The 504,694-nt window shown below is 45.3% G+C and overlaps 12 protein-coding genes, 5 long non-coding RNA genes and 1 pseudogene across 49 annotated transcripts; 8 read left to right on the top strand and 10 right to left on the bottom strand.

The window, feature by feature from the left end:
- Positions 1–19,907: 19,907 nt before the first annotated feature.
- Positions 19,908–44,795, top strand: ACTG2 (actin gamma 2, smooth muscle). Its single transcript, XM_025453606.1, has 9 exons — positions 19,908–20,034; positions 29,773–29,934; positions 30,762–30,890; positions 36,507–36,617; positions 36,861–36,945; positions 38,625–38,786; positions 39,560–39,751; positions 41,559–41,740; positions 44,574–44,795. The coding sequence occupies exons 2-9, from the start codon at positions 29,809–29,811 to the stop codon at positions 44,715–44,717; spliced, it is 1,131 nt and encodes a 376-aa protein (XP_025309391.1). The 5' UTR covers positions 19,908–20,034; positions 29,773–29,808; the 3' UTR covers positions 44,718–44,795.
- Positions 44,796–49,616: 4,821 nt separating this feature from the next.
- On the top strand, positions 49,617–82,078 carry DGUOK (deoxyguanosine kinase). 3 transcript variants are annotated; one of them, XM_025453608.3, is made up of 7 exons: positions 49,622–49,852; positions 62,510–62,622; positions 72,490–72,677; positions 75,973–76,120; positions 80,394–80,509; positions 81,303–81,402; positions 81,842–82,078. In XM_025453608.3, the coding sequence occupies exons 1-7, from the start codon at positions 49,669–49,671 to the stop codon at positions 81,866–81,868; spliced, it is 876 nt and encodes a 291-aa protein (XP_025309393.1). In that variant the 5' UTR covers positions 49,622–49,668; the 3' UTR covers positions 81,869–82,078. The 3 variants fall into 3 exon arrangements, with proteins under 3 accessions (XP_048951702.1, XP_025309393.1, XP_025309394.1); XM_025453609.3 differs by lacking the exon at positions 62,510–62,622 and having other exon boundaries at positions 49,718–49,852; XM_049095745.1 differs by lacking the exons at positions 75,973–76,120; positions 80,394–80,509 and having other exon boundaries at positions 49,617–49,852.
- Positions 82,079–88,747: 6,669 nt separating this feature from the next.
- LOC112664234 (uncharacterized) lies at positions 88,748–106,546 on the bottom strand. The gene is made up of 3 exons (XR_003139591.3): positions 106,408–106,546; positions 94,352–94,459; positions 88,748–90,335 (listed from the first exon to the last, which is right to left on the bottom strand). It is a non-coding gene; the product is annotated as an uncharacterized LOC112664234 (long non-coding RNA).
- LOC125752781 (uncharacterized) lies at positions 91,180–103,591 on the top strand. The gene is made up of 3 exons (XR_007403072.1): positions 91,180–91,447; positions 92,068–94,007; positions 101,145–103,591. It is a non-coding gene; the product is annotated as an uncharacterized LOC125752781 (long non-coding RNA).
- A 178-nt stretch (positions 106,547–106,724) lies between the features above and the next one.
- Positions 106,725–212,924, top strand: TET3 (tet methylcytosine dioxygenase 3). Its single transcript, XM_025453610.3, is given in 12 exon segments — positions 106,725–107,027; positions 122,633–122,689; positions 160,110–161,273; positions 161,275–162,250; positions 179,334–179,424; positions 187,151–187,244; positions 193,745–193,953; positions 195,275–195,425; positions 198,110–198,199; positions 198,709–198,846; positions 204,163–204,499; positions 205,092–212,924. Coding segments are annotated over 12 exon segments (5,388 nt in total). The 3' UTR covers positions 206,870–212,924.
- Positions 198,842–235,790, bottom strand: LOC118351124 (uncharacterized). The gene is made up of 4 exons (XR_007403069.1): positions 235,673–235,790; positions 200,907–201,036; positions 200,266–200,342; positions 198,842–199,596 (listed from the first exon to the last, which is right to left on the bottom strand). It is a non-coding gene; the product is annotated as an uncharacterized LOC118351124 (long non-coding RNA).
- On the bottom strand, positions 208,616–235,662 carry LOC125752780 (uncharacterized). Its single transcript, XR_007403070.1, has 2 exons — positions 233,209–235,662; positions 208,616–208,838 (listed from the first exon to the last, which is right to left on the bottom strand). It is a non-coding gene; the product is annotated as an uncharacterized LOC125752780 (long non-coding RNA).
- Positions 235,791–237,396: 1,606 nt separating the features above from the next.
- On the bottom strand, positions 237,397–248,028 carry BOLA3 (bolA family member 3). Its single transcript, XM_025453611.3, has 4 exons — positions 247,883–248,028; positions 245,422–245,545; positions 243,281–243,369; positions 237,397–237,643 (listed from the first exon to the last, which is right to left on the bottom strand). Exons 1-4 carry the CDS (start codon positions 247,934–247,936, stop codon positions 237,578–237,580), a joined length of 333 nt encoding a protein of 110 aa, XP_025309396.1. The 5' UTR covers positions 247,937–248,028; the 3' UTR covers positions 237,397–237,577.
- An 11-nt stretch (positions 248,029–248,039) lies between these two features.
- LOC118351137 (uncharacterized) lies at positions 248,040–253,689 on the top strand. Of its 2 annotated transcripts, XR_004805999.2 has the most exons (4): positions 248,040–248,352; positions 248,439–248,588; positions 248,950–249,206; positions 251,165–253,689. It is a non-coding gene; the product is annotated as an uncharacterized LOC118351137 (long non-coding RNA). The 2 variants fall into 2 exon arrangements; XR_007403071.1 differs by having other exon boundaries at positions 248,439–249,206.
- On the bottom strand, positions 253,207–274,125 carry MOB1A (MOB kinase activator 1A). Of its 2 annotated transcripts, none has more exons than XM_025453613.3 (6): positions 273,888–274,125; positions 268,463–268,626; positions 263,974–264,067; positions 262,007–262,140; positions 258,156–258,319; positions 253,207–256,935 (listed from the first exon to the last, which is right to left on the bottom strand). In XM_025453613.3, the coding sequence occupies exons 1-6, from the start codon at positions 273,899–273,901 to the stop codon at positions 256,858–256,860; spliced, it is 648 nt and encodes a 215-aa protein (XP_025309398.1). In that variant the 5' UTR covers positions 273,902–274,125; the 3' UTR covers positions 253,207–256,857. The 2 variants fall into 2 exon arrangements, with proteins under 2 accessions (XP_025309398.1, XP_025309397.1); XM_025453612.3 differs by having other exon boundaries at positions 268,463–268,629; positions 273,888–274,124.
- A 17,995-nt stretch (positions 274,126–292,120) lies between these two features.
- MTHFD2 (methylenetetrahydrofolate dehydrogenase (NADP+ dependent) 2, methenyltetrahydrofolate cyclohydrolase) lies at positions 292,121–305,835 on the top strand. Its single transcript, XM_025453623.3, has 8 exons — positions 292,121–292,277; positions 297,966–298,150; positions 299,290–299,412; positions 299,808–299,960; positions 300,442–300,549; positions 302,373–302,465; positions 302,858–302,983; positions 304,652–305,835. Exons 1-8 carry the CDS (start codon positions 292,177–292,179, stop codon positions 304,813–304,815), a joined length of 1,053 nt encoding a protein of 350 aa, XP_025309408.1. The 5' UTR covers positions 292,121–292,176; the 3' UTR covers positions 304,816–305,835.
- Positions 305,836–306,543: 708 nt separating this feature from the next.
- SLC4A5 (solute carrier family 4 member 5) lies at positions 306,544–414,969 on the bottom strand. Of its 8 annotated transcripts, none has more exons than XR_003139592.2 (28): positions 414,827–414,969; positions 404,423–404,636; positions 391,147–391,227; positions 384,684–384,875; positions 371,972–372,101; positions 352,757–352,917; positions 351,864–352,019; positions 350,506–350,601; positions 348,185–348,240; positions 344,638–344,795; positions 344,120–344,207; positions 343,038–343,192; positions 342,464–342,652; positions 340,603–340,777; positions 338,398–338,531; positions 337,722–337,993; positions 333,818–333,876; positions 331,291–331,491; positions 326,839–326,952; positions 325,451–325,612; positions 324,456–324,634; positions 323,197–323,269; positions 317,182–317,250; positions 316,167–316,340; positions 313,182–313,334; positions 310,412–310,479; positions 308,304–308,534; positions 306,544–307,840 (listed from the first exon to the last, which is right to left on the bottom strand). XR_003139592.2 is itself a non-coding variant. In XM_025453620.3 (28 exons), exons 3-27 carry the CDS (start codon positions 391,223–391,225, stop codon positions 310,445–310,447), a joined length of 3,345 nt encoding a protein of 1,114 aa, XP_025309405.1. In that variant the 5' UTR covers positions 391,226–391,227; positions 404,423–404,636; positions 414,827–414,969; the 3' UTR covers positions 308,395–308,534; positions 310,412–310,444. The 8 variants fall into 8 exon arrangements, 7 of the variants coding, with proteins under 7 accessions (XP_025309399.1, XP_035556942.1, XP_025309403.1 ...); XM_025453620.3 differs by lacking the exon at positions 306,544–307,840 and adding an exon at positions 311,544–311,628 and having other exon boundaries at positions 308,395–308,534; XM_025453614.2 differs by having other exon boundaries at positions 306,544–308,534.
- A 7,572-nt stretch (positions 414,970–422,541) lies between these two features.
- LOC112664970 (adaptin ear-binding coat-associated protein 1-like) lies at positions 422,542–423,597 on the top strand (annotated as a pseudogene).
- A 6,475-nt stretch (positions 423,598–430,072) lies between these two features.
- On the bottom strand, positions 430,073–461,045 carry DCTN1 (dynactin subunit 1). Of its 14 annotated transcripts, none has more exons than XM_025453630.3 (32): positions 460,920–461,045; positions 446,792–447,037; positions 446,447–446,525; positions 446,212–446,246; positions 445,490–445,510; positions 443,080–443,097; positions 441,661–441,681; positions 440,254–440,445; positions 439,700–439,897; positions 439,353–439,557; positions 439,200–439,278; positions 438,936–439,095; positions 438,725–438,829; positions 438,359–438,550; positions 438,154–438,270; positions 437,755–437,907; positions 436,968–437,128; positions 436,693–436,861; positions 436,354–436,422; positions 436,079–436,141; positions 435,822–435,971; positions 435,498–435,659; positions 435,284–435,415; positions 434,942–435,067; positions 434,547–434,689; positions 434,115–434,281; positions 432,578–432,592; positions 432,253–432,386; positions 431,945–432,137; positions 431,625–431,704; positions 430,958–431,047; positions 430,073–430,543 (listed from the first exon to the last, which is right to left on the bottom strand). In XM_025453630.3, the coding sequence occupies exons 2-32, from the start codon at positions 447,017–447,019 to the stop codon at positions 430,406–430,408; spliced, it is 3,795 nt and encodes a 1,264-aa protein (XP_025309415.1). In that variant the 5' UTR covers positions 447,020–447,037; positions 460,920–461,045; the 3' UTR covers positions 430,073–430,405. The 14 variants fall into 14 exon arrangements, with proteins under 14 accessions (XP_025309415.1, XP_048951335.1, XP_025309410.1 ...); XM_049095378.1 differs by lacking the exon at positions 460,920–461,045 and adding an exon at positions 460,313–460,477; XM_025453625.2 differs by lacking the exon at positions 460,920–461,045 and adding an exon at positions 448,705–449,020.
- On the top strand, positions 455,015–488,575 carry WDR54 (WD repeat domain 54). 2 transcript variants are annotated; one of them, XM_025453646.3, is made up of 10 exons: positions 455,015–455,264; positions 485,054–485,333; positions 485,500–485,562; positions 485,942–486,008; positions 486,102–486,155; positions 486,487–486,614; positions 487,712–487,812; positions 487,887–488,049; positions 488,239–488,313; positions 488,391–488,575. In XM_025453646.3, exons 2-10 carry the CDS (start codon positions 485,112–485,114, stop codon positions 488,520–488,522), a joined length of 1,005 nt encoding a protein of 334 aa, XP_025309431.1. In that variant the 5' UTR covers positions 455,015–455,264; positions 485,054–485,111; the 3' UTR covers positions 488,523–488,575. The 2 variants fall into 2 exon arrangements, with proteins under 2 accessions (XP_025309431.1, XP_025309430.1); XM_025453645.3 differs by lacking the exon at positions 455,015–455,264 and adding an exon at positions 484,562–484,706.
- Positions 470,356–477,751, bottom strand: LOC112664241 (retinol dehydrogenase 12). The gene is made up of 6 exons (XM_049095400.1): positions 477,050–477,751; positions 476,678–476,917; positions 476,336–476,425; positions 473,357–473,545; positions 472,738–472,844; positions 470,356–472,639 (listed from the first exon to the last, which is right to left on the bottom strand). Exons 1-6 carry the CDS (start codon positions 477,222–477,224, stop codon positions 472,451–472,453), a joined length of 990 nt encoding a protein of 329 aa, XP_048951357.1. The 5' UTR covers positions 477,225–477,751; the 3' UTR covers positions 470,356–472,450.
- C17H2orf81 (chromosome 17 C2orf81 homolog) lies at positions 477,884–484,505 on the bottom strand. Its single transcript, XM_049095393.1, has 4 exons — positions 484,426–484,505; positions 479,795–480,025; positions 479,488–479,709; positions 477,884–479,320 (listed from the first exon to the last, which is right to left on the bottom strand). The coding sequence occupies exons 1-4, from the start codon at positions 484,441–484,443 to the stop codon at positions 477,935–477,937; spliced, it is 1,857 nt and encodes a 618-aa protein (XP_048951350.1). The 5' UTR covers positions 484,444–484,505; the 3' UTR covers positions 477,884–477,934.
- Positions 488,576–488,697: 122 nt separating the features above from the next.
- Positions 488,698–504,437, bottom strand: RTKN (rhotekin). Of its 8 annotated transcripts, none has more exons than XM_025453639.3 (13): positions 502,539–502,679; positions 501,765–502,181; positions 495,101–495,300; positions 493,308–493,369; positions 493,147–493,200; positions 492,916–493,033; positions 492,471–492,680; positions 491,621–491,715; positions 491,408–491,514; positions 491,042–491,170; positions 490,223–490,391; positions 489,957–490,061; positions 488,698–489,375 (listed from the first exon to the last, which is right to left on the bottom strand). In XM_025453639.3, the coding sequence occupies exons 2-13, from the start codon at positions 501,834–501,836 to the stop codon at positions 489,041–489,043; spliced, it is 1,656 nt and encodes a 551-aa protein (XP_025309424.3). In that variant the 5' UTR covers positions 501,837–502,181; positions 502,539–502,679; the 3' UTR covers positions 488,698–489,040. The 8 variants fall into 8 exon arrangements, with proteins under 8 accessions (XP_025309424.3, XP_025309425.3, XP_025309423.3 ...); XM_025453640.3 differs by having other exon boundaries at positions 501,765–502,047; positions 502,539–502,674; XM_025453638.3 differs by lacking the exons at positions 501,765–502,181; positions 502,539–502,679 and adding an exon at positions 503,805–504,437.
- Between the last annotated feature and the right edge of the window lie 257 nt (positions 504,438–504,694).

Below are 504,694 nucleotides of genomic sequence, written 5' to 3'. Positions count from 1 at the left end.
TTTTTGAAACTTCCCTAATAAATTAGGGGAGAAAAAGAAGTTTCATTAACATGATAAGTCTAAAAGAACATGAAGCATTATTCTTTTTTTTTAAACTTTAATTCTAGTAGAGTTAACATACTGTATTACATTATTTTCAGGTGCACAATAATGATTCAACACACCAACATGCATCATTCTTTTTTTAAAAGATTTTATTTATTTATTCTAGAGAGAACATGAGAGAGTACCAGTGGTAGGGAGGGGAGGAGCAGAGGGAGAGGGAGAAGCAGACTTCCTACTAAGCAGGGAGCTGGACACAGACTGATCCCAGGACCCCAGGATCACGACCTGAGCCAAAGGCGGATACTTAACTGAGCCACCTAGGTACCCCCATCATGCATCATTCTTAACAAAAAAATAATGTCAGATAAGGCAGACCCATTCTAGCCACTATTATGTCATGGCGTCCTGAAAGGATAACCTAGCCAATGTAATGAAGTAAGATAAACAGTTTACTATTGAAGAGGAAACACAGTTCTTGGCGGCAAACTAAGTATCTACCTAGAAATCTAGAGATAATTAATCCTGAAAAATGGTTAGATCTAATAAAGAGCAGCAGTCATCCACTAAAAGACATATATTAAACTTCTGAAATAGCTTTTCCTAGTTCATGAAACAACTAGTTAGTGACTCAGTCGGTTGAGCATCTGCCTTTGGCTCAGATCATGATCTTGGGGACCTGAGATTAGGCCCCACTGGGCCCCAGGTCAGGCTCCCTGCTGGGTGGGGGATCTGCTCCCTCTCTTCCTCTGCCCCCCCCCCCACTCGTGTGTGTGTGTGTGTGTGTGTGTGTGTGTGTGTGTACACTCTCAAATCCATAAAATCTTAAAAAAAAAAATCCAGTTGTAGTTGGGGGGGGCGGGGGGGAAGAAATCTCCTTCATCCTAGCAACCAAAAACAGAAAATACCTTGGAACAGAATTAATAGAAAACGTGCAAGACTCATAGGAAGAAAACTATGCTTTTTTAAAAAAATTTTTTTATTGGAGTTCAATTTGCCAACATTTAGCATAACACCCAGTGCTCATCCTGCCAAGTGCCACCCTCAGTGCCCATCACCCAGTCACCCCAACCCCCCACCCACCTCCCTTTCCACTACCCCTTGTTCATTTCCCAGAGTTAAGTGTCTCTCATTTTTTGTCACCCTCACTGATATTTTCACTCATTTTCTCTCCTATCCCTTTATTCCCTTTCACTAATTTTTATATTCTCCAAATGAATGAGACCATATGATGTTTGTCCTTTTCCAATTGACTTACTTCACTCAGCATAATACCCTCCAGTTCCATCCACGTCAAAGCAAATGGTGGGTATTTGTCGGAAAACTGTGCTTTATAGAAGGACATGAAGAAAGTAAACGGAAAGGCAGATATGCTATATACCATGAGGGGAGGACTTAGTTCTTTAAAGATGCTAATTCTTTTTTAATTGATCCATAAATTTAAGTGCAAATCTATAAATCCCATTAAAAAAAGTTTATATAAAAAAAGTTTATTTATTTGAGAGAGAGCACAAGCAGGGGGTAGAAGGAGTAGCAGGCTTCCTGCTGAGCAGGGAACCCATCTTGGGGCTTGATCCCAGGACCCTGAGCCTAAGGCAGATGTTCAACTGACTTGAGTCACACAGGTGCCCCCAAATCACATTTTTTTGAAGTAGGCTCCATGCCCATCATGGAGCTCAATGTAGGGCTTGAACTCATGACCCTGAAGATCAAGACCTGAGCAGAGATCAAGAGTCAGATGCTGGGATGCCTGGGTGGCTCAGGTTGAGCATCTACCTTTGGCTTAGGTCATTATACAGGGTCTTAGGATCAAGTCCCACATAGGGCTCCCTGTGGGGAGCCTCCTTCTCCCTCTGCCTATGTCTCTGTCTCTGTCTGTCTCTCTCTGTATCTCTCATAAATAAATGAGTGAGTGAATGAATGAGAGGCACCTCTCTCTTTTTTTTTTAACTTGGAAGTACTACTCTTTTGTTTCTGATTTGGGTGCTTTGTATTTCCTTTCTTGCCTAATTGCTTTAATTTTTTTTTGTGTATTTTTTTATTGGAGTTTGATTTGCTAACATATAGTATAACACCCATTGAAAATACTACTCTAAAACCAATATGAAATAAATGAAATAACCATTTTTAAAAATTAAAAGAAGAATGTTGGGAGAAATTTTATTACCAGATAGCTCTTATTATAAACTTGTAAGTTAAAATAATATTATACTGGTAGGGCACTAATTTAAAAAATAGCAAACTTTATTGTTGAAGGAGTTAAACAACTTGAAGAGATAAGTTGCCAAAGGCCACAGAACTCTTTAATGAGTGGCGTCAGACTTCCAAACCCACACTCTTACCATAATGCAACACTGCCTTCCTAAAATATATGTAGATAGATATATTCATAAAACCATGAGAAAGAAACACACCTAAATATTCATATTAGTTATCTGCAGATGATGTAATTATGGCATGGTTATTCTTTTTCTTTCCTTCTACTTTTTTTTTTTAATTTCCCAAATATTCTTCAGAGAACAATGTTGCTTTTCTAATTGGACAAAAAGGACAATGCCTGCTATTTTCAGAAACCAAAGCTCCACTGCCCCTTCAGTGTGGGAATTCGGCCAAGATCTTATTCTTGGACAGCATCAGTGAAAGGGCCTTGGGAATGCTCTTGGGCGCAGCAGCAGAGGCATGTCATATATGGAAACCTTCCATTAGAATGACCTCACCACTGGAACCCATTCAACATAAACCTTGCCTGAAAGAGCTAGCAGAGATCTTTGGATAAAACCTGGAGGGTGGAGAGCCGAGAAAGTATTGACCTAAGGAAGAGAGAATTGGGCTTTTGGCCTATAGAAGCCCTCTGTATCCATCTGGGCTTAGCAGGTCTCTCTTCCCCAGTTCCTAGGGAAGGATTACTTTCCCTGTCTCACTCTTCTCCAAAAAAGAACTACCACAATGGCCAGAGGGTTATTTCTGTCCTTTTCCCGGGCCTGAGTGAGACTTACGTTGTGACTTGTGTTGGAGAAATGGTAATGGGTTATTAGTGGGTAAGAGAAGTAGAAATATCACCTGGACTAAAGGAAGTAAGACTATTCTTAGATTTTCCTCTGTCCCTGTAGTTAGCTTCCCAATTCTTGGCAGTCTCCTTTCTTCACTTCACTTTGCTTTAAAAACAGCACTGGCCCCTTTGCCACCTTGAATAGCTCTTAACAGCCCCGCTTGCTATGCTTAAATGTCTGTGTCTAGAACTTCTCTCACGCAGTTCAGTGTTCTATACTTTTCCCATGGCTTTGGAGTTTTAAATTATTCTTAATTGAACCATGGTAGACTCAGGATAAGTTTACACAAATATTCTAGTTCTCAGAATGTGTTGTTCTGTAAGCACAAAGCCTCTGATTATGGCCCTTGGAATTTAAAAATGGCCTAGGAAGAGACCGTATAATGACAATAGAATCCTGTGTTAGTCTGAACTATTTTCATTGTGCTGACAGAAAATTCAGTTCAAACTGGTATTCAGGCACAGTTGGATCTAGTGCCCACTGCCATCAGGACTCATTTTGTTTCTTATGTCTTGTTTTAAAGATTTTATTTTTAAGTAATCCCTATACCCAATGTGAGACTAAAACTCACAATCCCAAGATCAAGAGTTGCATGCTCTCCTGACTGAGCCAGCCAGGTACCCCAAGACTTATTCTGTATTCCTCTCTTGGCTCTTATATACTCAGTGTTTGTTCATTTATTTATTTGTGTGTGTGTTCATTTAATTAAGTTTTTCTTTTTTAATTTATTTTTATTTATTTATGATAGTCACACAGAGAGAGAAAGAGAGGCAGAGACATAGGCAGAGGGAGAAGCAGGCTCCATGCACCAGGAGCCCGATGTGGGATTCGATCCTGGGTCTCCAGGATCGTGCCCTGGGCCAAAGGCAGGCGCTAAACTGCTGCGCCACCCAGGGATCCCTAATTAAGTTTTTCCAATATGGTAGTTTTGATGGCTATAGGTTTATATCCTATTGTCCTGGTAAATCGAACAAGAAAAAAACTTCCGTATCCAACAGTTCCAAAACAAAGTCTTGTGATTGAATTGTTAAGTCATGGATTTGGTCATGACTTCATCCTAGGACCAATCACTGTGGGCAGGGAGATAGCATGCTCTGATTGGCCAGGCCTGGATCTTATGCCTCTACACCAGCTGAACCACATGCACTGAGAGTGGGGGAGAATTCATTCTCCAAAAAAAATCTTGATGGCATTAAGAGCAAAAGGAGGAGTTGGTGCAGAGCAAGCAAATGGAACAGATGTCTACAACAGGTAGGAGAAAAAGTTAGGGCCTGCAATCACCACTGTGGGCAGTATGACCTAAGGTGAACAAGCCAATAGAAATGAGAACACCAAGTGCTGTTGACTCTAGATAATGACACCAGAATTATGGGGTAGTGACCCCTTCACTCCCAAAAACATGGGTCACACATGCAGGTCGTGGGTCATTCATTCATTTTATTTGCATTTATTGAGCACCTATTGTATACAGAGCACTGTTCACAGTACACAGAAGTAAATGCTGTGCTTTCGTCTTCAAGGATGAATAATGGAACAAGATAAAGGAGCCATACTCTCATGAAAGAGCACAAGAGCAATTTCTTCCTAATTGATGAGTATACACAGGATGAGCAACAACTTTACATATGAGTGTTGAGGGAACCCATGTAAGGGAGGAATAAATGTTTTCACTTTATTTATATTTCACTTTCATAATTTAACTTATATTCTTTACAATTATAATTTATTTGTACTCCACTTTTAATTGTTTAAACAAATATTTATGCCCACTAATTGTCAAGTCTCCAGACTCTGGATACCTAGTAGAAAGGTTTTCCAGGATATGTAAAATACTAGAGAAAGAAAATAAATTGATTGAACGTGGGGACAGATGAATATAGACTACATTCCTTCTATGGATGAGCCCCATGGTGTGTCATGTCATAAATACTATAAACATTTGTACAGTGAACCCAAACAACACGTAGAGGGCTCTGTTTTGCCATGTAACTGTTGGCACAATATATAGTAAAATATATATATATTATATATATATAATAGTGAAGTACAATATGTAGTAAAGCTTAATACGTAGTAAAAATAATTCTCCTGAAACTCAGATGGGTGCAGGCGATGGGGCAGTATCTAGTTCAGTTCAGACACCTAGCTCTCGCTAATCTAGCTTAACCTAGATGCTTGACTGCATGGATTTTAAACAACTCCCAGTTCCTTTTCAGTGACATTTTAATAAATATTTAATGACAGTGAACTTGGAATTTGCAGTCTTTGGCAAGTGCTTGGGGTGCAGCTGCCAATCTTTATTGGTGGCTGAGTAAGATCCGAGGCTCTCAACTTTCCAACTGTTTTTGTTTTGTTGTAACACAGCTCACCAAAGTTTAGTAGAGAACCCGTGAGACACTTACTACATTGATTCCCACTTCACATCAGAAAAGGAACTTGCAATAACCACAAAGGGTTTCTGTGCAGGCAAATTTGGAGAGTCAAATTTTGGACAGTGTGGTTGTCTATTTATGAACTTGAGAATAACATAGGAATACCTACCCAAGTAATAATTTCAATGTTCCAGGTTTTGATCCTACAGCCCTTCTTTCTGTCCATAATTGGCTAGCAGGGTCTGTTGTATATACAAACCATTCTTTGTCCAGGAAAACAAAGCCCTATCAGCAGAGTAAAAAAATATATATCTTCTTACTCTTTCTTTCTTTCTTTCTTTCTTTCTTTCTTTCTTTCTTTCTTTCTTTCTTTCTTTCTTTCTTCCTTCCTTCCTTCCTTCCTTCCTTCCTTCCTTCCTTCCTTCCTTCCTTCCTTCCTTTCTTTCTTTCTTTCTTCCTTTCTTCCTTTCTTTCCTTTCTTTCCTTTCTTTCCTTTTTTTTGTAGCAAGGGGCTATGCAACCAGCCCATCCAAAGATAGTATCAGATTTTTTTTTTTTTTTTAATGAATGGAAAAGTACTGGTGTCAGAATTCAGCCTGGATCAGCCCTCAGGAAAGCTGTCCCCCCCACCCCACCCCCGTTCTGGCCCATGAAGTAGAATAGCAGCACTGAATCAATTCGTCCATGTCCCAGACTGAGGAAAGGTCAATAAAAGTTGCAGACAATTTGATATTATTCTTGCCACTGCAGGGCAGAAATTATGGCAGTGACCTGTGGTAGAATTGCTTTTGAAAGCCCATCTGTTCCTTATGTCAGATACTCATCTGAGAATCCTGGGTTTTCACAACTTGTTGAAGAGCTGGCATAGATTTGGGGTAGAACGATCAATAAATAAACAGACTTTTAATTTGTGGTAGAGGAGGCACAGGTTGTTCTTACTCAAGGAAGATAAACTGGATTCTGGGTCTAGCTCAACAGCTAAGTCCAAAGAATAAAAATAAAAATAAAAAAATAATAATAAACAGAATTAATAAACCAAACTGGGGTTGGGGGTCTGCCATTCAGGAGAGGCATTTGCAACTCCAAGAGGCAAAAAGTCACCCATGGGTGCTTTATTTAGATTAAGTTTTAAAATTGTCAGGGCAGTGAATTGGCTCCAGCCAGAGATCAGTCTCATATTCATAAAAATTGGGGCAGCTGACTTGTTTTGTGGGAGCCCAAGGAAGTGAACTTCCTAGGTGTTTGGTCCCATACAAACTCACTTTCCAGTATCATGGCTCAAAAGCCTCTTCCTGAGTCTGCTCTTCCTGCCAGATTCCATTCTCACCACAAAAGGTGTTACTGAAGAAAAGTATTTTTAAGACAGTGAAAAAATGTATTCTAAACCTTAAGTTTTATGAGGTCTTGAGTGGCCATCTTCTATTTTGGGCTTTCACAGCTTCTTCATTTGATATGTTCAAGGTTATTTTAGCTGGCCAAGAATTCTTAAACCAAACGTAGAAAAAGAAAGACTTGCCTTTGCCTTAACATTTTGGAATTAAGACTGATCCTAAATCATTTGTGTTGCATGGTTATGGGAGAACCTCACCTTCAGACACTGCAAGTGATACTTCTAGTAGTGCTCAGCTGATCCCAAATTGCAAGTATATTTTCCCCCTCAGGACTAGGGGAGGGCATAATGCAGGTTACAAATAGGCTCTATCTAGAGCCAGACTGACCTGGGATGGATTCCTGGTTTTCTTCACTTACTGGCTATATCACTTCACTAAGTGCCTCACCTTCTCCAGGTTGACAGCCCTCAACTTTATAAAATGTGAATAATACCAGGAATAAAGAAGAGATTGCATACATGGGGCTTAGTATAATTTATGGCACATAGACACAAGTCAATAAGTAGCGCATTGATTATAACAATCAGAGTAATAATAGTGAGGCCTAAAGCCAGTAGTTTGCCATGAATCACCCTTTGGGGACCTTAGTTGGGCAGGGGAAACATCCTTCTCTTGCCTAGAGAGATGGGAAGGGAATCCTAACCGCTCAGGAAAACTACAGCCCCTACTTAAAATATGAAGGTGGATGGTTCCTGCTTTCATTGAAAAACCACCCTTCTGGGGGCACCTCGATGGCTCAGTAGTTAAATGACTGCCTTTGGCTCAGGTCATGATCTCAAGGTCCTGGGATTGAGCCCCACATTGGGCTCCCTGCTCAGTGGGGAGTCTGCTTCTCCCTCTCCCTCTACCCTTCCCCGAGCTCTGCTCTCTCTCTCTCTTTCAAATAAATAAAATCTTTAAAAAAGAAAAAGTCACCTTTCCGGATGGGCAGACCCATGTGTCAGGTGGATCTTGACTTTTAAAAGAACCATCTAAAAAAAAGAACCATCTAGCACGGAGGCTATCAACCCTGCTTTTAAAGTCATCTGGTCCCTATTCCCCTATTATTCTCCTCCAGCTTATTCTGTCTGCAGATGAGGATAGGGACCTGGGTACCACACCCAAAGGGTTGATGGGAGGGATCGGTCGACTGCAAGTTGGAGGAGGGCACTCCCTGATAATAAGGGAAAGATTAGGGATCCGGGACATCTCTCAGGCCAGCCCAAGGTTTGGGATGCCTAGAAAGTGGAAAGGGGTGTAGTCTGTTTCTAGGTCCTCCAGGATCAGGGTCATCCCAGAGGATTGGAGAGAAAGGAAGGACATGTGTCTTTTTATGTAGATGTATGGTAGATTTCAAAATTTTCCCCTTTGGTTGTTACTCTGTTTAGCACTGTCAAAATGCTGGCTTTCTTGTAGTGATCACGTGTGGAGTTTTTTGTGGGTTCCATGCTTCTTACCCAAGCTCATACTCCTTGATGTGGGAAGTCTGGCCTGGTTCAAATGCTTTCACTCTCCCTTGTCCCCACCCTCTCCAAAGGTACAACCACAGCTTTTTTCTTGTGTGGAATATTAGCAAGAAGGCTCCAGCCCAGCCACCTTCCCTGTGCCCATTGGTCCTATGAGGACATAACAAAACTGGAGGTGTCCAGTCTGCTCCACAGACCTCCCCACTGTCTACTGTATTATGCTTTCCAACTAGCATCTTTAGGTGGGCTCAGAGCAGATCAATACAGGCACTGTACAAGCTGACACCCCTATGGAGAGTCAAAACTATTCTGGGCACTTGGATCTTCCAGATTGTCCTCTTGAAATCCCTCCCTTACTTGACAGTGATGGAGCCCACCCTCTCCACACAGTAATAGGAGAATCCCCTTTCATTACAACACTGCTCTCCCCCAAGACTGAGGACTTGGCTGAGAAGACTCAATCTCCTCTCTCTCTGGCTTTCCCACAGAGATACCTGGAGGGAAGGAAACCAGAAAGTAAGGTGGCTGAGCTGCTTCTCAGTAAGTCCTGGGGAAGGTGTTGGGCTCCATTTTTGGCCATCTCCTAGAGCCTATTTGCAGTTGAGGCCATAGCGACAATTTCAGGGAAACAAAAAGTGTTCACTCAACATTCTGTACCAGATAAGATTTAATCCTGTTGTTCAAATACTCTGTATCTTTCCTGGTTTTTGTGTCTCCTTGTTCTATCAGTTGCTGAGAAAATTGTGTTACTCCCAGTGTGATTGCAAATATATCTATTTCTCCTTTTTGTTTAGTTAATTTTTGCTCTCTCTCTCTCTTTGCCCATATATATATGTGCTATTGGGTGCATATAAATGTGGAATTGTTATACCCTCTGGTGGACTGGCCCTTTTATATTATAAAATGTCTCTTTCCTTTAGGACTGCTCCTTGCCTTAAAATGTACTTTGATGTTAGCATAACTTTCTTTTGACTAGTGTGTCTTACTTCAATTTTACTGAATCTTTGTATGTAAGGTGCATCCCTTATAAGTAGTGAGTTGCCAATTTGATATCACCAGATATCTAGTTGAACAATCTTTTATCTTTAAATAGGGATATTTAGGGACACCTGGGTGGCTCAGCGGTTGAGCTTCCGTCTTTGATTCAGGGCCCGATCCTGGAGTTCCGGGATCCAGTCCCACATTGGGCTCCCTGAGTGGAGCCTGGTTCTCCCTCTCCCTATGTCCCTGCCTCTCTCTTTCTGTGTCTCTCATGAATAAATAAACAAAATCTTTAAAAAATAAAAAAATAGGAATATTTACTCAATTTAAATGTAATGTAATTACTGACATATTTGTGTATAAGTTCACCACTTTTATACTTTGTTTTCTACCTTTCCCCCTTCTTCCAGGAAGATCAATCTTTTCTGTTAAGGTCATTGCTGATGGGGTGATGGGTCATTGCTCCCCTATTGTGGAGGATAATCTTCAGTACTTGAAGTCTACTGATTTAACTGTTAGTTTCATCTTAAAAATTCCTCCAGAGAAACACCTACATTAATATTTGTCCAAATATCTGGGTACTGTGGCCTAGCCAAGTTGATACATAAAGGTGACCATTAGGAAAGCCCAGAGTACTTGACAGGCCCCTCCCTACAGTGGCTCTGAACCCAGTGGTTCTCTCCCTTGCCCAAGTCTGCCAAAAGCACTGTTAAGCTTTTTAGTCTCTTCGTTCCTCCTCAGCTGCTTCTTCTTTTTTCTTTTTTAAGATTTTATTTTTAAGTCATCTCCACACCAAACATGGTACTTGAACTCCCAGCCCTGAGATCAAGAGTTGCATGGTCCACTGACTAAACCAGCCTGGGGCCCCACTGCTTGATCAACTGCTTGATCAACTGCTCTAGCATGGAAAGATGCCTCAAGAGGAAGATGGCACAGAATACCAGATTTACCCAAATAAGTTTACTCTCTCTAGAGACCTGGCCTTTTATGTCCAGCCTGCTTTGGTAGTTCTAGGTGCCTTCAACCAGATATGCTTTCATATTTTATCCCAGTGGAGGATCATTGAGATGCTGAAATGGACATTTTATGAAATCCAACTCCCAATGAATAACTCTTAAACTTAGAATGGAGCAATGCCTCCGTAAGATGAAAAATAATGCACATTATATTAAATAATGCTAGAATAGGATCCTCAACGGTGTATTGGGAAAGAATATACTTCAATATTATCTGTGTAGCTAACAAAGCACAGTCACCTGGATCCCCCCTCAGATTTAATGAATCAGAACCTGTGGAGGTTGGAGGGGATGGGTTCAAAACACCAAACTAGACACATTTTAATTAAATACAAGGATCCCATTTGTAAGGGCAAACATTAAACACTGTTTTGCAAATTCTAAATAGTGTAATAAAAATACAAAAAATAAAAGGCAGAAATATTGGTTGAAATAAATATTTTCAGATGATATCTACCTAGAAAAGAAAAACTTCAAACTAATAAATTTATTTTTTAAAATATTTTATTTATTTGTTTATTTGACAGAGTGTGAGAGAGCACAAGCAGAGAAAGTGGCAGAGGGAGAGGGAGAAGCAGGCTCCCCAAAGAGCAGGGAGCCTGACACGGGGCTCGGTCCCAGGAACCTGGGATCATGACCTGAGCCAAAGGCAGACGCTTGCTTAACCAACTGAACCACCCAGGCACCCCCAAACTAATGAATCTAGTTAAATAACTAGATATGTGTGTATAATAATATATGTGTATATAATTAAAAATATATATTTCTTATACATCAGTAATGAGTTCGAAAATAGAATAAAGGGCAGCCCTGGTGGCCCAGTGGTTTGGCGCTGCCTTCGGCCCAGGGCCTGATCCTGGAGACCCAGGATCAAGTCCCACGTCAGGCTCCCCGTGTGGAGCCTGCTTCTCCCTCTGCCTGTGTCTCTGCCTCTCTCTCATGAATAAATAAATAAAATCTTTAAACAAAAAAAAAGAAAATAGAATAAAAATGTTAATATAGTAGCAATAAAAATCTGAAAACCTAATTAAGAAAACAGAACTCTGCAGAATCTGAAGTCTACTGATTTAAAATATGATATGATATGGTATACTCAAACTGTGGAAAGAGCCAAGATGTCCACTGACAAGTAAATGGATAAAAATGATGTGATATATATACACAACAGAATATTACTCAGCCATCAAAAAGGACAAATACCTTTTGTCCTTCATGTAAATATAAAGGACGTTTACATCAATGTGAATGGAACTGGAGGGTATTATGCTGAGTGAAATAACTCAGAGGAAGACAATTTCCATATGGTTTCACTCATGTGAAATATTAGAAAGCACAGAGGATCATAGGGTAGGGAGGGAAAACTGAGTGGGAAGTCATCAGATAGGGAGAAAAACCACAAGAGACTCTTGACTATAGGGACACCTGGGTGGCTCTGTGGTTGAGTGTCTGCCTTTGGCTCAGGGTGTGATCCTGGGATCCAGGGATTAAATTCTATATCAGGTTCCCTGCTTCTCCCTCTGCCAGTGTCTCTGCCTCTCCCTTTGTGTCTTTCATGAATAAATAAATAAAATCTTAAAAAAAAAAGAGAGAGAGAGAGAGACTCTTGACTATAGAAAACAAGCTGAAGGTTGATGGAGCAGAGATGTTTGGAGGGATGTGGTAATTTGGTGATGAGCATTAAGGAGGGCATGTGATGTGATAAGCGCTGGGTGTTATATGCAACTGATAAATCATTGCACACTATATATGAAACTAAGTATGTACTTTATATTGGCTAATTGATTTTAAATTTTAAAAAGAGAAAAGATTAATAACTGAAAAAATACACAAATTAATACATATTGGCAATAAACAAGAAAAGATGTGTAAAGAAAAGATGTGTAAATCGAGTATGGGACTTGATCCCGGGACTCCAGGATCACACCACGGGCCAAAAGCAGATGCTCAGCCGCTGAGCCACCCAGGCGTCCCAGCAAAATGATTTATAATTAAAATGTGCATTCTACTTGATCAGGAAATTTCTTTTTGGAATGTTCTAAGGAGATAATCCCAGAGGTTCACAAGCATAAGTGAAAACATATTCAACACAGTATTGTTTATAATAGTGACAAATTGGGGACGCCTGGGTGGCTCAGCAATTGAGTTGCCTGCCTTTGGCTCAAGGCATGATCCCAGGGTCCTGGAATCGAGCCCTGAATCAGACTGCATGGGGAGCCTGCTTCTCCCTCTGCCTATGTCTCTGCCTCCCTGTGTGTCTCATGAATAAATAAATAAAATCTTTTAAAAAAAAATAGTGACAAATTGGAAACTAGTCAGCCAAACAGTAGAAGATCGGTTCAGTAAATACATTGAAATATATGCAGCCAATAAAACAGATGCTGGTAAAAAAAAACCAAAACAAAACATATTTATGGGCACAGAAAAAAGAAATTCCAAGACATTGTGTTAGGTGGTAAAAGTGGGATTTGTTTATTTCTTCATGTAACCAACATTGAGAGCCCACATACGTCAGGGCCTCCTCTGGTGACAGGGAGATTCAGCAGTGAGGGAAAAAAAAAAAGTAAAAGTAACTCTTGCCTTCCTGGGGCCAACATTCTAGTGGCAAATGAAAGATAATAAGAAGTGAAATAAATTATGTAGTTATAAAGCTGTGTGTACAGGATAATACCATTTTTCTAAATGTGTATTTGTGTTGAAAATGTCTGCAAGGACTTTATTTAATTCATAGTGGCTTTCTGCATGGTGGAGATTTTTATTTTTCACTTCATACCTTTTATTCCCTGAAGTGTTTTGAATGAGTATTCCTTTTAAATCAGAAGAAGATAACTAAATTTCCATTTTGACAAAAATAAAATGGCAAAATAATGTCTGAATAAATGATACTCACTTTTGCCTTTCCTCAAAGAAATTAAAAGATCAACAACTGTCAAGTGGAAGAGATTTTTTGACATTAAAAAGAAGTGCATGAGGTGCCTGGGTGGCTCAGTTAGTTAAGCCTCTGACTCTTGATTTCAGCTCAGGTTATGATCTAAGAGTTGTGAGATGGAGCCCTGCATCAGGCTCTGCAGGGGCCAGAGAGTCTGCTTAAGATTCTGTCTCTCTCACCCTACTCGCACACATACTATCTCTGTCTCTCTAAAACTAAGAAGGAGGAGGAGGAGGAGGAGGAGGAGCAGCAGCAGCAGCAGCAGTGGCAGCGGCACACAAATACTGATCAAAATCACAGTGATGTGGAGTAGCATTGCTGGTGGAGATGCAAAATTATACAACCATTTTGGAGAGCAGTTTGGAAGTCTCTTACAAAACTAAGCATACCCTCACCTAAATACCCAGCAGTCACACTCCTTGGTATACAAATGAGTTGAAAATTCACATCTATACAAATACCTGCTTAAGGGTGTTTGGAGAAGCTTTATTCTTAATTGACAAAATTTGGAAGCATCTAAGATGTCGTTCAGAGAGTGAATAGATAAATAAACTGTGGTACATCCAGACAATGGATTATTATTCAGCACTAAAAAGAAATGAGCAATCAAACCATTAAAAGACATGAAAGGAACCTTAAATGCATATGACTAAGTGAAAAAAAGCCAATCTAAAAAGGCTACAAAAAATAAAAATCCACATACTGTGCAATGCCAACTGTATGACATTCTTGAAAATGAAAACTATGGAGACTGTGAAAAAAATCAGTGACCACGGGGATCCCTGGGTGGCGCAGCGGTTTGGCGCCTGCCTTTGGCCCAGGGCGTGATCCTGGAGACCCGGGATCAAATCCCACATCGGGCTCCCGGTGCATGGAGCCTGCTTCTCCCTCTGCCTATGTCTCTGCCTCTCTCTCTCTCTCTCTGTGACTATCATAAATAAATAAAAATTAAAAAAAAAAAAAATCAGTGACCGCCAGGAGTTGGAGTGGGTGGAGAGGGATAAATGGGGAGCACAGAGGATTTTTAGGACAGCAAAACTGTCCTGTATGACACTGTAACAATGGATACATATCACACATTTGTCAAACCCTATTGAATGTACATTAAAAGTGAACTCTAACATAAACTGTGGTCTTTGGGTGATAATGACATGTCAACATAGGTTCATCAATTATAACACATGTATCAGTTTGGTTTGGAATGTCGATAATGAGGAAGGCTATGCATGGCAGGTAGGGCACGTATGGTAAATCTCTGTACTTTCTGCTCAATTTTTCATAAACCTACTCCAGAAAATAAAGTCTATTTAATTTTTTTTGAACACACAAGAGCTATCACCTCCTCTCCATTAGGATGGCTACTATCAAAAAATGTTAGTGAGGATGTGGAGAAATTGAACACTTATATGCTGTTGGTAGGAATGACAAATGGTGTAGCTGCTGCGGAAAACAGTGTGGTGGTTCCTTAAAAAAACTTAAAATTACTATGTCATCCAGGAATGCCACTTCTGAGTATAAACCCAAAAGAATTAAAAGCAGCGTCTTGAAGAGGTATTTGTTCATGTTCATTAGCAGCATTATTCACAGCAAACAAGAGGTGGAAATAACCCAAGTGTCCTTCAGTGGATGAATGAAGAAATGTGGAAAATGCCTGCAGTGGAATATTATTCAGCCTTAAAAAGGAAGGAAAGTCTGACACATGCTACCACATGCATGAATCTCGAGGACATGATGCTAAATGAAATAAGCCAGTCGCAGGGCAGCCCCAGTGGCGCAGCGGTTTGGCGCCGCCTGAAGCCTGGGGTGTGGTCCTGGAGACCTGGGATCGAGTCCCGCGTCGGGCTCCCTGCATGGAGCCTGCTTCTCCCTCCGCCTGTGTCTCTGCCTCTCTCTCTGTGTCTATGAATAAATGAATAAAATCTTTAAAAAAAATAAGCCAGTCACAAAAAGACAAACACTGTATGATCCCGTTTACATGAGGTACCCAAGTTTGTCAAAGTTGCACAGACAGAAAATAGACGGCTGGTTGCCAGAGGCTGGGGAAAGTTGTTGTTTAATGGGTACGAAGTTTATTTTTTGCAAGATGAAAACATTCTGGGTATTGTTTGCACAGTACAGTGAATATACTTCACATTAGCCAACTGAACACTTAAAAATAGTTAAGATGGTACATTTTATGTTACATGTAGCTTACCACAATTAAAAATAAAGAATAAAAAAATAAAAGAAGTGCTCAATCTTCTTAAGAATGTTGTGAAACACAGACACCAAAAAAGAAAGAACTTTGTTTTGTTTGTTTCTTTTGTTTTGTTTTTTAAGAAAGACCTTTGATTAAACTTCAGTAAAGCAAATGCTACCAGACAAAATCAAAAGGCAAATCAAAATGTTAAACTGGGAAAAAAATGCATATTTGCAATTGTTGGGATAGGCAAAAGGTAATAGTATCACTAATGAAACGTACCAAGAACTCTTACAATTCAAGAAGATCAAAGTGAACCATCCAATGGAAAAGTAGACGTGAACCAGGCATTCTCAGATAAAGACCAAAAAAATAAAGTTAATAAATGCCGGATGTGTTCATTCTCATTAGTTACCAAATAATTTTGCATTTTAATCTAATTTTATTTTTTCTAAGTTTTTTTTTCTAAGTATTTCTATTATTTTTTTCTAAGCCCAGCATGGAGCACAACTGCGGTTTAAACTCAAAACTCTGAGATCAAGACCTGAGCTGAAATCAAGAGTCAGAAACTTAACTGACTGAGCCCCTCAGGTGCCCCTGAAATTTAATTTTAAAACAAGAAGGTCGTGGGCCATCTGGCTGGCTCAGTCAGTAGAGCATGTGCCTCTTGATCTCAGGGTCATGAGTTCAAGCCCCCCATTGGGCATAGAGCCTACTTAAAAAAATAAAATATGAAACAAGAAGATACTAAGTTTCTCCTTTTGAATTAGGAAAAATTTAAAAGATGGCTAATTGCCACGTGGTTCTTTTGGGCACAAGGAAAGCTGGAGAGGCTCAGTTGAGCTATTGCCCACTGAAGCAAACAACTCAAGATGCAAACACTTATTTCCAATTTTTCTTAAAAAAACAACAACAACATTGTGTGTATTACTTTTACAATTAGGAAAAAAACAATTCTAAGTTGATAAGTCATATGAAAATTACATATTTCCAAATGTAATAAATGTACTGGACCAAAAAAAAAATCATTGCTACACAATGTCTGAAGTGTGTGAAGAAGGAGGTGGTCTCATAAACTATTGGCAGGAATGTAAACTTGTACAACATTTTCAGAAGACAATTTGGCAGTTTCCACCAATATTTCAAATGTTTTTGCTTGGACGCCTGGGTGGCTCAGTGGTTGAGTATCTGCCTTTGGCTCAGGTTGTGATCCCAAGGTCCAGGATCCAGTCCCACATCGAGCTCCCTGCAGGGAGCCTGCCTCTCCCTTTGCCTGTGTCTCTGCCTCTCTCTCTGTATCTCTCATGAATAAGTAAATAAAGGCTTAAAAAAAAAGTTTTTGCTTGATCAAACAATTCTGTTTAAGAAAATTATTATATAGATACACATGCACATAAATGCACAAGTATAAAGTTTTATTAATTGCAACAATGTTTACATAAGTAAAAAATTGGATGATGGGACACCTGGGTGGCACAGCGGTTGAGCGTCTGCCTTTGGCTCAGGGCGTGATCCTGGAGTCCAGGGATCAAGTCCCACATCAGGCTCCCTGCATGGAGCCTGCTTCTCCCTCTGCTTGTGTCTCTGCCTCTCTCTGTGTGTCTCTCATGAATAAATAAATAAAATCTTTAAAAAAATGGAAATGACCCAAGAGTCCATCAATAGGATATTGTTTAAATAATTTATAGTATATCCCTACTACGAAAAACTATGCTAGGGTTTAAAAAATTATATGAACTGATTTGGAAAGACGCCCAAGAATATTATTAAAAGAATGTGGCAGGACGCTTGGGTGGCTCAGCAGTTGAGTGTCTGCCTTCAGCTCAGGATGTAATCCTGGAGTCCCAGGATGGAGTCCCACATCGGGCTCCCTGCATGGAGCCTGCTTCTCCCTCTGCCTGTGTCTCTGCCTCTCTCTCTCTCTGTCTCTCATGGTTAAATAAATCTTTAAAAAAAGAGAGAGAATGTGGCAACTTTCAGAATAGTTGTAAAAATATATATTATCATTCCATTTTTATAAAGCAATATAAAAATGTTAGAAAAATCTGGAAAAATCAGAAAGAATATACATCATACTGTTAACAGTGGCCACCTCTGATTCAGGTCTGTGTGAGATTGCAGGAGAGGTTTCCTTTCTAAAATACACGTTTTTGTACTCTTGAGGGTTTTTTTGCATTGAGTTTTGAAACCCCGGGTGGGGGGGAACAAATCTGAAATGTGGATTTCCTCATAGTATGAAAAATTGAGTACCTCTGGTACCTGATTTAGCCTCCTGCTCCCCCCGCACCCCCACTTCTCTCTGTCAAAGTCCAGGCAGACTGCACCTCCCTAAGAATTTCCTCAGAGCTTCGGTTTATTCAGATGGCTTTCCTTTCTGATCTCTGGGCTCCTTGGACCCGAATCACAACGAACTCCCTTTGATTACAGGTTCCTTATTGTTGACTCTGCCAACCAGGTATGAACATCCTGGCCTCAGTGCTGAGTGCTTAGAAGGAAACAGAGCCAACCCTGACACTGTGAAGGGAAGTGATGCCCACCTTGGATTCCTGATCAGGATGAGAGAGCCTGATGCCCTGTACCCCACCCATGGAGGGAGATTCAGGAGCTCCTGACCCGGCCTGAGCTCCTAGCTTGGCCGGCGAGGACTGACAGCACTCTATCCCTGCTGGACAGCTCCTACCTTGTCTGTGGCCTTGCATGCCCCACCATCTAGTGAGGGCTTTTGCAGGGATCTAAAAGGCTCAGGGAAGCTTCCCGTGAGGCCCAGGATTTAGACCTCACACTAAGCACTCTGGCTAATTGTCAAAATGTAAGTATACCTCACGATGGCTAGTGGCCCTTCCTCACAGGGGACAACCACAAGCCCTCGTGTAAAGCCTTCCCTAACCTATCCTCTGGTTTCTTTCACACCTTATCCACACTTCTATTAATCCTCAGTTCATGAGGATTAATAGACCTGTACGAGGCCATTGCCCCAGGATACCCAAAACCAGGTAGAAGTCCCATGCAGTGTCCCCGGAGTGGGTGCAGTTGCACCTGTCTGGACAGCTGAAGGGAAATGTCATTCATACCTGGAAAAGAAATCCAGCATGCCCTCCTTCCCTGCTGCCCTCCACACAAGCTCCTTAGTCTTGGGCTGAGTCACGAAGGGGGCAGTATTCCCAGGACACCTTAAGCAGGTATTTGATGCATGCCTCTTCTGGTGAAGGATAGGTATCCTGGGCACCCCCAGAGTTTCTGATTCCACCCATCTGGGTGGAGCATGAGAATGTGCATTTCTAACAGGTTACCAGGTCATGCTGGTGCTGCCTTCTGGTAAGGCTGACGACCACACTTGGGAATTTCTGGCTTTGAAGATGAAGCAGAATCAGGAAGACCAGTGTCAAGAAGCTGTGTCAGGACAGAGCCTGAAGCAGAGCAGGGCTAGCAGGGGTGAATGGCAGGCTGCAGAGCTGAGGGGGCATCTCCAAGAGGAGGGCCACCAGGAAGGGAGCCCAGCTGGTTGCAGAGCATGAAGGAGAGACTAGTGTCTAGACTGGCCTGGAGTCTCCAGCCCAAAGGACCAAAGGGAAAGACTCTGAGGTAGAGAACCCAGTAGACCCAGCAGTGTTGAGGAGGGGACAGGGCTCAGGTTTGGAGGGTCATCTAGGGTGAGGACCCCAGGGATGTCCGAAAGGCACCCAGTAATTTCCATCTGGATTAATCATCAGGTGTAAGGACTGTGGGAATGTGGGGCTGAGAGGACCTGCCCCAGAGCTGGTGGCCGATAATGATAGTCTCATTTCCCACACTATCAGCCCAGAGGGAGTGCATGAACTATGGAAAGAAGAGCAAGAACCACAGGACTTGAAACATTCTATAAGCTTGTGAGTCTTGTTAGGCGTGTTAAGGCAGCTCCCTTGGTCTGTAATTTCCAAAATTTAGGAACTGACAGAGGGAATCCAGTAAGGAAAGGAAAACAGGAGGGGACAGTGAAGTTCCAGAGGTGGCTTACAGTGTCCAGGCTGACTTGACCCAGCATTTAGAAGCTTATGCGAGGGGCAGCGGGTGAGTAGGGCACATGGGATTTCTTTCCCAGCTATGAATGGCATTTCCCTTCAGCTTTTAGCCGTCCTGGGCTTGTATCAGACAAGGCAAAATTACACTCCCTTTGGGGCCCAGCATGGCTGTCCCAGGCCGACCCCAGGGTGGGGGTGCTGCAGGCAGCAGGGCCTGAGGAGGGAGGTGTGGAGGGAGGAGGCCCACTGCCATTCTTGGTATGGTTCTGTCTCAGGGAGCAGAGCTGCATCTGGCCTCACTCTGGGCAGCTTATAAGGCCTGGTGTGAGTTTTGTTGATGCAAGTGCAGCATAAAAGGAACAAATCCGCCAGCACCAGGGCTGTTGCCACTGGAGTCCTTTTGCATACATTTTTCAAATGATAATTCACTCTACCCAGCCCCCTTCCCCACCCCCCAAGGCCGATTTATTGAAAAAACCACCTTATATGGTAATATTGTTAACACACCGTCAGCTGGCCTTTTTAGGGACTCTGTTTAAAGAAGATCCGCCTCTGGGGTTTTATATTGCTCTGGTATTTATGCCAAAGACGCAGCAGCCCTCAGTCACTGGGAGAAGGACCTCTCGGATACTTGGTGAGTACCGCACAGCTTCTGCTAGCCCTAACTTTCCGGGGCGCCGCCTGGCCCCCGGGTGCAGGAGGCGCCTCCAGATTGGCCTGGCTTCTGTGACGCCGGCCCAAGATCACACGTCAAGGCACTTGGTGGGCAGTGGTGCCTCCAAGCGTGCCTCTGCCTTCCAGGAAAGGGGGATCCTGGACAGCCCTGTGCCTGGACGGCGGGCGGGATACAACACCTGTGGCCTCTGTTCACCCTGCTCACCGGGGCCAGTGCGGATCTCTACCCTCACGGCCTTTGTCATGACTCAGAATGTCTGAGAGTCTGTTTCAGGAGAGCAGATGCTTTGTGGGGTATCTGAATCAAAGCCAACAATGGTCCCAGTATCTGTGAGATGTCTGTGTTGAGAATGGGAATGTATTTTCTTCAGTCCCTTATGCCGTCTGATTCATACTTGGCTGAGATGAATGGTGTATTTTCTCAACCCCTGAAGGCTCCAGGGTCACTGGGGGTGTGGAAAGTCGGGGCTGGGGCAGGGGCAAGTGTCCTGTGACATCAAGCAGTTTGAGGGCTGGCAGGGACAGGAGAGCCATCTAATTCATTCTGAGGACACTGAGGTCTAGAAAAGTTAAGTGTTGCCCAAAAAGTTCACAGCCAACTGTGAGATCCCCCGCCGATGCCCGTGTCCACCCCGCTCATCCCCTCAACACATACACACACACAAATAATTGGGAGGGGAAGGAGACCAAGGGACTATTTGCACTCTTGTGACCAGAGTCTGCTAACATCTGCTTGTGGCTGAGGCAGCTTGGTGAAGTGGTAGAGGCCTTGGAGACAGACTGCCCAGCTGCCAGCGTTACTGAGTGACCCCAGTTTTCTCATGTGTAAAATGGGAGTACTGGTATCTCGTCGGCAGGGCTGTTGTGGGGATTAAATGAGATCATTCATTTACAGGGTGCACAGATGGACACTGTCAGTGCCCTGCCCTGAGTTTTCAAACTTTAAGAATCACCTGGAGGACGAGTCAAAACCTAGATTGTCCTACCCCCTACCCCGGTCTCTGATTCAGTAGGCTGGAGTGGGGCAAGTTCCCCGGTGATGCTAAGGCTACAGGTCTGGGACCACAGTTTGCACAGGGAGGTTCTCAGCGCTTGCTTTTCCTAGCTGAACAAGTTTAGACTTTGAGGTCAGCCCTTAGGGCCAAAAAGCAACAGAGCTTCCTCTAATGGAGATGGATGAGTACTGGAGAAAATGCAAAGAGCAGTGGATACTACATGCCAGGCCTGGGACACCAAATGGGCAGTATGATGTCATGACCTTGAGGCTAGATCTCTTTCCTCCTTCCCTTCGCTCATTCCACCAGCATTTATTGAGTACTTTTTTATGTGCCAGGCACTGTTCCTGCTCCTTAGGGACAGTGTAGGGGCTTCTGCAATCACTAGGAGGGATGACCAAAGAAGTAGATAAAGAAAGCCCAGGAGGAGCCCTCACCCAGCCCAGGAGTAATCAGGGGTGGCTTCCTGGAGGAAGGGGTACCTGAGGTGGGTCCTGAAGTAGGACTAGTCGCCGTGTCAGGGAAGCATGGTCTTTGGACTGTTTAAGTGGTTCAATTCCACCGAATTTAGATTTCAAGGCAAGAAGCAGGGAGAGTTAAGGTCAAGAGGGGCAGGCAGAATCGGATTAGTAGGGTTTCATACACTAAAGGATTAAGCAATGAGGGACCACAGAAGGGTGAGGGCAAGAGATCTGCCCTTTGAAGGGACTGCTCTGGCAGCTGTGAGGAGAGGGGACTGGAACCGGGTGGGAACCGCAGTGTGCCGGGGTCCTGAGCTGTCCCCCCACGCCGCCAAGTGGCTCCAAGATAGAAAGAAGAGAGCCTGAGGATTGCTTGGGAGGCGGTGGGGAGGAGTCGGGTGTTGGCCTGGCCTCCAGGGTGGGCGGTGCTATTCTCGGAGGCGCAAGTCCAGGTAGAGGACAGTGATGAGCCAGAGTACTGGAGGTGGAGTGAGGTGCCACGGGGCCTGGGGTGCACTTGCCCCGCAGGCAGTTGGTTCTGAGGGTCTGGAGCTCAGGAGAGGGGTTCTGGACTGGAGTGGAACCAGAAGAACGAGTGAGAGACCCGGATGAAGAAACAGAACAGGCCCAGATTCCTGAAGATCAGAAATATTAGTAACCAGAGTCACTTTTAATTTAATTAATTGTATATCAACCAAGTCAAGATAACATAAAGGTGATTAAAGATGCTGCTAGAGTTTTCCACCGCAGAAGTGTTTTTCGTTAAATTATTTCTATCTGCCAGCCTCACCAATTGTGTGGATATCTGTGTGTATGTGGATTAGGATAGGCAGCTGCTTAATGTCATTTGAAGCCCTCCCTCCAAAATATTTCTCCAACTATTGTTTGAAGTCTCACCATCTGAGAGTCCTTCCTTTTAGGGTTTAAACTTTTCACTTAAATGAAAATGTTTTTGGAAACTGGAATATATTCAACCATCCCTTCAGTAATCATTGATTTGTGAAGTGAATGGTTCCTCTCCTTCCAATATGATAGATTTCATCCTGGGAGCAAATTCTTTTTTTTTTTTTTTTTTTTTTAATTCATGAGAGACACACTCAGACAGGCAGAGACATAGGCAGAGGGAGAAGCAGGGTCCCCACAAGAAGCCTGAGGCAGGACTTGATTCCAGGGCCCTGGGATCACGACCTGAGCCAAAGGCAGATGCTCAACCAATGAGCCACCCGACTCCCAGGTGCCCCTGGGAGCAAGTTCTGATGGACAAGAGTAAGAGAAATCATAGGAACTATTATTTTTGCAGCCCTTTACAACAGGGGTTGGCAAACTTTTTCTGAGGAGGATCAGATAGTAAATATTTTAGGCTTTGCAAGTCTAAAGGTTTCTGTGGCAACTACTCACAATTGCCATCATAGAGAGAGCAGCCATAGACAGTATGTAAATGAACAGGTGTGACAAGTTCCAATAAAACTTCATTTATCGGCATTGAAATTTGAATTTCATGTAGTTTTCTTGGGTCATAGAATATCATTCTTTGTTTTTTTTTTTTTTTTTTTTAATTTTTATTTATTTATAATAGTCACAGAGAGAGAGAGAGAGAGGCAGAGACATAGGCAGAGGGAGAAGCAGGCTCCATGCACCGAGAGCCCGATGTGGGATTCGATCCCTGGTCTCCAGGATCGCGCCTTAGGCCAAAGGCAGGTGCTAAACCGCTGCACCACCCAGGGATCCCCTGTTTTTTTTTTTTTTTGCAACCATTGAAAACTGGGGCACCTGGCTGGCTTAGTCAGTGGAGCATACGACTCTTGATCTCAGGGTCGTGAGTTCAAGCCCCATACTGGGGATAGAGATTACTTTAAAAAATAATAAAAAAGTTTAAGAAAAAAGAAAAATGTTGGGATACCTGGGTGGCTCAGTGGTTGAGCATCTGCCTTTGGTTCAGGGCGTGATCCTAGAGTCCCAGGATCGAGTCCCCCATCAGGCTCCCTGCATGGAGCCTGCTTCTCCCTCTGCCTATGTCTCTGCCTCTCTCTCTCTCTCTCTCTCTCTTATGAATAAATAAATAAAATCTTTAAAAAAAAAAAAGAAAAAATGTCAAAATCAATCTTAGCTGCTGAAGTGTATAAAAAGTGGCATTAGTTTGCTGACCCCAATTTACAATTTATGGAATACTTTCATTTCCGTTATTTCATTTGCTCCATCATACCAGGAGATAGCCATTACCTTTTCCATTTTACCATTGAGGAAATGGAAGGCCAGAGAGGGAGGTGAGGCGGGGTGTGGGGGGACTGGGCCATGGGAAAGGGTGCCCTGAGGGAGGAGGAGGGCAAAGAAAGGGAAGCTGGAGGGAACTCAGAAGTCAAACTTTGAGTCCTTCAGAGCGACAGGTTGTGGGGCTAACATCTCTGCCCTCATATTTGCCTGAGAGTGGCCAGGGACACGAAAAAGTGGACAAATTCTTTGCACTCATTGCATCTTTGGGTTTTGGTCACCTTGAGGGGCGAGGGTGGAGCTGTGTTTCTAACTCTGTGAAATCCTCAGCGAAGACCAGATGTAGTACGTGCCAGAAAAGCCAGAACAATTTGATTGACTTTCTCTGAGCAGAAAGTGGTTGTGACCCCAGGAAACCACAGTGACTTTGGCTCTGGCTCAGCTGACACGCTAGAACCTAGCCACAGATTGCCAGCGAGCAGCTGGGGAAGATCTAGAATTTCTCCTGGCAGAGACATTCCCGGAGAGCCTGGCTCCACAGTAAAACCCTTCTTCCCAGGCAGCGTGGGGCCCCATGGAGGCCCCACTCCAGGCCAGCAGCCCCACCCCTGCCCTCACCTCTGTCATTTCTCATTTGGTTCTGACTTCAGAAAAGCAGATTTCAATTCACCTAAAGTGCTACAGAACAGCATTGTTAACAGCTTTAAGTTGCTTTGTGGCTTGTCTCAGCTGCTCTGCTTGGGAAAACAAAGTCTGACATTCTCTTTCTGGAGGGGGATGCAGGGGGAGACAAAGGTGTACGTTGATAAGCCAAGCAGGCTTGAACTATAAAATCACACCAGAGAGAAATGCTTAGGGGACCCTCAAGGGAGATAGTCATAGATTCGCAGCTTTTCCTCTTGGCCACCTTCTAGCTTTTGAGGTAGTTTTCCCCTCACAATGGACCACCTGCTAGAACAGGGGAGCACAACTATTTGCTGACTGCCTTGTGAATAGTGGGCATGAGAATGGACTGTGGGGACACAGGAATCCCAGGGGCAGCGCAGACCAGGTCTGGGAGGGGGCCACTCAGGTGGTGGGACTGTCACCCAGCACATATTGAGCACCTACTATGTGCTTAACGCCCAATTTAGGTTTGGGGGCTGTAAACATAAATCACAGACTACACACATAAACACAGACTTAGTCCTGCCATAGGAGGAGTGCAGAGACTCAGAGAGAGAAATGAACACAGACTCTTTTGTTTAGGGCTTTTGCTGCCAACAGCTCTAGAGAGACAAGCAGAAGCAGAAACACCAAACATGGAGAAGTTAGGACAGCTTCACTGAGGTGATGAGGAAGGTGTAAGCTTCGGGCTTTGGAATCTGTCCGGGTTGATGCCCGCCTTGCCTCTTCCTGGCCAAGAGACCTTGGGCCAAGTTCTTAGGCTTCTCTGAGACTTGGCTTCCAAATCCGTAACATAGAAATAAAAGATATCTTCCTTTGGGGGTTTTGTGGCGATTAAATAGATAATTTATGTGAAGAGGTCCACATTTTTTAAATTAAAAATAATTTTTACCAAAAATGGAAACATGGAATATTCTATGTTTCACCTAGTGATGCAGCTTGCACCTTTTCCATTGCATTAAATACTCTGCCCTCTCCATTGTATGAAGGTTTCTAGCAGTTAGTTACAGACCAATTTATTATTCAACAACTTCTTTTGACATTAGGTTGTTTCTATTTTTGGTTATTTTAAGCTGTATTACATCAGCTCTTATCCAAATCTTTGCATGTACCCATGAGTGATTCCCAAGGATAAATTCCTAGAAGTACCTTTGTAGAGTTCAAAAGATATGTACAGGGCAGCCCGGATGGCTCAGCGGTTTAGCACCGCCTTCAGCCCAGGACGTGATCCTGGAGACCTGGGATCGAGTCCCACGTCAGGCTCCCTGCATGGAGCCTGCTTCTCCCTCTGCCTATCTCTGCCTCTCTCTCTCTGTCTCTCATTAATGAATAAATAAAATCTTTAAAAAAAGAATTAAAAAAAAAGATATGTACATTTCTAAGATTTCCGATAAGTTTTTTCAAATTCCCCTTCTGTACTACTTCTGAAAAGTAGTACAGTTTGATGATCATCAGTTATGAATGCAAACCCACCTCCCCACAGTTTTGTCAGCAAAGGTCGCCCCAAGAATTGGACACAGTATTCCAGCCAGAGGTGGGGTTAGCTTTTATGCTGGCCACAAGAGTGGCCAGAGTACTGCTAACGGTCCAAATATCCCAGGTCCTGCTCACAGATGCTAAACCAGAGTATCACAGTTTGCTAATTTACACTCATGTACAGAACCTCGTATTTACCCTTTTAAATTTAATATTATTTGCTTCAGTTCATTTTCTCTGTTTCTTGAGATCTTCTTGGGTTTTGATTCTTCCTTGCAACATATTTAATATTACACCCTCTTCCAGCTCTGGAAATTGGTTGGCATGTGCTCTGTATTTTCATCCAACGCATTTATAAAAATGTGTGACAAAGGACCAAGAGTGGAGCCCTGAGGCATATCGCTGCCTCCAGGTTGATGTCGACCCATTAATTAACACCTGTCAGTGACAGTACCTCAGGCAGCTGTAAATATGCCTAAATGAATTGATTGTTCAGCCCACATGGCTTTGTCAATATAGATATCACAAGAGACCTTGTCAGATGCCACAATCAAGTTAAGCTTGTCTCCCACCTTCTCCTGCATTCCCAGCCCACAGCTGTCCTGGGGAAGAAAAGGGAAGGCTGTCACTGCCAACATTTGTTCTTGGTAAACCCTTACTGATTATAAGAAATCACTGCTTCTTTAATCATGCTTTCTTTAACAGTGCCTTCTGGAACCTGCTTAATGTGCATATCAAGATTATCTGAGGTTTTAAAAATCCTCTTTCTTTCCCTCTTTGAACACTGGAACACACTTTGCCCATCTTCAGTCTTCTGACATGGTGGGAAGTTAAAGATCTCTGCAATCCCGAAACTGCTCGGGCCAGAAACAACATTGTTCTAAGCAGCCAGGTGAAGGGACTTTCTTTCTGTCTCCACCACGTCGCAAACCTTGATTTCCCCTTACCAATGTTGGGTCTTATTCTGAAAATTCTCCTCGACAACCAATGATTAATTCGCTCATTCATTTCGATGACAAATATTTAAGAGCCCACTTTGTGCGAGACATTGTGTTGGGCACACTTGAAGAATCGCGGGGGAACAGGACAGACTCAGCTCTTGCTTTTGCAGAGCTACAAACAAGTCAGGATACGCGGAGTTGATCGCTGCTTGTGCAAGTCCAGGGTGCTGTGGGGCAAAGAAGGGGGGACCCAACAGACAGGTGGGCCAGAGGGGCCTCTTGAAAATGCAGTGTCCAATGCAGAGGGCTGGCAGGTGACAGGAGTTACGGTAGCAAGCAGATGTGTATTGGGGAGAGTGCTCCAGACTCTGTGTCTAAAGGTCCAGCAGGGAGAGAAGACAATACAGTTCAGAAAGAAAGAAAGTCCATATGGGCAAAATGAGAAGGCCAAGAGGGGGCAAGAGGGAAGGAGAACCTGGAGTCACAGGCCAGGCTAGACCTTGGGGAATCTTGTACCCTGAGTCAGAGATCTGGAGCTTGATCCACGGCCATGGGGAGTCATGGAGGGGCCAGGGACAGAGGCAGAGCTGGATCTAGAAAGTCACAGTGGCCTCTTCCCTAGCGAACACTGCTTTGAACATAACAGGGAGAGCTCCCTTTTAGCCTTAAAATTATGTTACTAAGCTTCTGCTGAGCCTTGACTTAGCCTTTCTGACGTCATATGCATAGGTCTAAGGCTCTGTCTCCTCTTTCACTTTGTCCACCTTCAGCATGAGGTCACGGAGGGACCAGCGTGAGGTCACGGAAGGACCAGGTCTCTGTAGCACTTAGCTCCTTCCCGCCTGTGGTCGGGTATTCTGAATGAAGCTTCCACAGGCCCCTCCTCAGCAGCCACCTCGTCCTTTCTCTGGACTGCTGAGAGTTGGCCTCCCTGAGTCCTGGGACAGGGCCCTTCTCACCGCCACCCAGTCTATCGCGCCACCCCCCACCCCCTCTCCCCCTGCCCACCCCCCTGGCTCCCCAGGCTAGGAGGTTGTCTGCGCACTGATTCCTGAGCTTTTGCTGCTTCTCCTTTGTCACTGAGTGCCAAGAAGTTGCCAGATGTTGTCTTCTAACCTCCCCGAAGGAAAGAAAACCTGCAACAGGTGTGGGAAAAATAAATTCCCTCACCACGTTGCAGCCATCCCAATGCCACGAGGAGCATCAGCAGAGGGTCTACTGTTTTCTCTGTGAGGAGAGAGGGGACCATGCTTCCCATCAGGAATCCTCTCTCCTCTTGGGCTGCCCTTCCTCTCTGAGGCCCTTCCACCCTTAGGATTGAACATTTCGCCCGTAACTACTGCATAATTTTTTCCTTAATGGCATGTTATGTTGTTGGTTTTTCTTATAACCTATACATGAATACAGGGTCCTTGGGAAAAAATGGAAACATGACGGCTGTAACCCAGCACCTCCTCTTCCAGGCCCCTTCCTCCTCCAGAGGTAATCAGGGCAATCAGTTGAAGACTTTCTTTTTCGGAACTTTTTGCTCTGAGTTCATGTCCACAAAAAGAAAATGGTGAAAAATACACAATATTGCTTTGTGCTTTAAAAAGAACTCCTGTAAATTGTTTTATATTACACGTTCTACTCTGCAACTTGTTTTGTTCACTCAGTGGAATGGTTTACAAACCTATCCACTTTATTTTTTTTTAAAGATTTTATTTATTTATTCATAGAGACACAGAGAGAGAGAGAGAGAGAGAGAGAGAGAGAGAGGCAGAGGCACAGGCAGAGGAAAAAGCAGACTCCATGCAGGGAGCCTGACGTGGGACTCAATCCAGGGTCCCCAGGATCAAACCCCAGGCTGTAGGCGACGCTAAACCGCTGGGCCACCGGGGCTGCCCAACCTATCCACTTTAATCCCTATAGATCTGCCTGCCTCTTCTCTGGACTTCAGTGTGGAATCCTACAATTTGGATCTTTGAGTTGTTCCAAGTTGTAAGTTGGTGTTTTTCTCGAGTTAGAGTACCTGTTTCCCTACACCTTTGCCAACACCTACGGAATCTTAACACTATAATGGGTGAAAATGGTCTTATTTCCCTTGTACTTCCCTGATAACTAGTGAGGCTAAGCATCATTGCAGACTTGTGGGACATTTCTATTTCCTTTTCTGTCAATTATCTATTCATACTCTGTTTTTCTTTTGAGCTGTTTACTTCTTTCTTAGTGATTTGTAACAATTCATTTATATTATAAATAATCCTTCGTTGAATATACTGTGAATTTTTTCAACTCCTATCCTAAACTTCACATCTTTAGAGATTCTCTTCATTGGATTAAAGCTTTGTAGCCATTTCAGGCCCTTAAGAGACACATGGATTCATTTGTTAGGGCTGTCAGAACAAAGTACCTTAGAGAGGGTGCCTTAAACAACACACATTTATTTTCTCCCAGTTCTGGAGGTTAAAAGTCTGAGTTCACAATGTTGGCAGTGTTGGTTTCTTCTGAGGCCTCTCTCCTTGGCTTGAAGATGACTACTGCCTTGTTGCTGTGTCTTCACGTGGTCTTCCCTCTACGTGTGTCTGTGTCCTAACTTCCTCATCCTATTAAGATATCCATCTTATTAATTAGATTAGCCATATTCAACACCAGTCAGATTAATGACTTCATTTTACCTTAATTACCTCTCTAAAGATCCTATTGCCAAATACAGTCACCCTCTGACATCTTGTGGGGTTAAGATGTCAACATAGGAATTTGGGGAGGGGAGGAGAACACAATTCAGCCCATGACAACAGGGTAGAGAGAAGAAGTCCACCTGCCAGAGAGTGGGAGTCCAGGTCTATGCCTGTCCCTGGTGGAATTGGGCCCTGGTTGGAGGTGGAGTCAAGCTCCAAAACCGAGAATCCTGTCTCCAGTATGATTGTGACAAGTGGCTGACTACTTCTCTTCTCCCCCTGCTCCAAAGGTGCTCCAGTCCCTGGTTCACTTGGCCACCCTCACTATGTGTGAAGAGGAGACCACCGCGCTCGTGTGTGACAATGGCTCTGGCCTGTGCAAGGCTGGCTTCGCAGGGGATGATGCCCCCCGGGCTGTCTTCCCCTCTATCGTGGGCCGCCCTCGCCACCAAGTATGTGCTCATCTGGACCCAAAGCTTTGAGCTACTAGGAAAAAGTGCCGCATAGTGGACACCGTATTGAACTCTGAGTGTGTGTGAGAGTGTATGTGTGCATGAGAGTTGTGTGTGTGTGTGTGTGTGTGTGTGTTGAAGGTGAGGGACTCTCTTCTGAGTCCCTTCAGATAGAAATATCCAGGACCAAACCCAACATACCCCAGGCATGCAGGAATGGAATTATGTCTGGCTTAAGTCTTTGGGGTTGCTAGGTTTGGAAGAAACTTTTTACAAACACGTACAAGTAAACAAGACCATGCCTTTAAGAAATGAATACTCTGTGAACTAACTTGAGATCACAGGCTAACAGAGAGACAAAATACTTCACCAGGGGGAACGTAAAGGAGGGAGAGATTAAATCTGAGCAGAGGAACCAGGGAAGGAGAGGCTTTGGATAATTGAGGATGTGGATCTCCGCATAGAGGGGAGAGCAAGAACCAAGATCTGGAGATGTAAAAATGCAAGCAGAGGTGTTTGAGGAAGACAAGTACCAGTCCTGTGTGTGCGAAGTAAGGCAAGAAGTGTATAGAAGGCCTTGCTCGCTCAGAAAATGATATTGCCTTAGGAGCGAGAAGAGAGGTGAGCCCACAGGAAACCTTCTGCCTTCTCTCCCTGCCACCTCCACGGTCATGGGTGTCTGCCTTGCCCTTGTCTCTTTCTGTCCTGTCTCCAGGGAAGAAGGGTATCTTTCCTATCTGTATCCTTCCTCAGAGACCATCCAATTCCTGGGTCACCCTTCATGAAGCCCTCAGCCAACTCACTCCTTCTTATCTTTTGCATCGCAGGGTGTCATGGTGGGAATGGGCCAGAAAGACAGCTATGTAGGGGACGAGGCTCAGAGCAAGCGAGGGATCCTGACTCTCAAGTACCCCATTGAGCACGGCATCATCACCAACTGGGACGACATGGAGAAGGTATTGGTGGACTCACCCTTTGGGTATAATAATGCATCATCATGACCCTCATCTCCCCCAGGCCTCCGCCCTGTCCACTGCCTCTAAAATGTTTCTCATATCCTTCTTTTCCTTCCTGTCCAACCACATGGCTACTCTCCATGGGGCTGCCAACAGCTCTCACTGGATGGTTGCAATGGCTTCCTGATTTCTTTGTCTCCTGCCTCACCATCCATGAATTCTCTACATTGAGGCAGAACTTGTCTTTCTAAAACCAGATCACATCACTCACCTCTCTGGGAATCTTCAGTAGCTCCTCATTGATTGGAGTAGGAATAGGTCCCTAACTCCCTGTCTGGCATCGAAGGGCCTGTCCCACCCAATGCCCAGGTTCATCCTTGCAAGCAGCTCCCAGCGAGCAGGGCTTAATGCTACCGCTGCCACCCCTTCAGGCATAAATGGCTTCTCTCCCTTTCATGTTCTCTGTCATGATCTCAGGTAGGTACATTGATGCCAGGTTGTTATGCTGATTCTCTAATGAAAATTCTAAGTAGGACTCTCTATAGGTTTTTAGAAGCTTGTGTGTGTGTGCAAGAAGATACAGAGGTGGGGGGCAATTTTTCAATGGTAGTTTGTGATCAACAAAACCATGTGTGTGAAATGCTAATGGAGCTCTTCTAGTATTCTTTTGATAAATTCTGCTGACATTAGTCTGAGAATCCTTGTTTCTGTGAGGAGTGCCTTTTGAAGTGTAATAGAACAGACTGCAACCAGAAATAAAGAATGTTGCTGTGAAGTCTGTAATGCACCCTACTTTTCTCTAAATCCCAGACTCAGTCACTCTGGGTGTGAGATAAATAGACACAACACTATAGTTTTCGCTTCGCACCATGGAGTGGCTAAGAGCTCCTGCCCTGGAGGCAGTGGCAGGGAGGTCTGGGAGCGAGTCTTCCTTTTGAGCCTCAGTTTCCTCATTTGTGCAGATAAAAATACTTTCTTCATTAAATTGCTTTGGAAATTGAATTAGGTACTCAGTATAATCTCAAGGCATCCAACATACTTCATTCTCAATAAATAGCATATATTATTCATATGGATCTAACAGCATCTAATTCAAAAACATATTAGACAAAATATTTTAGTATAAATATATTTTAGCACAGTAGTAACAACGTGTGAACTCTTTATTTCTAAATTTTTTTTTAAATTTCATTTATTTATTTGAGAAAGAGAGGGAGAATGAGCGGTGGGGAGGGGCAGAGGGAGAGAGAGAAAGAAGCAGACTCCCCGCTGAGCAGAGAGCCAGTTGTGGGGCTTGATCCTAGAACCTAGAGATCATGACCCGAGCCAAAGTCTCACACCTAACCGACTGAGCCACCCAGAAGCCCCTCTTTATTTTTTTTATTGTTTTTTTAGATTTTTAAAAAGATTTATTCATGAGAGACAGAGAGAGAGAGAGAGAGAGAGAGAGAGGCAGAGACACAGGCAGAGAGAGAAGCAGACTCCATGCAGGGAGCCAGATGTGGGACTCAATCCTAGGACTCCAGGATCATGCCCTGGGCCAAAGGCAGGCACTAATCCACCCCGCTGATCCACGCAGGGATCCCCTCCTCTTTATTTTTTTTATATATTTTATTTATTCTAAAGATTTTTTGGGGGGGGCAGCCCCGGTGGCTCAGCGGTTTAGCGCTGCCTTCAGTCCAGGGTGTGTTCCTGGAGACCCGGGATCTAGTCCCACATCAGGCTCCCTGCATGGAGCCTGCTTCTCCCTCTGCCTGTGTCTCTGCCTCTTTCTCCCTCTATGTCTATCATGAATAAATAAATAAAATCTTTAAAAAAAAAAAGATGTTTTAAATTTATTTGAGAGAGAGCAAGAGTGAGGGGAGGGGCAGAGGGAGAAGCAGGCTCCCCGCAGAGTGAGGAGCCCAACTTTGGACAGAATCCCAGAACCCATTCCAGTAAAAACAAACAAACAAACAAACAAAAAAAAAAAACCTCACAATTTAAAAAATTGTATATATTTAAGGTGTGACCTAATGACTTGATAGATATTTATATTTGTAAGAGTTACTACATTCAAGCTCATTAATGTATCTATCACCTCATATAGTTACTTTTTTTCTTGTACTGAGAACCCTTAAGATTTACCTCTTAGCAAATTTCAAATACACCATGCTATACATTAAATCTCCAGAATTTATTCATCCCACATAACTGAGACTTTGTACACATTGGCCAACATCTCCCTATCTCCCCTCCCCCCAGCTCTTGGTAAATACCATCCTACTTTCTGCTTTTATGAGTTTGAGTAAAAAAAGAAAAAAGAATCACCATTTTTAATCCTGAAAAATAATCATAAGGTATGTCTGGAGAAATAAATAAAGCTAAAATTTATGAGAACAAAATGAGTGAGAAAAACTATGACAGGAGACTTGCCATATCCACATATTAAAATATAATATAGTTATAAAAATTAAAATAGTTTGGTGCCAGAACAAAAATAAAGAGGAAATACATGATAAATGAAACTTTGAACTCTAAAAGGAGAAAAGGATTATTCAGTGAATTATTCCAGGACAACTGATGAGTTATTTTAGGGATGGAAAGTCTTCTTTGCCTTATACCATTTCACCAAACACATATCAATTGAATATAAAAGCTAAATATAAAAATTCAAATGATAAAAAAATACAATATAGTAAGCATGAACAATCATCAAATTTCTGGTGAAAGTAGTCTTAGAGGAAAAGATAACAAATGTGATTTCTTAAAAATTATAACTTCTAGTATGTGAAAAAAAATAACCAGGTTTAAAAGATAAACAATAAATTGCAAAAAAAATTCATGAGTGCAATGAAGATTACATTAACAGCTAGTGTAAATTGATCATTAAAAATACATTTTCACCAGACAAATAAACAAAGGATATGATCAATTTGCCAAACAGAAATTGTAAAAAGTTGCAAATATGAAAAAACTTAAACTCATTTGAAAGAAATGTAAATTTTCAAAGTTAAACAATGTTTCCCTATCAAATTATTTCATATACTAAGAGCAAGACCCCTGAATACAGGTATGGGTAAAACGGGCTTTCTTGTTCTGGAGTAGAGTGATATAACCTCTTTCTCGGGAATAAAAATCAAAGTCTTCCAATTGCCGTGCTCTTTAGCCTAGTAATTCCACTTTAAAAATTTTTTCAGGGGGGCCCCTGGGTGGCTCAGTTAAACATCTGCCTTCAGTTCAGTCATGATCCCAGGGTCCTGGGATGGATCCCTTTGTAGGGCTCCCTGCTCTGTGGGGAGTCTCCTCCTTCCTTTCCCTCTGCCCCTCCCCCTGCTTATGTACACTCTCCCTCTCTCTCAAATAAATAAATAAAATCTTTAAAAAAATAAAAAATAAAAATTATTTATTTGGAAACATCCTGAATAGAAAAAAAATATAATATACACAAAGATAACTATGACAGGATTATTTATAAACAAAAATCAAAGATACCATGAATAGTAATATTAAATACATGATGGTATATGATGAAATGTTATGTAAGCATTAAAAATAAATGTTCCACTTATTAAACATAAATGTTTACTATGTAAAAGGATATTATTTATGTTATAGTAATTGCAAAATGGCAGGAAACAAAATTGAGTGTAAAAGTATAAAAATAGGGGATGCCTGGGTGGCTCAGCAGTTTAGCACCTGCTTTCGGCCCAGGGTGTGATCCTAGAGTCCTGGGATGGAGTCCCACATCGAGCTCCCTGCATGGAGCCTGCTTCTCCCTCTGCCTATGTCTCTGCCTCTGTGTGTGTGTGTGTGTCTCTCGTGAATAAATAAATAAAATCTTTTTTAAAAGTATAAAAATAGCATAATAATAAATGAATACAAGTATATAAGATAAATAAATGGTGATAGAAATAAGTTTGAAAATATTTAAAGGTGAAAGATTAGTAAGAAGAAAAAGCCAAAGTGCTAATTATTTATTACTAGGTGATGGAAATGTGGCTGATTTTTACTCCTCCTAAAAATATTTTTCTAATTTTAAAATTATTAACATCTTTAACTTTTAAAGTACTTTATAAAAGCTCTAAAAAGTGAAATGAAATAAAGTGCAGGTGTTGGGGCCTAACACTCAAGATTCTGATTCATGGGTCTATGATACGGCCTGGGAGCCTTCACCTATGACAGTCATCCCAGGTGATTCTGCTACAAAGCATCTGGGGCCCATATTTGAAGAAATACTGACATCACTCAATTAAGACTAATTGCCATTCACGCCTTCTGTGAAACTTTCACAGACAGGGCCTCTGTCTACTTATGCCATTTTGTCCGCCTCAGATGCCCTTCTCAGCTGCTGGAGACCTTCCTTTGCCTGCAGGGCCCGCTCAAATCCCCCAGATAATGAACTGCCTCTTCTTTTACTCAAAATGTGGATGTATCTTTGTATGTTGTCTTCTTGGGTGTTTTTCTCCCCTCCAGACTTTGAAACCGAGGTCCAGGGGCCTTATCTGATTCATATCTACCTTCACCACAGTTAGCACCATCCTAACCCAAAGTAGAGTGCCCACAAATATATGGGGGTACAACAGAGGCAGATGATCCTATGCCCTGCCTCTGAGGAAATCAGAGCCTATGTCCCTGCCACTTTGCTGAATCCCTCTGAAATAAAGACTCCTGTTTGGTCATCTTGGATCACTGAACATAGTGGGAAGAAATGACTTCCTCTAAGGCAGTAATTCTCAACAGGAGCAATTTTGCCTCCTGGGGGGCATTTGGCAATGTCTGGAGACATTTTTGCTTGTCACTGCTGGAGAGGTGCTTCTAGCATCTAGTGGGTAGAGTCCAGGAATGCCAAACATCCTATAATGCACAGGTCAGCTCCTCATGTCGTGGAATTATCCAACTTAAAATGTCAAAGTGCTGAGGTTGGGAAACCCTGCTCTAAAACACCAGCCTGGTAATAAACAGTGACAGTTCAAGCATATCTGTCAGGTTCCCAGCAGGACATAGTATACGCTCAGTGGGTGTTTTAAAATTAAGGAAGGACTGCTTAGAGAGGTGTGAACAGGGTTATGGAACCAGAAAGGAATGTTGAGGCAGTCAAGTACTAGGAACAGAGGAAAGCTCTTATACCCATAAGTGTGAAGGATGGGGGTGGGGTAGCATCACTACAGCTGGAAGAGGGGCCATCCAATAGGAGCTGGGCTCACAGAGGGCCACAACATTGCTTGGAGAAACACCCTAACCTCTCTCCTCTTCCCACTCCCAGCCTCTTATTGATATCTTTCATCAACCAAACAGAGACAGAAGCCAGGAAGCAAGGAATACCGAGAGATGTAATTGGCCTGGCCCTGCCCCCAAGGAAGAAAGCAGGGAGAGACAGAAGAGTAAAGAGGAGGGAAGTTCACATGGGAATAACCAATAGACTGAGTATATTGGCTACAGGTCCGCGTCCTATCTGGGACCCTGTTGAAAAGGAACATAATCTCTAAAGTTCAAGCAGAGTTTCCCAGGACTCACAGTCTCCTCTCCAGAACCCAGCCTTTGCTGTGAATATCGTGTCATGCTCCCCCATCATGGGCATACCAACTGGAATTTCCTAGGAGTCTCCTTGTCTCATTTGACTTTTGTCTCAACCAGATCTGGCACCACTCCTTCTACAATGAGCTGCGGGTAGCACCTGAGGAACACCCCACCCTGCTGACAGAGGCCCCCCTAAATCCCAAGGCCAACAGGGAGAAGATGACCCAGGTAAGAGGCCAGAAAGTCTTGAGCAGAAGAATACAGCATAGATCCCTTATCCCTTTCATGCATCAGTACAACAAAAAATTTTGAGGACATGCTCTGTGTATAGTCTATGCCAGGCCCTATGGGAGGTGGGAATAGGATAAATAGGCACAGCCCTTGCTCTTAATAAGGTCCCAAACCATCCTGTGGGCCAAGAGGTGCTGTGATTTCTGTCACATCATCTTTTATCCTGCACTGTCCTTTCAGATCATGTTTGAGACCTTCAATGTCCCTGCCATGTATGTCGCCATTCAAGCCGTGCTGTCTCTTTATGCTTCTGGCCGCACAACAGGTGAGTCTGTTCCCTTCCTGACTTAGAGGGGCAGAAGGGAAAGTGGGGCTCCTGCAGTGGTACCTGCTCAGGAGAATCAAAGGGACAGCCAAAGTCCAGGGAAAATCCTGCTTAGGGGTAACAGAAGGGAAGCCCACGTGGAATTCATTCAGGTCTACCCAGTAGAGCTGGCAGGAATTTACGTGGACAAAACATGTCTAGTGCATCCAGCGGGGGCGTTTTCCCTCACAGCCGTCAGTCCCCAAGATTACACACACTTCCCACAACACTGGAATGTTTCTGCTCGTGAACCTGTGATGGCAGATATATATGTGCTCTTGGTATGGAAAGGTGCTCAAGGAAATGGAGGGAACTTCAAGATAAAGCAATTTGTCATGGGGACTTGACAGCTTCCATGAACATAGTTCAACATTCATTCACTCAAGTATTCGTTATTTGTTCATTCATTCATTCATCAGATATTTTCCATTACTCCCTACCATGTGCCAAAGACTGTACCAGGCCATGGGCCATGGGCACACACTGACAGGCAAGAGAGCCCTGCCATCATAGAGCCAACAGTCCACTGTGTGTGTGTGGGGGGGGGTGCACAAAAACAAAATATAATTTCACTGCTGATGACAAGGACAGTGATGGGGAATGTATGATGGTTCTATAGTTTATTTGTTTTACCATTTCTCTACTACTGGACTTTCAGGTTGTCTCCAGTTTTAATATTTTATTGTAAAATATGCTGTGATCAGCATCCTTGTACAAGTATAAGCTACTGGTCCCTGGATATTTATTTTGCCCTACTGAACCATCTTATTAGTGTTAATCATGTCTCAGTTGTTTCTCTTAGGTTTTCTAGGTATACAGCCTCATCATCTACAAACAATGACAATTCTATTTCCTTTTGATAATACTTCTAATTTCTGTTTTCTGTCATATTACATTGACTAGAATGTTTAGGACAATATTAATAATGCAATCTAACAGTATTAACAGTTTCTCCATTGATTATGAAATGGCTGTTGGATTGAGAGAGATTTATTATCATTGTTTTTTTTTTTTTAAGATTGTATTTATTTATTCATGAGAGACAGAGAGAGAGAGAGAGAGGAAGAGACACAGGCAGAAGAAGCAGGCTCCATGCAGGGAGCCTGACGTGGGACTTGATCCCTGGTCTCCAGGATCAGGCCCTGGGCTGAAGATGGCGCTAAACTGCTGAGCTACCTGGGGTGCCCTATTATCATTGTTAAAAAGCTCATTTCCCTCCATGGTTTACTAAGTTTCATCAGTAGGGAATGTTAATTTTTTTTTCAAATTGGCTGGTTTTTATAGTCCCTTCCAGATCTAACATTCTCCATGCACGTACATATGTGTTAGTTTAAACCCAGAAGGATGTGTAAATTATCTAGTCTCTCTTAAAGAATGTGCAATTGAGATGCACGTTGACTAAGTATGCAGTACTGTGAAAGTGTTTTAAGGAATACAAGAAGAGGTTTTACTTACCTTCTATAAGGTTACAGTCTCATTTGGGAGAAAAAATGATGTTCGCAAAAAGTATTATTGATGATACGGTGGGTAAATTTTCTCAGCTGCTAGAGAAAAATATGGTAGTTGAAGACCATGTGGCAACTGGTCCAGAAAGATGAAAGACAAGAAATTTTCATAGCTCCTATCCCCTCTGTCCATAGGCATTGTGCTGGATTCAGGGGACGGTGTCACCCACAATGTCCCTATCTATGAGGGCTACGCACTGCCCCATGCCATCATGCGCCTTGACCTGGCTGGCCGTGACCTCACTGACTACCTCATGAAGATCCTCACAGAGAGAGGCTATTCCTTTGTTACCACAGGTATCCAGCCCCTTTCCTGATTTTAACTTGAGCTCAAACCAAATCTGTTCTAGGACCAGGTGGTCTCTGATGAAAAGTCTGTGGGCCCCCTGTCCTCAAACTCTCTTGAAATAGATGGGGAGGATCCTAGGCTGGGGCTGGGCCTCTGGACAAGACCAGATGATCAAGGCAGCCTTACTTATGGAGGAAGGTTCCCAACCAAGATGCTCTGGGGATAGGGACAAGGTCTCCTTAAGTGCCCTTGCACAGCATTCCCTCTTTCCCCAGGGATCTCCCACCTCTGTGTCTACACCAGGATCAGAGCTGGGTTTTCCAAGGTTGAATGGTAGTAAAAATCTGATGACACACTTTGTTACCTAGGGGCATTTATGGTTTGTCTGAGGACACATGGAATAAATAAGGTCCAAATTTCCAAGGTGGAGTTGTTATGCCTCAATGCTCACCCTGGGCAAGAGGAGATTTTAGGCAGGGGCTTTCCTAGATTCTGTAAGACCACATCAAATCCTCCTGTATCTCTACCATAAAAGTGTCCTATAAGGCCCCCAGGAAGGCCCATAGCTTTGTCAGCGCAGAGTAAAGACACAAGGAGAAAAGCCCCTGCAAAGTTTTGCCTGAGAATCAAGATTTTTGAACTTGCACTTTAGGAAGAGGAATGAAAAATTAACATGAGTCCTAAGAATGAATCAAAGCAGAGGAGGAGGTTTTCATGGAGATCAAAATAGGAAAACTAACAGAACAGAGTATCTACTTTCTGTCATTTCTACTCTTTCTAGCTGAGCGAGAAATTGTGCGAGACATCAAGGAAAAGCTATGCTATGTGGCCCTGGACTTTGAGAACGAGATGGCCACGGCAGCCTCCTCTTCCTCCCTGGAGAAGAGCTATGAGCTGCCAGATGGGCAGGTCATCACCATTGGCAACGAGCGCTTCCGCTGCCCCGAGACCCTCTTCCAGCCTTCTTTCATTGGTGAGGTTCTGCCCACTGTCCCTGCTAATTGGTGTGGAGGAGGTGGAGGACTGGGGAAGGGAGGGAGAAACACCAGGAGTCATGCACACTTTGTTTATAATTTATACATAGCCCACATTCCCAGGAAGGGCCAAAAAACACATCAACAATACAATCAGATAAAATCTAATTTTTATTTATTTTTAAGATTTTATTTTGTAAGTAATCTCTACATTCAACATGGGACTCAAATTCACAAGATCAAGTGTCACATGCTCTACCAACCGAGCCAGCCAGGCACCCTGATAAAATCTAACTTTAAATAAAAGGATAAGAAAATCAAAATAAAAGAAAAGCAGAATAGGGAATATAACATAAAACTAAGAATAAGGTTAATACACAAAGCACTTCTTGGATTGCTGAACATTTAGGTCACAGGAGCCAAAACCCAGAGCGGTAAGTTGGATGGGTTTGGGGTCAGATATGGTCTCAGATCCTGACTCTGTCCTTTCAAAGTCTGTCACCTTGAATGTGTTACCTTCTTTAAACCTCGGTTTTCTCATCTATAACGTGGAAATCATGATAGTACCAACTAGATAGGGTTGTAACAAGGATTACATAAGAATATTTCATACAAGGACAACTACTTTCTTGAGGAGTGTATAGGAAGAGTTGGGCCTGTAAGCAAATGTTAATAGACAGTGTAGTGGTACATAGCAACTGAGCAAAGTGATATAAGCCTAAGAAATCAGTAAAGACTTCTTAGGGAAGGAGAACATTTGAACAGAATCTTGAAGAATGAGCATCATTTGATCGTATCTGGGGATGGAAGGAGTGCAGAATGGGGAATGGCATACAGGGTAAATGGAAGGGTACATGTAAAAGCACGGTGGTTGAAAGGTCATGTTCAACTTGGGACATGATGAGAGGAATGTGGTGTGTGCGTGTGTGTGTGTGTGTGTGCGTGCACAGGGGAAACTAGAGGGAGTTGCTGGACCACACAGAGTGTGGTGGTTAATCATACCAGCAATGATGTCCCTGAAAGTTTTAGGCAGCAGTGTAGCAAGACCAGGTTTGTATTTTAGAAAGATTCCTCTAACCTCAGTGTGGAATTTTGTCACATGCAGAAAAGACTAGAAGTGGGGGAGGCCAGGTAGGTCGGCATGAGCTGGTTTGGCATGCAGACTTTCACTGTGAAAGGCCTTGCTGCCAGGATAACATGGACCTGTAGATAAGGGGGGGGGGGGCTGTCAAAGATGACATGACATTGCATGTCAAAGAAGACACACAATGGAATATTTTTTGACAGTAAGGCTGCATATTGTATGATTCTATTTATAGGAAATGTCCAGAACAGGCCAATTTATAGAGACAGAGAATAAATTAGTGGTCACCGAGGTTAGGGGGAGGGAGGAAGAGGAAGATCACAGTGTCTGCTAATGGGTATGGAATTTCTTTTTGGGGTATTATAAATGTTCTAAAATTTTGGCAACAGTTGCACAATCTGTGAATCTACTAAAAACTACTGGACTATACACTTTGGAAGGGTGAATATTATGATATATGAATTATAGCTCAATAATGCTTGAAAAACGCTGACTCAGGGAAAGTGTTCCCTTAGAAATATACTTCAGCTGATCAATGTGAAAGATCAATGAGAACAGGAGGAACCAAGGGCCAATTAAAGGTCGGATCCTGTAATCTATTTAGGAGGTGATTAAGGGTCTGAACTAAGGTAGCTGCAACAACAGAAGAGTCACTTGAGGAGTCGAAGGTGTGGGTATTTATGAAGTGATGGATGCTGACTAGATACTATGGCCTATGCTAGGCATGGAGTCTGCTGGGATTCATGAAACCACCTACAATTCCATCATGAAGTGTGACATCGACATCCGCAAGGACTTATATGCCAACAATGTCCTTTCCGGGGGTACTACCATGTACCCTGGCATTGCTGACAGGATGCAGAAGGAGATCACAGCCCTGGCCCCCAGCACCATGAAGATCAAGGTGAGTCCTGCCCCAGTTCTCCCCCATCCTGTCCTTCGGACAAAGACCTGCCTACCTGAGCAATGCTCCAAAACAGTCTGCCGGGCCCATAGAGTGGTGGTCTCCTGAGCTCAGTGTTGTCCTGGCCTGGGACAGATTTCATCTCAGAGGATTATGTCCTTGAGCACTGATGAGTTGGAGACATGTTTAGTGTGAGATCTCAAACATAATCGTATGATGTCATATGATTTGAGAAGGTGGTGAAAGAATTTGGGATGAGAACATTGAGGGGTTTGAGGATGCAATCAGGAGGAGAGAAATAGAGGGCAAAGAAAAGAAGCAACACTACAGCATCTTTAGACTTTAAAAAGATGTGGGGGGATGCCTTTAAAAGGATCAGGCGCCTAGGTGGTAAGTGGTTGAGCATCTGCCTTCGGCCCAGGGCGTGATCTGGGAGTCTCAGGATCGAGTCCCACATTGGGCTTCCTGCATGGAGCCTGCTTTTCCCTCTGCTTGTGTCTCTGCCTCTCTCTCTCTCTGTGTCTCTCATGAATAAATAAATAAAAATATTTTAAAAAATAAAATAAAGGATGTGAGTGTTACCCCAGAGGAGAGTGAAAGTTCCAGAGAGACAGTTCAGTGTGGAGCAGGCTGCTGGTTCAAACTCACAGGGACATCACTTGATTCCTGGACAGCCTGTGATCTGTTGTCTCTTTTTTTTTTTTTTTTTAAGATTTTATTTATTTATTCATGAGAGAAACACAGAGAGAGAGGCAGAGACATAGGCAGAGGGAGATGCAGGCTCTCTATGCGGAGCCTGATGCAGGACTTGATCCCAGGACCCCGGGATCATGACCTGAGCCAAAGGTATACGCTCAACCACTAAGCCACCTAGGCGCCTCTGTTGTCTCCTCTTCTCTCCCATCCTCCCCATGTGGCTGCTCACCCAGGCAGCTCACCTCACAGGCCTCATGAGAATGGAGGCCCACCTGTCTTCCACTTCTCCCCAGCCTCTGGTCCCTAAGAAACCATACAGAGCTTTCTAGGACTTCTAGGAACTTTGCTCCTAGCAGGTTTAGAAAAGGAGTTGGGAATCGACTAGAGATAACGAGTAAGTTGAAAGTTACAAAGTCTCACAATAAAGTTGGTCTCTGGGAGAAGGCCTCATTTGAGGAAGTGTATTCTAAGCAACTTTTTTTCCACAAAGGAAGGCTGCCCCAGGCCTTCCCCCTGCCTAACAGATGGCCCTCAGCATAGGGAAGCAGAGGGGGTTACCAGAAAACAGGGAGGAACCCGTGGGCCCTTCTCACCGGGAGCCACTGAACAGCCACGCTTACTGAGGCCTGCCACACTGGAGGCATGGCACCAGGCCTGAGGCAGGGGCTTTTCACCAGGTCTGTGTGTCAAGATACCACACCTCATTTCACCCCTAGATTCTGGCTCACCAGATGCGGGGTGCCCCCATTGATAAACAAACACCAGCTTTTTGATGCATATCCCAATTTGTGAGCCACTGCCCTGAGTTTAATGACACGTGCCAGCCTTCAAGGAGTTTAGGATCTAATCAGTAGACATGATCACCGAGAAGGCAACGTAAATAAGACAAGAGGAGGGAAAAGGGTGCTTGAAGCAGGGGAAATAGAGTGAGCAGAGGTGCCCCAGGGTATGTGTGCAGGTATGAATAACCCAGCCAAACAAGACAGCCAGGTTTGTACAGTGGAACCAAGGAGATGGAAGAAGAGAAGTGAGGTGAGGTGGCATCAAACGGGGGACCTCCAGCCCAGGACTATTCAGACTCTTCTCACGACTAGAGCTGTGCAGGAATAAGGCGGCTGTGCTGGTCCTTGAGGTATCAGTCCAAAGGGTGACCGAGTAACCTTTGCCTGACTGAATAACTTCTAAGAACCCTTCTTCTTCTGTAATTCCGTGATCTCTGCAATTTAGGAAAGATGTTGAGAGGGTCTAAGGAGACAAAAATAATCAATTCAGTGTTCGGTTTATTCTAGCACTGAATTCTTAGACTCTATAGTAGCAGTCCCTCTGGAGCCACTTGTAGGTAGAGTTCAAAGTTGTTTCACAGGACAACCAATTTCTAGAGGCTAAGCTCAGGACCTCCAGTGGTGAGGATGAACCATGTATCTGTGAATTTAAGAACTTGTCAGATACCAGTGGCTATTGACAGATGAAGCTCAAGACAGGGTCTGAGTGGACTGGCTGACTCAGGATTGGGAGAAGCCCAGCCTGTGCTGCCCATGCATCTAAACTCCAGGCAGGAGCAGAGAGGCACTTTCCCTCTAGCTGTCTATGTTGATCATCTATCGCTGAGGGACAAGCAACTGTGAAATCTCAGGGATATATCAGTAAATATTTATTGCTTGTGCATCTACAGGTCAGCTGAGAGTCAGCTGATCTAAGTCAGGCGTGGCTAGGCAGCTCTGCCGGTCTAGCCAGCTCAGGTCAGGTCCATAGCTCTCAAGATGGGGCCCAGGCTGAAGGGCCAGCAGCTTCTCAAGGGAAGCCCTTCTCATCAAGATGGCAGAGCCACAGCTGTGTGTCTGAGGTACCTTTAAGCTCCTGTTTGTGTTGTCTCTGCAAACGACCCATCAGTCAAAGCAAATACAGGGCCCAGCCCAAAGTCACAGGGTGAAACAGTGCATCCTTCCCATGGCGGGGAAGACGAGGGAGTAAAGATTTGAGCAACAATCTACTCTACCACAGGGTTTATCCTGTTTGTTTCTGACTGTGGAGGCTGTCCTTATCTCGGGCAACCAGGCACTGTGATGGGATGATCTCCTGGATCACCTCCCTGTTCCCTTGGGCACTAATCATGATACACCACATTTATTCTTTGCAGATTATTGCTCCCCCCGAGCGGAAGTACTCAGTCTGGATTGGAGGCTCCATCCTGGCTTCTCTCTCTACCTTTCAGCAGATGTGGATCAGCAAGCCCGAGTATGATGAGGCAGGGCCCTCCATTGTCCACAGGAAGTGCTTCTAAAGTCAGAACAGATTCTCTGGGGATCCCCTTGAGACTGCTCTGTTACCAGTCATGAAACATTAAAACCTGCAAGCCTTACTTCTCTGTGTGGGGCTTTTTTTCCACCCTGGGCTTTTACATAGTGCTAAGGCCTTTTCACTCCTTATTTCTAATCCACACAATGATCCTGTGAGATGCATATATTCCCATATTAAAGATGAGGAAATTGAGGCTCAGAGAAGTTAAGGACTTGCTGAAGATCACAAAACCAAGATTAAAATCTAAGTGTGTCTGACTCTAAAGGTAGTACTCCTACTATACTACTTTGTTTCCCTTTCCTTGAACATGAATAAGAATGAGGGCTAGATGACTCTTTGGCAGGGGTGGGAGGTTAAGAAACAAAGGCTTTCAGAGATGTAAGTCCTTGTGCTCAAGGGCAATACACAGGGAACATGACTGGAAAGAGAAACACAAGGTCTTATAGGCTGTGACCTATAAGTGGTTCAAACACAATGTTTGAATTTGGGTGGAGAAAGATCATAGTGGGCTTAAGATCTCTATGAGGCCCTTTGTTATTGAGGATTAGGCTGTACCCTGCCCCAAAACTAACCAAGAAAGGAGGAGCACTCTTAGGAAGAATATTTTTTTCTTTACCTCCTCTCCTCCTCCTCCTCCTTCTCTCTCTCTCTCTTTCTTTTTATTTGTTCCCCACTCCTGCCCTTGGTCAATTCTGTTAAATTTCACAAGTATTTTCTGAATTTTTAGCATCTCTTATTACTTGGTAAGGCCACGCGAAATTTACATATCCAGCAAAGATGATTCTTTCCCATCAAAATCTCACTGCATAAAGTGAGAGAAGACACATACAAGACAATGATTTGAGGTGCAACAGAAGCACCCACAATGTGCAATGAGAAAACAAGGGGTAATAAGAATAGCTGACATTGGTCAAGAGCTCACAATATATAAGGTCCTGGGTTAAGTAAGAGCTTTCCATGGGTTTCCTCACTTAATCCTCACCATAACCTATTAGCAAATACTAGTATCACTCCCATTTCATAGCTAGTTTACAAGTTAACTTGTTCACCCAGCTAGCTAATAGCATAACTAGATTCCCACCTTTGCCTGGTGTACCCTTCACTCTCTCAAGGGTAATCAAGTCCCACCCTTGATGCTCTTGAGCAGATCCCACTTGGCTGTGAGCCTTCCCAGACACACCTATTTGGAGACAGTGGGCCAGTGGAAGAGCACAGACCTGAATGTCAGACACTCTCCTTCTACCATCCCTACCATTTGTCCTCGGGGGTGGGGTGGAGAAGCATGTTTTACAAAAATCTTTAGTGGACTTATGTCTTAGGACAGATTTCTCAGAAGCAGACCCTGAAGTGAGGATACACGGGCAAGTGATTTAGGGAAGTGCTCACAGGAGAAACAGTGAGCAGAGTAAGAGAAGCAGAAGAAGAAAAGGGAGGAAGCCCAGTAGGGGACCTCTCTGATATGAGTCCCTGAGTCCCAGAGCAGGTGGCTTCACCCCAGTCCCGAGGCAGCACGTGTAAATGCCTGACTGGATGCAATTGGGCTTTCATACTGGCCTATCAGGGATTGGGAAGGCACATTCTGGGGGGAGGTAAAGTCCCAGGCTTTCCACAGGTGCTGGGAAAGGCTTCAGTAGGTCAACAGCAGTCTTGCAAAGAAGAGCTGCAGGCACAGGCTGTTGGGAGAGAAAGCATGGTGAGGAGGCCAGAGGGCACACACACACACACACACACACACACACACACACAGGATCCAAGGAAATGTGGAGCACTGACAATCCCTGCTATAGAGGAATGCATCAGACTGGGAGAAGATGGGGAGTCTGACTGGTTGTTCCTCACCCTGCCCCAACCCAGTCTTGCCCCAAATCAAGAAGCGTTGTCCTTGAAGTCTTCATTGGAAGTCACATCATGTGCTGATAGTGAGGGGGACATGGATGGGTTGCAGTGGCTTGAGGAGAAAGGAAACACAACAGGAAGTCAACTAAAGATAAATAGCTATAATGTCCCAGGCACTGAAGGTCATACTGAAGGAAGCCATTAGTGAGTATGGAATGTGTACTGGGTGGTATCTGTGTGCAGGTGGTAAGTGCTGCTTATGGTGGGTTATCTTTGTTAACCCTTACCCCTGGGGCTATCGAGCCCACACTCTTAATTACTCCTTAAATGCCTCCCTTTGTGATTAGATGTATCAGTCAGAGTGTATTCTGGGAACTTCTTTAATACAGAGGTTGCTGAAATAGCCAGTAAACTATATGAAAAAGTGTTTCACTGCTTTAATCATCAGGAAAATGCAGATTAAAACTATACACTGCAGACTGTGCAAAATGAAAAAACTTACAATACCAACTATTGTTAAGAATGTGGGACAACCACAGCGTTCACTCATGATGGTGGCAGTGTCGATTGATACAAACACTGTAGAACTATCTACTGTTTGGAAGTGTTTGCTAAAGCTAAACATACAAATAACCTATCACATAGCAATTCCACTCACAGATATTACCCAAGAGAACTACATGTCTCTACTGAAAGATATATGGAAGAATATTTGTGGCAACCCTATTCATGATAGCCCCAATCTAGAAACTCATAAATGTCCAGCAATAGTAGAACGGATAAAATACATTATGGTATTGCGACATACTGAAATATTATAAAACCACAAGAATGAACTATTGCTACATATACAGCATGGTTAAGTTTCACAGATATTATGTTGAATGAAAGAAGTACTTCCTATATGATTCCATTAATATAAAGAACAGGCAAAACTATTGTTTGCTGTTAGAAGTCAACAGACCATTGATTACATCTGGTGGGTAGTAAATGGCAGGACAAATGGGTGCTGGAGATGTTAGCAACGCTCTATTTCTTTATCTGAATCCAAGTAACATGTCAGTTTGTGAAAATTTCATTAAACTGTACACTTATGATCCATATTTTATTTCCTACGTATTACACTCTACTATAAAGTCTAAAAAAGTAAAAACTTTTAGTAGCTCTATTAGAGGGTTGTTGCCTGTCTGCACCTACAGTTGCTGACAATTTCCTCATTTAACCTTCACAATGAACCCAATGGCAGTGAAGACAGATCTTCTGGGCGCTGAGATCCTCTCTTAAACTTTTTTGTATGAATATTTTCCAAGTTTGAGTTTTCGTAGATAAAGAAATGTAGGCAGTATTTTGATACAGAGGTGGTTGTAAGAGTGAGAGCAGAGGATGGTGACAGACTTTAGCTGTTCCAGGATCTATTAGTGCTCCATCCAGGTTATCCTACATAAATTTACAATCTTTATTTTTTTTAATATTTTATTTATTTATTCATGAGAGACACACACAGAGAGAGGCAGAAACACAGGCAGAGGGAGAAGAGCAGGCTCCCCGCAGGGAACCCGATGTGGGACTGGATCCCACATCCTGGGCTCCAGGATCATGCCCCGGGCTGAAGGCAGGCTCCAAACCACTGAGCCACCCAGGGATCCCTACAATCTTTATTTTTTAAAAATGTGCTTAAAAAAAAAATAAAATAAATAATAATAAAATAAAAAAATAATAAAAATAATAAAGATAAAAAATAAAAATGTGCTTAATATACAAACACCACGTCGGCCATCCCATATAAACATCAGTACAACAAGTACCACAACAAGGTCTGTGCTTTTTGTGCAAGACAGGTGTCCCAGCCACCCACCCCTCCGCAACTCCTGGCAATCAGGTCCGTTTCCTAAAACCTCCCACCTCTAGGAGGTTTAACTGTTGGACTCCTGGTTTGACTCTTGTGGTTTCAACGATGGGAAGTGGAAATACCCTCTGACAACATTTCATGAACCGTTCACCGGGAGGTCGTTATGATAATGGGGCGTGGCAGGGCCAAGCCAGTCAGGGCCTCACCCAGGGGGAGCAGCCCAGAGCTGCCCTTGCCGGGCTGCAGAGCACCCCCCTCCACCGACAGCGGGACTCCAGCCTTGTACACCAGCGAGTCTCTCTACCTGGGCTCTGCTCATCCTGTGAGCGATCCCCTGCAGATCCCCCCGCGGGCCAGCGTCCCACCCCTTCACCACTGCAGAACCCACTCTATCCGGTTTCAATGAGTTCCACTCACACCCTGAAGCCTCCACCCACTTTATTCTAATGGGACTTTTGGCCACTATGCAAATCGACCGAGGGGACGTCTATTTATTCACTCAAAAGATAAAATAAGAGGTAGGGTGTAATGGACTAATTCGTTGACTCAGTCAATAACGTGCCAGCGTTGTGCTGCGCGTCACAGTGGATGGGAAAAAGTTAGTTTGTGTCTATCATCAGACTGCGTCATTTTCCTACTTAAAATAGCCCAATTTCTACTTATATCAGAAAAAAAAAATAGCAGAAAACAAACACCTGGGGGGAAAATCTCGTTTAAAATCACAATTGCGGGGATCCCTGGGTGGCGCATCGGTTTGGCGCCTGCCTTTGGCCCAGGGCACGATCCTGGAGATCCGGGATCGAATCCCACGTCGGGCTCCCGGTGCATGGAGCCTGCTTCTCCCTCTGCCTGTGTCTCTGCCTCTCTCTCTCTCTATCATAAGTAAATAAAAATTAAACAAAAAAAAATAAAATAAATAAAAATAAATAAATAAAATCACAATTGCTTTGTCTTTAGTTATGACTTATTTTGAAGTTGCACGAAAATACAAAGGTGATGAGATTGGTGAGTTTATGTTTCTTTTACTATGTTGCTTGTCCCACAAAAACCAAGGGGCTAAGCCGCCGGGGCCGCCGCACCCCCGCAGGGGAAGTCTCCGCATCTAGCTACGTTCTCCGCAAACTTCGCGAGAATACAGCCGTCCCTTTGGCCCCTCCCCCAGGCAGCTCGCCACACCCACTTCTTGCCCGGCGGTCTCCTGACGTCATAGGTGCGCCGGAGCGCTGGAAAGGCCGTGCCGCGGGCGGAAATGTTCTCGGCGGAAGTGGTCGCTGCGCAAGTCGTGGGTGGAATGACTGCGGGCCGGCTCCTCCGAAGGCTGTTGCGGACACCTTCCAGGTCCATGGCACAGAGCGCAGTCGGTGGCGTGTGCCCCTCCAGGGGCTTGCACGCGGAGCTCGGGCCTCGAAGTCTCTCCATCGAAGGAAACATTGGTAAGGGCCGAAAAGTGGCTGCAGCCAGAGAGGCTGAGAAAGGGAGCTGGACCCAGACCACCTCTCCCAGTCCCAAACCCGCCCCCGCCGCCGCTTCCCCCGCAGTCTGTGCCGCGGGGCCTTTCACCTCCCAAAGAGGCCTTTGTCTTTTTGATTTTTAGGATTTTCAGTACTCTTCCACAGCCACGAAGTCTGTAGATAGAACAAGAGTTCTACCAGCTTGTTGTGATCGAAATGGATGTGACAAAGAGCAAGGTGCAATTTCCTTGTTCTCCTAAGATAGGGTTGCCAGATTTAGGCGGGGAAAGGTGCTCATTTAAGATAGGATTTCAGGGGATCCCTGGGTGGCTCAGCGGTTCAGCGCCTGCCTTCGGCCCAGGGTGTGATCCTGGGGACCCGGGATCGAGTCCCACGTCGGGCTCCCTCCCTGCATGGAGCCTGCTTCTCCCTCTGCCTGTGTCCCTGCCCCCCTCTCTCTCTCTCATGAATAAAAAACCTTAAAAAAATATATATATATATATACACACACACACGATAGGATTTGAGATAATATACCATTTTAGTGTGTGTCCTATGCAATATTTGGGACATATGCTAGAAAAAATTATTAATCTACAATTAAAATTTCACTGGTGTCCTGTATTTTATCTGGCAGCCCTACCCTAAGAGTTCCCAAAATTCAGTTATTCAGATACCACTTACATTAATTTTACCATGTTTTTCTTCTAGTCCCATATAATATCTTAGAATAAACTCAAACTTTTAGACTTAAAACATGTATTAAAAGTAATTTCAAAAAAAAAATAAAAGTAACTTCATAAGAGTAGAGACCCAGTATCTTAAATAAAAAGTAATAATAAAAAAAAGAAAGCAAAACACTTCAGCTCACTATTAAATTCTGACTTGACGCCTTTACTAGCTAAGGTGCTGAGCCCTAAAGGGATTAGTAGGTGTTGAGGATTGAATACATTCTAGCCGCAAATTGAGAATTTCTCATTTTATTCATTCAGTAAATAACCCTTTGAGCAACTTCTGTATGCCAGCACTGTTCTTGGCCTTGAGGATAAAGCACCAAACAGAACAAATACAAATCTCTGCTCTTGTGGAACTCTAGTAGCCATAAGTAATAAACAATACAAATTGGGTAAACAGTATATTAGATAGTAATGAATGTGATGGAGAAAATTAAGGGATGAGGGATTAAGGGAAATGGCAGTTTTAGATAGGGCACTCAAGACAGGCCTCACCAAGAAGGTGACGTTGGAACAAAAATCAGAAGGAAACAGGGAATGAAACCATGTGGAAATCTGGGAGAAGAATCTTCCAGGCAGAGGGGAGACCAAGTGCAAAGACCTTGAGGTAGATAGTGTGTTCAGGGAACAGGAGGAAAGCTGTTGTGGCTGGAACAGAGTGAGCAAAGAGGAGAATGAAATGGGATGAGGTGTGAAGGTAAGGGATGGATTGTATGGGTCTTGCAGTCCATGGTGGATTTTTACTTACCATTGGAAAAGGTTTAAGCTGTCAAGTGACATGATTTGACTTAAATTATAAAAAGGTGACTGGCTGATATGTTGAAAGTAGAAGGTGTCAGTAGGTTATTGCAATGATGAGTTGCCATGAGTTGGAGCAGGGTAATAACAGTACTGGTAAGAGACAGTTGGATTCCAGTTACCTTTTAAGGCAGGGCAAATTGGATTTAGCAGATGTGGAATGGGAGACAAAAAAATCATTTTGGCCTGAGCAACTTGAAAAATGGGAGTTGCAAATTTTCTTAAATGGAGAAGGATGGGAAGAGCAGACTGGGGGCAGGGATGGCTTCAAGATTTTATCTTTAGGTGTGTTAGGTTTTTCTGTGCTTTTTATTAGATACCTAAGTGGAGATGTTGAAGAGTCAGTTGGATATGTAAGTCTGAAGTTCAGTCTCCCTGGACCGGAGGTACAAATGTAGACGGAATTTGAAGTCAGGAGACTGTGTGTGTTGATGGAAAGGACTAAGCCATGGGGCACCCACATGTTAAAGAGATTAGGGAAGGAACCAGGCGAAGGAGACTGAGAAGGAATGACCACCGAGGTCAGAGCAAAACCAAAAGAGAAAGAAGGATATCTGGAAGCCAAGTGAAGAAGATGTTCAGGAGATGGGAATGTTCAACTGTGTAATGCTGTTTAAGTAACAGAACTTTTTTGGTGAACTTGAGAAGAACAATTTTTAGAGGTGGTAGGGGTGAATGTTTGGCATAGTTTCAAGGAAAACGGGAGGTGAGGAATTAGGAGACCCGGGATTAAGACAACTGTTGGGAAGTTTTCCTGGAAAGAGGAGACATAGGGTGGTAGCTGAAATGGGAAGAGGGTTGGAGGGGGTTGTTTCTAGTTTTTTCTTTTTGTGAGAGGAATTCGATCATGTGTGGAAGCTGATGGGAGCGGTCTAGTAAGTAGAGAGGGAAAAAAATTGGTGAAGCAGGAGACAGGATGTAATTACTGGAGTGACTTTAGCAAGCAAGAAGGAATGGAATCTATTGCTGAAGTGGAGAGATTAGCCTAAGCTAGGAGCATGGTTTATCCCCATTAACAGTGTGAATGGCAACAGAAATGAGTACTGACTGGAGTAGGTGTGGTGGGAACTTGGGACTGGCCTTTTGGTGGTTTTCTCAGTGAAATTGGAAGAAGGCTCAGCTAAGCAGAATAAGCGTGAAGAGAGAGGAAAGACATGAATTAGTCTAGTGAGTGAGCAAGAAAAATGTCGAGCTGCCAGGTAGTAGTAAGGACCCACTTGGACCTAGTGGCCATGAATCGAAAATGAGACCGGTCACCATGGCTGTTTCTCCAGCCGAATCAGAAACATCAAAAAGATTGAGAAGGGAGGGTCCTCCTCCCTGCCTGATGGTGTTAACCACGTTCTGTCTTTGGGAAACATGCCTCTAAAGGCAGCTCTGTTCTCAAGAGCCCAGAGAACTACTGACGTACTTCACACAGTAAGTACTGGGACACAGGCCATCGAATGAAGTTTGAGCTCCGTCTCCCAATTTTCCTGACCTTTGCTTCTGAACCTTTCTAGATGTATATACTTGTTCCTTGCTTTCACTCAGACCAAGACTTACTGAATACCTTATATGAGGGTAGACTCACATGTGGTACAGTTCCTGTCCTATGTGGAGCTCATAACCAGGTGGGAGGAGCAGACTTCTAAACATAATCTCTGTACCATGTGATGAGTGTTTGTTTGGGCGTGGAAACTCCAAATCTCTGGGGTAGGAATCCCCAAGGGGAAGACAAGGAAGAAATGTTGCAGGTAGAGGAGGTAACATTTGCCAAGGTAAAGCCTGAAGATACATGCAGTTTTCATAATAGATGTGCCTGAATGGCAGAACAAGAGGCTGGAAGGGTAGACTTGCCAGATGTTGAAGAGCCTGTGCACCATGCTGCATGGTGAGAGGCTACTGAAGACGTGAGGCCAGCATGTGCCGTGACCAGGTTAATTTTGAAAAAGAAGTTGGCCGGATGGAATGAACAGAAAGCTCCATAAAGCAGGCACTTATCTTGTTTGCTTGCAATACCCAGAGCGCCAGGCATCCATTGTGTTGAGTGAATGAACAGGAACAGAATTTGGAGTAGATAGACCAGTTTTGTGGCTGTCATAGTAGTTGGAGTGTGGGAAGATGCAGACTTGGACAGAGGGAATGGAAGGACAGAGAAGAATGGAAGTTTGAGAGGGATTTTGGAAGTGAGATTGACAGGACTAGGTGGCCACTTGGAGGTAAGGGTTAGAAGCATAGAAGTTGACAGGTTTACAGTTTGGATGCTACTGAAAACAGGATGGGAATAAAGGAAGAGGAAGTCTGGGGAGGTAAGAGTAAAATATTTGGTTATCAGGTGCCTCTGAGACCTACAGAGACAGATGTTCTGAGGTAGATTAGGAAATATGCCTGAAACCAGGAGAGATGGGATGGAGATTTCAGATAAGGAGGCTGTTGATTGTGGGGGTGACTGTTGAAGCCTTGGGAGTGAATGTACTTGCCCAAGGAAAATGTGACTAATGGCAAGTGGACTGGGGGAACCCTAATCTGGCTGTTCCAAGTTTTACCTCCTACTGCTCTCCATCACCCCACACACCATGATGACTGTCCTCAGGCAGAATTAGTCACTGCCTCCTCTGTGTGCTCTTGTAACATTTTGTACCCACAGCTGTTGCAGCACTTGAGTTCTGTGGGGATTGTTTGCACATTCAACACCTTCTCTGGATTGGCCACTTAGTGTCTGGCTCATCTTTGCATCACCAGCCCCTAGCCCCCTGCCTTACCCATTGTATTCTTTCAGTGTTCATCAGATGCTTGACTCCTATGGTGTGGTACCATGTGGAAGTTAGTCATTGGTGCCCACGGAGGGAATATTTTAAACTGCTTTACAATCAAGTCAGGAGTGATCTCATTCTCTAATCACAGGTGACATCCCCAAACAAATCAGCACCTCTCCAGGACACCTGAATAGGGGAAGGTAAACCCCTGTCCTAACTCAAGTTAGATATATATAGAGGGACTTTTGTAATAGTTGTGCTACTCTGAGTCTGTTGATCTGCTCCTTTAAGTACAGACCACAACATGTAAGGAAAATGGGTCAGTGAAGTAGCACCTAATGGCACCTAGTTTGAATTATGAAGGCATATGTCATGTGTGATTGAAAATCAAAAGCTTGGTGCCTACAATCCCTTAAAATGTAAGAAATAAAATAATCTATCATGTAAGTGCATTCATGGCTGCAGTGTATTATTGCTTCCTAGTTAGTTATATATATATATAAAAGCCGGTTATTTTATAATTACAGAACTCATTTGAAGAAAGGATTGCTGTATGAAATGCTGGCAGTAAGTTGTCTTAGAGCATTCTCACTTTGATTTTCAACCAAACCAAAAAAGAAGAAACGTTGTCACTTTCACAGTCTAGAGAGTTGTACATAAAGCAGAGGAGAGAGCTTCCCTAATAGCATGTTCTGTATATTCTGACATCACTAATGTGCATCTATTGCTTTTATTGCATGTAAATAATTGGAAAGAATCGTAGGGGGGAAATGCCCATTTACTCTAAACGTTGTATATTGAAGTCTTTGTTTCTGTGATTCACCTCATTCCATCCATCTCCTTTCCTGGTACCTGGCTAGATACTCAGGATACAAAGGAGTATCCTTTGTATGAACTGACATGGACTGACAAAAGTCTTCAAAGAGCAAGGGGAGAGAGTCATGGGTCAACAAATATTTATAATGTAATACCTTGGGAAATCAGAGCAGGCAGTGGTTAGGTTAGCTCTGCCTCTGGGTGAAGTGGAGCCGGAGAGAGTTCATGAAGGCTTCACGAGAAGGTGACAAAGAATGAATCAAGTGGTGGGCAAAGTAGGGGGGAAGGTGTTCAGATCAGTGAGAGGCTCATGCAGAACAAGAGGGGTTTGGATTGTGTGCTGGGAACTGGGAACAACGTCTCTATCTATCTATCTATCTATCTATCTATCTATCTATCTATCTGTCTGTCTGTCTATCTATTCATCTATCTATTTAGTAAGCATAGTTTTTCAAGGGAAAAACAGTAAGAGGAATCAGGGCAAAAGGTATTAAGTTTCTTTTAAGCCTGCTGAGTGATTTTTCTTAAGTTTGCCCAGAATGCTTTTGGGCCCAGAGCCTTTCTGACCTTGGGTGCTTTGTTTCACCAGTGCAGTATAAGCTCCTGGAGGGCAGGGTCTTAGCCTCATTCATCACTTAAGTTACAGTACCTAGCACTTGGTAGCTCTTCCATAAAACATCCAGTGAGTCAGTAAGAGTGAATAAATGGAGACAGCATTAACTGCAGTGCCTGAAATACAGGCTTTAAATGTTCTTTGGAAGACTTTTGTTTAAGAAGTTTTATATTAAAAAAATAATAATAAAATAAAAGAAAATAAAAGAAGTTTTATATTTACTGCATTAGTTTGCTTTTTGGTAAAAGGTTTCAGGATTGGATGTTTGCCACATATTTCATTTTGCTCAGGAGAGGGAAATGCCTGGAGGTGATGGTATGTTTAAGAGGCTCGTATGAAATACAACTGTATTACATTGAAAATAACATATTTGGGGTATTATATCAGATAGTATCTTACTGCTAGATTTTAGCAGAACATAGCAATAGCGGGCATCGTAGTTTATAGAAAAATTTGTGGAAGGAAAAAAAACATGACTTAGGAAAGGATGGAAATTACTGACAGAACTCTTTGATTCAGTTTGTGGAATGACAGTCCTGGTGCTAATAAAAATCAACATGTTGAACTAATATACTAAGAAAGTACCTCCTACCTTTTTTCAAGTCAAGGCACATATAATAAAGTTCAGTAATAGGAAAGTTTGATTCTGAGATCTGATACCTCCCAAATTTCATGATATTAAAAAGTTTATTGAGAGATAACAGTGAAGCTAGGATCTAAATAAATTGTGAAAATGATATCATAAGAGGCTGGTGCTCTGCATAGAGACCAGACAAAGGAAGGAATTTATCTTGTTTGCCCAGTGCTACATGAAGAGGAGTGGTTTGGTGGGCGGGAGTGTTCTGCTCGCCAGGAGGAGGCCAGTGTAGCAGGGAAGAAGCAGACAACACCACTCTTGGGAAGCCCCTGGGAACACTTAAAACATAGGTCATAAACAAACAAACAAAAAAACCCAGGAGCCTGGGTGGCTCAGCAATTGGGTGTCCGACTCTTGATTTTGGCTCAGGGCATGATTTCAGGGTCATGGGATCAAACCCTACGTCAGGAGTTGGCTTGAAATTCTCTGTCCCTCTCCCTTTGCCCCTCCCCACCCAAATAAATAAATTAATCTTAAAAAAAAAAAAAAAACCCAACAGTCAAACCCAAGCAGGAAGAAAAAACTTATGCTTAGATATTCTAGCACTAAAAAGGTTACACTGTGTGTGGTTTTAATATAAATATATAACTTTATCTTTTAAAATTATTCCATATTTGTGGTTGGTGCCTGGCACAGCTGAGTTCCATTGGAATACAGCTTAAGAAATACTGCCCTATGGCAGATGACCCAGGCTCTGAGCTTTATAGCAACCTGAATAGCACAGCTCTGAGGACCTGCCACCACAATTTATTGTCATTCTTTGTTGCAACTGGCTTTTGATTACTAAACTGGCTTTCCAGAAGTTTCGAATGGGCAGTGGGATGCAGATAGAAGTATTGTCCTGGTGTAGATGTTCCAGTAATTGGAATTGTATATTTTCCATTACATCAAATTTGTTGGCATTCCGGGTTTTGTGTGTTTAAATGGCATGAGTCAGTTTCTCAGAGTTCTGACTGCCCTTAGATGAACTAATAATGTCTGATTTCAGAGGTGAAGCTGGCACTCTCTAACCCTCAGGGCCCTTTTCCTCTGCAGTAGTTTCTTGGATTATTTTTAACTTCCAAAAAATGTAATTCCAACAATCATTCAATCTCAGCCATCTCAATTGCCTTAATCTTTTCCTATTAATTAAAATAGCTTTTTGGCTGACAGGCAGGGACCATGTTTTAGATTTAATCAGCAACCTGCAATCTAAATTTTGCCCATCTATGCCAAATATTTTATTTTATTTTTTTTTTATGCCAAATATTTTAAAGTAGAGGCTACTCAGGACAGGCAGGCATCTGATAAATATATAAACTCAACCAATTTGTAATTCCTGTCAGTCTGTTAGGTGCTTCATGACAAGCCTATAGGCTTTTTTTTTATAATAAATTTATTTTTTATTGGTGTTCAATTTACCAACATACAAAATAACACCCAGTGCTCATCCTGTCAAGTGCCCCCCTCAGTGCCCATCACCCATTCACCCTGACCCCCCACCCTCCTCCCCTTCCACCACCCCTAGTTCGTTTCCCAGAGTTAGGAGTCTTTATGTTCTGTCTCCCTTTCTGAGATTTCCCACACATTTCTTCTCCCTTCCCTTATATTCCCTCTCACTACTTTTTATGTTCCCCAAATGAATGAGACCATATAATGTTTGTCCTTCTCCGATTGACTTACTTCACTCAGCATAATACCCTCCAGTTCCATCCACGTCGAAGCAAATGGTGGGTATTTGTCGTTTCTAATGGCTGAGTAATATTCCATTGTATACATAAACTACATCTTCTTTATCCATTCATCTTTCGATGGACACCGAGCCGTGGTCATCAAGACAGTGTGGTACTGGCACAAAAACAGACACATAGATCAATGGAACAGAATAGAGAACCCAGAAGTGGACCCTGGGTCAACTAATATTCGATAAAGGAGGAAAGACTATCCATTGGAAGAAAGACAGTCTCTTCAATAAATGGTGCTGGGAAAATTGGACATCCACATGCAGAAGAATGAAACTAGACCACTCTCTTTCACCATACACAAAGATAAACTCAAAATGGATGAAAAATCTAAATGTGAGACAAGATTCCATCAAAATCCTAGAGGAGAACACAGGCAATACCCTTTTTGAACTCAGCCACAGTAACTTCTTGCAAGATATATCCACGAAGGCAAAAGAAACAAAAGCAAAAATGAACTATTGGGACTTCATCAAGATAAGAAGAAGCTTTTGCACAGCAAAGGATACTGTGAACAAAACTAAAAGACAACCTACAGAATGGGAGAAGATATTTGCAAATGACGTATCAGATAAAGGGCTAGTTTCCAAGATCTATAAAGAACTTCTTAAACTCAACAACAAAGAAACAAACAATCCAATCATGAAATGGGCAAAAGACATGAAGAGAAATCTCCCAGAGGAAGACATAGACATGGCCAACATGCACATGAGAAAATGCTCTGCATCACTTGCCATCAGGGAAATACAAATCAAAACCACAATGAGATACCACCTCACACCAGTGAGAATGGGGAAAATTAACAAGGCAGGAAACCACAAATGTTGGAGAGGATGCGGAGAAAAGGGAACCCTCTTACACTGTTGGTGGGAATGTGAACTGTGCAGCCCATAGGCTTTTATTCACTAGTCTGGTATGTGGTTTTAGAACCTATATTTTTAATTTTTTTTTAGGATTGTATTTATTCATGAGAGACACACAGAGAGAGGCAGAGACACAGGCAGAGGGAGAAGCAGGCTCTCTGTGGGGAGCCTGTTGTGGGACTCAATCCCAGGACCCTGGGATCACACCCTGAGCCGAAGGCAGATGCTCAACCACTGAGCCATCCAGGTGTCACTAGAACCTATATTTAAAAAAACAAAAAAAAACCCCACCTCTGTTGATTTTGATCAAATTGTTCTGGATAGCAACCTCAAATATAAGTATGCATCAGGATCATGTGGAACATACTTATAATTGTGTATTCCTAGGCCCCAACCCCAGCGAGTCAGATCATGTTAGGCAACCAAAATTAAGACCCAATGAAGCAATCAAAACAATTAAATGCAAAACGTCTCATAAATAGTTAAGTATTAGTTGATTCAGTTGCCCAATGCGGTAGGAATTCCATGTGACCTAGAGACATTCTAAACTTTATGGAAGAGGTGGGGCCTTAGGCAGAAAGGATTTAGACACAGGCCAGGAAGAGCAGGGGAAGGCATTTATTCACTGAAGTGTGGGAAGAGAAGAGACTGGGCGGATGTACAAAGGCACACATGGGCTGGGTGGAGATGGAACTGAGAGATGAACATGACTGTACAGAATACACAGATTCGTGTTGTTTGTTCTTACCCTGTGTTGTTCAGACATGAGTTGGGGTGGTGTGTAATCAATGGCACATATTGGATGTGTGGGCTCTTCTGAGACATCCTTTCACTCCCTTTTTTTTTTTTTTTTAAGGTTTTTATTTATTCATGAGACACACAGAGAGAGAGGCAGAGACACAGGCAGAGGAAGAAGCAGGCTCCATGCAGGGAGCCCGATGCGGGAATTTATCCCAGGACTCCGGGACTGTGCCCTGAGCCAAAGGCAGATGCTCAATCGCTGAGCCACCCAGGCGTCCCCATCCCTTCACTCCTGATCAGTAACCTCGAGTGGCTGATAGAATTGACTTGAAGGGTGCCTCCCTTCCTTCTCTTGGTTCCATTCAGATTCTCCCTAAGGATACAATTTGTTTGAGAAAGATCATCTATGATAGAGGGAATTGAACTCTGACATACTCTTAAGTCATTTTTTGATTTTTATTTAACAAATGTTAAGTAAATTTTTTTTATTTAGCTTTTGTTTATTCAGACACAGAGGTGTTTTTTTTTTTAACATTTTTTTAACATTTGTTAAATAAAAATCAAAATTGCAGTGATGAATTCTTACCCAGAACTCTAGGCCAAGTATAAAGGATGATTAGCTAGTCCAGGTCAGATGTGTCAGGGTCTGGAAAAGCTTTATACAGGAAGCACATCTGGGCAGATTCAAAGATTGAGTAGGAGGTGACAAGTGAGAGAAGGTGCTCCAGGAAATGGGAGTACATATGCAAAATCACATTTGCAGGAAAGAACATGGCAGGATTGGAGTTGCAAGGGGTTTAGTCAGCAGTTCAAGGTGCCTAAAAGAAGCTGAGGCCAGGGAGGTACATGCAGGGACCAGATCTTGATGTGTCTTGTAGACCTTGGATTTTGTCACGAAGGTAATAGGGAACTGTCAAGAGGGTTTCTTTTTTTTTTTTTTTTTAAGATTTATTTATTTTATTCAGAGAGAGAGACTGAGAGGCAGAGACACAGGCAGAGGGAGAAGCAGGCTCCATGCAGGGAGCCCGACATGGGACTCGATCCCTGGTCCCCAGGATCACACCCCAGGCTGCAGGCGGTGCCAAACCGCTGCGCCACCAGGGCTGCCCTGTCAAGAGGGTTTTAAGCAGTGTTATTTTGTGTTCAGTGTGGCTGTAGTATGAATGATGGATTAAAGAGGGCAAAACTAGACTCAGAGAGGCAGGAGATGAGAACCTGAATTTGAGCTTGGAGGTGGGAATGGAATGAAAAGGACAGATGGGGAAAATGTAGAAGGCAGGTGTGGAAGGACTTGATGGCTCCTTGAGGTTTGGCAGAGGTGGTTTGGAGGGAGAAGTTCTAACAGTTAGTGGATGCTGCTGCCATCCCCCAGGGTCTGGGGGTTATGGGAGAACGTTCAGTTTGGTGGGGATGATGATGACTTCATTCATGTAGGGAGCAGATTAACTTTGAGGTGTTTGTGGGACATCCTACTGGAGGTGTCTGGAAGGTGCTTGGATAGTGAATCTGGAGTACAGGGAGGTTATGGGCCAGACATTGGCGTAAATGGGAAGAGGTTCTTTGTTGTAGGGTGATTTCATCTCAACCACTGTTTTCTACCTCCTGCCATCCCATGGTTCAGGCTGCTATTCTAATTGGTTTGCCTACTTCTGTGTCAGTCTGTTCTTACACAGCTGGGAGAGTAATCTTTTAAAAATGACATGGGATGGGACTCCTGGGTGGCCCAGTGGTTAAGTGCCTGCCTTTGGCCCAGGGTGTGATCCTGGAGCGGGATCAAGCCCCACATTGGGCTCTCCGTGGGGAGCCTGCTTCTCCCTCTGCCTATGTCTCTGCCTCTCTCTCTCTCTGTGTCTCTCATGAGTAAATAAATAAAATCTTTAAAAAATAAAAATAAAAAATTAATGAATTAATTAATTAATTTAAAAAATGAGATGGAGGACATCTGGGTAGCACAGGGGGTGCAGTGATAAACAAAACATAGGATGGACTTTGCCCTCAAGAGGTTGTATGGGAGATACTAAACAAACACCGAGGTAACTAATACCAAATTGTTACATGCTAGGAGAGAAAAATGCAGGATGACTCTATAATAGAGCTCAGGAGACCAGGGAAGGTTCCTCTGAAGAAAATGCTGTCTGAGGTACGATCTGAAAGGTGAGGAGTTAGCCAGGCTCTGGGTAGGGGAGGGGCAGTCCAGGCAGAGGGAGCCATATAAACAAAGGCAGGGAAAGAGAAAGAACTTAGTGTATGACAGGACAGAAGAGAAGCCTGAGCCTAGAAGAGGCCTGGTCAAGTGAGGGAGAAGAGTAGCTCCAGAGGTATGTAAAGGCAGGTAGGCAGGCGAGGCCAGATCAGCCAGGGCCTCCTAGCCTGGTAAGAAGTTTGAATTTATTCTAAGGGCAATCAGAAGTCCATGGCAATAGTTTAAGCAGGGAAGTGATAAGATTCCATCTCATTTTTATTTTTTTATCTTATTTTTTGAGATTTTGTTTATTTATTCAGACACACAGAGAGAGACAGAGACATAGACAGCCCTATGAGCCCATAGTAAGGACTCCAGGAAATACTGGTTAGGTTTGTTGAATGAATGAGGGTCATAATCTTCATTTTCTTCCTTGAAAATCTTTTTTTTTTTAATTCTGTCACAAAATAAATATGATTCAAGCCTGACAACTTAAGTAGCTGATTTCCTCTGCTTTTGGTAGTCCTATTACATTTTCAACTGTTATTAAATTACTCTGCCTCTGGGAGGTTAAGGTGTTAACCTGCAAGTCAGATCTTAAGGGCATTTTCCACCCTCTTGCTTGTGTTAGCACGGCCTCACCCATCATCAGTTGGACAGTGGTATGGTGCTGAGCTTTGAAATTGGGAAAACTGGTACTTGTTGCCTTAAGTTGGGCCTCAGTACCAGAGTTTAGTAGCAGCCTTCTTCTGCCCGGATTTGGGAAGTGTCCCAATACATGCTCTTTGCATTGCAGCTGTGGGAAAGTCCACCTTTGTGAAGTTACTCACGAAAACTTACCCAGAGTGGCACATAGCTACAGAACCTGTAGCAACATGGCAGAAAGTCCAGGCTCCTGGCACCCAAAAAGTAAGTTTTCAGTTGTGGTGGGTAGTTGGCAGGCACAGGTGAATAAACTAATTGTAATAATCTAATTTGCTCTGAGTAGGTGAAACAGCCCAGTTTGAGTCTCTTTTCTAAAATACTTTCATTCCAGAAAGCAGACCTCATATGCCAGAGAGGATATGTCTTGTTTGAATATGTTTAGTTTTGATTTTTGTGGTTTTTACATGTCTACATAAGTGACTGCCTCTGTTCTTTGTGGTTTCCCAAAGCATGTCCAGCCATCCTGGCTTTGTCATTCCTACTTTTGAGTATATTACTGAAGCTGACCTTCAGGATTAATAGCTAATTATAGTGATTTTTACTTATTTATGAAGTGTTAGAAATTGGAAGGGACTTCACAAACATCTTGTCACACTCTGAGTCAATGCAGAAATAAGAACCCACATTTATAAAGCACACACTTTGCCACACACTATGCTGAGCACTGTACATTTCACTTAGGCCTCATGACATAGAACCTAGTGTTAGGTCTGCTGCTTTGTGAAGGCACCAGCCATATTCATGTGAGTAGGAGTTTGGATGTGAATCTTAGAGGTAGCTGAGGGAATGACACTACATTGCCGCAATCCATACACTCCTCCTATAGCCACCAGGAACATTTCACTCAGTGGCTTTTTCTGGTTTTCAACAAAACTCTTAATTGTTAGAAAGTTCTTGTATGAACCACTTGGCGTCCCTGTGACTCTGACTCATTGGTTCAAGTTCTGCCTCTTAAGTTTTTAACTTTTCTACATGACAACCATTCGTATAGTTGAAGGAAATGATTTGTTTGCTCTTTCTCCTCTTTGAGCCTTCTTTCAAGCCAAACACCATTTTCTTCCAGATTGTCCCTCATTCTGAAGTAACTTTGTCTAGGCATTAAGATCCAGTTTGTTAGTTTTTCCACTTAGAATTTACTAAGAATGAAAAAAAGAATATTATAGAACTTGTTCTAGGTGGCATTTTTCTGTTATTCCAACTCAGAATTGTGTTACCTATTTTGGCAGGCACGTCATACTTATTGTGGACATATGTTTTTTAGATTTGTGTCTCTGTGTGTATGTATGTGTTTGTGAAATTCGCTTCCCATTTTTATAAAGATGTTTATTTATTTATTCATGAGAGAGACAGAGACAGAGATATAGTCAGAGGGAGAAGCAGGCTCCCTATGGGGAGCCTGATGTGGGACTTGATCCCAGAACCCCAGGATCATGGCCTGAGCCTAAGGCAGATGCTAAACCACTGAGCTACCCAGGCATCCCTTATTTTCCATTTAGAAATTAAATTACATACCTTTCTCTGAGTATGCCACAGGTTACCTTTTGTGGAAATCTAAAAATATTTCCACAAATTGTTTGATGAGCTTTTATTTAATTTTTTCCCCCAGTCTCTGACTTTATTTATTTTTTGTATTTTTTTTATTGAAGTTCGATTTGCCAACATATAGTATAACACTCAGTGATGAGCTTTCCTTTAAGAGGTAAACCCTACTCTTTGAGTGTGGGCTGGACTTAGCGACTTGCTTCTGATGAATAGAATGTAGCAGGAATAACAGTGGAACTTGCTAGAGTAGGCCTTAGAAATTGTCTCATTTGCCTTGTTCTGTCTTGATCACTTTTGGCTCTGGGGTTAGCCAGCTGCCATGTCATGAAGCATCCTGTCTGTGAAGAGGCCCGTGATGCAAGAGATTGAGTTTACCTGCTAACAGCAGTGTGAGTGAGTCTTGGAAGTGGATCCTTCGGCCCTAGTCAAGTCTTGAGATGATTGGCCTCAGCAAACATCCTGACTGAAACTTCATGAGAATCCGTGAGGCAGAACCAGCCAGCTAACCTGCGTCCTGATTCCTCACCCAAAGGAACTAGGATAATGAACATTTTTTGTTTAAGGCACCAAACTTTGACACAATTTGTTATGCAGCAGTAGATACCTAATACTTATATAGTCCCATTATCCAGAGGTAAATTGTTAATGTTTTAGTTCTCTTAGATTTCTTTCTACTTAGGATAAAAATGTATATATTTACATACACTTATATGAATGTATAAAACATATATACATTTACTTTTTTATTTTTTTAATTAATTAATTTATTTATGATAGTCACACAGAGAGAGAGAGAGAGGCAGAGACATAGGCAGAGGGAGAAGCAGGCTCCATGCACTGGGAGCCCGACGTGGGATTCGATCCCGGGTCTCCAGGATCGCGCCCTGGGCCAAAGGCAGGCGCCAAACCGCTGCGCCACCCAGGGATCCCTACATTTACTTTTTTAAAACAAAAATTGGGGCAGCTCGAGTGGCTCATGGGCCGGGTGGCTCAGCAGTTTAGCGCCTGCCTTTGGCCCAGGGTGCGATCCTGGAGACCCCGGATGGAGTTCCACGTCAGGCTCGCTGCATGGAGCCTGCTTCTCCCTCTGTTTGTGTCTCTGCCTCTCTCTCTGTGTCTCTCATGAATAAATAAATAAAATCTTTAAAAAATAATAAAAATAAAAAACAAAACAAAAATTGTAATTGTTACCTGCATGGTCTTTGATATATAAGGTCCTCCTTTCATAGTAATTTTAATGATTGCAGTGTCATTAAATGCAGTATACTGCATACTATGATCTTTTTAATTTAATTAATGTAATTGATATACTTAATATATGTACTATATGAATTTCTTCCTGTTACAATGATGAATATCTCTTTTCTTGTTAATAGCTAAATATTGTGCACTTTGTATTCTCTTAGGATAATCTACAATTGGAATTGTAATGTCCAAAAATTACACACCTTGTTGACACCTGTTATAGTTTACAAAATTTTCCTTCAGAAAAGCTGTACTTCTGTAAGCTTTCCCATACTTCTGGCAAGACAGTAGTATTGTTTTTCATCCCTTCTAATATGAGGGGCAAGAAAACAGTGTGTTATTTTGTTATACATTTCTCTGATTACAGTGAATTCAATGTCTTTTTATGTTTATCAGCCATTTATTAGTATTGTTTAGTGACTTGCCTATTCAGATCTCTTACTTTTTTCCCCCCCTTCCACTGAGATCTTCAAATTTTTGTAATGGCTTCATGAGAACTCATTATATGTTAAGTATCTTAACTCTTTGTCACATATTGCTGATCCTTTCCCCAGTTTGTCATTTTTCTTTTATCTCTATATATCTATATCTCTATATATGATGCATTCTGCAGTATAATACTTCTAATTTTTTTATATAGTCAAATCTTTTTCTTTGTAATTACTGCCCTTGATAAAAAAGTTTAAAAAGACCTCTCACAGTCCAAAATTATAAAAAACATATGCCTATATTTCTTCCTCTTACTATTATGGTTTTATTTTGCTCTTTATGTGACTTTGAAAGTTATAGGAGGCTTATTTTCCCAAGTCATTATTTACTTTTCATAGAAGTAGTCTTGTTTAGTTTATTCCTGAGTGGTTATTTATTTTCTTATTATTGTGACTGGGATCTGTTTTCCTATCATCTTTTTCAAACTGATTATTATTGTTTTAAAGGAAAGCAGTTAATTGTTGTTTGTCTTATAATTTTTTTTTTTTTGCTTTATTTACTTGAGGATTTAGAAAATAATGGCTTTCTCTAAATACTTCCCATTTGTAAGTTTTCAGATATCCATACTTCACCTCTGTTTTCTTGTTTTCTTTTATTGGGTAGAAGTTCCAGAGCAGTATTAACTATAATAGCATTGATGGTAGTCAGGCTTATCTTGTTCTGTCTTTAATGAAACTATCTCTAATGTATTAGTGTTAAGTTCTGTGATTGTTGTTTCAATAGATCATGTGGAGGAAGTACCCTTCTAATTACTAGGATAGGAACTGTTTTCCTCAGGATCAGATGTTGAATTTTCATCACAAGCCTTCTTAGATAAATTGAGTGTGTGTGTTTTTTTAATCTCTTAATATTAGTCAGTAGAACTGATAATGGTGCCATCTGTATATTCTAGAATGAACCCTTTTGATCATGGTACACTGTTCCATTAATTTGCTAATAGATTATTTGAAGTTTTGCATGTATATTTGTATATTTAATTGGTATTACTGTTTTATGACAAGTGTTACATCAGGATTATAAAAATGAATTGAGAAGTTTTACACTGTTTTAGTGTAGGAATTACCTATTCTTTGAAGGTAGACTAGAAAGCATTTTTTAAATAATGTGGATTCAGTGCTGTTTGGGGGGAATAGTTACTGGACAGCTGTTTCCTCAGCCATTCAGGGTTTGTGGGTTTTTGGTTTTGCCTTTTTTTTTTTTTTCCTTCTTGAATTGAATTTGATAATTTTGTTTTCTTAGAAAATTGCCCTGGGGCGCCTGGGTGGCTCACTTGGCTAAGCATCTGCCTTCCACTTGGGTCGTGATCCCAGGCTCCTGGGATAGAGCCTCATGTCGGGGCTCTCTGTTCAACGGGAGCCTGCTTTTCCTTCTCCCTCTTCCTGCTTGTGTGCTCTCTCTCTCTCAAATAAATACGATCTTAAAATAAAAAGCAGAATCTTAAATCTTTTATTGAGATTTCAAATTTAATAGTGTAAAATTAGTACTTTTTTTATACTTTAATCTAGAATTACTGTGTTTTTTTGTCTGATATTGCTCATTTGTATTAATATTTGGGGAGAGATGGGCAGCCCAGGTGGCTCAATGGTTTAGCGCCTCTTCGGCCCAGTGTGTGATCCTAGAGACGAGGGATCGAGTCCCATGTCAGGCTCCCTGCATGGCACCTGCTTCTCCCTCTGCCTGTGTCTCTGCCTCTCTCTCTCTCACTGTGTGCCTATCATAAATAAATAAAAATTAAAAAAAAAATAAAAAAAATAAAAATAAAAAAATATTTTGGGAGAGAGAGATTTGATAATTATTCTTTTTTAAAGACCCAGTTCATGGATTTCATTAATTCTCTTAGGACTTGCCTTATAACTCACTGATTTTGGCCTTTGAATTTACTCATTTTTTCTAAGAACTTCTTTGTATATTTAAAGCTCTTTAAGTTGAATGATTAGTTTGTGTATTTTTCCCTTTTTCCTGCTTTAATAATAAAAGCATTTGTGACTGAAAATTTTCTTCATGAGATAAGCTTTGGCCTTGTCTTCTAGAGTTTGACATACAAGGTTTATACAAGAATTTTAACTGAAATTTCCGAAGAGGTACACCTGGGTGGCTCAGTCAATTGAGTGTCTGCCTTCGGCTCCGGTCATGGTCCCGGGGTCCTGGGTAGAGTCCTGCATTGGGCTCCTTCATCAGCGGGGAGTCTGCTTCTTTCTCTGCCTACTGCCCCCACTGCTTGTGCTCTCTTTCTCTCTCTCTCTCTCACACAAATGAATAAATGAAATCTTAAAAAAAAAAAAAAAAAAAAAAAAAATTTCTAAAGAGTTTTTAATTGTAGTTTTGATTTATTCTTTGCCCTAGAAATATTTTTAAGGTATTTTACATTTTCTGAGTAGATATTGTGTGTGCATTCTTTTTTTACTGTAATTTTATTTTGTTATGGTCAGAAACAGGGCTTATACAGTTTCTAATTGGGGGAATTGCTGAGGTCTTCTTCATGGCTTATGTATTATTGATTTTTAGGTATGATCAATTTGGTAAATATCATGGACTTTTAAGAAGGATGTATTATCTCTAAGGTATGGAGTTTGATGTGACATATATTATAAATTCTAAGATGCCATTGATTGTAAGATACATAATCAATTTAATAATACTTCTAAGGAATTATTAAAACGTCTGTTAAGGGGACACCTGGGTGGCTCAGCAGTTGAGCATCTGCTTTTAGCTCAGGGTGTGATCCTGGAGTCCTGGGATTGAGTCCCGCATTGGGCTTCCTGCATGGAGCCTGCTTCTTCCTCTGCCTATGTCTCCTCCTCCCTCTCTCTGTGTCTCTCATGAATAAATGAATAAAATCTTAAAAAAAAAAAATGTCTGTTAAGTTTAACGTAAACCTTGTAAGATGTACCTCAATTCCAGGTATGTGAAAAATAATAATGATTTAATGGTAACAATTTAAAATAAGCTCTCATTTTTGGGGTCTACTTTTTAAATTCTGAGAAAAATGTGTTAAAGTTTTATACTTTTATCCATTTCTCCTTGTATTTTCAAATTAGCTCTGCTCTTATATTTCTATTAATTGCATGTAAAAAGATTCATGATTAAGGGATCCCTGGGTGGCGCAGCGGTTTGGCGCCTGCCTTTGGCCCGGGGCGCGATCCTGGAGACCCAGGATCGAATCCCACATCGGGCTCCCAGCATGGAGCCTGCTTCTCCCTCTGCCTGTGTCTCTGCCTCTCTGTCTCTCTCTGTGTGACTATCATGAATAAATAAATAAAATCTTTAAAAAAAAAAAAAAAAGGAACTGTAAAAAAGATTCATGATTAAAAAAAGATTCATGATTCCTTTGTGTAGTCTTTATTGGTTTATTGTATAAAAAACCCTCTTGGAGCATTTAATTTTTTTTTAAATACAATTTTGCCACATCTGCTTTCTTTTTATTTGCATCTATTTTGTGGATTTCCTGTCCTGTACCAATGCATGTCATCTTGTTATAGGTATTTTTTTTTTTTACAGGATTTTTAGTTTCTATCCAGTGTTAGGGTTTGCTTTTTCTGGAATTTGTCTTTTTTTATGTTTAATTTCTTTCTGTCACCTTACTTTGTGCTTTTATCTCCTTTTTCCCCTTTTTGTTATATTTATTTTCTTTCCTTTTTCTCCTCTTTATTCATATGAGAAACTTACTATTTTTATCCTAACAACAGAAACACGTAAATTAAAAATGTACACGTTTAAACCTATCTTTCAGTGTTATTGGAGTCTCTGTGAAAAAGAAGCCGAAACAGAACTCTACTTTTTTATTACCTTGTCAGGTATATTGAAATTATCTGAAATTTTGTAGATCCAGAATGTTTTTACATTGTGAAATTTCTTTTTTAACAATAGAAATGCGACATTCAATTTCATAGCCATGTAAATAATAGTTCTTTAGTTATTATGCTTAGCTCTTTTCTACTGGTTGATCACTGACCAGTGTTTTCTTACTACCACATCTTCCCATTTCTTAATTTTTCAGTTAGTTGAAATATAGAGAATTTTTTCAGAAATGGTATGTGGGTGGTATAATTTCTCAGTGATTGCTTGTCTAAAAATGTCTTCCTTTTGCTCTGGAATATAAAAGGTAGTTTCTGTTGTAGAGAAGTATTATATGGTTTCAATCCTTTTTTTTTTTTAATAAGTAATTCATGTGATTTCCTCCACCATTAGGTTTTTGTTTTATTTTTATGAATTGTCAGCATTTTGGCAGGATAGGTCCTATTGTAGGTTCTTGTGCATGTGTGTGCATGTGTGTGTGTGTGTGTATTTATGAAAGCTGTGTAAGTAAATATATATGAAATCTTTTCTGGTACTCTGAATTTCTCTGGTGGAAAGTCTCACGTCTCAGATTTTCTTTAATTTTTTTTCTTTGGCTTTAGCTCTTGTATGAGATCAGTTCCTTCTTACTATAACCTCTAGTTGTACCATGGTTTTATTTATTTATTTATTTTGTACCATGTTTTTAAACTTTGTTCTTAAATACCTAGATACTACATGGTTCTATTAATGATTCTCAGTGATGATGAAATTTGGTAAGAGAGACACATACTTTATAAATAATGGTCTTCTTTTGCCTATCTCTTTGTTGGGGGTGGCATTTCCCTTCTCTATATTCATTTCTTTAGGTAGCTTTGTCTGAGCTATAAGTACTATAGAGTTGTGGATCATTTTAACTCTTGTTTGGAAAGTTGTTTGAAAAATTCAAACAATTCAAACAAAATTCATTACTGTGGGGTGGAACACAAGTGACATTACATCCTGATATATCTTTCCAGAGGAAAGAAAGGAAAGGCAAAAAATACCCTAGAACAATATCACAGTGTCAGATCTCCTCCTCCTTCTAACCTATGTGTCTTCATTTCTGTCATAATTTTCTGGGTATTTTTTTCTCTTAGTTTAAGGAAAATGTCTCAAGCTTATATTCTGTATAATATTCACTAATTAGGTTTACTGCAGTATATAGTCTGCTAGCTACTATCTTCATAGGGTGCTTTGTTTTGGCAATTGCATTTTTCTCCTCTAAGAATGTTCTTTTTATATTATTGTTTTTATGACAGCCTGTTCTTATCAGTGTGGCAATCTCTTGAATCTCATTGAGATTTTTCTGTTTTCTTTTGTTTCTGGCAACAGCTCTGTCTCCTAAGGGGCTGCTTGTCCTGAGCATACACATTAGTTTTCTCCCTTTGAATTGCTGAATATTACTATATCCGGTTATGGTCCCTCTCTTTGTTTATATGTTTGAAAGGATGTTTGCATTTGTTCTGTAGCTGAGATGGGTTCTTTCAGAAATTGTTTGCCCTGTACAGTTTTTTGTTACAGAACAGTCTCTCTTTGGTAGCCCAAAGGCTGCTGATGGAATAGCTCCCACCCGGTCAACCTAGTACATCTGTATACACTCCATTCAGTGGGCTTTCATGCAGTCTCATAACTATGCTGCACCCCAAGGGCTCCCTACAGTTTCTAGTGACACCATTAGACACTCAAGTGGATTCACATTCGTCCTCCTGCTTCTACTTCCAGCTCTTAACCAGGGGCCATTTGTGAGACTGCTGCGTGTTTGAGGGTTGGAGGATTGGAAGGAAGAAAAACATGTGATCCATTCTGCTCTATCTACATTGCTCCCATGAAGCCTTTCAAAGAGCTGGGATCTTTCTTTGGAATCTGTGGTTGTATTAGCCAAATTGGACCACTTGTGATTGTCTTAACCTTTTCCCTTTCCTCTTTTTCTCCACCCCAAATGCACTTTTCCCCATTTCTGTCAGTGGAAATTCCATGTATCATTTACTTCCCAGCTTATCTTTATATGGAGAAACATTAGAATGAAGTTAGGGGAAGCCAGGTTTGAGTCTCTGTTCTGCACTTAACTTGAAACCTTGGATAAGTAAGTTACTTGACCTTTCTGAGTGAATTTGCCCCTTAAGAAAATGTGCATAACAGTAGTGCCCTCTTCATGAAGCTGTTTTGAAGGTTAAATGACATAATAGCATGTGAACACTGAAAATAAATCTTAGTTTTGTTTTCTGTACCCCTGACAGTGTTGACCCTTTGTTACACCTCATCCATGTAGGCCTTCAGTTGATGTGACTGCATGAATTCAGATCCAAAGTGCTTTGTACAAAATTCACTTTTGTCCTGAGTCAGTGGCAGAGCCCAGGAAAGAATTGAAGGCTCTTGATATCTCACACATCATCCCACCTGCACATGCTGGGTCTTCAAGGTACATTTCATAAAGTCTCCAGAATGGTGGAGGAAGGTTTTATTTGTTTTAATCCCTTCTGTAGGAGAGAGAGAGAGATCTATTTGGTTTAGTTGGATTTTCAAAAAAAAAAAAAAAAAAACCCATTGCTTTCTTGTCTGGGTTGAAGTTTTATAAAGAAACAGCCACAGATGGAAGCTCAAAAGAGAGGGGACATAGTGTTACAATGGAAAGATTTAATTCCAAGTAGTCTTAGATGGTTGTTGGTTAACTCCTTGTCAGACCGACTCCACAAACAGTGAATGTCCTGATTCTCTGTGTGTTTCTTCCTCTGCTCTTCTCTGGTTTGTTGAAGGTGGCATGTCCTCTCCCTCTCAAATCCTCAGTTCATCAGGTAGGAAAATCTCTTTCTTGATTATATAGCTTTGATGAAACTAGGGGATAGGATTATGTCTTTTTAGTAGAAGGAAATGTTTGTAATTGCTTCCCTCATTGATTATTAAACCATGGAGATGGAGAGGAAACACTATGAGATAAATACACCTTCTAGGAAATTCTCCTTTTTTGCAATTTCCCTCTAGGCCTTCACTGCCCAAAGTCTTGGAAACTTGCTAGATATGATGTACCAGGAACCAGCACGATGGTCCTACACATTCCAGACATTTTCTTTTATGAGCCGCCTGAAAGTACAGCTGGAGCCCTTCCCTGAGAAACTGTTACAGGCCAAGAAGGCGGTACAGATCTTTGAGAGGTCCGTGTACAGTGACAGGTAAGACCCTGAGCCCTTCACTGGTTACAGGCTCCATGCTCAGCACTGCATGTTTTCCCTTCTTGCTCTGCTGTGGGTATTGATAATTGTACTTTGAAAAATGCTGCATTTTCATTGTCCATTTACATCTAAAGATGCTAAAAGTTGGTTACGCATTTATTTCCAAATTAAACAAACTAGTTCTCCTTCTTAATGTTCCCATAAAACCTCCTAGAGGGAAAAAATAAGTGTTGTGTAATTTTTTTTAAGATTTTATTTATTTATTCATGAGAGACAGAGAGAGAGAGAGGCAGAGACACAGGCAGAGGGAGAAGCAGGCTCCATGCAGGGAGCCTGATGTGGGATTGAATCCCAGGACTCCAGGATCACACCCTGGGCTGAAGGCGGCGCTAAACTGCTGAGCTACCTGGGCTGCCCCTGTGTAATTTTTAATCTCAAAATCATGCAAAATATATAGAACAAATCCTATGGGCTACATCTTCCTTCTCTACCCCGAGAGAGCTCACTCTTTATAAAAGCTAAATATGTGAATTACAGTAATTGGGCTATAGGTTTTGGTTCTTTTACAATTGTTGGGTATATTACTACATATTTTTCTCTCCACTTTCCCAAGCCATGCCTCCTGGACTAGGAAGATGAATTACATGTAACAATCCTGGTTGCTTGGAAACATATTCACCATGGATTTTTTGATTTCCAGCCCTTTAGTGAAGTAGGCATGTGAGAGACCCCTCAGAAAAAGAAAGACTTTGTTTAGAAGCTATAAGATCTTAACGTTTTCTTGTAAAGGAAGAGATGAGAACTGATTTTTCTATTGGCAACTACACATTCTAAATGTTTTCTTTAGGGCAGCCCCCGTGGCGCAGTGGTTTAGCACCGCCTGTAGCCCGGGGTGTGATCCTGGAGACCCGGATCGAGTCCCATGTTGGGCTCCCTGCATGGAGCCTCCTTTTCTCTCTGCCTGTGTCTCTGCCTCTCTTTCGCTCTCTCTGAATAAATAAATAAATAAATCTTTATAAATAAATAAATAAATAAATAAATAAATGCTCTCTTTAGAAGGGGGCATTTTTGAGATAGAATAATTCATTATATATTCTAATTGTGAAGATGACTTAGATCCTTTCCCTTTAAAAAATTCATTCATTCACTTCTTTGCTTAGCACAGATTTATTAAATCCCTGCATGTTCAGATACCAGGCTAGAACCTGGGGCTGTAGCAGCAAGCAAGGCAGACCCAGAACCTGCCTTCAGGCAACTCTCTGGGACCCCGCATGTCCTCATATGTGTGATATGTGTCCCAAAGGAGGAATACATTTGTTGTTTGGGAGAGTGGATGACTGGGAGGAAGACATCTAAATCTTTTCTGTTTGAGTTAAAAGAAACAATAGTATGTGGTTCTAGAACAAGGACCCTGATGCCTAGATCCTTACACTCATTCTCTGTGTCACCTGCATGATGACTATAGTACTTCCCTCTCCTTAGTCCTTTGCACCCCAACTCTCTCCCTCCCCATCACCACTGGCTGTGGAAAATTGAGAGGTGTTCCTCTTTAAGAAAGGGAGGGCTTGGGATCCCTGGGTGGCGCAGCGGTTTGGCGCCTGCCTTTGGCTCAGGGCGTGATCCTGGAGACCCGGGATCGAATCCCACATCAGGCTCCCGGTGCATGGAGCCTGCTTCTCTCTCTGCCTGTGTCTCTGCCTCTCTCTCTCTCTCTCTCTGAGTGTGACTATCATAAATAAATAAATTTAAAAAAATGCTTATTAAAAAAAAAAGGGAGGGCTTATTAACAGATAATTCATTTCTCTCTCTTTTTTTTAAGATTTAATTTATTTATTCATGAAAGAGAGAGAGAGGCAGAGACACAGGCAGAGGGAGAAGCAGGCCCCATGCAGGGAGCCCAACGTGGGACTCCATCCGGGGTCTCCAGGATCAGGCCCTGGGCTGATGGTGGCGCTAAACCACTGAGCCACCCGGGCTGCCCTCATTTCTCTTTTAATAAGATTTTAACTTCTAAGTTTCCTGTGAAGAAGCTGAAAGTATTTTTCAGAATTGAATTACAAAAGTCATCTCTTTGTTGCCTTCAGCTAGACTATAGCTAAACCATTCCAGACTGAGAAAGTTGACTTTGGGAGCTCCCAGATTAATTCCTCACAGCCTAGCAAAGAAGCAGGTATAGTAACAACAAAGATGTCTTGCATACTTTGTACTAGTCTTCCAAGCACCTTGTAAGTACTACATCAATACTCAAAACAATCCTATGAGTCAGGTTCTACCCTTATGTCTTTGTACAAAGGAAGAAATGAAGCTGAAGGAATTTGATGACTTGGCCATGGCAACACTGTCTGAATTTTGGGGCCAAGCTCACACTCAGGAATGTGATGGTGCAGCCCATTCTCTTAATCACAAGACTTACAGCCTTGTGGTATATATTTCTTGGGCCATTCCTGCACAAGGATTCTGAATTTCATTTTCCCAGAAGTGGCCAGTTGCTAAGTGTTACCTTAGAAACTGGAGTTCATTGTTTAGGACGTAAATTGTGTTTTGTATCAAGATGCCTGAGGTTTGAAAGTAGAATTGACCCTTCTGAAGCAGTGGTTTCTTGTTAGCTCCAATTTCCTATTTACCAGATGCTCCTTTAGTTGTGGAAGTAAGCAAGGGGCAAGCTAGTTTGATTTTTAGATTTAGCTTTCTTGTACCTGGATTAGAAGCTCAGCAGCAAAGGAAGCAAGTGAGTAAGGGCTCATATCTGCTTTCTTGATAATACTGTAGTTAATGAGAAATGCATCTCCTACTCAATAGGTGACACCGCTTCAGTACATTTCCTTCTCCACTTACCAACCACACCCGAGGATGGCTCAGCAGCCTGTAGACTTGGAAGCCCTCACAAGCCCTGAATTGTTTTTTTGTTTGGGGACTAGCTGCAATAATAAATCTCTAAAGTGTGAGTTTTCATGAACCGTATGCCGTATTTTCTGGCTGGTCTGCAGCAGGGAGAATCACTGGTGACCAATGATAATCTTTTCTAGTGCCTTTTCTTCAGGGGATTAATGCAGTCGGAGAGCTGGGATTTTTGGCTTCCAAAGTCAACATGCTATTTCCCATCTTATTGTCAAACAAGGAAGGCAATACAGGTTAAGAATTCAAATTTCTTAAAGATTGATGAGCTAGAAAGGTTAGGTGGCTTGAATAGACATGGAACAAGTTGAGTATTGATTTTTCTGCATCTCTCCCTTTGCCTTTCACTCCATTTCCCATTCTTCTCCCCTCTCCCAATGCCACCTATATTTCCAACCAGGTATATCTTTGCGAAGAATCTTTTTGAAAATGGTTCCATCAGTGACATCGAATGGCATATCTATCAAGACTGGCATTCTTTTCTCCTGCAGAAGTTTGCCAGCCAGCTCAGATTACATGGGTTCATCTACCTCCAAGCTACTCCCCAGGTAATGCGGAACGGAACGTCAGGCCTTAATCTTCAGGGCTATATGAAACCTAAGAGGTGACATTCTCCAATACCCGATATTCTGAAGAAATTTTTTTGAGAAGTTAGATTGTGGGTATTATCTGGAGCATGGAGAGCAGTGTAGGTCAACAGTCTCCTGTTCTGGCATCGAGCACCCCATTTCCTACAAGCTTTCTGCAGCAGAGGGCTAAAGCTGATGACTTCTAGAAAGGGTTCTTCTCCATGTAACACCAACGTAGAGAAAATTGGGCATTGCCTTTGCCAGCCAGAGTTTGCAGATTGGCTCCTCTGTATAGGTCACCTATAGCCAACTGCTCAGCTCTCCCTTCCCTCAAACTGGGTCATTGGAGTCTGGTGGTCTTGATGGTTTCCTAAATAGGATGCCAGGAGGATGTGGAGAGTTTCCTCACCTCACCCTGATACTATCATAATTTATAGCTGCCTTTTGAACCTTAAGGGTGCCACTGGTAAGTCAGAATGGGCTACAGAAGTTACATTCTGTGTCTTTCTGATTTGGATGCTGGAGCCAGCCTCTCATGCATTAGGGTGATGTCATGGAAGGAACACCGAAGTCTCGGACTTCAGACCGTGGACAGCCCTTAGAAACTTTTCCCCTGGAAGGGTTCTTGTCTGTCAGACCCAGTGGTTCAGACTAGTGGTCTCTAAGGGCTCTTCTGGAGTGGGATTCTGAGTCAAGGCTGGAAGTATTTTTTGAGAGATGTGTCGCTCTCGGCTTTCAGATATGTGTCGTGTGTGGTCACTTGTCAGGTATACTGCATAATTTTAGGAGGTATGCTCCCTTCTGACTAGAGGCCATACTTTTTGGAGATGAGACTGAGCCTTGTGGATGGAGCAGGCCTGAGAGCAAACTGAGCAGGGTCAGAAAATACTGGGGAGAGCCCATTCCATGGGCTTGCAGAAGAAGGCCAGCAAGAAAGTCTTCTTCATTCCTTTGTGCACTTGGAATGACCGTGAGAAGGGGACAGTGATGATGACAACAGTGGTGGTAATCATGATGACAATGATGCTGTGACCAATAGATCTTTATGGAGAGACTGAGATCTTTCATCTGGGGTAGAATGAGGGGGTTTGAAGGATTCTTGCAATTTAGTCGTAGAAAAAGCAAAGCTTTAAGACTGGATGGAGATTTTGGTGGTTTTTTGATGGTTTTAGAGCCAGAGACCCAGGAATCCTTCCCCAGAATCACCCCTGATCCCTCCTGTGAGATTCAGAGGTGACTATATCCAAGGGAAGAGCAGAACAGAAGTGAACACATCTCTGTGTGAAAAGCCATGCAATTGCCCCATACTCTACTACAGAACTGTGGGAAATACTGAGGTTAGAGCTTGTGAGATGGACCTAGTTGGGGCATTTTGCTCCTTTCTACCTGTTCTTCCCTAAGTTCTAAATAACAAGCAAGCCAACAAAAAAATCAGTCAAAAGAGAAATATCTGGGCCTCAGTGTCCCCACCCCACCCTATGGAATCAGGAATTTGGTGCAGCCAGCCAGGCCTTGCCAGGGACTGTTGGCAGCATGGGGACAGTGTGTTGGAAATGCCTGGCTTAGAGGGCACTTGGGTTTAGTTTTGGGAAGCACGGTGGCCAGATGCCCTAGCAGAGTCATAGTCCAATTGCTGTCCAAGCAGCCACTCTTCCTAGGGCAGTTGTTGAAGGGAGCAGGTCACCAGGAGGGGCTCCCCTTGCTGTTCACAACCACACTTTCTTACATTCAGGCGAGCTCCCCTGGACGACTGATGTCAGGAGACACAGGACTAAAGCACTGCTTGCACAGAACTTTTTAAAAAAGAATTTGTTGTAACCATACCAGTGAAACAAGAATTTTACCAAATGCTCAAAATAGGAGTTTGCCTATTAATCATACTCCTTGGAATTTACTCCATAACTGTGCTCCCACATGGGCATAGTGGCCCCTGTGCAAGCCACCTTGTTTGTAATAGCAGATCATTGGAAACAACCCAAGTGCTCATGAGTAGAGACTGGTTGAATGTATTATGCTCTGTCCATTCATTGGAAGACTTGAAGCCACAAAAATGGGAAAACACTATACTAATATCACAGTTTCCAAGGCATTGTTAAGTGAAGAGAAGCTGGCACAGTGTGTGGGATGCTTTTTACAATTATGGTGTTTTTTTGAAAGGTGGTGGTAATAAGGTGTATATGCATGAATTATTTCTGAAAACATACCAAAAGTTATCATCAGTTGTGAGTGGGACAGAGAACTGGACCGCTGGAATTCGGGGCTATAGAGCTGTGTAATGGGGAATAGAGGCAAACAATGGGAAATGTTTTGAAGGCATCAGAAGTAAGGGTAGGGTGTAGGGCAGAAAGAGAGTGGAAAAGAAAAAGGAGGTTCATAATAAAGGAAGGTAGAAAAAGAAAAGATGAAAGCAGGGGAAAAAAGGTAAATATAGCTGGGGGATGAGGTCAGAACTGCAAACTGTGAATACTGACCACTGGCTCTGCCAGCCTAGCGCTCAGCCCTGAAAAAGACAGACTATGGCTCTCAGCCACTGTGCCCCCTCTGCACACCCTCTGTTGCCTAATACAATGGAAATGCCACCAGTGGCCTGTGTTTCCCCAGGACCTACTGCATGCTCCAGAGCTGGTACCAGAGATAAAGGGGGAGCCCCTGCCTCCTCCAGGGAATACGTCTCTGACTGCTGGGGCCCAGGGCTCCCTCCCTTATCTGAACTGCTACCCTGAAGGTCCAGACCTCACAGTTTAGCACATGTTTTGTGTATCACTTTACTTATTATCTAACTAAGTTATAAAATTCCAAGGACAAAGACTTCATCTAAGTTTGGGATGATAATTGATTAGGGGAAAAGATTATTGAGGAGTAAGTGCTAAAAGTATTAACCTATTAGATCTGTCTCCGTTAATCTGAAAAGTTGGACATAAGCTCATAAATGAAATTTTTTACATGACTTCGTCTCTTTAGAGGAAAAGTGGGGTACACAGCAAGGACTCTGCATCTTCAGGAATATTACACACTTCATTTGGGAAGTTTACATTTGGGAATAAAGTTTTTTAGTGTTTGAAAGTGGATAGTCCTAGGTCAGTGGTTAATCCACCTTTTCTTCCCAGAACAGATGACATTGAATGATGAAATGTTTGCCAGGTGAAGAGAGGAAGAGAAGTAATCAGACAAAACAAACATTTGGAGCAAAAGTCTCAAGGTGGTAAAGAGCTTGGCCTGTCCCTTGGGTCCAATCTGGCTACCACTGACTCCAGAGAGGTACTAAGGAATTTGAGGGTAGAGGGCTAGAAGGGGTGGCCAGAATCCGGGATGGCCTTATGTGACAGGTAAAGGAGAAGACGACATTCTCTGAGCCAGTGTGCTTCAGATTTTACTACCAGATGAAGGCAGAATGGAATGGTGCACTCTCTGGAAAGGGGGAGCAAAGGAGAGTTAGTCTTAAAGCTCTTTTTTTTTTTTTTTTTTTTTTTTTTAGTTCTTTGTTTTATCTTTGACCTGTGCAGAGTTTGCATTCTGCTCCAGAGTCAGTGAGTGACAGGATATGAAAGACATGTTTCAGATTACTTAACTATTTTGTAAATTGGATGCTCCTCATACTTCCTTGAACCTGGGGCTTTATGGCTACAGGCAGTAAGGAACCTGTGAGGTGTTTGCAGCAAGGAGAGTACTGCCTTTCTCTTGCATCACTATGGAAGAGTGGGTGGAGGAGGTTCACTGGGAGGAGAGAGCAGCTATGGCCAGGAATTTGACACACCTTAACTTGGTGAGTCCTCACAGCTCCCCGTGGGGTGAGTGGAGTGGATGAAAGGGAAGCCTGTAAAGATGGCACCTCTACTGCATGCATGGTGAAGACAGGAATTGAATCATGGATTTTCTGGCTTTAAGGCCTGTGCTCTTCCCATTCTCTTCACCACCCTCAGAAAGCAGAAGGAGGGCCAGAAGGCTCTTGCCATGGTCTAGGTGAAAGGTGATGAGGACCTGACTAAGGCAGAGGTGAGAGAGATTAAAGGGGATTTAGTGACTTCCTGGATGGGATTTGGAGGAGGAAAAGGTTGAGTAATTATAGCTTCCCAGGGTGGATGAAGTTTGCCATTAACCTGTGACTGAATAAGAAAACAGGATAGTAGAAGCAAAGTCGTGGCTTATCATTCCCAGGTTCGACATCATGAGAGGGTCTGAGAGACCCTGAGAATTACATCATCACAGCCAGCGTAACACATGAGCCCATTGTAGCCCAGGGATTGTCTTTTAGGTTTGTTTGAAGAGACTACACCAGAGGGCCAGGGAAGAGGAGAAAGGAGTTGAGCTGACGTATCTCGAGCAGCTTCACGATCAACACGAAGCCTGGCTTGTTCACAAGACAACTGAGTAAGTGGAGAAGAAGATAGTACCACAGACACCTGCCTCCCTACAGCCAGTTGCTCAGACATGAGTCCAATAGGCAGCCCCATAGGAAGGTTCAGAATGTACCCAAGTGGTTAGAAATTCAACCGAGAAACTTAGTATTAGATATAATCTGTATATTCTTTTTTTTTTAATTTTTATTTATTTATGATAGTCAAACAGAGAGAGAGAGAGAGAGAGGCAGAGACATAGGCAGAGGCAGAAGCAGGCTCCATGCACTGGGAGCCCAATGTGGGATCGATCCCAGGTCTCCAGGATCGCGCCCTGGGCCAAAGGCAGGCGCCAAACTGCTGCGCCACCCAGGGATCCCTAATCTGTATATTCTAAGAGACTTTTTATTAGATTGTTTCTCCAGCTTTTTTTGTTTTTTAACGTTTCCCTAGATTGAACATTGTAATTGATGATGGTGATATAGTTGACTCGGGGTGAAGGGCTGAAAAATTTTAGAGAAATTGTCCATTTTACTAAGTTGTCAGTCCTAGTTTTGGCCTTTCCTCCTTTCAGGCTTGGTATATTTGGGGCTTAAATATTTGGGGCTCTGACCTTCAGTATCCATCTCAAGACTAAAGAAATTTCAATCTTCCTCTTTGCAGCCAACTTTATTAAATTCTTCTTTTTAAACTGTTATTTACATGCAGTTTCATTGAGAAGCCATGTGACTTTAGATCTGTTCTTGGGATTATTAAGATGTGGTGAGTGTGTGAAGGTGGGTTCAGCTTTCCTTTTTCTGTCCCCTGAATGTTCATACTTCTTACAGGCTCCACTTTGAGGCTCTGCTGAACATTCCAGTGCTGGTATTGGATGTCAATGATGATTTTTCTGAAGAAGTAACCAAACAAGAAGAACTCATGAAAAAGGTGGGGAGCACCTTAACTCCTGCTTTTAGTGATTTTCCTTTATCACACTTTTATCTTTGCTTCAGACTTCAATATAATGGGTCTTGTGCTTTGTGCTTTAAATTGCATTTCATACTCCAAAGCCTGCGGGACCTTGTACAAGTTACAAATAGAATCCCTCTTTTCTGAAGCATTTGGGGCTAATAATTGTTTTATAATTGACTTCCCAGCTAACTTCCTCCTCAAAGGTGTTTTTGAACTGGGGAAATGTAATTTTTGGATTCTCTTCCCAGCTCTGCCACTTGATACCATCTACCCTGCGCAGGTCATTTCCTCCCCTTGCCTCTTTTCCCTAACTCACAAAACCTCGTGGACATGACTGCATACGCAGTGTGGGTGGACTATTGTAGAGTCCGCTGAAAATGTGAAAGTTAACTTTTGGTTTTTCTCTTTACCACAGGTAAACATCTTTGTAAAGAATCTGTAACTGGTACTAGGATGTTCTGGCCATGATCTGGGCTGTCTAACTTTCTAAAGCTGGAAAAATCCTGAGTCATGCACCTTGCTATCTCCTTTTACCCCTAGAGTCCTCTGACTCTCATGTCTATGGTTGGTATTAGTCTTCGACTTTGCAATTATTGTCTTTTATATCTCAAGGACTTATACAATAAAGTGGAAGTTTTGCTTCTTTTGCTAATTCAGTTGTTGGTTTATCTCTTGGTGTCTGCTCTGAATTCTCCTCCTGATGAGGACGACTTGAGGACAGCCATAGCTTTTCTTCTTGAAGTCTTCCCCACCCAGACTTCCATGTATCATACAAGGGAGACTTCTGGTGTGCTCCGTTGTTCCCTCTGACTTGCCCAGGCAGGGATTGTTTGCAGGATTCCCAAGCAAGCCCTGCCCTGCGCATGAATGAGAGAAGTACAGTGGCTCGGGAGAGGGTGGACACTCAGTGTGAGCTCCTAGAGCTAGGGAATGGAACCTGAACTCTAGGATGTTCCTTCCTCTCTTCCCATCCAACACTCTTGCTAGGAGGCATGGGGCACTTAGACCTTTGTGCTAGACTGAAGAATGAAAGGGAGGGAGAAAACAAATCAGGAGCCCCATAGTCCAGTATCTCACATTTAGAGTTTGTTCATCATAGCACTCTGGCCTGCCCTAAATATCGTCCCCAGAGGGTGTCAGGTGATCTCAATGGAGTGACTGCGCTGGAAAGAGAATTTTTTGTGCTGCACTTCAAGCTCCAAGGACAATTCATTGTTAAGAGAAAAAAAAAAAAAAAAATGCATGGCTGTATAGAATTGAAGTGTTCCATTGCAAGAAACCTGCAAGTCCATGATTCCCCAGGAGCAGAATTCCTGCACTGAGCCCTTGACAGTTGTGCAAGCACACAGGAAAACAAAGCTCAGGCATCAGTGTCCCAGAAGACAAACCTGTGTTTTCCTTTATGCTTTATGAATATGAGTGTGAGATTGGCTTTTGACAAATGCATGCTTGTTATGAAATAGAAGCACAGCATTTCTTTACCCTGCTTAAATTTTAACAGCTTTATTGAGATATAATTCACATATCATACAATTCACCTAATTAAAGTGTACAATTCAGTGGTGGTTAGTATAGTCCATAGGGTTGTGCAACCATCACCACAGTCAATTCCAGAATGTCTTCATCACCCCAAGAAAAATTGCCAACCAACTAGCAGTCATTTCCCATCCCCTGTCATCTCCCTTCTCCCACCCCAGTCCAGCTCTAGGCAGCCACCAATCTACCTTCTGTCTCTAGATTTGCCTATTCTGGACATTTCATATACATGGAATCATATAAGATGTGGCCTCTTGTGAATGGTTTCTTTCACCTTCAAGGGTTTCAAGGTTCAGCCATGGTGTTTCATGCATCAATGTATTCTTTTTTATGACTAAATATTTCATTGTATGGATATACCACATTTTGTTCATCCATTCATCTATTGATAGACACGTGGATTCTACTTTTTGGCTATTATGAATAATGCTATGAAAATTCATATACAAGTTTTTAGATTTTAATTTTTCTTGGGTATATACCAAGGAGTGGCATTACCGGGTCAAACGTTTAACTCTTGGAGGAATTACTAAACTTTTCCGAAGTGGCTGCACTGTTTTACGTTCTCTCAAGCAATGTATGAGTGCTCCAGTCTCCCCAGGTCCTTGCCAACACTTGCTGTCATTTTGATTATAGCCATCCTAGTAGGCTGTCATGGTTTTGATTTATATTCCCTGATGGCTAATGATGTTGATCATCTTTCCATGTTCTTACTGGTCATTTGTATTCCTTCTTTGGAAAAATACCTCTTCAAATCCTTTGTCCTTTTTCAGTTAGGTTCTTTGGCTTTTTTTTTTTTTAATGTTTTATTTATTTATTCATGAGAGACACAGAGAGAGAGAGAGGCAGAGACACAGGCAGAGAGAGAAGCAGGCTCCTTGCCGGGCGCCCGATGAGGGACTCGATCCCGGGACTCCAGGATCATGCCCTGAGCCAAAGGCAGGCGCCAAACTGCTGAGCCACCCAGGGATCCCCAGTTCTTTGGCTTTTTATTGTTGGGTTGGAAGAGACTTTAGATATTCTGAGTACAACTTTTTATCAGAGACATAATTTATAAATATTTTCTCCCATTCTGTGGGGTATATTTTGATAGTGTGCTTTGAAGCACAAAAGTTTTGAAAGATTTATTTATTCATGAGAGACAGAAAGAGAGAGAAAGAGAGAGGCAGAGACACGGGCAGAGGAAGAAGCAGGCTCCTCACAGGGAACCCGATGCAGGACTTGATCCCGAGACTCCAGGATCACGCCCTGAGCCGAAGGCAGACAGTGAACCGCTGAGCCACCCAGGCATCCCAAGAAGCACGAAAGTTTTTAATATTGACTAAGCTTAGTTTAGTCTTGTGCTTTTGGTGTCATGTCTAAGAAAGTTTTGAACAACCCAAGTCAAACTTTTGCTGCTGTTTTTTTTCTAAAAGTATAGTTTTGGCTCTTATGATTAGGTCTGTGATTGATTTTGAGTTAATTTTGGTGTGTGGTATAAAGAAGGGTTCAGTTTCATGCTTTTGCATGTGCATATCCAGTTGTCCCACCATTAGTTATAAAGATTATTCCCTTCTCCTACTGAATTGTCCTTTTACTCTTGTCGAAAATCTGATCCACTTGTTCTTATGTCTGTTTTCTACTTCAGGCTTTGGACAAGACCTGGGATGGACATAGGATTTAAGTACATTTTAGAAACTCAATGGTTTTGGTTCTTTAGCTTTTAGGGGCCCAAATATTTAATTTCCATTTACAGGAATCACTAATGTAGAAATCACCTATACACCCAGAATAAGAGCACTAGGCCCCCACCCTCCTTCCTCTTTCCCTCCCTCCTTCCTTCCCTTATTACTTGTTTGTTTATTTGTTTATTTATTTTAAAATATTTTATTTATTTAGTTGACAGAGAATGAGCAGGAGCAAGGGTGGAGGGGCAGAGGGAGAGGGAGAAGCAGACTCCCCACTGAGCAGAGAGCCTGATGCAGGGCTCCATCCCAGGACCTTGAGATCATGACCTGAGCTGAAGGCAGATGCTTCACCAACTGGCCCACCCAGGTGCCCCTTTACTCATTTAATTAGTCATCAAACAGTTATATGTGCTGTCTGCTAGAGACCGAGGAGATAACAGTGAGCACAACAGAAGGCAGACCTTGTCCTTACCTTGCAGAATTCATCAAATAATGGTGAAGGTGAAGACCACCGAACAAATAATTGCAGGTGTGTTGAGCGGTCCAAAAGGAGAAGTACAGGTGTTGTATGGAGACCTGGGGCAGTAGGAGGCAACATAACTTGGGACAGCCCCCCTAGGAAAGTAACAGCTGTTTTTGAATTCTGAAGAGTGAATGGGGCAGGGTATTCAAGCAGAGAAAAAAGTCATGTGCCATGGCCTTGGTGTAAGAATGAGGCATTAGGCCCAGGTTGTCAAAACCAGATGAGGCTAGTGGGTTTATCATTTAGGAATACATTGATATCTCTCATACTCTTCACTTAGCCTGAAAGCCTAGAAATCCAGTGTTTCTTTCCCTGGGTAAACTTAGCGCCATCAGGAGTCTTACATGGGTGAAATACTTTGCCATTGTCCAGATTGGTAGCTGAAATGGTCTAGAGAGAAAGTGGTTTAACGCGGAGCAGTAGTTCTGGGCCAGAAGCACCCAAGGAGGTTGGGTCTGGGAGGAGTGTTTAAACATGGAGACCAGCTCTACACGGTGAGACCAGTCCGGTGGCTGTCCCACTCCCCGTTTAGGTTGCGCTCCAATATCACAGAACTCGGATTAACACAAAAATAGCCAGATTTCTTTCTCATTTATGTTGTGGTAGAACCTGCTTTTCTGGAACCAGAATATTACCTTGATGAGTTTATAATGTGAATCGAGATTGTGAAAGTTCTCAAACTCTCAGGCTTTCAACATGAAGGGAAAAGGTGATAGTTTGAGGTGAAAAAGACTGTTCATTAAATGCAAACACTAGACTCTCAGGGACAGTGAAGCAGGGACATCCTCATCCTCTAGCTCTCTTCCTGTATATACCCTTTCTCGCCAAATTCTGGTTGTTCCTCCCAGGTTCTTTTTTTTTTTTTTTTATAAATTTTTATTTATTTATGATAGTCACACAGAGAGAGAGAGGCAGAGACACAGGCAGAGGGAGAAGCAGGCTCCATGCACCGGGAGCCCGACGTGGGACTCGATCCCGGGTCCTCAGGATCGTGCCCTGGGCCAAAGGCAGGCGCCAAACCGCTGCGCCACCCAGGGATCCCCAGGTTCATTTTCCTACAAAAATACAGTGATGCACTTCCAACTGAAAGTCTGCTCAGCCTTCAGCCTTCGCTTTAAGGAGTGCGCACTTTACATCTGGACCACTTTCTCCTTGGTTAGTCCCTTCTGGCCGTTCGATTATTTGGTGTCTACCTTGGCTCATTTCTGTCGTTACCCACTGTTCTGAGTGATACTGTGTTTGTTTGTTTGTTTGTTTGTTTGTTTGTTTGTTTGTTTGTTTTTTGCTGCCATATCAAGTTGCCACAATATGGCTTAGAGTAGCACAAATTTATCTTCTAGTTCTAGGTCAGAACTCTGACATGGGTTTCACTGAGCTAGAATCAAGAGATTGTGAACAGGGCTGCATTCCTTTTTGGAGGTTCTGGGGGAGAATGTTTCCTTGCCTTTTCTGTCTTCTAGAGGCTGCCCACATTCCCTGGCTTGTGGGTCCTTCTTCCATCTTCAGGACCAGCAAAGTCTCTGACCCTTCTTCCTGTGGCCACATTTCTCTCTGACCACAGCCAGGGAAGGTTCTCTGCTTTTAAAGACCCATGTGATTATACTGGGGCAGGATACTTTCCCCATCTCAAGATCTTTACCCTTAATTACATCGGCAAAATCCCTTTTGCTATTAAGATAACATATTTACAAGGCATTATGGGATTAGGATGTGGATGTCTTTGGAGGGCTGTTACTCGCCCTTGCAGAGATCTCAAATAATAACATGGCTCCTACTTTTATCATGGGGTAAGGACTTCTCAAGAACTTGCATATGTGGAAAATGGGAGTCATTTGTAAGAGCAGAGGGATGAGTACAAAGATGTCCAGGGTATTACCCGTGCCTTGACCTGATCAGCCTAAGATCAGGAGCAAACCTGTAGTTTGACAAAATCAGATTTACTAATTCACTGTGATAAAGGAGACCACACTAGAGGAACTATGGGTGTCTTACCAAACAGGAAAAGAGAGAATTCTAGGATTTGGGGGAAGAATAGAGTTTAGGTCGAAATGTAAACGAAGCAGTACTTTGATAGGCTCAAAGCAAAGCAGGTCTGTATGTACAGGAGTCAACACCTGGTCTGAACTGCACAGCAGACCCAGGTTCATTTCCTACAAAAATACAAAGTTAAGATAAATGTGGACTGTTGGGTTCAGAACCCCCTTATCTGAAGCTCTGAACCTGAATTGCAAATCGAGACCCCTTCATATGTCAAAGTAACTTAGATCCTCCTGGCAACAGAAGGGTATTTCATTTTTACTGATAAAATTTCAAACAGCGAAGTTTCTGATGGTCCATCATGTTAGAGAAGAAGGTTTCTCAGTGGGTCAGAAAGCAGTCACACAAAGATGGGAGTGGTTATGACACTTTGGCTGCAGTGTGCCCTTGGGAGGAATATTGTTTCACAGTAACTTTGTTGCTGGCCTTACCGAGGGTCTGTCCTCCCGGCCTGATGAATGGCCGGGCAGCTTTGGTTTTCTTAGTCTGAACTAATTTTTATGTTCTCACTGACTTTGGTTATCTATTCAGAGCCATTTTTGTGTCACCTATGGCTAACCCACCACTCTCAGATTGCTTGGAAGCAAATCCCAGACAGGAGGATGACTTAAAGCTAGCTCCATCTGGATCTCTGCGTATCATTACTTGGCTATCTTCTGCTCAGTGTGTGCAAAAAACAGTTCTTACCTCCACCCCCACCCTAGGGCAACTAAGCCTGTTTCTCCAGCTTCTTCATTCACCTGGGTGACCACATTAGAAGCTAGAAGCTGTGGAGTCATCCTCATCCTCTAGCTCTCTTCCTGTATACACCCTTTCTCGCCAAATTCTGGTTGTTCCTCCCTAAAAGCTCTCAAATCTTCCCTGCACCTCAGTGTCTGCTTCTCCAGCTGAAGGTGTGTAGTGGACCTTGCAGTCAAATCCTCCAAATTCCCTGACCCCACTTCCTCTTTCATAGCAGTCACATGGTTCCCTTCCTAGCATGCTGTGCCAGGAGTGGCTATGGTGCCTACTCCCTGCCCTGCCTGCCCGGTACTACCATTGGCAATCATCTCATCTCCAAGCCACCTCAATTCAACCGTGTGCAGTCTTACCCCCTTGTCTGTGGTTTCACTTCCCACAGTCTCAGTTACCAGCAGTCAGTCATGGTTTGGAAGCAGATAATCCTCCTGATGGATTGTGGGGAAAGTCCATAGTAGCCTAATGCTACCTCACGGTGCCTACATCATTCCCTTCGCTTCATTTCATCACCTGGACATTTTATCATCTCACAGCATCACAAGAAGAAGGGTGAGCACAGCACCCTTCTCAAAATTAGTTATTTTGAGAGAGGAACACCTGGGTGGTTCAGTCAGTTAAGCAGCGCCTTCCACTCACGTCATGATCCCAAGGTCCTGGGATTGAGTCCCACATCAGGCTCCTTGCTTGGCAGGGAGCTTGGTTCTTCCTCTCCCTCTGCCTCTCCCTCTCTCTCTCTCTTTCTCCCACCTTTCCTCCCTCCCTCTCAAATAAATAAAATCTTAAAAAAAAAAAGATATTTAAGAGAGCACATTCATGAAACTTATAGGATATTGTTACAACTGTCCTATTTTGTTATTATTGTTGTTAATCTCTTACTGTGCCTACTTTATAAATTAAACTTTATCATAGGTATGTAGGTATAGGAGTAAATCTAGTATTTTTAGGGTTTGGTACTACCTGTGGTTTCAAGCTTCCATGGGGGTCTTGGAATGTATCCCCATCAGATAAGGGGAACACTACCTTACAAAAAAATAGTGGTTACTCTATGTAAGCACAGCTTCAAGTCAGGTCTTCTGCTAGCCCCTGCCACCAGATGACTGCCCCTCAGTCCTTTCTGTATAGGAGTATTAGAGATGCCGTGTTCATATAACCTCATCTGTCACTACTCCTACCATAAACCCCACAAGCCTACCTATGGTTCCAGAAGACCTCTTGTGTTTCCCACAGATTGAAATGCTTCTCTCTCATCTTCTCCCACTTTTTTTTTCCTGAAAGAACTACTGATTCTGCCAGTCCCAAGTCTCCTCCTCTGTGAAGCTCTACACTTGCCCCCCACAGAAGGAGCCAGTGTTTCTGCTCTTGGACACACTGCTTGCTATTAACTGTGTCCAACTCTGTATCAGACCTGAGTGAACGTTGTCTGAAGACCTCTCTCCCTGCCTGGGCTTTGCCATTTTTTGACACACAGTGTCTTGGTCACTTAGCACAGTGTCTGGCTTTTATCTGTTAACTGCTATTTGGTGAATGCCCAATATAGACTTGCTAAATAAATGAATGATGTAACTAGAGACATGATCAGCCTTTTGTGGGGTCATTGGGTTTGTGAGCTCCATAATGGAATCACCAAATTTTGAAGTGCCTCCTATGTGCTAAGCATTACAAGGATAAGCAAAAAAATTATGAGCCCAGATCCCACCCTCAAGTTGTCAGGGAGCTCATGATTATTGAATGCCGACTGTGTGCCAGATACCCTACTGAACACTGTGAATGTTATTTCATCCTCTCTGTAATTTTATAAAGAAGATTTAAGATCCCAGTTTTTTACCAGTGAGGAAATTAAAGCCCAAGGGGAGTTGAGAAACTCACCCAGGCTCCTGAAGTAAGTGGTGGAGCTGGGACTCAAACCCAGGTCCCTCCTGATTCCTGAGTCTGTTCTCGTTCCACAACAAGCTGCTTGTTGAGGAAGACAAGACTAAACTTTCAGAAAAGAAGATAAGCATGCATTTCTTTGGCTCCCTATTTAGATTTATCAGTCCATGCTGGTTGCCCGGGCAGGAAGAACTGCTAGCTTACTAACGCTGCTAGGTGGAGGCCCCCAGGAGCATCCTAAAGATGCCTTCGGCCCCTGTGGGCCCTGAGCAGGCAGACATGCTTCCAGTGGCCCAGATCTCGTCTTCCTGGCAATGGCACCTCCAACTGGTGAGTCTCTTTAGCACCGGGCATTAAGGTGCATTTGGAAATTCAGCGAAGATTCTGGAATGCCTTTACAAATGCCTTGCTACCCAGCTTCCTGGTCCAACCTGGTTGTTGTTCTCAGACGATTCTCCTAAAACAGCTTTTAATCATATTTAATGTTCTCCTTTAAAAAGATTGGCATCTAAATGCAAAGTGGTATCCTGGATCGGATCCTGGAATAGAAAAAGGACATTAGTGGAAAAACTAGTGGACTCTATATCAAGCCTGGAGTTTAGTAAATAGTAATATACCAGTGTCAACTTCTTAGTTTTGACAAATGTAGCATACAATGCAAGATGTTAGCATCAGGGGAAACTGAGTGAGGCATATATGGAAACGCTCTGTACTATCTTTACAATTTTTCTGTAAATCTAAAATTATTCCAAAATGGGCACCTGGCTGACTCAGTCAGTAGAGCATGGTGACTCTTGATCTCGGGGTTGTGGGTTCAAGCCCCACATTAGGCGTAGAGTTTATTTTTAAAAAAATTATTCCAAAATAAAAGTTTATTTAAAAAATGTTGGTGCCTCTTACAAAATGATGACCAGGCTCTTCTTTAACTGGGTTTTTGGGATCCTCCAACCTTATCTTCTACTCTGTGAAAGAATCCTCTGTTCTAGCTACATGGTTTTACTCACTGTCCTCTGAACAAAGTTTGTGCTCCCTTCAGCAATGTACCTCGCTGGACTGAGAAACTGCCAAGAAATCGTCATGGTCCTTAATTGCAAATAGAAGGCAGTTACTATGGACCTAATGAAGCTCAGGCTTCAAGGTTGTCATTTGCAAGGTTCCAGAGTGCCCGGCATGGCTATTGGGAGAATGTGATCCCCCTGTAACTCCTCCTGCCACACGAAGTTCCTCACCGACCTGAGACTCTGGTAGGTATATCTTAGTTGCAGTATCAGCCACATGCCTTGGACACGCCAAGTAGTAGCTGCAAGGAAATCTGAGAGAGACGGTATCTGACTTTTCTTTTTTTTTTTTTTAATTTTTTATTTTATGATAGTCAGGGAGAGAGAGAGAGAGAGGCAGAGACATAGGCAGAGGGAGAAGCAGGCTCCATGCACCGGGAGCCCGACGTGGGATTCGATCCCAGGTCTCCAGGATCGCGCCCTGGGCCAAAGGCAGGCGCCAAAACGCTGTGCCACCCAGGGATCCCAGTATCTGACTTTTCATCTTCACCGTGAGAGGCTGGCTCTGCCTCCCACCACAGTGAGAAAGTCCCCGAACATGGGAAGAGGATCCATTCACTGGTTCCCCACAACTTGGCAGATGTTCACTACAGGTGGGTTTTCTAGAGCCTGAGCTTACACTGGGCACAGCGGTCCCAAGTGACACTTGTGAAATCAACTTAGTCTGGCTTGGAGGATGCTTGGTACAGACCATGCTCCTGCATTTGATTCGTTAGACCAGGATCAAAGGGACTTCATCTCCCGAGAACACTTGAATGAAAACCTTTACAGTGGAAAGGGCCCATGTGCATGTCTTTGGGAGCAGCAATGGAAGAGAGTAGTACGGGGGAGGTGGCAGCCTCCTCAGGTATTCCCAGGGTATTCCCCAGGCAAGAGAACACCATCGTGGGAGAAGGCCTGTGTTCTCTGCATCCATCGTGGCCCCATCACCCCTCCCCCTACTGCAGCTAGAAAACTGGGGGCGTCTGACTCCTCCCTCTCACTCATCCTCAATATCTGGGTGATCACTGGGAGCTAGCAATTCCCCCTAATGTTTCTCAGCTCTGTCTTATCAGCAAGCACCCTCTTCAGGAAACTGGTCTAGATGCCCTGCCTGTGTGCTTCTGTTGCATGGATCTTAAGGTTTCCCCTGCCACCATAGCATTAAAATGGTCCATTTCCTCGTCTCTTTATTAGATCACAGAATGCATCCTATCTGTCTTTGTATCTTCAGGGCCTGGCACATAGGAATGCACAGCTCAATCACTATTAAACCAAAGGAAAGAAGGAAGAAGGGGAGAAGAGAAGTAGGCTGAGCTTGTGAAGAGTCCCTGAACTAAGCAATGAAATATCCCCATATTGCAATCCCTTTATGCTGCTAGCAAAATACTACATCTCACCAGGTGCCAGACCAGCTCTCTGCCAGGCTCTGAGCAGCCTCTCCAGCATGAATGGTACAAGTCAAAGAGCTCTTTGAGTCTGCTCTCAGATCCCTCCCGTCAGGTGATCCTGGGGCCACTGGGGACCATGCAGGGCCCCATGAGGAGGAAATTGCAGAAGACAGAAGAGGCCCCAGGCCCTAACTGGATAAAACTTCCCCAGATTGCCCTCCTCAGACTTCTTCTACAGAAAAGAGATACAAACCTAAGTCACTGTTATTTGGGGTTTTATCATTGTATATAGCTGAACGGATAATCCAGTGGCTCTAAGCTTGCTGTGACATTCTCTCTTGCCTTCTCTGGGGCCCTGCTCGCAGGGCAGGCAAGTGTCAGAAACCTTGCAACTAGAAACCCCGGAGAATGTTACCTGGCGCTGGTAACCCCTCACAGGGGATAGATGGTTCCTGGGTCCCCACTCCAGCACACGGGAAGGATGAGGAAAGGGGGTGGAGAGAAGCTGTGTTACCCTGGGCAAGTTATCAGGCCTCTCTACTCCTTAGGTCCCTTGCTGTGAAAACAAGATGATCTTCAAAAGTTCTTATAGCCTCAAGTTCATAATATTTGCCTTATGAATGAAAAAGTAGCATGGAAGAGATGGAGGGCTTGGGCTTAGGCATCACACCTGGGGTCCAGTCCCAGTTGGGCCACTAACTGGCTCTGCAACTCTGACAAGTTCCTGAACCTCTCTGAGTCTCAACTTTAAGTCCAAAAGTGAAACTATCTTTGATCCCACTTCATAGGGCTGTTCCAGGATTAGAAATACTGTAGACAAATGTTTGGGCACAGAGTAGCCACTTGGTAAGTGGAGCTGGTAGGTCTGTGTGGGTGGAAAGTCCTTCAGAGAGTCTAGCTAGCTGAGCCTTGGGCGGTGAGGTGAGGAACATGATGGGAGGCAGAATGGTGAGGACAGACCCAGCAGCTAAGCAGTTGGGCAAAGGAAGGATTATGTGTGGTGTGAAGAGTGGGTACAGTGTGGTCCCAAATGGGGAGAGATGACGTGTCCCTAAGCGTGATGCAAGACAGACGGTAACAGGTGCTGCTTCCAGCTAAGGGAACTGTGGTGGGTTACAGAGCACGGGAGCTGGGCACTCCAAGAGGAGGGTCTGTAGAACAGAAGCTGGGATGACAATGACTGTGGAGTTAACGCCATGGACCAAAGCAAGGAGCTAGGAATGTGTCCTGTGCGTCCTGGGGGTGGGGAGGGCAACTGTGGATGCGGAATGCTCATGTACTTTAAGTAGAGTGCTCGGGCCCCTCTTCTCTGCAAGGCAACGACAGCACAGGCCAGCGAGCCATTGCCGCACACACTGCCTCCTACCAGCCTCCCCTCAGCACCTCTGCGTGTCTGTGAGGCCAGAGCCAGGAGGCCTGGGTCAGGAACGAGCCTCTGAGGTCCTCCGAGAGGCCTGGCAGGGGTGCTGATACAGGACTCTTGTTCAGAAGGTAAAGGGCTTGGAGAGCAAGCAAGCAGGCATTCACTGCAGCTTCCTTCCCGCCTGGCGGCTGGCTGTGTGCCCTGAACTTGACCTCAGATGACCCGTGTGTTCCCTTCCTGGAAACGGTTCCATTGCCAGAAGCAGTTGAGCTTTGGCTTTGGCTTTCTTTCTCCTTCAGAGCAGCGACTTGCCTCAGCTGAGACTGGCTCTGCGGTGAAAGTCTTCCCACTACCTGAGCAAGACCTTGCTTTCCTCTCTGTCACCTGCCAGTGGGTGTCTTGAAATCCTTGTATGAAAAAGTGAGTTTTGTTTCAGGCATTGTCCTTGCTAACAATACCTGATTAGTTGTTTTGTGGATTGGGTGGGCATGAAAAATAATTCCAAAAATGCTTGGATTTGTCACTGATTAGTGTTGCCTTTGGAAACTAAATTCAGTATTACCCCAGTGAGAGAAAGGAACTGCAACATTTTCTCTTTAGTCAAATATATATATATATATATATATATATATATATATATATATATATATATATATCTACCTACCACACTTACCAAAGAAAGGGACTAATTTCTAATCAGCATACAAACTAGAATTTATTAATCCCAAATAGGCTACTTCGGTACAATGTCTTTTCAGACTTACTTTGGAGCCAGTCTATGGGTCCCAGTAGAAAGCAGGGCTCTGTTCATCATTCAACAGGAATATGTTGAGATATGGGTCCCAGGCACCGTGTCGGACACTGGGAGTAAACTGGGTAGCAAGGCAGGCATACTTAATGAATGACCTCTTCACTTAAAAAAAAATGTATGTCTTATCTAGGTTTGAATACCATCTTAATCATTACATTTGGGGTTTTTAAAAAAGATTTTATTTATTTATTCATATGAGAGAGAGAGAGAGAGAGAGAGGCAGAGACACACGCAGAGGGAGAAGCAGGCTCCATGCAGGGAGCCCGACATGGGACTTGATCCCGGGTCCCCAGGATCACGCCCTGGGCTGAAGGCAGACAGTTAACCACTGAGCCATCCAGGCATCCATCAAATTCATGGTTAGGATGCCTGGGTGGCTCAGCGGTTGAGCATTTGCCTTCGGCCCAGGGCGTGATCCTGGGGACCCGGGATCAAGTCCCATGTCGGGCTCCCTGCATGGAGCCTGCTTCTCCCTCTGCGTGTGTCTCTGCCTCTCTCTCTCTGTGTCTCTCATGAATAAATAAATAAAATCTTTAAAACAAAATTGGTTCTGAAAGATATTTTCGACTGTTTTCTAAAATTAAGCTCCTCTTCAAAGGATAGAGAATGAATTCACTGATTGAAACTACCCAGAAAAGAAATGTAGCTTAGACAAAGGCAATCTCAAAAGAGGAATTCCCAAGACATTTTAAGCAGTGGTCACAACCTCCCAAGGAGATGGTTAAGTAAGAACATGTCTTTGGAAGCAGAATGTATTTAAAATGCAAAGGCACATTTTCATGACAACAACGTTTGGGCTTCTGGAAACCAGCCACCTCTCAAAGCAAGATGACCAAATGGTCTGAACAGCTCAGATCTATTGGCTGCTATCCACTGGCCATGAGCCCTCAGGCTAGGACTGTCCTGGGCATCCACATCTGACAGCACCTGCCTACAGAATCTCCAAATCAAGTCAAATTACAAGACTGACAGAGCTTAGAAACAAACCTGCTTATTTGCATGGGTTCTTGTGTTGCCAAGGATATTTCATTGATCAAAGATAATTGTTATCATCTGAGTTTCCAGGTTCTAACAAAGAACTCATTCTATATGATTTCTATTTCACACAGACCTTTCTCATTTATCCTCTCCTGGAAGCCATGCCCCAACTCTTGCAGTAGGCATTAAATATTCCCATTTTACGAACAAACTAAGGTTCGGTTACATGGCTTCCCTGAATCACACAGCTACAGAGGATCACTCACTGATGAAGCCTGAAATCAGGTCTTGTAGTTCCTCCACCACCAGACAGCAGCCTAAACTTCTGCTGGAAAGTGAGATGGCTTGGGCAAGCGGCTGTTCCCAGCCCGGCAGCACATTAGACCACACCCAAGTGTGGCTAGATGTTGCCAAGCACATGAGGCTTGGGGTCCCCACCCAGATCCATTCAAACATAATTTCTGGGTGTGGGGCCTGGGCACCAGTATTCCTAGAGTTCTCCAGGTGGCTGCAATGTGCAAAGCTGCAATCATTCTGTTGGTAATCAGGATTTGCTTCCTTCTTTCTCAAGGAACTGCTTTCCGTTTGTCTTTTTTCAAAAATAATTTTTTATTTCTCAATTATAGGAATAATACTTATTTGTAGAAATTTTAGAAGAAAGGTATGAAGAAGAAAACAAAAATCATCAGGAGATCCATTGTTAATGTTGTGATGTATTCTCTTCCAATCTTTGCATAATTACTTACAAAGTTTTGATAATATAATACATCCTAATTATTTTCTTTCAATTTCATATTTCGTAAATGTTTTCCAATGTTGTCAAATATTTTTCAAAAATACTTTAATATTAAAACATAAAAGGCATATTTAAGATGTATTTATTTATTTTAGAGAGCTGGGGCAGGGGTAGAGGGAGAGAGAGTTGTAAGCAGACTCAAAACAGCCCGGAGCCCACCACAGCGCTTGAACTCATGACCCTAAGATCAGGACCTGAGCTTAAACCAAGAGTAGATCGCTTCACTGACTGAGCCACCCAGGTGCCCCAAAACATAGGAGATTTTTGAAGATATGGTTGACTTTAATAATAATTAACATTGGGCAGCTGGGTGGCTCAGTCAGTTAAGTGTCTGCATTTGGCTCAGGTCATGATCCCAGGGTCTCAGGATCGAGTCCCACATCTGGTTCCCCATGGGGAGTCTGCTTATCCCTATGCCTGTGTCTCTGCCTCTCTCTCTATCTCTCATAAATAAAATAAAATTCATGTTTTATTGTGGTCCGAAATAGCCAAGTGACAGGTGGATGTGGGTCATGGCCCTAGTCATGTCTCCATTAGGACACCCCTAAAGAATGGCAAGAAGACGGAGGCATCAGCTCAGCTCATGCTCCCTGGCTCCGCAGATGAATAGTACAGTGTTGGCAATACAGACTACCTCCCCAGGAACGATGCCAGACTGACCTCGGATGACTCAATCCGTTAGCGCAGGTGTTCCCAAGAACGCCTCTCCTGCTCCATAGAAAAAGACTGCATCCTTTTAAAAAAAATCTCTAGCCCATTTATCCTGAAAGACTTCAAAAGCAGAGCTTCTCAGTTTGTAGGGTGCCTAGGAATCACCTGGAAGTCTTGCTAGGAGGCACATATTGATTCAGCAGCTCTGGGGCCCACTGGGTTCTACACCCCTACAAACCCTCAGCTGTCCTGATGCCCTAGGTCCACAGATCATACTTGGAGTGGCAAGAGTTTGAAACTTCTTTTCCTGATTGGCTGCAGGATGATGGCCCAGGCACTTGGCCTTTTCAATTCTAAGGCTCTGGTTGGAACAAGTGGATCCAGGGGGTCTGAATCCAAGGCAGTGTGATCCATGTCTATGAAGAAGGAGGCTGCAGGGTGAGGGCAGGGAGGTAAGCAGGAGTGAGAACCGGGTAGCCACTAGAAGGCTGAGAGAGGGCACCAGTTCAGGATGGTTTAGAGTGGAGGTGGCAGGCCCTAGGGCTGCTTGAATGTGTAGGGAAGGATGTGTTTGGAGAACTGCTGTCTCCAGCTGGGGAGACTGAGGAGGGGCTCCTGCTCAGTGCCGAGTCTCATCCTGGGCACCTGCACATCATTACCTCCATTCTCTTAAGTAATACATAATATCCTCACTGATTATTGTATAAATTTTAATTCTGGTTGTCATGGCTACATATGGTTAAAATACTGTAAGACCCTTTCTCCCTGAAGGGGGAAGAGGAACCAAGGGATCGGATGGAATGGAAAGAGGGGACCTGGGGATCCCTGGGTGGCTCAGCGGTTTAGCTCCTGCCTTCAGCCCAGGGCGTGATCCTGGAGACCCGGGATCGAGTCCCACGTCAGGCTCCCTGCATGAAGCCTGCTTCTCCCTCTGCCTGTGTCTTTGCCTCTCTCTCTGTGCCTCTCATGAATAAATAAATAAATAAAATCTTTAAAAAAAAAAAAAAAAAGGAAAGAGGGGACCATTTGAGTCCCTACTACACACCAATGTCCGAGGTAGAACATTGCCATAGCGAGGCTCATTTGATTCTCTGCAAAGGAATCTGCAAAGGAGGTAGCCTAAGTAGCATTTTGACAGATGGGAAGGAGGCTGGGAGAGGGGAATTACCTCGCCCACAGTCACAAACCAGTACGCAGAGGAGCTGGAAATGGAGCCCAGGCACCCAGAGGGAGCATCTCAATTTTGGGGGAAAGGGAAGAGTGTGTGGGGGGAGGGGGATGCACAATGGCCAAGTGGAGTGATGGGATCTGGTAGGGGCTCTGAGGATTGGTTTGCCTGCCCTACACAGTTCCTGCAAATGGGGTTTGACTCTCACCCATAAAGGATATGGGGAAGTGGAACCTCAAGAATGAAAGGGATTGAAATCAAGTTCAGATCTCAGATGCAAGCTGAGCAAGCAAGCTCCTGCTGAGTAGAGATGGAATGTGAGCAGCATATGAAAACAAGGTCATGGGACAAACAGGTTAAAGTTGAAGCCATCTAGTAGGGACACTTGACTCTTTAGAAAGCCCTTGTACTGCTCTGGCTGAATTCTTAAGATTTAAAGCTCAGGAATTTCATGATTTTTATACTACACGTTATTTTCTGTGCTTTCCTCTCCCCAATTCTCCACTTTATGTTTCACATGTTCCTTTTAATTTTGTTTTTTAAAAAAGATTTTATTTATTAGAGAGAGAGAGCACAAGCAGGAGGAGGGGCAGGGGCAGAGGGAGAGGGAGAAGCAAGTTCCTCATAGAGCAGAGAGCCAAAAGTGGGGCTCAATCCCAGGACCCCAGGATCATGACCTGAGCAGAAGGCAGATGCCCAAACCTACAGAGCTACAGGCACCCCTATCAGTTAAGTTCCTTTTAGAAAGGCTGACTTTGTGGTGCCTTGGTGGCTCTGTGAGTTAAGCATTCAACTCTTGATTTCAGCTCAGATCGTGATCTGCAGGTTGTGAGATTGAACCCTGCACAGGGGCTTAACATTCTCTCTCTCCCTCTCTCTCTACCCCTCTCCCTCTGCTTGACCTTTCTCTCTCTCTCTCTCTCAAACAACAACAATGACAACAACAAAAGGCTGACCTTGTTGGAGGATTTGATGTTCAACTACTAGGTAAATCATAGGATCATGGTCCAGCCAGTTTCACCCCAGAACCTCAGGTCTCCATATATGCTGCTTCTTGGGTCTTGTTGGGGATGTCTCATATGCACCTTAAATGGACATGTCCTTGGTGACCTCATTCAGCCACCTGATCTTCCTCTGGTTCTACCATCTACCCTATTGTTCTTCCAGAAACCTCCTCCATATACCCTCATGTAATTGATCCCTACCCTGTTGATATGGCTCCCTAAATCTCTCTCTAGTACTTTTCTCCCTCCCCACCTCACAACTGTAATGGAGACCACCATCATTTTTTTTCTCACCTGGGTTCCTATAACAACCTTCCTGCTGGTTTCTCTGCCTTCATGCTGAGACTCCAATACATTCCCGGTACCACAGCAAGCCCTGAGCAAGATGTGGTCTCTTTCTGCAGCATAGTAAACGTGACAGACCTAGACACTCTTAACAATGTACTCTTAAGAATGTGATGGGCAGGTTCAGTCTTGAGAGACCATCAAAGGCTTCCTGAGTTGTCACCTGAGTTTAGCCAGGAAGGATGAGTGGGAGTGAATGGCGAGAAGGCAGGAAATGCTTCTGTCATAGCTTTAGAACTTTCCTCTTAAGCAGACAGGCCCCTGGTGACACATATGCCCCGAGTCCTTTCCTCTGCTGGATACTCAATTTACAAATTAATTTCTACTGAGCTTGCCCCACTGCCACTCATCTTTGCCATCATACTTCCCTCAGCTCAGATTTCTTTTGCCTGGGTCTAAATATCTGAATCTTCTCTAGTGGGAGAAACGACAACCCAATAGAATGGGAATCTCAAATACATGTCCTCAGGAGGGAGAAGCACTCATGAAATGGGTGGAACTGATTGCACTTATGCCTCCGGTACCCACATCCACCTCACCTGCTGACACTATTCCCTATGTGTTATTAGCACTGTTAACCAAATACGTTTGCTTCTCCAGGTTCATGGAAGCATTGCTCCTACTACACTTCCTTGCCACCTTGTGACTTGCTAGTGAAATTAGAGTGGAAATGACATGAATTATTCCTAGGTCAAAACTTTGAGAATTAGTGCTTGGTTTGCCTCATCCTCATTTCCTGCCTTCAGGGTTGAGGAGGCAACATGTCCAGTTGGAGCTGCCTGTGTCGCCATGGACAACAGAGCTGCTGCTGACCCCCAATGGACATATTTCACGATTGAGAAGTAAACTTTTGGTCAAACCACTGAGACCTGGGGATAGTTTGTTATTACAGCGAAACCTAACTGATCCTGTTATATCTGGTCAAATCAAGGTGTGAGTGGGGGACACCAAAGCCTTTATCCCTCTTGGGTATTCAGCAACCTGAGTCTTGAAGTCCATCAAAGTTCCCACCCTCCTGCCCAAGGAGGGTTGGAAGATTTCCATCATGGTTGGAAGATTTCCCTTAGGTTGGAAGATTTCCCATTATGGTGGGGACCTTGCATTCTCCTTCTAAGTTATATAGTCATTTTGATTCACTCTAAATTCAAAATAAAGTCACAGAAATAAAACATGAAAGCTTTTGCTGAGCTACTCAAAAATGTAGTCTAGATACCCTACACATGTCCTAGTAACCAATGCATGTCCAAAAGGAATCTACTGATGAATCTCCCTTTCCCCATGAGCAAAATGTCAGCTTCTGCCCCCTATCAGCCCTGACCCTGGTAGGCAAATTTCAGAGGTCCTAGATTGTAGGCCCATTTGTGCCACCTGGTAGTAAGTGACCTTGGACACATTACCTCTCAGAATCCCAGTTCCTTTATCTGTAAAATGGTGATAATAATAAAAGCCATGTCACCGAAAGAAAAGGAAAGTAACATTTGCACTTGCCGTATTATCACTCTGCAGACAGAACGATAATAATGTATGTGGAAGTGCTTTGAAAAGGGAAAGCTCTATGCAAACATTAGCTGATAATATTTTTAACCAATACATGACCAGAGAAGAAACACATCCCCAATCAAACTTCCCAATGCCTTCAATCTTTAAAACCAAGCCCAGGCGTGCACATGGGTGTGTATTTACATTTCTGGAAAACGTTCCATAGTACAAAGCTCCTTCAAACAGGGCAAACTGCTTATTAGCTAAAGAGAAGGAGCAGGGTCGAGCATCTCAGAGGACGTTAGTCACATGCGATCATTTGCAGGTTCCGCAAACAACCAGCAGTGTTGATTCCACGAAGTGACTTCCAGAAGAACCACACGGGCACATCCAACACAACTTCCTGTGCTCTTGGCCGGGTGCTGAATCAACCGCAATTCCTCAGTGGAGCTGGAAGTCAGCCCCACCTCCATCCCCAACCAGGGAAACGCCCCCTGCCAACCCTGCAGTGTCTGCAGTCCACTGGGCTTGTTTCCTTCGCAACGGGATTTCCCTTTCTAACCCTTGGGGCAGCTGCGGCAGCCAGGTCCTGACCTCACCCGAGCAGTGGCCTAAAAAGGCTCAGTCGTCCGTCGCTGGGGGTGGAGCCCGCCACGCCAATTAATAAAAGGAGCGTCTCTAGGTCTACCTCCTCTAAGCGCCTCGGGCCTGATCCTGGCCGCTGCCTGGGTGCTGAACTTGCTTCTCGACCGCTTCCAAAAGTCCAGTGCTTCTCAAACTTCAGCGGGCATCACCCGAAGGGCTTGTTAAAACTCAGCGCTGGGCCCCACCCCGTTTCTGCTTGAGTAGGTTTAGGGTGGGGCCCGAGAGTTTGCATTTCTAACAAGTTCCCAGGTGTCGGTGATGCTGCGCCTGGGGACCAGTGTTAGCGAACCACTGCCTCTAGCTTAATGCTGCTGCTGCCAGACAGAGCCGCTCGCTGGGCACCACCACCGTCCCAGCTGTTCCAACTCGAGTGGTGTGTGAGGAAGGAGTAACCCGGCAGCGCGGGAGGCTGCAGACCCAAGAAGGCCCACTGGAAAAAACCCTTGGAAGCCTGTGGGTCTTTGGTGTCACTGGGATATGTCATTGATCAGGTTCTACTGACCTCCTTTCTTCATTCGACACATATTGATCGAGTGCTAGGTCTAGGATTACAAAGGTGAAAAGACAAGGTTCCGGCCCTCCAGGAGCTCATAGTAATGGGGAGGGAAATGTGCAAACAATTACAATGCTGATAAGATAACTGTTGCAAAGGGAGGGTGCATTAAACTTGGGGGGGGGCGGGAGAGGTGAGGCTCTGGAATCCGAGGGTCTGGAAGAAGTTTTATGGAAGGACTGGCATTTATGCTGAGACTTGCAGGATAAGTGGGAATTTGGCAGGTAGGAGGAGTAGCTGGAAGCGGGAAGGGGGTGGTGAAGTGGGAAGGGGTTTCCCTAGGTACAAGGAATGAGCAGATGAGACTGCCGAAGTTCGGGGTTCCAGAGGGAGAAGCAGTTGGGAAAAACACAGGCAGGTGTCGGGCTGGGCCTGGTTTCCCTCCCACCTCTCTGGCTGCTCCTTCTCAGTCTCTTTGGCTGGCCCCTTGTCAGCTGCTGTCCCTCAGGAGCTGGTGTTCCCTGGGCCTCTGTCCTGGCTGCCTTTGCCTCTCATTCTGCATGTCCACTACCAATGCGCTCCTCCACACCTGGGGCCTCACTTAGACTGTGCTTTGCAATGGGGCCCATGTGTGTTTCCAGCCCAGGCTTCACCTCCTCAATTCTACATGGATGGCTCTATAACTCTCTCCTCCTGCACTCTGTCTTGGTGAATGGTACCAGCATCCACCTAGCTAGCTAAGCCAGAGGATTTTTTTTTTAAGATTTTATTTATTTATTCATGAGAGATACACAGAGAAAGACAGAGACATAGGCAGAGGGAGACGCAGGCTCCCTGTGGGAAGCCTGATGTGGGACTTGATCCCACGACCCTGGGATCTCAACGTGATCAGAAGGCAGATGCTCAACCACTGAGTCACCTAAGTGTCCCCAAGTCAGAGGATTCTGTGAAACAACCCCCTCATAGGTAGCTGGTGGAAACTACTTTGGCACAGTAAATTGCTCTGAATACAGAAGGAAAGGTGCCGGCCTTAAATTCTGAATCTACCATTTACTAGCTGAGTGACCTTGGGCAAGTTACTTAATCTTTCTGTTTATCTGTAAAATGAGTTTAATGATACCACCTACTTCACTTGGTTGTTCTACGGATACGGATATGACAATAGCTGTTTTCATTTATTATGCCCTATGAAGAAAAAAAGAAGGAACTGATTTGAGGTAGCATTGTCCCAAAAGCCCTTGGCCAAGTACTTGGATTCTCTCAGAGATGGTACCTTGTCCAAGGTCACTCTGCTAATAAATATCACAGTGGGGTCTGGAACCCAGAATTCGCTGTCCCTAAGCCACATTCTTCACCCCATTGTCATACTAGATTGTGTAACAAACAGGGAAATGCTTATGGTATAATGTTAAGTGAAAAGAGGGCCGCAAATTGCAGAGTGCATACAATCATGTTATTAAAAAAAAAAAAAAGAGGAAACTAATCTACAAATAGAAAAGGCTAGAAGAAATATAGCATATGGTTAAATGTGGTTGTATTTGGGTGATGTTTGTCTTCTAATTCTCTGTGTATTCTACATTTTCTCTAATATGTGTAACTTTTATTAAAATGAAATTATTTAAAACATAGACAACTTCAAGTCCACAACCTGTTCTTCTGTTTGATTGAAAATTACACCAAGTATCTCTTTTCAGTTCTAGACTTACTTCCCTGAACAGAAACTCTTTAGTCCTCTCAAACACCCGGGTAGGAACTAGGTCTTGCAGCCACGTTCCCCACCCACCCACCCACCCACCCACAGCTGACAACCTGGCCAGTGGTGCAGCCTGTCAGAAAAAGGCCTGCGAGGAGGGAAGTTCCAGGCAGAACCCCGGCTTTTCCTCCAGTCTAGGGCTTTCTGGACAGCGCTACTTGAGATCGGTTACTTTTTTTGTTTCTTCTAAATAGCCCGCCGAATGCTCTTTTTCCAGTTCTGGCTGAGTTGTTAGCTTCAGCGGGTCGGGGATGATTGCCAGGCACCTGGCTCCCTGAGCACCGCCCAAACTGGTCAGGCCAGTCCGCCCCATGGTTGTTTCTGCCAGGACTTGCCCGCGCGCGAGTGTGTGTGTGTGTGTGTGTGTGTGTGTGTGTGTTAGAGACCCACCCTTCTCCCCAGCAACCCAGGTAGGTGGAAGGCAGCTGCGGGCACCAGCCTGGCAGTCAGGCCAGATGGGTGGAGCTGAACTAATATAACCTGGAATTTCAACTTGGCCTGAACAACAGGTGAGGGGAAAAAAAAAAAAAAAAAAGCAGCAGCGAGAACGGGCAGTTTGGCAACTTGGAAATATTCTTGTGCCTTGCTCCTTGTCCTTTGCCTGGAAAATAGCCCAGGGTGACTTTCCAAAGTGTCTGCACTGGCTAATGGGGCTTGGCTGCGCCGCGGCCCCCTTGGAGGCTCCCCGAGCCCCTCCTGAACGCTGTCCTCCGCGTTACCCTCCGCGACGCGCCCGTTCCCCCTCCTCTGGGAGGCAGGGCGGGGGTATCGGATTAGTCTTTGTTTTCGACGCGAAAGAGCCGAGCGCGGCGCGGGGGAGGCTCGCGATGGCACGGCCCTGGGGTCCGCCTGAATAGGGCGCTCGGCCGTGGCCCTTGCGAGGGTGCCCCGCGGCCGGCCCGCAGCCTCTGCCCCCGGTGCCCCCTCCTTGCCGGCCAGGCTGACTCGGTACGCAAACGCGCGATGTCCCCCATTGTCCTGCCTCGGAATCGGCGAGCGGCAGCCGGGAGAGGGGGGTCAGTCGGGCCCGGGGCTCGGGGCTCCCGGGGGCTCCGGGCCGCCGCGCATCGCTCGGGCCCGCAGGGAGCGGCAGGAAGCGGGGACACCGGGGCCGGCGCGGCCGCGGGCCTAGGCTGGGAGGTCCGCGTGCCCCACCCCGCGCGGCCCGCCTCGCCCGCCGGGGCTGCAGAGGCGCCGGAGGGCCGGGGCCGCTGGCCCGAGGCGGGCAGCCGGGTCCCGGGAGGGCGGCGCGGGCGTGGGGAGGTCCTGCAGGTGCAAAGGCGCGGCGGCCGGGCCGGGCCCTGCCGCCCCCCGCTCGCCGGCCGCCTGCTCCGTGCCCTCCCCCCGCGGGAACTCCCCCCGCGCGCAGCCCCGGGCCCGGCGGAGGGGGCGGCGGGGCCGGCGGGGCCGGCGGGGCTCGGCGGGGCCGCACGTGCGCGCCCTCCCGGGCGGGGGAGTCCCCGGGCGAGCACGTGCCGCGGCGCGCGGGGGGCGGGGAGTCCCGCGGACGCCTTCATTGCTGCTGCTGCTGCCGCCGCGGCCGCCGCTGCCTCTTCCTTCCTCCTGCGCCGTCCCCTCCTCGGCCCGGGCGGGGGGCTCCGCGCGCAGAGCTCGGCCGGGCCAGGCGCTCCGTGAGGCGGGCGCCCCAGGCGGCGGCGGCGGCGGCCGCGACGGTGGTGGCGGCGGCGGCGGCGGCGCGGGCCGGGAAACTTTGCCCCTTTGTGCGCTCCGCCCCGGAGGCGGCGGGCAGGTCGGTGCAGTCGGTGCCTTTCCGGCTCCGGGGTGGGGGAGGGGCGGCGGGGAGGCGTGGGGGGCCCGGCCGGGGCGGGGGAGGGGACGGCCCGGGGGCCGGCCGGGGGGCCGCTACTTTGTTGCGGGGGACGGGGCGTGGGTGCCACGGGTCACAGTGTAGCGGAGCCGGGCGGGGGCGGCGGGGCGGGGCGGGGGCTGCGGAGCCGCCGGAGCCGAGCGGCCGAGGCCCCAGAACAAAGGAGCCCGAGCGGCGGCGCGCGCGCGGCCCGGCCCGAGCTGGAGCGCGCCCCCTTCTCCGCGCCCCCTCGGCGGAGCGGGCGGCCCTCCCCGGGTCGGGCCGGCGGGCGGGGGGCGCGGCGGGGCGGCCGGCGTGGGCCACCGCGGGCGCGCCCCGGTCCAGGCCGCTTCCGTGCCGGGCGCTCGGGCAGCACCGCCGAGGGAAGCTCTGCGCAAACTTTATTTTGGAAGCTCTGCTCCCTTGGGGAGGCCCCGCGACCTCCAGTGAGGGGTGTGTGTGGGAATTTTGGTGAAACTCTCCCAAGCCCGTGGGGGTGGGGTAGAGGACAACTTGCTTAGAAATCTCACCTGGATCACCCCTTCAGATTCATCGGGCAGGTTCCCCCCGCCCCCGGCGGGCGCTTCTAGGCCTTCTGGCCCAGGCGGGGAGCGGGCGCTGGTGCGCCCTGCCAGAGGTTCTGGGCAGGACTTCATTTGAGCAAGCCCTTTCTCTTCCCCCATTTTCTCTTTTTCCAGAAGCAGGAAGAGGTAACATGTGAAAGTTGTCGCCGAGCCTCCAGTGATGCGCTTCCCCTTTTTCTGTCTCTGTTTTAGGCAGCGCTGCCTTCTCCATCATCCGGCCCCCCCCCACCCCCCCGCCCCCGGAGGAGAAGTACCAGGAGAAACTCCTCACCCTGCCCAGCCCCCACCACACACCCACCTGCTTACCTCATGCCTGGGTCCAGGGTGGGTGAGGGTGAAGAACCCACCCAGCCAAGATGATCCCTTCTCTGGGGACCGCCGCTGGCGTCCTGCCCCAGATCCTGGGCCCCAGCAGATGGGAGAGTGGCCCCCAACTGAGCCCTATCAGACTGCTTCAGAGGAGGTGAAGAGGCGCCCATCCTGGAGACTGGAGCTACCTGCCTTCACCCTTGTGCACTCTTGACTGTTTTAGGAAAGAAGGACCCAGTGGTGGCCTTGGCAGGCGGCGGGAGGCCGGACCGTGGCTCCGCTCCGGCACCTATGCCCCTACCTCTGGCAGCATCATGAGCCAGTTTCAGGTGCCCCTGGCAGTCCAGCCGGACCTGCCAGGCCTTTATGACTTCCCTCAGGGCCAGGTGATGGTAGGGGGTTTCCAGGGGCCTGGGCTCCCAATGGCTGGGAGTGAGCCCCAACTCCGAGGCGGTGGAGATGGGCGAAAGAAGCGAAAGCGGTGTGGTACTTGTGAGCCCTGCCGGCGGCTAGAAAACTGCGGGGCTTGTACCAGCTGCACCAACCGCCGCACGCACCAGATCTGCAAACTGCGCAAGTGTGAGGTGCTGAAGAAGAAAGTGGGGCTTCTCAAGGAGGTAAGCTGGCCCTGGCTTGGCTACCCCACCCTTTGCACCAAGGCGCTGTACTCACAGGGTCTTGTTAGAGACCATCAAGCCCGTTCTTTCGTTTGGATCCTTTTGGTCTTTGAATGGGGCCGTGGGTAGGAGCCGGCTTGCTTGCGCGCATTTGCCGGGCTGACAGTTTGTACGAGAGTGCCCAGGGGGCTGGGGTCTCCGGTTAGCACTCTCATCGCTGATGTTTGCATTTGATGCAGGACCTATCCAGCCTTGTTTCTAGGAGGGTTGTTTTTTTTTTTTTTTTTTTTTTTTTTTGTCCTGCTTGAAGCCTCAGATGTATTTCAAGGTCACACCAATGCTTGGGTGACATGGGGAATGATGGATTTGGAAAGGAAGATTTGGGGTGATGGTGTGGTTTTGTGCTGCCTTGATGGAATGGAATGTTTCGTTTCCTGAGCCTTTTTTTGGGTACCATCATTCTCAGAAAGAGGGCAGGAGAGCCCTTTGGAACTGGAAATTTAATGACAGTTCATGATTTGGGTTCCCCTACCGGACTGAGGTACTTCTGGAGGTCAAAGACTTTTCTTTATCTCTGTGTTCTCGGGACCTGGCTCGGTTCCTTGATGTGTAGTTGGCACTCGGAGACCGAGTGAAAGAATGAATGAATGCTGTGCCTTTGAGACACTGTCAGGCGCTGGGAAGAGTACTCCCTTTATTTGGAATAGGGGGACAGAGGGAGGAAAGGAGGAGTGGGGATGAGATGAGAGGGGGAAGTGGAGAGGTAGTGACCCTGCATTGGGTCTTTCCCATCTTTCCCTTCTATTCTGATGGCGGGCTGCCAGCACGAGGTTGGTGGCAGCCTCGATAGCCGAGAGTTGGCAGAAGTAGGGACGAGCGAAGTGGCGCAGCTTGGGAGGAGCGGTGTAGCAGCTGAGGTCTCTCCAGGCAGCGGAACCCGCGCTGGACAGAGCCGGAGGCCTGCGCTGTGTCTGCGGGGCGCCTGCGCTCTGCCACTGATTTGTCCAAGGGCTCAGACAGCTCGGGCCCCCTCTCTGGGCCTGTCTTCTCCCTGGGGAAATGGAGGGGTTGTGCTTGATGGCCTTTGAAGCCTTTTCCAGCGGGGCTGGGAGCTGCTGCGCTTCTGAGGGCTAGGGCACCTGTGGCTTCCCTGGGCTGGCGGCTGGCGCTCGGGATTTCCCTGACTGCTGAGCGCCCAGCTGTGCCGTGAGCGTGGTGGGGCTGTGGTCCTGTGGCCGAGAAGAAAGATGCAAGTGTTGGGGGCAGGGTGGTGGGTGTTGCTGGGATGTTTTTTTGCCCCCTTTTACCTTTTTTCTTGTCCATTCCTGGTGGAAGTTGCATATCGTGCATGGCCCAGGACCACAGACTCGGTGCTCTATTTCCCTGGTCTCTGGTTGGAGCAGACATCTGGATCATATGCACAGCTCCCCACCCTAGCCTGGGAGACAGTGTCCAGCTGCTGTATGTTGCGGGTGTTGTGGGGAGTTGGCATCCTGCTGGCCCAGGGCCCTTCGGTCATTTCTGAAAGGGCGGGGGAGTAGGGGTAGGCTTCACTCCTGGGCATGATGATATCTTGTGTGTTGGTGTAAGGAAGATGTGCCTAGACAACTTTTAAAGCTTGGTTCCACTGCTTGCTTCCTTCAGGCATTCACTCCCCTTCTCACCCCCTCAGTTTCACTCCATTTCTCCCATGATCAAACCGGAGGAGGAAGGGGGCCTAGCTTTCTAAGCTGGATATTCCTGGAACCAGCGGCCCTGGTGAACCATGTTTGAGCTTTTCTTATGGTGGTACCGATCCAGCATACCTTGGTGAAAGGGGCAGGGAGGGAGGCCAAGGTCCCGTCATCTTTGTACAGAAGCTGCTGGCCTGGGCTGTCGGGTGATCATGGTTAAGATACACGGATCTGGCTTGGCTGAGGCATAGAGACAGCCCTGCTGAGAGATCTATATATGCCTGTGGACCTCGCTGTGGCTGGCTGCCCCTCTAGGCCCCCAGGGTCTGTGGCTGGTGTCCCAAGGTGTCCCAGGACAGAAGGTCCACATACTGGTGTGTAGACCAGTGGTGGCCCACAACAAAGCTCTCCCAGTTTCTAGAGAAACAACGAAAAGGGGGCAATGGAGTGAACAAACTTTTTCTGACCTGCTTTAAGGATAGGTTCCTTTCTATTTGATGTTCAAAATGTGCTTTCTTTTACAAAATGAAGATGCTGATAGAAAGTAGACCTATTTTTTAAAAGTCTTGACTTGATAAAATACAAGATGGTAATTAGTATTTCTAGGTTTATGACTTTCTTTTTATTGGTCCATGAAAGCTGAAAGCAGGGGAACCACTGTCCAGGCTACGCTGCATTTAATGAATGTATCCCTGGAGTAGTCACAGAGCTGAGAAACGCCCAGAGAGGCTCTGTGATTGAGCCGGAGAACCAGCCCAGCATTTACCAGCCCCAAGGGGACTCCTGGGACCTTAACCATTAGATTTGAGCTGCTGTGTAGCAGACATCCTGGGATTGGGGAGGTTGGGAAAGGGGGAGACATGTTACTGGCATCTGAGGATTTTTTTTTTGACTCTGGAATAGAATTTTAGAGTTTGGCCCTGGTTTTTCAGGTGAGACAAGCACAGCATCCAGGAGTCTTTTGAGAACTAATCCATTTCCTTACATCCCTGCTCCTGGGCATTTCTTCTCCTAGGCACCTTTTTCTTCCATCCTGTCTCCACCTCCTGCTGCCTTTGAGCTGACAGCTGCTTTGTGTCATTCTTTAAGGGGGGAGCATTATCTTGGGTATCCCATCTTTCTTCCCTGCTCCTCATTCTGTTTTGCAGTGTGTGTCTATATGTGTGGAGGGGGAGGTGCTCTGGAGCCCCTTCACTCAGAAAAGAAGTTCAGCATTTTAAGACTAGAGATAGCTCCCAGGGATGCGTCCTCCCACCAGAGCCAGGTGATTGCTTCTCTGGGACCAGAAGTGAGGTAATCCACCTTGATGTGGTTCATTCTTGTACGTGGCAGGAAGGATTTAGATCCCAGGCTGATGTTCAAGGCTGTTAGTGTTCCTTCCCATTCTTTTTGCCTGAGTTCTGGCTTATAGCACAAGAAGATGCTTACTTAGTAAAGTAGGGTTTGGTGGGGGTAAGGACAAAGTAGGCCTCAGACCCCAGAGTAAGCACTGTGCTTCTTACTGTGTTGAGTATCAGTTTCTTGCTCATTCTCTCTCTCTCTCTCTCTCTTTTTTTTTAAGATTTTATTTATTCATGAGAGACACAGAGAGGGGCAGAGACACAGGCAGAGGGAGAAGTAGGCTCCATGCAGGGAGCCTGATGTGGGACTCAATCTCGGGACTCCAGGATCATGCCTTGGGCTGAAGGCAGGTGCTAAACCGTTGAGCCACCCAGGGATCATCATCGTCATCCTCCTCCTCCGCCTCCTCCTCCTCCTTTCTTCTTCTTTTCCTCCTCCTTTCTTCTTCTTCTCCTTCTTTCTTCTTCTGTAGGCTTCACATCCAGCATAGAGCCAAAAGCAGAGCTTGAACTCACGACTCAGATCATGACCTGAGCTGAGATCAAGAGTTGACACTTAACCAACTGAGCCACCCAGGTGCCTCTTGAGCATTGGTTTCTTATATGTCAGATGGAGTAATCCTTCTCTGCAGGGTTGTTGTGAGGATTAATGGCGATTAAAATATGCATAATGTTGGGCACATAGTAGTTGATCAATAGACAGGGACAAAACCTTCCTAGAAATCTAGAGAAGATGGTTGGGAGTGAACCCCAACTCTGAGGGGGTGAAGGGTGAAAGACAGTGTGGTATCTTCATGCCTAAACAATTATGCTTTAGTCTCTGAGTTGTAGTTGTGGAGATATAATACAGATTAAATATTTATCTCAAGACCTCTTCTAGCTTGTTCATAGAAGAACCAAGGAGCCAGACCAAAGGAGGGAGAAGTTTGCCAGCCTTTCTGCTGCTGGGAGGAAGCTAGACCCCCAGGAGCAAGGAGCTGCTGTGGTCCGGGGCCTGACAAATTGCTCATGGATGAAGGAAATAAACACCTGATAGGAAGAGTAGGAAAATAACTTTATGGAAAAAACAAACAAACAAACAAAAAGAACAAAACTTGCTTAGAAAAACACATGAAAAAAAAAAAGAAAAACACATGAGTAAGGTTGGGAGCTTGACTAAGAACATTGTGGGTGAAAAATGAAGATAAATGGGGGGGAAAATATATATAGTGTGAAAACACTGTCCAGCCCTCAGCCAAGTGGATTCAGTGGCTGAAACAGCTCTCTATGCCAGTTTTGAGACAAAATACCTCAGAATTGGAAATCTCCCAACAGTATCAGAATTCTTGCCTTGCCTGTCAGGAGTTCTGTGTTCCTGAAGACAGAGGCTGTGAGGAAGGGGTGCTTTAAGTTTGGCCCCAGTTCCCACCAGCAAAGGGAGAACTGACTGATAGGTAAAATAGAGGTGATGAGATTCTTTAGAGAAAGGAATCCCGTCTTAGCGTTCATGAAGCCAGAGTGAAAGACCGGGGCAAGGGGAGGCATTTACTACAGCCTTTAGAAATCGTTTTTCAGATGCAGTTTTTAACCCCATGGCCACATACTCTAAAAGGGAAGTTAGCCGGAGGAATAGGATTGCTCTTTAAAAAGGAAATGCTGACAGTACAGTCCTGAATGGTGCCCCAAGGAGGAAGGTGGTGGGACTCAGGGAGAACTGAACCATCTGTGTGGCTACAGGGTCTGCTGTGCAGTGAGGGCAGATGGTGGAAGACTGTGGGAGGGGGGTGCGTGTCACTGTAGGTAGATTCAGGAGTGGCCTGACCCCTGAAGAGGAGTGTCAGGAAGTCCAGAGGCCCGAATGTGCTGAGGCTGGTGGAAAATGCTCAAGACACAAACGTCTTTTATATATTCCCTGGGCAAGGATGAGAAGGAAGAGTAGTAGGTTTATAACTTTGGGCTTCATGACTGTGGATGGGGAACAGCCACTGAGGCCCTGTCCTTTTGGGAGGAGTGAGGGTGGGGAAGACCACAGTGTGAGTGCTTGGGAAAGGGGGCCAGCCAGCTGCCTCAACCTGAGTCTGAGCCATTTGCTGCCTATGGAACACCTTCACCTGTGCTCACAGAGTGACAATTGTTATGTGATGTTGATTGTTGAAAAGGGGACCAGAGACGGGCAAAAAGTCCAGGTTTTCAGAGAGATTTTGGAAATTATTAATGCATAAGCTTGATGTCAGTTTTTGACAGCTCTAGAGCAGATTGTTAAAAAGGTGGTTTGTGAGACTAGAAAGGCAAGTGGTGAGCTTTGGTGGGGGTGTGGTCCCTGTGGCTCTTTAAAGCAGCCCAGCCAGATTAATAGATCTGGATTTCTGCAAATAAATGGCATCTCCTGCAGCTTCTTGGACAGATCAGAGGGCCAGTTTTTTTTTTTTTTTTTTTTTTTTTTTTTTTTTTTTTTTTTTTTTTTTTTTTTTTTTAAATCATCCTGAAGAGAGGCTACTGGCGTAACTGCCCTGTTCAGTCTTTTTTATCAACCATGGGGATCAGGGATTCCAACTTACAGTCCCCTGGGTTCCACTCCCAGGGATTCTGATTTAATTGGTCTGTGGTGAACCCAGTTGGGCTGGGGCTCCCCAGGTGTATCTAATGTGTAGTTAGAGTAGAAATTCTCTGAAGCAGATAAGACTGAGATGTTGGGCACTGACCTGGGCTCTTCTACTGCAGGTGGTTCACTTGCCCTGAGTTTTAGAGTAACTGAATGGTTCGTGACCAGATATCCTCCTTGCCTATCAGTGGACCAACAGCACTGGCGTTACCTGGGAGCTTGTTAGAAATGCAGAATCTAGGACCCTACCTAGGACATACTGAATCAGAATCTGTACCAGATTCCCAGGTGATTGGTATGTGCGTGAGAGTTTGAGCAGTTGATCTTCAGCACTTGTATGACTGGGGAAAGGGGGTGGAGCTTGGAGAAGGGGATGAGAAGTAAGTCTTGATGAGCAGCTAGAGAATTCCTGCTGCCAACAAGAGTAAGGAAGATGACCCAGCCCCTCCCTCCTTCCTTCCCTTCCTTATTTGAGAGAGAGCATGCGAGTGCGCACCTGTGTGTACACAAACACACACCAGGTTGGGGGAGGGCAGAGGGAGAGAGAAACTTAAGCAGACTTCAAGCTGAGCATGGAGCCCAACAGACACAGGGTTCCATCTCACAACCCTGAAATCATGACCTGAGCACAAACCAAGAGTCGGGCTCTCAACCAACTTGAGCCACCTAGGTGCCCCCAACCCATTTCTTCACCCTGCAGATCAGAGAGACAAGAGCCTCTTGAGATTTACTTTGGGCTTATTCTTACTCTTCTGGAGCCCATTACCTTCTTGAGTTATCAATAAAACCCCATAAGAACCTGGGGAACTTGTATGTGTGTGTGTGTTGAGAATGGTAAGGAAAGGGCTCTCAGAAGATGTCTGCTGGTAAGCAGCCTGGCTCAGGATCTTGGAGCACATGAGAGAGGAGTAGTTGGTGGTGTTGTGAAGAGGAGAGGTGTGTTTGTAGAACCTTGGGTCTTACGGGGAGGCTTGGAGACTTAGCGAAGAGAAGACAGGTGTACCATCTAACTAAGATGTTGGTAGGGAGTAGGTGTGTCAGATCTGTGGGTGGGGTTGGATGGTGAATGGTGATGGTGGAGGTGAGACTGGGGCAGTTTGGAGAAATGGACCCCAGCCAAACTTGATGGAATTTAGTTAGTAAATCCAGAGTCTTACACTTGTTTAAGAAAAGAAAAAGTAATGCAGAAGTAAGAATCCCTGGTTTCCTAGCAAGTAGGAAGAGCTGAAACTCAATGAGGGTTGTTGAGAGCTATCTCCAGATCTGTCAGAGTGATCATGGGCAGGGTAATTGAAGGAAATGGGTCTGTTCAGCTTGGACATGAAGAAAGCTAAGGTGAGTGTTATGTGAAAGGAGTCAATGTCTATGCGTAGAGGAGTGTGCAGAACTTTTAGTAGTGGGTGGAAGTTTGTAAGCAGGGAGATTGAACCCATGTTAGAAAAAAGAATTGACTAGAAGCACCTGCTGGCTCAGTCGGTGAGCATGTACTCTTGCTCTCAGGGTTGTGAGTTCAAGCCCCACTTTGGGTGTAAAGCTTATTTTAAAACAAGAAAAGAAAAAGAATCATCTAATATTTACAAGTATTAGACAAATGTACCAAAAATGAAGAGCCACAGTGGTTTAGCGCCTGCCTTTGGCCCAGGGTGTGATCCTGGAGTCCTGGGATCGAGTTTCGCATCTGGCTCCCTGCATGGAGCCTGCTTCTCCCTCTGCCTGTGTCTCTGCCTTTCTCTCTTTCTGTGTCTCTCATGAATAAATAAATAAAATCTTAAAAAAAAAAAAAATGAAGAGCCAGCCCTGAGAGCGGGTGCCTCTCCTGTGCTTGCACGTGTCTGGGGATAGGCTGGGTGTTGACTGGTAGGGATGTTACGAGGACATTCTCTATTAGGTGGAGGCTTCCACGCTTGGTGTCTTCTGCTAAGACTGTAAAGTATAGCATCAGGCCTGTTTTCATATTAGACAATTACATTGCAGAAGAAATATCTCTTTTAGGCCATGAAAGATTTTGGTCAAGTTCTAGACAATTTTAGACCTAGACCTAATCTCCGACCTGCATTGGAATAGTGTCTCTGAACTTTCTGAAAATTTCTGCCAAATAATATGTGAAGGTGCGGAGGTATGTTTTCTCAGGGGAGAGGGCCCATGGTTTTCCGCGGAGTCTCAGTAGTATTCATGGCCTTCCGAAATTGAAGAAATATGCTCTGAGTTGTCCACTATGGTAGCCATTAGCCGTGGTGTGGCTTTTTAAATTAATTGAAATGAAATAAAACTAGATTCAGTAACTCAGTTGCACTAGCTACCTTTCAGTTGCTCGAAATCCACTTGTGGCTGGTGCCGTGTGTATGCGATAGTATAGATCCAGAACATTACCATTACTATGAGAAGCTCTTTTGAAGATGGAGTTTTCTTGTGTGATCTCTGAGCCCTCACTGAAACCTGTATCTGGGTTGGGAAATCATTGTTTCTGCTGGCTGCTCTCAGAAGGATATTTTGGATTGGGATCTCTGTCCCCACCCCAAGGTAAGTGGTGAAGGGTGTGGAAGGGACTAGTGCTTTCCTGGGTTCTAACACACCCTGAAGCTCATTGCTTCTCCTTGAAGGCAAGGGCTGTGTTTTAATTGCATGCTATGGGGAAAGAATAACAATAGGTGTGGCTCCGCACCCAAAGGCTGTCTCCAAAGCTCCCTAGGGGGAAGTGGCCTCTCCCACCCCCAGTCTTGACCAGCAGCCTTGGCTAACCCTGCCTGTGTTTATATCTAGCGCTGTTGTCTCCTCTTTGCCTTGGGCCTCTTATTCTGGAGAAGGCAGTGCGGGGACCCTACCAGTCAGAAGACCACATCAGGGGTCACAGGAGTTGTCACTAATTCCCTACTCCCTTCCTCATCCCTTCTTTATATACAGCTCCCTTGTGGATCCAAGGCAGGATGCTCAGGAAGGAGAGGGGTTAGAAAGGAAAGGCACTCCTTCATCTTCCTTGGGCCCAACTGTGGCCTGCTTCATCTTCCTTGGGCCCAACTGTGGCCTGGCTGGCTCTTCCGGTGGGTGGGTGGGGGTCCTTCAGGGCTGCTGTAGGCCTCTCCCTGGGTGTGGTCATACAGGGCGGAGGCTGCTGGCACACCTGCAGTGGACACACCCCTCTGTGGCCTTGTCTTCTGTCATTTGCATAAGAAATCCGATAACCTAAGTTTTTATTAGTCTTGGAGGGAGGGAGAAAAGAAAGCTGGCAGTTTGGTTGCGGGGTGCCTGGCTGGCCTTCAGGTGACTGCAGGTCTGGGGGTTGCTCGCTTCTGTTGGGTTGCACAAGCTCTTCTTGCACTGCTGGCTCTGCCCTGTGTAAGTTCCAAGTCCAGTGTGCCCTACCTCCTCACACCCAGCCAGAGTCTGGACAGAATAGTGTACCTACTGCTGCTGGTAGAGCAGCAATTCTGGATTCTCCAAATGGAAGGGGAATTACATTGGGTAAAGTCATTTCAGGACACTTACCAGACTGCATGTGCCCCATAGGCCCCCACTGCTCCTAATTATTGCCAGAGGAAGCCTCAGGAAGGGATGTGGAGAGGCTGGATCAAAAGCAAATACCAAGGTACCAGACTAGAATCTATTCCACTTCTGAGCCACCCGTGTGGGAAGGACATGGAGTGACTCTCTCTTGCCTCTCTCTTGCCTCATCTTTTTCTCTTTATTGACTGCTCTGTTCTTTAAGGGTATGCATTCCTGCTACAGCAAGGTGTGGGGCATTGGGAAGACCTGGTGCTCGGACAAGGAGGAGAGGCACCTTCCTGGTATGTTTCCTTGGACCCAGGACCTGCAACGTCCCCTGTGCCCAGGGAGGGCCGTTCTTCTCTCTGGCATCGGCTTTAGTTTCCCAGAGCAGGACGTCATCTGCTCTGACTTGTAGACTTGCGAGTTGCCTTCCCAGCCTCACTCAGCGAGTCTCGCCTGGGACTGGCTGTGCGCAAGGCGCACTGGGCTCTGAGCCTCGGTGGGTGAAGAGGAGGCAGTGCTTATGCCGTCCTTAATGAGCTCACAGTCTGGGGAGGGAGACAAGCATGGAAACAAATAATTACAATACAGTCTGTCAGGGCTGTAAGGGAGGGACGCCTTGAGGGCAGAGACCAGCCTTACTCACCTTTGGGCCCAGTGGGGAAGGAAGGGCACATGTTCTGAGAGTTTTAATGTGGCCATATGTGAAGGATGAGGGGGCTTCCAGGAGGAAGGGGGCATCGTCCCTGAGCCTGAGGTGTGTGGAGATGCTTCCTGAATGCTCACGGCTGGTGGCAGGGGCTACCTGAGGGTATTCCCAGATCCTGCAGGTAAGACACTTTGTGTTCATTTCTCTTGGAAGTCTTCCACGGGTGCTTTCCCCAGCTTTTTAAACCACTCAGCATTCCTGTCCTACCTCTCAATGAGCTCTTCAGGTCTCCTGTTGTTTGCTTGGATCCTGGAACATTTGGTGACCCAGGCTGTTGAATTTGGGGTGAGGAAACGCTGATGAAGTTCATAGACTAGAAGACTTTCTCACCAGCTTCTAGGAGGGCATGCAGAGTATGAGCAGAGCTACAACCGCTGTCTGGTGGGGGTGGGGTGGGCAGGTGCCTTCTGTTTGTCAGTATGGAAGCACATGGGTGGAGTCGTTGGCTGGCTCTGACTGCATTCTCTCGGACATTGCTGGGTGTATGGGTTCATTCAGTCTGTCTCTGCTGCATCTCCAGGAGAAGCACCTTTTTTCCTCCTCTTCCTCCTCTTTCTCCTCTTCCTCCACTTCCTTCACTTCCTCCACTTCCTCCTCCTTCTCCTTGTGACTGCTGTTGACACAGACTTCTGCTGCCAAAGCTAATTGTGAGGCCTGATCAGTGAATGAAGGCAAAGGCAGTTGCCATGACAACCGCAAAGAGTTTCAAATATAGGGGATGATGTATGTGATGCGCTGCAATTACTTGGGTGGAAATTGATGCGTGGACACCGGGGACTTCAAACATAGGCTCTGAAGGTGGAGGGGGTATTGGGTTTCTTTGGCACAATGCTTTTTTTTTTTTTTTTTAAGATTTATTTATTTATTCATGAGAGACACAGAGAGAAAGAGAGGCAGAGACACAGGCAGAGGGAGAAGCAGGCTCCATGCAGGGAGCTCGACATGGGACTCGATCCTGGGTCTCCAGGATCACACCTCAGGCTGCAGGCGGCGCTAAGCCGCTGCGCCACCGGGGCCACCCTGGCACAATGCTTTGTGTGATGGAGAGGGAGGAAAGAAAGGTACGACTTCCCCCATAGTTGACTTCAGTTTCTTTTTTTTTTTTTTTAATTTTTTAAAATTTATTTATGATAGTCATACAGAGAGAGAGAGAGAGAGAGAGAGAGAGAGAGGCAGAGGGAGAAGCAGGCTCCATGCACCGGGAGCTTGACGTGGGATTCGATCCCGGGTCTCCAGGATCACGCCCTGGGCCAAAGGCAGGCGCCAAACCGCTGCGCCACCCAGGGATCCCTTGACTTCAGTTTCATTCAGTATTTGGAATGTTGGGCAAAAACCCCTCAGGGGCTTTGGGAAGGCACAACTCTAGCCATTCTGGTGTGTGTGTGGGGGCAGGACACCTAGCCAAATAGCACCAAGTGTCAAATGAGAAACCTTAGAAGTACTGTCAGCTGGCTGAGGATTGGGGTAACCCTTAAAGGCTTCCTGGAGGAAGTGGGTCTTGAACTGAACTTTAAAGCTTTGTGGGGAGTGACCTCATTCAGGACACAGCTGTGCCAGAGAAGAGAAGTTTGTCTATCCTCTGCCAACTCTAGAAGAGGTAGGTTAATATGAAAATCATAGAACTAGGGAAACCTGGGTGCCTCACCAGTTGAGCATCTGCTTTTGGCCCAGGGCATGACCCTGGAGTCCCGGGATTGAGTCCCACATCAGGCTCCCTGAATGGAGCCTACTTCTCTCTCTGCCTATGTCTCTACCTTTCTTTCTCTGTGTCTCTCATGAATAAATAAATTAAAAAAAAAAAAGAAAGAAAGAAATGGGTGTAACTGTCTTTAAAAAAAAAAGAAAATCAGAACTATACAAAGCAGCCCTGACTGTTTCACTATAAGTGAGGGATGGCAAGAGCCCTGCTCAGTCATTTTCTTGTTGTGTGACCTTAGGCAAGGTGCTTAGTCTCCCTGTAAACTAATTTTTCTGTCTGTAGAATGGGTGTGAATAATTCTATTTCACTGGTTTGTTTTGAGGATTAAGCAAGATCTGCTCTGTAATGCTCCAAGTATGGGGTACTGTATACAGTTGGGGTTGATGTTTGGTTGATGTTCTTGCACGAGCTCCTGAATCTTCGTCTGGATGTGTCCCCATTCACTAGTCTTTGCGTGGTTTCTGGCCTGTGGGTATCTGTGTTACAGAGGTTCTCAATGTTGGGGGTAATTCGTGTGTTCTGAGAGTAAATCCATTTGCCTCTTCTCAATGGGGATGGCTATGTCCCTATTCCCAGTGGAAGAAGTACCCTTAGCCCCTAGGGGTCCCAAGTACCTCTGCGTCAGTCACTGAGAAGGCCAAAATGTAGAAAGAGAGGCCAGTAGAGATGGGAGAAGGTTGGTTGTGGGCTGTGGAGAGTGTCTCTGCTGGGAGCATGGCCTTTGTGACTCCTTGGAGCCCTGGCATTCCAGTTGCCTCAGGAAAGGACAGGAGGCCAGTGTGGGACAGAGATGGGGGGGGGGGGCAGGTGGACTGCCTTGGGAGACTATAGGCTCTTCTAGTGTAGCCAGAGACTGCTGGGGGAGTGAGCTAGGATCCGTGGGTGCGGTAGGACTGAGTTAGCACTGAAGTTGGTGGAGGGAGGGGGGGGGGGTCAAACAGTCTCCTGCAGGCTAGGGAGGAAGACATGCGCTGTCTGAATAGGGCTGAAGTTCAGCTGTAGTCTGGTTTAAGCAGGTCCTGCCCTCCCCAAAGAGCAGGTGTCCCTCCGATCCTTAGGGACCTCAAAGAGAGGTCACCAGGAGAATGGCCTCCACATTTCAGCACCCAATCCCCTGCCTCTCCACCCTCCTTGCCTAGAAACTCAGCACATTCCAGCTCTGTGCAGAGCCTAGTAAAGTGGGGAAGACAGGGCCTCTGCCCACCTGGGGAAGACCGCCGTGTAAATAAATAACTGTGCTTGATTGTGACTGGTGCTCTAGGAGAGGCTCTGAGCTGTGCTGTGAGGCCCTGGAGGAGTGGGGGATGCTTGTGGGGGCTAGAGGAGCTGGGAGAGCTGCACAGGGAGGGGACAGTCAGGGAGGGCACCATCTGAGGAAGCCTAGCACCAGGCGGGGGAGGGGCAGAGGCAGCGGAACTGAGTCCAGAAGCAGCCTCATGAAGTCTCTGAGGCATGAAAAACGTTACTATTCTCAGACCCATAGCTTGAAGGGAAGTGGTTAGGTTCAGATGACCCTGTCCCTTTTTTGCATTTCCCTGGGGTTGGCAGAGGGAGAGAAGGGTTAGAGATCCGGAATGAGAAAGGCCTAGATTGGAATTCTAGCTCCCTGCTCACTAGCTGTGTGTTGGTGGGCAAGTGACTTAACCTCTCGAAGTCGGCTTCCCCATTAGAGCCAAGGCTGTGTGTGGAGGAAGTCAAAACCCCAGTCAGATGCTCCTATGGCGTAATTGGCACTGGGCCTGGGACATAGCAGGGGCTTTGATAAACTGTGGCAGCCGCAGCAGCAACAGTATGAATTGTTACTGTCCAAGCATGTTAGTCACTCTTCCCCAGCAGCAGACTGCATGTGGGGTGACTGGGTGGGCCGGGGGTTCCAGGGACCATAGTGAAGAAGGGGCTTCACTTGGCCTGGCCCAGGTAAGAGCTATGTGGTACAGAAACCGTTTCCCATCTTGAGCCCTGGCTCAGGACACTGCATCACGCCTCGCTTCACCTCACCTCGCTACCTACCCTGGAGAGGAGCCAGAAGGGCTGCCCTCTATCCCCAGAGGGGAGGCAGGTGTGCACCCTAGCGCTTCTTGGAGTCTCCTCACGGAGGCCCATTTTGCTGTCTCTCCTAAGGCAGCTCATCCTGTTCTGAGTATCCACCTTGGGACCTCATGGAGGAAGCAGCAATTGGGCTTCTGTGGTGGGACAGGTAGCAGAGTGTGTCCCTGAAACAGAGGCTCTCACGCATCCTGATAAGTCTGACCTGTCACCTTTTCCTCTGTAGCCTCAGCTGTTTCATCTGTGAGATGAGGAGTAGCACACAGCGAGCTCCCCCAGGAATTAAGATGGGAGCGGGCTCTGCTTGGTCATATGGTGGTCTCTGTGCTCCGTTTCTCTGTAGAGTCTGTCCAGGAGTTAGCTGGTATTTGTAGTTTCATTCAACAAGAGAGCAAAGTGAGGCTAAGAGAGGTAAAGTAACTCGGCCAAGGTGCTGCAGTGAGCTGGTGATGGAGCCAGGATCTGAACCAGACATGCGAGCACCAGAGTCTGTGGGCTACCCCCTTCCCAGGAGATGGAAACTCTAGGGTGTTCAGCTCCAGGGAGGGGACAGCGTGGAGCAGGGTGTACCCAGGGATGCCCAGGCAGTGAAATCCAGGAGTGGTTTGAAGGACCTTCCTCTCCCCATTCTGTTCTTTCTTCCCTTGCCCTTTTAGTCTCCTGGGTGTTGTAGCGTTCAAAGGCTCAGAGTCTGGGGAGTGGAGGCCAGACCTCTTAGGGTCTGGGTCACTGCCCCTCCTCAGCCTTTCCCAGGGATGGGAAGCCCTGGGATCTGAGGGACCCCTGAGACTTGATGGGCCACCTTCAATGGCCTTTCTGAGAGAGGAGGAAACATCCTAGTGGTGGTGGTGGTGGTGGTGGAGGCTGTCTGGATGGGGTGGGGTATGTGCAAGCATGAGGGATGAGTGATCTAGGGTGAGGTGTGGGTGTTTGTGTGTAAGGGGAGGGCAAGGCTGACTCGGTGAGGCTTTGAGCCACGGGCAGTGTGGGCTTCAAGCAGTCTGTTTTCTGAGGTGGGCGCTAGAGGGAGGGAGGAGCCAGGACTGTGTTATGGTTAAGAGTCTGGTCTTTAGAGCCAGATGGATCCGGCTTAGACTCCCAGCCCTGCTGTGTTCTCGCTGTTGTCACCTTGGGTAAGTTCCTTTACTTCTTGCCTTGTTTCCTTATATACAAAAATGGGGTAAAGGTTCATACCGCCAAGACTTTTTTCTGTTTCTTCTTCTTGGAAGATTGCAGGGGCCGGGCCGGCACCGCTCCTGCTCTTACCGGAGCACCGTCCTCGCTGCTGCGAGGATGAGGCAGCTTGCCGGTGTCCTGGAGAGGGGCCGGAGGGGGAATCCCGCCGGTCCACCCCAGCTCCACCCCGGCCGCCGTCTGTCATCCTTGACCCTGGAGGCGCAGCGGACGCCCTGGGTACTACCTTCAGAGGCCCCTCCTCGGGAGGAAGCGGGGTGCCCCGGGATCCCCGGCCTGCCGGGGAGCGGCAGCAGACCTGGGCAGCAGCCAGCGCGGCTCCGCGGCACCCTCGGCGGCGCCCCCGCCTCCCGGCTGGGCAGGTCCAGCCCCCGGCGGCCCTGCCCCCGCCCGGCGGGCCGCGGGGATTGGCTGGCGAGCGCGCCGCCCCCTCCACACCAGCCTCCCGGCGGCGGGGAGGGGAGCCAAGCCGGCAGCTGGCCGCCGCCTCCTCTGCAGTGCCTCCCTCCGTGTGCTCCGGCGGGGATAATGGGAGGCCCGCCGGCCGAGGCACCGCGGGAGGCCGGCCGAGGTAGAGCGGGCCGGGCGGGGCGGGACGGGCCAGCCGGACGCAGGAGGAGGGGCAGGGCCCTCCTGGGGCTCGGGGGTGGAAAAGGGAGAAATGAAAACAAAAACACAGGAAGGTGAATGAGCCCAGCCACCCGGAGTCTGGGCGGCAGCTGGAGGCAGGAAGATGGTCCCTGCGATCCTTTCTTCCCGCGGCCCGCTCCCCCCCACTCTCCCCCTCCCCCTGCGGTGGTGCTGGGGGCGTGCAGCAGGAGGACTTTGCTTCTTTCCCGGTGTCTGCCTGGCTCATCCGCCTCTCTGGCTTCTTTTGCAGGTGGAAATAAAGGCTGGTGAAGGAGCCGGGTCGTGGGGACAAGGGGCTGCTGTCAAGGTACCTTGTGTGTGTGTGTGCGCGCGCGCGCGTGCGCGTGTGCACGCCCGCGTGCGCGTGTGCACGTGTGTGTGTGTGTGTGTGTGGTGGGGGTGAAGTGTTTGACTGGATTGGATAAAAATAAAGGGTCTCCTCTGGTGATCCCTTAATCTCCCGCTGCGTGTGTAGCAGCAGCTGAGGGGGAGGGGTGGTGGGGGTGTGGGCGACCAATGAATTCTCAGGCCTGTGTGGGTTTTGTTTGGATTCTTTTTGCTTTCTCAGCTGGATGGTTTGGGTGCAGTTGGGATTGGGTTTGTTGAACTGTTTTGTTTTTTGTTGTTGTGTGTGTGTGTGGTGTGTGTGTGTGTGTGACATGCAACCTACTCCCCACCCTTGCCTCTGGAAATCTCTTGAGAATGTCCCTGGTACTGTTGGTTTGCATCCAACCTGCAGAAATCCCGGGGCGCGGTGTGGGGGGGGGGATTGTGCTCCTGAGTCTGAAGCTGATAGGGTGTCATTAGTCATGCTGTCACCATGGAGATGGCTGGAGAGGAGAGGAGGTGGTGGGGGTGAGGATATTTTGGGTAGGGTGGGGGCTGATGCAACATCATGACTGGGAATCCGGCGGGCGGCTGTTGTTACTCTGTGTAGCTTGGTGTCTGGGGGACTGGAAAGAGAATGTTACCAGGTGCGTGGGAAGCAGAGAAGGAGGCACTGTGATCATCTTGAGGGCCGGGACTAGGGTATTTGGGGCAGTGCAGGCCAGAATCTGGTGGGGTATCAGCCATTACTAGGGAATATAGATGTTCCTCTCAGGTTGGCAAGGACCAAGATCAGTAGGATTCCTTGGGCTTTGCCCCTCTTTTCAGGGCTGGGGACCCGCCGAGTGTTTGGGATTACTCAGCAGTATCCTCTGCTGGCCCAGGGTGGAGAAAACTGAGCAGGAGGAAGCTTCATGTGGCTGCCGCTCCAGTCAAGAGCAGAGAAGCTGGGGAAGGAGTGTGGGGATTCTTGGGCAGGGGTATGCAGGGAGGGGGCCTGTTCCTGCCCCTGCCCCTGCCTCAGCCCTACTTTCCCCTTTGGCTCGTGGAGCCTGTGGAGAGCTGTGGGAATCAGGTTGCTTGGGTAGCAGGTGGGCAAGCTGCTGAAGTCCCCAGACACTCTTAGACTTTGGTCCCTGGAAATCCTCCCCCCTGCTTCCTGGGAAAGCTGTGGGAAGCTCTGTGGAGGTGCTGGAAGTGGCAGCCTGCCACCTCACTGCCTGGGTGGGGACACTGGCAGGGAGGGGCTCTGCTTCTCCACGTTGGATGGGGGCTCCTGGGTGAGGTGGCTGCTGGATGGATCAGGAGCCAGGGTGGTTCCCTGGCCTCCTCCCAAGGAACTTGAGGCAGGGAAGTGCTCGGAAGAGGGCATGAATTTTGTTTCTGAAGCCTATTCTGGGGGAAGAAGAAGAGCCAGGTGGCATTAGCTCCCCTGGGGAGCCGGGCATGCCTCGGTGAGGCTGGGAGTAGTGGGCGGACCCTGAGGCAAGCAGAGGGTGGTTGATACTGGCGGTGCTATGGGTGGGGGGGGAGAGAGCTGTGAGCTCACTCGCTCACTTCTCCAGAGCAGAACCCCCGTTCCACCTCCACTTCCTTCCCTGGCCTCCCACTGCTGACTGAGGGAGCTGTAATCACTGTGCGCTGAGGGCTGTGGGCATGGAGATCATGCAGTGCACCTGTTCTGCCCCCCACCCTGGGGAACACAGGACAAGGGGATGAGGACAGATGGGCTCAGGGAGGAGGCAGTTCCCCCCCTCCTCTGTGTCTCCGGTCTTGTCAGCCAGAGCTTCCCTCTCTGCTGGAGGAAGGACTGCTGGCAGGTTTGTTTACTCCCCGAAGCACCCCCCTCCTGCCTAGTGATGGCTTCTCTTCAGTTCTTTCCAAGTGTGTTCTCCATTTCTCCCTGCCTGCATTCTGCTGGCCCTGCAGTCCTGCTGGAAGCTCTCAGACTAATACCTCAACCTTTGGTGTTGTGAGCATGCGGCAGAGGCTACTGCAAAAAGCAGAGGAAGCCTTTCAACCATGTCTTCCTCCCTCCCCCTTCTCAGAGTAGGGCCTGAGCTGGCTGCATTTTTGAAGTTCTGAGATTGTGTCTGTGCTTATTGTTATTGTTGTCTGTCTGAGAATCCTAGCCTCCCCTTGGCCTGGCTTGACATTGCCAACAAGCACTTAGATCTGACATCTCCCCCTCTCCCTCATTCCTGGTGCCACCTTTCCCTCACATGGAGTTTTCGTAGGTGGCTGATCGGGTGTGGTGTCCCACATACCCCGATGAGGCAGTTTTACCAGATCCTCTTCCCTCAGCAGGTCATGGTGTAGGAAGATGTGTCTGGTGCGTGAGCTCCTTCTGAGACCAGGCCAAGACTCTGGGACGTGGGACAAGGGGATGTCACATGTCACAGTCTGTGTTCCCACAGGATGGGTGCAAGATGGGTAAAACCTCATGGGTGAGCGGTATGCAGCAGGCAGTGGGAACACGCTCATCTGCTGTGTGCTGAGTCCTGCCAGAGTTTCAGGAATATCCATGATGTAGGGTTTGCATAATGCCTAGCACAGGCACAGAGTCGAGCTTGATAAACGAGATTTGTCATTTTACTGGCTATTGTGTTATGTGTCTACCCATGATATCCCAAGGAACATGCCATAGCACACACTGTTGCCACCGCCTCCTCCTTGGCAGCCTGGACAGGAGTGAGTGCCCAGTGCCGAGAGCTCCAGGCCACCCCTGCTTTCGGGCTCCCACGCTGCTCCCACGCTCTGCCTCATGGGAATCCTTGACTGGCTGAGGATGTCTGGAAACTATTTTGGGACTGTGCCCGGGATCTCTGCCTTCTGTCTCTCCTTTGGACCACTGCAGAAATGCCCCTTTGTCGAGGATCTATGATCCACACACTGTGGGTGACTCCTACTACTTCTTGCTTGCCTGCTCTTCCTTCTCTCCAGCCCTTTGTGAGGGTCTAGCAGAAACTCCTTTCCTCTGAGGTAAGTTTACAAGCAGCAGTGAGCTTGGGGAGATAAGGACTCAGGTGAGTGTGTCCGGCTAGAGCAGGAAGGGAACCAAGCCACCCCCACCCCCAAGTGATAAAGACTGCAGTTAGAGTCCCAGAACCCGGCCCCACCTCCTTAGTGACCCCTTCCACTTTAGAATGTCCTGGGAGGGGAGAGGACAGTGTAGGGTAGATGTGTGAGTGAGCTGAAGGGAGAGTCTTCCCAAAGCCTGCCACAGTGCAGGGGCCACTGCCCCTCAGGGATCAGAGTGAGGACTCCAGTGGTCCTCTCGCTGGGTTTGCTGAGGAGGAACCTGGACTCCGGGCTCCCCCCAGCTACTAGAAATGGTCTTTGTGGTCCTGCGGAGTCCCTTCCCATACCCTGAGGCTGTAAGCAAAGGGTTTGGCTTGCTGGGGGTGGGGGCAGGGAGCATGGGAGGGGCTTTGATTTGGCTCCGCTTCTGGGTCTCCCAGCTCTCTTTCCCACCCTGACCTCTTGGGCTTTTGGCCTCATTTCCTCTCACACTGACACATCTGGGAGTCAGCTGAGCACTCCCCCTGTTTCCAGCATGTGTGCAGCTTCTGAGGTGGCTTCCTTGAGGGTTAGTTTCCAAAGCTTTGGGACAAATAGGGGTTAGGGGATGGCTCAGATGGCGAAAATATCTTGATTATCATATTATCCAGGACTGTGATCCTACTCCTCTTCTGTCCCTTTGTCTTTCAATATTTACAAGCATTTACCGAGTTCCAGGTACAGTGCTAGATCCTGAAAAAGAAAAGAAGTCATTATTTGCTCTTCACACTACCACTGGAAGCAAGAGACATTGCCTAAATTATCCAAAATCATAACTCGAGTGACAAGTTGTGTTTTTTGTGCAGCGAAGCCTTTTGAATTTCTTGTTTGGGGCTGTGAACTTGCACATGGCTGACCAGACCCTTCGCCCCCAGCTGTGCCTATATCCTAGCTCTTTCTGTTTGCTTTCATCACTGGCTCAGTGGACCTCAAGGGACTTTGCAGGAAGAATCCATATGCCAGACTTGTTTTAAGTAAGTCGGTGTTTCTGGAATCTCTTGCTTACAGATTAGGGTAGTGCGGTCAGGAATGAAATAGTTGGGAAGAAAGCTTAGTTTTGAAAGGAGAGTTGGTGTTGGTTCTAGATGTGTTGCGTTTGAGATGCAGGTAGAGCAGGCTGGAGATACTGTGCCTGGGTGTTCCTTCTTGAATCATGAATCGGCCTTCTGCTCAGTGGGAATGTGTGGGTCCTGCTGCTTCCTGCCTCAGGGTTCCTGTGGAGACATGGGCTGAGAAGAGGAAGCGGGGAAGTACAGTTGTCTGGTTTCTTCTCTCTGTTCCCCACTCTGTTCCTATGCATTAGGCATGGGGATATTTCATGTTCCTGGACTTCAGTTTTCTTTTTAAAATGAAGGGGTTCCCCAAAGCTAGTTTTTCTCAAACTAAATGTGGCAAAGTGCCAGTTTTCTTTTCTTTTTTGTCTCTTGACTCCCAAAATGTTGCAGATAGAAACCTAGTCCTACTTTGTACCAGAGTTTGCAGCTTGCACCAGGCATGGCTCACCTTGGGAGTTCAGCACCATGCAGATTGGTCTGTGAGCCACTGATTGGGGCCTGGCCAGCGAACATGCTCTTGCTTGTCATGGCAGGTGCAAATAGCTGCGATGGCTTTAGAAGTTGTGGACTGGTGATAAACAGTTTATGGGCCATATCCTGAGCTGCATTACTTCTGAACTTTGCTTCTGGGAGAGCAGACAGTCTCTGTTTTGACCCCCTTCCTCTGCCCCTTTCTGGACTTCCCCTCTTTTCAGTACTGTCCATCTGGAGGACACTCGGAAGAGTAGGGACCTTACTATCCCAGAGATTCTTTCTGAGTACCTTGAAAGATATCCTTCTGTAGTAGATAAGGATGCCTCCTCTTTGCCCTTTCTTCTTTCTTCTCTGTGAGTCTCAGATTCTGATGGAGAGGTGTCAGAACCTGTGGAGGACCCTGAAGGGGCGGGAGTGTCAGTGCGTGTGGGCGTGTGTGTGTGTGTGTGTGTGTGTGTGAGAGAGAGAGAGAGAGAGAGTGTGTGTGTGTGTGTACCACATGCCTGAGAGGAAAAGAACAGTTAAGGAGAAGCCAGGTCTCCTGCAGATGCCAGAGCAGACTTGGGCCCTGCAAGACACCAAAGCTCCATTGCCTCAGGCAGGGCACCTTGACTTGAGCTTTTTCCATTTGGCAGCTCTCAGTCATCCAGAGGTGTAGCTCTTTTTGTCTGAGGGCTGATCATGAACTCTGTGCTGATTTCTGTAAGGATAGGCATCTCAATATTTTTGATGGCTAGAGTTTGTACATTGCCTTCCTTCTTGATCCCACCTTCCACCCTACACACTCTGCAAAGCTTATTGCTTATTGTTTTTTGTTTTTTTTTCTGTTGAGGCTCTCTGATCTTTTCATTTAGGTTGCTAAAGACTAGACGACAAACAAACAAAACAAAAAAACCCCAAGTTCCTACTATCCCGGCTGCCTCATCCTAGAGGAGAGTGGGCAGGGGCTCAGGTATAGGTAACACTGTCCTGCTGCAGAAATATTCCTTACGAGGCAAACATCCCAAGGTTGGCAAGATTAGGGTCTGAGCAAATCCTGGTTACCTCTGAAGCCTAGAACTCTGGTGCCCTGGGTGCTTAAGTAATTGGATTTCTCAACCCCGCCTCCAAGCATTTTTCACATGTAATCCTAACCTCATGGGCCTTGGGAAGGAAACAAAGACATTTGAAAGGGTTTGCAACTTGTCCCTGACACTGAGCTCCTAAACTCCCTGCCCTATTGACTGAGTTTTCCTGGTTTGCCTCTTCTGCATTATGCACCCACATCCCCCTGCCCCCTCAGTGTTCTCCTCCCCCAGAGTCTGCTCTTTTTAGCCTGTGGACCTTGGTTTTGGGCCCTGCTACATGGAGTGTACAGAAGGAGCTCTCTCTGCCTGTCCACCATCCTGTACCTTAGGAAGTTTCCATCCCTGATTTCTGCTGGCTGCTCTGCAGGAGGTGGAAGAACTAGGGAGACGAGTATCTATGGCAGAGGCAGGGACCCTAGAAAGGAGAGTCCCATCTGCATCCCAGGACAGACTCTGCTCCACCTTCTCCCTTGAGTGTGGGCCAAGGTCCAGGTCCCCTGTGCCAAATCATTCTTCTACTGGCTTGAACAAGTTCAGGCTGGGTGCAGGGAGCACCCTCTGACCACCAGGCTCTGCTGGACTCAGAGAAGGGAGGCTGCCTTCCTGAATGGGATCATTGTTGCCCTTCACCCTAAGCTCAGTGATGGTGGGGGGCACACAGAGATGGATTTTTCAGTGCAGTGGAGGAGGCGGTGCCCCAGAGATGTCCATTGTGTTTTTCCTGGTGCAACACATCCCTTTGACTTCTCCTGCTGTGTTCTCCATCCTGGAACGTCGTTCACGGCCTCAGCTCATCCCCACTCTGACCTCTGTGCTTTGCGCTCTGCCCTAAGTTCTAGACTGAGCAGAGAGGGCCTTTCAGGGAGCTGCTTTGTAGGGTATAGGCCCGGGACTCCTTTGTGTCAGTTATCTAGGAGCTTATAAGATGCTGTGGGGCTGCTGGGCCAAGATAGCCATCTGCTGGGGTCAGACCTGTGGGTTCCTCACTCACACATTTAGGTAGAGTGAATGCAAGATGAGAGCGGTATGGGGGTCCCAAAGGTGAGTGTTGGACACTCTGGGCAGGTGGTCTGTGTGGCTTCCCTTCCTCACTGACCCTGCCACTTGTCTCTGAGCCAGGTCCTATGTGATGGTTGAGCTATACAGTGACCTCTGCCCTATAGCCTTTCTTCTCACTGTTATTTTTTCCTCAGTTTCCTGTTTTCCAGCTGTGGGTTCCCAGTGGTGTCATTTGGACCCTGAGTAGTAGTTAGGGCTTAGTTCTGGGGTTGTGTGGTTGGAGTGGTACATGTCTTGGGGCTGTACTGGCAAGTGATCCAGAGTACTCTGAACACTTGGCTGGGAGCCAGAGCCCAGGGTTCTGTGTCCAACCCTTGGGAAGCTCCTCTCCCACCCTTCCAGAGGCTGCCTCCTTCGTGTGGGGGCATGGCTCCCCACTGGTTTCTGCATGAGGTCTGGGGGGAGTGGGGTGTGGAGGAGGACCTGGGAGGGTGCCAGGGCACTTCACCCCTAAATACTCGCTCCTACCCCCAGAGCCTCCACAAGGACAAGCAGGGACCATGCTTGAGCTTGCTAAGAGAGTGCCTGGTGGCCAGTCCCTCTGGTTCAGCTAGTTTACTGGTTCTCCATCCCACTGCATGCTAGAATCATCTGGGGAGCTTTGAAAAAAAGAAAATATCAGTGCCTGGGCCCCAGCCCCTAAGAGGCTGATGTAATTAGTCTGGAGTAGAGCCTGGGTGCCAGCATTTTTCAGGACTCCTCAGGTGATTCTGATGTGTGCTCAGGGTTTGAAAGCCAATGCCCTCATCCGGTTTGTCTTTCCTGTGTCTCCCACAGTGCCCCCAATTTTTTTCCCATTGATAATTTTAATAGTAATAAACAAAGAGTCTGGAAAAATTAAGGCAACGAGACATGTCAGGCAAAATACTGGATTGAATATTCTGTTCCATGAAACTGATCCATGAGTTCATATTTATTAAAACCAGAATTTAAGAATTTAAGAGGGAAACTGTCAGATCACAGAAACTGCATATTCTCCTCTCAGTTTTTAATTATTAAATTTTTTAAAAAATTGAAGTATAGGGATACCTGGGTGGCGCAGCGGTTTAGCACCTGCCTTTGGCCCAGGTCGCAATCCTGGAGACCCGGGATCGAATCCCACATCGGGCTCCCGGTGCATGGAGCCTGCTTCTCCCTCTGCCTGTGTCTCTGCCTCTCTCTCTCTCTCTCTGTGTGACTATCATAAATAAATAAAAATTAAAAAATTTTTTGAAGTATAGCATACACACAAAAGGGTACATGCTGTATGCAGTTTGGTGAGTTTTCACAAAGTAAACACACCTGCATAACAATCACCTGGCTGGAGAAATTAGTCCTCTCACCCTATTCCCATCATCCAGGATTTCTGTGTCATTTGCACAAAGTCAGGTCAGGATATGCATAGTGCAGTATTGTGCCCTGGCTTCAGGCCTGGAGGGCTTCAGCTTGTCCTCCGCCAGGAGCAGCGCTCCGCACTTGTGTGAGTGATAACCGAGGATTTTTCACTGCTAGGACCCAGGGTGGCGGAAGCCCGCAAGCCCCTCCCCTGTGGAACTGCAGCTGGCTACCTGTAGTTCCATCACTCCCTCAGCCTTTAGGCTTGCCAGCCCTCAATCTTGGCTAAATCCAGAACTCTGTTACCATTTTTTTAGCTTTTTAGTCTCTTTTTGTATTTTACAGATAACACATGTTCTTTGGCAAAATTAGAAAGTAGAAATAGAAGGGGAAGAATTTTCCCATAATTTCACAACCCAGTTAACCACCGTTCACCCGTGTTCCTCCAGCCTCGACTCTGTGCACACAGGTGACCCTTGAACAACATGGGTTTGAACTGTGTGGGTCCACCGATACGTGCATTTTTTTTCCAATAAAAATTGAAAATTGGGCAGCCCGGGTGGTTCAGTGGTTTAGTGCCTGCCTGCAGCCTGAGGTGTGATCCTGGAGACCCAGGATCGAGTCCCATGTCGAGCTCCCTGCATGGAGCCTGCTTCTCCCTCTGCCTGTGTCTCTGCATCTCTTCCTCTCTGTGTCTCTCATGAATAAATAAATAAAATCTTTAAAAAAAAGTCATACAGAAAACACACTGACAATACCATACTGTCAATTTTCAATTTTTAAAAAATATTTTATTTATTTATTCATGAGAGACGCAGAGAGAGAGGGGGGCACTCGATCCCGGGTCTCCAGGATCACACCCTGGGCCGAAGGCAGGCACTAAACCACTGAGCCAGCCAGGCATCCCTCCATATGATTTTCTTAATAACATTTTATCAGATTTCTTATAAGAATACAGTAGATCATGCATATAACATATAAAATATGTGCTCATCAGCTGTTTAGGTTACCTGTAAGGCTTCCTGTCAACAGTAGGCTATTAGTCGTTCACTTTTTGGGGAGTCAGAAGCTATATGCAGATTTTCAACTCTGGCAGGGTCTGTGCCCCTAATGTCAGGTTGTTCTAGAATTAACTACTCATTTTCTGTTTATAAAAATAGAGTCATGCCACGTTATAGCCTGCTTTACCCTACCTATAACTAGCTGTAGTGTTGGTTATTGAGCACTTATCATGTGTGTGGTGCACTGGGGCAAAGTTTTCATATTTCTTGTGACAACTTCGAGACAGGTGGTGGTAGCCCCACCTTTCAGATAAGAAACCTGAGATTCAGGCCAGTAGCCTGGCCAAGGGCCCATGTTTCCTGAGGGGTGGAGCTGACTTCAGACCTGATCCACTTGTCAGTAAACTACTGCCTCTCTCCTAGGACTGTCCTTCCATGTTAAATTCATTTGGCAAATATTTAGTGAGCAGAAGCCATTGTTCTCTTTAGGGATTTTTTTTTTCCCTCCCTTTTCACTCTAATATGAATGTCTCTAGTGTTTTACCCGTAAGCATGGTATTGCTGATTGTTTGAGGTCTTTATGTCGTGTTCGGGAACTTGCCTCTTGTTCCATTTTATTAAGAAGTTTTTCCTTATTAGTAGTGGATGTTTCATTTTGTCACATCTATTTAACGTGGTTTGAAGGTGAAATATTTCTCCTTTGCCTGTTATTTGATAAGTTGTGCTAATGCATTTTTTAATACTGCACTATCTTTACATTCCTTAAATGTTCTATACTTGATAATGGGGTTTTTGTTTTTTTAGCATGCTGTTTGATTTATCAGTATGGGAGTTTTGCATTTATTTTTGTGAAAGAGATTGACCTATAATTTATCTTCTGTGACTGTTATAAAACATTTATTCTGTGTTTTCTGTGAAAGTAATCTGTTTTCAAATTTAATAGCATCATATGTATATATTGTTGCTCTTTAGTTTCCTAAGTAGCTGTGATTTTTTTTCACTTCTAACCTCATATAATAATTTCTTTTTTTAATGTAATTTAAAAGCACATAAGATTTGTCAGTTGTGCTTTCTGTTCCTTTTTTTTTTTTTTTTTTTTAAGTAGGCTTCATGCCCAACGTGAGGCTTGAACACACGACCCTGAGATCAAGAGTCATGTGCTCTACTGACCGAGCCAGCCTGGCATCCCAGCTTCCTGTTTTCTAAAGCATGAATTTTTGCTTTAGTATTTATTGTTTTCTTAGGTTTATTTGGTATGTGCTTTTTCTAGATTCTCCATTGGATCTGTAAGACAGTCTATTTCTTTTTCTACTTTTTTTTTAAAAATCACAGACACATTTAAAAATATGACATTTTCTCTGAGTTCTATTGAGGCCTCTTTTGCAGGTTTTGCTATTTCGTGTCTGCTAGTGCACTTGGGGAGATGCTGATGGCACACCCAATGTGAGAATACCAAGTCCTGATGCAGTGTGGCTCCCTTTCCTCCCAACCAGGGAAAATGACTGGATGTGGAACAATGGCAGGGCTAGAGAATGCCCTTGATTACTTTTAGGGGCTTTGTCTCTAAACCGCTGGGCTGGGCCTTCATAATAGCTTACCAGCTTAGCAGCCAGACCTGTGGAGGAAAAATTTTATTTTATTTTATTTTTTATTTTTTTATTTTATTTTATTTTTTTAGATTTTATTTATGAAAACATTTTTTTAAACTAAACAAAATCAGTTTGAATTTATTGCTTAGGACTAGAGCATATCCTAGGCCCATATAGAAGTTTCAGTAGTGTTTAGAAAAGTCTCTTGCATTAGCAGCAGAGGAATTGAAGCTAGAAGCTAAGGAGAGTAAAGTTGCAGGGGGCGGGGGGTGGGGGGAAGATAAAATTTTGACCCAGAGCTCATGACCTAGCTGAGCTGGCTTAGGCTGTAAATTCAGGTCTTGCTCTGTGTGTCTTTCATGCACTTCTGGAAGATAAGGCCCAGTTGGTGCCCTGAGGCTGTGAAGAGTGCTCTAGAATGGACAGGACATTAGGGTAGGAGAGAGAGATACATAGCATTAGGAAGAACAGTATGGGCATCTTTTGGGGATAGTCTCCAGTGTTCGACTAAGAATCCATGTCTTTATTCCCCCTAGAGCTCAGGGTGTAGGGCAATGATGATCCCAACTGGAAAGGCACAGTCTCCCCTCTTCAGGTTCAGCAGAGTCTGGTGTGGTGGGGAGCCCTTCGCACCTGAGCCTGAACTTGTTGAAACCAGCAGAGAAAGGGTTTGGCTCAGGGGTCACACTGGAGGGAGGAGGTGCAGCACATCAGGGGATAGATTTTCTTACCCTCTACTTTGACTCCATGGAGGGCAGTAAAGGCCAGGGACAGAGAAGGGGTGGATTTTGAGTTTAGCCTAGAAACCACTAGCAATATTATTTCTTTTTTTTCCCCAAATGGGAAATACAGTTTTGGACCTTAACAGTAATACATGCTCATTTGACAAACTCAAATAATATAAAAGGATATAAATTAGAAACTGAAAATTGCCATTTCTTCTCTATCCTGGTATAATCTCTATTACCAATCTATGCATATCTTTGTAGACTTTAAAGTGAGTACATGAACTTACTACTTTTCCTGCAGTAATGTGTTTGTACCATACCATATTTTTGGTGTTCTTTTATTTGCTCGTTAATATGTTGAGGGTATCTTTCCATGTCAGCACATCTATCTTAGCCTTTTAAAGGCTGTAGAGTCTTGCATTTTGTGTGTTTATTGTAATTAAATTGATTCCCATTGATGGACGTGTACAGTTCCAATTTTTTGTAATTATAAATGTTGTGGTCATTAAGATATTTGTACATATATTTTTTGGCTATTTGTTCAAGATATAATTTTTTATATATATATATATTTTTTAAGACTTTATTTATCTATTCATAGAGATGCAGAGAGAGAGGCAGAGGCACAGGCAGAGGGAGAAGCAGGCTCCACGCAGAGAGCCCGACGTGGGACTCGATCCCGCGACTCCAGGATCATGCCCTGGGCCGCAGGCGGCGCTAAACCACTGCGCCACCGGGGCTGCCCAAGATATAATTTTGTATATGATTTGATAGGGATTGAATTATTCCCAGATATCTCTAGTCTATTTATTGAATATTTATAGTATTCCGAGTGGTTTATAATTATACTTTAAGCATTTTATAAATTCTCACGTATTTGTGGGCATTCTAGAGCCTCTCTTCAGTTCCACTGAATTATTTATCTGGTTCTTTGTCAATATTTTATGGTTTTAATTATAGCAGTTTTTATATAACAGTTGGATTAAAAAAAAAAAAAACTCATCCCCCCCCCCCGGTTTTTTACTTTTCTTTTGTATTGCCTTGTCCAAATAAGCTTATAAACAACTTGTCAAATTCTGTGAAAAATGTGATTTTTCAGTTGGAATCACATGGAATTTATAGATTATTTGGGGGAGAATGGAGAGCTTTACAATGAGTCTTCCTATCCAGGAAATAGGAAGTATATTTTTCCATCTATTCTAGTCTTTTTGTGTGTCCACCAGAGTTTTAAAGTTTTGGCTCTCACACATTTCTTATTAGGTCGGTCCTTCCTTCCTTCCTTCCTTCCTTCCTTCCTTCCTTCCTTCCTTCCTTCCTTCCTTAAGATTTTATTTATTTATTCATGAGAGACACAGAGAGAGAGGGGGGCACAGACACAGGCAGAGGGAGAGGGAAAAGCAAGCTCCATGCAGGGAGCCGGATGTGGGACTCGATCCTGGGTCTCCAGGATCAGGCTCTGGGCTGAAGGTGGAGCTAAACCGCTGAACCACCCGGGCTGCCCCTCATTAGGTTCATTTCTAGGATGTCATAGGTCTTGTTGTTACTGCAGTGAATGGGATCTTTTTCTCTTACACTTGCTTTATTTTTTAAACAAAATTATTTATTCATGAGAGACAGAGAGAGAGAGAGAGGCACAGACACAGGCACAGGGAGAAGCAGGCTCCATGCAGGAAAGCCCAATGTGGGACTCGATCCTGGGTCTCCAGGATCAGGCTCCTGGCTGAAAGCAGCACTAAACCACTGAGCCACCCTGGCTGCTCCTCTCTTAAACTTTCTTAAAGTTATATTTACTCAAGTAACCTTTACACCCAGTGTGGGGCTCGAACTCACAACCCCAAGATCAAGAGTCATGTACTCCTCTGAGCCAGCCAGGTGCCCCTGTGTTACTCTTTTTAATCTGTTACTGCAAGTATATTGGAAATACTCTGGGTTTTGTCATCTGCTCTGTGATGCGATCTCTCACACTCCCACTGCCTGGCCTCCAGAGGCCCCTCGGTCCTCATGCACAAAGTCTGTACTTCTATAGGAGTACTTTAGGGCCTGGTATGAGTTCTTGTGGTGAGGTGCTTGTTCCTCTTACTCAATTTCATTTCCCAGTAGCTGGCACAAAGCCTGGCCTGCAGTAAATCCTTTTAATAAATGCTATAGAATCAAATTGATGAGAGAGACAATGAGCTTCACCTCCTCAAAAATGTGACAACCTAGGCCGGTCTGAGGAGTGGAATCTAAAGCAGCCCTGGCTGTAAGCCTGGAGACTGTAAGCTGGATAACAGACGTGGGGCACCTGCCTCATCCCCCACAGCAAAAAGAAGGTCCTGGGTTGTTTTCCCACAGGCAGACATTAGGGAGGGGCCCTGTGAACCCACACTTTGTAATTACCCTGGGACTAACAGCCCACTTGTCATTAACTCTCATTAGTACTAACTAGTAGGGAGAGTTGCCTTCTCAGTTCCCAGATACCTGAAGGTCGCATAAAACACAAACTTACCTGCAACTGCTCTTTGGGGATGAAGATTTCATTGAGGCTGCAAGTATGGCTTACAAAGACCACTGGTGAAATTGGCTCCACTTCTGTGTGCCTGGTCTCCTTTCTTGAGGTAGCAGCTTTGTTCTTTGCCCTGCTATTCTCCAGAGTCTAAAACTCCCACAAGTGTCTTCTTAGAGCCTGTCAAGGCATTAATCCTTCCTGTTGGGTTTGCATTTTTATTTACTTATTTTTTAAGTAGGTTCCAGGCCTAGCATGGAGCCTAGCTTGAGGCCTGAACTCACAACCCTGAGATCAAGTGCAAGCCCCTCTGTCCTGCTCCCCTTCCACTCAACCCATAACTGTAGCTCCCTGGTCTCTGCTGCCCCAAGAGCTAGGATGGAGATTGGAGCTGTCTGTCTGCCTAGGAAGGCTGTGTCTACTGAGAGCCATGAATCCGGAACATCCCCCTGCCCTGGGAGATTTGGGAATCTCTGCTGTTGTAAAGCAGGGGCCAGATTCCTGCCTCCCTAAAAAGAAGGTAGGGGGAGGGATCACTTGGCTTGTGTGTGAAAAAGAAATGCCAGTTAAAGGTGGGCTGTGAGCCACTTCGCAATCACCATAAGAGTTGTGTTGAGCATCTGGTTCAGGGTGTCACTCTGGTTGTGTTTGCAGCAGCAGCACTGAACAGTGCTGGGTTAACTGGTGATCTCCGCTCCTTCCCTTTCACATTCAGGTGGCATAGCAGACAGGAGCACTTTCTCTGGCTCCTCTGCTAGCTTAAGTCCCCTGGGAAACAGTGGAACCGAGGGATACCCAAGAGGTTGAGGAGGGAGGGGAAACCTTGTTCTGTTCCCTACCCCATCCGAGCCTTACTCCCTTTCCCACTGCCTGCCTGGGGCAAGGGAGCAACCCCAGGGCTGAAGGAGGTCACTGTCAGCCCTGCAAGCACCATGCCAAGTCCTTGAGCCCTTTGTGGCAGCCATGCTGCATCTCTGCCAGCTCTGGATGAACTGCCTTCTCAGGGTGCTGAGCAGAAACTGACAGATGGACCTCCATGAACCTGTGGAGCTGTTCCAAATGCCTCTCCTGTAGCAGAGCACATTCTGGCAGGGAGGCTGGGACACAGGGCTGCTCTGGACTTCAGCTCACCTGGTGGAGGATGCCTTTTCCTACCCCTGCCTCCCCTGCCCACTTGTTGCCCTCTTTCAAGAGCAGAAGCCCTGACCACTGACTGGTCGAGCCTGCATGTGCACATAGTGGGGGGTGGGTGGAAAGAAACCACTGTCCCCTGCCAACCCCGTAAGACCCTCTGTTCACCCAATTTCTCAACTTGTTGAGACTCCCTTTTTCTGTACTTACCTTCATTCCTCTAGGGTTATCAGTGGGGCAAAGACTTCTCAGAAGGTATTTTGGGGACCACCTGGTTCCAGATCCCCTCTGTGGACACACAGGGTGGATCTCTGAGGGTAGGACCCGGGGATCTGCAGGTGATTATTGTGTCCCCTGGAGTTTGAGAATTTCCAGGCTGCAGAGTAATGTAAAAGGGCTCTGTTTATTTGGGGCTCCAATACTTGATGAGGATTGAAAGGACATGCCTTTACAAACGTGATTTGTGGGGCAGCCCGGGTGGCTCAGCAGTTTAGCACTGCCTTTGGCCCAGGGCCTGATCCTGGAGACCGGGGGTCGAGTCCGACATCGGGCTTCCTGAATGGAGCCAGCTTCTCCCTCTGCCTGTGTCTCTGCCTCTCTCTCTCTCTCTGTCTCTCATGAATAGATAAATAAAATCTTTTTTTAAAAGTCTTATAAAAAAAAAAAAAGACCGTGATTTGTGAAAAGTCCAAATATTAGGTGAGGATTTGTGAAAATCCAAGAGAGACAAAGCATAAAAGCTGTTAAATTTTAGGTAAGGTCAAACTCTAGGAAATAAAACTTTTTTTTGTTTGTTACAAAGAATGCAAATTCATTGCAGAAAAACTAGGAAGTTTAGATAAGCAAATAGAGAAAACACCTATAATTTCACCACTTTGAACTCCTGTTAATATTTGGGCCTTTTTATAACAATCATATATATGTTTTTGTTTTTCATTTTAAATGTCTGTATTTTCTCCGATTACCAATAAAATAATACAAGTTTATTATAAAAGCTTTATTTTTTATTTTAAAGATTTTATTTATTTATTTGAGAGAGATCATGAGTTGGGGGGAGGGGGCAGAGAGAAGAGGAGAAGCAGGCTCTCCTGCTGAGTGACATGGGGCTCAATTTCTAGGACCCTGGGATCATGACCTGAGCTGAAGGCAGATACTTAACCAACTGAGGCACCCAGGTGCTCCAATAAAATCTTTATTTTTTAATTGGTATAAAAAATTGGCATAACATTTGATTTACAAATCTCTTATTGCTATGTTTAGTTGGATATGCACTTCTATGTGAATTTATTTTTATTTCCTTTGCCTACTTGTGTGTGTGTTTATGAATTAGCTTTGTCTATTAGTGGTATTCTTATCAGACTATGATAAATATTACCGAATTTTAAATTTTTTAATGTTTTATTTTGCTACATTTTTGTTGCACATGGTTATATGATCAAATCTTGTTCCAATTGTTTATCAGTTGATTATTTATTTACTTATTTATTTTTGGTTGTGCTACACAGAACAGGCACTGCTTTTGCAAATTTTAAAAGGGATTGAAGGAGATTGGACAGCTAGATATAGGACAGACCAGTGCTTCTCACATTTTAATGTTCATCCACTTTGCCTAGGAATCTCTTTATGATGCATTTTCGATTCAGCAGGCCTGGGGTGGGGCCTGATATTCTGCATTTCTAACAAGCTCTCAGGTGATGCTGCTGCTGCTGTTTTTGAACCAGACTTCAGGTAGCAAGGGCCTAGAAGTTCCTAACCCTGGCTGATCACAGAGGTACTTGGGCATTTTGGAACACACAATTTTTTCTGGGCCTTACCCAGAAATGTCAGGCTGTGGAACTGAGTCCCAGGTTGGCCATGTGTGGCTAGGTAACTTAGAGACAATGCTTGAGCCCCTCTGACGCCTTGGACTCCTTGTCTGTGAAACAGAGAGATAATGCTTACCTCATAGGGAACTGTGAGAATTAAATGAAAGAATAAAAGAGGTCAACATTTTTATAAGCTAAAAAAATAATGTAATAACTCTTGGGCCTGGTGCCCTTTTTAGGGGGAGGGGTAGTCAGAGGATATATTTCTACTTGTCTGGTAATTGGTATTTTTAATATTTCTGCCTCTTCCTAGAAAACTGTCCTTTGGTTAATATTTTCAAAGTTTTTAGTAATGCACTTCATGCCTTATTCACTGATAATAGTTATATTCCTTTTCACATTTCTAATACTGTTTTTCTTTTTCAAATGATCAGCCTTGCCAGAAGTTTATTTTGTTAGTCTTTTAGAAAGCCATCTCTTAGATTCCATTTATAAATACCACTACATTTTCTTTTCTTTTCTTTTCTTTTCTTTTCTTCTTTCTTTCTTTTCTTTTCTTTTCTTTTCTTTTCTTTTTTCTTTTTTTCTTTTCTTTTTTTAAGATTTTATTTATTTATTTATGAGAAACAGAGAGAGAGAGAGAGAGAGAGAGAGAGAGAGGTAGAGACACAGGCAGAGGGAGAAGCAGGTCCATGCAAGGAGCCTGATGCGGGACTCAATCCCAGGTCTCCAGGATCATGCCCTGGGCTGAAGGCGGCGCTAAACTAAACTGCTCAGCCACCCAGGCTGCCCTATACTTTGTTTTCTAATCAACTATTTCTGTCTTTACTGATTCCATTTTTTCTACATTTTTATTTATGTTTTATCTTTTAAAAAGTTTTATTTAGTCTCTATACCCTAGATGGGGCTTGAACTCACAACCCCGAGATCAAGAGTCCCATGTTCCTCTGGCTGAGCCAGCTAGGTGCCCCTTTCCTGCAGTTTTGAAGTTTTTATTATCTAGCTTCTTGGCTTGAACCTTAATTTATTTTCCTTTGTATTTAGTAAAAGTATTTATAGAAGCAGCTTTAGAAGAATATAGAAAAATTTTTCTCTGTAAAATAGCTATTATTTTCATTGACCTTAATCTTCAAATCTGTGATTGTGATTTCTTTCCACAGAAACAACTCTATTTTTATACTCAAATCAGTTTCCATGTTAGTGATATTTAAAGTACATACTTACCATGACACGTACAAGTAGTGTAAATAAATTGGAAAGAAATATAATTGTGATTTTGATTCCCCCTCCCCCCCCTTTGACTCTAGAGTTATTTAGGAGACTGACAGGATTTCCAGATGTTGTCTCCTTTTGGTTGGAGAGGGATGAAGGCTGCCCTCTCAGGGCTGTACTGCTTGCCTAGGTTGTGTTCTGTGTTCCTTGTGGGGCTGTGTATTCTGGTGGAGTTAGTGCACATGTGTTGCTGAAGCTTCTGGTTAGCCTCTGGGGTGTGCATGAGAAGAGCTGTCTGTGCCCTGCGCACGTGGAAGGGTTTTGGGAGGAGAACAGGGTGGTCTATTATCTGAAGCTTTCTACTTCTACTCACAGCCTCCCAGACACTGTCCAGGTGGCCCCTTTCTTACTGCCTTCTGCGCTGAGCTGCTTGTCCAGTGTCTGGGGTGGTGTCATTTGCCATTTGGAAGACCTGAAGTCTGGGTGGAGGGGAGACTTGAGTGTCCCTTGAGAGAGCCTGAGTTCTGGAACCCTCCTGCTGCTGCTGAGGAGCTGTCCTCTTCCTGTTTCCTGTCCTTGTCTGTAAAATGTGGAGAATGTTACCTTTTTTACAGAAGCTAGGAGAGTCTTAGCAATCATCTAGTAACATAATTCTTTTAAAAACTATTTTAATTTTGACACACTTTCAGAGTTTCAGAAAAGTTGCAAGAATAGTGCAAAGAATTCTCTTCACTCAGATTTCCAAATGTTAACATTTTACTACATTTGCTTTGTTTTCTTTTTCTAATTTTTATTTGAACCACTTGAAAGTAAGTAGCAGACATGATACCTTTTACATCTAACTACTTGAGTGTGGGTTTTCTTTCTTTTTTTTTTTTTTACATTTTTATCTTTTAAGTAATTTCTACTCCCAACATGGGGCTTGAACTTAAAACCCCAAAATCAAGAGCGCATGCTCTATGATGGAGCCACTCAGTTGCCCTGAGTGTGGATTTCCTTTTCTTTTTTTTTTTTTTTTAATTTTTATTTATTTATGATAGTCACACAGAGAGAGAGAGAGGCAGAGACACAGGCAGAGGGAGAAGCAGGCTCCATGCACCGGGAGCCCGACGTGGGATTCAATCCCGGGTCTCCAGGATCGCGCCCTGGGCCAAAGGCAGGCGCTAAACCGCTGCACCCAGGGATCCCGAGTATGGATTTTCTAAAATCACATAAACAACTACAGTGCCATGATCAAACTCAGGAAATTAACATACATACAATATTGTTACAGACCTGATCTACAGACTTTACAAACATTAACATTATTAACATTAATCTACAGGCGCTATTCAGATTTTGCTCATTGTCACAACCAGATTTATAAAGGGGTGAAAAAACAACCCAGGTCACACATATTCAGTGCTCAGGATTCTTAGTCTCCTTTAATATGGAGTGGATCTTCAGTTTTTCCTGACATTTGTAAAGAATTATTTAAGAGCAGATGAGGAATTTGAGGCCCAGAGAGATAAAATGACTTATCCAGGGCCTATAGCAAGACAACTTTGGAAGAGGTGGGGCTGGCAATCTGCTGTCTCTGCTAAAGTGCTGTTCTGGGCACATGCGCCCAAGCCACCCGCCCCCACTCCAGAGGAACACCTCGCTACTAGGTCTTTATCATCAGCCACTTGCCTTCTCCTGCCTTTGCCCCTCTGTCTTTTCAATGTCAGGCCACAGCACCCCACCCCTTTCCTAGCTGATTTGGTATTGGCCAGAGATCAAGGCCATAGCTGGAGAGAGAAAGGGACTTTAAAACTGGTCCAGTCTTTCCCTTGAGAACAAGGCTGAGGAGCAAGGATAGTGGCCTTGGGTGGGGCACAGCTGCTGCTTTCTGAGGAGTGACACACTCAGGTTGAGGATGTGATTTTTAATCTCCCTCCCCTGGCAGTTTTGGGGTTAGTGGCTAGGACTTGTTCATCTCTAGCCAGAAGTGGGAGGCTGAACCTAAGTATACGCTTCACCTCCTTACCTGCCCTGGATCCTTTCCTGGAGGTTCTGGAGTGGTCGTTTGCTTGACAAGGTGGGGACACTTAGCCGGTAGTTGACCATAAGGTTATTTGGCAGTAGCAGTGTGCTCTTGTATTGTGGGTATTAAAAACATGATTCAGTTTTTCAGCAAAATGGTTTGCATTTAACTTTTTAATTTTTTTAAAAGATTTTATTCATGAGAGAGAGAGAGAGAGAAGCAGAGACACGGGCAGAGGGAGAAGCAGGCTCCATGCAGGCAGCCTGATATGGAACTCGATCCTGGGTCTCCGGGATCATGTTCTGGGCCAAAGGCAAGCGCTAAACTGCTGAGCCACCCAGGTGTCCCATGCATTTAACTTTTTAAGGGCATGCTAATTGTTTAATACGTATTGTCTTATTTGCTTTTATTATACTGAGTCTTTTGCGGACTCCCCTCCCCAAATTTTCTTTTCCTTTTCCTTCTCTTTCTTCAATAAGGACCTTTTGAACCAGTCTCCAAGTTTCATGACTGTTACCAGTGGCTGCTCAGCTGATCACTGGAGTTTGTCAGTGGTTCTTGGTTTGAGGGACTGTTGCCTACTCATCTTCAGAGCACATCCCTTTCTTCCTAAAACCACACCTTGTCACCACAGCAGCTTGCTTTCTGTTCCTCACAGGAGGTACTGTGCCCCTACCATGCTGGGTGGCTCTTCGCTTCCAAGTGCAGCGGTGGAGTGGAAGGTGGTCCTGACCACCAGCACCTCACCCTGAGAAAGGACCTTTCTTGTTTTCACTCTCACTTGTGACCCAAGGGGGAAATAAATGTCAAACTCTTGGTGAAAGGATCACAAAGGAGAGTCTCTGCTAGGGTTCCTGCCATCCCTCTGTCCCCCACCCTTCGTTGTCGGGGTGGGCTCACCAGCTCAGTCATCTTCTCTTGAGTGCATGTAGTTTCTGTTTTTGTCCTAAAACTTCTTAGAGTTGGAGATGTAAGTTTTCTCTAAAGGATTTTTTAAACTTACAATTTGATTGCGATATAATTTACCTGACATATAATTCATCCATGTAAATTATACGACTTAGTGGTTTTTAGTATATGCAGAGTTTGTGCAACCATCACCACAACATTTCCATCACTCCAGAAAGAAACTACTCAGTAGCATTCACCTCATTCTTGTCTCTATGGATTTGCCTAATCTGGACATTTCATGTAAATGCAGTCATACAAAATGTAACCTTTTATGTCTGACTTCCTTCACATAGCATTTTCAAGGCTCATCCAGGTGGTACCATGTACCAGTACTTCATTCCTCTTTATGGCTGCATAATATTCTTCCCCACAGGCAGATTAGAGACCTGTCTTGTAAATTGTCACCGAAATGATGTGAAACCCTTGTGCTGATGTGATTAAAGTCCTACCAGTTCTTAGCAGGGTTGTTACCTACAGCCTTTGGGCTGATAGAGTCTAACCATTCAGCTGACCAGAGCTCTAGCTCGTGGCAACTTTCTTCTATTCCTGTTCTTAGAGGAATCCTAGGCCCAAATAGAGGTAGGAGGAGAAGGAGAGAAACTACCCTAGTAGTCACTATATGCCATGGAAATGCAGCAACACACGAGAGAACCTTGACCTTCACCTCAGGGGCTCTATGTATGCTCTGTGTGTATGCTGTGCATGTGTGGCATATATGTATGTGCTAGAGAAAGCAGTGCAGCTGATTTGGATGAAACCCTAGAAGAGCTAACGCTATGGGAAAATACCTAGAATACAGTCACAGAAGAAATGAGCATTTAAAAACCCTGAATACACTCAGTGACCCCAATTTTATAAACTACATGCATGTTGCATAGGAAAAAAAGGCACCAAATGTAAACTATAGTCCTCTCTGGGAAGTGGGAGTTCTTGTTTTTACTTCACTTTCTAACATTGCAGGGAGAGAACTTCCTGTTTTTCCATCTCTCTCAGCATCTTCTATTGAAACTCTTCTTTACCTTTCTTCTCTTTCTAAGGACTTTTCCATATTCTTTTGGGTCACCCACCAGTTTTTCTTGGCTCTATAATGAGTTTTCATGTGCCTGTGATAATTCTATCAGTAGCTACACAAGGGGCAGCTTCACTCAGAGATAAAGTCATAATTAATAGCAGTTTCCAGTGCTTTCATCACGTACTCAAGGCCACAGAGTATGTGACATAGGTTTATGCTGCCATACTTAATTTAGAGATAGTGGTACGGTCGTCCTAAAGGAACTTTCCTTTGAATGAGACCTAAGATGAATTCAAACATGTCTAAAGTCTTTGTTTATGAGGCAGAGACTGTTCATTCACTGCTGCATCCCCGAGGCCTAGAAGTAACATTCGTGTAGGAAGTACTCAATACGTGTTTGCTGGAAGCATGCCTGAATTCATACATATGTATGCTATATATGAAAGATGTGGTTGTTATGATGTGCCGATGGCATCATTAGGTGAAATTTTAGGATTCTATGGGACCACTATACTGTTCCTGTTTTTTAAGAAAACTCCCTTCCCTCTTGTGTCCTTTGCCTGCATGGTTTTACCTAGTCGTAGTCATGACCTTCCTACAGTATGGTATTCTGTAGGGGTTATGGGGTTTTTCTTTAACTGATATTCCATTGAGTTGTATTATAATTTACCCAACTGTTGCCCTCATCCAGAGTTTTCAGTTGCCACTAATGCATGGAAAAGATTTTTTGAAATGCAAATTTATAAACTTAAGTTCCTAAGAGTGAGATGGCGGGATCTTTATTGCCCTTGATATGTATCTATCTGTCTACCTACCTACCTGCGTATCTACTTATTTGCTTTTTTTTTTTTTTTACCATTTGAACCAAAAGAAGAGATTGAAGTAGTGAATTAGGCAGGCTGGCCTTGGAGTTGGGGGCCATGTCCAAGGCTCAGTGGATTGAATAATGAAGGACAGTGTGTGCTGGGGTGAAGGCAGAGGTGGGCTGACCAATAACGGAGCCTGGGGCTACAGTTACCCCCTGTGAGATAAGTGAGCAGAAAATGGAGAGAAGAAGGATCTGAATCACTGCCGGGAGGAGCTGTTGGCAGGACTAGGGTGGGCTTGCATATGGAAGCATAAAGGGGAAGACCTCAAAAGGTGACGGGAAGTTTGAGCTAGGATGCCCAGGAGAATAACTCTTCATATGAATTTTTAAAAAGCGATGTTCAGGGCAGCCTGGGTGGCTCAGCAGTTTAGTGCCGCCTTCAGCCCAGGGCCTGATCCTGGGGACCTGGGATTGAGTCCCATGTCAGGCTCCCTGCATGGAGCCTACTTCTCCCTCTGCCTGTGTCTTTGCCTCTCTCTCTCTCTCTCTCTCCCTCTCTTATGAATAGATGAATAAATTCTTTAAAAAAAAAAAAAGTGATGTTCAGAGGAGGAGTTGCTGTAAGAAAGGGGACAGGTGCTGAGTAGGGGGGTGGTGGTGGTTTTTTTTTTTTTTTTTTTTTTAAGACTATTTTTAAGTAATCTCTACATCCAATGTGGGACTTGAACTCAAGATTCTGAGATCAAGAGTCACATGCTCTTCCGACTATGCCAGCTGGGTGCCCACTAAGTTAGATTTTTTTTTTTTTTTAAGATTATTTATTCATGAGAGACAGACAGAGAGAGAGGCAGAGACACAGGCAGAGGGAGAAGCAGGCTCCTCGCAGGGAGCCCGATGCAGGACCCAATCTCGGATCCTGGAATCATGCCCTGAGCCAAAGGCAGATGCTCAACCACTGAGCCACCCAGGTGTCCTGTCCCCCAAGTTAGGTTTTAAATGTGTTGGGCTTACATTGCATCCAGGTGGAAATGTGTCCTGGAGCTGGAGAGCAGGGTGGGGGCCTGAGGAAAGGTCCAGGAAAGAGGAAGCTTTAGGATTACTAGTGCAGGATGAGCTTGGTGGAGCCTTGGGTGGAGGGGAGGTTTCCAGGAGAACAGAGGGTAGAAGGGTAGAGAGTAGCTTGGTTGAAGGGATAAAGGAGGAAATGGAGAAAGGAAGACCAAGATCTAGCAGCCTTATGGAAACTGGGAGGGAGGTGATTGGGGGGTGCGCCACAGGAAGGCCGGAGAGAGGAGGACTCCCACGGCCTTTCTCATCACCCCTGACCCTCAGAGAGCAGATCATGTATGAGGAGGGCTGGGGTTTCTGTGCCCTTTTCTCCAACACTGCAGATAGGACTTCCAGATGAACATATACAAGAACCCAAATTCTTGGCATCTTTGAGTTATCTGGGTTTATCGACCAGTAGTGCCTGCAGATAATGAGACTTGATGCTGAGATGTGTTGTGTGATTTTTTTTTTTCTAGGAGTTTGGGGTGAATAGAATTTATTCACACTCCCTAATTTCCCGTCACCAGGCTTCCCTAAATGGCAGTCTCCCCGCCACCCCATCTCCGGTTCCTAGCAGTTCCTAACCCACTGTGTCAAGTCAGTTTTATGACTGATGGCTGGAGGCCCCTCTGCCACAAATTACTTTAACTCCAGATTTTTGGATGATGGCTTAAAGATCCATTTCTTTGAATGAAAAAAAAAAAGGTGTAAGTTCTCTTGAGTCCTTGAGAAAAGAGATGGGGGCAAACTCACCTGACAGGGGTCCAAGGGAGAGGCTGAAATCCATGGTTTGTGTGATTCATGTACACATGTGGGAGCTCATTCTCCAAAAGATGAGAAGCCATGGGCATCCACACTCCCCTCCTGAGTTCCGTTGGCATCTGCCACTCACCACTGTTGAGCCTTGGGGGGTGTGTTGTCCCTCATTTATCTGTACATCCACTAAAATGGATGTTGGGTTGTTGGAAGACTTGAAAAGGTTAAATTCGAACATCAAAGTGCTTGCTTAATCCGGGATTTCCACCCGCCTCTCCAAACTGTTAGCTGCTCCCCTTGTCAGCCTTGTCCTCTGCCTCCCTGCTTTGAGACACCTGAGGGGCCCGAAGGTTCTGTGGCTTTGGGCACCTTTAGGGAACGTGCACGGGGCTGCTGGTCAGAGTTGGTGCCTAGTGGACCCTGCTGATGGCGAGTTTGCTTTCTCATTTCCTCCGTTTAGACTTTGGGGTGGGGAGGTGGGTGGTGAGAACCGGGTGTGGGCAGTCGGGTGGGTGGAGCTGCGGGAGTGCCCGGCCTCGCCGGGGGCTGGTGGGGGCTCTTCTGGACGTGCACTGCGTGGTCCGGGCGATGGCCCCAGCGGCTGCCGGAGGGGCGCGCGCGTGCATGTGTGCGCGTGGGGGCGTGGGGCTTGCTGTCTGGCCCGGGAGCCGCTCTGCGTCCTGCCCTGGTTCTCGTGCGCTGGCGGCTTCGGAGGCAGCTGCTGCGCCTTTCCCCAGGCCTCAGATGTGGTCGGCTCGATTTCCTCCGGCTGGCCCCGGCCGGCCCGCCACCGCCGCCCGCTTCCGTGGGGAGAGCTGGGCGCCTTGGCTCAGGAGCAGGAGCCCCGGCGAGGGCGCCCCGCCCCCACCCAGCGCGCACCCCTCCGGCCGGTGGCCCGGTGGCCGGGTCTGGCCGGGTCGCGTGGGGAGAAGGGGCGGATCGCGCCGCTGAGGGGAGGCGGCTTCGGCGAGGGGGCCGCTTGCAGGCCTTTACCTTGGGCTTGGGGGGGAGCACAGCGAGCCACAGAGGACTTTTAACAAGTGGGGAACCTCAGCCTCTGCGCCCCACTTCAGCCAGACCCTGTCTTCCCACTCCCGTAGTGCTGCTCATCTTGTAGGATTTTTCCTGCTTGCTCCGTGTGTGTGTGTGTGTGTGTGTGTGTGTGTGTGTGTGTTGGGGGGATGGGGAACACAAACACGTCTCTAGCAACAGAAATAGCAAGAAGAAGCTTCACCCACAAATTCCTCTCGGGGAAGCTGCCGCCAGTCTTTGTTCAGAGGCGTGCACAGTGTATGCAAAGTTTCAGGTGTGTTGTGCCTTCACTATTCTTATACTTTCCCTCCCTAAATAAAAATCCGATACCTACAATAAATTTATAAGACTGTGAACAAGAAAGTATTCCTATTCCATACCACCCCGAGATGAGCATTGTTAACATTTCTGCATATTTTCCTTTGGTGTTTGGTTGGTATGCCCAAGCCTGCGTCGTGGATGGAACTGAATTCTTAAATTGGGCAATATTTTGAATCTTGTTTCTTTTCTCCACTTCAAATAGTATATAAATACTTCCCCTGTCATAAAAACCCTCAGAAAGCATCTATTTATGAATCCAAGTACATTCTCGAGTTTCTTTTTTCATTTAAGACATTTCCCTGTGCTTCTATGAAAATGTTATTTTTTATCATTTTAAGCAGTTTATACATCTGATGAAGTAGTATATATTATAATTTAGTTATATATTATTTGAAATGTATACTTGACCTAGTGTTTTATGTACATCAAATAGATAAAGCATGATAATGTACCCATGAAGTACCTACCCAAGATAAAAATTAGAACATGGCCAAGATCACTGAAACTACCTGGGTGTTTCCCCTAATCCTACACCCCTTCTTCACCTCTAGAGGTTACCACTCCCATGAATTTTGTGTTTATCATTTCCTTGTTTTAAAAAAGTTTTAATTAGATACATTTAATTTTATATTATATGCTACATTTTATTTTTTGTTTGAACTCTTTTGAATTGGTAGACTATAGTCTTTCAAGGCTTGCTTTTTTTTTTAAACTCAGCCTAGTTTCTGAGATTTGTATTCCTGTGGTTCATTTGTTTGCACTGCTGTATAGTATTCCATTGTCCCTCTGTGGTTGGTAGGCACTTAGAATATTTCCACAATTTGGTTTTTATGAGTAATGCTGCAGTGAACATTTGTGTGCCTATCTCTGATGCACATGTGCAAGTTTCTCTGGGAGTGGAATTGCAAGATCATAGGGTAAATGCATGTTTAACATTAAAAGAAAGCACCACAACCCTTTCTCTTTTGCTCTCTACCAGTGGTATATGAGAAAAAAATTCCTGCTAACCACGCCTCCCCAGCATTTGGTATGAAACTAAGATTTCACCCCTTGCCATGTACTTAGTACTGTTAAAAGTGTTCTTCATTTGTTAATTTGTTTAATTATTACAACTTTGTGAGGTTAGGTACTATTATTACCCCATACACAGATGAGGAAACAGGCACAGAGAAGTTAACTTTTAACCCCAGATTTACAGATAAAGGAATGAGACAAAGAGGTTAACTAACTTGTGCAAGGTCACACAGCTAGTGAATGGTATGGGCAGGATATAAACTCAGCATTCCTTTTTTCTTCATTTTGAGATCTTGTTCATTTTATTAGATTAAGTTATTAAAATAATAAGGTAAGCTAGAATCCAGTTAACCAAGACTGTATTCAAATGATATTGTAGCATCCTGCTATACCGTGAATGAAATAAAGAGGTAATGTAAATACATGTACAAAATAACACTTAGGATGAAAGAATGCATATTTATACTATATTTTCCAAGGGAAGGTTGCCCATGAAGAAAAAGCCAGAGACAAGTATTCATAAAAGAAGCAACAACATATCCTATGGACACCATACCAGTACTTATTTCAAAAATAGCCAATGAGACCAGAAATGATTGAACATTGATGATTTTGCTCTAGTGTACACCAACAGAATCGAACTAAATACTCTTGCTATTCAATTCTATATAGAGGATATAAAATGGAATCTCACAGTGGTCTTGTATTTCTCTGACTACTAAGAAGTTGAATATTTTTTTCATGTTTATTCCCATTTTCTTTTCATGAAGAAAAACCAACATAACATTTAAAAACAATTACCCTATCGTTGGGGCACTTAAGTTATTTGTAATTCTTTACTGTTAACGCTTCAGGGGAAATCTTTGGCACATGTATTTAATTTTAATTTCTTCTATTTATTTTGTTTACATTTCGTCAAGTGAGATTAGGAATACTTAATGTTTAAAAATCACGGTGCTCAAAAAAAAAAAAAAATCACGGTGCTCTTCTGGATGACTGTGTGATCCTGGGAAAGTTACTTAGCCTCTCTGTGTTCAGGGTCCTTGTTTGAGGAGGTACATCACTACCCTGTAGGAGTTTATGATGATTGGAGGAGATAAGTGAATGTGCAGTGATTAACATGATACTCTAAGAGGTTCCATCAAAGTTACTAGACTTTTCTTAGTTCCTCCTCTTTTCCTTTCTTCCCTCAAACCACATTGGTTACTGTTGGGTCAGAAGGCAGGAACAGTCTCAGCCCTGTGCTTCTGCCAGATATTGTGACCTCAGGGAATTAGGCTTGAGGTCATTGTGTCTAATTCAGCTTTTTTCCCAAGCATCACCCCAGCCATTGAGAGATCTGCTGCATCTGTATCCAATTTGTAGTTGGAAAAAAAAAATTAGATTTTAAAGTGTTTTATTGAGATGTACATATTAACTACAAGAGCCACTATCACCCCCCACCTCACTCAAGAACACCCCTTTGCCAATGCATGACAGTCTCCAGAAGTTAGATATAAACCGCACTCCCCACCCCTACCCCCAAGATTTGCTGTCTGCAGAGAACTTGTGTGCAGGAGAGTGTAGACATGGGACAGGGCTAGCCAGTGTACTCAGACGCTCCCCCCCCCCCCCAACATATGCAGGCAGATGTGCACAGCCACTGAAAGGGCTCTCATAAGTCTTTTTCCCCACTCACAGATTTGTTTCATCAGTAAATCCCAGGAGGGGAGAATCCTCTTAAGAGATGAATAATTGGCTATTGTGGACATTGCTGCTATAAACATTGGGGTGCAGGTGTCTCGGCTTTTCACTGCAAATCGAACTCCAATAAAAAAATACATTAAAAAAAGAGAGATGAATAATTGATCACCTCGAGACTGAACCTGAATGAGCCATAAATACAACCCCTGTGCTGAGAGGGGGTGGGGCCATCAGTTGGGGGAGGGGAGGAAGGACTTGGCTGCTGACCTCTAGGACTAGGGGAAAGGGCGGAGCTGAGAAGTCCAACCCCTTGAACAGCTGCTGGAGGGCAAAGGAGCTGAGCTGTTGGCGCAGGCTGTTGGGAAAATGCTGGGTGGGATCTACTGGCCAGCTGGGTGGGGAGCAGCCACTGCTATCTTGGAATTGGAGGAGAATTCATTCTTGGAGATTCCACTGTAGAGGATGCATCCCAGACCGGCCCTGCCTCCCAGCCACTGGCCTTTAGTGGAGGCTGACTGCAGACTTAGCCATCCTGTCTGGAAACACCTTCCCAGACACATTTCTTCCAACATGGTGCGTAAGTGCTGAGGGTCTGCAGAACCAACCCCTTGGACTCTGTGCCTCTTCTGACTTCCCCTTTCCTGGAGGCCCTAAGATGGTGTGGTCAACAAGGACTTTGATCTCGAGATAGTAGTCTTTAACCTCCTTCCTTCTGTTTCCCTTTGATATAGGGTATTGCCGATACTCTGAGAGCCAAGAGGATTTGGAAAATCTAGTGTCTTTTCTGCCTGCTTCCTGTGTTATAGACAAAATGAGATGTTTGGTGGTGGAGTTCCTCACTTGTCTGGAGCCCCTTGGGGAGAGTGGGCTGTTGTTGAATACCCGCAGATGTCTGGGCGACCAGTGATGGGGGCATTGGGAGCAGAAGGGAGTTGGCTGTAGTGGAGAAGGTGGATGGGACATTGGGAGTCCTGAGCATGCAGGGTTCAGGGACCAATCCCAGCAGATGTAAGCCTCGGAGTTTCCTCAGGGTGAGAGTCATGACTGGGCTTGATGTGCTTGTATGCACATATCAACTCTTCATAAAGTGGGGTAAGGGACTTAGTCTCTTCTTGGATCTGAGAAGGGCTTTTACTCTGCCTGTCTTCCAATAACAAGCTCCTGTTACTCCCCATTGAGGGGAGAGTACCTCCAGCTCGGACAAGGCTGAGCCTGGGTTGGGTCAGAGCCTTCCTGGTAACACTGTGAGGCAGGGAATGGACTGGGTATGGTTGGGTGTGTGGATCCCAGTGAAGCCAGAGTGGGGTTTGGTACCTGGAAAGTGGCTATAGAAAGGAAGGGACCCACTTTTGGTGGGCTTTGCATGGAGGACGGATTAGGGACAGGCTTTTCTAAGGTCAGCTGTTAGGTTTTCGAGTCATTTATGGCAAAGGTATTCCTGATGGCACTGGCAGCCTTGCAGACCTGGCAGTGCATGCTTTATGATGGGGTCGTAGCAGAGTAGCAACCAGCAACTCTGCCCAGAACTTGCCCTCCTCCTCCTCCTCAAGGTGCAGAGGTGTAGGGGTTGGTACCAGCCAGGTCCTGGGAGGAAGAACCGGCACATCCTTTTGAACACCTGCTGAGTGCTCTTTGCTAGGTTCTGAAGGTGTGATGGAAGCTTTAGTGGAGGAGCCTAGTGTCATTGGTCATACTCACAGGGACATACTCACAGGGAAAGATCCCCCTGCAGAAGGAATGTTGACTGTATGTTGACTGTAGGAGCTGACTCAGACCCTGTAGTCAGCAGGTCTGGTGAAAGGAGAACTTTATCAGGAGGCAGTTGATCCTGTTTCTTGTCTCAGCCCCTACATGTAATCATCTGTTTCCACAACCATGGCCCATTCTCATTTTTCTGCTGTTGCCTTAGTTCAGGCCCTTATCACTGGTTTGGATATTAGTCTCCTAACTGGTCTTTAGGCCACCAGCCGTGTAGTCTTCAGTCTGAGTTCTACAGGGGACCCTTGATGGCACCTCCAAAAAGGTAAATCTGCTCTGTTTGGTTCATGCCATGAGCCACACACCTGCCCTCCCCATACTTTATACTCAGTGCTCAACAGCTTATCTTTCCCTGGGCCCACAGGCCTTCTCAAGATTGTGTGCTTTTGCATACACTCCTCCCTCCATCTGGAATTCCATCTCCCCTCCTCCCTCACAAATATCTGCCCATCTTTCAAGCCTCTCAAGCTCCAAGGTTACTTTGAAGTGAGGTGGTTGTTTGTTGTTTTTTAAGTAAACTCTGTGCCCAACATGGGACTCGAACTCAGGGGATGAAAAGTCTCATCCTCTACCAACTGAGCCAGCCAAGCACCCCAAAGTGAGATCTTTCTTGACATACATGTCCACCTGCCCAGACAGAAATGACCCTCACCCTATGCTCCTGTGTAGACTGCTTTCACAGCACTGATATACTTTAGGGCATTTGTTTATAATCTCTTTTCACTTATTAATGTCTTGATGTTCCTGAAATAGAGTCTGGTCGTTATGCCACCCCAAAATTTAGTGGCATAAATAAATCATTTTATTATGCTCATGGAGTCTTTGGATTCAGAAGTCAGGAAGGACACAGCATGGGAAGCTTGTTTCTGGTCCTTGATGTTTAGGGCCTCAGCTTGGGAGGCTCATAACCTGGAGGGAACTTGACCACTGGGCTTGAATCCTTGAAGGGTTTCTACATTCATACATTTGGTGATGGATGGCAACTGTTGGCTGAGACTTCCACAGGGAATGTCAGCTCAGACACCTGCATGTGGCCTTTGTATGTGGTCTGGGTGTGCTCACAACGTGGTGGCTGGGCCCCATGAGTGTGTGTCCCAAGAGAACCAGGCAGAAGCTCTATTGCCTTTTGCAGTCCAGCTTTGAAAGCCCCTTCCACCATTGTCATAGCCCAGCCAGATTCAAGAGGAGGGAACATAGACCCCACCTCTCCATGGGATAAGTACATGTGTGATGGAAGGATATAATGGCCATTTTGGAAAATATAATCTGCCGCACACAATAAGCACTTTATGTGTACAGATGGCATTCTTTAATTCTGGAAGCTGAGCAAGGGTGGAATAGGAAGAGGAGTTACAGAATTGTGCTCGGATTCTTGAGGGAAGTTGAGGCATCATCAACAGAAATGGTGGGTGGGGTAGCATGGGACTGAGGGTACACAGGGTTCTTTAAAGGAGCCACTGGCAGATTGGCAATTAGACAATGTGCACACACACGCCAAGGCTCAAATCAGGTGGGCAGGAATGGAGAGGGAGGAGATGGGACAGAGAGATGTTCTCCTTTAGAATTGTTTGGGTCACCTGTTTGGGTATGCTGACCAGGCGCATTGAAAGAACACGGGTGATGCTGGGGTTGGGAATGTTGGCAAGTGTAAGAACATGATCAAGAATAGGAGCTTGGAAAGGTGGCTGTTGCAGACAAGCTGCCTCTCTATGGGCTTGTAACGCATCCCGGGACTCAGAGCTAACTGGAAGTCAGCTGAGAGGTCCAGACAAAAAGCAGACATTGGGGAACATCCTTGGAATGGCATTTTCTGGAGCCCAGAGGGGAGTGAGGATTGAGGGAGACAGCATGGGGAGGGTCTTAGAGCTGGGGCATTTCTGAACTGAGATTTTGAAAGGGTCTCAACTAGCCTCAATCCTCTAGCACTGCCCTGCCTCTCTGCCAGTAATAACCTGATAACTGCCTTGTTCCTTTTTCAAAGTCTCCACTGATAAGAACATGCTGCCTCCTGCTTGTTAGGGAGACAAAGTTCAATGTATTAGCATCTCTAAGTATTAAGTCTTCCCTAAATTGAGCCTACAGTACACCTCTCTAAAGCTTTGTCTGTTTTGTTTTGTTTTTCTTTAATTTTATTTATATATTTGCCAGAGAGAAAAAGAGCACAAATAGGGGTGGTTGTGGAATGGCAGAAAGAGAGGAAGAAACAGTCTCCACTGAGCAAAGGAGGCCCATGCAGGAGCTCCATGCAGGGGCTCCATGCCAGGCTCCATGTGGGGCTCCAGGCGGGCTTGATCTCAGAACCCTGGGATCATGACATGAGCCAAAGGCAGATGCTTAACCAACTGAACCACCCAGACGTCGCGCTTTATCCATTTTCTGATTCCATCCCTTAGAGTCCCTCAAAACGACTCTAATTCTGTGCCAAATTGACAGACTTCAGGTGTGTAAAGACTTTCATGAGTTTTGTCTTCTTCAGAACCAAAAAGGACCTGTTCCTCTGTGGTTTTTAACTATCTTGCTTGCTCTGCTCTGTGTCCCCTCAAGGGTAGCCCCAAAAGAAGCCCAGGTTCAGGTAAGGACTGTCTGGGCAGAGTGGGGCTGTCACTGCCTATACTATGGGTCCTGTTCTGGTCAGGTCATGACTGTGTGTGTGTCCAGCTATGGCTTGAAACCCATTAGTGGACTATGAAATCAACTCACAGAGTTGCAACCTATAAAAAGCAGAAAGGGAGGGATTTGTGTATATAGTAAGGGGAAATAGTATTTCCCAACTATTTGCCAACTTGTCATATATAAGTATATGATGGATCATGTTGTAAGTTGTATTTCTTACTGTGGATTGTAGTAAAGAAGTTGGAAAAAACCCTGGGTTATAGGACCCCTGAAGCTGCCAGATTATCCTATTGTGTGGATCATCAGCTAGTCTTTCACCTCTCCTGATCCCTAAGACATTTTATTTTTAAAGATTTTATTTATTTATTCACGAGAGACAGAGAGAGAGAGGCAGAGACACAGACAGAGGGAGAAGCAGGCTCCATGCAGGGAGCCCAATGTGGGACTCAATCCTGGGTCTCCAGGATCCTGCCCTGGGCTGAAGGCGGTGCCAAACTGCTGAGCCACTCAGGCTGCCCCCCTAAGACATTTTTATGTGCACTACTGCCATCTTTGATTTGCACATAGGTGGTTTGGGGACTAAGTATAAGACCCTATTTATCCTGTTAGATTTTCTTTCTCTCCAGTCTGTGACCTTTTGGCACTTGGTCCGGTCATTCAACATGGCTTTATCCCTCTTATTTTCAACATCTGCCTATTTAATAAGTGTGCCTTCTCTATCATTATTGATAAATATTTGAACAGGACAGTTCTGAGGACAGAGCCAGTGGCAGACCTTTAAAGACCTCCCCTCTCCCTTCCCCTACCAGAGTTTCTACACCACTTGAGTTTGAGCATGGTCATTCTGCCAGTGGTGAGCCAGCCTGTCTGGCCTGTAATTCTCTCCAGCTGGCCCTCAAAGGGATCATGGTAGGCCCTAGAAAACTTAAACATCTGTAGTCCAAGTCACAAATGCACATGCCTACAAGGGCTTGGCAAGTAACACAAATAATGAAGTGATAATTAATCCAGGCAATCAGTAAATAACCTGTAACCCCTGGCCTTGGTTTCTTTCTTTTTTTTTTTTTTAAATAATTTATTTTTTATTGGTGTTCAATTTGCCAACATACAGAATAACACCCAGTGCTCATCCCGTCAAGTGGCCTTGGTTTCAAGAGTGCATCGTGGAATGGCGAGGTTGGGGGCAGGCTGGAGCAGTAGCCACTGCTCATCTGCCAGGTAGAAGTGTGGAGCTTCAGGACAATGTGGGTTTCATGTAAAATTTGATTTTTTAATGTTAGCAAGACAAACACACAAGAACCTAACACTGTGCAGGCCAAACAAAACAGATCTGTGGCTGATTTGGCCTACAGCCCTTGAATTTGTGATCTATCAGGCAGGATATCTCCCTGTCTCCTTGGTCCAATGACCATAGGATACAAAAGAGTGAGGTTAGTTGGATGTTGATGGCATTTGTTGAACCTGGCTCCTTGTGGTTCCCTTAGTTACCCACACAGGAATCTTACTGGCACTGATCTCAGTGTACTAGAGTCAAGAGTGATGCTTGCTTTTTTCTTGTCTGATGGCATCCTCTCCTCATGGTATGTTTCTTCCCAAATCAGTGGCAGGTGTTGAGGAAAGCATCAGTGGGATCCCCTGACTGAGAAACTGGAATTTAGCATTTCTTAAAATACCCCCCACCCATCCTGGCTTCACTTCCTTCATTTTAGTGTCCGCTCTTCCCTCTCTTCTCCTTTCTGTCTAAGGAGCATTTTCTTTCCCAGGGAATTCAGAGGCATAAGCGCCAGCCTAGCCCTTCCTTGCTCTTATTCACAAACCAAAAATAACTTTTTAAATCCTTTTAGTTGTCTTGACCATTTTGGGGAAGCCTCAGCTCCCGCAGCATTAGTCTTCCTGACACTGTTTTTGTAAATCCATGCTACTCTCTCATGTTTCTTCTGGGTTGTGCATGCTCCTTCTGTCTTTTACCCATAAGCATGTAAAATTTGGCCACTTTGGACTTCATAGCCTTTGCTGTCAGGTTAATTTAGGTTTCTGAGAAGGGACTAGTGGGTGATCAACCACGTCATACCTAGTTCCATGTTCACAGAGATGGTCAGGGATAGGCGGCATGGTCCGTGATTGGTGGGGGATGGAAAGCCTCTCACTGGGTTGAGAGAGTATTGTAGCCACTGTGGGCAGAAAGCACAGAAGTGGTTAAGACTTGGACCTTGTCTTGAAGGTTCTACCATCTGGTGGGGGGGGGGGCAGCTGCTTGAATGATAGCAGGGATGTGTGTGAAAAGTGCTATTAAGGTAGTGTGAGAGCCCTGGGGAAAGGAGCCATGGGTAAGTCTGCCACCCAGGTCGGGGAGGAGGTGGCATTGAACTGGCGCTTGAAGGATCAGCCAGAGTGATCCCACAGCAGCTGAGAAAGGCGTCCCAGGCAGCGAGAACTGCGTGGGCAAAGCTCAGAAAAGCATGAGGGTCCTTTTTGGCCAGAATTGGGTAGCAGTGAGGATGAGGTGGGACCGTAGGCTGTGGCCTCTGCTCTTCTCCCCTGGGTCTGATCCCACATCCCACCTTCCCCACCACTGCTTTAGAGCCCATGCATAATGGTCTCCCACAGTCTGGGGACTGGTATCATTCTAACCATCTGTTTAATACACTTTATGTTCCAACTTACAGAAAAGTTTCAAGAAGAGTACCTGGGACTCTCACATACTAAAATTGTTTGCAAAAAAAAAAAAAATTTGCATCTTGCTTTAATTTGCTTTATCATTTTCTGTGTATATTTTTTATGTGCATATAATATTTTCCTGAACCACCTCAGATTGTTAGAGATACTGTGTTCCTTTACCCTGAATACTTCAGTGTGTGTGTGCATCTTAAGGACAAAGACATTCTTTTACATAATCAGAGCAAAATGATCCAAGCCGAGAAGACTGAGATTGACAGTGTGATCTTATCCGCAGCCATATTCAAATTGCATCAAATGTCCCAGTGGTGTACCTTCCAGCTGTTTTCTCCAGCCTGTGATCTAACTCATGAGCATGCATTTCTCTGTCTTGTCTCTTCTGTAAGCCGAAGATGTTTGCAAAGATGTTTGTCTTTAAAAAAAAAAAGAAAAGAAAAGAAAAGATGTTTGTCTTTCTTGTCTTTGAAAGTTTGAAGAAAACAATCCAGGTACTTTCTAGAATGCTCTCCAGTTTGAGTTTATCTGATGTTTCCTCATAATTAGATTCAGGTTGTACATTCTGGCTGGAGTTCTGTGTGAATGATGTTATATCCCTGTCAGCATATCATGTCAAGAATCTCATGATTTTGGTTTGTTGCAGTATTGGTGACGATGATAACTCTGATCATTTGGCTGAAGTGGTATCTGCCAGGTTTCTCTTTAATGTTGTAACTCATTGAGTTTTGAGGAGATGTTTTGAGACCATGTATATATCTTATGCCCCATTAAGCTTTTAATTGCTAGTTGTAGGATCCGCTGATGATTTGCCAAATCTATTGTCCCCTTTATATTTTTTTGTTGGCATCCTGCTGTAAAGAAGAGCTTTCCTTCCTAGAGGGATGAATTCTGAAAATTGAATTTCTCATCTTTGTATTAGCTTTTAACTTGCTGGGCTTGGCCCCCAGGCTCCTTTCTTTTTATGCTCTCCCCCATCCTGTCTGTGTGCTTTGCTGGACATCGGGTGTATAGTGGTGGTTCTTAGGCTTGGGAATAGACCTGGATCTTCGTCCAACTAGCAGCTTACTTGTCACTGGCATGACTGGCACGGCAGGGGGCTAAATGCACGTGGTGTCTGTTCATCAGTGTTTCTCTCAGGGCTGGCTGGGGCTGGGAGTGGGAATGTCATCTTGTCACTAGCTCTCAGGGCTTATGTGAGTAACAGGCAGAGGAAAAAAAACCCTGTGGGTTCCTTTCCACTGAAAAACTCTAGCTGACCTCTTGTCCAGGTTGCATTTTCCTCAAAGCTGCTCACCCCCTCCCTGTAAGCACAGACACTACACACTTACAGCATATAGCCTCTTGGTGTGCTTGGTTAGCTTTTTCCTGACCAAAACTGAAATCAGCGTGGTCTTGGTGTTGCTTCGGTTATTTTGAGTTAAAGATCTTTGGTGAGTCCTTAATAAATGCATGGTTTCTGGGGAGCCTCTTCAGTATGATCAGTCTTAGCTCAAAAAGGATCTGAGTAGCTTTCAGAATTCTAGATTAGGACCTCTTTAAGATCTGCCTTACATTTCTATTGGTGTAGCTAACTGGGAAAGGAGACATTAAGATGAATTCAGGTTCAAGCGGTGTCAGGGACACAATTTGCAAGAAAAGCAATTTTTTCTTGTGGGTTTAGGTATGCATCTGAGTGGTGTGAAGCAGGGTGATGCTTTTCTAATATTATGGCTCATCTTTTTCCTTTTTTTCTCTCTTTCTTCAGACAGGCTCAGAGCTCAGCCCAGTTGATGGACCTGTTCCAGGTCAGATGGACTCAGGGCCAGTGTACCATGGGGACTCAAGGCAGCTAAGCGCCTCAGGGGCGCCGGTCAATGGTGCTAGAGAACCCGCTGGACCCAGTCTGCTGGGGGCTGGAGGTCCTTGGCGGGTAGACCAGAAGCCCGACTGGGACGCTGCCCCGGGCCCAGCTCACACTGCTCGCCTAGAAGATGCCCACGATCTGGTGGCCTTTTCGGCTGTGGCCGAAGCTGTGTCCTCTTACGGGGCTCTTAGCACCCGGCTCTATGAAACCTTCAACCGTGAGATGAGTCGCGAGGCTGGGAACAACAGCAGGGGAGCCCGGTCAGGGCCCGAGGGCTGCTCTGCTGGCAGTGAAGACCTGGACACGCTGCAGACGGCCCTAGCCCTCGCTCGGCATGGCATGAAGCCCCCCAACTGCAACTGCGATGGCCCAGAGTGCCCTGACTACCTCGAGTGGCTGGAGGGGAAGATCAAGTCTGTGGTCGTGGACGGTGGGGAGGAGCGGCCCAGGCTCCCAGGGACTCTGCCTTCTGCTGAGGCTGGCCTCCCAGTGCCAAGCACCAGGCCACTCCTCAGCTCTGAGGTCCCCCAGATACCTCCCCCAGAGGGCCTGCCCCTGTCCCAGAGTGCCCTGAGCATTGCCAAGGAAAAGAACATCAGCCTGCAGACGGCCATCGCCATCGAGGCCCTCACACAGCTCTCATCTGCCCTCCCTCAGCCTTCCCACTCCACCTCCCAGGCTTCTTGCCCCCTCCCTGAAGCCTTGTCCCCTCCTGCCACTTTCCGATCTCCCCAGGCCTACCTCCGGACTCCCTCATGGCCTGTGGTCCCCACTGAAGAGCACGCATCCTTTGCTCCTGACAGCCCTGCCTTCCCTCCAGCAACTCCTAGAACAGAGTTTCCTGAAGCCTGGGGCACCGACACCCCACCAGCAACTCCCCGGAGCTCTTGGCCCATGCCCCGCCCAAGCCCTGACCCCATGGCTGAACTGGAGCAGTTGTTGGGCAGCGCCAGTGATTACATCCAGTCAGTATTCAAGCGGCCTGAGGCCCTGCCCACCAAGCCCAAGGTCAAGGTGGAGGCGCCCTCTTCCTCCCCAGCCCCAGCGCCATCCCCAGTCCCCCATGCTCCAGAGGGAGGCTCCTGCACCATCCACAGAGCCCGACACTCACCAGAAGGCCCAGACCGCCCTGCAGCAGCACCTTCACCATAAGCGCAGTCTCTTCCTGGACCAGGCCCACGAGACCTCCTTCCCTCCTCCCACGGAGCCTCTTGCTCCAAGCTGGTGGGCCCCACCAAGCTCGCCTGCCCCACGGCCTCCAGACAGACCACCCAAGGAGAAGAAGAAGAAGCCCCTAGCACCAGCTGGAGGTCCCACGGGAACCGAGAAGGCCACCCCTGGGATCAAGCCCAGTGTCCGGAAGCCCATTCAGATCAAGAAGTCCAGGCCACGGGAAGCGCAACCTCTCTTTCTGCCTGTGCGGCAAATTGTCCTGGAAGGGCTAAGGTCCCCAGCCTCTGAGGATGCACAGGCACATCCACCTGCACCTGTTCCTGCTTCCCAGGGCTCTGCTGTCCCCCCGCCCCCAGAACCTTCTCTTGCGCTATTTGCACCTAGTCCCTCTGGGGACAGCCTGCTGCCCCCTACTCAGGAAATGAGATCCCCTAGCCCCATGACGACCCTGCAGCCGGGCTCCACCGGCCCTCTTCCCCCTGCCGATGACAAGCTGGAAGAGCTCATCCGGCAGTTTGAAGCTGAATTTGGGGATAGCTTTGGGCTTCCTGGCCCCCCATCTGTGCCCATTCAGGACCCCGAAAACCAGCCAACATGTCTCCCAGCCCCCGAGAGCCCTTTTTCTACCCGCTCCCCCAAGCAAATCAAGATTGAGTCTTCGGGGGCTGTGACTGTGCTCTCAACCACCTGCTTCCATTCAGAGGAGGGAGGCCAGGAGGCCACACCCACCAAGGCTGAGAACCCCCTCACACCCACCCTCAGTGGCTTCCTGGAATCACCTCTTAAGTACCTGGACACACCTACCAAGAGTCTGCTGGATACACCTGCAAAGAGAGCCCAGGCCGAGTTCCCCACCTGTGATTGTGTTGGTAAGTCCACCTGTGTGTCGGGCTAGGAAAAGCCTGGTGGGCTTGGGTTTCTAGGCTCATTGTCTTGTCTGGCAAACATTTATCATGTGCCAACCACCCCGCTGGAGCCTGGGGACACAGAGAAGAGTTCACAAGCTATGGGAAAAGACACTGAAGGAAACCGATAGTGATGTTATGTGGTGTGTAGCATATTGCTGGAGGTGGGCGCAGGTGCTTTATCAAACAGATTGAGGCGAAAGCATCATAGAGCCCTTCCTGTGGGAGATGGTGATTGTGTTGAGGTCTGAGCTTGGTGGCTTTGAGAGAGTGGGGCTTATTTGGATTGTTCTTGGTCTAAGGGGGAGCAAAAAGGGAGGAGTACGTGTGGGGATGAATAAAAGGTGACCTGAGAGGCAAGCAGGGACCAGATCTTACAGAGCCCAACAAGCTGAGGTCAGGAGTTTGACCTGATTTCATAAGTAGGTATAAGTGAACTTCTGAGGGTTTTAAAGCAAGTAATCTGTCACCTTGTGCTTCTCAAAGACTTTGCTGGCTTGTGATGGGGAGAAAACCTAGTGGGGAAACCTGTAAGAAAGGTGTCATGAGCCAGACAAGAAGTAACAAGGGCCTGACTGAGAGAGAGAGTGGGTGGGCAGAGGGCCTCTCAGGAGGGCATGTGGGGTGAGGACAGTCCGGGTCTCTGCCTCGGTGGTGCTGGTCCCTGAGAACATATTTGAAGGAGGGGTGATGAGTTCTGTTTGGACAGGCTGAGAGCCTAGAGCTCTGAGTTGTGGGTTTGGATGTAGTCAGCATCCAGATGGTGGCTGAGGCTGTGGTATGGGTAAGAGGACTGACGAGTTGGTCCGTTTCTGAGCCTTGCCTTCTAGTAAAAAATCAGGACCAGGGCTGCAAGGACTGCTTCTGGGGGCTTCTGTCTTGGGAGGTTACTGATGCCTTGGGAAGTCCCACGTCGACTCTAGGGCTGTGGCTCTCTGCTATTTCTGGAATGTTTCATAAAAGAACACAAAAAAGTGTTTAAGTTGTTGCTCGAAAAGCACATTGATGCTAGTGAGGAGCATGTTGAAATTCTTGAGATTTTATGATACACAAAACAGGTCTTACAAAAAGGCTGTACTCTCTATTTGTTAAAATAAATTACTATCAGGTCAATTGGGTAATTCGTTGGGATGCTGTGTCCTTGTCAGTAAGGTGGAGCTGGGATGTCTTGCCCACTCTGGCTACCCCAGACTCCTGTACTCCAGACAAGGAATCACTTGGGGAACAAGGAAAAGTTGGCTCCTGTGTTTCTATCTGGGGGTGAACAGAGGTGCAGGGTCCTGCCAAACACTCAGGGGTTGTAGCCCCTATTCATTATTGGATCTTAATAATGAGATGACTTCGAGGGCCTCTTTCTCAGCATTTTGGAGGAGCTTGTTCTGATCATGGGATTTGGGCTCTTCCCTTTGCCCTTTTCTCTCCTTGCATCGGTATGTATCTGCCCGTCTGCCTTGTACTTAATACATTATTAGGTGGTTCTCCTCCTGCAGTGGAAGACAGAACTTTACGTGGTGCCTACACCATAGTTGGTCCTTACTAAACATTTTAATTATTGATTTCAATTATTTGGATATGGTGCTTGATCATACTAGTTTTGTTTTTTAATTTGAATTCTAATTCCATCACTTCCTTGTGAATAAAGTAAAAATGATAGTAGTATCCCCTCACCAGGACTGGTGAAAGATTAAATTAGTTCATATGCATAAAGCACTGTGTCTGGCACCTAGTAAGCACTATAAGAGAGTCATGAAGCCTATTGAGTGCAGTAAGGCAAGAGAAAGAAGTAAAAACATACATATTATAAAGGAAGAGAAGTGTTGGCTATCACTTTATTCATCAATCATTTGTTACTAGCTCTGTACTACAACTGTAAAGGATAAAAATTAGGAAACATGGTTCATCTCTGGAAAGACTGTGTGATGTGCTTGAAGCGACAACCCAAACCATAAGATACTCAGTCACCCCTTCAGCAGGCATCAGACATTTGCCTGTACAGTCATATGGATGTGGCTGGATGGTTAAGAGTGTTCTGAACCCCCAGGCTTGGTTGTCATTATGGAAGGTAATGTTTTCTTGTGGAAACTCTTGTTCCACGCTGGGTTTTGAAGCCTGCAGTGAGCACAGATGGAGAAAGGCAGAAAGGCACCCACTGCTGCAGCCCCAAGAATGCATGAGCACCATCCCCTGGGCAACAGGAGCCAGCTAGATGTAAGGCCAGTAGCACAGGGCTGGGTCTGAACCCTCAGCGTCTGCATGCCACCAGAGAGGGCAAGTCTCAGCTTGAAGCCAGCGAGCGGAGGAGCAGATGGAAGAATGTCAGCACCCCACACACCCAGCAATAGCAATGCCGGCAGCTGCTGCCCCTCAGCTGGGGAAGGGCAGGGCAGTGGGCAAGACCCACTACCACCAATCCTTTATTGTTCCAGTTTGTGTCTTATCTGTATCCAATCCTAAACAGGGAATTTGAACCAAACCTACCTCGTGTTGTTAAATGTTAACTTATGGGAACCAGTAGACACAAACAGTACATAAATAATCATCGTGTTGTTAAATGTTATGCTTAGTAGGAACCAGTAGACACAAACAGTACATAAATAATCATCTCACCTATGTGGAAGGAAGGGACTGGGAGGAAATATGTCAATAGTGGCTGTCTCTGTGGTCAGACAGTGGGTGACTTTTCTCATATATGTTTTCTGAACTTTCTATAATGAAATATGTATTTTATAATCAAGAAATGTTTTGAAAGTGTATCCTGGAATAGCTTGGAAGACAGTTTGTTGAAGGCTGGTAACCTTGCGGCAGAAGACTGGTGAGGGAGCTACTGAGAATAAGAAGAATCGTAGGAGTAGTAATAATAACACTGATGAAATACTTGCTCTGTTCCAGGCACTGTGCCAAGTACTCTACAGTTACCACCTCATTTAATCCTCATAACATCTATATGAGGGGGTACTATCAGTAGTACCATCTTAATGATGAAGGAAGCAAACTTAGATTCAGTCACACATACCCAGGTCCCATATTCAGCATATGGCAGAGGTAGGATTTGAACTAGGCAGTTGGACTCTTACCCATCCTACCATAATACCGTGATGGAAATTGTTTAGTTGAGAAATGAATCCTAAGTAAAATAGTGGTATTAAGAGTGAAGAGGGCCAAGGAAGAGGGGATTCACTTGGAAACAGCTTCTTGAGGTGCTGAGGTTCATGTTAGGGAAAGCCATCCTGTTTTCCAGAGGTAGTTGGAGATCCCATTTCTGGACAGTTGCTTCCATCAGCCAGTATGGCAGAACTTGTCCCTGTGAACTCAGGCTCAGGACAAGGGTTAGGAGTAAAGGCTGCTCACTCTGGGATTAATGTCAGATGGGAACCGTCTCGTATTCCAGAAACTCATCCTTTCCAACAGTGGTAGGTAGAGAGGTGCAGATTGCAGGTCAGTTTAAGGAAGAATTTTCCATAGAAGGACAGTGAAATTTGGAGACACCATTATGTGCTTATAATAAACAACTTTATAAAAGCATAAAAAGGTTTTATAGCATAGCAAAAGAAACAGTATTTAATGTGATGATTTTTTGCCAAATCGGCACTTTTGACCAATATGGACTTCACCGGGTAATCAAAATCCCATATGCCAAGAGCACGGTTTTTCCTTGTATAAAGACTGTGAGTTTCTGAAGGTATGGGTGGCATTCATATGGACTTATTCTCCAAATCTTGAAATACTAGAATTAAAGGCACCCTTTGAAACTTCAAAGAAATAAACTCAGAAGATGTGAAAGGAAGTGCTTTTCTCCAAAAGGCAGAATGATATATATAGGTCTCAGAAAGTCTGGGTGAGCGAGGGGTGCTGTCCAACAAATGTGGCTAGTAGTAGTGTCTATTGGGTAACTTCAGTCCAGACCACAGTTCTGAATGGGAGACAGAGAGACTTACCTCTGTTTACAATAATAGAAAGTCTACTTCCTGTAGTTTCTATGAGGAGGTATCCCCTCCCCCCACCCCTGCCTCTCATTTAGTTTGAGATGAAGAGGAACTTCATGTGTTTGAAATTTTTTTTTTTTTTAGACAATGGAATATTTGGATCCTGCATAAAGGTGGGGAGATCTGACTCTGGGTCAGATCAGAAAGGTATCAGAAAGAAGCTCCTGGAGGAGGTGATATTTGATGTGAGAAGTTTAATGGATTAATAGGAAAAAGGTAGAGTGTTCCAGGCAAAGGAACATGAAGATTACGGGGGTGAAAAATACATGAAAAACCACATGAAGATGTAGAGTTGAGAAAACCTGGGGAAATGCAAGTAGTTCTGGTGTGACTGGTACACTGGATAAAAGATTGGGAGTGGCCAGACAGAGGAGCTTCAGGGGAAATGGAGACGATACTGAAGGCAGAGAAACCAGTTTGCAAGCTCAGGCGTGGTTCAGGCAAGAAATAATGGGTTCCTGAACTCAGGGAATGACATTGAGTGGGAAGGAGGAGAGGAGTGGATGGATAAGAGAAAGGTTAGGAAAAAGAGCTAACTGCTGGCTGTAGGAGTAAGGAAGAAGAAGCAGTCCCAGGTGACTCTTGAGATTCCAGACTGGGTGACAGGGTGGACAGTGGTGCCATTCACCTAGATTCAGAATCCTGGGAAGGAAGCAAGTTTGGACATTGAGATATCTGTGGGACCTGGAGGTGTGCATCCAGGTGGGCCCTGCAAGTTGGAGGTCCTAGAGCAAACTGATGGTAGTTGACATTTCAGCTGTGAGCGTTCCATCAGGCTGAATGTGTAGGTCAAGAAGAGGCCCAAGAAGTGAGGATACTAGCTCAAACAGGAGACTGTGAAGGAGATATGAAAGAGATGTGGAAAGAAATTGAGGTGGGGGGAAAGTTAAAGAACCATTGGAGAGGTTGGGAGGGCTGAGAGCCTGGGTCTGAAGAAGGGTCACAATTTAATGCTGGATTATTCTTTGTCTTCCAAGATTTGTTATATGTACATTAGTTTCATCGATTAAATCCCAGGTTCCTAAGGAAACAGGGACTGAATGTTGTATTCCTAAAACGTGGAAACTGGTACCGAGCACTTGGGTAAATGCTCTTCATATTTTTTGGTTAACTGGGCAACCTTATTCTGCCTCCATATTTAAACTCTACAAAGACATCAGATGAGTTTAGGCATGATCTCCTTCCCTTTAATCTTTGTCATCAGTGAGTATATCTGTGTAATAAAGGCATTTGTGTCTCTACTACCTGGAGGCCTGGTGCACTGCCTACTGACTCACAGGCAGCTCACCCATGATTTTAGTTAAAAAAAAAAAAAAAAAAAAAAAAAAAAAAAAAAAACCTCATCTTGCAAACATAATCTAGGGTAGGGCCCAACCATCTTCCTACCCACTGTGTGGATTTATGACTGCCGGGAGGCAAGGAGCGAGCAGTTAGTTATTGGCTGTCATGGAAATAGAGTCTAATTATTATATAAGCTTAAGCTGTTTAGCTTGAAGTCCCCTGAAACGACACAAGGAAACAGGTATTTCTCTAGGATTGTTTGGAAAAAGAAGACTGGTACATAAAACCTTTGTGTGATCTTGACACCTATGCATTAATTATACCAGTTATCAGTCGTCTGTATCAATGTCATAGAGAGGAGAAGTGCCTCGGCTTGTGCTCCCATGTCTATCCCTGGCCATCATATTTACCACTGGGAAAGTGTGGGTGCTTCAGTCTCTGTAGAGAGGGGTGGGAGGAAGATATGAGGTTCACTTAGAAATTAAGGATCCTTCTTGCTGTTAGGCAGTCATGAGTAGTTTCTTGTGTTTAGTATCTCTTGCTGATAGCAGAAAGGATACATTTCATTCTCTCTTTAGCCTAGTGCAGAAGTAGAACAGAGCATATTTTTCCATCTTAATGAGCATAAAATTAAGTGCATAGGGTGAAGAAAAGCACTTAGAGCTACATAACCAGCATTTTCTCAAAAATCGGATTTTTCTCTCCTGAGCTCTGCCCCAGAGCTTCTGTCTTTTAGGGAGGGAAAATCACTTTTGTCTACTCCAGCTGCTCAAAGCAAGACATAAAATAGATTTTTCTTCAGGGAGAGTTGAGCTGTTCCCTTGCTCTGTCACTTTACCTCCGAAGAGTAGGAAGACACACTGCACTGGGCACTAGGAGGAGGATCAGTGACTTACTGGCAAGATAGCAAAAGAATCCTTTCCTAAAAGGAACAACAACAGAAACAAGAGAAAATTCATCAGCCGAAGTTTGGAAATAGCCCCAGTCTTAAACCATGAATTCCAGGGCTGTCTACTAGCTTAAGATCAGTTGAATTAAAATAAAGGATGATATGGGGTATATATATATAGCTCCCAGTGTTAGGTGAAACAATAGTGGACTCTCAGAGAGACATGAAGCTGGGAGAGAAGGGCTAGAGACTACTCCTCTGGAGGGCATTCTACGTGGACAGTGCGGAATGTCAATGGGCATTCCCTCCTAACTCTAGCTTCTCATGGGGATCAGGTACAGGGTGAGGATGGCCAGAGAGGAGAGACTGGAAACCATATCCTAGGAGCCAGCTTTGTAGCCGAGGGCCAGCAGCACCAAACAAAGGCTATTGTGCACAGAGAAATATTTGCTGAACCACCAAACAAAAATCCTGCAATCTGTGGGACTTTATTTTAACTTGATGTCTTATCAGAGTGACCAGCTCACTCCCATGTGAAGAAATAAACCAAAATCCTAGCATCAGGACAGAGTACAACCCAATCCTCAACACAAACATACATACATGTTTAGAGGTGTTGGCCCCGGCAAACTCTGCCTAAGGATAAAATTTCCTAGTTCTAACAGTCCACAGCCAGCCCTAATTCCTCCCCTGTGCCTTCAGGCTGCTGAACTTTTGAACTAATAGTTGAAACCTCTACATCATCTAGTTCTTTAGCTTAATTCCAAGGGAAGAATTTGAGCAGTGTCCAGGTAAATAGGAATAAGGACATTCCACCCACTCTGTTTGGGGCAAATATGTAGACCAGTGGCTTTTCAACCAGGAGCTCTTTTGCCCTTCTTTTCCCCAGGGGACATTTGGCAATGTGTGAAGATAGCTTTGGTTGTCACAACCAGTGTGGTACTACTGGCATCTAGTGGGTAGAGGCCTGGGATGCTGCTAAGTCTTCTATATTCTTACACAGGGCTTTACAACACAGGGTTATCTGGTCCAAAATATAGTACCAAAGGAGAGAAACCCTGGAGATAAACTTTTCCATGGAAAGATTAATTAATAAGCAAACAAGCCAACATGCAACCCATTCAGATTCTGTGGGAAAAGTGAGGGATTAATATAGTATTTAGAATGAAAACTTTACATTAGAAAAAACAAATTGGAAGAACTGATATATATCATCAAGGAAGTTGAAAAAAAAATTCCCTTTGAAACAGGAGGTGAAAGATGAAGGGTAGAATAAAATTACAGAGAAGTCACAGAGGTACAGATTAAATTCCAGAAGGATGCTGTTGTACAAAGCACACATAGCTGCACCAGAAGCTGGAAAAAGCGGAATCAGAGTTACAGGAAAAGCAAATCAGTGAGGAAGAGGGACTTGGAGGTCACTGCAAAACAGGAAAAGAAAACAGAAATGGTCCTAGCCAGGGTGGGGAGATAAGGGGACTAGAAGAGGAAGGAAGGAATCCTGTATGCAGATTCACTGTCAGGAATGCTGGCAATGTTCACTGGTGAAGAGCATGAAACAAACTGAGCAAAGGCAAGAGTCAAAGAATAGAAAACTTTGGAAGTGAAAGAAATGAATGAATAAAAATGGCCAAATAATGAGCCTGGTGAACTTACGGAATTTCAAGGATAAAGAATCACTGACAAATGAATTAACTGAAAAATTAAGTCATATATACTCATTTTTTAAGCTTAAAAATACTTTTAAAAAACGTTCTTTTAATTGAAACACTTATAGGAAGGTATACAAACCTTAAGTATACAACTCAGCCAGTTTTACAAAAGGCACGCACTTTTGTAACCACAGTTAGATCAAGAAACAGCTTTTCCAGCACCTCAGAAGCTCCACACCCAGTCACCTACACCTGACTCCCTAAAGCACACTGTAGCTTGCAAACCAAATCTGGCTCTTATCTGTGAGCTAAACACAATTTTTATGTTTTTAAATGGTCCCCCCCAAAATAAAAAGAGGAATAATGTTTTGTAACTCATGGAAATTAGATGAAGTCCAAATTTCAGTATCCATTAAGTTTTAATGGAATATAGATGTTCTCATTTGTTCATGTATTATCTGTGGCTGCTTTTTTTTACTACATCAGCAAGGGTGAGTACTTGCCACAGAGACTACATGCCCTGCAAAGCCTAAAATGCCATCTGGCTCATAACATAGAAAGTTTGCCAACCCCTGTCCTAATGTAGCTACTTTTCTGACTTCTTAACCACATAATGAGTTTGCCTGTTCTTGAATTTCATATGTATCATATCATAAATACATATGTATTCCTTTATATACTGACCTGTTCAGTGTTGTGTTTGTGAGATTCATATGTGTGTGTAGCAGTACCTATAGTCCTTCCTTCTTATTGCTGCATAGTATTGTGTTTTATGATTATACCACAGTTTATCCATTTGGTCATTGATGATCACTTGGATTATTTCCAATTTGGGAGTTATTATTTTATATCATGCTGATATAAAATATTCTTCTCTATGTCTCTTGGAACATGTATGTATACATTTACATATTTCCTTTGGACATATACCCAAGACTGAAATTGTGGTTCAGCTTAGTTGCTACTATTGCAGTTGTGACAGTTTAAACTCCTACCAGCAGTGTCCCATATCCTCACCAGCAAATAGTATCATGGTCTTTCTACCATTGTGGAAGGTGTGACAGGGTTATCTCATCATGGCTTTAATTTGCATTTCCCTTAGGATTAATGAGGTTGAGCACCTTTCATACCTGTTCATATTCTTCTGTAGAGTACCCACTCAAGCAATTTGTCTATTTCTCTATTGTGTGTCTGTCTTTTTCTTATTGATTGGCAAGGGTTCTTTATTTTTGGTGGATATGTGTATTGCAGTTCTCGGAATATTAAAAGTTTGACCCAGGAATTGTATACCTAGTTAAGTTGCCATTCACACATAAAAGCTTCATTAAAACATTTCCAAATACACAAGAACTCAAATTTTCTAGAGATGAATCAGATAAGTAATGGATTGGAGAATTTATGTATATGATGGGGCTGATAGTGAACACTAAATATATTCAAATGTGAAATCTGCATTTAAATAACTGATAATTGTTTTTCTAAAATGGGTGATTTATTTACTTATATTTGAAATTGTTTTATATTAAATACCTCTTTGATAACAGAGAGAAAAAATATATGTTCAGAGGATACCCACAAAAAGCAGGAGACAAAGTGAAGGAGGAGGGGGGAGAAATTGTAGGGGTGCTAACTTCTTTCTCTGCAAAAGTACAATTAGCATTACTAAAGACATACTATAGATTTTTCCAGATTACGAGGGGTAGGGAATGGGTAGTAAAAGAAAATATAAAACCTGTAAAAAAAAAAAAAAAAAAGGAAAGAAAAAAAACAAGGACACAAGCATGGAAAATATAAAGTGACAGGAAACCATGCATATATTATGACAAATATAGAAAGGGGAAACTCGTGTATTGAATTTAAGATGAATAGCATTAAGCAGCACCAAAAAAGGTTAATGAACTTTATTTTACTACAAAAAAAAAACAGAAGCATATATTGCTCACTGATTCAGAGTATATACTGCATTCTATAGAACATTACCCCAACCTTGCCAAGTATTGTCATCTGTCTGGCACCATAACCTAGTAAAAGCCTATTGCTACAGAGAAGATACATGTATACACACACATATGTATATGTATACATGTATACATGTATACATGTATACATGTATACACACATATGTATATGTATACATGTACACACACATATAGAAATAACGTGTATATGTATATATAATGAGATGTATTTTCTCAGGTATATGTAAATATATATAATGAGATATATATGGCCTTATGAATATATACACATATACATGAGAATAATAAACTTTGTAAATGTATACTAGTTTTATAACTAAGTGTATTTGATTATAAGTTTAATTTTTTTCCATAGAATATCTTCTCCCTGATATAGACATAATCAAGGAAACGGATCTATCTTCATATTTAAATCTATCTATCTAACATGTTTTTATATATGTAAAATCAGGAAAAGCGATGTGGTTAGAAGAAGCAATGCTTTTAAAGGGCTCCTTGAGCTGCCTTGGAAACTGCTACAAGGGAAGGAATGACTGCTTTTGTTTGAAACTTGGAGCTATGTCTGCCTTTTGGTTTTAGTCGCCTTCCCCGAGAAACCTATCTAGTGTCAAGGCTGCCTTGGTTTTGGATCTGTATCTTTTTTCCTAGCTGCTGGAATGGAGTAGCCAGGATTTGGTTTGCATCTTCTTGAAAATCTCCTTTCTCTACCTTTAGCTGGGTAAGTTTTGAGCTTTTCTGATTTGGGGCAGAAAGTAGTGACGAAAAGCTACATTATGTTCTAGTTCCAGTGCAAGATCCTGCAGTCAACCCATTACTTTGACTTTTCTCCAGACAATAGAAACTGGAATAGAGCCCAGAAGTTCTGGCATATTCTTATATTCTATTTCTTTATACCATGTAGTCTCCTAGCGCCTATAAAGAGCTTTCAGACCACTACTTCCAACACCCACATTCTTACGTTTTCTTTCCCTAGCCTCCCCTGGTCTCCCCTCTCCCCCACCCCCACTCCATATGCTTCCTTCTGCAGTCCTCTCTGTTTTATGTTCAAAATAGTGTATATTTAGAGCAAGTCCTTTTTAATCCTTTACTTGAAAATATTCATTCATTCATGAAACATTTAAGCATTGACAGGTTGAGAACAGTGCTAGGTGACTCCATCTCAGCTAATCCTCGACAATTCTGTAACGTAGGAACATTATTTTAACTGCTTTTAAGGCTCATAAGGGTTGTGTAACTTGGCCACAGTCATACAATTTGTTTGGCAGAGTCTGGACAGCAGCTGCCTATTGAGTTAGTACTGTGTGCCAAAGACTGCACGGAGCCCTCTGTATAGTTTGCGCAGGAAGGCATGAGGATTAGAGATTGGGAAGGTAACTCATCACAGTTCCCTAGGTCTCTGCAAAACCATGTTCTTTCTGCTGGGCCATGCTAACAATAAAAATGTGCCGTGATACCTGCCTTGATATTTCTGTTGTACGCAAGGTGCTCTGGGGATCCAGAGGGAAAGTGGACCTGAGAAGTGCCCTGGGGTTTGAGAAGAGGTGGCATTTAAACTAGACCTTAAGAGAGGAGTTTTTCCAGAGAGAAATAAAGGAAGCTGCTGCTGTCAGTGAGGAAACTGGTTTAAAGACACGCAGAGATTGCACAATTGTGTGATAGGAGTTGTGCTGGCCTCTGAAGCATGCAGGGCTGGGAGGTGTACAGAGATGGCTCCCAAGGGTCTTGCAGATTGTGTTTTGGAATTTGAGTTCTGTCTTGTCTAACATGGAGTTATCAGTGGGAAGTGGTGTGATCAGAATTTTGTTGTGGGTGTATAAACTGGTAGAAGTGGGTAGAATAACTTAGGAGAGCTGAGATCAGTTAGACCATGCCAATAATTCAGGCAAGAGCCTGACCCAGGACATTAGTGGGGGATGAAGAGCCTATATGAGCAGAAGCCATAAGAGGCAGGCACGTCCCATCAGTTCATCAGCTGGACTGCAACATACCATTGTAAACCTTTTTGGAGGGATCAAACTATTTTATTGAGGGCCTTCAGGTAAATGTCAAAGGTCTAGGAGTTCAGTGAGATCTAACATCCTCAGCCTGGCCGGGACCTCCCCAGCTTCATAGTGGCCTGAAAGTACTGCAGACCTTTTCTTCCTTGTTTTTATCTTATTTATTATGTTTTTATTATATTTTATTATATTTTGAGAGAGAAGGGAGGGGTGCAGAGGAGAGGGAGAGAGAGAATCTTAAGCAGGCTCCATGCCCCCTGCAGAGCCCGATGTGGGGCTTGATCTCACAACTCTGAGACCATGACCTGAGCCAAAACCAAGAGCTGAACGCTTGCTTAACCAACCAAGAGCCACCCAGACGCTCTTTCTTGTTAGTGTTTAAAGCCAGGCACACAACTGAACTCATTTTCACACACTTGCTCTTATTCTTAGTGTGGGTAGTGACCCAAACACCATTTTGCTTGCACATAGTGTGTATCTGATGTATGTACACTGATGTACGTGTAATTGAGTGTGTATACTGACTATAGTATATTACACATGCAATACTGAAATTTGCTTTTCCTTTCCCACTTAAGATATCTGGGAGGGAGATCCCTGGGTGGCGCAGCGGTTTGGAGCCTGCCTTTGGCCCAGGGAGCGATCCTGAGGACCCGGGATTGAGTCCCACATCAGGCTCCCAGTGCATGGAGCCTGCTTCTCCCTCTGCCTGTGTCTCTGCCTCTCTCTCTCTCTCTCTCTCTCTCTCTGTGACTATCATAAATAAATAAAAATTAAAAAAAAAGATATCTGGGAGGTCATTTTCTGTCAGTAAAGCTGGAGCTGCCAGATTGGTTTTGATGCTGCTTAGTATTTCATTATATGGATGTGCCATAGTGTCTTTAGAATACATAATGTATCATGATGGACATTGAGATTTCTGATAGTTTACCATTACAAATGATGCAGTGAGTATTCTTGTATATATATATCATTTTGCACATATCCAGATTTCCAGAAATGAGTTCTTAGAAGATTTGAAATTCTTTGAAATTGCGGAGTCAAATGGACTCATGTGCATTTGTAATTTTAACATCTTGCTAAATTACTTTCTATACTGCTTGTTTTCCTTACTCTCATCAACACAGGACGTTGATGGTGACTCATCTGGAAGTTAAAACTGGGACCTTATTGTAACTTTACAGATGCTTGAGCCATTTGCATTTCCCTTTTTATCCTTTTAAATTTTTCTGAGTTATTGACCTTATTTAGCTATAGAAGCTCTTGATATTTTAAGGAAATTAGCCTTTTGTCTGGTAGTAAGTGCTATAGTTTTTTTGGTTTTGTTTTTTTTTTTTTTTTCAGTTAAATTTATCAGGATTTGTATGTGTATGGGGGCTTCAGAATCTCATGTGATACTTAGAGAAGACTTCCTTTTCCAGGATTTTTTAAAAACTTGCATTGTTTTCCTATCAGAACTTGCATAGCTAAATATTTTTGTATTTAAATCTTCCAACTCTTTGGAACACATTTGCGGGTCTTATGTGTAGATCTTATCTACCCAAGTAGACCCTAAACTTTTAAAAGGCAGCAATCAGGTATCTTCCTTTCTTGAATCCCCCATAAACCTGAGCATAAGGTTCTACATAAAAGAAGTATGATAACATTTTTTTACATTTTAAAAATTGTGAATTTTTATAAATAGGAAAGTACACAAAACATTCATACACAATTCAAGGAAAATTTACAAAATGAATGCCTGGGTAACCACAACCTAGATAAAGAAATAGGCCATTTCCAGCTCCTCAGAAGTCCCCTGTACACACATCCCAGTCACATTCCTCTCCCATCCTCCAGAGGCAACCACTCTCTTGACTTGTGACAATGATTTTCTTGTTTTTCTTTATAATAAGATTGGAGCTTATAAAAATCACCATTGTTTGTAGGTAAAAAGCCGTTGAATGTCTGCAATTTCATATTCCAACCTAATAATTTTTCCACTTCTGTGTGGGTCTTTAAACAGTATAGTTTAGTTGAGCCTGCTTTTCGATACTCTTTATTTTTTTATTTTTTATTTTTTAAAGATTTTATTTATTTATTCATGATAGTCACAGAGAGAGAGAGAGAGGCAGAGACACAGGCAGAGAGAGAAGCGGGCTCCATGCAGGGAGCCCGATGTGGGATTCGATCCCGGGTCTCCAGGATCGCGCCCTGGGCCAAAGGCAGACGCCAAACCGCTGCGCCACCCAGGGATCCCTCGATACTCTTTAAATGTAATATCACCATATTTGTTCTTTGCTATGCCTCTTTCCTTTACTCTGATGTTGTGGTATTCATGTTGTTGAAGATTGTCAATTCTCACTGCTACATAGATCCCATTATACGACTGTGCTACACTTTATTTATCCATCCCACTGTTGCTGGATTATAGGTCTCCAGTTTTGTCTATTACAAGTAACGTTGCTATGAAAATCTTTGTACATGTGTTTTGATGCATGAAACTAAAATTTGTTCTAGGATAGAATCCGCAAAGAGGGCCCACTGTCTAGTTTTGTTTTGTTTTTTAAATGCCAAATGATATATATCTATTTTTAAGATTTTGTTTATTTATTCATGAGAGACACAAAGAGAGGCAGAGACATTGGCAGAGGGAGAAGCAGGCTCCACGCAGGGGAGCCTGATGGTGGGACTTGATCCCAGGACCCTGGGATCACGCCCTGAGCTAAAGGAAGAGGCTCAACCACTGAGCTACCCAGGCGCCCCTAGTTTTTTGTTTTTTAAAGCTTTTAATTTTGAGATGATTTTACATCTACAGAAGAGTAACAAAATTGGTACAGAGAGTTTCTGTATACACTTTATCCATCTGCCCCTAATGTAAACATCTTACGTGATTATAAGTACATTTAAAAATCGGACATTAGGGGATCCCTGAGTGGCGCAGCGGTTTGGTGCCTACCTTTGGCCCAGGGCGCAATCCTGGAGACCCGGGATCGAATCCCATGTCGGGCTCCCAGTGCATGGAGCCTGCTTCTCCCTCTGCCTATGTCTCTGCCTCTCTCTCTCTCTCTCTCTCTCTGTGTGACTATCATAAATAAATTTAAAAATTTTTTTAAAAAAATCGGACATTAATATTGGTACAATACGATGAACTGCAAACTTTGGATTTCATCAGTGTTTACACTAATGCCCTTTTACTTTGTTAGGACCAGTGCAGGATACCACATTGCACTTAGTTGTCACATTTCTTTATTTTTTTAAGATTTTATTTATTTATTCATAGAGACAGAGAGAGAGAGAGAGAGAGACAGGCAGAGGGAGAAGCAGGCTCCATGCAGGGAGCCTGACGCAGGACTTGATCCCGGATCTCTGGGATCACGCCCTGGACTGAAAGGCAGCACTAAACCGCTGAGCCACCCAGGCTGCCCCACATTTCTTTAGACATAAAACAAACTTACCAACTATAGTGCAGTATTTGTGTAAAGTTCTTTTTGTTTTCAGTCTTATACTTTAGCTGGTCAAAACTGTTTTCCAAAGCCATTGTTATGTAGTCATTTGGGTCTCATTTTTTTCACTGAGAAAAATTCATTTAAAATTTGCCCCCCCAGGGATCCCTGGGTGGCACAGCGGTTTGGCGCCTGCCTTTGGCCCAGGGCGTGATCCTGGAGACCCGGGATCAAATCCCACATCGGGCTCCCGGTGCATGGAGCCTGCTTCTCCCTCTGCCTATGTCTCTGCCTCTCTCTCTCTCTCTCTCTGTGACTATCATAAATAAATAAAAATTAAAAAAAAAAAATCGGCCCCCCCCCAAAAAAATAAAATAAAACAAAATAAAATTCACCTAAGTTGTGTGCATCAATAATTTGTTCCTTAAAAAAAAATTGCAGTGAACATCATATAATGTAAAATAACCATTTTACAGTAAGCATTTCCTTGGCATTTAGTACATTTACAGTGGGCAACCGCCACCTCCGTCTAGTTCCTAAACGTGTTCTTCGTCCCAAAACAAAACCCCATGCTTGTTACTCAGCACTCTTTCACCTCTCCTAGCCTCTGGCAGCTGTCTGTTTGCTTTCTTTTTCTGTGGCCTTGCCCATTCTGGATATTTCCTGTGAGCGGGATCATACCGTCTGTAATGGTTTGTGTCTGGCTTCTTTCACACAGCATCATGATTTTGAGGCTCCTCAGCATTGTAGCACGTATCAGTACTTCACTTCTTTTTTGTTTGTTTGTTTGTTTAAATTGTGGTAAAATATGTATAACAGAAAAATTGCCATTTTAACCATTTTAAATGTACAGGTGTACAGGTTAATGGCATTAACTACACTCACAATATTGTACAACCATCATCATGGCCTGTTTCCAAAACTTTTTTATCACCCTACACTGAAAGGCAGTAAGTCCCTCTTCTCTACTCCTGCCAGCCCTGGTACCCTCCAGTCTAATTTTTATCTCTTTGAGTTTGCCTCTTCTAGGTATCTCATCTAAATGGAATCATATAATAGTTGTCCTTTTGTGTCTGGCTTATTTCACCCAGCATAATATTTTCTAGGCTCATCCATGTTATAGCATGTGTCAGAACCTCCTTCCTTTAAAAAATTTTTTTTTATTTTTTAAAAGATTTTATTTATTCATGAGAGAGAGAGAGAGGCAGAGACACAGGCAGAGGGAGAAGCAGGCTCCATGCAGGGAACCCAACGTGGGACTCTATCCCTGGTCTCCAGGATCAGGCCCTGGGCTGAAGGCGGCGCTAAAACTCTGAGCCACCCCGGCTGCCCAACCTCATTCCTTTTTATGGTTGGGTGATATTCCATTGTGTGACTACCCCACATTTTGTCCATCTGTTGATAGACATTTGTGTTGTTTTCACCTTTTGGCTCTTGTGAAAAATGCTGCTGTGAAATTGGCATACAGGTATCTGTGTGAGTCATTATTTTTTCATTCTTTTGTGTATATCCCTAGGACTAGAGTAGTTTGCCTACCCCAGTCTAGAATGCATACAGCGGTAAACTGAATTCCAAAGTGGTTACACCACAATCTTATCAACACTTGATTTCATCAGATTCTTCAGTTTTTGCCAGTATGCCCTGTGTGCCATGATGTTGCACTGTGATTTTAATTTGCACTTCCTGGTTCCTAATGGGATTGAACACATTTTCACATGTTTATAAGCCATTTGAATTTCCTGTTTTATAATGCATCTGTTAATTTTCCTATTGGTGGTTTGCCTTTCTAAATTAATGTTGATGAACCGATGCCTCCAAATAATGTTTACTCTGTGTTTCTGCAGAACAAATAGTGGAGAAAGATGAAGGTCCGTATTATACTCACCTGGGATCTGGCCCCACGGTAGCCTCTATCCGGGAGCTCATGGAGGAGCGGTGAGTGACGCCCAGGTGTCCAAGCAGAGGTGGGCAGTTGTTAAGAGAGCGTGGCATTGAAGCGCCTCTCATTGTCATTGTCTCATACCAGACAACGTACAGGAAGGAAGTCATGATATCCAGACTGTGGAAGGTTGACTATGGGTCTCTCTCTGTCTGTAGGTCTGCCCTCTATATCTACCCCTCCCTTGTTCTTCTCCCTCTCTTGAAATATTTTTATTGATGAAATGTGGTTAAATGACTGTGTCCTATAGTGTTTCCCAAGGTCTGGATTTTCTGCTGGCTTTTCTGCAGTATTGTTCACTGTGTTCTTCTGTCCTCTCTATGGCCTATACATTCACAGTTAAAGGTAAAGACTTCATGGGAATCAGATAATTTTTTCTTTCTTTTTTTCAAAACTACTTCATAGGTGGTATTTTGTACCTTCTTCAGGAGTAACATAAGTCTTATCATTGGCCAGTGGCTGCCTATTCAGGTTGTGTCCTAAGTCGTCCTGACACTGTCCCAGCAGTCTTTGATAGCTTTTTTGATTCCTCATATGGCATTATGTTCTGGGCTTGCATTCTACATTTATCCAAGAAGTCCCAGACTTTTATTGGGGGAACAAGTATTTAGAAAACAAACGCTGGTACTAGGTATGCTCTTTGTTTCTAGGCCATTTCAGTAGAAAGAGCTAAGATGTATGTGTAGGGTTTTTATTTTTTGTTATTGATTAGTGATTAAATACATCAGAGTTTACATTGACACTTAGAATTCAAACTCAAGACTACAGGGTTTTTACTTAACAGCCCTGTTTTATTTATTTATTTTTTTAAAGATTTTATTTATTCATGAGAGACACACAGAGAGGCAGAGACACAGGCAGAGGGAGAAGCAGGCTCCAGGCAGGAAGCCCGACATGGGACTTGATCCTGGGCCGAAGGCAGGCACTAAACTGCTGAGCCACCCTAGGGATACCCCTGTTTTATTTTTTAAGCAGCTTGTATAGATAGAAGACTTTAAAGTCTATGTACATGTACATAGCAGGTATTAAATGCTATGAGTTCCGGTGTATAGAAAAGTAAAATAGCTTGGTGATTGAGAGCATGCAAACACTGCACTAGACTAAAAGGTCTAATCCTGGCCCTACCACTTCCTGCTGAGTCCTTGGGTAAGTTGCTCTGCTTTTCTGTGACTCAGTTTTCTTATCTGCAAAATGGAGATGATAGAAACACACATACATTGTAGGAGAGTTATGATGATAAGTCAAAACAATGTCTGTGCTTGTAAGGAAGGACCATGACCATATACAAGGCACCTATCTCATATATCCATGTACTGATCGAAATTTTATAACATTAGTGTTTTTAATAGCAAAGGCAAAGATTATATAGACCTACATACATGCTTGTACATATGTATACAGATGTGTAGAAGGCTAAGTGGCTTAAAGTTTCCATATTTAGGAAGCATATTTTGTCTGATCAGGGGGGCCAAATGAATCCTGTCATTAATGTAGCAGAGAGAACATGATTTTGAACTGAAAAACTGTAATGGCATCCCTGAGTAAATGTAAGATGGATGGAGGACTGTGATCTCCTGTAATGACTCTTAATTGTCCTCTACCATCTGGAAACATTTATATACAAAATAGCCCATCAGAAAAGCATTTGATCAAAGACCCAGTCTGCAAATTCAAGCCTGATTGAAAGGGTACCTCTGAGTCCATAAGAATGAAGCATTTAAGACAGGGTGTGTGTTGGACATGCATGCCTCCCCGTGTTAGAATGCGTATACGTTGCAGTGCCAAGGTTGGGGCAACCGGTGTTTTGGTCAATGATTTTTTTTTTTGTAAGAAATCTTGACATTCATTGGCAGATTGAGGGCTGAAGGACAATCCAATGTACAAGTTGATCTGGGACAGGTTTTTTTGTGTGTGTTTGTTTCTTGGTAACAATTTTACAAAATTTCTAGACACCTCTTTAAATAACTTTTAGAGAAGAGTATGTTTTGTTTTTGTTTTTAAAGACTTTATTTATTCATGAGAGACACAGAGAGAGAGGCAGAGACACAGGCAGAGGGAGAAGCACACTCCTCACAGGAAACCTGATGTAGGACTCGATCTCGAAACTCTGGATCACACCCTGCGCCGAAGGCAGACGCTCAACCACTGAGCTACCCAGGCATCCCAAAGAGTATGTTTTGAAACAAGGATTAGGAGATAGTGATAAAGTTGAGATTTGTCCTTTTTTTCCCTCATTGCTTTAAAAATAACAGCCAACTGTGGATTCTTCAGAAACTGATCCAAGGGAGGAATTCCTTTCAAGACCAGGAATACTTGTGTTTTTCCTCAGCAGCTGGTTTATTTTTATCTTAAGGACCTTGTAAATTATGTAACAGATTGCATTTCCATCTTTGTTAGCTGCTGGTAAGCTTAGAGCCAGATTTGCATACCCCTATTAGGAGCAATGTAATTTCTCATCATTGGCCCATGGGAGCGCCCATCCAGGTTCACTCCTAAAGTCCTTCTGACATGACCCAAAGGAGTCTTCATTAGTTTCGTTTATTTCTCATACGATGAAAGTTTCTAGGCCCATCTCTCAGGAATACACATAAGACCCTACTGTTTGCATTTTGTGTGCCAACATTATGTTCACCTTTTCCCCCTTCACTCTGATTTCATCACCTGTTATTTTTATCTTATAGACATCTTTTTAAAAAGGTTTCTTGTGGAACAAGGAGAGGAATAAACAGTCAGTGAACATCACTAGGCTGGGAGTCTAGCTTGTGAATGGTCCAGGCTGTCTCTTTCCCTAGACTTCTCCCCCACCGACCCTCTCTCTGTAGGACCACAGTACCGCCAGAAGTTGGCCAAAGGCAGGAAAGGGAAGCAAACTGAAATCAAGGAGACGTTGGTGATTTTAGCCTCTCTGGTAAAGATTTCAAAAAAAGAGGGGGAGGTCAAAAGCAAATTCTAAAATATTCTCCCAACTTATTTATGGGTTCCATTCATGGGAACCCAAGTCCCCATTGACATAGGTAATTTTAGTCAGATGTTCTTTTTAAAAAAAAAAAAAAATTATTTATTCATGAGAGACACAGAGTGAGAGGGAGGCAGAGACACAGGCAGAGGAAGAAGCAGGCTCCATGCAGGAAGCCCCACGCGGGACTCGATCCCGAGTCTCCAGGATCACGCCCTGGGCTGAAGGCAGCGCTAAACCACTGAGCCACCTGGGCTGCCCTAGTCAGTTGTTCAAACCCATATCTGAGAATGGTGTGCTGCAGAGCCCCGTGTCATCTAACTGGGAATGGGATTCTCTGCAGCCTAGGAATTCATTAAATCCTCGTTCTAAAAACAGAACAAGCACTGTGCTGGCAAATCCTCTGAGTTTAGGGGAACTAGTCTCATTGTTCTGTGATAAATGTAACCCCAAAGAAGTCCAACTTTAGATTGGCAGTTTTCAAACTTTAGCATGCTCCAGAGTCTCCCAGAGGACTCATAAAAGCACAGATTCCTGGCCTCACCCCAGAGTTCCTGACCCAACAGGTCTGGGATGGGACCTGGGAATCTGCCTTCTTCCCAGGTTCCCAGGTGCACCACCCTTTGAGAACCACTTGCTGAGATGATCAGATTATCCTTCAGAATAAGATTTCAGCCTATCCTTTAAGACTTAGCTTAGTATCTAGAAGTTCATCTGTATACTGGGACGAACACTGTCTAGACATTCTAGAATATCATCTTAATGATAGGCCAGTGGGAAGACATTTAAGAAAAAAAAAGTCAAATTCAGAGTTGATTGGTTGTCTTTAAACACAGAGAGAGTTCTCGGTAGTTGTGTGTTGTTGTTGTCGTTTTTAAAGGTCTAGCTCATCAGATAGAGCTTGGCCCTTTTATTTGCTCTTGAATATGAAGTTCAGCTCAGGAAGTGTTTCTCACATGGGTGGGATGGTGGGGAAGGTACTGGTCAGAAAGCTCCTGTCAGTGTCCTCAGCTCACCCTCCTGTGGGGAACACGATATCCTGTCCATTTCGGTGAGAGCAGTGTGGACACCTCAAGCTGTTCTTCCCACAGTGACCCCAGGACACACCAAGTACCCACGCTTTGTACTTGGGGGCCACTTCCTGATAAATGTTTGTGAAATTGAAAGTTTTCCAGGAACCAAACAAAAGCAGCACTCTTTGGTCTTTTCCTCTTGAGCCAAGCCATACTGTATACGCTCCCCAGAGTCCTGTCCCCAAACACATTCTATAAAGGGACTAATAACATAGCCATAGAATTTTCATGTACTAATCATCAGAAACACTTCTTACCTCTTCAGTGAGTGTTGTCTGTTTTACTCAAGATCTCCATGAACTCCAAGAAACTGTACTTTTAACAGCATTTTAAAAAATAATTTGTTTTCTTTCCAATTACAAAAATAAAACTTGTATATAAAAGTGTTTTTTAAAATTATTTTTTAAAAAGATTTTGTTTATCCTATGGGAGACAGAGAGAGAGACAGAGGCAGAGGGAGAAGCAAGCTCCCTGTGGGGAGCCTGATGCGGGACTTGATCCCAGGGCCCCAGGGATCACGACCTGAGCTGAAGGCAGATGCTCAACCACTGAGCCACAGAGGCATCCCTAAAAGTCTTTTTTTTTTTTTTAAAGCTAAGAAAGAAAAAAGCTCTCTAGCAGTTATCCAGAAGAAACTAAAAAAAAAAAAAAAATTTTCATGCATACCCTTCAGTTTTTTCTAAGCACTTATACATATTTGTATATGAATTTTTTAATAAAATAATTTTTTATTGGTGTTCAATTTACCAACATACAGAATAACACCCAGTGCTCATCCCGTCAAGTGTCCCCCTCAGTGCCCGTCACCCACCCTCCCTCACGCCCCGCCCTCCTCCCCTTCCACCACCCTTAGTTCGTTTCCCAGAGTTAGGAGTCTTTATGTTCTGTCTCCCTTTCTGATATTTCCCACACATTTCTTCTCCCTTCCCTTATATTCCCTTTCACTATTATTTATATTCCCCAAATGAATGAGAACATACACTGTTTGTCCTTCTCCGATTGACTTACTTCACTCAGCATAATACCCTCCAGTTCCATCCACGTCGAAGCAAATGGTGGGTATTTGTCGTTTCTAATGGCTGAGGAATATTCCATTGTATACATAGACCACAGTTTCTTTATCCATTCATCTTTCGATGGACACCGAGGCTCCTTCCACAGTTTGGCTATTGTGGACATTGCTGCTATGAACATCGGGGTGCAGGTGTCCCGGCGTTTCATTGCATCTGAATCTTTGGGGTAAATCCCCAGCAGTGCAATTGCATGGGTCGTAGGGCGGGTCTATTTTTAACTCTTTGAGGAACCTCCACACAGTTTTCCAGAGTGGCTGCACCAGTTCACATTCCCACCAACAGTGTAAGAGGGTTCCCTTTTCTCTGCATCCTCTCCAACATTTGTTGTTTCCTGCCTTGTTAATTTTCCCTGTATATGAATTTTAAACCAAATGGGACCAATCATAAGGTACCCACTGTTTGCAGCTGCTTCCCCCCACTGCTTAATTGCTTCCATATTAGTACATATGATAATGTTGAATCCTTTTTGATGGCTACATGGTTTTCTGTTATATAGCAATTTATTTATTATATTTTATTTAGCCAGTCCTATACTGGATATTTAAGTTTCTAATTTTTCAGTTGATGCAACAATGAATATCTTATTCCTAAGTCTTGGTGTATTTTTTATAGTTACTTCAGAGATAGAAATTCCCAAAAGTAAAATGGATGAGATAAAGAATATGGGTCTCCCCTGCTGTCCAAAAGTAGAGCATCCCCTTGAAAACTTTCCTAAACCAAAAATGACAGTAAAGCAAGGAAGCAGTTACCATTAACTTACTTGGAAAAATGTTTGAGCATTCCTGGACTCCCAAAATAATCTCTTTTAGGCTTCTCTGATACCTTAAGACACATCTTGCTAACAAATGAACAGAATAAATCAAAGCAAAGCACAGATGCTCACAGATCAAGTTCAGAACTCTGGCCACTGGATGCTAAGATGCTGAGTGGATGTTCTGGGGAAGGAGCTTAGTGGGGCCACTGTTGCCGTGCTGCTCGGGACACACGCTGCCTCCATAGCAGCTCATTGTGAAATAAACACCGAGCACTATATTTATGTTTTGCCTTTTTTCATAAAAGCAGAAATTCTCTTCAGATTTCTTTCAGTTACCAAAAAACAGTTGCTGATGTAGGTGTTTTGTAAAAGCAGAATGGGTGTAACGTGAACTTCTGAAACATGAGGGATACCTGTATGTGTACCTGTATGTGTGCTTACGTAGAGAATATAAGCTGTACTAGGTGTGATAACATTTTTCTCTATTAAATAGTATATTAAAAATAATAGGCCATGACTAAATTGGAGTCATTACAGAAATACAAGGATAGTTTGATTCAGTCTGTTAAAATAGCACACTGAATTAATTGGTCGAAGGAAAAAAAAAACCAGTCATCTGTGTCTTTTGATGCTAAAAGTACTTGGATAAAAGTAACAATTCTTGATTAAAAGCCTTTAGAACAGGAGACCCTTAGTAGATACCTTCAAAGTGAGGCAGTCTCTGTCTCTTTCCGGAAGTCTGCTAGCTTCATGCTAAGTAATGAATAGTTGGCAATATTTTACAGTTGAGGTAGGAAATAATCAAAGGTGCCTTCTAGCATTTTGGGAGCCCTGGCTGGTGCAGAGAGACAGGAGACTGAACGGGGTATAAAGAATGGACAGGGTGAGGTGACAAATGACCCTGTTTGCAGATGATATGACTTTGTGCCCAAAACTAAAAAGCTATTAAAAATAAGATGGTTCAGTCAGATGGATAGTTACATTGTTAAGAATTAATACTTAATGAGCTCTTTCCTCATGCCGGGAACTTCAGAGTATTTTAAATGGTGCACCCTCCGGGGACTATCTCATTTGTTCTCTTTCCAAGCCTAAGAAGTAGGAGCCCACTTTATCTTCATTTTACAGGTTAAGAAACCGAGATGTAGAGAGGTTCAGTCATGTGGCTACAGTCTGTGACCAGAAAGTGGCTGGGCAGGCACGCAGGTCACCACTGTCTGCAGCACTGTAGCCATGTAGACTTGGGTAGGGCAGTTCAGCTCTGGGGACGTAGCTTCATCACCCTAAGGTTAGATGGCCTCAGAATCCCTGAGCATGTGTGTGGACACCAGGGCTGGACTGTGTACAGGATGTGTGGGCTGTCCGGGGCAGTGACAGAGCCAGTCGGTGCTTGGTAGGGTCACTTCCCCCAGCCTCAGCTCTCTATCCTCATCATACTTCAATGGCAGCTGGGGATTGTGGAAAGAAAAGGCTTTTCCCATTTATTTTTTTCTGTTGATTGACTCTATCAATAACTAACTCTCAAGGTGGCTCAACTAACAAGGCTGGGTACAAAGGTCTGTGTTTAGCCTTCAGTTTGAGTACCCTTCCTGGAGGCTCAGAGGTCATAATCAGGGATGTTGTGCTTGCCAGCCCCCTCTGCCCTGGGATAGAGCTGGGCAACATAGACCAGAGGCCCTGGGAACCTGTAAGTAGCCAGTGTGTCTCCGGAGGCTCTAAGCACAGAACAAACATTTCAACTCTCCTTCTCTGTTTGAGCCCATGGCAATCTAACCCATGCTGATGCACACTGAGGCTTGCCTTCTTGCCATAAGCTGCTCTCCTTTGGGGCTTCGCTGTATTAATGGTGGTTTCTGTCTCCCTCTCCAGGTATGGAGAGAAGGGGAAAGCCATCCGGATCGAGAAGGTCATCTACACTGGGAAGGAAGGGAAGAGCTCTCGCGGCTGCCCCATCGCCAAGTGGGTGAGTGTCAAGACCCTGTGGCCAGGGCTGTGCTTCACCTCCCTCCCTACAGGCCTGGCCAGGGGTGTGCAGAGGAAACAAACATGCTTACTGTCCAGGGGAACATCAAAGCTGGCATCTGTGCTTGGTTAAGGTCATCCCCACCCTTCAACCCCTGGCCTGAGCTATTTGTCCTCGTTTTGTTTAAGTGCCAGCCCCTGGCATCCTGGGCTGGCCTCAGAAATGCTCTAGTCCTTATGCTCAGTTCATACTCTCCCTGTGGTTGAGGGGAGGCGTAACGATGTCATCTCACTCAGGGCCGGGCCCCACCGTGGACTATGTGACTCCCCTGCCCCTCCATGTGCTGCCCAGCATTCTTATCTCCTGTCCCAAAGAACTAGGTCTCCAGGCAGAATTGGGGATGGTCAGGCATCTGCTTTACTTCTCAGCCACTGTTTCCTGTGAGGCAGCCGAAATGGGCTGAGACTCCCATTTCACCATCCCACTGATAGTTTTCCAACCTTGCCCTTCCAGTCCTCAAGGAGATCTTTTAGCATCACTGCAGAATCCGTGCTTGTGACAGCAGCAAGACGATCAGGTAGCCATGAGCCCAACACTGTGCTGGGTGCCTTGTAGGGGGATGTGCACGGAAAACGGAAGGCTGTATCCCTGTGCTCAAGCGGCTTGTGATGTAGAGACCCATGAGATAAACTCACAGAGACTTGAATAATCAAGGTCCAACTTTGAGAGGCAGACTTAGACTCAGTGCTGTAAAGTTCAGGATCCAGGGGCTCTGATGGTGGGAAGAATGGGAGGCTTGGTTTCTCAGAGGAGGGGGATGTGCATGGGGCCATGAATATGGCACTGTGAATGCAGAGCCATATTGAGTGGGCTGATGGGGGAGTAGAAACGTTTCTGGCAAGGAGAGTCATGTGAGCAAAGGCAGAAGGCCGCAGGAACATACAGCTCACTTGGAGTGGAGGAATGGGTAAGATGACCTTTGTCAGCCTGTATCCATCTGTGCACATGCCTGTTTTTATCTGGTATATATGCCATGCCTTTGCACCTTTGTTTTTAATGAACATAAAAGGTGTCTGAACCTGAACTACCACATATCTATTTTTAGAAATTTTTGGTCAGTGTTGCAGAATTATATACAATAAAAGAATCTGGCAGGCACCTGGGGACCTCAATTGGTTAAGCGTCTGCCTTCAGCTCAGGTCATGATCCCAGGGTCCTGAGATTGAGCTCCGTATCAGGCTCCCTGCTCAGTGGGGAGTCTGCTTCTCCCTCTCCCCCTCCCCCCACTCATGCTCTCTCTTGCTCATTCACTCTCTCTCAAATAAGATATTCAAGAAACAACAACAACAAAAAAGTGACCTGGAACTACATAGAGCATTCACAAGTATTAAGAAGCATACTGTCCCCACTCTCCTGAAAGATGGGCATTGCAGTGGGGGGTGGACTGTATCTGTCTGTGGCTGATCAGGGTGTGGTGCTATCCCCCAGAGAACCCATTTGTGATGTGGCACCTGCCCCTTATTCTTGTTAATTCATGTAGTCCTTGAGGAAATCCAAAGTCTTGGGTGGGAAACTGAAGATCCTCACACAGGTAGAGCCTAGGGACTTCTCCATCTTCAAAACAGTGGCTCAGGGGAAAAAAACAGCTGGCTATATGGGTGGTATTGAAGAAGAGAGTATGCATTTCCAGCCCCAGATACCCCTGGTGAACAGCACATGTGGGTGTCTGCTGGACCTGAGGTCAGAGGTGGCCAGGTGAAGGGTGAGCTCAGTTCCTGGAGAAGTGAGAGAGGCCGTGAGAGGGGAGCAGAATGAGGGGAGGAGGACCTTGGTCTGCACATGTTGATCCTCCAGGGTCTGTGGACAGATGCCCAGAGCAGAGCACACATGACACCTGATGTTTTGTCCAAAGGAGGAAACAGCTCATGGCTATCCCTTAACCCTGGTGGGTGATGCTGGCTTTGAAAGAAAAGTCCAGATAGAAGGGAATGCACTGTGACAGTGTTCCCAAAGATGGGATCTGGTAACGGAAGATAAAAGGAAAGAGGAAAGAAAAAAATTTTTTTAAAGATTTTATTTATTGGGTGGTGGAAAGGGGGGTGGGCGGGGGGTGGGGGTGACTGGGTGACGGGCACTGAGGGGATACTTGATGGGATGAGCACTGGGTGTTATGCTATATGTTGGCAAATTGAACTCCAATTAATATATATATATATATATATATATATTTTTTTTTTTTTTTTATTCATGAGAGAGAGAGGCAGAGACACAGGCAGAGGGAAGCAGGCTCCATGCAGGGAGCCCGACACGGGACTTGATCCTGGGTCTCCAGGATCCCCCCCTTGGCTGAAGGCAGGTGCTAAACCACTGAGCCACCCAGGCTGCCCAAGAAATTGTTTTTATAGTAAAAAGCAAATGGTGGTAGGTCACAGATTATTACAGTGGTAAGAAAGCAGTGGGGCCGAGTTGTGTGTTTTTCTTTTCTAGCCATCTCCCCTAGTGCAATGGACTTCTCTTGCTGTTTGCCTCCAGAGCCACCAAATATCCTATCTGCTTTGGTGGTAGAGCTCATCTACAGAGTTCTACCTCCTTGGAAGTTGGAGAACTTTTCCTTTTCCCTGTGCCCCTCCATTGGGAAGTGACCCATAAATGCAAAAAAGGGCAGATTATTCTTGGAGGCATCATGGCATCAAGAGCCCAGGCAGTGGTAGTCTGTAGCTCTGGGCAAGTGGCAGCATGTAAGCTGCCTGTGGTGGATGACACTTCCTTGGGTTCTCCCTTCCCTCTACCTCCTCTGGTCTCCTTTCTAGAGCCTGAGTTCTCATTTCCAACCGGGCTCACATCTGTCTTTACTGCCACAACCCCCAACCAGTACATTCATCTACAAGTGGCATGCCTGACAAATTCAGGACTTGACTGGCCAGCATCTTGGCAACAAAGTTGAGGCTCACCATGGGTGCCCAATAAATGTGTGTTGAGAGAAGGATCTAAGAAAGCAGTGGGATGACCCAGCCAACCCCCTGTAATCTCCCATCTTAAGGCGGCCTCAACAAAGTGTGGACATTGTCAAGTGTGGGAGTAAGGGAGTGACCCAGGTCACATTGCTAAAGCTCAGTATACACAGAGATGTGCCAGAAGCAAACACCAGAGACAGTGAAAGTGGGATTTTTGGTACAAGAGCCATGGAGATGCTGCTTGGGCCAGTCTGTAAAGGTAACTGGGGGCAGAAGGCAGGTATGTGAAAGCCCACTGAGGTCATGGTGGACCAGACCTTCTGGGGAACCCCAGGGGTCAAAGCTGAGTACCAAGAATAGGAGCCTGCATGGAAGACAGATTGGGACTTCTGTTGGGTACAGTGGTCAGGGAATTCCTGCCTGGAATCTGAGTGAGCTGTCTGTGGTTCTGTGGTAGCTTCTGAACTGCCAGTGTAACCATACCAGTGCTCAGGTGTTGGTGTCTTCCTGTCCTTCTGTTGGCCTTTTACTTTTGCACTTTGTGCATTCAATCCTGCTGGTTTCCTTTGAAGGGCATGTCGGGAGCTCTGCTTTAGTTTTCTTAGAGTTTTTTTTTACTGTAGCCATAGGCCTGTGAGGGCATGGCCACAGAGAGCTGAGCAAAGATTGACAGTAGTGCCTCAGAAACCCTGGTGACGGGGACTGCTGTGTGATCAGTACCTGGGATGTACGCAGATGCTCACGGTATGCCGGAGCTCAGTCTGTGGAGACCAGGCAGTCACACAGGGAGCCCTGTCACAACCTGACTTAATGACATGTTCATAGGTTACTTTTCAAAAAAAAAAAAAAAAATTTTTTTTTTTTTTAAATAACAATGTCACCGATGGCCTCCCTGGATTGGGCTCAAAACAGGAATTCGTGGGGAAGGGACGTGTTTTGTTTAGCACACAGGCGTCCCTTAAAATTTTGAAGGAAGTTTTGACATCTACAACGTGGATAAACCTTACGGCTGTTACACTAAATGAAACAAGCCAGTCACAAAAGAACAAATACCATGTGATTCCATGTATAGGAGGTACTGCGAGTAGTCAGACCCTTCAGAGAGTCAAAAAGTAGCATGGTCATTGCCATGGACTAGGGGGCAGGAGACAGGGGAGGGAGTAGTTACGTAAGTACAGACTTTGGGAAGATAGGACGGTGTAGAGGCGGACAAAGTTCTGGTGGTGGCTGTGCAGCAACGGGGAATGTACTTCTACCGCTTAACAATGGCCACAATGGTAGATGTTATGCCATGTATATTTTACCACTGATTTAAAAAATTAAATTAAATGCTCACATCCTTAAAAGGAGAAATTTCATGTAAAAGTCTGGATTTCTATTTTCTTCTTGTTAAAATTGGGCCAGATCGCTGTACTAGTCCCTCTAGGCAGTGGTTGATGGAGAGAAGGCCTGGCTTATTCCTTTTGAAGAGGAAAGTGCTTTTTTACTGGGCCATGGTCCACACAGCTCCCCAGTCATCCATCTGGCCCATTCTCCCATTTATACTGCCTGGCTGGCTGCCTCTCTGGTCACCTCCCTGCACTGATGTATGTATAACCAAGTGTGTCTCCAGCCCAGGCATTTCCTGACCCCGAGACTCAGTCTGTTGGGGCCCTATTAGAAGTAGCCACTCAGATATTCCCGAGTCCTTCAGCCCTCGCATGTTCCCAATTAACATGGGAACAACCCACACCTCACCCACTGTCTTCTTCCACAAAAGTGGGAGTCCATTTAAGACTTTCTTCTGTCCCCCAGGCCCTAGAGTCAGATGGTCCCAAAGTCAGCTTTGTCCTCAATGTGTCTGAAGGCATTCCTTCTCCTGTTTCATTCCCCACTTCCCTAGTCCAGCACTTCATACACTTTGGCTTGTGTTATGTTTGAGTGGTCTCCCTCTCTTTCTCTCTCTCCCACCCCAACCACCTGCTCCCATTCTAGAGCAGGAAGCTGCTTGTGAAAGCCCCCTGTGAAACCTGCCCTCCTCCCCAGTCCTGGTCCCCTCAGGGCCCTTCCCAGTCTGCCCTCCTCCTGCCCCTCTTCACAGGCCCTCATCAGGTCACAGAATTAGTTGGGGTTCTTGAAGGAGATCAGCCATCTTGTGCCCCAGTTCCTGGGCCCTTTGCCATGCCATATCTTTGGAGCCAAGACAGAGTTCTGGGAGTGAGAGAGAACAAGGGGAGAACCCAGCTGAGGAACACTGCAGTGCAGAGCCGAAGGCCCTTGCTTTTTGTGTTGATAGCCTTATGGAGATGTAATTCACATACCATACAATTCATTCAATCAAAGTATACAGTTCACTGGTTTGGGGTATATTAGTAATTTTTTAAAATTGTGTTAAATTATACATAACCTAAAACTGGCCATTTTAACCATTTTTAAGTGTACAGTTCAGTGATACTAACTACATTCACATTCTTATGCAATCATAAGAATGCTCTATATCTTCAAAACTTATTCATCATCCCCTCCAGAAACTCTCTACCTGTTAAATAATAATTCCCCATTCTCTCCACCCCAAGCCCCTGACCACCACCATTCTACTCTCTGTCTCTGTGAATCTGACTGTTCTAGGTACTCTGTGTAAGTGGAATCATACACAGTATTTGTTTTTAATGTCTGGCTTCTTCCTTCCTTTTTAAAAAGATTTTTATATATTTATTTAAGAGAGAGCTTGTGCACAAGCAGGTGAGGAAGGGCAGAGGGAGCCGGAGAAGCAGACTCCCCGCTAAGCAAGAAGCTTGATGCAGGGCTCTGTCCCAGGACCCTAGGATCGTGACCTGAGCTGAAGGCAGATGCTTAGCCCACTGAGCCACCCAGGTGCCCTGGCTTATTTCACTTGTCACATGAGTCAGATTTTCCTTCCTTTTTAAGGTTGATGACTGTTTCATTGATGGAGAGGCCACATTTTGTTTATCCATGTATCTTGGGTTGTTTCTGCTTTTGGGCTGCTGTGAATAGTGCTGCTCTGAACCAGCACCTGTCCTGGTCCCTGCTCTCGGTCACCTTGGGTATATTCCTAGGGGTGGCACTGCCTGGTCATATGGTAATTACATGTTTAGACATTTCAAGAAAATGCCAAAAACTGTTTTCCACAGCACCAAAGCCCTTTCTTTTTTAACTAAAATCATATAGATATGCAGCATTTTCTCTGCAGATATTTTAGGACCATATAAAAAAAAATCTCTGAATATATTTTTGCTTATAGTTTTATTTGTATATTTTTAGTTTTCAGCCTATACAACTCATCGATAACTTAGATTTTGTAATTATTTTTTATTTTGCTCTTTAAAAAATAACGTTTTCATTTATTATTCCCTAATTATTATAACGGTCTCTTAGTCTGTATGGTTGCTGTCGCCAGGTTGTGATACCCTGTTGACACTGCCCTAAAGACCTGTACCCCCTGGTCTGATTGGCAGAGGTGAGGCGGGGTGTGGCATCCGCAGCAGAGGAGCGTGAGGGCCAGGCTCCTATAGTTAACAGTGCCAACCCCACCCCACATCCCTGCAGGTGATCCGCAGGCACACGCTAGAGGAGAAGCTGCTGTGCCTGGTACGGCACCGGGCGGGCCACCACTGCCAGAATGCTGTGATTGTCATCCTCATCCTGGCCTGGGAGGGCATCCCCCGCAGCCTCGGAGACACCCTCTACCAAGAGCTCACCGACACCCTCCGGAAGTATGGGAACCCCACCAGCCGGAGATGTGGCCTCAATGATGAGTATGTGGGGTGGGGAGGGGTGGGGGCGTCTCCAGCATTGACGAGTGGGACAGCTGGGTCAGGTGTCCATCGGCAGGGTCTTGGGCAGCCCATGCAGGGGACTCTTCCCCTCCCCCCACCTACCCCAGGGCCCTGTCTATCCTGCAGTCAGGACTGTGCTGAAAGGAGCTCTCCCATGATCCTGACCCCTGGGTTCTTCTGGTCCTGGCAGGAGAGGGTCTCTTGCTTTGGCTCAGCTTTGCTGTCGAACCTCATATGAACTCTGAGGCTCTAATGGTAGAACCACCGTGAAAAAGTGTATGAGTGTTCTGCAAGTAGAAGGCATCAGTGGTATTCATAAAACCTGCCCTTCTAGGGTCTTTTCCCATTTTTACAATTAAGGTATTTTTACTTAAAGTAAAAATTCATCCTTTTAGGTATACAGTTTCAAGAGGGTTTTTAAGTTTTTATTTAAATTCCAGTTAATTAATACACAGTGTAATAGTTTCATGTTCACAAGTTTGAAGAGTTTGGACAAATGTTTACACTCATATAGCCACCACCACCAAGATCTATAACAGTTTCATCATTCCCCCCAATTCCCCTGTGCCCCTTTAGAAGCAAGTCTCCTCCTGCCTTTGGCAACCAGCAGTCTTGCTTCTTGTCCCCTAGGTTTGCCTTTGCAAGAGTGGTCCATAAATGGAACGAGACTGAGGATAGCCTTTGGGGTCTGACTTCATTCCCTGAGTGTAGTTTCTGAGCTTCATTGGTGGTTGTGGGTAGCTCATTCCTTTTTACTGCTGAGTAGTATGCCCCTGCTGGATGCATCACCATTTGTGTACCCATTCCCCAGTTGAGGGGCATCTGGATTGTTCCCAGATTGTATTAGTTGTTGAATTATGATGTCAGTGTTTATTTGTTTAAAGGCCTGTCAGCACCTGGGCCTGAGGGAAGCAGGTGTGTTCAAGCCCTGTAGTTTACATTACTTCCCTCTCGTGTCATCTATGTTGGAAGCTGTCATGATATTAGAGTCAAGGCAAAGGATAAACTTTATTGGGGTTTTGACTAGATTCTTCCCACTGACCTCAAACAACCTATGAGCTTCTCCCAACAACAGATTTTTAGACCTCCAGGCTCAGGGGTGGGAGCAGAACAGGCTGCTTAGAGCACACTCTGTACCCAAGGACATTTGGGCAAAGGGGCTGAAGGCAGGGAAGGATGTGGTCCCAGTCACTGGGAGGCCACGGAAACCAGGCCTCAGCGGGACCTCCCCTGAGGGAGAGAGGAAGATTTTCAAACAAAAAAGTGTGTATGTGTGCCTAACATGTGACGTACATTGCAGCCGGACCTGCGCTTGCCAAGGCAAAGACCCCAGCACCTGTGGCGCCTCCTTTTCCTTTGGTTGCTCCTGGAGCATGTACTTCAACGGCTGCAAATACGCTCGTAGCAAGACGCCTCGCAAGTTCCGCCTTGCAGGGGACAACCCCAAGGAGGTGAGCAGAGCCCCACAGAGCAATGCAGCCCTCCCACTTGCCCCCTTCCACCTGGGGGTGGTGGTGTGGGGTATTAGCACGCCTTGACTCAGATGTGTGGGGAATGCCACATTATTTTTTTTAACTGACCTGTTCTTGCTGTGAAGTGTAAGGTATCTGGGGTGTGGTGTGGAGGGGTGTGATGAGTAAAAAATTAAACTTAACCAACACTGGCTACCTCACACTCTTCCAGCTTTAAAACAGTCTCTTTATGGTAAACGTTCAAATTCCTCATCCGAATGTGACCCTCTTCACAGATCGTTTCTTCTCTTCATTCTTCCTAAGATGTCTTTTGGGGGTGGGGGGTGGGTGGGAGGTTTAGCAGGAAAAGGAGCCTCCAGGCCATGGGCCATTTTCTGGAGCCAGTGTTGGACTTCCCAAAGTGCCCCCTCATCCTACCTGGCTGCCAGGGAACCTTTCTGTGCAGTTGGCCACCTGTCTAGATCCTTGGTCTCTCCTTACTGGAAGCCTGGCCTGGGTCTTAGACACCAGACTGGTGTCTGCACAGGATGGCTTCTCCGTGACCGCCTTATCAGGTCAAGCTGCCTTTTGCTCTGCCCCTTTTCCTCTGTTGCTCTGCTTGTGAAGGCCACCCAGAGAGGTGGTTTTCCCTCTGAGTTCCAAATGCTGAGAGGGTACAGGCCTGTCTGGGCCTCTTGTCATTTCCCCTTCAGCCTCCGCCCCTTCCCTCCTCCCTGATCTCCTGTGAAGTAGGGTAGTGGGTCCTTTTGAGGGGGTCTAGGCAACATCTCGATCCCCTGGCTCTGCCTTCCACATCTCCCTGAGCTCCTTGTATCAGAGGGTTTCCCCCTTTCCCACAGGTATGAGGACCCCCCCCCACCCTTGGGCACATGTTTTTCTACTGTACATACAATAAACTTTTATGCTTAGAGTTCCCAGCCTTGCTTTTCAGAAGTAAAAGGAAGCATTTTCAAATGTAGAACCCTTTTACCCTCAAAGCTGACATTTATTTATTTTAAGATTTCATTTATTTAAGAGAGAAAGAGAAAAAGAATGGGAGAGACAGAGAGAGAGCATGAACAGAGGAGCAGAGGCAGAGGGACAAGCAGACTCCCCACTGAGCTCAGAGCCTGACTCAGGGCTTGATCCCACAACCCGAGATCACTACCCAAGCTAAAACCAAGAGTTGGACACCCAGCTGACTGAGCCACCCAGGCACCCCAAAAGCCTGGCTTTTAGACTATTGCATGAGCTAGTCTAATAGTGTCTAATAGTCTGATTTGACACTAGACCTTTACTTATGGCGGCATCCGCCCTCCCCTGGAAGAGCAAACACAGTTGTTTCAGTGAAGAGAGGAGCCCCAGGGCTGTGGGAAGTAGGAATCACTAGGAGTGAAAATGCATTGCTCTGATTTCTCTCACATACTTGCCCTGTTCCATCACCTAGCATTTCCGTGCACTTATGTAGTGCTGAGCACTCTGGCCAGCACCTCACAGGTGAGCATCTCAGGCTCACGACACCCCTGGGTTGTGTGCTGCCACTGCTCACTTTAGAGAGGAGGTGCACGACTTGCCCGAGGCCGTATGGCAGTAATGGTGAAGTCAGGCCTGGGTTTTTCTAGGCTCACCAGCCTTACCCTGTACTCTGCTGGCCTGGGGCCCACGATGTTGGTGGCAGCCTCTGGGCTGTAGACAGGGATTGGGGGTGGCTCTGGCCGCCCTACTGGACAGACAGCCAAGCCACTGTTCCTGCACTTCCATTTTCACTTCTATATCTGTCTTCTTACTCTTTGCTCTATGTAAACTCTTCATGCCTGTGCTCAAGGCTTTCTGGAGATCCCTGGGCCCACCCCTGCCAGCTCCACGTGCCACCCTCAAGAGGGCCAGGCTGTGGGTACCTGAAAGCTTGACCCAGGTGTAGCTGGGGTGCTGCTGCTCTGTCCGGGGCAGTGGAACTTCTGTGAGGATGGCAAAATTCTCTGTTAAAAAAACAAAACAAAACAAAAAAACAACCATAGCATGGGGGCCACATGGAACCACTGAGTATTTGAAATGTGCCTAGTAAAACAGGGGGACTGAATTTTTAATTTTAATTAAAACCAGTATATATTTCAGTAGCAGCTCATGGCTCGTGACTCTTGCACAATGGTGCAGGTCTGAAGCATAGAGCTTTGAGGTGTGTGCACCTGGCCTATGGCAGGCTCTGGGCCTGGCTGGCTGTGGGATTCCTAGCACAGACCTTGAACCACCTCTCTCTGCCTTCATTTACCTATTTGTAACACTGAAAGAAAAAGCCACGCTTGTTGCTCCTGCTTTTACATGCCTTCCACACCACACTTCTGACTTGGATGTTGAGCACTCCAAACCAACAACCTGTTTTACGTGTTGTGAGTGGTGCTGAGCTAGCACCTGGGAGGGCAGCAGCCGAGTGGTCAAGATGGCAGGACCTTCTGGCCATGACTTTTCCTGAGCCTCCGTGTCTTCCCACTCTAAAACAGACATGGCACCATATCCCTCCCAGAGGGAACTCTGTAGAAAACACCTGTTGGCACCTTGCTTCCGACCTTCCCAGCAGCCCAGTGATGGTTCTCAGTGATGGTTCTGGAACAGAGGTTAATTTCCAGTGTGTAGAGTCAGCCAGGTGGGGCTGCTCTGGATACATGTAACTACTCTTCTCTCCACAGGAAGAAGTGCTCCGGAAGAGCTTCCAGGACCTGGCCACTGAAGTCGCTCCCTTGTACAAGAGGCTGGCCCCCCAGGCCTATCAGAACCAGGTACTGGGTCTCAGGCCTTTCCCTACCCACGTGTCATCCACATCTGTGTCCGTGCTCCCTGAAGTCAGGAAGTGGAGACTGGGCTCCTCCCACTGTGCTCCATGTAGGAAAGGCTAGAGCAAGGATGTAGGTCTTTAATAAGATCCTTTCTTTACACTGAGCTAACTGCATCCCAGACCATCTCTCCTCTATCCCTGTATTCATGCCTCTCCCCCTAGTAATCTTCCACCTCCTCTGGTCTGGCTTCTCCTGGGGAGGCTTGTGTTTCTTTCTCCTGTCACCCCTTCATCTCCCAGGTGAGGTGAGGGGGATTTGAGATAACTCAGAAGGAAGTAATTCCTACAAAGGCTTCAGCGAGAAAGCCTTCTTCCTGCAGCCCATGCACAGGGCAGCTGTGGTCCTTAACCAACCAACTTCCCTCTCTTCCTCCCATCCCTAGCCTCCCTGGTTCAGAATCCAGGCCACTGACCTCAGGTTACACAAGCTCTTCTCTTTGGCTGTCTACTCAGGTGACCAATGAGGAAATAGCGATCGACTGCCGCCTGGGGCTGAAGGAAGGGCGGCCTTTCTCGGGGGTCACCGCTTGCATGGACTTCTGTGCCCACGCCCACAAGGACCAGCATAACCTCTACAATGGGTGCACAGTGGTAAGGGACCTGGGACCTGTCACAGCGCCCCCTGCGGGATGATCTTGGGGGGGGTACTGGTTTGTGCAGACCGGTGGCCTCAGAGTAGGGAGGGACCTGGAGACAAGAGTCTCAGATCTCTGGGAGGTGCCCTGCCAGACTGCCTGCTCCTGCCCACTTCTCTGAGAAATGCATGAACTGGAATGCTTGGACAAGGCTGGCCTTGCCTCTGTGTCTCAGGCAGATGCTGCAGAGTGCCATCTCTGGGACACCTGGAGGCCCTCACTTACCGAAAAACCATTCTAGGTCTCCATGAAACACTTGGATGTAAACCCAAACAACCTCTTGATTCAGCCATAGAGTAAATGTTTATTGTGCCCCAGGTGCTGGTCTAGATGCTGGGGAATAAAATGGACCAAGTCCCGCCCAAGTGTGTAATATTAATTGTATCAGGTAGTGATGAAGGCTGTGAGGAAAAGATGGAGTAGGGGAAGGGGGAAGATGAGAGCAGATTCTGTTTGAAAGGCCATAGGCAGAGAGGCCCTTCTGAGGAGGGGCACCTGAGCTGAGACATGAATGAAGTGAGAGTAAGGGACAGGGGGTGGGGTAGGGTGGGGGGTGGAGTGTCTAGGGTTGGAGCGCTCCAGGCAGAAGGACCAGCACAGGCCAAGGCTCAGAGGCAGGCAGGGGTCAGTCACAGGGAGTCCAGAAGGCAGGCAGGGCTGGGAGTGGTAGGATCTCCTTTATGAAGTTAGAAGCATTCTCTTGCTCCTGCAGGTGGAGAGTAAGTATGGAGGCAGTGGGGAGAATGGGAGGAGGCAGCCAGTTAGAAAGCCAGGACAGTGTCCAGCCTAGAGGTGATGGGGCTTGGGCAGGAGTGAGGGTGGGAAGAGGGTAACTGGACAACTTTGGGTGACTTTGAAGGTACAGCCAAGGAGATTGCTGATGGACAGATGCAGGATCTGAGAGGGAAGGACTAGGGAACCGCTCAAGACTTTTTGCTTGAGTACCTGGCCAAGTGCTGGTATGATGCACTGAGTTAGAGACTAGTTGGAGAAGGCCAATTTGGGAGTAAAAATGAAGAATTCTGTTTTGAGATGCCTGCTAAATGTCCAGGTGGACCTGTGGAGCAGGCAGGGGAGGGGCATGTCTGGAGAGCACGTAGTTCACAGGTGCAGCTACAAGGCCGGATGCAGTCACCAGAGGAGTGAGCGCAGATGGAAAAGGGGAGGTTTGCGCTTGAGTGGGGACCACCTCGAAGGAATGACCCCAGCTCTCTTCTTTGCTTTTGAACTGGGTTCTGGGCAGGCAGGGCTCCCCGGGAAACTGGGAGAGGCAGAGGCACTGGCAGTTCATCTGAAAGGGGGCTTCCAGAGTTTGGGTGGAGCTTGGATCTGCCACAGGGATTGACTGCTCTGCTCTGAGGTTTCATTTCTCTACCTTGTCCTCTTCCTTGTCCAGGGCTGGAAGCCAGATGGGGCAGGGCCTTGTCCACACGGTACCATGAGGGTTTCTAGCTGAAACAGAGAGAAAGGGAGGGACCTCCAAGATTAGGAGAGGGTCAGGGAAGGAGGAGGAAACACCAGGAGATAGGAGCACAATGAGATTATTTTGATCCCAGAGCTTGTAGAGTTTAGAGTGGGAAAAAAAAAAAAAAAAAACTGTTTTCAAAATGAACAATATTTTTTCTAATTAAAAAACTATTCATTGTTTTAAAAATAAACAATATTAAAAAAGTATAAAGTAAAAGTTGCCTGAAATCTCATTGAGATAACCAGTGTTAGCATTGTGATGACCGTTCTTTGATGCCCATACACACCTGAGTGTATGTGTATGTACAGCTACATACATTTTACACAAATGTGATCACATTATATGTATGTGCTGTTCTATGACCTGTTTTTCTCAACTTAAGAATACATAACGGACAGCTTCTGTGTCACTGGATGTAGATTTACTTCACCATGTGGTAAGGCTGTATGTATAGCTCTGCCAGCATTTATGTGACCATCCCCCTATGGATGGACAGTGGGTGCTTCCAGACTCCCGTTCCATAAATCAGAGGTAGGGTCCACCCTTACCACATCTTGGTGCAGAGGTGGAATGATCTCCTTGAGGTCCCAGGGAAAGGCCATTTATAGGCTTTAGAGTGCTGCTTCTCTGGCTTACTTGTAACACAGGGCTTTCTCAATTTCTTTAGTCTTTGCCCGCCTGAGTGGTAAACATAAGGTCTCATTGTAATTTGTGTTTCTTCTATTACTAGACAGGTTGAACATCTTTGTCTATATTTCTTACTCATTTAAATTTTATCTTTGTGACTATCCTTTATGTCCTTTTTTTAAAAAAAAAAAAAAAAAAAAACAAGGATAGGGGCAGCCCGGGTGGCTCAGCGGTTTAGCGCCGCCGTCGGCCCAGGGCGTGATCCTGGAGACCTGGGATCAAGTCCCACATCGGGCTCCCTGCATGGAGCCTGCTTCTCCCTCTCCCTGTCTCTGCCTCTCTCTGTGTGTCTCTCATAAATAAATAAATAAAATCTTAAAAAAAAAAAACAAAAAACAAAAACAAAGATAGCCACATCTGTTGACATTGGTAAGGTATCTCTGTTAAGGAGAAAAACACCCCTTCTGTCATATCTTATTCTTTGTCTTTTACTTTTGCTCTGTTGTTTATTACATTGGGTTTTAGGGAATTATTGGAAGCAGGGCTGGTGGTCAGTCCAACCCAGAAGGTATGCAGGGTTCTGATCAGAGCAGATTCTGAAGAGCCACACATACTTTGAAAAGAAACATACATGGTAGAGTGTGACACCAAAGGAGAAGCTATAGGTGGAAGGATGAATAGAGCTGACTTCATAAAAATGAACAGTTTCTGTTCAACAATAAAACACTGTCATCAGCACACCTGGGTGGCTCAGCGGTTGAGCATTTGCCTTTCAGCTCAGGTCATGATCCCGGGGTTCTGGGATCGAGTCCCACATCAGGCTCCCTGCATGGAGCCTGCTTCTCCCTCTGCCTGTGTCTGCCTCTCTCTGTGTCTCTCATGAATAAATAAAATCTTTAAAAAAATAAAAATAAAACACTGATCATAATTGAAAGGCCACTACAAACCGGAATACAGTATTTATAACAAGTGACAAAGGAAATGATAATGTTTATATACAAAGATTACATGAATAATTAAAAATGAATAGTGTCATATAAAAATGGGTAAAAGGCATAAAACTCACCAAAAAAGGAAGACAGTTGTATTAAAATATACCCCCCTCCAAAAATAAAATATACCCAAGTATACCCAAGACTTATTTGATCAAATATGATAAGACATGAAGACACAGACATGACTGTCAGGAAGGCAAAAGTTTATACTCACAGAGCTTTTTTTTTTTTTTTTTTTTTTTTTTAAGATTTTAGAGACAGAGAGGCAGAGACACAGGCAGAGGGATAAGCAGGCTCCCAAGAGGGAGCCAGATGTGGGACTCGATCCCAGGACCCTGGGATCATACCCTGAGCTGAGGGCAGACGCTCAACCACTGAGCCACCCAGGCATCCCTCACAGAGCCTTTGGAAGCACATGCCCCACCAGGCCATGCAGAAGCACTGGGGTTGGTCAGGAGGCAGAGGGATGAGAGGAATGAGAGGGGACAGTATGCCTCAGAGCCCTTATTGGAGGTTTTGTGGGAAGGAATGGGCAAGGCCAAGTAGGAGAGCTGAGTAAGCCCAAGGATTTATTAGGTTGAATAATTTCTGGGTCTCTGGGCCATAGGGGTGGTCTCCAGGTGTCCTCCCCGGTCCTGGGTGATATAGGGCAGTAGGAATACTGGCTCAGCGTGCGAGAGTTTGATAAAGGAGAGAGTTGGCTGTGTGGGCTCTGGATTGGTTGGTTTGTATATCAGGGTGCACCTGAAGGAGGTCATTTGCTATCTCTAGGAATTAGATAGTCTTGGGGGAGAGACAGCCCCTCTAGAGTCAAGGCCCCAAATACCAAAACATGAAGAACACACAAAATAACATAATAATATAATATAATAATAATAATAATATAATATAATAATAATACAGCCAACACAAGAGTGAAGAGTAAACTTGAGAGGAAAAAAAAATAAAGCCTCATTAGTAATCAGAAATGCAGATCAATGAGATACATTTTGATAATGAGCAAAATGTTTTTAAAAATTGATGGCAAAATTATAAGCAAAAGTGTAGGAAAATGGAAACTCATCTTCTGCCAGTAGGAGTGAAATACTGAGGAGAATCATTTTGGAGGGCAGTTTGGCAACATGTAGCCGTTTACTTCACCGAGTTTATTCTAGGAATTATGTTTTTTAGAAAATTTAGCTAAAAGTATATAAAAGTATTTATGATACAAAAAATTGGAAACAACTTTAAATGGTGATGAAGGATTAAATGAATACACTAATGCAGTAGAATAATATGCAAGTTCTTAAATCACAATGGGGGAGAATAATGCATAATAAAATATTCATACTACGTTTAAAAAGAAGTTATTATAAAATTGTGTGCATAATGCAATCCTATTTCATTACCAAAAGTGAGTGTGGGTATACGTGTATGCAAATATGATCAAAGTGTTTATAGTGATTATTTATGGATGGTGGGATTATGGAGATAATTATTATTTCCTTTTTGCTGGCCTAAATTTTCTACAAGCAGCACATGTAGTTTTTAATACAGAGTATTTTAAGAGCAAAAGGAGGCTGAGTGTTCATCCAGGGCACAGGGGAATAACAAGGGTGGGAGGTCTGCGGTGATGAAGCGTAATGACAAGAACATTCCGCTGGAGGGCACAGCATAGCTGCCAGTCCTACTGGGCCCCTTCCCAGCCGTGTGACCTTGGGCCAGTCATCTCCTCCCCTCTCAGCTGCTTGAGGGTCGCAGGAGATAAAAAGGAATGGATGTCCTTTGAAAGCTGTAGAGCAGATTCTTTTTTTTTTTTTTTAAGATTTTATTTATTTATTCATAGACACAGAGAGAGAGAGAGAGGCAGAGACACAGGCAGAGGGAGAAGCAGGCTCCATGCAGGGAGCCCGATGTGGGACTCGATCCCGGGTCTCCAGGATCACGCCCCAGGCTGCAGGCGGCACCAAACCGCTGCGCCACTGGGGCTGCCCTGTAGAGCAGATTCTAAATGTTGGTGATACTGTTACTCTGTGAACCAGGGCAAATGTGCTTTTAAACACTCCTGGGAGAGTGGATGGCTGATGTCAGGACTGTGTGGGGAAGGTGGGAGGGAGGTCTTGTATGCAAGACGCTCAGTCCCTTCCTCCCAGCGCTCAGCTCCTCCAACCCCGTGCATCCTCCCTCTCTCTGCTCGGGGCAGGTCTGCACCCTGACCAAGGAAGACAATCGCTGCGTGGGCAAGATTCCTGAGGACGAGCAGCTGCACGTGCTTCCCCTGTACAAGATGGCCAACACAGATGAGTATGGCAGTGAGGAGAACCAGAACGCCAAGGTGGGCAGCGGGGCCATCCAGGTGCTCACCGCCTTCCCCCGCGAGGTCCGGCGCCTGCCTGAGCCTGCCAAGTCGTGCCGCCAGCGGCAGCTGGAAGCCCGAAAGGCAGCAGCGGAGAAGAAGAAGGTTCAGAAGGAAAAGCTGAGTACTCCCGAGAAGATCAAACAGGAGGCCCTCGAGCTGGCCGGTGTCACCACTGACCCAGGTGTGTGGGGAGAAGGTGCCACCAGAGGTGGCACTGTCCGGGTGGGGGGTTGTGGCCCCGCCCCTCTTCCTGCCTCGAGCTAGAACTCCAGCCCAAAGTTCTGGGGCCTCTCTCAGCCATCCAGACCCCACATTATCTTAACTTTGTCAGCACGGCGTCCACAGCAACGCCAGGACATCAGGGCCGGGGAGTCAGCGGCAGGAAGGTCCCGTCTTCCCGAGGAGGAGCTGGACTTCTCCTCCAGCTAGTCTGAGCATCTGCAGAGTGTGCTGTGGCCTCAGGCATGGGGTCTGCAGTGGGGGTGGCAGCGATTGTGGGTGTGGGGCAGCTCTCCTCCCTCCTGAGCCTTTTCCCCGCAGAGGCTGGCACTCAGTGGGTGGAGCTTCACTGAGGACCTGTGGGGTGGGCCAGGGAAGGGAGGAGGAGGAGCACTGTGGGGGGCCCTGGGCTCCGCCAGCCACTCCTCCCAGGGCTTCAGCAGGGCTGAGAAACCCTCAGCAGAAGAGGGAGGTTCCATCCCCAGTCCTCTTGCCCAGGGCCTTTGTGGGATATGGTTCTCTCTGCTCCTTGTCCTGCCTCCTGTCTTCCCCAGGCCTGGCTCTGAAGGGTGGATTGCCCCAGCAAGGCCTGAAGCCCTCCCTCAAAGTTGAGCCACAGAACCACTTCAGCTCCTTCAAGTACAGCGGCAATGCAGTGGTAGAGAGCTACTCGGTGCTGGGCAACTGCCGGCCCTCCGACCCCTACAGCATGAATAGCGTATACTCCTACCACTCCTACTATGCACAGCCCAGCCTGACCTCCGTCAACGGCTTCCACTCCAAGTACGCTCTTCCATCATTCGGCTATTATGGCTTTCCATCCAGCAACCCCGTCTTCCCCTCACAGTTCCTGGGTCCTGGCACCTGGGGACACAGTGGCGGTGGCAGCAGTTTTGAGAAGAAGCCAGACCTCCATGCTCTGCACAACAGCCTGAGCCCGGCCTACGGTGGTGCTGAGTTTGCCGAGCTGCCTGGCCAGGCTGTTCCCACAGACACCCACCACCCCACTCCTCACCACCAGCAGCCTGCTTATCCAGGCCCCAAGGAGTATCTGCTTCCCAAGGCTCCCCAGATCCACCCAGCATCCAGGGACCCCTCTCCCTTTGCACAGAGCTCCAACTGCTACAACAGATCCATCAAGCAAGAGCCAGTAGACCCATTGGTCCAGGCTGAATCTATACCCAGAGACCCTGGTAAGATGGGCAAAACACCTTTGCCCGAGGCTTCTCAGAATGGGGGACCCAATCACCTATGGGGACAGTACTCAGGAGGCCCAAGCATGTCCCCCAAGAGGACTAACAGTGTGGGTGGAAGCTGGGGTATGTTCCATCCTGGGGAGAGCCCTGCCATCCTCCCTGACAAGCTCAGTTCTTATGGGGCCAGCTGCCTAACCCCTTCCCACTTCCCGGATGGCCAGTGGGGGCTGTTCTCTGGTGAGGGGCAGCAGCCAGCTCCCCAACCTGGAGGACGGCTTCGAAGCAAACCGTGGAGCCCCTGCAAGTTTGGGAACACCACCTCGGCCTTGGCTGGGCCCAGCCTGACTGAGAAGCCTTGGGGGGTCGGGGCTGGAGATTTCAACTCTGCCCTGAAAAGTGGTCCTGGGTTCCAAGACAAGTTGTGGAGCCCCCTGAAAGGAGAGGAGGGAAGGATTCCCACCCCAGGGGCAAGCCAGCTGGACAAAGCCTGGCAGTCCTTCAGCATGCCCCTGGGCTCCAGCGAGAAGCTCTTCGGGGCCCTGAAGTCTGAGGAAAAGCTATGGGATCCCTTCAGCCTGGAGGAGGGGAGTGCCGGGGACCCCCCCAGCAAGGCCACGGTGAAGGAGGAGAAGAGTGGTGGGGCCGAGGAGGAGGAGGAGCTGTGGTCTGACAGCGAACACAACTTCCTGGACGAGAACATCGGTGGTGTGGCCGTGGCCCCTGCTCACGGCTCGATCCTCATCGAGTGCGCCCGGCGGGAGCTGCACGCCACCACGCCCCTCAAGAAACCCAACCGCTGCCACCCCACCCGCATCTCGCTGGTCTTCTACCAGCACAAGAACCTCAACCAGCCCAACCATGGGCTGGCCCTCTGGGAGGCCAAGATGAAGCAGCTGGCGGAGAGGGCCCGGGCGCGACAGGAGGAGGCCGCCCGGCTGGGCCTGGGCCAGCAGGAGGCCAAGCTCTATGGGAAGAAGCGCAAATGGGGGGGTGCCATGGTTGCTGAGCCCCAGCATAAGGAAAAGAAGGGGATTGTCCCCACTCGGCAGGCGTTGGCCGTGCCCACAGACTCAGCAGTCACCGTGTCCTCCTACGCCTACACGAAGGTCACTGGCCCCTACAGCCGCTGGATCTAGGTGCCAGGGTGCCAGGGAGCCAGCGTACCTCAGCGTCGGGCCCGGCCCGAGCTGCCTCTGTGGTGCTTTTGCCCTCACACCTGGGGGCGGGTTGGGGGTGCAGAAGTCTTTTTATCTATATATACATATATAGATATGCATATATATGTATTTATGGTCCAAACCTCAGAACTGACCCGCCCCTCCCTTCCCCCCACTTCCCCAGCACTTTGAAGAAGAAACTACGGCTGTCGGGTGATTTTTTTCGTGATCTTAATATTTATATCTCCACGTTGGTTTTTTTTTTCCCCTCCTCCTTGTTTGGGGCGGGGAGGGGGGGCTTTTATTTCCTCTTGTTTTTAAAACTCTATCCTTGTATATCACAATAATGGAAAGAAAGTTTATAGTGTCCTTTCACAAAGGAGTAGTTTTAAATTCCATTTAAAATGTGTATTTATTGGATTTTTTAAAAAGCGACAATAGTAATGGTAAAGGATCGGCAGGAAAGGCCAAAAGCGCTCATTCCTGCCCAGTCGTGCTGGGCCCAGCGAGCCTGGCCCTCTTGGGAGCTGGCAAGGTTCTCTCAGCCATCTGCCCCTCATGAGCCAAGTGCAGATTGTAGCCACCCGGTCCATCCCTCCTGACAAATAGGCCTTCCCCTCAGGGGAGGGAGCCCTCAGGACAGCCTCTGTCCTCCCGTAGGATGGGAGAATCTGTAGAGAAACATCCGGGGTCCCTTTTCTAGTCACCGGCTTGGAGTCAGGGACGGGGAGGCAGGTGTACCCCAGGCCAGGCACCTGAGATGCTGGCGTAGATTTCCCCCAGAAACCAGGTTGGAAGTAGACCGCTTCAAGCTTGCTAGTCTCCACACTGAATCCTCTCTGTCCGTTATTTGTCAAGTCACACGATGTCATGGTTCCCTAGGCAGCACCTCCTGATGGAGCTAGAGTTGAGAGGCTCTTAGGAGCCGTTTCCACCGGGTTGACAAGCCAATGAATCCTGGGCTGAAGGAATTTGAGTGGCAGTTTTTCTAAAAATGCCCCAAAGCCTATGCTGATACTGAAAAAGGGCTACTGTATCTCTAAAAACAAGAAGTTGAACCCAAGCTGTGAAAAGCCAGCATGGCCGTGTCGCTTGGCGCGCGGCACTGTGCAGAGCCTGGTGCTGTAGTATCGTGCTGGGACTCGCTCCCCTGGCTCTTGGGCAGGTCGCCTCCTGCGGGAGCTCAGCACACCAGTGTAACAGCAGTTAATGCATCTCTCTCTATTCCTGGATTTCCACCTCCGACAATGGTGCAGGCCTCACAACCCAAGCCCTTACCCCCCCTCCCCCCCCCACCCGTGCTGTTGTGAGCAGGGCTGGGCTTGCACTTAGCGATTTTCAAATGCAGGAGTCAAACGTTTTCAGCAGGTAGCTATGTTTTTTCCTCCCAAATTGGTGCCATTTCTCTATTGGATCATTTTCTCCCTCCCTTCCTTCCCTTTCCACCCACTTTAACTTCCCATTCTAAAATTCTGGTGCATTCATTCAGTTCTTTGAAATGAGAATGTGGTGCTTAATTTTTGCAACATTGTTGAGAGAGGTTGGGCCTAACTGGCGGAAGCAAGATTCATGGACAGCAAGTCAAACTTCCTGGAGTGTTTGTTTTTTCTGTGGTATTAGCAGAATTTCTATCAGGCTACCCATGTGGATGTGTGTGGTGAGTGGGAGGCTTCAGCAGGACACGCAGAGGGGACCATGGCCACACAGTGAATGACAACCAAGCCCTGAGAGAAATGTCAGATATTTATTGAGCAGTCTTATTCAGATGTGGGTCTTCGTAAAACGAGTTTAACAATCAGATGACGATGCTAAAGGCAAGTTCCTGAGCTTCCAGGTGCCTTGTGTATGAGCTGAGAACCGAGCCGCTGGGTGTTTGCTGTAACTGTTCAGAAGCCCTGGCGGAGAGTCGCTGTAACATGTCCTGAGCATTTATGTGGTCTGGTTTTAACTGTAAATAGTGAAAGATTTTTTTAAGCACTTTTGCCTAGATTTAAACAGCAACTTGAAAAAAAAAAAGTATGTTTTAACATGTCATTGTGGGAGAAATTGTAAATAGTAGCTGAATATTTAACGTGCTTTGTCTATCCTTCACTTTTACCATATTCTGTAAAGTTGCATTTATTTTACAGGACAAAAATGAAATATTATTGCTTTTGAAATAAATACCCAAGAGCTTATCAGGATTTAGAATTATTCAGAACTCAGATTTATAGGAAAACCTCTGACCTTCAGTTTGACAAGCTAAAGGAAGCAGAGTTCTTTAATAAGCATGCTGATTTTCTAGTTTTGAGGAAAAGTTGGGTCCTTTAAATGCTATTTTGCTTATCGCATCAGTACTTTTATGCAGGTCTCATTTGACTCCGTGCTTAGGTAGATGCGGGGGTGCCTTGAAAACTTCATTTTAAATGATCTTAAGCAAGAAATACAATATTTTACGAAACATTTTGGAGAATGTGACCGTCTGTATGACCCGGGAAAGCCCCAGGTTGGCTGTTGGTTTGGAAGGTCCCGAATGTAACCCAGGTGATTCGGATACTTGGCATGTGTGAATCTTCCTGATGTATGTTAAATATAATCTTTCCCTCGTCACCCTTTGGTAGCAAAGCCATCAGATGAAAGGAGAAACCGATACAAGCTCAAAGCATGTGATGTCTGTCCCGCGGCCCCAACAGCCTCTGGTCCGTAACTTTCTAGACTAGTGTGTAGGCTGCTGTAAGGTGAGTCAAGAGGCAGTCTCCATTGGATGTTCCCGTTCCCCTCAGAATGGTGTTTCAGAAATTAGGTGGTGCTGTTGCCATGCTTGAGTCCATGCTGATTTTTACACACTACATGTATAACCTACCTCAAATCTCAGTCATTAAAATTAGCATGCTTTAGACGTATATTTAAAAAGTAACTATGCACAGCTCCTTATTCCCCGCCCCTTGCTGCTGAAGGTTTCTTAAAGAGAAAAATCAAATTTTTATTTTTTACTGGCACTATCATTTTTTAAGTCCTAAAGATGATTAACAGACATTTTTATCATGAGAAGAAAAATAAAGCCATTGCAACTAACAAACCTAACAGCATGACCAAGTTGTAGAGTAATAATATAGCAACGAGAGATGACGGAGTCTTCGCGTCCTCTCCCCAGTGTGCCCTGTCCACAGACGCCATCCACATGCAGCGCGAATATCTGGTTCCCCTTTTGTTTGGTCTCCCCTGCCTTTTGCATGCAAGGGAAGTGCTTGCAAAATTCTGTGCTAAGAGATTTTTAAGATAAAAATCGCTTTGCGGCAGGTTCTCACAAAATAACTGGTGCTAGCTCAAGAACCCATTATCAGAAATCTTGACTAAAGTTGTTTCATGGATTTTGAGGTTTTGTTGTTTCTGGTGTTGTCATTTGGTTTGGAATTTTTTTTTTTTTTTTTTTTTTTTTTGCCAGGGCCTAAATTTCCCACATGCTGGCTTTTGTGGGTCCTGCTTGCCCTCTCGCTGGGGTGACCATGGTGTGTGTGGAAAGAGCTCAGACCCTGCCCCTTCTTGGTCCTTCCACCAGCCTCTTTTGGAAATGGTAGCTTGCAGAGCAAGGGATTTTTAAAGTGCTAAAGCAAGGAAAGGAGCAGAGCTCAAGTGCTTTGTATGGAACAGCACTAGATGTGTGAGGACAGTTGATGAGTAGATGGTGATCTGATTTCATGGAGAAAAAAAATGCAGTCAGACTTTGTGAAGTGGAAGCACCGCCAGATCTCAAACCAAGGCAACGCTGGTGGAAAGTTTAAGTGATACCCCTGACGTGCCTCAACCAGTCTCTTTCCTTTTGTTACTGAAGTGTGTTTTATGGACTAGGAAGCATTTTTATGAATTGAAATAGTCTAAATAAAATGGTGCTATGGTGTTTTAATGTGACTGTCCCTGATCCTGTCCTGCTGAGGTGCTATCAAGGTTCTGAAACCGCAACCAACCAAAAACAAGGTGGGCTCCAGTCTCTCTTGGCTTCCCCCTCTTCCCCTTTTGGTGCTGTCTCCTTAGACCTCTGTTTACCGTGCTAAAACCTGCTCTGAGCAGTTTTTCTGTTTCATTTGATTATTCTTCCCCTGGTGGCCAAACACAGGAAGGCAAGTTCTAAAGGCAGCTGGCTCCCCTGACTGTGAGGGGAGTGGGCCTGCCTGGCGTGGCAGGTGCTCTGGTTACACGTCTGTCCTCTCAGGCCTCATGAGAAAGAAAGGGGAATCTGATCCTCCTGCCGTTTCTACATGGCAGGCATTCTCATAGCGAGGACACACAGCTTCCTCCTCCAGCCCAGGGTGCCAGGTGGACACCTGTGAGGGTCTCCAAAGGCACTCACATACTACGGCATCCTGAATGGACCTCCTTCCTCCCCTGGCCAGGGCCAGGGTGGGAAGCAGGCTCACTCCTTGGCTCCTCACAGCACTTGCCCCAGCGTTGCTATCATCAGTGACCCCCCTCCCACCCACCCTGTGTTCAAATAAAGGAAGGAGCTTTCTTTGCTCACTTGAGGCCACTGAGGCTGCTTTTTAGTTGGTGCTAATCTAAATTTCTTCTTGGGTCCACAGAAGTTGTTTGAAAAACGTAACAGGAAGCTCCATTTTGTGTCATCCACTGTCACAATAATTTTTTTAAATACCTCAAAAACAGGACATTGTGACAACTTCAGTGAGGTAGATTCTGTGAGGGTCCGATACCTGCAGGTTGCCCATCTGATGACTTACTTGACCTTGAAGAATCCAGGGTCATTTTATTTTTCACTCTTCGGCAGTTAATAATGGCAGGCCATCTAAAGGAAGGCGTGTGGTTGACTTTATTTCATTTTCTTTGTAAGTTTTGCTCTCGAATAAAATGTGAATCTCCTAGGCCCATCTCATTGAGCTTTTTCTGGCATTGTTGCTGTCATTTGAAATGACTTCCTCAAAACCTACTTTGTCAGCCAGCGGCATCTGCTGTAGTACACGGCCAACGTCGACATACCCTGGACCAAAACGTTTTGAGGTGCATATCCCAGCATAGGTTATACAGCCCCACACCCACGCGTGCATAGAGCATTTCCACGTGAGACTCCGTCTTGGCGCTCCCAGCCCTTCCTCCCGCAGAGCTGCCCCCAAGAGCAGAGCAATAGGCTTCTCCCCTGAGCAGAGGCTGCAGCACAGAAATGCAAGGCCGAAAGTTGCTTTTGGCCTAAGGATCAGTGATGATTTGGCCTACTTCCTCAGTTGCTTCTATTCTGATATCAGGGATGCTTTTTGTAGTGGTATCATTTGCGCTCTTCTCATTTTGACTACCCGTCGTCATTCAGGGATAATTCATCACTATTCACATGGGGATTTAAAAAATACTATTTGGCTCATTTGAACATCCAAATTTTCTTGATTCCAGATTTTTTTTTTCTTTTGAGGGGAAAAAGGAGGAGAAAAACAGGAGTGATGTCATTTCTTTTTCACATATTCTAATTATAAAAAGAAATAAGGGCAGGTCATATTGTGGCATATTAATGCATTAGACTTAATCTAGAACCCTTGTAGCTTTTTGATGTGTTTTATTTCTTCTCTCTTTGAATTCCTGTTTGGTTACTTGGCTTCCAATGGAGGTGAACTTAACAACCATACTTGAATATTCCGTCTTGACTTTGTAACTGTGGCTACTTGAAATGAAGTTTATCTGGGGTTGATGGATGAATGGTAGATTTTTGCAATGTCTCAAGGCAATAGGATGTGTATTATTAAACTGTAGATATTCTTAGTACAGTAAATTTATGCTGATAATTTTATTTTGTATAATTTTTACCTTTTTGTTAATATTTTTTCCTCCCACTTTATTGGTTTGCCTCCTGAGCTACCCCTCCTTACCCTCCCTTCTCCCCCAGTGTTTCAGTAAATTTAATTTAGGGTGCCTAGAAATTGCAAGTATGTATCCTTTTTTGATTTGTATTTTATTATAATTTACACAAACAACTGGGTTTGTGAACTGTATTACTCCTGGTATCTTTAAAATATTGTGGGTGTTTTAATAAATTTTATATTTATTTTTTGCACTCAAATTCAGAGTGGGTCCTTTTTTCCTTCACCAACCCAACCCTCCCCCCACCTTGAACCAGACCCAGATTGTGGTATTTAAGGTTCCCTATAACCCTGCCATCCCACTGTAGGTTGTACATGCACCACTGAAGCCCTCACTGACAGCAACGGTGGAGCCGGGCCTCGTCTCCTCCTGCCAGCTGCATAATGTCAAAGGCCATCAGTTTTTAGAGCTGCATATGCAGAGGCAAAAGAGATGGCCTTTTTCTCATCTATGTTTCTGCTTTTGGTTTTTTTTCCCCTTTTTTCACTCAGTTTGGAGACTTCCCTCCTCCCACCCACCCCCCAACTAATGTTCACTTCTGATGTAATATTTGCTAAAGAATGGCTGAATTCAGCTTCATTCTGATGACCTGAACACCAGGTCTAGTAGGGAGAGCCACATAGCCCTAGACTTTGCTGTCCTTGGGAAGAGGTGCATATGAGGCCCCCTTTTAGTTTAGATTGCCAGGGCTGCTGCAGCAAAAGTGGTTCTAAGAGGGAAGATGATAGCAATACAGGCCTGCCTCAAGAAGCAAGAAAAATCTCAAACTGATCTTACAAGTAAAGGAGCTAGAAAAAGAACAAAAGCCAAAACCATCAGAAGGAAGGAAATAATAACAGATTAGAGAAGAAGTTATATAGAAACAAAAGGAACAGATCAATGAAACCAAGAGCTGATCATTTGAAAAGATGAACAAAATTGATAAACCTCTAGACAGACATTAAAAAACAAAAAACAAAAAACCCACAACTCACTAATGAAAGGAGAAATAGGGCAGCCCGGGTGGCTCAGCAGTTTGGCACCACCTTCAGCCCAGGGCCTGAACCTGGAGACCTGGGATTGAGTCCCATGTCAGGCTCCCCGCATGGAACCAGCTTCTTCCTCTGCCTATGTCTCTCCCTCTCTCTCATGAATAAATAAATAAAATCTTAAAAAAAAATTAACCAACAACCACAGAAATACAGTTGTAACACGATTATGACAACTTAGAAGAAATGGATAAATTCCTAGAAACACAACTCACCAAAACTAAAGGAGAAATAGATTTGAAAAGAGCAATTACCAAAAATTAAATTGAATCAGTAATCCAAAAACTCCCAACAAACAATTAAGTCCAGGACCAGATGGCTTCATAGAACTCTACGAAACACTTAAAGAAGAGTTAATATCTATTCCTTCTCAAACTATTCTAAAAAATAGAAGAGGAAGGAAAACTTCCAAATTCATTCTATGAGGCCAGCATTACCCTGATACCAACACTAAAGACACTACAAAAAGAATAAATACAGGCCAATATCTCTTGAATACAGAAGTAAAATTCCTCATCAAATATTAGGAAACCAACATTTAAAAAATCGTAAACCACAATCAAGTGGGAATTACTCCTAGGATGCAAGGGTGGTTCAATATCTGCAAAACAATCAACATGATACATCACATCAATAAAAGAAAGGATAAAAACTATATGGCCATTTCTATTGATGCTGACAAAGTACATCCATTCATGATAGAAACACTGCAGAGTAGGTCTAGGGGGAATATGCCTCAACATAATAAAGCCCTTATGTCAAAACCCCACAGCAAACATCATCCTCAATGGGGAAAAAGAGTTTCTTGGGGCACCTGGGTGGCTCAGCAGTTGAGTATCTGCCTTTGGCTCAGGGCATGATTCTGGAGTCCCAGGATGGAGCCCCACATCAGGCTCCCTGCGTGGAGCCTGCTTCTCCCTCTGCCTACATCTCTGCCTCTCTCACTGTGTCTCTCAAGAATAAATAAAATCTTAAAAAAAAAAAAAAAAGAGTTTTTCTCCCAAAGGTCAGAAACAAGGATATCCACTCTCAACATTTTTATTCAACATAGTACTGGAAGTCCTAGCCACAAGAAATCAGACAACATAAAGAGCATCCAAACTGGTAAAGCAGCAAAACTTTCACTGTTTGCAGATGACATGACACTCTACATAGCAAACCCTAAAGACTATGTGTTTATTATTATTAATATTAATATTAACTAGAACTGATAAATGAATTCAGTAAAGTCACAGGATACAAAATCAGTGTACAGAAATCTGTTGCGTTCCTATACACTAATAACAGAAAGAGATTAAGAAAATAATCCCATGTATAATTGCACCAAAAACAATAAAATACCTAGGAATAAACTTAACCAAACAGGTAAAAGACTTATACTCTGAAAACTGTAAACACTAATGAAAGTCAGGAGAACACAAAGAAATGGAAAGATATTCCATGCTTATGGATTGGAAGAGCAAATACTGTCTATAGGATCCAAAGCAATTTTCAGATTTAATGCAAACCCTAACAAAATACCAATAGCATTTTTCTTTTTTTTTTTTTAATTACTTCTTTACTCATGAGAGAAACACACACACAGAGGGGCAGAGACACAGGCAGAGGGAGAAGCAGGCTCCATGCAGGGAGCCCAACATGGGACTCGATCCCACATCTCCAGGATCATGCCCTGGACTAAAGGCAGCACTAAACCACTGAGCCACCCGGGCTGCCCCCAACAGCATTTTTCACCAAACTAGAGCAATCCTAAAATTTGTATGGAACCACAAAAGACCTCCAATAGCCAAAGCAATCTTGAAAAAATTGGAGGCATCACAATTCCAGGTTTCAAGTTATACTACAAAACTATAGTAATCAAAACAGTATGGTACTGGCATAAAAATAGATCACTGGAAAAAAAATAGATCATTGGAATACAACAACTACAACAAAAGAGGGATCCTTGGGTGGCGCAGTGGTTTAGTGCCTGTCTTTGGCCCAGGGCACGATCCTGGAGACCCGGGATCGAATCCCACATCGGGCTCCCGGTGCATGGAGCCTGCTTCTCCCTCTGCCTGTGTCTCTGCTTCTCTCTCTCTCTCTCTCTCTCTCTCTCTCTCTATCATGAATAAATAAATAAAATCTTTAAAAAAAAAAAGTTTAAAAAAAAAAGAAATAAGTCCATGACTATATGGTCAATCTTTGACAGGCAAAACATATGCAATGGGAAAAAGTCTTTTCAACAAATGGTGTTGGGAAAACTGGACAGCTACAAGCAAAAGAATGAAACTGGACCACTTTCTTACACCATACACAAAAATAAACTCCTCGATGGACATGGAGCCTTATACTTAAACCCAAAATGGATTAAGGACCTAAGTGTGAGACCTGAAATCATAAAAATCCTAGAAGAGAGCACAGGTGATAATTTCTCTGACATTGGCCATAGCAATGTTTTTTCTAGATAGGTCTCCTGAGGCAAGGGAAATAAAAGGAAAGATAAACTATTGGAACTACGGGGAAAAAAAAAAAAACTATTGGAACTACGTCAAAATAAAGAGCTTCCAGACAACAAAAAATTGACAAAACAAAAAGACCATGTACTGAATGGAGAAGATATTTGCAAATGATATATCCTATAAGCGGTTAGTATCCAAATATATAAAGAATTTTAGGAAAGCCCGGCTGGCTTAGCAGTTTAGCCCTGCCTTCAGCCCAGGGCCTGATCTTGAGAACCTGGGATCGAGTCCCACGTCGGGCTCCCTGGCATGGAGTCTGCTTCTCCCTCTGCCTGTGTCTCTGCCTCTGCCTCTCTCTCTCTGTCTCTCTGTCTCTCATTAGTAAATAAACAAAATTTTTAAAAAATTTTATACACCAAAAAATAATCCAATTAAAATGGGCAGAATACATGAACAGACATTTCTCCAAAAAGACATACAGATAGCTAACAGACACATGAAAAGATGCTCGACATCACTTACATCAGGTAAATGCATATCAAAACCACAATGAGATATCACCTCACATCTGTCAGAATATATAAAATAAAAAACACAAGAAACAAGTTTTGGCAAGGATGCGGAGAAAAAGGAACCCTCATGCACTGTTGGGGGTAATGCAAAGTGGTGCAGCCACTGTGGAAAACAGTATGGAGGCTCCTCAAAAAATAAAAAATGGAATTACCATGTGATCCAGTAATCATACTACTGGGTATTTACCCAAAGAATAGGAAGCCACTAATTTGAAAGGATATATGCACCCCTATGTTTATTGAACCATTTTTTTTTACAATAGCCAAATTATGAAAGTAGCTTAAGTGTCCATGGATAGATGAATGGATAAAGAAGACATGGTACATATGCACAACGGAATATTACTCAGCCATAAAAACGAATGAAATCTTGCCATTTGCAACAGTGGTGGAGCTAAGGAGTGGAATGCAAAGTGAAGTAAGTCAGAGGAAGACAATTAGTATGATCTCACTCATACATGGAATTTAAGAAACCAAACAAGCAAAAGAAAAAAAAAAGGAAACCAGGGAGGCCTGGGTAGCTCAGTTGTTGAGCGTCTGCCTTTGGCTCAGGGCGTGATCCCTGGGGCCCGGGATTGAGTCCTGTATTGGGCTCCCTGCAGGGAGCCTGCATCTCTTTCTCTCTGTGTGTGTGTGTTTCTGTCTCTCTCTCTCATGAATAAATAAAATATTTTTTAAAAAAGAAGAAAAAGAGGGATCCCTGGGTGGCGCAGTGGTTTAGCGCCTGCCTTTGGCCCAGGGCGCAATCCTGGAGACCCAGGATCGAATCCCACGTTGGGCTCCCGGTGCATGGAGCCTGCTTCTCCCTCTGCCTGTGTCTCTGCCTCTCTCTCTCACTGTCTGCCTATCATAAATAAATAATAAAAAAAAAAATTAAAAAAAAAAAAGAAGAAGAAAAAGAAACCAAAAGCAGCCTTAACTATGAAGAACAAACAGATGATTGCCAGAGAGGAAGTGGGAGGAGGGGGAGTGAAATAGGTGATGGGGATTAAGGAGTGCACTTATATTGGCAGTATATATATGGCCAATCCTGGTGGTGGCTGATCTGTGAAAAAGGGGGAACTGAATGGAGGAAAAGACAGAAGGGACAGTGGAAGAGAGTCCCTTCCTACTTGAAACATCTGACTGAAATTGATTCGATATCTCAGGCTGACCACAAAGCCAGCAGTCCATAAAGACTTCAGCATTCTTTCTAATGGATGCCAGCATCCTGTTAGGTCACTAGACAGGAAAGCTAATCTCTGACGGCATCTGAGTGAAAACCCCAGTAATCATAAAAGGGCTGCCAAATGATAGGCTCATAGATTTTCTTCTCCATTTTCTTTCACTTGCAAATGAACCCTCTGGAAATATCTGGGCACACAAGACACTCCTGGGATCTTCATACTCATTCACATGTTTTACAAAAGTAGGATCACCCTGTGTTTGGTAACCTGCTTCTTTCCATTTGACATCTTTGGATTGAAGGAGACCTAGTCCTGTCCCCTCCTGAGCCAGAGCCACTGTCCTAACAGCCACATTTCATGGCTTGAGGAGAGGGTGGGGAGATTCCTGCCTCAGCAGGGCTGGCTGACTCACTCCTGGGTAACTATAATTATGCTTTCATCTCTTGTTATATAATGCCATGTTAAATATAGAAACACTAGATGACAGAAGTTTTTAAAAATTACCTGAAATCCCACCACATATTGGTTGCAAACATTTTCTGAGTGTGTAAATATAAACATATATATACAAAATTCTGATGAAATCATGCAGTATTGTTGTAATCTTTTTTTACTTAATGGATTTTTAAGTATCCAATAATACAGAACTACATCTTTTTAAAGAGTTGCTGTCAGAAGGTGGAGAAGGGTCAGTAAGGTATTTTCCAGACTGAGAAGGCACGAGCCCAAGTAACAAAGCAAGCCCCTTCTGTACCTTTTACAGGGAGTTTTATTCAAGGTAACTTACTGACAGTGGGCATCAGGCAGGTGGATGAGCCACACATTACACAGCTATTCTCTGCCCCTATCTGGACCTTAACACACAGCTTTTGTAAAACAAAGGAATCACTGTGATGAGGTCAAAAAGTAGTCATCTAAGTGGGGCACTCCAAAAGGAAAGCTTCTGAATTCATTCTGTGAGGCCAGCATTACTCTGATACCCAAACCAGAGAAAGATACTACTAAAAAAAAAAAGAAAAAAGAAAAAAGAAAAGAAAAGAACCACAGGCCAATACTTCCAATGAACATAGATGCAAAAATTTTCAACAAAGTATTAACAACTACATCTAAACAATACATCTTTAAAAAATCTTTCACCATGATCAAGTGGGATTTATTCCCAGGATGTAAGGATGGTTCAATATTTGCAAAACAATCAACATGATATATCAACAAGACAAGGGATAAAAAAAACATATGATTATTTCAACTGATGCTGAAAAAGCATTTGACAAAGGATAATATCCATTCATGATAAAAACCTTCTGCAGGTTAACGGGAAACATACCTCACCATAATAAAAGCCATTTATGAAAACCCATAGCTAACATCATACTCGATGGGGAAAAACTGAGTTCTTCTCGTAAGATCAGGAATAAGACAAGATGTCCCCTCCCACCACATTTATTCAACATAGTACTGGAAGTCCTAGATGTAAGCAATCAGATAAGATAAAGAAATAAAAGGCAACCAGACTGGTTGAGAAGAAGCAAAACGTCCACTGTTTGCAGGTGACATGATACTCTGTGTAGCAAAGCCTAAAGATTCCACCAAAAAACTACTAAAATTGATAAATGAATTCAGTAAAGTTACAGAATACAATATCAGTGTACAGAAATCTGTTGTGTTCCTATACACTAATAATGAAGAAAGAGAAATTAAGAAAACAATTCCATTTAGAACTATACCAAAAAACTGGGATCCCTGGGTGGCACAGCAGTTTGGTGCCTGCCTTTGGCCCAGGGTGCGATCCTGGAGACCCGGGATCGAATCCCACGTCGGGCTCCTGGTGCATGGAGCCTGCTTCTCCCTCTGCCTGTGTCTCTGCCTCTCTCTCTCTCTCTGTGTGACTATCATAAATAAATAAAAATTAAAAAAAAGAACTATACCAAAAAACAATAAAATAACTAGGAATAAACATAAGGAGGTGAAAGACCTGTACTTTGGGGGCACCTGGGTAGCTCAGTGGTTGAGCCTCTGCCTTTGGCTCAGGTCATGATCCCAGGGTCCTGTGATTGAGTCCCGCATCAGCTCCCTGCAAGGAGCCTGCTTCTCCCTCTGCCTATGTCTCTGCCTCTCTCTGTGTGTCTCTCATGAATAAATACATAAATTTTTTTTAAAAATAAAGACTAGGATGCCTGGGTGGCTCAGCAGTCTAGCACCTGCCTTTGGCCCAGAGCATGATCCTGGAGTCCCAGGATCCAGTCCCGTATCGGGCTCCCTGCTTTGAGCCTGCTTCTCCCTCTGCCTGTGTCTCTCATAAATAAATAAATAAATAAATAAATAAATAAATAAATAAATAAATAAATATTTTTTAAAACTCTTAAAATATTTACATAAACTATAAAACTTTTCTTTTTTTAATTTTTTAAAAAATTTATTTATGGTCACAGAGAGAGAAAGAAAGAGAGGCAGAGACATAGGCAGAGGGAGAAACAGGCTCCATGCATCGGGAGCCCAATGTGGGATTCGATCCCAGGTCTCCAGGATCACGCCCTGGGCCAAAGGCAGGCGCCAAACCGCTGCGCCACCCAGGGATCCCTATAAAACTTTTCTAAATAAATTGACAATAAGAACAAAAAGATCGGGATCCCTGGGTGGTGCAGCGGTTTGGCGCCTGCCTTTGGCCCAGGGCGTGATCCTGGAGACCCGGGATCGAATCCCACATTGGGCTCCCGGTGCATGGAGCCTGCTTCTCCCTCTGCCTATATCTCTGCCTCTCTTTCTTTCTCTCTCTGTGACTACCATAAATAAATAAATTAATTAATTAAAAAAAAGAACAAAAAGATCAACAAGATTTTACTCAAAAATGTATGAATAAACAGGAAGACCAGTTATCTGAAACCAAAAAAAAAAAATCTTTTCTTGCACAAAGAACAAACGTTAATTAAGAATTCAAAGACAGCAATGAGTCCTTGCAATCAAGACACAAGGGTAGACAGTGACTGCAATCTATTTTCAAAAAGATGGGCAGCCCCGGTGGCGCAGTGGTTTGGTGCCGCTTACAGCCTGGGGTGTGATCCTGGAGACCTGGGATCGAGTTCCACATCAGGCTCCCTGCATGGAACCTGCTTCTCCCTCTACCTCTGCCTGTGTCTCTGCCTCTCTCTGTGTGTCTATGAATAAATAAATAAAATCTTAAAAAAAAAAGATTAAAAAGAATATCTCACCTACTCAACAAAATCAAGATTACTAGATAATAGACCAAATAGTATCTATGCTGAAAGCATAATTGATGTGCAGAGAACAGAATAATCAAAGCAGATTAGCAAACAGCTATTTAACAGGAAGGAACATCCAGGAGGATGCACGAGGCCATAAAAGACCATAAGAATAGATGCCGAAGAGCCTCCTGAGAATCCTGAGAGTCCCCATAAAGGACACAGAATAAATGGCTCTGAATCAGTAATCAAAGGTCTGAAATATTCCGAATGAGGTCAGATGAGAACACATAACTCCAAGGCTGCTCCAAGGCACCACAGGCTGTGGCTCATTCCACTGAGAAGTGAGCGTCCTGGAAATTAACTTCCTCCTATTGACCTGAAGATGCATTTCTGCAAAGAAATTTTGACTCTTCAGCATGTTCGCATTTGGAACCTGGAGCAAAAGCTGCTGCCCCACATCCAGGACCCACTCATTCCACAGCTGCTGCTGAACACCTGACTCCTAGCAGCTGCTGTGCTGGGTGCCGAGCACATGTGCCCAGGCCCACACAACCAAGCAGTTACATGTAAAACATATATATTTTTTAAAGATTTTATTTATTTATTTATTCATGAGAGACATACACAGAGAGAGAGAGGGGCAGAGACACAGGCAGAGGAAGAAGCAGGCTCCATGCAGGGAGCCCAAAGTGGGACTCGATCCCGGGACTCCAGGATCATGCCCTGGGCCTAAGGCAGGTGCTAAACCTCTGAGCCACCCAGGGATTCCCTAAACATATTTTATAATTTTTTTTTAATTTTTATTTATTTATGATAGTTACAGAGAGAGAGAGAGAGGCAGAGACACAGGCAGAGGGAGAAGCAGGCTCCATGCACCGGGAGCCCGATGTGGGATTCGATCCCGGGTCTCCAGGATCACGCCCTGGGCCAAAGGCAGGCGCCAAACCGCTGCGCCACCCAGGGATCCCCCCTAAACATATTTTAATATCAATGTTTATCATATAATTTAATTTCTAGTTACCACTTGTTAACAGCTAGTGTACCCTCATTGCTCTTTTTTCAGGAGTTTCCTAGCGTTCTTGTGTATTTATTTTTCTATACGAACTTTGGAATGAACTTGCCTAGTGTCAGGAAAAAATACTGTTGACACTTTTATTTGATTCATATTAAATCTATAAGTTACTTAGAACTGACGTTTTTATGTGGTTGAGTCCTTCTATACAAGAACAAGTTTACATTTTCCATTTGTCCAAGTCTGCTTGCTGGTCATTTGCAAATTAAAGCACACAGGATGCAGGACAGAGTATAGGTGAGGAGTCATGGGGACGGGGCTGGAGAAGACCCAGGAGGCAGTGCTGCAGGATGCATGACAAAGGGATGGGATTCTCTGGGGTTGGCCGAAGAGCAACTCACAAGGAGCCATGCCCCCTGGGAAGCACCCGCGGAGCATCAGTTTGACCTCAAACCACACAAAGTGGGAAATTGGTATTCTTGAAAAATATACCCCATTTGTCAGGGAAGAGACAGAGATTGAACTCAGCTATGCAGAGCAACTCAGGATCTTTTGAAGAAATTCTAACCTAAAAAAGAAGTCGGAGGAGGAAGAAGAGTATGCGTACACATCATGGAAAGCTTTCCCTTCCGCCCTGTGAGTGAGTGACCCCGCAGGGCAGCCCTAACTGACCTGCCAGAACTTGACCTCACAGATCACCGTGGAGTGAGCAGCCTATGGTTAGGACCTGCGCAGGAGTGCAAATCGCACTGTCATGATACATGGAAGACAGATGCTCCCTGGAAGCAATTTAAATCGGGTAAAAGACAACGTCAGCAAGACTGCAAAAAGACTGGCCAAGCACAGCAATGTTCTGAGAAAATGATGCCGACAGGAATGTTTTACAAAGTAGATGGTGAGGGGCACATGGGTGGCTCAGCGGTTGAGCATCTGCCTTCAGCTCAGGTCATAATTCTGGAGTCCTGAGGTGGAGTCCCCGCATTGGGATCCCTGCAGGGTGCCTGCTTCTCCCTCTGCCTGTGTCTCTGCCTCTCTCTCAAATAAATAAACAAACAAACAATCTTTAAGAAAAGATGGTGAAAAGGCACACTAGTAAGCTTGAACGTGTTGCCAATGACAGAGGACAGCAAAGCAGAATAGGCATCAATTCTCCAAGAAATACCACCATGAACTGCGTGACTATTACCATCTTCAGAGTTCCAACATCTTGCAGAAAATACAAAAGATGGAGGCAAGGGGGAGAGTGAGAACGAGAGAATCAATGAAGATGTACAGAGATTGACTGATGGGCAATAGCAATCAATGAAAAGTTCTCAGATGTAACAGGAAAGGCCGCTGAATCAGTGATCGGGAAAATGTCACAGCTGCTAATAGAAATGTCAGATCAGAGTTTGAGCCTCACAGAGACATCTGAGGATGACACTCAGGCAAAGAAGTGTACTGTGTCTGAGAACAGTCTTTCAAATTCCAGAAAGGCAACCCAGAGGTCAAATCTGTTAGCATATCCAAAAAGGAGTTATAGCTATTCATAACAATAAATAAGTCTCCCGAACAGAAAAGGGAACTCAATGTTTCATGATCTTCAAATTCCAAATTCACTGCTTCAAAAAGCCTCAAGTACAGGTGATGCAATGCCAGAGGATTTCAATAATCTTCCACCTCAACAAAGAAGGAAGAAGCTATAAAAGAAAGTCAATGAATTAAATAAAGAAATCCAGATGGAGATGGAGATGGATCACAAATGTTGGAGAGGATGTGGAGAAAGGGGAACCCTCTTGCACTGTTGGTGGGAATGTGAACTGGTGCAGCCACTCTGGAAAACTGTGTGGAGTTTCCTCAAAGAGTTAAAAATAGACCTGCCCTACCACCCAGCAATTGCACTGCTGGGGATTTACCCCAAAGATACAGCTGCAATGAAACGCTGGGACACCTGCACCCCGATGTTTATAGCAGCAATGTCCACAATAGCCAAACTGTGGAAGGAGCCTCGGTGTCCATCGAAAGATGAATGGATAAAGAAGCTTGTGGTCTATGTATACAATGGAATATTCCTCAGCCATTAGAAATGACAAATACCCACCATTTGCTTCAACGTGGATGGAACTGGAGGGTATTATGCTGAGTGAAGTAAGTCAATCGGAAAATGACAAACATTATTTGGTCTCATTCATTTGGGGAATATAAAAAATAGTGACAGGGAATAAAGGGGAAAGAAGAAAAAATGAGTGGGAAATATCAGAAAGGGAGACAGAACATGAGAGACTCCTAACTCTGGGAAATGAACTAGGGGTGGTAGAAAGGGAGGTGGGGGGGGGGTGACTGGGTGACGGGCACTGAGGGGGGCGCTTGACGGGATGAGCACTGGGTGTTATTCTGTATGTTGGCAAATTGAACACCAATAAAAAATAAATTTATTATATAAAAAAAGATGGCATGAAGATGATCATAGAAGAATGATTCTCTAAAGACTCCTCAGATAGGAGACTCAGCCATTTTGAGTCACAGATTAACAGAAGTTGCCCCAGATATAGAAGAACCATAACTAAATCTGGCTGGCTGGGGTTGAAGGCAGGCTCCCAACAGCCAAAGAATGGGCCTGACAACAGAGTAAACTGTACAAAACCCTCAAACCTCAAATAATGGTGCACAAGCCTTGTGGGGGCACAGGTGGCAGTTACAGAGAAGAGCCAAGTCAGGAGAGTGAGGGGCCGGTTCTGGGCATGGATTTTCAGTGAGTCTGATGACGAGGAACCCCTGCCCACCGCAGAGCTTATAAAGCTCTCTGCATAGTGAAGGGCAGAATGAAGCAGTCATCCCAGCAGCTGAAGCAGAAACACTATGGCTCAGAGGAAAATAAAGGCGCATCTGCACTGGGAGAAAGGAAAGGAACAGGGTTACATTCCTACTCTCTTTGTCAAAGTCTGTTTGCACAAAAATGCTAAAGGTGCCAAGATGTATATTTAGTATCATTTTTAAAACTTTGTAAAACAAAACAAAACAAAACTTAAATTGTTTCTCCCCACAACTGTGATTGTTACAAGCGGTCCTTCAAAAGACAGGCTGGATGGATAGCGCCACAGTATATGTTTTTACGGACTCACATAGTAGGCTTTTAGGCACTGTACACCTGAGGTTCCCTCTGCTTTTTTTTTTTTTTTTCTAGTTAGACAAGGATTTTATTGCTTGAATACACAGACGCATTTATGCAACCAGGGCAGAAGCTGTGAATGACTCAAATTTCCATTTGGCGGGGCGGGGGGCGGACTCATCTGGCCTTATAATATCAAGCCAACTGGTGAATACGGCTCTTGATCAGAATTAGTCTGAATTTAGCATCCTTATCCTTTCTGTTCTTCTCAAAATGCTTTCAATTGGCAACAGCTTTCTTAATCAAATGGTAGAGGTCCTCAGGAGGATCAGGAGCAAGTCCTTTAGCCCTAAAAACTCTCAAGATCTTATTGCCTGTCGCAAAAATGTGCTTGTACAACACCATACAAGTCCCTCCAGATCACACCGATTGCCCAGGAACGTGCATGTGACCCATGACAGCAGTTCTCACACGGGAGAAAAAAATCCCAGCTACTTTGAATTCTAATCCAGTCTCTCTTGCTAAGAAGTTTTACACTGAAAGCTGTCAACTGCCAACTTACAACTGTGCCATTCGAAATCTGATAAACCTTTTTTCTCTTGGCAGTATCTGTATACAACAAAAAAGTTGGATTCCACCTCCTAACGATTGTTTCTGAACCAAGAAGGATAGCGTCACGCAGGTGCAGAAGACCTCAGCTCTCTTATTTATATACAGTGTCTACCATGAATTAGACTACATCAGAATGTTACATTTTGTAACTTAATAAATTGACCTAAGCTAGTTTGTTAAATTTTCCCGTCATTTACTTAGGGGAAATCATGAACAAAATAAAGCCTCACCTTTCTTGAGTAAAGAATGAGAAAATACTTATGCTGGCAATAAACATTTGTATTTTTCCTTAAATGTGCTTAAGATCATGGTCAATTCATTGTGATTATGCTAGCATATCTATTTGATCCCACATAACCAATTGAAATCTGGAAAAGCTTGGACAATTAACCTGTTGATTTTTACACATGACATCAGTTGACCTCCCTCAATAGAACTAACACAATAGATCAGATGTTCTCATGCTGTATAGACAGGTTTATATGCAAACAGTGCTTGTCTACTTCTCAACCACCTTGTTTCTGTTTTAGCAGGTTTTGTGGCAAGAGTAGGTGTGTTCAGCTCCCACTTCCCTAGTCTGGCCTATACAAGAGTGCAGTGTGGCAGTAACTATTGTCACACATGGACACTCAGCATATTGCTTCTCAAAGAGCAGATAAATCATTGGTGTCTTTAAAACTTCAGTTTCAAATTGACTGGGATTTTTAAAATGTAAAACATGTAAAGGCTCACTTTAGAAAATAATATGATTAACTTCAGCCAGAATAAAATAAAATTTTCTCACCAACTTTAAAAACCTGCCCACATAGGATTTGCATTCTTAAATTGGTACTGAAGCAGGAGGATGGAGAGTGAAATGAGTCCGTGCTTAGATAGCTACCAAGTCCAGTGTTTTACCATGTTCAGGAATGAGATCTCCCCAGAGATCATGGAGAACCAGCTATTAAATTCAACGGGTCAGAAGAAAGGTGTCAGGTTGAGATGTTCTTCTCTCTCTCTCTCTCTCTCTGGAGAAATATTTATTCATGTCCTTCCTACTTTTATTTATTTTTATTTTTTTAAAGATTTACTTATTTATTCATGAGAGACACAGAGAGAGAGAGAAGCAGAGACACAGGCAGAGGGAGAAGCAAGCTCCATGCAGGGAGCCCAATGTGGGACTCGATCCCAGGACTCCAGGATCACGCCGTGGGCCAAAGGCAGGCACTGAACTGCTGCCACCCAGGGATCCCCAAGTTCTCTTTTTTCATGTATTGTATCAAGAAAATCAGCTGATCCTCAAATCATGAGTATTTGTTTTAATGAAACAAATGCTTGTCCTCACACAGCACTAGAAGATTCCTAGTTTCAGACATTAAACCAAATGAAGGGGAGACTGAAGATATAAGAAATCTGACCTTCCTATACCAGATGATAAGCTCATTTTCAAACTGTTAGCTATGAGAGGAAGCAAAATAAACACTGAAAAAGCCTAAAATGGGGCAAGTCAACATAAGCTTCTAAAAAGCTGCCTTGAAAACATCCTGGTCTTTGAACGGTTTTTCTTTTGAGTTGTGCAAATCTGATTCAGAAAATAGCTCAGTTGGTTTGGACAGGGCGGGGCAGTTGGCTGTGCACATACACCTATGATCATTAACTTACACTGTAAGCCTCAGCTCCAAGAACAGAGGAAGATGTGGGGCAAGGATGGAGCAGCTCAAGACAGTTTGTATTTTCAGTTCCACTAATTGGTGCCTGAAGTAGTAGAAAAAGTACTGAAACAATTTCCAAGGCATCATAACTTTCGACTTCCACCCAAAGTATTTTTCTGCCAACAGTTCTCTGTTAAATAAAAGAGGGACAGTCTCAGCTTGTTTATAGTTTTCTTCCGTTGTTTCATAGGTTAGTAATTATACGCTTATAGGTTAATGATGTGTGTGGAAAAGTTTTCCTTTTTTTTTTAAGATTTTATTTATTTATTCATGAGAGACACACACAGAGAGAGAGAGAGAGAGAGAGAGAGAAGCAGAGACACAGGCAGAGGGAGAAGCAGGCTCCACACAGGGAGCCCAACGTGGGACTTGATCCTGGGTCTCCAGGTGGCGCCAAAGGTGGCGCCAAAGGTGGCGCTAAATCACTGAGCCACCCGGGCAGACCTGGAAAAGCCTTTCCTACCTAACCTTGTTTATAAATCTACCAAACCTCACCCAAGACAACCATCCTTTAAACCCATCCTGTCCAGTTAAGCTGCTACTTTCTGATGCCTCTAACTCAGGGTACTTGTTTTATTTTTAATAATGCCAGTGTATTTTCTTGGTGTGGTGTCTTAAGGTGTGACTATTTAATGTTTGCCAAAATGTTTAGAACAAAGTAATATTCTTTTTTCCTTTTCTTTTTATTTTATTTACTTGAGAGAGAGAAAAAGAGAAAGCATGATCCAGGGAGGGGCAGTGGGAGAGGGAGAAGCAGACTCCCCACTGAGCAGGGGTCCTGATGGGGAGCTCCATCTCAGGACCCTGGGATCACGACCTGAGCAGAAGGCAGACATTTAACTGACTGAGCCACTCAGGCACCCCTAGAGTAACTTTCAATTGGCCAACCAGATGGTGACTTCTCTTGCAGTTTTGTTTTTGTTATAAAAATTGCTTTCTATAGCAAAAAATGGTAAATAGATATGCGAACAATTAAGAGAAAGGAATCCCAGTATATCACTAAAAAAGCCAGCAAACTGTGAGAGAAGAGGGCAAGAGAATAAAGGAAAAGAGGAACTACAAAAACAACCATAAAACAAGCAACAAAATGGCAATACCTACATTCTTATCGATAATTATTTTGAATGTAAATGAAATAAACACTCCAATTGAAAGACATAAAGTGACAGAATGGATTAAAAAGCAAGACCCATCTATATGCTGCCTACCAGAGACTCATGTCAGACCTAAAAACACCTGCAGATTGGGCGGCCCAGGTGGCTCACCGGTTTAGCGCCACCTTCAGCCCAGGGTGTGATCCTGGAGACCCGGGATCGAGTCCTGAATTCGGGCTCCCTGCATGGAGCCTGCTTCTCCCTCTGCCTGTGTCTCTGCTTCTCTCTCTCTCTATCTATCTCTATCTCTATCTCTATCTCTATCTCTATCTATCTCTATCTATCTCTATCTCTATCTATATCTCTCATGAATAAATAAAATCTTTAAAAAAATAATAAATGAAATAGAAACTAAAATACAATAGAACAGATCAATGAAACCAGAAGTTGGTTCTTTGAAAAGATCAACAAAACTGATATGATTAAATCAGTTAAATCTAATTTAACCAGACTTATTGAGAGAGAGAGAGAGAGAGAGAGAGAGAGAACTTAAACAAAATCAGAATGAAAGAGGAGAAATAACAATCGACACAACAAAAATACAAAGAATTATAAGAGGGTATTATGAAGGTGCACCTGGGTGGCTCAGTGGTTGACTGTCTGCCTTTGGCTCAGGTCGTGATCCCAAGATGCTGGGATGAAGTCCCGCATCTGGCTCCTTGCTGGGATCCTGCTTCTCCCTCTGCCTGTGTCTCTGCCTCTCTCTCTCTCTCTCTCTGTCTCTCATGAATAAATAAATAAAATCTTAAAAAAAAAAAACAACCCAAACAGCCAAAGCAATCCTGAAAAAAGAGCAAAACTGATGGAATCGCAATCCAGATTTTAAGATATACTACAAAGGTATGATGAGCAAAACAGTACGGCACTGGCACAGAAACAGATACATTAAATTAAAAATGATCCAGTAATTCCACTACTGGGTATTGGGGTATTTACCCAAAGAATAGGAAAATACTAGTCTGAAAAGATATATGCCCCCCTGTGTTTATTGCAGCATTACTTACAATAGCCAAATTATGGAAGCAATTCAAGTGTCCACAGATAGATGAATGGATAAAGATGTGGTGTGTATAATCACATGTGCACATGTGCATGCATGTGCACACACCACACACCATGGAGTATTGCTTAGCCATGAAAAAGGATGAAATCTAGAGAATGTGAATGAATCTAGAGAATATAACGTGAATTATATGATAGATACCTAGAATCTATGTGAATGAATCTAGAGAATATAATGCTAAGTGAAGTAAGTTGGAGAAAGACATTGGACAGTCACGTGCAGAAGAATGAAACTAGACCATTCTCTTACACCAGACACAAAGATACACTCAAAATGGATGAAAGATCTAAATGTGAGACAAGAATCCATCAAAATCCTAGAGGAGAACACAGGCAACACCCTTTTTGAACTTGGCCACAGCAACTTCTTGCAAGATACATCCATGAAGGCAAGGGAAACAAAAGCAAAAATGAACTATTGGGACTTCATCAAGATAAGAAGCTTTTGCACAGCAAAGGATACAGTCAACAAAACTAAAAGACAACCTACAGAATGGGAGAAGATATTTGCAAATGACCTATCAGATAAAGGGCTAGTATCCAAGATCTATAAAGAACTTATTCAACTCAACAGCAAAGAAACAAACAATCCAATCATGAAATGGGCAAAAGACATGAACAGAAATCTCACAGCGGAAGACATAGACATGGCCAACAGCACATGAGAAAATGCTCCACATCACTTGCCATCAGGGAAATACAAATCAAAACCACAATGAGATACCATCTCACACCAGTGAGAATGGGGAAAATTAACAAGGCAGGAAACCACAAATGTTGGAGAGGATGTGGAGAAAGGGGAACCCTCTTGCACTGTTGGTGGGAATGTGAACTGGTACAGCCACTCTGGAAAACTGTGTGGAGGTTCCTCAAACAGTTAAAAATAGACCTGCCCTATGACCCAGCAATTTCACTGCTGGGGATTTACCCCAAAGATGCAGACGCAGTGAGATGGCAGGACACCTGTACCCCAATGTTTCTAGCAGCAATGTCCACAATAGCCAAACTGTGGAAGGAGCCTCGGTGTCCATGAAAGATGAATGGATAAAGAAGCTGTGGTCTATGTATACAATGGAATATTACTCAGCCATTAGAAACAACGAATACCCACCATTTGCTTTGTTGTGGAGGGACCTGGAGGGTATTATGCTGAGTGAAATAAGTCAATCGGAGAAGGACAAACATTATATGGTCTCATTCATTTGGGGAATATAAAAAATAGTGAAAGGGAATAAAGGGGAAAGGAGAGAAAATGAGTGGGAAATATCAGCGAGGGAGACAGAACATGAGAGACTCCTAACTCTGGGAAATGAACAAGGGGTAGTGGAAAGGGAGGTTGGCGGGGGGTTGGGGTGACTGGGTGACAGGCAGTGAGGGGGGCACTTGACGCGATAAGCACTGGGTGTTATGTTATATATTGGCAAATTGAACTCCAATAAAAAAAAAAAACTTCAAAAAAAGTTGAAAAAAAATTTTTTTAAAGTTGGAGAAAGACAAATACTATATGATTTCACTCATATGTGAATTTAAAAAACAAAATAGATGAATAAAGGGGAAAAAGACAAACCAAAAAATAGACTCTTAACCATAGAGAATAAGCTGATGGTTACCAGAGAGGAGATAGGTGGGAGAATCACAAAATGGGTGATGGGGATTAAAGAGTACACTTTGATGAGCACTGAGTAATGTGTAGAATTACTGAATCACTATATTATATACCTGAAACCAAGATAACACTGTAAGTTAATTATACTGGGATTAAATGGTTTTTTTTAATGATCAAATGTAATCAGGAATATGAATATTATGCAAATTGTTTTAAGCTTTAAAAACTAAACTATTATTTACATTCAACTCCAAACATTTTTTCCCAAGAAGGGGAAACACACTGTAAATCTGAAATCCCCAAACACCCAAGTATTTACAAATATGGGTACAGTTCCAAGGTGCCCTCACAAAAAAGGTTTCCTGTGACTGGGATCCCTGGGTGGCGCAGCGGTTTAGCGCCTGCCTTTGGCCCAGGGCGTGATCCTGGAGACCCGGGATCGAATCCCACGTCAGGCTCCCGGTGCATGGAGCCTGCTTCTCCCTCTGCCTATGTCTCTGCCTCTCTCTCTCACTGTGTGCCTATCATAAATAAAATAAATTTAAAAAAATTGAAAAAAAAAAAAAAAAGGTTTCCTGTGACCATATGTGGTTGAGGAATATGCCTTTGGTGTCTAAGGCACAGTTCTTTTTAAATCTAAAATAAGTAGAGGCTTGTCTCTCTTTTTTTAAAATTTTATTTATTTATGTTAAGTAACTCTACACCCAATGTGGGGCTCGAACTCATGATCCAGAGATTAAGAGTTGTACGGTCCACCCACTGAGGCAGCCAGTTGCCCCAAGCAGAAGCTCATTTTTAATGACAAAAAAATTGCTTTCTAAAAAAAAAAAAAAAAAAAAAATTGCTTTCTGTCAAACACATCCATAATTTCCTCACAGGATATATCGGTATGCACTATTTAAAAACTAAAGGGGAAAAAAAAAAAACCTAAAGGGTCATCAAAAGCAAGGAAATTTTGAGAAACTGTCATGGCCAAGAAGAAGCCAAAGGGGACATGACAACGACATGTAATGTGGTGTCGTGGAGGGGCACCAGGGAAAAGATACTAAGGGAAAAGTAAGGATATTGAATAAACTATGGGCTTTAATTTGTAATACCGTATCAATATTGGTTCATTAATTGTAACAAATGTACCACGCTAATCTAAACTGCTGAGAGTAGGGGAAATGGTGTGGGATACACAGGCACTCTGTACTATCTTCTCCATTTTTCTGTAAATCTAAAATAGTTCTAAAAACAGTTATATAACTGTCCTAAAAACCATTTATTTAAAAAAAGCTAACATTATTACTTGAACCTTAGTTGTTCTCATTTTTTTTACTCTTTCATCCATTTGTTTAGCTGGCTATTCTGCTCCCTGAGGACCTGTGGGTTTTTATAACTGCTGGGGAGGTGGCCTGCTGGCCGAGGCCAGAGATGATGACAGACGTTCAGGTTCTGAATAAATAAATGATGCTTGAATAAAGGTCAACGTGATTGAAGAAACCCTCCTATCTGCCTCTCTAATAATCATTATATTTTTCTAGAACAAAACAAAACAAAATTAAAGTGCCTAAGTGTTCTTTGAAATTCACAGTGTCAGGGTATCTTACCACGACCTAGGAAATGAGACCAGTTTCCTGACAGCACCTAATGACAGACTTAATCCTATCAGCATTATTAGAACAAATGCAAATGTAAAAGATGTCAAAAGTCGGGCTCACTCGGGCAAGGGGAGAATGGTAAGATAGGGATGGTGTGGCTTCAGGCTTCCTGGGTTGCAAGCAAGAAACAACTCTGTTGACTCAAGCCAAAGGTTTCTGACATGCACCTGGCATCTGCGAGGTGGGGGTGGGAGGGGTGTCTTACCTTGCCGGCCAGAGGGTGCTCCAGAAAACTCGGGAAACTCCCAGATGGCAGAGGCCTGGCCCGCCTGGGGCAGGTGGGGGACCGGGGCCCACCTCCAGCTCCGGTGGCCGGGACACTCTCCCACCGTCCCCGATCCCCCGGTGGAATCAGGGGGTGGGGGCAGCCCCTGCAGGCCCCCCTCACCAAGGTGGGTAGGGGATGGAGGCGAGCTGGCAAACACACAGGCGCAGCCGCCCCATGGAAGGAAAGGGGGTGAGCAGGGCAAGCCTCACCCAGTTTTGGGGACAGAGGTAGGGGGTCTGTCCTGACTCAGGAGGCTCTAAGGCACGCAGGGCGGTTCGCCTGTCTTTCACTGCTTGGTCTCTGCCTCTGGACCTGGAAGCGCCCCAGGTGTGAGTATTTTTAAACACCCCAGGTGGTTCTCATTTGCAGCAGGAGTGAGAATCACTGTCTACTTTATTTCCGGTGTCCGCTTCCTCTTAACTCAGATTTGCAAATGCCTCGCAGGGCATCTGCCAGGCCATTTTTCCAACTTCCGTTTCTCCTGGATGGATTCTCTCCATAGTTCCTGATTGGAATTGCCCTTATTTGTTAGCCCAGAGCTTTCCACCAGCCATGAGCTGTCCTTGGTCCTTGGGTCATTTACTCTCACCCTTTCCAGTTTGGATTCGCCAGAAAGAGACTTGGATTCCTCCGCTCTTTGCCAATTCAAGCACATGGCTGGGGTTTGGTGGCCCCAGGGCCCCTCCCAGGCTGCTGGCCAGCCCGTGGGCTAGCTGCTAGCTGGGTGGTCTAATCAGGGGAGAGAGGGGCACTACATGAACCCTTGGGACCCAACCAGCCTGGGGGAGGGCTATGGGCAGGGCAGTGTCCCTTAGGTTGATTTATCTGGTCAGCAAGCACCTATCTCAAGGTGCTTTGGATTTTCTGCTGGAGAAGAGTACATTGTTTTTAAAAGGACACTTGAGGGGATCCCTGGGTGGTGCAGCAGTTTGGCGCCTGCCTTTGGCCCAGGGCGCGATCCTGGAGACCCGGGATCGAATCCCACGTTAGGCTCCCGGTGCATGGAGCCTGCTTCTCCCTCTGCCTGTGTCTCTGCCTCTCTCTCTCTCTCTCTCTCTGTGTGTGACTATCATTAAAAAAAAAAAAAAAAAGGACACTTGACTCAGAAAATGTACCAAATCGATTCAGCAATTTCCACAAGTAGCACTTAATCAAAAAGCTAAGGGTTGGCCGTATCAGATACAATGTTATACTCTGGCCACTCAGAGTAAACAATTTCTTCTTGTTTAATCAACTAAAAAGAAGCTCTGATTCCTCTCCCAACTTTCCTTTTAGTTTTGGAGGAAGGATAACTGCAGAGGTCGGCAGGGAACTCCTTGAAACGTTGTTGCCAGATTTGGGAACAGACATGTGGAAGTGGTAGGGCTGACACGTTTCTCTGGGCCTGAAGAGTCACCTGGGGTGGGAGTGGGGTGAAGCCAGGCAAGAGTCCAACGTTCTCTGGTGTCCCCCCACTCCTAGGAGGCCTGCCAGGCCACATCATCTTTCCCTCCAGTCAAGAATACCTATTGTTGGGGGGCCTGGGTAGCCCAGTCAGTTAAGTGTCTGACTTCAGCTCCAGTCCGATCTCCCGGTCCTGGGATGGAGCCCAGCGTCGTGCTCCCTGCTCGGTGGGGTCTGCTTCACCTTCTCCCTCTACCTGCTGCTCCCCCTGCACATGCTCTTTCTGTCTCTCTCTAAAATAAATACAATCTTAAAATTAAAAAAAAAAAAAAAAAAAAGCCTGTTGTTTGCCCCAGCCTCTTCTTGGCACAGAACCCTCACTTTTTTTTTGCCAATTGCTCTTCTCTCCACTCTAAACCAGAGTCCAGAGAAAGACTGCCGCGTCATAGGACTCCTGGGTGGCACCTGATTCAAGGTGGGCCCATCAGAGGCCTTCCCTGGCATTCTTTGGACTGGAACTTGGAAGAAAGTTCTGCCCTTCTCGCGCCTTGGACATTAAGTATAAAAATTCAGAGCTCTGGGCAGTACAGTGAGTCATACACGGGCAGTATATGGTGAATGCCCATCTACGAGAAATGTATCTAATAAAGTCGATCTGCAGAGAGAAATAGACAGAAGATGCGGAGCCCCGGGGACCTGTGGGACACTTAGCTCTACCCCATCCTTTCGGCAGCTCGGCTCTTCAGCGTCTCCTTCAATAGGTGAACCGCCCCGGTGTCCTGCCCGTAGCGCACAAGCGCCAGTGTACAGTTATCCTTCCTTCTAGAGCTTCCCCCAAAACTTAGTGGCTTCAAACAACAAATATTTATTATCTCCCAATTTCTGTTGGTCAAGAATTGGGAGTAGCTTAGCTCAGTGGTTCTGGCAAGCGGCAGTCAAGGTGCCGGCTGGGGCGACAGCTGTCTGAAGGCTTAGCTGTGGCTGGGACTCGGGAGGACACGCTTCTGAGACGGCTTACCCAAATGGCTCTGGTTTGGGCAGAAGGTTTAGTTCCCTGCTGGCCGTCGGCAGGCCTGTCCCATAGGCTGTGGCTAAGAGGCGGCGGTTCCTCGCGAGGCCCTCTCCACGGCTGCTCGAGGCCCTCACGACATGGCGGCCCCCTTCCCCCAGTCAGCAACCCGAGGAGGAGCAGGAAGCCGCGGTGCCTTCTACCACATAGTCCCTGAAGCTGCACCTTGTCATTTCTACTTTATTCTGTTCCTGAGAAGCAGAGGCTACGTCCAGCCCAGCCCCAGGAGGACAGCTGGGCTCCACGCAGGTAACCAACCGGTGCCGAATCCTGTTCCCGCCGACCGCTACCTTCTCCTGGCCTCGGGGCTTTTCCGAGGCGTTTCCTCCCTCCACCACCTAAAAGCTGTCCCCTGCGCTGCGCTTTCAGAGGCGCCTCTGATCCTCGGTTCTGTTTTATCCTGGCTTCTCAGCTCTTACACAACTCAGCTCTTATTCCATGTAAAAGGCGGGTCTGCCTTGGCAGGACACCAATCCCTCCCCCATACTGCGGAGACAGAGAATATTTTTAAACCCCAAAATGGGGGCATGGTATGGGAACAGAACATTCACAATTCGTGCTGCTCCCAAACTCAGGCCCCAGGTTGTTTTAACGACATACTTTCATTTCTTAGGGAGGTACTGGGGAGCCTCGGAAATGCTAGTGACCACGGCTTTCCCTGGTGAGCAGCTCCATGACAGACAAAGGACACACTGGAGAAAGAAGCAGATGATCAGGCCGCCCTCACCACGGTGACTGGGGTGCTGGGGACCAGGAGGGGCAGTGGACACAGTGGCTCAGGAAGCTGTCCAGCAGGGAAGCGGGGGTGGCAGGGCAGGAGCCACACGGGAACAGGAGAACCCATTAGGGCTCTCAGTTGCAAGCAACACTGACCAGACTGGTGTGAACAATAAAGAATTTAGTGAAAGGACATGGAACAGTCACAGATTTGTGGGAACAATGGCGAACCAGCTTCTGCTTTGGGCAGGAACGGGGAAGGCTCTGTTACCAGAGCCTAAAAATCATGCCACCGACCCAGACACCGCGACGGCCACGGCAGACTCCAGAGACGGCAGCTTGTTACACAAACTCTCCCACAGTCTCGCACAGGCGGAGCGCCGGACCCTGCTGCCGCGGCTGCTGGGATGGACGTGCCACTACCCCTCCTTCTCAGCTCCCCAATTCAAAGTCCAGATCCGTCTGATGGGCTGGGTCTAGACCACCGACCTGTGCCCATTGGCGAGGGAGCTGGGAAAGCAAACCTTTTCCACTTCTGCTGTGGGAGGTGAGATGCAGAGTGTGGCAGATCTTCAAGCAGGAAGAAGACCTTGACCCTGGCGTCCCAGACTCCTCAGAGTCCACGCCAGGTAGTAAGAAATTGAAGGTCTAACATCATTCTGGTAAGAAGTTTGGAGGAAGGGAAAGACAGGCATTAAACTGAGGGAATAGTAAAACCAAACGATATTTTTTTTCTCTTTCCTTTTTTTCTTTTCTTTTTTGGTAAGATTAAGGGGCCTTAATAGTTCCCTAGAGGAGAAGAAACAAGAAAGTCTCTTGACATGACAACTAGCTGGCACTCCAATCCGCGTGTGTAGCAGCAAGACAGCAGTGTCTGAGGACAAGAGCACTCTGGGCAAAAGGACAGTGCCTCTGAAACAAAGGAACTGGATGCATCACCAGTGGCTCTTCAAAGGTTTCAGTTGTCTGTTGCCTTTAATTAATCTCTAAATAGAGAACATATCCTTCTATGATTATAATACAGAAATGTCTATGAACAAAATACATAACTTTTTTGATAAATGCCTAGGAAAGGATGGTGTCAGCCAAGTTCATCCAAAGGCGTTAAGTAGCAGCATCTATGTAGCCAGGCCATGGTCAGTGTTTGGGGACAGAGGTAAATATCCGCAATCCGTGCATCCCTTTGATTTCTTCTTTTAGTGCCTAAGTAAGTAGAAGAGCATCACTGTTTTGCATTTGACATGGATTACAGTAAGTCTCTGTGAGTGTGTTTGGCTCCACAGGAGGCTCAACACCTGCTTTGGCTAACCAGTTTTTCCTTTTTTTTTAGAAAATAGTTTTGTTTTGTTTTTTTAAAATTAGTGTCTAATGAGGCTCAAAAATCAAAAGTTATAGAAAGGTGTGCACTGAAGTTTCCTTCCCCCCGCCCCCAAACCTGTCCTCCACCACCCCTCATTCCCACCACCATCCACAAATAGAGAAATGGTGTCAATTTCCTGTGTGTCTTTGCAATGATTGAAAAATGCATATTTAAGCTAATATGAATATAGCTCCACCCTGGTACCTTTTTTTTTTTTTTTTTAGGATTTTCTTTATTTATTGATGAGAGACCTAGAGAGAGAGTGAGGAAGGCAGAGGCAGAGGCAGAGGCAGAAGCAGGCTCCCTTCAGGGAGCTCAATGCAGGCTTGATCCTAGGACCCCGGGATCACAACCTGAGCTGAAGGCAGACACTCAACCACTGAGCCACCCAGGTGTCCCACCCTGCTACCTTTTAGGAACACAAATGGTAGTATTTTAAACACACTGTTCTATACTCCCCCTTGTCCACTAGCCACTGGATATCTTCATTGTGTACTGCTCTTGGACTTACCAATTTGCCTGATATTTAGGTAGCTGTGTCCGTCTGGTGCAGCCTGATTGGTCCAGGGGTGACATGGGACCCAAACTGGGCCAATCAGAATCTCGACTGGGATTTTTCTGGGTGGAGCCTTGTCTCGGGTCATTTTACTTGAACAATGTCAGTTGGAGGTGGCTGAGGGCCATATTTTCCAATAAAAAGAGAAAGCCCATCTCCAGTAGGAGATAGTAAGGCCAACACACAGAAACTAAAAGCTCAGAGAGGTGGAGAGAGAGAGCATGAAAAAGAGCAAACAGATAAACTTGTTTAAGACCCTAGGGACATCTGTCTGGATGGTTCAGTGGTTATCCCAGGCTCCTGGAATCAAGTTCTGCATTGAGCTCCCTACAGGGAGCCTACTTCTCCTTCTGCCTTTGCCTCTGCCTCTGTGTCTCTCATGAATAAATAAAATCTTAAAAAAAAAAAAAACCCCAAAAAACAACCCTGAATCTAGATATACCAGAAACCAGATAATTCTGGCAATTTATTCCCTTTGTTTGCATTTGCTACTTTACAACAAAAAATATCCCTAACGTGTGGTCAGGTTTATAGGGAGAAGACTCCTTAGAGAAAATCTAGTCCTATCCCTTTCTTCGATAAAAAGAAATGGAATCTGTCCCCTGTCCAAACTCAGCAAGCGAGGAACAGAATTAGGACCTGAACCTAATGTTGTGGCTACTTCTCGTTTCCCTTGGGCTCCTGTCCAGCCCCGAAGCAGGAGCTGCTGTGTGCTGGGAGCCAAGGACATGTACCACCCCCTTCCACACTCACCAACTCACCAACGCCCCTGGACTCTGCAGACAACAGAAATGCCCCGAGGGGCATGGGGGAAGACTCCTGTCCTCACCCTGGAGAGGGAACGTAGCTGGGCCACAAGCTCTCTGCTTTCTGCAGGCACAGAATGCCCCCTAAAGGCTGTCCCTGTCCCCATGTTTAGGCTGTCACCTGGGGCACAATCCTTAAAGCCTCCTTGGCTAGTGTGGGCCCAGGCACACCTTCACATGGAAGGCCTTGAGCCCTCATGCCCTGGGCACTGAGACCTCCCAATGCCTTCTAGCAGCTCTCTTGCAGGCTTCTGAGACGAGGTCAGCATATCTCCCCACTACAGAAGGTCTTACAGATCATTGGACTAGGGGCACTTGGGTAGCTCGGTTGGTTAAGCATCTGTCTTCAGCTCAGGTCATGATCCCCAGGTCCTGGGATTGAGCCCCACATCGGGCTCTCTGCTCAGAGAGGAGCCTGCTTCTCCCTCTCCCTCTGCCTGCTGCTCCCCCTGCTTGTGCTCGCTGTCTCTCTCTCTCTCTGTCATATAAATAAATAAATAAATAAATAAATAAATAAATAAATAAATAAATAAATAAAATCTTTAAAAGAAAAAAAAAGATCAAGCAGGCAAGCAGGTAATTTCACAGCTGATGTCCTGGTAGGGAAGTGACTGGGCCATAGCCCCACAGTTTGTAAGATGTAGTTTGGGTAAACATTTCTCAGTGCCTGCTACTGTGCTGGGGTCACAGATACAAAAGGCATGGGAAAAGGATGAAAGAGGTAAAGGGAAGTAATACAAGGGCCCCCAAAATGGGCAAGGGAGATAGTGATAGGCGCTGCCAGTCCACAAGCACACAGGCGTTGCTGTGCATGTTCACAGGAGGGAGCTTGCATTGACACTGGCCCTTCATGGAGGAGGCAAACCAGGAGCTGGACAGTTGGGAGTGGGACAGGCAGAGGGACCAAGAAGTGGGTCCAGGAGGGAAGGCTGGGAACCTGGCCCAATTCACCAGGGGAAGCCTGGCTGTGAATCAGGAGCAGGCCACAGAGAAGAGGGTGGGTCTGGACTCCCCCAGGCACCAGGGCATCCGCTGTGGGGCTCCAGGCAGGGGAGATATGGGTGGAGGCACCTTCAGGGACAGGTGAATGGGCAACACACAAGAAAGAGGCTGAGAAGGGGAGAGGGCACCTGCTGTGGCCAAAATGCCTTCCACATGCGTCACAAGGCCAGACACGTGTGGCCAGACATCTCATGCGATCTTTGCCAATAAGGACACGGAGGCTTGGATCCCACTGTGCAGCAGACAGCCAAGAAGGAACCGGCCTCGTCTAACACAAAAGGGAACTCAGTGCTCACTTCTCTCCCTGTGGCTGTTTCCCAGGGCAGGAAAAGGCTGGGTGGCATCCCTGGGGCCTGGCCCAAAGTCAATACTGGTGACTATTCCAGAGGAGAAGGCTGATGAGCCTCAGATGCTGAAAGAGTCTAGGCCACAGGTCGGCAGGGTCCCTGAAGAATGGCACATTTCTGCTGAGGGTGGGGCAGGTGTGAGTCGTGATAGCAGGGACACCTTGTCCCCAGGGAATCAGGCAGGGAGATCGTAAGTGGATTCTGGGATCAGATGGACCACGTGGCCTCTCAAGGGCATTTTGGGCCTGAGAGTCTTGATTCTATTAGGGTGACAAAGCAAGAACAACGGGGAAAACTTCACCCCAGCCCAGGACCACCAGGCCCCCCACCCAATAGCTAGGGCATCCAGAGCATCCCAGCAGATCCTCCAGTGCCACCATCACTTCCTCCCGAATAAGCTGCTGACTCAGCACCCACGGAACAGAAGCTGGGGAGTGCGGAGTCTGCTCACCTCTCTTCCACTCCACTTTTAGGTCAGACTCCTCTTCCGTGAGTGCCCATCAGAACCCTCATTTCCAACACCTCTAATAGATGGGCGGCTAACTCCAGGTCGAGCTTAGCCCCCTACAGGCCAACTGACTTGCTTTCAAAGACATTTCATTCTGTTCCTCCCACAGATTCCCACAGAGCCAACACCTGCAAATGTGATCATCTGAAAATGCCCAGGAGTGCAAGAGTACCTTGAGATGTGTGCAGTGGAGCCCTAGCAGCTTGCTGTGGCTGACCAGGGCCTCTGCACAGGCTGAGGGTCTGGCTCTGGCTCAGTGGGCATCTGGCTGTGGAACCACATGGCCTGCTAACAGCTTGAGTGGGCAATAAGCAGTGCTTGGGTGGGCAAAGCGGCTACTATAGTGACCTGAGTTTTAAAAGTACACCAGTGCCAGCAGGTGAATTCTCTGAAATGTGAGGGCTTTCAGCCACCAAACATTTCCTTTATCTGTGAGCCAATAACCAAACGAGGCCAGTTCTCCTTACTGTCTACAAACTCTCAAAAACTGGTTGGGCTTCTGTATGTGCCAGCTCCCTTGTGAGGTGTAGGCAACACAGCAGTGTACAAAACATACCCAGGGCCGGCCTGCATGGAGCTAGCTTCCTAGCCCAGTGCAGACTGGCGTGCAGGGCTCTCCCACTAGGATGGTACCAGGAAAGTCCATATTCTACGGGGGTCCAGAGGAAGCCTTGAGCCCATGATGATGTAGGGGACATTCCCTCAAACCGAGGGAACAGCTGCGTTCCCCCTCAGACACGGCATGGGCTCCACCCAATGCTGTGGACAAAGATGATGATGGTGATGGCCGCTGATGTTTACTGACAGCTTACAAGGTGGCAGGCCGTGTTCTCAGTGCCACATGTGTGCTTTACCACTAATTTTCAAAACAGCCCTCTGAGGTGAGTCCTGTTTCTCTTCCCAGTGACAGATTAAAAAACTGAGGCACAGGCCCACAGCGTTGATTAAGTTGCCCAAGTTTCCACGGCTAGAAAGTAGCAGAGTCCACGTGTGTGATGTGGGCAGACAGACTCTAGAACCTGCCTCCTTCCCCACTTGTAACGGTGGCTTCAGGCCAGGGGATGCACTCAAAATAACAGTGCCCCTAGGAGTCCAGGCACACCAGACAGCCTGAGTAATTTTGAGGCCAGTCAGGTCTTCCCTGTCTTGCTTTGGCTCCTACCTCTGAGATCACGTGGGACTACAAGCACTTTTGGGAAAGCAAAGTAGCCGTTCCACCCCAGACCTCCCGGCAGACCAGCAGCACACCATATGGCCATAGATGTCCACATCCAAGCCAAAGACTGGGCTCTGTGAAGAATCCAAAGATGGATTCAAAAGGAAACAGCCCACAAAGGGATGACAGGGCCAAGGGACAGACAGCAGGGACATAACTATTCGGGACGCAAGGCAGAAAATGCTGCAGTCAGAGGGTGCAGGGACATTCAATCCCTGCCAGGCAGGTGGGGGGCGGGGCAGCGTTTGAGCTGGGTGCTGAAAAAGAGGAAGGGAACCCAGGCAGGAGGTCTGATCTGGACAAAGGTCCAGATGCACAGACAGAAAAACAAGCAGGGGCCAAAGGAGGGTTCATTCGGAGAAGGGTGGAGGCCTGGAATAGCTCTGGGACACTGGAACCAGATATACACAGGGCCACAGAGGGGTTCTCATGACCAGAGCTGTGTTGCACAAAAATTAAACTAGTTCACAATGTGCAAGACTTTCCAGAATGGTGTCAGATGCCCCTGCTGCAGGGGGTGGCTCTGCAGATGCAGGCCAGGGGTCAAGGCTGGTATAAATTCCAAGTAAAATAAGCATAGATCATGAATAAGCTGGACCTAGCCTGGTTAAATCTGATGTTCTGGGCCCCAAATGTCCTGTCACTGGGTCTGGGGCAGCTGGAGGAATTTTCAATCATGCCATACCCAGCTGCAAAGCAGTCCAAAGAGATGCTAAAAAAATATCTTTAAATCTACAAAAACATCTATTTTTTAGTACGTGTATGTTTACAAATATGTAAGGCAAACATTGGTAGCATTACATAAAGAAATATATAAGGAAATGTAAAATAACTATTGGGTAGTTTGTTTTCAGTTCTGAATAAAATTCCTATTTGCCCACCATCTGATTCCAGATAGTTCCAGATTACATTTTGCTCACGTCCTGAATGCTGTCTGCATGAGTGTGGTATTGCATTACTCTTTCCTAGGACTGACAATTAAAATGCCCTCCCTGCTCCTCAGGCCCTCTCAAGATACTGGAGCCCAGCAACAGCTTCTACTGACCTGATTGACCATTTGATGCTGTTGGACGGTTCTTTTCTCCTTAAATTCTTCTGACTCGATCTGGATTTCATACATCGCCCCACAGCCTCCTGAAATAAACAGGACTTGAAAGTCTTTCAGTTATTAACTTACAGCGGCCACAATCCCATAGATCCTCAAAGTACCATATAATCCAAAGTAGGTATGAATATTCTTATTTATTTATTTATTTATTTATTTATTTATTTATTTATTTTTAAATATTCTTATTTGGGAAAGTTGCTAAAACTGTCAAGGCTTGCAACCCGACCACACACCCCCTACAGGCTGTCTTGATCCAAAATGTGCTCTTCCTTTTCCAAGGCAGTTGCCCTACCCAGGAGTATTACTTGTGGACTATGTAACATAAGGCACAAGGCATGGAAAGCCTAGGAAACGTAGGTTTGCCCCATATTTGTTTAGTAGGCCAACCAACTATGGAATGGAAGGTTCAACCTTCCAAAGGACCAGCAATCAATATTTTTACAAATGCAAAAATTGGGATGCCTGGGTGGCTCAGCAGTTGGCTTGCCTTTGGCTCAGGTTGTGGTCCCGGGGTCGGGTCCCACATCGGGCTCTCTGCATGGAGCCTGCTTCTCCCTCTGCCTCTGTCTCTCTCTCGCTCTATTATGAATAAATAAATAACATCTTTAAAAATAAAATAAAATAAAAATGAAAAATACAACAAAGCTTGGTTTAAAAAAAAACTGCGTAATACTAATGGAAAGAAGAGAAAAGAATGGGCGCATGAGAGAGACAGGGACACAGCAGTATGGTGGCAGCTGCAGACATGCTGGTCACTGAGCTGTAGTCATCAAGCTCTCCTTAGCCCCTCCTGGTCTGGGAGCAGCCCTCAGGGTCTCATCTTGGGCTTCCTCAGGGAGGGAGCAGCTTTTTGGCCAAGTTGTCCAGGCAGAGCCTATGGTGGACACATCCACCCCCTGCCCAAACTTTGTCTCCACGTGGCTGGAGAGCTAGTGCTGATGACTGATGGAGGGGTGCTGCCCTAGCATGAAGCAGTGTGGGCAAGAAGGAACATGTACCCAGGGCTGGTAGCACCCAGCTAGTTTCTGAGAGGTGCAATTTACTCAGCAGGCTTTATGTGCACTAGGGATCCGAGCTTTGGTTAACCAAGCTTCCTGGCCTCGATTCCCTTTCCACACTCCATTCAGGGCGAGGCAGGGGCAGCCCGAAGGCCACGTTCCAGCTCTGGCTGACCTGAGCCTGGGGCAGCTATAGGACTCCTAACGTCAAGGCCTCAGCACCACCCTGGAACACCCCAGAGGGCTTGCCTGACCTCCCATGCCAGTGGATCTTTGGATTGATTAATTTGTCTGTAGTTTCAAATAAAAAGTACTTTTTTAGACTTTCTCCTGATGCTTGCAGATGTTATGTTCTCAGAGAAGCCAGGGAGCCCTCGTGGCAAAGACACGTCTGGGTCTGGAGAGATGCAGGTAGATGCCCACCTTCCTGCTAAGCTGTTCTACATGTGTGTCTGGACAAAGGCCCTGTCCTCCTGGCCTGGGTGCAGAACTCGCCTCCCCAGCCTCTTCCTAACACGCAGTCCCCCATGGACTTCTGAGGTGCCTGGGGCTGGTAACTGGACTCAGCAGAGTCTGCCTGCGTCCCCCTATGTCCTGGTGCTGGTTCCACTTCTGCTACCTCCTCCCTGTGAGGGGCTGGGTTCTTTGGCCTTTTTGGGCTCAGCTCCTCATGAGGAAAGGAAGAAAGTTACTTTCAAAAGGATAAAATCCTTCTGGGGTCAGCTCTAGCTCTAACATTCTAGGGTGTCAGAAGAATGTGGAGAAACTAATGTTCATCTCCAAGTCAAATTAAAGACTCGGGACCTGAACCTCAGGGTGACTAGAGGGATCATTGGAATCGCACCGGGCTAGCGACCAGAAGTCCTCCCAGCCGGGCCATATCCCCACACACAGTTTCCCTCTAATGCTTCCACATCCACCTCCCTGCCATCAGCTGGGAGAGGCCATATTCCATCTGTCCAAAAGCCACACGTACTGAGAAGCCGCTGATGGCGAGTTGGCTCTGTCCAGCCCCCTGCCTCTCCCCCAGCAGAGGGCCCAATCCCACCAAACTCCGTGGGAAGGAGAGAAAAACCTCACCTGAAATGTCAGTGACTTTGATAGCTGTAGCCCCAGGAAACTTTTCTTTGAGAATCCGGGTCACTTTGAGCTCCCCCTCAGTCTGCGAGGCAAACATCCGCTGGGCACAGTGGACAAGAGGAGGCTGCCGCAGAACAGAGAAGAGTCATGGCAGGGCAAGATGATGGCGCCCCCAGGCCCCACCTGCCTTTACCCCCCACCCCAGGGCCCAGCCCCCGCCTCCAGCGTGGCCATGGGCTGTATCAGAGGGACTGTGTGGCATCGGATGTCCGCTGAAGCTCCCAGGACACAGAACAAACGTTTTGGGGAGTAAATGGAGCCGAGAAGTGAAATGACTCAACTTTGACTCCAGAGACAAGACAAACTTAAGAGACCTTGAACTCCTCAGGGTACTGCAGTGAGAGAGACACCATGACATCAACTTTAGAGGTGAAGAAACGAGGGAGGGGGGCATGAAGGCAAGTGCTAGGGTGGGTCCATCAGTGAGATGCAGAGCTAGAGGCTGGCCAGGGCGCCTCAGACGCATCTCCCCAGGCCAGCGTGCCCACACCCACACCTGGCTGGGACCAAATGCGGCCTATCCTGTCAGCCTGATGAACATTTCACACCCTCCAGTGGGATGTGGCCTTGTGGCCTGTTGCTCACTAAGCCAGGTGCACTTTGCGATCTGTACTAATTCTTATTGGGAAGAAGCAACAAAATGCTATTAAATGACCTAAAGGAGAAACATTTTTAGGTTATTTACCTTTGGCAACAGCACTCACCCTGCCCCTTGGGGGATACCACAGGGAGCCAGTGCTTCCGATGGGAACATGTCTCAACTCTTATAGTAGAAAGAACAAAAAACCGGGCCTGCAGCCTCTTGGCTGGGTTGAGCACATGCTGAAAGGGAGACTGAACAGAGAGCATGGCAGGTCTTGAATGCCAGGCTAAAGGTTATGGAGTTTGAGGCCTCTTGGTGCCAAAGTAACCTGCACAAAACAGTGTCTTTAGAAGCTAGTCAGGAAAGTCAGGAAAATGCCCAGTATTACAAAGGGAGCAGCACAGGGCCTGAGACTGGAGGGGGATGGCAGGTGGGAGACACAAGTGCTGTATATCTGATGCTGGTCCTGAAAGCACCATCCCTTCACCCTTCAGTCCCGTCCTCGGGCCTTTCCTGATGGCCTAGAGCAGGGTGCTGTGTTAGATCTCAAAGGACCTTTTTCTTCTTCTTTTAAGTAGGCTCCACACCCACCGCAGAGCCTAACACAGGGCTTGAACTCATCACCCTGAGATCAAGAGTCAGGCTCTTAACTGACTGAGCAACCCAGGTGCCCCTCGAAGCGCCATCCTTAAAATGATCTGTGCACTGGCTTATTCACCAGCTGGTTTCGAAGGTTCAGACTGCATCTATCCTCTTACTGCAGCCTTCCAAAGCTGGGCCAGGACAGGCCCTCCAGGAGACTTGGGTGAAGGATGGATGAAAGAATGAACAAATGAATGAGCAGAATGTGCACCTCATTCAGCCACGCCCCCTGGCACCTGCAAAGAAGTCTCAATTCTAGCAGGCGGTTGCAGTGCAGGTCAGAAGAAAGATCTGGAATGAGACTGAGTGCTGTGTGGAAGGACAGGAACTTGATGTTGTGGGCCTGGCTAAGATTGGGCTGGAGGAGGGGGAGGGGATGGAGCCTCTTTGGAGGACAGAGACTCGGGGCAGGGGCAAGGGCGGAGGGTAACCAGGTAGCAGGGAGCAGTAGTCACTAAGGGGGAGGGTGCTTAGCATTGCCGAGTCCTTGGGAGGTCGTCCCTCCATTTGAGCCAATTTGGAGGCAGCGGCCTTTACCCGAGCAAGCTACTGACAAAACTCCTAAATGCTGAAAGTTGTCAGCTCTTTACACTTGGCGGAGGCAGGTTCAAGAGCAGCCGGAGCGAAGTAAGAAGGTGAGGGCAAGTGGAAGAAGGGAGGAGAGCGGGAGTCAGAGACGGAGAGAACCGAGGAGAGCGCGCGGGGAGTGCCCTCTGCTGGGCGTCCACTCCGGGCGCGTGGGACTCCGAGAAGGTTCAGGTCGCAGAGCCGGGAGGACTTGCCCAAAGCCCGGAGCCCCGCACGCCCCGGCTCCCGGCCAGGACTCGGGGTGACCGCGGGGTCTCCGGCGCCGAGCGTCGACACCGCTTGCTCCGCGCCCGCCGGACGGCGACGGTTTCTGTCTGTCCCCCTCGCCCCCCCAGGCCCCGACCCCCGACCCCCCCCCCCCAGGCTCGGAGCTCCGCCAGCGCGCGCGGGGCCCTGACGTTTCTCCGCTGCCCGGGCCGGGCCCCCTCCCCTGCAGGGCCGAACCCACCAGGAGTGGACGGGAGGGAGGCAGGGAGGGAGGCAGGGAGGGCCGGCCCCGGGCCCTGCGCCGCGCTCTCCGGGAGCCCGGCCCCGAGGCCCCGCCGCGCCTCCCGCCCGGGAGCAGCAGCCCGGCCCGCCCGCGCTCACCCCGCGGATCCCGCGGAGCAGCGGCCCCGCCGCGGCCGGGCTCCACGCCGCCATGCCCGGCCGACGCGGCCCGCCGCCCGAGGTCGCCGCGTCCCCCGAGAGGCGCGGGGCCGGGGCCCGGGAGCCGCCGCGGGCGAGGCCGCCCCCTGCCGCCCGGAGGCCGCGAGCCGCCCCGACCGGCCCGGCCCGGCCCTCGCCGCGGGGATGCCTGCGCGGAACCTGCTGCTCGGCGAGCTCCAGGCCCTTCCCGGCGCGGAGAGCCTCCGGACGCCGCGGGGCCGCCCCAGCAGCGCGCCCTTCTTGCCCAGCCCGCAGACGCCGAGGTCCTCGCACTGCCCCTCGGGCCCGAGGTAGGACAGCTCCCTTCCATCCCCACCGCCCGCAACCTGGCTTCCCAACTGGGGAGTGGGGGTTTCTCCCTCCAGAACAGGGGAGACGTGGAGGGACATGAAGAGCGGCGTCGTTCTCAGGTTTGCGTTTTATTTTATTTTATTTTATTTTTAATGAATTTATATATATATATATATTTAAGATTTTATTTATTTATTCATGATAGACATAGAGGGAGAAAGAGGCAGAGACACAGGCAGAGGGAGAAGCAGGCTCCATGCAGGAAGCCTGATGTGGGACTTGATCCCGGGACTCCAGGATCACGCCCGAGGCCAAAGGCAGGCGCTAAACCGCTGAGCCACCCAGGGATCCCCAGGTTTGCGTTTTAGAAAGATCGTTCGGGCTCCTGCGAAGAGGAGGGGCTGTGGGGGGGACTGACATTGGAGACGGGGACAGAAGTTCTGAGGCTACCACGAAGGTCTGGGTGAGATGTGAAGCCTCCACCAGAGCTGGGGCAGCAGGATGGGGGACTGGGTTTGGAAACTTGGGAGGGGAAGGGAATGGAGTGAATGGATCCGGAGGCCAGGGTGAGAAAGGAGCCTGGCTTGGACAGTGCGGTGGGTGAAGGGGACCGACAAACTCAGATTTTGTTTTTTGGTGGGGGGTTTGTTGTTGTTGTTGTTGTTGTTGTTGTTGTTGTTGTTGTTGTTAAGATTTTATGTATTTATTCACGAGAGACACAGAGAGAGGCAGAGACACAGGCAGAGGGAGAAGCAGGCCCGATGTGGCACTGGATCCCAGGACCCCGGGATCAAGGCCTGAGTGGAAGGCAGATGCTCAACCGCAGAGCCACCCAGGTGCCCCGACAAACTCAGGTTTGGATGTGCCTGGGTTTAAGGTCCCTGCAGGAGGACATGGCCCAGCAGAAAAGTAGGCTGGAGCCACCCACCTTGGAGTCCTGCGAATGTAGTGGAAGCTGCCTCCTTCAGGACGGGTAAGATTGTCCAGCAAACCTGCCCCACCTCTAGAGTAATTCAGACAGACGTCAGAGCCAAAACCGGACCAAGCCCTTTCTCTCACTAGCAGTGTATTTTTGCGGCATGGGGTCGGGTATGCCCCGCAGGCTTCACCAGTACTTGTCCAGCCTACGCCCAAGTTCACGGTGTTGCATTTGGATAAGTGGGACAGACCGACAGTTGCTCTTGAAAGTGATCACCTGAATCCATGCTTAATTCATTCCAGTATTAATGGAGTGACTTCTGTGTTTGGGGTCTCATAATTTCTCCTTTGGATTACTCCAATAACTTCTTACATCTTTTGCTTGATTTCTTAAACATCAGGGTTGGTGTGGGATTAGAGATAACCTGCTAACTTTAAATTTTTCTTCACTGTTGTAATTAAAACTACCACAAATATTTTTTTCCCCGGGTTATGTAGTGAACCCCCTTTGCTCCTCAGACCAGGTGGCTCAGATGAGGTCGACCTATCCCCAGCTTCAGGAGTGGTCCCATGACCCGGGGCTGGCCAATCAGTCACGGATTGGTTTGGGTTGGTCACATGATCCGAGCCAGCCCATTGAGAGCTGGTCTAGAGACAAAACTAGAGATGGCCCTTTACCACTGAGTTGCTAAACTGTTAGAGAGCCTACTGCTGGCTGCCATCTTTACAATCTTTACAATCGTGCATGGCACCCAGTTTGTAAATGGAGTAGATACAGAAGAAGGAGCTAGAGACAGATGTTTGACACTGTGTGTCAAGTGGTGCCAGAAACGAGCACTAAAGTCGCTTCAGTTGGTTGGGTTTGTCACTTGTAAGAGACCCACGTTAGGCTCACTGATTTGTATTTGCAAGAATTCCCCCTTTATTGAAAATCAGTACTTTTGCTTATCCTCAACCTTCCTCTTCCTCCTAATTTCACTATTGCTCACATTGTTAGGGGTATTTTGGATCATTGGTCTTGCCCTAGGATCGTTCCCTTTGCATCTCTACACTGCTGTCAGAGCCGTCTGAGCTGAAAACCTGTCCATTGCTTGCTTATCTAAAATCCTTCTGACTCTCCATCACCTACTGGCAAAAACCTAAGTTCTTTGATTTAACCCCTACCTCCCTGTCCAACTGAAATCCACCCTTCAGTAATACTGGACAGCTGGTCCCTCCCTGTACAAGCTATGCTACAAGCTTGCTTATGCCGTGACCTGTCTTATAAGAAACTTCAAGCCTTGTCTTCTCCAGGCAGCCACCTCTGATTGCCCCACAGTAAACACAAGAGCTCACAACTTGTGCATCACATTTATTGCACATATGGCCCTTCAGAGCTACCAATTTATGTAGGTGTGTTTTTCCCAGTGGTTCCGAAGTTCCGCCACAGGGTCTTGATTCTGTCCGCTTTGTCAGCTGCCCAGCGTGGCATGAACAAAGAGTGCACACACTAGGATTACCAAACAGAGCTGACAGTGATTTAGCCACTCTAGCTCCGTAGTGTGAATTTGAACCTTTTTAGGAAAGGATTTGCAGAATAGTCTCACCAATCTTGGGCTTCCATATTTATTCTAACTAAACATAAAAAGTTACCTCAAGTTACCCTTGATGATAGAAGCAAATAAAGGGCCAATTTTACTTTTTTATTATTATTATTTTTTAAAAGGCCAGTTTTACTTTGTTATGATTAAAAATGTCATAGCTTTAGTCCCAGGAAATGGGTCTATTCCTTCTGCATTTTATCCTTTTTGCCCTAAACTTGAGATTCTCTTATCTTTTATCTTCACTTATATTGGTTCATTGTCAACTCCCAGCTTTCATACTTATATTTACATCTGAACTAATCACAGAAAAAAGTCCTTCAGGAGGATCTTTTTGGATACTTTTTTTTTTTTTTTTTTTTACCTCATAGGTATGCTTATAGTCATTTTTCTAGACCCTCCTAGCACACCTGAACACATGGAATTTTTACAGATGCATCCCAGAGGAACTAGCTGGACTCACTATGAACTCGCTATGTGAAGTCAGAGCATTTGTGCCACCTTCTGAAAAACACTGAAAAATTCTTAACATACCTCTCAGTTCCTGCCCCCTTCCTAGGTGGCTGTAAGGATTAACCTGCTGAAGACTCCCCTAACAGGTAGGTTTCCCTAAAGAAGTGGTATTCAAAGCGCTCATCAGGCACAAGAAAAGAGGTGGGCCAGAATCTGAATCAATAATCGACTTCCTTCACTTTGCAAATATGGTACAAAAAATATCAGTTGGGTTAAAACAGTGTGCCCAGAAACTTACATGCTAGTGAAAACTCCCTTATCTTTTCACAGAGCAGGAACAAAAAAGTCAGAGCAGGAGCCAGTCCAAACTTTTGGCACATCCAGCATCAATTTTGCTGTGAACTCTAAACCTCCAAGTAAAATCCAGAAAACCCCAGCCTCTCTGGCAGCCAGGACAGAGGTATATGACCAAGGATCTACCAAATTTGAGGCGCCCATGTTTTGTTTCTTTTTAAAAATTTGGCACCCATGTTCAGTTTTTATTAGGAAGACACAGCAAAGGAAGACAGTTCTAGGTAAATTTTTAAATTCTAGTCAGGACTGATGCATCTAGTTTTGAGGAGGCCCTGGCCCAGAGACTGACATCTAGTGGCCAGCAATAATGGTGCAGGCTGTAGTGTCCATTCCAAGCCCTTCAGCAAGGAGTTATTAGCTAGGGGGCCCGAGACACGGTTTAGGCATCGTTCTGGCTGTGTAGCTTTGAAGCCTGACTCTCGCACTCCCAAAGATTATTTGGGCTACTCTACGACTCATTTATAAAGTTTAAAATAACTTTCAGGGCAGCCTTGGTGGCTCAGCGGTTTAGCACTGACTTCAGCCCAGGGTGTGATCCTGGAGACCCAGGATCGAGGCCCCTCGTCAGGCTCCCTGCATGGAGCCTGCTTCTCCCTCTGCCTCTATCTCTGACTCTCTCTCTCTCTCTCTGTATGTATGTCTCATGAATAAATAAAATCTTTTTAAAAATATATAAAAAAATAAACTTAGCCATTGGACACCCTTATGTTTTTGTGAGTGACTTTAATCCTATCGAAATATTACCAAAATCCAAAACTGATCGAGTTTATTTGTATCTTCTACAAAACAGGAGTATTAACCCACATTATTTAGCCACATTAACTTCTAAACTTTAATCAAAAGGTCAAAACAATTCTACCATTGCTATCTTGTTTATTCATGAGAGACACAGGCAAGGGGAAAAGCAGGCTTCATGCAGGGAGCCCGATGCGGGACTCCATCCCAGGACTCCAGGATCACATCCTGGGCCTGAAGGCAGGCGCTAAACCCCCTGAGCCACCCAGGGACCCCTAGCATTGCTATTTTGAATTAAAATGGGGCACCTGTGATTTGGACCTCTAAAATTAGTATTTCTCCTACTGTAATAAAAACTGGCTGATTGGGGTGGGTGATGTCTTATAGATATGCTGAGCACTCAGTTCAAGGTCAGAAAATCTTGAGTCCATTCTCCCCTCTTCCCTTTTCTCAATCTCACAACTAGAAATATGCAAAAGAGGTCAGCTTGGTTAGTGCAGGAAGAGATTATGAATTTGTCCGGGATGGGTTTTAGCCACTATAGTCATAGGCGTAGTTTGTTTCTTGGGGAGTCAGGACCTGGTATTACAGAATATTTATTTAGAGACTTCCCTTTCCTCTAAGAGTTGAGGAAACATTTTAGCTACTAAATAAGCAAAGACCATCTTCTAGAGAAGCAAAAATCTTGTTTTACATTTAAATAGAAATAAGTGTGCTGAGGGGTACCTGAGTGCCTCAGTAGGCTTTGTGCTTGACTCTGGTCGTGGTCTCGGGGTCATGAGATCCAGCCAGTGTCGAGTCTGCTTGTCTCTTTCCATCCCCCTCTGCCCTTCCCCTCGCTCAGGGGTACTTACATGAGTACTCTCCCCCTTTCAAATGAGTAAAAACTTAAAAAAAAAAAAAGTGTGTTGAGACACAAACTTTAATCAGTCATTTCTTTTCATATATTTTATTCTGATGAAGTTACAAAAGTAGATACAAAATACTTTCTTTAAAAGTACAATTAACTGACTTAGAAAAATAGATAAAGCTCCTAAAGGTTTAAAAATACAACATAAATTTTCATGTAAAGAACACTTAAAAATATTTTAGATGGTAACCAGGACTAACTTATGCAAACTATTTTTGATGTAGACCAAACAAAAATGTTCTACAAAAAACCTATAGCACACTGGTAATCCATTTGGATTTACAGAATACTTGTTTGGAATGGAATTTGAGAATGAGAGAAAACCCTAGTGGATTTCAATGCAGTTGCTTCAATAAAGTCACTGTTATCACAGATAATATCATCCCTCTAAGCCATTTATAGTCTGAAATATCAAAATCTAATGTGAACACACAGGATGACTGACGGACTATTTTGCCTCTTTGCCAGAATTCTACAATAGTAAGAATCAAATCCACACACTGAACTGGTATCAGGAAAAAATAACATCCCTGTTGAAAGGGCTCAGCCAGCATTTGTCAGGGCAGGGTTCTCTGGCAGGAGACCATCTCCTGTGGCCAGGAAGGTAACACAAACACCAGGACTACTGCTGCTCAGAAATAGATTTCTAAGACTTGTGCTCTTTGGGGCTGATTTGTTTATGCTGATGAGATAATGATATGACGTTCAGAAGCTCCACTTCTAGTATAACCTCACTGTTCAGAGAGAAAGCCAATGGTATCATCAGAAAACCTCAACAATGTTTGCAAAAGTTAAAATCACCAGTGGATTGCTCCCCTTGCCACTGCACTGCTAGGAAGGCTTTCCTTTTGCTGTCAAAGTCATGAGTACAGATTTGCATTTCTCAAATAGGCAGCTACCGAAGCTAGGGCTATACAAGTCTAAGATGGAACTATTTGTTGCTGGCAGCCCTCTAAAAATCACTTTATTCACAGTCTGGAGAATAAAGGAGACATTTGGCTATCAAAACAAAAACCGTAGTTATGAGTAAGTTTCAATATTTAAACAAAAATCTGCACATCGTGGTCCAATAGTTTTTTAATGGCCCAGCAACTAGGCACCATAGGACTACCTGCATAATTTAGCAAGCACTCTCCATGACTGTACCCAGGGGTGAGGAGCCGTGGTCAGACATTGACAGGAGGTCAGTGGGGCTGACTTAGAGGGGCAGGGAATGTGGTATACAGGCAGACCTCAGACACAGAGAGATAAGTCACAAGGAAGACGAGCCCAAGACAGTTGGATTTCTTCCAACTCTTCTCAAAGGCTGCTCTCTAGCCTGGTCAGGAGGGCCTCATCCTCTCCCCTTCCTCTAGTTTTCTTGCTCTCTACTCTCTGGCTTTAGATGTTAACAAGTAGTGTTAACGTAATGGTTAGGTGCATTGTTAGTTAAGCCTGATTAGCCTGGGAGCCTGGTAATGTGTTATTATTATTTTTTAAAAAGGATATTCTGAGTCTCAAATTACCAAAAACTTTTTATTTATGTCTAGCATGTGACCATCTTTGGTTTATTTTGGGAGGGAGTCACAAAGAGAGAGGATTTCTATCACTGAAAATAAATGGAGAAAAGTGAGAACTCCTTTAAGAACCATGTGAAATATGAGTAATGATGGAAAGTACAACCCTAGTTGAAAAAGAAGATTTCATTTCTTGAAGACTTAATTAAAGCCAAAGTCTAGAGAAACCTGCTTTCTTGTTCATAAATGATCAACACAAACACACAGAACTCCTGACAGGTACCTTTGGATAAGCTTAAAACATGGACTGTGGAATGTTTCAGAGGGCTTTTCTTTTTTTTTACAAGGGGTTATCACACTTTTTTTTTCTTTCTTTTTTTTTAAAACAGGCTCTATTACCATGCAGGGAGCCTGACGTGGCACTGGATCCTGGGTCTCCAGGACCACACCCTGGGCTGAAGGCAGCGCTAAACTGCTGAGCCACCCGGGCTGCCCCTATCCCACTTTTTAATTCCTGGACAATGATGTATGGTTTCAACCTAAATAAGATGAAAATTTTGTTTCCTGTAAAATTCTGCATATCTCGATATGAAATTGAGTTATTATAAAAATGGAGTTCCTAAGCAATTCTTTTCTTTATATTTAAGTGGACTAATAAAAATAAATTTAAAAACCTAACCAATCTAACCTTTTATTAAAGCCACCAAGGGAGTTGGTGAGCACTCTGCAAAAATCCCAGGTATGAAATCATACAGAATGCTGATGGACTTCAAGCAATACCAGCTGGGCAATTTGGCGGTATACCTGTGCCCAGTACATTCTTGACAGGTAGCTGGCGTTTACTAAATCTTAGAAACCTAATAAAAATTAGACCTTTTATTTCACTAACAGGGAAGACTTTTTTTTTTAACCCCAATAGAAACAGAAGAATTTCAAGTTTTGATACAAAAACAATTATAACAGGATTAAGTACAACCTTTGACTACTCACAGAATGAAGTAAGAATTTATACTTATTTCTCCCATTTTGTTTCCTTTACACACACACACACACACACACACACACACACACACACACAAGCACACCAAACTTTAAATTGTGTTATAAAATGTATATACCTTCAAGGTTTTTTATTATGGTCTTCCTTAAGTTTTATCAATGAAGTTTGGGCATTTCTACACTACTCTTAACTAAGTCTCAAGTCACGATAAAAACAAAAAGAAGTAATTCTTGTTTTTGTTTCAAAGGACACTCAAAATAATCAAGTACTCTGAGTACTTTCTCCCATTTTCTTCTCCGGGATTTCAAGGGCTCTGAAAAACAACATGAATGAAAATAGTGGTTCTGACACCTAAATTTGTCATAATTTGTTTGAGTTTTCTTTTTCTCAGACAAAAGCTACCTATTAAAATTAATCTAAATGAAGCATTTCAAAATAAAAATGTACAAGATTACCTTACATGCCTTAAGAAAATTATTTCTGATATACATACTCCTAAAACTTTAGATAGTTTTATGTGAATAAAATCCCAAATAAAGATTAAAAAATAAAGTCATTTTAGAAATAACTCTGGTTACTCCCATACCATATGGGTCATATGAGGATTTAAACTGTAATCATGGATTTTGAAAAAATAAACATATATATATATATTCTTATCTATAAAAACACTAGCATTCAAACTTTAAAACGTTATCCAAAGTAACACAGAAATGTTCTAAATCTTAAGGAAACTTAAAAAAAACCTCTTCTATTTGTAAATAAAAGCAGAATAGAACTGATCTGATTGTGTTATTAGGTAATTTGTTCTGGAAACTTGTTAATAAAGTATTGGTGGAAAGTCTCAATAGCCATTATATGCTGTCATGTGACACAATCATTTTCTTCAGTAAAATAAGTAAACTAATAGACTACATGTTAGTCATCACATATGATAACCAAGTATAACTCTGACAATAACAAGAGTGGTCACACAGTGCCTCAAATTTAGCTGTATCTTGAATTTCTCACTGAAGTGATTAGGCCAATCTACCTTGGGACAATTTTATCAGTAGACACAAACTACAGGTGTCTTTTTTCCTATTTTCTTGAAGTCTGTATCACTAGTTTATCAGAGATAGCAATAAGATAGCTCTAGCAGATGAAGCAAGAGGGCAACTGTATTCTAGAAGAAACATTTATCTGTCTTTCGATCCAAGCTTCTCAATTAATTCCTGAAGAGGTGCCAACTCACGCCTATCAATCAGATTAAACTCCTAAAAAGAGAAGAAAAGCAAAATTTTAAAATAGGCCTAAAATTAAAATTCCATAAATGTCTTCAGAGAAGGGATTCCCAACCCTGGTTTTCCAAAATCCAAAAAAAAGAAAAGATGACATGATCTCTCTGAACATTCTAAAATGGGATCATTTTTACACATTTTTTAAAATACAAGAGACTTAGCAAATAAGCAACTGTATATTAGCATGATCCTCACTGTGTAAAACATTAAAATTAAAATTGTATATATGTTTGCATTTACATGGAAATTATCTTAACCTAACACAATGAACTTGAGAGTGGCCACCTTCCGGGGCAGTGGACCTTTGCCTTTCATAGGTCTATACTATACCTACATCTATACTATAGCCCTACTACAACTCTGTCCTTTATCTGTATCTAGATCCACTGTGTATCTGTATCTATATACCTGCATCAGCACCTATACTCTCTACATCCATGCCATGCAACAACCTCAGAAGGCAGACAGAGAAGAGCACAGTACATTTTCCTCTGTGTGGCACAATATAATTGAAATACACAGTATCTACTATAAAACTACTGGCTTTTCTGTCAAAAAAACAGCTATCTGGGTAGGCGTATATACATTTTGCATATAGAATTATATATCTCTAAAGTTGCTAAAGGAGTACCAATTCTTTAATATCTTTTTCAAACAATGCCAATTATTTTGATTTTAAAGAGTTCCAATTCCAATAAAGGGCCCATAAGGAAAAAAGCCACATCTTTGAAGGAGATGGTCCTTTTTAAGTTTCTAGCTGCTGACTTCATAAGACTTGACCTGAAATGAGACTTCTGGAAACTTAAACCAAGACAGCAGCTAACATGTTCTTCCAAAAGTTTCTCTCCTACACATAGACTTCTTATAAATAAACCAACTGCAGACATTTTCCCATAGCGTCCCTTCATGGAGCAGGAGGAAATGGACAAGCTATCCTGGAGTTTTGGTGCTCCCTGTCCTATCCTAACCAGAGAACTGGCAGGGCAGCCAGAGGCAGACGGCCTAAAATGGGGGTGATGCTCTCTCTGTTGTGATGCCCACTAATGAAATAAACAACATGGAAAAGAGAAAAGAGAGACCTCTGCTCATACTTTGCTCTACATCTATAAATTAGACAACTCTATAAATTGCTCTAAATTAAAATTACCAAATGAGACCAAGTCAAAGGACAAAGAAGTGAACATGGTTCAACTTACCTGAACAAAGAAAATAAAGTGCTTAAAGGAGGTGTTGAGGTGAGCCTCCTCTTGCAGCTGCATCACAGAATCAAAGTGCTGGTGATAAATATGGGCATAAACCCGGAAGAGACGCTTCAGAATGGTCTTTGCCACAGACATAAAGTTTTTGGGAAATGGGACACCTGTAATCAAACACACATATCTATCAATTGGTCTTTTATCTAATTGAACAGCAGGAAGTTTAGAAGCTGCCATAAGCAACACATGCATGTATGCATGTGTGACACAAATGCACACATTTACAAATATAAACCTATTTTCCATATACATTTTTTAAAAGAGAGAAAAAAACCCAAACATAAGGATGCCTGGGTGGCTCAGCAGTTGAGCATCTGCCTTTGGCTCAGGGTGTGATCCTGGAGCCCTGGGATCGAGTCCCATATCGGGCTCCCTGCATGGAGCTTGCTTCTCCCTCTGCCTGTGTCTCTGCCTCTCTCTCTCTCTCTCTTTCTGTGTCTCTCATGAATAAAATAAAATCTTTAAAACAAACAAATGTAAGTATAGAGGTATTCTCACATAGCACACTATTTTTGACTGCCTTAGAAGAACAGGCACAGGCATTAGGTTTATAAGATGCTGCTGAATCCAAGTTAAAATAAACATAATTTTAGCTGTTTAATACTTAAGAGTTTCTTAAGATTAAATGCAACAAGTATTTTGACTATAAATAAAAATTTTTGTAATGCTTAATTCTAAAAATAAATTTTACACACACACATTCAACAAGGAATGAAAACTAAGCAAAAGGAAAAGACATTATAAACTACTGACTATGGATAAAAAGTATTTTATCTTCTGAATTACTCTGAAAACCACTTTTCTTTCTTAAATTAGGAGTCTGCAATTTTTTATCTTTTCAAAGTGCTATTTTCATTTTCCTGTAATACAAGATAGGGACAAGTTTCCTGAAAAAGGGAGGAAGAGCACCTCACTATTTTGCAAGAAAATAAACGCTTCCTTAGGAAAGAACCAGGAAAGGGTTTGGTAATCTCTCTCCAGTGGTTCACTGGGGATGTGACTGTTCATATTCCTGAGAATTCCAGCTGACATGATCAAAGTCTTGGGAAAAAGGGACAGGAGAAAGACAATACAAGTGGCACGGAGTACAGTATATGAACATATAAGAGGGCATCAGCTTCCAAAATAACCCAGATCAGATAGCCTTAAAGGTTATTCCACAACACTACTCAAGAAACATTTTTTTCTTCAATCTTTCAGAAAACAAGGGTTAAAACACTTTCTCCTTTCCTGTATTTAAATTTATTTCTTAACTAGTCCTTAAAAGCCTGGAATTTAGTGTATTTTGCTCTTGCAAGCTAATTTTTCTGATCCCCCCTTCCCCAATCTTGGCTAACAACTGATATTTACATTTTTAAAAACTTTCTTCCTTTCCTTTCCTTATTTCTATTTCTTTCTATTTCTTTATTTATGGTAAGCTCTACACCTAACATGAGGCTTGAACTCATGATCTCCCAAGATCAAGAGTTACATGCTCTACCAATGGAGCCAACCAGATGCCCCCAACAACTAGCATTTCAAACATTATTCTGGAACCTGTAGGCATGTTTTTCTGGACTAGGGTCTTACGCTCGCATATTGAATATGGATTTTTTTAAGATTTTATTTATTTATTCTTGAGAGAGCGAGAGAGACAGACACAGGCAGAGGGAGAAGCAGGCCCCATGCAGGGAGCCCGATGTGGGACTCGATCTCGGGTCTCCAGGATCACGCCCTGGGCCGAAGGCAGACGCTAAACCACTGAGCCACCTGGGCTGCCCTGAACATGGATTTTTAAGTCAAACTCCTCTCAGAATTTACAAATATGCATCTTGTTAACAAAAGGAACAGTAATAATTTGGTTAGTTCAAAATGAGTCATTAACAGTTCTAACTAGTAAGAATAAATAACTGGCAGAAATAGGATGTGGTTAATAGCCTAATTGAGGGGGGAAAGGATTCCAGAACATAGGCTAGATTACTGAAGAATGGAAAGCTGAGAAAATAATAAAATTTTAAGTATTCTTTGTCTTTCATAAGAGGGAGATTTTAATGAATAAAAGGATAGAAGTAATTTGTCTTAAATCAAGCACTTTCCAAGCTGAACTGAACAGAAATATTCAAGCACAGTCAATATACAATAAAGAATCCATAAAAAAGGAAATAAAAGACTTAATAATAAAACAGAAAACCCGACGAAAAGCAAAGAGACCTGGTGTAACATGATACAAGTTTTTCTCCCAAGAGAGCCACTGATTAGGCCACAAAAAGGAATCTGCTATGGTCTGAATATGTGCATCCCCTCAAAATTCCCATGTTGAAAGCCTAACCACCTAGGTGATGCTATTAGGAGGTGGGGCTCAGAGGTGATTCAGTCACAAGGGCAGAGCCCTCATGAGTGGGATTAATGCCCTTATAAAAGAGGCCCCAGAGAACTTGTGCGGGCTCCTTCTACCAAGTGAGGACGAAGCAAGAAATCAGCAGTCTGCAACCCAAAAAGTTGGTTTTCACAAGACCTGACTATGCTGGCACCTTGATCTTGGACTTCCAGCCTTCACAACTGAGAAGTTTCTCTTCACGAACCATCCAATCTCTGGTAGTTTTGTTATTATAGCAGCACGAACAGAAAAGACAATCCAACATGTCATTTGTAAGACACACTCAAAATGAAAATGAAAAGATTGAACTCATCCATAAATACCGATGACAAAATCTTAATCAAAATATCAGCAAATAAAAAATACTCTTCCAGTAAAACATTAAAAAACAAACAACACAGAAAAAATTTTATGGTAACCAACAACAGACACTGGGAAAGTATCATAAAACTCAACAACCACACCTGATTTTTTAAAGATTCACATACGTCTAACCAAAAGTAAGATTCCTGCTTAACGCTGAAGTACTAGAAGCACCTGCATAAAAGTAAGGAAACAAGAAAAAGGACGTCCTGCCACATCATCTCCATTACTCAGCACTACTCTGGGGCAAGTAGGTACAAGTTACACAAGAAGCATCCCGATCAGAAAGGAAGAGGCAAAATTAATATTAGCTTAATATGATGTGATTGAATACTTAAAAACTCAAGAAAACCAACCCAAAACAACTGAAACAGTAAGAATCTGATGGCCAATTTATTTGGAAATTTTATATAAAAAATCAATAGCTTTTCTACATACTAAACAATAACCCATTTGGAAGCCAGGTATCATTTTTATTGATATTATATATATATATATATATACACACACACACACACATATATATATTATACACAAAAAGTCTAGGAACAAACTTAAGAAACTTGAAGACTTGAAGGATTAACATATAGCTAAACTGCTGAGCCACCCGGGCTGCCCAAGAATAAAGATTTAAATGTAAAAATAAAACCACAAAAGTACTAAATGAAAATAAGGACAAATATTTTTATAATCTTGAAGTAGGGAAAATCTTTCTAATCATTGTATTAAAATCCACACAATGTAAAGGAAAAATTAGTAGAACAAAATAAGAAAGTTATATACAAGCAAGAATACCTCATGAACAAAATAAGACATATGGCAATCAAGGAAAAAACACATATGACATTTATGTCAGAGCTAATCTTACCAAAGGATAGGAACAGAAAAAAATGAGTAAAAAATGAGTAGCCAACCGCAATATTAGTGAAGAAACATGGGCAGATACTGGTTACAATCTTTCTGGAGAGGAATTTGGCAGTCTTCATTACAAATTTTTTTTTAAAGTAATAGTATTAAAAAGAATGCAACATATTTATCAGTTAAAAAGGAAAACAATTCAACATTAACTCACCAATCTTAGAAGGAAAAAGAGTTTCATCATCAAGCTGATCCTGAACCCAAGTCATCAAATAGTCAATGTATTTTGGTGCAGAACATTTGATTGGCTTTTTAATATTAGTACCATCTGCCCAGTGATATTCGTATCTGGAGAGAAAAAGATTTTACTGATAGTTTTCAAAAACAGTAACAAATGTACAACTTGCAATCAAAGTAGGTCTACATTTTGTCAATAGAAGTTACATATAACTTTAGTAAATTACCTCAAGTTCTACTGAAGATCACTCAGATTTCCCTATAGAATTTTTTTTTTAAAGATTTATTTATTTATTCATTCATGACAGAGAGAGAGAGAGAAAGAGAGAGAGGCTGAGGGAGAAGCAGGCTCCATGCAGGGAGCCCAACCCAAGACTCGATCCTGGATCTCCAGGATCACACCTTGGGCCAAAGGCTGTTGCTAAACCCCTGGGCCACTGGGGCTGCCCTATTTTTTTTTTCCCCTACAGAATTATCCTGAAATAGGATAGGTATAATTAGAAGAGAAAGGGAGGATAATGTGGCAGCTGACAGTGCCAAAATGGATGTTTTAACACAGCCCTGGGAATAATAAAGGAACACACATTCCTGGCAGAGGGTGCTAAGGGCTGGTGAGAGACTGATGGGATATGCCTCATATCCTACAACAGCTGGCCATCAAGGTATCGACAATACAGTCAAGATTATAAGATTGTTTCCTGGAGAGGGTACTAAAGAAATACCCTTAGGCACGCATCTTTTTCACCTTTCCTTTGCTGAGCTAGAATGCATAATAAGACTTCTGCAAAACTTCACTGTGTGAAGCATTTAAGCCATTAATAAGTTTGTCTTATTTACTTTATTTAAATTTCTTCTAAGGAAGGTTCAGGAATAACAACACAAAATAAAAACATCCCTTCAAAATACTGTAATTAGAAATAGAACTAGAAACTCATTGGAGGGATCCCTGGGTGGCGCAGCGGTTTGGCGCCTGCCTTTGGCCCAGGGCGCGATCCTGGAGACCCGGGATCGAATCCCACATCAGGCTCCCGGTGCATGGAGCCTGCTTCTCCCTCGGCCTGTGTCTCTGCCTCTCTCTCTCTCTCTCTCTCTCTCTGTGACTATCATAAATAAATAAAAAATTAAAAAAAAAAAAAAAAAAGAAACTCATTGGAGACCTTTTCTTTCCTTTATACCTGCAGCATATTCAGGGAAGACAATTTTTTCCCAAGGGGTAAATGTCTTAATACCATGTATCCCCATATAAAATTAGTCCTTTATTATCAGAAAAAGAGACTGGAAAGAAGAAACACTAAAACATTAATCCTATCACACCTTGATGTGTGTGATAACACACATTAACATTATGGGTGATAAAGTGTTCCATGTTTCTTAATATTTCTTAAGATTTATTATAATCAAATTTCTTATTTATTTGAGAGAGAGAGAGAGAGAAGGCTCAAGTGCATGCATGAGTGGGGCGGGGGTGGGGGGTAGAGGGAGAGGAATCCTCAAGCAGACTCCTCGTTGAGCACAGAGTCAGATGTGGGGCTCAATCCCATGACCCTGAGTTCATGACCTTAGCCAAAATCAAGAGTCAGCCACTTAACCAATTGAGCCACCCAGGTGCCCCTATAGTCAAAATTTTTCAGTCTAGCATCTTTAAGCCAGATAATTAAAGCAGCACAACTTGGAAATAATTAACACTAAATAAGCACAAGGAAAAAACCTGAACGTTCATTACTTACTATAATGCAATTAAATACTAAGTACCACATACCAAAGTATTTAATAAGAAGTAAAAGCTTATAAGGGAAGTATTCAGGAACTCATAAAATTGAACTGCTTGTACACAAGTAAATAGATAAAAAAATATATATAAAGTCTTTATTATTTAATTTATATCAATTACTGATTAGCTTTACTTAGCATTTCAAATACCTATATAATAGGCAGTATATGTACCTGGGACCTGCAGACATGACTGGACAGCTTGCTTCAGTGCAGAATTCTGTAATAGTTCCATATAGCATGTTGATCTGGTTGAAGAAATCCACAGCTGGAAAGGTAATAGCAGAATTGTGTTAAAATGTTTGTGCCACCACAATAAAACATCAGACCTCTCAGTTGAAAGAAAAATGGACAATGCCTTCAAGTTCTTGTAAAATCCTCAATAGATTCGATAATACAGGGATAGTGCAAATTCCCTTCTCTTTTTAAGTTGTCACACTTAACTTTTAATATATATTCACTTTAATACAGGAAGCTTTTAGCCAGCATAGAACAGCAGGAAAATAAAATCTTGGCAGTAATTCTAACTTAATAGTGACTATTATATTATTAGAATATATAATTTGATTATATCCAAGGGAATGAAAATATCCATCACTTCTTTTTTTTTTTTTTTTAAAGATTTTATTTATTCATTCATGAGAGACACAGAAAGAAAGAGAGGCAGAGATACAGGCATAGGGAGAAGCAGGCTCCATGCAGAGAGCCCAACATGGGACTCAATCCAGGGTCTCCAGGATCATGCCCTGGGCAGAAGGCGGCGCTAAACCGCTGAGCCACCCAGGCTGCCCTATCCATCACTTCCTATTGATCTGAACCAGACTATACCATTTGTGTCAGAAAAAAGCAGAGAATATTGTAGAATATACTGTGAAGGAGAAGGTGTATCAGCTGTATCAACAGGCATTTAAAATATCTTTTCAAAAAAAAAAAAAAAATCTTTTCAGGGATCCCTGGGTGGCGCAGCGGTTTAGCGCCTGCCTTTGGCCCAGGGCGCGATCCTGGAGACCCAGGATCGAATCCCACATCGGGCTCCCGGTGCATGGAGCCTGCTTCTCCCTCTGCCTATGTCTCTGCCTCTCTCTCTCTCTCTCTCTCTCTCTCTCTCTCTGACTATCATAAAAAAATTAAATTAAAAAAAAATCTTTTCATAAAAAACCTGAAGCCTAACACATATTGAAGATATAAAAAGGATATGGGGGAAAAAAGGGACATGGAATAATGTCCCTTGCCTTGGAGACTCCAGCTGACTAAAGGGACAAAACTGAAAAGAATCATAAACACAACACATATGAGTTCAGAGAAAAGGCAGCATCCTGAGGGGTTGTGGCAGTCAGGGAACACTTCCTATAGGAGCTTCAGCTATATATGAAGGAAAATATGAGGAAGGGGGTAAGTAATGAGCTTATCTGAGTCAAATGTTCCTCTGCAAAGACACCCACATAAGCCTTGGAAAGTTTTAAAAAACGTTCTAGTTCCCCATCTAAAGGAGTACCTAAAAACAACTAGGGTTTTTCCATGTTTCTTAAAAAACAAATAGATAAAAAAGCTCCATCTTCCAAAAAGAATTTTATATAAAACTCCCCCACTTATAAATCTTCCTCTTAAAAAAAAAAAAAATTAAAATTTAAAAAATAAATAAATAAATCTTCCTCTTTTTTAGTCACGTTTCTAAGAAAGTAATACTTAGGCATTCAATATTCATTCAAAACAAAGAGTGTGCCCAGATGGTGTGCTGGTTTATTGGTCTAAAGCAGCTATTCTCAAAATGTAGTCCCGGGATTCCCCGGTTTCAGGGGGACATCTGTGAGGTCAGAGCATTTCAACTGCTCTTTCCACTCTGGTTCTCCCAGGAGGCACGGTGGAGTTGTCCAGAAGCTCCTGATGTGGGACATTATAAGACTGAATGTGGAAGTGGACAGGACAATCCAGTTGTCTCCTATGAAGCCAAACATGAAAACAAATTTCCAAACATGTACAACAATGCCACACAGAACACTAAAATTCATTTTGGAAAATGGTCATTTTTCATAAAAATATATTTATGTTAACATGCAGTGGGTTTATTGTTATTTTTAGATGAATTAAAAAATAGGTATTTAAAGTTTCTCAGTTTTAATTTCTAACCCAGTATCACTAGATACAACCTACATAATTAAACACTCTTTGGGGTTCTCGGTAATTTTTTAGAGAATATAGGGATCCTGAGGCTAAAAGGTTTGAGAACAACCTATCTACAGCAAAAAGTCTCAAAGAAAAATCAAAGGCTAGAGAAGGCCAATGATGCCTTCAGAATAACAGATGATAATTTGAGTTAGGTTAAAAGAACAGAGGAAGGTCTTTCCTGAATATATAATGTTTTGCATGGTTCACATATCAAAAGACCTATAAAAACATATAGAGATTAATCTTAATCCCAACCACTCTAGCTTCCCCCTACATATATATAACCACATTACTTTTTTTGTCTCCTGCCCCAAGCACCTATCCTTATACAAAAGATATCACATAGTTCTGCATCTTGTTTTCTCTCTCTCTCTCTTTTTTTTTAAATATTTTATTTTTATTTATTCATGAGAGACACTGAGAGGCAGAGACATAGGCAGAGGGAGACTCAGGCTCCTTGTGGGGAGCCCAATGTGGGACTCAATCCCAAGACCCTGGGATCACGCCCTGAGACGAAGGCAGACACTCAACCACTGAACCACCCAGACATCCCTTATTTTTTCTCTTGTAATATGAATAACAGCTTTTTAATGTGCTGAAAAAAACCTAAAATTTTTCTTAATATGGCTACTAAAAAGTTTTAAATTACATTTGTAGCTCACATTATACTTCTATTGGACAGTGTTAATCAAAGGAGTGATTATCAATAGCTGAATAACACCACATAAAAACAGGTGGACACCAGGGAAGACACTATGGACACTGTTGGAAGTATATGCCACCACTTATAAGGTAGTCTTACAAACAAATAAAATCGGGATCCCTGGGTGGCGCAGCGGTTTGGCGCCTGCCTTTGGCCCAGGGCGTGATCCTGGAGACCCGGGATCGAATCCCACATCAGGCTCCCAGTGCATGGAGCCTGCTTCTCTCTCTCTCTCTCTCTCTCTCTCTCTCTCTGTGACTATCATAAATAAATAAAAATTAAAAAAAAAAAAAAAAAAAACAAATAAAATCAAACCTGAATTTGAGCAAAGCTCCAAATCTGTGCTAATGTGGGAGCCACTAGCCACATATGGCTACTTACATTAAAATTCAGTTCCAGTCACACTAGCCACATTTCAAAAGCTAAATGGCCACAGTACAGACACAGAACATTTGCATCATTGCAGAAGTTCTATTGGACAGTGCTACTCTAGAGCTAACATTTACAAGGAAATAAAAGGAAGAGCAGAACATGATAATGGATGCCCTGGGGATACAATCAACAAAATTCATACTATGGTAAACAAATGAACTGGTTTCTTCAACAATAGCAACAAAATAGCAAGGAAAAAAGACTGCAATGAGGAGGAACCTGTGAATTAAGAGATTCAAGAAACACTGCATATATGGCTTATTAGTCCAGATTTAAACCAACCATCAATTTTTTTAAAAAAGAAACATTTAGAAGACAATCAGGGAAAATGTGAACACTGACTAGATATTTGTTAACATAAAGAAATGGCAGTACTGTCATTTAAAAGGGGGAGTTGTTGTCTTTTAGAGAAGGAATATTCATAGATGAAATAATATATTTGGGATTCACCTCAAAACAATCAGGGTGAGGTGGGCTGGCTGTGTCTCGCTGCCAGTGTGGAATAAGCTAGGGGAGAGACAGGAGGAATGGGGAGAGGTGAGGAGGGGATGGAGGTGGAAAGGGAGAAATTAAAATGAGAAGAAAAAAAAAATAATCAGGGTGACATATAGAAGCATGAATTGGCCGCAAACCAACTGCTAAAATGGATGCCCAAGAATTCACTGTTCTAGTTTCTCTACTTTTGTATGTTTGAAGTTTTCCATTAAGAAGTTTAAAAATAAAAATAAATAAATAAAATTAAAAAAAAAAGAAAAGAAGTTTAAAAATTCCTGGAACATCTGAAAGTTCCTAACAGATTTAAACCTTATCACCCAGCACTGATCTCACCTCAGAAATGATCGCCTCAAATAGTCAAATCTCTAGCCTCAGTATATATAACTTTCCATGTCATGCCTGCATTTTCTTGTACTTGAGTGACTTACAGCTCATGGGTCCCACCCGTTTTCTCTCAATTTCCTTCTGACTACTCCTAAGGCACAACAATCAAGTGACTGCCCATAGAACTCCAAATGACTTCTGTGTATGGGCAGGCAGATGAGCGCTGCTGGGGGTGGTGGGTATGATTGTGACGATGGGCTCCCTACCAAGTCATGGTCCACCAGAGGCAGAATTTTATATTCCAATCTTTTATTTCACCCTACCACTCAACATTTCTCCTCAGTGTCTCTATCCAACCACACAAGCTATACAACCAAGTATTCTGAAGAGAACAAAAACAGTTTTGGATGTATTTGTGTTTATGAATTTCTTATAGGTAATCCATTATACTACAACAGTTATTTATACCTGTAAAAAATAACAAAAAGATTTTAGCAAAATGTTCCTATAAATCAGCAAAACTGAATGTTATTAAAAACTTACTGTTAACAGCAATCCATTCATTGAGGTCCTCTCCCTCTGGCAACATAACAGCTTGTCTCAGATTCCCGCTTCCTAGAGTTGCTTCTGCATGTTTTAAGAGTTCATACTGATGAGAGCCCTCAGGGATATTCTTCTTTGGTTTGAATGTTTTAGAAGAGCGGCTGCTGCTATTAGATTGAAAGTAAAAATATATTAATTTTTAGGGCTGAAAGCAGAATGGCATAATTTTAGGCATATAAATCGTTCTGAAAATAATAAAAAAAAAAAAATTCCTGAAAAGTGCCAGTATGAGGAAGGGGTGATGATCATAAAAAAATGCTTTAAAATTTTTTCCTCACATAGAATCAGGATTAGCAATACAACTTCATATAGAATGCAATTTTACTGTGTCTCATGAAGTAGTCTGGTGTAATAAGATTCTAGTCTTTGATCTGCCACTAGTTCTGACTGTCTGAGAAAACGAACCTCCTTTTGACCTCAATTTCTACCTATAGAAAATGGTGGGAGAGGAAGGTAGCCCTAAGTTTTGAATAGCTCAAAAATCCAGTTTTCTGTATCAAAATATCTGTGATGCCATCAAAGCAAACCACAGAAGTGACACTAACATTTTATTTTTATTTATTTTAAAGATTTCATTTATTCATTCATGAGAGACACAGAGAGGCAGAGGGAGAAGGAGGCTCCCCGTGGGGAACCAGATGCCGGACTCAATCCCACAACCCTGGGATCACGACCTGAGCCAAAGGCATAAGCCCAACCACTGGGCTACTCAGGTGTCCCATGACACTAACATTTTAAAGTTATTAGCAGGGAAAATAAATGAGAGACAACTGGTTACTGGGGAAAAAACATTTTTACTCATCTCACACCATCTGCAAGGAAGCTAACAGAATATGAAACCCAGAAAAAATGGAGGGATTTCTAATCATAAGAATTAAAATTTCCGTAACAAAGAGACAAAAAAGTACTCACAACATATATTACAAAGTAGTAAAAAAAAAAAAAAAGGGTATTAACTACATATTAAAAGGCTTCTATAATTTGTTAAGAAAAAGGAAAAGGACCCTTTAGAAAAATGGGACACCTGGGTGGCTCAGTGGTTGAGCATGTCTTTGGATCAGGGCATGATCCTGGGCTCCTGGGATAGAGTCCCTTATTGTGCTCCCTGTGGGGAACCTGCTTCTCCCTCTGCCTGTGTCTCTGCCTCCCTCTCTGCCTCTCATGAATGAATGAATGAATGAATGAATGAATGAATAAATAAATAAATCCTTAAATAAATAAATAAATAAATAAATATCTTTTAGAAAAGGAAAAATGGGCTAGAGATCAATAGGGAATTCAGAAATAAAAATACAATGGCCAATGAACATTTGAAAAACTATTCAATTAAAATTGTATTTCTTCAATGTGTCAGATTAAGTGACAACTATATTAAGTGTGAGCTAAGTACAGGGAAATTAATATTTTAATACACTTGGTGAGGGCAGTCCCGGTGGTTCAGTGGTTTAGCACCACCTTCAGCCCAGGGCATGACCCTGGAGACCAGGGATCGAGCCCCACATCGGGCTCCCTGTGAGGAGCCTGCTTCTCCCTCTGCCTGTGTCTCTGCCTCTCTTTCTATGTCTCTCATGAATAAATAAATAAAATCTTTTTTTAAAAAAGTAATAATAATATACTTGGTGAAGGTGTAAAGGGTATAATATTTTGGGAAGGCAGTATCTATAAATAGTATCTATAAACAAGGAAATGCTCCCAATTCGTCCCTTCTACTTCTAAGTATCTCTCCTAGATATGAATAAGGATGTGAAAAAAAAAAAAAAAGAATAAGGATGTGTTTCTCAAGATTGGTTTTAACAGTGAAAAATCTGGAAATAATCCTAACACTTATTAGAAGAGGAATAATAAGTTTGATATATCCATAACATGGAATACTAGTTTTTTTAATGTTTTATTTTTTTATAGATTTTATTCATTTATTCACGACAGACACACACACAGAGAGAGAGAGAGACACAGACAGAGGGAGAAGCAGGCTCCATGCAGGGAGCCTGATGTGGGACTCGATCCCGGGTCTCCAGGATCACACCCCAGGCTGAAGGCGGCACTAAACCGCTGATATCCACCTGGGCTGCCTGGAATGTTAGTTAAGAACAAGTTAAAGCTACATGTATTCACATGCCAAGATCTAACGTCATTTGAGATCCTATTAAAGGACAAATGTACAGCGGAAGCCCATTTTGTAAATATACAAAAAGTGTCCAAAAGGGGCACCTGGCTGGCTCAGTCAGTAAAGCATGCAACTCTTGATCTTGGGGTTGTTAAGCCCCACACTGGGTGTAAAAATTATTGTTTTTTTTTTTTTTAAACAAAACAAAACAAAACAAAACAGGGGATCCCTGGGTGGCTCAGCAGTTTAGCGCCTGCCTTTGGTCCAGGGCGCACTCCTGGAGTCCAGGGATCGAGTCCCACATCGGGCTCCCAGCATGGAGCCTGCTTCTCCCTCTGCCTCTCTCTCTCTCTCTCTCTATATATATATATATCATGAATAAATAAATAAAAATCTTAAAAAAAATAAAAACAAATAAAAACAAAACATGAAATGATTTCTCAGGATTTAATATGATCATCTAAATTAATACTTTTGTCTTCAAGTGACATCAAAACAGTGTAAATGATCCACAGAATGGGAAAAAATGTTTGCAATTCATAGATGTGATAAAGGACTTGTATCTAAGATAAAGAATCCTTACAACTCAAAAACAAAAACAAAAAACCCAATTTAAAAATGATCACACAGGGGATCCCTGGGTGGCTCAGCGGTTTGGCACCTGCCTTCAGCCCAGGGCGTAACCCTGGAGACGAGGGAACGAATCCCATGTCGGGCTCCCTGCATGGAGCCTGCTTCTCCCTCTGCCTGTGTCCCTGCCTCTCTCTCCCTATGAATAAATGAATAAAATCTTTAAAAAAAATGATCACAGAATTTGAATAGACATTCTAAAGAAGATTTACAAATGGCCAATAGCATACAAAAAGATGCTGACCTTCATTAATCATTAGGAAAATGCAAAGTAAAATCACAATTAGGTAACATTTCACATCGACTTGGGATTACTATAATCAGAAAGACTACAAGTGCTACCTACAGTGTGCGTAAACTGAAACTCTCACACAGTGCTGGTGGGAATGCAAAATGGTGCAGTGCTCTGAAAGTTTGGCAGTTCCTCAAAAGATTAAACCAGTTACCATATAACTCAGCAATTCCACTTCTACATATATATCCAAGAGAGGAGAACATACACATCCAATACAAAAATCTGAACACAAAAGTTCATAACTACATTATTCGTAATAGCCAAAAAGTGGAAACTCAAATGCCTGTCAACAAAACAGTTTTTTTAAAAAACAGCCTCACGTTTTAATCCTAAAAGTAACTAAGCAGGTGAGCACCCACAAACAAACCCCTAACTAAACATTAACTCATTAAAAAAAAGACCTTGGGGGTGGAGGGAAAGTTTGTTCCAGTAATATAGAGATTTACAATTACATCTAAATCATACAAACTTTCAGACATGGTAATCACACTGTGTTGATCATACTCCTAAAAATATAATCGAAAGGTGGGAAAAAAGGATTTGAACAAAGATACTCTCAGTAGAGCTATTTTATAATAACAAAATACTAGATAGAATCCAAATTTGTGTATTGGTTTGATAAGATTTCAAATCCACTTGTTTATGACTTAAGTGAAATTTGTTTTAATCCACTTGTTTATGACAAACACCAAAAAAAGTCGTTTTCATATAAGAATGAGGTAAATATGAGGTAAATAGTGTCGAGATGTCATCATCTCATCTGTTCTCACCCATAACTCAGTAGTTTGGCAGCTGAAGCGGCCCTGCTGGGGCTTATCAGTGAAAACTTACGAAGAAGCAAGCATGACAAGGAGACACTTTGACTATAAATACCAAGAATTTGTGAGGAGTAGTTGAGAGTGTTCCGTCTGGACAAGGTGACACTTGGCTGATCTAAACGGCTTTCTTAAACCTTGGGGCAACCGGCCCCTGCCAGGCAAATGCCCAGTCCAGAAGGAAAACCCACTTGCTGGTCAACACCAGCGCCATGGTTGCCTGGCAACAAGGGACTTTTACTTTAGTGCTGGCAGCTGGACCTCAGCTCTGGGTTGGCTAAGCCCAACCCCTCTCCTCAGTACCAACTCCTAGAAAGGAGCACCTCAACTAAACGTGGGCTTGCTTTCTTTTATCTCTCCTTGCCCGGAAAAACAGTGTACTTAATCTATCAATGACTCGGGAGTATTTCATTAGTTTGTTGAGACATGATCCGGTATGCTACTGGCCTGTGAAAATCCTACAGCAAACCTTTGTTAAATAAATTGCTGGCAAAGACAAACTCAGTCTCTGAGCATAACCTGCCTCCCAAAGCAAAACATCCTCACATTAAGGAACTAGATAAATTCTCGTTACAGAACACTATGTGCTTTAATAAAATCTAACAAAAATGTCAAGTATGTGTGTGATGGATGTGTCCTCAATCACACAGCATGTATTTAAGTAATGTATCAGGTAGAAAGAGCCTTCTGAAAATAATGAGGTGCTGGAGAGATGCTTCCCAAACCTTTAACATGCTCAAGAATCATCAGAGAATTTACAAAAGTTTCCGTTTAAGACTCATTTGGGCCCCAGGCCGTATCTCTAAAACAGGATTCTACCCAGAAAATTTAATTACACAAAGTCACAACGCTGCCTGGCTGGCTCAGTCAGTAGAGCATGCGACTCTCGGTCTTGGGATCGTAAATGTGAGCCCCACGATGGGTGCAGATTATTAACTAAAATCTACACAAAATCGCAAAGTGGACTGACTGAATCCGAGTTGGACAGAAGTCTGCAAGCAAGGCGGCAGCTCAACTTGAAGCTGCTCAAGCTGTGGCACTCCACGTTTTCCTGGGGCAGCGTTTTTCCGCGGGGGTAACTTAATACCGAAGATATTAAAACGTGACATAATAACGGTGGAGTAAAAAGCTAAGTCAGCAGGGATCGGGACTGGAAAGCTCCAGACTTAAGGGGAATCGGGAGCCCAGCTGCGGGGCTCCGGGCTCCGCCCCCGGGTCGTCCCTCCGCCCTCAGCCGCGCTGGGGCGGAAAACTTTGGAGGCACTGGCGGCCTCGGGGCCTCTCGACTCCGCAACCCACTCGCTCCGCTTCCCCCGCCTCGACCTTCACCTCCATCTGCCAGGGCCCACGTCCGGGCCTCCCGCGCGGCCCGCGGGGGAGGAGGTGGGAGGGGGAGGCAGGCGTCCGCCGCTCCGCCCCGGCCCCCGGGGCCCGGCCCTCGCCTCTGGCTCCGGTAGCCCCTTCCTCGCCCTGGCTCTCGGCCTTCAGCCCGGGGACCCTCAGCCCGGCCACACTCACAAGAGGAAGCTCATCTTCTATCCTCGGAGGGGAGGGGCCGCTGGCCCCCGCCGCGGTCTGGATTCGGAGCCCGCGCGGGAACCACGAGGAAGCGGCCAGTCCTCAGCTCGCGGCCAGCGGAAGCACCGGGCGCCGCAGCTCTAAACCGGGGGTCTAGCCGGTGCAATTGCGGCGTCGCCTCCCCCACCTCGCCGACCCGAAATGCGGAACCAGCAAAATCTCGCGAGCGAAGGCTTCTGCCCGCCCCGCCCCTGCGAAAGGGCCTCGGCGCACCCCTCTTCGCCCCGCCCTCCCCCAGAGCTCAGCCAATCAGCGGCCTCCCAGCCGGGACTTCCTCTCCTGGAGGCACGGCCAGGTCGTCGTCCCTGGCTTGGGGGAGTGGCTCACCTTCTGCTTGGTCTGGGTGTTTGCTCTTGGATTGTGGGCATCCTCTCTATAGGGCAAGGGGTTTCTAAAAGCGCTGCAGTTTTTTTTTAATTTTTTTTTTGATTTTTAAGTTGAGATGTAATTCACACAGCATGAAATTCACCCTTTAAAAATGTATACTCCAGTGATATTTTTCCTCTATTCAGAGTTATGCAACCATCATCTCTAATTCTAGAATGTTTTCATCACCCTGAAAAGAAGCCCATTAGCAGTCATTCTCCTTCCTCACTCCTGGCATCCCCTGACAACAGTCTTCCTTTTTTATATGGACTTGCCTCACCTGGACATTTTACATAAATGGAATTATACCATAGATGGTCTTGTGACTGGCTTCTTTCACCAAGTATGATGTTTGCAAGGTTCATCCACATTGTAGCACTGTATCAATACTTCATTCCTTTTTATGGCTTGAATAATATTCCGTTGTATGAGTATACCTGTTTTGTTTACCTCTTCATCCGTTGATGGACATTGGAGTTCTTTCTACATTTTGGCTATTACAAGTAATGCTGCTACAAACATTCCTGTACTGGTTTTTGCATGGACAAATGTGTTCGTTTCTCTTAGGTATTATACTCAGGAGTGGCTGGGTCCTATGGTTACTATACGTCTAACTTTTTGAGGAGCTCCCAAACTGTTTTCCGAATTGGCAGGACCACTTTATGTTCACCATGGCACGTCTGATGGTGCTAATATTTCCATATTCTTGATGACATTTGCTATTGTTTTCTTCTTTAAGTGTTTTCAGGTGCATTTACCTTATTTTAAAGATTCGTTTATTTTATATTTTATTTTATTTTATTTTATTTTATTTTATTTTATTTTATTTTATTTCCCAGTGATTCACCAGTCTCATAATACTCAGTGTTCATTATATCACATCATTTATTTATTTTAGAGAGAGAGCATGTGTGAGCAGGGAGAAGGGCAGAGGGAGAGAATCCCAATGAGGGGCTTCAAATGGGGCTCAATGTGGGGTTTAATCCCATGACCCCAAGATCATAACCTGAGAGGAAATCAAGAGTTGATGTACAATTGACTGAACCACCCAGGCGCATTACTACTGTCCTTTTTTTTTTTTAAAGATTTATTTTTTTATTTATTCATGATAGACACACAGAAAGAGAGAGAGAGGCAGAGGGATAGGCAGAGGGAGAAGCAGGCTCCAATGCCGGGAGCCCGACGCGGGACTCGATCCCGGGACTCCAGGATCGCTCCCTGGGCCAAAGGCAGGGCGAAACCGCTGAGCAACCCAGGGATCCCCTTTTTTATTGCAGCTATTTTAGTGAGTGTGAAGTGATGATCTCATGGTCACTTTGGTTTACATATCCTGTTGAGAATCTTTTCATCTGCTTATTGGCCTTTTGAAAGAAATTTATTTTTATCTTCTTTTAAAGTTATCCCAGCCCCTCAAAGGATGATACAACAACCTAAAAGGGGTTCCAGTTCAGTAACATAGTTCACTGTCTCCATGACATCACCATCCCTTTGTTTCTCCACACTTGTCAGTCCACATTCTGAACCCCACCTGACCTCCTGGAAAAACTGTCTCATAGAGCTCTCCAGTGTCTTAGCTTCTAAATTCCAGGGGCATTTTTCAGTACCTTTATTACTTGCCACTTAGTTCTATCTGGCCCATCCTACCAGACTCCTCATTTGATCACAGTGATTTCATTTTTCAAGAACCCTTTCTTAGAAAACACAAACAGAAAAAGCCTCTTCCTTACTCCCTGTGATCTGGTTTCCATGAGGTGAAATGGGGGGAGGGGAGCACAGAAAAAGAGAGACCATGGCCAGAATGTTGTAATAGTTTACTTCAGTCACACTTTTTTTGGTAGAGCAAGTGACAGAAATCCATACTGTTCATATTTCCATCTGGCCTATCTTATATTTTCTTTGCCACTAGACTGTGAGATTACTTAAAAATAAAACCTTAGGGGAATCTTTGGGTGGCTCAGCAGTTTAGCACCTGCCTTTGGCGCAGGGCATGGTCCTGGAGTCCAGGGAGCAAGCCCCACATTGGCTCCTGCATGGAGCCTGCTTCTCCCTCTGTCTGTGTCTCTGCCTCTCTCTGTGTGTCTCTCATGAATAAATAAATAAAATCTTAAAAACAACAACAACAACAACAACAACAAACAAACCCGTAAGGGATGCCTGAGTGGCTCAGCGGTTGAGCATGTATCTTTGGCTCAGGGCGTGATCCCAGGGTCCCGGGATCGAGTTCTGCATCAGGCTCCTTGCGTGAAGCCTGCTTCTCCCTCTGCCTGCATCTCTGCCTCTCTCTCTCTCTCTCTCTCTGTCTATGAATAAATAAATAAAATCTTAAAAAATAAATAAATAAAACCTTAAAAAAATAAAGTGAAGCAAGATAGGATAGTGACTAAAAAGCTCATATGACTGTGTTTGAAATCTGCCAGTGCTACTTAATAATCATAGAACCTTAAGTATTTCATAACCCTTTGCCTTGGTTTTCCTATCTATAAAATGGAGAGCAACCTCATAGGCTTGTGGGGATTAAAGGAGTTCAGATATAGAACTCACTTAGACTATTCTTAGAACATATATTGGATTAACTTTTCACTATTTAAAAAGGAAGAAAACTTGATATGTTTTATTGAGACAGAGAAACTGGAGGGACCCCATAAAAAAAAGCTGGAGTTTTTTTCCCCTTTGCTTCTCTCCTTGCTTCTATTCTTACTAGGACCTGCACACCCACCCCATTGTACACACATCTTGTAACGCAATAGCACATGTCCTCCTTGTAAGGAACAAAAAGATACGATGTCTTTTGGAGTCTTCCAGCACAATAGATAACATCTAAGGAGTGACCGGGTGGGGTCACCATAAGTGTTCTCTAAGACACTGACTCCAAATACCTTGATGCCTAAACCCCTGGCTTCGGGGAGTGAGTGACCTATGGACACCTGGATCCTGTCCTTGTTCTGACCAGTTCCTGGAGTCTAAGAGGACACGTGCACTATACCAGACCACAATCACTAAGAAAACCCCAGGCCCCAAGCAAAGATGAAACTCATGCTCTTTTCCTTTCTGAATCTCCTGGATACTGTATTTCTCTCACTCTTTCTGTATATGTATCTTCAATAAATTCTGACTTCACCTACTGCTGGCTCATGTTTGATTTCCATCCTGCAGGAAGCCAAGGACCCTCTTCACTAGTCCTGCGGGACCCTCTTTAGGTCCTCGGACCAGGCCTACCCACATCATTATCACTTCTATTGGATGCTTCCTGACAGCAAATCTCTGATTTATTTGCTTTTCTGTTTTACATGTGTCTACTGCGGGGCCTTGTGTCTGTAGATATTCAGAAAATACTTGTGGGGCAGCCCGGGTGGCTCAGCGGTTTAGCGCCGCCTTTGGGCCAGGGCGTAATCCTGGAGACCAGGGATCAAGTCCCACGTCGGGCTCCCTGCATGGAGCCTGCTTCTCTCTCTGCCTGTGTCTCTGCCTCTCTCCCTCCCTCTCTCTCTCTCTCTGTGTCTCTTGTAAATAGATAAATAAATAGATAAATTGCTATGTGAATGCGATTGGGTAGCTGGCTATATATTATTTTATTTATTATTTATTTTTATTTTTATTTATTATTTTTTTAAAGATTTATTTATTTATTTTAGAGACAGAGCAGGGAGGAGGAGCGGGCAGAAGGGGAGAAAGGGAGTCTCAAGCAGACTCCATGTTGAGCGTGGAGCCTGACTTGGGGCCCAATTCCAGGACCCTGAGACAAAATCAAGGGTCGGATATGCAACTGACTGAGCCACCTAGGCACTCCTATACATTTTATTTATTTATTTATTTATTTATTTATTTATTTATTTATTTATGAGAGACAAAGAGAGAGAGCGAGCAGAAGAGACACTGGCAGAGGGAGAAGCAGGCTCCACGCAGGGAGCCCGACATGGAACTCGATCCTGTGTCTCCAGGATCACGTCCTGGGCCGAAGGCGGCGCTAAACCGCTGAGCCAGCTGGGCTGCCCTCTATACATTGTTTTAGACCAATTCCTTAACTAATGTAGTCCCTGATTTTCGGTAGTTGTGTGTAGCTTGGGAAGTAGTTGTTGAATCTGCCCAAAAAGTACATTCTCACTTTTTTTTGGTCTTTTATCTACCATGAGTTTCCCCAGGAGACAACAATTTTTGATCAAATGATTGTGAAATGACCGTATATGGCAGTACATATGTTCTGGGAGGGATGGAAGTGCCTTCCCCAGACACTTTTACAAGGAAGCCATGTGGGAAAACCACAGAAATATATCGCTAGGATACTGGAGGGAAAGCAGAGAAAAGTCCTATGCTGATTTTGTACCCTTAGCTTCTGAGAAAGAATGCAGCCATTAAATGCTAGAGCAGTAGTAAACTAGAAACCAAATCTATGTGTTTTGGATACCCCCACGTTTTCTATGAGAATTTTTTATACAGTATTTTCAGTTTGTTGTACACATGTTTTCTCTCTCACAATTATTCTAGACCATGTTGTCTCAGAAATACATTGTGTATAATATAATTTAAATGATATATATATATATTAAAGATTTTATTTATTTGAGAGAGAGTGAGAGAAAGAGCATGAGCTGGGGGGGTGGATGGGGAGAAGGAGATGCAGACTCCCCACTGAGCAGGGAGCCCCAGACATGGGGTTCAATCCCAGGACCCCGGGACCATGACCTGAGCTGAAGGCAGACGCTTAACCAACTGAGCTACCCAGGTGCCCTTCTAGGATCCATATTTTAAAAAAAATAAATAAACACAAACAAAAAACCCAGGTGGGGGCCATCCCGGGTGGCTCAGTGGTTTAGTGCCTGCCTTCGGCCCAGGGCCTGATCCTGGAGACCAAGAATCGAGTCCCACGTCAGGCTCCCTGCATAGAGCCTGCTTCTCCCTCTGCCTGTGTCTCTGCCTCTCTCTCTCTGTCTCTCATAAATGAATAAATAAAATCTTAAAAAAAAACCCCAAATGGGATTAATCTTAATCTTGACAATGTATTTTATTTAATCCAATGTACCCCACATAATGTGATTTTTAACATGAAGTCAATTTTAAAATATTGAATGAGCTTTGTTGCTTTTTTTTATTCTAAGTCATCAGAGTATGATATGAGTGTAGTTTACATCTATGTGCCCCTTAATTCAGACTACCCATATTTCAAGTGCTCAGCGGCCACGTATGGCTAGTGGCTGCCATATGGGATGGTGTGCAGTTCTAGATGATCTGTATGATCCTCCGATAATACAATTTCAGTATTGCAGGTCCATTTGTGCTTGTTCTTGTTGGTACCAAAGTGCCAAATTGCCATAATCTAATGAAACTTTAACAGAAGCAAATAATATGAAAACAATGCATTAGCATCAAGTGACAGCTACTTGACGCCACGATGGAATGAAGAAACCAAGGAAGGGAACATTATGGGAGAATAGAGTCATAGTTCAGTAAATAGTGGTGCAGGATGCCCAGCACAAAAGAATTTGCCCTGTACCTGTCACCACTATATTCATGTTGCAGGTGATTTCATTTTACCCAAGTGTAACCTGTCACATTAAGTGATGATGGTATTTTGATTTTTTTTAACTTCATGTAGTTTCGTTGGTGTTTAATTTATAACTGTGTTTTTTGATAGCTGTAAAGAGCTATAAGCCTAACAACATTTATGGATTTATGCTTTTATAATACTTTGTATTATTTAAATAATGTAATTACCATAAAAATATTTCCAAACACCACTGGGAAAAAGGGATTCATGAAAGTTCCTCTCCCTTTTAATAGGATTGTTCTTTAATTTGGGCATATCCCCCAAGGATATGAAAGGCCACCTATTTATTAAAAAATCTTTGAGGATAGCTAGATTTGGGGCTGGGGGAAGTAAGGAGTCTCAGGGATTTGGAGGAAAACCTAGGTCAATATTTGACCAAGTTATCAATATAGTTCACTTAGGAATCAAAGATAAGATTTCTGAGCTGGGGGAGGGAGATCTCGAGCTAATTATCAATTGTTGCAGGGCAATAGCCCCCTTCCTGGGCTAACACACAGGCAGTCTATAGTTTACAAAGACTGGGGAGGTTTACTCCCTCCTTGGCTCAGTTGGCTAAAGAGATCATTGCCCACCATCTGTTCACAGCAGATGCTGAAAGCAGAAGTGATGCAGTAAATTATGAAGTAGCCAGTACTGCCTTTTCTGAACCTCTCCCAGCCCCCTACCCCCAACCCCATTCATCACTCAGTTCCCCTTTCCAGCTCTCAGACAGAATTTGCAACCTTGCATTTTCATTCTGTGTAAGTGTCCTGTCTCATCATTCGAGAAACTCCAGCTTTGCCTAAACAACCTCATCCACACGCAGGGCCTCTTCCCACGTGGCTCACTGCCCAGTTCCCGCCCCTCCCAGCTAGCCACGTCTCTCAGCAGCAGCATGTGTTTTAGTCCTGTCACGAGAGAAAAAAGACAGTCAGTAAAGTTGCTAAGCCATCCTTGCCCATTATCTCAGGACTCAGGTGGGAGATTGTGAAAGAGAAATCCCAATTTATTAAACACTGAAAACACTCAACAAAGAAGCCAGATGAAAGCTTTCACTTTGAAAATATCTTAAGTCTGGGACACCTGGGTGGCTCAGTGGTTGAGCGTCTGCCTTTGGCTCAGGTCATGATCCCAGGGTCCTGGGATTGAGTCCTCTCTCAGGCTCCCCGCAGGGAGCCTGCTTCTCCCTCTGCCTGTGTCTCTGCCTCTCTGTGTCTCTCATAAATAAATAAATAAAATCTTTAAAAAAATGTATCTTAAGTCTAAGGTCAGACCTCTGTCAGTCACATAGACTGGTGAATAAAATACAAGGTCCTTGCCCTCCTGAGGCTTACATTCAGTTAGAGAAGATAGATATTAATCAAATAATCTCTTAGGAGGAAAAGCACAGGATGCATTAAGAGCTTTCAGAGAGCATAATGAGAGACATAAAGAGAGACGGGGAGTCTTAGGAGATGCCATTGAAGCCGAGCCCTCAGAAAATGAATTAGGCAACTAAAGAGAGAGGAGACAGGGTCTAGTCCTCTCAGGGTCAGCAGCATTAGCAAAGGCTTTGAAGCAGGTAAGAGTTTGCTCTGATCAAGGCCCTGAAAGAAGCCAGCAAAGGTGGCAGGCGAGGGGAGAGGTGAAGGGGGCCAAAGGCAGTCACCGAGAATCTTGGATCTTATTTGAAGCAAGATGGCCAGTCACCGGGAGGTTTTCAGGAGAAGGATGATGCCAGCTACATTGTAAAACGCTGAAGCAGTTAAGAGGCTATTGCCATTGACTGGGTGGGAGATGGAGTTGACCAGGGCTGAAACAATAGAAAGAGATAGATGGGACTGAGATCTATTCTGGAAAAAAAAAATCTGCAGGCCTCAGTGAAAAGCTGGATGTGGTCAAGGCTGAGTCCTGTGTTTCTGGCACAAACCCCTACCTGGTAGCTGGTTTTTCCCAATTACTAAGATGGAAAAGATTGGGAGGAAAAGCAGCTTTGGGATAGATCAGGAGTTCTGTTTTGAACATCTTTTTAATTTTTTTTTTTTTTTTTTAATGTATGGTAGTCACACACAGAGAGAGAGAGAGAGGCAGAGACACAGGCAGAGGGAGAAGCAGGCTCCATGCACCGGGAGCCCGACGTGGGATTCGATCCTGGGTCTCCAGGATCGCGCCCTGGGCCAAAGGCAGGCGCCAAACCGCTGCGCCACCCAGGGATCCCTGTTTTGAAAGTCTTAACTCTGAAATGTTGACAATACAGATATACACAGATGTGGAGCCCAGAGAAGAGACCAGGACAGACAGAGCTAAGCATGGGAATCAATAGCATACAGATATTTACAGCCATGGTGGAGGATAGAAGAGCCGAGGGGAGAGAGGGTACCAGGTTGGAACCTGATATTTAAAGGCCACATAGAGGGGATCCCTGCGTGGCGCAGCGGTTTAGCGCCTGCCTTTGGCCCAGGGCGCGATCCTGGAGACCCGGGATCGAATCCCACGTCGGGCTCCCGGTGCATGGAGCCTGCTTCTCCCTCTGCCTGTGTCTCTGCCTCTCTCTCTCTCTCTCTATCATAAATAAATAAAAAAAAATTAAAAAAATAAAATTAAAAAGGCCACATAGAGGGCAGCCCGGGTGGCTCAGCGGTTTAGCGCCACCTTCAGGCCAGGGCGCGATCCTGGAGACCCGGGATCGAGCCCCGCGTCGGGCTCCCTGCATGGAGCCTGCTTCTCCCTCTGCCTGTGTCTCTGCCTCTCTCATGAATAAAAAAAAAAAAAAAAAAAAAGCCACATAGAGGAGAAGAAACTGACAAAGGACTTTGAGAGGAAGATCCAGAGACAGAAGGGAAAGCAGGAGGGGATGTTATGAAAGCGGGCGAAGAGTGTTGAAGGATCAGAGAGAGGGTCGACTCCGTTGAACGATCTTGAAGTCTCCGGCAAGACGAGAACTGAAGGGGAAAGCCTATGAAGGCACTGACCCGGGGGCAATCTGACGGCTTTCTCATCTTCGGGTTCCACTTTAGTGGTCGAGGACAGAAGTCTTGTAACCGCCATCGATGTCGCGGGGAGGGACCCGGGCAGGAACCAGATGTACTGATGAAAACTTCTATCACCCAGGCGTGGCCTGCAGGACTTACTCAAGAGTAGCTTTCTCTCTCTCGTGTGAGAAATGGTGACGAATTTCGGGTCAGGTTGCCTTCTGCCATGGAGACTCCAATGACCTTGGTTTTTAATGCCTTTTCTCTCATACTTTTTTCAACATTTTACTCTGCTTTATTAATTCTGGCACTTACCAGCTGTGCACCCAGGGCAAGTTATTTCACCTCTTTGTGTCTTACTTTCTCTATGGGTAAAATTAGAATAAAAATAGCAGATGTATGAGGATTGGATCATACATGTAGAACACTTAAAACTGTGCCAAGTATATGTTGGCATTCAAAGTTTGGGTTGTTGACACCTTTCCTTTTCTTCTAATGTTCAGAGAAACTGAATTTTCTTGTGTCTTCCAAAAGGAAAGGAGGGGCATCTGGGTGGCTCAGTCAGTTGAGTGGCTGACTCTTGGTTTGGGCTCAGGTGGTGATCTCATGGTCCTGGGATGGAGCCCTATGGTGGTGGTGGTGGGTGCCCTGTGCTCAGTGCTCAGTGGGGGGTGTGCTTGTGGATTCTCTCTCTCCCTCTCCCCCTTACCCAGCTCTCTTTCTTTCAAATAAATAATTTTTTTTAAAAAAAGAAAGGAAATGAATTTGAAAATTAGATCTGCTAATTACTAGCCATGTGATTTGGGGGAAGTTACTAACCTCTCTGTGCCTCAGTTTCCTGATCTGTAAAAGAGGAATATTGTAGTATACTACTATATAGGGTTATTGTGAGGACCAAATGAGTTATTAATCATATGGCATTTAGAACATAAAGCATGGCACACAGTAAGTGCTACCTGTTAATTATGTTGTTCTCGCAGCAAATCATTCCCCTCAATATTACTACCACCTTTCATCTTAAATGGAATAAAATCAGGACAAATAGAAAGTGCGTAGAATTATTTTCACGAAAATGCATGATGTAATTGATTTATAATTAATTGTAGGGAAATAATAAATAGGAACATGCTGGATTGGCATCCAAGTACTGACACTTGGGAGACAAGCAGTATTTTCTATAACAAATCTTGGTGCTACTCTCAGAATCATGTAATTTTAAACACTCTGGTAAAGCATCATCTCTCTTTTTTTAAACCATACAACATTTTTGTAAATGATAAAAATTTAATGAGTTCTTTTTAGCCAGCCGAAAGAAAGAAAGAAAGAAAGAAAAGAAAAAAGAAAAAGAAGAAGGAGGAAGAAGACAAAGAAGAAAGGGAAACAAAGGAGGGATTGTTAGAATATATGCTTCTGGGAGAATCGTGTCCTTAGATGTTCTGTGACCTTGTCAGGATTCCTTGTTCTACATTCTGACCACTATATTTTGCCAAATGGCCGGTCTTCCATCTGACCTAATACAACAGCGATAGACATGTTTTGTGGAAGAGCATTGGCTCTGGATGAAGACACACCTATGTTTGATCCTGGCACTGCCATTATTAGCTGGTGATCCTGGGCAAATCACTTCAAATTTGTGAATTTGTCCATTCTTCTATAATATGGAGATAAAAATAGAATGATGTCATAGGAATGATAGGATCATGCAAGCGAATGTAGGGGAAGTATCTAGCACAGTTCCTTGCATGTGGTTAATGGTCTATGAATTTAGTTCCTCTCTTCCCCAACCTCTCACCCCCTGTCCCCTTTCCTTTCCTGTCAAATAGAGTCAGGTTTACTTACTTCTCCTTACTTCTCTTTGAATTATAGGAGCACCTGAGTGGCTCAGATGGTTAAATATGTGCCCTCAGCTCAGGTCATGGTCTCTGGATCCTGGGTTCAAGCCCTGAGTCGGATTTTCTCCCCAGCTCGTTCTCTCTCTTTCTCTCCCTCTCTCTCTCTAAATAAATGAATACATCTAAAAAAAAAAAAAAAGCTTGGAACTTTGTACAGAAGGCTGCGCTAGAACCTTCAGTGATTTACAGGGCCCCATTACATAGCTCCTTCATGAACCAATGGAGGGGGCAACTGGTTAAGGATCTTATGTTTGGAGAATACTGGCCTCAGAATTTCCAAGATTTAGGTTCTTTCTTCAGTTCTCTTTCTTGTCTTCTGAACTGGGGGTCCCTCAGTTTAAAGGGGTTCCTCTGTATCTGGAGGAGCTAGTATGGTACCCTGAAGTGATGCAACTCAGTTTTCTTCTAAATTTTTAAAAGATTTTATTTATTCATTTGACAGAGAGAACACAAGCAGGGGAGAGAGGCAGAGGGAGAGAACTTTTTATTTTTTTATTTTTATTTTTTATTTTTTTTTTGGAGAGAACTTTTAATTCTTTCCATACGGGGCTGGATCCCACAACCCATGACATCACGACCTGAGCTGAAACCAAGAGTTGGATGCTTAACCAACTGAGCCACCGAGGTACCCCATTCTCAGCTTTTTATGAGCTAGGATGTTCTGCCTGTGAACTTCTAGAGCTCTTTTTCCCTGACAAAGGCCCTGCCAAAAAAGGCTGGATGTACTCCTTGGCTTCTTTCTTCCAACCTACACTTTCACTATGGCCATTGAGGCAATTCTAATCTAAAGGCAAGAAGAGGGGGACGCCTGGGTGGCTCAGTGGTTGAGCATCTGCCTTTGGCTCAAGTCATGATCCTGGGGTCCTGGGGTCCTGGGATCAAGTCTCACACCAGGCTCCCTGTAGGGAGCCTGCTTCTCCCTCTGCCTATGTCTCTGCCTTTCTGTGTCTCTCATGAATGAATAAATAAAACCTTTAAAAAAAATAAAGGCAAGAAGAGGAATTTGCCATAAATTATGGACCCCTCCACTAAGCTCCCAGAGCCCTCTTGGGTATACCTTTATCACTTATCCACTCAACTGCAAGCATGATTTGTCTTCCATCCCACTGGGCTAGAAATCTCATTAGTCTGAGTTTGCACCTTACTTGACATTTAAAAAATTTTTTTATTTTTTAGATTTTATTTATTTATTCATGAGAGACAGAGAGAGAGAGAGGCAGAGACACAGGCAGAGGGAAAAGCAGGCCCCATGCAGGGAGCCTGATGTGGGACCTGATCCCAGGTCTTCAGGATCACACCCTGGGCTGAAGGCAGATGCTTAACCACTGAGCCACCTGGGCTGCCCATGACATTTTTATTCTTACTTCTAAACAGAATACCACTCATCTAATCCCAAATATTTCTGACTGGCGATGCAGCATGTGTTACTTTGACTTTGATCCTTAGTCTTTTTTGTAGTTTCCAATGTGTATGTTTTAATATTTATTTTTTGATTTTTTTTTTTTTTTTTTTTTTTTTGGAGAGGGAGCACATGTGGAGCCTAATGCCGGGCTCGATCTCATGATCCTGAGATCACGAGCTGAGTGGAAATCAAGAGTCCAACAATTAACTGACTGAGCCATCCAGGCAGCGGTGTGTGTGTGTGTGTGTGTGTGTGTGTGTGTGTTTTAAACAAAGAATATGAATTGCTTTTACAGCAAGAGAAAAGGCATAGCTACCTGTCTCTGGCTGGGTGTTCCAGGGACTGGACTGTCCCTACTTTAGTGCTGTCTACTTCAGTGGTATTAAAATAGAAAACACATTGGCCAAGAATCAGTAAGTCCTGAGATGAGAGAAATTCAGGGTATATGTAATGGATAGAAATGGGCTAAACTGGCCTAGTGTAGAAGCAGGGTCATGGTCCACTTGTCAATATTAATTTCGTTAGGGAGGGCTCCTAGGGAATGATAGACAATCAAGGGAGTTGGGAGAACCAGTTTTATCAGTTGGGACGGAAATATTCCCAATATTTTTACAATTGCAATGACCAGCCTGGTGCATGTATACTAATTATGGCTCCAGATTACAAGGAGTGAAACTTCAGTGTCTGACATAATTCTTACCTAAAGAGTGCTCTGGAATGATAAAGGTTTCTTGATTGCTTCAGATCAGTTAGTTAAAGTGGAAGTTTGACCAATGGTGGAATGAACTGGAGTTTGTGAGCTCTGTGGTTCCTTCTAGACATGGAACACTATGGAAGTTGAGCTGCCGGCTTTCATGGGTTTCACCACTATGACCGCCTCTGCCCAACTGTTCCATCTTACCCATTTCTACTCTTGAAGGATTTTGCCTGTGTGCAGTCTGGTTTCCTCCTGAAGTATCTGTGAAACACTCAGGCCCGCATGAAGTGGAGGGCCAGAGGCAGGTCAGGCCCGGAGGGTGTAGAGCCTGCCTGGGCTTGCTGGATGAGTGACTTCATGGCTGTGTGGTCAAGTCCTCTGAGTCTCAGTTCTCTTATTTCAAATGGGAATCATAAGTAAGGGTGTAGGGATTAAAGAAGATGGTGTTGAATCTCATGCCAGGCACAGAATAAGTGCTTGAGAAGTGGTAGCTAACATTAGAGCAGGAGCTCTGGAGGCAGCCTGTTCAATCCCTGCCCCTTTCCTTACTAGCTCTGTGACCTTGGATGTATTTCTTAAACCTCCTGTGTCTCATTTCCCCCATCTGTAAGATGGCGATAGTAATAGCACTTACTTCATGGGATAAGTGTGAGAATTGCACGGGATAATGTACACAAAGTGCTTAAAACAGTGCCTGACACATTGCCAGTATTCAGTAAAGAGAGCTATTTTTAGAATGATTATTAATAGATGTTTGGTCATTCCTATGCTTTGTGCTTGCATGAATGAGATGAGTCATAAGATAGGAATTATAAATGAGCCCAGATTGTATTGGGGGAGATAGGTGCACAGATAATATCAAGATGTCATTCCAAGGGCTGAAATAGGATTGGAGTAGTTCTGAATGCTGTGATAGTCCAGAGGAGAGGGCAATTAATTCTGCCAATCCATGTTGTGTTGGCGCAAAAATGTGATTTTACCTGTGTGTGGTCCTGAGTCTTCCTTATGTGTCAGTGATACATTTGGGGCCATGTAAAGTGAAGACCCACAGGCCCAGCTTTTAAGTCAGGGAGTCTGAGGGTACAGCCTTGAGGGATGAACAGTAGCAGTTCTTGGGAGCAGAGAGAAGAGGCTGGTCTAACACTGGGTAGAAGTACAGAAAGTACTCAGTGGAGGGCAGGGCAAAGGAAGAGTAGAGCAGAAAAGCTAGTTGAGCCCAACTGGTAGAAAGCCCTGAGCACCTGCACCCCACAGAATTGGACTAAAGATCAGAGCATAAAGTATTTTTGTCAAATGAATGGTATTTCAATATCATTGGAATGTCCTTTCAATATCATTTACTTCTTGGGAGCATAGAAAATCCTTGTGTTAAGTGTATTAAAAATATAATAATGCTCTCTAGCTTCACTCTTAAGAGTTCAAACTTTGAGAAATTCCAAAATCTCCAAAACTTTCCAAGTGTTGAGAGAGGGTTAGGTATCCAGACACGCTTGGTTCCTTTCCCTCCTCACAGCCTCTGCTGAAAGGTCGAAGCAACTAGAAGGCTCTCCTCATCATAGCTGTCTGGGCACAGGTTCTACAAGTCATCATGCTCAGTCTTAAAATCTGTAGGACATGCTCTTGAGTTAGAGACAGATGGGGCTAGGCAGAGAAAGATAAGGGAAAGGCCCAAAGTTGGGATCCCATAAATCTCTGGGCTCCCATAAATCCCAAGGACACCAAAAGGCCCAGAGTCAGGCTCTTACCCATCCCAATGAAACAGAGATAAGGCAGCAAAAACAGAGAAAAAAAAAATTAAAAATAAATCTGGCTCCCTAGCTCCAAAATTTTAGGGAGTATCTCCCCTTGATGGTTCCCAAGTAATCATAGAAACTCACCAGACCACAAAGAAGTAAGTCATTAAAGGTATTATCAAATAGTCCTTCCTCAAACCAAGACTGCACAAGAATCTCAAGGCCACAAGCTTTGTAATCAGTTCTCAATCCAAGACTGCCACTAAACGCCCTCAGTGGCAACCCTGTCAGGACTCCTCTCACTTCTGAGAGCTTTCTCTCTATCTTTGCCTAATAAACTTCTATTGCTTTACTCACTCTCTGTTGTCCATGAGATTCATTCTTCGACTCTGTGAAACAAGAATCAAGCTCTCCCGTATCTCTCTGACCTACACAGTCCTTCACATCTGCCCTCTTGAGGGTTCTCAGTACCACATTTTTTTTCTTACCTTCTTTTCTTGTTCACTGTATGTCTACCTTATCCCTAAGTGCCATGAGGGTAGAAATCTTACTGGTCTTTTTCTTTTTTCACTTGTTCTTTTCTTTTCTTTAATATTTATTTATTCATTTATTTAGGAGAGAAAGAGAGAGAGAGTAACCAAGTGGTAAGTGGTGGGGAGGGGAAGAGGAAGAAAGAATCCTGAAGTGGACTCCCCACTGAGCATGGAGCCAGAAGTGTGCTTGATCCCAGGACCCCCGACATCATGACCTGAGCTGAAACCAAGAATTGGTAGCTTCACCAACTAAGCCACCCAGGTGCCTCCACTGGTCTTTTTCTTTTTTTTAATTTTGAAAAAATTTCAGACACATAGAAAGGTTGCAGGAAAAGTTCAGAGAATGCTTGTATGCTCTTCACCTACTTCCCGGTTGTTAATATGTTACATTTGCCATATGCTTTCTCGGTTTCTCTCTTTATATATCTACATCATTATGGACTGCACTGTGCCTTCCCCCAAATTCATTTGTTGAATCCCTAATTCCCAGTACCTTAGAATGTGACTGTATTTGGAAATAGAGCCTTCAAAAACATAATGAAGTTAAAATGAGATGGTTAGAGTAGCTCCAAATCCAATCTGATTGGTGTCCTTATAAGAAGAGGTGATTAAGACATCCGGAGAGAGATAGCTGAAGTGTACTGCCATAAAGAGAAGGCCATGTGAGGACACTGAGAAGGCAGCCATATGCAAGGCAAGGAGAGAGGCCTCAAGGGAAAAAACAAACAAACAAACCCTGCCAACACCTTGATCATGTATTTCCAGCCTCCAGAACTGGGACAAAATAATTTTCTGTTGTTTAGGACACCTGGGCGGCTCAGCGGTTAAGCATCTGCCTTTGGCTCAGGGCGTGATCCTGGAGACCTGGGATCGAGTCCCACGTGGGGCTCCCTGCATGGAGCCTGCTTCTCCCTCTGCCTATGTCTCTGCCTTTCTCTCTGTGTCTCTCATGAATAATTTTTAAAAAAAATTTCTGTTGTTTAAGCTACCCAGTCTGTGATATTCTGTAGTGACACCCTTAAAAAACTAATATTTATATGGGTGACCCTTGAACCACCTAAATTTGAATTGCTTGAGTTACCATGTAGAATTTTTTCAATAAATACAGGACTATAATGTATTTTTCTCTTCCTCGTGGTTTTCTTGGTAATGTTTTCTTTTCTCTAGCTTACTTTATTGTAAAAATATATATGGTATAATACATATAAAATATGTTAATTGACTGTTCATGTTATTTGGAAGGCCTTTGGTCAACAGTAGGATACTAGTAGGATATATATAGAATATATATACACATTTCCTGAACCATTTGAAGACATGATGTCCCTTTATTTCTAAAGGCAAGTACTTTCTTTTATGTAATCACAATATAATTAGCTAAAGCAGGAAATTAACACTGATATGCTATTAGCTGATCTACAGATTTATTAATATTTGCTAATTGCCCTGTAATATCCCTTAAGCAAAGAGAAAGGAAAAAGAAAAATGAAATAAAGAAAAGAAAAATAATTTTTTGGTCCCAAATCACACATTTGTCATGTCTAGAGTCATCTAAAACGGTACATCATTCTTTGTTTTTCATGACTTTGACATTTTTTCAAAGAGTACAGGCCGCTTTTCTTGTAGTATATCTTTCAGTTTGGATTTGTTGGATATTTCCTCGAGATTAGATTAAGATCTAATAATATATTCCAAAATTTCAGGAATATGGCTTTTTCCTGGACTGTTTTAATATTCCAGGTCTGTGTTCTCCCCTCTCGATGTGTAAATGAAAAATTTATAACATTTTTTAGGGAACTTAATGGTTTAGAAAAACCACTTCGTTCAATTTTCAGACTTGTTAAGAGTTATGAATTGATGTGTCCTCCTTAATGCACCATATTGTGTGTTTGTCTCCTTAATGATGGTGTAATTTGCACCTCTTGTTTAAGGTCATGACTTTCAGGGCCGTGTGAGTGGCTCAGCGGTTAAGCATCTGTCTGCCTTTGGCTCAGGGCATGATCCTGGAGTCCCAAGATCCAGTCCTGCACTGGAGCCTGCTTCACCCTCTGCCAGAGTCTCTGCCTCTCTCTCTCCCTGATGAGTGAATAAATAAAATCTTAAAAAAAAAAAAAAAAAAGGTTACGACTTTCAGGTTTCCCTGTTGTAAGTTTATTATTCCCCCCCTTACTATTAATAAGTATTTTGTGGGAGAGATTCTTCAACACTTTATTTTTACTTTATTGTAAAAATATATATGATATAATACATATAAAATATGTTAATTGACTGTTCATGTTATTTGGAAGGCCTTCTGCAAAAAGGATAGCCAGATAAAATACAGGAAGCCCAGTTTACTTTTAATTGCAGATGACCATCGAATACCATCCTTTGTCTTTTCAAAAAAATTTACTTGAGAGAGAGAGTGAGCGCGCGAGACAGCCCGAGCAGGGGCAGAGGGAGAGGGGGAAGCAGGCTCCTCGCTGGGCAGGGAGCCCGCAGTGGGGCTCAATCCAGATCCCTCCATCCCAGGACCAGGAGATCGCGACCTGAGCCACCCGGGTGCCCTAATACGGCCAATGCTACCCTAATACAAGTATGACCCTTCCTCCTAAATTATTTATCTAAAATTCAAATTTAATGGAGTGTCTTGCATTTTTGCTTGCAAGATCTGGCATAACCCAGCAAGTTCATCACCTTGTTCCTCATCCAGTTTGATCCAGTTGTTTTGACATCCATCGATGATGGACGTCGCTATGATTTCACTATGATTTTGCCAAACAGTTTCTTTGTAACTGCATCACTCTTCTATCCGCCTGTGTTTCTATCCCCTATTTTACGGCGCCTGGCACGCGGCAGGCGCTCCGACACTCGTTCCAGCGATGAATGAACCAACTCTCGCCGGCGCTGGCCGGGCTTGGGGACGCGGGCCGTGTCGGGCAGGGGCTTGCCTTCCTCAGCCAACCACTGCGGGCTCCCGAAGCTTCCGAGCCTCCCCGGCCCCGCGGCTGGCTCCTCTTGCTCCAATCACAAGCCGGGCCTTGCTGGGAGGGGCCAATGGGTGCCGGCGGGAGGCGGGGCCTGCCACGCGGCGGCGGTATAACCGCGCGGCCCGCGCGCGCGCTTCTCTCCCGGGGCGGACGTCGGCGCGGGTGATGGCTGCTGTTTCCATCGCGTCCACGTTGGCCATCCGGCTCCTCCGGCCGGCGCGGAGCTGCCGCCTCCGCCATCGCCCCTTCCACCTCTCGGTAGTTCGGTAAGAGGGTGCGGGAGCTGGGTCGGCGCCGAAAGCCGAGGGGAGCCGCGGGTGGGGGGCCGCCCCGGCTCCCGGGGGCGCCGAGGGACGTTCGGCTGAGCATCTCCGTCCCGGGCGGCGACGGGGCGACGTGGCAGCCGAGCGCGGCCGCAGCCTGCGACCCGGGCGCTCGCTCCGTCGGGCGGGCGGATGCCCGGAGCCATCCTTTCCGAGGGAAGGGGTCTCCGCCACCCCGGGGCGTCGCCCTCTCCCGGGGCCAGTCCGTGGGCGGGACGGGGCCCCCGGAGCGAGCCAAGGCGCGGGCGGGCGCGGTAAGGCCCAGACTAACGCGGCGGCGTGCGGAGGTGACCGGCCAGAACGCGCCGGCCGCCCGTGGCCGTGTCGCTGGCGGCTCGGGCGAGCGCCGCGAAGGGCTCTCGGAGCAGCCCCGAGTGCGCGCCGGGATCCTAGCGGCGGGGGGAGTCGGTGCAGTCTGATGAAATCCGCGAGCCGGCTTGCTCGCCCGCTACCCGCGCTGCCCTCCTCCTTCGGGAGGTGGACGTAGCTCCCGCTGCTCTTCAGGCGGCCCCTTTCCCTCCCAAGAGAATAAATGTGCTGTGGTCTCCAGGGCTTTGATGCGGTCCACCCGGAGCTAGTCCCCGCCGGGCTGAGTAAATTGAAGGGAAAAATACCCGAGAGGAGGAGAGAGCGAGCTCTGATTGCCTTTTCTCAGCGAGGTCATAGGTTGTTGGTTTTTTTTTTTTTTTTTTTTTTTCCCCTTTCTCATTTTTCCAGACCTCGAACTCCCATTCTTAAACCTAGGTTGAAGAGCCTTCTGGGGGCCTGTGATTTCTCTCCCTAAATCTGCGCACTCTCTCGCGCATCTTTAGAGCCTTGCGTTGCCAGTGGGCTGAGCCTTGTAACAGCAGCCCCTTCTTCCGTCCAGGCACTGCGCTAGGCTGTGTGAATTCAGGGATCATCGTAAGTCTTTTCTCCTAGTGGAACTCCCTTTAGAACACGTGTGTACTTTCCATTCAGTGTAAAAAAAAAAAAAATGTTACAAGAAGCATTGCCACTGTGCTGTTGTAGCACAGCATGCGGATTAAGGTGTCCTTGAAAGAAGACCCGGGCTTTTGTTCTGACCCTGACCTGTCTTCCTGGCCCCATCCCCCGTTACTGTCTGTTCTCCTCCCCGAAGCTCCCTTCCTGAGTTCTGGCCTCGTGTGCCTGTGGCTTTCATGATTGAAGAGATTTCTAAAGATCCTCTAATTCATCACCTAGAAAACTGGACCAGTTTGTTCACTCTTCAGTAACAAATGCCCTCCTTTCACTTGTGTTTCTGAATGAACTAGTAGGCTTCCTCATGTCTGAAGGCAATATTATGGTATTTATGGTTTCCTTGTATTGCTTTGATCACTGATGGCTAGGAAATGTAAAACAATAATATCTTTTATGAGTCTGCATGCATTCCTTTTGGGGGTGGTGGTGGAGGGTTTCAGGAACATAGACTCCTGGTTGGAGAGCTAGTGCTATAGTAGACTGGGGTGTAGGGGAAAATGGAACTTTGGAGACAGAGGGTTGTTTGTGTTTGAATCTTACTTTCTACAGTCCTCACTTTCCCCTTTTGTATGCCAGAGTTAGTATAATAGCCTAAGGTAAGTGAGACTAATGTGTGTAAAGTTCTTAGCAAAATACCTAGTGTTTAATGGATATTAGTTGCATCCCCCTTTGTATCTTTCTTTACTCATTACTGGTTCCATTAATTAGTAGATAACTGAACTCTTTCTAGAATAACCTGTTCATGAATTGTAAATTGCACCTGGTAATTAATTTTTTAAAAATATTTTATTTATTTCAGAGACAGAGACAGAGATAGGCAGAGAGAGAAAGAGCACAAACAGGGGGAGGGGCAGAGGGAGAGGAAGAAGCAGACACCCCTCTGAGTAGGGAGCCTGATGCAGGATTCATTCCCAAGACCCTGAGATCATGACCTGAACCAAAAGCAGACACTTAACTGACTGAGCCACCCAGGCTCAGTTAATTATCACTCCCGATAATTAATTTTTTATGGAAGATTACAGTGCTCTGAAAAGCTATTGAATTAAAAAAGTGAAGATGCTACTGAGTTGGATTTAATTTTATTTGAACAGTCCTTGCAACTTCTTTCTAGTCTATTCATTCATTTTATTTTATTCTCACTCATAATTTTTTTAAAAATATTTTATTTATCTATTCATGAGAGACACAGACAGAGAGAGAGAGGCAGAGACACAGGCAGAGGGAGAAGCAGGCTCCACGCATGGAGCCCGATGTGGGACTTGATCCCGGGACTCCAGGATCACACCCTGGACCAAAGGCAGGCGCCAAACCGCTGAGCCACCCAGGGATCCCCTCTCACTCATAATTTTAATCAGTTATTAAACATATCCGTGAAACGCGTTTAATTCCTACATAAGTGTTAGCTAGTATAGTTAATACATTTTGGATTTCCTGTGGGACTGTGGTGAGCCTCTTCTTCTCTTTCTTTTGGGGTAGCAGTTGCTTTATCTGCCCTTTGGCAAAAGAGATGATGGGAAATTAGGTAATGACTCACTGGCAGGACTGTGTATCACATTTTGCAGAGTTGTATATGTAGAGGAGGGCTAAAACACCTTATATTAGAGAAGATACTCATTGTGTTGTGGCTTTGTTTTTGGTTCTTGTTGCTCTCTAACAAGCTTTTTAAAAGCTAATTGGCATAACATCCAGAACCTGCCTTTGGCACTTGGAACACTGGGTTCTCCCAGAACCCTGTGTTCTTAATTTTAGTATATCATTCTTAGCTCAAATGTGCTGCTACCATTTTGTCTAAGTGTATTGCTTTCAGATTTTTAAAAAAATATTTTAATTATTTATTTGAGAGAAAGGGAGTGCTGGGGTGGGGAGGGTGGGAGCAGAGGGAGAGGGAACCAGCTTGTAGCCATATGGGGGGGTGAGTAGTGTCTATCCCACAACCCTGAGATCATGACTTGAGCCCAAGGCAGACATTAACTAACTGAACCACTCAGGCGCCCCTTAAAAGGAACTTTTTAAGAAAATGCAATTAAAGACACACATATCCTTATGAGTGTGTAAGTAAATATATATATGTTATATTAAGGATATGCATGTGTGTAAATCTAACCAATGAAAGAGAGTAAGAAATTAATGTTTCTTGAATATATGTGCCTTGTACTTTATGTTATTTCATTCAGTATAAATCATTGTCGTAAGCTCTTTTATTTTTTTTTTTTATATTTTTAAAAGATTTTATTTATTCTTGAGAGACACACAGAGAGAGAGAGAGAGAGAGAAGGAGAGACACAGGCAGAGGGAGAAGCAGGCTCCACGCAGGGAGCCCGATGTGGGACTCGATCCCAGGACTCCAGGATCACACCTGGGCCGAAGGCAGGCGCTAAACCGCTGAGCCACCCCGGGATCCCCTGTCGTAAGCTCTTTTAAAATAATCTTTCATTCTACAGCATTCCAGGGTTGGGAATGCATTTCTGGACTGGAGCTGTTCCCCAGGAATGTTGCTAGAGGTGTTTGTATCCAAAGCCCTTTGAATGAAGCCACTTCAACTCTAAATCTAAAATAGATTTGCGAATGTTAACATGTTTTCAGTTCCTTATATACCATGTGTATATGTGAAATGCTATTATCTATTTTGTGCTATGCTTGTGTTATTACATAAAATTTGGGTAATAGTACTTGGTTTCCTATAAAATTTTATCTTTTTACTACCCCCAAGATATAAATACAAATTAATATAAGGTTTAGATATGAAATTACCCCTTTATATCTAAGACATTTCAGTCTGGTTTAAAATAGGTATTTAATCTTAATGGAAAGAAGCATGGAAGGTTTAAAGACTGTTGAAGCTTTAAAATTCCATTTTAAATAACAGTGGTCTTAAAAATGAATCATACGTGGGGTGCCTGGCTGGCTCAATGGGTGGAGTGTGCTACTCTTGATCTCAAAGTTGTCAGCTTGAGCTCCATGCTTGGTGTAAAGATTACTTAAAAATAAAATCTTAAAAAAAAAAAAAGAATTCTATCTGACCATACAAAATAACCAGTACCTTGGTGTTATCCCTGAGAATTGGATATGTGCTATAAGGGGAAATTTTCTTAATATTTCAGACAATCATGTGTCTCATTGGTCTTGAGGTTGAAGCATCCTTCATTGATACTGAGACTGAAAACTAAAGGGAAAGACTTGTTTCCACTGAGAGCTTTATGCTTAAGGAGCAGGTGCTTAGCGCACATGAAGTATTGGGAACTTGTAAGGACATGTATGGAAATAAGAAAGGCAGGAATCTTCCACATTAGAACCCAGGAAGAGCTGCATAAACAGTTCCTGTTGGGAAGCAGTGGCCTCTCAGAGGTCTGAACATGGTTTTGGGAACTGGAGGTTCTTTCAGACCCTGACTTTTCTCGTTGCCCCTCCAATAGCAGTTTCCACCTCTCTTGCTCCATCTACTATGAGCGTGATCGCTGTTCTGTTTCTACTTTTTTCTTTTCTTTTTTTTTAAAGATTTATTTATTTATTTTATGATAGACATAGGGAGAGAGAGAGAGGCAGAGACACAGGAGGAGGGAGAAGCAGGCTCCATGCCGGGAGCCTGATGAGGGTCTCAATCCCGGGACTCCAGGATCGTGCCCTGGGCTAAAGGCAGGCGCCAAACCGCTGAGCCACCCAGGGATCCCCTGTTTCTACTTTTTTTCTATGGCTTTCTTCAGCTTCTCCTACCAACAAGTCCTCCGGTTTGAGTGTGTGGATGTGAAGAGCTTTCGGGGAGAAGCTCTTATCAGTCTAGTTACCTACCACTGCTGCTGTTGCCGTGAGCTTTTGCACCAGCTGGACCAGTGGCCTGCCTAGAAATTGTTGTCCCTAGTGTCAGATACTCCTGGTCTGTGGCTACCAGGGCCCCAGGGTAGAGCACACTGCCACCCATGGGATAGAACCTCCTCTAGTCCCCTGCCAGCCCTTATTCTCACTGGGAAAGTCTTCTCTAGGAGGGCTGTGGGGAGCAATGGTAATTTTGAGGTTTGGCCTGTCCAGAATATTGTTTATTGGTTTAATTGCATGACATAATTTATATATGTGAAAGCATCACAGAAACTCAAAGCCAATTGACTTAACTAGGAAATGGTTTGAAACATATGACTGGATGCTAATAACATGTACAAAACACAGACTACAAAATGGTATATAAGCATATAGGAAACACCATTAACCTCTTAGTGGTGACGGGTCAAATAAAACAGTGCAAATTAAAACAGTGGGAAACTTGGCGGGGGGGGGGCGGCGTCTATCATTTTGTCAGGGGGCAGGGGGCAGGATGGTATAGTGGTGAGAGCCTGGACTCTGGATTCAGAGAGAGCTGGATATGAGACCCAGCTTTGCCAAGTACTAGCCTTCACTCACGTAAACTCTTCAAGCTTCAGGGTAATGCTAGTAACTATGTCAGTCAACGTTATCTTTCTGAACAAGTAGCTAGACACAGATTTGTCACTTTGAGACTGCCCTTCAGATTTCTGTTGTCCCTCAGATTAGGGACCATGTGTTTGAATCTACTCTTTAAGTTTGGGGTAGTTAATAACTTTTTTTTTTTTTGTAATCTGATCTTTTTTAGTTTTCCCAGAAATTTAAGCTATTTGGTTTTGTGACTGTTGTTGCATTCTGCAGAGATGAAGCTGTCATCATCTCTGGAAGGAAACTTGCCCAGCAAATCAAGCAGGAAGTGCGGCAGGAGGTGGAAGAGTGGGTGGCATCAGGCAACAAGCGGCCACACCTGAGTGTGGTTCTGGTTGGTGAGAATCCTGCAAGTCACTCCTATGTCCTCAACAAAACCAGGGCAGCTGCCGAAGTGGGTATGTGTCACTCTCAGACCCTGACTGCTGTTAAATTGTGGCTTATCTGAGGCGAACTCCATTGTCATTCATGATTCGTTTTTCTGATTAGAAGACTCAAGCAGAGGAAGCTGATGTGATTGAACTGTATCCAGAATGTTGTCATAAAGAAGTTAGGCCTTTCTGCCTGGGAGGCTTATAAACTAGGATGGAAAGAAAATGGTTGGTATTCTCAGTGTCTCCTGGATTGTAAGCTAAATTCTGTCTTTAGTCTTAACATTTGACAAGTGACCTTGAACACAGTTTACATCTGCTTTTCTTGAGCAATAAGGAGAGTCTGGCTGAGATGTTTGAGCACTTGGTTAAGGAGGCCTCAGTGATGTGGCCTAGAACACAGTCCTAGGGTTTGAAGGAAAAGACTGACTGCTGGGAAGTAGCTTTCAGCTTCTCTACCAACTTAGTCCAAAGCCAATTAAATCATGTGGTGTTAGAGTTTTGAATGCAGAAGCTGAGGGTCTGGGTGATGGGAGGTTTGTGTTGTAGGTCTCACTATACCACTGACTCTGTGTGATGGTAGATCAGGGGTGTAGGCTTGGCTCTGCCTCTTCCTCCTCCTCTGTGGGTCAGTGGTGTGAGCCCTGAGTGTCCTTCTTTCCTGAGAGGTTGTGAAACCACTGGTGTGGCTGGGCCATGTGCCTGGGCTGTGAGTCCTTGGTATACTCTGTTCTTTATCACTGAGGATTGAGGCCTCCTGCTCTTTTCATCGAAAAACCTTTGGAACCTCTAGAAAATAGCAAGCTGTGGTTTCTTAAGATGCTGGGAGGAAACACTATGCAATAGCAACAACAGGGGCTCTGGAACTGGAAGGATTGCCTTCATCACTGGCTGGCTTGTGTTTCAATTTTGCTGAGCCTCAGTCTCCTTGTCTATAAATAGAGGTTCATGAGGATAGTGTAGAATAATGTAGAGAATTGTCAAGCCAACATCCTCTAGCATGTATATTTGTGAAGTTACTTTTTTAGGTGACTTGGGAACTTTTTAGCTACCAGGGTTGGTGTGATGAAGAACCTCTATGTTAGAATGCCATGGCAGGCAACATAGCGTTGCTCAGTAAATGCCTTGAGATATATATATATTTTAACGTTGGAATTTTCTTACAGGAATCAACAGTGAGACAATTGTGAAACCAGCTTCAATTTCAGAGGATGAACTATTGAATTTAATCAATAAACTAAATAATGATGATAATGTAGATGGCCTCCTTGTTCAGCTGCCTCTTCCAGGTGAGTTTTGGACTCTGCCACTTAGAATGATTTCTGAGGAGAGGATTCTTAGCTACTTTATACACCTAGCGCCTCATGTGGATTTGACTTAAAGGGGAGGTAAGCTCAAGAGAGTGAATATCTTATTAGGTATGCACAGACCTACTTAGAATACTAATTACTCTGATTTGGAATTGATACAAAATAGCAGCAGAGGAAAGCAGTTGTATAAGAAGACACTGCCTTTGATATTGGCATTTGGCTTTGCCTGGTGTATGTTCCTTCAGTGCAGACCAAGAGGTAAATTATGGAGGTAGAAGGGGAATGGGTTTGCAAGATAAATCAGATAAGCTGGTGTCAAGCAGCGCTAACTACATAACAGTGACTTCAAGCTGCTGCTCTGATTTCTTTTTCAGAGCACATCGATGAGAGAAAGGTCTGCAACGCTGTTTCTCCTGACAAGGATGTTGATGGTTTTCATGTAATTAATGTAGGGCGAATGTGTCTGGACCAGTATTCCATGTTACCAGCTACCCCATGGGGTGTCTGGGAAATAATTAAGCGAACTGGTAGGTATATCCCGTAATTGTATGTCTGTGTTAGTATCATGAAAAGTACTAACTTGCAGTTAGTACTCGCAAGTGGTAATAGACCATATATAGTCCCAGAGTGTACACTCTGGCCACATGTCCCCCAGTCCTGCCCACAGAGCCTGCCTCTCCCAGCAGTTGCCTGTTTTGACTATTTGCCTATATTGACTTTGTTGCTATGTAATGTAGAAGCCTCCGTAAAGGAAACTTAAGGTTTCATTGTGTCGATAGTGCACACTCATAAAATTTTGTAGCTTCCAGGGTGCTTTGTCTCCTGTTCTTTTAGCCTTCAGGATGTGTAGCAAGTGATGGGCCCCCTTGACTGATGAGGTAACAAGCTTAGAAACTCCCTTCCTTATCACGGTTAGATTGACATTCTAGGTCCTCTGCCTTCCTTGTTTGGTGCTCATTCTAACATAGTCTAGCATTCCTTTTCATACAAATATATGTTTCTTTATAGGCATTCCAACCCTAGGGAAGAATGTGGTTGTGGCTGGGAGGTCAAAAAATGTTGGAATGCCCATTGCAATGCTGCTCCACACAGATGGGGCACATGAACGCCCTGGAGGTAAGGAAATGGCTTTCATAGGAGTGTTTCCTTCTCCCTTATGTGCGAACCTTCAGAGTATCCTGTGTTTGTTAAACTTTGTATTCACGTTTGTTGTAATTTTGTTAACAGATATATGGGGAATAATCTTCCATAGGAGAAGCTGAACTCCTGTCACCTGAGACTTTATTTATATTCATTTATTGGGGAACTAGTACAGAAATGGATGTGCCTTAGAAATATATTTGAGTTTTGAGTGTAAGCATGGTTAGAGGCAATTAGACATTTTCAATTATGGCTTTGAGAGTTTGAACTAAGAAACAGTTCAAAGTAAGTATCCCATTCTGTGCCATTTGATAGAAAATAATCTTAAGCCATTGAAAAGAATTGACTTGATAAGACTGTAGTGTATCATTACGTCAGGTTCTGATAATTTGTCTGAGAAAAAGACTCCTAAATCAGTTATCACATGTGATTAATGTATGACCTTACCTGATTATATCAGAAATAATGGCAAAACTATATATTTTTAGATACCTTTCAACATGCTTATTTTTTAAACTTTGAGCAATTTTAGTGATATTTTGCTTAGGAAAGATAAAATTCTTGAAAGGCTGCTAAATGGGATAAGGAATAAATGTAATTATAAATGATTCCAAAGGATAGATCTAGGATGAGAGGATAAAAGCTATAAGAAACTAAATATCTACCCAAAAGATACAAACATAGTAATCCAAAGGGGCACCTGCACCCCAATGTCTATAGCAGCAATGTCCACAATAGCTAAACTATGGAAAGAGTCCAGATGTCCATCAACAAATGAATGGATAAAGAAGATGTGGGTTGTTGTTGTTTTTTTTTAAGATTTTATTTATTCATGAGACACAGAGAGAGAGTGAGAAAGAGAGAGAGAGAGGCAGAGACACAGGCAGAGGGAAAAGCAGGCTCCATGCAGGGAGCCCGACGTGGGACTCGATCCTGGGTCTCCAGGATCAGGCCCTGGGCTGAAGGTGATGCTAAACTGCTGAGCCACCTGGGCTGCCCAGAAGATGTGATTTTATGCATACACACATACAATGGAATATTACTCAGCCATCAAAAAAAAAATCTTACCATTTGCAACAATGTGGATGGCACTGGAGGGTATTATACTAAGCAAACAAGTCAATCAGAGAAAGACAATTATATGATTTCACTCAGGTGAAATTTAAGAAACAAAACAGAAATTATTATTTAAAAAAAAAGAAAGCAGAGGATCATAGGGGAGGAGAGGGAAAAATAAATCTTTTTTTTTTTAATTTTTCATTTATTTATGATAGTCACAGAGAGAGAGAGAGAGGCAGAGACACAGGCAGAGGGAGAAGCAGGCTCCACGCACCGGGAGCCTGATGTGGGATTCGATCCCGGGTCTCCAGGATCGTGCCCTGGGCCAAAGGCAGGCGCCAAACCACTGCGCCACCCAGGGATCCGAGAGGGAAAAATAAAATAAGACGAAATCATAGAGGGAGGCAAAATGGAAGTTCCTTAACTATAGGAAACAAACTGGGTTACTGGAGGGGAAGAGGGAATGGGTATGGTGTTATATGCAACTGATGAATCACTAAACGCTACCTCTGAAAGTAATAATATACTCTATGTTAATTAATTGAATTTAAATTAAAAAAGAAACTGGGTATTATTTGCTGAAAAGTAAATAATACTTAGCTGTTCAGAAGATATGGTACATGAATTAAGTCAATTACTTCTTCAGAGACAGTGAATTTCTAAAATGGGTTGCCTAGTTGAGACCTAAAACAATCTCAGCTTTGATTCAGAAATTAAGACATGTATTTTTTACGTCCTAGGCGATGCCACTGTTACAATATCTCATCGATATACTCCCAAAGAACAACTGAAGAAACATACAGTTCTTGCAGACATTGTGATCTCTGCTGCAGGTAAGAACCCTAGGGAGAGAATGGCAGGGCCTCGCTGCAGAAGGGTGAGGATAGATCTCTTAGCTTAGAACTTGCCTGCCTCACTGCTACCCATTCACCATTCTTCCGGCAGTGATGCTGTGAGTAGCCCACAAAGATAAGGCGGGAACGGTGCGTGCAGCGTTTGTTTCTGGCTTTCCGCTATCGCCTTGATGGGTGAATGTTACTTCAAAAGCCTCCCAGCATGTCTGTTTACTGTATGAAGTTTCAGTGGTTCCTTGGCTAATGGTTTTTACAGGTTTTCATCAGGCAAGCTAATTAGTTCTTCCAGGTCTCTTAAAAATTGAAATCATACAAGATGGACAGGAGAATCTTCCTTTTAGGACTAGTGATCATTCCTCTCTCATTTGCAGGCATTCCAAATCTGATCACTGCAGATATGATCAAGGAGGGAGCTGCAGTCATCGATGTGGGAATAAATAGAGTTCAAGATCCCATCACTGCTAAACCCAAGTTAGTTGGAGATGTGGATTTTGAAGGTAAATGGTATGATTTTCTTAAAATATAAAATCAGTAAATACTACCTTTAATGGATATTTAGAACGGCTTATTTACTTTTAACTTACATTGCTCTGAGGGCACCTGGCTGGCTCAGTTGGTGGAGCATGTGACTCTTGATCTCAGGGTTGTGAGTTTGAGCTCTACATTGTGGGTAGAAATTTATTTTCCTTTTTCTTTCTTTTTTCTTTCTTTTTAAATACGACTAGAATTTTATTTTTAAGATATTTATTTATTTATTTATTTATTTATTTATTTATTTATTTATTTATTTATTTATGAGACACACAGAGAGAGAGAGAGAGAGGCAGAGACACAGGCAGAGGGAGAAGCAGGTTCCACCCAGGGAACCTGATGTGGGACTTGATCCCGGGATCCCAGGATCACGCCCTGAGCCAAAGGCAGACACTCAACCACCGAGCCACCGAGGCATCCCTAGAAATTACTTTAAAGAAACAAAACAAAACCAGCTTCTGTTACTCGGGTAATTCAAAATACATTTCACATGAATTTAGAGAAATCTTAAGTTATAGTCCTTTTAGAATTATTTTAATTGTTTATATTATAAAATTATGGGGACCAGGTCTAAACTTTTCAGAGAGGTGTTCTTTTCTTAGGGTTACTTCATAATTAAAACAACTTTATCACTTAATAAGTCTGAAAATTTAATGAAGTTACTTTCCAAAACCATCGAGTTTCCTAGAAGGTGTTACAGATTTATCCTTTTCACATTAAGAGGAGAGATCACAAACCTCAAATGTTTTAAAAATGTTCCAGGAATAAGCCACATTCCTGAATTTTGAAATATAGTAGTAGATTTCTCCTTTGAGTTCCTAAGCTATCATGTTTATCTCAATTTTGTGCTGGTAAACCTATTTCTAGCTTTCTATTTCTAGTAAAGCAATCAGACACAAGCCTAGGTGTCTAAGTATTTTTCCTTAAGATTGGGTTAGATGGGCTGCCCTGGTGGCTCAGCGGTTGAAGTGCTGCCTTCAGCCCAGGGCACGATCCTGGAGACCCAGATCAAGTCCCACATCGGGCTCCCTGCATGGAGCCTGCTTCTCCCTCTGCCTGTGTCTCTGCCTCTCTAAGTGTGTGTGTCTCTCATGAATAAATAAATAAAAATATTAAAAAAGAAAAAGACTGGGTTAGAAAAAAATCTCACTTCTCACTTTCCAGAAAATTACTTTGCTTGGTGCTTTGAGCAAACAGTATAGTTAGGTAAATATAATAAATAGTAAATAAGGTAGAGTAAAATTAAGAAAATATGTAAGTGGTATTAATTGGTAATATATTAATATTAATAATTATTATAATTATAGCTTACATAAAATTAATTCATTGAGGTGTTTCTTTTTGAACTGATTTAATATGGAAGAAAAGTATGGATGGTAAATTATAAGCTATTTAGATGTATAAACGTTCGTTGAACAACTCTTACTATATGCATGCTCTTTTTTTAGTATGTTCAAAAGCCTTTACTCCTGAGCAAATATAGATATGACTATTTTTTTATGAATTTGAGGCTTATAAAGGTGCATATATATATATTCTTGCTTTCTCTTTGAATGCTTCTTCCATGGTATGTTAAGATGCATATGTTTCCTTTGCCGTAATTAAGGCAATCTACCCATCTTGTTCCTATGTAGGAGTCCGAAAGAAAGCTGGTTACATCACTCCAGTCCCTGGGGGTGTTGGCCCCATGACAGTGGCAATGCTGATGAAGAATACCATTATTGCTGCAAAAAAGGTGCTGAGGCTTGAAGAGCGGGAAGTAGTGAAGCCTAAGGAGCGTGGAGTAGCAAGTAATTAACTGTTGTGTCTTTTATCACGAACAACACTCCAAGCCGGTTCAAGAGGCAAAACAGGCTAATAGAAATGCAATATTTTTTATTTATTTTACTGAAATGGTTTAAAATGCCTTGTATTTATTGAAAGCTCAAATGGGTGGGTGTTTGTGCACATAGCTCTGTAGTACCTCACCATGGAGCCCACCAGTATCACGCTGGGTTGTGTGATCCAGCCAAGAGAAGCCATTAACCTAGTGATTAATGTGGAGGACATTGTCCCATTGAGAGCAGATGCTTAACTTTGTCAAGCCACTTCAGTTAAAATTTGCCTTTTCTAGGATTGCATTTCCCAAGTGCTATTCCAATAAGAGTTGATACTCACTTTAGGTTCCAAACCTTTTGAGTTCAACTGGTCAAACCAAAGGAAAAATGTTGCTAGAGAAAATTAGGGCAAAAAGAAAAAGGAAAAAATGGTAATTGAGTAGGATAAAAAACCTTACTGTAAGTTACATACATACTGTATGTAAAACTACATGTTAATAGTGTCCTGAGCTGTCATTTCGTGGCTTAGTCAGTTGTAGGGAAAATATTTAGGGTAGTTCCATGTGTGTTACATTCATGAGGCTTCCCCATTTTTCTCTAGGATTGAAAGACTTATTTTATTTTATAGATGATTTGTGTATATTGTCATATTTGGCTTTTCCTCTACCCTTAAACTCCATTGCTATATCTTTGTATTCCTCGGGGGGTGTCTGTATGGTTTCCTTGGGATATCTTGAAACCTATTTTTGAAAAACAAAATTTGGGCTTGATAATCATTAGGATTAGGGCAGCTTGTATAAGTATGCAACTTAACTTTTCCACCAAAGACTTGTCAGCAGCTGCCTGGTTTTCTCTGATGTACCTGTTGGCTTTGTCCAATCGGTTTTTGAGAACTTGAGTTCATATTGAATTTAATCAGACTTTCTGATTAAAAGGGTTTTTTTGTGTGTGTTTGTTTCACTATTTTTTTTTTTTTTTAATAAAAACACTCTGGTGTGGAATGAGTTTCCAAATACTGTATCTTCCTGCTACTGTCCTAGTTGAGACCTAATTACAGTTAATCTTTCTCATTGGATGTAATTGATGTCGATATTCCTGTATTTGGTAATACCTAACTAATCCTGTGCCTTAAACAGACTGATGCAAAGTGCTGTGGAGAAACCAGCCCAGTCCTTTCAATGTGACGTCCTAATAGGCTGTGCCAAGCCAGAAGCTTAATCTGTAAGATTCATTTAAATTTCTTAGGTTTATTCTAGGTGTTCTCTAAACCATGCAGTTCAATTTACACATTGTTGGATTTACAAAGGACTTCTTGATGTGCTTGCTGACACCCCCACTTCAGGCTCCCCGCTCCCTTCTCTCTATATAGTTATTTTTTCAATGTGTGTGTGTTTGATTTGACAGATTGGAAGGTATTTGCTGTGCACATTTTGAGGCTGGGATAGGTCCCTGTGTATTCTCGATTCTCTACCAGGGTTGAGCATTTTGGCTTCCAGGCAGACAGATCCTCTGTTCCTGCTCCAGGCAGCATGAGGTAGAAAAAACAATGGGGAGTAGATTTCCTCCTTGTTCTACCAGCTGCCTTTTGATAGTTTGCTGAAGATGAAAGAAGATGATAGTTTGCTGGCGATGTTTTTGTAAGTGAGACTAGCTCATGTCCATATGCCACGTTTGCTGACTTAACCAAAATTATTAAACATGGAGCAAGATGAGCAGACAGGATTAAGTTTTATCAAGTTATAGTAACAAGTAGAAAGAAGGTCTGACCTACTTCATGGAGAAGTAATAATAGGTCAACTTGTTAAAAGCTGTCAAAATTAAAATGTTCATGTATACACAAAATGTGACATATTGGGTGAAAATTACAGTGATCAATTTATAACAACAAAAAATTAACATCATAGTTTCCAACTTGTTTGATTAATCAAGCACATTTACTCCAGAATCCATAATGTTCCTACCATTTAATTTGGACAAAGTGCTATTGGAAATCAGCCAAGTTCTAAACCTGAAATGTTAAGGGTAGATTGTTAGATTTCCCAGGATTGGTGTAGCCAAAGATACAGAATTTATATTTAAGTTCAGGCGATGGTTCTGGATTAGTTGAGCAGCTAAGTCCTTTTGTTGCAATCACTACAGGTGGGAGAGGTTTAGAGCTTTACCTCTTGGCAGTATCCCTTGGAAGGGAGCCCTGAAATTGAATTTAATAAACACTTAAGAGAGTTTTCTATGCACCAGGCACTGTATGAAGCACTGAGAATCGCAGAGGCAATTAGCTGTCCTAGTACCCAAAGTGTTAATGATCTCATGTCATTTGTCTTTAAAAATTAGTAAAGAATAAAGAAAAAAGCACCTACATTGGTCATTTTGAGTAAATACAGTAACTAACCAAAGTGATTTACTCAAGATTCAAATCCATAGTTGTTCCGGAGACAAAGTAAATGTCAGATGCGTTGTGGCTGTCAGGCACAGAGTAGGTGTTAAATAAACAAAGTTGGCATTCAGTGGGGATAGAAGATAGACTGATATTAAGTTTCATGAGAACAGAGTTTGCCTCTTTATTAAGTCATTAATCTACCCGGCTTGCTTCCAATCATTCCTTTAAAGAACTAATCTAATACTACAAAGTTATAATCTGATATTTTACATTAGCTCTGCCTAACATGCAGGGGTCATGTGGATGGGAGTTTGACTTTGGGAGCAAGACCATTGAAAACTTAGAGGAAGGACCTATCCAAAGGTAGAAAGAAGTCTTACTCTGTGAAAGAAGTGAAAAACCAGTGATATTAAGAGATCAGTTTGTTGATGTAATGTGCTTGAAGTTTCATTTTAACAAGAACAATTTTATTTTGAAAACATTTGCCCACTCTCATGTGTTGGTTCTTTCACTAGCAGACTTTGGGAACTGGCTTTTCAGTCTGGGGAAGCTCCAGTCATGCTTCTGTGCTGGCACAGGGCCCACAGCGCCCGCAGATGGCGCAGACTTGACATGGGAGCCTTGGAAAACTGCACAACACGGGAAGAGAAGACAGGGCCTTGTAAGCATTTCTTACCATGTCAAGTTGCAAAACAAATTTTCCAGCTTTTGTCTACTGAAGTATGCGCATTTTAATGGTTTTTTTTCAAGACTAGATACTTTAAAATCTAAGCTTTTAAAGAAAAATCTAACTGATATTTATTTCAATAAAAATTTACTATTGCCTCCTTTATCTTAGCTATGTTTTGGGAGGCAAGCATTGTTTTCATTTCAAGAAACAGAATTTCTATCCTTGACTGCATTTTAAAATAAGGTATAACATTTCTGTTAGTAAAATATTTCTATTTTCCAAACTCCGGAAAGAAGGAGATAGCTCTGCATGTAAGTAGTACGTTTCATCCACACAGATCAGTTTTCTATCAAGTGGAATGACTCCGTCTGTTTGGCAAATAAGGAAAGCGGCTGAGAGGAGTTCAGGGAGATGGCCCAGACCTCACAGTGAGATGCAGCCATGTCCTCCCCCACGAAGAGGAAGCTGGGCCCCGGGGCCAGCTGCGTCAGAGGGTGGTCTCGCCATCCGTTTCTCTTCCGTATCTGTCCACGTCTGTGAAGTCACAGTCTGACTCCATTTCTATCTTCACCTGTGGCACCATGAACACTGGGCTTTGTGAGTAGTTGAAAGCAGGTGAAGCCGGACAGGAAATTCTGAAGTGCAGTGTGATGCTGCGTGAGAAAGAGAGGGAAGGAAGAGTGATTTATCTAGCACGTGGTGTTTTCCACGCTATCCCCCAGAGCAGGGCTCTAATGCAAGTACTTCTGTCTTTGCTTCTGAAGTCTCCACACACCGTGGCAATGAGCAGCGTCCTCTGCGCTTGGCCTTCAGCTGCGCTTACTGAGCTAGGTTTGCCAGGAGTCTCAGCCTGGTCTTCACCTTGCTGCCAAGGTGAGCTTTCTGGATCACAGATCTGTCTGTGATTCCCACTGTTTGAAAGAGAGAATCCAAGCTCCTAATTCTGTTTGGACTCTTGATTACCCCTAGTTGGACTGCCAGCCATCCCGGCAGTCTTCACTGTGTTTACATTTTCAAATGGTATTTCAGGTGTGTTCCCACTGCCTGAAATGCCACCTTTTATCTCTTTTTGTCTTTACTCTGTATACCTGGGAGGCTCCTATTTATTGTTCTTGGACTCTCCAGATAAGGCAGCTCCCTCCCTTAGACACTGCCCTTTCTCTTACGTGTGCTCCATTGTTCCGGTTCACAGTGCTGTAGGTCTCTGTTCATAGACCTGTCTTTCTATATCCCCAGGAATTGAATGTCATGCCTGATAGGTCATGGATGCTTAATCTTTGTTAAACTAGATCATGTTGCTGAGCCTTTTCCTTCACTGAAACGGGACCCTGTTCAGTGGCCTCTGCTTCTACCTACTTTCATAGATTTGGTAAAACACCAATGTAGCTGGGAGATGCCATCACTAATTACCAACTTTCCTTAATTTCTGATCTTGTCCCATGTTTGTATATGGAAATGCCCTATCCTGGCCCAAATTTTCTCTCTATGGACTGAAATTGGGGCAATTAGAGATTCAATTTGGTATAGCCTACTTAAAATTGAAAATACATCAGGATAGATTGCTTTTCTCCTAACACCTTTCAATAAAAATCAGTGACAGTGTAATTTGTAGGAATCCTGACTGGGGAGGTGGAATGACAAGGCAGGCAGAGATGTAATGTGAACACATGACATTCCTGGGCTAGAGTGGCCTTGGGTCTGCTGCTTAGGGAGGCTTGTTATGGTGATGTCCCTCTTCTCATCCTGGCAAAGATTTCTAACTCAGACAATCTCAGGCATGTTTTCTAAAATCTCTTGGATGAGGGCATCTAAGTCTGGAGGCTTACTTGCCTGTAGACTTGGGATAGCCTATGCTTTTACTCACATGTGATGTAGTACAGTGTTTCCTGTCTAATTCAGGGTACCAGGTAGGAACGCCCTACCATCTTCACCAGTAATAACTGAGGCTGACTTTCTTGCACCTGGATTTCTCTTCCTTTTTGAGCAGTCCTTATTTTCAATTATCAGGTTGTTCCACTTTTTTCACTGCCTCTCATTAAGAACCCTAAAGTATCACAGTTGGCATGAAGGCTCCTGGAAATGGCCTGGAATCCTTTCTTGATTCTTTTTTTTTTTTTTTTTTTTTTTTTTAAGTAATCTCTGTGCTCAAGCTGGGGCTTGAATTCATGACTCCGAGATCAAGAGTCACACATTCCACTTAATCTTTGATATTTTTCTAACCTTTGCTAATTAACCATGCTGTTACTTTATTCTGTTTCTTCCCTAGTATTTTCAATTTTACGTAGTATTTTGTAATTTCCTTTTCTAAAGTAGAATACCTTTGTGTATTGTAATCATGTTATGTCCATGAGAGGACAGATTTGTTACTTGACACCAATAATCAGATCTGACCACTTCTGTTTCCCAAGGTGGACCGGCAAAGGCCTTTTCTTGAACACTGGCTAACCTGGGAAATCTTCGTCCCTCTGCCTTCCTGGCCACTACTTAGTCTCTTATTTCATACACAAGGGGTCTACCTCATGGCCATTACCTTCGGTCGAGTTCTGAGTCACTGAAGGAAGAATCAGAATGAGTAACTCCAACTGGAAGATCTTTTTCCTGGCAGGAAAATTAAAATGTCAGTTGTAGAGCAGGTTTGAGGATGATACTGGAGAAGACTTTTCTCCAGTGCTTTCCTCAATTCTTCCTGTTCTCTAATCCCCACGGCCAACACTACACAAGAGGACATCAGGGACTCACAGGGATGGCTTCCGGTTCAGTTAGTCCTTCACCAGAGGGCTCTTAGCTGGGTTAGGTGGGTGTGGGGCATGGACAGGGCCAGGGAAGAGTGAGAAAGGCTGATGGCAGTGTACAAATGGGAAGGGGGAAGGAGAGTTAGCAACTAAAAAAAAAAGAGATACTTCTGATGGACAGTGTGCTGGGAAGCCCTTCGAGGGCCCTGGCAGGATCCTAATCTGGGTCTTTTAGGAAAGTGGCAAGCCCTGTATTAGGAACACTGGGACTCAGGTGGGATCTTTCTGATTACTCCCAGGATAGGCTATGGTCTTGATGACAGGACTGTCCTCTGCTAGGGCGCTGAAGCTGGGATGCAGTAAAGACAGCCAAGAATCCCCCAGGATCTTCCTAAGCAATGCCCGATCCCTCTCAGCAGGAGGAATGTGCTAGTGATTCATACAGAATCACAGCCCAACCACTAGGCCTTCCCTTCAGACTAATTTATGATCCAAATGCTGTGCTACCTGTGTCTCTAAACGGGACAACTCAGCTTGGATTTGAACCCTCAAACATTTTCAACCACCCCTGGAAAGCATGGGAGGCTCAGTGTGTCATGTTTGCATCAATGTGGTCTGAAACAATTCAAGAGAGGGCCAGGTGGTGTGCCACAGGCATCAGGAGGCACCAGGGGCAAGGAAGGAATGAGGAGCTTTGCCTAAATGGAAGTGAAGCTTGATCACTGGCATCTGCAGGGTTTGATTTGGGGATTCCATCAGTTGAAATCTGAATCCTTGTGGCCCAGTTCTCACTGAAGTCTGCCTACCACAGGAGTCCTCTAGCATCTAAGACCATTAGGTTCCCCTGAGTTAAAGATGGAAGTTCCTTGGAGGAAGAGGTGGAAAATTAGTAGTAAGTAGGAAGGGAGAGACCCCATGTGTTTTACTTACTGGCAATGCAGTGGATACCATTTTGGGGATCTGATTGGACACTTTCCATGGGAATCTTTATAACTGAGGGAGGAGGGAACTGGGGCTGGAGAGAAACAGTGGGAAAAGCTGATAAACACCAATACAACAGCTTTGACTTTTTTGCCAAGATGGAAAATACACGTATCCACGATGTGCCAACCACCATCCTCTCTATATCAAGTCTAAACAGGGGCTGCTGCAAATACTCTGGGACTCACTGAGGGACAATCACAGTTAGCCTGCTGTCCAAGACAGAACTCTTCCAGGAACATTCTTGATCAGAACAGTTTCAAATGTCATAGTAACCAATCTCTTGGGAATGAATCTCACACAATAGCTGGTGTTGCTGTAAAGACGTGTGTAAAATGAATTTGCGCAAAATTGAATCCCATTTTCCCACTGAATATATCATGCTTTTCCCCAACCCTGGAATAGTTCTTGGCACATGGTAGCCACTCAAATATTTATTGAATAAATCAATGAAAGAATAAGTATTTGTCTTTAAAAGGCACTTAGACTCTCAGTTTCTTTGTTCTCAAGGCCTGTCTTTGCAAACCATCTAAATTATTAATGAAAAAAATGTGAATGAGTGATGGGCCTCTTCCTACCTGGAAGAGGAAAGCAATTAAGGACCAGGGGAGGTTTGGTCCATCCCTACCATCAGAAGATGGTCTGATTGCCACCAATCAGCAAGGATTTGCCTATAAACAGCTTTTATCTGCAAAAGGCACAATCAACTAGAACAGTTCAGGGTGGATACAGGGATGTGGGTTCAGGTCAGACCAGGAAAATGGGAGCCAGGCATGTTGTTAGATGGCAAGGGCAGCTTAGCATATTGGGAATGATCAGATTCAAAGTCAGCAATGCTTCTCTTAATTCCCTTTTAGACATTTAGCCATATGTCCATCTTGGGTGAACCACTTCCCTTTTGGAGGACTGTTTGATCATCTGTAATGAGCATTTGAACTATATCTTTCTGCTTAATATTTTGTAATTTAAGTTCTGGACTGGCTTCCTGCCTGTTGACTCCCTGAGTGTTTTGGGGGTGGGACGGGGAGGAAGCATAAGAGAAGAAGGGTAGATGGGGCAAGCATGTCATCCCTAACATCTGGGGGGATGTAGCCACTCTCCTTTCAGGGAGGACATATTCCTCTCCCCTGCCTTCTTCCTTAATACCCCAGGGGCAGGCCAAGCAAACCTTGTTCCCAGTCCTTCCACCTGTCCAGGAGTCCAATCTACTAACTGGTGCCCATTAGTCTTCCTCCAAGGCCTGCTCCATTCTTTGGAGGCCAGTCCTCATAACCTCCCCCATGATGGAGCCGAGCCTTCTGCGCCAATTCATCAAGGATCTGCACTGCTGTTGAGAACAGCCCCAGAAGCTCACAGAAATGGGAAAGAGTGGGTGTGGCTCATTCACTGTGACCCACTCTGAGGATATTCACATAAGCAGACGAGCTCTCAGCACCCCCCACCAACACAGAAGCCTCAGCTCATCCTGGAGTAGACCCAGGTGATCACGGTTGGTCACCCAAGAGCCCATCCTCCCCCTGGCCCTGGCAGAAGCAGAGGGAGGGTCTTCTGATCTCTTCCCTCAGCTCAGCCTCACATCCTCCCCACCTCCTCATCACTGTCCTCATGGGCCCCTTTCCTTCTCTTCTTCTTATCTGTCTCCTTCTTCTCCTTCTCTGGGAGGATGTTGTCAATCCAGGCCAGATCATGCTGGGAGAAGATGAGATCCAGAAGTCTTCGAACGATGATAAGGCCCAGGATCTGTGGGGAGAGTTCAGAGAAAACCATGGCCTCAAGGTCCCAAACTCAGACATTGTTTTTTCTCCCTCAACTATGTTTAGGGACTTTTTCTGGTGTCTTTGGAGTCATCTCAGAGCTCCCACAAAGCATCATTTACCACTTGCCCAGCTTGGTTCCTCTCATCTGGCCTTTCCTCAGCTGAGTGGCAAAGCCTATCAGTGACCCAGGGACAGGGACTGTGACAGCTGAAGTAAGGAGTCGGGCAGAGACCAGAGGCCACAGAACTAGAGTTATTCTTTAAATCAGTGATCCTCTAACTTGAGCTTCCATCAAAACACCTGAAGAGCTTGTTAACACACACTGCTGGGTCCAAGTCAGCAGGTCTGGGCCTGAGAATCTGCACCCTTAACAAGCTTCCCTGGAGACATTGATACTTCCAGACTAGATTGGAGATCAAGCTTTGAGCCCCAATATCCCTCTGCCCCATTTCCGAGAGCTGCCAATCTCTTTGTTAACAAGTATAAAGTAGGGCAGCCTGGGTGGCTCAGCGGTTTAGCGCCACCTTCAGCCCAGGGCGTCATCCTGGAGTCCCAGGATCAGGTTCCATGTTGGGCTCCCCTCATGGAGCCTGCTTCTCCCTCTGCCTGTGTCTCTGCCTGCTTCTCTCTCTCTCTATCTCTCATGAATAAATAAAAATCTTTTTTAAAAAGCAAGTATAAAAAAAAAAGTATAAAGTACACTGAATACAGTGTACTGGGATATCAGGAATTCTAACTGCAAAGTCTAGAAAGTTTGGTTCTGTTCAGCATACACAAATTAAAGGGAAACAACGTGTGTGCTTTGGGGAAGGATTAAATACTGGCCTTTTAATAAACTCAATGGGCCCAGGGTAGCTAGTTATAAATATTGCTCCTTCACTACCAAGAACCCGCCACTAAATGAGGTCAAGGAGAAAACCAGCCAGCTGGATTTAACTCTGGTTCCTCACTGACTCCTGCTTCTTAGAAGCAAGTAGAGCTTCAGAGTTGGACAGACCCAGGTTTTAAAAATCCTGGCTCTGAAAACAAATTCGTGGTTGCTAGGGGCAGAGGTGGGAAGAGGCACTGCCTGCATAGAAATGGCATGGGGTGAGGGGTGCCTGGGTGGCTCAGTGGGTTAAGTGTCCAACTCCTGATTTCCGCCCAAGTCGTGAGATCGAGCCCCCCCCCCCATCAGGCTTTGCACAGGGCAGGGAGCCTGCCTAAGATTCTCTCTCTGCCCCTCCGCCACTTGCCCCCACTGCCATGCCATGCACATGTGTGTGCTCTGGCACTCTCTCTCTAAAAAAAGAAAAGAAATGGCATGAGGGGATTTTAGGCATGACGGAACTGTTCTGTATCATGACTTTGGTTGTAGAACCACTGATCTGTGCATTTGTCAAAAGTTGCAGAACCACAGAGTGAATTTTACTGCATGTAAATTAAAAAAAAAAAAAATTAGGGCAGCCCTGGTGGCGCAGCGGTTTACCGCCGCCTTTAGCCCAGGGTGTGATCCTCGAGACCCGGGGTCGAGTCCTGCGTCGGGCTGCCCGCATGGAGCCTGCTTCTCCCTCTGCCTGTGTCTCTGCCTCTCTCTCTCTCTCTCTCTGTGTGTGTCTCATGAATGAATAAATTTTAAAAAATTAATAGGGGAGGGGTATAGATCTTGGCTCAGCTCCCCCTGGTTGTGTGGGCTGGGTCACTCATGCTTGCTGAGCCTGTTTTCTCACCTGTAAAATGGGGTTAGGAGGAGTACTTTAAGGCTGCTGTGGACTAAATTAAACAGCACCCCACATATGCTAATCACGACTATAATTTCCTTTCCCCTTGTTACCACTAAACCCCATGAGGGCCCTTTTGGAAGATCTATTTCTCCTTCCCTGGAGAGGTGGTCCTCACTCTTGACTGCACTTTTAGGCTCACCTGCAGACTTATTACAAACAGCAATGCCTGCGTTTCCCCCAAGAGATACTGGTTTAACTGATCTGGGGTGAGGCCTGGGCACAGTTTTAAAAAGCTCCCAAGTGATTCTGTGGTCACCCAGGCTTGAGAATCCTAGGTGGGCACATTTCAAATCCTACCTCTGTGTTCTCACTTTGGCCCCTAGTCCAGCCCCTCAGGCTTTGGGGGCCACTCAGGGCTTCCCCGTCCCATGAGCCCACAGGCTCTGACACTGCCCCTCACCAGCCACCAGCAGGGGTCCGGGACCACTTCCCTTCAGTGGGATTATCTAGAGGCCAGATGCAACATGTTGTTGGCTGTTTTTCTTTTCCCTTTTTCTTTTGTAATAATTTCAAACTTCCATAAAATTTCAAGAATAGACCAAAAAACCCCACCCTATACTTTTCCCAGCTTCACCAAACCTCATGTTCATGACCTCAGACTAGGAAGTTCTTACTCTGATTCTAGTTCTCTTCCGCACACACACCGCCCCCCCTCCCCATTTATCTTTTCAAATTCAGTTCTTTTGAATGGTGAAAAGAGTTATACTTCGTATAGGTGTTTGAATTTGGCAGTGGGGACTTGGTCTCCTTCCTGCCCCAGAGCGGGGAGGCTGGATGGCTTTTCCATCACCTCTGAGCGCTGGGACCCGAGCTGGGTGGAGGTGGGCAAGCCGGCTGTGGCTGTAGGGCCCGCCTACCCCTGGGGGAGCCTTCCTCCCGCTCCATGGCCCCACGTCCCCACGTCCGTCCTGCGGGGGGGCCCCCACCTGCATCTTGCTCTGGGCTTGCCTCTGTGACCCTGAGAGTCAGGCTGCACGCACTGGCAGGCCTCTCCGCGGACACCTGCCCGGCCCCATCCCCTGAGCAGGATGGGGAGCCCGCGCCCACCTTACCATGACTGGGAAGATGATGGCAGCCACCGTGGACTTGAGGATCCAGAGCACCGCCAGACAGAGGATCTGCACCAAGGTGAACAGGTGGATCCGGCGCAGGGGCACATGCCGCAGGAAGGCGTGGTCCGGCTGGTGCTTGGCGGGCATTAGGAAGAGCTTGCAGCGCTCCCAGAACTGGCAGAGAGCGTGAGGTCACTCGGCTAGGCCATGGGGGCCCCGTGAGCCAGGGGGCCCGCCCCCCCACCTCCCGTCCGGCCTAAGCACGCACAGGAGGAGACTGGAGGTCTAGGAGCACACGTGGGGAGCTCTGAGGGGAGCAGGCCTGAGCTCTGCCCGGGGGTCCAGCCCTGGAGCCGCCGCAGGTGAACACTGCGTTCAAGAAGAGTGCAACCAGGGGATCCCTGGGTGGCTCAGTGGTTTAGCGCCTGCCTTTGGCCCAGGGCCTGATCCTGGAGTCTCGGGAGCAAGTCCTGCATCGGGCTCCCTCCATGGAGCCTGCGTGTGTGTGTGTGTGTGTATGTGTGTGTATGTGTGTGTGTGTGTGTGTGTGTGTGTGTGTGTCTCTCTCTCATGAATAAATAAAATCTTTAAAAAGAAAAAAAGAGTGCAACCAATTGCAACACAAAGGTATCCAAGACACCTGGTGAATCCTGGTAAATAAGGAACAAAACAAAAGAAAATGTTTTCTTCAGCCAGAGTCGCCTCAGGGAAGAAGAGATGCAGTGAAATGCTCACTAGAGTCTGTACTTTCAAATCCTGAGCCTGTTTCCTCATTGGTAAAATAGGTATCACATCACCTACTTACGCAGATTTCATTACAGAACACCTAGAAAGTGCCTGGTAAGGTTATCCCACTGCGCACACAGTAAATGGTAGAATCTTTGGCACCATTATTCTTCCCCTGAACCGGAATAGCAAGCGCTTGGGGTTTGGGTCATCAGGCAGCAGACAGGGAGTACTGCCTCCCCACAGGTCACCTGGAGCCCGGTGGGGGGTGGGGTGCGGAGAACCTTACCTGGATGCCATTCAGGGAGGCCACGCCCATGTAGAGGAAGACTCCGTACAGCACTGGCAGGGGGATGTACTGAAATGGGAGATGAAGCAGAGCTTTGGCCTGGGCTTCTGCCCCGGGCTGGCTGTTGGCTGCCTTGTTCCCTATGACAGTGTCTGCTAAGTCGCAGAGGCCACCTGGTCTGCCTTGGCTTTTCCCACGCCATGAGGGAGCTGGATATTTAGGGGGAACTGAGCCTTTGAGAGCAGATCTACAGCCAGTGTTGTGGGGTGGCTGACCCGCCCCCTTCTTTCTGTGCAGCTGCTGTCCCAGCCTGGTCACCCTGCCACCTTTCTTCCAAACCTGCAGAAGCCTTGTGGCTTAACTGAAGACGCACCTTCTGGAACATGGGAAAGCTCCCTAGAAAGCCCCCTGCTTATTCTTGTCAGCTCCTTCTCCCAGCCCTAGCTGGGGACACCCCACAAACCTGCATTGCTCTGGGGACTTTTATTGAGCTGACCACCATTGGCAGAGAGTACATGCTGATTAACAAAAATTATACACCATACATAATTGGATTTTAAAAAGAAGCAAAACAGATATGTATATATAAACCAACCTCCACTAATTGCTAACTAATCACTAATGGTTTGGTGGACATATTTTCTTCTGATCATGCTCATAGGTAGTTTGTTAGCTTTTTCAAAGGTGGGACATCATTTATACTGTTCTACAATCATAGTTATGACTCTTTATAAACCATTTGAGGTATTTCTCCACTGTCTTTCTAAGTGGCGTTTCTGCTTCTTTCATCCTTCCCCTCCCTTTTTTTTTTTAAAGAGTATGTTTGTGAGCAGTGTGTGTGGGGGGGTGTTGGTGGTGAAAAGGGCAGAGAGTAAGGGAAAGAATCTTAAGCCAATTCCATGCCCACCATGGAGCCCAACTGGAGACTTGATCTCATGACCCTGAGATCATGATCTGAGCCAAAATCAAGGGTTGGACGCTCATCCGACTAAGCTACCCAGCACCCCTCATCTTTCCCTTTATCTGCCTCTTTGACTTGCCACTCTGAATAAGGCTCTGCCTTGACTCCAGGGTTGTCATGTTAGAACATGTGGCCAAATATAAAGTCCTGTGCTCAACTTTTAGATGCTATTTAGGATGTCCATAAACCCAACCAAATAAATAACCTCTTTATTAAAATCAGTTAGAGGGGATCCCTGGGTGGCTCAGTGGTTTAGCGCCTGCCTTCGGCCTGGGGTATGATCCTGGGGTCCCGGGATCAAGTCCCGCATTGGGCTTCCTGCATGGAGCCTGCTTCTCCCTCTGCCTGTGTCTCTGTCTCTCTCTGTGTGTCTCTCGTGAATAAATAAAATCTTTAAAAATAAATAAATAAATAAATAAATAAAATAAGTTAGACTGGGTTCATTTTTTAAACACAAACCATGATTTGAACCTATGTGCTGGAAACCTCAACCCAAGACATTTGATCTTAAAGCAAAGAAGGGAAATATGGGCCACTGTACCATTACATTTGTATGTGGCTTATGAGATTGTTTGCCTAATTATGAAACAAAGTTAAAATTTCCACTGAACAACACTGTCCTAATCATTCTCAAATCGTGGGAGCAATTGAGAGAGAAATAAAAATCTTAAATAAAAGACTTAGTTGGGGCATCTGGGTGGCTCAGCCGGTTAAGGGTTTGCCTTTGGCTCAGGTCACAATTCTGGGTTTCCGGGATCAAGCCCCCATCAGGGTCCCTGCTTGCCTCTCCTCTCCCTCTGTTTGTGCTTTCTCTATTGCTCTCTCTCAAATAAATAACATCCTTTTTTTTTTTTTTTTTTTTAAAGACACTAATTTCAGGCGGCTTAAAACTTCCTTTTGACCTAATGAGGAGAACTGGGCTAAGTCTTAGAGAATTTGCAGTTACCAGTGTCTGACCCATCAACCCTAGGAAATTATCTCCTGTCCTGTCATTTGCAGGATCAAACAGCTTTCTTGGCAAATCCCAAGGCCTATGACATCAGACTGACAAGTGTTGGGGCTGTGATATAGAATTATAGATTGATCCACACAAATCTTCCTTGAATCCCCAAAGAAAGGCCCTTTTCAAACATTAATGAAACAGTCAAATGGCAAAAAAGGCGCCTCTAGTGTCAGCTTTCTACCCCTCTGTTGGAAGAGTCAAAAATGTCACAGTCCCACAAACATAAGGACATTGCAGCCTTTCCATATAATTTGAAGCTGAGACCATTTGAACAACTCATGGGGCTCAGAGGAGAAGCTTCTGATATGGTCAGGGGTTCCCCTGCAGCAGAATGCTGAATTTGGGCAGCCTGGGTGGCTTAGCGGTTTAGCGCCGCCTTCAGCCCAGGGCATGGTCCTGGAGACCCAGGATCAAGTCCCATGTCAGGCTCCCTGCATGGAGCCTGCTTCTCCCTCTGCCTGTGTCTCTGCCTCTCTCTCTCTCTCTCTGTTTCTCATGAATGAATAAATAAATAAAATCTTAAAAAAAAAAAAAGAATGCTGAAATCCACAGTCCTGAAAAGCAGTGGCAAAGTGCAACAAAACATAAGATAAATCTTCAGGGCTTTGGATGGACTGGGAATCTGCAGAACTGAGTGTGTTAAGTTGTGTATGCTGCCCGTCAGATACATGGCACCTCATCCCCCAGTGCCCTCATTTGAAAAGATAACCAAAAATTTGTAAATTGGTGATAATAGGGCTGAAGATTATCAGTGATTTTCTAGCAGTAAAAATCACTGTGTCTAAATCAGTACAACCATCCACTGAGAGAGAGATTTCATCCCTTACTGCTCAAAGTGTGGTCTTTGGACCAGTATTATTGGCATTGTGGCATTGCCTGTGAGCTTATTAAAAATGCAGAATTTTAGGTTCTACTGAGACCTATTTGAACTAGTACCTCTTTATTTATTTTTTTATTTATTTATGATAGTCACACACAGAGAGAGAGGCAGAGACACAGGCAGAGGGAGAAGCAGGCTCCATGCACCTGGAGCCCGATGTGGGATTTGATCCTGGGTCTCCAGGATTGCACCCTGGGCCAAAGGCAGGAACCAAACCACTGCACCACCCAGGGATCCCCCAACTGGTACCTCTTTAAAAACGAACTTCTAATTCTAATTCCAGAATAGTTAACATAAGTGTTATACTAGTATCTTTCTTTAACAAGATCTCCAGGTGATTTTTTTTATGTATATATGGAACCCAATATAGGACTTGAACTCATGACCTGAGATCAAGACCTGAACTACTATCAAGAGTCGGATACTTAACTAGCTGAGCCATCCAGGTGCCTCTCCCAGGTGATTTTTATACATATTAAAATTTGAGAAGCTGGGGATCCCTGGGTGGCGCAGTGGTTTAGCGCCTGCCTTCAGCCCAAGGCATGATCCTGGAGTTCCGGGATCGAGTCCCATGTTGGGCTCCCTGCATGGAGCCTGCTTCTCCCTCTGCCTGTGTCTCTACCTCTCTCTCTCTCTCTCATGAATAAATAAATAAAATCTTTTAAAAAATAAATAAAATTTGAGAAGCTCTAGAGCAAAATTCTACTGGAGGAATTGGTACAAAGGTATAGTTAATAACTGATTTTTTTAAATAACTGATTTATTTATTTATTTATTTATTTATTTATTTATTTATTTATTTATTTTTAAGATTTTATTTATTGATTCATAGACACAGAGAGAAAGGCAGAGACACAGACAGAGGGAGAAGCAGGCTCCATGGAGGGAGCCCGATGTGGGACTCGATCCCGGGTCTCCAGGATCACACCCCAGGCTGCAAGTCGCGCCAAACCGCTGCACCACCAGGGCTGCCCTAATAACTAATTTTGATCACAGTTCAGGTCTTGATCTCAGGATCCCCTGTTGGCTACATAAACAAGAATTAAAAGTCCAAGGGCTCCTGGGTGGCTCAGTCAGTTAAGTGTCTAACTCTTAATTTTGGATCAGGTCGTGATCTTAGGGCCCTGAGATTGAGCCCTTTGATGGGTTCTATGCCTAGCAGGGAGTCTGCTTGAGGATTCTCTTTCCCTCTCCCTCTGCCCCTCCTCCTGTTCTCTCTCTCTCAAAACAAAACAAAACAAAAAAACTCAACTAAAGTACATCTTGGGTAGATAGCTCTCCCAATGTAAGTTCTCTGAATCTTGTATAGGCAGCTGTGCCTAATTTGACAGACATGGGCAAACATACAGTTGCAAAAAGTTAAGTAAGCTTTATGGAAAAAAAATTGTTGACTATTTGAGAGAAACAGTGTGAGAGAGGGGGTGGGGAGTGAGCTCACAAGTGGAGGGGAAGGGGCAAGGGGAAAGGGAGAAGCAGATTTCTCACTGAGCAAGGAGTGTGGGGGGGAGGTGGGGGTGTGCTCAATTCCAGGACCCCGGGATCATGCCCTGAGCTGAAGGCAGACACTTAACTGACTAAGCCACCCAGGCGCCCTGGAAAATTTTTCTTGTTGGAAATAAATGCTGGGATTAAAACGAGGACCTCAGATCTGGATTAATTATATTTTTCTTGAACTGGCTATACAAAATATCTTTCCTTTAACCTAAAATTAGCCCAGTATTTAGTACTGATGTCAGCTAGTGATAATGCTTTAGGCATTTAAACAGTTTTGAAAGCCAATCTTTTTCTGTTGTTGTAGGAAATGATTTTGTTTTGCTTGGTTAAGATGGAAGACATTTAGATAATTGTCAGGTTGTGATGGGGAAGGTCTGCCTCAAAGATACTCTTGAACTCTTATTCCCAGAAGTAGTTTTGGGTAGGATCAGTCTCTGAAAAAGCATGTGCAAAGTTGTTGACTTCTTCTGAAAGCTTATCTTTATAAAAAGGTATAAAAATAGAAATAAGTAAAAAAAAAAAGTGAAAAGGTATGTATCTTAATACAAGCAAATGAGCAATCCCAAATCTTATGATTAATAAAAATCTATATAGTGCCTGGGTGGCTCAGTCGGTTAAGTGGCAGTGGCTGCCTTCAGCTCGGGTCATGGTCCTGGGTCTCTGCTCGGGAGTGGGAGGGTCGCGGGGGGGGTTGGTCTGCTTCTCCCTCTCCCTCTGCCTGCAGCTCTGCCTACTTGTGCCCTTGCTCACTCTCTGTGAAATAAACAAACAAACAAATAAATAAATCTTTTAAAAAATCTAGATAGGTCTTCTCAGTTATAAAATATATCAAATAAATTAATTGGTGGTAAATAAAATGATATTGTATTTTTTCTACTCTTTTTATAAAAGAACCTTCAGTAGGATTTTTTGGGAGGTGGGAGTAGGATTTTTCAAACTGTTTTTGTCACTGAACACTAAGACAATATCAGAGCCTTTAGAGTTATGTGGACTCATGGAAATTTTTCCATCATGGCCAGAGTAATAATTCACATTTCCCCCGTATCTGGCTTCAGAAGAGACCAGACTGGTGACATTTTGATCATGGACTTCTAGCCTTCAGAAATGTAAGAAAATAAGTGTTGTTTAAAGTGCCTGGTCTGTGGTACTGTATTAATGCAGCAAATGAACTCAATGGGGGGGAGTGGCTGAACTGGAGAAACAGAGAAACCGGTGCAGAGAGAGAGGGTCCCACAGATGCCTGCTGTGAATGTCCTCCCATTTGATTTGGTCTCTCCCAGCTGGTCTGGGGGAACATGGGCAAAAGGAGCTTCAAACAGTATGGGGGAACAGTATGTGCTCAAGACACACAAGACAGAGGAGCAGACAAGGCCACAGGAAAATCTACAGAAGCCTTCCCCTTGTAAGTTTTAAACTTCAGAAAATGGGTGAGCAAACAAGTGTCTAGTGAGCGAGGAAAGAGTGTCCTCCAGAAAGGGGAGGATGGACCCTGGGATGAGTGAAAATAGTGGTGAGGATTGCCTGGTGCTGATAAGGAATGCAACATGCCAGAAAACAAAGATGGTGATGGAACATGTATTTGGGTCCTGCCTCTTTAGGGTCCAGGTGGGACCTCTAGGCACCAGGCCAGGGCTTTCTAAGGCAGATGGGGCCCTGGTGGAGGGAGCAGAGCCTCACCTTCAGGATAGGAGCCAGGAAGACGGAGATGCCAGTCAGGATGAAGACGATGGTGCCGGTCACTCTTTGTTCCCTGGCAGACAGGGACACAGGGTCAGGGTGAACTGGAAGATGCTCCATGACCACTCTAGCCCTCCATGACCACTCTAGCCCTCCAGCCCTCTGCGTGCACCTAAAGATTGTGGCCATACCCTGGCCTCCCCATTCCAGAGAGTAAACCTGCTGCCTGAGGCCCAGCTGACCAGCACATGGGACGAGAGTGAGCCCTGACTGAGGCAGTTGTAGGGTCGTCTGGGGGGCTATCCAGTGCCGTGACTAATAGTAGAGGTACTTGAGCCAAACTGACCTGGGTGTGGCTCTGCCACTGTCGTGTGGCATCAGACAAGGCCCTAAATGTCTTTAGACTCAGAGGAAGAAAGATAATGGAAACTGCCTTGGGAGTTGTGAGGATGAAATGGGAACATGCACTGATTATTATCCCTGCCCTCTGACTGCAAGAAGATCCCCATGGGGCATGACTAAAGGGAATTGGAGGAAGGGGGCCCGGCTGCTGGCAGAGCAGGCATGTGTCCCCGAGTGCCCGCGCCCAGGCACAACTCAGGTGGGGGTTGGGGGGTTCGGGGTCGACTGCTCAGGCCCAGTCATCTGTGGCTCAGGAGTCCAGGAGGGGACCCTGCCCTGACCAGACAAGGCTCACCGGGGCAGGCTGGGTAGCCTAGGTATTCCAAGGCAGTGAGGAGAAATTCTTTGGACAGCCAGTTCTGGTGTGAGCTCACCCCAGAGGCCCTAAGAGGTGGGAGATGCACATGGCCACTGGTAACAGGTAAGGGACCTGACATGGGCACAAGGGAAGGAGGAGTGAGGAGATGGAAGTGATAGGCCATGGGCCACAGGCTAGGGAGTGGGAGTGGTCCTGGGAAGACACTCTGAAAGAATGGAGATTGGGTAGGATCTACACCCATGGGAGGGGGCTTGAAGAAGAGGCAAAAAGACAGGCCCATGCAGGTGAGAGGTCAGTGTGCAATGGGCAGGGGTGGTGTACTGCTTGCAATCCATTACCAAAAAAGCACCACTTAGAACTGAATCTTTGTCTCCTTTTTCTCCTCCCTAGAAATATCACTCCTATCCTTGTAGGTCCTGGGCTGTCAGAGCAGGGGCCCCTTTTGCCCAAATACCTTGATGGTAAGAAAAACCTGCTTCCCTTCTACCAATCCAAACACCCTTGCTTAGGTGGGCCCCAGTCACTGCTCCCCACCTACCTGACCCCCAGGAACTGGGGCTGCTCCCCAGGGGCGCTGGTCTCTGTCTCCATCTTGAGGCTGTCGATGTGGGCGATGGAGATGACAGTGGCCGCCACATACCAGGGGAGCCCCATGAAGGAGCACAAGGCCATGAGGATGCCCACCCAGAACAGGTCCAGATGGTAGCCAGCAGCCTTCTGCATGAGGCAGTGGGAGACAGAGAAGCTGTCTAGGGAGTCTACACCAGGCCGCCTGAGGGTAGGAGGTGAGGGAGATAGAAATCTCCCCAGAGCAGCCATTTTGGGGAACATGGCTCAAGGCTCCCTTCAGCCTTCATTAGGTACTCTTGGGGTGTCGCTACCCTGAGGTGCTCAGGCATCACCAACCCCAGGGTTTGTTGAACCAGGGAAGGGACTCAGGAAAGGGAGGAGAGGTATTTAGGCTTGAGAGGCCCTGGGATTGGGTCCTTGGGAAGAAGGGCTCCTACCAGTGGTCACAATGTCTCTGCAATTCTTGAACAAGGGGTCTTGGCAGGGGCAGGCATTAGACCAAGCTATGAGTGGTCTAGATTGGGATGGAGGAAGGTAGCCCGAATCTCTTCAAACCCGAGACAGGGAGGGGAGTTGTAGGGACTGGGGGCACGGGTGATGGTGGGGGTGAAAGATTCTCCTCTGCCTCAGAGTTCTGGGTCAAAATTCCAGATCTGTTCAGACTCTCAAGCTCCCAGTCAAGAAGCTGGAAAGTCACTTTGGGAGAAGCAAGCAGCCCATACCTAGTGGCCCCTACTGGGTTTGGTCCTGGTCATTGCATCATATCACCCTGGCCCTGGTTGGCCTTACCCACATCTGGGGGTCACATTTCCCCACACATGCACCAGAACTCCAGGCTTCTGACCTCCTGCCTTGCTTTATAAATGGCCCCACATTTTGACAAAAGCACCATCTCCCTTCTTTTTTCCTTCCAACTTTGTGGGAAGAAAGAGGTTGTGCTCCTGCCCCTGGTAGCCGCCTTACCCTCAGCTTGTTCTCCTTCCGGTTGACTATGACAGCGGTGATCTGCTGGTCCATGAAGATCAGGATGGTCACCAGCAGGGCGGGCAGGATGCTCGCCAGGTATACCCACCATGGGTTCTTCCCGAAGGGAGCCACGAACCAGCCTCGGTCAGGCCGAGTGGGCTGAGCAGAACAAATGGAAATGGCCCTTTCCTCTCCCCTGTGCCAGTGCATTTGCTGCCTGGGGGCCCCAGTCTCCCTGACCTCCCACCACTCCCCCTGCCTGCCCCAGGGTGCCTTTTGAGCCTAATCTTTTCCTTCCAAGACCTTAGGCACCTGCAACTTTAAAGAGACCACAGACACAGATTTGGGAAGGGCATGGTGTCTGCTGAACTGAGATCCCTGGGATTGGTTGGGAACGAGGAGGGGCGGAGAGCTGGGAGACAGCTCGAGGACCTAACTGCAAGGTAGCAGGAAGCAGGAATGAGGCCCAACAGGCAAGAGTAAGGAATCTGATGGGCCCAGTGCCTAAGGCTTCTGCCTCTCCTCTGAGTTACCTCTCTGGGGAGCCTTACAGGAAGGTCTGTAAAACATCAGTCTATTAATTCAGACTTGTACCTTAAGAATATGGGATTATCTCTGCAGAAGCTGGCTGAAATCTCTCTTTTATTTAAGAGAAAGAGGTACTTTTTTGCATGTAAGCTATCAAAGAGAACCCTGGAGTCATAGCAAGGAGATCAAGCCCTTGAAGACAGGGAAGGTCAGTTCTAGAACCTCCAAGCCCAGTGTAGGTGGCTGATGCTCCTAATAAGGGAGCAGGGCCTGAGCTGAGCTTCAAGCAAATGGCACCAACTCAGGACTTACTAGGACTTCTGCAGCAGTTCTCAAGCTTGGCGCTGGCTTTCTGGGGGCACTTATTAAAATGCAGAACTCTGTGCCCTATCCCCAGACTTTCTGATTCCACAGGTCTGGGGCGGGGCCAAGAATATGTATTTCTAACAAATTGTCAGGTGATGATATGATGTTAGTCTGGGGACCACACTTGGAGCATCAGTGTTCTCAGGGATCATTTTCAACAGACCCCAGGTGACCCCACTTGAAGATTGCTGGAGCCAGGGGATCGCAGACCAACCTGTCAGTGGAAATCAGGGGGCTTCTGCTGGGCTGAAGGGTGGGTTCCAGTACCTTCCCCACTCTGTGACTCCACAGCAGGACTTCACTGTGAATATGTCCCCAGCCTACCGTCTCAAGGGACCACCCCCTGGGAGCCTGTGTGGAGGAAAGGTGGAGCATACCCAGAGAACCCCCACAGCTGAGAGTCTATGAAAGTCTGATGAGCAGAGAGGGGAAAGGAACTACAGCTGGTGGGTGGGCAGAGCTAATGTCCAGAGCAGGGACCAGGGGCAAACCTTGATGACACTGGGCACGTGCAACTTAGGGGTTGCCAGGCCGAAACAGGCATCAATTCCACAGAACAGCAGGATGGAGAAGATAATGGAAAAGTCAGCTACCAGGGCCCGGACCTGCAGAAAGGAGATGCATGAATGAAGCACCTGCACTCCTCCTGGAGGACTCAGTCCCCTGGCAGCAGGAGGACCGTGGCTAAGTACTTGGGTTTGAGTGTCAGCAGACCTATGTTCAAATCCTGACTCTGCCCTTGCTGGCTGTGTGACCTGGGGGAAGCAGGTCGTCTCTTGGAGCCTCAGTTTCTTCATTTGTAAAATGAACATAACAGTAGCACCTACTTCATAGACCTGAGTGAGCTAGGACATATTCAGAGGGCTTGGCATATGTTAGTGAGCATGGGAATTGTTATTAGACACATGGCATGTAGTCATTGCTGAAAGCATTTCCTGGTATGACAGACTGAACTGAGTCACTGTAAGGGGTGGTGAGAGCAAAGCTGAACTCCAAAGAAAATTTTAGCTCCTGATAATATGTGGCAGATTGCTGCACTGCCACCTGGGCTGGGAGGGAGGTTTCCAGTTCCACGGGGGACCCCTATCTGCCTGCAGACTTTCTGTCCACTAGGAATCCTTTGCCTCTTGCTCCTGTGTCTCAGAATGCCCATCCTAGGCCAGGTTCCTGATCTCCTCCCACTACCCCCTACCTTCTGACCAACGTCTATATTGCCACCTTTTCTATCTCTCTTCAGGGATAGCAGTTTCCAGAGAACAACAGGAAAAGAAGTTAGGAAGGGTAGGGGTAGGTAATGGTACATTGAATGCATTCTCTGTATCCATACTCACCTTGAAAACTGTTATTAAAATAATATATATATAGTTAAAAACCCACATAGTGTAGAAAGCAAAGTCCCCTACCTCACTTTTCTTCACTCCAGATGTACCCAATAAGTCTGCTTGATTTTAGTTGTTCTGGTGGTTTCCTCCATGTCATTAATATGCTATACTTTCATATTTTGATTTACAAATTTAAAGCAAAATCTACTGATAAAGATTTAGCTTACCTGCACTGTCCCTTCTGCCCTTTCCTCAGTCCCAATAATTGAGAGTTATTTTCAAACTCTTTCTATGGGTTTCCTTTATACTTTCAAGTTTTATAACTAACCCTCTCTTTCTGCTGACTTTACCAGTTGCTCTCGTGCTCCATCCTGGGAAGCTAGCTGCTTCCCTTCCCACCACCTCCCTCCCCATCCTGTTCCAACTGTGATTCTTCCAAGTGGATCTTTACATTGTCAAAGCTGAGAACACTCACATTGTGTTCCATAAACACATGTCTTTTGTGGTTTATCTGTAAGTTGATTCTAAAAGTTGGAAGTCAATAACTGCTTTATGTTACTATGATCATGTAAACCAAGCAGTGTGCAGATTTACAATTGGTTTTCTGCAATATTCCTAGCATCCAGATCAAAAGTTAAACCATATGAATTTGCCACTTTTTTGTAGAACAAAACAGTCAAATGCACTCCATTTCACATGGTCCAACCTAGCATAAAGATGGATGTAGTAAATAGTTGTGAACTCCTCAATCCTTAAGAAATGAAAATATACCCATTCAGTCAATACCTCTCTGTGATCCAGTGGCTTCCCTGTCACTGCTCTCTAGAGAGATCCACTGCTCTGAATTTAGACTTTATTATTCCCATGAATCTCTCTCTCTCTCTTTTAACATTTTCATTTATTTATTCATGAGAGATACACAGAGAGACAGGCAGAGACATAGGCAGAGGGAGAAGTAGGCTTCCTGCAGGGACCCCGATCCTGGGACTCCAGGTTCATGCCCTGAGCCAAAGGCAGATGCTCAACTACTGAGCCACCCAGGTGTCCCTATTCCCATGAATGTCTTAATACTTTTACTAAATATGTAGATAGCTCTAAACAAAATATGATATTGTTTTGCACATTTAAAAATTTTACATAAATGTTTTCATATTATTTGTAGTCTTCTGCAGTTTGCTTTATTTGCTCAACATTATGTTGGTGCTATTTTTCCTTGCGGATAGATGTAGTTTTAGTCTGCGTGTATATGCATTGCAGTTTAATATTTGTATGATTGTTTGCCATTTACTTCTTCATTCTCCTGTTGATTGATCAACTCAGATTATTTTCATTGCTTTCCTCTAAGAATCAATGCTTCTGTGAACATTCTTGCACACGTGAGAGTTTCTCTGGGGTGTATACCTGGGAGTGGAAATGCTCATTGGAAAATCATATCCATCTTTAACTCTATCTAAGAGGGCCAACGGCTCTCTCAAATGCTTGTGCCTATTTACACTTCTACCCACTTTTCACCTCCAACACTTGATATCCCAAGATCTTCATATCTTTACCAATCTTATGGGTATGAAATGGTACAGTCTCAGTTCTTCTCTGCAACACTAAATTCCAGTAGGCAACAGAGGAATTTGTAAGAAACTTAAGGGGGGGAAAGTTGGTGATAAAAGATAAAAGAAAGTTGGTGAATTATATTTAATCCTCCAGGAAATAGATATTCTCAGATGCAATTGCTGTTCTGGATCTTTTACATAAGAGGTGACTTGGATATAATCTGGTTGGAAAGTAGGGAGGTAGGGAGGGAATTTGCCTTGAGGATGCATTTGTGTTGCAAGCACACTATTTTTCCCCTCAGTTTGCATATTGCCAACTTCCTAAAGAGCTTTTTAGTTTTTATGGAATACTGAAAAAAAATTCAATTATTCATATCAATTTTATCATCATCATCAGTCGTAGTAGTAGTAGCAGCAACAGTAATATTTATTTAAGATGGCTTTAGGAGAGGGACGCCTGGCTGGCTCAGTAGAGCATGTGACTCTTGATCTTGGGATCATGAGTTCAAGCCCCATACTGGGTGTAGAGATTACTAAAAACAAAGAAGCATTAAAAAAAGATGGCTTTAGGAGAATGCCCTGGGATTTATAGTGGAAGAGTGTTGCTACAATTCTTCTGAGCTTCCCTCCCATTGCTTACATATACGCAAGTGCTCTTTTGATTAATTAATGTTTTATTTTGACCAGAAAAGAAAATGCAATTCAAATTAGTATTTAGCATTTCAATAGCATAAAAAATCAAGTACTTAGGAATAAGTCTAATAAAAAGTATGCAAGAGCTTAAGGCCAAAACCGAAAAAAAAAAAAAAAATATGGAGAGAAGACAGAGCCAAGTAAATGGTGAAGCATACAATATTCATGGATCAGTAGACTCCAAATTTCAAAGGTGTCAATCCTCCCCAGTTTACATTTAGGTTCAATACAATCCTATCAATATTCTAACAAGTTTTTGAGACACCTGGGTGGCTCAGCAGTTGAGCGTCTGCCTTCAGCTCAGGGTGTGATCCTGGGGTCCAGGATTGAGTCCTGCATTGGGGTCCTTGTGGGGAGCCTACTTCTCCATCTGCCTATGTCTTTGCCTCTCTCTCTGTCTCTCATGAATAAATAAATAAGGTCTTTAAGAAAAATTCTAACAAGTTTTTATTTTAGTAAAATTTAAGATTAATCTTGGAAAAAAAGGACAAAGAGGGAAAGTTTGGTCTGTAAGACATACAGACTTATTATGAGCCATACAAATGAAGACTGTGATACTGGCAGATAAATAAATCAGTGAAACAGTAAAGAACCTAGAAACAGACCCCATCATATGTGAATATTTGACACCTGGCAAAAGAAATATTGCAGAGCAGTGAGAAAGGAGAGTCTTCTTTAAAAAGTGCTATTTATATACATATAAAAAGAAACACAATCTCATACTATATGTCAAAAGTAATTCTGATATAACATGAAAGGAAAAACAATGAAGTTTTTAGAAGATAACAGGAGAATATCTTCTGTCCAATATTTTCCTTGAGGAAAATTCTGATGTATTTGATTATAATAAAACTAAGAATTTCTATTAGTCAATAGATACCACTAAGAAAGTAAAAAGGCCAGTCACATAGGAGAAGATATTTGCAACACAGATGATCACAAAAAGCTTTCTATCCAGAATATGTAAAGAAATCTTGCAAACCAGAAAGAAAACAGACAGACTGCCCAATAGAAAATGTGTGAAAGATTTGAATAGGCACTTCCAAGAAGAAAGTTAAATGGTTATGTGGCCAATAAATGCACAAGATTTTCAACTTCGTCATTGGGGAAGTGAAAAATTTAAAAACATAGTGAGATAGTACTACACAGAAAGACTAAAGATAAAAGTCTTATAATGTTGAGTATTGCCAACAGGACTTGGCAACAAGGGAACTCACTTCTCTCTGACAAGTCTGTAACCTGAAAAATCCCAGTGAGCCAGTGCTGATGTGGTGGGTGTCCATCCTGTCAGTGGGCCAGAACCCTCACAGGGAGACCCCACTGGGGCTTCCTTGTGAACTGCCTAACTGTAGGCCCCTTCCTAACCGCAGAGTAAGCTTACCTTGGTAGGGAAATAGCGGCTGAATTTGAACTTCTTCAGGGTCAAGGTCATGGAGTACGTCCCAAAGAAAAGGATGAAGGACATGAGTGCCAGGTCTGGGATGAATTGGCAGGAATTCCCAAGCAGCTGCCCACCATAGTTCAGACACTCCTTCTTGCTCAGCAGAGACCAGTCCAGTGCTGTGAGGTTAAGGGGGTTGTACTTGGAAGACCAAGCACAGGAGAGAAAGAGTCAGGGCCTTCCTGGGGAGTCAGATGTATCCTTGCCCCTGCAGTCCCTCAGGCATCCCACACATCCCTCCCCTCCTCCATGAGGCCCAGTAACAGAATGATGTCCCGGGATACAGGCCGTGTCAAGGAATAGCAAACAGCAGGACCCCCAGGAAGCTTACAAGCTGGCATGTGTTTCTTCAGTTCTAGGATGTACTGCAGAGTTAGCAAGGAGAAAAAGCTCAGAGGGTGGGATGCCTTCTCCTACAGTAGGCTCAGCTACTAGTTCAGCCAACTATGGATTTCTCTCCCAGAGCATATCACATTTATTCTTTCTTTTCCTTCTCCTATGCACACCTTTTCACATATTGGGGCATATGCCCCACCCTTGTCAGATCTCTCTTGAGTCAGTCACTTCAAGCACTTCCCCTTTTCATGTTTAGATGCTTAAAATCCAGTGTACACATAAGTACATATATAGACACATACATTTCTCTAAGTGTATGTATATGAGTGCATATATACATACATATATGTGTGTACACACATGTTCATACACATATGTTTTTAAGTGTAATAAAAGCAGAGTAATTTATAATAAAGTTAATATATACTTCAAACAATTACTGTGTAAATATTCAGCAACCTGCAAAATGAAGCCAGCAGGTATTTGTAACCACCTGTAATGAATGTTTGGCTTATAAGTGTGGTACTTTGCTATAATGGTGTTTTCCAGTGAATCATGCCTCTCTGTGTCCACACTCCTTTGCCATGTGACACCAATAATCCTCCCATCAACAAATGAAGTCTATTTCTCCACCCTTTTGAATCTGGCCTGGCCTTGGGTCTGCTTAGACCAGTGGAATAGGGGAGGAAGTGGCTCTGAGTGGGCTCTGGAGTTGTGGCCTTGAGGGGACTTGCAGGATCCATTCTTACCCTCTTGGAAACGTGAGACTGGCATACTGTGGGAAAGCTCAGGATCAGGAAATACCACGTGAAGAGAGAAATCCAGATTTGCAAGACATCTGCTGAGTGTCAGGGCCTCCCCCAATCACTGAAGCTATTAAAAATGCCCTCTTTCCGGGTCACATGCCTCTACTGCCCCACTGGTCCAGCCCCACATCTCACTCCTAGCTCATCTCCTGTGCTTTCCCTGTGCCATGACACCCTGTGTGCTGTCTCAGCCAGACTGGTCCCCTCACTGTCCTCAGAACAGGTTTTGTGTCTTCTTTGTTTGCCCTTCTGTCTGTGCTGGCCCTGGGTCTGGCATGTGCTTCTCTCTAGGGAACCAACTTTCTCAACCTTCAAGACCAGATTACATTCCACTTTCTCTCTGAGGCTTTCTTCTCCAGCTTGTTCCCATGGCTGGAAGGACACATGTGGCCCAGATTTGACACATGGCATGCTCTGCTTTTGCTGTCCCACCACCGTTCATGTTCATCTCTACACATATACTACCAGCAAGTTTGAGGACAAGGGCCACATCTGGTCTTGTCTTGTCTTTTCTTTTCTTTTTTCTTTCTTTTCTTTTTAACATCCCTTTAGCCCTCAGAGTACACATGGCACGTTGAACATAGTAAATATCCAGGCACAGGCATCGACGGATTCCCTTCTTTCCTCAAAATCAGATATTTGAAAATCTTAGGTGAAATTGCCAGCTGAACAGCCAGCTGCCTCTTCAGGGGTGACTAAAGCAGCAACCTCAGTGACCCACAAAAGTCCAAAGATCTTCCCCAAAGCCCACCAGGAGCCACCCTTGTCCTGGTTTTGGACTTTCCCACCATTGGTGCCACTCAGGCTGGGTGCCTCTCCTAAGGGCCACCGCTCATAGTTCCTGGCAGAGGCAGACCAGACCTGCTGGACGGGGGACTTGTGAGCACACAGGACAGATCAGACTTAGTGAGGGTCATAGCACTAACAACCTTCCTGGGGTTGTTGGGTGGGAGTTGGAGGCGCTGGGTAGAAAGGCAAGGAAGCAAATAGAAAGATGGCTGGGAAACTGTGTTTATACTGTTCTTTGTGCAGCCCTATTTACCATGCCTTACCTCTACCTCCCGTTCATGTGTGTGAGCACGTGCATGTGTGATATTTAGGCACACAAATTTCATAGGAAGAGATGTGTTTTAAAGGGGGGTTTTGACAGTATATACTTAGGATAAAAGTACGCATTGACACAGCTCCATGGGCCACCCTGGGGTGCAGCTGGGACTGGCTTCTGCAAGTCTGGCTTGCCAGAAGATGGTCTCTGTTTCCCAGCTTCTCCCACTATTCCCACAAACAAACGCCCTCGAGTGTCTGAGTAAGAGGAGAGGACTTACCAGAGAAGTGTTGGTGTTTGGTGCCAGCAGGGCTGAAGCATTGAACACGGTTGTATTCGCTGTGGATGAGCACAGGACATGGGCCAGGTCAGTGGCTGCTGGTGGGGAGAGCCTGGGGCCCCCATCAGGCCCCCACCTTCTCCATCTCCCACCATTCCTCAGAGCCCAGGAGTGGCTTCCCTTGTGAGGGCACCTCATCACGCCCTGGCTCCGCTCTGCTCTCCTCACTCTGCACAGTGAGGACAGGGGTGGTAGAGGAGCCTGGGTTACAGCTCTGACTGCCCCACTGGGCCGGTCTATGACAGCTCCTATCTGACCACGAAGGGCTCACTTTAAAAGCCAAAGTAAGGAATCTGCTACCAAGACCCAGTGCTGACACGAGCTGGGGAATGACGTGCCTTGTCCCTACCAGCAACTGGATCCACGTCTACGCTCTCAGACACTTTCAGAGGACTTATCCTGTCTCTGCTTTGCACAATGCCAAGCCTTAGAAGCATCATCTTGCCAAGTTCCTAAATTCCTACTATCCCCTTTTGAAAGATGAGGCCCACCAAAGCCCACACAGGTTAAGTAACCTGCTCATTTCCCCACGGTCGCACAACTCGTACTTGCAAGGAGTCATGATCCATCCCAGGCCCAGCCTAGATACCTCCAAGGTCTACACAGCAAGAATCCCTTCCTGTGCTGCTCTCCATGCCCCTGTCCAGATGTGTGTGTGTGTTTTTTAGGCCAACCGTAAGAACACATTGGCTTTGATATTAAATTTTCTAACCTACCCCTTGAATGCATGCTGAGGAAAATTAAACCCAAGTCCAAGCCTGAAGGTGAATCATAACCCAGAGGTACTGTCCTTAGCTGTTTACCACTCCCCTCCCCAGCCTCAGGGTTCCAAACTGTAGGTAGAGCATATAAGGGTTCCCATCACAGGCCATGAGAAGAACTGAGAACTGTAATTCCCTTCCTGTGGGATGTAGCCATTCATTAAAAAGGCAGGCTTTGGAGGCTGCTGTTTGCCTTCTCTCTCACGTGTGCTCCTGTGCTGCATGGGTAAAGAAGGGCCAGGTCCTCCTTGCCTTTCTTCTCTAAGCGAAGGCTCATTAAGTAGTTCCAATGGAGCAGGTTTGGGGAGGGAGGCAGGAGGCCAGCTAGCCAGTTTGCTGGCAATGAATCTGAAATGCGCTGCAAGCCATTTGGCTCCTACTGACTGTCCATGGTTGGTTAGGAACCCAGAGTGAAGTTGAAGCTATTCTTGAAGCTTCTTCAACCTCCAATAAGCTGTCACGGGGTGGATGTAATCACAGGGCCCCTCTATGTTGCCCACTTCTGGGGCAGTGGGGGGCTGGAATGACTAAGGAATTCAGTCTTGACCCAGGGCAGAATATTCCTAAAAGTTCTACAACCAGAGGTTTGTTACGATTATTCTGAAGAAAGCTTTACTAATAGAAATCAGGACATCTGCTACTTTACCTCACACCACTGACCAAGAGAACATGATGTGCAGTTAACCACAGAGCAGGGCAAGTGGGCCAGAAGTGGGTAACTCAGGGCTACCCACACAAACACTAGAGGACTCCCAGCTAATGCTTGAGCCTCAAGAACTCAGGTGCTTTTCCATTGCCCAAGCTTGTCAGACCAGACACACCTTTGATGTCTTCTTCTTAGACTTAGCCATTCTTTTATATTGGGTAGGGTTAATCTGAAAGTCACTTTGAGGTAAAGAGGATGAAATATAATATTTCAAATATTTGATTCCAAATATCAAATATTTTTAAATACTAGTGTTTACAAAGTGGTACTCACTTGGGATTGAAAGCAGCCAAATCAGTTGTGCAGCATCCATAAACAGAATACAAATCAGTTACAATGGAAACAAGATTAAATTTAAAAAGAGAGCTCCCCCACACAACAAGCTCTTAGGATGAAGAGTGGCAAAGACCAATAGGGTGCCTTGTCCAGACTGGGCTTTGCAGTAAAGCTAGGAATATGGAACATTTTGCAAGCAAGTGGACCATGGACTGGGAAAGAAACCCTCCTCACTTAGTTCCCCTAATGTCTAGAATTTTCCTTTTCATATTCTAGTCAAAACTAACTTGTCCTAATCCCAGTTCCTTTACTCTTGGTGAAGAAACTGAAAATCTAATCTTATAAGGGTTAGTGGCTAATGAGGGCTCCAAATTACTAATTAACAGCTGAATACAGCAATGGTTCTCAAACTTAAGCATGAATCAGAATCACCTGGAAGGCTTGTTACTATACAGCTGGCCCTACCTCCAGAGTTTCTGATCAGCAGGTGTTGGGTGAAGCCCAATAATTTGTATTTCTAACAAGTTTCCAGAGGTACTAATGCTGCTTCTGGAGACCACACTTTGAGAACCATGGCAATAGAGTGATCCAAAATGAGGAGGTTAAAAAAAAAAAAGAGGTGTTATCAGGCACCTGGGAAAGGGCAAAGGGGATACTCTTTGAAGGCAAGTAGATTTTATTATGGCCCTCAAATTCAGCCTTCTATGCTCCTACATCTCCTGTTCTTAGGGTATGTCTATGTTTGGTTTCGCCTGTGGACAGATGATTCTCAGAATGACCAAAATGCCACATATGACCCCAGAATTTGGACAGTTTCTCAAAGAGATCAAGGCCATGTACTTCCAAAAGCCGTGTTTGTGTGAACCTTTGTGTTCAGTCAATGCAATGAAGCCACCATCCAGTGGGCACAAGCAGCAAATGGGAGTATCCTGATGGGGCCTAGGCCACAGAGGAGAGATTCACTCCAGGGCAGAATGAAAAAGGCCTGCAGGTAGGATCTCCTCCATTGCCTAGGCAAGCAGCATGTTCTGGCTCAGGACAAACAATAGCTTAATCTATGCTGAATTTTAATGAAATAACTCTAACTTAATGATAGAAAAAAATTAAGTCTAGACTTGTTTACAAAACCAGTGCAGTGACAGAGGGAGAGAGGGTATAACCAGAACTATACACCCTGAGGTCAGGACATCTTCCTCTCCATGAGGCCTAGTCTAAAGCAGGGTGCACAGTGACTGTACAGTAAATATTTTTGATTGACTTATGATCAATCTTTTATCAATAACATGTGGAGTACTAAACAACACAAAATCTACTTGTGTCAAACTCCAATCCAATCTGGGTATAGATTTGGAAGCCTCACAAGAGTTCTATGAGACCATCAGGGCCAGCATTGATATTCCTCTTTCATAGCTAGGGAAACTGAGCTTCAATGTGACCTTGGGTTGTCTCTGGGCCTCACTCTTCTCTCTGAGTCCAGCTTGGTAGTACTTAGAGATATATGGACAGATCTCTTTCTCTCTCTTGATCTAGATCTATGTATTTATGGGTGTCCCTGCTCCACGGCATCCTGGTCACCCCAGACAAGGCCCACTGAAGGCTCTGAGGGCATGACTAGGACTGTGAAGGGAGGCCAGTGGTTGAGACTATAGGAAGCCCTAACTGTACAGATGACATTTTTTTGGTTAGTAAGGAATTCCACAGAAAAGGCACTATGTATTATCAGGTTGACCAGTTGGTTGATTCAACCTCCCACCCAATGCCAGAAATCTATCTTTTGTTTTGAGAGAGAGAGAAAGAGAGCAAAGAGTTCTGGGGGGAGCAGAAGGAGAGGGAGCCCAACATGGGGCTCAATTTCATGACCCTGAGATCATGACCTGAGACAAAACCAAGCCAGTGCTTAACTGACTGAGCCCCCCAGCTCCCTCAGGAATTCTGTTTATACCACCATTGGCAGACGGACATCCAAGTGTTCAGGTAGCTTGCTACCACTCAAGGGGCCTGATACCTCTCAGGATGGTACCTCCTACATTTGAGTAGAGAGCTGTGGTGAGGGGAGAGTGTGTGGGTGAAGGCCCAGGGCACATCTGGGATTACCGGTCACCTGTGTCAGGGGCAACACACTCGCATTTGTAGGTGGTGATGGAGTCAGGCTTAAAGTCCATGTTGATGGGATAGTACTTGAAGGCACTAATCATCTTCTTGATGGCATCATAGATGAAAATGAAGCTGATGAGGGTGGAGAAGCCCTCTTCGGTGAAGCGGGTGATATACTTGATGATAAAGCTGGCATCTGTGGCCACCAGGATAAGGCACTGGATGGCTGAGTGGAGACCAATCCAGAGGCGGAACTCCATGTAGTCCAGGCCATTGCCTCTGGAAGATAGAGGGAAGGAAGGGGCCTCCAGCCCAGGGCTCTTCACAGTACTTGGCTCCCCAACCCAACCTGAGTGGCTCATCCATCCCTTCTGTGGCACAAATGCCCTTCTAGGAGCTGTGAGAGGACAAGGGACAGGGAGAATTCCTGGGTGGGATTGTTTCATCTTTGCAAATTCTGGCAAAGATCTCATGGGGGATGGCAGGAAGGTGCTAAGACATCTCAATTCTCACACATTTGGTAACAAACACCCAGGGTGAATGAAAAACAGGGAATATCAGAGTAACAGAGCTTGGGGAGGCCTTAAAATGGTCTCATGTTGTAGATGAGGCAATTAAGCTCAGAGTGGTGAGAGCAGGTGCAGGTGTGAGAGTAGGCACCGGGGGCTACCAACGGCACCTACTTGCTGAAGTCAAAGAGGAGCTTCTCAAAGATGAGGATGGGCCCTGTGCTGCTGAGGATGATGAGAGGCTGTCCCGAGAAGAGGCAGAACAAGGAGCCGGCCATAGCAGTGCCCAGGAAGCTCTCCATCACTCCCTGGGGGCATGAGGAGTATGAGGCTCAGTGGAAGCAGGAGAAGGGGCATCTTGGCATAGGCTAGAACCCAGCCAAGGGCCCAGGCCACAGTGCTCATCCTTTATTCTGGGCCCTCTCCTTCCCAAATTCTGCCTCCTATCTCCTATTCCACACCCTCCTCCCAATCACCAGTATCACTCTCTATTTATATTTGGACTAAGGTCCCATGTAACTTCTTTTTGGCACCCTACAACTTAGAAAACAGGGCTGCCGGTGGATGTGCTTGATCTCATGCCCACACTACTCCCAGAGGACAGCCTATTTGTCCATCCAGTCATTTATTCATTCAAAAATCTGTTAGGTGCTTTTAGAGGTCAGACCACTCATTCATTCAAAATCCATTAAGTGCCTACTGTGTACCAGGCATTTTGTTAGGTACTGGGGACCCATCAGTGAATGAGATAATGCATCTTCAGTCTAATGGGAAATACAAACAAGTAACCACCAGACAATTTCCATACAGCAGTTTTTCAACCTTTGTATTATTGACATTTTAGGCTAGACAATTCTTTGTTGTAGAGGGATGTCCTGTGCATTACAGGATGTTTAGCAGCATGCCTGGTCTCCACCCATCAGATGTCAGTAGCACTCTGTTCCCCAGTTATGACAACCAAAACTGTCTCTATGTCTCCTGGGGAACCAAATCATTCCTTGTTGAGAATCACTGCCTTGGAGTGTGATAAGCTGGGATAAGTTCAAGGCGCCATAGGAGAACATAATAGGTGTAAGAGAGTGGTCAGAAAGGCTTCCCAGGAGGTATATATATAGAAGCTGAGACCTCCCCAAAATGAGCAAGGAATTGACCAGGAGAATAAGGTAAGCAGAGTGACAAAAAAAGATGGTTCCAGGAATAGCAACTCTTGTTCACAAAAGCTGGAGCTGAAAGGGAGCATGCCTTTGAATAATGGAAAGATGATGAAGATTGATGGAAAACATAATGGGTAAGGAAGACAGGAATCTGAGAAAAGGATCTTTGGAGATGAGTCTTGAGAAGCAAGTAGAGTCATGTCATGAAGACAATGTGGGGAAGCTGGGATTTAGAAGTCAAGGATGATGCATGGATAGCTGGATAAACCATGGTGTCACTTGCTATGTTGGGATAGCAGCAGGTCTAGTGGGAAGACAATGGATGCAATGTTGACTCTCTGAGTTGAGGGATCTCATATGAACATGCCCAGGAGATAGTTGGATATTGGACCTGCAGTTCAGGAGAGTGGTATGGTCTGAAGATAAGCATTCATCTCAATTTATCTGTAGTAATAAGTCTTCACCTTGGCTTCTAAGCTTTCCAATGGTTCTACCCTGAAGGCCCCATGGGACAAGACCCTTGACTGGGATATGGGCTGGTGTCTCTGCTGACTGATGTTTTTCCAAGGGAGGCCTGTATTGTTGTCATGGTAACAGATTACCATCTTTCTAAAGATGTCTTAATTCTAGGCAAAGAATTTAAGATTGATTTAAAAAATGTGCAAAGAAGTCTCTAATTAATAACTTAATTAATTCTGATTGCTCATTCACACATCAGTGGGAAAAGTATCAAACAACAGAGAGGATCATTCCCCTTAAAAGCACTGCATAATGTATAGAATTATTGAATCACTATGTTATACCTGGACACTAATATAGCATTGTATGTCAACTATACTTCAATAATAAAAATTGACAAAAAATAGAGTGCAATTAACACAACTTTATAAATGTTAAAAAAAGTTTGATCTATTTATGTCATCCTTACATTTGGACTTTAGTAACACAATTTAACTTTAGATCTTTTAATACTGTAGGCTCACTACTTTTTTGGAAGGGTAAAAGATCACTAAAAGTGATGTTCTGAGCCCCATGGTGGGTGAAACTCAAGCCCTGGTTTTGGGATTATGGTATGAAACTCCTTACCACTGCCTGGTGGCAGAAGATTTTATGGAGGTTTGCACAGATGTCCCCAGTTAGCAATAGTTGTGCCTCTGATAAACACCATTGGCTATGATACTGCCACTGCGCAAACTTAGCACTCACAGCCCCAGCTCACACACACCTGATAATTGTCAGTGGCATCCCCCAGAAGCCCACCAAAGGTGATTGCGTTGGTGATACAGCCGAGGTAGATGAACAGGATGGCAGAGATGGACTGAATGTGAAAACCGTCATAGAAGTCACTCAGGAACCAGGGCAGCTTCCTCTTGATATCCAGACGCAGGCCACCGAAGAACCTGCTCAAGACAGGCCCAGGGGCTGCTTTCTCACTACAAACACCAGTGCAGGGGTAGGGCTATTTATAGGAGCCTGCAGAATTTGGGGCAAGAAAAGGACCTTGACTAGAGGTGGAAGGGAACAGGGGTCTTTCTACTAGCACATATAAAGGCAGAGAGGATTTTTGCAGGACTGAAAGTCTGTGGTTAGCATCATCCTGACTGGAAAGGTGGTCAGAAACAGCCTGGATGGGCAAGGGAAGGCCTGATGGGAACATGTCCTAGAGTAGACCTAACATCGTATGGGGAAAGGAGATCGTGGGGTCCACAGAAATCCTGCCGTCCTCTTCAGTGATGTCCCTGATCATCTTCAGGGCATCTGCCTGTGCTTGGTAAACAGAGATGTGTCCAACTTTAGGAGAGAGAGAGAGAGACAGCCCAGATTCATCAAGGGCAGGTTCTCAGTCTTAGAACTGGTTTCTTTATTCTCTGGAACAATCAAGTAGGAATTTTAGGTTTAGGGACTGTGCTATTGGATATAGTATTCCCCACAGCTCCTAATGCAATGCTTGGCATGGAGCCGGGTTTCTCAGCCTTGGAACTATTGACATGTCAGGCTGCGTAATCCTTTGTCATGGGGCTGTACTGGGCCTTGTAGCATGCTGAGCAGCATCTCTGGCCTCTGTCCACTAGATGCCAGCAGCAACCCCCCTCTAGTTGTGGCAAATAAAAATGTCTCTGGACATTGCCAAATGTCTCCTGGGGGAAGATGGGGGTACAGGCAAAATTATCCCCAATTTGGAAGCACTGGTTGGCATAGAGCCAAAGACATATAAAACATGACTCCATTCTCAAAGTCATAATTTACATATAGCTTTGCAGGGCCATGTCCTTTCCTAAATTCAGAGCAACCCGAATTATTCTAAAAGACAGCAAGGAAACCCAAGCCAGGAAATCTCAATCTCAATCTCAATCTCTCTCTCTCTTTTAAAGAAAGAAAAAAGAGAAAAAATTCAAATTGTGCTGTTATGGATTAAATAGTGTCATCCCAAAAGACATATTGATGTCCTAAGGGACATAGGGTCTTTGCAGATATAATCAGGTTCAGAGGAGGTCATGGCAGTGGGCCCTAATCCAATATGACTAGTGTCCTCAGGAGAAAAGTGCCATTGGAAGACACATGCAGGGAGAACACCACATGAGGACAGACACATAGACCAGAGCCCTGCAGCTGAAGCCAAGGACGTCAAGGACACCGAGGACTGCTGGCCACCACCAGAATCTGGGGAGAGGGAAGGGAGGATGCCATCCAAAGTCTCAGAGGGAGCTGGCCCTGCCCAGACCTTGATTTGGATCTTCTACCCTCCAGGACTGTGAGAGAAAACTTCTATTGTTTAAGCCACCTAGAACAGGACATTTTGTTATGGCAACCCTAGAAGACTCACACAGGAACAGAGTATCTAGAGGAAAGTGTGTGTTCCTGCACTCCCGTGCTGGACCTCACTTCCCTTCTCCTGCCACAATAGTTGCCTCTTTTGCCAGATCCAGAGGGGTTTGAGGGGATGGGCAGGGAAAGAGTGCAGTGTCCGGACCCCATGGCCGGGAGTGGGAGCTGCAAGGCAGAGGTGGGAAAGGTTCGCACAGGTGGGTGAGAAGGAGACAAGCCTAAAGGTTGTCTGGCATTCCCGTCAGGCCTGGGGTGGGCACCTTCCAGTCCAGATAAGTTCTTCCCCGATTTCGTGCATGGCTGGCATCTCTCCTTCATCCCCGCTGCTCCCTCCGCCAGCCCCGCCACCACTGCCACCGCCACCGGCGCTGCCTCCTGCAGCTGCTCCGCTGCCTCCCCCTGCAGAGCCGTTCATCTGTCTGAGCTCCATCAGCGAAAACACGGATTTCCTGTAAGGAGCCAGGGGGGCAGGGGACAGTGGGGCTCCCAATCCTGGGATGAACTTAGCTCCTCTAGAACAGTCCTGAGAATGCCTCTTACCTCTCTAACAAAAATCATGAAATAAAATAGAGACAAATGCAGAAAATGGCCTCACAGTACCCCTGCACAGGTCACCCAGATTTTACAGATGTTCACAATGCAGCATGTTGCTTGCTAATTTTTTTTTTTTGAGAGATAAAATGACACCAGGTCCAAGGATATACTATATCCTCCAAAATATAGTATAAACCCATCCACGCTGACCAGAAAAGTCATGAACAGACTTGGACAGACAGTCATGGAGCTCCCTTTGAACCACTTCCCTCCTCACCACCCCTCCATCCACAAACATACCTCTTATCAGCAGAGGGCACTTTCTTGGGAGGCTCAATCCGGATATTTGGGTCCCATTCTCCAGGGGGAAGGACAATGACCTCATCCAGAAACTCATCAATTCCTGCTATCAGATCTTCCCGATTCCGGGCTTTATAGGCTACGTCACTGAAGAGCTGGCAAGGAAAGAGTAAGGGGATGTCTTGCTTCTCCTTCACCTCCTGGGAGCACATCACATATAGTTTCGGAGAAAATCCCTTTGAACCTTTGCTCCTGCCAGCTCACTCTGTCTTTAGGTGAGGACAGAGCCCAGCAGGTGAAATTACACACGGTGGGGAGCAGCGGGTCTTGGGGGAAGACCTGGAGGCCAGGTCTCCCTGTCCTCACTGAAGGTCTTTAGCTGAGTTACTTAACTGTTCTGCTTTCAATTTGGCAGGGAACAAGTTTATTAGAAAACCTGTACAGAACCCAGTCCTAGCAGCTCAGTTATTTTAGATCTGATTATAACTTCCTCGCCCCTCATCCTTGGAGGGTCAGACTGCATCATTCCAGGCTGTCTCCAGGACGTTCTTTCTGATTTACAGATCTTGCCTGTGTTTGAAGTCTTCTAGGCTCCCCACCACTCCTGGGACAGAGAGAGCTCTCAGCTATGCCTATCGGCTCTGTCATCTCTGGGTCACCTCCTGCTCTTGAGGCTCTTACACTGAGCCTAAGTCGAACCACTTTTACCCAGCTTCTCTATCTCTAAGCTTTGGTTCCTATTCTCTTTGTCTGGAATGCCTGCCTCCTCTTAGGCTTGTGCAGGATCTACCCAATTCCTGCTCATCCTTAGCTTACAGCCCTCTCTTACGTGAAGCCTCTCCTGGCTGCCCGGACAGTTAGCATATGGTTCACTTTTAGAATTACAAGTCTGTCTCTCCCTCTTGATCAGCGCTCCTAAAGGGCAGTGACTGAACTGATTCTTATAATCTTCAGTTCCCTGCATAAGCCTGGCACACAGTAGGTGCTCAAATGTGCCTGTTGGATAAGTGAGGGAATGAAAGCATAGTGCTTGATGCAGGAACCATGGCATTCAGGAGTACACGCTTTTTGTTGCTACTTACATCATCTACCATGAGGGTTGCAATGGCACGGCCAATTTCATTGTAGGATTTTGCTCTCCCAGAAGGTCCAAGCAGTATGAACAGAAATCTGCAAAGAAGATAAAGGAGGAGGAGGAAATTGACAAGGAAAAATAGAAGCAGGTAAAGACAGGGATTCTCTGGCCCTGGACATTATTCTTTCTTAACTCATGAATTGACCATACACTTGTCCCTTCCCTCCTTTGAATCTCATAGTTGCTCTGGAAGGACGTCTTTTCTTCACCCCCATCCTCTCCCCCTGGAGTATCCTCACCATTGTCTTATGGCCCAAGCCCAGCCAACAGTATCTCAGCTCCTTCTTTTAAATGATTATTTTAAATAAGCTCTAAACCCCACCCCTTAGTCAAAAGATTTCCCTCCCCAGCAATTCCCTAATTTTCCTTCTGTTTTAGGGGTGTCTCCAACAGCTCTTTATGCCAACTGCATGGACAGCTGGCTTCCTTCAGGCGGGTGTAGGGGCAGATTTCAGTGGCCCTCACCTGGTGGGGACAGGCACCTCGGTCACTCCTCCCAACATGGCCGATTGAATGAGACGCACGAAGGCGATGAATGGCTGGTCAAGGAAGTCCACCTCACCGACAAGCACATTGGAGGCTTCTGAGTCCTTGGGGATCTTCTTCATAAACTTGTTTTTCCGCTGGCAGGGAGGGGGAAACAAGATGCCCGTGGATACTCTCATCAGTGGTTTCAGCATTCAGTATCCCCAAACCCCTTTAGATTGCTGTGAAGGCCTGACTTTAAAAAATTCTCCAAGTATTTCTCAGGAGACTGAAATAACCAAACACTTTCCTCTGTTCTGTAGATGAGGAGACTCAAAATCCGTCAACCCCAGGACCAAGCCAGCCTTAGGAGACAGGAAGGAACAGGCAGTGACTTAACCCCTAAGACATTCCTTGATGAGTAGAAACTGCTCAAATGAAGTATGAGCTGAGGGGTCATACAAGAAAGCCAAGGTTTGCCAGACATCAGGCCTCATCCCCCAACCCCCTGAGGCTCAAGCAGGTGGGAGTCGGCTCTTCCACACCAAGCACCCAACCCTCCCTCTCTGCCTTCACCTTGAGTGGCTGTGGAAAGGATTAGGCCCATTCTGGTGACCAGGGCAGACATGTTTGTCTTCCCTTGCCATCAGCTTCCTGGCTGACAGGAGCCCCTGGGCCCCATCTCCAAGTCCGTGGGAGACTTCCATGTCCCCAGGTCATCCCGAGGGGAAGTCCTAAGAAACTCATGGCTTCTGAGACTTTCCAACTATAGACTATCAGGATGCTAGGGGCTAGTGTCTGTTCAGGGCAGGAAGGTCAAATAGGCAGAGCGAGTGGGGTCCAATAGGAGAGGTACCAGAAACAGGCCCTCATCCCAAACTTATTCTCACTCTCTACATCTATGACTTCATTCCTAAGGTTAAGACACAGACTCCTCCTGAGTCCTATTGTACAATGAAAATGCCCCAGGGACAGTCATGTACAAGTTTTTCTTTTTTTTTTTTTTAATTTTTATTTATTTATGATAGTCATACAGAGAGAGAGAGAGAGGCAAAGACATAGGCAGAGGGAGAAGCAGGCTCCATGCACCGGGAGCCCGACGTGGGATTTGATCCTGGGTCTCCAGGATCGCGCCCTGAGCCAAAGGCAGGCGCCAAACCGCTGCGCCACCCAGGGATCCCAAGTTTTTCTTAGTCTTTAACATCATAGGGTGCATTGGTTTTTCGGATTGCTTCCCCTCAGCAGCAAGGGGATGGGCAAGGGACAGAGATAAATTTGTACAGAGAGGAAGGGGAGGAAGGCTTTTGTGGGGGCAGGGCTGGTAGAAGTCCCTGATGGCCAACAAAGGAAGAAGGGACCAGAGGGGGAGGCAAGTCCTAAAGAGATCTTGTGGACACCACAATTTTGCCACCCTTTCCTCCTTGGCCAGAGTCTTTCCTTGTACAGATTCCTTGTGTCTTTTCCTGGCCCTAGGCAGGGGAATGGCTCACAACTGTTCCCTGATGCATTCATGGGGGGTGGGATACACACTGGGCTGGGTGGACTACCAGTTCAAGAAAAAGCACGTGAGTGACAGCTGCACCCTTATAATCTTTTAAATTCAAACCAACCAACCAACAAATAAAACTCTTCACAGCCACCCATGCAACAGTCCCAAGGACAAATAAGCATGGCCGGGAGTTAAATGGGAACCAGAGTCCCAAAGGCTCAAAAAGTCCTTCTGTTACAGATGAGTCAGCTGATTCATAAGCAGGTTCTTCAGGATGAAGGACTGGGTGTGCCAGGAGAGCTATTGTCCCACACTCCCGGCATCATGCCCCTGAGCATCTGGCAGGGAGGGGATCCAGGGGACAGGAGGAGGAGGGGTAATAGGAGTGCCCTGGAGAACAAGGCTTTGAAAACAACAATGCTTTGGAGAAGCATAATCCAGAAGAGGAGAAGGACCTGGGTCCTCTCTTGCAGATTGTGACATGTTTGGTAAGGAGCCTGCCCTGGTGGCATCCCAGATATGAGCCACGGGGGCATTCTGGTCCTCCTGGCTTGGCCACAATCTGAACCTAGATTTGTCCAATCAGGGACCTGTTGACCCCTCTTCCTGAACCCCATGGGGACTCTGGTCCACCTCTGCTGAGTCTCTGCACACAGTGAATCCACGTTCTGCTTACTGGGAACCCACTGGCCTACCTAGGGCGGGTGTGGAGTTTTAAAGAAAGATGCACCTATGGCGTACCCACTGCCTGACAAGCCATTGTGCCCACAACAAGCCATACTGCTGCAGGAACTGAGAAGCAGCACCACTCTGTCAGGAGAGCTGGACACTGGGCTCCAACCCCTAAATCAAGGCAGCACTGCCCGGCAAAAGTGACAGCTAGTATTCTCATTGCTACTTAGATATTTATTAAAATCGTCCCTCAAAGACATTTACTAGGCAATGCTTTCTTAGCATGGCTTCACCATCAATGTGTATGCCTATAGTAAAGTGAGTTTCTTCTCTAAATAATATTCTAGAATATTCCTTCCTAAGGCACTCCCAAAGTAAGGGCTCTAATATCAGACTGCCTGGGTCAAATCATAGTTCTGTTGCTTTTAGCCGCATGGACTGGGGCACATTATTTAACTGCGTTAAGCCTCAGTGTCCTCACCAGCTGAATGGAGATGTTAAGAAAAAAGCTCAGGTCATTGTAGTGCATGCAGTATTTGGATTTTAAATGTTGGTTGATGCTGTTCTTACTGTTTTAGCCACCAAAGGGCCCTTGGGACTCTGACGCGAGGGACTGTTTTTGTTTTGCTTTCCACCAAACTTGGTGGTGCTTTGAAAGCCTGGAGATCCCCCAAGCTCCTGAGGGGTCCTTACCAAATTTCAGGTTTCCTTCATCACCTTTATTCCTCCTCCTGGGGGCTCAGGCATGGGGACCATGAGACTGCTGCCCTCAAGATGTGTGGGGGTTGTGGGTGAAGGGGTCCCCCACTGGGGTTCCCAGGAGGACATAGTCATGGGGTACCTGGGCTGGGGGCCTTAGACTTGGACTCAACCTGTTGTAGAATCCTGATCTCCTCAGGGGGTTTCAGGCAAGCTGGTGGGAGACGAGAAATGATGTCATCCTGCCCTGGCCTGGGAGAAGACACTAGTAGGTAGTCTAGTGGATCTCCTCAGGGAGGCCCCACTGTTCTTTTCTGCCAGCCCAAATCCCCACTCCATCCTTAAAGGTGCTTGAGGGTCAAGGAGGAGGTGAGACTCTATGTGCTGGTCTTCTCCATCCAACAAATCCCAAGCTCAGGGATGGCTGGCACCTCATCTGATCATGCTTCTCTGTCCCCCACTCCTCCCAGAGCCTGGCACAGAGGCAGCACATGGAGCTTGGTCAGTACCTGGCCGATGAGCTGGGCAGTCACCAAGGCAGCCCAGAGCCCCCACCCGGGTCCTTCCTGGGGACTCTGACTCCTTCCTAGGAGTGGAGTTCTGTCCCTCGGGGCTCCCTGCCCCTGCAACCAAAAGCATGTTCCTGCCCTGCACCTTCACAGCAGCCCAGTGCAGGGCCTTTACTACCTGGTCTGTGTTTGGGGTGCGAGAAATGTCATTCATGCTTCTGCTCTGGGCGTGACCTAGGAAAGAAGGAAAAGAAGGTCCATCAGGGGAAGTCAGACTCTTGCAGGTCCTTTTCCCTTGGTCCCTACACATGCTTCTCCCAGCTTCATAACCAAAGCAAGACTGGAGCTAGCCTCTGCTCTCATTTCTTCTTTCTTCCCTTCTACTGAAGGTTCTCCTTTTCCCTTCTCACTCCTCAGCCTGCTGCTCTCTGCCCAACCTCCTTGGGCAGAGATGGAGATGTCTGCTCTGTGCCAGGCCCTGGAGGAGTGGGGGACACAGACACATTATCAGGTGAGGTGCCAGGTGTCACTGAGTCTTGGACTTATTAGAGAGAGAAGACCAGTTTCCCCTCTGTCCTCCACAACCCATGTGAGTGTTTCAAGATGGTCAGGGATCTGGCTGGAAGAGGGAAGGAAGATGGGGCTCTCCATGGGGGGAAGAGTGATGGCAAATGATCTGAACTGCCCTGCCCGATGGTCCTCCCAACTCGGCGAGGCAGGAGAGGGAATGCTGCTCATTCCCCAGCAGCAGTCACATCCAATGAGCACTCTCAGCCCTCTTATTTCTTGGCTTTCTGTGGCCTGTGGCACCTCCTGGTTTCCAGAACTCTGCCTTCCCTTGGCTCCCTTACTCTTATTTACATCCAGAATCCTCTCCTGCTGGGCTCAGGGCCTTGCTTTGCCTGCATTCCCTGCAGAGGCTTCATCCTCTCCAACCTTGTTCAATGGGATCCAGCTCTGTTGCTTCAGGCCCATACTGGGCTGAGGAGGCCCAGATGGAGTCTCCACTCCACATCTCTCTCCTGAGCCCTGGAATCCACTGTGCAGCCCCACCTTCAACTCAACACACCAGGAAATAGAACTCACTGACTTCCAACAAACCACCCCGACGCCATATCTTCTTTGGTTCTGCACCCCTGCCTCCCATCCACCAGCTGAATTCCAGCCTCGTCGCTTCCACATCCTTGCCTCTTGGCTCCCTTCCCACCTCCCCTCGTCCTCACATCCCACCTTGGCCCTTTCCTCTCTGGTCCTGCTCTGACAACAGTCTCTTACTTCCAGTCTTGTCCCCTTCTAGTTTATTCTTTCTCAAGTAAGAATCTGATTATGGTGTGCTTCTGCTTAGGTCTCCATTATCTTCCAGATAGAGGTAGGGAGGATCCTCTGGCAGGGTACATGGGTCCCCTTCAGTTTGACCCCCTGGCCCTCAGGCTCTGTCCTCCTGGTGAGGTGGACAACTCCCTTCACAGTGCCTTCCTCTTTTGTTTGCAACCTTCTCCCCTCCCTCACCCCCACCCTACCACGTGTGCCTGAAAAACCCCTATTGATTCTCCAAGACTCAGGCGTGGCTCCTCTTTGAACCTTCAGGGCCCCCCCGGGGTGGGACGGCATGCACACAGAGCCTTTTATCCGGGTCTCCTTCCCGCAATGTTGGGCACGACGGTGACTTCATACACAGTGAACAGCTGTGAAAGCCCTTGGCTGCCGGCCGCCTCCTGGTGTCCCTATGTGAAATAACCAAGTCCGGGATGACTCAGCTCACCAGCAAACAGAGAGGAAAGACTGTAGCTGAGGCCTCCGCCAGGGCCCACACTACCCTCCAAATCATTCCTCAGGCCTGGTCAGGGCACAGCTGTCATAACTTGTTCATATCTTGGCATTTTAATAAAAGTATCTAAAGGAACATACTCATACCGTTTTCTTTCCATTTTGCAAGTTCTCTCTTTGCTCTGCTTCACAGCTCACCAGTCTGTTCCTCCCCACACCTCCTGATGAATTGCCTGAAGAGCCCTGTCTGTGACCATGCATCTCACAAGACCCTCACCCACCCCCAGGCCCAGGGGGGCTGTGACAGCCAGCATCCCCAGGTTGTGGTGCATGAGGCTGTCATCCAGTGGTGGTGGTGTTCTCGGACTGTCCCAAGGCAAAGTACTTCACCTGTTTCTAATCCAGTTTTGAGGAAGACTTCTTACCAAAAATAGAGCCGATGATCAGTTTTGGTGGAAGCAGAGGTACAGACCAAGATCAAAATGCCTAGTACATAGGACTGGATCCTGATTATGCCAGCACTTGACTTAGAGTTGCATTTTTCAGAGTAATTACCTAGAAACTTAGGGTAGTAGGTTAGGCCCCCAGGACAGCCCGGGTTTGGGGTGAAGGCTAGATCTCTCCTGATGCCTGTCCTGAGAATTTTACACAGGTCCTGGCCTTGATCTCCTTCACCTGTGAGAGCCTACGGTCTCTGTCATGCTGTCATGCAGCAGCCGAGAACACACTTACACAGCCGGCCATAACTGGCATTTTGCCGCATCCTCAGGTCCTCAGTGGAGTGGTGGAGGCTGGGGCCAGCAGCTGGGCTGCGGGCTGGGCTGCGATCTGGGGGGAGGAACGGAAAGGATTTGGCTTCAGCAGCCTTACTGTCAGCATGGTTTACATTCATGGACCTTCCACCTAAACAAAGCTGGGTTGTGAGGCATGTCTCCTCTCCTTTCAGGAAGAAAGTGTATTTTTAGTTGTTTTGTGTTTTGCTCTGGAAGTAAATTAAGAGCCTGAACAAGATTACAGAGAAAATATCTACTCTGGAGAGTGAGACAGATACACAATCATTAAATCGGCAGCAAGGGTTGTAGACTGCCTGTGTTCATCCGTGACTCCAATACTTACTGGCTGTGTGACATTAGTCAAGTAACTTAACTTCTTGGTGCCTCAGGCTCCTCATGTGTGAAATGGAGATGACAAGAACAGTACCTAGAACACACTAAGTGCTGACCATGCACCTGCTGTTATTATCATATGCTAAACATTTTCCATTTGAAAACAATTTGTCTAAAGAGATTTCTTAATGATTTAGCAATCTTATCAACTGTTTTCTGATCACTGCATTTATCTGGCAGGTTCAGCAAGGCTACAGGCTGGGCATCTCGACTCTGCAATATTAGGGGTGGAGGACTGCAGGTTTGAGATGTGTGTGTAGAACAATCCATTCTCCCTAATGGCTCCAGGCTCTGGCAATCAGAGTGACACAGCTGCCAGATTTGTAAGCACACCTGAGAGGAACCCAGAACCTTCTACCACCTTGATGTGTTTCATTTTCTGCCAAGGTTCATGGGTTCTTCTTGGGGGTTTATTTTTTTTATTTTTTTATTTTTTTTATTTTTTATTTTATTTTATTTTTTTCTTGGGGGTTTAGTGGGAGACTTTCAAGCTCTTTCCACACACATGCCATCGCTACCAGCATTTTGCAATCCTGACTGCATATGAGAATCTCTTGGGGAGTTTTCTAAACTCCTAGGCCATACCCTAGACCAACCAAATCCAGGTTGAGGCCAAGGCACAGGGACACGTTTCATACCCCCAGGTGATTGCCATGTGCAGCATAGGCTGAGAACCTGCTTTCTTCTAGGAATGGTTCTGTTCTTGGTGGGGACAACATTGGGGTATAGCTGGGGTCTCTGCAGACCTGCCAGAGAAGGGGGCAGAGAGACCCCCCAGAACTTTAGAATTTCTCCAGGATCAAGAGGTCCAGGAAGCCTCCAAGTTGCCAAGGCTCTCCAGCCACCAAGGTGGGCTCACCTGACCCTAGGACCTGGCACCAGCCCCCACATGCCCATCGCCCACCAGTACATGGCCCAACTCACTGGTGGTGGAGGAGACGGACTTTCCAATGTCAACCAAGGAGCGGTGGATGGGCTTCTTGGTTTGGTGACGGTGTTTTCTCAGGAGGACATAGCTGACCCTCTCCCGGAGCTCAGGCCGCAGGAGGCCGTCCTCAATTTGCTTCTCGATGACATCATCTAAGTGGGGAACAGACACACCTCATCCATGTGGGACAGAATGACCAGGCATGCGGGGGTCTTCAGTTTCATCTGTTCTAAGTGGGATTAAAAGTGACTAAAGGAGATAGGAGATGTGGAAATAGTTCCGGTTTTGCTACAAACTGTGGAAACATGGGCAGGTCACACAGCTCTGGGTATGTGCATGCATGTGTCTCTGTGTGTGTGTGTGTGCATACAATTCTATGCTCTATCAACGCTATTGTGGAAAGTCAATGAAGTACCCTAAGAAGCACAAGAGTTCTGTGATCAATAGTTTTAGTCCTAGCATCAATTCCTTCTAGAAAAGTATTTGGGGCAAAATACCTGTGGCAGATTTGAATATGGTAGAACAAAATTCACAAAGTTTTAGGGACAGTAAGGTAAGCTTCACTGTTCCACTTAATAAGAGCTAATTTCCTAAAGATGAGTGATGATCCATTTACTCTGGTAACAAACAGGTTGCCATGGCAATAGGATTCTCTGACAACACTAGGAAGCTCCTCTCTGATTTGCTTCATTGCTGGGTGGCATTTCAGAGGATGGTCTTTTCCTGGTCAGAGCTCCACTGGGGACTGACGCCTAGGGCCACTGTAATGCTATCTTGGGAGCATCAGACCTAGAGCCTCGTGTCTGCAGAATCAGGTGGGCGTCACACAGGTCTGAGGCAGGCATGAGGCTGCCATGGCTTTAGGGGACCCCGGTGGTCTCTGCCTCACCTATGATCTGTGGTAAGGAGCCACCATCCAAATCCAGCAGCACCGTTCCCGTCTGCAAGCATGTCCGCAGCTCGAAGAGGCTGTGCAGAGACAGTGTGGACACATGGGGCTTGCTCCAGCGTTCGCCTCCTTCCTCTACCTTTTCTTCAAACTTTATCCACCTGGAAGGGGTCAGGATGGGGTTCAGGATGGCCAGTGCCCTCAGGAGGAGCCCCCATTGGATTTCCTCAGGGCAAGGAGTGTTGGCCTGGAAGTCATGCGCATGCATGTTGTGGAAGGCAGAGGATCTTGGGAACCCCCTCATTCTCCCCCCCCCCCACTTCTCCTGATGCTGTCGTGCTCAAGGCAATGTGACATCCAGAGGATAACCATAAATGGGCATGAGGGATCTTTTTGAGGGTGGCAGAAATGTTCCAAAACTGGATTTGGTGATGGTTGTGCAACTCTGTACATTTACTAAAAATCATTTACTTGAACATTTAAAATGAAAGAAGTTGACCATAACTTAAAATAATAAAGCTGTTAAATAAAAAGTATCACTTTATCACTTGGAACCTGGTTACCCAGGGTTGGTCACACATGTGTCCAGTGTCTGCCTTACGGGGGTGTAGTTTGCCAGGAGCAAAGAAAGCATTCCTGACAAAAAAGTATTTCCCCACAGCTTCTGCTGAAGAGCCTGGAGATTCTACACGTCAACCCTGCGTTTCGGTTCTCAAAGTTCATATTAAAAATCCATGTCATCTGGGGAAGGAAAGAAATTAAACCAAGGATATGTAGGAATTTGTTCTTTCTAGAAGACAGAATCAGAGGCTGGGTGGAGCTGAGAGGGAAGGCGTGGAACAGCCCAGCAGAGGGCAGCACCAGAAAGCCTAGACAGCGCAGTCAGCAGGCTCTGCTTTGCATGATGTCAACCCCCAAGTTAGTGGGTAGCTTCAAGCTAGTCCAATCAAAATCCCAAAAAAGTATTTTTGGACCATGACTAATTCTAAAGTTTTCTGAAAAGTCAATGTCCGAAAATGGTTGGGGAAAGTCTAAAAAAGAAGGATGGGGACTGCCATGCTTTTAGCAGATACAGAAACTGGCCTAAAAGCTGGAGTAATTAACAGTGTGATTCCCATCAAGATATAGACAAAGAGATCAATGAACAACGGTCCAGAAGCAGACCAAGCCGCCATGGGAATTTGGGTTTTGATAGAGGAGGTTTTTAAAAGATGACTAATTTAAAAATAAGAATAAAAAAACTTACCTGTCTCTTATTTCTCACCAAGCACAATATTAAATTCTACATAGATTAAAATCTAAACATAAAGTTAAATCTATGATGAAATATTATTAGCTAATAAAAAGAGAAGAAACTCTGACACATGCTACAACATGGATGAGCCTCGAAGACTTTACACTATGTGAGATAAGCCAGGCACAGAGGATGAACACTGTGTGATTCCACTTATGTGGAGACCCAGAGTAGTTAAATTCATAGAGACAGGAAGTAGAATGGCAGCTGCCAGGGGATGAGGAGTACGGAGAGTGGGAGTTACTGTTTGATAGGTAGAGTTTCAGTTTTGCAAGATGAGAAAAGTTCTGGAGATGGATGGTGGTGATGGTTACTCCATTACCCTAGGTGAATATACCTAAGTCCACAGAACTGTACACTTAACAATGGTTGAAATGGTAAAATTCATGTTATGTATATTTTACCATAATTAAAATAAATAAATAAAAATATATAAACAACAATGCAAATATACTAGAAGAGAGTATAGGAGAATCTTCTTATATTCTTGGTTGTATAGAAAGAACTGCTAAACAAGATATAAAACCACTAGGGGAAAAAATGGGCAGATTTTGTTACATAAAAGTAAACAAAACTAAAATTTCTGTATTATAAAATAAGACAAAGTTCCAAAAAAATGCAACATAGTGGGGAAAATATAACACACAGGGCATCAAAAAACTGGTGTTCATAATATAACACAACTCCTTCACATCAAAGAAAAACTCACATTACCCTATTGAAAAGTGAAAAATTCTGGAAAGAAATGAAGATGGCCAAAATATTTTCAACTTTACTAGGAATCAAGGACATTTAAATTACTGCAAATGGAATGGCATTCTTCACTTCTCACATTGGCAAAAATGAAAAAGACTGGTGACTTCCAGTGTTGGTGAAAACACGGGGTTGTGGGTGTTGTCTTACTGGATGTGTGTACATAGTGTAAGTTTGCATGTATACCCTGGGTGTATGTATATAGCATAGCAGCACGGTCTTGGTATGGGGAATTGGGCAGCTGCTTTCAATATGTAGTGTGCACATCTTTTGATTCAGTGGTTCTATTTCCAGGAAATTATCGCAGAAATATCCTTACACATTTGCACACCATAATATGTATACAAGGATTCATTCACCTGTTCATTATGGTGAAGAACTGGAAACTGCCAGTTTGTGGTAGGGGCATGGTCATATCTGTTCTCTACACTCCTGCTGCAGAATACCCCTCAGAGGTAAAAAGTGTGAGGGTGAACTATGCATACTGACATGATAGACAATACCATCCTATTTTATAAAAAAAAAAAGAAACAAACAAACAAACAAACAAACAAACACACACAGATCTGTGTGTAAGGTCACATGTATCTAAAAGTTCCTGGCAGAAGCTTTGGAAGGCTACCCATCAAATGGTTAACAATGAGTCTGGGAGAGGAGAGGATTTGCTGGTGGGGGAGGGGTTAAGAGACTCTTAGTCAGTTTGGATTAATTGGTATAGTAACAGGGAGGCCTGTGGAGCTAGACAACGGGGTTGTAAGTCCCAGCTCCCTCATTAGCTGTGGAACTTATCATTTTTTTTCTTCAGGAATAATAATAGTATGTAGCAATTAGAGCAGAGCCCAGCATATAATGCACATACTGTGTCAGTAACTAATGTAAAATAAATAACATTGCTGTTGTAATTTTAGAAACAATAAAAAATAAAGTAGAGGCATTCAAAGATCTTGCAACCAGAGGACACCATGGTTGATATTTCAAGGACTATCATTATTGTTTTATTTACTTATTTTTGAGAGAGAAAGAGCATATACTTGAGGGGGAGGGGAGGGAAGGGGTAAAGGGGTAAAAGGAGCGGGGGGGGGGTGGGGGGGGGCGGGGAGAGACAGAGAGAGAATCTTAAGCAGGCTCCATGCCCAGAGCAGAGCCCAACATGGAGCTCGATCCTACCACCCTGAGATCATGACCTGAGCTGAAATCAAGAGTCTGACACTTAACCAATTGAGACACCCAAGCACCCCTCCATGACTATCATGGTTATGAAAGCACATGTGTACATGTACACACACAGTTTTACATTAAAGATGCCATAAGAAAAAAAATACCATAAGGACCTAATATCTATTGGACATTATTTCATGTCCACAAATGTCTATAAATATTCGTATCATCTTAAAGGTTTTTTAAAAAAGATTTTATTCATTTATTAATGAAAAGCACAGAGAGCAAGGAAGGCAGAGACATAGGGAGAAGGAGAAGCAGGCTCCCTGCAGGGAGCCCGATGTGGGGACTCAATTCCAGGACCCCAGGATCATGCTCTGAGCCAAAGGCAGATGCTCAACCACTGAGCCACCCATGTGCCCCCATCTTAAAGGCTCTCTTTTTTTTTTTTTTTAATTTTTTTATTTACTTATGATAGGCACACAGTGAGAGAGAGAGGCAGAGACACAGGCAGAGGGAGAAGCAGGCTCCATGCACCGGGAGCCCGACGTGGGATTCGATCCTGAATCTTCAGGATCGCGCCCTGGGCCAAAGGCAGGCGCCAAACCGCTGCGCCACCCAGGGATCCCTTAAAGGCTCTTTAGTATTATTTTATTATATGAATGGACCACAGTTGATATGAATTTAGGTTATTTCTTGGTGACATTTAGGTTATTTCTAATTAATCTTTATTACAAACAAGGCTGGCTTGAATATCCTTGGTCCTGCTCAATAATTTCCTTAGGATAAACTCTCAGAAGTGGAATTGCTGTGTCTGCATATTTTTAAGTGTGTGATATACATCCCCAAACTGTTCTCCAGAAAGCTTCTGCCAATTTACATCTCTGTCAATGTACAGGAAACCTCACATTACCCTGAAGTCTCTCAAATCCTGATATTATCTTTTTTCACTTCTGTTCCTTTGGTAATTGAAAATTTACATCACATTTGCATTCTTTGAATTACAAATAAGGTTGGACATTTTTTCCTTTATCAGATTTCCTCTTTACACAATTGTGTGAGAACTTTGCATTACGAATGTTTGACATCCTGACTTACTACATTTATTTGAGATCAGTTAACCAGGTGCCTGGCAGGGCCTTGGGGGCTCAAATGGACATAAGGTGGAAGGTTTAGAACTTCACTATGGAAACTGGAGTGGATGCCACACATACACTTGCCTCATATTTACCAAAGTGCAGTTTTTTAAATGGGAAAATCTGTTTTGGGGGAACATCAGCTAAATTCTGGTAGATCCAAGTCTGTATGAAGTCAGTACAAAGGTTTCCTAAAAGTTGTATTAATACAAGGGTTTGTTGGGGATCCCTGGGTGGCTCAGCGGTTTAGTGCCTGCCTTTGGCCCAGGGCGTGATCCTGGAGTCCCGGGATCGAGTCCCATGTCAGGCTTCCTGTATGGAGCCTGCTTCTCCCTCTGCCTATGCCTCTGCCTCTCTCTCTCTCTCTCTCTCTGTCTATCATGAATAAATAAATAAAATCTTTAAAATATATATATAAGGGTTTGTAAGGAAGAGATCAAAGGATCAGTCCAAATGTTCTGACTGAGAAGATGCTTACCTTCTCCTTGAGAGTCTTTCTTCCATGCAAGCAATCACATTGCTGTTTTTTTTTAATATGCAAGATAAATTATACTGTCACCTTGCCACTGAAGACCCTTTGCTAGTCCACGGTCTTGCCCTATCCACCCAAAGGTGTGACATATCCCAGTACATGGGGCCACTTGGGTTGACTGTTTTCTATACTGTCTCATAAACATCCTGGGTGAACATTCTCAGGCATTTCTCTGCCATGACATCCATTCTTCAGTTTTCTGCCTATACTAATGCAACTCTACCTGGAAGGAGTAGGTGAAACTTTGAGGTTTCACTTTGAAACATCCTCTATTAACTCCAGGTGGCACAGACAATAGGTTCTCTCTGCCTCCCAGAATTTCTGCTATTTATACTGTGTTAGGTCTCATAAAACATTAGTTCTATACACAAACAGACAAAGACATCAACCTACCTGAACATAGTCTGCAGAAAAGCAAAGTTACTATTTTCAGGTTCAGGACAACATCAGATCTAGTCTCCTACTACCAACATCCCTTGAGAACTTGATTTCAAAAAAATTCCGGGATGCTCAACAACTTAACTAGAAACACCTCTCCAGGTCCTCCTTGCAACTATTTTGGGAATCTAGATGTTGAAACAGCTAGCCTGTGCCCTGAAACTTAATTTTATATTTTTAATGGTAACTACTAGACTTTGAGCTCACTTTTACCTTGAGTGGAACATGGAAACACAGAGGACCCAAGATCTGCAGTGATGGTTTTCAATTTTGGCTGCCTATTAGAATCGCCTTGCCTGGGAGATTTTGTAAAATAGGCATAAGATGCCTAGATGGTCACTCCTTCAGGAGGGTGGCCTGGCCATGGAAACTCCCAGTTTATATAACAGTGCCCTGAGAACTGAGGAGCCCTTACTCTGGAATCATATAGAACTGTGTCACTTAGGGAAGTTGGACTTGTCTGCGGTCCCAATGCAGACAAGTAGCTCTGTGTACATGCGTCCCACCCTCCTTATACAAGAGGAAACATGTTCTCTTTCCCTTAGAATGGCTTTGAGAATACCAGCTGAAAGGCAGAACTGTATCTCCAGAGTCTCCTTCCTAGCATGGCCATTTTTAAATTTTGTTTCCCTAATTTTTATAACTGGAGTACATACTCTATACCAGTGTGTCTCAAATTTTAATGTACATACAAATCACACAGAGATACTGTTAAAATACAGATTCTGATTCAGCAGATTTGGGGTGTGATCTCAGATTCTGTATTTCTAATAAGTTCCCAGGCACGCCTACACTGCTGGTCTTCAGATTACTTTTAAGGGTCGTGGATCTATATAGTAAAATGCCCTTTTTCCTGTTTTCCAGATATGACCCCTTCATTTTCCACTGCCCATCAAGAGGGTCACTTCCTCTCAAACCTCTCCCAGTCTTCCTATTTCTCCAATAGTAAACACTGAGGACAGGGTTCTCAAACTTACACACACATCAGTATCACTGGTTAGGCTTAGGAAAATATGGATTACTGGGTCTCAATCCTAAAGTTTTTTTTTTTTTTAAAGATTTTATTTATTTATTCATGATAGTCACACACACAGACACAGAGAGAGAGAGAGAGGCAGAGACACAGGCAGAGGGAGAAGCAGGCTCCATGCAGGGAGCCCGACGTGGGATTCGATCCCGGGTCTCCAGGATCGCGCCCTGGGCCAAAGGCAGGCACCAAACCGCTGCGCCACCCAGGGATCCCTCAATCCTAAAGTTTTTGATTTCATAGGTGTCGGGTAGAGGGGAGACTGCACCAAGGATTTGGACATTTCTAACAAGTTCCCAGGTGATGCTGATGCTGTGATCTAGGGACCACACTTTAAGAACCACTATCCTAGGATAATGATTCTTAAACCTGGTTGCACAGAAAAATACCTCAGATGCTTTTAAAATCTTGATGTAGTGGGTGAAGTCTTGCTTTGAAGAAATGACTGGGGTTTAACCACTTTTCAGAATGAATAAAGGAATGGGCTCTTTAAAAAGCCTCTGACCAGAACCTTGCTTAAAAATTCTCAGAAGCCTGATAAAATGGTTAATGTGTAATCCCAAGAAACTCATTACAAAATGACCTTTATACCATGATTGGCTTCAGAAAGTAGGGAATTAGAGTTGGGGAAGCAGGTCAAGTGGAAAGAAAATCTCTGGCTGGAAAAGAACTTGCAGGGATTTTGTCCAGGCGGGGGGCAGGCACCAGGTACCCTTCTTCTGGCTGGGGTGGAGCTGGACAGAACCTTGAAGAGTCACATGTCACAGAAAGCAGTTCCCTGTCATGCAAAGGGAATCTGAAACCGAGGCCTTTTCTGTGACTTGTAACTTGGCCACAGATACAACTGCTGCACAGTTGCACAGAAGCTGCACAGAAGCTGCTGAGGAGTTAATACCAACAGTAGTAGAAAGTGTCACAGAACAAACTACCAGGTACCACTGAGGCTTTCCAACACTTAAACCCAGGTTGTGAGAAGAAGAGGGGGTTCTCCTTTTAGGCCCTGGAAAAAGCTGAAAACTAGGAGACCTGAATTGTAGCTCTATCCTCAGATAGAGATTTAAATTATAACCCCACTTGCCCTGCCCTGGCTAGCATATCAGTGGTTCTTGACCTCATATGCATTCATGGCATCTGGGAGCTTGTTACAAATTCCAACACTGAGGGCTGAACCCCAGGCTAATGACACCAGAATCTCAGGGGCCTGAGAAGTGGACATCAGTACTTTTAAAAAGAAGACACAGGTCTTTGAGGGGACACTGAGCAGGTCATGTGCACGGTCAGCTAAGAGTAAAATCTGGAGAATATAGATAAACATTTTGATTGGAGTGAAGGTCATTTCTTTCTGTGCTTATTTTGCATATCATTATTATTAAATTGTGTCCTGGTTAATTTGTTTGTAAAAACTCCCCTTAGAGGGCAGCCCGGGTGGCTCAGTGGTTTAGCGCTGCCTTCAGCCCAGGGCCTGATCCTGGACACCTGGGATCGAGTCCTATGTCAGGCTCCCTGCATGGAGCTTGCTTCTCCCTCTTCCTGTGTCTCTGCCTCTCTCTCTCTCTGTATCTCAAAAAAAAAAAAAAAAAAAAAAAAAAAAAATATATATATATATATATATCTTTAAAAAAATCTTTAAAAAATTCCCCTTAGAATATCCTAAATTTAAAGATTAAAAAAATATAGGGGCATCTGGCTGGTTCAGTCAGAAGAGCACATGACTCTTGATCTTGGGGTTGTGAGTTCAAGCCCTATGTGGAGCACAAAGATTTCTTACACTAAAAATAAAGATAAAAAAATATGTATAGAATGCAACCTTTAATATTAAGGTTATGTTGCCTCTAAACATTTGTTGTAAGACTTCTATTTGTGTGCGTTTATTGCTTAGATGAAGTTATGCTGACTCACATAAAAGTTGAGAAGTACACACTTACACTGTGATGATTCTCCATCTCCATGGCCTCAGACTTTATTCTGTAACTCTCCCATCCCTACCCCATTACCCATTGTCCAAAGACTTGACTTCCATGTATCAGTTACAAAGCATCAAGACATGGTGTTTTTTGCTTGCTGCTAGGGCCAGCTGGTAATAAATTTTGAGACTTTAAGAGATCATTTCTTAAAAGTAACATGAATATGAGTTTCCTCCCATCATCCAGCAAAGCTGTTTAACTTAATTTGAGTCATATCAATGCCCTGAAATTTTCAGCAGAAACCAAAGTCCAGTGTTCATTCTCTTATGGGCCATTGAAGAATTTTCCTGGAGATGTCTAGGAGATATCATTAGATATTCCCTAGTTCAGTCTTTGAAAGAGGCACCAAGAGATGATAAAAGGGGAGCTCCTAAGCTAATTCTTTCCTATTCCTACAACTTATTTGGCAAATTCTTACTACATAATGATAAACACATGCATTAAAATATGCATGTGAAGTAATACAAAAAGTTATTTCTACAACTGATTAAAATTATACATATGGTATATATGTTCACAAACCAAACTTGCCAGTGAATTTGAAAGATTATAAAGTATAAAAGACTGAGTGGGAAGGCATGAATCAAGGGTCATCATGTATATGTGGAAGTTTAGAAGGTATCAGTAAGACAAAAGCATCACAAGTCTCTTGTGGTATCCACCTCAGAACAGACTCAGAAATTTGTCTTTTTATAGTCCCAGAGATGACTAGGTCCAAGGATACTGACTAATGTCAATCAAATTCACAAGGACTGATGTATAAACCTAAATTTACAATGAGATTTACAACAGTTACAGAGTTAGTTACTGTCATCTTGCAATCTTTGCTTTCTCTCCTTACAGGCAGATGCACCAGGAAAGCCAGACTATTATTAGAAAGATATAGAATCATGATTGAGGTTTAAGTGACTCAAATATTTAATAGGATAAAATGTCTGGAATCTTCTATCTCTGCAAATGAAATTTACCTGGGACCAGACACGTGGACACCTCTGTCCTAGACTGTTCTGGAACAAACCCCATGTGCTTTCATGGCTGACTAACTCCCTGTGATTGAAAGTCTCTCCTTTTGCTAGGATAGGAGTCTCCTCTCAGGGCCTTTAGTTATGCAGTGCAATTTGGGTATTACTGGAGAATAACTTCTCAAAAAAGTGCACTCAGCAGTGAGCTGGCAGGGAGGAGGTCGAGGTGTGTCATTCCAGGGGCTGTGGTCAATGGAATAGGTGTGGGCACTCTGCCCCCAAGCTCATGCATTTGGTGAAGGGTCTTTCCTGTTGCATATCATGTCTTCATTCATGGGTAAGGGGGAGCCCACAGCTAAGTGAGTGCCATCAGACACAGCTACTGGCAAATTCCTAACTGGTTCCTTCAGGGAAAGGTTTCAATCAAAACTCTCTGAAGGCCACTTTTCTGTGTGTCCAGGAAGCTTTTGTAATTATTTCCAAAGGACTGTCATTTATAGACTTGTCATTCTCCCTCAGAGTCTGCTAACACCTGCTCCTTACTGCCTCTCAGGAAAGGCCCTCTTCTCTACCTGGATGCTCTCTCTCCCACCTCTGCTGTTCGGGCCCTAGTTCAAAGGTCACTTCATCCCTGCAAAGCCTCCCCAGGGACCCAGCTTGAAGAGATTGCTCCTTCCCCTGACTCCCATTCCATCCTGTGTCATTTATCACATGGCACTCAATATAACAACAGTGGCTAAATCATACTGAGCACATATTATGTGCCAGGTGTTATACTAAGTATTTTACATATATTATCTCACTGAATCCTCAAATCAGCCCCTTGAAGAAGATCTGTTACTATTACTGTCCCGGTTAGGAGGCCAGAGACTCAGAGGAAGGAACCTGCTCAAGGTCATGCAGCTTATAAGAGAAAGCCTTTGGACTCTAGAGCTCTGTCCTCATCACTCCACAGTATATCCCTGGGTTTTAGTTATCCACGTATATGAAAACACACCTGCCTTTTACACTAGATCAGGGGTCAAAAACCCCATCCCATGGGTTAAAAGTGCCTCATAGCTTGCTTTTGTATGGCCAGCTAGCTAAGAATGGTGTTTACATTTTTAAAAAGTAGTAAGAAAGGAGGAGGAAAAGGAGAAGAAGAAAAAGATCATATGTGGTCAGAAAACCTAAAATACTATTAGTCCCTTAGAAGAATTTTGTTGACACCTGCACCAGGTCATAAGCATCTTGAGGACAGATCCATGCATGGCTCACTTCAATTCTCCCACAGAACCTCATACAACATCCCCTAAAATATTTTTAGAATGAAGGGGAAAAAGTGTAGATAAGATAAACTTTCCAAAGTTCTCCTAGATCCACAGATTAAAGCTTCCACTTTTCCACCGCCCTAGGAATTGATAGTGACAATAGGTGTCAATGTACAAAGATTGGATGTGATCTCTGAAGTGCTCATCCAAGAGGGGGACAGGTTACAAAACTACCACCTCTCACAGTGGCCTGAAGAATTCTGCAAATTCTGGTTGTCAGTAGAAGCACAACTGCAGCCAAAGAATAGATTACATAAAGTGCATATCTTCACTACTACATACGTGAAAAATACATATTTCGGATGTGTGTCTGCTCTGCTGCCATTCGTGGGGGTATGTTCTCCAAACCATGACCAGCCTTTCCTGAACCTTCCCATAACTCTGATTTAGGTCACAGTGATAGGACAACCAAAGTTGGGCAAATCAGGTGTCATTGAAGAATTAGGAATCAGGATGGATAAATAGCTACACAGTATGAGATGGTCACTTGAGGACAGCCTGGGTGGTTCAGCAGTTGAGCGCTGCCTTCAGCCCAGGGCCTGGTCCGGGAGTCCCAGGATCGAGTCCCACATCAGGCTCCCTGTATGGAACCTGCTTCTCCCTCTGCCTATGTCTCTGCATCTTTCTCTCTCTCTGTGTCTCTCATGAATAAATAAATAAAATCTTTTAAAAAAAGAGAGATGGTCACTTGACTAGAGTAGATGCAAATGTGGAACCTAAGGAATAGCCAAGGATGGGAACAAATTGGGGAAGCCAGCTACAGAAGAGTGAAGGAGCTGCCCAGAGAGAAGCAGAAACCAGAAGCAGAGAAAGAGGACAGCCTGGCTTCCTGCACCCAGGCCTTGAGATATCTGACCATCCCTGAGTACTATGAGGTCATCCTACATTCTGTTGATGCTCCCTCCTTTTGCATAAGTTAGTTTGAGTGGGCTTCTGTTACTTGTGGCCTAACATGCCCTAACAAAGACAGGGGCATTTCTCTCTCCTTTGGCCATCGTACACAGGCTCTGACAGCTCACTTGAACTTAGGCTATGGTTGTGAAGCTGGACATATCAGACAGGGAGGCTCTTGACTTTAGCATAAAGAACACCTGGCAAAGGGTTTTCAGGGAGGTCTATTCCTTCAGCATCTCTGGAGTCTAACAGTTCTGATCCTGACAACACAGGAGACATAACCACCAAAATCAATTTGTGGACCTTGCTTTGATTTGAAGTTGTATAAACCAACAATAAATGGATGTTTTTGAGACAATTAGGGAAATTTGAATGTAGACTATCATATTAAGGAATTGTTCTCAATTTTGTTAGGAGATATAATGACATTGTGGTTATGTTTATAAAAGATGCCTAATTTCATAAAGTTGTATACTAAAATGTTTACAAGTGGAATTTTCTTTAAAACATTGCAGCAGAAACAAAATTCCTAAAAGCAGACCAAAAAAGTGGTGAAGATAGATCAGTATTAATCATTGATGAAGCTGGGTAATAGATACATGGGGCTCAAAATGTTTTACTTATGGTGTCTGAAACTTTCCTTAATAAAAAATTATAAGTAGATAGCTATTTAGATATTTAAAAGTTAAAAATATATATTTGGATTTAGACAAATATGTATTTATATACTTATATATATGTAGGTGGATGAATCAACTGGTGTCTTGGCATGCAAGGTAGTCTGATGGTGGGGTTTCTTCCCTCTTGACAACTGCATCTGTGGGAGCCAACCAAGAATTTCGTTGGTTGTAGAGAGGTGATCTTCCTGCTGACTAGCTTCTAGGGATTCTGAGGAACTACCAGCTAGTCAAGCCACATCCAGGTGGAGGCCTGCCCTCTCTCCTCACTTAGCTAGCCTTCCTATCCCAATCACTAGCCAGGTAATCCTATCTTACCATCCTGAGCCCACCAGGTGATGGTGTTGTGTCACTGCCTGGCTGTCCCCACAGGTGCACACTGGTGCTTCCCCAACCTGATGGCAGGTGCTTTGAAGGTGGCCCCTCTAGGGGTGTTGGGGCCTCATGCATCTCCTACCCTGAGCTGTGCTACTATAAGTGATCACTAAGTCCCTGGGGATAGACACACAGCTCGCAGGGGAGAGTGCTGGCTGCAAGCAGGGACTCTGAGGCCTGGGGGAACGTTGCCTTGGTCCAGGTTCTGATTCGCATAAAATCGCTTTTGCCCACTTTCTCAGCATAAGTGTCAGATATCAGTGTTTGACTAGTGGAGGAAGAGGGAAGGACAATGTTAGCTATTGGATGTGCAAGCGGCTTGATAAAGACAGTGTAACTATTCAGACCAGGAAGTAAGTAGCCAGTCAAACAACTTTAAAAACTTTCATCTGAAAAAAAGAAAAAAAGAACAAAAAAAAACAAAGAAAAACAAAACAAAAAAACAACAAAAAAAAACTTTCATCTGGCCACAAATCTCCACACATGACTCCACTGCAGGAAAACAGGAGGCCCCAGGCCTGCCAGCAGCTCACCTGCCTCAGGACCACCTGGTTACCTGCAGCTCCCACACTCAGCTCGTGGGCTCCTCACCTCCTCCAACAAGAAATGGCACTGGCAGTCACCAGCCCTTCCACTCCTGCGAGGAACCCCCAAGCATCTCACTGCAGCTGCCCTGCTCCCTCAGGCCTGTCACATAGAAGGGATATGGCCTTCCTAGCTGGGGGCTCAGGGTTCCCCTTCCCCTCTCCCCCCACCACCCCCATGCCCCCTAGCAGCTCCTAAACCATTCTCTTTCATTTGGCTTTTTTCCATCAGCATTCAGTATGCTCAGATTTCTTATGCTTACAGACACAGAACAAAAGCCTCCCTTGAGAGTCCTAACTACCACCTTCCACAGACAAGCATCTTAGAAGAATTTTTCCACTGAACCCACCCTCCATTCTGATTTCTCCACCCTCTACCCCATGCCACCCGGGACTGCTCTCATCTCTCCATCTTATGGATACTCTTCATTTCTTCCCTCCTTTGTTGGCCACTCCTTCCTTTTAATTTTTTAAAGATTTTATTAATTTATTCATGAGAGACAGAGAGAGAGGCAGAGACATAGGCAGAGGGAGAAGCAGGCTTCCTGTGGGAGCCCAATGTGGGACTTGATCCCAGGACCCTGGGATCACGACCTGAGCCAAAGGCGGATGCTCAACCACTGAGCCACTCAGGTGCCCCTGGCCACTCCTTCCATCTTGAATGTCTCCCTGCCCCTGGTTTCCAGGACACAGCACCCCTCTTGTTTCCCTCCTGCCTCTCTGGTTGCTCTTCCTCAGTCTCTATGGTGGGCTCCACTCCCTCTGCCCATCCCTCAAAATGTTAGTGATCTGGAGGTTCTGCCCTGGCAACTCTCCTCACTTCACAGACCTCAAGGGCCTTACCCTTTAAAAAAAAAATTTTTTTTTTTTTTTTTTAATTCATGAGAGACACACAGAGAGAGGCAGCAATGTAGAGGGAGAAGCAGGCTCTCCACAGGGAGCCCAATGCAGGACTCAACCCTGGGACCCCGGGGATCATGACCTGAGCCAAAGGTAGATACTCAACCACTGAGCCACCCAGGTGCCCCAACTTTACCCTTTTCTAATGGGTTTGATCACTGACAAATCTGTGCTTCTATACCGAGCTCCAGACCTCTATCTCTACATGCCGACCTGCTGGACACTTCCCCTTGCAGTTTCCTCAAACAGAACATGTCCCAGAGGGAACTCATCATCAAGATCCACCAGAACAAAACAAAATACCCAACAAAATGAAACCTTGCTATTCCTCTTGTGTTTCCTAAATTGCTATCCCGAGTAACCTGCTTGCTCGAGCTGGAAAGCTGGGCATCTCCCTGACTGTCCTGATCCTCAACATGCCACCTGTCACTAAACCCTGCCAATTCTCCCTGTTAAGATAGGTCTCAAATCCTGTAAAAAGATCAGTGGCTTCCAGGGATTAGGGGAGAGAGAGATACAAATAAGCAGAGCACAGAAGATATTTAGGGCAGTGAAATTACTGTATATGATACCATAAAAGTGGATGCATGTCCTTATACATGTCCAGACCCACAGTAGGTCCAACACCAAGAGTGGAGCCCAATGTAAACTCTGGCCACTCACTCTGCAGCCCAGCCACAGAGCATTTCTGCCCTTTCCTTTGTGTGTCCATCCTCCTTGCTCCAGGGACCTCTCCTTTCCCCCCTTCCATACCCTCTCCTCACTAATTCTGACCTATCTTTCAGGTCTCAGCGTGAATACCTCTTGCTCCCGGTTGTTTTCCTTCACCCCTGCTGTCTGGGCTAGGTGCCCCTACACTATGCTTTCACAGCACCCCATCCTCAAATGCCTTTTTATCCACTTCTATGCCCCATTCAACTGAAAGCCCAAGTGAGCAGGGACAGTATCTGCTGTGTTCATTTTGGTATCTCCAGCAGCTGGCTCAGGCTTACAGACAGTGAACACTTTGTAAATAACAGTTCAATGAATGGGGGTGCCTAGGTGGCTCAGGTCATAATCCTGGAGTCTTGGGGTGGAGCCCCGTGTCAGGAATCCCTGCTCAGCATGTGCACATGTGTGCTCTCTCAACTAAGTAAATAAAAATCTTTTAAAAACATAGTTAAATGAATGAATGAGGCTTGCTGACTTCTGTGCTAAGAGTTCTCAGCTTCCTATTCTGCTTTAATCCACAAAGTAGGCCCCTCTGGACTTATACATGTGATCACAGGTGAGTAGTGAGCAGAGGGCTGGGGGTGCCTTCTGCCCCAGACTAAGCAGGGAAATGATACTAGGGGGGCATTTTACAAGATCTTAAATGGGAGAAATTTCAAAGCTGAGACAAAGCTCAGGCTTTCCCCTCTATCACATAGGAAGTGTGCAAGCATCTCCACAAGTAAGATGCTTTTGAAAATATATGGATCTGGTTTGACCCAATTAAGCGACCCACTTTTCCTGCTTTTCTTTCTGCCCTTTCCCTGGTTATCACACAAACATCATCAAAGCAGGTATGTCTCATAAGAACCTCTGGAAAGTTCACTCGCTTGGTCCACTCTGAGTGGAGGATCAGAGGCAGCTTGGATTTGGAATTTGCTCTGAGAACTCTTGGAAGGCTCTGAGCTTTGGCTGTCTCTGAGTAACCCCAAAGGGCCCTCCACACTTGGGTGGGTTCCAGCCCAGGTCATTCTTCTCTTCCTGTCCTCGCAGCCAGGCCGACTTGGGCTTGAGAGAAGACAGAATGCTGGGTGAATTATTTGCTGGAAGTGAGGGGGTTGTGTGCCCACTCCCACCTGACCCAGCCCTCCCTTCAGGCAAGGTCAGTATCCGCAAACAGCCAGCTGCATTTTCCTCCCGGGAATGCTAAAGAGGCTGAGTTAGTAAAAATCTATCTCATTAACAGCCTGACCTACTAGCATTGATCACACTAGAAGTGACGCCTGCACACACAGTCCCCATCATGTGCACAGGGGCAAGGCTTCAGTGGAGCGCAAAAAGCCATTTAAATCCGTCAAGGGCTCAAAACATCCTCCAAACTAATAACCCCCAACAAAGTACCACCAGAGAAAATTCCTTGCGGATTTGAGATTTTCACTCTGTTAATCTCCTAACTCAATAAAGCAAACACTCCTGCAGCAAATTAAATACTTTTATTAAAGGGTCCCTTCCTGCATTCCCTTTGATGTGGTATAGGCCTGCAACTCTCCCAAGGCCTAAATGTCTGTGTAAGGGGTTGTCCACTCCCCCACACCACCATCATTTTCTCCTGTTACCCCCAAGGAGGCCCAGAACCCACTAGGATTCGCAGATTCTTGGATTCTGGAGACTTCTAAGACCTCTAGCTTCCCAGAGTAGATCTCCCAGCCTGTCAGGTGAGGGAAATACTTCCTGATCTTCTGTGGGAGGATATGGCTGTCCCCAGGTACCTTTACTGTTGTGGTTTATCTGGAGGAGTTCTTAGTACAACTGTTCAGGCCAAGGTGGACATGTTGGCCAATGGTCATGCCCTTCTCTCTGACCTTTCTATAGGCTTGCTGGTCATACCTCCAGCAATGAGCTGGAGACCTGATGAGGTTAGCTGGACAAAAGATTAAAAGAGGCTAGGTAGAGAAAGGGGGGGGTTGGGACTCAAGGTAGGGAGGTCAGAGCTCCTCTCCTCCCATGGCTTCCTATCCCCAAGTTGGCCTCCAAGCTGCTTCTCCCTCACATCTGCCTGGAATTGCATTCAGCCATTTTAACTTCTCTGAGCCATAACTTTCCTCTCACTATTGGTTTAAGGTCCACTCAGGACCCTTCCATAATCACCTCAGATGCTGTCCTCAGAAAGCCTTGCAGGGAAACCTACCAGCTTGCAGATGGTAACTCAGATCAGACCCCTTTATATTTCAGGAAAAGCCTCCTTCTAGAAACATCATCTCCTACAGTTTATAAGCTTCATTACAGGGTCTATAGTGCAGAAGGCTCTATGGATCCATTCTCAGAGATCAGAAATAGTATTTTGCCTAGGATGACAGACAATCAGGTCTCTGGGGGCCCTGAGGCTCTGTGGGAGTACATGATAAGCCCTCATGGAAGTCTGGTCCTGGCACCAGATACAGACCTCACCCAGTGGGGAAAACACACTCTTTTTCCTGGGTCTCTGAGAAGGCCCTTCACAACATTCCTTCTATTTGCCCATCTTAGACAAGGAAGGGAGGAGAAGTACAAGCTCCTCAGAGACATTAAGCCACAGGAGTCCAGACCAGGCCCTGGTCATTTAAAATGTCCTACTCGGGATGCGTGGGTGGCTCAATGGTTGAGTGTTTGCTTTCAGCTCAGGTCATGATCCCAGGGTCCTGGGATCGAGTCCCACACTGGGCTCCCTGCAGGAAACCTGCTTCTCGCTCTGCCTATGTCTCTGCCTCTCTCTGTGTCTCTCTTGAATAAGTAAATAAAATCTTTAAATAAAATAAAATAAAATGCCCTACCCCTCTCTTCTCAGCCCTGAATAGATGCTCCGGTCTCTGTGACTTTTTCCATTTATGTCCCATTCCAGTGGAATTGCCTCCAGGCTCATGTATTCCCATGGAAACCCAAACAGAGTCTCTCGAAGTTAGAGGAATGGGGAGGGAGGTAGCTGAGAAAATAGGGAAAGCACACAAAGTGCAGAAGCCCTTAGGCTAGGGTCAGACAGGCCTGAGCTAGATCCCAGGCTCAGCAGCCAGCACACTGACCTTTGCAAGCTATATGGCCCTCTAAACCTCAGTATCCTCATCTATAAAATGGGGATCATAATAGCTCCCACCTCCTTAGGGGCATTGTGCAGCTTGAGTGAGAGGAGCCTGGAAATTATCTAGCATATAGTAAGGGCTCAGTGAATGGCTGATAGGTCAAGGCTCAAGGGCTTCTGGCAGGCCAGGAGGTAGGAATTCATTCCTTCCCCAAGGCCAGCAGGGATTTGGTAGTCCACCCAGTGGCCTTTCTTCCGGGAGAGATTAGTAGGGGAGAGGCTTGGGGATGTCCAAACCTGCTCTTCCCCACTCTACAGAGTCACTGCCCAGGTGAGGGAGGTTAATGGGTAAGGGAAGAGCCCAGGCCATGGTTGGAGCAGCCTGGGAAGAGCCAGTCCTAGATACAGGTGACAGTCCAGGCATTCTCAACTATGGCAACAACAGCCCCAAAGGGGTCTTGGGGGAGCAAAAATTTCAAATATCAATCACCATGATTTATGGCACTCCAAAGTTCAAGCCAATCTGACAGAATCATGTTCCTTAGTATTTTATTCCTCTCATTAGACATAAATCAAATAATAATTTAATAAAGTTGAATTAAAATTTCTCAGGGGTAAGGGGCACACTAATACAAAAAAAAAAAAAAAAAGGGTCAAGAAACATTGGTATGGTCCATCTTCCGGACTTTCTCAACATCCTTCCCAGGGTCCCTCCACTCTCACCAGCCCTTCTACCTCCTACCATATCCTTCCTTTTCCTTAGACTCTCAGCAGCAGTTGGTGTTGCTGATCAGGCCAGTTCAGGTAGAAGGCCACTCTGTCCCAGCCACTGGGTACGGCCAACACTGCTCCTCACTCCAATCCTCCCTTGGCTCCATGTCTTCACCGTGTGGTTCCTCAACAGTCTTCTGACTCTTTTTTTTCCTTCTACTGACTCTATATACACAGTTCCTCTGTCCCCCCACCCCCACCCCACATGTGCCTCCAGAGCTCCACTCTGCTTGTCCCACTTCAAACTCTGCTTCAGAGGCCCACTGGACCATTCCACCTGGATTTTTCATGACTACATTTCTTTCTTCCAGGAAGCCCTCCTTGCCTACCCTAGCTCCTTGGTGCTTTCCCTTCTATCACATTTAGTTTGAACCATTTGACAAGAAAGAATATATGTTTTTGTTATTATTCTCTCATGGTGTCATGTATGTTTGTTCTACTTTCCCACTTGGATTTTAATTTGAGAATAAAGACAAAATGATAAGTATCTGTTTGCTCCTTAGTGTCCAGTCTAGTTCTGGACACCAAGGAAGGCAGATGTGGAGGTCTTTAGGGGCCAAAGAGTGCCCCAGCAGAACTCAAGGTGCAAGATGCCACTGGTTACTGGTCCTTCCCACCAGGAGGGTCAGCTCAGCCTGGGTCCCAGGCAGACTGCAGGGGGGAGCCCTCCCCTCCCCTCCCCCAGGACTGCACCTCACCTGGCTGACTCCTTCCACTCCATCTGGTCTCCGTCGTGCTGCAGAGTGTCCATTTCTGTGAAGAGGGTGGGGTTGGGAGCCTCATCTTCCTCCCCCAGGATGTCCTGGAGCTGCTCAGCAGCTGGAGACCCTGCAAAAAAAAAAAAAAAAAAAAAATGGGCAGCAGGATCTGCTGAATGGCCTGGAGGAGGACAAGGGCTGCAAGGCCAATTGCAATGGAGCCAGAGCCAAGCTCAAGGGAAAAGTATTTCCTAATTTAGTAAAACTAAGTCCAGCTTCTGGGTGAAGCTAGACTCAGGACTCGGAATTGGATGTGGGTGAGATATTCTTTGAGATAAAGGGATAAAAGGTTTTAGTTTGGATTCAGACTCCAGGGTCTTATAGCTGACAATGAAGAAGGATAGAAAATGGCCAAAGCTGGGTGACAGCAAGGATAGGAAACAGAAAAGTGAGAAGTGAGAAAAACTCTGACCCAACTTCAGCATACCAAACCCAGAGGGACCCCTTTTCCCACTGGGCCCCAAAACCAGTCAACTCCCAGTGTTGGCCTTGAAGAAGCAGTCAATCTGTGAAAGGACATGCTTGTACTGGTGTGCCACAAGAGCCCACCTTCTTCATGGGTAGGTGACAACCTATTCCTGAGATCCTGGCCTACTTTCTGACTGCCCAGGGATGTCACCTCCTGGGTGTATCTCAGGCACCTCAAAAGTTAGCATTCCAACATGAACATGTGTCCTTCCCCAACATGCTTCCCCTTCCTGCCTCCCTTCCTTCCTTCCCCTCATTCAGTATTTCATGAAAGTCTACTATATGCCAGGCATTGTTGCAGGTGTTGGGAAACAAAGCTGGGATGAAGGCCCATACATCCTTGCTGTCTCAAATGTCTGTTCTAGTGGCAGAAACAAATAATCAACAGGTAAACAAAAGCATAAATGATCATTTCAACCATTCTGAAAAAAAAAAAGATAAAGCAACCGGAGGGGCACTTGGGTGGCTCAGTGGGTTAAGCATCTGCCTTTGGCTCAGGTCATGATCCCAGAGTCCTAGGATTGAGCCCCACATCAGGCTCCTTGCTCAGCGGGGAGTCTGCTTCTCCCTCTCCCTCTGTCTGCTGCTCCCCTTGCTTGTGCTCACTCTGTCAAATAAATAAATAAAATCTTAGAAAAAGAAAACAAAGCAACCAGAGAACTATATTAGATTGGTTAAGGAAGACCTCTCTGGGGAATGTTTGTTTGAATTGTGACTTGGAAGAGAATGAGCCATTTCTGCACCTCTGGAAAAAAAAAAAAAAAAAAAAAGAGTGCTCCATGTGTTTCAAAGACCCTGAAGTGAGAGTGTGCTAGCCATTGTGCCTAGAGCATGGTGAGTAAGAGAGGGGCAGGACATGATGAGGAAAGCCTTGGTTAAAAGCACGGCTGTCTACCCAACTGTACAGGCTAGACACCCTGGAGTCATCTTCACCTCAACTACTTTCTCTCACCTCCACCCCCATTTGAAAGTTTTTAAGAATATTTCCCTCCTCACCAATCCCTTTGCCCCTGCCCTGGTTCAGTCTTTCATTGACTGTCTCCTGGGCTTCATCAAGTCTTCCCCTTCCTCCAAGGCCCTGCATCCCTGCAATTTATCATACCCACTGACCCTCACTTATTTCCCCATGGATACCCAATGGTCAATAATTTCAACTACTCTGTCATTGTACTCCCCACTCTTACTCCTTGACTACCCAGTAAAACCAGGCAGCCAATGCCCAAACAAGAATTCATTGACCCAGTCACTTCTGAAAGATTGTCCTGGGGGCACAGAGAGAGGCAGTGTGGTACTGTGGTCTGGTAGAGAGGAGGTGCACAATGGGCTTGCAATCCAACTAGACATAAGTATGAATCCAAGAGTTGCCACTGCTTATGAGTGAATTCAGTCTGAGTGAGCAGGATTGTTGGGAAGAACAAGGAAATAAATCGGATAAGGAGTATAAGACACATGACATGGGCCGGGAGTGTAACAGGTACTAATCCCCTTCACCACCAACCCCAGCACCCAGGCTCATGGGCCTTGCTGGAAACAACCATCCTACAGTACAGGTCTTAGAAGTGCAGCCACTTCCCAATCATCCTTGTCAGCATGCCCCTTGATGCCATTCTTAACCTTTGCTCCTCTCTTCAAGCCTCTTGATCCATCTCCTATCTACTCCACCAAGGAACTAAAGGCCTCTAGATGTGAAATCGATCACATCCAGTTCTTCTGTACCCTTACCACTTTGTAGTTCGTTTTTGAACAAAGGAGTCCTTCCTCCAGCTTAATCTCTGGCCACATTTATTCCCTTCTGCTGGGTCATAATTTTATCAACTAGTTTCCTTACCTTGGTCTTCAACTTCATCTCTCCACTATTTTTCTCCCAGCCTAGAAACAGTCCTTCCTACTCTAGAACACTCTTCCCTGACTCTGCCTGCCACCCAAGCTCTCCTTTCTCTCCAATTTCTTGAAGGAGTGGTCTCCACCTTCTCCTTACCCAGTCACTTTCCAACCTGATGCAACTGGTTCAGCCCCATCACTCTAAGGGACAGAGATTTCAAACTGGCAACTCAAAGATATGCTTAATTTAGTTCTCACAGAGTATAAAAGTTTTTTTGAAATTATTGCTAACATAAAGAATTATGATATTTCATTTAACAATCCAGATTTCTAATTTTTCTTGAAAATTCAGATGCTCTGATGACTGTGCCTACATTCCTTCCTGGCAAAAATCAACTAGGACTGAGTGATGGCTGCTTCCTTTAGATGGGCATATCCATTTTTTAAAAGTCCTTTTATTTGAGTATAGTTGACACACAGTGTAATGGGCATATGCATCTTAGTTTGCCACAACCCCCACTACTCCCTGCTATACCCTGCTCATCTCATTTATGCTATGCACCTGAGCATACAACCCTGTCTTCAGATTGATCTTGTTATCTTATTCTCAAACCAGTAAATTAATAAAACCAAGCAAACCAGCAGGTCTGGCCTATCTCTTTGGGTCATCAGTGGTGCTGACTGCTCCCTCTGAACTGACATGCTACTCTTGGCTCTCATAATGCAGTACTTTCTTGATATATTTTCCTATCTCTTCAAGGACTCCTCAATATCTTTCCCTGGCCCCTCTTTCCTGTCTTACATAAATCTTCATCTTTCCTGAGATTTCTCCTTGGCCTTCTCTTTTCTCTTTGTACACCCTACACCATCTTGTGTTCTTCATGGTGTCACCCTATAGATGAGGTCACTCATGCCTCCAGACCTGCCTGTATTGAGCATTTCCAACTGTCAACTGGATTACTCCATCTGGGAGTTCTGTAGCCTTCACAAGTCAATTTCAATATATTCATAATGGTTCCCTTATTCCAATACCCTAACTCTGCCCTTCTCAGTTTTGAATGATATAGCACTGCTAACTACCCAGCCATCGAGATAAGAAATATTGTACTCCCTCCTGAAGCCTCTTTCTCACCATTCATGTCCAATCAAATACTAACTTCTTTCTCTTGCTTCCTAAATATTTTTCAGCTCTCTCCATTTTATTCCTACCCAATGCCACTGTCTTATTTCAGGTTCTCATTATTTCCTGTTCCTAACACTGCGAGAGCCTTACTGCTCCCACTGTCTCTGGTTGCATAATCCACCTCTATTCCCTATGTGGCAGCAAAGTTTGCTTTTAAAACATTTCAAACATGTACACGTGACACACTCCTGGGAGTCATGGTGCTCTTTGGGCAGCACTGTAAAAGCTTTTGCATAGGAGTAAGAAATAATTTTACTAGCAGAAAATACTATTAATTTATCTGTATGTAGCTCAATCTACCACATTTATTTAGATGACTGTTATTTCTGAATTTTTCCATTACTTTAAACATAGTCCTTTCACTGGGTTATTGGTTGCTAATACTTGTTAGCAGACATCAAAGGTTAAGGAAATTTTACAGAAGAAAAACTAATTGAACAAATAACCTTATTTTTTCTTTAAATTGGGAGAAGACTATGACTTTTTGATTCTGAGAGACACACCAGTTCTCCATGAAATCACAGTTCAAGAACTACTCTTTCAAAAATATAGGTTTGATAATGTTACTCTCTATATGAAAAACCCTTAATAGGCTCTGTATTACCTAGAGCCGAAGGTCTATGACATGGTTTAAAACATCCCTTGTGGGATCCCTGGGTGGTGCAGCGGTTTGGCGCCTGCCTTTGGCCAAGGGCGCGATCCTGGAGACCCGGGATCGAATCCCACGTCGGGCTCCTGGTGCATGGAGCCTGCTTCTCCCTCTGCCTATGTCTCTGCCTCTCTCTCTCTCTCTCTCTCTCTCTCTCTGTGACTATCATAAATAAATAAAAATTAAAAAAAAATAAAAAAATAAAAATAAAAAATAAAACATCCCTTGTGATCTGGCCCTTACCTGCCTACTTAGGTTCTACCATGTTCCTCAGCCAGTTGCCCTGGAACCCAGTCACCCTTAACCCCAGATACCCTTGACCCCAGCCATCCCTGACCTCAGACACTCCAGACCCCAGCCACCCTCAATCCCAGATAGCCTGGACCCCAGCCACATCAGACCATACACAGTTCTCTGAAGAGGAGGGCACCTTACTCCTTGGATCCTGGTACCTACTGCTCCCTAAGCTTGGAATTCCCTTTCCCCTTCAAGTCCAAATAAGAAGACAAGTAAATGAAACAATCACAGAAAGAGGAGACAGGGCAGAGAGCAGGATGCCTGAAGTAGCTCTGTCTGAGACATTACCTGCTCCCTGGAATGGCTGAATGCTGGGGTCTCCGGCTGTTGGCACTGCCTCTGGCCCCAGTCTGTTTCTGCTGCTGCCCCCTGGCCACTGCCTCCAAACGTCCTCTTCCCCACCAGGTCACAAAAAATTCACTTTTGTTTCCAGTTAAGCACCAGGGGTGGCGTGGAGGAGAGAAGACAAGAGACAGAGACCAGAGATAGGAGGGGAGGGGGGAATATGGGAAAGACTGCAGAGGTGGAGGGAGGACTGTGTGTGGGAGAGAAAAGAGATGTAGTAAGTGAGAGAGATTGTGAGTAGAAAGAAATACTGTATTGAGGGTGAATTAAAGGTACTGGAGGTATGAGAGAAGTGTGTGTGTGTGTGTGTGTGTGTGTGTGAGAGAGAGAGAGAGAGAGAGAGAGAGAGAAAATGTGAGAGAGCAATGTGAGGGGCGGGGGTCCCAAGTGCACCAGAGAGAGAAGAGAGAGGAGAGAAGGGCTTAGTGGTGCCTCAGAGGCTGGAGCAGGCAGCCAGGTCTTCACAGCAGCAAGGGCAGTAGCAGCAGCAGTCCTGTGAGAGCGCTGGTGCAACTGCCCCGTCCCCCCTCCACTATGAGGGCTCCAGGAGAGCCCAAGCACCTCTCCTCAGGCCCCTTTATAAAGGCAGAAGTAGGATTTGCCAGGAGACTCCCTGGGGCCTCCTTAAGAGACTTGGCTGCAGGTGAGCTGGCTGGAGAGTGGCTGCCAAGGCAGAGTTCTCTGGCTACACGGCCCCAGAGGAGGTGGGGTAGTTAGGGAGGGTTGCTGTGGGGTCTCGTGTTTCAAAGCAACCATGCTTGGTCAATAATATTCCATGGAGCTGGTTTCTCTCTGTCCCCAGCTTCAAATCCAAACTCCTGATCCTCTAACTCTTCAGCTATTTCTGCGACGAAAGTGCCAGATACCATCACTCAGTAGGTGTTTCCTGAGAGCCCGTGGACAGTGAGGACTGGTTACTCGAGGGTGTGCGGTGAACCCCACAGGGAATTATTTTGCTCTGCTGAGACACTCCTAATCTCCTGGGTTCATTTCAACAAGTGCTTACTGAGTACTTAGAATGTGCCAAGGTTGATTAGAGGTCACTAGGCGGCTGCTGCTCCAAGGGGCACTGAGCCCTGAATTCTCTAAGTCTCAGGGTTAGGAGGGAGCTTAGCCACTGTCGAATCCAAGCCCTTTACTTCACAGATGAAAAATGGGAAACCCAGTTTACATCATAGATGGCCCCACCAAGCCCCAAATTAGGGGATCCCAGAGGAAAGCAAAGTTTTCTAACATCCTCCACCCAACACTGCCCACCTGCAGCTGGCCCCACTCACCACATTTTCATACATGAGGCTCAAGGATCTAGAATGCCCACTTTAAAGTTGAGAAAACAGCAGCAGCAGATCAGAGGTATCTGTTTAGGTGCTGGGATTCAAGCAAACATCACCATCCAGGAGTTTCTGCCATGGTGGGCTTCTCAACAGGACAGGATACTGAGGATGTAGGCACCTCCTCCAGGGTCCCAGGCTCTCCAGGTCACACTACCATGTGGCTGAAGTCACCCCATCTCCTCCTGAGTGCCACTGGGCAGCTACTACATGCAATACTGGGTCAGGAGCTGTGGACTGCCCAGAAACACCACAGAAACACCCAAAGAGAGATCACCAAGGATGCCAAAGGATTCTCTTTATTTGTGTGGTGCTCTAAGAGCCCATACCTGGATTTAACACCTGACTCTGCTAATTATTAGCACTAGGATGTTGGCAAAGCATTAAGCTCTCTGAGCCTTGGTTTCCCCATCTATAAAGTGGGGCTAATCACACTTATCTCATTAGATTGTGGTGGCCATTAAGTGAGATAATATATGTAATGTAGTTGGCGCAGTACTTGGTATACACCAGTCACACAATAAATGCTATCGCTATTATTGTTGTTGCCAACAGGTCTGATACCTTTCTCCATTATTACCAGTCATCAAGTCCACTATTGCCAGTCCTCACTGTCCACAGGCTCTCAGAAACACCCACTGAGTGATGGTATCTGGCACTTCCATTGCAGAAGTAGCTGAAGAGGTAGAGGATCAGGAATTTGGGTTTGAGGTTGGGGACAGAGAGAAACCAGCTTCATGGAACATTATTGACCAAGTATGACCCCACATTCTTTTAAATATTCTAAGGGCTCAATCCTTTTCAACCTCTAAATGCCCATGCCGCTCCCATGCTACCCTGAGGCCCTTCTACCCTGTCTTCCCCTCCCTCCTTCCCATAGAGGGTTTGGCACACCACATGTTGGGCTCCCAGGTCAGGGTGACTCTAATGCACTGTGGGCCCCATGCACATGCAGCACATCAGAAGTTAATCCACATAATGAGAAATGCCACAGGTAATAGCCACTGTGGTTGATAGCACACAGCTGAGAGTCACATAGTGATGGCTGTAGGACTGGACTGTGCCAGCAGTTGCTGGGAGAAGCATAACAGTGCTGGAGCAAGCATCAAGAAGCACAATAAAAGAAGCAAGTAGCATTGTGCTTTTACTGAGTGGGAACTGTCCAGTCATTGGATTAGCAAAGCACAAAATGATCTAGTATACTATATACCAGCAAGCCTTTAATTCCTAGTAAAGACTGAGAAGGCTATGAGGATAGTCTGGAAGTCAAGCTGAGGACTGGGTCCTGGGGCCCTGGGCTTTGGGTGAGCCCTTTCAGAGGGCTTTCAGAAGTTCCCTCCCTCTCTCTTGGGCTCCACACAAATCTCTAGATAGCCCGCTTTGCAAGGTTGGAGTCAGCACAGAGCTCACCAGCATGGGCACTCAATAAATATTTGCTGGGTGAATGAATTTCACTGATTAACACTCATGAGTGTATCAGCTGGATTAGGCTTGGCAAGAAAGCAGCCAAGGACAAGGAAATGCTGCTGTGAGTAGAGCCGAGTGGAGACTTTGGGTAGCTGAAGGTCACTGAATATTGGGAAATGGGAACTGACCTAGGGTTCTAAAATCATTCTTGCAACTGTGTGAGGGGGGTGGTCTTGAGAGGCCATGTGAAGGCCCCAAGTCCTCATTTCATGGACAGTAAAGTTTTGTTCCTAGGAATCTGTCCTAAAACTCCAAATGTACCCTCTGAGAGAAGAGGAAGAGAATATACCTCCTTTGGTGTTAACAGGAATCCTTCCCGTCATTGGTAGTTTTAGGGGGTATCAGACCAGCCACACACCCCCAAAGGCAACTGTGTTTGTGGAATGTATTACCTATGCCTCTTGGCTATAGCTAATTAGACCACAAACAGTTCATGGGACATCTGACCCAAGCCCGAAAATTTTGAATTGAGTCTCTAAGATAACTGGAGCTTTTCTCAATGGTCTCTGGAAGAGAAAGCATGTAAACTGGAAGGCAAGGGCACAGAGATGCAGAAAAGGCTATAGAAAGAGGGGAATGGAGTAGACCCTCAGGAAAGGCAGGGGAAGAGGCCATCAGTCCTGGAGAGGGGATTGAGAGGTATGGTGTCCACTTGCTGATCCTGGCTGTTTATTTTGCTTTGGGATTGTGAGAGACTTCTTTGGGCTTGTAATAACCTACACACACACACACACACACACACACACACACGCCCTCCTTGCCCAAGCCAGCTCAGATAGGTTTTTGATACTTGTGATCAAATTACCTTCTTAATCATGAGTGCCTCTTATATGAAATTCTAGGGTATGGAAATTTTCTTCTGTGTACCTTCTTAAGAACCACAAGTGTAGGAGTTATAAAGAATGTTGAGTCACTGAAGGGAAAATAGTTAGAATGAGAAAGAATGGGGAATCAGTAAAAGAGGGGAGTGAAACAATAGAAGAACAGGCCAAAAGCAAGAAAAGAAGGAAGGCCAAGGAAAAGAAACCTTGGCCTGGGCCCTGACTCTGCCTGAGGGAGTTGCTGCATCAGAGGACCAGAAGAGCTTGGCAAGGGCACTGCCAGCTCCCCTACAGACTTTTGGATGGAACCAAGGCTGGAGGATCTTGATGTGTTGGGCAAATAGGGAGATTCAACCAGATTCAAATAAAAGATCCCTCAGCCTTCCCCAGGAAGGGCATCAATCTCAATATGAGATCAGAGAGACCTCGAGCATTTGCAGGAGACCCCACAGAGAAAAGAGAACAATGACACTGAAGCCCTGGAGGAGGAGCTTCTGACACTTCTGGGGAGCCAAAATAGTAAAAGGCAATTGATTGTAGCATATCGATTATTTATCATTTTAGATGTGTGACAATGTTAGAGATAGTTTTCAATTAGCATGTGTTTTTTTATCGCTTTGTTTTAGTGAGTATAAACACAGTAAAGAAATTGTTATTTAAAATCAACAAAGACAGTGGCTGCTTCTCCTGCCCGAGCCATCAGGGACATGGGGGCCCAATTCACACACAGAATCCTGACATAGTCTGCAGAGGGAGAAGGGGGAGAAGGAAGCCTCAAGCCCCTTTCAGATCTTCGAGGCCACCGAAACGCTAGACAGGCTAGACGCAGAGGCGATGGTCTGTGTGTTTGGTGTAACCCATTATGTGGCCTCAGCTGTGCGAAAATGTGCTGGGAGCCAAGAAGGGGTGGAAAGAGAATTGATGTGATTGGAAAGTGAGGGGACTGAGTGTATGCTCATGGAAGGGGCTCTGCGCTGAGAGCAAGGAGGTGCGAGGGCACTCGGGAGGGGGCAGAGGGTGGCAGGAGTCTCCGCAAAATATGATAGGAGGCTGGAACTGTAGAGAAAAATGCCCAGTGTGAAATTTCAAGTGGCCAGAGGATTTTTAAGAACGGGGATATCTAGTATCTCATTTCAAAAATTGTGTATCTCTGCAATGTTAAACTTGGTTCTGACCCTCCATCAAAGCCTGCCATTCACATGTATGCCATACGTGGCCAATTCTGGGAAAACCAAAGAAGGTCTGAACTCCATGCATGAGCTGGCCTGGAGGTGAAGGCAGAGAATAGGTCTAGGAGGTGAAACATATGGAGATGACAAGCCCACCAGGCAGGGACTTGGATGACAGGATGACAGGTGACACTGAGACCAGCAGCCTCTGGGAATACACAGCAATTAGGCAAAGACATGGATCTCCTCCAGGATGAGGCCAGGGAGACCAGAGTCCATTTTAGCTAATACTCAAAGAATAAGGACACCCGGCTAACATATGGTTTATAAAAACTACCTATTTATTAGGACTTTCATTGGTTTGCTAGCAAACCTGGATTCTCAAATCTAATTTCCCCTCAAGATCTTAAGGTCACTAACTCACTAATAGGATTTTTTTGTTTGTTTTAAGAATAGTCCTCACAGCTGGGGAGGGAATGCTATATATGTTGATAATTCCAGGAGACCCAGATTTTAAGATGTCAAAGAACAAGAAGAGAGAGAAAAGGGGATCCCTGGGTGGCGCAGCGGTTTGGCGCCTGCCTTTGGCCCAGGGCGCGATCCTGGAGACCCGGGATTGAGTCCCACGTCTGGCTCCCGGAGCATGGAGCCTGTTTCTCCCTCTGCCTATGTCTCTGCCTCTCTCTCTCTCTCTGTGACTATCATAAAAAAAAAGAAGAAGAAGAGAGAGAAAATACAGGCTTCCTTTGGGAAATCCATTTTAATTTGCTTTCCTGCATGTCCCCTACCTCCAAGGGGCATGATAGGTCTAGAATGATCCTCATTCTTTCTGCTTTTCCATCTTCCTTTCCCCAAGTCTCTCTCCAAGTTATATCCTTCCAAGACACAAATTTGTAAGGTACGCAAAGGCAAGAAAATGACCCTGTTTCAAAGCTTCGAAGTCTAAAAGAATCCTAACTGTCTTTGCACCTATGTTGGAAATCGCCTGTTTCAGGAACTATTCATGGAGGATACGCTTTAGAGACAAAATACGTGTTCTGTCCCAACCCTTGCTCCTTCCTTATTAGAAATGTGAACTGAAGACCACATGAAATATATCCTTGATCCTAAGGCACTGGAATGAGGCACAATATGAGGCTCAAATGCCTAGCTGAAAAATAGCCTTTCCCTCCTTTACTGCACATCTTGGGATGGTTTTAATCTTTTAGTGACCCCAGAGTTAACACCCAGGTAGAAGACCTTGATAATTTTTCACAACCCTCCCCCAGAAAGATCTCTTAAGCCTTCAGTACCAATAAAGACAGCCAAACCAAATCAATATCCACATGTAGAGGGAAAATATTTGGGGTCCTTGCTTTTAGATTGGGTTAATGTGTATTAGTTGAACTAACATATACTAAGTGTATACCACACACCTACCATGTTATTTATGTCCTTCCTGCCTCAGGAGGGACCCAGCAAACTCAATTTTAAAAGGGGATCTCTGGGATCCCTGGGTGGCTCAGCGGTTTGGCGCCTGCCTTCGGCCCAGGGTGTGATCCTGGGGACCCAGGATCAAGTCCCACGTCCGGCTCCCTGCATGGAGCCTGCTTCTCCCTCTGCCTGGGTCTCTGCCTCTCTGTGTGTGTGTGTCTCTCATGAATAAATCAATAAAATCTTTTAAAAAGGGGGGGGGGGAATCTCATCCCTAAATGTGGAGGAGGCGGTGGAGTTATATAGGAGAATGCCCCAGAAAGTGAGGGTGAGGCATCCAGAGCCAACATGGGGAGCAGGTCTTCCCAACAGGCTTGCTCTCCTCTGGGTCTCTGATGTTCCCACCTCTGAGCTGGCACTTGTGCACCTACATGTGCATGTATATGCATGTATATGTGTGCATATACATGTTTTCATCAGAGCTCATCTCTTATGCTAGACAGCTCCAAAGGACTTCCCTTAACCCATCTCCCACATTAGACATGTCTACTCTGGAAAAGCCACAGGCCTTGGTAGATGTGTTGCCTAGGAGAGCAGTTGTTCAGGGCAGCTGCAAGGTTGGGGGTGGCTCAGTTAGCCTTTGGGAACATGTATGTCAGATCTCTTCCTACAGATGCTGAGACAATTACTGCCTCTAACATTCATTTGAAAGTTGTTTTGTTTTTTTTACATGTTTTAATTATTTATTTATTTGAGAGAGATAGCAAAAGAGAGCACAAGGGAGAGAGAGCACAAGCGGGAGGGAGAAGCAGGCTCCCCACTGAGCAGGGAGCCTGACTCTTGGGGCTCCACCCTAGCACCGTGGGATCATGACCTGAGCTGAAGGCAGATACTTAACCAACTGAGCCACCCAGGTGCCCCACTTTGAAGGTTTCATGGTAAAATAACTAATTTTGCCTTATTCAAGATAATGGAAATATATAATAGAGATCAATGAAATACCATTTATCAGGCAGATTTAGAATATGCTGGGGTGAAAGCATGTCCTTGCAAACAGTGAAGTCTCAAAAGAATAAAAAGTCAAAGCTATGCTCTAAGGATTCCAGTCTTTTCACTTCTCTTAAGATTGATACTTTTCTTTCTACCAAAGGAACAAAAAGACTGATTTTTTAATCAACCCAGAACTAATTTTTGCAGTGGCAGCAGCAGACCCCAGGGGATTTGTCGGCCTAGGAGAGAGCTTCCCAGGGGTCTGCAAGCTATCCTGCAGGTGCCTAGACCATTCTGTACCATTCCTTGGAGTTCAGGTGAGGAAAGAGGATAGAGGTAATGTGGTGAGGAATTCAGTTTACTGAGCACAATGCCTCATGCTAAATAGTCACGTTTGTGGTTAGGACAATGACTGTGTGGCCCCTAGGAATTTGAAAATGAGAGAAATAATTAAAGCATGAAATCACTTGGGACAGATCAGAGCGGAAGTCTCAAAGTCACCAGAGAAAGATGGGGCTCAGCGTGACTCAAGGTGTCCCTGAGCAGGGAGGTTGGTCTGCAGTGGCAGCTGAGCAGGGGTACTGAGAGCCCTAACCTCAGCAGGACATCACTGAGTCTCCAGACAATCTCCCAGCCCTGTTGCCCCATCTAGGCTCACCAGCAGATGGCTCCCCCAAATACACCTCTCAAAAACTCACGGATCCTGCTGACGTGATCCACATGGCTGTCCCGGCTGCTTCCCCTGCTCCCCACTCCAGGCAGTTCCTGCTGTGGCTTGTCTGGCTGCAAACCCCAGCAGACCTTTTGAAGGCCTGAAAGTCGTCCCTGCTGGTCTCTTTTCCTTTGAGGGTAACTGGGGACTGAAAGCCCAATGTGGATAGAACGGCAGTCTGTGGGCATAGCACAAAAGAGGGAGAGGCAAGAATTACTGAAAATTGGTATTTCTCCTTAATATTCTTCAGTTACAAAGCACTGAGGTCACCAAAGCAAAATGGAAGACAAGGGATCCCTGGCCAGGGCCACTGCCCTGAGTCTTGGGTTTTACAGAATTCCATTTCTGAGCAACTCAACAGTTGCTGGAAACGATAACCTTGGTGCTGTAGTTAGAACTCAGAATGAGCAGAATTCCCATCATTCTGTTCTTGCTTGTCCAGAATGGCAGTAACCACATAAGGTTTATGACACATGGCCTGGGCGAGGGTCCCTCACTGAGTCAGTTTTTGTCCAAAATGCCAACGCCCTTCTTTGGGAAAGCCATATGTATTTTCACTGAGGGCCACCTTTATTAATAACCAAAGACTACATAAACTATTTATCAGGAAAGTGAGTTACTAAGAATTTCTCAAAGCTGGTTTTGTATACTAGATTTTCAAGAACAGGAATCACCAAGAACCTTAATTTTGAATTCCACTAAGCCTGGCTACTCTGTAAAGCCCTCACTGGGTCCGTGCACACAAAAGCAGCCGGAATTCTCTCAGCTCTTGGGATGGACATTCTGCAATCAGTATGTCATCAGTGTTAGCTTGAATTGGTCAACAGGTTTTAAAATAATCAACAGATTCAGTTTTATATTTACAGAATAATTCCGCAGATAGTACGTAGGAACTTAGACTTCCTCCTACCCACTCCACAAACAGTTTCTCCTATTATTGAGGTATAATTGACATATAACATTGTACTAGTGCAAGATGTGCAACACACTAATTTGATAGATGTATATATATTGCAAAATGATCGCCATGAGAAGTCTAGTTAACATCTATCACCTCACATAGTAGTATTTTTTTTCTTGTGATGAAAACTTCTAGAATCTACTCTCTTGGCAACTTTCAAATACACAATACAGATTGCTAACTATAGTTACCATGCTGTACCTTCCATTCCCAGAATGCATTTATCTTATATCTGGAAGTTTGTACCTTTAACTACTTTCACCCCTTTTGCCCACCCCCAAACTCCTACCTCTAGCAACCAGTAATCTGTTTTCTATGAGTTTGGTTCTTTAGATTCCACATATAAATGATACCATACAATATTTGTCTTTCTCTGTCAAAGACTGCCAAGGAGATAACCTTCTGTGTTTTCTTCTTGGAATTTTGTTGTTTCAGGTCTTACATCAGTCTTTTATCCATTTTGAATTGTGTGTGTGTGTGTGTGTGTGTGTGATAGCGTTAGATAGTGGTCTGATTTTATTCTTATGTGTGTGCCTATCCAGTTTTCTCATCAGAGAGAGTATCATTCCCACTGTATATTCTTGGCTCCTTTGTCATAAATTAATTGAACTTAGATAAGTGTCAGTGTATTTCTGGGCTCTCTATTTTCCATTGATCTATGTGTTTGTTTTTATGCCAGCACCATACTGTCTTGATTGCTATAACTTTGTAATATCTTTTGAATCAGGAAGCATGATATCTCTAGCTTTGTTCTTTTGCAAGATCACTTTGACTATTCAGGCTCCTAATACAAATTTTAGAATTATTTCTTCTTTTTCTGTGAAAAACGCCAATGCCATTAAGATTTTGATAGGGATTGCATTGACTCTGTAGATTGCTTTGGGTAGCATGGACACTTTAAAAATATTAATTTATACAATCCATGAACATGGAATATCTTTCCATTTATTTGTGTCTTCTTCAATTTCTTTCATCAGTCTTATAGTTTTCAGTGTACAAGTCTTTTACCTCCCTTGTTAAATTTATTTATTCCTATGTATTTTATTCTTTTTACCATTGTAAATAGAATTGTTTTCTTAATTTCTCCTTCTGATAGTTCATTATTAGTACATAGAAATGTACCCTTTTGTATTGATTTTTTTATATTGATGTTGTATCCTGTAAATTTACTGAATTTGTTTATTAGTTCTAACAGTTTTTTGGTGGGATCTTTAGGGTTTTCCATATATAATATTATATCATCTGCAATTACAGACACTTTTATTTCTTCCTTTCTAATTTGAATGCCTTTTATTTCTTTTTCTTGACTAACTGCTCTAGCTAGGGCTTCCAGTACAATGTTGAATAAAAATAGTAAGAGTTGGCTTGTTCCTGATGTTAGAGGAATAAATTTCAACTTGTCATTACCAAGTATGATGTTAGCTATGGGCTTGTCATATATGGTCTTTGTTATGTTGAGGTGCATTCTCTCTCTACTCAGCTCATTGAGATTTTTGATAATGAGTAGATGTTAAATTTTATTTATTTATTCATAAGAGGCACACACAGAGAGAGGCAGAGACACAGGAAGAGGGAGAAGCAGGTTCCTTGCAGGGAGCCCAATATGGGACTTGATCCCTGGACCCCAGGATCATGACCCAAGCCAAAGGCAGACGCTCAACTGCTGAGACACCCAGGCATCCTGATAATGAGTAGACATTAAATTTCACAAAATACGCTTTCTGCATCTATTGAAATGATCATATGATCTTTATCCTTCATTTTGTTAGTGAGGTATATCACACTGATTGATTTGTAGGTATTGAACCATCCTTGCACTCCTGAAATAAATCCTATTTGATCAAGGTGCAAGATCCTTTTAATGTGTTATTGAACTTGGTTTCCCAATATTTTGTTGAGAACTTTTGCACCTATGGTCATCAGAGATATTGGCATGTAATTTTGTTTTCTTGTAGTGTCCTAGTCTGGTTTTGATATCAGAGTAATAAGTATTTCCTTTTCTTCTATTTTTCAGAAGAGTTTGAGAAGGATTGGTATTAATTCTTATTTAAATATTTGGTAGAATTCATTGGTAAAGCCATCTGTTCCTGAACTCTTGTTTGTTGAGAGGTTTTTCATTACTGATTCAATCTCCTTACTAGTAATTGGTCTGTTCAGGTTTTCTTTTTTTTTCATATTTAGTTTTGGTAAATTGTATCTTTAGGAATTCATCCATTTCTTTTAAGTTGTCCAAATTGTTTGCATATAATTGTTCACAGTACTCTCTTCTGATTTTTTGTATGTGTGTGCTTTCACTTGTAATACATTTTCTTTAATTTCTAATTTTATTTATTTGAAACTTTTCCCCCCTTGATAAGTCAGCTAAAGATTTGTCTATTTTTTTTGTCTTTTCAAAAACCAGCTTATCCTCTTTTTTTAAAATATTATTTATTTATTTATTTATGACAGTCACACACAGAGAGAGAGAGAGAGGCAGAGACACAGGCAGAGGGAGAAGCAGGCTCCATGCACCAGGAGCCCAACGTGGGATTCGATCCCGGGTCTCCAGGATCACGCCCTGGGCCAAAGGCAGGCGCCAAACCGCTGCGCCACCCAGGGATCCCAAAAACCAGCTTATCCTCTTTGATCTTTTATATTACCTTTTTGGTCTCTATTTTACTTATTTCTTCTTAGATCTTTGTTATTTCCTCCCTCTACTAACTTTGGGCTTAATTTGTTCTTCTTTTTCTAGTTCCTTGAGGTGTAAAGTTAGGTTATTTACTTGGGACCTTTCCTTTTTCTTAATGTAGGCATTTATTGCTATGAATAGATTCCCCTATTATTAACAACTTGCATTAGTGTCGCACATTTGTTACAATTAATAACCAATATCGATACATTATGATTAACAATAGTCTATAGTTTACATTAAGTTTCACTCTTAGTATTGGATAGCTTTATGGGTTTTGACAAATGCATAAAGACATGCATCTACCATTACAGTATCATACAAAATAGTTTCACCACCCAAAAATTCCCCATGCTCCACCTATTCATCCCTCTCTTCCTGAATACCAAAACTACTTTCCTCTTTTGGGCCTTTACACTTTGTTCTCTTTTCTTTTTTCTTTCTAAAAAGAAATGAGAATGGGTGGAGTAAATGAATGGGAAGATCTTTTTCTCTGCTTATGTGAACTGCAGCAAAAATGTTTAAGAACCACTAGTTTAGGATAAGTTTGAGTCTGGCATTCCATGGTGACAATTTTCCAAAGAGCAGACTGACCAAGAAATATTATTGTAACTAAAGTATTTCCCCTTTTCCACAGGGGATATGTTCCAAGATCCCTAGTGGATGCCTGAAACTGCAGATAGCACTGAAACCTGTATATGCCATGCTTTGTCCTACACATACATACCTATGATAAAGTTTAATTTATAAATTACACACAGTAAGAGATTAACAATAAGTAATAGTAAAATAGAATAACTGTAACAATATTTTATTTAAAAAGTTATGTGAATGAGATCTCTCTCTCTCTCTCTCTCTCTCAAGCTATCCCATTGTACTATATTCACCTTTCTTCTTGTGATGATGTGAGATGACAAAATGCCTATGTGATTAGATGAAGTGAGATAAACGACATCAGCACTGTGATGCAGGGTTGGGCTACTATTGACCTTCTAATGATATTTCAGAAAGAGAACTGATCTGTTTCCAGACCATGGTTGAACATGGGTAACTGAACTGAAGAAAGTGAAATCACAGAGAAGGGGGGACTGATGTATTTATGAAGCCCAAAGATGGCAACTGAGAGTTGAAAGCTGCTTCAGAATGGAAAATTAGACTCTGTGTTTTTCCTCAAGATTTATCTTAACTTGATTTTACTTTCCTTGAAGGGGAGGTGTGCCTCTTGGCTCAAACTCCTAAAATGCAGATGCCAATGTCTGGGCATTTATTGACTGGACATATCACACAGAAACCACATCAAGCTGGACCTTGGAGAAGCATATCTAACTAAGTCCTTTAGAGATATGTCAAGTGTCTACTCTGGTGAAAAGACTGTCATTCCTAGGCATTGGAAAGTGAGGTTACCTGGACATTAGCATCTAAAACTCTTCAGAGCCCAGCTCACTTGAACTTACCTCATTGTTCACTCCTATGAACTTCCAGTCTTTCTTGAGTGTAACCAGGAATGTGAGGTGGAGATGTTTTTTAAAATAAAACCTTGCTTTCTAGTACACCAATATCAGAATGACTGGGGCTCCTCCTTTCCCTCCTCTCCCTCCAATATGGTGGGACTTCCCTTGCTTAAGTCTACCATTTCTTAAGCAAGCTGAAATTTGAGTAAGCCATGGACACCAAAATTTAGAGATAAGTAGTTTTAATCTAAGAGCTTAGCAGATAAGTTCTTATTTTCCACCATTGAGGCTAGGAGCAGAAATGAGAAGTAGCTGATATATCACAAAGGCCTCTATCCAAGAGTCACATGCCCTGGATGCTCCTTGGCTTGTTCTTCACTTGCTCTGTGGCCATGAACATCTGCCTCTCTAGGATTCAGCGTCCTCACCTCTAATGTGGTAATAAAATCCTTTCTCTACTGTCTGGGCAAGATTTTTGAGACGATAGAATAAGATGGTATATGGGAACATGATTATGAACACTGTAAGGACTATACCACGAAAAATATGCTTATTAAGGAAATCAGGGGAGATAGCTGTCAGGAAAATATTTTACTTTCTGCCCTGGATCTAACTTGTCCCATTTCTTGTGCCTCCCATCATAATCATCAGAGTGTTACTGTGTAGCTGGTAAACTAGAAAATGGCTAGCCCTCTCTCAAGCTTTGTCCTTTGCTCTATGGGACCTCTCCACTCACTGTGAACATCTTGCAGTTTGGCTCAGGACAATGTCAAGTTCTTCTAAGAACTCTTCCACTATATTCTCCAGTGACATCCCCAGAATGGCTCTTAACATTCTGCAGCTCAGCAAGCATCCAGCTGGGCAGTGAGTAGGGAGATTAGTGTTTCCCTCCAAGTGGGGCTGGGGCAGTGACAGGGCAGTAGCTTGTCTGGTTTCGTCTTCATAAGTCCTGTGGTTGCTTCTCTGTAGAATGTAAGAACTTAGGGTCTCTGAGTTAGCAATTTTGGAGCAACAGATAGCCCCACTCAATATCCTCTCGCACTAGTTTTAACTAAGCTTTAGAATCTATATAATGCTGGCATCTTGTATGGTTTGTAGATCTTGTAAAAATAAGTAAGTTTAATTCTGTGTTGGGGATGCTATGCCCTAATCCATAGAAACAAAGTAGTAGTTTCCTGTCTTCCACCCCACTATGTGATCTCTTTAAGACAGTGAAACCTGGTCCCATTGGATCCAGAGAAGATACTGAGGATGGGTCAGGGAAAGGGATTAGCTCTCTAGATTCCCCCGCTAGATGGGTATTATAAGGATATTTAAGAAATTATCAGACCCTTCTAGGATCTGCATGAAATTCTCAAGATGACCTTACCTTCTGGATCCTGACATCTCCTCCTGTAGTTAGCAGGATCCAGCTTCCCAACCCCAGCCTTCTCTTCTTCCACCTTCATAACTATAAAGTAAAAGATGAAAATAGCCTCAAAATATATACAACACAAAGGTAGGATTTCAAGGAGAAATGATCAAATCCTCACCCATAGTGGAGACCTTAAGGCAGATGAAAAACTTAAGGCAACAGAAGGTATAATAAACAAATTGAAGAAGCTCAAGTATCTGTCTCTAACAAATAGAGAACAGATCTCTTTTTCAAGTACAAATGGAACATTTATAGAAAGCATATATCTAGTTCACAGGAAAGCCTTAGTAAATTTCAAAGAATCTGTATCATAGTTCTACATTAAGAATATATATGTATACACATATATATAACTTTACAAACTAAAGGTAATTTCTACTCATGGGTTTAATAGGGAACCACAATGAAAATTATTAAATAATTAGAACTTAATAACAATTACAACTACTAAATATTGAAACTTATGTGATGCAACATATTTAGAGGAAACAGGGAAGGAAGGAAAGAAGGGAAGGAGGAAAGAGGGAAAGAGCAAGAGAGGAAGGAAAGAAAATAAATGTGATAAGCATTCAGCTGAAGAACCTAGAAAAAAAAAAACACATGAGAAAACCCAAAGAAAGTAGAAAAATGTAAATATAAAATATAAAACCAAAATATAATGAAACAGAAACAAGAATAGAGATGGTTAGTAAACCCAAAGGTAATTATTTGAAAAGATTATTAGAATGGGCAAACTATGCAAAACTAATCAAGAAGAAAAAAGAAGATTCATAAGTAAACAGTATTAGGAATGAAAGAGACATAACTAAAAATATAGTGGAGAATTTAAAAGTTAAAAGTGGGGATCCCTGGGTGGCGCAGCGGTTTGGCGCCTGCCTTTGGCCCAGGGCGCGATCCTGGAGACCCGGGATCGAATCCCACATCGGGCTCCCGGTGCATGGAGCCTGCTTCTCCCTCTGCCTGTGTCTCTGCCTCTCTCTCTCTCTCTGTGACTGTCATGAATAAATAAATAAAATCTTTAAAAAAATAAAAATAAAAAAAAAATAAAAGTTAAAAGTGAATGCCATGAAAGACCTCATGCCAATACATTTTAACTTTGATGGTAATAATAATAAAATAATAATTACCATTTCAATGTGCCAGGAACTATTTTAAATGCTCTGGAAGTATGACTTAATTGAGTCTTCTCAACAACTTTATGAGATAACTAACATTATTATTCCCATTTTACAGGTGAGGAAATGGAGGCACAGAGAGCTTAAGTGACTGCCCAAATGGAGGAACAGAGGTTCAAACCCAGACAATCTGTTTCTGGAATTAAAGCTCTTAGCCACAAAGTTGATAAATGGATATTTTATTAGAAAATAATAGAAGTGATCAAAATTGACTTAGAAAACCTCAATAACCAATAACCATTAACTGAAATGTTTATGGGAAAGTCATTACAAACAGCCTCCCCCATATTCCATGGATAATTATTGAAGCTGGATTATAAGTACAAAAAGATCATCATATTTTTTCCTATTTTTGTTATGTCTGAGTTTTTTTCTATAGTGAAAAGTAAAACACCAGGAGCAGATAGCTTTTTAAAATTGTTTTATCTGAACCTCCAGGGATTAGAGAGTCTCTAACTGATTCAAAGTGGTTTTCAAAAGTAGAAAAAAAGGAAATTGGAGGTAGTAGATACATCTAAAGACTAGAATACAGGGAAGAATTAAAAGCCAGAGAGTTAAAAAAAAAAAAAAAAAAAAAGCCAGAGAGTTGGTTAACAATCTTCATAAGGAGTCAATTAAACACTCAGATCTCTCCTTCCTAGGCTCCAGGCTCCTAAAATGTGCCCCCTTCTAGAATAAGGAGGAATTAAATCAGAACATCTTTGGATAACTAAGGGCAAGAAGGAGTCATTTCATTGAGATGTGGGTGGGGGGTGGATATAAGCAAAGGAGTTAGCCACCCAGCTCTCTGCCTACTTGCCTGGTACAACACTAAAGAAGCTTATACCTCCAGGTGGGAGGTTGGAGGACTTACAGATTCTGACATTTGGGGGACCTCTAACAAATGGTGAGGGCTCCACCCAATTGCCCACCAGTAGTCTATCACTCAATAAGTCCAGCCTGTCAAACAGTTGTTTGGCAGCTCCACTCCAAAATGATAGCCAGCCAAGAATCATTAGAATGACAGAAACCAAAACAAACAGGAAAAGAAGTCCAGGGAAACAGGAGCAATGTAGGCAGCCAAAGAACCATTTAAAAAGCATGTAACTCATATCTGAAGACACTTGAAAGTAGCCTAGAAAAGACATCGTCTCCATAACAAAAAGAAAAGTAGAACGCTATAAACCTGGAACTTTTAAAGAATAAAGAAGAACTCTTGAAAATTAAAGATATGTTAGAAGAAAAATTTCAGTAAAAGAGTTGGAACAGAAAGTTGAAAAATTATGTGAGATAATTGAGCACAAACACAAATAATTTTTTAAATTGTAGGAAAAGGACAAGGAAATCAGAGGATTGATCCCGGGGTCTAACATCAAAGCAACAGAAGTTTTCAAAGAGATCAGAAAAAAATAATGAAGAGGAAATTATCAAGGACATGAGAATATTTCCCAAAACTGATGGATTTTAATTTCATGGTGGAAAGAATTTATTGAGAGCCCAGGAAAATGAATTGAAAACAAAATCCCCTCTAAGTATATTACGAAGTGTTAGAATATTATATTATAAAGAGAAGACCTTAAAAACCTTCCAGAAGAAGAAAATAAGTCACCTAACAAAGAATCAGACTTGAAAACCGGCATTAGACACAACAGAAGCTATAAGACAATGCAGTTAGGTCTTCAAAAGTGAGAAAATTATTTCCAACCTAAAATTGGAAAATACCAAATGTGAGGGTAAAAAAGGGACATTTTTTGGACAAGAAATGTCATAAAACTATACCATTTATGCACTTTTTTCAGGAAGTGGTTGAAGGAAGAACTCCAGCAAGATAGAAGAGCAACTAAGAAAGGGATATAGCATCTAGAAAATGGGATTTACCACATAAGATTGGCACAGGAGGCCCTGCAAAGTAGCTGTGTAGCAGTCCAGAGAGCAGTGGGTCCATCTAGATCAGGCTCTCCACAGGTTCTCCAAGAAAATTTTTTTTCAAGAATAAATAGTCATGGAAAGGAGGAGTGATTACTGAACACTATGTAACTCAAATACAAGCAATATTTATATAGTCATAATAAATAAAAATATTAATTTAACCAAAAACTGACATAAGCAGGGTTGGTATTCCACCAGTGTGCAGTATTATGCATATGTTGTTGCTTGTGGCTGATGTTCAGGTATCTATTCTGATTGGTCAGTGCCAATGCCATATGGGCTATTAAATATTTTTAATATCTACATTGGATGTAAGTATTTGGAGAGATAAGGATTTGTCAGGGGGATGGGAGTTGTAAGACACCTGTAGAGGACAGTGCTAGTTACTTGCCTGATGTCCATTCCTCTTTCTGCTCTGATTTTATTCAGGGCAGCAATGTGGCTGACTAAAAATAATCACTTACCCTAATGCCCTTCAACAATCTCTAAAGAGATATAAGAGAAAGAACCTAGGAAAAGATTCTCTTCCTGGGTGAAGCTTCCGCAGAAGAAAGCTCCTCCATTTTTTCTTCTTCCTCCCTGGATAAGATTGTCAGATTTAGCAAATAAAAATAGAGTTTTCCCAGTTAAATCTGAGTTTAATATGCACAATTAATATTTTTAGTATAAGTATTGCAGTATTGGGGACATACTTATACCAAAAAGATTACTTATTATTTATACAAAATTCAAATTTAACTCAGCAAACTGTACTTTACCTGGCAAACTATTTCACCTCTGTATCTGGAGCATAGACATTATACATGGAAGTGCATCAGCCATCTTGTCATCATGGGAATGAAGGCCACATGCTAATTGTGGAAACAAGGGGAGGAAGGATTCTGAACCTTAATGTCTTCACAGCACTAGACAGCCCCCACTGGTTTTCTTGTTACGGAGAAAATTAGGACACTTACTTGTTCAAATACTATAGTTAACTTTTCTGTTACTCAAAACCACACCTAGGTCATAGGACAAAAGACTCTGAGGCAGTATTTACTGGAAAAATAAAATTAGGTTCTGTTAATAAGAAAAACAGGGAGAATGGGCACTGAGTGGTCATGTAACAGTGTCTGCTACACTTTCCAACATCCATTCCCTCCTTGTCTTGCCTGTTCTGTTCAGATAGAGACACAGGGCCCTTCACTGCTGTATTCACCTTCCCCAACTTCAGGCACGAATTGTGATCTGCCTAAATTATTTGTGGCAATCGTGTGGCCTTTGTCCTAACCAATCTTAGGAGTAGTCATGTAACCCTATTAAGCTAGTGAGATTTAAATGGAAGTCCCTTGGGTAAGACTTCCAGGAAAGCTTTTATTTTCCTAATAAATAGTGACTGATGCTTCTGGAATGCACGTTTGGCCAATTACCCTCCCTATTTTCCTGCACAGACCTCGGTCATGAGACTTCTAGATGAAGCAGCCTTCTTGCAACAATGATGTGACAGGTATGAAGAGCAAAGGCTCAGGCTGAGGACAAAGCAGAAGGCTAGAACAAATCTTGGTTCCTGATAATGTCACTGAGCTCCAGACTGCTTATCTCTGGGCTTCCTGTTACATGAAAAGAAATCTACTTTGTATATTTAAATTGCTAGCTAAATTTTATGTTACTTTTAGCTGAAGACCTTCCCCGGGTGCCTGGTGGCTCAGTCAGTTCAGCATCCAAGATCCCCTCAGGTCTTGATTTTGAGGTCGTAAATTCAAGCCCTGTGTTGGGCTCCACAATGGATGTGAAGCCTACTTAGAAATAATAATAATAGGGATGCCTGGATGGCTCAGCAGTTGAGCCTTCGGCTCAGGGCGTGATTCCGGATTCCTGGGATCAAGTCCTACATAGGGCTCCTTGCATGGAGCCTGCTTCTCCTCCCTCTGCCTGTGTCGCTGCCTCTCTTTCTGTGTCTCTCATGAATAAATATTTTTTAAAAAAGAAAGAAATATTAATAATAATAATTTTATTTATTTATTTTTTAATTTTAAAAATAAAGACCTTAACTGAGATTTAACGGAATACTATGGGGAGTTCAAATGAATGAACTAGATTTCTGTGTGCTCACATGTATAAATTTCAAAAACAAAATGACACTATTTATATAAAACTTTAAAACATTGTTTTAAATTGTATTGTTTGTTGCTTCATTTATAAGCAATAGCAGAAAATCACCCAGAGGAATGAGACACACTAACTCAGTTTACTTCTGGGGAAAGGTAAGGTTTAATGATGATGTTTTAGCTGTATCTTTGATATTTGGGGGGGGGGGGGGGGTTAGTTGTTGGCTTTTTAAAAGATTTTATTTATTTATTTAAGAGAGAGAGAGAGAGAGAGGGCAGCCCCTGTGGCCCAGCGGTTTGGCTGCCACCTTCAGCCCAGGGTGTGATCCTGGAGACCGAGGATCGAGTCCCACGTCGGGCTCCCTGCATGGAGCCTGCTTCTCCCTCTGCCTGTGTCTCTGCCTCTCTCTCTCTTTCTGTCATGAATAAATAAATAAAATCTTTAAAAGAGAGAGAGAGCACTATCAGGGGAAACAGCAAAGGGAGAGGGAGAAGCAGGCTCCCTGTTTGGAACCTGATGTAGGGCTTGATACCAGGACCCTGTGATCACGACTTGAGTCAAAAGTAGACACTTAACTAGCTGAACCACCCAGGCGCCCCTCTTTAATATTTTGGATAGAGATAGATGGATATGAAGCAAATATGATAAAATGTTAATATCTGCTAATTCTGGACAGTGGTAATGAATGTCTTACATTTACAAGTTAGAAATATTTTATTACTAACATTTTTAAATGAGTTCTTTTAAAGATTTTTATTTATTTATTAATGAGAGATACTGTAAGAGAGTGAGTCAGAGACATAGGCTGAGGGAGAAGCAGGCTCCCTGCAAGGAGCCTGATATGGGACTTGGTCCTGGATCCCGGGATCACATCCTGGATATGATACAGATGCATCACATCCAGCATCACAAAGGCAGATGCTCAACTGCTGAGCCACCCAGGCAGGCATCCCGAGTTTTTTGTTTTTTTTTTTTTTTTTTTTTAAATAAGAGAACTCCCCAACACCATGACATACCAGTCTCAAATAAAATGGGCCAATTGAATACCCTGACAAAGAATGACTGGTAGGAAAAATCCTCACACTTTGATACATCATTATGAAATTTTAGAGCACTAAATGAAGATGAAGAAAAAAGAAACCCTAAAAAGTTCTAGAGTGAAAGAAACAAGAACAGGTCACCTACAAATGAATAAAAATCAGACTTATTTCTCATCAACAACCTGAATAACAAAAGAACAGTGCATCCAAAATTCTGAGGAAGAATAATTCCCAACCTAGCATTCTCTTCTCAGCCAAACTACCAGGCAAGAGAGAGGGTAGAAGACATTACAGACATGTAAGAAATCATTTTACTTCTCTCTCATAACTTCCTAGGAAGTATGTTACCATGATGAGTGAAGAAGGGGAAGATAATGGGATCCAGGAAAGGGCTCCAAGCTGAAGAATAATGAAGGGAGGAGGTCCCCAGATGGTGGCTGTGCCACAATCCCAGTCCCTCTTCAGAAGTGCTAAAAATGAGGTTTCAGAAGGAGCCACCAAGGAAAAGACAAAATGCTAGAGATCTGATACATTCCTTGAGAATTTGGAACAATTTAAGACAGTGACAAAGACAGAAAATTATAGAAAGAAAGGCAATTAGAAATACCGGAGTGGGGGAGGGATTAAAATTGCAAGAAATTAAATGTGATTGTGGTACACAGTTGTAAAACATTGATTTTTTTTTTAAGATTTTACTTATTTATTCATAAGAGACACACAGAGAGAGAGGCAGAGCCCAATGTGGGACTCAGTCCGGGGACTCCAGGACACGCCCTGAGCTGAACGAAGGCAGACACTCAACCACTGAGCCACTCAAGCATCCCTAAACATTGATTTTTGAATGATGATAGGGACGCCTGGTGGCTCAGTGGTTGAGCATCCGACTTCAGCTCGGGTTGTGATCCTAGGGTCCTGGGATCAAGTCCTGCATTGGGATCCCCACGGAGAGCCTGCTTCTCCCTCTGCCTATGTCTCTGCCTCTCTCTCTCTCTCATGAATAAATAAATAAAACCTTAAAAAAAAAAAAAACCAAAGCAACAATGATATATCTACATTGGGCGAACGAAGAAGAGATGGGTGTGGTATAAGAAAATTATTTACCCATAGGTGGCTAATATTCAACTCTGATAAACAGCAGGATATACAATCTGTATATATTATCAGAGGGGGTGTCAGTAGCTAATAGAAAAAGCTAAAAGAACTTCAGGTGATCATCTTTAGGAAATGAAACAGTGGAATGTTTAGAAAGCTGGAATGGAGTTTTCTTATTTTTTATTATAAGCTCTTACATGTGTTACTTGATTTTTAATTATGGTCATTTATTATTTCTATTTTAAACATTTTAAGGCAAATAATTTGACACATATACTCTCATTATGTGATAATTATATCCTCCCAAAAATTCATGGTTAAATCTGTTTGTTCAAAGTGAATCATGTTTAAATATTCAGGAGAACTACAAAACAAAGAACCTTTAAGAAACTGGTTCACAGGAGTTCTCAAACATAAGCATGCCTAACAAGCATTTCTGGAGGGCTGGTTAAAACCTAGATTTCTGGATTCCACCCCAGAGTTACTGATTCTGTGGATCTGGGGTGTAGACTAAAAGTCTGCATTTCCAACAAGTTTCCACTTGATGCTGAAGCTGCTGATGATCCAGGGGCCACACATTGAAAGCTGCTGTTTTTTTTCTTTTTCCTTTTTTTTTTAAGATTTTATTTATTTATTCATGAGACACACACACACACACACACAGAGAGGCAGACACAGGCAGAGGGAGAAGCAGGCTCCATGCAGGGAGCGTGACGTGGGACTTGATCCCAGGACTCCAGGATCACGCCCTGAGCCGAAGGCTGGTGCTAAACCGCCAAGCCACCCAGGGATCCCCAAAAGAACCGCTGTTTTAAGGAAATAACTCCGATTTATATTTTCTATGAAACTGAATCACCATACACAGAGTTTACTTCACACAAGCTTACATACATAACAATATCACGTCTTTGCTTTCAAACTGGGCATTGTGAACTGGTAAGCTTAGCAAGGACACACTGGTAGCTCCAACTGCTTGGTGATTTTTTTTTTTTTTTTTTTTTGAGAGTTGCTATCTTCCTCAACCCTCATAGCATGTGGAGTAAAGATAAGCTGAGTAACAGACCCTCTTTCCCATATAAAACCACCGCCCAGGTGGGGTTCACTCCACCTCTCCCCAACCATAAACAGGAAAGGCCACGCGACCCAGCCTGGCCAATCAAATACTCCTCATCACCCCCATCACAGAGATTGGTTCCTCGCTGATCCCACGCCCAAAGCTGGGCAATCAGAATTTTTCCTAGAATGTTTCCATTTGATCCATCCAAAACCTGTCTGCTCTGGCTCTGGCTTTGGCACTGTGAAGCTGATTAGCTTGGGTGCCACTATGTTGCTTGCCCCAGGGAGGGAAGCATCCAAAAAAGTAGAGAAACAGAGTACTGGTAACACTGTAACTCCCTGAGTCAGTTAATTCTGAACTGGCCTGGCTAATACAAATGAAATAGAATTTTCCAGCATGTTTTAAAAACATATTCTTTCATATTTGAAGTACTATGGATTTTCAGACTGGGAGCCAAACAGAAGTGAGTGCAAAATGACAAATAGATGCAAACAGATGAAGACTTAACGGAACTATAGAGGCATAGAGATGTAATGTAGTCCATATTCAGGTAAATGCATACCTCCCAGTTCTGCACTAGTTCAGACCATTCCTTCCACACTTCCTCTGTACTGGAGCCTACCTCCTCACAACTTGAGAGAAGCTCCCTTCCAGGAGTATGCAGAAGTAGGAGAAAAACTCAGGCTGCCCCAGATCATCTTCAGCAGAAACCATTCATTTGAAACCACTCAAGTGAGTGCTGACTGTACGTAAAGTGTTTAGGTTAACTACTGCTGTAATCAGCAGCTGCACAGCTCATCACAAAAATTTCCAAAAGTGACCTAACCCTTGAAACAGAATTTCTATCTCCACCATTTTGTATAATATATATTAATTGAATGTCAGATATCTTGCTTTCACAATCTCATTTAATCCTGATTAAAATTCAGTGAGGTGCATAATTTTCACCCCCATTTTACAGATGATGAAATGGAGATTCAGAGAATTAAGTAATTTTTCCTATGTCACAGGGCCAGCCATGGCGGAACTAAGATTGAAATTGGATTCTCTTTGATTCCTCAAGCCAAGGAAGAAAGGAAGGCAGGGAAAGAGAAAGGGAGGGAGAAAATGAAGGGAGGTAGGGGGGCTAGAAGAGGAAATAAAGAAGTGAAGACTTGAGAGAGAGGTTGGGAAGAAGCCACAGACTTAGTTCTCAGCCCTTCCTGAGGTCTAGCTGAATTCCCATCGCCAAGACCTTCTCAATGCCTTAAAATAATCTCTTCGTTTCTCTTTAGCTAGCTTCAGTTGATTTGTTATTTGCATCCCAAGAATATTAACCGGTACAGCTATCCACTACAGTATGTTGCCAGAGAAATTTGTTAGCAACACAGCAGCTCCTGGCACGTAGCAAATGAAAGAACTTCTAACAGCAGTTTTTTCTATACCAGCACCTCCACTGCTTAACTCCCTCGTCATTATTCTCCCATCCATCTTTAGACCCTGGGGGGAAGTATGGCTTTACAGTGAGGGATCAGACCAAATTCTCATCAGTCCTGAGTCACTTAAGGGATCGATTCCACTTTACTGCCCCTGCCACCAGCCTGGAATTCCATCTTGGATCCCTCAGAGTACAAACCCTGCTGACAAAATCAATGCCCTCAGCCTAAGCCACACCAGGGAACAGACACTCAGGGTCCCTGCCCTAAGCAGCCTACATGCCCACTGCAGTAAGGAGGTGATGATACAGCCAACCTTATGGGCATACAACATGTTTTGACTATCCAAACCCTGGTGATTGAATCCTGGGCCATTTGACCCTGCCACCTCCCCAGCCACAGAGACACATCAGTTCAGTCCAACAAATCCACTTTGTTCCAGATATTTGCTCTAGACACTAGAAACAAACAGAATAAAATAGTTTATTAAGGAAGAAGGGCAAAATATGATAATAAATCCTTAGGATTAGACATCCATATGTCTGGGGAAAAAACTAGCTAGAAAAAGGTTGGGCCACATGCATCAGTCAGGTTTTCCTCCTATCCTATCCTTTAACCATTTGACCTTATTATGCCTAAGAACAGAGACCAGCCCAATGTAGTATCCAGTGAACTCTTGTGAGAGCTCAAAGTATTTCAAAAAAGGACCTCCCGGAGAGCTCATCTGGGATGATTTTGTGAGCTGAGTTGACAAAAATGACACGGGGTCATGCTGGGCTTTAAAGACTACGCCTGGAAACTAGAGAAAGGCCACCTTCCCAACTGATAGCTTATTCATTGCCTCTGGGCCCTGAGGACCTCACCCATGCATGCCCCAGAAGAGGAAGAGAAAACAAGTGAACAAAATATTCCCAAGCAAACCACCAGTAACCAAACCAGGTGCACAGTATCCAAACCTAACAACAGAAATGTGTAATGAAGGAGGCTAGCCATTATTTAGTTTCTATCCTGAGATATTATATCAACAGACATAATCTATTTTCCCATAATTTTCTGGGGAAGAAGCGAGTCTCGGGGTTTTTGATTACTTCCCATTCAAATTTCAGCCAGTCTTGTAAATTTAATAAAGGCCACAGAAATTTGCATTGCCTAGGAGAAAAAGATTCTCAGTTCCATCAGTTGAGCAGAAAAATGAACTCACTTGCCAGGGTATCAGAGAGTGAATTTCATGTCATTTCGGTTAAATTGCCATGAGGTTTTATGCCCAAAACTCAAGACGTCAAGGTGACTAATACAGTATAATCTTTGAAAGAAAAAGCAAATATCTAATGCTTGTTTGGAGGACTTATTAGCTTTCATGGTATTCTCCTCAGTGTGTGTGAAGCTCACTCTCAAATACTCTGTGTTCATATTGTCAAGGACATTTTTCTTATCTGCATAGTTTTGTCTACTATCTCTGAAACTCCAAGCTGCAAACTTACCTTCACGCTCTTAGCACTGGAAACCAGGATCCAAATCTCAGGAAGGCCAGAGTCACTTGCTTTGTTGCCGTTAGGTGGCAAGAAGGACGCTCTGTGATTTCCAGAATAGTATTTGGGGCATTGGAGATTGACTTGTGGGGCTCAGTGGCGGCCAGCCATGTGACCAGGGTGGGGGAAGGGACACTCCTGCAGGGCAAGGGACCCATGCCTACTCGGCTGACAGACCAGGGTAGAGCAGGCTCTGAACAGAGCTGGCCATGATTAGAGACAGACAACTTTGCTCTAAATTTCTTTTTGGATATTAGCTTAGTGATCTTACTATGGCAGTGTTGTGTTTTAGCCTTGGTTTTTATTTTTTATTTATTTTTAAGATTTTATTTATTTATTCATAAGTTGACAAAGACAGAGAGAGAGAGAGAGAGAGAGAGGCAGAGACACAGGCAGAGGGAGAAGCAGGCTCCATGCAGGGAGCCCAGTGTGGGACTCGACCCCGGGACTCCAGGATCACACCCTGGGCTGAAGGCGGCACTAAACTGCTGAGCCACCCAGAAGTCCCCAGCCTTGGTTTTTAAATGCTTGTTTATCTCCCTACATGATTTCTATCCTACATCCTTTTTGGATTCTGTCTTAGAGGGATATTAGAGCTGGAAGAGACCTTACAGATGATCCGGCACTACCCCCCACCCCAGGCTCACCCATTTTACAGATGGGTCTCAGCACTTCCAGGGGCCTGCAGAGGCCTGGGTTTGGTATTGTATATTGGAAGACCCTGGCTTGCTGGCTGGCTGTACTTGTGGTCAAAGAGTTTATATAGGGGCTCCTGGGTGGCTTAGTCAGTTGAGTATCTGACTCTTGATTTCAGCTCAGGGTGTGATCTCAGGGTCCTGGGATTGAGTCCCACATGGGACTCCTGGATCAGCGCGGAATCTGCTTGTCCCTCTCCCTCGCTCTCTACCCTTCCCCTGCCCCCTTACTCTTGCATACTCTCTCTCTCAAGTAAATAAATGAATCTTTTTTAAAAAGGAGTTTATATAAACACTTGTACTTATGTTTATGTATCTATCATAATCTTCTTAAGACACTCTGAGATGATCTTTTTGGAGGGATTAGGGGACATCAAAGATGCTGAGACTTCTTAAGGCCAGAGCCACATGATAGGCTTCTAGTTCACATCTGCTTCTCCACCAAAATGGTCTGTGCTGGTTGCCTGCTAACCAAAAGAGCGATAGTGATAATGGTGGTGGAAATGGTAGAGGGAGCAGTGGTAGGTGGAATGGTAGCAGTGGCAATATGGTAGTTGGGCATAAATGGACATCACAAATGGAGATGGTGGAGGTAAAGATGGAGGTGATGAGGCATAGCTGGAGGTGATGAGGGGTTGATGGAGGTAGTGGAGGAAGGGGCAAGAAGATGCCCTGAATGACAGAGTAGGAGATTCTTGTTACTGATTATTATGCTGGTGATCCTGGATGAAGCTGACCTGCTATGATTTCAAGTGTGAAATGGTAAAGTCGTGGCATTAGAAGCCTGTAAGATCTCATTATGTCCTCAGAGCTGTATAGTCTTAAGATAATCACTTTACCTCTCTGGACTCCAGATTTCCTGAAATAGAATTTGCACTAAATGGTATACTGTTAGGCGAAATTCATCCTTCTTCTAAGCCCTTTACCCTTCCCTATAAAGTAGTAGCTTCTGTCCTTTTGTGTTTTTTAATTTTTTTTTTAAAAGATTTTATTTATTTATTGATGAGAGACACACAGAGAGAGAGAGAGAGAGAGAGAGAGAGAGAGAGAGACAGGCAGAAACACAGGCAGAGGGAGAAGCAGGCTCCATGCAGGGAGCCTGATGTGGGACTCTATCCCAGGTCTCCAGGATCACGCCCTGGGTTAAAGGCAGGCGCTAAACCACTGAGCCACCCGGGATGCCCAGTAGCTTCTGTCCTTTTGAAGTCCCAAAAAGAGTACTCTTCATTTACCTCTCTACCTCCCTGAGGATGAATGACTCAGGGAATTGGCAAATTGGGGAGAATAAAATGGGCATGTGCCATGACTCAGATCCTTCTGAGAACTGCCTGCTTCAGAGAAAGTCCAAGCTGTGCTCCTCTCCTCCTCTCTTCACAGTAAACTTCCAGGGCAGGTTTTTACCCTGAAGGTAGAGAGTCTTCGAGTATTGGGTAAACGAGGTTAATTCTGGGGGAAAAATTAGGAAGCCTCATTGTGGTTGTACATTCTAATCCAAATTCTCCAATCAGCTTTACATATTACAAAGTTATTTTGACTTCTACCTATGTGACTTCTGTATCCTATTTCTCATTTGATTCCAAGCAGAGAGGGAAAAATTGTAAACAAGTTTCATCTTCAAATCCCCATGCTGAAGAATTAATGAAAGAGCTGTCATAGAGTTGATTTGACTAAATGATCTCTAAATTTCCTTCAAGCTCTAACATCCTGTGATTCTACAAGTCTCTGGAGCAGAACTAATATTTGTGAAGCTGGGCAGAATGTTGAGACTCTTAGTGGACAACTTCCTAATCTCTTTCTCTCTTCTTTCCTGCTTTTCAACTCAATGAAGACATCTTCCTCTTCTCCCCCTCCACCAGCCCTACATGGCTTCATTTACCCCTATTCTGGTCTGGACCCCATGATGAATCACTTCACTCTTCCCTCATTGATACCCACAACCTCTTGTTCCTGCCCTGCCAATCTTTTGGTCTAAATCAGCCCCACTGCTATCTTTCTTTTCCTGTACTGAGCTCTCTCTCATCTCTGGAGAAAGTCTATGTTCAGAGGGAGAGAGGAGAGCCAAGACAGAGTGGTAGAAGTGTGTGTGTGTGTGCGTGTGTGTGTGTGTGTGTGACTAAGAGACAGAGTACTCCACATGGGCCCACTTCAATCACCAGGATGCTACAAGGAGGGAGGAAGGGCAAAGATTCTTAGTATTTGCAGTTTTGACCTCTGGGCTTCCATTTCCTTTGGAGACCTGGCAGACAGGGGTGGTTATTTCACAGGGACAGATTCCCTTCCATCTTCTGGCTAGATGCTATCTGAACCCCATCTAGGTTTAACATATGGTAGGGCTTAAGCGGGTTTGACATTGGGTCCTGGCATAGGGGGTGAAGTCTCATGAAGACAAAATGAGCTTTCTATCCCTGTGTTGGTGGGAACAGGGATTCATCTGGGGCCCAAGCAGGCTTACCTAGAGCTTTTGCCCACAAGAGGTTTTCCACAAGTTGGGCAAGCCTCATGCCAGTATGTGCAATTTGGGGCTCTCAGATTATTTATGCCAAGCTTTGGGAGGTGGTACAAGCCTGGCTGCCCCAGATTCTTGTCCGCTTTAGCTGCTTTTGAACTGTATCCAGGGTTGAAGAGGGAACATACTGTGGCATGTCAAGACTGTAGAGAAAGACAAGAAAATCTGAGAGATATCTTAAAGGGAAGCTGAGAAACCTGAAGAGGCCAGGCTCAGGTTATGCAATGGATGGGTTCTCTCCTTCTTCCATCTCCATTTACCCCCAATCACTGCTGTGGCCTGTGGCCAGCAATAGCACAGACCTTGGCTCACTCTGTACCAACCACACTCCACATCCTGCTGTTCCTCTAACATCCCAAGCTCAGTCCCACCTCAGGACCTTTGCACTTACTGCTTTCCCCACTTTCAGCTCTCTCATGTGCTCAGCTTTCTGGTCAAATGTCATCTATCCAAGAAGGTCGTCCCTGACCAGTCTATCTAAAATGCCCCTTTCTAGTCTTTAACTCTGCCTTATTGGCCTATATGTGTTTATTTCTTTGTTCATTATTTTCTCTCTCTTTAATATGGCAGGGACTTTGTCTTGTTCACTGAGGTATCCCTGACACCTATAAGATGGTTGGTTCGAATCCTAGCTCCACAAACTATGGGATGCTGAGCAAATCACCTATCTATTTTCTTCTTCAATTGCCTCAACTGAAAAATGGAAATATTAATCATACCTATCTCCATGGTTGCTATGAGAACTGATTGAATCAATGTATATAAAATCTTAGGTCAATGTCTGGCATGCAGAAAATGATTAGTATCAACTAGTAATATTATAATTATTATACTGCCAGGAAGTTCACACCATGTCTATACTGAGGAGGTGGGGAGTGGTATTCCTGGCGGTTTGCTGGAAAGGAGCAGTTATTGTTACTTCTCTGGGAACCAAAATCCTTCTGCAGGCCCAGACCTGGGTGGGACCCTTTTCTCTCCTTTGCATCTGCTCTCTGCTGCCCTCTGAAGGCCCTGAGTAGAGGCTGGCAAAAGAACTGTTAGGAACTCCACAGATGAGGCATTTCCCAAAGAAAAATGAGCCATCCCTTTTCTTAAGCAAGCCACACTCCCCAGGTGGCAAGCTTGGCCCTTGACAAGCCTGCCACTGGAGCCATCACTTGACAAATTCAGTTAGGGATCACTGAAGCCACGGAGGACCTGCAGGTACCTGGGCATTCATTCTTCAGACAGGCTCCAGGAGGGACTGAGAACAAACCCACTTCTTCTTTCCCCTAGGCTGTACTTCTTGAGCCCAGAGACAGTGATCTGTCAGCCAACATGAGCCACCCTCACCCTGTGCCTCACTCCCTCTTGAACTGTGTAACCATGTGGGTCAAGTGATCTTCATATTGTCAGCCTAAAATGAGAGAAAAAGCCACTTCTCTGAGGGTGGTGGTGATTCATTAACAAGAATCTGGGGACACACACACTGAGGAAAAGATATAATGGGGGAAAAGATTTCATTTTCAATAGTGACAAAACTCCTAAAACATCTGGAAATAAACTTGCCTAGAAATGCATATTTTATATGAGAATGTAAGAAATATAAAATAAGGTAACATATTCCTGAATGGGAAAATTGAATAGGGCAAATATATTAAATATCCATAAATTTATATAAATTTTAAATACCATTCCAATGACATTTTGGATAAAAATGACAAAAATAATGGTTAAAATATTAGCTTAGAATTTATGGAGCTCTTACTATGTGCCAGGATCTGGACTGAGAGCTTTACAAAATTACCTCAGTTAATCCTACAGCAACCCTATGTGATCATTATCATTTATGAAGGAAAGAGCTGGGCAGTAGTTAAGAGCAGGAGATCACATGACATTGGGCACTTACTTATGACCCCTGAGACTTGGTTTCCTCATCTATAAAACAGGAATAATGTGTTTCTGTTTAGGATTAAATGAGATAATTTGGAATAGTGCCTGGCAAGTGCTAAGCACTTAATTAATATGAACTACTGTTATCCACATTTACAGATAGGAAATTAAAGCTCTGAGAGGATAAAGGAAATTGCCCGTGTTCACATAGCTGGTAAATAACTGATCTGGCCTGAGGGATGGGCTTAGGGAGGCTTTCCTAAAAGATACAGAAAATTATAATATCATAATAGTTAAAACAGGAAGCACGCCTTATATAAGGCATTTATATAAGTCTTGCAAAATAATGTTGTGAATAATTAGCCAGTGCCTCCTATTGATGAATGAATGAATGAAGGAATGAATGAATGAATGGCCAGCCTGCTGGTTTCTTTACTTCCCTTCCTTTCAACCATCCAAACAGCCAGATCATTCCATGCTTTGCCTCAGGAGGGTATGTGAAAGCAGAAAAAAAGAGATAAAAGGAGCCTCTTCCCTTAGGGTAATAGGAAAGACTCCTAACCAAACTAGACTAAAGTATGGGAGAAGATGGTCATGATGATCAAGGCTGTCCCCTCCCCCTCATCCAAGGTGGCACAAAGATATGGAAAGAGACTTGGTGCTCCACAGGGACCTGCAGGTACCAACAAACAAGGACTAGATGGGACAAGAACAGATGATGTCAAATGTAGGAGGCCTTTATAGGTCCCTAAGAGTCCAGCATCTCACTCACTCTGACCCCGAAATGGATTTAAGTGTCACCATCTTTTTTAAATGGGGGCTCAGAATACAGATGGAAAGTGTTAGAAAATAAACTAATGTTTCTTATACATGTCAGTTTAGAGGCTGAAACTGGTATTCCAAATGATAGATTTTTAAAGACAATAGCATTGGAGAAATGCACTATTAAAAATTTTTCCATTTATTTTTTTTATTTTTTTTTTATTTATTTATGATAGTCACACAGAGAGAGAGAGAGAGGCAGAGACACAGGCAGAGGGAGAAGCAGGCTCCATGCACCGGGAGCCCGACGTGGGATTCGATCCGGGGTTTCCAGGATCGCGCCCCGGGCCAAAGGCAGGCGCCAAACCGCTGCGCCACCCAGGGATCCCAAAAATTTTTCCATTTAGAGGAGCAGCTTGGGCAGTGGACAAAGGCAACAATATATTCATTTGTTGGACGCAGCACACTAAATGTGATTGTCCTTAAGACTGCGGTTGAACTTGCATCCCAGTTTGCCTTGGACAGCCACCATGTGCCCATTTGTCCCGGCTTCATTGTTGGTAGTACCCCCTTTCATTCTCAAAAGCCTTTCAGTCTGGACAATAAGTTATATGGTTACTCTGTTAAGATTTTAAAATTCAAGCAATCCTGTGGGTGAGCAACTCTTAGCTAAGCTCTATGAAACAGAAAGTAAGGATTTCCAGACAGGGGCAGCTGGAGGCCATTGGGGCAATAAAGTGAAGCCCCCAGAGAGCTGAGAATCTCACCTGGATGGGAAAGAAAGGGTTGGTAAGGTTGAAGGTCAGGTGCTGGAGTTAAGAGGACACTGCTGGGGTTAGAGTGGTATGTCTGAACTTAATCTTTCACACACATGAAACAGCTCAGAGTGACAGCGTGGCCCAAGCTATGCCCATATAAGCAGGCAAGAAATGGAACTGAGATTGCATTTGGGGTTAGGGACTAGACAGCTAGTGACAGACTTGGAAAGAGGAGATGTCTACTCTATACCCTTTTACTCCTATTGTATCTTGAATCTTGTGACTATATTACCTATTCAGAAACATATAGAAGCAAAATGGAAATTTTAAAGAACCCAGGCTACCTTGCTCATAGATTCTCTACACAAACTGTGGAATCATTTTGTCAAGTTTTTAAAATGCCATCAGTAAACCAAATGGCCTTTAAACATTTGAAAAGATGATCAACCTCATTTAAAAAGGTGGTGGAGGGGGGTGGGAGTGAATGGGTGACGGGCACTGGGGGTTATTCTGTATGTTAGTAAATTAAACACCAATAAAAAATAAATTTAAAAAAAAAGAAAAAAAGAAAAAAATAAAATAAAAAGGTGGTGGGAGTTGTCTAGGTGGCTCAATTGGTTAAGCGTCTGCCTTCAGCTCAGGTCACGATCTCAGGGTCCTGGGATTGAGCCCTGAGTCAGGCTTCCTGCTCAGTGGAGAGTCTGCTTCTCTCTCTGGCCCTCCCTCTCTGCTCGTGCACTCTCTCAAATGCATAAATAGAAAGAAGAAGAAAAGAAGAAGAAGAAGAAGAAGAAGAAGAAGAAGAAGAAGAAGAAGAAGAAGAAGAAGAAGAAGAAGAAGAAGAAGAAAATTAGAGCCACAGTGAAATACCACTTTTTAACTTTCAAATCAGCAAATATCAAAAGGTTTCATAACCATGACAGTGGAAGGAAATGGGCCCGCTTCACACAATGGCCAGTGGCCCTGCAGTTGAGCACAGACCCTTTGGGGCCACTTTGGCAATATTTATAAAACTTTAAAAATGAAAAAAAAAAAATAAAAAAAAATAAACTTTACAAATGCATATACTTTTGGGTAGTAGCATTCTTTGTCTAGAAATTTATCTTACAGAATACTCCCACCTGTGTAAGGACATATGTGTGGTTTGGGGCAGTTACCCACCTCCCTGCATTTATATCAGGGGATTATCATAGGAATTAAGTGATATAATACATGGAAAAGATTTTAAAGGATTTAAGGATGACACATAGGAAGTACTCACTAAATTCTGTTATTACTACAGCATTGTTTGTGGCAGCAAAGCACTGGAAACAACCTGAATGTCCATCAATAGGGGACTGATTAAAAAAAGTTTTATCTATATATTGGAAAACTATGAAGCTTTTAAATAGAGTGAATACTCTAAACAGTGCTATGGAATGATCTTAAGAAGTATTGTTAAATAGGGGGGGAAAAGCAAAGTGTAGAAAAGTGCTTATGGCGTGCCACCATTTGGGGAGGGGCGGCAGGCATGCCTATGGGGGCATAATCTCTTCAAGGAAGAAGTCACAAGAATCTGGTTTCAGTGAAGATTCCTGGGAGCAGAACTGGGGGGCAGGTGCTCAGGGGCTGCTAGTAGAACCCTTTGTCCCTTTTATATTGTCCACATAGGGATGTATTTTCTATTCAAAAACAAATAAATTCGATTTCTAGATATATGCCCTAAAGAGTTAAAAGGCAGTGGCTCAAACAGGTACTTGTATTGTACACCAATGTTCATTACTCACAACAGGCAAAAGGTGGAAAACAACCCAAATGTTCATCTATAGATGAATGGATAAAGAAAATGTGATATCCGTGCAATTCAATATTAGCCTTTAAAAAGAAGGAGGGGGAAATCCCTAGGTGGCTCAGCGGTTCAGCGCCTGCCTTCGGCCCAGGGCGTGATCCTGGAGTCCTGGGATCAAGTCCCACGACTCCCTGCATGGAGCCTGCTTGTCCCTCTGCCTGTGTCTCTGCTTCTCTCTCTCTCTCTCTCTCTCTCTATCAAGAATAAATAAATAAAATCTTTTTTAAAAAGTTTAAAAAATAAATAAATCATCTTATTAAAAAAATAATAATAATTTTAAAAAAGACAAAAAGAAGGAGGGGCACCTGGCTGGCTCAGTCGGTAAAGCATGCAACTCTTAAGCTTGGGGTTTTAAGTTCAAGTCCTGCATTGGGTGTAGAGATTACTTAAAAATAAAGTTTCTTAAAAATTTTTTAAATTAAAAGGAAATTCTAATACACACTGAACCATGAAGACATCATGTTAAGTTAAATAAGCCAGACACAGAAAGACAAATACTGTAGGATTCCACTTTTATGGGTATCTAGAATAGCCAAATTCATAGAGACAGAAAACAGAACAATAGATCTGGGGCAGCAGGAAGGGGGAGTGAGGAGTCACTGTTTCATGCATATAGAGTTTCAGTTGGGGAAGAAGACAAAGTTCTGGAAATGGATGGTGGAGAGAATTGTACAGTTAATGTGAATGTACTTAATGCTATTAAGTAGTTAAAATGGTCAATTTTGTTATATATATTTTACTACAAAAATTAAATAATTTTAATTTAATTTTAAATAAGGTAATACATCACTTTAAATACTTTTTAAAAATAATCTTTTTTTACTTTGACTAGAGTTATGCTAGACGTAGAGATTGATTACAGGGAGCCATAAGGTATGAGCTACAACAAAGAATAAGCCCTAAAAAAAGGACCCTTGGTCACCAAACCCTGGCATTCTCCATGCCACGTGAACCTACTGTGCTGACTGGCTTCTGGGGGATTCCTGATACATAGCAAAGGTGAAAGGCTGAAGCAGGACCAGGGGAAAACGGCAACTTCATCCAAGATGGAAGAAAAAGGAAGAAGAGATGACAGGAGGACAGAAGCAGAGGAAATTCCCACTTGACTGTATATACTTCCTCTGTGAGGAAGTGAGGAGTGGGAGTGTGTGCCTTTGGGTGGATTTTGAGGGTAGCAGAAAGGTTGACCTTTTAGGGGTCAGACCAGGGATGTGTAAAAGAATTCCCATGTCCCCACTGAGGACTCCATTGAGGCTGGAGATCAGACATGTGTAGAGAGAACTCTCCCACTCCTCTCACCTCTTTTCCCTCCCCAGGCAACAATCCAGAAGCGTCCATAGACCCCTGCTAGCTAAATAAATGAGGAAAAGTAGAAACTAGGACTTTCCATCCAGACCACCAACTACCATAGGCCTCTCTTCTTCAGTAACACAAGGTTGGGATGGGAAGAGGCCTCAATTTTAAATTGAGATTGAAGTTTGGATTTTCATTGGGAACAAATGAAATTTGTTTCATTCAATTTTGAAATTTCATTCATAATTTCTGAAATTTATTTGGTCTCTGACTGAGACCAAAGGTGACCACAACAACCATGTGACTTGTCTAAATTTCATTCGGGGACAGAACAAGATCCAACCCCACAGAATAAATTTAAAAGAGCAATCATAGGTAAAAATCCAGTTGCTTTCTGATTTTACCCCTTGAGTCATGCTTGCTTAATGGAACAGTTACACAATACTATCAACTGTTACTTAACATTCATATATCTTGCACCTCCCACTAGATTTGTAAGCTCTCTGAGGGCAGGGCCCATGTATAAATTACCCACATATTGCAGCCCAGAAAAGTGCCTTGCATGTACACAGTAAGCCACAGGGTGTATGAATCGGTGCATGAGGACAGAGTCTCTGACAACATGACTAGTGTACACATGTACATATGGTAAAAACTGGCTAGGCAGCTAGAAGAAGCCAGGCAGGCAGTACTTTGGAAACTCAGCAGGGAATCTCCTTTCCTTCTGCCCCTCCCCCTGCTCATTCTCTCTTTCTCTCTCTCAAATAAATAAATAAATAAATAAATCTTAAAAAAAAAAAAAAAAAGACAGAACCTGTGTTCAAGGAATTCTGATATAAAATGAGATTGCAGTTTGCCCAGATTTAGGGTAAAAGGCACAGAGGCGAAGTAGGTATGGATTACCATGTTCTGTTTCTCTGTTAGAGCTGTGATCAGACCCAGCTCATGCCCTGTGATACCACAAGTGGACACTGCAGTGCCCCATTAGGCTTCAAACAAAGCTGAATCCATTTTTGAGTAAGGAATCTTAAAGGGCCCCTGTCTTTAAGATTATATAAAATGATCCAAATTATGTAATTCTGAGATAATAAATTAGGTGAAGACACACAGAGGCCAATTCCTTAGATAGAGAAGTATATCTCAAGTAGCTCAAGAAGCAAAGTTTTCTACAGATGAAGGTTATGAAAACCCAAGACCAGTTGATTCTGTTTTGGGAATGTTAACATTGGTGAACACACTCTGCCATCTATTTCATGTGACTACATCACTTGTGCTGAAGTATCTCCTTTATTGACATTGGCCTCCATCAGTGGTCACAGAACAGGGAGGTGAAAGAGAAGATATTTGAGCATCTCCATTAATTCGTCTCAGTGCTTGATTATTGCCTCTCTGAGAAGATTAGATTAACTCAGGGGAGGGTGTGCAGGCATTCAGTCATGCAACAAGCCACTTACTGAGCTTCTTCAACAGATGGAGAAAGATGGCTCTCCTCAGACTGGGCAGCCCAAAATGAGCTAGGGGGTTGAGGGGGAGAAAGGACATATTTGGTGGGCTTTTAAGATACTACTGAGAACATTCCTCAGCTCAGGCCCAAATCGCAGGAAAGTAAAAACAATAAATAAATAAAAATAAAAACAAGCAAACAACAATAACAAATCTTTCTCAGAGAAGCCCACAGAGCTAAAGGGCTCTGGATTTTTTTTTTAAGATTTTATTTATTTATTCATGAGAGAAACAGAGAAGCAGAGACACAGGCAGAGGGAGAAGCAGGCTCCATTCAGGGAGCCCGTGGTGGGACTCGATCCTGGGTCTCCAGGATCACACCCTGGGCTGCAGGTGGCACTAAACCGCTGTGCCACCAGGGCTGCCCGGGTTCTGGATTTCTAAGTTAGAATTTCATCAAGGGCTGAGTGACCCTTTCTTGGATAGACAACTCATCCCCAGGAGTCCTAATTTGTAAGAACTACACAGTCTGTCATATCTAGGAAGAGAGATGAGGACTAGCTCCCTGGCTTCTCAGGTATCACCTCCCTCCCATTCCCTAGAGCCCAAGAAGTAAGTGGGAAAGGCCACCTCCTTCCTGTGGGAAAGCTTAATTGAAGTGAGGATTTTTATATAAGTCTCATGTTTCCTGGACTCTTAGAAGCCTCCAAGAAGATGCTGGAAATAACCCTTGGAAGAAGCTCGAAGTAAGCAAAGAACCAACCACCATGACTTTCATGGCTGAAGAACATGGATTTAAGAAAGGCAGTTAGACCTCTGTGCAGAGAATATAACTAGATCTAAATCTCAGCCCCTCGGTGCACAGCAGACATTGCACAGAGGCACATGATCATAGAATGCAAGTAGGGGAACACCAAATAGCAATAGGACAACTTGGTCAATCTTACTTGTCCTTCACTATGTTGAAATAGTTAAAAATTAATTTAAACAACAGACTGCCCTTTATCTTTGCTCTCTAAATCTTGCACCGAACTTTAGTAAAAAGCAACAAAATTCTCACCTGAGCCTCTGTGGGCTGAAGGTTCCTACCTATTGGGTTCATTCTTTTACATCCCCAAACCAGAACCCACAACCAAGCTATTAACTCCGTATATTTAAAATCCACTCTACTCACCCTGCACAGTGGCTGGTTGCTCCGGGCCCTTGAATCTAATCCTTTAAGGTGGGCCCTGAAGTTGGAATCCACCCACCTCTCCTTTTTTCCTACCTCTGCTATTAACATAGCCCCTCCTCTGTTACCTCACCTACCAACTATTTCAGAACCAAAAAGTCTTTGTCTATTCACAGACACTGTAAAAGTAACATTCATTTTAAATTTTTTTAATCTAATGTCTGTGTCTTCCGCAATTCCTATTGGTTTATCTAATCAGTATGTCCTAGGGAGGTTTATTACTTGCAGCTTTAGCTCGTCCAAGCACAATGGAGCCAGCAGAGGCATTCCCCAAAGACAATTAACTCCTTTAAGACACAATCCTCAGGAAAGATGTCAGGCCTTTTGCCTCTTCTCTTCAGAGGCCTGAGATTAAGGAGCACATTCCATATCTCAGAGCCCCTCTAGCTCAGCAAACCTCAGCTCCTAACTCTTCAGAGAAGGATATGGACAAGAGAAATGAAGGTGTTTGAACAAATCAAACCCTGCAAGCAAAATGTTGCATACTTTGTGATTTTTCTAAGTTTTGTGCTGATTTTTGTCCTCGTTTTAACTGCTTTGTAAGTAGGAAAGATATAAAGAAAGAGTGGTCAGTGAGAAGAGGGCAGGGAGAAGGCAGACAGTGAATAGGAAATGAGGCGAAAAGAAGTGCTAGTGGGGGAGGGACACAGTGTGGGGGGTGTGGACTCACAGTGTGAGGGTGTGGGCTCAGAGTATGGAGGATGTGGGCACATAGTCTTGGATGTGTGGGCACAGAGTGTGTGGAGGGTAAGGCATATAGTCTTGGGGGGCAAGCACAGAGTGTTGGGGATGTGGGCACACAGGGTTGGGGATATGGACACACAGGGTTGGTCTGTGAGCATAGTGTTGGGGGTGGGCACACAGTGTTTGGTTGTGGGCACACAGAGTAGGAGGGGCAAGGAAGAAGAGCATGCTGAAATCTCTGATAACCTAGGCATCTCTGGACACCAAGTATTGGGCTCAGTGACACACACACCTTCTCTGATTTAACTCTCAACAGAACTGGCAGGAGAGGATTTTCATCCCCAGATGAAACCTTGCAGATATGGAAATTGAGGCTCAGAGAGTAATACATACCGTGGACTCATAGAGGTAGAAGGAAGAGCAGAGGTTGGAAGCTCCATCAAAAAATGAACTCCAATTAGAGAGGAAGACAAACCATGAGAGACTCCCATCTCTGAGAAACAAAGGTTTGCAGAAAGGGAGGTGGGAGAGGTGGGGTAACTGGGTGATGGGGACTAATGAGGACACATGATGAGATGAGCACTGCGTGTTATACTGTATGTTGGCAAATTGAATTTAAATAAGAGAAAATAGGGATCCCTGGGTGGCGCAGTGGTTTAGCGCCTGCCTTTGGCCTAGGGCACGATCCTGGAGACCCAGGATCGAATCCCACGTCGGGCTCCCGGTGCATGGAGCCTGCTTCTCCCTCTGCCTGTGTCTCTGACTCTCTCTCTCACTGTGTGCCTATCATAAATAAATAATAAAAAAAAAAAAAAATTTAAAAAAATAAATAAATAAATAAATAAATAAATAAGAGAAAATAGAGAAAAATGAACTCCAGCCCTTTGCTTACACAGGCCCTATTATAGATCTGTTGAGTGTTTTTAGACCCATATTTCAGGATTTACCTTCTCTCTCAGATAGGAAATTTATCTTCTGGTATAAAGTCTTCACTCTAGGGATACCTGGGTAGCTCAGGGGTTTAGTGTCTGCCTTCAGCTCAGGGCATGATCCTAGTGTCCCAGGATCAAGTCCCACATTGGGCTCCTTGCATGGACCCTGCTTCTCCCTTTGCCTAGGTCTCTGCCTCTCTCTCTCTCTCTCTCTCTCATGAATAAATAAATTAAAAAAAAAAAAAAAAGTCCTCACTCTATTCCTAGCTCACTGGGTTTCCCCCAGTGGAAAACCCATGCATGCAGCAGACATATGGGAAGGTGTGTTTTGGAGGCCATGGCTGAGCCATAATTTTAACCTTACATCCTATTTTCTTCCCACAATCCATGGAATCAAAGACTAGCAAGACTAGGATGACTGACTCACTTTGGTCTGCCTGACACTTTCCTGGTTTAAGCTCTGAAAGAACTGCAACCTAGGAAATGCCTCAGTCTGGAACAGATCAGGATAGCCTGGACCCAGAAGACATAGTCTCTAGCCTCAGGGAGTTTCCAGCCAGTTGAGGATTCGACAAATACATAAGCAGAAGAGTGCAAAGCCCCATAAAAAAGCACAAAGGGAGGGAGAGGCACAGTAAAAGAAAAACCATATGTGTTGGGAGGACTGATTCAATTCACAAATAGTCATTGCTTACCTTTAAAGTCCCAGGCTGTAGTTTAGACCCTATGTGTTAAAGAAACAATTCATGGAGGGCCTGGGTGGCATAGTTGAGTATGCACCTCTTGATTTCTGCTCCAGTCATGATCTCAGGGGCATGAGTCCCAGCCTGCAGAGGTCCCCACATGGGGCCTGGCATGGAATTCCATGTCAGGCTCTGTGCTGGGTATGGAGCCTGCTTAAGATTCTCTCTCCCTTTCCCTCTCCCTCTGCCCCTGCCCTTGCATGCACATTCACAGGCATGCATGCACTCGAAAGAAAGAAAGAAAGAAAGAAAGAAAGAAAGAAAGAAAGAAAGAGAGAAAAAGAAAGAAAGAAAGACTTCATGGAGAAAATGGCCTTCAGTAAGACATGAAGGGAAAGGATATGGGGTGGGATTCGGAATAGCAAAACTAACAAGGGTGCATTTGAGGCAAAGGGAAGCAGCCATAAAAACAAAGACCTAAGTGGTCAAAGAATGCAGTGTACCCCAGGAACAGGGCAGGCAGTTTCCCTGGTACAGGGCAAGCTTGGGGAGGAAAAGGATGGGGCCATTTTAGGGAGAGAGACAAATCTCAGCAAATGTGCCTGAGCTCAAACAAATGTGGAATGGAACTTTGTACAAGAATGGAATAATTGGCTTCAGAGTGGATCGTAGCACAGGTGGTAAGACTTGTTGGGCCGTTACTGCCAAGTAGTCCAGTGAGACCCTTTGATTTATACCCACCCAGGTTCTGTTTAAATCATGTGGCTATTTGGTTCAGATATTTTATTTTTTGATTTTTGTTTTTTTCACTTCATGCAGGAATTAGAGGGTGAGGTTCACCGTGGGTTAGTGAGGGGACAGAAGGTTTTCCCTCCGGGATGCACAAAGGGAACAGGTCTGCAGCCTGAGGATCCTTCCTGATACAGGAAATAGGGAGGAGGACTGCCCTGGCAGCAAAGTGCTTTCCTGCTTGTGTCCATTGTCCACTGAGGATTCACTGGAGCGCTCGCCTACTTCTCTGTCCAGCTCTAATGATACCTTTGCTGTCAACCAATGCACATTCTTATCTACTTGCATGTGTGTGTGTATGTGTGTGGCTTAAAACAAAAACATAATTCCAAGAATTCTTATTTACTTTGAGAGCCTTTCCGCCTTGCTGTAGAAGAACAACCATTCATTTGCTGCGTGTGAGTGAAGGGATGGGCGGGGCAGAGGCTGGGCCACACGTCCTGAAGAACCTCCACGGCCACTGAGGCCACCATGCCTGGTGTCTCAGGACCACAGGGCTTTCCCGCTCTACCTAACTTTCAGGTGATCCTTCTTTTCTCTGTGTTTAGGAGGCAGGTTTCCTCAGCAAATGAGATGCAAGGTCAGTTTACATCCAGAACTCTAGCAGCAAGGGACACTGAGAAATAAAGTTTTGGGGTTTCCAATCTCTCCAATTTGGAGGGTGAAAAGGACCTTAAGAGAGCCTATCTAAGAATGACCTACAAGGTTTCTAAGTCTTGACCAATGATAAAGCTATATTTGGCTTTCTTTTCTTTTCTTTTTTTATTTATTTATGATAGTCACACACACAGAGAGAGGCAGAGACACAGGCAGAGGGAGAAGCAGGCTCCATGCACCGGGAGCCCAACGTGGGATTCGATCCCGGGTCTCCAGGATCGCGCCCTGGGCCAAAGGCAGGTGCCAAACCGCTGCGCCACCCAGGGATCCCCTATATTTGGCTTTCTGATCGACCATCATATATCTGTTCCATAAAATAGAACCCAAAGTGAGAACTGGTGGGGGGGAGGGGTGGTGGTGAGAGGCATCCCTTCAGCTAACTGTGCCCAAGTTTGAGCCATCAGCCATGGCTAGGAAACCGGCTCTGCAGGAACATGGCAGTCCTATATGAACCATGTGAGTGGAGTGAGGCTGGGGGATTTTCCGGCCAAAGGAAAGTACCTGTAGTTTCACTGTCTGTGGTTTCAGTTACCTGCGGCCCACTATGGTCCAGAAGCAGGTGCTCCTCCATCAGCAGGAGCCTAAGGCTATGTCCAGGCCTCCGTCATTCTCCTCACTTCATCCCATCATGTGGACGTTTTATTATCTCACAGCGTCACAAGAAGAAGGGTGACTACTGTACAATAAGCTATTTTGGGGAGAGAGAGCACATTCACATAACTTTTATTACAGTATATTGTTAAAATTGTTCCATTTTATTACCATTGCTGTTAATGTCCTACTGTGCCTCATTCATAAATTAAACTTTATCATAGGTATGTGTGTATAAGAAAAAACAGTATATGTCAGGCCTCCCCTGGGGGTCTAGGAACATATCTCCTATAGGCAAGGGAGAACTATCATACTTGTTTTCCAGTACTGCTTTGGAATTTTATCCTTTTCTTACCTTTCCTTTCATTTAAAAAAAAAAATGTAGTTTCAGTTGAACTTAGGGAGGAAAGAGAAGTAAATGTAAGAGTTCATTTCATCTTGAACTAGAGTTTTTGATTCCTATTAAGATTGAATTTTGGGGATCCCTGGGTGGCTCAATGGTTTAGCGCTGCTTCAGCCTAGGGCGTGATCCTGGAGTCTTGGGATGGAGTCCCATGTCAGGCTCCCTGCATGGAGCCTGCTTCTCCCTCTGCCTATGTCTCTGCCTCTCCCTCTCTCTGTGTCTCTCATGAATAAATAAATAAAATCTTTTTTTAAAAATTGAATTTTTTCAGCTGGTATTGAACAGTTGGATTATTTGTGAATTGCTATTCACATTTATGTTGATACTGGTGTCTCTTCTTATTTATAAGAATTATTTATCATATATCATAATTATTTTTCTATGTTTGTCATTTGTTATTCAGTTTTAATGGCCTTTTCTTTTCCTTACTAAAAAGCTTAGTACATGTGTGTCAGTTTTAATGAAGTCAAGTTTATCCATATTTTTCTGTTAAGGCTTCTAGCTTTGTTGCCAATCTCAGAAACACTTTAATCATCCCCAAGTTTATGTACACCTATATTTTCATCTAGTTCTAAAAATTATCTGACTTGAATTTAGCATATGATATAAGGATTTAGCTTTATTATTTTTCTCCCATGTTACATCATTTGTCAAATTAGGTATCTTCTATCCAATCGTTTGAAATGGTATTTTAATTTAGCATATTTAGGATGTGCTTTTATCATATCCTAAATGTTTCCATGTGCTGGGTCTGTGCTCACTCAACCATCTGTGCATGTTACACACTCCGTTACCTTTTGCTACTACTCGCTCTCCCCTCAAACCACTGTGTTCTGATTTTTGCTCCCACTGTGTTCCAAACATTTTTCCGACAAAGCTCATCATCAGACTCTGAATAGCCAAAGTCTGTGAATGCTTTTCAGGCTTTTCTTGATGGACCTCTTTGTTATATTTGACATGGTTGACAATATTTCCTTCTTGAAATCCCTTCTTTTGGGGTGATTTTGCTTGCTTGTTTGTTTTGTTTTGGTATATTGGGAGACTTTTGGATCTTAAGGTATATGCGTCTTCATCATTGCTGGATACTGCCTGCTACAGTGTTCTCCAGGCAGACCACAGTACTTCACACCCACTACAAGCAGTGTGCCATAGTCTCACAGGATTATTTAAGGACAAGAATGGGCAGAGCTGGGATGCTCTGGGTCTCTGCCACACAGCATTTGCTCAGCTCCTCCTTTGCACATTCTCCCCACAAATCTCTCTCTTGTGAACTTGAATCCTGCTGCCAGCCTAAACCAACCCTATGACCATCCCCACTCTCCCCACAACACAAACCGGTTGAGAGCTTTAAAGGCTCACTTTTCTAAAACCTCGTTTTTGCATTTTGTCCTCTGTCCCAAAATAACTAGAAGCTTTCCAGGGCAATCAAATAAAGTCTGATCTCCTTGGACTCACACCCAAGGTCTTCCTCTGCCCCACTTCCTCATTCTTTCCAAGACTTATTTCCCCCCCACCCCACTCTCTGTGGGAAGGCACTTGAATCCAGGCAAGGGGACCCATCCTTATGCTGGGGGTGTAAACCAGTACAACCATTCTGCTAAAACAATGTAGCAATATCAAATAAGGATGAAAATACACACACCAAATGACCAAGAAACCCAACATTTACATGTGTACCAGGCCAGGGCATGTAAACAAGCATATTTATATAGAATGGTTTGTAGGTGCTCAAACTTGGAAGCAACCCAAATGTCCATCAAAAGCATAATGGATAAGTAAGTTCCAGTCTCCGTACCCTTCCTCACTCTGACCCCCACTGACCTAGCATCAGTGGGGATATTTCTTTTTCAGACAACATATCTTCATTTAAAACAGGAGTCCAACTACCTACTTTACAAAATAGACTTTTTTTCTACTGAAAAATGAATTTCCTATATCATTGCAAATATGTAGGAAAACTCTAACAAGTTGTGGTCAACTACTTGTTTTATCGTTGTGTTCATCGAAGTGCTCTTTTTCTTTTTCAATCCACTTTTAAAAGTTTATATACAGCAAAATCCATTCTTTCTTGGCATTCAATTCTATGAGTGTTAAAAAATGCATACAGCTTATCCTTTCCTTTCTTTTTTTTTAACAAAGGAGTATCAACATAGGTCTCACGTAATTTATCTTAGATTTTTCCACTGACACCCGAGACTTGGGAAAACAAAGTTTGATTTCACAATTTGGTAGGCAAGTTGTGGTTACTCCACGAGTTCACAAAAGTTCAGGTTCACCTGTTGGTCCTTGCTCAATTGTTTGCATAGGTTCTGATTATCTTCTAGAATAGCCAGGCATAAGCTGACCCCTTCCACTAAGATCAGAAGGGAAAACAGGCTTGGCTTTCAACTCTTTATGGAAATTTGGCAAGCCATTGCTGCAGGTGAAGGGCCCAACCAAGGATTTTCTAAACCAGGTGTCCTTGGCTGCCAAGTACATAAGCAACCTAAAACTCCAGGAGAGAGTCTGCCATTTCTGAGCTACTTCGTTGCCTCGAAAGTGTCAATATTTGATAGCCTAAGCATTGAGGGAGAGTGAACACTTATCCCTACCCTTCTCCAAGAAAGGCAGGGAAACTTGGACCCTTAGTAGTCATATAGTTTTCAAAGTACATGAAATCAGCTAAGTTAACTATTTAACCATAAGTCCACCATTACATTTGTTCCAACATAATGCAAAAATTTTTTAATTTTTTATTGAATAAAACCTAGAAGTACTTGCGTGCCATCCCAATAAGAGACAACCGCTACCTCACCCAGTATTTTACCCCTCCCTACCCCAGTTGTTTTGACCTTTATTCTTCAATGGATGACTTCAAAAATGGGATGCTAAGCCTCACCGAGATGGTGACCTGGATGTCCAGGTCCCTCTGGTGGGGTAGGAATTAACACATCTTACAAGGTTCCAGGTGGTTCTGATGATGGGGATTAGGGAACTACAGTTTGAGAATCATAGCTGTAAATCTAAAAACTTATGGAAAATGTGGAAGGCAGAGGAATCTATTAACACCATGAGGATATATTTTAAATCCAGGCTCTGAGAAATAGTTCCTCAAACAAATAAATTATAAGGAAAAAGAAAGTAAGAAAGAACCTAGAGATTAAAAGAGACTTAGTAGGCATGGAGAGCAGGGCCAAGAAAGCAGCACAGTCAAAATACAAGCTTTGACCTCTGTATGAAGCTGGATGTCAGCATTTACCAGATTCTGCCCAGTACCTCCAATAGCAGCTACAGGCTGGAATTCAGGCCAGCCTACTTCTACTGGTCACCTCCAATCATTTTGAAAGGGAAGGTTGTCTATCAACTTGAGTATAAAACATCACAGGAGCTCTTTGGGCACCAGTAGAAACAATATCCTATCATTACTGAGGAGATAGTGACAGATTCCAGCTTCTACTGTGTAATCTGGTTCCAGAATGACAGTGGACATAGTGCTTTCATTGGCATTTACTTCATAGAGTAGGTGATGCCTTTGACTTTAATATCCTTCTACAAAACCACTTCAAGTGGGTAAAGCAAGTATCTAAGATGTCCAATGAATCTCAACAACTGGACATTCATCCCAAGTTGGATCTGGGCTTCAAGGAAGGACAGATCATCATATTGAGTAATAGGAACATTGCAACCAAGAGATGATGGTTTTCTAAGCCCAGGACTGCAGGAGACTGCGGGCCCAAGTTTACTCCCAGCCCCATTTGGAGGAAAAGCCCCTATCCTCTCCCCCATCCTCAGAGGATGCCATGAGCAATCATGTTGCACCCACCACCCATTCCAAATCTAACCAAGGAGGCAATGACACAGATATCCTTCTAGGCTGGGCTTCTCCTACTCCTGTCATGACACCAGCTCCAGTCTCTGACTTGGAGAGACTTTGGCACTGCATTCAGCTCTGTTCCAAACCTGGCACCATAGCCATCCAACTTAGCCCAGAACTGAATAGCCTTGGCAGAACAGCAAGAATGGATTTGAAGAATAAAAATGACCTTGAGAAGTTAAGGAAGAAAACCTCATGTTTGATGAAGAAAATGAATGAGGTACAGAAAAGACCTTTTCTAGACCATTGCAATATATATATATATAATGTATTTGTTTGGGGGATGATCAGAATACTTACACAGAGCCAGTGGATATTCTTGAAGACCTTGTCATAGAGTTCATCACTGAAACAATGCACAAAGCAATGAAAATTGAAAGACAAGGCCAAGTACAAGTTGAAGTTTCATCTTCTCGATTTGAAAGGACTCAGGGAAGTTTGAGAAGGTTACTTGTGATAACTCTGAATGAAGAATTGAAACAGTCTGGAAAAGAATTTGATGAAGCCTACTATGGATCTTGACACTTTTTGTAATTTCTTAAGCTTCATTATCTTGTGGGGCAGCCATCTATAACAACTGAATATTTTCTACAATAAAGTCCATGTAATTGAAAGATGGAGAACAAAATTTTCATATCTTCAATTGTAGAGTGATAGTTGAGATTTTAATTGCCTGCTTTGATATTACTATACTTGAATTACTTATTGGGTATCAATGACCACACAAAAGTTATTTTGCTAACCACACAGTTCCTTCTGACTTTGGACTCTAAATGATGTAGTAGTACTTGTATTAGGTGTCTTTGTACCATTGTAAGCTATATGATAGCTGTTTAATATGTGAAATCTAAATGTCACTTTTGACCCTGTGATACCTGAAATATGTGTTTCATGTATTTTCAAGTTTCTAGACAACAGTAATCTAAGATTATTAAAGAGAGTATACTTTCAAATCACTGTATTGTACACCTGAAACTAATATCACACCGTATCTTAACTGAAATTAAAAAAAATTATATAAAGATAATGAGCTGGTTTTGTTTCTGTCAAGTCAAAGATGATATTGGAATATAGTTTTTTGGGACGTCTGGGTGGCTCTGCGGTTGAGCATCTGCCTTTGTCTCAGGGTGTGATACTGGAGTTCTGGGATTGAGTCGCACATCGGGTTCCCTGCATGGAGCCTACTTCTCCCTCTGCCTGTGTCTCTGCCCCGCCCCCAGCCCCGTGTGTGTCTCTCATGAATAAATAAAAATCTTTAAAAAATAAAAGGAATATAGTTTTTTGTAAAAATGTTTAGGTCTTAAAAGATAATTTGCTTTCCTCTTCAGTTAGTGATTTTTTGGAGAAACTAAACTTCTCATGAATGCTTGTCTTGCAAGGCTTTTTTGACTTAAAAGCTTTGGGGCTCATACATACTATTTGTTAAGTTGTAGAATCATTTTCCCAAATCAGATTAAAGCTTCTAAAACATATTTTTAGTAGTAGTTGGAATGGAACTGCTTAAAAAATTGATGGCAGAATAAACATTTGGGGTAGTATTTTATCAACATATTTGTTGGTACTTGTTCATTGTGGAAATGTGTACTTGATTAAAATCAAATATGGCTATGGAAACCACTTCCTCATCTTCCTGTAGCTCAAGATATATATTTTGTGTGTTTTTAGCTATACTATATATTATTATTGCACTGAGCTTAAAATAAGGATTGAAATTGCATTTAAAGAGATCAGTGAATGTTACTATTGTGAAATTGAGTGTTTCGTGTGCTGTTTATAAGCATTATAAATCAGTAATTAGGAAAACTCTACTTTCTTAAGCTGCTAATACCAGGAATAAAATGTGAAAAATTAAAAACAATGCCCCATGACCCTGGGGACACAAATCACTAAATTGGAAATCCCTTCTGTCTCACAACTAAAACTCCTGGACAGTCTTTTTCTTAACTTTCCCATGGTGTGCAAGCTGGTTTATGTCATTCCCTTTAATGTTACTTGCTATGTCTCCTGCTTATTGACAAGGCAGGAATAGTGAGGCTTACTGTGAAGACTCAGCAGGCCAGAGAGAAATGACCTCTAAAGTCTGTAAAATTCTTCTCCACCTTTTAAATTCGATTTATTTATCTCATGATCCTTGTGCACATCTTTGTGAAGTCTTATTTAGCAATTTCAGGGGACAAGAAATCCTTGCAGTTCCTTCTCCCCTAAGCCAATTCTCTGAAAATGGATAGATTAGCCTGAGTGTTTATAAATCCAAAATTTGGGCAGGGATAGGGATGGAGAAAGCTATCTTCCCTCTGCGCTCTTCTCTACCCTTCTTCACCTCATCTAGTGCTGACTGCAGCTCCATCACCCTCTCGTGCATTCACATGTCCCTTCCTATGGGAAAAGGCTGTGTCAGTGACGTCTCCACTATTTTCTATTTGTTGAGAAGCACATCTTTGACTTGTAGGTATGGCTTAGATAAAGGAAGTTCAAGGGGCTGCCCTTGAACTAGTGTTTTCTTGTAACTCCATCCTGTTGCTATATGTGAAGCAAAGCTTTACTTGGTATTTGCCCCATCGTTTAATCACTGGCAGGTTTAGAGTTTCTAACCTGACCTGTGGAGCAAAGAGGTTGAAACCACTTAGCTCATGATGAATACCCATGTTGCCATGCTGCCTGGGTATCTGGCCCCTTTCTGTGAACATTTTTTTTCTTTTTTAAGATTTTATTAATTCATGAGAGACCCACAGAGAGACAGAGGCAGAGACAGAAACACAGGCAGACTGAGGAGCAGCCTCCACACAGGGAGCCCAACGTGGGACTCGTTCGGGTCTCCAGGATCACACCCTGGGCTGAAGGCGGTGCTAAACCGCTGAGCCACCCGGGCTGCCCAAGAGGAGTAGTCCATTTCTAGGAGGCCAGAGAAGTCACTTACTCTCTCTCTGCCATGTGAGGATCCAACATGTCAGCTGCCTAAGACCAGAAGAACACCCTCTCCAGAACATGACCATGCTGGTACCCTGCTCTCAGACTTCCAGCTTCAGAACTGTGAGATACAAATTTTTGTTGTTGATAGGTCACCCAGTTTATGGTATTTTGCTATAGCAGCCCAAGTGAAGACTGATGCTTGCAATCTGAATGAAGGAAATGCTTACATTTAGTTTCGAAATATATTCTCTCTTGATTTCCCTCCTTTATCTCTTCCTAACTTTGGGCCCATTTTTTGTTTTCATTGTACTCCCCATCCGGCAGCTCTATGCTTGCAGAGTGGCAGCAGAGCATTTTTAAAGTTTTAAATAGAAAACACTAAAAGGGGACACTGGGTGGCTCAGTGGTTGAGTGTCTGCCTTCGGATCAGATCATGCCCGGGGGTCCTGGGATCGAACCCTGCATCGGGCTCCCCACGGGAGCCTACTTCTCCCTCTGCCTGTGTCTCTGCCTCTGTGTGTGTGTCTCTCATGAATAAAGAAAGAAAATCTTAAAAAAAAAAAAACACTAAAAGGAAAATTTCTACAATCATTAGTGACTAAGTATTGGGAACCTATGCTCTCAATCTTCCTCCATGTTGTTGTTTTTTGTATTTTCAAGATGATTATATATTTATAGATAATATATATAAAGAAATCATATATAAATTGCTGGCATTAAAAATAAAGTTTAAGGCATATACATATAAAACACATGTTGCATTCATGCAATAATGATAATTTAGAATAAGGGACTACAAGTACCCAAGCTGTAAAACAAAATATTTATGAGACAATCAGGGAACTCTGAACACTGGATATTTGATTAATTAAAAATTTTTAGGTGCGATACTGGTATTATAGTTTAAAAGCACTATCTTTTAGAGATACTAAAATACTTTGAAATGAAATGATGAAAAAAAAAAAAAGAAATGAAATGATGATGCCTGGGATCTGCTTCAAAATAATCTGGAGGGAAAGGAGAGCAAAGGGGTAGAGGAAATCAGGTAAGTCATGAAATGGTAAATATAGGCAAATGAAGATTCATTACACCCTACTCTCTTCTTTTGAATGTTGAAATTTCCCAGGATAAAAAGTAACAAAACACAGGATGACAGATATATATTTACTCTGATACTGGTTATTTGAGCAAGAGGAGTCCAGGCCTCACTCCCAAACTCCCCAGGCTTCTGGAGAGGAATGGAGGTCAAACATCCCAGGCCGCCCCTCTGAGTGCCTCAGCTATAGTGGCCATGTGTCCCTGGGAGCAGCCATGCCTATTTCAGCTGGCACACATGGTAGAGATGAAAGAAACCAGGGCGAACATGGTTCTCAACATACACAGAGCAGAGGAGCATAACAGCACAGGGAGGCAGGAGGAGCCCTCACCTTCAAATCCATGTTCCCCAGGTGCCCTGGGCCCATTGGACAGGGGTCAAGGTATTCCAACCTGCAAAGCTTCCTGGACTGAGCACCTTGAGCTGTTGCGCACACGTGCTTATGCTTGTTTCACTTGCAGCCCCAAGGCTGGGGAGGACACAATTGTTTCCCAGGATTAGCCAGCAGAGACTCAGTTCTCTGGCCTGCCTCCACTCCTGCTCCCCACTATGGGGTAACACAGGAAATGGGAACTAAGCAAGAAGATTCAGAATGCTACAAAGCTTGGACTCTCCCTCAGCCTTGGCCTGCTAGGAGGCAGAGGAAACAGTACCTGGATGATAGGAAGTCAGATGGTAACTGCCTACAAAAACAAGCTGAAAGCTGGAGCACCAAGGACTGCATCTCCTTTGGGACCCAAAATAGAATTATTTGCATCATAAACATACGTCTTGGGAATATGGCTGCTTGTGTGTTATTTCATTTATTCAGTATCAGCCTCTCCCAAGTACCCTTTCTGATTGAGTGCCTGTGTCAAGCATGTTAGCTCATTTACTCTTCCCCTGAAGATTACCTGTGAAAGGAATACCACCTGAGGAAGGTGCTATTGACCTGGGTACAAATACCAAAACTGAAGACCAGAGATTAAGCAACTTGCCCAAATTCACATAGCTTAAAGCAGAAGAAGCAGGATATGAGCCTTATTCTTACTTCACAAAGCTGCTGCCAAGTTGGGGAAGGTGCTGTTGACTCTGGCAATCTGCCCAAGAACCCCCAGAAGAGAGGGGTTACTAGCTGATAAGATTGGGACTGCTCATACCATGAGCATGCCAATTGCCAGCCAGTCTGCTTGGTTCTCATGTCACAACTGGCAATTGAGTGGATGGATCAAAGGAGGCTATTCCCATGCTATGCCCCATCCTTGGTAGAGTGCCTCACTAGGGCTCTCTCCCCTTATCACATCCAAGTTTCCAGAAACCTCTTGGACCTCATGTGCAGCTCCCACTGTCATCTGCAGGCAAGGCTGCTTGCATCAGCTGTCTGCCATCCACTGGCCACCCAGCTTCCATGATTGAACACTGGGACACAGTGCACACATGCTGCGCTCTCCCCTTTCTTGCCACCATGACCCAGTTTCTGCTCCTTCTATCCCACTGAGACTGCTCTGGTCAGCTCACAAGGCATTTGAGAATCAGGCATTTCTACAACACAGCCACATTGCCTCTGAGCTGTATTGAAGGCTGCTATCTCCCCTGAATCTCTCCTCCTCGGCCTGACACTTCCTCTGGAGGCCTCTGCTCCAACAGATGCTCCCTTGGGCTCTTTTACACTTAGTACTGCCCAGGGCTCTGGCCTCCCCACTGCCTGGACACTTTCCTCAGGTGACTTGTGGCCTCACCTGATTTCCAGGCCCTCAGTTGCTTGCTCTGCCTTGACCAAGTCCTGTAGGCCAGTACCCTTCTGTTTACTGTACTACTTCAGGCCTTGGGGCACTGCAGGGCATGGGATCTGGCTTTCCCAATAGCCAAGAAATAAATCCCAGCAAGTGAGGGAGGGCAAACCTGGAGCAACCAGAGACAGAAGACAGGAGGGAGAGCAGGGCAATCTGGTCTCTGTCCCTCCACCGACCCCAGTGTAACATTCCAGCTAGGTATGGTGTTCTGGTTTCCTATCCAGGGATGGCACACATAGGCAGGTGGCTAGCTGTGTCTTGGTGAAGCAGTGGGCAACTCATTAAAACCAACTTTGTTTCTCCTTTCCTGCCTAGTTTCCCTCCTTCCTTTCCCTCACTTGCCATGCTTTGGGACTGCAACTACCATAAAGCACTAGCACTTCAGCTTGGCCTCAGGTTCAGTGTTCTAAGTAACCTGAATTAAGACCGTACACCTCATCCAAATGTTAAATTTTAGTTGGAAGAACCATTTCAGGATTTAAAGCGAGGAATAACATGGCCCACTGCACATTCTGGAATGGTCCTTCTACTGTCAGTGGGAATTGGTTGACAAACACATGGAGGTAGGGTGGCTGAACCCAAGTCCTATCTCACCTAATTCCATAAATGAATTTAGGTGACAGGCCCCTGGTCTAGCCCTTTCCCTCTTGTTCACACTAACTTATTGCACGTGAATGTGAGGGGCACACCATTCTACTAGTCTCTACAGAGAGTCCCTCAAATTTGGCACAGCCAAAGCCTCTTCAGAATCCCTTCTCCTGCACTCCTGCTCTGAGCCAAAAGGCCCAAGTCCCACTCCCAACACCACACAGAAACCACTGAAGCAGAAGTTGCTTTAATCAAGGGGTGAAGTCCTCTATCAGGGGGACCTCACTGAACCTTTGGTGGTGGGTCTCAGCCTACCCCCCACATGCCCTGAGGCCCCCCAGGAAGGAGGGAGCAGCTGAACAGCAAATTCTGGAGGCCAAGGAATGGAAACAGGGGAACCCAAGTGAATGGGGCAGGGACAGGGCATGACAGGTGGAGGCAAAGCTGAACAGGGCAAGAACAGCTGTTCACACACAGCTCTACCATGGGGACTAGCTGACAGGGCTGTGCAGCAGGCAGAGTGGCACCAGCAGGGCTGAGGGTAGAAGTGGGTGGGATGAGCACTTAGGAGATGAGGCGACCATGAAGCTGGTGCAGCTGCTCCTGGGTCAGCACCAGCCGGTGTCGCTGTCCAAGGCCAGCTGCACACGAGAAGGTCACTTTGCCCATGTAGACAGTGTCATCTTGCTGCTCCTCCTTGGCCTGGGAGTTAGCAAGGGGAAGAAGTCCCCGGGTCAGAGGCTCACCTGAGCTGTGTGCCACTGACAGGGATCCTGCGCACTGAGACCAAGGCACCCCCTGTGAGACAGACTTTGGGGCCCGCAGACTATGGTGACCATGTATTCCAAACCAGAATTGGGGTACATAGTCTGACAAGGGAGTTTTGAGCCTCCCCTGGTGTCAAAGGTCATAGATGTTTAACTGCTAAAATACTGAAATTTCTGGAAACACGGACAGTACTCTTGAGTTGCTGACAAGTAAGACTTGGCCAGTTAACTCAGCATGTGCAGTTGTTGGACCTGAGACCCCAAAGGCCTCTTCATATCCTGGGGGAGAGGGGAAGGACCCACCAGAGGCTTCAATGCTGCCCATCCTCCTCCCCATGCTCCCTCTTACCCTAAGGAAAGCTGATGAGGGGAAGGTGGCAAAGTCGGTGGGGACTGTGGCTCCAGGGCGCTGAGATACAGTCTCCTTAAGGACCTCATCCTGGCAAGGAGTAGAACAAGGGTTCATTTAGCGGACCTCCACAAGCTAAGACCAGAATCTTTCTGGTTCCACAAGGACACTAAGATCAGGGGGAAACAGGAACCTGGTCCTGTCACCATACTTTTGCTGTCACCTCCAACCCCATCCATATCCCACATCCTTACTTTACAATTTTAGTATATGTGCTGCTGAAGTGAGCACACATCCTTACTTTAGATACTTACCCCTTAAAGCCCATCTCAGACTCTATGGCCTCTGGGAAGCCACCCCCAACCATTCTACCCCAACAGTGATCTCAGCACTGAAGAAGTTGTAACCGAACCCTACACTCTAAAGACAATCCTAGCTCCACCTATTTTGTTGGTGAGAATCGGTCTTCTGTTTGCACCAAGACAGTGAACTTCTGAAGCAGGAACCCTGCCTTGCCCTCCACCTCCTCCCCAGTGTGCTGTTTAGCACAGGGCTGGGGCCAGAGGAACTCTGGGAGTGTCTGTGGAAATGAATGTGCTAAGGGCTCCAGCAGGGAATGTTATGAAGCAAACTCTGTAGACTGACAAAGGGCAGGGACTGATCTAACCTTGAGCTTCTCGATGGTGTCGCTTAAGGACTTGAGCTGAGCCACTTGCTCCAGGAGTTGGGCCGATGGGCTCTTGGCAGCTGTGGAGAAGGAAGGCTAGTGAGGCCCACCAAGGCCAAGGCAGGCAGCTGTACTGGATTAAGGGTCAGGAGTGCAGATACTAGATCCTCTGGTGGGTGAATCAAGCAAACTAAACACCAAGGCCAGAAAGCAATGCTAGAAAGAGCCTCTACTATATGGCAGCTGCCTGGGTAAGGGTCACAGCCCTGGGCCAAAGGGAGGGGATACATTATTCATCTCAGGGGTTGGTGGGTCCATACCAGGGCTGGTACGAGTGATATCTACTACGTGGGTGTGTGTGCTCAGTTGATTCAAAGTCTCCAACAGTTGGCTGGTCTTACGATACAGCGCACCAGCTGCTAGCTCACTGTCAGGGCCTTCATGAGGTGAGGGGGAGAGCTTTGCCACATGCAGAGGTGGCAGGGCTGCTAAAGATGCCTTCATCTGGGCTCCCTGTGGGGGGGAAGAAGAGGAATGGTGGTAAGAGGTAACAGAAGGCCCCGCCATCTACCCTTAATGGGGCAGGTGGGCTCCACCTTCACCCCACTCCTTCTTATGACCCCCTCACCTTGAGGATGCTATTCTCATGCTGGAGCTGGGAGATGTGCAGCCTCATGGCAGAGATCTGCTGAAGCAGCAGTGGTGAGTCCTTCACCAGCCCAGGGCCTGGCACAGATCCTGGAGCTTGCCCAGGGGCACCTCCTGTGTGTACCAAAACAAATGTCATCAACCCCAGGTGGAGAGGGTGGAAGATAGGCCCCATCCTTGCTCATCCCCTTTCGTTAGCCACTCCCACCTCTGGTCCTGGTTGCTCCCAAGGGGTGAGTCTTAACCTGCTCCCCCAGACCCACCCCCCACAGCCCTGGTATGCCCTCGCCAGGGCGAGTCTCTACCTCGCTGCTGTTCTTCTGTGCTCGGGATAGCCCATGGGGGAGCAGGAAAAGAGGAGAGAGGAGTTAGACAATTTGGGTGTCAAGGTGCCACACCAGAGGAAACCTGGACATGACCTACAGGAAAACCCTTTCAAATCATTGCTTCCCCTCTCTCTAACAAGCCCCTGCCCCCCTGCCCTTGTCCCCTGCACCTGGGGGAAGAGCATATATGAGTGAAAGAAAGATAAGGAAGGGTAACGAGGCCATGAGACTGGGCGAAGTGCAAGGAAGAGTGGCTGGCAGCAGGGGTGTGCACTGGAAGAAGCATTCGGGGCAGGAGGCGTTCCTGCTCCCCGACTCACACTCCATCTCCAAGAAAGAAAGGCCAAAGGAATGCTCCTGAGACCCCGAGACATCTACACCCTTAGTGTTCTGCAATAGCAAATCTGAAGCTGGACGTTCAGCCTGTTCCTCAGGCTCCCCATCATTCTGAGGCAAAAGATGCTCTTTTTTGGTGCAAGATTTTGTGAATCAGAACCAGTATCCTCCCCAAGGAACAGGAGCCAGCTGGACCACAGGAGTCCAAAGCCAACAAGGTACTTGGTCACCTCCCAAGATTAAGAGGCACCAGTAAGGGGGGCTCTGATGAGAATAAGATCCTAGGTAAGGCCAACTGACAAGATGGGCATAGCAGGGGAACTCTAGAGATCCTGAAGGCTTCAGGGCAAGAAGTCTGTCTTCTTGGGATCCCTGGGTGGCGCAGCGGTTTGGCGCCTGCCTTTGGCCCAGGGCGTGATCCTGGAGACCCGGGATCGAATCCCACGTCGGGCTCCCGGTGCATGGAGCCTGCTTCTCCCTCTGCCTCTCTCTCTCTCTCTCTCTGTGTGTGTGTGTGACTATCATAAATAAATAAAAATTAAAAAAAAAAAAGAAGTCTGTCTTCTAGACCTAAGAAAGAAACTAGAAGACTATAGAGCAGACAAGAACTAACATGGCAGTAGCCACCTCCTTGGTCCAGGAAAACTGGGAAGACTGGGCCTCAGAACCAGAAAAACTCCAGAAAGGGAGCCCTGACCACACTAGAGACCAAGCAGAGGCGAGAACGCAAGCCCCAAGTGGAACTGGGAGAATTCAACAATGGGAGAGACAACCACGCCAGATGGTAAAGCCACATGAACTCAACAGGGAGAAATACAAAGTACAAGCAGAACAGCAATCAAGAGCAGGCATCAGGCATGGCTGGACACAGCAGCTTAGCCCAAGCTGCTGCAGGCTGATGACCCTCTGGGATAGAGGGATGGGACAGGAAGGCCAGACTGCAGACCCAAAAGGGACATCTACTAGAGTCTGTCATAATTCTGAACTCCATTGACAAGTTCGTAATGCCCCATCTTGATCAGGGGGACTCTGCGCATATCTTCAAAAGTAAAAACTTGGTGAAAAGCTGCCATAGAGTGAAACTGTGCAAATATATTCCTGGCTGAACATCTACTAAGAGGGGGGCAGAAGTCCAACAGGGGCCAAGGACAGGAGGGAAGCCTTGTCCCACAGCACTCACCACCAGCAATGCCAGAGACCAGGGTAGCGATCCCCGAGGGAGGGGGCCCCCGGAGCCCCTCTATCGTGCGCTTTGACTGGCTGTTCAGCCGCTGCTTCAGCTCTGCCTTCTCTGCCTCTAGCTGGTCAATGTCAGCCTGGAGTGCATCCATCGTCTCCTCAAACTCTCTGCGGAAGAGAATCTGGGCTGAGCAGTGTTCCTTCCCTAGGGCCCCACTCCACTTCTCATCCTGACAGGTCCTTGGAGTGGCCCTGCTTGGTGAGGAGCCAGGAGCAGCACATGCTCTGGCTGGGGTGACACAATGGGGCTGGCAGTCAGGAAGGAAAACGGTATCTGTTCCCCTGGGGAGAGTGTAGGGGGAGGGGTTAGGAGGGAGAGCAGCTGGCAGGAAGGAGGGGTGGAATAAGCAGGGGCCCAGCGAAGGTGCCTGACTTCTCCTTCTTCCGCAGCAGTGCCTGGGTCTCCTCCAGCCGAGTCTGGACTTTCTCGATGCGCTCGTCTGCATCCTTGGCAGCACTGTCCAGCTTTTTCTCCAGGAGGCTTAGTCGCACATTGGCCTCACTCAGCTCCTCCCCCTGGACAAGGACAGAGAGTGTCTAGTTCCCTCATATCCTCTCAAGGGCCCCAGGGACACAGGACAGCTCAGATGCTAGAAAGCTCCCACAGGCCCATGAGTGCTCCCCTCACTGATCACAGGTGCCACATTTCTCCTCAACCCCCGACCAGTCTCAGTCCCAGGAGATCCCCAACACTCGACGCTGTCCTGTACGTCAGCAGTACTGCCTATTCCCCCCACCCCAGATCCTGAGCCTACCCTACAGCCTCACCTTGATTTTCAGTGACTTCTTCAATTCTTTGATAACTGTCTCTCGATCTTCAAGCTTCAAGCCCAGGCCTTCAGCATCGGTGATCTCTGCACGAAGGGCTGCAGCCCTCAGCTCAACTGGGGGAGGCTAGGGGGTCAGGTGGGAGTAGAAAGCAGGGGTGGGGAGAGGAGGTCACCAATGTGTTCCTTCCAGAGAAAGCTAGGCATAGGGAAAGCCTTGCCTTCCAAGCAGGATGGTGCTCTCCAGATTCCCTTCTCCCACCTCCCAGCCCTTCCCAGCAACAGCTCTGTAAGTCCTGCTCTTCTGGGATCCCCAAGCCCCTCCAAAGACCTCCCTACCTACCTTGCTGGGGGGCCGCTCTGCATCATACTCTCCCTCCTGCATGGCTGTGGCCAATTTGTTCATGGTACTAATGAGGATGTTGCTTGACTGGCGCAGACACTCATAGGGGCTGCTGGAGGGGGTCCCATAGATCTGCAGGAACAAGGGCAGCAGTGAAAATCCCACATTGGCCACGTAACTCCACTGCCACCTCTGCCCAGCCGTCCAGGCCCACCTGCTCGCTTGCTTTGAAAGCCAACTCCTCTAGGGCAGCCACAGGCAGTCCCTCATTCTCTGCCAGCGGGGCAATGAGCTGGGCAGCAGCAGCTGCCACCTCCTGCAGCACGGCCACCACCCACGTCAGGTGTTTCCTGCAGTCGAGGAGTGTGTCCGACACCTATGCGACAGCCCAGAGTCAGGAGCCCACCCTGCGTCCAAGGCTACAGCTCCCAGTTACCTTAAAACTATTCTTGTTCCCTGACCAGATCCAGATCTCAACACTCTAGGCCCCTCCTGGTTCTACTCAGCTTCCTCTCCTTCCCCCTTTGCTGCCCTAAACCTGTGGTCCAAAGGCTAGTGCAGCTGGGATTCCAGGAGCATCTGTCCCTGGCATTCGCCTTCGGATCTTCTTGCAGAACTGGCGGATGTCACTGCACGATGTTTCCAAGTCCCGGAGCAGGAGGGCAATATCTGAAGCCTCCTGGCCACCCTACTCATGTAACAGGAAACAGGGAACAATACAGCATTGGGGCCAGAAATGAGGAGCTGGGGACTAATGCGGAAAAGGAGGTAAAAGAGATCTGGCTGTGCTCTCACCTGCAAGAAGGCACGCAGCCGCCCCACCTCCACGCTCATGCAGTCCAGGGCACTCTGAGTAAACTGTAAGCACAAATGCGCGTAGTTTTGAGCCCCCAGCGGGAGCCCTTCTGCCCCATCACCATTTCTAATAAGTCCCCACCTTCTGCCGACTGGCTTCCTTGGTCTGACCCCGTTCCAGTCTTATGTGACCCCATGAGGGCCAGATCTCTTGATCTGATGTCCTCCATTTCTGATCTCTCCAGGAGGCTCAACCACTGGCCCAGACAGCTCACCTTAATGTGGTCAGCCAGCTGCATGGTACTGTCTTCGGGCTGTTCGGCAAGATGGATACTATACAGATGCTGAGGAGAAATGACAAAGAGACAGCCTTTAGGCCTTGGAAAGATGGAGGATTCTTCCCAAACTGCATTTTAAGCCCCAGTCATCATAGGATTCCAGAAGTTTAAGGAGAATCTGAGACCCCAAGGAGCTGCATCCTCATGCAAGTTCCTTTAGGAGCGAGCCACACCTTAAGCAGCCAACCTAGGACATATAACCTCGGCCACTCTGGCAACAGCCCCAGCAGGAGAAACCTTCCCTCCCTGCTGCAAGCCTGAATTCTCGTCCCAGACCTGGTAGTACTTGATGGCCTTGGTGAGAGGCTCTACATTGACAGTCTCGTCCAGCTGATCCTTATGTAGCAGCTCAATGAGGAAATCCAAGGAGCGCTCATGGGCACTCATCTCAGGGTAGAGGCTGCCGACCTTCTTATACACGTCCACGTTGCACTGAGACAGGGCACTAGAGACCAGAGAAGGGTCCTCTGAGGCCAAGGCCTGCCAGGCAATCTCAATCTGTCCACTCTTGGCCCTGTGGCCCTAGAGCATGGGGCCAAGGGATCACTTACTGCTCATAGCGGTGGAGTGTGGCCTGCAACAGACTCAGTGAGTACACCAGCCCAGCAGCAAAGCTGAGCTGCTCCCCTGCAGCTCCTCGGAGCCCGGGCCGCTCTGAACAGTTTTCACTTAGTTCAAACTTCTCCTGGGCCTGCTTCCGGATCAGCTCTGCCTGTGGGAAGAAGCACCAGCACCCCTCTGGGGCTCAGAGCAGAGGATGGAGAACACAGACTCGGGAACACAGAGCACAAAACTGAGCAACTACGTGGCAGTGGCAGTGGGGAGGGGGGAGTGGCACATGGACACACATGGAGGAGGAAAGCAGCAACAGCTTAGATGGGCACAGAGTATCACCTAGGGAAAGGATAATGATGTGATTACTGGCAGTTGTGAGGATTTAGGATGTGGAGATAAAAGGGTAGTAAACCAGTGGAGCAAGCTCTTTCCTGCCTTAAAGCTACTGCTCCTCCTACTCTTTTACCTGAATTCTATCCTGCCAGTTATCCCCCACTAGCTCCTAATCATCTTCTAGGTCTCAGTTCAAATGTTATTCCTTCAGTGCTACTCTTCCATCTAAATCAGAACCTCCATAGTGCTGTCTCTGAGAAGCCACCTCCCCTTCACAACCCACCATCTGTAATACACATCCATCTCCAACTCTGTTGACTATATTCCTCCACTGCATCATAAACTTTGCGAGCAAGGATGCTGACTGTTCTCACGCAGCATCCTCCAGGCCTGGTACACAGCAAGTTCAACAGATTCCTGTTGAACATGTGATTAGATTGATGGCCATACCTTGCAAATAAGACGAGGCATGAGCAGCAGCACCAGAACGCAGTCATGGTCCCCACCTGGCCGAAGGAAGCTATCGGGCATGAAGGCTGTCAGCAGGGACATGTGCCGGTTGGCCTGGGCCACCTCCATCTGCCTCAATTCCATCTCAATTGCCTGTGAGATGGACACGTAGGTGGGCTCTCAGCCAGGCGGGAGAGCACCTCAGAACTATCATGCCTTGTTCTACCAGGTCCCTTGCTTCTGGGATAAGCCTAGGCCAGGAGTCTTCCAGACCACCATGCAAAGCATCCCCTCCTCCAGCAACCTGAAGTCCAGAACCCCATGCCAGATCAGCCTACAGCCACACCCAGGCTGGGTGCCCCAACACTCCCCACTCTCTGGCCTATCCACTTTTCTGACCTTGGCATGAGCTTTAGTCTCAGCAAACTTGATTTTGAAGTCAAAAGTCTCTGGGGGTGGCTGCTGCTGCCTCTCCACAGACGCTTCTTGCTGGTTTGTCAGTTCCCGATTCACATCCTGTGAGCAAAGACAAACAATGAGGCACAGCTGGGTCATGAGGGAGCCCTCAGTTATCATGACTGGACAGCAGGGGGCACAATGGTACCTGAAGGTGGGCGGTCAGCTGGCGGTACTTCTTAATAGTTTGCTGATAATCTGCGACTGTCTCCTGGGCCGCCTCCACACGCTTCTGGGCCTCCCGGACCCGTGCGCCTGCCATGTCCAGCTGCTCCCGCAGCTCCAGTTCTGTCTCGCGTGCATTCTCCTGCAGCTCATCATTCATCTCATTCATCGCTTCCTGGGAGGCCACAAGGCAGTAGGGGCAAAGGAAAGGCAGTCAAGGTAGCAGGTCAGGTGGGGCCATTCATCACACACCCTGCTCAAGGGTTAGGGTTCATGTCGGTCCCTCTTTCAGCAAGTGGCTTCCAAATACCCTCCATCAGGGTGGGAAGTCAGGGGTCTATTCTCTTACCAAGTCCCCCACGGTCTCTCTCAACTCTCGCACTTTCTCTTCTAGATTCAGGTTCCGGTCTGTTAGCATCTCTACCATCTCCTCAGCACCCAGAGCAGCATCCACCTGTGTTACAGGGAGGGAAGAAGAAGGGCTACTCAAAGGTACCTAGAAAGAGAAGACATCAACCTTGGAAGAGAGGTCCTCTGAGCCAGGGCTACACTCCCCAGACCTGCTCCTTGAGCTCATCGATGGTGCTCTCTGCCTGGCTCAGCTCCTCCTGCAGACGCTCCCGCTGCTGCCTCACAACCTCCAGCTCTTGGTTCTTCTTTTCCATAAGTTTCTGGAGTTTCACATGCTCCTGCTTCTCTGAGGAAGATAGATCCCGCATCCTGGGGGAGAAGAGAGGAAGTGTCCAAGTCACTGGCGATGGGTGCTTTAATACATCTAGACACAGGAGAGTGAGCCTCAGAGCCAAGCAGGGAGGGGACCCTACCTCACCAGGGCATCCTTCAGGCGAGCATTCTGTTCCTCAAGCTGCTTGAGCTGGTAACTGGATGCTGCCCCGTCTGAGCCTGGGGAAGACCATAAACACTCAGACATGGTTCCAATCCCACCATGTGGCCCCCAGCAGCTCCTGGCCCCTTACCCTTCTCCTCAATCTCAGCCTTGAGGATCTCTAAGTCAGTGGTGAGCTCATCCACACGTTCCTTCAACGCCTCCACCTCCTGCTGCAGGGACTCAGCCCGCTCTTCAGCCATCTCCTTGTCCAGAGTGGCCATCTCGATGGCATCAGCAGTGTCAGCCATCTCCTCCATGTAGCGTTCTTTTGCCTCTAGTGCCTCCTTGGCTTCCTGAAGAGGGGTGGAGGTTGGTGGGAGTGCAAGCAGAGAGGTGCCTCATACACTCCTTCTCACAGAATGTCCCAAGCCCCAGCCTCTGGTGTCTGGTGTGCTGACTTGGGTCCCAAGCTCCCCTCTCCACCCCAAGTCCCACCTTCCGCGCCTCTTTGAGGCGCCGCTGCAGGTCCGCCTGCTGTTCTTGCATTTTGCTCTTCCATTCCTGCACCTGCTCCAGCTGGATCTTATGTTTCTCCAGCTCTTTTAGCTTCGCCTTGTCTTCTGCCCGTTTCAAGCGCAGGGTCTCCAGTTTCTCCTCTAGGTCCCGCACCTGGGCTCTCAGCCCCTCCTCCTCCTGCAAAGGACAGACCCCTGGATAGGTACACAGCCTCCCCCCTCCTCCCCACCAAGGCTGAGCCTGAGTGCACGGACAGGAATGTATGCAAACATCATTCCAGCCCCAGGGTCAAAAGCAAGAGGCATACAAACATCTGAGAAAGGACCAGTACATAAGGGGAAAATGTGGTAGAAGGGCAGAAAAGGGTAGCTCAGTAAAAGGCAGAACCATATGCTATTCCCCACCCTTTGGATCCAAGTTCTGAGTCTCCTCCAACCCTGGAAAATTTTTAAGATCCTGCCTGGGGTCACAGCTCTGCCACCTACCCTCTGCCACCCCTCTTGGATCTCCTTCACTCCAACCCTAGTCCTTACCTTGGAGGGAGAAGGCAGTGGGGGTGCTGCTCCAGGAGAGGTGAGAGCTGGTGTGGGGATGATAGGTGCTGCCAGTGGAGTCTGAGCCGGGGTGCTGGGCTCACTGCTGCTCAGCTCACCTGCTGATGCTGAGCCAGAGGGGCCCAAGGAGCTACTGGCCCCAGGCACCCCAGTACTGGCTGGGCGGGTGGGCTATTCCGAGGATAAGCAGGCCAGAAAAAGAATAGGGATGTTGAGAAAGAATATGAGAATAGGCCAAGGGAAGGAGACAGAGAAGGAAAAGGGCAGTGAGAAAGTTATCAAAGTACAGTGAGAACAAAAAAGCAGAGTAAAGGGGAGAGAGAAAATGACACAATCACAGATAGTGACAAAGGAGAGGGGAGGCAGGAGGCGGGTAGAGAAGAGAGGGAGGAAGTGATAGAAGGAGACATAAGATTATAATGCTTCTCCCTTGGCATTGACCCCACATTCCTCCCAGCTCTGGCACTATCCCCCCAGAGCAGAATCTCTTACTCCCCAGACCTCCTCTTGGTGACCCAGTTGTGATCATTCTAGCAATTTCTTGATATTCCCAGTCCTATCATTGTTCTGGGCCTGTACCCTCCTCCCCCAGGAGGAAAAAGTGCCTCAGTGTCATTCCCAAAGCAAAAGAACAAACTGGAGTTTGTTCTCTAACTTTCATGTTCCCAGGGAAGGCTGGGCTACAAGTGTGGGTGCCAAGCGCTGTATCGCACTCCTTGGGAGTTGAACTGATTCTCCCTCCCTTGGTCTGCTTTAAGGGACCCTTCAGGTCAAGGAGATAGAGTAAAAGTTGTATTCCTAGGCTCCTCCTTGAAACATGGTCAGCACAACCAACCTTCTGTCATCTCCCTCCCCCAAGACAAAGGGTCTCTAACCAGGCAACATTTACCCAGGCCCCCATGGGGCTGGAGCACAGGAGCTCCTGAAGCCCCAGAGCTTGGAGTAGTACCAAGCCCTGAAGCTCTCCTCATGGGCTGACACTCAGATATCACATGCTACCCACAGATACCCCCAAGTCCGTATGCCCTGACATTGACACTGCCAAGTTCTTCTTCACCTTTCTTCCAACTTCCACCCCCACTCTCACATCAAAAAACTAGTCAAAATGCCCTTCTTCAAGAAAGCCAGCCCTGATTAACCATAACCACTCTCATTTCTCTTCTGCACTCAGGCTACTGGCCCAGACAACCTCCTAAGGGCCAGAAGTCATTTTCCCAGGCCTGTCACTACCCTCAGTCCCCTCACTCCTCTGAAAAAGAGAACCCAGGATGCACTGTGACCAACTTTAACTTACTCATACACATGCCCACACGCATGCACATGCCTGAAATGTGTGTCTACACACAGCAGTGGCTTGTACAAAGGCCTTTTTTTTTTTTTTCTCACCTTGGGCCGCCGAGTTGTGGTCTGGACAGGCAACAGGAGCCAGAGGAGAAGTAGTCAGGAAAGAAAGGATAATGGCAGAAAGACAGACAGCAGAAGGGACAGCAATGAGAGCAGAAGAAGTACCAGGAATGGGGCTACAGTCAGCTGCCCCCCCCCCCAATCCCATTCCCACCCCATCCCCTTTCCCTCCCATGAATCACCTTGTTTCTACTCCAGGAGCTCAGAACTCCTATTTCCCATCGGTTCCTTGTCCGATTTATGCCCAACCCTTGCAGACCTCCCCTCTTCAAACACCCTGGAAATCCCAGAAATCCCCATCTCCTAGGTTGAACCACAGGAGACCAAAGGCAGCAGCTGGTGGAGGTCCCCAGAGACAGGTCCCTCTAGCGCTCCAGCCCAGAGCCAAAGGCTCCGCCCACCCACCACTCCCAAGGACTTCCCCAGGTCAGCCCCCTCCTTCAAGTGCCAGACTCCACACAAGACCCCCAAGAAATACCATGTGACCAGAATGATGCTAGAAGCCCAGAAGTGAGTGATATGACCCCAGCAGAGGGGATCGGGCCCCCCAAGCAAAACAGTACTGCCATCCTCCCTACCCTACCCCCTTCCCCAGAACCAGATCCTGCAGCAGTTCTCATCCCTAGGGCAGAGGGCTCAGGTGTCAGGACCATGAATACTGCATTAACCAGAAGGCCAGAGCTCAGCAAAGTAACCCCACCCAGCAAAGTAACCCCACCCAGCTGCAAGAAAGGACATGGGGGTGGGCAGAAGCACAGAGAAACTAGTGCCCTAACTCAAATAGATGATTAATCCCAAGTTCCAAATTACGTTTCTGCTATCCAGTATCTTACAACTCTGAAAAAAACAGATTTGGGTTGGACCCTACTTCTAGGAGTCTAAGGAGACCAACCCCCACCCCTCCTACCCTGAGCTGAGCCTCTATAGCTGTGGGTCAAAAACTATTCTAGGGTCCCCCATCCCACTCTGGAAAAGCCCCTTAATACAAACCGTGGTGAAGAAGTGATGCAGGGAGTAAACCAAGAGGCATCCTAGCAAAGGGTAAGGGTGAGGTAGGCCTAGTAGAGGCATGAAGACACTGGGACCTGCTTTCCCCCATCCTCTCACAGGAAACTCCCGGAGTCAGTTTGCAGCAAAAGCTGCCTGAAGCCCAAGACGGTGGGGCCACTGGGTACAAGGCTCAGAACATATACTCAGTCAGAGCCCAGAGCAGGGAGCAAATGCCCAGGGTGTGGGGCATGACAGTGACACACACCTCTCCCTGCCCCCTACCTTCATCTCCACCCTCCTCCCCCAACCAGGTAGACAGATGAAGTCAATCAGCCCCCACCCCCACCCCAGCAGCCTGCTGCCACCATCGCCCTGGCAACCCGGCAGCAGGACCAGAGCAAGCAAGAGTACCTTTCGGGCTGTCGGTGCCTGTCTCATCATTGCAGAAAATCAAAGAAAGCCAGGAGAGGAAAGAAGGAGGGACAGAGGAGGATGGACAAACACACAGAGGATGGACAGACGAAGGGAGGGAGGGAAAGAGACCGAACAGAGGGAAAGGCGGCGGAGACAGGAGATTAGTGCATCAAATCCCAACAACGCAGCCTCAGCTTCCCGGTCGGCAGGCTTCCCGCCCGCAAATGGCTGCAGCTCAGACGCAGAAGGCCCTGCAGGTGCGCAGTGGGACAGCCAGGCTCCGGCAGGCACCGGAGAGGCGCCCGGCCCAGTTCACCAGCTAAGGCTGATGGCAGCCTCAGTGGCCGCAGCACCAGCTCCACCTGACGTCATGCACCCACCCTCCTCTGATCCTTGGGGGTGGAGCCACTGCTCCTCGGTCACCTAGCAACTGCCAGGCTCTGCTGGCTCCTCCTCCTCCACATGACTGGACAAAGTCCTACGCAGAACCCGCCCTGCTTCTTCCTCTATAGAACAGGTCTGACTCCTCCCTTCCCTTCCATCCCTTCGCCCACCATCCCCAAGGGTCTGCTCCTAGAAACTGGGCTGGGGCCACCCCAGAAATGGTACTCTCTGGGTCCAGGGCATGACTGGGCAGGGCCATGGAGCCACACTGCTCCAGCCTCTCATACATCCCCTCTGCCACAGCCCCATCAACTCCACTTGTCTCTTATATAGAGGGACAACGCCCTTACAGCTGGTCTCTATCAGGCGCACACACACACACACACACACACACACACACACACACACTCAGAACACACTTCCTGTGACACCATCCGCTCTGAGGGGCACACAAAGAAACCCTGGGAAACATTCAGCAGCAGCTCTAATGACAGTGTTTGGCTCCTCTCCCAAACCTCCCCTGGTTGCAGGCAGGTTAAAGCCTGTCTCTAAAGACCTTCCAGAAGAGACTGGGCACCCTGCAGGGACATCTGGGTTCTCTTCTGCCCGGCCCCCGTCAAAGTTCCTTCTTTTTTGTTGTTCTGGTTTTAGCTCCCTGTTCCCCCACAGGGTGAGTTCAGGGCCCTGGGCTGCTGTGAGAGAACCACTAGGAGAGGAAGACCTGGCTGGGGATTTGACTACTTGACTGGCACTTTGCACCAGGAGCAAAGGAGGCCCTGTATCCCAACCCAGGCCGCCTGGGCGGGGCTTTGCCACATCTCCCCAGGCAGTTGCCAAAACCCCAGCATTTGGACGTAACTCAGGCCCAACTCAAGGTCAGGTCAGCCTGTGGCAGGAACTCCTCCATGGAGATCAGACTGCAGGTCCATGCTCTTCTCTATTCAGGGGCCTGAGGCAAGATGGGTGCCCCAACCAGGAGACAATAATCGAGGAAAGAAACCAAGTTTCTATACCCTTGTAATGGGTTCAGCATCCCTTCAAGCATTGTTTTCCTTCTTTGATTCCCACTCCCACCCCAGCCAGGACCTCAAAGCAAGTACCAGAATGTGGTCTCTTCCATGACAAGACTCCAAAGTGAGGACCCAACAACCAGATGTTTTCCTCTGCCCACCCACTGCCCCAATCCAGTAGCTTTCCATGCAGGTCAGAAGGGCCTGAGACAACCAGCCACAAGGAAATCACAGAACCACACAGACGGCACAGTACATACAGGTCAGACACTCACATGCAGGTCAGAGATAGCTTGGGCACAGGCCCAAGGCAGGGGCTGGTGTGAGGAAGTGGTCATGGCAGTGACTTAAGAGTTTAAGAGTCTGGGGGTGGCACAGTTGAGCCCCACTCCATGATGGCTGATGGAAGGCTGCAAAGGGTGGGAGGTGGGCCTCGAGCACAACACCAGAGGCAGGAAGAGGCAGGTGGAAAGACTGATGGAGCAGAGTGAGAGTGGGTATCCATGGCAGCGCCCGCCCAGAGTCAGGCACACAGATTCTCAGGCTTTCCAACTCAGGACTGTTGTTCCCATGCTCCGCTCCCTGGCCTCCTGCCTCCCACCCAATCTTCTCATTTGGCATTTTCTCCACTCTCAACCTCCCAGTGTTTCCTCCCACCGCCCTCAAAACTCAGACTGAAAACTCAATATAACTCAGCAAGTGCCCAACTCCATGCTGCTGCTTTACATTTATAGTCAAGGGTTTGGAGTCTGTGACTCCGAATCCTAAGGTAGCAGGGAGGGGGACAAGGAGGTGTAGGGGTAATCTCTAATGAGTGCCACCTGAGCCTGGACACTGAGCCTGATGTCCCTGCATCCCTCAAAGGAACCCTGAAAGCCAAGGCCACCATTTCCTCTGGCCATCCCAGCCCCAAGGTCACACAAACATGCATGCAGCAGCCCAAGGACATGCAGGACAGCTGGGGAGGGGCTCATAGCCCTCACCCACCCAGGCACAAATAGTAAACACACCACCTTCTTAGGCTTCAGTCCCCGCTGCATGAGGAGTAGGAAAGGGCAGAGTTAGAGAACAGACACCACAGTGTGTTAGCTGGCCAGACATCCTGAGTGGAGGTGTTAAGACCAACCCAGGCACACACAGGTAAAGAGGTGAGTCAGGTCACTGCCAACTCCTGGGTAAGTGAGACGAAGGGTCCCTCAAGGACCAGCTTCCAGGATGTCCCCACCCTGGCCCAGAGAAGCTGGCAAATCTGAATCCACACCTCCCTCATCCTGCGCACAGCAATAGAGATTTAGACAGGCCCTCTGCATACAGCCTAAAACAGGCCACAGCAGGCCTGGCTCCTTACCATTCATTTGTGAACAAGAGAGCTCCTTCTTCTTCTAGCTCTCACCTTACCCCTACCCTCTGACCTTTTAGGTCCCGGTACCCTTGGGTACCAAAAGGTAGGAAGTTAGCAACAATACTACTAGGATCAGACCTGTCTTTCCTATCACCCCTAGCATCAGCCCAATTTGACCCTAAACTTCTAGGTCCTAACAGTTCTTCCTGCTACTGCCTTTACCCCTAAAGCAGCAACTCATACCCAGGAAGCTTCCTTCTCAGGGAGGCTGGAGACTGGAAGGCTAACTCCATTTACTCACCTACTATTTCCACCTACCTAGCACTGATCTCCCTCTTTTTTCTCCTTCCCCTTTCTCTCTCTTACTCCCCACTCCCACCCCCAACCACTCACCAGTTTGCTGGTCTTTGCAGTTGAGTCCGTTCCCTCTGCAGAAAGCAAGCAGAAACAAGGAGTGTGTTTGTATAGAGGGGTGGGGGCAAAGGCCACGATGGTGGGGTAGAAGAGATGTGACAAGGGAATATGGCAGTGATGGAAAAATCTCAAGAACCACTGTGGCCCTGTATTCTGGGGAGAAGTCCTAGGGACTCCTGGATATGGGAAGGCAACTTAACTGGGTGGCTGTTACCTCTTTTAAGGACCTTTGAGGCAGAAGAATCGGGTGTCTCTGGGGAAGTAGTATCTGCTCCATCTTCAAATACCTGGATCTGAGGCCAAAGAACAGACTCAGTATAGCCAGATCAAGGATGGCTATAACATGGGCTTCTCCCCATGCCCCAAGCAAGCCTGGTGTACAGGGCAGCTTCCATAAGGATGATCTCCAATCTTTCCTCCCCCCAGCCCCCGCCCCCGGTATCTCCCACTCTCTCAACCAGAGACGTATACTCATGCCCAAAAAAGGGAGCCCCACAAAAAAGCTGCACAAGCAACAGAGCATGTGTACATGCACACACTCAGAGCAGTGTGTGTGTACCTGGGATTGGCGCACAAAGATGCCATGCCCTTCATCACAAGTGAAGTACTTCCTGCCTTGGACAGTTCCATCATTCTTGCCCTTTGCTTCATCCAGGATCACACCGACCCATTTGCCAGTGGCAAAGAGTGTGGCTCCAACATAGGCCACAGTGCCTCGGTGGCCTTTTCCAATCACCTCCACACGGGAGCCCACTCGCAAAGGCCGAGCGCTCGTCTCTGAGCTCATTCTGCTGCCACTGGGTGTCTGAAAGAAAGACACGTGCAAACATACGCAGTTAAAGGCCTCAGGTCAAGGGTGTCATCCTCACGCACCAAAGGCCCCAGCCAGCATCCTGGACTGAAAAAGGATAAGAAGTCACTTCCCTGAACCCCTTTTTCAGGGTAAAGTGGACCCCCAAATTCCCTTTTGAAAAATACCAGTGATATGTTCTAAGACTTTTCTGAACTCCTCTGGAATCTGCTAGAATTTTTTAAGAGTTTATATTTAAATTTTATAATAAATCAGAATTCAATGATAGACCTGTGAATGTCACCACATGGCTTCTTCCTCTGGAGCACTGCTCCTAAGGAGGGGAATGAAGCTCAAGGGAATAACTCAATTGAGACTAGGATCTTCAAAACCCAGTGCCTTGACTCAGGTGCCTAAGCTGAGAAGATAGGTGATTCATGGGTGACCCCATAGAATCTTATTCCACTCCCCACTGCTGTCTTCCCTGTGGTCAAATAGCTCTCTTAGGCTTCTCCCTTTCAAAGGCACACAATGGTGTCTCCTTCCAGACCTGACTGCCCCTACCTCATCCACACACCCACCATGACATTCTTAGATGCCTCTCTGCAGCCGGTTCAACCATATAATTCCCTTCTTCCTGGCCTGAGCCCTGTCCTATCAACTCTACCCCAAGCTCTGGAGATCCTTCCCCCACACTGTATTGCTATAAAAAGAAAAACAAAGGCCAGGTAAATCAGGTACCTCAGACCTGACCTGCACTATCCCCTAAACTCTGCCCAGTGGTCCAAATGGATGGCTTATCACCCCATGGATGGACAAGGCAAAGGAATAGACTAAACATTGTCCTTCAGAACTTCTCAGTTTCTGACACACCCGTGATGACAGGACACAACATGAAATTAGGTTTCCAAAGAGGGCCATGGTTTAGAAGAAAATCACACCTAAGCCATTTTTAGCGATAGCAGCAACATGAACCAAGGGATTTGCAGCAAACAGATGAATGAGGCATAAGAAAGTGACTTCCTGGTTTGAAAGATTCCACAGGGCTCCCTCTGATGCTCCCACTTGGCTTCAGAAATGAGCCCTGCCAGCCTGTCACTCCCAGAATCCTTTCCCCAAAGAGCTCATCTAGGAAGATAAAGATATAGCTCCCAGGGGCTCCAGGACCCCAAATTGTACCTGGACAGCAGGGTTGCTCTCATGGGTCTGATGATAAAAAGAACTGACAGTGATACCAGGGCTAGCCTCAAACTCAAGTGATTCCCTCAACCTCCCAACCCTAAGAAGCCTCTCTGAACCAGGTGGACACAATAGTGGGTACAGATTCGATCTCAACCACAAGAGAGAAAGCAAGTAACAAACAACAAAGCAGCTCTAAAGAAAGGCGTCACTGTAAGGCCATTCCAACCCACTAACCCCATTGAGAGTCCCCAGCATAGTCCAATCCCCTCAGGATCCTCTAGCCAGAGGTCCAATCAGAGTCAAAGGTCAGGCCTTCCCAGTCCCTACTGAGGGCCCAACTCTAGGAGGGAAAGCCTGTCCAGCCTAACACCATTACTCCCTGCTGCAAGTGGCCCCAGCCTAGCTCCAGCCTGTCTCCCCAGCCCCCACAGCAGTGTCCACAAGCACCCAGGCCTTCTCCAGCAGCCCTCCCAGGGCCATCCCAGATAAGGACCACTTACCCGGCTGTACATATGCCTCTTGCTCTGGGCCATGTTGCTCACCCGGCCTCTACCCCCTCCCCCAGCGGCAAAGACAGAGAGAAAAGGCAGAAACCTAGGCAGGAGGGTCAGGGCTCCAGGCCCTCATGGGCAGACACAGAAGCCGTCAGGCGCGGCCCTCCCCAGTCCATGGACCTCACTCGGTGGCCTACCGGGGTAGGGATGGGGGCAGAGATGGGGGCTGAGGAGCAAGTCCTCTCTGCTGCCCGATGATTCCTGAACCCAGAGACACCGAATCCTGCTTGCCAGCTGATGAGTCTCACTCTGCGCTAGTGCTGCTCTAGACTTGTCAGGAACCGTGTTAGCCTCTGGGTCCTAGTGCCCCCCTGCTTCACCTGGGCCAGACAAGCAAGGCAGGGGGGTACTCAGGGGCTCAGCCTATAGCACAGACCCTCAGCAGTCACCTCTAGAGTAAACTGTTACTACTGAGGGCTGGGAGCACAGCCCTGACTGATCCTCCTAGTCTGTACCCCTCAGCATCACTGCTGCTTCCCCTAACATTTCCCCCAGACAATGTGCCTCAGCAGGACCACAAGCATCAAGTGACACTTCAAAAAGATCAGTTACCTATCAGCCTCCAAGCAGCCAAAATAAGGGTCTCTTACTCCCCCTTTCTGGGGCTCTTCTTTCTCCCTCATCTTCCTAAACACTAGACTCAGGGCCCAAACCCATATAATTAGAGTCTGGATTTCAATTTCACACTGGGCCAGAGCAGCCAAGCCCTACCCACCATACAGCAAAGCAAGGGCAGGAATGGAAGTAACTTCATAGAGCAAAACAAGTCAAGTACCTCCCTTCCCCCCCACACTGGCAAAGGTTGCCAGATGCTTCCTTTCTCCCTTCTGGTTGTTAAAAGAGCCAGGCTCAAACCCCAAGGCTATCAGGTTCAACTGGATGACCAAGAGCAGGGAGGTCCAAAGGCCCCATATAGTACAAGGCCCAGTCCACCTCAACCACCTGCCCCTTACACTATGCTTCCTAGACATCTCCTCCACAGAAAAAAAAAACAAAAAAACAAACAAAAAAAAACCAAGATGGTTTATTTTCTGTATTTCACCAAATTTCTTTAACCACATATTAATTTTATAATTAAAAATACTTAAGGGACTGGGCAGCCCAGGTAGCTCAGCAGTTTAGCGCCGCCTTCAGCCCAGGGCCTGATCCTGGAGACCCCCCCGATTGAGTCCCACATTGGGCTCCCTGCATGGAGCCTGCTTCTCCCTCTGCCTGTGCCTCTGCCTCTCTCTCTCTCTCTCTCTCTCTCTCTCATGAATAAATAAAATCTTTAAAAAAAAGATTAAAAAAAATACTTAAGGGACACCTAGGTGGCTCAGCGGTTGGGTGTCTGCCTTTGGCCCAGGGAGTGATCCTGGAGACCCAAGAACGAGTCCCACATCGGGCTCCCTGCATGGAGCCTATTCTCCCTCTGCCTGTGTCTCTGCCCCTCTCTCTGTGTCTCTCATGAATAAGTAAATAAAATCTAAAAATAAATAAATAAGATTAAACATTCTAGTGAGTGGTCTCCAGAGGGCTATGTCATGATGCCACAGCATTCATTTACCAGTTTAACAGGGGCTAGGAGCCAACACACCAGGCACCCTGGCCCTAAGTACTCCACAAAGTTGGCCTGGGGTCTGACCCATATAGCTCTACTAGGTGCAGTGTGGATTTGGGAATACCAGTCTTATCTGCACTGGACTTATCGGCCAAACAAAATCTTCCTCCATTCTACCCTTCTAAGGCAGACCAGATAGCTCAACAGTACAATGATGGCCAACAGCCAGATAAATGGCCCCAAAACATCTCTCCACATCTTCAATCCTGGCCAGATCCCCTAGGGAACCATTTATCTGGTCCCCTGTGAGAATCTCCATGTCTACCCCCTCCCTTCCCTTTTCACATTTACCCAGGTAGGCAGGGCCATGCAGCTCCTTGCAGCCTGGACTCCGCATGTTCAAAGCACTTTACAGTCTACAGAGCACCTTGAAAAACATAATTTTATAGTACCATGGTTAAGCGTGCCGTTTCTAGACTCAGGCTATGTTCAATTCCTGACTTCACCACCTGGGAACTACGTAAACTTGGTCCAGTTACTTAACATCTCTGTGCTTCAATTTCCTTATCTGTCATTTGGGAACAAAGAACAGAGAGGTGTTGTAAGGATTAGCCAAGATAATTCATGTAAAACATTTAAGACATTGCCTGGTATTTAGTAAGTACTCAACAAAAGTCAGCTAATAACAATGCTGTTACCCTCATATTTGGATATCAAAGTAACCTCACAGACAGTCAGCTCAGGGACAGTGCTGACAAGGAAACTGAGGCTTAGAGAACTGAGTAACTTCCCTAAAGTTACACAGAAGGTGAGAAGTGGAGCCAAAACTGGAACCAAAGCCTGGCCAGAAACTCTCTGCACTTTCCACTAGTCTCACTGTTGACCACACATATCTCTAGGCTTCTTCCCAAGCTGTGCTCCTCCTCTAGACCACACTGTCTTCAGGGATTCAGGAGTATTCATATCTAAGAACCACTTCACAACTCCCCAGTCATACAGTTTTATATATTCACCTAAATTCTTGGAGGCTGTTCTCCTATAAAATGGGACTACCATCTGCTATCCCTCCATTAATGTTACTAGGCTAGAATAAGATAAAGCATATAAAAGTGCTTTGCAAAAAAATACAGAAGCTATAGAAGTGCAAAAAATTAGTTGACATGATTAAGAGATGACATATGTCTAAAAATAAAATATCTAAACAACAAGTGTTATAAGGAACTACAGAGGGGCACCTAGGTAGCTCAGTGGTTGAGCATCTGCTTTGGCTCAGGGTGTGATCCCAGGGTCCAGGTATCCAGTCCCAAATCAGGCTCCTCACAAGGAGCCTGCTTCTCCCTCTGTCTCCCTATGTCTCTGCCACCATGTCTCTCATGAATAAATAATCTTTAAAAAGGGGGGGGGGAGGGACTACAAAAAAAGGTGAACTAAAAAGAAAAGGGGTTAAGGAGCACCTGGGTGGCTCAGTTAAGTGTCTGCCTTCAGCTCTGGTCATAGTCCCAGGAGCCGGGCTTCCTGCTCAGTGGGAGCCTGCTTCTCCCTCTCTCTCCCTCTGCCATTCCCCATGCTGTTCTCTCTCTCTCTCTGTGTCAAATAAATAAATAAAATCTTTTAAAGGGGGGGTTTTACAAAAATAAAAAATAAATAAAAAGAAAAGAGATACCTGACTATGCCTTGAATTATGGGCTGTTTCTTTGGATATGCGGAAAGGCCTACAGTGTTAAGTTGTGAACACACTATGAGTAGAGACAGAATAATTTTGCATGATTAGAGAATATTAAAGATGACTTATTTAGCTGAAGTAAGGAATTCTAGGTGAGTTCTTCTATTAAACTTTATAAGCTTTTTAAAGCATAGCCCATAACTTTTCCTCTTTGTGATCCCATCACCCCTAGCTCACGGAGTGAAATATTTATTGAGTAAATAAGCACATCAATATTGAGATGTACTGGAAAATAAGTATGGATAGTCAGGGAATTTAACATTCAGTTAGAGAGAGATAAGTCCATCTACATAACCTAGTAACAACAAGGGTGTCTCCTCCTAAGCAGAAGACTGGTAGAACAAAAACCATCTTAGAAGGAGCAAACTGATGGCAGAGCAGATTAGAGTGGAGGCAGGAGTAACTTAGTAAAGACAGGAAAACAGCAAGGAGGCTGCTGCATAAAGATCAAGGGGTGAGGAGGATCTGAACCAGGGAAGGAAGCAGGAAAGGACAGGAACTAATTCAGAGAATGTGTACAAGAATGCCCTGACAAGGCCATAGAACAGAGCACACATGGGGAAAGAGGGAGAGGGTCTGCATCGGCTCCAGAGACGGACCTGGATACAGCTTTGGTTCTCCTATTTCCTCACCTGTATGACTCTGCTCAAGGTACTTAACTTTCTGAGTCCAGCTACCTCATCTGAAAAAAATGGGGAGATAATACCTACCTCACAAGGATTTTGTGAGGATTAAATTAAGATTGAAGAAAGCATTTAACACAGTGCCCGGCACCGAAGATATGCTCAACAAAATGTAGAAATCATCTTTGTCATCATTGAGAAGATACACCAATGATGACTGACACACAGTAGGAACTTAGATGTTGCACAAATAAATGGATGGGTGAATGAATGCATGAATAAATGAATGAACTCAGGAGCTTTCAAGCATGAGTAATGGAAGAATGATGACTGAAAACATTAAGAGAATTGGGAGGAAATGGGAAGGCAAACTGAACATGTTAGGAGAAAACAAGTCTTGTTCTTAGGGACTTCTCTGGAGCAAATTTAACTGTGTACACTAACACATATATTTCACTCTCTCCTTCCAAAATGGACCCATGATGCAGCCAAAACAGATTATATTATCTCTATCCTACAGATGATGGAGCGGAGTCTCAGAAGTTAAATGACTCTCCTGAGTCTCATGGTCAGAAGACAGCAGGAGGGGACATTTGATTAGCTGTGCAGACAGGCGATCCTTCCACAGCACCACTGGGCCCCATCCCATGTGACACAGGACAATTCTGAGTTACACATTCCCTCAGCCAGAAATAAGATAGATATGCCCTGGATTTCAAATCCATTTTTCTCCCCAATGGTATTAAATACTGTTGAAATATCTAAGAAAATGGGAAGAGAGGAGGGAAAAATATCAAATCTCTGTCTGATAAATAGGTAACCAATGGCCTTGGAGATTATTTCAGAAAATGACAGGAAAGTATGTAGATTGTTAAGAATTAAGAAGGAACAAGTACCTTTCATGAAGATGGCCCAGAAGTTGAAGGAAGCCCCTGCCCCTCCCAAAGCCGAAGCCAAAGCAGAGGCTTTGAAAGCTAAGAACGCGCGGTGCTGAAAGGCGTGCACAGCCACACAAAAAAAGAAGATCCGTACGTCACCTACATGTCACCTACATTCCAACGACCCAAGACCCTGCGTCTTCGAAGGCAGCCCAAATATTATTGAAAGAGCACCCCCAGGAGAAACAAGCTTGATCACTATGCCATCATCAAGTTCCCCCTGACTACTGAGTCAGCCATGAAGAAAACAGAAGACAACAACACACTTGTGTGTTCATTGTGGATGTCAAGACCAATAAAGCACCAGATCAAACAGGCTGTGAAGAAGCTCTATGACATTGATGTGGCCAAGGTCAACACCTTGATCAGACTGGGATCATCTAAACTGAGTCCAGCTGGCTATAAATCTAAATTTTTTCACCATAAAAAAAAAAAAAAAAAAAGAAGGGACAAGAACAAGTAAGAAGCAAAAGTCTCCTTGGCGCCCAGCCTACACCATTGCTTTTACTAGCACCCTAGCATCCTTTGAGCCCTTGACCTCCTCTTGCATCATCTCACCTAACCTTGATCCTGGGCTTACAGCTATCTGATTTCCTTCATCTCTCTCATAGAGGAACTAGTTTAAATCCCAGGCAGTCTGAGAGCAGGATCCACACACTTCAACTAAATTGTATCAGGTACTAGGTATAGAGAAGTTTGGTTACAAACATAAGAGAAACACACAGTAATTAGCAAGACTCAGATTTTCTTCAGACTATGACAGAATTGTACATCTCTGAAAGCACTAGCAAGGAAGGGATAGGTGAGGATGTAAGTCCCTCAGGAATCAGGAAAAAAGAGCTGTCTACTCATGGAGTGGGGAACAGAGGCTGTGGAACTAGAAGTGTGGAAGGTTAGATTTCAGATATACATAGGAACTCAGAAAGAAGACACGTACACAGCCCACTGCTCCAAAGTCCTACGCTGGTATCTGCCTTCTAGATCTCACACAGATAGGACCTAAATCCTAAATGGACTTTCTTTACCTTTCCAGCTCCTTATTATCCCCAGATAATATCCTGCAGCCCACTCTCAATCTGAATGCAACTCGACCTCCTCTCAAGCAACCCCTTCCCCCCAAGAATCCACTGATGGCCCAGCCCACCTCCAAAGGCTCAGATCTTGGAGAGCCAGGAAGGAAATCTATACAATACGTCTCACTTTATCCTCAATAAAGGAACTTCTGCAGGAAGGCAACAGGCATGTGAGTGCAGCCCCCAGCCCCATACTCAAGAACTGCAACCTTCCCAGTGCTAGCAGGAGTCCCCTACTTGATAGCCTGTTTGAAGTTCCTGCTGGTTCCCCATGAATCAACCAGCAATTCTCTGGCACTAGGACCCTGCAGACAGGAAACCCCGAGCCTGCGCTCTAAAGAAAGAGATGCACCATTTCACAACTTCAGCAAAAGCCAAGGCAGCCAACAAAGCCACAGCCACCTTGGCTGTGCTTGGACTCTGCCTTTTGGGCAGCTCACCGGCCACTCCCCAGAAGCAGAGCATTCTGTCCTTTCTCTTTTTAAATCCACGTCATCGTTTGATCATAATGGAAATCAATTTCCTCAAGTCACCACGCAAAGGCGTATCCATAGCAACCACAAGAAGAAGGACACAGAAATGATGCTCAAGTAGCTGCAGCAGCAAAAGGTAAGCCTGCTTCTCTTCCATCCATGCTATCTCACCATTCTCCCCCTTCACTCAAGTGCACCTTACCTGCAAATTCCATCACACTAAAGGAGAAAACACAAAAGGTGAGTGTTGATAATCTATTCTATTATGTAAAGTTACAAATCTGCCTACTTCCATATTTGGCAGAAAAAATTCTCTTTTTCTGGTTCAATGGGGATAATTCTCTTTCTGTCTCAGGCGACACAGTCTCAGCCTGCAATATCTGACAGAGCACTATCAGTCACTTGCCTTTCTTGCCAGGATGCTAGTCTCATTCAAGGATTTCAGAGTTCCCTAAGTAGTTATAAAAGGCCAGCAGCCATAATGAGCCCACTGCCCTGCCCACCCATGCCATGAGCATGCCCACACACTGGCTGGGTAAGACCTGCGTCTTAGCAGCCCTGGACTCCAGCCTCTCAGGGTCCAGAAACTGGGAGCTGAGATTCAATCTCTGCCTCCTCTGACGCCTCAGAGGAAGGAATGCCATTTATGCAGAGGTAAGAGACTCATCAAACACAAACACTACTAAGTCATCCTCCACGCTTCCATTACCTCTTGTGTAAAAGAGACAGTAACAATAACTTTCTAACAGAGTTGTGAAAATGCCTGAAAAGCACTCAGAAGAGTGCCTGGTATGAAGGACTCAATAAACATCAGCCATTATTATCAAGAGAAAGAGGAAGGAGGGGTCTATGGTGTGAGGTTTAAGTTCTGAGGGTACTCAACACTCTTGGAGAGAATCTCAGGTCTGATCTCTGTCCCTTTCTTTACTACTTTAAGTCCCTATTCCCATCTGCACACATACCAGCACCACCTCCCCTCAGCAGATAAGGTCACAGAGAAAGAAAACTGAACCTAATAAGAATGCCTTTGCAAATTTAGATATATCTGCAATGCCTCTTTCTTCCTACATTCTTTCTTTCTTCCGTCATTCCTCTTTCAAAGAAAATAATTAAGGAGAGTCCCTTTCTTTTCAGGGCCAACCCCTCCACCCTCCGAGGACCTGATTAAACAATAATCTTTGTCTCTTGTGACTTCAACTGCACCCTCTCTACTAGCACTTACACATTATCAGGTAACCCATGCTCGAGACTTCTGTTCTAGGAAAAACTGTCTCTGGTCTCTGCTACTTCCTCCACAAGATGCTACCATTTTTCGTCCTTCCTTCCCTATCAGACTACCCAAAGTGAGTACACCTGCTCTATCATCCTTTCCCATCTACTCCTCAATCTGGCTTAACCTCGCTTCTGTCTCTACCACTCCTTAGAAGGTGCTCACACTGGGGCACCTGGGTGGCTCAATCAGGTCATGATCCCAGAGTCCTGGGATCAAGCCCCTGCATAGAGCTCCTCTCTCAGCAAGGAGTCTGCCTTTCCCTCTCCCTCTGTCACTCTCCCTGCTTGTGCATTCCTTGGGCTCTCTCTCTCAAATTTTTTTTAATCTTAAAAAAACAAAAAAGCAGCAGCTGCTGCTCACACTAAAAAAGTAAAAGAGCACTGGTGACCACAATCTCCTAACTGTCCAGTCTCAAGGTGCATTTTCCAAGCTCATCCTACTTGACTTCCCTGTAGCAGCAACTAAACCTACTAATCCTCTTCCTGGAGCTTTTTCCCTCTAGTTCCGGGCAACATTCTCTCTTGCCTTGCACACTAATCTTCTTGACCCAACATTGTCTCATGTCTTGCACACCAATCCTTCTTGACTCATCTATCATCTTCAGCCTCCTATATAAATGGCCAGGTTCATCCATTCCCACAGCACCAGCCCCCAGGTACACCTACTGCCCAGGCACAGACTCTCTTCAGGACCTCAAACCCACACTTCTACCTGTCTGCTAAGTGCCATAGACCCTTGGCGAAGTTCAATATAACTCAAAACACACTTGGTTCTTCCCCCTCAAAAAATATGCCTTTTCTATATTCCCTCTCTACTACTGGCACCATCACCAACCCAAAACAGAAGATGAAATCATCCTTAACAACTCCCTTGCTTGTTCTCAACAACCAGTTAATCATTACATCAGGTTGACTGTCTCTACGGTCTCACTGGGCTTCGTCTCCTTTCTATCCCCACTGACCTAATCCTTATGCCTATGTTATTACATGATAATACTTCCTGATCTAAATTCTCCCCTTTCAGTCTACTTCCACAGTTAGCGCCCCAAAATAAAATCACATCACCTCTCTGCCCCCAAAATGGAATCTTCTTAGCACAGCACTACGGGTCATTAAAAACCTGGCCTCATTATGATTATCTAGTCTCATCAATCACCTCTCCTTTGATTCCAAAATTCTTATATTCCAGCTACATGGATCTACTTACAGTCCCCCTTATGCCTCTATAATGTCGCAAAAATCACCAAAGCCATTCTTTTTTCTCTTCATCAAGAATCAGCTCAACTAACCTCTTTCCTGAAGATTCCCAATGTCCCCATGTGGAGCTAGTCATTCCCTCCTGTGCCTTCACACAGCACTTTGGACATATCTCTATTATAACACCACATTTTTATTAAAATAGTCTCCCTTATTCCATCATGAACTCCTTCAGGAAAGAGAATTTTTATTCATTTCAGTATCCTAACCACCGAACACAGAAAACATTCAATGTTAAATACAAACCTGCACCAACACCAGGCTCTAGAGATATAAAGCTGGCTCTGACAACTTTCTGAGGGCAGCTCCACCCTTAAAGGTCCCCACTATGAGGAAATTAGCAGTCACGCACACATGAATCCCAGGAGATGTAGCTCTTTCCTCTCCCAATAGGAGCCTAAGAAACTAAAAATGTATAGGCAGCCCCACGTCCTGCAGAATTCAGTAATGACACTAATTCTCAATCTCATATGCTTCTATGGTAAAAGGACCATAGAGAGACCTCTAGGGCAAGTGCAGATCTGGGAAAATGGCTTGAGTGGGGTTTAGGAGGTGACAAAGGCCTAGTCTTTGCTTAAGTGAAGCCCTCAGAGAATATGTGGGAGCTTGGGGACACTCAATTTGTCCATCAGCCAAATGCTACTGGTACTAGCCTGAACTTCAAAAGAAAAAATGTACTAATCCAGAGTCTCCAGAATGGCAGGGACCCTAAGACAGATTTGAATCAGTCAACTGCTTAGCACTTACCTCCTCAAGGGGACACTAAGGATTTAGTTCTCATTTCCCTTGGTTTGAGGCAGACAACCCAAGTCTCCACAGTACCACCAGTAGCTACAGACAGGCCAGGCAACCTGGGAATCCTCTACGACAATCCCCCCCAACCCAGAACTCCAGGCAGCCACCAGCAATAACAGAGATGGTAGAGTAAAACCTACAGTGGCAGTTGTCAACAGTATTATGATTCTCCCAAGTCTTCTGAATCCTCCCTAATGAGTTCTTCTCCTCTGTATCCTCATGTCAGTCGGGCCCGACTTACCAATTCTTAGTATTGCCTCCCGCATCCTTCTTGTCTCAATTACCACTGTCATCTCTTTAGTTGACCCTGTAATAGCTTTGAGACGTGAGGCAACCTATTTTCCCTCTTTGGCGCCTCATCTATAAAACAGGGTAACAGGTGCTCTGCCTACTTCACAGGATTATTAGATGAGATCACGCCTTCTGCAATTTGTAAAATTTTATACATATATAAAAGTCATTCTTATTATCATTGACCTAAGTTCTCTATTCCTGATATGTGGGGCATATCTGGCTCTCTTCCTCTCTCTCCATTTCCAACCACATTATATACCACAGTAGGACAATGACACACTCTAAAAATTGTTTCTCCCATACACTCACCTGCCCCAAATCTTTCGCTGACATACCATTTCTTACTTTAATCAAACAGTCTTGGCTCTGACATATGCAGTGTCATCTCTGCACCACTGTCAGCTGGTTAGGATGCTTTCCCTAGTTTTGCAAGCCCCACCCATCCTTCAAAGGCCAGCCAAAGCCCCACTACGCTCCATGCAGAAAGACTAAACTTGAGAGGGATTTGAAACGTCATGGAAGAATTAAGGATAATTCAGCAGAGAACACTTAGTGGGAGCAGCTATCGTCTAATACTTTAAGAGTCACCTTTTGAAGGGGGACTATACTGTTCGATTGTAAAAGAGAACCCAGGACCAACAGGATGGGATGGAAGCTGCAGAGACGTAGTTCAGCAAACTGAAAAACTTCTTTATTAAGCTGTCTCAAGATGAAATGTTGTAAATTCCCCATTATTAGAAATGTTCCAGCCCAAAGTGGCTATTCAGAAAGGACATTTTAGTTGGACTTCAACTACCACAAAGGTAACTGAACTTGAATCGCAGCATTTTAGATCTAAGGGGAATCTTAGGGCTCTTCTAGTCCAGACTCCTATTTTACAGGCCTGGACAGGGGAAGTGGCTCAGTCAAGGCAGCAAAGTTTGTATTAGAGCGCAGGAAGAAGACCATGGTCTCCGAATCTCAATCCAGTGATCTACCCCCTTGCTGTTCAAAGTGTGGTCTGAGGAGTAGCTTGTTAGAAATGCAGAACCAATTGGAATCTGCCTGTTTGTTTTTTACACAAAAAGCAGCAAGTGTATGCGCCATTAAAATCCGAAAAACGCGGACCTACACTGTCCCTTCCCAACCTTGGTTTTCTAATTCTGAAATTGCATTTCCCAAGCTATTTCAAATGTTAAAAGAGTCAGCACCCCCCTCCCCCCACCAAAAAAAAAAAAAAAAAAAAACAGCATTTCCCATCCAAATCTGGGAAACTCTGCACACCATCCTTTCAGTGTGAGATTCATGGTAAATATCTTTGGCATAATGAAGGCTCTGAAACATTCTGCAGAAGAGAAAACCATGAAGTCTCTAAACATATTGGAGCACGAAATGCCTTAAAGGGGAAAAAAAAAAAAAAAGTTATGGCAATCAATGTCCTTTAACATCCCCGCAGCTCAGGCTTTGGCAGCACACCAAGCAAAGGACGTGAGGCTCCATCTCACAGCTGTTTGCCCCTCAGGACCTTAAGCGCACTGGACTAGGAAGGGGTCAGGAAGGGCTTTGCCGTTTTCATCGCCGCAATACCTGAGGGGAAGCTTCTACATCGCGGCCTCTTTAGAAACAGCGGAGTTCTCATCCGTGTGATTCACCTGCGGCCCTGCCCAAGGCTCGGAGGAACGTGTCAGAAGCCTTCTCAAGGGTCACTCGGCCAGTTAAGGCTGCCCCCGGCAGTGGGAGTCACAGACGCACCAAACCTACATCCAGGCCGCCACGCTTGAATCCTCTAGATTCGGGGGTGGGCGTGGGGTGGGGGAGGGGGTCTTGTCTGTTTTTCGTGTGACACAAACTTCTCAGCCACGTGCCCACAGGAAACCTGTGGCTCGGAGCGGGTCCAGGGGTGCCTCCGACGCTCCCGGGAGGAGGCAGCGCCTCGCCGCTGCGGAGGAATCCGGGGCGCGACCACTCGGCCCCCGGAGCACAGGGCCGGGCTGAGGCGCGCCGGGCTGAGGAGCGCAGGTGGGCGGGACAGGCCCAGACTCCGGCGGTCGCCCCCCGCCGCGGCCCCCCGCCCCGCCCCGCCCCGCCCCGCACACCCGGCTCCACGCCGCGCCGCAGCCCGGCACCGCCGGGAACCTGGCGAACACGCGGGCGGCGGCGGAGGACACGGTGGGCCGGGCGGCCGCCTCCGTACCTGTCCTGTCAGGGGCTCCGCGCCCGGCTCCGGCCCCACCGCCAGCGACCGACGCCCAAGCTCCTGCCGGCTGCGCCCCGCCCGCGGGGGCTGCCCGACGCGCCGCCCGACCCCTTGAGGCCCGCCCCGCGCCCTCTCGCCCCAGAGGCCCAGTGGCGCTCGGGCTCCAGGGAACACGCTACTCCCCGCCGAAGACCAGCCCGGGTTAGAAACCGCGCTCCGACCTCAGCCGAGGAGACCTCGGTCAGGCACAAAGCTGGACACCTGGAGCGAAGTCCGCGCGTGCGCACTGTGCCTGAGAGGCCAATCAGGACCACGGGAGAGGGGCGCCTCCAGGCCTGCGCCCCCTGCCGGCCGAGGGAGGCAGCGCTCCGCGACTGGGGACTGCTCTGGGCAAACGGGTGTCGGGGTCACCCATTTAGCCTTTGAACGCTAAACTGCGAATTACATTAGTGATAACCCATATCTCGTTATGTTAGCTTGAGGAAAAACTTAGATTTTGCTGCTACTCGGTGCTATGCATAGGGGGACACAAGCATTCTCATGCCCTTACGATGGGAGTGTAAATTAACACAAACGTACGTAATGGCATTTTGGCTTTTTTAATTGAAAAAGAAAACATGAAAAAGACAAAAGGTACTCCACTTGGTAGAATGTACCCACTTCTAACAGAAACGAAATAATAAAAAAGAAAAGAAAAGAAACGAAACGAAATAATAGGGCAAGCGTTCAAAGGTACTTGCACAAGGTTGTTGGGAGAGCCAGGATTTGATAGATGAGGGGTTTGAATTCTAACCTGAGACTTCCAGGCTGTGTCGGATCTCCGGTGGGTTACTTAACCCTTCCACGGCCCTGTTTCCTCATTTGTAAAATGGGAATGTTAATGATACCTATATTACTGGGTTATTAGGAAAATTAAATGAATCCATATAAAGAGCCTGAATAATAACCATTGTAATGTTTATTTCAGTTAATCTAAGATTGAAAACAACCTGAAAAGTCCATAAAATTGATGGTGAGGTAAAGGTGGGGGTGGAGGTGTAAATGGCCCCCGTCCCCCCCATTCCATCTTAGAAATATTTCTAATATATTGAACGGATAATGCATTTGCATAATTCAAAAACCAAACAATATAAAAAGTATACATCGAAAAACGTTCTTTCAAACTTTGAAAAGTTTGAAATAATCTGCATGTCAAAGTGGCACATTTTGGGGCAGACTGACCTTGTCCCTACAGTTGCAGAATAATGTAAGTGTACTTAGTTCCACTGAACTGTATGCTTAAAGATGGTTAAAATGAGAAGTTTTTTTTTTAAGATTTTATTTATTTATTCATGATAGACACAGAGAGACAGAGAGAGAGAGGCACAGACACAGGCACTCCTTCCCTCTGCCCACTACAACAAATCTTTATTTTTAGTTTCTTGTTTATCCTCTCAACTTTTTATGCAAATGCAAGCAAATATGAATATATAGTCTTACTCCTCTCATATCTTATGCAAAAAGAGGCATGCTATATACACTTGCATCTTAGTTTCTTCACTTAATGTATCCTCCTGGATAGCTTTCTAAATCAGTAAGTATTCCTTTTTTTTTTTTTTTCTTAGAGCGCGCACATGATGGGGGTATGGGGCAAGTGGAGGAGGCAGAGGGAGAGAGGAAATCTCAATCAGGCTCCATGCTGGGGTCAATCCCATAACCCTGAGATCATGACCTAAGCAGAAATCAGAAGTTAGATGCTTAACCAAATGACCCACCCAGGTGCCACCCCTTACTTTTTTTTCAGCTGCATATTGCCTGGATATACATAATTTATGAACCAGCCTCTTCTAGTGGGGCACTTTGTTTCCAATCTTTCGTTGCTGCAATCAAGGCTACAATGAATCATCTTGTAGGTAGGACACTCCATATGTGAGCAGGTATATACGGGTAGGATACATCTAGGTCAAATAATAAATGCATCTGTAATTTTAGTAGAAATGGCCTCCATCTCCTTCAGTTGAAGAGAAGCGTCATTTAAAAATAAATCTGGTGGGACGCCTGGGTGGCTCAGTGGTTGAGCATCTGCCTTCGCCTCAGGGCGTGATCCCGGGGTTTGGGATGGAGTCCTGCCCGCATCGGGCTCCCTGCAGGGAGCCTGCTTCTCCCTCTACCTGTATCCCTGCCTCTGTGTGTGTGTGTGTGTGTGTGTGTGTCTCATGCATAAATAAATAAATAAATAAATAAATAAATAAATAAATAAATAAAACCTGAAAGTACTACATGCACATACTTTTTGTTGTGGTGACACATGAATAAAACTTCTCATTTTGGGGATCCCTGGGTGGCTCGGTGGTTTAGTGCCTGCCTTTGGCCCAGGGCATGATCCTGGAGTCCCAAGATCAAGTCCCATGTCAGGCTCCCGGCATGGAGCCTGCTTCTCTCTCTGCCTGTGTCTGTGCCTCTGTGTGTGTGTGTGTGTGTGTCTATCATGAATAAATAAATAAAATCTTTAAAAAAAAAAAACTTCTCATTTTAACCATCTTTAAGCATACAGTTCAGTGGAACTAAGTACACTTACATTATTCTGCAATTGTAGGGACAAGGTCAGTCTGCCCCAAAATGTGCCACTTTGACATGCAGATTATTTCAAGCTAAGAACAATCAAGGACCAAAAGAGGAAGAAATTTTGACCTCTAACCTAACTGTATAGAAGAATTTAGATGGAGGACCTGCTTCAGGAAGAGAGCTCTCATCATAGATAACTACATTATACTATGAACTAGGGGTGGTGAAAAGGGAAGAACTGGCACTTGGGTGGCTCAGTGGTTGAGCATCTGCCTTACACTCAGGTCATGATCCCAGGGTCCTGAGATGAGTCTTGCATCAGCTCCCTGCACGGAGCGCACTTCTCCCTCTGCCTACCTCTCTGTGCCTCTCATGAATAAATAAAATCGAAAGAAAGAAAGAAAGAAAGAAAGAAAGAAAGAAAGAAAGAAAGAAAGAAAGAAGGAAGGAAGGAAGGAAGGAAGGAAGGAAGGAAGGAAGGAAGGAAGGAAGGAAGGAAGGAAGGGAAAGAAAGAAAGAAAGAAAGAAAGAAAGAAAGAAAGAAAGAAAGAAAGAAAGAAAGAAAGAAGAAAGAAGAAAGAAAGAAAGAAAGAAAGAAAGAAAGAAAGAAAGAAAGAAAGAAAAGAAAAGAAAGAAGGAAGAAAGGAAGGAAGGAAGGAAGGAAGGAAGGAAGGAAGGAAGGAAAAGGAAAGAACCTAGCAAAGCCTGTTTGATCAAAGTTCCCTCTGTGTCCCTTGTTTCTGGATGTCACAGCAACTATTTGTTTTTTTTTTTGTTTTGTTTTGTTTTAATTTTTTTTTTTATTTATTTATGATAGTCACACAGAGAGAGAGAGAGAGAGGCAGAGACACAGGCAGAGGGAGAAGCAGGCTCCATGCACCGGGAACCCGATGTGGGATTCGATCCCGGGTCTCCAGGATCGCGCCCCGGGCCAAAGGCAGGCCTAAACCGCTGCGCCACCCAGGGATCCCTATTTGTTTACCAAACATTTACCCTTCATCTGCCTGTAAATTGTGTTCCTTCCCTCCATAGTCCCAGACTTCTGCCCCCTTCTCCTTAGCTCAAGATGACACGCATACTTCGGTTTGCCTGACTGCTTTGGAATCTCATGTCTGTGTGGACTTCTCATATGTATGGAATTTAATTTGATTTTCTCCTGTGAATCTGTCTCATGTCAATTTAATTCTTAGACCAGCAAGAAGGATTTTGGAGAATAAGGGAAGTTTTCCTCCCCAGAACAACCGTTACCACTCTCCATCTCTAGAACTTTCTCGTCTTTCCTTTCTGAAACTCTTATACCCAATAAACATGAATTCCTTTTTCTCCCCTCCCCCAGACCCTGGTAATAAGCATTCTACTACCTGTTTTTATGAATTCGACTACTCTACGTACTTTATATAAGAGGAATCATATAATATTTGTTGTTTTGTGCCTGGCTTATATTTTCAAGTTCCATTCATGTTGTAGCATATGTCAGCATTTCCTTCCTTTTTAAGCCTGAATCATATTGCCTTTTGTGTGTATGTTACATTTTGTTCATCCATTCTCCCATCAATGACCATTTGGGTTGTTTCTAGCTTTTAGCTAATGTGAATATCCACATATTTAAAAATATATATACATATATATATATATATATATCCCACTCATTGCATCCCCCAAGATCCCTACCTAAAGCATCTCAATGTCAGTGTTCTGTTCATTTGTTTTGCTATTCCAGAGTCAGGCTCCAAAAACTTAGATGCAAACAGCAGCTTCCTATACACACTGTTCTGAACCTTGTTTTTATCTCCAGTGGACACTATCTCTTGGAGGTTGTCTATATTAGTACATATTGGTCTCTTTTGAAAAAATTTTTTAAGTGTACATTTTTTTGAGCTAGAGTCCTGCCTCTGAGTGAGAGAACGACACACTATTCAACAAATGGTGCTGGAATAATTGGCTATCCAAACTCGAAAGAAGGAAAGAAAGGAAGGAAAGAAGAGAGGGAAGAAATAAATGGGTGCTTCAATTTCTGGCAATAGAGGACTAAATATCATGGAAATTCCACCTAATACAGTGCAACTAAAAATTCTGGAATGCAACAATTCACACAGGAGGGCACATACCCAGGCACATGCACCTGTCCTTATTGCCTAAATGAACTGGTGGGAAAATAAGGGAATTCCTCAGAAGCTAGACATGCTGTGAAATTATAAATCCCAAAAGGCACCAATGATCACTGGAGCTAGTGTTGGCTTAACAAACCCTTAATGGCTTGGAACTGGGGTTTAAAGGGCCTGAATTAAATAGGGACAGAAGACCAAATCTGGATTGAGCAGAGAAGATTGGAATAGAAAACTAACCCACCACCCCCGCCCTACTCCACACACACACACACACACACACACACACACACACACACACATGCACATAAAGCCAGGAGAATCAAAGAGTAACACCCAGGACAGTAAACCTCAAAAAAAAAAAAAAAAAAAATGCCCCACAGAAGGAAACAGTAAAGATAAAATTTTCTCATCCTTAGTTCTAGGTGTTGATGGGATAAAAATCCTCTCTGGTAATTCAAAATAATAAGACTGTATTCACATAAGTTTGGGACCAAAATGTATATCACACGAATGGCCAAAAATTTCCAAGACAAAATTTATTTTAAAATGGTCCTGAGTTAGTATAGTACACCTGGGTACTTGGCCAAACTAAATGTGCACTTTAATTTTTATTTTTTATTTTTATTTATTTTTTATTTACTCATGATAGAGAGAGAGAGGTAGAGACACAGGCAGAAGAAGAAGCAGACTTCCTGCGGGGAACCCAATGTAGGACTCGATCCCAGGACCCTGGGATCACAACCTGAGCCGAAGGCAGATGCTCAACCACTGAGCTACCCACGTGCCCCTAAATGTGCACTTTAATCCCAGGCCCCCAATAATTCCTATAGCTATAGTTCCAAGAACCATGAGTATACAAAGTTACCAAACACACAAAGAAACAAAGTACCACAAACTGTTCAAGCCTGCAAAGATTATTGACACGGGAATTTTCAGTAATAGTATACAAAATGAAGATGTTTAATATGTTTTTAAAAACATAAAGGGAGATTTAAAACATAGGGAAAAAGAGATTATAAAAATTGACCAGGTAGAGGCACCTGGGTGGCTTAGTCCATTGGGCGGCCAACTCTTGGTTTCAGCTCAGGTCATGATCTCATGGGTCATGGAATCCAGGCCCAAGTTGGGCTCTCTGCTTAGAAGGGAGTCGGCTTGAGGATTCTAAATCCCTCTACCCACCTCCCACTCATACTTACACCTTCTGTTTCTGTCAAATACAGTTTAAAAAATGGACTAGGTAAAAAAAAAAAATGGACTAGGTAGATCGGCAAAGAAAATAATTATAAAATACAGTAATAAAACTATAATAATTGTAATATAAAGTTATTGGGTGGAATAAAAATATTTAACCATGGTTGAAGGGAAAATTAGTAAACTGGAAAATATATCTAAAAAAGATAAATCAGGAGCACCTGGGTGACTCAGTTGGTTAAGCGTCCAATTCTTGGTTGTAATTCTCATCATGATCCCAGGGTGATGAGATCAAGACCTTCATTTGGCTCTGCACTCAGCACCAGAGTCGGCTTGAGATTCTTTCCCCCTCCTGCTTCCTCCCCCTCCACTCCTCTCTCTTCCCCACCCGTGTTCACACTTATGTTCTCTAAAAAAAGTAAAATCTTAAATAAAATAAAATAATACAAAAATAAAAATGAACCAAAATGCAGCTTTAACACAAGAAGGAAAATCAAAAGATCAAGAGGCATGAAGGATAAAGTGAGAAGGTCTAATCTTTGTCCAATTGTAATTCCATAAAGAGAGAAGAAAGATAATAGAGGCTGTGTTTAAAAGGAAATACCTGGGTAGCTTAGTTGGTTGTGTGTACTTTCAGCTCATGTCATGAGTCCTGGGATAGAGCCCCCCTGCTTAGCGGGGAGTCTGCTTCTCCCCCCACCCCTCCTCCATTCATACTTTCTTGCTCTAAGGAGAAATACAGAAGAAGCTTATCAGTATTGATCTTGGCAATGATTTTTTGGACATGACGCCAAATGCAAAACTCAAAACTTAAAATCAACAAACAGAACTACGTCAAACTCAAAAGCTTCTGCACAGCAAAAGAAACAATGAACAAAGTGACAGCCTACAGAATGGGAGAAAAAGTTTGCAAACCATATATCAGATAAAGGATTAATATTCAAAATGAAGAATTAACACAATCTAACGACAAAAACAATCTGATTGAAAAGGGCAGAAGAACTAAATAGACCTTTTTCCAGAGAGGACCATCAAAATGACCAATAGGCACATGAAAAGATGATCAACATCACTAATAATTAGTGAAATGCAAATACCACGGTGAGGTATCACTTTACACCTGTTAAAATGGCTATCATTAAGAGACAACAGGTGCTGGTAAGGCTGTGGTGAAAATGGAACCATATACACTGTTGGAAATGTAAATTAGTCCAACCACTATGAAAACAATATGGACTTTCCTCAAAAAATTAAAAATGGGTCTACTGTATGATCCAGCAATTCTATTTCTGGGTATATACACAAAGGAAATGAAAACAGGTTTTCAACAGGACACATGCACACCCATGCTTATCTTAACATTATTTACAATAGCCAAAATAATATGGAAACACCCATCAATGGATGAGTGGATAAAAACGGATATAGATACAGATATAGAGAAAGCATATATATACATACATATATACACATACAAGTATACATATACATGCGTGTGTGTGTATATTATTCAGCCATGAGAAAAAGGATCTCTTGCCATTTGGGACAACATGGATAGACCTTGAGCACATTATACTTATTGAGATAAGTCAGACAGAGAATGACAAATATTGTAGGATACCACTTATATGTGCAATCTAAAACAGTCAAACCTATGAAAAAACACAAAGTAAAATGGTGATTATTGGGAGAAGGGGGATGGGAAGGATAAGATTAATGGTGTTTAAGGGTATAAACCTGTAATAAGTAGTAAATAAGCCATAGAGGTCTGATGCACAGTACGATGGATATAGAAAATATTGTACTGTAATGGCGTGATGTGATAAACATTGCTTCTATGGCATTCATATTACAATATATAAAGGTATCAAAGTAACACACTGTATACCTTTAATTTACAAAATGTAACATGTCAAATCTATCAAATAAATAAATAAATAAATAAATGAATAAATAAATAAATAAATAAAAATACAGGAGACACATAGAGCCTCAGATTCAGGAAACCCAAGGAATTTCCACCGGAATAAACAAAAAGAGGGACGCCTGGGTGGCTCAGCCGTTGAGTGTCTGTCTTTGGCTCAGGGCATGACCCTGGAGTCCCAGGATTGAGTTCCACATCGGGCTCCCTGCATGGAGCCTGCTTTTCCCTCTGCCTATGTCTGCCTCTCTCATGAATAAATAAATAAATAAATAAATAAATAAATAAATAAATAAATAAATAAAATATTTTTTAAAAAACAAAAACACATCTGGGTTAACAGTAGTGAAACTGCAGGAAAGGAATGACAAGGATAACATCATAAAGGGAACAAGAGAGAAAAGGCAGATTCCCTACAAACCACTGTTTAACATCTGATCTCTCATAGCAAAAATGAAAGCCAGAAGATGAAGGAATAATCTCCAATGGAATAAAAGACAATACCTGCCAGCCTATAATTCCTTCATCAGCAAGATGATCCCTCAAAAATGGTGAAATAAAGATATTTTATTTATTTATTTATTCATGAGAGACACAGAGAGAGAGAAGCAGGCTCTATGCAGGGAGCCTGATGTGGGACTCAATCCCGGGACACCAGGATCACACCCTGAACGGAAGGCAGGCACTAAACCGCTGAGCCATCCAGGGATCCCTTAAAGATATTTTCAAGCCAATAAAACCGAGGTTTATCATCATTAGATTCCGTATGAGTTTTCTATTGCTTCATAACCAATTACTACACTCCATGCTTGGAAGAACCCATGTATTGTTTTACAGTTTCTGTGCATCAGGAGTCTGGGTACAGATTAGCTGGGTCCTTTGCTCAGGGTATCACCAGAGCTACAGTCTCATCTGGGCTCCAGGTCCTCTCCCAGACTTACCAGGTATTAGCAGAAACCAGTTCCCTATGGCTGGAGAACTGAAACTCCAACTCCTGGAGGCCAGGTGGTCCTTCTCACAGTGTGGCAGTTTATTTCCTCATGATGAACAGGAGGATCTTTCTGACTCTGGGAAAACCTGAACACTTTTTATTTTTTAGAGATTTTATTTATTTATTCATGAGAGACACACAGAGGGAGGCAGAGACATAGGCAGAGGGAGAAGCAGTCTCCCCACAGGGAGCCCAATGTGGGAATCCATCCCAGGACCCCAGGATCATGACCTGAGCCCCTGAGCCGAAGGCTGACGCTCAACTGCTGAACCACCGAGGAGTCCCGAACTAAACACTTTTAAAGGGCTCACCTGATTAGGTCAAATCCACCCAAAATAATCTCCTCTTTGATGAATTTAAAGTCAGATGATTACAGAATTTAATTACATCAGCAAACCCCATTTGTCAGTATGTAAGGTAATCACAGGAGTGAAATACCATCACATTCATGAGTTCTGCTCACACTCGAGGGGAGGAGATAATAGAGAATGTGTACACAGAGGGTAGAAATATTGGGAACTATATTAGTAAAATTCTGTGTACCTTAAATGCTCATTACAGGAATTTAAAAGGATGTACTTCAGTAAAAGGAAAATAATCCCAGGTGGAAGATGTGAGACGCAAGAAAGAAGAGCAAGCAAAAAAAATGTTAAACATAGGGGTAAATCTACACAAATATGAACTATTGAAAATAATAACAATATATTTGCACAATTAACAAAACAGCAATATCATCAAAATACCAGGTTACAGAAGCATATAAATTCAAAGAGAATAATTAATGTCGAAGAATTCTAATGTCTATGTATTGTTTGAAAGTATAAAGATATCGATTAAAGAGACCTGGGTGTCTCAGTGGGTTAAGCGGCCCAACTCTTGGTTTCAGCTCAGGTCATGGTCTCAGGGTTGTGAGTGGAGCCTCTGAGCCTCTCCTGGGCTCTGCACCCAGTGAGGAGTCACCTTGAGATTCTGCCTCTGTCCCTCCCCCCCACATCTGGCTGCAAGCTCTCTCTCTAAAATAAAACAAATCTTTTTAAAAAAAAAGAGGGAGAGAAAGAGAGAGAGAGAGAGAGAGAGAGAGAGAGAGAGACTGCTAAGTCAAATATGCAGGTTGAAATTTTTTTACTAACCGCTAGAGAACAGAAATAGATTATATACTTTCAAAATAAGAGAGTTTAAAAATGGAAAAAAACCCTTCCACTACACTCTAAGAGGCTCCCAATCAGCCTTCTTTCCCTCACCCACTCATGGTCAGACTAGGATCCCAGTCTAGTGGCCCTCTCAGCTTCTTCCAGATTCCTCCCCATTTTCTCTCGCAGCCATTTCCCCTAACCAGTTTCTTGAACATTCAATCCCAACTTCGCATTTCCTTCTCAGATTATGCCCCTGGACTAACGCAAATCCCCAATGCATTTTGTGAATTGAATAGATCCATGACAGTGGAATGGGACAATGGCAATATGGGTAAAGAAAAGCACAGGCCAGGGGCGCCTGGCTCACCCAGTCAGAAGAGGGTGGGACTCTTCATCTTGGAGTGATGAGTTGGAGCCCTGTACAGGGTGTACAGATGGCTTAAATAAAAACAAAACTTAAAAAAAAAAGGACAGACCAATCTCATTTATGAACACAGTACAAAGTGCTAAACAAAAACATGAGTATGCTCAATTTAGCAATGTCTACACAACAATGTGACCAAAAATGCAAGGTGGTTTATTGGGTTTATTTCAGAAATGCAAGGTACTAGAAAATCTATAAAGGTCTTCTAGAAAAAGAAATAAAAGAACAGTGGAAAAGGAAGAACTAAAACTGTTATTTTTCTTAGTGTGATTTTTCTATGTAGAAAAACCAAAAATACCTACAGATAATTCATTAAAATTAGATAACTTATAATAGTCATTTAATAAACAATCAGCACACGAAGGTTAAAGCACCACTTATAATAGCATCAAAATGAAGGTACCTGAATTAAATATAGTAAAACTAGTATAAGATATTTACAGATAAAATCATAAAAATTCTGCAAAGATATTAAAAAGAGTTAAATAGATAGGAGCAACCTTGTTTGAGGTTAGGAAAACTCAATATCATAAAAACGTCAATCCTCCCAAGTAGATGTCATGGAACCAGAGAAGGGTTCATGTGTGCGTGAAATTTGAAAAGCTGATCCCAACATATATCTAGATGAACAAAGACCTTGGGAGAAAAATGATGGGCTCCCAGAACTGGAATTCACTGATCTTGTTGCTTGGCTCATCCCCCAGGAGCAGCTGATTTGATGGGAAGGTGGAATGATCATCTGCAGGCTCAGGCACAGTATCAGTTGGGAAACCACACTGTGAGGTCTGAATGCTATCCTATGGGATGTGGTATATGCTTTAATCAAGAGAGCACTCTGTGGTGCTGTCTACCCCGAAACCAGGAAGCACACATGCAGAAACCAACAGGTACAGGTGGAGGTCTCCCTTCTTACTGGTACCCCTAATTCCCACTGGAAGGAGTTTTCTCCCTGTCAATCACAGCGTGGGACTCTGTAGGTTTGGAGATCCTAGTAGCCAAGGGATAAAGAGTTCCATCAGAGAACTGGCAGTAAAGTAGGAGCTAAAACTATCCTCTGGCAAATCTGAGCTCTCATGCCAGTGAGCCAACAGGAAGAGGAAGTGTTTGTTATACCAAACATGATGATTGATGCTTGAAGCTAGTAAACAAAAGGCATGATCAGAGAAAGGGCTGGGAGTCAGAGAGGATGGTATATTAGGGTAGGGGTCACAGAGGATCAGTCCATCTTGTCTAGGTTCGTTAGCTGGACTGAGGCATTCCAGAGGCTTTGGGCCACTTGAGGATCCTGAGCAGCTTCAGTGGGGAGAGTTATCATACAGGAACTGCTAAAATATTTTCCAGAAACACCATCCAGCTCCTTTGCCAAGCTCAGGTAGAGGACTGGGATTGCACCTTGTTTGACATCCTGTAGAGGGGAAGAGAGAGAGTCACGCCCAGCTGACTTTACCCTACTGGGGACACCCAGAAGCATCACCCTGCCCCACTTGTTCCTCCTCTACCCACCTTACAGAAGAAGCTGAAGAGCCAGAAAAGGAAGCGGTACAACCAAGGGTAAGGCTTCATGATCTCTGTGTATACCACACCTGGGTCAACAGAGTTCACAGTCACACCTGAAAGGATGAGACACAAGTATAGTGCAAAGTGAAATAAGAAGAGGATATTGGGAAAAAGGGGCTTAGTGGGGGTTCTCCAGTGTGCAATGATGGGAGGATCCTACCAGGTCTGTTGGGCAACCAGACACTTGGGGGTGGTGCCAGGGAAGTCAGTCCCTTGGAACTTACATAAAATGGTATTCAAGCCAGTACGGAGACATAAGCATTTGAGAGTGCTGGGTGAACTTTAGGAGGAACACAATGGATGGTGTTGGTATCGGAGACTACTGAGAGGAGAGGAATGTTGTAAATGACAAGAGAGTTGGAAAGATTAAAAAGGAGATGTGAAGAGAGTTGGAAAGATTAAAAAGGAGATGTGAGGGAGATATCAGCTGCACAGATGATAAGTGGAGGGAATTAACAGCTGGCTTGGGGGACACTGGAAGTATTTAGGCCAGGACATGTTGGGATGAGATGTGAAGGGCAGCGGTACTGGGCATGAAGGAGTAGGGGGTGTCAGAGGCAATTACCTGTCCCTTGAAGTCTTCGGGCAAGCTCCCCAGTGAAGGAGGTCAAGAGCAGTTTGCTGCAGTCATAGCTCTGGATTAAGTTCAAAGGTTTGCCAGCCCCTGTCAGATGTTTCTCATCAACATACCCATGTGCATGCCGAAAGGAAGACACATTCACTACCCGAGCTGACCCTGCCCGTTGTAGGGCCCCTGGGTGGAAAGAGAACCACAATCCTTCAATCCAAGCTCTAGAGTGAATACCCATGCCCACTCCCCAGCGTGCCTCTCCAGGAGACTCCAAGAGAGCAGGGACCATCCAGGGCTTTCAGGACAGGGTCAGTGGGCCCCCCCCACCCATGTTCTCTGGGCTAGGCACAAGACAGCTTCATGTGAACAGAGACTTCAACAGAGACTTAGCTACTTTCCTAACATTTTTCCTCTTCTTTTATGGTAGTGTGTGGATTTTTGCCTTGCTCTTCTTCCACTTGTCAGCTGGAGCTACTTTAATTGATCCCTGTTTATGTTTTACCTCACTGGTGGCTAAAAGAGAAAAGCAGAGGTTGGAGACACTGTGAAAGTTGTCTTTTGTGTATTTGTCACACAAATGTTCATTAGGTCTCTGGACTATGGCAGACCCCAAGACAGATGCTAAGGACATAAGGGTGCTAGATTGAGGGGAGAAAGAAATGTGTGTAGAGATACTTGAAAAAGTGTTTTTGTTTTTTTTTTTTAATCCAGCTATCCAGCACCTGGGTGTTTCAGTTTGTTAAGGGTCTCCCTTCAACTCAGGTCACATGATCCCAGGGTCCTAGGAATGAGTCCTGAATATCTCCCATCGCATCAGGCTCCCTGCTCAGTGGGGAGTCTGCTTCTCCCTCTACCCATCCTGCCTGCTCATGCTCTCTCTTACTCTTTTGTTCTCCCTCTCTCTCAAATCAATAAAATCTTAAATCAGCTGTCTTCCAAAGTAACAAAAAATTACAATCAATAGTACACTTAACGTCTTAAAAAAAGAAGTATCCTACTATATATAGTTTAAAAAGTCTGAATTATATAAAATATGAAAAATAGTAATTGTCACATGAGTTTACAGTGTTCAAAACGCCAAAACTATTTTGAGCCCTACATTTAAATTAAGAATCACGAATGAGGGATGCCTGGTTGGCTCAGCGGTTGAGAGCATCTGCCTGGGGCCCAGGGTGCAATCCCAGGGTCCAGGATCCAGTCCTGCATGGAGCTCCCCACAGGGAACCTGCTTCTCCCTCTACCTATATCTCTGCCTATGTCTCTGCCTCTCATGAATAATAAATAAAACCTTTAAAAATCACAAATGAAAAATTGAACAGGTGGTATTTAGCCAAAGTGTGCTGGGAAGAAAATTATTTTTAAAGAGAACAGACCCCAGACTTGCAGACAGAGTGACATAAAGCTCAAAGGGGCTCACAGCCTAGTTGAAGCCCGAACCTCATAGAACAATGTCAATGTGGGAGCAGGAATGTGTTCAAGTGCTAAGGGAGCCCTGGAAATGGGAGGCTGCTTGGGGAGGCCGCTTGGGGAGGCCAAGGGCAGGACCCACAGCACAGGCGATATCTGTGCTGAGTCTTGGCAGATGAACTAAAGTCAGCCAGTCACTAAATGAGTGGGAAAGAATAGCCCATATAGAGGCAAGCATGTGCGCAAAAGCACAGCCAGAGGGGGAAAAAGCATGGTCCAAAGGCTTATCATGGCCACAGATAGTCTCCTGGAAAGGAGCGTGTGGATTTAGCAAGGGCAAAAGGTGAGGCTCTCAGTCTGCAGGGAGTCTATAAATGGAGAAAAGGGGCTTAGAGTCTCTCCTCTAAAGGATAGAGTACCTTCCAAGGATTTAAAGCAAGTGATATGGTGAAATGTGGTTTCTAGAAGTGGCAGGAGGAAGAATAGATTAGAGAAGGGGAGGAGAGAAGACAGTTTAAGAAAATGTGACTAGGCAAGATGCAGACAGGGCATTACAATTTGAGGAAGGGGGAAGAAACATTACTACTTGCAGAGTTTTGCCTCACTCTTTGGTCACCCTCCAGTTGGACTAATTTAATCAGCAGCTAAAGAGCACATGAGATGGGACACCTCGGTGGCTCAACAGTTGAGCATTTGCCTTTGGCTCAGGGCATGATCCCAGATCTGGGGATCGAGTCCCACATCCAGCTCCCTGTGAGAAGACCACTTCTCCCTCTATGTTTCTGCCTCTCTCTGTGTCTCTCATGAATTAAATAAATAAAATCGTTAAAAATAAATAAAATAAAGAGCACATGAGATCCCAGCAACATGAATTGTCTCCCAAGAGGGGAATGAGTAGCTGATTTTCAAGGAGAGGAGACTTTTTTTAAGGTAATCCCTTTTGTACAGTTCCAGTTTTGTGTTTTGGACACATATTACCTAACCCAAACAATTGATTTTATTTTAAACAGTCTATTACACAATCCAGGAGAACATGTTAGGAAAACAGTGCCTGCCGCTCACTCTGCCTCTCCAGCCTCCCCAGGAAGAACCCAGACTTCCTTCATCAGAAAAGATTTAAAAATCAGAAAGTCAAAGGACTCCGGCCTAAGACAGAGAGAAGTGTTCTGTCTAGGTTCCTAGTGGATCTTAAGCTATTTGAGAACAGGAAGTAGGCTTTCTTGGTGTCTGTGTTCCTAGTGGTCTGGTGCCACCCTTAAGAAGCTTTCGTTGTGATGACTGACTCTTCTGGTCTAGCTAGAACTCAGAGCTGGGGGGAGGAGACGTGTGATCATAAATCTCCCTGCTGATTATATTTTGGACTGGTTTCATTTCCAGCCTCCTAGTCCTGATTTGTGTCAGGTGGGTTTCCCTGCTGTGTGTGTGGGAGGGGGAGCATACTGGGTTATCACTCAGTGAGAAGCTGGGGCCAAGAGAAAGGAAGTGGCCATGGAGACAGCCACGAAAAATGCCAGGGAATGGAGAAGCAAAGAGTGGCACAGAAGGGAAGCACCCGTTCTCCCTTACCTTGGAGTAGATTTGTAAGCAGAAAGGGCCCAACATAGTTGGTGGCAAAGGTGAGATCAAGGCCCTCTGGGGTAAGTGTCTTGGGGAATCCTGGGAGGAGATGAGAACATAGGTAATGGGTAATGGAAGGAGACAAGCTCTGGGAGATATACTGGTATTCAGTAGAAACTTCACAGGAACATGTATGTACAAGGATGGAGGCAATGACTTAAAACAGGCTTTTTAGGGTCATGTATGAATTCAAGGTTTTCAGCAGGATGCACAGGTTAGGTTGGTGGATGCCTGTTTTAGGGTCCCTGAACCAGAAAGGAGGACCCTGAGACATGTCTGGGGGAAACATACCAGAGATTGCAGCATTGTTAACCAGTAGATGTATCTCGGGGTACTCCTGCAGAAGCCACCGGGCAAAGCTCCGGATGGAGGCCATAGAGCTCAAGTCCACCTGGCCAAGCAGGAGGCAGGTCCCCTTTGAGGCTACTTGGATCTCGGCAAGGGCTTTCTGTCCACGCTCCCAGTTACGGCAGGCGAGGATCACACGGGCCCCACGACGAGCTAGTTCCTGGCATACAGCCTTTCCGATGCCTGTAGGAGGGCAGCTTGAGTACACTAGTCTGGGGAGTGACTAGAGGTGCCAGTCCTCATCCCCACCCTCTCCACTGGAGCTGTTAGGGACTGAGGTACCTATTGAGGTAGCAAGATGGGAAGAGCACTCACCACTATTGGCTCCAGTCACGACTGCTGTCTTCCCAGTTAGGTCTGTGGAGCACTGTCGGAGGTCCCAAAGATAAGATTCATGCCAGAGCCGCACACTTAGTCTAAGCAGGACTAGAATAAGCAGAACAGAGCCAGGGCTCCAGACCAGGGTGCCAAGTAGAGACCACTGCAACATAGCAAAGACTTGCTGGTCTGCCACCAGAAGAGCTGGGCTACAGTGCAGGTAAGTTGGGGAGGAGCTAGCCAAAGCTAAGTGGAGATTAGCAATCAGGCGGTGTGGTGCCTAGGGACACAAATTTTAAAGAGGCTACTCACTCTCAGATTTTTTGAAGCACCCTATTTGAGCTTGGGAGTGAATTCCACCTTAAATTGCATGCCTTGGACACTTGATTGCCTCACTGCTATCTCTGGCTCAAAGTCAGTGCTTCTCCGAGCCCTGTGTAGGCTCATAGTTGTCTCCAAGTGAAACTTGGATTTGCGCCCTAAAGTGAATTGATAAACTCCAGGAATTGGAGAAGCAGGATATCAAATTTTGTCTTTAATCAACGTGTGCTTAAGCAGGGACATCCCCTTACGCCTCTACTGCAAGGAGACTCTGATTCTAACTGAAGCAGACCCCACTTGCAGCCTTTATGTCTACTCCTTTGTGGAGTGGGGGGCGGTTCTCCAGAACGCCTCTGCTGGGGAGCAACAGCTACCCTAATGCAGGGTCTCCTAAGAGTGGAAATGGGGTTATTCCTTGGGACCAGAGTTCTGTATTCTTCTAGGACTACAGGACAACTGCTCCTGAGTAAGTATCCTTGGAAGAAACTGACAGAGACATCAGACCAACTCTTAAGGCAATTCAGGTGTTTATTCTGGCAAGCAGAAAGTACTGCCTGAGCTTCACAGCCCAGAATAGGGCAGGTGCTTGGGGAGGAATGACCACACTTTGGGGGTTGGGTTCTTCATTAGTTGTCTCATGGTCACCTGAGGCTTTGGGGCACCTGTCGGGATGGGGTGCTGCTCAACGGGAGGAGATGTGCCACTTTCTTTGTCCTCCTGCTGGGGTACTGCTGATCTGAGCAGCACCTGGGTGTTTGGGTTCCACATGCTCACACCAGGAGCCAGTTTCATTGCGTCTGGCAGCAACATGGGCTTCCACATCACCTGCGACGTGGCCTCAAGGACTTGGGGTGCCGAATGTGGGCACCTGTGAGGACCCTGACCCTCCTGGTCCCTGGGATCCAGGCCCTGCGGATTTAAGCGGCTGCGGCCGGCCCACATGTCCCTCAGCAACTCAGCCTCCCCCTCCCAGCCACAGGGCCATTTGGCACCCGGCCACAGTTTGGGCCTGGGGCTCTGGGCCAGATCAGGGAGGGCTGGATGCGAGGCAAGAAAGCCAAGGCCAGGTTTGGGAAAGGGCAACTTTGACCCAAAGCCTGGCGATGGTAGGCCTAAGCTAAAAGGGGGGGATTGGAGGCCAGGGCCCGGGCCCAAGGCACGGAAAGGAGCGCTAGGTGGGAAAGAGAAGAAAACTTTCGGGGAGACACCAATACGGGGTCCTGGTGTTAGAGGCCTGGCGGGAGCCTCGGGAGCCTCGGTCCTCGCACCCCTCTGGCGCCCGCGGTAGGCTTCCAGGGATCGTGCCTCCGAGTCTGGAACCAGAACCTCGGCCAACGGGCGCACCCAATGGCGCGGCAGGCGCATGGGGTCCAGACGAGACCCGGCCTTGCGGCCCATCCTGTAGTGAAGCTTGCTCAGGGGAACATCCGGGAACCGAGGCTGCTGTGGCTCTAATTGGGCGGAGGGGCCGAGCGTTATGGGGACACTGGTGGAGAGGCTGGCCACCGACACGCCCGAGTCGATGTGGGGCACGTCCTCCTTCTTGAGCTTCAGCCTGTCCCCAGCTACGTGTGGCTGGGACGTGCAATAATAGAGGCCCTCCAGTGACAACTGCGAGCTGCGGGGCTGTGCCCTCTGGGCCAAGACCTGGGTGCTGGCTACCTGAGACAGCTCCAGAGAAGAGTGGGGACTGCCATCGGGAGCCATCTCCACCGATGGTTGGCGGCTTACATTCAAGGACTCCACCAAAGCCTGGTGGTCTCTGGACTGGACAGCTGAGTCCCCTAAAAGACTCCTAGACCCTGTCTCCTGAAACAGCTCTGGGGTAGGCGGGGGGCCAGAAGTGACTCCCAGCTCTGGAGAAGGCTCCCAAGGTTCCATCTGCTTCTGAGAGCCTCTCTCCATCCATGGTCTTCCTAAGGAGATCTGGTCCACGCTCCCTTGGTCCTAGGGAAATGCATGGAGGATAGGGGTGGAGAGTGAGTAGTGAGATGTCAGAAAGGGGAGAGAGGAACTAAGGGTAAAGGAGTCCAGGGAGCCTGAGGAGAAAGAAGACACAGGCAGGGCTCAGGGTAGGGGGGTGAGGGTCAGAGGGAGCTGGGGGCTGCGCTTACTTCGCCTTGGAAGGTCTCCTCCAGCCCCATGGAGGTGGGTGCATGCAGCACAGGCACCGATCCCTGAGCCCAGGCATCCGTAGTGCATGCCAAGGGCTCCTCGTCCTCGCACCACATGGGGTCCTCCACCACGGCTGATTCCCCCTCATCCCTGGCCAGGAAGCGCCACTCAGTGATCTGCAGCATGGCCTCCCGGGCCTGACTAATGGTGAATGGAATGCACTGCAGAGGTGAGAGAGGGTCTCAGTCCAATGTGGACCAGAGGGGTGGGTGGAGATGGGTCTGGAGAACCCGGATCCAGGCCCACCTGCTGGGTCAAGTAGACTTTGAAGGCAGAGTCCATGACTCGGGCCAGCAGATCAGCCAAGATGTCCCCCACAACATCCTCTCCCTCCTGGAGAGCCATGAGCGCCATCCATTCAGCCTCCGTGAGCCGCCCAGGCACGATGTCCACCTGTGGCACCTGCACCGTAGGAGGCCGCACCTTTTCTGCCTTGGATCGGGTCGCCCCACGGTCCCGGATCTGTCTCTCCTGCCTCTGTGACGAAAGAACAGGACAATCAGGGCAGGAAACAGAGAAGTGGAATGGAGAAGCAGCTATGTAGGCTAGGAGGAAGCTTTCTCAAGCTGTGAAGCAAGAAGGAAAAGCCTTTTGAAAAGAACAATGTACTAAGAGCCTACCATGTCAGATGCATTTTAGATGTTTGACCTAGTTAATTTATTTTTTAACATTTACTTATTTGGGGCACCTGGGTGGCTCAGCTGATTAAGCATCTGCCTCCGGTTCAGGTCATGATCTGCAGGCCCTGGGATGGAGCCCCACATAGGGCTCCCTGCTTGGTGGGGAGTCTGTTCTCCCTCCCCCTTTCCCTCTACCTCTCCCCATGCTTGTGCTCTGTCTCCTTCTTGCTCTCAAATGAATAAATTTTAAAATCTTAAAAAAAAAAAAAAAGATTATTGGGCAGCCTGGGTGGCTCAGCGGTTTAGCGCTGCCTTCAGCCCAGGGCATGATCCTGGAGACCTGGGATCTAGTCCCGCTTCGGGCTGCCTGCATGGAGCCTGCTTCTCCCTCTGCCTGTGTCTCTGCTTCTCTCTCTCTCTCATGAATAATAATAATAATAATAATAATAATAATAATAATAATAATAAAAAGACTATTCATTTGAGAGAGAGTGGGGAGGGGCAGAGGGAGAGATTCTTTCAAGCAGATTCTCACTGAGCAGGGAACCTGACATGGGGCTTAATCTCCCGACTTGGAGATCATGACCTGAGCTGAAACCAAGGGTGGGAGGCTTAACCAAATTAGCCACCCAGGTGCCCTTGACCTAGCTAATTTATTTTTCATAACAGCTCCCTAAACCCATTTTAAAAAGAACAAAAACAAAAACACTGAAAAGACACAAGATAACCATCACTTGCTTGAGATTACAGAGTACATCCTGCTATTGGCACTAGTTCAAAAGGTTCAAAGTTCTTGAGAGTTCAAAGAAATTAAGAGAGTCAATAAATGGTTAGTGCTCTTTTAGAGTCTCCTTCTCTCCCCCAAATCAGCTTAGATCTTCATTTTACAATATACATCTAAATAAATTCCAGGGACACCTGAGTGGCCAGTCGGTTAAGTGTCTACCTTTCAGCTACAGTCATGATCTCAGGGTCCTGGGATCAAGCCCCACATTGGGCTCCCTGCTCAGGGGCAGGGAGTATGCTTCTCCCTTTCCCTCTCCCTCTCCCCCGAGCTTCTGCTCTCTGTCTCTCTCAAGTAAATAAGTACATAAAATATTTTTAAATAAGTGAATTCCAGATGTATTAAAGGATACAAGCACACACACACACACATACACAAAAACCCCACAAAAATATAAACAAAAAAATAAAATGTAGGAAAAAAGTAGGTCAGATTGTCATATGACAATCTGTGAGAAAAAACTGCTTAAGCATTAAAAATTATGTAAGAAATCATAAAGAAATAGCTAGAGAGGGCAGCCCGGGTGGCTCAGCGGTTTGGCGCTGCCTTCGGCCCGGGGCGTGATCCTGGAGACCCGGGATCGGGTCCCGCATCGGGCTCCCTGCATGGAGCCTGCTTCTCCCTCTGCCTGTGTATCTCCCTCTCTCTCGCTCTGTGTCTCTCATGAGTAAAAAAATAAAATCTTAAAAAAAAAAAAAAAAAGAAATAGCTAGAGAGGTGTATACACATAGGCAAAATTTTCCTATACTTATTTTTAAAACACTCCTAATTACAAGTGGACAGTAGTTACCATTCACTGGCACTTAAGTGTATCAGTTACAAACATTGACTCAAGTCCTACATTTTTAGACTATATGCTATTTTGTCCTCATTTTACAGAATTTTTCCAGATCACATAGCAAGGAAGTAGTGGAGTCATAATTCATACACAGTTGTGTCTGACTTTACCCTTTACCCTTTATAAAATGCAATAAATATCCCCAAGTATATTAAAAATCATAATAATAAATTAATAATCATAATACCCCAAGGGTAATAAGCAAAGGACATAACATTTCACAAATGTAAAAGACTGATGATATAAATGATAAACATTTGAAAAGATGTCCAACTTTCAAAAATATCAATTCCAGTTTTATGAACACATCCAAAGGCATATCCTAAAATGAAAATAAAAAAATATAGGGGCACCCAGGTGGCTCAGTGGTTGAGCTTCTGCCTTTGGCTTAGGGCATGATCCTGGGGTCCTGGGATCGAGTCCTGCATCGGGCTTCCCACAGGGAGTTTGCTTCTCTTTCTGCCTATGTCTCTTCCTTCTCTGTCTCTCATGAAAAAAATAATTTAAAAAAGAAAATAAAAAATATATTCTCCAACATATTTCCTGTGCTGTCATTTACAATAGCAGAATATTGAAAACATAAGTCCAGGGGTGCCTGGGTGGCTCGGTGGTTGAGCATTTATTTGCCTTCAACTCAGGGTGCGATTCTGGGGTACTGGGATCAAGTCCTGCTTCGGGCTCCTGCAGGGAACCGGCTTCTCCCTCTGCCCATGTCTCTCCCTCTCTGTGTCTCTCATGAATAAATAAAATCTTAAAAAAAAAAGAAAACATATATCTAACAAAAAGAGAATTTATAGCTAATTGTGTGCCCTCTTTATCAGGGAATATTATGCAATGATTAAATATAATCTTTAGGAAGGATTTGTAATAGCATAGGAAAAAACGATGTAATGACAAATGAAAGAAACAGGATACAAAATTACATATCAAGTATCATCTCAGATGTATAAGTATGTGTTAAAGAAAAGGAAAACACCAAAATTTTAACAGTGGACATGTTTCTTTCTTGTGCTCTTCTCTAATTTACAAGTTCTCAACAATAAGTCTGTATCCTTTTATAATCAAGAAAAATCCACATAAAAAGAAAAAAAGTAGTTCTATAAACTCATTTTAGGGACATTGGAAATTTACTAGCAGATTCTTGGGAGCCTCCTCACTCTCCTACAAGTTTCCCTGAACCTGGCTCCCTCCAAAATTTACTTCTAAATGTAATCTTCCCAAATCTTTACCTTCTTAACCCCAACCTTATTGCTTCATACCAGATAGACCCCAAATTCATTCTTCCCCAAATCTGATGTTTCTTAAACCTTACACTGAACTCAAAATCCCTTAAGTCTCATTTCTCTTCTCTGTAATGAAAACAGCCCTAGTGACAAACCCAGGGAGTAGCCCACAGCCCAGTCCAGGCTTGGCCAGAGCAGGGCAGGTAGTGCTGGGAGAGGATAGTGGGTTCCTTAGATTTACCCTCCTAGCCTCTCATGAGCCAACAGTGATAGTGATTGTACCTAGACATTGGCCTGACCAGAGAGGCCAGAGATACTATTGCATAAAATCTCCTCAAATGTTTTATTTAAAAATATCTTGGCTTTTGCAGCACTTGGGTGGCTCAGTAGGTTAAGCCTCCGCTCTTGATTTTGGCTCAGGTCATGATCTCACAGTCGTGGAGCTCCCAGTCATCCGGAAGTCTGCTTGAGATTTTCTCTCTTCTTCTCTCTTTGCCCTTTCCCCACCTCCTTCTCACGTGGACTCTCTCATGAATCAATCTTTTAAAGAAATTTCTTGGCTCTTAAACAATTTGACTTTCAAGTGCAGCCTCACAGTTTTTGTTTGTTTTTTTTTTTTAAGATTTTATTTATTTATTCATGAGAGGCACAGAGAGAGGCAGAGACAAAGGCAGAGGGAAAAGCAGGACCCCTGTGGGGAGCCTGCTATGGAACCTGGACGGAAATCGATCCCAGGACCCCAGGATCATGATCCGAGCCAAAGGATCCACTGAGCCACCTAGATGCCCCAGAGTGGTTTTTTAAATCCACTTCATTCTCCTAAAATCCTTGAAATGAAGTTTATTTAGCAACACCTCTCCCCAGTGCCTGACCAAAGTGTCTCGTTTATCTATCTGAATGGGTACCTCAAAATTGAGGCACTTATTACTCGCATTAGCTGCTTCCAAAGTCGTCAGTTCCTGCTCTTGCGCTCTGCACCACACATCTGACTTTTTGCCTCAGGTTCGGATTGTGACCAAGTGTGTTAGTGTGCGTGGTGCAGATGTAGATTTTCTGCCTGAGACCGACGTGGCTTCGTCGGTCATCAGGAACGCCCGCATGGTGGGCGAGCCACGGCTGGCATGGGCCCGGCCCACGGTTCCCCCACACCGACTTTAAAGGCAGATCCCAGGCGATCCCTGGGTGGCTCAGCGGTTTAGCACCTGCCTTTGGCCCAGGGCACGATCCCGGAGTCCCAGGATCGAGCCCGCCCGCGTCGGGCTCCCGGCATGGAGCCCGCTTCTCCCTCTGCCTGTCTCTCCTCTCTCTATGACTATCATGAATAAATAATAAAAAGTATTTTTAAAAATAAAATAAAAAAAAATAAAGGCAGATCCCAGCTCCGGCGCACCCCGAGCCCAGCTGAAGCTAACCGAGCCTTCGTGAGCCATGGCCGCAGCTGTCGCACCAACCCCGGGGATTCGGCAGCTTCGCTGCGCCGCCGCCGCCGCCGCCTAAGCGTCGCCATAGCAACGGCGCCCAGCGCGGAGCTGCAGGCCCGGCCTCCAGAGGCTCGCCCCGCCCACAGTTGCTCTGGCAACCGCGCCGCGCTCCGCAGGTTTGGGTTGCTTGGCCCCGCCCCATGGCCGTGCGTACGTGCGTCGTCTCTATGGTGGCGGCGGATTCGCGGCGACCGAACGATTCCCGGAGTCAGGCAAGTGATCCCGAGGCTGCGGGTGTGACCTCTGGCCCGGGCCGGGGGCTTCGGGGAGCCAGCTGAGAGAGGAGGGTCTGAGGGCTACCCTGCCTCAGGCCGCCTTCGCTCGGGCGCTGGGCGCCCCCGGGTCCTGTGCCATCGCCATCGCCATCGCCATCCCCACTCTGGGATTCCCGCACCGCCCGGTGACTCAGCCCTGAGGCTCCCCTTTCCTGCTACCCAAGACCTCCCCACGCCAGACTCCGCATCGCCGTCCTCGGGGTCCCCATCACCTCCTGACCCACCCTCGGTGGTCTCCTTCAGTGCCTCGTGACAGCACCCCGCCCCCCCCATTCCTCCTGCAGGAATCACCGCTGTCGTCTGTTTCCTGCGCGCCTGCGATTCGGCCCCGTCTCCGCTAGGATGTTCCGCCGGGAGCGCTCTATTCCGCTGCGAGGTTCGGCTGCAGCCCTGTGCAACAACCTCAGCGTGCTGCACGTACCCGCCCGCAACCTCACACATTTTGGGGTGGTCCATGGACCCAGCGCCCAGCTTCTCAGCGCTGCTCCTGAGGGTGTGCCGTTGGCCCAGCGCCAGCTCCACGCTAAGGAAGGAGCTGGAGTGAGCCCTCCACTTATCACCCAGGTAAGGCATGGCGTTGAGAGTGGTGTTACTGAACCCAGTCCTCATCTCTGCCCTTCCTCTACAAGTCTCAAGGAATCTGCCTTTCCCAACCCTCTAATTTCCCAGTCTTTTGAGTCCTGTCCTCCACTCTGACCACTTTTTCCTACCCTGGGCCACTTCCCTTTAGGTCCATTGGTGTGTCCTCCCTTTCCGGGTGTTGCTGGTACTCACCTCACATCGAGGAATACAGGTAAGAAGAGCTTCCTACCCTCCCTGACTAGAGTCTTCTCAACTTTTCCCCCAGGACCCTAGACCCTACCCCACTTGCTTCTAAACACAAATTCTTCACATGTTTAGCCTACTCTTATTTCTCATTTTCGTTCCTTCCATCTTTTCCAATTCCCAAGTGCCATCTCCACTACCTGCCTCTTTACTAGCTGTCTGACCTCAGGCAGTTAACTTCTCAGAGCTTCAGTGTCCTCTGTAAAATGGGAATAAAAGTAGTGCCTGCCTCCCAGAGTCGTTTTGAGGATGAAATGGGCTAAAGCTAATGTGAGTATGTGAAGTACTCAGCATAGCTCAGCAAAGGTCAGCTGGATTGTGCTCCCATCCTTGCTCTTGTCTTCCAGATGTACGAGTCAGATGGTTCTGTCATGGTTTATTGGCACGCCCTGGACTCTGGAGACGTGTCTCCAGGTACCTGCAGGACTGAGTTGGGGTGAGGGTAGGGAGTGTTTGGTGGGGCTGGAGGAGGTGCTATTTCTAATAGTATTCCCCTTTCATACTCAGTACAGGCTGTGTTTGCCCGAGGAATTGCTTCCAGTGGCCACTTCATCTGTGTGGGTGAGGGGGCCAAAGGGAGGGCATTGGGGAGGTCCTGAGGTAGAGGGGTGTGGGCTGTGGCTAGGAGGATGCTGAAGGTTTGGGGGGAATTTTTAGGGTTAGAGGGAAGGGTAGGAGTGAAGGGGGCTCTTACAGAGACTCCAAAAAAGCAAAGGAGGGCTTCAGAGGGGCAGGACAGGCTAGAATAACAGCAGTCAATGGAGGAGCAGAGCTGTTGGAGCAGTGAGTGGTGGGTTTGTTACGAAGGGAGGAAGGATGGAGAGAGTGCTGTGTGTGGTGGTTGGAGACTTAGGAGGATCAGGAAGTCATCAGTGGGCACTGTGTTCTACAGGAACATGGTCAGGCCGGATACTGGTATTTGACATCCCAGCCAAGGGTCCCAACATTGTACTGAGTGAAGAGCTGGCTGGACACCAGACATCAGTCACAGACATTGCAACAGAGCCTGCCCAGGGACAGGTGAGTGGATTCCCCCTACAATTCCAGTGAGCCTGAGAGCTCTCCCACTTTGGCAGGTAGCAGACCTGGGTTTAAGTCTTGATTCCAACACTAAGCAGCTGGATCACTTTGGGCATATTGCAGCTCTTTCCCAGGCTTCAGCAACCTCAAGTCCAGTGATGAAGCCCTACATTCCATTTATGTGGCATTTAATAGTTCACGACCCCTTTTCAGTACTGGTGTGAATTGAGGAGTTGGGACAGATGGTGTCTAAGATGCTTTCTAACTCTGACATGTGCAGCTTCCTTTTCTGGACTTGGGCATGCCCTACTTATTTAGGCCCACCTCTAGTGCCACTCTCTTCAGGAAGCCATCCCCTTATTCCTGCTCCCACTAATCTCCCTTGGCTGGACCCTGAATTATTACTACCCTCAAAGACAACCCTTGTCTCCCTAATTGGATTACAAACCTGTTGAGAACAGGGTATGTATGTTCTAATTCATATTCTCCACTGCACCTGACCCAGAGCTGGGCCCATGAGCTATGTTGTTTGCCTGGGGTTGGGGGTTTTCAAGAGGCCTAGACTAGTCACGACTGTGACCAGCTCACTGCAAGACCTCCAGAAGATCATAACACTATGGTCTCAGCTTCCTCATCCATCCAGCGAGGACAATGATATACCCCACTCCTCACACATGGTTTGTCAGGTCAGTGAGAGTCAGACTAAGGAATGCAAGGCGGGGGGGCGCCTGAGTGGCTTAGTCAGTTAAGTAACAGCCTTCAGCTTGTATTGTGATCCTGGGGTCCTGGGATCGAGCCCCACATCAGGCTTCCTGCTCAGAGGAGAGCCTACTTCTTCCTCTCCCCGCCCCCTTGCTGGTGATCTCTGTCTCTCTCTCTCTCTCTCTCTCTCAAATAAATAACGTCTTTAAAAAAGGAATGCAAGGGAGGCATTGTATGCATCCTGAGGAAACCCCATATCCAGCTGGTGAGGGCTCCACATTTTGCCCTTTCCTTGGAGAGGCAAAGATGCAAGTGAGGCCTCCCTTTCCCTTCTGGCCTGTATACAGCACCCAGCAGGGGAGGAAGGGAAGGACTGATCTTACTTTTCTTCTCAGGACTGCGTGGCTGACATGGTGACAGCAGATGACTCAGGCTTGCTATGTGTCTGGCAGTCAGGGCCCGAATTCAAATTAATGACCCGAATTCCAGGATTTGGGTAGGTGAGGTGGAAGGGGGCTGATACCTTCCTGAGTGGTCAGAGCAAATTTAAGTGGATTATCACCCTCGCAGGGTCCCGTGCCCTTCTGTGCAGCTATGGCACGGGATAGTCGCAGCAGGCTACGGGGATGGGCAAGTGCGTCTGTATGAGGCCAGTACAGGAACTCTGCACGTCCAGATCAGCGCCCATGCCCGGGCCATCTGTGCCCTGGACTTGGCTCCTGAGGTGGGCAAGGTCAGTCTCCTTCTCCATCCCTCCATCCCCATGTTCCTGGTACAGGGATGTTGAGAGGAACTGCACAGGCTTGTCTGCTCCTCAGTCTAGCCCTGTCCCTGGGTACCCGGACCAGGCACTACAGCCAATGCTAGTCCCCTGTCAGCATGTGCTAGTGCCCACTTTTCCTACAACCTTTTTTTTTTATAGCTTCTCTCTGCAGCCGAGGACACCTTTATACACATCTGGAAGCTGAGCAGAAGCCCGGAGAGTGGCCACACTGAGGTGTGTGTTGTGGGAGGAGTGGAAAGTGGGGTCCAAGCATAAGGCAGCAGGCCCTGAGCAGCCCTCTTCTCCCCCAGGTGGAACACTGTCATGGTGAGTGTGTACCTGACACCCAGGTCTGTGGTGCCCGATTCTGTGACCCCTCAGGCAGCTCCTTTGCTGTGACTGGCTATGACCTTGCTGAGATCCTGAGATTCAGCAGCGCGTGAGAAGAGCAGCCCTCCTTTCTCCCTGCCGTATTTATAAAGGAACCCTCCACCCAGCCCTTGTCTGTTTACTCAGTATCACAGGCGACGATCAGTCAGCTCAGCTCCAGGGATGAGGGTATGGGGCAGGTCCAAACCAAGCAAAGAGGCAGTCTGTCCTCAAGAACCAGGTGAGGGCTGCCGTTAAATAACTTTTAATGGTTGTTGTGAGAGTCACAAGGGAGGTGACTCCCAAGGCTCTTCAGTGCCATCCTCAAAGCTGGTTAGTGCAGGGAGGTAGGGCAGGATTGGTTCCAGTTTTCTCCCAGGAAGGGTTTAAGGGGGGTCCCAGCCAGTCCCAGGAATGAGCCCCTCAGCACCTTGGCAACCACAGCTGAAGAGGGGCTTCTGCTCCCCCAGTCCAGCAGAGGAAGGGGAGGCCAAGCTGGCCAACCTGCTACTGACAGCGCCGCATCCAGAGCCCAACTGCACGTAGGTCCTCTCTTCCTCTGGCCAGATCCTGTTGCAAGCACCTTTCTGTCTCATACTGGTGACTGGAGCCAAGTGCGGGGTGGGCCTTTGCTGAAGAGGCCTCTGGACCTTGGGGATCGCTGCTGGGGGAGAGGGGCAACCGCGTGGGAAGCCCTAGGGGAGTGGTCTGGGGGGACAGCGTCCAGGGAGAATGTTCGGGGTCGCCCCCAGGGCATGGGGTAGGTCCGAGCTGGGGCTGGGGCCACTGAGGCAGGTGAGCAGGGGCTAGGCAGGGCAGGCTGTTCTGTAAACATTGCTAGCCAGGGTGGGGGTGTCTCCAGCCTTGTGCCCTCCCGCTGGGCCAAGATGTCTGTCACCGCTGCGATGTCATCCAGCGGCTCAATAGCTGTGACACCAGGAAGGGGTTGAGGGGAGGGGGCTAGTCAGAGCTTAGGCCCCAGGCCTACCCAGCCCTGATCATCACCTGTCACTGTAATAGGAGGAAAGCAAAGCCCGGATCTCAGCTGAGATCGTATTATCCTGCAGGAGAAGCCCCTCACCTGGGCCCCCTGGGGCCACAGTCTCTGATAAGACTACAGGATCCGGGATGCAGGGGGATGGAGATGAAGGGGTGGGCAGAAGTGAATGAAAAAAATTAAGAAAAGGAGGAAAATGAAAGCAGTGCCAGGCAAGTGAAGGGTCAGAGGAAGAGACAGGAATCCGCATGCAGAAAGGGAAACAGAGAAGAAGAAATTAGGAAAGAAACCCATGAAATGAATCTGGCTATTTGGGGGTTTGTCTGGAACTGTGGTGGCGATAGCTCTAAGAAGAGCTGGAGAAGAGAAACCAATGCAACAGGACTGAGTGGGCCTTGGGTCCCCAGAGCTCTGCCTCAGCCTATTGCTTTCTCTCTGTTTCCATTATCTGGGCTACCTTGAAGCCCCCACCCCACTTCCCATCATGTTCCTGAAGTGTTCTTTCACTCACCCATCTCATGGTACAAGGATCCCTGCTTGGCCAGTACTTGGGGTGGTTTCCGGGGAACAGGGGTTTCAATCTTCATGATCTCATCACAGCACTGCTTCCACTGGCCTGAAGGGAGAGCAATGATTGGGGAGGGAGGAGGAAGACGGAGAGGGCCAGGCCCTCCTCTCCCCTGCAACATTTCCCTTCCATGCTTTCTGAAAACAGAGGCCTTTGCTAAAAATAAACCCCATCCCTCACAAAGGTTCAGACCATCCCCCTCCTCTTACTCATGTCAAAGAAAAGCTGCCACAGAGCTTCCATCCAGCTGTGCAGGGCTCCCCGACTCTCTGTCTGAAGGGTGTGTGTCACCTCGTCCTCCCCATACCGGTTACTGATGCTCAGGGTGAAGGGCCGGCCTGCAGCCTGCTCCAGCTCCCCTGCCCGCACTCGAGTCTCCTGCAGGAGAAAAAGGCTCTGCTTCCACCTTCATCCTGATCACAGAAGTCAGCAGTGACCTGAGGCAGGTTTGGTCATCCCTGCCTTAGAAGGAGGAGCTTGTTGGGTCTCTCATTTGCCTCCTATTGAGCAGAGCAGAAAGGAATGGCAGGAAAGGACTGGGATGAAACAGAGCGTCCTCAGGGAAAAGGAGCAGAAGGAGACAGGGACAGAGGGATTAAGTGAGACGGAGAAGGCACAGAGATGAGCAGGAGTGCTGAGGCCTGATGGCCCTCGGTACTTCCATAAAAGTTGGCAGGAGAGCCAGCAGAAGGGGTCAGAAATCAAGAGGGATCACTGGACTTGGGTTGGGAGAGAAAGCCAGGAAAGGGAGAAGGTGCAGACTGCAATCTGAGGGAAAGGACAGAAAGGGGATGAAGATCCTAAACTGGCCATGGGACCCTCGGGGACTTGGTGGGGCTGTCGCTGGTGAGTAGGAGAGCCTTTTCCAGTGATGCCAGCGAGAACATTCCTGGCCCTGAAGCTGGGTGTGGTGCTGTTAGGAGCAGCAGCAGGCTAGACTTCCATCTCTGCACCCACCCTCCTGGGGCCTGAAGAAGATGCTCCTGGGCCTGGGCACCTGGTAGTTTCACCACCAAGGGACCCATCACCTTGTTGATGGCAATAGTAAACAACGGCTCTTCCCCAGTGTCTGCGTCTTCAGGTTGCCGGTAACAGAAGAGGTTTGTGCCTTTCAGGACTCCATGCACTCGCGCCCAGTCCTGCAGCTCCCCAGCTTGCTGCGTAAATGACTCAAGGTTTCCTGGGGGAATCACACCCTCCAACACCCTTCTTCCCATTCCCCCATTAGGCATCTGCTCCTTTCTGCCCACCCTCATGTCTGATCCTCCTGTCTTCTTGCCATAACCCTCCTTCCTCCGCCCAGATCTTGATTTCTCTGTAGTCCTTCTGTGCCCAGATGATCCAACTCTCCTCTGCCTTCTCCGTGTTCCCTTCTACACCTCAGGGCCCCTCACCTGTACCCTGAGGGTACCATTTGCGGTAGGCTGAGTCATGCAGAAAGGCTGAGCCACCAGGCGGCAACACACGCTACCATAAAGGGGAAGCCAGGCGGGATTCTCCTCTGGAGGACAGAAAGTGCAGGGTAAGGGTGGGGAACGAGAGGGGACTATCCAGTAGCCCCTATTCTCACTGTCTGGCGTCCCCTGCCCTCAACAACACATACTCACCATGGCTGGCGAGGGTGAGGTCGTGCGTGCGGAACCCATCTTGCACTGCTGCCAGGGTGAGTGTGGTGTGAGCCAACAGGTGGTAACGAGGACCACTGTAGGACAGATACAGAAGTGGGCCTCAGCCCAGTGATGGCTGTCTCAGGCAGCAGGAGCTCTGAGGGCAGAGCAAATCGGCCCCCATTGTTCAGGCTGTCCCCCAGAAAACTAGCTTGCCTCCCCCACAAGGCTGAGAACATTTACCGAGCTCCTGCTAAGTGTCACGTCCTGTACTTTAGATATGTTATCCCACTGTATTCCCACAACAACCTTGGGATGTTGGTGGCATTGTTTCCTTCACAGATGAGACAGCTTGAGGCTTGGAGAAGTTAAGAAATTTGCTCGTATTTTATAGCTGGTAAGTGGTACAGCCAGAATTTGACCTATAGCTGTCTCCAAAGGCAGCAAAATCACTGCCCTAGAGCTTCTGAAACTGCTGCTCAGAGACCCAGTGTTTCCATCCGGTGCTTCCAGGCACCAGTAGGCAACCCAGCAGGACCGGGGCTACTTTGGTCCAACCAGGGCACTCTGTTCTATCCACATAAGATGCATTTGCCACTGCAAAAAAACTGAAAACCCCAGAGCTTAGCTCTCCCTGCATTCCCACTGGTCTTCTCAGTTGACTTGGGCCCAGCTCCAGGGCATAGGCCAGAGTGCTTCCCAGCTGTGTGGGCTACTGCTTGATCATGTAGGTCTGTGCACTGTGGTAGCAATGCAAAATAGGTTCTGCATGCTCAGCACAGCTCAGAGCCCACCCCGCCTTGGCCAGGATATATGCAGTTGAGGGCAGTGGGGGGATGTAGGACCTTACCCCACAGCTGGGGTGGGAAGCAAAATGGGACTGCTTCCTGAACCTCCAGCACTCTCCAGCGATGCCCGGACACGCCTTCCTGAGGAGCGGCCTAGGGAGCTGCTGAGTTTGGTGGCAAGCCTCTTGGGGGCTCCAGCCAGGGCCCCCTCCTCTTCCATGCAGGCCCCATACAGCTCCAGTCGCAGTTCAAAGTCTGGCCCTGCCTCGGTGCTATAGGAGTGTGGGAGGAAGAGAGGACGATGGTCCTGGGGAAGCCCAGGGAGGCGTGAGAGGGTGGGCAGGGGTAGAGGATGGATGTGGTCCAAGCACAGGACAGCTGCAATGGATGCAAGCACAGGACAGCTCCGCGCCAGGTGAGGCCCACCTTCCTTCCTCCCCTGCAGCTGGCATCCAAGGATTGGAGCAGAGAGGAAAAAGGAGGGAGCCACAGGGACAAGGTACTCACAAGATCACGTTGTTCTGAAAGGAGATGTCTGTAAGGGTTCTGTCCACCAGGATCATTTCTGTGTCCTGAATGTGTTCCCCTAGCTGCAGCAGCAGGAACACAGCCCAGCGGTGCAAGTCTGGGGACAGAGGCCCAAGCTGGTAAAGACCGTGCCTCACAAGAACCTCCAACCTCAGGGCAGTGCCCCACAAGAACCTCCAGCCTCTCTGATCCAGCATGTGTGGAACTCACCGCCTTTGTTCTTGAAATATTCTGTGTCCTTCCACATTAGTGGAATCCGGAGGTCTGAGGGGCAGAGGGGCAGGAAGAGATGTTGAGACAGGGCAGGAGATCTTGTGATGGGCCAAGGAGTGCCAGCAGCTTGGGGGGGGTGAGGGCGGAATGCTTCTTACCAGAGATGCAGACCCGGCCTCGGCAAGGCGAGCGTTCAGCAGGCGGCCCACTGTCAGAAGGCCTGTGGGCAAATCACAGCATCCTGGCCTGACCTTTAGACCTTGTTTCTCCCCCACCGGTCTGGTTCCCAGGGGCTCTAGGATGCCTCCAGCCCAGGACCTAGCCCCCCAGGTCCCCAGCCAGGCTGACAGCAGGGCTGGAGGGCAGTTAGAGCAGTCAATTGGACCCAGGGGTCTGCTGGGCTTGGAGACACTAGAGGCACATTAGCTCACATGCAGCACAAACTCCAGCCCCCTCCCCCACCAAGCACCCTCTCTGACCATCTCCCCCAGACTCCTGCCAGGCACACAGCAAGGCTTGAGGGAACAGGTGCCCAGAGAGACTCCTTTTCAAGGGCTCTTCTCCATTAAACCCCAGGCTTGGAGGAATTTGCAGGCTTTCTTTCTAACAATAGGAAAGGCTGTTCTTCACCATCTTATCACTTCTTTGATATAGGAGGGTACTAGGTCGGTCAGAAAATCAAGAAGCTAAGTAAAGAATATATATTCTATTTGCCACACACCTCTCTCTTCCTCCCTCTCAGTTCTGATTTCTCCTCTACCATCCCCAGATAGGTTGAGCCTTCCCAGTACCCCAAGTTCCTCAGCCCCCACACCGGGGCCTTTCCCCCCTCCCTACCCACCAGCAGGACTCCCCGAGCATGCATCTCTCCTAAGGTGACAGCCAGTTTAACCATTAGCAACTTAGTAGGGCCTTAAGCTAAATGATGTGACACTTTTGGCAACGCATTTAGTTGTCAGTGATTTGGGGTGTATCTCAAATCCCACTGCCTAGGCTGTGCGGGGACTTGGACAGGGTAACGCTTGATGATGGCTGCCTCTTGGGAGACAGCAAATTCACATTAGGAACTGCCCCTTGTCTGCCTGCCCATTTGCTTTACAGGGAAGCCACAGAGTTGCTTATCTACCTTCCCCTGGGGGCTTCATGAGTGAGCTCTGGAGGGCTCCTGGCAACTTCTGGTGGCAGCCTTCATGGCTGAGGTGGGAGGGGATCATACCAGTGAGTAGCTAGGACCTTCTTTCCATCCAGCTTTGTGGGGCCAAGCAGGCTTGTTTTGCCAGAAGCCAGTTTTCGAAATGACCAGTTTACCAAAAGTGGCCAATTCTCAGAATGATCAACTTGCCTGGTATTCATTCTCTCCAACATTTTAGTTTCACCAGAGCATCACCTCAACCATTTCCCTGCAGCTGTCAGATTGGCAGCATCTAATGTCAGTGTAGCTGGTGTTTCATATCCAGAAGCTGACCCCTTTTAAAATACATTATCTAATTTATGTGAATGGGTAGGCATTCCCTTAAATATTTTTTTCCCTTAAATATTTTTAATTATTTCCTCCCTCAAGCACTGCTCATGTGTGAAGTGAGCCTCAGGTACACTATTGTCAGTTGGTGGTAAATTGGCCATCTGGTGAACTGACTTTGAGAAGATGAGCTTTCCAGAAGCCAGGCAGGCAGCCTCATCAGATCACAGGCTGAGTGTAGCAAATTAGCACTTTTATATTATAACCCCTCAGCCTCACAGCCTTTCACCAGATACCCTGGCTCTCCTGAGTCCAGTCCTAGCTACTCACTAGTGCACCTGTGGGCAGCACACTGTGGTAATAAAATGCCAATGGGTCTCCCAGGCATTTGACAGGGCTTCATGGGGAATTGACCTTCAGGGTGACCCATACAAAGAACATATACACACTGCACCACTACCCGCCATAAGGCCTTGTGTCCCCCTTGCTCACCGCCGGCCTGTCTTCTCCAGCACCTGTGCCTCTTTCCGCCGCTGCAGCTCGCCCATGTAGCTAAGGATGCGGCTATTGCACACCAGCAGGCTCTTGGTGGCCTCTAGGGCCTGTTCTCGCTGGGAGCAGGCCGCCAGCAGCTTGCAGGCCCCTTCCCTCATCCGGATCTCATGGTCTAGCTTTCTCTGCAACTCTGTGTCCTAGACAGAGTGGGGAAAAGGATAAGAAGGAAATGTCAGTTGGGGACAGGCTGAAGCACCCTCCAGTCCCCAGTGGGCTGTGGCCCAGGAGAAACTGACAAGAAACTTCTATTTCAGGCAACTCAACCTCAGCTGCCCAATAACCAGAGAAGCTTTGTCCTCGTGCAGTTGATGGTAAGAGCTTAAATTCCTTCAGCCTCTTTTGAGCACAATTTGGAAAAATCTATGAAAACTAGAAATTCACATATCCTCTGGTCCAGCTATTCAATATCTAGGAGTTTATCCCACAAAGACAGTTAAACATGTGAGCAAAGCCATATTCATTGCAACTTTGTTTTAAAACACCAACATTAAAAGTTCACTCAAGCATTGGTTAAATAAGTTCCAGCATTTCCATGGAATATGGAATATTGCAAACATTAAAGAGTGAGGTAGACATATATATGCAGATATGAAATAATCTTCAAAATATATGAAATGAGGGGTGCCTGGGTGTTTCATTCAGTTAAGCATCCAAATCTCGATTCTGGCTCAGGTCATGATCTCAGGGTTCTGAGACCGAGCCCCGAATCAGGCTCTGCACTCACCAAGGAGTCTGCTTAGGATTATCCTTCTCCCTTTGCCCCTCCCCCTGCTCATGCTTGAACATGCATGCATACTTACTCTCTCTCAGAAAAAAAAAAAAATATATATATATATAGTGTACAAATGGTAGCATGCTGTAATACTGTTCTACTCTCTTTTCTTACTTTATATATATATATATATATAGGATACTAGGTCGGTCAGAAAATCAAGTGATATATATATATGGGCCTGGGTGCCAGGAATGGAAAATAGATTTATGTTACTTTTTAAAAAAATATATATCCTTCTTTACTACTGTACAATTGGAAATTGTGATTTTGTTTTGTTTTATGAGGAAGAAGGGGAGAGAGAATCTCAAGCAGACTCATGCCCAACAGGACTGATGTGGAGCTTAATCTTAATCTGTAAAATGTAAATTTAATCTTACAACCCTGAGAGCATGACCTGAGGCAGAATCAAGAGTCAGACACTTAACCAACTGAGCCACTCAGGCACCTCTTGTGTTACCTTTTTAAAATATTAAATCCTTTCAGTTAAACACACACAGACACACACACACATTACCAGGCTCTACTTCAGACTTGCAGAGTAAGAATCTCTAAGAGTGGAACGTGGGTGGTTTTTTGAAAATTCCCCAAGTGCTTCTGAGGTGTAGGCAGGGCTGAGAACTACCAACTAAAGAAAATGAACAAGATAGTAAAGACCATCCTAGGTTACTCCAAAGACTCATGTGATGGCGGGGGGGGGGGGGGGGGGGGGGGGGCGGGGACATCTAGTTGGCAAGAGATCTATGGAGAAGGAGCATACCACCTATAGCATTCACCCATGCTTCTCAGAACCCTGTACACACTCCAAATTAGGGGATCCGCCACCTACTGGCTCTCTGATCTTGGGAGGTTGAGGACAGTGGCAAGGATTAGGGATGGGAAGGCAGGTAAAGCAGGTCAGGAGTGAGGGGCTAAATAGGCTGTGCATAAGGATGGGGCGGTGGTTTAGGCACTGAGAGAGGCACCAGGATTCTGAGGAACATTTACTCAGAAAGAGCCCTGGAGGTCTTGGCAGACAGTGGAGGGGAAGAGCACCAGTTTGACATAAGACAAACCTGGGTCTGAGTTAGTCCTGTCAGTCTTGAGAAGCTGGAAAGAACTGATTTAAAATGAGCTCAACCTTCCTAAGACTTGGTTTCATCATCTATAAAATGCAGTTGGAAATAGCCCCCACATCCCAGGGTTGTGAGGATTCATTAAGTCAGGAATGTAAAGCACCTAGCATAATGCCCAGCACACAGTATACATGAATGGTGAGAATGCTTTTTAAATGATGCCACTTTGGCAGAAAATAGCATTCACCCAACAAACTCTGGAGCACCTCTGTGCTGCTCAAGGGTCCACATTTAAAATCCAGCTGGGAAGTGAGAGATGCAGACATCAATGGCTGTACCATAAGTGCCATGTCATGGCATAAACACACTCCAGGAGACAGACCTTTCTGCTCCTGGCTAACATGATGGGGAAGGCTTCAGAAAGAGGGTGGAAGACAAGCTGCATTACAGTATAAGATTAATCTGAGAGGAAGCCAAGTGATGGCACCAAGCTGGAAGAGGGGAGTGAATGTGATCACCCAAAACCCGTCTTCTCCTTCACACCAGCTCTCACACTGTGCACTTGCTTCTGTTCCTGGTGACTCCAGCCTTCAAGTCTCCAAGATCTGAACATCCCATATTCCTGCTTCAAAAGCTTTTTCCAGCCTCCCTGCACATTCTCCATTCACAATTTATTTCCTGGGCCACCACTGGGCTAGGACTGACTTTCATTACCCCTCTCCCACAGTTTCCCTTCCTAACCCTTCAAAAATAGGCCACCCAGGTCCCAATGCCCCCTCCTCTAGGAAGCCCTCCCAGACTACATAGCTCCCACAGCAAACTGCCCCCCCCCCCCCAGCCACTCTATGTCTGTCTACATCAGGATTCCACCTTTGCTAAGCTTTCCTGCTTGCCAACCCCCATCCCGTTCTGCATCCAGTTTCTGCCACAAACACCACAGAGGAGAGAAGGTGGGGAGGGTGGGGACAGAAGCGTGCCTAAGCCCCCTCCTGGCTAGTCTCTGTCCGGGCCCCAGCACTCACAGATCCTTCCCTAGCCCTGTCCATTGCTCTTGAGGTACCAACGCTGGCGGCGCGCTGGGTCCGGGAGTTGCAAGTGTCCCCGCCCGTGGCGCTCTGGGCGCTAGTGACATCAGCTCCCAACTGCCGCGAGAGCAGTCGAGGGGCTCCCGGCTCCCGGGTGCAGGCGGTCCCTCCCTGCGCCTGGCGGGGCAAGTCTCTGGGCTCCCGCTCCGGCTGGGGCCAGCGCAACCATGAGAGGAGACCCAGCCACCCAGCCGTGTGCAACATTGCCGCCCGGAGCTCCCACATCGGCCTGGAAAGGGTTTTGGCCTTGGTGCTGCTAGAGCTGCAGAGGCCAGAGGCTCCTCCTGCGCTGCCATTGCCCTCCAAGGTGACCCCTTGCCCAGGAGCATGGGGGAGGAAGGATAGTATGTAAATTGGAAAAACTGGGGCAGTAGAAAAGTCTGGATTCGGCCTGAATGAGCCTGACACCCCTGCTACCACCCCTCACCCACTCTGGCCCCAAATCCACTCTCTCAAAGCTTCAAGGAGGAGAGGGCCCTAGAAATCCTGGCTCCCACCCCTTGGGCAGAGCATCTCAGGAATCTTGGTGCTGTTTCTACATCCCTGTGCTTTGTCCCCATCTTGTCACCCCAGGGAAAGCTTCTTGTCCCCCTCTCCCCTCTCACACACCCTTTCTCCCCAAGGAGGCAGCGTTTTCACCAGGCTCTCTTGGGAAAGAGCCCAAAGTTGGATTTCAGCAGGACCTGGGTCAAGGCCCAAGGGGCTGAAGGAGGATGAGTCATGGGCAGAAGTCCAGCACAAATTAGGCCCTCTGTGGACATCTTTTCCTGTCCCTCCCTCCTATTTTTTTCTGTCCCTGACTTACTGCCCTGCTTCTCATCACCTCTGTTCCCTTCAGAATCTCCACTGGGGCTAAATCTAAATCCTGGTTTGGGAATTTGAATGACTGTGAGAACTTAGCCTCTGGTGACTATTTGTAAACTGGGGAGTGTCCCACCTCCTTCATAGTATTGTTTGAGAATTAAGTGAGAAAGTCTAATTCCCTACCTTGGCCCAGCATATTTAAAAACAACCTTTCTCTCACTCCTACCTTCCCTTCACTTGCAGTTTAAGTTGCTTCCTCCACAAAGTCTTTGTGGATTTACTCTGCCACAACCCCCTCTCTTGCCAATCTCTGAAAAATCAAGAGATCTCTCTCTTGAGTGGGGAGTGGGGGGGGGAGGGGAATGCTGAGTTGGGTGGAGAAAGAACACAGCACCCTCAGACTTAGCTGAAGGAGAATGACCAAAGTGAAATCTAAGCCCCGTCCTCTGTCCCAGAACTTAGAAAGACCTCTCATGAAGAAAGACTACATGGGGCAGGGGGAGGGGGCACAAGAGAGCAGAGAGGATGCAAAATTAAAAAATTTTTTTAAAGAATTTATTTATTTATTCATGAGAGACACACACACAGAGAGGCAGAGACACAGGCAGAGGGAGAAGCAGGCTCCATGCAGGGAGCCCGAAGCAGGACTCGATTCCAGGACCCCAAAGGCAGACATTCAACCCAACTGCCGAGCGTCTGCCTTTGGCTCAGGGCATGATCCCGGGGTCATGGGATCGAGTCCCGCATTGGGCTCCCTGCATGGAGACTGCTCCTCCCTCTGCCTATGTCTCTGTCTCTGCCTCTTTGTGTGTCTCTCATGAATAAATAAATAAAATATTTACAAAACAAAACAAAAAAATAAATACCTAGCTCTGTTCAATAATATCTCCTGCAATGACAAAGATGTTATGTAGCCATCTTGAAATGTGACTAGAGCAACCAAGGAATTGTTTATTTCATTTTAATTAACTAAATTATACATTTAAGTAGCCACATGTAACTGGTAACATGGACAGTGCAGAGGAGTTAGGTTTTATCCAGTGTGCAAACAGAGGACAATAGCTAGTATCAAGAGTCCCAACAGGCTGATTGAGCACCTTTCTGGATATTAGAAAAAGGTAACCCCCTCCAGGTAAATTTAGATAAAGGTGTCTCCTCCTGATGGAGTTCAAAACCAGGCTGGGACTCCTGCCTCTGCCTGGCACCCCTGTGAAGGAAACAGCCCTCACAATTTGTGCCAAAGATGTGCTGAGAAAGATTGTGAGACCACCTCTGGGCTTGCTGGTCAGGGGGGCCCTGATTGATGAGCAGTGTCTGCTATGGTGCAGGGAGTGGGGGCCAGCACTAAGAGGAGCAACACCTGTAATTAACTGCCATTCCTGTTCTAGACTCTTTACAGTCCTGCCTCTGACCTTCCTCAGCAGCAAACTCTTGCCTTGTCCAGGCGGTCACTTCCATAGCTTCCTTCACCTCCCCCATCTCAGTAAATGGCCACAGTACCCAGCTGCTCAACCATGCACCTGGGAATCATCCCAGAGCTCCCTCTTTGCCACGAGGCAAATCCATCTGTGTCCAGTCCACTCATCCAATCCATCACCAAGCCAGACCAGATCTCCCACCATCATTTGAAACCCACCCCCTTCTCTGTTTCCACCAAGAGCACTTTCACCCACATCACCAAGCTCAGTCCCCTAAGGCTGTAACAACTTCCCATCTGGTGGTCTTCTGGCATTTCTCAGGTCAATTCTCCTCCCCCCGCCCCACCCCTGCCTAGCCTATTCCCCACAAAAGCCAGTATGTTAAAACACTAGAGGAGTCAGGCCCCTGCTTAAAAGCCTTGCATGGGCCAACATCACACCTACAGTAAAAGGCCTTTGTGGGGCCTTAATCTGGACTCTGCTCATGATCTCTGCCCCAACGCCTATGCTCCAGCCACACTGGCACTGGGACACATCTTCCCTCAAGAGTCTCTGCCCTTGCTGTGCCCTCCAGCTGGAAAGCCCTTCCTCCAGTCTTCACATATCTTCATATCTTTCTGGTCTCAGCTCATGATCTCATCCCAGCGGCCTTCTTTGACCTCCACACTGAATCCTGCTTTCCTGACCCAGTGCATATTACATCCCTGTTCTTATCATATTTCCCTATGGGAGATGATTTCTGTGTTTTTGTGTTTATGGTGACCCCCAGTTGAATGGGCCTTTCCTGTCTGGTTCACTGAGGTATCCCGTGGTCTGGAAAGGAGCCTGGCATATGGAGGCTGTCCAATGAAAGTGTTTAAGAGTAAACAGATGAGGAGCACCCAGGTGGCTCAGTAGTTGAGCATCTGCCTTTGGCTCAGGGCGTGATCCCGGGATCAAGTCCTGCATCAGGCTCCCCACGGGGACCCTACTTCTCCCTCTGCCTATGTCTCTGCCTCTCTGTGTCTCCCATGAGTAAATAAATAAAATCTTAAAATATATAAATAAATGGATGAATAAACAGCTCCCTGCCATCTCCAGGACCATCAGATCCTTCCATCCTGTCACAGAGTCCCATTCCCCTTTTCTAGCAAGGCCACATCCTTCCTGCAAACCTCTCTTACAGTGAAGTCCTCTCTTCCCACACCTAAAAGTACCTCTTGGGCCCAAAACACACATCCACACCCAGCCACAGAGCTTTCAGAAATAGGTGTAAAGACCCTTTTGACAACACAATGCTCTGATTGGCAGAATTGAGCGTAGATCCACACAGGGCATTTAGCGCAAAGCATACTGAACCACCTGTCCCTCTACTCGTGTGGAGCAGCCCCCTCCCTCCCCCTCCTCAGCTGAGGCAGGGATGCACAGGGCATGAACTGAGGCTGGGTTGCATGCAGAGGAGGTACACTCTGGGGTTGGGGGCGTTACCTCCAGGCTGAGTGCCATCTGCCGAATGTAGAGCATATTCAGGTCCTCCAGGATGTGCAATCTGTCCTGCATCTTTGTGCCCCCAGAGCCCCTTCCCTTGTGGACCCCTCCAGAAGGGGGGTGCTGGACAGGCACCTCGCTGCTCCACAGTTCCTCCTCCCGCTGCTCCCCTGGTCTTGACAGAGGTGGGCAGAGGACAGAGGTGCCCCTGTCCCTCTGCACTCCTGTTACACCCCTCTGGCTGCTGTGACAAACCTTCCTTGCCTACCACTGTTCCAGGGCCCTGGTGGGAGCCAGGCATGGGAGGAAAGGAAAGCGAGGTGAGAAGGAGCAGGGTCCCAGGAAGGGAGGCCAGCTGCAGAGGGGGCTCTGGGCACAGAGTGTCCAGTCTTGCTTTGGTGGCAGCTGTTCTCCCAGCTGTGGAAGAAAAAGGCCCTTTCATTCCGACTCTGGCCCCTCCCCAGCCCCCGCCCACACCCCTGGCCTGGAGGACAGAGAATCTGTGTGCCGGTAGGGCGTGAGGGGCAGGCACAGCTGGAAGGGGGCAGGGAGGGGCTGCCTCTTGCAGGTTTTACAGAGTTGTGGGGTTTGGCAGGAGGTCGGAGCTTTCGGAGGGGTTCTCACTCTCAGAAAGAGGAGGGGTGTAGGTGGGGACCAGCGGGGAGAGTGAGCCCAGGGAGCGGGACAAAGGGGTAAATTCAGCCCAACCCCCAGGGCCACCTCTTACAACTTGGGGCCCGTATCCAGCCCGCCCCACCCTGGGTTCACAATTACCTCGCTTTTCCAGCAGAAGGGAGCGGTGGGAGGGAGAAAGGCTGGGGTGTGCCTGTCTGCTGCTGCCCCCGCTCCCCTATGCGGGCCCCTTCCCTTCCAGACAGGAAACCAGCCCCGATTCCCAGTCAGCTGCAGCTTCGCCCCCCCCCCCCCTCCAACCCGGGCCCACAGAGTCACACTCCCCTCGGCGGCCGGCGGGCCCTGCGACTCCGCCCCGGTTCCTCCGCTCCGGCCCGGCCCCGAAGGCCCGACTAATCCCGGGGGCGGCCCCAGCCCACAGGCCCCTCCTCCCGGTCCCCGGGCCTCGCGGCTCCCTTCCCCACGCTGGCCCCACGCGGGGTGGCCCGTAAGGGCCCCGACTAAGCCCCTCTCCCCCAGGTCCACTAGCTTCGGAGTCAGAGAAGGCCCGGGACACTGGGACGTGGCTGTGAAAGGGCCTTTGTTCTGCGCAGGCTGGGGGGAAAGGGCAGAAGCCAGGCCTGGAATCCCAGCCCGGAGGGACGGGGTGGGCGGGGGGAGGCCCCCTCACTTAACCCTTTCCAGGCCCAACAGGGAAGGAGAGCTGACCTCGGGGACAGCCTCTTTGCCGTCGCTACTCGCCCTCTCACTCCTAGCTCAGGCCCAAGCCTTTCAGCAGCTCGGGTAGCAGGTAGGGCTCGGACCCGCGCCAGGGGGTGAGCGGGGCGCCGGGGGAGGAACTTGTCAGACTAGAGGCTGCACTACAGTTTCGTGTGGTAAATAACCCAAATCATCAAAAGCCCCCCCGCCCCCCCCCCACTTTCCCAGCCCTCAGGGGCACAGACGAGCCTTTGGGGAGGCTCCGGCGAGGTGGTCAGACGTGGCCTAGAAGTCGAGTTGGTGATGAAGGCTGTCCCAGGCGGTGGAGACAGGTTGTGGGATGGGGCTGGCGGCGCGGAGGAAGCGAGCGCCCAAACCTAGCCCGGGAGGCTTGGGGCGCGCCTACCTGCCCGCCGCCGTTTGCGGGGGATGCTCAGGAGGGGCCGGGGCCAGGCATATCTGGGGAATCAAGCCCACGGACCCTTAAACTGAAGCCAACCCGGAGTTTTCCGGGCAGAGGCAAGTCATGCCAACGGGTCAGGGAGTGCCTGCGGTGGCACGGGGCCGGTTAACTTTCAGGCGGTCCGCGCCTCGCTCCTGAGGTCGGCAGCGACCGGGCGGGCCGCCCCGCACCGCTGCATCTGCGCGCCTCGGCGTGGGTGCCTGCGGGGCGGGGGCGGGGCGGGGGCCTGGGGACGCGGGTCTCACCTCGGGCGGGTCGCTGAAGAGGCTGAGTCGGAAGCGGCCGCGTTTGAACTCCATCTCCAGGGCGGAGCCCCTGGCCACGGTGACCCGGCTCCGGTGGTTTCGCGAGAACATGCCGACGGCCCCGCGCCTCACCTGCTCGCCCCGTTTCCTGAGCCGCCGCTGTGCCTGCTGCCTCCGCTCCCGCGTCCCTCGACGCCCGCCAGCCAGCCGGTCCGGCCGAGATCCCGCAGCCCGGTTCCCAAACTCCACCCCCGGAGACGACACCTGGGCCGGGCAGGGCGCGGCACCCTCCTCCTCCACCCCCACCGAAGGCCCAGCCGGCCGGGCCAGTCCGGGGCGCCAAGCAGGCCGGCCCGACAACCCGACAGCCAGGCACCCCACACCCCTGGAGCACTGCGGGGGCGCCTCATCCGGTCGCGCCTGTCTCCCGCCTCACCTGGGCGAGGGGTGGGCCCGGGGAAGCCCCGCCCCACCAGCCGCCCCCACCTGGCGAGCCCGGGTCCCTGCGCGGAAAATCCCGTGGCCGCAGGGATCGCCGCCTGGCACACGGCGGTTCCGGCTCCGCCACCTGGGACCGCGCCCAGTTGTACCCCGGAGCAGCTTCCGAAGTGATCGTTTCAACGTCCTATAGTCCCAAATGTCCCTTCTCCGTCCCCCTCCTGTTAACTTGTCCATCCACCAAATTCATGGGCAGTGCTTTAAGCACGTCTTGGAATCCTGTTCTGTCACATAGTAACCGTGGAGCCTTGACCCAGTCATTGAACTTTCTGAGCTTCAGTTTTCTCATCTGTTCAATGGGGATATGGTGACTATCTCCATTCCTCAGGTTGCTGTAAGGATTACATATGAGAATGGGTGTAAAATGCCCAGCATACCGCCTGAAATAAAAC

This window comes from Canis lupus, chromosome 17 (assembly GCF_003254725.2).
Source record: "Canis lupus dingo isolate Sandy chromosome 17, ASM325472v2, whole genome shotgun sequence".
Taxonomy (NCBI): domain Eukaryota; kingdom Metazoa; phylum Chordata; class Mammalia; order Carnivora; family Canidae; genus Canis; species Canis lupus.
The sequence above is the reverse complement of the archived record's forward strand: the minus strand, read 5'-3'. Positions and strand labels throughout refer to the sequence as shown.

What these genes read in the sequence shown, in the direction of transcription:
- ACTG2 (XM_025453606.1), top strand. Translation starts at nt 29,809, where the DNA reads ATGTGTGAAGAGGAGACCACCGCGCTCGTGTGTGACAATGGCTCTGGC. An exon ending in TGGGCCGCCCTCGCCACCAA is followed by an intron (nt 29,935 to 30,761) that starts GTATGTGCTCAT and finishes TTTGCATCGCAG; the next exon opens with GGTGTCATGGTGGGAATGGG. An exon ending in CCAGCACCATGAAGATCAAG is followed by an intron (nt 41,741 to 44,573) that starts GTGAGTCCTGCC and finishes TATTCTTTGCAG; the next exon opens with ATTATTGCTCCCCCCGAGCG.
- DGUOK (XM_025453608.3), top strand. Translation starts at nt 49,669, where the DNA reads ATGTTCTCGGCGGAAGTGGTCGCTGCGCAAGTCGTGGGTGGAATGACT. An exon ending in AGGTCCGTGTACAGTGACAG is followed by an intron (nt 72,678 to 75,972) that starts GTAAGACCCTGA and finishes ATTTCCAACCAG; the next exon opens with GTATATCTTTGCGAAGAATC. An exon ending in CTTGTTCACAAGACAACTGA is followed by an intron (nt 80,510 to 81,302) that starts GTAAGTGGAGAA and finishes TACTTCTTACAG; the next exon opens with GCTCCACTTTGAGGCTCTGC.
- BOLA3 (XM_025453611.3), bottom strand. Translation starts at nt 247,936, where the DNA reads ATGGCGGCGTGGAGCCCGGCCGCGGCGGGGCCGCTGCTCCGCGGGATC. An exon ending in TGCTCCGCGGGATCCGCGGG is followed by an intron (nt 245,546 to 247,882) that starts GTGAGCGCGGGC and finishes GTTCTGCGGCAG; the next exon opens with CCTCCTCTTGTCCACTGTGC. An exon ending in AGCATCAAATGGTCAATCAG is followed by an intron (nt 237,644 to 243,280) that starts GTCAGTAGAAGC and finishes CTACTTACTTAG; the next exon opens with GCACTAAAAGAAGAAATCAA.
- MOB1A (XM_025453612.3), bottom strand. An exon ending in TGAATGGATTGCTGTTAACA is followed by an intron (nt 264,068 to 268,462) that starts GTAAGTTTTTAA and finishes TTACCTTTCCAG; the next exon opens with CTGTGGATTTCTTCAACCAG. An exon ending in ACTTTATTTTCTTTGTTCAG is followed by an intron (nt 256,936 to 258,155) that starts GTAAGTTGAACC and finishes TTCTCTTTTTAG; the next exon opens with GAGTTTAATCTGATTGATAG.
- MTHFD2 (XM_025453623.3), top strand. Translation starts at nt 292,177, where the DNA reads ATGGCTGCTGTTTCCATCGCGTCCACGTTGGCCATCCGGCTCCTCCGG. An exon ending in TTCCACCTCTCGGTAGTTCG is followed by an intron (nt 292,278 to 297,965) that starts GTAAGAGGGTGC and finishes TGCATTCTGCAG; the next exon opens with AGATGAAGCTGTCATCATCT. An exon ending in TGTTCAGCTGCCTCTTCCAG is followed by an intron (nt 299,413 to 299,807) that starts GTGAGTTTTGGA and finishes TTTCTTTTTCAG; the next exon opens with AGCACATCGATGAGAGAAAG.
- SLC4A5 (XM_025453614.2), bottom strand. Translation starts at nt 391,225, where the DNA reads ATGAAGGTGGAAGAAGAGAAGGCTGGGGTTGGGAAGCTGGATCCTGCT. An exon ending in CTCCTCTTTGACTTCAGCAA is followed by an intron (nt 337,994 to 338,397) that starts GTAGGTGCCGTT and finishes TCTATCTTCCAG; the next exon opens with AGGCAATGGCCTGGACTACA. An exon ending in GCCGCTATTTCCCTACCAAG is followed by an intron (nt 326,953 to 331,290) that starts GTAAGCTTACTC and finishes TCCTTTCTGCAG; the next exon opens with GTCCGGGCCCTGGTAGCTGA.
- DCTN1 (XM_025453625.2), bottom strand. Translation starts at nt 448,737, where the DNA reads ATGGCCCAGAGCAAGAGGCATATGTACAGCCGG. An exon ending in CTGAAGGATGCCCTGGTGAG is followed by an intron (nt 439,096 to 439,199) that starts GTAGGGTCCCCT and finishes CTTCTCCCCCAG; the next exon opens with GATGCGGGATCTATCTTCCT. An exon ending in CCTCATCAGCTTTCCTTAGG is followed by an intron (nt 430,544 to 430,957) that starts GTAAGAGGGAGC and finishes GCTAACTCCCAG; the next exon opens with GCCAAGGAGGAGCAGCAAGA.
- LOC112664241 (XM_049095400.1), bottom strand. Translation starts at nt 477,224, where the DNA reads ATGTTGCAGTGGTCTCTACTTGGCACCCTGGTCTGGAGCCCTGGCTCT. An exon ending in CGTGACTGGAGCCAATAGTG is followed by an intron (nt 476,918 to 477,049) that starts GTGAGTGCTCTT and finishes GCCCTCCTACAG; the next exon opens with GCATCGGAAAGGCTGTATGC. An exon ending in TCTTCAGCTTCTTCTGTAAG is followed by an intron (nt 472,640 to 472,737) that starts GTGGGTAGAGGA and finishes TCCCCTCTACAG; the next exon opens with GATGTCAAACAAGGTGCAAT.
- C17H2orf81 (XM_049095393.1), bottom strand. An exon ending in AAGTCTACTTGACCCAGCAG is followed by an intron (nt 479,710 to 479,794) that starts GTGGGCCTGGAT and finishes TCACCTCTGCAG; the next exon opens with TGCATTCCATTCACCATTAG. An exon ending in AGGAGACCTTCCAAGGCGAA is followed by an intron (nt 479,321 to 479,487) that starts GTAAGCGCAGCC and finishes GCATTTCCCTAG; the next exon opens with GACCAAGGGAGCGTGGACCA.
- WDR54 (XM_025453646.3), top strand. Translation starts at nt 485,112, where the DNA reads ATGTTCCGCCGGGAGCGCTCTATTCCGCTGCGAGGTTCGGCTGCAGCC. An exon ending in CTCTGGAGACGTGTCTCCAG is followed by an intron (nt 486,009 to 486,101) that starts GTACCTGCAGGA and finishes TTTCATACTCAG; the next exon opens with TACAGGCTGTGTTTGCCCGA. An exon ending in CGGAGAGTGGCCACACTGAG is followed by an intron (nt 488,314 to 488,390) that starts GTGTGTGTTGTG and finishes CTTCTCCCCCAG; the next exon opens with GTGGAACACTGTCATGGTGA.
- RTKN (XM_025453638.3), bottom strand. Translation starts at nt 503,915, where the DNA reads ATGTTCTCGCGAAACCACCGGAGCCGGGTCACCGTGGCCAGGGGCTCC. An exon ending in TCTTCAGCGACCCGCCCGAG is followed by an intron (nt 495,301 to 503,804) that starts GTGAGACCCGCG and finishes CACTCTGTCTAG; the next exon opens with GACACAGAGTTGCAGAGAAA. An exon ending in TTTCAGAACAACGTGATCTT is followed by an intron (nt 492,681 to 492,915) that starts GTGAGTACCTTG and finishes ACACTCCTATAG; the next exon opens with CACCGAGGCAGGGCCAGACT.